The 576,716-nt window shown below is 36.3% G+C and overlaps 2 protein-coding genes across 3 annotated transcripts; one reads left to right on the forward strand and one right to left on the reverse strand.

The window, feature by feature from the left end:
• Positions 1–16,292: 16,292 nt before the first annotated feature.
• On the reverse strand, positions 16,293–470,394 carry NBEA (neurobeachin; the record flags this gene model as incomplete). 2 transcript variants are annotated; one of them, XM_084201080.1, is made up of 60 exons in its annotated part: positions 16,293–17,892; positions 18,387–18,538; positions 19,251–19,447; positions 22,678–22,779; positions 31,586–31,756; positions 32,667–32,822; positions 35,329–35,400; positions 37,936–38,128; positions 39,621–39,710; positions 40,041–40,103; positions 60,857–61,024; positions 71,359–71,511; positions 82,177–82,296; positions 89,641–89,781; positions 99,293–99,405; positions 108,046–108,161; positions 113,868–113,970; positions 114,847–114,964; positions 164,103–164,239; positions 175,925–175,963; positions 179,129–179,272; positions 198,422–198,546; positions 233,846–234,012; positions 238,044–238,152; positions 250,066–250,130; positions 262,388–262,449; positions 281,556–281,683; positions 282,341–282,467; positions 286,498–286,652; positions 297,959–298,397; positions 309,720–309,815; positions 311,237–311,405; positions 312,976–313,083; positions 314,334–314,464; positions 315,112–315,292; positions 317,746–317,769; positions 324,437–324,590; positions 326,055–326,272; positions 328,111–329,133; positions 329,369–329,561; positions 329,885–330,008; positions 330,221–330,302; positions 332,390–332,498; positions 336,185–336,277; positions 338,009–338,106; positions 338,215–338,277; positions 338,967–339,046; positions 347,301–347,469; positions 348,209–348,361; positions 350,862–350,970; positions 358,427–358,560; positions 358,962–359,159; positions 366,285–366,431; positions 370,731–370,850; positions 375,366–375,492; positions 382,071–382,192; positions 384,540–384,635; positions 384,886–384,986; positions 391,244–391,475; positions 470,116–470,394. In XM_084201080.1, the coding sequence occupies 60 exons, from the start codon at positions 470,392–470,394 to the stop codon at positions 17,802–17,804; spliced, it is 8,949 nt and encodes a 2,982-aa protein (XP_084057206.1). In that variant the 3' UTR covers positions 16,293–17,801. The 2 variants fall into 2 exon arrangements, with proteins under 2 accessions (XP_084057206.1, XP_084057205.1); XM_084201079.1 differs by lacking the exons at positions 164,103–164,239; positions 175,925–175,963; positions 179,129–179,272; ... (37 more) ...; positions 391,244–391,475; positions 470,116–470,394 and adding an exon at positions 157,794–157,885.
• Positions 160,333–161,764, forward strand: MAB21L1 (mab-21 like 1; the record flags this gene model as incomplete). The annotated part of the gene is made up of 1 exon (XM_084224781.1): positions 160,333–161,764. The coding sequence occupies one exon, from the start codon at positions 160,333–160,335 to the stop codon at positions 161,410–161,412; it is 1,080 nt and encodes a 359-aa protein (XP_084080907.1). The 3' UTR covers positions 161,413–161,764.
• Positions 470,395–576,716: the final 106,322 nt, after the last annotated feature.

Consider the following 576,716-nt stretch of genomic DNA (forward strand, 5'->3'; position numbering starts at 1 on the left):
TTTTTGTTTTTTGTTTTTTTGGGGTTTTTTTTCTTTTTGTTTTTTTATGAAACCATCACATTCATTGCAGTACTTTAACTATTTCATGTTCTCAAAGGAACTGGCTTACAGTCTAATACTGGTTTTGGTAGGGAACTATTAGAATTAACTGGAATTACCAGATTCCTTCTTTGAAGACTTACAGATGCTGATTGCTGCATAGGACTGGAGATGTTCTTTATTTTTAAGATAAAAGAAGCGCTTAATTATGGAAGGGTTTCAGCTGCATTTTGGTAGTGGTTTTTTTGTGTATCTGCCCCCTGTTATGTCCAACAAAGGTGAGATGTGAAAATCCATCTAGCTGGTGCAACATGAGATGCAGAATACTTCCAAAGCACACGCAAATGCTGCCTAGGGAGATGCATGGCCTGCATCCCAGGCACTGGTGTGGATAAGTCAGCCATGGCTGACCACAGCATCTGCTGTGTGAGAGCAAAATGTGGCAGCAATCAAATCTCGTATGTAATTTTATTTTCCTAATCCTGAATGTAGTGAACTCTTCTCTATACACTTTTTCTTCTTTGCTTATTTTCTCTGTGTTCTTCTACACATAATTTAAAAATGAAAACATATGACTTGCAGCCTAACTCTGTCCATTTACTCAGCTGTACCTATTTAATCAATTTAAATTGCAGGCAGAGTTTACCAACTTTCAAAAATAAATCCAGGACCAGTGCAGAGCATTGTATAAATAAAGGTCTAGTTTCATTTTAGCTTCTTTAAAAAAAACAGTGTGGGGAGAAAATTTTACTAAAAGGAAAAAAGAAAGAATAGGGAACATGGCGGTTCTTTACTTGTATTCTTTGTCTTCTAAGGCCACAACAAAATTAACAAGCCCTGAAACAAAACTCAGAGTTTATATTAATGGCTTCTGGCAAACTGTCAACTGATATTAACTTTATCATTCAATGCAATGTCAGTTAGAAAAAGCTTCAGGACAGGGCATTTGAATGTTAGAATCCTGATTAACAGATTAAATGAATTCCACTTTATCTTTCAGCCCAGTACTGTGGACTAGGACACCTGACTTACTAATCTTCTCTGACTTTAGGGTAAGTATCACTGACTGCAGCTTGGACTCAGACCTTCATAAGACAGCTGAAGACAGCATGGCAGATAGATTAGCTGCTGTTTTCTAGCAACTATTTTGTTATTTTGGCTTTGGCTGGCCAGTGAAGATCTCATTAATGCTAAGACTGGAATAGGCTCATGATACACTATCCTAATTTATGTTTTATGTGGACTGAATTTTGTCAGAAGCAGAGGTTGTTAAATATTTATATTATGTTAGCATTTAATGTCACTAAGCTCCATAGGCCTGTCTTGCTATCTCTTGTAAAAATATTTAGTTCATGCAATCCTTCTCCTAAGGTGCTGCTGCGTTTTATCAACAGCAGGAAGCAATATGCTTTCCAATCCTGGCCAATGACATGCTTGTTAGTATATACTCAGTCCCATTTTGAGTCTGAAAGTGTTAGACCTTGCCAAAATACCAGCAAGTTTTGTTAATTCCATTGTTAAGCCGGCATTGTTTCATAACTAACATTGCAAGAAGGTGTGCAGTTTTCTCAGGGATGTTTTTTTCTACAACAGCCACTTCCAAATTTCAGATCCCTTAGGGTTTCAGATGCACTTAGAATTCAAATGCAAAGCAGAGGCTTTCATGCAGGTGTGTGAACAGCTGGGTGCAAAAAGCAAAAGACCATTTTCACAATCAATTTTGGCTTATGCTCGGAACAGGAGCATGGAAATAATAATACATGGAAATGTATAAAACTATTCTGAGGTCAAAGCATCATTCTCAAATGTCCTTTCCTTAGATATATGAGGTTATTCCTAACAGCTTCATTTCTGTAAAGAATTACCACGGCATTGAGACAGGTGCTATTGTGGCAGGACATCTGGAAGAGAATATTTATCTTGGTATGAATTTTGGGATGAGAATCCTCGTACCACTTTTAAACTGTCTCTACTTACTGAGTTAATCACTCTGAACCCTCTTTAAAGGCAAAAGAGGGAAACAAACATTTTAAACAGCAAATATCTATTTTAACTGTTTGCCTTAGAACAAGAGGAATTGTGGTCTGGAAACTCTTGTTTATCTCCTTTGTCAGTGAAAGGAACTGAGGACAGTAATGTCTGCTGTGGATGTGGCATCTCAGTTGTCCAAACTGAGATGTCCACACCTGAGCTTCTTGTCCACATCTCCTGCTTCTTGCCCTATTGTCTATTCCCAAGGAAAAATAGGTCACAGCATATTCTTTCCATTCACCTTCTGTTTCTTGACTGATCTGCTGCTAAAACCAAACTTTTGAAGATATTAAACAAATATTTCTTACTATTCAGATTTGTTTCTTACATGTCTGGTAAATGAGATCTGCATTTTTATCAGTGACAAAAACTGGTTTTGCTGCTTGATGTAAAGCTTCTCTAATATGTGCCTGAAATGCTGATCCTGTTTAGGGTTATTTCTTCCTCTCCCTTTCTAGGGAGGATAGAATGTGCTGGTGAGGCCATGATAGTTGATTAAGATCCATTATCAGGATGCTTACTTTATTCCTGTTAAGTCTCTTGCAAATGTGTGGTTCCAGATTATCACATAACTTGAAAGGAGTCACATTGTGCTCTTTTCACCTTTAGACCATTCTGCATTAAAACATAGTCATCATGCTTCCCCCCAGAAATGTATATTTCTCACCAGCCACGTTCCAGTCCTGTAAAACACTGAAATGCCTTTTAAACATTTTTGCCTATACAGAAAATTATTGCAAAATTGTGCTTCTCCAGCACCTCCTACCTAAGAATGCCAGAGCCCTTCACAGGCCTGAATACTTGAGAGAAAAGGAAATATCTTACTCAAAAGGTAGACAATGCAGGAAAATGCCTTATGAACTGACAGAGCTCACACAGCAGCACCATCGTGGTGTAAGTACATCTTGCACAAGGCTCTTTTTTTTTAGTGTCCACTCCTGTGCTTTAACCACATCAGCCCACAGGAGCACATTCTTCTCTCTCTTCTGAGAATTGATTTATCACCATAAGTATGGTTTATTGCACAGCCACAAGCTGTAAATCTTTGCTGCTCTAATGGCTGATAGAAGTCTGGCACTGCAGTGAGTTCCCGCTCATTTACTCCCTGGATATCGGGTACACTGCTGATGTGAGAATGAGCTTCCTGGGAAGTCTCTCTTAATAGAGAAATGTGAGAATCAAAGAATTCAATTCTGCTGGGATTTTTCCCATTAATCAGGGTTCTGACTGATTTCACCATTTGAAAAACCCTTTGTTTCCTTCATCTTCATTTTTATTGCATCCCAGGTTTTACCCGGAAGCTTTTTTTAAAAAAAGTATAAAAACAGAAAACAAAGAACCAAACAGTAACTGTGAACTACTGCCTGCAAAGAGCAGTTTCTGCACACAGTGACACAGAGCCAGTCTGCTGTAAGATGTGTGCAGCTTCAGGTGTGATAAATATCATTTGTCTTAATACCGGCAATAATCAACACTGCATACTTCTGTGTGGGGGGAGGAAGAGGGCTGGGAGACAAGAGATCCCACATATCTTTTGAGATGATTTCTGTAGTCTCATGAATTTATTTAGGGGCTTGAAAAGGGTATTTAATTCGCTGCAGGAATTGCTTGCCAGTGCAAGCAAGACTCAATTCATAAGCAGCCTGGTATTGTAGAGTACTTTACAGTTCTTGTGTTGAAGGTGCCCCTGTGCTTCAAAGTACTGTCAGTATGGAGCAGAGACACAGTAACATGAAGGATGACTCTTGGAGGGTGTGTGTGAATGGAAATCATAAATGTAGCTGCAGCCCATATAGCCATGCCTGAGCCAGCTGAAAATAGGCTGTTTTGGGGAAGGCTGTCCCATGTCTGCCCCAGACCGAAAGCTGAGTAAACACAAAGGAAAATGGCAATGGCTTTTCCTTCTCTGCTATTTGAAAGAACACCTATGTAAAAAAAATGCAAGTTAAAGTTCATCTCCAGGGAAGCTGAGGCAAAATTGTTTGGATCAAGAGAGTATTTCTTCCATTAAATCTGTATTACAGGATGCTACTTCGGATTGTACTTCCAAATGTTTCTTCTGTGTTCAGAGCTGTCTTTGGGAACAGCCCCCATCACCTTTCTCCCTCAGCAGCTGCTTTCCCTGGGAACAATTAAACTGGCCATGACCTCAGTGGGTGCATGGGAGGCAGCCCCATTCTCATCAGGTCTGCAAAGGGACTTAGGAAAAAACCCTGAAAGACACATTGCAATGTATGCCATAATTCAGAGGGAAAATATGTGGTTCTTGACCTTGCAAGCAGAGCCCTGTGTAACCAGGTAATGTCCATGGTCAGAGGGAAGGATTTGCAGGTTTTTACTATAGTAAAGCTAAATTCTCTGGTAGCCAGTCTTTTCATAAGAGGAGAAGGGGGCTCACTCTCCATCTGGAGATCTTTTACAGGTGATGAATCTCCTGGAGGAGATTATTTTTGCTGAATACTTCTTTAAAATAACCCTCTTTTCTTTCCCTGCTTTCAGCTGAGCTCACTGTGGCTTTCACTTTGGTCCTGCCTCAGCCCAGACATACTGAACATCTTGCTCACATTAGGTTGCCCTGTAAAATAAAGGAGTGGGAGAGTGTTGAGAGTGAATTGAGAAATAGTTCAGGGAATGAATTCAATGAAGGAGGCTTACAAGTAGAAGGCTGAAGCCTTGTGAAGGGTTAAAGTCTTTCTGGGGCAGAAGTGTTTGAGAGTTGTTTTCTTAGGATAAGGGCTGTACTTGTCTTTCCATTGGAATCACTGGATCCCCATTGCCTATGAATGATAACAGCAATGTTTACCTGTTTGTGAGCAAGCTTGGCTCTCCACACAACATTTCTGCTTATCAGTTTTTGGGTATTGTTATAAGGCAAAACTTGTATATGAAATAACAACTTTCAGAAATCAAAACCCCCCATTACTTCTAAAGAAAAAAAAGAAATGTGTGAATTTGGTTCATATTAAATATAGGTTGATAGAGGATTTTGTATGGATTGCTAATATCCCCTCAGATTTATCCTTATTTCATGAACCATCAGATCAAACCATGAAAGAATGAACAGCCACAATGGAGATTACATCTTGAAGTGAGAGTCATGAAGTGACAGAGAGTCATTCCTGTCATTCTAATTTGTGGGAGCCTCATTACCTGATGTAGAATATCATATGTAGACACATCAGTAGTTATTTCATTTTCTAGATTAGATTATCATGCTTGTTGAGCATGACTGCTGCTGGAAATGTGCAAACTTCTCAATGTATGTAGAGCTTCTACATACAATGGTATGTGCAGCATGCAAATTATAAATGAGGAACAAAAATCAACAAAGGTGTGTGCAATTCTTCCCATTTTTGGCATTCCACCCAGGCGCTTGTTTGTCCTTTTCCAGGACCATTCCACATTTCCATATTACTAGTTTAAGTTGTGTGTGCCCTGCCCAATAGCGCTGGAAGTTGCTAACCCTTGACAATTTGAGGGCAGACAAAGGAGCATCTGTTGTATGTCGTGGGTTCTTTTTTTTTATGCCTGCTGATAGTGTTGATACAAATACTTTGATCTTCAAGCAGTTTGACTTCATGGAAGAGATTCTGACCGTGTGGATGTCTATGTAATTTCCATCAGCTCATAAATCTAAATAATTTTCAATCTCTCCCACTGATTTTATGATCTCCTATATTATACAATCTGAAGGATTTTTCAACTCTTCCACATTTCTGTCTAAGTCTTTGGAGACAGTGAAAGCTGAGCCTATAGTGTCCTGTTTCTGTGGCAGGAAGGGCACACACAGCATTTATAGGACCGGGCAGATGAAGATGGTTTTCACCTTTGTTCTTGTGCAGATGTTTGTCATGCTTAGCATCCATTTTCCTTTTATGCCTTTATTAAAAACCTCCTCTCCATACAGCATAAATTTTGTAACCTACTTGAGCTTTCATTGATGTTGCAAAGGTCTTCCCATGGCAGATATGAATAAAGGACCGATACTTGAATATTTTTTTTTGTAATAACTCCTGTGATTTAGGAGAGGCTTATTTTTACCACTGGAATGTAATAAAATCTTCTTTTGAACATTTTTGATGAAGGGTGAACTCTTTCCATGCCCGAGTCTGTGCTGTACCCACCCAGGCATCAGATCCTGCTCAGCCTTCCTCAAAATGCTCTTGACATTTAAAAAATGCTCTGGATTAAGGACTCCCTCACATCTCAGATCAGCACCTTACAGACACAACTCTGAACTTCCTTTCTCTGATAAAATTGCTACATGAAAAGGTGCTTTTTCTGGACCTGTCAGATTTCTAAAAATTTGTGATTTGCGGAAGAAATTCCACTTTGCCAGAAGTGTCCGGATTGAGCGGAGGAGGAAGGAGAGGAGGAAGGAGAGGAGGAAGGAGAGGAGGAGGACCTTCACACTCACCTCTCCTCCACTTCAGAGTTCCACGTTAGACACTGACTACTGAGTCCTTCGGGTCTCATTCAGACCAAATGTGAGTTTTGGCCAGATTTTCTCAGTAGAATGGCTCCAAATAGGGCTATTTAATTGCCCTGAAAATCAGCAGGTTGAAATTGCTGAGGCATCTGTCAGAGAACAGTAACTATCACTGCTTTCCTCTTACCCAAATCCTGCATGGCCAGCAATGGCACTTTGCAGTGGAAGGAAACAAAGAGCCATTACTTTCAGTGCATGCTCCTGATCAGGTTATATATTGATAGTTTGTGCTAGGAAGAAGGGTTTATGAGTGCCTCTGGCAACTGGTGGTTTGAGCTGTGCACCTATAAATTCCAAGTTGGCAATATCAAACAAAAATTATTCTCTGGCTATAGCCTGGGGTAACAGAGAGTGGGAAAAGCCAAGCTGCACTGCTAATCCATAACCACAGAAATTACCTCCATTCCAAAACAAACACGACATAAATTTTTTAAAGCTGGTCAACACAATATATATAATAAAATGTCAGTAGTGTAATTCAAACCAACCTTAGAAATTGTGATATATTGCATTTGGTCTTTTCTACAGTTCTGTATCAGTTAACTAAGAACAAATGTGGACAACCATTTTTTGAAGCTCATTCTGCCAAATGAATATTATCACCAAACCATTCTGCTTTGATGACAAGACCTGCTGAATCATTACTAGACAACACCTACACCCTAATGAAAATATACTAATTGTAAATAATTTTTTTCTCATTTAAAATGTCATAAACATTTGTGAAAGTCAATATAATTATTCTGTTGTTCACAATGCTGCAGCTGAGAGAAGACTCTAATGTTAGAGATTTGGCAGCAGTTGCATTTGAAAAGTGATAAACCCATTATGTGCTTGGAATATATCCCCCCATCTGCTGACAAAGTAAAATTATAAAAAAACATTGGACTGAAATAAAACGTTTTTAATAACCAGTTTTCTTTCCCCCAACAATAAAATAAACACAATTTAACAAATAAAATGTACAACAGTTTACACAAGACAATTTTTACAGTTTCATGGGAGATTTTGAAATTTTCTCAGTGGATTTTCTCAGGTATTTCAGGCAGGTGTTTGTGCTATCTGTAAGGCTCACTTGCTATAACGAATTTCATTTTGTGGGAACCTACTTAACTCACCCTGCTTAGTTAAATTATTTAGCAAATTAATTCTACTTTTTCTCTAACTCTTTGCTGCATCTGTGCTCCATAGCTGAGGAACAGAAATTGCAATACTGTGAGAGCTGTATGATTCATAAGAGTTTAAAAGGCAGTTACAAAACACAGAAAATACATGGTATTTTCAGACTTCTCATTAGGGCATGATGCTCTATTTTCATTTTTGTCCTTTGATAAGCATCCTGTCCTTAGATCAGAAACCTCTTGGAACTTGCTGAGGATTCTCTCCTTTCCTCTTCTCCCTTCCTCTGCCCAGATCATAGGTCTGGCTGCAAACCTGTGCTGTGGCCACTGAACTCCCCAATGCGTTATAACCTTCAATTAATTTTGAATTATCAGAAATTTCACAAGCTAAGGACACATCTCTGGGTCTAAGCACGGTCCTCAAAAAGCCAGGAATTTTTCTGACTATGACTGGTATGCAGGAGCCACTTCTTCACCTGATCTCCAGACCTTATTCTCGCTTGCTCACCTTCTACAGAGGGCTACTGAACTCTTTGAATACCTTCCACAGGATTTTGGTGAATTTAGCACTTATTCTGCAGCCCTCATCTTGTGGTTTGAATTTGCTATATCCTGTGTAAGGGATTCTTTGTTGCAGGCACCTTTGATTCAAATCAGGATACAGTAAAATGCAAATCCATTTATTCACTTACAACATGCAAACAGAAATCACAGTTTGGGACCACAGGAGAGAAAATCCTGCTGAAACTACTGTCGCCAAGATCCAACCAGAAAACCCCTCTCCCTGTATTTACCTGACTGGAAGTAGATACTTGGTGTACGACTTTGTACACAGCTGGTGGCTCAGGTTGCCTTTCCCCAGGACAGCCCATTCTCAGCAGGACACGCCAGGTTTTTAGCTCCTCCCACTCCTGAGGTCCTTTGTGTTTCTCCTCTCTTTCACCTTCCCCCTTTCTACACATTATGCACTTCAACACTGTTCTGGGTATGGCGGTAACACAGCTCTGAGAGATGATGGCAGGACAGTGTGACTAAGGTATAATATATCACAAGAACTCATCTAATCAAGAATGAAGACAAAAAAAGAGGGAGAAGGTATCCCTTTCTACTTCCTGATTCACTTTACCTGACAGGTAGGAGAAGAAGCCATACCTGCAGGGCAGGGAAAGTCCAAATTTGTCAGGATCAAATGGAAAGGAGGGACTGGATGATCAACACTGGTTTATAATGCATTAACTTCTATAGATATGAGGTATTTCCTTCTGAGCCAGTCACCCCTCACCCCAGGCTATATTTGCTACAGGTGGAGAGAAATAAGTATGTATTACCACAGAAAGATTTCTCTCATTAGGCTTCTTCAACACGTGAGTCAGGTATCTCAGCAGTCCAAAAGGCTCCCTCTCCACAAGTGCCTGTTACATATTTCCATTTGCAATAAGAGTAGCCTTTGGTGGCCTGTACAGATTTGGATATCTGATCTTGAACAACTGAAGCGTTGGGTGAAAAATATCCTGGAATTAGTGGGTGCCTTTCCATGCAGACCAGGTCTCAGCCTACGGATTTGAAACCCACCTGTGTGTTGGCAAGCAGCTCAAAGACATGAACTCACCTCAGTGAGAATCAGTTCATCTGGGGACACACCAGACAGGAATCAGCAAGCTTTGAGTTTCAGTCTTCAGGAGGCGTTTTTACAAGGTGGTACACTTCAAATGCTACTGATTATATGATTTGATTCAGGGGGTTCACACAAGACTTTTATTAGAAATTCAGACTTCAGCCTAGTTGTCTTCTCTGCTGGAAGACACAGAGAAAACTATGATAAATTAAGTGTCAAGTGATATACAGATAAATGTTGCCATGAAGCGTGTTCCTCTGGAATTTAACCAGGCTTATAAGCCAGTGTAGCACTGTAAACTAGATTTAGTAGTGGTAAAGTAAATTCAAAATGTCTCTCTTTTGTATCTAAATACCTGTCAGTCTTCTTTTGCATAAGATCCGTGTAATGATAATTTTTTTAAACATATGAAACAAGTTTAAATTTTCAAGAAATGTCTTCTTACAACTATTTTGTAAGTCAGTGTAATTTCCTACCATAAATAGCACTGAGCTTTAGTGTCTTGTGTAATAAGTGTCTTGAGTCCCTTTAGCCTTCCCATTCTCAGTTACACATTGATTTTTACTGTAGTGGATAGATAAGGAAAAGTGAACTTGTTTGTGAAATCAAGGAATGAATCTGGTCTTTCCTTAATTCAGATATGGTCTTTCTGAGAAGCATTTAGCCTAACATTTCCAAGTGTCACTTTCTACTTATCAGCTGGAACCGGCATGAAGGTGGCCTCTCCAGATCCACTTCACAGTTACAGTGACTGGTTTCTGAAAATAGAGAGTTCAGCCAGGTGATTCACTCAGCCTGTTATGACAGCTGAATTCTTATTTTCTTCCCTGATTTCACAGCAGTCTCCCTAGATAAGGCTTTGAAGGACAGAGCTAATAGGGTGCTTGTCAGCAACATGGCTTCACTTGTTAGGAAGCTGGGGGCTCTCGTGCTACTCAGATGATGGTGGTGCTGCTCCCTATTTCTTCCATCTGGGTATTCCTACTTCAGGGAAGAGAATGTTGAACAGCAGTGATTGGTATGATTTCCTCAGGCCAACTTGATGCCTTTCCTTTGAGAAAAGGGCAATACGGTGCTTTTATCAAAGCCTTGGAAAGTCATGCCAAAGGAGGAGTTGTCCATTCCTATCCCATGGGAAAACAGGATTGTTGAAGCACCTTGCTATGTGCTTGCAGTTCTGCATGATTTTTCTGTCTCGTATGACCTGGTTGCTGCTCACTGTCGGCACATCTAGCCTTACCAGGAAAAGTCTTTTGAAAATCAGAAACATATAAACTATCCACCTGCTGCCTGACAATCCTAGTTTGCTGACTTTAGAGTTCGCTCCTCTTAATTGTCCATCACCCTGAAAACAATTTTAAAAAATCCTTAAAAAAAGCTTCATGAAATTTTTTCAGTATTTGATAACCCCTGCACTTCTGCGATCAAATCACTGAGACTGCACAGAGTTTTTCAAGGTAACTGCCAATCACTAAAGTAGATTTAGTGGTCTTACGACTTTTTAAGTGAACTTGGCTTAAAAAAGTGGCCTACATTTGTGCCATGTAAACTTACCCGTTTAATAAATTTTTTATGCGAAAAACATCTTTGCCTCTGTGGGTGTATAACAAACAAAAATAGAGGCCATCAGCTGGAGTGTTTTCAATAGTATATGTGGCTTGTCAAATCTAGAAAACTTACTGAAGTAGAAAATAATTACAATAAATATAATACAAAAATAAGATTGCACAAAACGTGCAAATACAAAGAAAGGTAGAATTTCAAATGAGCTTGAGGTTAAAAGTTGTTTTACCAAAAATGTGGTTTTGAGCTGAAATTGGCTGTTGTCATTGGTTGAATACTGTCAGGGAATACAGAAAGGTGAGGATCCTGTGTTTGATACACTTTGCACATTTAGATGTAGTTTACACTTACCAACTTAGACCTAAGTGATTGAAGAATTCTTTTCAAAGAACACAAATGGATAAGTGGTGGATGGTAAAAAATAACTGCTAATGAAACCTGGGGGTTTTTCTGTTGTTGTTCTAAACCTTATTTAGCTGTTGTCTGTACATAAAGGTATTTCTATAAAAACACCCTTAAGTTCCTGAGTCTTCTCAGAAATTACTTTACATGTAAAAATTACTTTTTCTTTTACAATGTTTTTCCATGCTTAGAGAAGATCTACTTTATCACAGAAAATAGTACTTACTACACTTATTACCACACTATGTTGAACTCATTATTTACAGTTGTATGAGATGCATTTCAAAATCCAAGTTTTTCATAAAATCTCCTCTGTCCAAATGTCAAAAGGCATTGAGATCAATATTAGACTGAAAAATTTAAGGTGAAGCATTCTAAAGTTCACTGAGAAGAGAGTGTTAGGCAAGAGCAACCACAATACCTCCTAAACCAGTCTTGCAAATGAGTTATTCTAGGCTGCAAAAGGATTGTGTGCATTTGCTAATTATCTTCTGTTGCCAACTGTGTGTCACTCTGGACAAGCCCAGAACATATGCCAAAGCTCTGCAGTCAGTATACATCGTCATTGGCACTTAGAATACTCATTAACCTGGAAGATATATTCTGTTTTTTGGAATAAAAATTCTTCTGTCTAAAATGTTGCTGTATATTTATCTGTTGTGACATTTATATGATTGCCTTTTATAACTTCATGGTTTTCTCCCCAGTAATATATTTTCCAGTCAACCGCTATGTACCTTCCTGTGAGTCTTATTAAAGAGCTAGGCCAGCTACCTGCCTGTAAATCCGTGGAAGCTGTTTTGTATCATTTACTGCAATGCATGGTTGAAATGTCAGCCTGTACCAAACACACATACCTACCTTAGTCCAACAAGGTCCAGCTGCAAATGAAGGTTTAGGTGGACTGTAGGTGTTGTCCCTCTCCTGCCCCTGTCAGCTCCAGGAAGTGTCCAGTGCACAAAGAACACACTTTTTAATACGAAATGTCCCCATCGTGCGCTCACAATTGCTGTTCTCTTCTGCCTTGAGTGAGAACACCCTCAGAGGAGAGGTCTGAAGCCCAGGCTCCTCTTCCCCTACTTTCTCATGCTATTGGCTTGATATGTATGGGATTAATAACCAGATAAAACTGAAGGAGCAGAGAGGCTGGCAGTAGTGATGGGATTTAACTCAGGACCCTCTTGCCTCACCCCCTGTGCACCAGGGCCATTGGTGCCGCACCTGGGCAGGGAGCAGCTGATGCCTCTCACATCAGCAGCAGAACTGGGGGATGACTTCAGACAGCCCAGCCCAGATCACAGCTCTGTGGCCCCCAGCCTGCCCTGGGCAGCACAGGAGCAGCCAAGCACCTCGCCTGGCCTGCGGCACTGCCGCTCCGGGGATGTGCCATGTGCTTCCACCGAAATATGGGGTGTGCAGGCTGAGAGGGTCATTTGGACCCTGAAACTGAGCATGTTTGGGATGCAAACATGAAATCAGTCCTTGTAACATATTTGTCATTGTTTTCAGGAATTCCAGCCCATCTGATATAGAAACAGTTTCATTAATCAGTCAAGCTAACTTACATCCATTGAAAAATTATCCACACCAGAGAAAGACGTTTTAAACTCCAGGACAAACTGAGCCCATTCTGCACACTGGCTGGTGGATTTTGGTTCTCTGAAACGAGCTGAGGACTCTCTGTAGAAATTCCTCTAGCTTGCAATGTTACACAAGGCAAATAAATTACCTGCGGAATTTTAAAGGTGGAATTACATTATTCTAGAAGTTCCCAGTGAAAATAGTACATGTGTTACATATCTCTCCATGAAAAATATAAATTAAATAATAGGGACTACTTAATTTATGTGTGCTCAAAGTTAAATTTTCAGCTAATCTAAAATGTCTCAAGGCAGTGTATTCTGTAATTTACCTCAAAGAGTTTAAAGGGTATGGATGGGGTATCTTTTGAGTTATTGATTTTTGCCTTTTTTTAAAAAAAAACCAATTAAACCTACAAAGTCCTAGCCAATATGTTAAAAGGGAAAATGAATCAAATTATGACAGTCTTCATTGTGACATTATCCTATAGAAAATACTTGCTTACAAGTAATTTATGGATAAACTAAAATAATGAGATTATTTACTATCACAATAATTTGTGAAAGATAGACTTGATAGTTTTGATGAGCTTTCAAATGTGTAAAAAGAATAACCATGATTTCATGAAAGACATCTAACTAATTCTGAGTACTCTTTTGATGAAGAATTAAGAGTCACTTCCATGTCAATATCTCAAAAAGGAGTTGTTTCCAGTGTCCAAAATGTGGTTGTTCACCATGGATGGACCATAAACCAAGTCAGCTGTTTGGCAGATTTTCACCTATGTAAATCCTTATGTAAACTAATTATATGGCCACAGCTTATAAACTTTATAAGAAAGCAATCACCAGACTTGTTTTTCTTATCAATTTCAGATATTGAAATTCAGTTACTGTAGATGTTGCAAAATTAATCACTAGGCTAGGGAGTCTATAAAGTGTACTGTACTGCATAGGCATATAAATGTCCAGTACTATTTTGCTGCTTAAAATACCAGCTTTAGTCCATGCATTTTTAGAGTTTGGAAGTAACACACACACACCCCCACATGCCCAACACACCCACACACCCCGAAGCCTAAATAAAACCAGTTTGCAGTAAAGCCCTGGAAAATTGTAAGCATAAACTTCAGCTTTAAGGATCCAAATGAAATATTCATATGTACTAAACATTGTGTATCAGGAGGTGGTTTTCTTGATGTTGTCATAAGTCAGCCCTTCGCTCCTTGTGTCTGCTTCAAATACTTTTATCCCTGGGAGCACGAGGCTTGCTTCATCCTGCTTGCTTGTCAGCAGGGCTGATGCACTGCATTATAAAAAGCATTCTCCACAACTGCTGCTCACAGGCAGCGCTTTTAGCCCTACACATACAACCTGCAAGGTTCTCTATCAACAAAATCATTATTTATGCAAAGCTTTCCCAGCAAATTGAGCCTAACTAGTCTTTTATTGGGGTAAATAAGCAGCAGCCTCTGTTTGATTATTGCCCATGTAGAGAAAGCAGCATTCTCCTCAACAGTGGTAGGATCTGGACGAGGAATACACCTTGCAGATCTTGCATCATTTCTCCTGGAAGGCAATGAGTTGCAGTTCAGTGCTTAACTGAGGATGAACTGGCAGAAAGGCAGCCAATAACTGTGCATTATCTACATCGTGGGCATGTTTTAGTTGCACAGTTGTATCCTTAAAGCTGCATCTCCCTCAGCTGAGAGACTCGTGGCATCTAACTGGCTTGGCCAGAGCTGCTTCACATTCCACAAGCAGCTCTCAGAGACTCCCTGGGATCAGTAGCTCAGATTTCTAGAGAGAAAAAAGGCAAGATTTACTGTGTGACAGAAATGGGCAGCTGAAGCATTGGAAAAGATTTGTGACATTTACTGGAGACCTGTGTATATTGTCTGTTTACTGTAAGAGGCCCTGAAATAGATGGTGTACACTAATGTAATTAGCACAAACCAACAAATAAAACAAAGGAATTTAAAGTTCTTGGCACTATTATTATTATTATTATTATTATTATTATTATTATTATTATTATTATTATTATCGTTTTCATTGTTGTTGTTGTTGTTGTTGCTGTGTCTTTTTATGAGTCTGACTTGTCTGGGTACCCCTACCTATGAATGCAATAGAGTGAGAGTGTTTTTTTATTCTTGTAACCCATGGCAAAATTTCTCATGTAAAGGTTTGCATGGGCACAAAAGCTTCTAATTTGTGACTAGATTGTATTTAACACCATGCTGAGAGACTTAATGAAAATAACAATATTAATTAAAATAATAGAATTATCCATTTTTTGTTTAATTGCAATGGTGCATTTTAAAACAATTTGTTGAATAAAATACAAAATTAGGGGTGACACTTGTATAATGATGGAATGGAGGTTGTGACATATCAATAAACTGTCTCACAGGACATTATCAACATACCAATCCTCTCCTCTCCCATATCTCCTACAGCTTCAAAACAATCAAGTGAGGTCACTGTACTTTCAAAAGCTGATTGACATAAATGGATACCTGCTAAAATGTATACTGTATTCTAATAAGGTTCTCAAATATTGGCTTTTGTTCATTTTGATGCTTATTTAAAGAACAAACCTTCTAAATTTAGACGAAATGACTAGGGTAACAAATTGAAATGTTGATTGCTATTCTGCTATCAAGAATTAGAAAACTTCTGAGAGTTTTTACTTCTGGGAGGAAAATATTTTGCTTACCATTGCTACCTTAACTTAGACACCCAAAATATAGATATCCATATGACCCCACTTACTTGCTGTAATCTTTGTAGGGTCCTCAGCACTTCCAAAAGGTAACTTATCCCCTCTGTTTTGTTATGCTGTGCAGGCAGTGTAGATCTCTAACTTTCAATGCCCAAAATAAGATTAAATTTATTCCATGTCATCAGTTACTGAGAGATATCCAAAATTCCTCTCATCAGATCTTTGCTCTCTGTAAAGTCTATTACATATGATTATTTCCTGCTCAAAAGGATCCTTAGTATCCCTTAAAGGCTTAGATTTTTGTTCTTTTTTACTTCCTCTGACCAAAGTAACTTTAGTGGCTTCTCTCATGATAGTCAAGAGAGTTGCAGAGGTCACTGTAACCTGTGAGGTTTTTTCCCTGGGACCCCAAGAAAAACAACCACCCAGAATTGCATACCTTTGACACATAATTAGCACATAAGTAGGAATTTCTCAAAAATAATTGCTCATAATGATGATGGGAATGCTTTGGAAAAAAGTTGCATTGGAATGAAAAACAATCACTGAATTCTTTGCATATTTTATTTTTCTTTTTGATTTCCAACTCACACACATCTGGCATATTTTACATCTTTGCAATAAAACATGGTTACAATAGCTTAAGGAATTTATATATCCAAAATATTTCACCATGATCTCAAGATGAAATGAACTTGTCTTCCAGATGTTCAATAGTCTCCCAATTCTAAGCTACAAACTCAAGATATTGCTTACAGACAGGTGATGAATAACTTAATCATTACGTTGATCCCCATGATTTCCGGACCTTATAAATACAAACAACAATGAAGAAGGAAATTCAGGGCTAAACTTACTAATACAAGGTGGATAACAAATAAGTAATCACATCAATAAATAATGATATGTTCCTGGTGCAAAGTGCCAATACAAAGAATCCATTATCTTTTTAAATAAATGACTGCAAGTGAGTGTAAATTCTGAGAAAATTACATTCCTGTTACATGCCTCATAGCCCTACCGACACAATATGTACATCTATGACAATACAGTCACCAAATATACAAAGAAGAAACATGAATTAAAGTGTATATACCCCTGGGTGTGTAATTTGATCAGTACAATGTGCAGAAAATTATTCTGATAGTTATCGTTACAGTATTGTAAAAGATGAAGTGCCTTAGTCTGAGTGGCTTCAGGTGAGATTTTCAGAAGAACTGAAAACAACCTCAGTCACCTCTGAAATGAAGCTAAGGCTGTCAAATAAACCAAGCTCCTCAGATTAAAAATAAGGGGAAAAAAAATCAGTGAGGGCTCTGTTGCCCATGATTTATATGCCAAATGTTAATAATCCAGAAGTATAGCACTTTGTCTGTATTGGGAATCATTAAGCATTACAAAGCATTAAATTGAACTTCCCTCTTTGCTCCCTTTCTGTCTAGTCTTTAAATTTAAAAGGGAGGAAATTAATTTCTATTGTATAAATATGGCAAATGATGGCTTTTTATCCAAATGTTTTGTGAGCAGAACTCCACTTAAGAGGGGTAAACTTTAGATTCAAAAAGTGAAAAATGTGTTGGTGAAAATGTCAGAATTACTGTTTGCTCCCAAATTCAACCCTTTAACACAAGCTGTACCCTTAGGCAGATCTCCAGTCTGATTTATGTGAATGCACCTGTTCCTTCAAGACATCAGGTTTAAAGTACATGCAAGTTGTAACTCCACAATAAAATTAAGAAACAGTTTTGTTCTTTATACAAGGTTTTACTTTTACAAAAGTATCCCTTTAAAGTTAAGATGTGCATCTGATGTACAAAGTATCAAACATATTTTTTTTAATCTCAGCTTGAAAAGAGGCTGGAGATGGGATGCATGTTAGGTTCAAAGCCTAAACATTGAAATAACTGGACACAAGGTTCCCCAGAATTTTCAAAAGTCTCTTGTGGCGCATCCTACTACCTTTTCTCAATAAACAAAGATATATGAAATAATTACCAAAACATTTCCTAATTCATATAATTTACATGATACAAGCTTGCTTTTCAGCAGCTGGTGTTCAGTTGTGAAAAAACACACAAAGTAAAATGGTTGCTGACTACAATGTACAGCTATTGCTGGGTGTAATGGAATGTACAACGGAGGTCAATGCAGACGTGGTTTTCCACCAGAGACTACACCTTTCTTTGCAGCACTTGTGCTCTCAGCTTTACCTGGGCTTTCAGTTCTTCACTGCACTTCAGTATCTGTTCTGATGTTCATAATGCCACCGGTTAAAATCTATATTAAAAGCTACGATGCTGCCAGAAGCCATGCCAGTAATCAGAGTTCTGAAAAAGATACCAAAGATGCTGATGTTAATTCTCTTTTGCCTTGTCGAGCTGTTGTGTTTTTTCATAGACAGAAAAAAGCTAAAAGGCACATTTTTCAACACTGTCTGAAGTTCTTAAGCTTGGCTGAAAATCAGAAATATATCTCAAATTTTGCAACTGGTTTTAAGGCATTTAATAGGCACTACTGCACTCTGATCAAATCTGACTATTCCTTTGTTTTTAAGTTAATGAAATTTTAGTCATATTTTGCTAGCTGAGTGTCTGGCTTACTAATTTCAATGAAATAAGACCTCACCTTAATGTTAAGTGCTTGCATGATGAGATTCAAGTATCAGAGTAAGTGTTGAATAAGATAAATTAACAGGAAAACAACTGAGTAATTATTTTTTACACATCCTGTTAATGACTCCATACCATATACACAAAGTTCATGGAGATGTATTTTTTCTGTAATTTTAGTATTTACATACAAATATGAATGTCAAATTCACCTCTGATCATGAGACAGATCCATAGCTCTTATGCCAGCATCACAGCCAGGGTAAATATAGAGCTGCTTGAAGTCACAGGCCTGCCATACTTCCACTACACCATTGTCTCCTCCTGTCACCAGGTTCTGCCCATCACTGCTCAGGAGGATGGCCTTCAGGAGAAAACAAAAAAATCCCAAGCACACTGTTAGCTTTTATAGAAATGGATCAATATTTTAAAAGCTGAATTGACTTAAAAGCATTCCTTATGTTCTGCCCACTTTAAATTTGAAGCAAAATGCTTTCTCTCCTCTTTTGCCCTTGTCCAAAAATAAACCAACACATTTTGTATCATCAAATTTTAAAAACAATTGTGTGGTATTAAACATGATAGATAACAAAAAAGCTCCTTGACTGAATCTGCCAATACTTAAGTTCAGCACACCAGAATTTGTTCTACAATACTCAGTGCTATCACTACAACCTAAAGCAGAGCAGCAATCTGCATTCCTAATGCTGCTTCAAGTGCTTGTGACAGAGCAGAGCCCCGAAGGCATGAATTCATGTCTTGGCTAATAAATGAAGAATGAGGACTTTTCAGAGCATTTTGTTTCAAAGACATATTTCGCATTGAAATTTAATGCCAAACGAAAATTCTGGGAATATTGTGGGCTCATAAACTATTTGTTCTTATTTATTCTAGAAAAGCTTAAGTGCATTTTGATATTTGGAGATGGTGATGAAAGGATATGTGTTTGAATCGCTTAACCAGGAGGCAGCAATTTTATATATATGACTTCCTCTAAACCGTACAGCAAAAAAATTCAATTTATTTTAATAAATAAAGGCAACACACAACAAATGTTTGTTTGCATTTAGATTTACCCTGGTTGAATCATTGATCTCCATCTGAGCTAAGAGTTTGCCATTAATGCTGAAATTGCTGAACCGTCCTCGTTCATAGTAGATGATGCAGTGACCTTCACTGGATACTGAAATTAAGCGAGGGTACAGGCAGTTTTCTGTTCCTTCCAGGGCTCTCAGCAAGTCTCCAGTAATTGTGTGTACTAGGCAAGGACCTTCTGTATATGGAAACATATTTATAACATATCATACGTTTGCTGTTTATACAAACGATGTAGGCTGTGCACAAAAATGATGCATAATACACATTTATATCACATTAGTGCAGCATAGATACAAGAAGCTGCAATGTTTACTTAAAGACTTTAACATACACAAAAGAAAAGGAAATACAAGAGCTAGCATGTTAAGAAAATAAATGCAATATGCCCAGAAGTGTATTATTTACTTAGACTGGTAGGAGTTTTTCTTGATCTGTCTTCTAAAACATTCTTTCCTCTTCCCAAGCATTCAGAAGCTTCACTCTTAGTGATTTTCTCCAACAACATGAACTCTCTTTAGCCTGCCCATTCACATTAAACAGATGTGGCCCTATCAGTGACTAGTGGGAGCAACTCCCATAGGGCATGTAATCATATTACTGCATATTTCTCCTACAGACAATGGCAGTTCCTGTAGATCCTCTCCCCCAATAAACATTGGTTATGCATAGATTTCAGTCCTGATTTGTTTCAGCAATGGGAGTCATGTGAAAGCGAACAGAGTCACAATGATACTTGGAGTATAAGAGATTTTAGGAGATCACACTATAACTCTGTCTGCTCCAGAGAGATTTTAATATGGGATTTTGATGTCTTTTTATTACACTCATGAAAGAAACAAACAGCTATGAAATCTACAATGTACATTTTAGGATGCAAAACTAAGCTTATTTGCGTTTCAAGAACAATGAGAAAAGTTTGTTTTGAAAGTGAGATCTGTATTCCTACAAAGAAAAAGGGTCTCTTCTCTGATAAGTGTGATGAGTCACAGGAAATTCTAAATGTTTTCTTTTATGAATCACAGGATAATCCTGGACTGCACAGAAATCTCTTCCTTATACAACTGGTTCATGACCCTGAAGGTAAATTCATATTGGCAGACTCAGCCACCTCATGTTGAGTCCTTCTAACTTTGAAATTCACACAGCAGCTGGGTTTGCCCAGGTAGAATGAATCAGCATCAGCACATTTATCTGTGAACTCTCTGATGCAGGCTTTCATCTGTGTTTGCATAAGGTATTATGCAGAGGAACACCAAGTTTGGCTGCATCCATGGGATACCACTGCAATGGAAATAATTTATTTTCTCAAATAGTTGAATTTCAGCTTTGGAAATACTGAAGTGCCAGAATATTACAAAAAGTGATGCCTTCACCTTTAGAAAAATTACCTTGTTAGATTTTTCAAAAGAAAATACCTTCATAGCTGAATGGTCATGGGCACAAAAAGGCACATCTGATTTAGGATGCCGCTGTAAGGACATACAGATTGTTTTTCGGGTTTGTTGGGTAAGAACGTGGAAGCATCAACCTGATTCACAAGATTTTCCACAGAGGAGTCCTAAATGTGCTGTTTTCCTGCTTCAGTAGGTTCTCAAGTGCTGCATGGGTCAACATAGTAACACAGCCAGTTCCAGGGGAACAGCTGCCCACCAGGAAGCACAGGCTGAGCTCACACTGGATGGCAGGAAAATGCAATACTGCCATGAGATGCCATCTAAGAAGGGACTGAAACTAACAGATCAGAAGAAAAAGCTTTTAAAAAGGCATATCTTGGAAAGTAGCAATTAAAAAAAATATCTCTCTGCACTTTTATATGGTCTAAACTTTCAAAAGGAAGAATATGGGAAGACTACTTCAAGAGACAGAATGGGCCTCCATTTCTCTTGATCAATTATAAACATATTCTGCATTTTATTTAAAAATCTTTAGTTCTCCATCAGCTTTTACCTCTAAATATGTGAAAGTTGCCAAAGCAGCAAATAGTTAATGAATCAGAAGATAACTGAGTACAGATTCCATCTATATTAGCAAGAGGCAATTTGCAAAAAGATAGTTGGAAAGGGTGGACTGTTATGGCAGCCAGAGTGTATGAAGCTGCCTTAAAGGGTAAGAAATAGCAGTGCATCAAGAAAAAAGACTTAGCTCCAGCGTCACTGTACATTCTTTTCACAAATGTCTTGACTTTGCCTATGACTATTATGTAGTATGCCATTAAAAGAGTTAATGACCCATTAGGGTTTCCTGTTAAAAATGGCTTTACTCAAAAGTTTCGCACTCGGCTTTAAAAATAAATGTTGAGCTTCAAGACAGTATAAAAAGCAATAACCCAGGAGCTCAGCTGTGAGCAAAACCTGGCAGAGCAAGCATCACATCCTTCTTACCCTCAGAAGCAGCAAATTCAAAAATGAGTACAAAGTTATCCATGGGGATGACTAAAACAGGCATCGCTATAGAGATAACAAGTCACTGGATTTGGATGTAAGAGTAGAGTGGAAATGAGATAGGAAGACATATAAGGAAAAAGGAAAAACGACGGTGATGAAAAGAAAGAAAATAAGAATAGAAACAATGAAGCACAAAAGAAACTAAGAGAAAAGGGGGAGAGGGAGAGCCAAATAGGAAAGGAGAAGAGAAAAGGACATGTAGTTTGACAAGTTAAGAAGCTGAATGAGAGAGGGAAGTGGGGTAAGAAAAGTGGCCATGGAATTAAGAAGAAGTGGGAGAAGCAGTGAAATGGAATAAATTAAGGAGAAACAGAGTAAAGAAGGATGAAGCAAACATTCATTGAGGCTGGTGCTTTATTTACATTGATTACTGGTCATACAGGATATTGCTGCTGGCTTGGAGAAGTATTTTGAGCACTTGTGTTAGCAATTGTTGTGTGCTCTGGATTCCATAGACAAATAACAGGGAGAACCTGAAACTGCTCATTATTTAGCAAACATCTCAAAAAGCCCTACTGGACAGAATGCTGCACAGTTCCAAAGCAAACTGATCCTGCTTCCATGGAGAGTGAGGTCAGTCCTATAAATTACCTCTCAGTTAAGATCCAGGTGGAGAATTTTGAGCTGGCCCTTCCTGAAATACATGTCTCTAGCAACAGGTTTCTTCAAAATTACTAGATGTCATTAGAATTATTGTACATATTTTTATAAAATACACTTCCAGATCTCGGCAGAATAGCTGCATAAACTGACAGTTGGAAGGAATGATCAACTTAATTTGTGTCTAAACTTGTAAGGGCAGATAGTAAATAATATTCAGAGAAACGTGCTTCAGATTGTCCTAGAATTACAACATGTCTTAGGAATAATTAAAGCATATGTATCTTGAGGGAAGTCTGAGAAATACCACTGAGAAAGAGTCTAAAAATGTTAAGACTTAAATCATAAAAGCGTTTCTGACCTTTAGCACCACTGATAACAAGTCCCAGCTCTGCACAGACCGACACGCAGACAACTTCATGGTCATGACCAGTTAGAACGGCGCGAGGAGCTGGATAATCACCTGTTAAAAAAAAAATAGAAAGTGAGAAAAAAAAGAAAAAGAAAACAAGGGAATGCCAAATCTGACATATTTTATCAACAATTTTTCTGTAATTTGCTTTAAATCATTAACCATGAAAGAGGTGCAGTGTGATTAAATATCTCTTACTTAGGATACTGAGCCAAATATATTCAGATATCACAAAGCTTCAAAACCACAACTTACCAATACATTAATGAATTAAATAAAAGAACACAAAGAGTGGTGCTATTGAAAGCAGCTGTAATGTAAAGGCCTGCTATTGAGCATATATGTCTCCAGACTTAAGCTATGAACCTAAAGAATTTAGGTTGTTCCTTTAATAGTGATCCATGAAACAAAAAAAAATTGTTTCATGAAACTGGGTGTAGGAAAAGAAGAGAATAACAACGCTGTACTAGAAACATACTACTGCTGCATAGGTAATATTGTTTCAGAGACACATGGAATTGTCACAAGTTAAAATATGCCTAAAAATGGCTACTGGTACACATCATTATATATTTCTTTATTTATAGATATTATAAATATATATTCAGGACTGAATATACATTTTATTTTGGTTTCAAACAAGTGTGCATTTATGGAGTATTTACATGACAAACAGCAACATTTCTATTGTTTCTAATACAAACAGATGCTGACAACCTAATTGGTTAGTATTTGATATTGCTCTGCCAGGCTAAGAAAGTAAATTGGCAAAAAAGAATTAGCAACTTGCTAGATAACACAGAGTTCACATCATTATATTTGCATTGTACAAATGAAACACAGGGAATTGGGATATTCGAAAGGACTGGAGCTCTGCAAGTGTAGTTCACATACTAAAAGAAAGTAGGGAAGTACAGATAAATTACTGTAACATTAATTCTGTATAAAGTAACAAAATGGTTAATCCACGCTTTTCTCAGCAAGAATTAGAAGCAAAAATCTCATTAATACCAGTTACCTTTAATATCAGTGTTGGACTGGAAGTCTTATCTGGTTTTGCTGGGATGAGTGGTACAGTTGGTAAAGATAGCTATGTTAAAGCAGGCTCCATTTACTTTTTTCAACATATTTTTCATAATGTTTTGATTTAAACCAGTTTTATATGCAACTGACTATGGACAGCATGGATGGCACAGAAGCTGGGTCAATAAGAAATCTTAATTTATTTTTCCATAGAGAGATATGTACTATGAGCTACATGTAAGAATTTTGGAAACCAGAGTTTGGAAAATCAGTTTGGAAATCAGCTTTCAGTTAGGAAACAATTCAGTTTTGGACACAATAGTACAGAGTGTGCCAGTCTAACAAGTTTTTCCAATATACAGACACATTAAAAATTTCTTAACCTCTACTGCAAACAGCTACCTCAATAAATCCTAGTTTCCAAAACTTTAAACTATATTGCAAGAAAAAAAATCTTTTTTGTCTGGAAACTGAAGATGTGAACTGAAAACTGAGATTTACTGCTAGGGAAGGATGAGTGTCACAAGTAAAAGAAAGATTATTTGAGTAATTCATCAAAGATATTTTGATTTTTATAATTTCCCCATCAACATTTCTTTGAGCACTCCATCTCCTTTCAAGGGTTTCTTTTCTCCAAGTGCATAACATAAAAACAACCAAACAAAAAAGAGGGCAATTAATTAAGTTTAAAGTTCTCCACTTTTTTTTTCTTCTGTGTGTCCTCCTGGAAAAGAGGATTATGCTCAATGGCCATCTTGGCTCAAGCTATGATTATAGAGGTATCATCAGACTGCATCAAACTGGATGCAGCCATTATTAAATGGCTGAAATTTTTGAAGGAAAAGAAATAATGCAATTTTCAAAAGGACATTTTCCTCAGTGTTTCCTAGGAAAGTTCTATAAGATCAAGGAACTGTAAAATTCCAGAATACACAAAAAACCCCCATATTTCATTGACTTCTTGATTTATAAAGGAAAATGCTTATAGGAAGCAACTTCCCTAAAACATAGATCTATGAATCTTATTTTGTCCTGTTTTTCAGTAAATACAAATTAATAATGGAATACCAATATTAGGAGTAAATGTCCAGCAGTAACTGAAAATGGGAATTTTTTTCCCTTCTGGCTCAAAGAAAAAATTATTCACTGATATTTTCTACAGAAAAAGCTGTGGCATGAACCCCAGTCATATTACATTTTATTGCAAAGGAAAAAAGCTGTGAACTCCAAGAATCATTCAAAATCTAGCAAAATATTCTGTCTCTGTCACATCACCACTGATAGATGCAGCCAGAGGTCAAAGGCTGCAGCTCTAAGGGAATTGCAGGTGAAAATGTCCAACCTAAGAACTGAGATACCATCACTGTAAACTCCCTGTGATTTCCCCAAAGGTGCACCTTTGAACTGAATTACTAGAGGGCAGTAGGAAAAAAAAAATATGCTGTATTTCCAAACAAGTAAGTTTTTCTAGAAAGTCTAAAATAACACACATATTTCTTTCCTGCTGAAAAATATAATGCTTAATATTATTGTAAGGTTCTTCAGGAACAGATGGTACTCCTGCATAACAAAGAAAAAAAGAAGAGGGAAAGACAAAAGACTGTTACTATTTCTCTCATATTGCCCTTTTCTAGGACTTGTGCACTGATTTCTATGGGGACACATCTAGGAGGCTTCTGTATAAAGAAACATGAGAGCACATGGCAAATTAAACTTCCATTTCATCTCTCACTTTGACAAAGGCTATACCTGAATTAATTGCTGAAAAGGAATTTACTTTGCTATTGGCTTTACTGCCAGGACTTTTCAGGTGCTCATCAGAAAACAAAATTTTAGAAAATACAGTGGCTTTCATGGAAGTAAAAATGTAAGAGCCATCTCAAATTTCTACTGTCAGAAAAAAGCATCTTAGAGTTTGATTAAAAGATAATGCTACAACCAATAAATATGAATATCTCAGAAAACGGTCAATGACAATGCCCACAACACAAGTGAGCAATGAGTGTAAAAGAAAGACTGCTGACAGGAAAATATTAATATATTCAAAATATTCCCAGCTCTGGGAAGCAGGGCTGGTTTATTTGATGAGGAGTATTGTATATAGCTACAAACAGTTCACCCAGGTGAGAGGGCTTTCAGGTACCTTGCACAAATCCAGAAGGTAAAATACAGTGGAGCACAGGAAATTATGGATTTGTAGCATCTCTTCTTATCTCTTTCACTAAATTGCTTTGGGATCTTGGGCAAGTTGCAGAATCACCCTGCACAATTACCATGGAGCATGCTGTGTAGCATGGACACAGACGTGTTGATAAAATACGAAAGATAACTGCATTATCTCAGGTGGATTATTGACTCTTTTACCTTTACACAGCAGCCTTGGAAGAGAGATGTCTTTGGCATGGAGTCAGTAAAAATTACAAACTAGTTTTCAAAGAGCTTCTGCTCTGGCAGAGCAGTGCCAAGATATTAAATTTTTTTTTTATTTCAAAAATTAATACTAATAATACAAACTTACAAGTACCATAATAACTCCTTAAACAGACAAAGCAGATAGCACGTGTGCCCATGCTAGTGCAGTGCCTTCAGACAGCCACCCAGTCCTCTTGGTGCACAGCACACTGGTGACTATTTTTAAACTGCTGCCATTTCAAGGCTAAGCTAGGGCATATTAAAATGTGATAGTGAAAGGTATATAATAAAATAATAAAAGGGATATAAAACAACAAATGAAAGTTCTGAGATCAGAATAACTACTCTTTCAAGACACAAACCTGCAGAACCCTTAATGTTCACAACTTCAAATTGTTTCAAAATTACGTTATGCAAAAGGAACACCTAAAGATATACTTCATGACAGACACAAAAAAATGTATATTGACTTGACAAAGATACTTTATGGTGAAGTTTACCCTCCCTTTCAGATATATACTGAATACACTCACTGGGACAGGATGAAATCTTAGCAGCTATGAAGATTATGTTATAATACTAAACAAACTCATCTTATGGCTGATAGAGCATTTTTCAATGGTCAGCACAGTTGCTGTTAGAAGAAGTGGGGTTAACTCCCACACCTCTTGTGACCATCCTCTTGGAAGCTACAATAGGTAATGAGAAATGTCAAGTCCCAAGATCAATGAAATTTCAGGCTCTAGGGAAAAAACAGGAACAGCATTGATCCCTTTAAAGAACACCAGTCAGAGGGTGAATGTAATATATTGCATGGAGAGGCTCAAGAGGATAAGCGGCCAGGTCCAACATACTTACCTGACAAAAAATTCAATCAGCCTTTAGCACAAGCTGCCTACCCTTCCTTTCTTTCATGCAGGAGTCTGATTCCAATTAAAGTGTGCAAATTAATTTTTATCACTTCCAAATTACTTTCTGAATTTGTGTCTGTTTCAGATGAAAGCATCTGTCCCTCACTTTTCTGCAATTCTATAATCCACTTTGGTATATCTGTTCAAAGACTCTGAGATAGTTCTCATTTTCAAAATCACTTGTTTGAAAGAGACATTCAATAAAGTAATCATAAAATATAAAAATAAAACAGTTATAATGATACATGTTGAACTCCGGGGCATATCATATACTTTCTTTGCTCCTTTTTTGTGATGACTAATATAGTTGCCATGTGAAAAGAAATTTGTATACAAATTAGCACTCAGCTAAAACAAATCTCTATATATCATAAGAAAAATCAAAACACAAATTGTCAAACTCTATCCCAATAATTCTTCTATTCAGTCTCTGAGAACTGCAAAGATTTACATTTCCCATATCACTTCAAACAATTAAAATAAGCAAACAATGTCCTTTGCATGTGCTGGGTCTTACTAAGAGAAAACAGATACCTTTCACTGCTCTTGCATCTGCAGCAGGTTTATACAATCTCCTCATCAACTTAATAATGTACAGATTCAAATTAGCTATTTCAGATGGGCAATTTTGGCTCAGAAAGTAGATATCTGACCCTGGCAAGAGGACTAAGCTTCATTTGGTTCAGTGTTTTTCCAGTAAGTGGTATTTAAGAAACAAAGTGAAGTTCAAATGTACATAAACCCTGCATTCAGCAGCCCTTCAGCCTGCAGGAAATCCTGCCACATCTCTTGCTTTCCAGAATCATTCCCAAACATCAGCCTCCAGTCTAGTCTTTACAGGACCTCCAACATCACCACCCCTGGAGCTTAGCAATGGCATGGCCATGAGACCAATGTTGAACTAGAGAAAGTACAAATAGGGACAAGATTTGCCCTGCATGCTGTTGTTGCAGGTATGCAGCACATTGCTCCTGATCTCTTGATTAATTTCTATATCAGATCATCATGATGTGTAACATGCATAAATATAAGCATAGTAAAGGATTTTGCTTTCTACCAGATCTAGAGGTTCTCAGGGGCCCATCCTAAGACAACTTACAGCTGATAGTCAGCACATACCTGTCAACATGGGGATGAGGGCCTCAATTCCCCCGTCTCTAGAGGTCAAGAATGTAGTCTCCTACTTCCTGCACAAGTACTCTAACCTGGAGATTTCCTTCAAGCGTTTTCAGAAAGTTACTGTTTGGAAAGCATTGCATTTAAAACCTGGCAACACTTCACTCTTCTCACAGTGATTATGAGAGGTGTCAAGAAATTGCACCAAGTGCAAATTAAACCAGAAACTAATTTTTGACACTTACTGTAGAATAAAAAAGATAACTTGATAAACATATTGATTGGAAAAATGATTTTAAAATTATAAAATGAAGATTACCATGCTCTCACAGGCAAGCTTTCAACTACTGAGCTAAATCAATCACTTGCATCTTTTCTCAATTCTCCTCTTTCAACAAGAGCTAGTTCTGTGTTTCCCACAGACCCATCTGAGGTGACCCACGGAGCATATGCCTGTTCAGGAATTTCAGCAGAAGGTTCTACATAAGTCTGACAGGTTAGGTTGTTGACATACTTGTTATTTAGTAAAGATTACATCTACTTCATGGATTCTGTAATAAGAATTTTAGCAGAATCCGTAAGAAATTTGATCTGACAATCTTTAGCCTGAGAGTATTTCACAATAAATTGTGATTTCTATGTTTTTGAATGGAATGGTATCTATATTTTTCTATTCAAATGTCAAACCACACAAACTGCTTAGGATTGGAGGTCTGCTTTTTCCCCCCTTTAAGATTTTCTGAAACAAAGTTCCTTTCAGTAACTGGATGTATTGAAGCTAAAATTGATAATGAACTGTCTTTCAGCTTAGATAATAATAAAGTCAAACATCTAAGCCAGGTAATTATTATACCTGACATTTTTCTTTGAGTTCTTTACCTTCTTATATCCTCTGGTATAAAGCACCTTATCTGTATCTCCAGACAACAGCTTTTAAAAAAACACAATATCCCTTTTTTTCCCCTCTGAAAATATCATCTACATCTTTCTGGAAATTAATTCTAAAGATGTTAAGTAATTGGATTTGATCTACATTGATCATATCACTTTCATTTTTCCTACAAGGAAACCTTCTAACAGCTCTACTATATACTACTAATCTACTATAGAAGAGTAGATTAGGAAATATTTCTTTATTACTTCGGTGGCTTTAACTATGTAAAACTTCAAACATATTTTCATAAGGAATGTTGAGAATGCTTCACTCTTGGAAATTAGTTCAAAGGGAATCAGTCATATGACAGTCATCATGTCTGCTCATGGTAGCAAGCAGAAACTATTAGTCATTACTTCAGCAGAAACAGTAATTTTAGAAGTTTTTAAAGGCCCTGTGTTTTTGTGATCTATCCCCATTAATGTATGTGCATGAAAAGTCAAAGTAGCTGTTAATAATGATAGGCTTCCAGCACATGTAGTTCTGGTTACAGTACAGTACTAGTATATAATTAGCATATCCATGGTAGCTTCAATCCAATGAATAGAGATAGAAATGATAGAAGTGCCATCACTCTTCCTCAACATGAGTCTTCAACGTCTTCAACATGAATATTAAAAAATCTTATCAATGTATTTCAAAGCTACCACAATGGTCTAGGGCACTTAATCTCCCTGAGTTCTGTTACCTGTGCCTGTAAAATTTCATTTGACTGGATGTGGCTATCTGCAGCACAGTCTCCTGTTAATGTGACCATAAGGCCATTTCTTCAGCAAAACAGCACCTTATCCATGCAGAGGCAGAGACAGAGAGCAAGTCATACACGTAATTTTTGTTTTCATTTATTTCTGTCAGCCAGGTCATATCCTTCCTCTCCTTTCATGAAATTAAAGACCTTCAAAGCAGACAATTCCAAAGTTATACAGCTAAGATATGAAATCTGAGATACAAAAAGTAGCACTTCAGAGCATTCAGATATATAAGTGATGACAGAATAATACCAGAACTAAAATAATTCTAACTGGAAAAGAATTGAAGCAGTTTGTATCAGCCAGAAAGGAAATGCTAATTGCAAGGCTGTCCAAGCCCTTTACAATTAAGGGAGCTAAGGAGAAAGTCTTACATTTTTTTCTTTAATGAGAGTAGAAAGCTCTTTTTATTTTTCTCTTATCATAGAAATGACTAATACTTTATATGAATCACACAGGCATTCAAAGAAGAAAAATGCCATCTACCTAAACAAACTGCTAAAAAATGAAAATCCTTGTCAGACTGAATTTATCCATATTGGAGAATTACATACTAAAAAAGTCATGGAATATAGGCAAAAATGAAAAAAAATTTGCTATTGGAACACAATTTTCTTCTTTCACCTCTATTTTCTCTATTATAGAAGCAAAAAAATCTGGTGAGAAAACAAGGCTTTTATCTGTCTCCCTTCTACTCTGCTTACACACAAACGGGGAAAAAAAATCAAAATTCAGTAAAAAGTTTCTTACTGCAAAATTACCAAAATATTTACTTTGAAACACATAAACCACTTTTCTACCAGACGTTCAGCTGAAGAAATATTTTCACTTAGAGGTCTGTAACTGACAGTGCTGCCTCCAGTCAGTATTTGAATCAGAGATCAGAACTGATAGTGACAGATTCTTACATTTTTATCCAAAGACAAAATCCTCCTATTGGAAATTATCATTAGAAATCAGAAGCTTCTTTAAGTGAAATGGATTTAGTGTTGCATAAAACAGTTCTCATATATGGATAAAAGCTGCTCTAGCTGCAGCCATATCTCTGGCATGGCTGATGGGATCTTTAAATTAGTGGTGCAATTTAAGTGCCCTTTTGCATAAATTAATATTATTATTGTGTCCCACTCACTCTGCAGAGCACTGATAGTTAGTCCTATGCAAATGAAGTGCAAACTTTTCCTGATATTTTATCTTTTTCTATTTTTATTCAGCCAGATTGCTTCCCCAAACTATAGAAAGACCTTTCTCAAGAGAGTCTCATTTAATTCCATGGCATGTGAGACATTCCTTTTTTGAAAAGACAAGCAGCTGACATAGCATGCTGTAGCACAAAAGGAGTAAGTTAAAATGCCAAAAAATATTTCAAGGGAAAGGGAAGTCAAAATATAATGATATATGTCCTGTCACTTAAAGGCCACAACCATCTTGTTCTGGTTTATGATGACATGATGCTATAAGTGATAAAGGCAATTACAAATTTAGGAGCTATAATCCCATCCTATTGTCTCTTAACATGTAGAGAGTGTGGAAACATTTTTTTTGGCTAGCAAGCAATGCATTGCTTAGCATGTGGTGCTCCTGTACTAACTTTCAACCTGTAAGCAAAGTTATGATATATTTGGTAATAAATTCTGACGCTGAAAGAAGGAATGCTAAAAGAAAGAGGTGTGACAGAAGAGAGGGAGAGGTGTTGTTTAAAGGACACTTACTGCTGTTTGGATTGTCACCTATGATGTGATGCCGGCCGCTCCAGTACCAGAGCAGCAATGTGGCGTCGCGGGACCCGGACACGATGTAGCAATCACCCCCGATGTAGGACTCCGACCTGGCCAGGCAAGTCACCACATCCCAGTGGCCAAACACGATCTGAGTTAATTTTCCTGGTGGGAATGCAAAGTCATGCAAATTCAGTTTTCTAAGGTAGTAGCAGCATTTAGAAATCATTAACTATATAATTAATATTCAGTTCAAATGTAACTTTTGTTTAATATCCCATAATTAGGGTTCACGAAATGCTACAAGAAGATTAAAAAAAATCACAAAGATTAAACTTTTTTTCCCACCTTTTTTTTCATTCCTGTTGTAGGCTGTGCTCTGTGGCAATCCATAGTCTAACCCTTATCTCTGAAAATCAAGGCAGTGCTGTAGTCACTGAATATTAAGTGGAGTTATGGCTCCATCAGTTTTTAAGCAATGGCATTGGAACAGTATTTATGAATTTCATGAGTGATATGCATAAGACTGCACTTGAACTTTTCCATACTTGTGCTACATTATTATGTCAAAAATGTGGGTTTTTTCTATGATAATGTCAAACTAAGGTTTACTATGATTATCACCTCCTCCTTTCTATTATTACAATTAGTTTTTAGCAATAGAGGGATATTAGGCAAAGTAATCAGACAAAGCAACAAAATATTTGTTCCTGTAGCAGGATATTCAACCTAATTCCTTACTACATGAAATAAATAGAGCTAGAAATAATAGATCCATAAAGATATTGTAACAAAAATTTGGTTGATTCATTTGACATGATAAATTTCCTGAAGGTAACTATGGTTTTCAAAAGTTGCTATTAATAAAAGTGTATTCCATTTCCTTTTACATCCTCTATCTTCCATTTAAAAAAATCTTTAAGTTATCATGCTGAAACAATAATGAAGGATTTTATAAACTGCCCTTTACCACTTATTGGTGTGTAAGCACAAGTATTAGATATGGTATATTGAGACAATAGTCTTTGTCCGCTTTGTGACCCAGGAAGAACCAGAGAACTGTATTTGAGGTCACCTGTTTCTGTGGAATAAACTCGAAAGCTCTTGTCCCAGAAACCACAGATAAGAATGTAGCGATTATCTGCCGTGACCACGAAGCAATGCGCGTTGATCTGGATGCTCTGATCCACAAGGTCTGTGATCTGACGTTTGTTCACACCAGAGTTATTGGCTGTAACGAAATGCAAAACACATTTTACATGTAAGCCATTCCAACACCTTCCTGTCATCCATTTACAGGAGAAAATGAATACATTTAACTTTCAATGAACTGTGAATTTGTTGTTGAGTAAGCATTTTGAATATGAACATTTAGAGCTGTCTATATGGGTGTCAGAAATACAAAATTATTGTGAGATTTCCCTTTTGAATAAGAGATAAGATTTTAGAGGAAATGACAATTTCTTATAAGTTGCCTGATGCACTGCATAATATGTGGTAATAATTTTAGTGCTCTGCTGAAGTAGTTTCTCAAAACAATCTGAACCAGGGGAAAGTGGCAGAAGTCCATATAAAATATGAAATCAATACTAACAATACTGCAGAGAGACTGTTCTTGCTGGTTGGTATCTCTTTCACATAAAGAGCTTGTATTGTGTGGCCTTGACAACCCCACACCTCCAGATGCTTAACCAGATTAAAGACATAAAGATTCAACCAGTGAATGAGGCGAGACCTTGAGGTCTTCAGCATCCTCATGAGGGGAAGTGGAGGAGCAGGTAATGATCTCTTTGCTCTTGTGACCAGGGACAGGACTCAAGGAAAAGGCATATGAAGCTCAGTAAGGGGATGTTGGGCATCAGGAAAATGTTTTTTACCCAGAGGGTGGTTGGGCCCTGGAATTGGGTCCTCAGGGAAGTGGTCACAGAACCAGCCTGAGAGAGTTCAAGAAGAGTCTGGACAATGCTCTTAGGTGTGGCTCTTGTGGGAGGTCCTGCACAGAGCTAGAAATTGGACTTGATGCTCCTGATGGGTCCCTTCCAACTCAGCATATTTTATGATTCCATGACTCTATTCAAACCTAATGTGATTTTCCAGTACAGGAAAAGTAACTGTTATCATCTGCTCCTCTAGCAGGGACCCAGGCCAAGGACAGTACTTTAAAAAGAGGTAATGACACCTAAAAACTCCCTCAGACTGAGGGAAAAGGAATGGTTCATGCAGAATCCCACCAACCCAGCTGCCAAATAGAGCTGGTTAGAAGGATACTAATGACTGGGAACCCACAGCTAATGCGCTCTGTCCTCCCTGTGACACAGCAGACAAGAGATGGCAACACCATAAAAGTGTGTTCCATCTCAGTATTAACTTTCTAAAAGTTGAGTATATAATCTAAGTTAATTTTATTCACTCCATCCAGTCTCACTGGAGAAGAAGATATTTTTTCACATGACAAGTCATCTCACACTGTAATAGCTGTCTAAGTGCTGGACGACTCCAGAGGAGAGTTTGCCTTTCTACAGTAGTTATGGAGGGAATCTTGACAACTAACTTCAGTTACCCAAAGCCAGGGAGGTAAAAATCACTCTGAGAAATATGTTTCTCCTAACATAAGAACACAACCTAATGCAGACAATAATCTGATTTTTCCCTGTTGTTTGCTATTCTACTTAAAAGTCCTCACAACTGCATGAATAAGAGATTCAGCCAAAAAAACCCCACTCCATTCTATTTTAAAATTGCTCGTGGAAGTTAATATCATGTTTGCATACATTCTAAGAACACATATTTAAATTACCAGACCCTCTATGTCCATTAGCTGAAAGATAATGAATAGCAAATTACTCAGATTTCCAGAACAGATGGGCGCAATAGTTGTGCCTTAGCTTGTGAGAGAAAAAACTAAAGAGAAAACTACTGTCATTATATGAGATCAAATGAAGCACACAGAAGAGAAAGCTAACTCTCCTGAGGTACTTCTATGTAAATCTTTTGAACACGAATATTGACACAGAAAAAAATGGAACTTTATATCTTGCTATGTTTAAAAATGCATTTTTTCCTCAACAATGCTATAAACTTGTCCCTAAGAACCTTTCCTATCCCCAATTTCTGTTTCAAATTTCTGAACTCCCTCCCCCCTACAAATCAAATAAGTTCAATAATGAAAATTTATGATCATTAGGAAGTCTTGCAATCTAACAATTTTAGCACATGCTATTTCTCAAATAATTCACTTTCTCAAAAAAATCTGGATTTAAAAAAATACTATCAATTTAAAAGCCAGTTTTTTCATTATTAAATTAGTATTGTTGACTAAATCCAAATCATAAAGTGAATGAAAATAAATGGATCTGCATCTGCACTGATAAACATAGTGCTGACTGTAAAAATATATATGACTGTTAAAAAAATATATGCTATCTCCATAAGACTCTCATGTTTTATTTTACTAATGTGACCTGATAAGAGAACAGAATTATAGATATGGGCTGACAATTAACTGACTTAATTGGTTGTTTCTTAAAAACCAGTTGCTGGTGATGTTAATAACAAATAGCATTCATGTAAGTCATTCAGTATCAATATCTAATGCTTTTTAATTTTTCAGGACTGACAAGAATAAATATTTTCCTATTTTCTGTGTTAAATGAAGCATAATATACAAATATAGATTAATCAATAATTCCTGAAAATGCCAATTTCAAATATATTGCTACATTTTCATCTTGACATACCAATCAATGGATCCATTTCAATTGGAAGATGATGGGCTTGATCCAAAGAATATCCTGGGGCTCCCCGAAGGCCTACACATGAAAGGAGGAATAAAGCACATAGAAACCTTTTGACATGACTTTTCTAGGTTTAAAAGTTCATTATTGGATTATTTTATATTTTTAGAAAGTAACTTTTAACTATTTACTTTATTAATGTTTTAAGATTTCTTTCTCTGTGCTTCACAAATATGCATTTGTTAATACTTCATTTACATAAAAGTAACTATAAATGTAGAAGCATCAACTTCATCACAACTTTTGCAGCCACACACATTCATTAAATAACTCATTTAAAATAGCATAAGAGACTTTTATTTTTACTTTTGAGCAGAGATCTTAGCACAGAAAATAAAGTTAATTAGATTAAACATTTTTATGAGTTTCTTGCATATGGAAACCTTTATGTGACAGAAACTTGGACCTTTTCATGGATTTATCTAAAATTTTTAGATGTAAAACTGGAGGGTAAATGTGCCACAATTATTCCTGTTTGTTCTATTCTAAGCAGTTCTTAAGATGTTCAAATGTGCATCAGGGGCTGCAAATTTAGTGTTATCTTGTCATGCACAGATAGTTTTGCTTTGGCTCTTCTGAGCACCTTCCTTGGTATATAAATCAAATAGTCATTGCTGAAAACACAATTTTTGTCACATACTGCCACATTGCACAAGAAAACCCTCTATAACAAGACATACAGATTTCTGAAGAATAAAGTCCATTTTCTACTACTGCAATAGACAACTGGAAGAGGTAAAAGAAAAGCTAGCTCTCCCATTTTCAGAAAGACACAGCTCTGAGAACTTGTTCCCTTCTTTCTGTCTCTTCTTTCAAAACCCAAGCAGTTTGGAACAGATCTTTACAGATATGAGCTTAGATTCATCCACTTCTATTATGAGATGCCTCTGTAAATGCCTTCTGCTGTTTGTTAATTCCAAAGCTCTACATACATTTTACAACAAGTGGTCTGTGCATACATTTCTGTAGATAAACTTATCCTTTATACCAGAGTAATGCTTTATTAAAATAATATTATGGCAATAGTAGGAAATTGATACCCTGTCCTGGATTAGCCTCCTGCAAAATAAGCAACATTGCCAAGCAGGATGTAAAAGTTAAGAAAATCATTACAATCAGGTTTGATTCTCTAAACAATTTTGTTTTCTTCTCTTTCTGTTATATTTAGAAAGTATTCTTTTTTTTTATTTCTTTTTTTTTTTTTTTTTTTTTTTTTTAGACCAGAGGTTTACAAAGGGTGTGAAATTGAATTTAGGGTTGGTTCATGCCTTGAATTCTGAATTTTTGCAACATGACTTATGTTTTACAACAGCATAGAGGAAAACTTAAAACTTTATTGTCATTAGCATCATGAACACCAACAAAGCTTCAGCTAAATTAAAGGACTTCAAATGACAGTTTTTTAAGGAAACTCTTAACTCCAGCATACTGCAATATTAATGAGATTCATTCCTTCACAGTAAAGTATGGGTAGGAATTTTGGGTTCTCTTGACTCGAAAATATGGATGAGAAAGGGCTACTCCAGAACCAAGTAAGCTTCCTCAAATAGAGGAGACATGAATGATGATGGGTATAGTGTATTTGGATAGAATCCCTGAAAAATCAAAGGAAGAAATTAGGAATTAGCCAATCAATGTTCATCAAAGGTGTATTAAAACAACACATGCACCTCCAAATCATTCCTGACACTGGAATCTTCCATTGAGGATATTGTTACTAAATACTTTTTAAAAATGCTTGGTTTTTTTTGCCTCTAGATTTTTACCTTTTGTTTTAAAGAAATGGGAAAAAACATTTTTTACATGTTATGTAGTTGCACCTGATGGAGTTTCCAGATACATGTTTCCAGATATTGCAGCATAAGGGCTATTACTGCAGCAAACTACCTGAGAAAATTAAACCTGTTTGTTCCCTCATGTACCTCATGGCCTCACCACCTATTTAGCAATGCTTGGAACAGCCTTAGCACCTGCATGTCCAGGTGACACAGACAGTCCTAGTGGCAATATGGAGAGGTGAGCAGAGGGGCTGGAAGGGAATTTTGGGATGGCCCTGTTGGATGGGCTTTTGTGAGGGAATGAGGAAACTTCTCCTCAGAATAGCTCAGTATCTGGCTGCTTAGACTTGCTTAGGGTCCCAGATAATCCAACAGCAATCCAGGGGAAGGTTTATGACAAGATCCTCAAATCTCTCTCAAGCAGCAGATAGGGATATACACTCTCTAGCATGTCAGTATGCATTCCTGAAACCTGGGACATATTAATATTTGCCATGTCGAGAGCAACATCAATCTCCTGAAAAGCATCGTATCAAGAACCGATCCTGAAGTAACCACGAATCGATTGGCTGCCATGGTGATGTGCTGCTGTTAAGGAGTGTGTTTCTAGGAACGACACCAGAGAAAACAGAAGCTGTGATTATTTGACACAAGCCAGAAGAAACAGTAAATTTTGGTGCGCAGGCAGGCGAGCGAGCTGAATTGCACTCAAAATGAAAGCTGCGTTGTTAAGGTCGTCAAACTGGAATGAAGCGTGCCTGCGAGGACCCACCTACGGTGTTGTGCCAGCGATTGACTGCAAACAGCCTGCTGCAAGTGACCGTCACCACGGCAGGGATGGTCAGGTGGGGCAGCGTGTTGGCCGCCACGTGCGTGACAGGGGAATTGGATGGGAACTTCAGCACCATGATGACATCCTGCTGCATCTGATCTTTAAACATGAGGGGGCTCTGTGGAAGGAAACACTGTTGAGTAGAAAGGAGAAGAGAGCAGAAGAAAACAGAAGGGATAACACAATTAGTGAGGAGGTCTGAGGGAAAACGAGGTTAAAAAAGAGCAGGCAAGCATGTGCACATACAGGGAAAACAACACTACCTGTGCATCTACTCTACTGATGGAGGAGAGCAAGATCACAAGCTATTATTGGAACATTACACGAGGATAAATAGAGAATAGGTATGGTAAGGGTTATCATTTTAGGGTACAAAATGACCATTAACATTAATTAGCATACGGTAAAATGTAAAATTATTCAGTAGTTAATATTCATAGAGACATGTCTTAATGAGTTAATCAATTAATACATAATAAATATTAAATCTCTAAACTACAATAGTTGAAAAATAAATTGTAATAGTGAATCAAAAATGCACAGATATTTTTCTTAATGAATTCCTTATACGAAATACAGCACTTCCAAACACAGACAATTTAATTCCAAGTAAAGCATATGCTCATTAAGGACTCTGTAACCTAATCAGGTTATAATAACCTAAGCCTGTTCCATGATTCTGCAAATGACACAATTGTTTGTACGTGGGCAAGGATAGCTATTGAGTACTGGTTTTAAGGAGTTTTTTCCCAGCCACTGTTATAACAAAATGAACTATTTTTAAAAGGTCAAATATTTCTTTCTGCTTATCGCCTTGAATTATTAAAAATATACTACCCATATCTTAAGAACATAAAATAAATATTATCTAAGTTTGACTTGTACACACTTAAAATAACACAACAACCACTTTCAGATCAATTTCCACTTTCACAGTGTGCAGCTACATAGAGAGATTTCCAAATAGATAGGTAAAAGGATTGAAACTACTGCATGTATTACTGTTGATTTACAAAGCTTAAAAAAATCTAGCTCTAAGCATTTCATCAAAGCCACCGAGGGCACAGAAATCTGTCTTGTTCAGTCTGGCTATTTCATATGATTCTTTGTAAGAAGGATAGAGAAGAATGTGATGGAAATGAATTTTGGAGTTTGAATTGAAACTCAAAATATGCATTTCATTCTCCCGAGGGAATGGGTGGGAGGATTCCAGCACGATTTGAACTCCAATACTTCATTTTGTCAAGCAGACATTGTTCATAAATCAGCCCCTAACAATGCATCCTTTAAAACAACACAACATACTCACTCTAAGGAAAGCCTGCAGTCATTCCCACCACTTGCAGAAATAAGAATGCAAATATGCATTTATCAAGTTTATATTTTTTAGGATGGGGCCTTCTTATACCATATTAGTAAGGAAAATCCAGGACTGTCTGGAGCTAGAGCCAGTCACACCTCCACCTTGCTCTGCTAGATCCCTGTGATTTGTTGCTACCCAAAGCAAGTATGGCTGCACGGGCAATGGGGGTCACCAAAAGTGTTGCTTTAATGAGTACTTTATGACCTACAAGGAACCCTAAGGTTCAGAGGGAATGCATTCCCAGCCAGCAGTCATGTCTCACCAGGTGCATGGCAGAGCTCCGAGGTGGATGGGGCTCAATGAGCAACTGCGATGGCGTCTGTCCAAAGTTCTGTATCTGCGCCTCCATGGCCTGCGGGCAAAGGAGAGGGACTGTCAGGAGCAATATGCATCAAGGAGAGAGGTCAACACACTGTGTGACAATGCAGGCATATCCCAAGTCAGCCATGAAAAAAGTCCAGAAAATTCACCCGGTGCTCTCCTCCCAGGCTGCAGACTCATCCAAGTGTTAGTATTTTGTAGACAAGCTTTGCTTCTCCTTTCAAGCATGCTTCAGTTAACCAACTAACCATTCTCATCTCCAGTAACTGGCGTTGTATGTGAAAATGTTAACCTGTGAGGACATGCAGTTCAGGTCTTGAGAGAGCTTTTGGGTTTTTTGCGCTAAAAAGAACATATATACCTTAATAAAGTCCTTCGTAAGGAGGAAAGTATGAGGGTCTCTAATAAAATAAGCCTCTGGAATCTTAAATGGGGGGAAAGAAAAGAAAACTGAGAAATAAAATTTATGTATTAAATATAATAATAAAAAAGTAGTATTTCAACAATATTAGTAGATGCAAACAAAAAAATGCCAGAAACTAACCTTGTCAGGCACAGTAAAACTAATGTAGAAATCTTTCCAATTTGCATACATTCACTGAATATTTATTTTATCCTTAATTTTATTGCATTTTTTTTCATGGGCTTTCAGGCTTCATGGGTTAGAAATGAAAACTTTGCAATTTAAACACATTCTTTAGGACAAGTTTAATTTCACAATAAATCTTGACTAATTCTATAGGTAATAGAACACAGCACATATACTGAAATGCTTCTGCTACTCAAAGAGTTAATTCAAACAAAACTATATCTAAGATACATTCTTAAAAACTTTGACAAAAGATTGCTACTTGTAGAAACAATACTGTTAGAGAATACTCCTTATTTTTCAGACAGGTATTATTATATTTGACCTTGTAAAATTGAGAATAAAGCATTCATAGAAAACGAAACTGTCAGATTTTGAAATGCACAGTGCATTATGTACCTATATATACACTGCAGCCTGAACTACTGACCCTTACTATTTTTCTTTTGAGCTTTATGAATTTTTCATTGGCTACACAGAATTAATATGAAAACCCACCAAAACCACTACTATCTTGGTAAATTTTGTTATTTCCTTCAAACACAAAACAGTGAGAAGCACCATAAATACTTCAGGATACAGAAGAATCCTTTTAATGCACATATTTTGTCATTCCTACAAGTCAACCTGTGCTTTCCTCCACTTCACAACATAAATGTAAGAACAGATGTCAGAGAGAGATTTCCTAACAGGTCACTGATGTCCACCACTCTTAATGCCCTAGACTGACAGGTATATAATGGAATACCACAAACAAACATTTGCTGAAAAAGAAACTTAATGCAAAGTCCAGTCAAGCAGCTGAAGGACTTCGGATTGTAGCCCCAGCACATTTGATGCTATAATTATATCGGTACAGGTGATTTCTTGTTGTTGACTAATTCAGAGTGAACTTTAGCCTCCAAGGCACAGACTGTTTCTTGGGAACTTGTGAGCATCTCAGGTTTTATTAACATCATCTAATGGTGAATTAATTCAAAATCACAGATGACTTTTATACAAAGCCAACACATTTGTGTGGGCGTATGTGTATTTGTGTGTATATGTCCACACAGCAGCTATCCATATCCATATACCTTACAAGAAGTATCTCTTTACACAATGTGTAAGTATCTTCACTCATGCAGACATATTTTTACACAGGAATACAAAATTCACTTCGAGTCACATAAAAATAGTATTTTATATTGCATTCAGTACTGCAGAACTGATTTGCCAGAAGGGAAAGGAATCTTACATGTTTGTGAATTTCAATTTCAAAATTACAAATAGTAATATTAACAATATCCGTACATATCAGTGTAATATATACTGCCACATATATCTGTTGATATTTTCAGAAAATGAATTTCCACTTTTCATTTTTTTTTCTCAAATAATTATCAAGGTTAATTTAATTCTAATTTTGAAAGAATTATGTTTTGAAATACAAGTGTGAATTTTATTTGGCAGCAATAATGAAAAAACCCCAGATCTTCTTCTCCTACCCTTTAGAGTGATCCCTTAAATGATACTTATGTTCTCTCAGAGGAGCACTGAAATGAATTATTAATTTTTTTTTAAATGCAGTCCAGTTCTAATTTACACATTTACACTCATGTTGTCCGGTCTTGGCAAATTCTGATTGCTTGTCTGTAAATTCCACACAAATAAATATTGCTGGCTTTCCCTCTCAGTTCAAGTAGATTTATGGAGGCAATAGAGGAGGAAAAAGAGAAGCAGAATACAATAACAAACTCACATGAATTTTTCAGATTATGAGGAATGGACACTCAAAATGCAGCTATCAAAAGCAGCTGTTATTTTACAGCTGAAGATGTGCTGGTAAATGCTCACATACTCTATGATCCCATAATTTAAAAACATTTTAGTTAATGTCAAGTCCGTTGGTAACCAGAACAAATACAGAACTAAGACCTTGAATTCAGGGAATATTGAATTATTTGCTGGCTGGCATTTACAAGACAACTGCCTGTCCACCACCCCATGGATAGTAATATTATCCTTTTCAGTCAAAATTCCATTTGCAAAACTGATACCTCTTGGAAACATTGGAAACATTAAAGAAACTGAACAATGTTGATTAAAAAATATCCATAACACTCAGCTACTGCCATGCTACTGCACTACAGTCTGCACACCACCACTGCTGTGCACAGCTACAGCTGGTACTGCTCTCTGAGCTCACAGCACTCACAAAGGATGGAAAAACCTCGTCAAAACGTAGCACAGAAGATAAACATAAGCACACAGAGATAAAGTGACTGGCCCAAGGGTATTCCTAATGCTGCCTACTATCAGATAACTTGACACAAAATGAAAAGCAGGTACAAAACAGATCTGTGAATAATAATGTAATACATTGATTTGTTTACAAGAGAACTCCGGCTGTATCTAAAGCTAATCTGAAAACTGGTAAGTGTACACCACAGGTTTTTTTGAGCTGTAAATCATCAAACTTTAGATTTATTTAGTGGTCTTAAACATTTCATTCTAATCAATCTATTCCTTTTCTTGCATCAGATCTTGAGTATTGTGTGCAAAGTGCAGCACCACTCCCTGAGACACACATTCTAGTCAATTTAATACAAATTTTAATAAAATCAAGGTTATTCTCATTTCACCTTCAAATGGCCTTCATGCAGAAACAATATAAGCTTGGAATTCAGTGGCTGCCAGATTTAAAGCTTTCAGAACAGCAAAATGGCAATTATATTAGTTTTCTCTTCCTCAATAAGGTGTTGCAGAAAAAGCTATTTAGTGAGCTGGTTTGAGATTCCCTACTGTTTTTAATACACATAAAATGAGATTTGTACTCCAGACACTTCAGGAAGTATCTGTTAGGATATGATCATGTATTCAGAAAAATAAAATGGCTCTTAGCCTATTATTTGATAATAGTAGGTCAGAATGAGGAAAAAAATCTGCAAACTTGCTGGCAATTCCAAGTTTAAAATTAGTCAATCTCACACAAGCTAATTTATACACCCCCAAAAAAGATGACTTCATAGGATTTAATAATTCCCAATTAAAAGTAATATAAATACAGATCTATTATATATTTGCATACATTTTGGTCAATAAATCAATGTATCAGATAACCAAATCTTATGAATAATACAGTGATCCATATCCTCAATGTTTTTTGCTCAAAGAAAGTAATTTATTGGTTTCCAATTTTTATGCTTAAGGGTAGACTGCACATTCACAAGGACACTGGGATGCTGCCCTGCACCCTGGAGAGTGAGGCCTTAGTGTCATTTCCCATGGAAGAGTTCAATACATCTGCTTTGCACGTTATTCAGTCTACTGAATTATTGGGGTTTATTTCCCATTTCTAATTGAAATAAATACGAGCATGTTCCTAAATAATCCATGCAGTCTCTTTAGGGGTAAGGATTACTTTTAGTGGTCAAAGGCAATGCTCTACTAGGAAGAAGTGAAACAACAGAAACAGAGATGCACAGCAACAGAGTGTGAGGAGAGGAGAGGAGAGGAGAGGAGAGGAGAGGAGAGGAGAGGAGAGGAGAGGAGAGGAGAGGAGAGGAGAGGAGAGGAGAGGAGAGGAGAGGAGAGGAGAGGAGAGGAGAGGAGAGGAGAGGAGAGGAGAGGAGAGGAGAGGAGAGGAGAGGAGAGGAGAGGAGAGGAGAGGAGAGGAGAGGAGAGGAGAGGAGAGGAGAGGAGAGGAGAGGAGAGGAGAGGAGAGGAGAGGAGAGGAGAGGAGAGGAGAGGAGAGGAGAGGAGAGGAGAGGAGAGGAGAGGAGAGGAGAGGAGAGGAGAGGAGAGGAGAGGAGAGGAGAGGAGAGGAGAGGAGAGGAGAGGAGAGGAGAGGAGAGGAGAGGAGAGGAGAGGAGAGGAGAGGAGAGGAGAGGAGAGGAGAGGAGAGGAGAGGAGAGGAGAGGAGAGGAGAGGATTCTTTTCAGTTACAAGGGACCTACAATGATCACCCTGTTCAACACCTGACTGCTGACCAAAAGCTGAAGCATGTAACAACAAGGGCATTGCCCACTCACAGGCTTGGGGCATCATCCATGCCTCTGGGAAGCCTGTTCCAGTAGCTGATCAATCTCTCAGTAAGGAAACGCTTCTTATTTTCCTGTCCATACTTTCCCACATGCAGCTTTGAATTATTCACATGTTCTATCCCTGTATCCCAAGGAGAAGAAGACCTGTTCCTCTTGAGGAAGCCCTTCTGAATACATGTCCACAGCAGGGTTTTCCCACCAGGCTGGCTCCACCAGGGGCTGCAGACCCCAACAGTGACTGAGCTCTGCCAGCTGCACTCCTGGAACACTCAGCTTCTGTGGCTTGGGAGACAATTCACACACTCCAAAGCTGCTCTGCAGCTTGAATGAAAGCATGGCAAATAGGGGTGGTTGGCATATTCATTTCAGAAGCACAGTCCTAATCGAAATGCAAATGCTAGAACTGAGTCATGTGAAACATCACAGAAATTAAGGTTTTGTTTGCTTGCTGACACACCTTTGCAAAAAGGTAAGCCATGAAGCAGTTTATTTTTAACATTCTTTTTCTCTAAAAAGGTTATTGAGAAATGCAGATAAAATCACCAAGGAAGATATTAACAGTCTGTTTCATTTGTAAAATCCCTTTTGCTGAGAGAGGTGCCTGATGATTTACCTAACACAAGAAACATAAAAACATGAGCACTTTTACTATAAATCATGAAGGGAAGAAAGAAATTCCTGAAAATCAGACTGCACTGCAGATAGGCAATTTTTATTCTTATGTGAAGTACTCTTATTTTATTAATCTTCACTCATTATCACAATGATCAGTAAACTTTCTAAAATTTTTATATTTCTCTCTTTTTTATTGCTTTTTATTTTTTTTTACCTGTTCAGTCTTCTTACTACTAATTCCCATAATCCTGATGTGTTTTATTCCTTGTTACCACACTGAAGTTTTTTTATAATCCATTTTCCCCCGTGCATGGGGACTGAGTCCAATGAAAAGTGAAAATCTGTAGGCATTAGAGAAATATGCACCCCAGCAATAGTCATCCAACACTGCTGTTCCTGAAAGTTTATTTCATTTCTGCATCCAAGTAAACATAGGAATCCTTTATGTACTCTCTCTCCTGTGCAGCCAGCACACTCAGCAGCCCCCAAGCACTATCTTCTTCAGAGCAAATAAGATTGACAGCCCTTTGGTGGCTAACATAAACAGCTTGAAGTGTTTTTGTTTTGTACCAGTGGTGTGAGCTATTGCTTTTTTCTTTGCATCTACAGATGTTAAGCAGCCCCAGTATTTTCAGGATTTTTGATAAATTGATTAAGAGTATTGAATTCCATTTTATTACTGTATGTTTGGAGGAAAGGAGTGTTGTAGTTTAAACACAAGCAGCGACTCAACTGCTCTGGAGGCTTCAATACAGTCAGTTATTTAATCAGGGTACTCAAGGGACTGAAAGATGGGCACTGAAATGGATTTTCTCCACAGGTCACTACTTTATTAATTTAACAATGGAGAAGGGGCATCCTTAAGCTCGTTCCACTCACAGGAGGTATCTCACTGGATCCTGTGTGCAATTAAATGGCTCCCTAGCAGAACACCAACAGCTCAAAGCTGACCTTCAGCTTCCCCCAGAGCTCTCCACCCCTGAACTTCTTCTTCATTCCCCTGTGAAAGGAGAGAGTGCTATGAAAGGAATGAGAATGTGAAAGGTAAGATCTCCTATTCTCTTTACAGGAGTGAGTCACATTGGTGATTGTGTCTGTCTCAGGAAGCGCTGCCTACTGCCTCTCACAGTTACCTCATGAAGCTACTACTTGTGATACCTAGTTCTCCCCTCTTTCACCTTCATATCTCCCTCTCATCCTTGGCCCTGGTACTCCAATATGATTCTCATGACAAAAAAATATTTTAAACGCTGCCAGCTTGACCAAGCATTTGATTAATGGACTGCAAGTGGAAAATAAATTCAATACATCTCACAAACAAAAACAGAGCAGATGAAGCAAAAATACCGTAAAGACAAATATCCTGCAGGCAGGACAGGTTTAGCTGAAAGTGTTCCTTACTCTTTCATGCATTCTCTCACTAGTAAAGTTCACACTTGCCTGAGTACAAATGCTTCCATTCCCCTGAAAATTGTGGTGAACTTCCTAAGGCTGAAAAGGGCTGATATCAAGGAATTAAATGCTCCCCTCCCTTCCTAACCATACCAGAAGGAAAAGAAAAATACTATAATTTTTCTCGTTCTTGCCCCTTCCAACTCTGCCCAGAACAAAGGAATTTAGCACTGATATAACAAAATTCTCCCATTATATTACACTAAAACCTAAAAAAATCTGTTCTACTCTTAAGCAAAAAGATTTTACTCTAAATTCCTCCTACAAGGTCTGAGTTGTTATTGAGGCTTCTCAGGCCACACTTCTCATTTCACCACATTCTTTTTACAGCTCTGATAACTTTTTCAAATGTGGGTCTTGCTCCCAGTCCATGACAAACAATTCTACTGCCTTTTCTTCCATTCTGTTTGCCTGTATACAAAGGAAAATAGGAAGCATCCTTTTGCTTATAGAGTTCATGCTGTGCAAAATTCTAAATATATCCCAGAAGTGAAGAAAGTGATATATTTCTTTATTTTTTTTTTTTTTTTACAAATAGATTCAAGATTTTTTTTTTCGTCTTTTTTGTATAGACTTGAGTATTTCAGCTGGAATGTACCTACAACAATCATCTTGTCCAGCTGCCTGACCACTTCAGGGCTGACCAAAAGATAAAGAAAGAATGTTGTTAAGGGCATCATACAAATGCCTCTTAAACACTGAGAGGCCTCAGGCACTGGCCACTTCTCTAGGAAATCTGTTCCAGTGGTTGACCACATACTCAGAAAAGAAAAGCTTCCTAATGTTAAGTATAGACTTTGAACCATTTTCATGTGTCTCTGAATATAGAGGGAAGTGCTCAGCATTTCCCTCTCCACTCCCTCCTCAGGTAGCTTTAGAAAGTAATGAGGTCATCCACCACATAAAAACCTTTTATTATTCTCATTTCATGCCTTTATTGTCTTCAGTTGAACCATTGTATTTCTTATGTTCATGTTTGTAATTATTTCTGTCCCATATAGATTGGTAACATTTACTGAAACTCTTGTGTTCATTGATGTCATGCCAAATGAAATCATTGCTCTGTCATCATTCTTTCAAGTCTGTATTAAGTTTGTAAAACAAAATGTTGCTTTCTTTGATCATTAAGTCACTGAGCAAAAAGATTAAAAGATGTTTTACTGCTAAAATAATTTCTAAGAGATATAATAGCATGATTCAGTAATTCATCAAATATGTAACTTAAGAACATATAGTTAAGGTTTTGAAACCTAGGCAATCAGGATTTTTTATTTTTAGATACTGAAAATTGCCCTTAAATCATTTCTCAAGAGGTACCTAATGAGCAATTCCAGAAACAAGGATTCCTTTCAATTTGAAAAACAATTTCATATTTTCCAAAGACATTCATTCATTTCTTTTAAAACAAAAAAAATTGCTGTTGTTTTTGGATTATAAATATTTAAGGTGACTGTCTGAAATAATTTCTTATCACCTAAACTCTGCCTATATAAGGAAACACTTCCATATCCTCTTCATTATTCAGACACCAACCCTGATGGTCAGGTTCGAAAAGGTAAATGGGCAAAAGCTCTATGTGATTTGTTGGGTGAGAGGCCAGTCTAGATGATCTTTCCCATCTAGTGTTTAGGTCTATGGAACAAACCTCTCTTTGACATCTTGATTCTGCAATGCAAATTACTGAAATGTACACCTGCAACATGGAATTTCCCTTTTGATACTACTCCTTTATAGGATGGTAATAAAAGCATTACGACAAACAAAATTGGAGATGTGTCCTAGTTTGTATTTGCAAAACAAACCAAACCAAACCAGATGCATTTCCTCAATGTGCTTCCCATTGTATAACTCCTGTAACTAAGAAAAACTCCTCACTCTTAGGCGTTTGCAAGATCTGACTCTGAACATCATGTTCACTCTGAACGTGATGCTCAGTTCATCTGCCCAAACTGTTGCTTTCTTCTTGAGTTTGCAGTGCTGGTTTAAAGTTTCAGGAAACTCAAGCTCTTCTTGTCACTTATACGCCTTTAGAAGCTATTTTTGCCAGCATCTGTCTTTTTCTTTTAAAAAAAATTCTACCATTACAGTCTTAGCTTTTACATATTTCTTGTCATTCCTACTCAGGAGTCTTTGCTTTTAAGCCAAGTGTTTCCATTATATCATCCTTTAACTAATTTATTTTTCCTTTTGCATATGAAATACAAGCCAGGATGATGAAATCTTAATTCATATTTTTAGATTTTTGGGATGGTTGTCTGTTCGGTTTTATTTTTTTAAACAGAGGAAACTCGTGAAACACACATTGCTTTTTACAAAGGCTCCTAGGATTCTAAGTGCACTACCTCCAGTAATGGTTATTTCTAAAGCAAAGATAAATTTGTTACATTTTCTTGAGTAAGAAATAAAAAGACTTCTGAATTTTCAAATACAGGTTCTCTTCTCACTGGAACCACTACAGATTTTCAAACTCTACAAAAGACAAAGTAAAAGAATAATTAAAAAAACAAAAAAAGATATCTCTAATTATCATCCTCTGCTTGGCAGTCACTAAAATTTACAGGCACTTAAAAAAATACAAAACCACTGCTTCTGTCTGGGATGCTACAATTGTTTCCACATGTGAAAGGCAGAGTGTTACAGCAAGAAAGACTGAAGTTCCAGCTGTGCCAGGCTAAAAATTGCCAGTAGTACTTTTCAATACGCCATCAACTGCATTTACAAGTCTGCTAAATTTTACAAGTCATAAGTATGTAAAATAAAGCCTCCATTTTGGTTTAGAGATGACAAACTAGATTATCCTAGGCAATATCTCTATTAATTCACTAATTAAAAAATAAGTCCCACAGGTCAAGACTAAAAAAATCCCATGAAGTTTTGGGAAGGCCACAAATATAATTTCTCTCCATTAACCACACCAAGAGTTGTCTGTTCCTATGGTAATTCCCTCATTTCTCTAAGGCTCCCAATGACTGCCTTTCTAACCCTTTCTCTTCCTCCTTTTCCTCCTCAACAAAACCTCCAAATGTCTATTCTATACTTTTCCTCTCTTTATTGTTCATTTGTCTTATCCAACTCCCTCCCACAAGAAGACAGGAGTTCTTTAAATGCCCACCTTCCCATGCAATTCCATTTCTTTTCTTCATCCTTTATTATTATTTCTTTTCTGACAGAGAGGCTTCTCACCCTGACCTGCCCAGTTAAACTCTACGGCACGTGCAAGGCTTTAATCTGGACAAAACTTGATACTGCTTTTGGTTCTAGTATTTAAAAATAATTTTTAAAACATCTTAAACTCACACATCACTGATCCATGATCATTTATACTGACCAGAATGCTGAGCTGAAAGCAGAACCTAGTTATTCTGCAGAAATGAAGACACTGGTTTTAGACATTCGTAGCCCTGCAATAATAAAGCTCCAGATCCTGTGCAGGAGTAAAGAAGCTACAAAAAGAGAGAAGGTACTTGTGAAAAATTTATTGTTATTTTCCTCTCCACTGAGGCAGAAGAAAGAAACTTCTACTGTTCATGAAGATCTCCTGGGGAAAAATACATGAAGCAAACTGCAGTCTGGACAAAACAGCAAAACTGAGCATCTTAGTATTCCACAGCCTGGTCTGGAAAGTAGAGCCTAACCTCCACTCACAGCTTTCAACAGGCCAATGCAGCAAGTGAAAAAAAAATGTGGTAATTTTGAGGAAATGCTGGAATTGAATAATTCTGAAGGATCCCTGACTTTCAAGATGGATGTCTATTTCATGAGCCATGAATGGTCACAGAAGCAGAAAGAGCTTGGCTTGCTGCTTCCCGCACAGCTGCCAGAAAAAAAGGAAACGCTAACCGGGATGAGAATAAAAAACAAGCACCCTAGACTTGTAAAATCCTTGGGGAGTAATTGGGATTGAAGCCAAGGAAGTAGTCTGTGGTTTTCAGAGATGCTTATTTCATTTCAAGCAGTGTACTGCCTCTTAGACACTGCAAAATTTTACTCTGTACAGATAGAAGAGTAAATTTTTTTGTGACCTCGTTAGGTTTAATTCTATTTATTAGCTCTCCTCATCTTTTATTTTGTTCAATACACTGTATGTTTTAATTAGTAATTTTCAGGAGCACAGAGTCCTTTAAACATAGGCATCCTATTCATAAAGAGGCAACAGTAATACCAGTAGGGGTTTTTACTGAAACTTTGCAACTTCATCCATTTTTTTATAATTAATTTTTTTTGTGACTAAGAGTTTTCGCAGTGCATGCTTACAGATGATTTTAACTATGCTTTTTATTTTAACAGCTAAATTGTGAGCCTCTAAAAATTAACAATTAAACCTTTAAAAAATAAATAATAGGTGTATGTAAAGTTTCTGCAATGACAGCCTAATTTTGGAGGGAATGATTTTTTAAAGAACAAAAATACATCAATAATTCCACCTCTTCCATGATTTTTCTGTCCATCAACTGAGTTTATCCTTTTTATAAGAAAAAGTCCCAAGTTTTTTCGTCTTACTCTTCTTCCACTTCAGTTACACTTCCCTCCTCTATACTCTCCTCCTTTTATCCTAGGAAATACACATATGTTTGCATTCTATTCTGTAAAACTACTATTCATTTTGTGTTACCTCCGGACAAATTTGGCAATGTAAAAAATAAATAAAGGACTGCAAGTTTGTAGGACAATATTTAATTTTTGTGACTTGGGGTCAATTACATGCAACTGGTTTTGGTTGCAAGAACTGCATATGCTTGCTCTATAGCAATCTATATATGGTAGATGTTCAGGACACCTACTGACCACAAATTTTAAACCCATTGACTTTGGTCTACTTAAATCATCAAAGCATCAGCTACTCACACAGGGTCTTAAACAATGAAGAGCTCCAAAGACATGGTTGTCTGGAAAAGTTTTCATCCATAATGTATCAATTAAAACCACCCCCCCCAATACCAAATTCTACCTTAATTTTTCAGAAATTAAAACTTTTAAATATATTCTGAACTAGAACAGAAAAAATCACAGTAACATAGAATGGAAGTTAATGTAGTCAAGGGAGGACAGATTAATGCAGTTACTAACAATGCAGTTGTTGTCATGTTGTGCTTGAAGCTATCACCATAATGAAACATAACAAAATAAAAGATACCAGTGAAAAAAGCCACAATTTTTCCATCTTCCCACATTGTACATTCTTCCTAAAAATCCTTTTCCACAGTGTTTGCTCTTTCTAGTTTAAGGTGAGCCATTTAATGATGCTTCTACAATATCTCTTATGAGATGTGTACAGTCAAATTATAGCCTATAGACTTCTGGAAATTTCTGCAATTATGTCTAAACTTTCATATCCAAATTTGACCCTGTAGGTGCTAATTAACCTGGCACCAGACCTAACAATATCCCTATATACACTGGCATGAACAACTCTCCCTATTCCTGCCTTTCTGCCACACATCTGCTTTGACTCTTATTATCTGTCAAGCTCTTGAAATCCTGTCCCTAAATCAGTCTTCTACTCTCATCACTAGGATGCTCTTCCCTGAACTCTCTGAGATCTTTTTGGTAAACCCACATAGAAAATAACACACCAAGAGGAAGTTCAACCAAAACTTGAAAGAAAGGGGTTCTATTAGCAATTGCTCATATCCTGCAGCAATTTTGCCAGGAGCTGAAAAGAATTCATATAATCATAAGGAAGTAGTCCTTTGAACTGCAGGGACACTGACATCTTTTATGTAGAAGTAAATAAATGAAGGTATAAGATTAAATCTAGAGAATATAATTGTTATGGAAAATAGATGTTATTAATACCTCAAATAATTAGTGACCTTTGCTGCCAGAAGAATGACCTACACATGTTTCAGTGTAGAACATACACATCATATTTATCTCCACTTATTTTTACAATTAAGAACTTCCCCTTCAGGAAAACACAAAAGAAAATGAGGAAAAACAGGGAAGTAAAGAGCAGAACAGGCCTTCTGAAAGCTGGGCTGTAATAAAAGAGGAAAGGGTACTTAATCATCAAAGAATGCATTTTAGCTGTGATGTTTTTTCTTCTGGTTTATTATTGAAATAAAACATGATGACTGAAGACATTTTTAATGCTTGGAAAGCAGAACAGGCTCAGAAAACCACAGTATCCAGTATGTGTATTTTATTCTTGTTTTATAAACATATAACTATAGAAAATGAAAAATGCGACTTCATGTTCTACTTCTGCTTTGACAAAAAAAAAAATCTCAAACTCCTTGAATAAAATCTTTTCTTGTTAATGAAATAAAACAAAGTAAAGAATGTGGCAATATAACATTAGTGGCTTCATTTTTCATCTGAACAGAAAGTACATGCAGGCTTATTTCTTTGCTCTCAGCTCTGTCTTTCTATCACAAATCATCTGTTTTGTTCCCACCTTAAGAAGGTGCACTGAGATTTTGAAAACCCATACTCTTTACTACAAATTGTGCTTATGATGATGCTCCAGCCATCTGCCAGCCTTCAATTTATCCACTGGTGGACATAAGATCTATTTCAGAGAACAGGCAAACCTACAAAACTCACATCTGAAACAGGACTGATGGGGAATAGATGAAATGTACATACTGAAAGGTGTCATGTATAGTATTCATCAGGTTTCAGTGTATATTAGAATTTCAGTTTTGGAACAAGGTTATACTGTTACATTCAAAATAAATGTTCTCAGTTATTTGTAGGGTTTAGTTTATAAAGAAATAATTTTGTTTGGATTATTTCCCAGAACACATTCTTCAAAACTTCACTTTGTTCTTGACATAAATTGAAAACAATAATATAGATATACTGTATACAGGCTTCAAAATGGCATTAAAGAGGCACATTATCAATATGTTTAAAACATTTAGAAAGCTCAGTTTTGCATCTTTCTAAGTGAATGACTAGATACTTAGACTGAGTAATATCTGTTCCAATAAACTACTCTGTGGGAAATGTTTTGAATAATGGTTAATTTATGCTGAGGTAATGACAGCATAATACAACAGAAATCTGTGCTAATAGGAAAAAAGAAGCCCCTTCCAGCTATTTCTGTTACAATTGGCTGCAGTTATTTTCACATCTCTCTCCCCTGCATAAAATATTACTTTAAGTGTATGTGAAAATGCTTGTTGCTAATTTTAAAAATCAATAATTGGTACCTGTCATCCATATGGAGAAAAACAACAAAAAAACCCCAGACAATAAAGAAGAAATTTTCATGCACAAGACCTATATTTTATATATTTCTGCAATAAAAGAGAGCAATTGTGGTTAATGTTCTTTCCATATCAGCAAAACATTAAACTCAGTTTGGGTAAGACTCCAGGGTTTGAAATGCACATGGAATTTCTAATGTAGATGAGAATGGGCAAAACAATTTATTCCAAATAATACTTCAGGTAGGCTGCAGTATTAGAAGGTATTTGTCTGGAATATGGGTTATTTGCAAACTCACTGCAGTATAGATGAATGAATGACTGGAAATATGTAATAAATAGGCTGATTCAAGTCTCATCAGCTTAATAAGTTACCATCAGCTCTTCCGCTTGAATACTCGGTGCAAAGCTGGTGGCGCTCTTCGAGGGGCAGTGCTTAGCTCTGCCCGGATAAAGAGCATTTTAATCACAACTACATTAAAAAATAAACAAATCCCAAACCTCCTAATGGGCACTTTTGGACAAAAGCCCCACCTGTATGCCGCAAACAAACACCACTTGTTTTATTTTAAGAGACTTTTTTTAATTCTGAAAAGGTTCTGAATTCCCATTAACATGTAACAACATGATCCAGGAATGGTCATGAATTCAGATCATCATGGATTCTTTGAAGTACTGACTATCTCTCATCTGTAATACATTCATTAACTGGAGATATCATGATCAATCATTGATCTAACTGTGGATAAATGTTTTGAGCAATGGTAGAATGACATTTTTAAATTGGAGTCCTACGGATCAGAATATGATTTTTTACTTCTTGTCAAAAATGGCTTGTGTTACTTAGGGTAGGTCCTCCCAAAAAGTAATTTCATAGTCAAATCGGATGGATAATTAAAATGTTTTGATGATTCTGAAGAAAACACCTTCTGAAAGCCCTTTCCTCTGAACAGCAAACATATGGAAGTGCACACATGAATATCCGAGTAGAAGCCTATACATTGGGCAATTACTGTGTAGTAACTGACCTCATGCAATTTATATTAATTCCTTATTGAATATTCTGATTTAATAGAATCTGTCTTTTCCTATATTCTGTGTCTTCTGCAGGAATCTTTACCTACAGAAATAAATATCTTACCTCAAAAAGTCCCTGTGTTTTGCTTCTTGATCTACAGGGAGTTGCCATAACAAAGTGACAGCAAATTAAAACTCTCCCTTTTCCATTTAGAGAAGGATACAGAGCTCCGAAACTCACTAGAACGACATACAAATTATTATATTATGCCCATACATGTTCCCGGTGTGAAACATTTAAAAAATCCATTAATATTCTGTTGATAATCCCTTAATGCAATAAAACTCACAAGCCAAATATAGAACAAAATAATCAAGGTTTTTTTCCCCAAACCAGTATAAATTTGGTTTAATTTGGAAAAAAAAATCCTTGTTCTGTGTGTCTAGGAAAAACATTATTTGGGATGAAAAAGAAGTAGATTTCTTGACAAAAATCAATAGAATGTAATACACATTTCTTAGAGAATAGAGGTCTTAGCATACAGGAAAATAATTTCTACTTTGATGATACCTTTTACTTGAATTTCTTAACTTAACTTTGAAAAAAGCAGATTTGATACTGCATGCAGCTTCCAACTAATTTCACCACTATCCATATTCATGCTTAAATAGGACTGCTCCTAGAAAAGAAGCAAAGACCATTCCTTGTATGGAGGCAATTAAATACAAGCGAACATTTAAGTGGCCAGTGCTGTGGGTACAATTCAATCAAGCAGATCCATAGGGGTGGTTTTGATATTCTTGTCACATCAAAGAAACAGCTCCCAGAAGAAAAAGATCTTAACAAGTTAAAAATGAAATCAGAATAAATATGAATAACTCTGAGAGAAAGGAAGAACAAGCACTCAGTGGCAAGGGCTGGTGCTACCTTGGAAGTGTTATATAGTGCTATTAGAATAGTGTGTTAATTTTTTCCTCATAAATTTGCCAGGTTCAGTCACCAGGGAAGGGCTAGCACTCCAGCTCCCTTTGTTAAAGATATATCTATCTTGCTGAGTCTTGACAGCCCTATCATGTCAGCCCTCTGTAGTAGCAAAAAGTGTTTCAGCAAGAAGAGGGGAAAAAAAAAAGAAAGGAGGAAAAAAAAAAGTGAAAACTGATGTGATCTACTCCGCTTCCTGTGGGCATATTTCACTATAGCAGATCCAGAGGGATGCTTTGTTATTCCTGTCAGATCAAAGAAAGAGATAACAGAAGAAAATATAAGAGGAAAAATATAACCCAGAAATGAGGGTAGCTGAAAAGCACTGCAAGACTACCTCATCATTATGACTTTTCAAATTATTTAAATATGCTAAATATCAAGTCATCACCAAAGAAATAAATATTGCATAGGCCATATGCTCTGTTAGCTGCCAGGAAAACTGTCCTACTAGGATTAGTTTATGGGCACAGCAACTGCCTGTCAAACACAAGCAATTTTAATCATTTTTCAATTTGCTGTGTGCATTGCAAGTATGCTCAGGTATTTTGACAGGTGCTCCGGAAAAATATCTGAGCCCACTAGGTTCACACTGCCTTGCTTTACTACATCCTTGCAATAATTCCTGCTGCACTGGGGAGATGCAAGCATATGGTGAAGATGCAACAGTCACAGCAAAGTCATTGTACTGCACTGATAAGTTGGATTTGCAGCTCAACAAAGGATGATACAAAGTTAGCCTTAAGTCCAAAGCAAACCAAAAGCTGAAACGATTTTTCGAAATATTTCTAATAACAAACAAGGTGAAAGCGTAAAAAAAAGGAAATAAACAGAGATCTGGCTATGATTAAAAAAACCCCAAAGCAATTAAAAACCCCCAAATAATACTTTTCTGCAAGTTAGAGGTGTTTTCAGTACTACATGTGATTAGCCCTTTATGCACTAAGCTGTCCACTTAATTATTTTGTGTTTCATCTACAAGGCATTAAATTAATATAGTAATAAATCAAAACAATTTTGTCTCATCTGTTGCATTTTCTAATGACCAGTATGGCTTTGTTTCCTTTCAGCCACAGCACTTTGTGTCATCCAAGTTCCTAACGAAGTCGATGGATTTTTGTGTGGCCTGATTTCCAGGTGTTTGGGGAAGAAAGGAGCTCCTAAAATCTACAGATATTCTGGGAGAAACCAGGGGAGGACCTATATTTTACCAAAGAAGTGGAGCTTCATCAAAGCACTATAAATAAACCATATTTTCTATATTGTTCTTTATATATTAGCATTCTCAGCATCAATTTCCTGAAGTCAGCCAAGTCTGTCTAGTGGAAAAGGATTTGGATTATGATGTAAACTAACAGTAAAGACAATTCCAAATAACATCTAATGTCCAATATAACTACTGTTTACATATTAAAAAGAGATACAGGCTTTGTACCAGGGATGTTCTGTCATGTTTCTCCACAGGAGAAGACTGTCATGGTAAAGTTCATTATCAATTACTGCCTTACAAGTACAAGATGAGTTAAGCTGTCATAATTTTCTCAGCCAGAAATCCTGTGCTGTCAAAGAATGTCAATTTTTAATCTGAAAAAAGGAAGAAAATTATCTGTTATTCTGACCTCTAATTTCTTGACATTTTAATGCTGTAATTGCTGTGGTTAGTGCTGCAACCATTATTCCACCTGTCAAGTAAGAATGAATCAATATCCTTAAGCTGTTCAAGTTTAAGCTTCCACCTCACTGATGAGCTGTTCAAGTTTAAGCTTCCACCTTTTTTACTTTAAAAAAGCTTGAAGTGAAAAAAAAAAAAAGAAGGATTTTGGGCCTGGAAAATGTTTGTTTTGTTACACATTTTTTTCCTCCTCATTACAATATGAAAAATCATTTTTCAATATGTGACTAAGAGAGCATTACAGCTGACAGAACTGCAGAATTTACCCATTTCTAATCATAAAAGATTGAAACCACGAAATTCAATTTTATACTTTTATTCCTTGGGCCATGTAAATCAGGGCTTTCCTGTGGCCTTTTTAACAACTTGAGGTAAATTATCGTGACCAATTATTTTTTGTGGTATCAGAAATTATGAAGTTGTTTGAAAAAAACAAATTGATTATGTTGAAATGAAACCAGTTTATTTTACCCATCTAGTGCAGACCTTAAGTTGCCAAAGAGGTATTCCAGGGGCAGGTGTATGTGATTTCATAGACTGAAGTAATCTAAAACTTAACTCTATCCCAGTATTATGGTTCCTATCAGTAGGAATTTTCTATATGGAAAATGAAGAAAGAAAATCAGATTTATAATCTGCTATTTAATAGATCTGCAAAGAACAATAACACAGGATGGCCATTTTTCCAATGCTAAACGGTAGAGATTTCTTGGAGAGCTCCCAAAGCATATGAGAAAGATGTAAGGAATGGCAGGGATCACTAGTTCCACTGCTGAATATTTTTCTGTAGATAGATGACTACAGAAGTAACTTTAATATTTTTCACAGAAAGCTAAGAACATATTTTTTAGTGATTGAGGGGCTCAAGTAAAGGGTGAAAATGAAAGGGCCAAGGTACAGCATAAACAGGTCACAGGGTTGTGAGCACCCTTTCCACCTTTTGAAATTACATCTTTCAATCAGCTCAGACTAAATGGGAGGGTATTTTTTATTTGGAGACTTATTTCACTGGATAGATTCACCTGGGACTCAGTTCAATATGAAATTAGTTATGGCCACAGTTACTGCCATACTTGAGCCCACTGGCCTGATAATGGCTGCTGCCAATAAGGCTGTATTGATTGGCTAATTTTACAGCCATGTATTAAGAACATTCACCATCTTCTGGGACACAGGACCACAATATTTTAGTTTATTTACAAAATAAACATCTAGAGAATTTGGATACTAAGAGATAGATGCATTTTCCTGGATAACTGCAGGGTGCAATTAATTCTAAATGGCAGTGTTTCAAATGAAAATGCCAGATACCACCACTTGCCACTGTAAAATATGATAAACACTTTTTATCACGATTTTAAAGGTGCTGGTGTTCTTTTCCTTAATTCCTGTATTTACAAGGGGTCTTCAGAGGCTTTTAAAATATCTTTTTGCTTTTAATTTATTTTCTGGTATATTTACTAAAAGTCAGAATAAAGTCAAACAAACTCAAACAAGCACAAATCAAACAACAAAAAAGCAAAAACCTCATCACAAATACTCGCAACAGAAACATGACCATCAAATATATGGTCCTCTGCATCACTGAGATCTCAAATGTTTAATTATTGGCCAGAGAATGTGAACTAGTTTCATAAACAGATCCCAGGAAAACAGAAAGCAGGTCTAAATCCATCTATATTTAAACATGTACTGTAAATTCTGATTAAAAATTAATTTAAAATTTTTTTTAACTTTCATATGACAAACCAAAAATCAACAATCCTGAGATCTCTTGGAAGTAAAAGTATACTATTTTTAAATGGATGCTTACAACTTTATTATCTATGCATAACAAAATTAACAAGGATTTTTTTTTTCTGGTAATTTTTCCTTCTCATTACTATCAATGAAATTTATGTAAAAATATAACTTGTTGCAATGAAGATTAAGTTGTGCTTTTAAAAATTTACAGTGTAAATTGCCTAAGAAGATGTTTACATGTTATTGACTTAAAGGGCATGGGTTAGATGTACAAGTGAGTGAACGAAAATGTCTCCATGAATTTTTGTAAATTTCTGATGACAAGATATGCAAGCAAGTGGAGCCCCAGGAGAGCTGAAGAGTCTCATCATGTCATAAGATGTTAGATAAGGTGCACAGACAGACAGATAGACCTCAATCCTACAAGCTGCCCTGTGGGAGTAGACCTTAAAAGTCAAGACACAGGAGTCTGCCCATGCAGATCAGGACCTTAAGCCATGCAAATCCCTTGTATTCATGGTGCTGGACACCTGCTTTATACTTTAAAAAACATTGCTCCTTCTTATCTCTAGAAGAGCCTGACTCTTCTTATGCTCAAAGTTTTGAATCCAGAAAATGATTATGCAGATATCAACATGAAATATTTGAGGCAGGGGGAGTCAAAGCAATTGTGGCCAGTCTTAAAACTAAGCAAATATTAGTTGTTTAGAAAATCTAAGCTTTACAGTGCATGTAGTGAAAATCCAATTTTAGGAAGCCTGGGGTCTGAATGGTTTTTTACTTCTGCTCCTAAAAATCACCAAATGTAACAGAATGCAGCAATGCACTGGTAAAAAAAAACCAACCAACCAACCAACCAACCAAACAAAAAATTCCCAAAACCCTAATTCAAACCAAAACAAAACCAAATCAAATTAAAAAACCCAAAACAAACAAACAAACAAAAAACATGAAAAAACTCAGTGGTTAGCTGAATGAATGCTTTTTGGAATTTACTTCTTTCTGAAATCTGTAGATTTCTGCCTGCAAGATTGGAAACAAACAAACAAACAAAACCCCATTGCCTGGCAATGTACATTATGCCTGTTTTGCATACAGCAGATGGCAGCTATCTGGGGGAATGGAAGATTGTGTGTAGAGCTTCATCACAGCAGTACTCATCTAGCAGCTGTTGCTTCCTCACACTTTCCACCAAATTTCAATTGTTTTAGGCAACAAATGAATGTTGCTAGAAAATCATCATGCAAATTAATAGGTACTAGAAAACCATCATTAAAATTATTAGTGTTCGTGAAAACAAATACAGTCACTGGAAGGAAATGTAGCAGGATATCTAGAACAATTTTTTTTTAAAATTTACTGATTAATTTAAAACACTCACTTGTATATATTGCAAAAGTATATATCTATTTCATTCATGCACATATATAAACATAAGTACTTGAATGCACAACAAATAGAAAGCATTTTCTATTTTGATAGCAATTTGATCATACTTTATGTGATTAAAAATAATTTAAATATTTGCTGCAGCCGCTCTAGAAAATACATTCTTTCTCAGACACATTTTCACCATCATCTGACTGTAAAGGTTAGATTTTTGTTCTCTATGACTACGATGCAGGTTTTTTCCCAGTTTCTTAGTTCTACCAGGTGAACTTAATACAAGTAAATTATAAAACATAGCAGACAGTATATTAAAGAATATACATTGCAATGTAATTTCCTACACCATAACTGAATATTAAATCTATTAGGTTCATTTGTTTCATTGCTAGTTGATTCATACTTGCTTCTGAAATCACCTGGGGCCTAAATTCTGAATCAAGTCAAACACATCCATTTTGTTCAGCAGTGAAAGATAGGAAAAGTACCATTTCTTGTGAGATGACAGCAGTTTTTAGCATGAAATGACAGTAAACACCTACCTCCCTGAGGACAGGATCAGTGATACTGTCCAGGTTCACAGAGCCTTCATATGTTAGGTAGTGGAAAACGTTGAGTGCACGCACGGCTTCTGGTCCTCGTTGCTTGTAGCCAAATATAAGGTCAATCCACTGATGAAGCTGACATGATACAAACTCGCTTTCCAGGGCCTGCAAGTGAAATTCAGGATTAGGAAGTAACTGAGAAAACACAGCAGGCATCATTACATTTTCTCTTCAGGCTTTTTTGATCTATTTGAAATCTTTCAAACATTAAAAAAAATTAACTTATTCTATTGAGAGAAGCATCAAAAAGATAGTCTCTTTTTCCTTTACCTTTATATCATGCTAATTTTCTTCTCAGCTGCTGTGTTTCTCCTAGCTGCAAGTATTTTAATAATTACTGGGCTTTTCAATTAGGCTAGTTAATTTGTCAAAAAAAAAAAAAAGATGGAAATGGGAAAGAATTCAAAAAAGCAGTCTTCTAACTAATTTTCAAACTAGTCATAATTAGTTTTAATTCAAAAATGGAAATTCCTCCATTGTTTTTATCACACTGCCACTACTCAGCATGAGCACTTCCTAGCTAGGACAGAACTTCACGTTCTTCTGAGGAAATTTCAGATTTTACAAGCTGATAAACTTTGGGAAAATATTACTTCTTTTTTTTTCATTTACATTAAAAGAGGCTGCTTCAGAACTAATCATCAGGTGCTGTAGTACCATGTCATGCCCTGCTTACTGGCAGCAGCCCCCTCCTCACCACCAGACAAGAAGGTCCAGCCTCAGACAAGGCAAACCATGCCTGGGTCATCATGCAACCATTCCTCAGAGATTTTCTCTGTAATACTCCTCATGGAAGAGGAACTCTGCGCTTTGGTGAAAAACTGGACTCTTTTCTGTCAAAACCAGTGACTATTATCTCTGATGAAAATGGATGGGAAGGCTCAGGCTTAAGAGCTGACATGTAGCTCAGTTTTCAAGGGCTTAAGTTCAGCATACCATAAAAAGCCATAAAGAAATCTTGCAGGCAACCACACAAAATTTTGGTTTTTTCCTTTTCAAAATCAGAAGCCATCATATGCATAACGCAATATTATTAAAATATGACTGAATACTAATATGAAGTGAATATGACATGACTGAATACTAAATAATATTACACATAATATTATTTAGTTTCAATTCATGCCTCCCAACAAATAACTTTAAAATGCCATGTCCTTAATTATATTGTACTGTGCATGTACAAAATGATACAGTCAGCAACTACATCATTCCATATAATCTTTTCCACAGGACTTTTACATCAGTTAGAGCGCAAGAGGCTAGCATGCAAGGATAAAATTAAGTATGCCACAGCAACAACTAATAAAGCATTTCCTTACTTTTAAATTATCAATTTTTAATGTTCCTTTTGTATGTAATAAAGATTTAAGGATCTAGAATTTAAAGCCAGTTATCTTTCTAGCATCTACCTCAAATCCATTTGCAGCAATCAGCCTAAAAGTTCTCTTGAGCATCTGAATTCTGCATAATTTCTTTTGATCTGTATATATTTAATATTATTTTATTTGTTTATTAACATGTAATTAACGAAAAAAAGGTATTTCTTTGGTCAAAATTAGCATTTTTTTTCTAGAATATTAAGAGCATTTCAGGAAAACAGAAAAACTTTTGATTACTCAAAGATCAGACAATACATTTGAAAAAAATAGATGCCTGGTTTAAACGAGTGTATTTCACACTTTTCTCATCTTATATCCTCTCACTGCTATTAGAATCACAAAAACATGGAACCATTGGACAGTTTGAGTTAGAAGGGACCTTAAAAGGTCATTTAGTTCAACCCCACTGCAATGAACAGGGACATCTTCAACTACTTCGGATTGCTCAGAGCCTTGTCCTGTCTGACCTTGAATGCTCCCAGAGATGACACACTGGGAAACTTGTTCCAGTGTTTCATCATCCTATAAACTATAAAAATTTTTTTCCTTATATCTTGTCTGATCAATCTTCTTTTCATTTAATGCCATTACCCACTGCCATGTCTCAACAAGTTCTGCCAAAAGTTTGTCCCCATCTTTCTCATAGGACACTTGAAGCACTGAAAGGTCACCATAAGGTCTCCCCAGAGTCTTCTCAAGGCTGGACAATTCCAGCTGTCTCAGCCTGTCTTCATAGGAGAGATATTCTGGAACCTGGTCCTCTTTGTGGCCCTCCTGTGGACCCACTCTAACAGGTCCATGTCCTTCCTGAGGACCCCAGAGCTGGATGCAGCACTCCAGATGGGGTCCCTCCAGAGCAGAGCAGAGCAGAAGGGCAGCACCTCCCTCGACCTGCTGCTCATGCTGCTTTTAGTGCAGTCCAGGATGAGGCTGGCTTTTCAACCTGCAAAGAGACTTTCTTGGCTCATGTCCAGCCTCTCATCCACCAGCATCCTCATGTCATTTTGGCAGGGCTGCTCTCCATCTGTTGCCCCCCAGACCGTGTGGATACTGGCGGTTGCTCTGACCCAGACACACCACCTTGTACTTGGTCTTGTTGAACCTCATGAGATTCTCATGGGCTGCTCCTTTTACTTGTTCTGGTCCCTCTGGACAATATCCCAGCCCTCAGGTGTGTCAACCACACCACTCAGCTTGGTAGCATCTGCAAATCTGCTGAGGGTGCACTCGATCCTACTGTCTATGTCATTGTTGAAGATATTAAATGGTGCTGGTCTTAGGGCAGACCACCACTTGTCACTGATGTCACCAAGCTGATGCAACTGTCCAATCAACTCCTTATTTACTGAACAGTCCACCCATCAAATCCATCTCTCACCAATTTAGAGAGAAGAATGTTGCAAGGGATCATGTCAAAAGCCTTACACAAGTCCAGACAGATGACACCTACAGCCCTTCCCTGGCCCACTGATGCTGTCACTCCATCATGGAAGGCCTCTTGGTTGGTCAGGAAAGACTTTCCCTTGGGGAAGTTGTGTTGGCTGTTCCAAATCACCTTCCTGCCCTCCATGTGTCTTAGCACAGCTTCTAGGATGATCTATTCTATGGTCTTCCCAGGCAAGTGGTCAGTAGTTCCCAGGGCCCTCCTTTCTAGTGTTTCTAAAAATGGGAGGAATGTTGTCCTTTTCCCAATCATCAGGGACTTCTCCTGACTGCCATGACATTTCATGGAGAGTGGCTTGACAACTAGGTCAATCCCTCAGGACTCTGGAATGCCATCAGGTGCCATAGACGCATGCTCAGGTTCCTCAGGCGGCCACCAACTTCATCTTCTCTTAAAGTGGGAGGGACATTTTGCAGTCAAGTAACTTGAGAGGGGTGGGAAGAGAGGTTGCCATTGAAGATTCAAGTAAAAAGTACCCTGAGTACCTTGTTCATTGTGACCAGTTTATCAGTCATGCGCATGAGGGGTATTGCACTTTTTTTTGACCTTTCAAGATAAAAGACTTAAGAGAATTGAACACATATGTTATATTTCCCTAAGGCAGTTTCCACTTGCATGACCAGCCCTTACTCAGCACCTTTTCATTCTAGAGAAGGTCTTACTGACCCTGGCAGGTTTGGAGAACTTATATTTCACATGGATTAATAGTTATTTAATAATTTATTAAAATATCTACTTTTTAACAGCTGCATATCATCTCTTTGTCTCCAATTCTTTAAACAGATTTATCATACTATGTTTGCAGGTATAATGGTCCTTAATTCCATGGGAAAGTACCTTAGTTTCTTGAAGAAACTTTGAGGAAATTTATAGCAAGGGAATATAATTATTTTGAGCTATATATTTAAGAAGAGTGGAAGCTGCGTGGTTTGGTGTAGAATTTAGGGAAAGGACCAGAGCAGAAGATGGAGAGAGGAGCCAGAGCTGTGAAGAAGAAGGGCTCTTCATGGGCCTTAGCACTGCACAGCCTCCAGCTGCAGGATGAAATGGGTGCTGTGTGATGTTCATGGCCTCCCAGCCAGGGCATCCCGCAGGATATGGCACCAGGCATGGTGCCATACAAAACAGGAAAGGTGCCCTCAAGAAAGGACCACCAAAATGCTACAAAGTTTCGCCCCACCCTCAGTGGGTCAAGGCTTTATAATCTGGATTTATTTTAGTCTGGGGAAAGCTTCTTGTATCAGGTCTGACCTGGTTTCTTCCAAGTACTTCTGCAGCGCTGCTCATGCAATACTTGCAGAATCCTCTCCCTAATTTGCTCTAATGCACAGGCTACTCCCCCTCCATGTAAGTGCCTCCTGAAAATTTATGAGCTGTTCACTGTCAATGGTACATCGTTTGGCTTCTCAAGAATATGCAATGCTCAGTAGGGAACAGGGTGAGGGAATTTTCTATATAAAACATAATTTGTAGGTACAGTAGGAAAAACATACAGAAAAAGACAACAATAAAATCCTTAAAATAGGCTGGTGATGGCCATAAAAAGCAGCACTTTGGATTTAAATTATTTTGAGGGCTTTAATTTTATGACCATTTTTTAATATGAGCTATAGAAACATTTTTTTAAATAATAATTATTACTTATATAATTATGTAATAATAACTATATCATTTGTAATATGGTTTTTAAAGATTCTTAAAGTTAAACAGAAATGAGCCAACAACCACCTTGTTATCTATCATAACTAACATGTACACAAAACAGAGTTTTATTCAAGCACTCCTAAAATTAACTTGTTTGAACAATTATTAGGGCTTCATTTTCAAATAACAACATTCCAGTCAAGTTTTTTTTCATGAGTTTTGCTTTAAGGAAGGTGTTTAACATGTTATTGTTTCCAGTGGAGTGAGATTTATTGTTAATAGGTAAATTGCTAGCATTATTATACCTCTAGTGTATACATATTTTGTGGGTTTTGCATGTTTACAGGCAAGTGTATGCACATATGTTCCACAGGCTGATAATATGACCTGTAGCTGTTGTAAAATACAAAGAGGTGTTATAAGTTGATGTTAAGACTAAATAAAGTCATTATAAACCAAATTGCTCCTTACTATAGCTCTTTTCTGACCTTTATGAACACTGCACACTTTCCCCTATGCTCATTCTAATTTGATGTTAAAGGTATTTTTCCCAGGTATGTCAGTAGGAGGCAGTGGTTTTTATTGCAATACAGACTTTATGCTGTGTAAAACATCAGAAGTTCTGGATTTATAAAATATCTCTCCAGGTATTTTTTGTCACCAGAGAAGTGGAAAACCCTGATGCTGCTCTCTGGACCATGGTTGCACCTTCTCTTTCCGCAGTTCCTGCCTTGCTGCCTTGCCCTCCATATCCATATGCTTCTGTCTTTCCAAAAAGCTTTCCATTTTGCTATTGAATTATATGTAACATATATTTAAAGATATTTTCCTGTTATTACTCTGAGATAGTTTGGTTTTACAGATCTGCTCAAAACCAGATCATCAGCCATTTCAGCCTATGAGCTGGGTTTCTCTTCTCTCCCCTCATATCCATGGTCCTCTGCAGCAATTGTGGGTTCTCTCCACCAAATATTTCTCTTCCTCAGTTACCATTCCTTGCACATACTATCAAAGAGAAATCCTTGACTTTCCTCATAAAGTATTTCAGGCAATACTGCTATCTGAGATTAGTTATGTTCTTTTAAGCGAAGTAATATTTTAATAGAAGTGACAAAGAAGTACACTATACAGATTTCAGTTATTCAGGGATGTCTGCAGACAAACTGATCCTTTATGTAAGCGTCTTCATGATATAAGTAAGATTCTTCAGCAGCATAGCAAGTTAAAAAAAAATCACTGCTAAAAGTAATTAAAAAATCTGAAGTAGATTGAAACCCCTTTTGCCTGAATAAGTTTTAGTTGCATAACCTTGGCAATACACAAAATAAATTCAAAGCGACTTTTGAGGAAGTAATATCAAGTCTTATCTACTGCTTATCTGGTAGAAAAGAAATATTAATTGCTGCTGAATCACAATTCAAGGAAGAGGAAAAGATCTTCCAGATTCTCATAGCACAGAGATTTCATACTAGGTATTTCTAATGACTATTCAAGAAGCTTCTTAATTATGAAATACTATGCATGCTTCTGAATAGCCAGGGAATGGTACAAAAATGCAATTGGCAGCAGAGGAGTGCAAATAAATCATTTTAGAGACAGAAAGAAAATTCAATCTTAGCAACAGTTATGTAATAGGAACAAAATATGTATAACAAAACCAAGACATCATTTAGTCTTTCAAAAGTATAATTTATCATGAATACATTTTTCTCAGCACTGCAATTTGTAATTTAATATGTGCATAAGCCATAATTAAAATATCATTATAATTAACTTTGAATTACACAATCTTGCATCTTTTGTTTCAAAACTAAAGAATGCTTATTATGAAAGCTGTGCTTCAGTGTTTCACAGTGGTGTTCCCTGCCTTGATTTAACATGCTTGACTTACTGACTGAGTCTGTTCTATTTCTGGCTCTTGGACTGCTCTGAGTCTGTGGGGACTGAGAGGCTGAGTAGGACTACAGATGCACATCTGTGGAAGGTTTTATGCGTGGATTTTTTTCCCCTGGTAAACTGGGAGATTATGATTGATGAACCCAGCATTAGGGTAATGTTATCAGGGACACTTTCTGCCTCTGTCCTTTATACCGTTGCTGAGGTCAGACCATAATCATGTTAGCATTGAACATAGTGCTTTATTAATGTTTCATGAGTAACTCCATAGTAATCAGTCTAGCTTTGTATGGATAAATAAAACTGCTACAACAATCCCTGGTGTATAAATCGAATGTTGAAGATACTGTAATAGGTCTTGAAAGTAACTTGATTGTCTTTTCCAGTCTTTTTAATAAGTCTAATTTTCACAAGTTTAAAGGAATCTCTTTTGATGGAAAACCACTTCCACTTCAATGTTTATTTTGAAGTGTAAAACAACCAGCTGAACAATCAAATGATACAATAAAAAATCCCAGCCTGCTATTTATTCATTTGCACAGAATCTTAGTAAAGCTTGTTAACGAACTGGTTAAATTGTGCTGACTTATGACAATGTGCCTCTGTGATGTTTCCTAGGCTGTTACGTGTTTTCTTTGGTAAGTATCAGGATGAAATGATGGCATTCTTGTTGTTATTTAAAGAAAATGTTTACATTCATAAATGTGCAAGTAGTATATAAGGATTTTTATTTACTCCCACAAAAAATTACACATAATATATGCCCACAGAAAGCACCAAAAAAAAAAGAACAAAAAAAAAAGAACAAAAGAAAACAGCATCAGCTATGGAAAAAAAGATCCCACCATGTTACGCACTACCACATAGGATTCTTCCCACTGAAATGAAATTACTACTGCTGATTTTAATAGATAAGGGATCAGGGAAACCCTTACTTGAAACATTCCCTAGTTTTCTGTAAACATATTCTCTACTTGTTTTGCTAAGTTGCCGTAGAAATTCCAGGCTTGCACAAGCTTGCTGTGTTTTACACATCAGCATCACACCCTGGCTATTTTTTTTCCGCAAGAAAAAAATGCAACAGCCAAAGCCTGGCCTGGAGATGACCTAACTGAATAATACATCTGCTGGCTGGTTCAAATAATGGAATCTGACATTAGGAAGGGAATGTCAAACTTTCCAATCCCTTTGTATTTTTTCCTTTGACCAGTTTCATTCCAGTGACCAAAAAACTGGGGTACCAGCAGTTTGTTGTGTGTGTTAAAAAAACCCTACATGAGGAAGTTTTTCTAAAAATTATAACACATTCAAATTATTACATTTTAAAACTGTAATTCCATTACTTCTTACTATACATACTATCTGCATTTTCATGAAAAGGATTATCCTTCTTTAGCTACTTGCTCTTCATAATAAGCTTTGTAAAATATTATGCATATATCATGCTCTTTAAACTCCCAAAGTTATTCACTTTGCTTTTATCCTCTGAATTCCATCCAAATGTGAATGCTTCTGTTTTCTAGTCACCCAGAAGTGAATCCAATATTCCAGGTGCAGTCTCAAAAGGACCATAGATGGGTACAACTGTTTACATCCTCTGTGATGTAATGATTCTCCATAGATGGCATCAAAATACACTTATTTCTGGTGGATATAGAATTACAGAATTTTATCTAATCTAATTGCTGTTCATTGTCACCCCTACCTTGCTACTGCTCTATTTTTGGTACAGTTTTTGTTTCCAGACTTCTGCTTCTTATTATCTTCTATTTTTTCCTCCGGAGGTGATTTTCAGTCTATGTTCTGCATCTAGTTCAAATAAATCTATGTCTCTTTCTCCTGTTTTGTAGGCAGTTCCTAACTTTATTATTATTTTCAAGGTTCCTGACTGCCCATTTGAAGACAGCATGTATCTGTGTAGAGATGAATTTTAGCTCCTGATCATGCTCTTGCTAAAAGTAGATGATGGGGTGAATGAATAAAGGCCATGCAGAAACTGCCTCCTGGCAAAACTGTACAAGAATGGCATAATGCTCACATCTGTGAGGAAAAGGCTGGGAAACAGTAGAGGAAGGGTCTGATACAAATGGGTGAGAATTAGTGATTTTAGTAACTGCAAAGTACTCAATTATTTGAAGCCTGTAATTATGATACTAGTCTAGTCTTAACATTGGTTTGTCTGTCTCCTGGCAGTCTGAGCATACTTACACACACATGTGGAATCAGTCATTATCTCACTATCAAGTCCTGTAGCCCTAAGGGGGGCTAAATGCTATACTCTAAATTTGTGTAAGCAGCTGTTTTCTTCAATAGCACAAAACTTTTATGTGGAGAGCTGCTATGCTACTTTCCAAAAAGCAGGAATTGCACAAGGGAAATTAAATAAAATAAAGCTTAAGCTTTTTTCCAGGTGATCTCTTATCACATAGTGCCTTTTATCTTCCTAGTAATAATTCCAACATTGTCGAAAGAAAATATTAATGAAATACAATTTAATATAAAAGGAAGATTGTTACAAAATTTAAGAATGGGAGTCCTTACTGTGCATCTCTCATTATATCCCCCAATAGGTGGCATCTTGCTTCTCTGTTTTCACCAAGGAATCACACTTTGGTTCTTTCAGATGTCAAAACAAAACCTCTAGGTCAACTTTAGTGTGCTTACACCTGGGCTCAGTTTGGGTTTGGCCACAACCACAAACCAAAAAGGGCTCTGTGCACTCCAGAGACACCAGCCTGTGACTGCACATCCCACACTTGAGAATTCTAATGGACTCCAGGGATCCTTTCAGCACACCTCCTTCTTTTCTAGTAAAATTGCACTTGAATTTATTTTCAGCAGCTGAGACAATTACTTGTTTTTTAAAATAATTTTCCAATATATCTGGTATAAGAGAAATTGGCCAAGAAAGGTTGTTCAGCTTCTTCCTGTCAATGACAGAGTAATCTGTCAATGACAGAATACGTCTCCTGGTTTGTGTAGGACATTTCATATGTCTCAAGTGATGAGGTTGCCATCACTTCCTTAGGAGACTGTTGTACATGTGTCAAACCACTTATTCTTATAAGGATGCTTCTAAATCATCTACATCTAGGAATAGGTTTGGTTTTATAATATTCTTCTATTCTTCTGAATTTCATAGAGTTATTTTTTTCTATCAACTGCTGAAGATCAAGTTTCTTTAAATAGATAGTTCTTAAAATTAAGTTACCAAGCTGATCAGAAAAAAATCCCCAAAAATTCAGTACATTGCTAGACTTGCAATGCTACCACAAAAGCACTACTGGAAATAATGCATAAACTGAACAGTTCTGCATCTGAACAGTATGGAAACCCACAGCTTACTAAAATCATAGTCCTGACTCCTTAAGAAAGACAAGCAATATGCATTTTAAGGAAGAACTATTTCCAGAACAGTATGATACATTGAAGTATTGCTGGCCAAATCATCTGAATATACCTTGCTGTTCCTAAAATCTACTAAAAGCATACACATGCATTAATTTTATCAATATTAAAATAATTGTCTATCAAAATTAAAGAAAAATTGTACACCAGAAATGTTCTTTCTGCTTAAATTCTGGAGGGCACATGATGATTTACATCATAGTGCTTTTGCAGAATTTTTTCAAAGACTGCAGTTGTTTGCTTATGTTCACATTTCTACACTTCCAGCTCATCTTTATGAACAGGAAGTGCACATCTTCAGGTGAATAATGACTACAAGATGGCTTGCAAGATATCATCATTTATGGTATTTTTTTATTTTTTGATGTAGAAGATGGTGAGGAGGAACAGACATAAATTTTTCAGGCTATCTTGCATTTCCAGGCTCATGCAGGTCTGATTCTTTTTCATGAGAGAATAAATAACTGAATTTAACTTTCCATAATTTGGGCACATGGAAAGAAAATCTGCTATAAAATTAAGGGTTCTGCCAATTAAGACAGAATGCAAAGTCTTTGCTTTCTTTATTTTATTTCTCTAAATCTAGTCCTAAAGAGATGAAAAACAGAACTAGGTTAGCTAACTAAAATACAGAACCCCTTAGACTAAATTAAAGTACAGCTTACCATCCTGTTGATACGGACAAAATCTTCAGGTTTCTTGGCCCAGGGAGGGAGATCAACATCATTCACAACAATTTCATCTTCCCTGATTCCTAGATTGTAGCCATTACTGTTGACAAACATCTCAGGTAGGTAGTAAAATTCTGGAATTAACTCCTAGCAGGGAGAAAACACACAATGAGACTTCACATTTAACAGAGATGCTAAATGGTACTCCAAGAATAAGGCTCTCTTGTACTACATATTAAAGCATTCCTGGTTTTTTTTTAATGTTTCTGTGCACCTTTTTAAAGAAATTTTAATATCCTGCTTTCTTTGACTTACAGCCTGCATAATGAAATATTTAAACTGCTTTTCCCATATCTGCTTTTATGAAAAGCACAACTTTAGATAAGGCACTGCATATGAGTAAAGGAGGCTTCTTCAGAATAGTAGGTACAAGAAAATTTGTGCTAAGCCTTCAATATGAAATTATACTGGATATTTAAATTACTATTTAACAAAAATATGTAAAAAGGGAAAAATTTGCACATATAACAGTGTCTTGATCTTACTTTCTTTAATTCTTTAATTGCATAAGAAAAGGTGGTAAATTGATTACCTATATAATGAAAAATAATACATGGTGAAGATCTTTTTCTACTGTAAGAAAAATTCAAGAACAGACAGAGGGAAAAATATCAGTAAGACAAATGTCCTTCAGACAGATATACATGCTACTTAAAAAGTGAAAGATCAATAACTGCAATTTATAATAAACAATAGGTAACTTGGAGTGTGAAGTTTTCCCAATTTCCAGAACAGCTAAACAGGAATCCATTTTAACATAATGAATTTTGCTGTTTGCTCCTGTTATTTTAGCGCTAAGTATTGAACCGCAGTAAAAACAAAAAAGCTTTAAAGCTCACTATCTCTTCCCTAATATCCAGATAGGGATGAAATTCACCAAATTACATTGCTAAAAGCATTATGGCATTCAGCTGGGTAACATGATAAAAACTGATGACACAGCACCTGAAATCTGAGTCTCTTTGTGGTTCTTTCAAAGGCTGCAGATATGAGAAGCAAAAAAAAACCCCACTGCAGACACAAACTTATCTAATTAAATCTGATCTGCAACTCCATAGAGAATAGAGCAGTTAAAGCAACCTTTCAAATTTAAAAAAAAAAGTGTATTCATTACAATTTTAAGTATGTTTAGGAAGGCAATTTAATTACTTCTTTACATCATAATATACTAATATAGGTTAGACTAAAATGCAAATCCAATCAGTATCTAACTACTATAAAACATTAATCAAGTAAGACGTGCCTGAACCTGAATAACTCATCATGAAACATGCTACAAACCCAAACAGAAAAGAAAGAATTAAATTATTAGATGTAGTACATAATAAAACAACAGCCAGAGCAAAGCCAAAATGAGAGAAATCCTGAATATGCTATAATGTTAAAAGAAAAAAGATTCATTTAATGCCTATCTTAAGTTTTATTATAGACACCTCTAATTTATTCAGAGTATTTCTTAAAAGCAATCTTCCCCCCTTCCCCCAAAACACAACTCACTAAATCTCAGGTTCCAAAGAAAGCCCTTTGGTTTTCTCTAATGGAGCCCAAAAAAGAATGAATGGTCTTCAGAGCTGGAGAAAACTATACAGAAATCTTTCAGGACTTCAACAAATCACTAACTCAGAACTCATAACCCAACATATATTACCACACAAATCACTGACAAACTAAGAGTATTGCCTTAAAAAAGGGAAAAATTCAAAAGGACCTCAGAAATATCAAGAAGTCAAAGTTAATCTTAAAGCCAATATTCAAATGAAGCAGAATTTATTAAGAAAAAATTTAGCAACGTTTGTTTCTACTTTGTATAAAAGCCTTGAAGCACATAGCACCAGTTGCGATTACTATCCATTTTTATTCAGTGTGGTGGCATACTAACCTGCAATGTCACAGCAACCAAGTCCTTCGATTCCATTAAAGAAAAGTTATTTGTTAAATTTTCTTTTTCAGTTTTAAATGTCATAGCATGTAACTGTGGACTTTTACATCTAATATACCTGAAAGATTTGTGCTAGCCAGAGACACATCTAGTGTTTAACTGAGTTCTACTAACCTTTTGGCTGTGGGGGTATCTTGAAACAAAGGAATTTAAGTCACTGAGTATTTTTAAAGGTATTTCTATTTAGTAAGTTTATCTTTGCTGCTCTTTGCTTTCAGGGTAATTTAATGTTCCCTTGTCTGGAATAGCAGAAAACATAAATAGAAATAGAATAAACAAAAGTATGTGATTAACTTGCTTTATAAGATTTATTGTGTTGTGTATGTTTAGTTTGAGCTGTCTTATTCCTGTGCTCTGGAAGTTAACCAGTGCAAGACTTCTGAATCCTCTTCAACTAACACTCTCCCTAGAATCCTAATTATTTCAGTTACTCATCTCCTGGTAGGTTGTTTTGTTGGTTTTTTCCAAAGTAAAAAAAAACCAAAAAAACAAAAAAAACAACCACCAAACAAAAAAAAAAAAAACCTAAACATAATCTTTAAAAAATATTAACTAACCCACAGTGTTATAGTCTCAGCATTCTCTTCAATGTTATTTTTAGTGCAGCCTACAATTATGTTGCTTATTTGAGTACTATTTAGCATGAATTGAAATTTTTCTTGAAATGTGAGCCATGTTGCATGTGACCTTTCCCAGATACTTACATATTTCCCATACTTTGTATTAACCATTCAGTTTTCTTTCATAGCATTTGATGTTCCTCTTGTAATTTTGCTGTCTCCACTATTTACTATGCTAAGAAATCACAGCACTTAAAAATAGCTCAGATAAATATATCCCCTTCTCATTTCTAGAGGATGAATTAGTATATACTAAAACACAGGTCCAGTATGAAAGCCTGTGGCATCCTGTACATACGAACTTCAGATTCGTGTATTTAGCTACTCAGATGCATAGAAAATACAACCAAGCTAGAGATGGTTGATAAAAATTTTGGTTTGTACATTGTTTATTCTGCTGTGAGAAACTGAAGAAGCTGTCTCCTCTATCTCATGACAAAGGCAGGCAGTGGCTGGGCATAGAATGGCAAATATCCTCTTCCCCAGGGCCCCTGAGCATATTTCACTAAGAGAAGTATAAACTGGGAGAGGCAGAGAGAGGAAGGATTAGCAAGGACAGTGAGGCAGAAAGGATGGAGCCCAGGAGGTTTCTGGGAAAAGGAGCAGACAGGAGTGAACCTCAGAGGAGACGACAAGATGACAACCGGGGCCCAGAGAGAATCGTGTTAACTAAGAAGCCACTGAAAGTTGCAAGAATGTACAAAAGAATGCAGGAAAATATAACACTAGCAAGGGCTGGAGTTATTTTCAAAACCTCTTGACATTTTTCTCAGCTAGAGTTTGTTTTTAATTTGTTTCACAAATGGGAATGTGCCAGTTCATATTCTAATAAAGATTATGACTTGAGAGAGGCGCTCTTTTGATGCTTTTTCTGTTATGGACAGGAAACAGATACCTCAAAAAATAGCTGTTTCAGGGTGATATTCAGAGAGGTGGCTGGGTCCATTCCTCTGTTCCAGATGAGGTTCAGCTATTACAACTATCCTGCAAGATATCTGTCTACCCTGTTTTCCCAGAATTTGAGTGAGAGCAATTCCACAATTCTTCCATCAACTGGTCTCAGTGCTCTTCATCTGGGGAGTTTTACCTAATAACTGCCCTGAATCCTTCAATCTAAGTAAATTTTCCCTCATCCTAGCAATCAATCCATTCCAGATACAGAGAATAAATTACTGTTTTCTCTTTGCATTGTTTCTTGCATGTTTGAAAAGCATTATTTACCAGATTTACAGCCTTCAAGCTCCTAAAAGTCTAAATTAAGGATAATGATGTATGGCTCCATTGTTATTGTTACAGAAATGCAAAATATTCCTCTAACCTTTCTAAATCAGCTAGCAAATTTATTGCTAAACAGTCCATAACTTAATTTACTTCTTTATATACTTTGGCCATATCATATTTTGTCACATGTTCATCACACAGAAGCCAAAATAAATGTTTTTTTCAACCTCTATAGTCTTTACATTGGAGATGGAGATTGCATACTTTTCTGACAGCATCTGCTATTTTTCATTCACTTCAGAGCAGAGTGTAATTTGTCATACAACACAGCTTTTTACAAATCACCAGTTTCATACTTCAGAAGTGTCATTGTTAAATTCACCCTGAAGATAGGGACAAGGAGACTCAAAAATTAGCGGGGGAAAAATGTATCTCAGAGATAGTATTTACGTCAAGGGATAGGACACAGAGGACCTTCTGTCTTCAAATCTGCTTTCTGCTTGACAGACAAAATAGTTGATAAGAGGTTTCTTAAAAATCCTATTGCACCTTCAGTGTCACTAGTGGTAAAAGGCAAATGTAAAGCCAGATCTGTGCAAAGAAATGCTAGTTTGAAGCTACCATGACTTTGAGAAATTTAGGTTTCAAGCTACAAATGTTCATGAAACATAAATCTCAAAATATTTTTTCCTACAATACATACATTGTGTCAGCCAGTGCAAATCAAGACATGAAGGAAAATATCAAAACAAACAAACCCATAAAACAGCTTCCCTACAAGTTACATCATTTAGCAGGCATAAAATGAGGGAATGTAAAGAAAAAATACACAGAAAACCAAACTTTTAAAAGTCTGGAATTTTTTAAATATCCACAGACCAATTAAGCATTTTAAATGCATATGTTATTGCATGCAATTCAGCTGACCTATAATTTTGCATTAACTGAAACTAACCAGTAAATATTATTGGCTTCATTGCTCTTGCCAAAAGACATTGAAGGTTGTAAATAAATCTTTCTGCATACATTACCTGTCACGGGTAATTTCTTACCACAAGAAATATCTAGAGTTCAAAGAGTTAATAAAAATAGGGATTTTAGTGATCTAAATCTATTTGCAGTAATTTCTGTCTAGTTGTCCTTGACATTTCATCAGCTGGTAACCTCCTCTGCTCCCCTTTCATTCACACTTCTAATAAGACAGGTTAGCTTTCCATCATTTAATAGTCAGCTGCCTTTCAAACCGCCCAAGAAGCTTGGCTCTTCTCACATGAAGAATGATGCAGTAAAGCTACTGAAGGGTGTATAAAAAAAAAAGCAAAATGAATATTATAACAGACATTTCTTGTCTGTAAATGTGATCTCTTGTTTATTTTAATAGCTATACTAAAACCCCAAGGTATAGTTAACAGTATTATATGCCTTGTGTCTTCATATAAGGAAACATCCCCCAAATGCATTTTCTAATTTACAAGCCTGTGACAAATCCAAACTGCTGAGAAATTAAACTTTAAAAATATGTCTTCAGGTGATAGAGGACTGCTATTAACACTGTTATAATTGTACACCACTTGCATAAAATCTGACATTTCTGTTTAATATATTTTGCTAAGGGTATGCCATTTTATGGCCTCCCAATGAAATCAAATTCAACCCAGACGTTTTCACTTTTCTATTATAATTCACTTCAAGGTTTTAAAGCTTCCATTTCTTTTTCTTTCTTTCTTTTCCTCCCAAAAGGTTGATCCCCTGGCATCCATTAATTCCACAAGAGTCTAGTCCTGGGTCAATGAGTCAGTCATGAGTTCCTCCATCTCACACCAAAGCACTTTACTGACATTTTGTCAGAGCTACCTTTCTAACTTCTAAACAGACTATCCAAAAAGTAATATAACAAGTTTGAGAGGTATTAGGAAAGATTAGCGTCTGAACAGGAGGTTCTGGGGAAGTCAATGTTACCAAAAACTGGAGGGGGGAGGGGGAGGGGGGGTTAGAAAAGAAAAAATGTGCAAGCTGACTGGCCAAGTTATGGTCATTTCCGGGTGACTTGCTTCCTCAAAGGTCACCCCGCGAACGTTCATTCTTCCTCCAGCTTGTACTGATTATCTCGAGAGAAGGTCGATGTTGATAAAGGGAGACACAATAAAATAAACTGTGTTATCCAGGTTCTCCCTTGTGTGTTACCACTCTAACACAGCACATACTGTATTAATTCTGTTACGTCCACTGTAGGTGAATGAGTCTCTTGAAAATGATCCAAAACAACCCGAGAGTAAGGAACAACATGGTATAAGTAAATCTTTAATCCTTTATTGAGCAATAATCTATCATACACTTCATTTTTCAAAGGTGGTCTACTTTTTGCCTCAATTTGAGATGCCAGGGTTACAGCTTGTTTTAAGGCTGATTAAGCTACTGCCACAGCCCTATTTTCATTAGCTCAGTGTGAAATAATTCAGTCCCAGAAGAGATTACATATATTTAAAGGGGAGTGGGAAGGAGGGAAAAGAAAAGGAGAAACAGAAAGAGAATGCCAGGGAGGACACAACCATGGGAGGAAAGGAGCTGGACACACAGAAATGTAAAGAGAGACGCATTCTTTTCAAATTTCAGGTACTTGGGTTTTAATTTTAATGCAGAATTCTGTGAAAGTGGTGTGGATGTATCTTTTCAGAAAACATTGAGGCTGTAAAAGAACAGTTGTGGAAAGCATCTGCAGTACTTAAAAATCTCAGTTAATTAATTAAAATTGACCTACTTCAGCACTAACTGAAACACTTGAAAATAACGTACCTCATATTCCTCTTCCTTAAACAGTAACTCATGTAAAAAACCCTCCAGATTTTACTTTCCTAAAAAACCTTTTTTTTTTTTTAATTAGACCTTGTTAATAAAGAATAAAGACACTTCATATAATTACTTAACACATGTACATGAGAGCAAAAATTGTGGCCATCTTACAACACACAGCAATGAAGAATGTCAGATTAATTCATTACACATGCTGTTTTAAAATTATTTCATAGCCTGTGCCACAATAATTTAAGAGATTAGTAAGATCAGAGATAAATGTACTTAAAGCAGCTCAGATGAATTGCAAATTTCTGATAAGGAATACATGAAAAAGGAACACTTGCTAGTCTTAACAGTTTTCAAAGTTTTCTACTTTGATGGATAGCCTCTATTCCATGCACTAAATATTTACCATAAAGACTTAAAAAATCTTTAGAATGGTAACAGAATTTACAGCATGTATATCACAAGGAAACCCAAACTGCCAAGCTCTTCCCCCCATCTATAGCTACACATGGAGCCAGAAGCTACACAAGTACACAGAAAACTTTAACAGAGAGCATACCTTCAGATTCTGTACTCACACATAACCTGTACACATCTTCTCTTTTGCACACTCTATACTTTCTAACAGGACTGCTGGTTAAATACTAATAGTTGCCAGACAGCTGACCACTAGTTTTTGAATAATTCACACTCTCAGAGCTGAAGCTTTTCTGTTGTGCAAGACAGTGGATGCTGCTCTTAGGAGAGTAACAAAAATTACCAGAAATTTTGAGGGATTTTCTTAGTAGTTCCCCAAACCTCTCTGCTTTTCAAGTCCCTGAAAACTTGATTAAAGTGTTTGAAAAGCCTGCAAGGCATTCAAAGCAGTAGCACAAATAATCTGAAAAAATTAGGTATTTGTAATATTAATAATAGTCCGTTTCCCTATCATTTTGCAGAATGAATTTCAAAGCCTCAGGGAAAAGTTGGCCATGATGCAATGGCATTGAGAAATGAAGTTCATTAAGATCTTAAGGAAAAAACAATGGCAACAATTAGCTGCTATACTCATTCTTGATTGATTGTTAACAAACACAGACTCTGCAAATCAAAGGGCCTTGCCAGTGCTTTGCCAGTCCATTTGAAAAAGAAAGTTTTACAAATAAAGAGTTTGCTACTTCCCTTTGTGGGGATATTCAAACTCAGAGAATACTCAACTTCACCCTAACTTTTCAAATTCTCTTGCTTAAATAAGCATTTTTCCACTCTGATCCCTTTCCTCTGAGGTTCCTTCCCTCTTTGTTCCTTGAGAAATAATTCTTCTCCCTTTCATAGCATTTATGTGTCTCCACTTAAGGCATTCATTACCCCCCCCCACACATTTTTCTACCTGTATCCAACTCCTAAAACGCATTTCTTTTCTTATGGCTAACTCCAGTTTAGGCATATCTTACATTTGATGGTTTTCAGCAAAGAAAGCACTAAGCATTTGCTTTATCCAGCAAGAATTCATACTAAAAACTGGACAAGGAAAAGGAAAAAAGCAATAGCATATGTTCTCTGAGAACATATGGCTCTGAATGAATGACCAATACGACTGTTTCAGGTAAAAATTACATTTCATGAGATATTCCAGTTGTTATACCCTAAGGATAAAACTTTGGTTTCATGATAAACTTTGTGCCATCCTGTTGATCTTAGTTTCTTTCTTAAATTGAAGTCAAAATAGGAATGCATTGACATGTTTTGCTTAGGCTATTGAAGTGCATCTCAGTAGATTTATTCCAGCTTTGTATTACTATACAATAAATTATTTTGATAGTGCAATATATCAAATGCTGGTATTAAATCTCCCCTAATTTATACAGATTTTTTTTGTCAGATAATTTATGAAAGCTTTCTATTTGTTTTAGCATTTCTTAAAGATTCAGTTAATTTTTGAATCTGCTTTTATTCATCTATTTTCATCTTGAACTGAATCAATTCAAAATAAATCAATTCAATGTTATTTTCCAAACCCACCCTTCCCTGTATCTTCATTAATTAACAAACCTCTATTTTAAATGGCAGTTTTAATCCCTAATGTACCTCTGAATGGACAGGCCAGAGATTATCTGGAGAAAACATTTATTGACTAGCATACCTCATCTGTTACTCCTATATTAGATTTTCGGTAATGACTTAGCTCCAAGTAGTATTTCTCTTCCTAATGGCAAAACAGAAATGTGTATATATGTATAAATCTGATTTGGGGGCTCTATAGTAGACTGCCAAATGTATTCTGGAACACCTTGTTTTACAGTCTTTCCCCTAGAGCAATTCTGACCCTTAATTTTTACTATTTTACCTGCTATCCCCAAGTCCCTTTCTTACATTCAGTGGCATTAAAGAACATAGCTGCTTCATTTCTTCACCTTTTGCCTTCCTTTTCTGAAGGTATCTGGTTCTGAGCATCTTTTTAATATTTGTTTTATTTTGATAAGTTGGGTTTTTTTAATACAAATACGTTTTGCAATGCAGCTGTTACCCATCCTTAATTCCTTCATCCTTGCAATGGCTGGCAACAGCAGTTTAAATTATCCCACTTGGTTCACAAGACTCCTGGTATTTTCAGACAAACATTTCAGTTAATTGTTTTACTGATAACTCATTTGGTTGCTAGTTTAAGAACAATCCTTTCACTAATTATATACCCCACTTGAATACCATCTCTCCGTCTGTCCACAGATATTCCTTTATCTTTTGCAATGCCTTGATGTATTTAACTGCCCTCCTCCTGTGTACTAAAGCCAGACAAGAAGATTACAGTCACTTCCAACTGTCTTCCCTTGTTTCTCAGTTTAAGGCTCTTATCCTTTGTTTGAGCCCCACTCCTAGGAAGTCACTCTCCCAGATATTCTAGTGGAATTACAGGAAAAACAGATTTCATTGAAAAGTAAAAATCAAAATATTAGCACTTTGAAGATAGATACAGTAGATATTACCTCAAATTGCTTCCAAATTTGGAAATTTCCTGTTTTCTTACAAGAAAGAGTAAGAGCAATGGTACTTAAAAAACGATTGACTTACAGAGGAGCATGAATAAACATAAAAAGGTTTGTAGGAGGTTCAGGTTGATTTCTTTAAAAAGCATTTTCTCCCATTTGTTAGAATGGCCATACATTTTGCAATTAGTTATTCTAACTAGTAAATGAATAACAACAACATGATTAGTCTCTTCTGAGACTGTTGGAATACTTATGCAAACAGGGCCTCTGGAATAAAAATAAATCAACAAATATACATATATTTTTCTTTTTTTTTCTTTGCCAAGACAAATAAATTAAAAAAAAAAATATATAATCTATATGGCAATATGACCATTTCCTAGTATGAGTGGTAGCATATAAATAGAAGAGAAATACATTCACTGAAAAATGTGGGGTTTTTAAAAAAGAGTAATTTTATAGTGAAGCCTTTACCTACTTTATTACTAGAAAATGAGAATCAAGAAGGGACCATATTATTCAAAATATTTCTAGATTTTTGTTTCCTTCTGATAAGGTCCCATGTCTATGAACAATAACCCTTTGTATTTAACAAGGTAAATACAAAGGTAAGGAATAACAGCAGTAAAATCACCCTGCTCTCTGGCTGTTTCTGTATATAGCGTAGAAGTTGTTTTAATCTAATGTGTATTGTTGCATAATATCCCCAGGCACATTCAAGTAAAAGCTAAAGCTGTACAGAAAAGCCAACATTTTAAATGGGTCTTGTCATTAATGCTTTATTAATTGCCCCAGGCAATGCAAACCCAGAGCTAGGCAAGCTATAACAATATGACACTTTAAGGTCAAATCCAATTCCTGCTGTGTTTTATGGAGTGGGCCAAATATTGAGTTAACAGCAGGAAAGAACAATTTATTGAGCTTTTCTCCATCTCCTGATTATCTGATCTAAATTAGATCAGTTAGGTTGTTTTTCTCTAAAAAAAATCCCATCTTTTGTCCACTCAACTTCAAAGAATCTTTGTTTGTGTTAGAACAATAAACTTTATCAATATCTATTTATTTATGCTATACCTAGTGTGCTGAATATAAAGAAATGAGATATATATAAATACAAAATATAATACAGCACCTTCTTTATGTTTACATAAACAAAAAAACCATAATGAAATTGCATATTTATCCATTTATTTAACATATATGTTACCTTCACATCTGAGGTATCTCTTTGGCTGTTCCTCCAGGACCTGGCCACTGAAGAGAAGGTTCGATCTGGGTGGTCAAACTTGCCATCATTTGCATTTAGAAAGAATGTTGTAAAGGGCTCCTGTAGTTAATGAAATTATGACAGATTAAGAAAACAGTGCAAGGATTCATGCATCAGGTTTCTGTCAAAATCTAAAAGCCTTTGCAGATCAAAATACTTCATAAAGGCAGAATTAAAGAAAAACATGGCACCTCATAGTTATATGTATTCATGGGTTTCTGCACTGAACATCTGAGTATATTTCTTGGAACTAACACATCTTGCACAAACAAATCCTGAGTTCTATACCATAAGACTAATTGCCCATCTGACATAAGTAGCCCAGTTCCAGTTCACAAGGACTGCCTCCTTTACTGCAACCATCACAAACACATTCTGTGTTATTTTTATAACTGGGCTTTGTATACTCCTTGCATGTTGGTATGTCAAAATAAAAAAATCCTACCTCTAAATCTTTCTTGTGTTTTCATTTAATTGAAAAGAGCTCAGTAGGTTCCACTTTGCCTCAAGGTGAGATGAATGGCTCTAAGGTTGTTATGAGGCAGACTGTGGCTCCAGAATGTGCAGCTTTATCTTTACTTTGGGGCAGTATTAAATATTTAGAGTCTGCTTTCACTAATTCTATCTAAAACCATATCCCAGTTTATACTAAAGGAAACCAGCTTTTGGGGAGGAAGAGCTCAAGTATTAGATATTCTGGATAACCCATTTTTATGTCACTACATTCCTCTGCAGAGAAGGGGTTAATAGTGGACCAAATCCTTAATTTGACTGTAAAACCTGGATACTGAGATCATTGGCAGAATGATTTCCACCACTAATCCATTAGCTCTCTTTTTCAACTAATAGTTGGCAGTGTGCCTACAGGAATGGATGTTCATTCCTTCTCTTTGGCAAAGTCTCATGGGGAATGTTTTTAAGAAAGTCTCTTTCATTAATTCATACCCAAACTTATTTCCTTTCATATCATGATCATCTGAAAATTTTGTTAATCAAAGCAGTTCATGATCACCAGATCACAATTTTTATTACAGTATTACTCATCTATTATTTGAATTTCATTCTAAACATTCTCTGTTTTCTTCTATGAAATTTTTGAACAAGTCAGGAACTCCTCCATTAATAAAGAATTTTTGAAGGAATTATGCCGCATTATACAAATTGTGTGTAAATTGCCCCAGATGAAAAGAGTATGAAGATATTTATGTTTACACAATCCTTAAGAAAAATTTAAATATACATAAGGAAAGCACAGATGCATAAATAGTGAAAATATCAAAAAAAAGAGGAAAATAAAAGATGGAATTCTGACTCTGAGAGACCATTGTTTCTCTACCTTTATTCCATGTGTTTTCCCAGTTAATTTTTCTATCATGCACAGCAGTCAAAACAGGTTACTTTTGTTCAAAGAAGAAAAAACTGTAATCATTTTTTTTCCTTTTAAAAATGGGAAATTAGTTTTTAATAGACTTTAATAGTTTTTAAAAGAATAGTATCTCATAAATAATTTTTTTCTGAGCATGTATTCCAATCAGAGAATACTAATATGTGCCAAATATTACCTAAAATAATAGAATTAAATACAAAATCATCACAATATAATTTCTTGTTGGAGGACACTAAATCTCACTGTACAATGGCTTTATTTGTATTTGTGAATATTGAAAGGCTGTGTGGTGAAGAAGAGATTTATAATTTAAATAGAATATTAAAATTTAACACTAGCTGAACTTGGTGAGTAGTATAAACTACCACAATGAATTGAAATATTGACAGAAAATAAGTTTTTATCTATCCAGATTTTTTAGTGCTCCATATAGTGAATTCAATGGAAAACATAAATGAAAATGTGTAAGATTATGACCCAGAAGTACAAAATGGAAAACAATATATACAGAAATTGGATTATATTATTTTATCCTAAAATTATTTTAATATTATAATTTTATTAAATTTACATTTTTCAATATTAGAATTATTTTGCTTTTAAATTAATTCCTTCTCACAAATATCTGTAGATATTTGCAATAGGAATTATGCTGTTTTCTAGCTTGCCCCTTTGACTGAAAAACATTATATGTTCTTGATCTGAGCACAAATAATTCTGTCTTGTAACAACTCCTACCCATCCCTCTTTTCTTTATAAGATATGTGTAATTTTTGTGAATATTATTGTGGAGCAGACTGTGGATCATTTCAGAGGTTCTGAAATCAGAAGCAGTCAATGGATTTAAAAGAAGCAGAAACCAGAAAAATGATGTAATTAAAATAAATTATGTAAAAATATTAATCCAAACTTGCATGACAACATTATTTTAAGCATCTGAGACAAATACACAAAAGCAATAAAATTCATAATCAAGGATTAAACTTTTAGTAGCTAAACACTACAGGGTGCCCTATTATGCTATCCTGCCATGGCCTGTTGTGCCTATCTGTTTGAATTTTTAATCCTTAGCAGAAATTCAGAGCTTTCACTTCCTTTATCTCAGACCTCTAACATAATTTTAAGATAATTTTTATTCTCTGGGAAGTCAAGTGCTTATACAAATATAATTCATATCTATATTCTACATACTAATTTAAATACTGTTATTCTATGATACCGATTACTGTCACTTCATGTAAAGCTTTTGTTGCTGTGAAAGCTATAAAGCAGCACAATGTTTTCATTAATACAACATCTCACTCATTCCTAATATTCTGAATAAAATTCACGCCTTGTTCACTGCCAACAAGGAGAGAAATTTGTGGGGGACTTCATTACATTGAACACAAGCTTGAGCTGTGAAAACAAGAAATTTTTCTATTCAATAGCACTTCTCTTCCACCCTTCCCTTTTAGCAGTAGCCAGACCCATTTGAATAATTTATGGTGGGAGTAGAGAAGGGAGGAGGAAGGGATGTGGTCATTCTAAGACATCCTATGTCACACAAAAATGTCTTTCCATCCATTTGTAAGAGAGAAAGAGTACATAAGGGTTTGTCAGAGTGACACATACTTTTTGCCTGATATATCTGTGACTGTCCTGCTAAAATCTAACAAAAAGAAGAGCCAAATTCACTTCTGTTTACGATATGACATCAAGTCCTTCTGATCTTTGAATCTCACTAAAAACTGGTTTTAACTCAGTCCGATCTAACTCATTATAAATCCAGAATTTCTTCTACCTTGTACAAATATGAACTCATTGTAACAGCAACTGGAAGACAATTATTCTCTAAAACAACTTGACTGCCACGTTAGAGAATCATGCTCTCAAACAGTAGTTGCCATTTCCATGAAGATGCAACTGATTTACACAAATATAACTTCTCCAGTAGCAATTATCGAGAACATTCAATTGTACCATAACTCTATCCTATTTCTCCTAAAAATCTGAAACCAGTGCTGATATTCACATTCTATGTGATTCAAGCCAGAATTCCTTCCTCTATTTTTTTTTTTTTTTCCTTCTGTCTACTTTTCAGGTCAAGTCACTGGAAAATATGGCATTGTGAAGTGGAATTCTTGGTTTAAACTATTCCATCTTCTGCAACTTAAATATTCACTGCTCCAGATGAAATGCACATGAAGAAAATGAGTCTTCAGGTGGTAAGGTCACCTAGTGATAAACTATGAATATTCAATTTAATTTCCACAAAAATACATACAACAGAATACCTATCAATGGTGAAACAAAGGCAGAGATATCAAAATTACCTACACAGGACAGAACTGAGGCTAAGACATACAGTGTCTTTTAAAAAAACAAGTCTGAAACATGTATTGGGTTTGTGTGACAAAGTTTTGGTAGTGGGGGAGGCTACAGGGGCGGCTTCTGTGAGGAGCTTTTGCCATATCCAATAGTGCCAAAGCCAACTGGCTGCAAGATGGACCTGCTGCTGCCCAAGGCTGAGCCTGTGAGTTATAGCAAAGTGCCTTTATGATGACAGACTTAAGAAGGCTCAGGGAAAAACTGCATAAGAACCCTAGAGAGAGCAATGGGAATATATGAGAGGAACAGCTCTGCAGACAGCAAAGTCAGCGCAGGAGGAGGGCCAGGAGGTGCTCCAGGCTCTGGAGCAGGGATTCCCTCCAGCCCATGGTGAGGACGTGTGCCCCTACAGACCATGGAGGTCCAGAGGGGACTACAGCTCTACCTGCATTCCCTGGAGGAATCCATGCCACAGCAGTGGATGCCTGAGGAAGGTCATGAGCCCCTGGAAGCCTGTGCTGGAGCAGGCTCCTGGCAGGGACCCGTGCTTCCAGGGAGAGTGGAGCCCATGTGGGAGCAGGTTTGTTGGCAGAACTTGTAAGCCCACAGAGCACCCACTGTTGCAGTCTGCTCCTGAGGAACTGCACCCCGCGGGAGGGACCCACGCTGGTGCAGCTCATGAGGAGTTGCAGCCTTTAGAGAACTTTAGGGAAGTTCATGAAGGACTGTCTCCCATGGGAGGGACCCCATGTTGGAGCAGGGGAAGAGTGTGGAATCTTCTGAGGAGATAGGAGCAGCAGAGACAAGTGTGATGAACTGAGCACAGCCCCAGCCCCCATTCCCATTCCCCTGTGTTGGCGGGAAGAGGAAAGAGAGAATTTAGGAGTTAAGTCCAGAGAAGAAGGGAGGGGTTGGGAGGAAGGTGGTTTTTAGATTTGACTTTATTTTATCATTATCCTACTCTCATTTGATTGGCAATAATTCAAACTAATTTCCCAAGATGAGTCTGTTTTGCCCATGATGGTAACTGATGAGGGATCTCTCCCGGCCCTTATCTTGACCCATGAGTCTTTCCATCTTTCCTTATTTTTTCTATCTCCTGCCCAGCTGAAGAGGGGAGTAGTAGAGCAGTTTTGGTGGGTACCTGACATCTAGGCAGAGCCCACCCACCACAATACATCAGATAAGGGAAAACAACTGAGGGAAATATAAGGCAGTAGGGAACAGATTATCACAGAATTGACTCAAAAATATGATATTAAAAGCAATGTTTTGAAGACAACTGACAGAAACCAGATTGCATCTGTCAAAGCTGAAAAGCAAGACTTAAAATAATTTTTAAGGTTTTGTGGCAATTACACAATTCTCTCTCTTTATATATATATACTTCAGAGTGGCTGGAACTTCCTTACCTACAGCAAATACTGTTTCCTACAATACTAAGGTCTAGGCAGGCAGTTTCTCCCCTTGGATCCCCATGACCACATACTGTTTTGTTCTGCATCTATCTAAACTCTCATTTCCAATTTACCTGTTTTCATATATTTTTCATTTGTTTCCTTGCTTTTTTTTATTTATTTTGCTTTTTCTTTTCTCTTTGGTTACACAGTCTTCTCCCATGGTTTTAGTTTGTACTCCTTTCCTTCATTCTCAGTTTGTTGTCACTTCCTACCAAAAGCTCTACAGTAACACATCTTTTCCCATCACTCTCCTCTTGTCTTTCAAAATACTAAAAGCATTTTTCTTTGTGAATCTCTGCATCTCTTAATATAACCTTCCTCTTTCTGGACTAGACTGTAATTTACCTTTTCTTACAGAGTCTTCTTCAAAGCTCTAGCTCAAGAAATTCACAAGCAAGAAATATTACTTTAACTTACAGAAATCTGACCTAGCCTTATCTATAAATTTCACTGGCACAATCTTCTCCCTTAGGATATTTCATCCTTTATTTTGTAACAAAAAATATCTCTATATAGATCACAATGACTTTATAATCTTCATTGCCATAATCTTTTCCTCTATACACATTTATTTTCAAATATCTATTTAGGCTTTCCATTTGCTTTATCCAGTCTTATCATATTATTATATTTTTTTCCTTTTCTGAGGTTCAAATTTTCCCTGGATTTGTCTTCTTTCAGTGCCATTGTCTACTCCCATTAGAGATTGCTTTTCTTTGCTGGCCAATCATATTTAAATAATCTTTAAAATACCTGTGTAGGAGTGTCTCTGTATTTAAGTAATCTGTTGTTTTCACCTTTTCATTGGCAACCTCTTTTCTGGGTATCAGTGATTTCCACTTCTGCTTTCTATCCTCACATATATTGTTTGCTCTAGCAAATGCAATTTGTAAGATCTATATTGCAAGGCCATCAAGACAAAGACTTTGTTCTCTTGCTCTTTTAGGTGAGAATACAAAGAGAGCAAGAGCATCTACAGTACTACATAAAGAACAGTAGTAAAAATTATATTGAATTGACCTAATGCAGGAAAAGAATGCTCCTTGGTGTGTTGTACATTCAGCCTGTAACTAGACTTTCAGCACTGAGAATTTGCTGACTAGCAAGAGGGGATTTTTTACTGTACAGCAGCCAAAATTAATAGACAAACATCCAAATAAAACTACTGTTTTTAATCTACTTTAAGGCAACAAAGTGTACTGTAAAATGTATTCAGTAGATGAATAATTTAGCAACATTTTAAAGGAATACAGTGGTCACCCAACACAGGAGTGTAATCAACACTTAGTTTCCCATGGTTTAAGTATATCCTGAACTCACAGACACATGAATTCCCTCCTGAGCAGAAAAACTGAGCATGTCTAAGGGAAGCTGAGATGAGTAAAAACTTGATTATCAAGCTTTGTGTTGCTCTGTTTTGCTTTGTTGTATGCAAAACATGGTTAGAATACACCTTATGCAACAGATTTTTATTGGCAGGGTGTACTTTAACTTAAGTAATTACACAGTCACTGAATTTTCCATTAATTCAGGTTTCTCTGTGAAACTTTCAATGTCATATAAGCTCACTTCATTCTGTAAATAATTGTGATAACACATACACTGACACTGAATTTCGATTCATTCTATCTTTGAAGTCAGGTCCCCTTCCCTAGATCTGGTTTTGGTCATAGGAGCATGAGGTTTCCAGAACTGACGTAACAGTTTGAAGTTAGAATCCACATTTATTTCTACATTTCTGAAAACTGTGGAGATGTCCATTAGTTTAGAAGACTAGTTCATTTGCATAAAATACTATTCAATGTTGCTTTAATATAAAACTGGTTATATAATTCCCCTGTTGACGTGACAGTTTAATGTTCTTACAAAAGGCTTTTTGTTTTTATTTGCATGGATAATAAATGAAAATAATAAATGAATATGAGCAGTACCAGATTTCTGTCTTGAGATATTTTTTGGGGGGTGAATTTCGTTTTAGATGCATCTTTCTCATTGTATACATCCTAACACCACCACAATTTAATGTTTAAATTTAATTTGGATTGTTTGAGTAGGAAGGACCCCCAGATCATTACAAATGAGTATATAAAGAATATCAAGAGAATTTCTGAGATTTTAAGGTAGGGAAGAACAATGAGATTTTAATAGAAAGGTGCTTTCATAAAAACAAAACAAAACAGAGGTAAGTGACAGAAGAAATGCTGGAACTAAAGATATCCATGAAAACCAGGATCCAGAAATACTTACAATACGAACAAGCCAAGCCAAGGTAGAAGTAGATGTAGAGTAGTGGGTGTTATAATGATAAGGTGGAGTCTGATCATCTTCCCAGGTCTCATACCGTTCTGCATAGAAGACAGCTCTCTTTGGGTTCAAAGCACCAATAGGCTGTAAAGTGATAAGAGGTCAAATATATTATCAGCTGTCTGATAAGACATAAGTTAATTCTGCATTAAGATTCACTGAACAGGAGACTCTGCAAACAAACACATTCCATGCTGTAGTAACCCCTGAGATTGCTGCAAGCTTAGAATTTATTTTCAAAGGCTTTGTGTACTAAAAGTCTTATGAGTTTCCTTATTTTAACTGACAAATATAAGTGATCCACATCTGCAAACTTTCAAGACCTTCTTGAAGTATAAGTTGTTTCCCAATTAGTTCAGAAACATTCTTCTGGAAATAGACTTCTAAAACTGCATTTAAAATGCATTGAGGCCAAACTAATATTTCTGTTGCTGTCATTCACCATAATCACACAGCTAATGAAAACTGACTTTTGCTCGCACAGGATACTTTGTAATGCACAGTTCATGATGAAAAGATTTCACGCAGAACTGCTGATGGTGTCTGGTGATCCTAAGCAGAAATACTTAAAAACCACGCATAGTCCTCAGGACTGGGTATACTTTCTGACTGAACAAAGCCACATTTTACTGAACAGGGCAAACAAGCTTTGTACTTGAAAACAATAGAATGTGGAAATTATTAACAAATTCAAAGTCCATTCTGAGCAAATTTAAAGGACAATCTATACAAATTAGGTGAAAAACAAAAGAGATGTAAGGCAGTCGTTTTTATGCGGCTACTTGAGGAATACAAGTTTTTTATGATTTTTCAACCCACTTTATCTCAGAAGTTTTTGCAAAAAGTATTTGTTACTGCATGATGCAAAAGTTATTGGATAAAGAAAATACAGGTTTTAGCTTTTACAGTAAAATTAACCAAACACTTAGAGTTTAATACTTAGAGGAGAGCACACTTCCACACCAAATATGTTTTTAAACTTATTGTAGTTTGAAATTATTACTTGATTTGCATTAATCAAAGTTTAATTAGAATTTATATTATTAAGGGTACTAAAAATATATATATAGGCAACGGGGTTGACCAAATACTAACAGTAATTTCACATTTTATTGCACTGCACAATTTTTCTACTGAATTAAAATCCAAAATAATTTGGAAAGGAAATATCAGTACAAGGTCAAATGTCTGTGTTTCACTACACTAGATATGTAACTAAAAAATTTAAAGCTGCAAGTATTTTATTCTTTCAGCACTGCTACGTTTTTTGAGATGGTTGCTTAAAAGGCTGACATAGAACATGATATTTTCTGATTTAGAGCTTGTTTTGAAATAGCAGTCTTTGGTAAACCTTTACATTTTAAAACATTATGATTTCAGTATTTTTCACATTAAGCACTCTGGATGCTTAATACTTTGCTGTGTCATAGAGATGTTTATAGTTTTCTCATATGTGTAAAATGATTGAGTAATCCCAAAGGATTGGTGTTATCTGGTGCAGACTGCACTGAAAGACCTACAAAACATTCTTGAAAGAGAAGTATGGGCCATTACCTAACACTTTCCAGGCTCGTTTCCCAAATACTGGCAAAAGGAAAAAATAAATATTTGCATTTTTGTAATACTTGGTTTTGTTAGACATCCTGCCAGTGTCAGGAAACACGCTGGCAGTATTATAGCCTTTAAGTTATCATTACATAAAAATGGTTGTTCAACAGCTCCTTGAAAGAGACATTCTTTTCCCATTAGACTGACAAACTGTGCAGATATATGTGCACTTTGCTAAATTATATCAGGCTTTGGGTTGCTTTGGGGACTGGATGGAACCTGCTGACACCACCCTCATTAAGGTACCGTGCATCCACTTCTCTGGCAGAAAAAATTCCAGTCCCAGCTGCACATTTCAAGAGCTAAAGCAGTAATTCACACTGTAGTCTGTTGAAATGAAATGTTCACCCCCTCTGAGAAGGGAACACAAAATAGCAGACAAATTGGTGAGATTGTATTTGGTAATGGAGAAACACCCTGAGAATATCTCTTCCCTCCACTACAAAGGTGCATCATACCCTATGCCGCAGTCAATTCCGAGGCTATGGAAGACAGAGACATCATCTGTCACCATATTATTGTACATATAGGTTTGAAGGCACAGTGGAGAATGAATATGATGATTAACACAAGATTGAAAATACAGAAAACTCCTGGCCTTTCCAAACACAGTTGATGCTGATTAGAAGTCTTCCATCAAATAAGCGATGTGTTTTCATTATTCACTGTAAATTGGCTATAGTAACAGGGCCTGATGCTCAAAATAATTATGAGGTATTTTATTTTATAGACTAGCAAAATTTTAATGGTGGTTTAATCAGTACCTTTAAATAACATTTTTAATATAAGATTGTTGTATTTAATAAAAAGGGTATTTCTGTCAACAATTTGACAATAATTTCTTAAGTCATAGAAAATACTAATGCAAAAATATTGTCATGTTTTCTAGATTGTTCAATGAGAGATGTTACTTCAATTTAAAAGATAAAAGGTATAACGATGTAAGATCATGCATTCCCATTTTCATATCAAAATGCCTGTACAAGTACCTAAAATAATCTACCTTCAGAACATATATGATTAATTGCACTAAATGATAAAACTGAAATTATGTATTCTGGATTACCATCATACAATATTCTTTTCAGAGTCAATACCTTTTTTTTTCCCCTTTCAATTACTTTAGGATTTATTTGAAGAAAAATCCTGAAATGCACAAAACATCATCTGAATAAAATGGAGTCTTTAAGTGAAATACCAATGAGAGTAATTTCTGTTCTTGCATGACACTGCAATTTTCATGGGAAAATCTCTGGGAAGAATTGTTTTGCGGGTCCTTTCCTGAGAGAGAGGGAGGGAGGGAGGAAGAGCTTGACTTCAGCTATAAAGTCTCACCTCAACTTCTCAGAACAGATCCTGGATTGGATGAACTAGTGATCTGTCTGACAGCCTGGGATTCAGGAGACATGGGTTAATTTCTGTCATTCCACAGGCCTTTATAGTGTCCATGAGGAGACTGCCTAGGTTTGTCTCTAGTTTGCCATAGGAAGGTGAGCTGGAAGTCCCCAAGCTGCTCTAGAGGGGAGGTGTACAAACATGGCCCTGCTTATGCAGAGACGGCAACTGGGATCCCAGAAGTGGCACAAGTGTCTCAGTGCAGCACTGCCTGGGGAGGAGAGCTGGAAGCTGCCCATGCTTACACAACTCTGCAGCTTCTACTCCAGCCTTACATAACTTATCTCAGGGCTGTGGTGAAGAAATGCAAGAAACATCTGATCTCCCTTCTCTGCGCAGCCAGGGAGACACTGATGTGAACCACCTCTCTGCACATTAATGTAAAGGACATCTCTCCAGATTCAGGAAACCATGCACATTGAAAATGCTAATGGGAAGTGCTCAAATCTAAATCTCTTTCTTGTTTTGTTTTTTTTTTGTTTGTTTGGTTGGTTCTTTGGCTTGTTTTGTTGTGTTTGTTTGGTTTTTTTTGTTTTAGTTTGGTTTGGTTTTTTTTTTTTCACTTGCTCTGGTGTTTTTGTTATCGTTGTGCATTTTAAAAACTTTTTGATTACCCCAAAGAGAACTTCTGTATACCAAAAGACCAGGCACTTTCTGAAAGCAAAAATAAATAAAATAGCAGGGAGTAAATTCTGCAAGGTCTGCCCCTGGCTTCTTTAGTGTTATTTTAACATCCATGTGGGAAAATGCTGTTAACCAGAGTAATGGTATGAGTTCATCCTTCAGTAAAGACAAAGATATTTCTGTAAACACCTTAAATCTCAGTTGCATAAACTAGAAGCTAACCCAATTTTACTCTGAAGAGACACAGGTCCTATTAGATGACAAGTTCTGCAGTAATGGTAGTCTCTCGCATTTCTTGTGAAATGTATAGGATACATGGAGTTTTGGCCACTTTTCATGGCTTCACTGTGCCATTCTCAGCCCAGAAGGTCAACTACCTCAGTTTTAATCTAATATCATGGCCATAAAATGCAGTTAAATTTTATTTATGGATCAATCCCTGTAACTTTACGTAATGGAAGAAAATTATATTATTTCCATTTGACTGAGATCCTGTTGGGCTGTGCACTGATTAAAATGACTTGCCCAAACAATACAAGGCAAAGCCCAATCTACATACTGTCTCAGTCCATATCTTAACCATAAGACAAATACAGAAACTGAATTTGAATAAAACAAATTGTTCTGAACATTATTTAAAAAGTTATTTTCATAATGTTTTATAAAATGCTTTTTCCAAACACACCATTTGTCTTTTTGTTGCAAAACTCTCTCTGTAAGGACTCATATTAAATAGAATTAACTTCCCACATAACGGTTTCATAAGGTATTCTTTACTCCAAACAAGCAGAACAGGTCACTGTATGACAATGCCTATTCAGCCACTTCACTTTTGATGAACTTAAACTTGCTGCTTCAGTTTATTTTGTTTCTTTCTTCCATTTAAAAATAAGGCAAATATTTACTGTCACATTAAAGACACACTACATCTTTCTTTTTACCTGGCTAATCTCTTTAGATATCTAACCTTTGAACAAGTCAATATACCTTTTATCCAGTGTTTACATCCACTGGATGTGTTATGCTAGTTCATGTAATATCTATTTGTTTGCCAAATAGAACTATACTCTCTCATGAGAGCATCCCTTTTATCTAGCCACTGAAATATTCTGCCTAACCTGACTCTAATTCATGCATCAGCTACCTTACCTGTTGGGGGGTTTTGTTTGGTTTTGTTTGGGGTTTTTGGTTTGGGTTTTTTGTTTGTTTGTTTTTCTTTTTTTTTTGGTTTTTTTTTTTAAATTTTTGGTTTTTTGTGATGTACTGCACAAAATTGTAGCCCAGTACAAAGGTACATTGAACCTGGCTTTATTTGGCTCCAGCTGAAAACTGACTGAGCTTCTCCTGACTGCTTGGTTTTTCATTAAAAAACACCCACTGAACAACAACCTATAAATAGGATGTCTTAGGATGATATTTTAAACTTAAAAATAAATTGCAACTGCATCCAAATTAGTAAACAGATTTTTCTTCAGCATCCTAATATGAAAACCAAATATCAACAATATCAAATATAAGAACATTCACAGATTCATAGTACCAGAGTTTCACTCAATAAATGAACTGTTTATTTAAGAAAAACACATGTTTAATTGTGGCTTAAATTGTGTGTAGTTTTTCTGCTGATGGAAGAGTTGTATATGATAAAGAGAGGAATTTAATTTTACAGAAAATTATTTCATTTTTCCAATGAAGGGCTCTAAATAAGCCCATAAACTCTATTCCACAGCATATACATTTTTGGAAGTATTAAGTGTGGTTGCCTTGAAATATTCACACTTGGATGTGTTCATTTGCATTATTACATTTAGAAGCCTTGGGGCTTTATCACTTCCTTTTCTTGAAATGGCACAGTAATAAGGAAAAGTGGTTATGCTTATCACCACCCATCAGTCAAACACCTTCTATATTAACAAAACATAATTTTTTCCACTCAATGAATGGGTGTGTGATGTTTCATACACATGTCAATATTAGTATTACTTTGCCTGGTGAAGAAATCATTTTATTTAACAGGATGTATGACTGGAAGTAAATGAGGAGAAATTCCCGTTTACACTTTAATGAGCAGGGACAATGCAGCATGTCAAAACCATGCATTCACTATAATTTAGGAGTAAAAGTCATACAATTTTATACAAACAAACCATACCACATTTTAAGTGACTTGAACCTCACAAAAAATCACTGTATAGTAAGAGCTGTGTAAATGTTTCCTGGACTAATGTTTAATATCCTAAGTATTCTTCTAAAGGAAATCTCAACAAAGAAGAAAATAAGCAGATCACCTGATGGTTTGATACAGAAAAGATAATCTATGTATCTATGACAGCCTCTTTCATTAGCTTTTGATCCTGTCAAACCATAAATATAACCTTTAACCTTGTATATGTAATGAATAAAACTTGAACCTACACTGTCTAATCAAATGAGAGGTCCAATATATCCCACTGCTATGGCACATTCCATGCCCACGAACCCTGGTTTTAAATCCAAAACTATATGTAAAAGGAAAAAAACCAAAAAGCATTCAGAACAGAATTTCCAAACACATAAAAGAAAAAGGACAGAGGAATTTTCAGACTAATATTTAAACATATTTGTTCTGAGAGAACAACTAACATCTGGATGTAAAAATACCACAATAAGGAGAGCCACATAAAACCAGAATGAAATGGAATGGAAGGAAAGGACAAGCTACATGTTCAAGATGGCTTTGCACAAATGTAAATATTTAAGTTTGGACTAAATGCAAAAGTGCATGTTTTACTCCATTACTGACATCCTAAGCAAGACAAACACCCCTAATTTCATCTCCAAAAATCATATTCATATGAATTGCATTTGATGTGTATGTTGACTTAGGAGTTGTGATATCACAAAGGTGGTGTATTATATTTTATGCAGAAAGACAAACATTAAAAACATTTATGCCTGGAAGACAAACATTAAAAAATTTGAAAAATTGTGTAGTTAATGATCAGAACTGACACTGGAGTATTGTATGAACTTTGAGCAAGAATACACAAAATATTTTTTAAAAGCTAGATTTAGCATCTACTTTTAACTACAAAAACTATTTTAAACCAAGAAAACTAAGCATAGTAGGTGACTTCTCTTTAAATTTCATTGCTTTTGTGGGCTTTTACCATATACGCAATAGTGTTAAAAATCAAAATAATTGCAATAGATTTTTTGAGGACTATTAATTGCTAAACAGCAAGGACAGAGGCTTTGTGAAACTACAAAGGGCAAAATTTACAGGGAGACAGAAGGTCAGGAACTGACAAAGGAGATTTTATCCTTTAACAGTTTAACTGGAGGCTCTGATCTGCCATCAAATCTGCAGGAACATGTCTCCATTGCAGGGCAAAACCAGACAGAAGAAAGTTGCTCCTCATAGAAAGGATACTGAGTGGGCCTGCCCCAGAGGTCTGGCTGAGGCTTGATAGCACAACTACCTTCAATATTATTAACAATAAATTACTAACTCCTGCTTTTACACACCGGGCTACTCAGGATTCACCTCCACGAGAAAAAAAAAGAAGGGACTCACAGATACAGGACAATACTGAAAATGAAAACAGAATTGAGAAGGTAATACCTCAGAGACATTTGAATTTTTAAGATTTTTACAGATAATGTAAAAATTGAAACAGGACACAAGTAACGCTGAACAGGCCCAAGTCAAGCATTCCATACAAAATGGCCACTGCATTTTAAAATAAACCATTAACCGATTTTTCCTTTTAAAAACATGGTGAAATGAAATCTATCAGATATTTTCATAATGAACCCTGCAAAAAACTGGCAATTACAACCCTTTTATCCTGAGGTATTCCACAATATTTTACAGGTTTCACATGTGTTTTTTCATACATCCGTGGGATAAATGGAGCCCAGATACTGCCAGAAAAGAAAGGTAATTTTCCTTGACTAGTTCTGCGTAGGCTTGTCAGTGGTCAAAACCCTAGCTGTTCCAGAGGAAACCACTGATAGCTTTTGGTAAGTTTTCAAATTGGCAAGAAAAGGTGCACATTGCATGGATTCTTGATGAAAAATAAATAGTCATGTACTTGATTTTACATTTCCTTTTGAGGAGAGCACTAATAACAGCATAGTGATACTTAATAAGCTATAGGTGCACTAATTCCATAATGAGTCTTTACCAACTCATGAGGAAAACACATCTATTCAGCTATCACACTACTTCCTCTAGCAATTACACATTTTAGAAGATTGCTATAAAAATTTGGATTGAACCAAACTAAATACCTCGAGAAGGACTCATGAGACACTGTCTAATCTTGTTGCACTTCACCACATCCAGTGCTATTAATACGTCCAGAAAGTGAGTTTGAGAGATTTTGAAAAGTGTAAGCACCTTAATGAAAGGTTTATCTTTCTGAACAACTCTAAACCAGCACTTTTATACATGCTAGGGAACAAGCCAGTGTAAAATGATCACAGGTCTTTTTTTAAGTCGTGTCTGTGGATCTTTTATTGTTCTTGGCACAGATTTCAATGGTGTTACAGAACTGAAAAACACATTTGTGAAACATACCTATAACACTGTGAAAGGTCAGAAGTTTTACATAACCTAACGGAAGTATCAAGCAATTTATTTCCTTTTGAGGCATACTGTGAATGTACTGTAAATTCAGGGTTTATTTGCTTATTTATTTTTTTATTTGTCTAAGAAAAAAAAGGGAGTGTAAGCTTAGGTGTCTCTATCCACTCTTATGAATTCAAGTCCTACTCAAATTATTTTGGACGTCTTACAAAAGCAGACTTCCAGGAATGGTTACAACACATCTGGAGGTACTGCAAGCACACTCTTTCCAGCAGAGATGAAACTGTCAAATATCCAGGGCAGGATGTCTCCATTGCTCCCCAGGATGTGTGCTTGCAGGGAAAGGAGGAAAAAAATCCTGACTTAAAGCATAATCCCCAGAAACACTCATGTCTGCCCAGCAGCAGAAGGGAATGCAGGGTCTGCAGCACTGCAGAACAGGCCTTGGGGGTCATTTTCTCCTCTCCAGCCTCACTCCTAAAGGCAATGAGTGACAGCTTCCTGTGGTTTTGAGCCTCACTCAATTTGTACAAGCAACTTCCCCCTCTTGGCTGAGGAGCTGTGGTAAGGATGCAAGAAAGCTGACACACCAGACAACAGAAACCTCACATTGGGGATGTTGCAGGACTGTGCACTATCTTGCCACCTTCACTGGCAAGAGAGTGCATACACTTCCTTAGTTGATAGCAACCAGGAATGATACTTCCCCCAGCACAGTTTCAAGACTCTTTTTTTATTGTTGTTATTTTAGCTGGCCAAAAGTAGAGCCTCTCCATATGTTTCTGCTATGCTTGGCCAGGACAGACCTTCTCTGCAGTCTGTTAACACAACCAGAGTACCAGAGCTTGGTATTGATCACAATGTGGTGCCATTAGAAAAAAAAAAAAACACTAGGAATTTTTTATTGTAAAGCATTAAGTACCCAAATCAGCTTGGACAGAAAAACCCCAACAAATAACAATAAGGGTCAGATACTCCAGGATCTAAAATACAAAATACCCCTTTACTAACTATTAAATCAAAAGAAGATGCTGATACTATATTACTATTCTAGTCACTGCAAAATAAAGTGAAATATTAGTCCAAGCTTTTTACTTCCAAAGGATCAGCTTGTATGAACTAAGAGGCATAATTAGTGAGATCAAGTGGTCTGATGCACTCCTGTTCCATAAGTCAGATGGTACAGAGGAGTTGCAGATTTGGAACCAGATAAGTCAGGGACATGGAAGCAGCATAATACAGAGATTCAGTATAAAATAGTTCTAAAATAGAAACATCTATTTCAGACTTTTATGACTTTAAGATAAAGACCTTACTTAACCAGACTACAAATATAAAACAAAATGTCTTTCTAAAAGGGCAGGCTTACTGTTCTGTAACAAGAACGAAGCATACCTTTGATAGATCTCTGAAGTTGCCTGGAAGGGTCAGATCTAACTCTTCAGACTCATAGTTTGTTAAAACCCATGGAAATACAGGGTATTGGTTCAGATCATTGTACGTTCGTCCTATGGAAAAAGAAAGTTTTAAGAATTAGGAAATAATGTCCACTTGTCCAGATAGAAAAAAATGTAGTGGTTACATTTATTGCATCACATGTTCCCAGTTCCCCCCACTTTGACAGAATCAGGTATAAATCTTCCAGACAAAAGCAGACATTTAGGTGCACTTATCTTGAACCAGAAGTCAACACACAAACTAAAGTAATATAAAAAGCACAGTATCTTTTAAGATCAACTAAAATTCACCCTATGACAATAAACACTTTCTTTTTTATTTCCATTAAGATATTTTTATAGTACAAATGTAGAAATTCAAAAGAACTAGACTATTATTTCCTAGCAACTTCATGAAGCATCATAGCTGGCAAAGATAAAATGAGACTCCAAACAGCAAGGGGGTAAATTTGAGGTTTGCAAATCTAGGTCTATCCTAGATAGTCCATGTTAATCCATCATTCCCTATGGTTCTTCACTGAAGAAATGGTGAGATTCCATGGCAACTGTGGAATCAAAGTGATGAAAGTCATGTTTGCATGTTTGCATGATTTTTTAATCACTATGAAAATAAAAAAACAGTTCTCTCATGTAAAAGACGGGGCTGACTACCCCAGGCCACTGTCTTCAATCATGAAAGAAACACTGCTGTCATCCCAGCAGCTCAAATGTGCAAAAAACCATGTATAGATACCATTTCAAAAGAACAATCTTCAATTGTAATGAACTAAAAATTATGAATTCATCACAAAGAAAAGCATGTTTAGGAAAGGCTGTTATTTTTTGTATTCTCTAGTATTTAGCAGAATCTAACACTTCAGTTATAAGACAAGTGAAATTTCTTAGTACAGAACTGTCCATCCTATTGCTATAGTGAGATCCACATAATATGCAACATAAGTCTTAAAAAACAAAATCAGGTCATAAATATATGTGTGTGTGTATTTATATAATATAATTAGCAGGCTGAAATAATCCAGGTTAACAATTCCCAGTCCTGCAGCAGATTTACAGCCCTGTCTCACTAACTGCTTCCTTCCAGATTCTGGACAGATTCCTGGGGTACAACACCCAGCACAGGAAAACACAGGCTTCCTTGTTCTGAGTAGCAGTTGCAATTCTCCACAAATCAGTTCTGCTTTAATGAAATGTGAAACTTTCACTGCTCTACAAACACCTTATTTTTTCCACAGAAGTTGATGAACAAAAAGCATGTTTTTATTTTGTACATAGTTTCACTGAATACAGGAGAAGTGCATATTCCTAATAATTATACATCCTCATTTTTACACTCTGAAAACAGATGTTCACAAGAATGGAAAAAAAAAAGAAAAAAAAAGGTGCAACTATAACTTTGTCAAGCAAACAATTCCAGTACTGTGCACTCCATACACAAATAAAGATGGATAGAAACAAAACCACTTCTTCTCTAATATCAACAGTGAATGAATGAATGAATGAATGAATGAATGAATGAATGAATGAATGCATGCAAAACAACTCTTGGACAGAACAAGAATGTGTCAAACAACTATATCAAGAAGTACAGTGAATTTATCCTTGTAAGGGAGGAAAAGGAAAGGTATGGTCTGCTAGAATATTTATTCTTTTAGACCTTTGGGAGGGGGCTCTATATCTTTTGAAGGAATGCAAATCTGCTTCATTTTCTACATCCTTCAAACCGGATCATTATTTTCCTATTTGGCAAGGGTTTAATTGCATTGGATTTGTAAGTTTCTTGAGATTACCAAATTTAGGGTGCTTTAAAATAAGGCCTCTATAAAACTATTGCTAAATACCATAAATGCTTTTCTCACCATCAGAATCTTTAATTAAGTTAGCAGAAGAGCATGCAAAAGCTTTCACAATAGAAAGACCTTTGTGTTTATGCAGAGAGCAGACTGAAATAACTTTGAGATCCAGAAAGAGAATGACTGAGAGGACTGCAGTCTATTACAAAGCATAAGCAAAAAACAAAGATTCTGCAGAATCAAAATTTGTATGGAAAAGAGCTCACAGTAATTAAAATCTTCAACAGTAACCATTTTATAGAAGTATTTAAAAAGCAAGAACTCCTTTTGCAAAATGTGGAAAGGAAATGTAGGGTCATACTAAATTATTTTTTATTTTGAAATTTAGATTTTTTCATATTGTGGTTTTATTTAATTTTGACACTTATTTCATTCACTTCATATCAATTCAATGTCAACATTCAGTCAACAAGATTTTGTCTGCTCCCATTCCATACAAGAAAATCATAGGGCAAGGAAAAAGCAATCCTGAGCCTTGCTGGCTTTTTTGCTGAGGGGTTACTTATAGTATAGACACATGAAGAAATTATTGTGTGACATTAGCTCCATGTCAGAACACTGCAGTAACTCCTCTTTTTTACCTCACAGTGAGAAATTATTTGAAGCAGCTTCTCTCTCAGCTTAGGTAGGATAAACTGCAAATAATGAAGCCTTCAAGATTATGTATTTGTAAATGTAAGACTTCTGAAAAAATATTCTCTTCTCTCCTACTTCAATTTTGATAAATCATGTTTTATTTATGAAGATAATAACTACTAAGAATAGCTCATAATTTGTTTAATTAAAAAAGTTAGTGATTTATTTTTTTCAATTCAACAGTTTCCTCCTTAATATCAACAAAAAAAAACTGACTCAAGAAGATGAACTAATTTAAATTGTGAAAGAAGACCAAACCTACAAGGTAAGACCACACATCACTACTTATCTGAGCAGAGGACAGTGATCTAGGCCTATAATGGGATTACAAATCCCTAATTCTAAACATGCATAAATATTAGTGGCTTCACTTTATTAGAAATGCTGTCTTGATGTGTTCTGGCTTCACAATTGATTATTTTCAGAGTGAAGTCAGCAGATGAACATACTTAGCCATCTCATCAATTGTCTGGTCCTACCAACAAGAATTATTTGGTCCTTTCTTGAGCTAAATAAATATAGAACATAAACCTGTATGACTATTGGTAGTCCCTATACCTTTTCAGAGCCTTCAGATTTCCCCTCAAGTAGGCTTACAGAGATTAATATTAAAGGCTGAATATTAAATATTGCAAGCCCTGTGACACTAATCTACTTGAACAATAAAAATGAGGCATAGTAAATGAGATCTCAGAAATACTGGATATGTTTCTTCATTAAAAAAAAAACTTTTTAATTAAACCATCCAATTTAATGTTTTTATATGGCACTTTAGTTTCCAAGGTAAAGCGAGCTAGAGACAGCTGACAAAGAAATTATAACTGCAATTCCTTGGTGAAAATGTTAATGACAGCAAAATATTGTTTAATTAGATGATTGCAGCATCTGGATTAACACTCTTTAAGAGCGATGTTCCTGTGCTTGTCTGCTTCTTCACACTTTACAGACATTTTGTCATCTCTAGGTCATTAGGAAAGAATTTTTAATGATTTTTCTAGAAGTAAGTAGTTCGAGTTACATCTAATTAGATGACAATAATAAGCCCAACACATGCAGTAGCTAAATATATACATAATTAACCAGTGAGGGCTTGTACATCACAGAGTAAAAAAGTGGAAAATGCTAAACAGGCAAAAAAAAAAAGGTGAGGGGAAAGAAGTTCATCTGAATTTATTACCTAATTGAGGATGTCATTTTTTTTCCATAAACCTTTAAAAATAATCCCTTTCCACTAGAAGAAATTGCTCACAAAAATTATGGATGCAATTATTCTTCATTTCTTTTAAAAGCAGTGGCATGTAGGATTTAAAAGAATTAAAATTCCAATAAATACAAATGCAAGCACACATTTAATGTACTGCAATTTGAAATCAAACCGCAGAAATTAGTTAAATACTGAAAAGTGGATTTTAAAATCTAGACTTCTAGCTAAAACAGTGAGCTCTGCAATGATATTAAAAAACAACTTCTTGTTCCCAATCCTCTTGATATCTTTTGCTGTAGGAGGATTACTTTTAAGCACTATTCTAAATAATCTTTTAATTGAGAATAGTAAAAATTACTTGTTTCCTATATCACCCAGAGGGTTCAGCTGACATATATGCTAGTCCCATGCAGAGAGCACAATTAGTATGATCACAGCAAAAACAAAAGGATCCCTGAGAATGAAGCAGGTAGAGGGAGGAGGGGGGAGGTGACCAGGAAGGCTTATGTCTACAGAGCCAGGACAAAAACCAGGGCCATGGAGAGTATAACACTGAGACTGATTGATAAGTAGCAGAGTGCAGTGTTTACCTTTGGGAGGAAAGCCCAGAGCTGTAAACATGATGAAATATGCTCCAGCCAGAAAAGAGGGCATGAAAGAGGTGAAGAGCTTGGAAACAGAAGAGGGAGGTGAGAAAATAGCTGACTAGAGGGCCAGAGAAACAGGTTGAAACAAGGCTTTAGAATTTTGAAGATGGTGAGAGATTTTGAAGTGAAATTGAAACGAGACATCAGGCCAACACAAGTGACAGCAACCACACATAGGATTGGATAGGAAATGATCTAGAAAGAGAGATCTTTGAGAGCTGAAGTAGAAAGCTATTAAGCATATAAGATCTGTGAGCACAGATCACAGCAGAAACAATCTAAACATGAAGCACGGCAATGTTTCTAGGGGGTAAAAGGATGATGTAAGAATTAAAGAAAATGTCATAGAATTATATCTTTTTTTCAAGAGGATACTTCAAATATTAAGGACTACAGAACAGCCAGGGGCCATGCTTCTCAGGACAGACATACCAGCAAACCAGGGAGAGATTTAAGAAGAGATTAATGTATTTATTTCAGTGGTTCTGTTGTGCAGAGACCAACCAGTCTGTGTAATTAACAGTGTTAAACAGGCAAAGGACTTCTTGTGGGAAAGGACCTGGCAACATGATGTCACAGTGGGAGAAATAAGCTGGTGTCAGAACCCTCACTTCTGAAAATCACTCTTCCAAGGCTACTGCTTCTTGTGTAACTTCAGAGGAGAATGACAAAGAAACATGAGTGCTTTCTTACTCTTTTGTAGAGGGCTAGAGACTAATTAAGCACCATTGGAAGAAAAAAAAAGGAAGCTACAAAGAATGGGCAAAAGATGTGCTAAACCATTTGGTTAGTGGAACTCTCTTTGGATGAGAAGAAAAAACAGTGAAGTGACCTTACTTATCACCTACTTACCAGAAGATAATCCACAATTCTTAAGTGTCAAACCTCCATGTTTCTGACTAAGCTACAGCTCAGATGAATAAGCCAGTAGGAGCTTAATGGCAACATGAATAAAGAAAAAAGAGGATGGATATATTTCTCAATAGCTGAAAACAATAATACTATGAGAGAATAAGATGCTGCTTAAATAAACAGTTATATACTAAAACTAGGTCATTGCTGCTACACTAACAATTACTGGCAGAGAAGTTGTAACTTATAAGGAGATATTTCTTATGGAATGTCATTACAAAAGAGTATAATAAGGACTATAATTGGAAATTGGATTTCCAAGAAGTAAGAAAAGAAAATACATCTTTACTTAGGAAAGGAGGTCACAAGTATATTCAGTACTCTATTTTTGTCTACAAAATAGAAAATCCTGTATTTTCTTCTGACTGCTGAGGGTCCTGTCTACAGTACATATAAGATTTTGTGTCTGTTTAATACAGGTGCACTTGGGCAGTTATCAAAACCAGGGCAACAAGTAGTAGAGGTTCTTCGCTTCCAGTACTGTATTTCTGGTAGAGTTATTAATTTTTTAGTGCTTCATCAGAAAACACCTATTTGTTGTAAGGGAAATATTTTTGAGGAACACCTTTCAAAAAGACTTACAAAAATGCAGGCAAAGCTGTTAAAGCAGTGGTGTTGCTCAGACTGCCTTACAGCTCTCAACCCTGCTGTTTCCCAGATCTCAGCCCCTGGTGGTACAAGGCCATGCAATGGTGGAGCCAGGATCAGCTTGGGGATGTGAGAACTTCTAGACTTTCCAACATATATTTCTTTTTTGAAACTTTCTCCCCAGTGACTGGACTTCAAGCTCACGTGCACTCTATTGTGGGAGGGTTTCTGCCTTGCCAGAAACTTTATGAGGAGATTCTTAGCAAATACCACCAAGTACTTCATGAGTTTTTGGAGCTGAGCTTTCTAGATGAAGTGCAGACTTCATTAAAACTAAAAAACCTGGTTGATCTTCCAAAAAATAACTTGAGGGAATTTTTTACTTCTGTCAAAAAAGTTGGAAAACTTTGGGTTTTGTTCCAAACTAGAATAAAGAGCTTATTGTCATGTAGAGAATTGCCTGTTGGGTTTCAGTCAGCTCTCATTCTCTGGTGTTGTTTTCAGAAAAGGTTTTGAGTGTGTCATTGGCAAGTTCAGCTACCAAGGATAAATTTTATTCTAATTTTTTTTTAAAAATCACATACTGCTGAAAGATTTTATGAGACGGTAGACAATGCTGCGAAATGAGCAAGGCATCCTATGCAATTAACCTATACAATCATGAGATTACATGAACAAATGAGAGTTATCTGTAAGAGACTGATACCAATAAATCTGCTAGAAATTTAATGCCTTGAGTCAGAGAAAGACACTCCCAGGGATAGTGACCAAACAATTTTTTCAAATAGGACAGAAATTCATGGACACACACCAAAAATAACAAATAGTCAGTAATCCATCGAACCTTGGTCATAGCAAGGTTTGGAATGCTAATATCAAGCCATCATGTTATAAGGCAGATGAGTGACACTCGTGGCCTTAAGGGAATCCCGCCTCATGCAATCACCCCAAGTGTTCGGCTATAAAGCCTGCCCAGTAGTACTAGTATCAAAAAACAGGTCAAAAAATAGTTTTGTTGAGACCTTTGAGATACTCTGAGGGAATCTGCTCAGGTTGAATCTTGTTTATTGAGATATATTAGTGTAAGTGTTACTGCAATTTCTAAATTACTTCAGACATAATGCTGTCTTCCAGGTTTGAATGCTTTGGGGAGGTACTTAAAAAATAATGACCTTGGAGTTTTAAACTGATTAAAAAATTTTTAAAAATTTTATATAAAAATGGCTTATCTCATGTCTACTCTCATTTAAAGAGCTTAAATTCACTGCTTACAGAAGAAATTAATAGATAAGAAGAAAATTACCAGTGAAGGACAGTTCTGTCGGTAATGTAATGGACAAAGACTGAGGGGACCTAGGCTAACTTCCCAGTTCTCCAGTAAATCCTCCAGGTTCAGGTGAGGCAGCCAGGGAGCCAGCAAGGGTCCGCCTGCATTTCCTCATCACTAGAAGGGCAGCGGATGCGTGAGAGGCACGGAGCAGCTGGAGACAGGCCAGTGTCCAGAAGCAGGATAGAGGCATTCTGGCACTGCACCAGAGGCAATAAACACTCAGCAGGGCTCCTTCCTCCAGCGGAGATCTGCAGGACCGCAGCTAAAATGCTTGGGAGCCAAGCTGGTGACTTGCATTGGACTTCACCATATGGACTTTCCAGCTCAGATCTCCGGTAGTTTCAGGGATTCTGCTTTTTGCTCCACTGCACAAGGTAAACATGCCCTCAGATTTCCAACTGTTCAGCGGTAACACTTCTGTGTCACACTGGGATGAGTTGATGACACATTTATTAACATCCGTAAGACTCGATGCATGGACGATGACTACCATCTAAGCACAGAGGCCAAAGCCTGAGGGCTCAGAGCAAGCGAGTTTGACAGCTCCTGAATTCTGCCACTGCCCTACTGGGAAGAGCGCAGTGACTGTCCCCAGACTGGTCAGCATAACAAGTGCTACCTATGGGTTTCACACTTACACATGTCTTATGTCTGGCCTGAGGATAACCTCCAGCATAAGAGTCAGGACCAAGTAAAGATGAGAGTTGTAACACAGGAGTAAAAAGTGATGCCTGGTGGAATTTAATTTGGGTTTCAAATTAAAGCTCACTGAAGTGAAATGTCTGTATGAGGCTCTCCACAGGCAGGTTCATAAGCAGCATGCGTGCTACAGGCAGGAATCATAATAGTCGACAACCTCCTGGAAATCTCTGTATATGGTGTAGAAAACTGCTGCTTTTTACATTTAAAATTAACACTGAAGTTAACACATAGAAAAGGGAAAGGTGAAAGGAATAATATCTTCCTGAATGTTTAATTAATGACAATTGCCAGAAAAGCTCTTCTTTTGCCAATAACAAATGGATGTCTATGGCAGTTATTTCTCATTTTAAATACCTAATCTGATATTGTATTTCATCTCAAAGAACTAAATGAGAAAAGATGCTGTAATCTAATCATACCACAATCCAGGTGACATCTGTACTAGGCAGAATACTGTTGTTATTCCGCTGTCTAGTTGCTGTTGCTGAGAATGATGAAGTAGCGAAATTACATTTTCCCATTATTATTTCCAGACACTCTCTGGCAATGGTTTGTTGACTCTAATAAAGCTTCAGACAAAGCTGTCAGCAGAGGAAATGGCAGAAGGGGAGCAAGGAACAGCCTTCACAGCAATACATGAATCTAAAGTCTCCGTGATAGGTTGTGCATTTTCTGATAAAATGTAATGTGTGTGTGTTTCAGAATATATCACAAAGCTGCAGCCGAATTCTAGTGGGATAAATGTATTCTATCAAGTCACGTTGCTTAAGACTTTGACAAACATAAACATATTATGAGGGATTAAAGAGCCAGAAGCCTTACCTGCTATAGTATTGAGGAACATCAAGTATTCAAAGTTGGATATCTCCCGCCTCTGCCAGCGCTGAGTCATGTTGGAGGATTTATAAAGTTGTCGGGGTGTGGCCAGAGAGATTCTCCTAGGAAATGCATTTAAAGAATGATTTTTTAAGAGTCTCATTAAAGGTTAAAATGTAGGGCAACATATTTAGTGTGAGTAATTTCAGATTGTCTCAGAGGCTTTTTTATTTCATTTAATGAAGTCAAGAAGACATTTTTACCCTTATTTCAGAAATGTCTAAAATTAGGAACTATATTTTATTTTATCTCTACTACAGCATTGCAATAAATCAGAATATTATATTTTGTGGTTTATTTTATTCTGAATCTGGTTAAAAGACTGGGATTAAAAGAACCTGCAGACCTCCTGGTGCCAGGCTTGTCCAGAAGGAATAAAAGAGGAATACTATTTCCCTGCTTCAAAAGGATATATTGAGATAAATTCATTAATGTGAGTGAGTGATGGATTAAAGTGACATACACTTCCATCACACTGGTTGACTATATTTATTACACAATTTGTGCACCTCCTCTATGGTCAACTACCCATGATTCTTTCCTATATCCCAGTAAACCTGAAGATTTCTATTTATAGCCTGGTTTCTGAAAGAAACAAATTTTACTCAGTTATCTGCTCACATGTTCATCTGCCTGTCTTTTCATAATGACTTCTAAATTTCATTTCATTCAAATTTGGAAGAGGAGCAGGAGTGTCTATGATACTCATTTTCCACATATTTTTTGAAACTTACATGGCTGGATAAGGGAGAAAGAATCAAACTACTTGCCAAGGAAGAGAAAAACAGAAAACCTCAACTCTTCTATATTCAATTTGACAAGATCACAATAAACAAATACCATGCAGCTAGCCTTAAATTAACATTTGTATATACTGTCCCTGGTTGGTAAAACATAGGAGACTGGAGTCAGTCTAGATTATTGCATTAAAGAAAAAAATCTGCAACAGGCAGAAGCAATCTCATTGTTCAAAACTCATTTCTAGAGAAAATAGTTCTTGCCTTAAAAAAAGGAGAATGACAAGGAAATCTTTAAAAAGAAAATAAATTCATCTTCTCAGATATCTTTTTAAGAAGAAATTTAGATAGTAGAAATGTGTAAAAATAGAGAAATGCTTATGCCTGTTAAGAACATCAACAATAAAAACTACAATTCCTAATGGGTAGTCTGAATTCAATGAATTTGAAGAATGTATGGAGTAGCATTTACACAGCTTATCAAGAATAAATAGGGACACCCAATGCTTCAGCTTTCAGTTGCACCCTGGGCACACTGCGTGTTATTTCTAGACTCTGGAAGCTGAGTATCTTCTGAAAACTTAGTAATATACAAGGTGTCAAACTGGGCAGTGTTTACAAAAATGTGAACCACCTACTTCTAAAGATACATGCACATACTCCTGGAGATGCACTAAACTCTTTTTCCAGAGAAAGGTTGAGTGAGTATTGGCATGTTACTGGAGTGTATTGCAGTTATTACAATTACTTGTCTAAATTGCCAGTGTGTAAGTTGTCAATGTCTGCCATATTTCAGCTTCCTAAATTGGGCATACAAAAATGACCATGCAAGGGTATTTACCCAAATAACAGTATGTTAGGTCTTGCCTTGCTAAGCTTGGCTAGCCTTATTTTACAGTAGGCTATAGATACCAAACATAAATACACATTACTAGTACACAGGAGACAATGAAAAATATTTTAAAGTTGTTTCTATAATGCTTATGAAACAATTTATCTAAAGAAATATCCAAATGTAACCATACTTAATATTGCATTTCATAGAATAACAACTATTTTTACAGTACAACTCTCAAGGACATGTATTTTCCAGGAAATTCTGACTAATGCTAAATGCAAATTAATAAACACAGAAAATAAAAATACTAAAGAGATCATTAAATTTACAAAGCATTTATATCACAGACTTTCTGTTCCTCCCATGACAAAACATTTATGTATCAGCTTAGTAGCTGTTTTCAGACTTTATTCACAATCTCCTACGGAGTCTCAAAAATCTATAAACTGTCAAGTGCTGGACTTTGCATTTGACTGCCTGATTTGAGTGAACTCCACAGAAAATCAAAATATACTAAAAACATCCTTATTTACTCCTTATCTACTGTGTTTGAAAGATTCACATTTTTTTCAGCAGAGACTGGAAGAAATTATGCACAATAAATTGGTTCCACACCTGCTTGTTTCAGCTAACACAGGAAGACCCACTGTTTTCTGTTTTGCTAAAACCACCCAACTTTGATCAAACCATTTCTTTCTTCAATATGCCATCACCAATATGAAGATGCACAAATGAATGTGCTTCCTTTGCTTCTAGAGAACCACGAAACATCTACTCAAAATGGGAACTGCAGAAGACTGATGTAAAACAGAATGATCCAATTTTTCAATTTTTATACATTTAAATTTATTTAGAAAACAATTCAGGCCATTTTGGTGAAGGAAGGGATATTATATATTCCATATGTGGAATATGACACACACCCTTTCACAGTCACTTTTAATTTAGTTAGATACAATGCAATCTCATACAAAAAATATTTAAGTATCTTGCACCTGCATGATGTCATGTATTGTGTAGCTCCTGTTCAGAGAAAAAAAAAAAATACTTGGGAAAGTAATTTCCCAAAGAAAGGCATTCTAAGAAGGGTTTTATACTTTGATTGCATAAAAGCTTAGTTTTTATATCTCTCTCCCTTCACAAAACTCAACTTCTGCAGCCAGCTGTATTGAGATCTGGAGATCCATCAGCAAGCTGCTGACATGGCAGAACTGAGCTGATGTTGAATACAGTTACTGTAACAGCCAAAATACTTTTTTTTCAGAAAAAAAAAATTTTAATTTTTTGATTTTATTAACTGAAACCATTGTTTTCTCTAATGCATCAATAGCCCACAAAATTTCAGGGGTCAGTATCTTTAGTGGCAAAGATACTGTATCTCTTACCAATTCTTTGATCTCAGTATGCTAGGAAACCATCGGGCAGCTCACAGCTGGTTTCTGAGCTGTGATGTTGCCCTCAAAAAAAAGACATCAGTAATGTGTGTGTCCCCTCCAACACCTGAGGGGTTAGAACCATAAAAAGTAATCTGATAATACCATGCTAAAAAAGTGGATATTATTCTACCTATGTAGAATCATATGGAGCTGCAGAAGTTAAAAGACACAGCGTTGTTTGCCCAGTTGTATCATTTGGCAAGGTCATAAGGAAACTACAATCAATGCAACATGTTTCAGGAACAGTGAAAATGCATTTATCAAAGACAGATTAATTTGATTACCAAATCAGACTGAAGTCTTCAACATGACTGACTTTAAGGATGTAATTATTTCTTTGTAACATTAAGCACAGACTTGAACTCTGTTGACAAACTCTGTTCAAACAAGCTCTTTGGAAAGGCAGCAGAGGCAAACTGAAGACTTGCTCTGAACAGCAGGACTGTAAAGTCTTAGGAAGTCATAATGGTTCACCTGCTTCTAATCCTTTGAGCTATTAGGTCATAAATATTTCTATTTACTTCTACTTCCTCTCACCTTTCTTAATTCCAGGATTTCACTAGGAAAACAGAAATACACTTAAAACCCAGGTATTGCATTAAAAGTAATTTACTTCTTTGGAAGGTTTCCATCATGAGTGCAAGCCTTTATGATACTGTAATTAACTCTAGGTGACATTTATAAGAGTAGTATCAGACAGAGAATATTACTTGCAGAAATAGAACTAAAGAACTGAAGCAAAACAACCAGAAAGATCTTCTTTTGTTAAGGTATTTTAAGGTATGACTTAATCTGGAAAACTGTGATGATAAAAAAAAGGATAATGTTTTACTCAGTATAGCAACTCCTTTTGGTTACTCAGCATAATTGCGCCTTATTTTAGTTATGCAAATAAGGATAATTTTAAAAATTAGCATTCCAGAGCCAACATATTCACAGGAAGGAAAATTATATTCTAACATGAACAAAAGATTGACTACAGAACAGCTATAGAGACAGATTTCCCCTCAGTTATTCCACTGCAAGCCTACTGAAGATAATAAGGGTACGTAGACAGGGGAAAAAAGAAAAAGAAACATGATTATGTAGTTTTTATTGTGCATAAATCATACCCTGATTACACAAAAAAAAAAAAAGAAAGAAAAATAACTTCACTACCATATGCCAGATATATTCTGAAGGCTAGAAAGCCCATTTTCGATTCAAATTGAACTTTAATCAAAAAGATATGGAAATAAGTGCATATTATATTGAAGTTGAAACTTTTCTAAATAATTATATATCAACAAACTTTTTCAGACAATTATTCACTGAATAATGCACAAAGGATATGAATTTCAAAAGTAAAAAATGTCACTGTAAATATGAAATTCTGATTGAGAAATTTGCATTTTGTTTGTGCTAGAACATGTGGCCATTTCTATTTCAGAAAAGAATGCTATTACTTTCCATTTAGAGACAGCATTTCCTTTAACTTTAGTATATGGAAGAACAATGCAAATATTAACAAGATGCGCCTTCCAAATAAATGCCCCTACTTCGCCTTGATCTCACTGAAAACTTGAGAAATTTGGCAGTTTGCCTAAAGACTTCAGCACATTCAGGAGATCAAGCCTTAGGTATCATGAGACTCTTGGGCTCATGACAGGGAATGATGTTCATCTGGGAATGAAGCAGTTCTACAATTCTACAAATGCTTTGACACTTCAGAGTATTTCCACATTTTGCACTGGGATAAAGCAAGGACAATGTGAAGTTTTAGTTTTGTAGGAAATGACTTAGAGAAAGACACATCCCAGACACTACACTGATGATTAAGTCATTGGCTTTTTGGTGAAATCAAGCCAAATGGGGGTCTAAGCCCAAAGCACCATATTTTATTAATATCATGCTGCTTCCCCTCTCCCTAATATTTCTTTATTTTTGTCTCATTTTGACAAGAAGTTAATCCTGCACTGAAAAAAAACCAAAAAAATGTCCCCCCTCCAACACCGTGAAATACACATGAAGATCATCTCACCTATCCCTGAAACAGAAATACTTTTATAATATAAGATCTGACAATTTCCAGCCTTATTTCTGGCCATAGGCTGATTTGATGTTGATGTTGATGAGGGAATAAAAACCTGTAGTTTTCCATAGTATGTGAAAATCTCTAAAACTCAACCTTAATTGTTCTTTCAAAAATATATATGCTCCTCAGAAAGAAAAGAAGAAGAATGCATTATACTAATGAAAGGAAGAAATTTGGAAATTGCAAAATAGCCACTATGCTGATAATAAATGAAGTAAAATACCCCACATTCATATATGTATAAAATAATTTACATGTAAAAAATAATTTACATTCAGCAAACGCAAAAAACTGGTCAAGTTCAGTTTCACATCCTGCATAAAAATCCCAGCAAGGATGAACATTTGTTTATACATTTATAAAACATGACTGGAAGCTAGACTTTGAAGAGATAAGGTGTAAGTATTTTCAGAGGAAGATGCTTATTTCCTGTAATTGAAAAAGAAAAAATCTAATTATCTAATTTACTTCTTTTACTTTTTTATCTTTTCCTTCTTTTATTTCAATTCCATATACTAACAGGCCATATAGTAAGTAAAGGGTAATGTTTCTCATACTAACCTTAAGAAAAAGAAAATCTAGAGTTTCTTGACAGGAATAATGTTTTAGCACTGTTATTTTAAAAAATATCAACTGTATAATACAATAAACACAAAATATAAAAACTATGTCAATTGAATTACCTGGCTTGTGGCAAACCATAGCTGGTTCCTACTCCAACACGTGGTAAGCTGTACACAACTTTTTTCACTGTTGCTTGGTCAGGAAAATTAAACATAACAGAAGCTAAATGAAGAAAGGAAAATATGTACCAGTAAAACATTTGCAGCAGTCTGTTTCTTCACCTGCATGTATTTTTAAAAGGCTCAGGTTTTTGTTTGGGGAGAGAAGTCAGTTACACTTTTATCCTCCTGGGGATCCCAGGTACAACAGAAATTCCTGACATTCTGCACACCTATGTATAATTAGCTGGTTAACACTTTAGCATCAAGTCTCCCATTTTGCAGAAGACCTGAGTGTTGTTTACTTCAGAGTAACAACACTTTACTATTAATCCCTAAAAATCTCTTCTCAGACTGAGAAGCTGTTCATTAGCTGGCATGACATTTTCTCTTCTAACTAGTGCCTTAAAACAGCCAGGAACAAGGAATTGTTCAATTCCCTCTCCAGCTGAAATCAAAATTTACATCAGAGATCCTGCAGGTAAAAGACCACTACACACCTCAGCAGCCAGTGAAGAGTGACTCAGAGAGGCAGATACAGAAAACTGAATGGATCCATATCTTGCTCTGGTACTTTTTAACTTTAATTCATTTTATAATTACGAAAGGAAATATCCTTTTACATGTTCCCTAAAATATTTACAGACAATTGAGGAGAAGGGTGAGACAATAGAAAAAGCAAATTTCTTATCCAACATTTGACCAATTGCAATGATCTGGCTCTGTAAGTAAATCTCTTTGCTGCACAGAAAGCAGTGAGATTGATTTATATGATTGATTTTAATAAAATTTGCACTGAGCACATATGAGAGGAAGCATTATAGAACAGACATAAACACTTTAACAAAGGAAGCACAGAGTTTTAATTTTAAGATTAATAAATAAAACACAAAATAACCACTAGCACAATTTTATGCAACAAATACAAACTGTGACCTACTTCTGTTTGCCATAAACACTTCCAAAGCTGTGTTCTGGAGAAGATAACGTCTTGAAAAAACAGCTCGAATCTCGCTGAACATCCATTTTCCATGAAGGCCTTCAGTATAGGCAAGGACCTTTAAAGAAAGTCAAGCTGACAGTTATTAACAGGAATTTTTTTATAAACTATTATATAAGAACAGAGGAAATTTTACACATCAGTTAAGTTAATCGTGTCCCTTTAACACCTAAAACCAGTGACTTAAAATGAACTTGAATGTTTTTAAGAAATGCAAAAAAAGAAGTACTTGCTGTTAGAAGAATATCAGTAATTACTGTATTCCAAAGATCTATTTCTCACATGTCACATCAAATTAATTTCCTCAAAAACACCAAAAACTCAACCTCTACAAACAAGTACAGGGAAACAGACACACTTGCAATTATGCTTATCTTCTTCCAACAGTGTGCATGACACAGCTGTCAGTTATCTATCAGATACCAGATTTACTTCTGAGGCTGCCTTGTTCAAAGAACAACCAAAATAATATAACTTGTTATTCACATCTACTTCAGGGTCAAAAATTACAAGTCCTCCCATTCTATTAATAAGTAAAAAAATTAGCAAAACCAGTATGTCACCATAATAATTTTTCTGAAGTTAGGTACATCAAATATTCCAAACCATGGACAAAATTTAACCGTTTTAATTTTGCATTTTAAACTTAAGGTGAAAATATTTTAAAATAAAATAGTTTAAAATCAGCACTGCTTTTCCGGTTTTAAATTTTCTCAACTGAGTGTATTAATATAAGACTAGATATTAATATCAAATAATCTTTTTTCACTTTTCTTTTGGTGTTTTGGATGTTCAAAAAGTAGACAAAAAAAGACACAATTTAATTATATGTAATTTTTATTAACTTGTATCATGCACTGTAGAACAATTCTTTTCCAATCATTTTCATCAGCTGGCAAGATCCCTTCAGCCCTGCACCTCTGCTCAAGTGAGCTCTGCCATGTCACCCCTAGGAGGAATCACTTGTTTGGGATGGGGATCCTCACCACACCCATCTGCATTTCCCAGCCTCTGTAGACTGTGCCTTTACCTAGGCTGCAGCCACTGAGAGAATTGCAGCCTCGGTGAAACAAAGAAATATCATGAAAACCTTCCCTAAAGGAACATTTCAGGCTTAAGAGACTGAATTTCTCTGCTCTCCATTAGGTACATAAAAACCGTCATACACCAGCTCACAGTGCTTTACTCACTCATCTGAGGTCTTTGCTTTCCCTAATCATGACCTTCCCCAGCTTCTGAACAGGAAAATGTTAGGCAGACCATATGCTGCTGCTGTCAGTGACCCTTCATGCTTGAGGAAATGGGAATTGGATTTCTTCAATCTTTTCATTGATGCTTCAAGTTAGTAGCACATCTCCATAAATGAAAAAGCTACGTTCAGTTTGTGCACTTGGTGTACAGCCTTTTTCTCATAACCACAATGAGCCTATTTCAGAGAAGGTTTTAATAACAGCAACAACAAAAAAGTGCTTCAGCACATGGAAAGGCATTCAGATGTTAGTTCTGTCCTCAACAGAGACCGGTTAGAGGAACACAGCATTCCCCCTGAACTGCTTACATGAGAGTAAGTTACAGAGAGAACTCTTAGGCCATCACTGCGGCTGATGACACTGTTTCATTCACCTCAGCTTTCCACACCAGTTAAACATGGCTTGGAAGAAGGGAAGGAGCTTGATTCCTGAAGGTCACCCAGACATGTGCAAAAGACTATGGGCTCCCTCTATTCAGTCACAGGCCAGCTGTGGAATGCTACCTCATACACTAAATTGTTGCAATGGTTAAAAATCTGCACCTTATTTTTCCTTTGAACTCTGATAGATCTTGTGACCCTTTTGTCTGTGAGCTTTCCAGTATCAGGTAACTTTTCCTTGTGTTGGTAATTACAGACTTGATCCACTTACTGCTTAGCCTTCTCTTTGATAAGCTAAATAAACTAAATTTTCCTTGATTTTCTTTTATCGAGATCAGATGCTAGGATACCACTGGTATCACGTGTGTGAAATTCAGGTGGATAAGAACAATGACACTGAAGATTTAAGCACTCTCCTTCTTTGAATGTATTCTGCTGCTATCTGATACATAATTTTTGTAAATACACAGATTTTAAATTAAAGAAAAGAAAGCCTGAGGAAACCACTCACATTAAAAAAGCTAAAATATGAGAACAGTCTCTCAGAGGGAGGAGTTTGATGTGTATGTATCTGTAACCAGATTTACAGCAGCCAGCAAATTTGACAAAGAATTAGCTCCTTGACAAAGCCTTATACTTCAGGAAAACACTTTTTGTATCAAAAATATTTCTAGTTGTTTTTTGTAAAGATAAATGTTTACTATTAACTATCTTCGATATATTAACATATTAGAGGATTCACAATAATACAGATATGATGTATTGATATATACCACAGCATAGTCATTATAGTTCAACACTAAAAGCACATTGCATACCAATCATACACTGCTTGCCTTTTACTTCCTCCTCTTTTTTAATTAAGTATAAAGCAATTGCAACTACACAGAGGTACATTCAACCCACTATTAAATGAATGACATATGATAGCACTCCAGTAAAACAGTAGAATGGAATAGGAAATCAGAGGAAATAAAGGAGTCTATAATTCAATTAATGTCCTCAATTACACTCTTCTTAACTGTCTATTAGTCCTGCAAATATCAGATTATCTTGCCATTATCAAATTATCTGAATTATTTCAGTATTTCTGTTGTAACGTTTTCCTGTCCAAGATATACTACCCATTTTTGCCATCCTCCATAACATTCATCTTACACCATTTTCCTGTGATGCATTAAACCTCCCATTATTAGATATCTACAATTAACAGCAGATATTACTAACATTGTAGCAGGTTTCTTTCTTATTGCTGTTATAACAGCCAATTCAAAGTAATTTTATTTTTCTGAATTTGAACCCTTAAAAAGCTTATAGACCTTTTTTTTCCTTACAGAATGATTTTTAGCTTTTCATTTTCTCATAGGACATGAAGTCCTATCTATTTTACATATTTTACAGACTTTATGTATTGTATCTTTCATTATTCATAAAACCATTTCACTATGCTAATATACTGAAATTATGTTACTAAGTTATCCAAAAGTAAAACTTCCATGAGTTCCAACACTTGGTTGTTTATTCTTAAAGTCAGTACTCCTTATTTTGATAGTTTTATGAGTTTTCCTCCTAAAAACATTAATGAAGACTTCCTTCCTAGGCATGCTGAAAATAATACCTGAAATATCATGAGTAAGCCCAGAATTCTAGATACATCTTAGGTAAGCTGTTTTTATTAAAATAAAAACAACCAACCAATATCTACATTTGAACTAAGCACGCTTTTCAATTTTAGTATCAGCTTCAGCTGTTTGGTTTAAAATTCATTTCTCCTCATAAAGCCTTTTCACTTAGGAATTTGTGTATGTTTTAAAGTTACCAGTTTGCTAGAACTGATTGCAGCAAGATGAAGCTCTCACCTAACAAGGAAATAAGAACTCTAAAACTCAAGATTCTCTTCTATGGAAATACATCTTTTGGTGATACTTATTTAGATTAGGTTAGTAAAGCAGTATGGGATGCAGATAGAGAAGAGAAACAGAACCATTACCCAAGTGCTTTCCTATTTGGATCAGATATGAAGGCTCCATTATTTTAATTTTATTTCTGATGCAATCAAGATTTTTTTTCCTTTCAATTAAGAGTCAAAGCATTTTTAATCATAAGCATTCTTCAGTAGATATTCAATTATTGATAATGAATTGTTAATTAACAGCTGGAATTCTGCACTAACCAGAAGACCTGAAGTACTAGTGTCCATTTTGCTTGAATCTCTGCTAGATTATCTCCACACAAGGAACACTTAAGTACTGAGGCTAATTTTTGCTGCTTTGTATTATTTTTTGGTATGTCATAGCACCAGACACAGCATGCAAAAATATATTCTGGCCCTTTTCTTTTGATTATTGTTTCTGGAATGGAAGTAATCACAAAATCAGGTGCTATAAAGAAATCAAGGAAAACAGCCTGTACAATCCTATTTATTCTCAGTCACTAACTTTTCAGTAAGAAGGATCACTTTTGCTGTCTGTTGCAAAGCATTTTCACATATTTCCTTCTTTTAAAATAGCTCTTTGAGTTAATTCATTAATGACTATGTATGTGAATTGAATCCAGTGTTTTCAGTGAAAGTTCATAATTTGTCTTTTGAAACCACATTTCTAATTCAGGATATTTTAATTCTAACATGATTTCTCAATGAAAGTGTTGATTGATACTTGTAACATTTTTCAAGCTTAGTTTATATCTAGTGCAAAACGCGTGTGTCATTAACACGTAATATATTTGTCTTTTTGTGGGTTTGTTTGATGAGCAGTGAAAAAAACATGAAAAAATTTTTCCTAGTATCTAGTCTGAATTTTCCTTGTCTCAGCCTAAGGACATTTCCCTGGCCCTCTCACTGCAGGCATGGTATAAAAAACTGACCTACAGCTCACTGCGCCCTCCTTTCAGGGAGTTGTAGAGAGTGTTGAGGTGCCCCCTGAGCCTCCTTTTCTCCAGGCTAAACACCCCCAGCTCCCTCAGCTGTTTCCCACAAGAAATGTTCTCTAGTCCTTTCACAAGCCCTGGTGCCCTTCACTGAGCATGCTACATGGTGGAGAAAACAAGGAGAACTTCCTACAAAAACGAATTACAGTGTTTGGCTATTTCATCAGAGTGCCATCTACAGCCAGCCACAGAAGTGTGGTTATGTACCTGGCTCATGTACAAAATAGGCATTTAGAAAATAGCTTGGCATCACTGCATGCTTTTAGAGGTTAGAAATGCATGAAATTGATTACTGAAAATCATTCCGTCCTGTCAGAGATTTGGACTTCCCTTTTTCAAAAGTTGTCTAGCATTGCAATTTGCAGCAAGGAAAATGTAAAATTCTGAATGCAGGTCCTCATGGGTTAAGACAAATGGCTCCCACAAAAACAGAACAAACTTTCTTCTCCAGAACAATCTAACAAGACAGAGTTAACCATAGGTATATGCAGACTGCATGATTGCTTCATGTACTCTAAATACAGATTGAGATGACAGACATTGATGGCACGGAATCCCATCCAAGGGTTTATGAAATACCACATTGAGTAAGCATTTTATAATTTCAAAATGCTTGATGAAGTACTGAGTATGATCAACTTTTAGATTTAGCAGGAAAAATAAGTGTACACGACAAGAAGTGATTTATCATGTTAAGATAGACAAGTGTAAAAAGAAGTTATATTTATTAGGAAAATTGAAAATCAGGTAAGATCAAATAATGAAATGCTTTTTATTTTGCTTTTCTAAAATGGGAATCAGAGAATGTAAATAGACAGAAAGGACAATTCAAATGAATTTAATATCCTAGTGTTTCATTGACTTCTTACTACTTTTTTATACATTTAAGCAACTTTAAGAACAACTTTTTGGCCTCAATTCCCATAATCATATTAAATACTTCTAAAATCTCACCAAAATACTGTTATCATTTTTTCTTTGCACATTTTTGGTCTAGTAAAATGTTCTCACTTTCTCTCTACATCTCTTTTCCCCTTCTTTATAACATGCTTCTATGTAAAATGTTTCTTTATCTCTAAGTCTTGAAAGCTTTCCTCCAAGTAGCTCTTGCAATGTTATGCTGTACAGGATGAGCTGACTATATGTGCCATTATAACTTCTCAACTCACATCAGTTTTAAAATGTTTTTTAAGACCTTTTTTCAAAATAAATATTGGCACTCCTGTTTCATTTTTCTCCTCCTCTTCAGGGATCTAAAAAATGCAGATATTATTTTTGTGGTTTTAGACTTTATTTCCTTGCCAAATATTCTCAGCTTATACTTCTACTTCCAATGTTTTTTTAAGCTTTCAAGAGGCCCCTTGTCTTGAAACATGAGGTTCTGTTCATCCAAACCTTTTCTAAATTTGATTTCTCTGGTCAGCATACCCACTTTGTTATCCATTAAAACAATGCCCACTCAGCTTAAAGCAACAGATACTCTTATTCCCACATTCATTTGCAATCATCTGAAAAATTATTTGAAGTTGGTCCACTTGAAGGCCATTTTCCTCTTTTCATAAACAAAATGGTTTTCCACATTTTGATTTTGTGTTTTAGGCAAGGAATGGAGAGGATATTGGGATTTTTTTGAGGAGTAGTTCCAGCAAAGTAATTAGAGCAAAAAAAAAACAAACCCAAGTCCGGAATTTTATGTATTCTAAATGGACCATTTCTAATACTGCATTTGTGAAACACTGGTGCATAGTTTTAAATATAAGTGCAAACAAAATTCTGAATCATAATTATTTCATCATTAATTTTGATCTCTGTGCCTTTGAACAGTTTTCTTTCTATGCAAAATAAAAAAAGGTTGTCAATTTAGGCAACTCCTGAAATGCCAGCTATAGACTGACATTCTTGGGAAGAACAGCATCAGGAAGAGGTAGAAGATTTAGATATTATCACCTTAGAAAAGGTAGTCAGAGGCCTTTTTTAGGCTCTACTTTCAAAAATACTCAGCAATTATTGTTTTAAGCAGAGGCTCCACTGATTTAAGAACTTTAAAACCACGAATAAAGCTGATGGTGCTGGCTGGAGCCATCACCATCAAGTGGAGAAGTAGAAAGCAAATATATTCTAGTGCCACATAAAGCCATATTAGAGCACAGCCCAACTCCAAACAAAGAGGTTGAAGAAACAAATAATGGGGCAAAATCTCACAAGCAGTTCTGGTAGCCATAGGATTGAAGCAGATTGTGTCACTTTCCTCACAAGGTTTAAAATGATCTTTTGTTGACTTTGGCAACAATGGGATGTCAGACTCAAATCTAGTGAGAAATGTTAACAGAACTATGTTTCCATTCTCACTCTACGTTTCGTGCTCAAAGATAATCCAGACTGGGGAGTGGTGATCTCAGACTCAAATTGCTCTGAGCAATTCTGCCCCAGCAGTGAAATGCAATCAAATCAATTCAATTAGAGCCACACAAATTACAGTTTAGTGGGCATGCCAAAAAAGACATAAAATTGATATGATCTGAGCAAAACCAGACTTTTTTTTAAGGCATAAAAACAGAGAGCTTCTTTTTCTCTTGAATGGTCAATTCTCCTCAACAAAAGTAAGGCAATTGAAAAAAAGGACTTTTAATACCTAAAAATTCAGAGAGAACAGTGTTACGAAATGCCTGTAAGTTGAAACCAAAGCAGAATATTTATTCAATAAATAGTTCTTTGACAAAAAATGCAGCTTTTTTAAACTTGTATTTTCGTATTTCACAGAATTTGTGAGAGCTTTAGCGGAGAAAAGGTGCAGCAGAAGCAAAAAACCATAGAAATAGCCTGAGGAATAAAGAATGTATGATATCCCTAAAAACGTGATGTGTTCTTTCCCAGGAATAAAGCCATCATAAAATTCTCTGCGTGTTCTGATTCATTGTTTACTTTCCCCAGAACTTGCATATATTTATTCAAAAGAATAATGCAATAAAAAAAGCATAAATACTCAAATGTACCATATCACAAATTCTCAACATTATAATAACTGAAGGCATTATAACCGATCTTAGGAAACATGTAAATATTGGGTTTTGTTAAACATTACCCATTTCCTACCAAAGGAACGTAGAAAAACAGTTGCATGTGCATGTGTCTCCTTTTATAGACATAAACTTAATGTCATACAGAAGATCTGTGGAAGCGTCTTGTATTTTAACAGTTTCACATCTGATTTATTTAGTGTAGAATGCACATGATTTAAGCTCTATACAAGTCAATAGAACGTAATTTTTTTCTACTAACAAGCTTAATTTTTTTATGTTCCTAATATCTCTTCCTACATAAGATTGACCAAAAGCCAGTAATATTTTGTTTTTAACTTCATATACAAAAGCTTTTTCATTAGTCCCAATATTTAGGAATATAATCAGAGCACATTCTACTCCTGAAATTTTAGCAGTAGATTTAAAATTAATTTTTATATGCAAAAAAGAAATATATTAGTTTTTTCAGTGATATATATCATACATCTACAACATCTTCACAATCCCCAAAATTTCTGCGATACAGTTTGTAACAGTCAAGCAAAATCCTCAAGAATTCTAAATTCTACAGCTCAAAGAATCACAGAATCAGTCAGGTTGGAAAGGACCATAGTGGGTCTGGTCCATCCTGGGTCATCCCAAAGCACATGGCACGGGATTGCATCTGGACACAGCTGTGCCATGAAGGGTTGGGTATGGAGTACAAGTGACTCCTGGCAATCAGTTTGCTTGGAGTCTGAATCTACAGTAGATTCAGGGCTACTTTATGTTATGTCAACTTCTAAGGCCTCCAAAGTACAATTATGCAGCCTGTGAATAATGGTGAACGTACATCAAAGTATCTTCCTCTTCATAATATATTGCAATACCAACTGATCCTTTATTTATCCAACTAAAAAGTGCTTAGGATGAGTTTGTTTTGCGCCTCTGGAAAATACAAGAAGATATGCCATTGGGAAAAACCTAACCCACAGCTCCAAGAGCAACCAAAATTCTCCTGTAGTTTTCATTATTATATACAGAATGTTAACTAATATTAATAAGTCTGTGTAAGGAAAGAATAGCAAAGTTTCTTCTGAGAATTTTAACTTGGAACGTTTTTGCAAACTGCCTGCAGTTACTCAATACTAATTTAATTAGTTTACACTTTATACTTATTTTGCTTTACTATTACAGAAAAAGCCTTTATGTATTCCATACTTACTTTAGAGAATATATTTTTATCAGATACCATAACTAAGCACTGGTAAATAACTCCACAGAATATATAAAAATGACAAATATTGATATATATCAAATGTAAGCTGTGTATATAAACTCCATAAATGATTTTTCTATTTATTTCAATAAATGGAGCCAGATTTACACTTCTATTTTGTATGTGCATTCTGTATATTCTATGCCTTCTTTCCCATACCTCACCATCAACTCTCTTAATTCCAACAATTTAAATGTAAAATTCATAGATAATTAAAATATTTAGTGGGGTCTAATTCTACACATAAAATCTTCATGAAAATCAGGAAGAATATTAAGAATAACTACTCAGCTGGCTAGTAAAAGTGGATTCTGGGGAACACATTTAGCCTTCCAACGTCTGCGCAAAGCAGATTTGATATACAGTTCCCTCCTCTTTGGATTTCTAGCCAAGTGGAATGCAAACCTGCATGTCATAAATTTGGGCATATTCACAGGCTTTCCTGTGGTGAACTCCAGGTTCCCAGTATGAAATTACTGCAACACCTGTCAGCATGTAGAGGTACTTTGTATGAATGTGCCTCAGTTTTCATCCATTACAAGCTGCTCCAACACAGAAGGTATTTAAATTTTATGGACTTCTGGGTACTATGTGACTATGAAAAGGTGGGCCAATCCCAGTCAAAAAGGGTTCTGTCACATAGCCTCAATTAATTGCTTCTTAACTTTTATTTAATTAAATAATGAAATGAGATTCAACTCGAGTTTCAGAAAGAGATTAGATATTTCAATTTTTTAAAATTGATTAGAACAGCCAACTATTCAAATTTTCTTATTAAGCTAGATTCTTACTTTTTTTGTGGGGGGGGGGGGGGAACAGGCTACTTACTTTAGAAGAAAATAAACCTTATCAACTTGTATAGATGTATTACTGGCTGTATTGTAATTCATTCTATTTCTACTGCCATTAAGTTTGGATTTAATGCATATCACATGTCTTTTAAAGAATACAAGCACCCTATGTAACAATCTATCCTTAACAGACTCAATTTCCCAAGATGCACCCTTTCCTTGCGACTGAGTATGCCAAATGCCCCTGCTTGAAGCACAAGCTGAGAGTACTGAGATTGTCCAGGAAGTGATCTCAGCATCTCACAAATTTGCTTCATTTTCACCAAAAGCCAAGGAAGTCACATATAAAGAGAAGTGAAAAAAAAAATAGAGTCCGGGGAAGGGTGAATCCAAAGCCAGGAAAATGCGTCTTGTAAAAAAGTGTCTTAGCTCTCAAACATGAAATGCTGTCTGATGTAAATTGATATATTGGAAAATGCACAGTGATCCTTAGTTTTACCATATTATTATGAATTTCCTTCTTTTTAGAGTTTTTTATATGTATACACATTTGTAAGAGAAAAAGAAAATGGTACAGAAGGATTGTAACAGTCTAATTAAATGAAGCAAAAATTTTAATTTAACAATTCAGAAGTTTACAGTCACCTCTTAACCCCCCCAGTGGGCAAAAAAAAAGTTTGAAAATTGTTATTCTAGCTGTCATATGACTATTTTTGCCTGGTATGCATGAAACAAACCATACAACCACAACAAAAAAACTCAGACAGTGGACACAAAGCTAGCTATAGAAGGACCCTCATTTTCTCAGTCAGAGAATCTCCAGTGAAATATTTTCTTTATTTACATTAAAGGGAATTAATGATGAAACCAAGCTAAAATAAGTCCCCACTCAACTTTGTAGTATAATGATGAGTTACTCTTAGAGAGTACTCTTAGAAAGCAGTCTTAGAAAATCCAACACATGCCATTTGACTGTTGCAAAATAATCCCCGCTCTGCTTTGACTTCTTTCTATGAACTGTAATACAAGGTCCAATAGACAGCCTCAGATGCATCTCAGGTCCAGTACATGCTTTTCAAACTTAATCAAGGGAATATAGAAATGTATATAAAAAGATGAAAGTGTCTTTGCCTTTATACGTACTGAAGGAAAAAAAAAAAAAACCTAGGGGGAAAAAAGTGAGATCTTTCATAGGGGAAGGTTAAGTCTGATGCTAATGCTTATTTAAAATGGTGACAGTCTGAAGTAGTGAAGCCTTGCCGGGCTGCTTTAATTTCTCCCTGGAATAGCTCTCTCCCAACCTTCGGCAGCACATCAAAGTCTCTGGAGCTCAATTAAAATTGGATTATATTGAAATGCTCTATCTATGGAACTGTGTGCTCACTAACACTTTTCTTTCAGTAATACTCCAGATGACAGTTGCCCATCCCAATTTAAACAGTTGTCATAGAGACCGTGAACTAAAGCAGCAGTAACTAACAATACAAAGGAAAGGTAAGTGGTGGGATTTCTGTGAATGAAGGGCTTGGTTTGCAGCCGCAGTGCTCACACTGCAAGCAGATAAATGCAAAAAAACATAAAGGCTGTAATGCTCTCTTCACTCCTAAGGAGAAGGGCAAAGTAAGCAAAACAGTAAATATTTTCCTTTTTTCCCCCAGTAGCTAGTAGTGTTTTGCATTCCAGCATGTTGTAGCTACCTAAAATATCCAGAATTAAATGACACGCCTAAGAAAAACAGCAGATAACCCTGGAGTCAATCTACAGCCACTGATTCATAAATTAAACACATCAAATTGTATTTTATAACTGCAGTAGGAAAAAACCCCAAGGTATTACCTTTTCATATTAAAATATTTTATAGAAGATTCTTAAATTATACACTATGTACAAATCCCTTGTCTTTATGATAAAAATCTAAAGTGAAAATCTGATAAAAATCTGTAGCAAATTCATAGTCTGAACCCATCTGGTTAACACTGCAACATCCAATATGTGTAATGCTTTCAGATCATTACTGGTTTTAACTGTTTCATAATCTAACCATGTAGATTTTTGATGTGCTGCACCAAAGCCTGACAATACCATTGGAAAACTCTAGCAACTTCCAAAACTCCCAAAATAACATAAACAGCTTATGTTTCTGGCAGCACCAGACAGCAATGTATTTAACAGCATAGATTGCTGGTAATGATACTATTTTCTCATGTAGATGGCATGTTTCTGGCACTATAAACCCCTTAACCTTTCTTGTAATTGGCTTATTGAGAGTCCCAAGGTTGTTTTTTGTGCCATTGGGCTGATCACCATGGAAATGAACACTTATTGCTGCTTCACTGTAGTGCTCTATTTTTCTTCCAAGCCCTCCACAAGCATTCTCCTGCTCTCCCGGGAAGGCAGCGTTAGGATTTTGAAGCAGCAACAAGGCAGAGTGCAAAGAGCGCAGGCCAAAGGGGAAGAAAACAAAAATGTGTCAGAAAATCTAAAAACCGCACAGATCAGAATTTGTCAAAACAAGGCCTTGGTTTAAACCAACAAGAAGAGCCCCCCCAGCTTGGGCCTTGACAAAGCATGGCCTATTTATTTTTTTTTTCCCCCATTTTTTTTTTCTTTTTTTTTTTTTTTTTTATTTTTAGCCCAGCTGTAGAAAACACCATCTAATGAACCTGTCTGGGGCTGCTGTCCCCATCCTGTCAGGCATGTCAGGAGATGACAAGCACTGGGGACAGGCCGCCGCCAGTCACAGACAGGCCTGCCAGCTGGAGAGTTCAGCCCCAATCTAATCACGCCACCAGAAAATAACTTTCACGCTTGCAGCCTGACAGGATGGGCTCAAGGAAAAAGAAAATGGGGGGGAAAAAAATTAAAAGAAAGAAAAAACAAAATAAGATCGAAACAATGCTTTTTGTTCTAATTACAAACCTATTTTGGCACGGGGAAGAGGAGTGGGTGCAGGGAACACTTTTAAAGCTGCTAGCACTGCTTGCTGGTTTCCTTTAGTGGAACTGTTCCTGTCTTTCTTTTAACACAAAGATCAACACATTAGCACCAGCACTTACACAAAAAAAGGGAAAATGAGATGGTATTTGTGGCACCTGGATATGTTTTTGCCACATTTATTCCTATGCATACACACTCTTTTCCAACATGTATATAGACATAAATCTATCTGCAACCTTTGGTGGACCTATATTTAAGAAAATGTGCCAGTTATGGTATGTGTTTTTCTCATTTCAAAACAACTGGGCTCATTGAACATTATATCTCTTCATAGCCATCACTCCACGGTTTGTATTTTCCTTTGGGCAAAAACTGACAAAGTACAAATGTAAGACTATTTGTATTCTTGAAATGGGAATGAATATTCATAAATAAGAATAAAAATTTAAACAAAAGTATTAGAGCCCTTGGCCTCAACACAGTTGGTTCTTTCCTATTTGCACAAAGACTGTGAATAAAAAAAAAAGGAAAAACTCCAACATGTATCTTCAAAAGGGCTATAATGAACCGGGAGTAGTGTACTGGTAGGCATCCTATCTTTCTCATTCAAAAATTGCCAACATAGATTTCCGCTCCAGAAATTTAATAATCAAAAATTGCTAACGTAGATCTCTGTTCCAGAAATTTAATAATCAGTAAATCCATAGAAAGAGAGGCTGAAAATTATCATTTAAATAACTGGAAAAAGTAGTTCCCCCAAAAGGCATTAAAAAATTATTAGGTCTAGACACAAATTTACTTCAAAAATAAACATCAGCTGAAATGAAAATGCAAAGTTTTCACTACATGTATCCTACCTACTCCTACATGTAAATCATATCTTTTGGTCTATGTATCTTAGTGTTTGCATATCTTAGCAAATAATTTGCATTATTTGAAAGTGAACTAGAATGGAAAATGAGTGATTCATGTAGTACTTAGTAATTATTTTAGGAAGAAATTATGAATGAGCATAGGTCCATTTAATCCCTATAAAATAATAAAAAATGAAGATTTGTTATTACATTCTGCCATTCATTCACTCTCTGCTGACATTATAGATGTCAGAAAGTCTGTTTAAAAGCTTGCTATCTCTATTCATCTTTGTTTCTGGCATGAAATACAGACTATAATAATCTTGTCAAGCCTACATTTAGACACTAATTCATGACCCTCTGCTACAATTTAGAGAAAATTCATACATAACTCTTTTAAGACAAACTCTGACCCCAGACAGAAGGGTAATATCTAGATTCAGCTGCCAAATATATGCTGACTGAAGGCACAGCCACTCTGATGTTTCTCTATGAATGAGATGGCCACATCAGTAAGATTCATTAACTTTTTTTTTTAACCTGAGCACTAATAAGACTTTTTGGTTTTTTTCCATTTTGAGGTATTAGGTATTCAACTATGCATCATTTTACATTCCTGGAAAACAAAAAGGAATCATCTCTTTCACAATTTAAAGACTACAGCTAAAGCTGATACAAAGAAAAAAGAAGTTGATGCCAGATGCAGATGCCACTGACAATGCCAGGGAGAAGCAGTGATTCTCAGCCTTCCAGCAAAGCCTAAAACACCCCATTAGGGACTCAGTCTGCAAACTCATGCAGGAGGATACAGAGCAGAGCTAACCATGATTCATACTCAATCTGCAGGCTTGAGAGAACAAAGTCTAACAGAAGAGGGTTGCTGCATACACACAAATGGAAATATCTCTGTGACCAGTCTAGATATAAATGCACTTCTGCAAGGAACATAGATATAAATGTAAATATAATTGAACCTGCAATCCCCTATCCATCTTAAAAAATCTGAAGTGTGACAGTAAAAGCAAGTGCTGCCAGGAAAACTGTTAGTATTTTGATACATAGCTACCTAGACAGGAAAAATCCTTCAGAGAGCAGGAAATAACATGTTCAGGACTTTTCTTTTTTCTTTTTTTTTTTAGGAATTTTGTTTTTATTAATTTGTAAAAGAGAATGGAGAAAAATATGAGAAAAATATGGTTATTATTAGAGAAAGAATGGTAAGCCATCCTGGACATGATGACAGTAAACTAGCTGCAGAGATCTGCCTGTCAAAGGCATAGACTGACATGAAGGGAAATGACACTGATTGATTTCCTATCTCCTATATTTGGTATATTTTGGATATGACTAGTTACAGATTGATTTTATATTTTATCTTTATTCACATTTACAGGGACCAAAGAAACACAGTCAACTCTTGTTGATTTAAGATGGTAAAATATCATCTAATCTCTCACACCAAGAAGTGCTACAGAAAAACACATCCATATGAAATGACAGAAATTTCTGCTCGACAGAATGAAATTATTAAAACTAATTTTCTCTGAAATCCAGCATACCACCTTTGTTAATAATTAAAGGTACTGCATAAATTTTAAACCATCCAACTGAAAAAAAAAAGATGTTCTATTTTAAAACAATGGAAACAAATAAACAAAACAAACCCACTGATTTGAAAGAGCATTCCTTCAGATTTTTTTCTCATAGACAGCATCTTTCTCAAAACCACCATGTACCATTTAATCATTAGCTTATACACTGCTGCTTTATGGTGGTATTATTTAATTTATTTCATTCATGTTGAAGCAGAGAGTTCTGGCCTCTTGACCCCAATTTTCACTTAAAGAAACAAATTTCTTTTTCGCAAACTAACTCAATTTTTCTCCTGTCAACCTTTAGCCTCACTTTAAAATATTAACCTTTTTTCTATCATTATAAGCATCCAACATTCTTCTATCCAAAGTTAATGTTAATCACCACATCTTATGATAATATTACATTCACTTCTAGCTATCTGCCAAGCACACAAAAGTAATTCAAATCTATATATCCTCTTTGAATGTAGTAGTAGTAAAGCATTTTTGTGCATGCCAAAACCATACAATCCACCTAAAAAACCATTATTTCCTCTGCGTATTTCCAATTTTTCCATTTTCTACTCTCAAATGTTAGCTAAAAAATGTGTTTCTCCTTTGAAGGTAAGCAGGAAGCTAAGACAAGGCTGAGGACACACTTCCAAAATGTAGAGCGATGCAACAGTTCCACAATCACTTGCCTTCCTCTTCTGCCAAAAATCATTAGGAAAAATTAAGATATAGCAGAATTACGGAGAGGAAGCCTGCACTGGAAGAAATTTTTTCCTACATTTATTTCTATGCCATTCCAGCAAATTAATTGAATGAGCTGTGTCAGCATTCCTGACAGAGCAATCCATTTTACACAAATTACTAGAAATAATTTAAAAACTTAACAGTACAGAAAATACATGAGAACTTTTTATATTGTCATTCCAAAAGCAGTATCTAAGCAAGACACACTAGATACTATAAATATTAATTCTGCTTTTTAATTTGTTTTCAAAAATGCTGAATGCTCTTAACAGCTGTTACCTTTGGAAGTTTGAAGTAGAATCTGGAAGTACTTCAGAAAGTCTAAACTTGTTTTGACACACAGGTGCCCACTATCAGGAACCTGTAGAGTGACCTTACTTGCTTGTTCCATAAAAAAAAATTCCCCTATGTATAAGGGACTGCTGAGAAGAAAAGCCTTTTTGCTTCAGGAGGAGAAATAATACATGCATTTCTCCTGTTTGGTATTAACCAATTATCCTTAAGTGCCCATGGTATGATTAATTTAAAAGACTCTGAAACATAAGCAAAACAAGGCCACAATAATTTGTGAAACGCTTCAGTGAATGGAATCAGTTACCTTCCCTTTAGCCATTCCAACCTTCCAAGGCCATTGTAAAACACTGACATAAGTCCCCTGCACCATTACATTGTAGCATATTTACCATGGAGAATAAGGAAGTCAAGCTGTATTTAAAAAAAAAAATCTAGTGAGAGCATTATTCTTGGAAGAGCTTTTTAAAAATCAATTGGTTGTTATTGGAACAGCTTTCACTGCCAGCAGGAAAACTTTGGGTATTTTTAATATTTATGAAAAACCATAAATTTTTCACAATGGACAATGTCAACTAGTTCTATAAAAACCAAAACACTTCAAATACTTTTTGCCATTTATAGTGGAATGAATCCACAAAAATGATTTTTCAAACTTATTGTTAAAAATTTAGAATATGGGAAGAGTCTGTCTGATCCTGCTGAGATCTTTATTTATGAGACTGAGCAAAATACTCCTAAAACTTTTCCAATTTTGTTGAAGCATACAGTGAATAACGTCAGGAAGTAATATTTTCCCATCTCCGTACAAACAAACTAAACAGACCCCAACTAGAGAGTGAAACAACCCAAAATATATTTTACTTGAAAATATCACTTTTTTTTAAAGAAGAAAAACCTGCTTATGGGCAATTACTGTCCCAGATGTGTCAGGATCTGACAATAATGAGCTCCTTTGTCCACTAGAGGGCAAGGAGTGGGAAATTAAAATATTGAACTGAAACATTATATATCTCAACAAATACTTTAAATAAAACTCCTGGTAGTACAAGTAATAACATAAGAGTAGCACAATTCAAGTTAGATGGAACTTGTATTATTTAACTGTCTGAATTTTCTTCAATGATAAATGACCCTGTTCAGTGAGGATAGTAGTACATTCATGCCTCCAGAACCCACTAACATCCAAGAGTTTTCATGGACATTGAACTTCAAAAGGTTTGATGAGAATTGCAGAGCTGTTTGATTTTACAAGACTGCATCTTATCCAAAACCCACTGAAGTTGCTCCACATCCTTCCACTGATTTCAGCAGCTTTGGATAAAATGAGACTGATTGAAGAAACATAATTAAAAAGTGGGTGGAGCAGCACTAAACAAAATCAAACAGGGAGAGAGTAAGTGAACAAATCCCTCTCTTCAAATGATTAAGCAGTAAAATGAAGAGAAGGGCCATTGGATTGACTAAAGACAACCATAATATCCTGATCTTTTACAATATCACTGCATTCTGTAAATACAAAGAAAGGTGTATTTCTGAAAAGGGTTGATGCCTTACAATGAAGGCATCACTATGTCTTGTCAGAACATCCCTCTGGTTCCCTGCACAGGGGAATTCCCTGGGCAATTAATCTTCTGTTTAGTATGAACACATCAGTTCAGATACTTGTCCAAAACTTTCTATAAAGACAGTGGGTTCCACCCTGCTTAGTTCAGTCCATGTATGAACAATATATGAATAAAATAATGAGATTCCTTTTATAATGATGAGTCAAGCAAACTCATCTAAGAATTTCATTGTCAAACTGGATTCTTTCCTGGTTGCATAAAGTCCCCAGTGGCTGTAAGCCACCTGAGGCATATGCCACATGTTGACATGGTAAAATTAAGGCGTACAGGATTTTCAAAACACTGGTAGGTGAAACAGTAGAGGGGAAAAAATATGCAAATTTGTTTTTGTTTGCATTTTGCCTGCAAAGCTAAATACATTTCTTCATGGCTTAGCTTAAATACAGAATCATGAAGAATTCTGCTGCGCTCTTTTGAGCATTGCTCGTCATAGCAAATTAAAATCTCCGGAGGCCAAATGTTCTCACTCTCTACCTCCTTCTCCTTTATAACACACAGGCTCAATAAAGTCAAACAAACATTACACCAAGCAGCGATGGGACAAGAGGAGCACAATTAGATTCCCACTTTCTCCATGATTCTTGGAGTTTTCCAGGAATTTTTTGCAAGACATTACACTGCTGAATACTGGAACAGGATAGGCCAAGCTAAGTGAAAAATAGGGCATGGACCAACTGAATTCTCTTCCTCAGGACAAGAGAGTTGGGAGCTAGGAGCAGAATCTTTGCATCCTCTTATAGAGCCACAAATTTACTATGTGCTTTGGGAGAAGACCTCACTGATATTAAGCTGTCTAGCCACTGCCAATGTGGTCTAATTAGAATACTTCAATACATGTTTAATTTAAATTTAAAATAGAAGATAAAAGACTGAATATGATATCTCCAGTCAGATATATTATGCAGTCTGAATTTGCATTAGAAACAACTCCATTGAACATAAATAGGAAAATTCACAAGGGTTATCTTATCACTGATCATCTATTGATAATTATTTATTGATAATGGCAGTCATTTTAGACTTTTCTATATAGCAACTGTACTACACACTAGGACAAAGTAAAATCCACAAAAAGGAATGTGATCTGACCTATCAAGCACAGAAATGTCTTCTCCATGTGGGATGACCCAGTTTCCAAGTTACATTGTTCAAGAAGGTTATTACAATAGATACTGTGCTAGGTCTATGCGTAAGAACCTGCACATTAATGAAATAATCTTTGTAATGAACCAGAATAGTCCTAGGCTCCTGTGAGGCTCCTTACAGCATCATTTAATTACTGGGCAGCACAACATTCACACTGCCAAAACAACCTTCTCATGTTTTTGTGCTAATATACCAAAGCATAACACTGACCAAAACTGCTATGTACACTTTTTGCACACATATTTATCAATGGTAGATAAATGTACTACAGTTCAGTGCAGTCCCCTCCCAACCTAACCCATTACACAAAAGGTAGCAGAAAAAATCCTTCTCCCACAGTATCTCAGCTCCAGACTCGGCCAGTGAGTAGGCCTGTGCTGTTGACCTTAACTATTCTATTTGAAATCCTGTCTATGGCTTTACTGTATGGGAATAGTTCAGTCTAAGAAACACACAACTTTATGAAATCAAACCACATTTTTATTTCTAGAACCAGCAATCAATCAAGGCATATTTCCCCCCCCTCCTTTCTTCTTTCTTATCAAACTGGAGGTTTTCCTCTGTCTCTCTAACACCAAAAAGGTCCCTAACAGAGAGCAGATGAGAAATTAATTTATTTCCTTTTCTTTTGGTGTTAAAACTTTGAAATAATTGTAATCAGTTAAGAAAAATAAAACAAATAACAACTGCTTGCTTCAATTCCCTATTCTTAAATAAACACAGAAAAGAAAATTAAGGAGGCTCAATACTTTGCTCTTTGAAGGCTTAAATCACAGAATCCATAATCAGAATATAAGCAGCTATGTGCTCTTAATTATTCAGGTCTCTGACATTCTTTTTTAAAATTAAAATGTACCTAGAGATAACATCATTAACAGGTGAAAATATTCTGTATCTATACAATATTATAGTGGCTTTTAAAACTGTAATTTTATATCAAGATTTTGAAAAGCAAATGGCACATTTTAGAAACTGTATTCTGCTGCTACAGAATCAGTCATATTCTGCCGCTAAAATCAGCTGCTACATGGAGAATGTATAGAAAGTAAGGATGGTAATTGAAATTATTGACCCAGTGATAACTCTCTGAGTAAGCAAATCTTGACTTCAACAGGAATTATACTTGAGTTAACACTGCAGGTTTGGACTGCCCAATTGCCAAATGACTTCCTGTTTCTTCACCTTGTATATTAAAACCTGTAAAACCTCGATGCCTTGACATAATTTTATGTTGTCACTAATGTCACAGGACACCCCAGTTTGCCTTTGTGCTCAGAAGAAGCCCCTCTGCTGACATCTATTATGTACAGTCTGCTTCCATTTGCAACTGTGCAATGCAAACAATGTGTAGGGAACGACCTGTTCAGTTCCACACCATCGACAGATAAAACTGCTGAGCTCAGAAGCACAATTAAAAGCAGTAGCTGTGATAAAAAAAAGAACATCCCACCAGTTTACTGCTCTGATCACAGGAAGACTCCAGGAGTAATAGCCGTTGTGTGTTTATGGAAGCAGGGAGGTGACTAAAAAGTGCCCTGTCAGTTTTCAGCTCTGTCTTGCCAGCTGCATTAAAATGCAGCCCTGAGCAATTTTTTTTTTTTTTTTGTCTGGAATTTCAGGAGCAGAGAGTACAAAAGAGCTGATGAGCAATGAATGCTTCACCCTTCCTCAATTAATCTTGTCTCTCTACCTTTGCTTTTGCTTTCCCTCTACATGAAGGTAATAATGACACCCTCATCCATTATCCTTTTATCCCTGTTATTCTCGTGAAATTGCTTAATAATATGTTACAGATTCGTCTTCACTCACATAATTCTTCCTGTCATTTGCAGTATATCATCCTGCAAACATACAGCCCACTTTCACTGGCCGTTCTTTGAAGATTATTGTCAGTGACATCTTCAGGATGCGTTTGGAATCTGGAGCATCATTTCCGTTGCGATGGGGAATTACACTGACTTATCTGTCATTGCCAAAAGCACAACAAGCAATTCAGTGTTAATGCAAAGGTAACACAGGTTTTTATCATGCCGCCAGAACAAGAGCTCTTGTAAATTTATGCTAATATGGCCCTTTTATAGTTTAATAACCTCCTCCCCTACTGGAAAAAGGGGCACATGCACACGCACGAGCACACACATATGCACACTAGCACCCACACACGCTGGTAGTTCAATAATCTGTGTCACAGTGTGGTAGGTAATTTGTAGCTGATCCTCTTGTAATTATTTATTTTAAATCTTTTTATGAATGCTAATCTTATATAGTACAGCAGATCTCCAGTTTTGTTAGACACATGAAAGTTATAAGAGGCAACCGAACAGCTCCTATTTCTAACAGCGGGTATCAACTGTGAATGGTTCCCATTATACAAATTCCCTATTTCTCAACAAAATTATAACAAATCAGTTTTTTTGATTGTTGGGGCTTTTTTCCCCCCTTTCTTTTCTTCTCTATAAGGCCATGGCTGCTTATTCCATTTGCTTTCCTCATCAAGAAATCCACTACTACAAACGAGTCCTTCTCCCTGATCCAGGGTGGCATTCCAGAGGGACCCTGGCGATCCTGCCTGCATGCCAAATCTGACAACACATGACAAGCCGGTCGGCGTGCAGTAATTTGACTAATTATACCGGATTAGAGCATATTAATGCAAGCTGTTTTCTCCAGAGTTAATGACCTGCTGACTGGGTTCCGTAAGGCCCCACTAGGTCTGCAGACAGCTAAAAAACAAAACCCTGCTTTCTAAGCCCTCGTCATTTCGCATCAGCAAATGAGTATATCAAACTACTGAGCAGCAAAATTCAAGCGACATTTTGTGTGCTACAAACCAATGCAGCTTTCCCTAACTTTCCACCTCAAGGGTTTCTTTGATATAAAATTAAAATCTACTTTTTTTCTCATTTGTTGCCGTCCTGCAATGCAGAGTCCAGAAATTGAGGAGAATTTTTTTTTCTCCTAGATATCTCCCCATTTTTTTTATCAATGAGGACATGGGAGAGAAAAATAACTTATGATCATTATAATACTGTGTGATTTCATTACTGTTTTATCATTATATATTTTTTAACAAATAATTCAGCATTATAAACAATTTTATGAAGTGAGGCTCTCAAATGAAATGTGTTTTTCAGGAGCTTACAACCCATGAGATAATTACTTTGACTCTGGTTTTTTTCATTTACTTTTTTTCTAGCTGAATAATTTTTTCATAAATAGATTGACTGTTGTTTTAAATTATTTTAAATGAATGAAAAATATTTTCCAAACTCAAATTAAACTATTTAAAAATAATTTTATTTTAAACTTTGTCTTGATTTAAAAAGAGGTTGTTAAGAACAAATAATTTTGACGATATGAATTAATCAGGCTGAAATTGAAGCTTTCCCCCCCCCAAGAGCCATGGATAACCTTTAGCAATATGATGAGGGCTTTGCATGTATCTGTGTGCATACAATGTAGGTTCTCATACTCCAAATACAGAATCATGGTTTCCATTTAATGACTTTAATGTGTACATACATACATACACATATAGATACATACATACATACATACATACATACATACATACATACATACATACATACATACATATATGTATAAAACCAAATTATCTTACACAAACATTTAAATTATCCATTAAGGATTCTAAAATAAATTCACATGTGGAGCTATTCATGTGCACAGACTCTTGTATTCTTATTTAGAATTTTGAATATTTCAATACTCCAGTGAATACTGAAAATATGCACATTTAGCAGAAGTCAACAGTAACTCTTTTTCTTCTTTTTCTAATGCTGTTTTGGTTTTGGTTTTTTTTAACATATGTGTGTGTTACTTTCTGGAAAAACTAGCAATATAAAATCAAACTCCTGCTACATTTTTCTCACAATACATGCAAAAGTGGTCAACTGAATTGCAGCTCAGATGCACATATTTCCAACATAAATGTATTGCAGATGCAAAACATCAGAAATAAGTTTATTAAAGAGAAAACAGTATAAGAGTTTTTGCTAGCACTAGACCATCTTATCATTATAATTGCACATATACATTTGTATCCTATGTCTCAGAAAGGACTAATGACCTACATCCAGTACATAAGATACTCAGGGAACCAAATCCTGTGCTTAGGCCCACATGTGTATCTAGCGTAACCCAAATGGAATTTAAAATTAGTTTACCATAAATGAGATCAGAAACATACTCATTTAAACCACAAGGCCTTTGAGTCAAATTAAGCTTCGTACAGTCCACTATCAAATTAGTTATGCTTTGCATTTGTAAGCCAGAAGAAAATTGAGCTATTTGTGACCTGTGCTTGCAGAAAGCATTCTTTCTTTTCAGTGAGTAAAAAGAGGGTCTGAAAAACATTAGTTGTGCTGTAAAAGTCTGAGAGGACTAGCTCCATCAGGAAATTGGTAATGGACTAGAGACCTTAACTCTAATTTACTGGCCTACATAGAGTAGTTTAACCAAATCCTGGTCTTGCCTTTAATTACCTTTAGAAAGACCTCTACTTTGCCATCACCCCAAAGAGCCTGAGAATTGTCACCCTTGGACTGCTCTTCAATAATCTATGGAAAATGAGATGTCCACTGCAACCTGAAAGGCAATTATCAAATGCTCACAGCAAAAGGGCACCACACCCTGGCATTCCTGTTGGCACTCTCAGCAGAGGACTGGAGAGTGAATGGGTATGAAGGCTACTAAACTGTCACCCTTAAGGGGGATCCTTCAGGTCATGGGTGAAGCATATCAGGAGGGCAGTGTGGGAAAGGCAGAACTGTTGCTGCTCATGCATAAATAAAGGACTTCGGTCTTCAGGGCTGTCAATCCAGCATCTTTCAATAGAACTAAATTCATTATACACAAAAAGTGTAGATAGCCCCTCTAAAAGGAATAAAGCTGCTCTGACACTGCCCTGGATACTATCTAAAATCAACCAACTAACTAAAAAATGAGGTAACTTTTACAGTAAAACTAGGTTTAGTAGCCAGTTTTATATATTAGAAGTAAGAAGGAAAAACAAAACATATGAGATAATTGGTGAGTTTGTTACAAGAAAATTAACTTCATATTTCAATATAGATAGATTTATATGACAGACAATATGCTTTGCACCAACACAGAAACAGTCAAAAATGTAATTTTTAAAATGAGGAAAACATTTGTATAACACTGAATAGCAGTTAAAATGTACACACCAATACAGGAAATCTCAAAGTTTAGATTAAAAGCCCTTAAAGCTTCATTTCTTTTTTGATTTTATGGAATACAGACTTACTGTAAAGGAAGAAATATTTAATTCTTGACTTTATGTAAGTTCTAAACCTGTTTATCTAAAATTCCAACCTGACAGACATTTTTAGGCTTTGCTTGAACAGCCTGATTACCATTCACATCTTCAGATCTCTGTGACACTGGCATGAAATGGTGACTGGGTGATCTCCTGGAAACTTACATGGCTGCATAAATCATGCTGTTGTCTTTTCTCTTACAGCTATATAAATCCTGGTGGAGAGGGTCGAAGGTTTATGATATTAAGGCCTTCTCTGCTAACTTCCCAAGAGTTCGAAGGTTGTGCCTTCTTTACATAAAAGCGTCCATATGTACATTTGTAAAACACTCTACTGAAGTAATGAAATTAATATTTTTTTTCTATTATTGTGTTTTCTGGAAGATAAATAGGAACTAACAACTGTAATGTTCACCAGTCATAAACCCACTTTTCCCTTCAACTTATGAATTCTGTCATAGCAGCTTTGAAATATTTTACTTTTCCCTGCAGACCACTTATGCTCCAAAGCATATAAGAAAAACTATAATAAAAGGATGCACCAAGAAGCCAAACAAGACTTTTACTCAGCAGAGATGAAGGTGTTCACTAGTTTCATTTTGAAGAATGAATAAAGCACTTTTCAGCTTGTCAGGCACAAAATATCAGACTATAAAATAGGTTTCATATTAATATAATTATTTCATAACCACTACGATTCTTCATTTGAGTTTGTTAAAATTTTGTAAAGAACATCTTTTCAGGTATGATGCTAAAACTATTAAATTCAGTACCACGCTAAAGATAACCAGGTTAAGAAAACAATAAACTGCTATGTGCCGAACAGATACACATCATCGTCAGTCAGAAGACAACATATTATAAATCAGTGATGGAAGCTGTCTTTAATATTAGACTATCTTTTGACACCCTATTTTACCTAGGCATTGCATACAGCACTTGGAATAAATGTTTCTATATTCAAGTGACTGGGTTCTCCTTGAACTAAAGAAACCAAGAAATAAACAACCAAAATCTGTGGCATTTGAAATCTCATATTATCCCGATCGTCTTGGCTATCCAGAGCTCAGAGCAGCCCAAATATCTCCAAACAAACTTTTATCATACAATTCACATTGACTCAATTAATGATTCTAATTTATGCAAAAGCCTTAAGAGATGGGGTGACAAAAGAAAAAAAAAAACCAAAGCTAAACAAAATACATGCCCACACCCTATTTGTTACTATTTGAACTCTTGTATTCCAAAATTAGGCAGTGGTTTTGAGGAAACAAAATCACCACAGGGGGCATACATTATGAAAAAATTGTATAGTCAGGAATTTTATTTGATCAGTCATTGTGCCCACTGCAATCCAAACTGAAAATACTTTCCCATTTTAAAAGAGATGGACAGAACAAGTTTTAAATTATTACTTGTTACTTTCATCAGATGCATCATATTAATATTTCACTGAGAGCTGAGCATTTTAAAAATGTATTTATGGGTGTCCAAAACCCTATAGCCAGATATTCCTGTCTAAATGCAAGCAAAGATCTGACTGACTACAAAAGCAGACTACATTAAATGCAATCACCATTTATTATGCAGATTGCTGTTGAAGGTAAATTCTCAACAAATGAAATTCAAGAGACAGGTGAAAATGTTTAAAAAATTATCTTTTAAGGGGCATTTCCTGAAATTTAAATTCAATGAGCAATAATCTATGTAAAGTTTTTGATCTGGCTTAAGTATTACCTAATAACGATGGTGCTAAATAAAAATTACTAGAAGGCTACAGCATCTGCAAAACAACAAAAAAGGCTTGCAGCACAGACTCCATGAAACATTTAGCTGGTATTTTCCACACACTGATCTAGTGAAAAGGGGTAAGCTGTAAAAATGTGCTTCTGAGAGTTTCAAACCATATTGTACAGAAGTCACATCAAATTAATACTGAGGACCATTTAGAGCTTTTATTCTGAAAAGCTTTTGAAAAGGGATTAAACTATGAAAACTCGCATGATACTAAAGTACCTATTAATGGGTTTAGGGGGGGAGGAACAATGAAAGTGTTATTTTTAGATAAATCGTTACTTTGTATGTAGCTGCACAAAGCATTTGCTAAAGAGACACTGCAACAGTTCTCCAGCAATATCCCACACGTCTAAACACTGATTAGCAGGAGAATTTTTCTTGTCATTAAGAACAATCTTGTATAGAAAAGAGTGTCTTATGGCTTTCTCTTTAATTTTTGACAATTTTTATAAATAATTCATTAGGAAAACGTAATAGTAGTTAAAAATTGCATAAGTAAAACAGCACCATTTTTAGATGACTCGTTATTGTTGAAAATGCAATAGAATGTTTGTAGTCCTGTATACGCACGTGTGATTATCGAAAGCCTGGTAACTAATGATATAAAAAAAAGTTCACAATGTATCATATACCTAACACGCAAAAAAAAAAATGTTTTCGAAAAATAACAGGAAACAGCATGAATAGTGAGAACAAGGAACTAGGGTAGTTGTCATCTCATCAAAAATAATGAATGCTCAAGAGATTTCTAACTTCATCTCTTCCCAGCCATTTGTCCGATAACAATAGACTACCAGGAGAGAAAAGACTAGACGCAGAATGTGCTCCTCTTCCTGGGCTCTAGCTAGCACCTGTAACCCCAAACAGCTATGTACCAGCTGAAATCCACATGACGACAGCCCCAAAAGACAACTGGAAATGTTGTTCCTAGCCTGCTGTGCCTTCATTCAGCGGCGGGATGCACCACATGGTGGATGACAGCTTTGTGTCTGCCCCATCTTGCAGCCTCCCCTCCTCCCTCGACACACAGTCGTGCACACACAAAACAGTCTTATGGCTAATGATGCAAACATGAAGTGTAAAGTCTCCTTAATTTGACCCTTGTTAAACTCCTAATTGGATTGAGGCGGTCTCAGAGTGGAAAGCAACCCTGGATTATTCAAGAAAGCTTTTACAAAATGAAGACCAAATTACAAAAGGCTTCCACTCTGGCTGCAGGACACCACAAAGAACAGGCAATGAATTGCAGCTGTCACTTAAGTTAAAAATCTAATCAATTGCCTTTTTTTTTAAACAGGTAACTTTTTGAACAGTTTCTTCATTGTGATACTCTTCAGAGTGTGCTTGACCCAAATTTAATAAGCTGCTATTAAAGCAGAAGAGCAGCTGTAGAGCAAACACTGTAGAATGATACCGTGCATTCAGGCTCTTAATGATTTTAAAATGACTACAACCATTGCTTCATTCAAGAGGAACAAAGCTCAGGGCTCTTTGCTCAACAATGTCTTAACACAAACTGTCTGAACAGACAGCATTCATTTGTCCTTCATGAACCCAAAAGGTCAGCTGCATTGCTGAGAACATCTCAACAGTTTAATTGTGTTTCTCCTGTAGGAAGACTGAGAGGAGAAACTTGGGGATTCCTTGTGTATGAAAACTAGCCTTTCTTTCTTTTTTTTTTCCCCTCCTTCCAAGGAAATATACAGCTTAAGCACGGAGACAAGGGGTGCATGATATGCAGACAGGTGTAAAACATGAAGTAATTATAGAAGCTCAAATTAGTTCCTAGGCCTGAGGCAAAAAAGAGAACAGTGCCTTGACAAAAGGGAATAGCAAATAAGGATAGCAAACAAAAAATGGCTTGAATGTGTAAATTAGCAAGAAAAATGAGACAGAAAAGCAGCTTTACTCTACTATTATTCACCACATGAGAACAGAGCAGCTGAACATGATCAAGAGGGCTTTGGAGGAGAGAGGCAGGCATCAACACCGAAACGAAGCCAAAGAGTGGCAGCTCCGCACTTTCTAGTCAGTCACTCATTATGTGGTGAAGTGCTCTTGAGAAGTGCCTCTTATACTTGACCTATCATATTACTTCTTCTGTAAACACATAATCCCTGCTTGTTAGGTGGTGTCAACACTAGCATTCATTCACTGTGGTAGTCCTTTTGTGTATAGACACTTTAGAAGTGCTGCCAAAACCAAAGAATTGACACCATAATAAAACAATTTGAATTTCAACCAGGTAAACAGATCCTATGAGCTTCTGGGAGATGTACTGTGCAGAGCACTACATCCAGTGTCCCTTATTTGAGACAAAGCTGCTTTCTTATCACAAAACCATTTTTGTGCATGTGTCCTTTTAGCCAGATTAACAACAACCTAATGATTACCATTAATAAAGGAACAGGTTTAATAACTGGAATTACAGCCACTGCACCTTATTTGCTTCAGTCATATGGTAAAACAAAAAAAAAAAACACCAAAAAAAAACCCCAAAAACCCCCACAAGAGTTGGCATACTTTTATTATGAGCCAGCTAAGCAGAAAACCTGAAACAACAAATAGTATTTGTGCAGAAGTGACCACTTCCTGAATGAAAAGTATTATTTTGCTTAAGCTCACACACAGCAAATAAAACTAGTCAGCTTTTACTATTAAGGTCACATGAAAATCATAAAATCTGTCAGTTTTTATGCCACAATTTCATCCCCTTTAAATTCCAGTTGTATTTCATACAGAAATGTTATACTTCAGTCTTTGTGGGACTTATGTCTGATTATTATAATTAGATATTTAGATCTTCTACTCAAAGCTTATACCTCTTGTTGAAGGGAGAAAATTTATTCTTAAGAACACTTCTTTTAAACAAGAAGTATAAATAAGTGATTCTGTGCTTCTGCATTGAGGAATTCTAGGTAGACTATCAGACTAGCATTTATGAAGAGCTCTGAACAGTTTTGCAGTCTGTAGGACTAAAAAGATGAATCAATCTTCCACTGAACACTTGAAAAAATATGAGCAAACTTTCTGCTATACCACCAAGTATCAATGAAAAACCACACTAGAAAGGTAGTATTTGGCTGAAATGGCAATTTTTACAAATGAGTCCAGAAAAGGACAAAAGGAAGACTCAAATACATTAGTGCTCCACCTCTCAAAGCTGCAGACCCACAGTAGCACTGTGTGCATCGAAAGCAGGGAGAAAGTACCATTACAGGCTTGATATTGCAACAAAGTGACATGTGCATTACTGCAGCCATGTCTAAAAAAATATCATATTATCATGTTACACCAAGGCCATCATCTTCCTGCCCTTGATTGCCAAGACTTTTTATTGGGTTTTCTTGGGCTGGAGACTTAGCATATGTTCTTATATACATGAAAATTTTGCAGCTGAATGCATTGTATCCATGCACTGGACTGTGCATTCCTGGGAAACCATGACACTATTCGTGTTTGATTCAGTTACTTTGCTACTTGCCTACCCTTTGTTCCTCAACTCCTCCACCTGGGAACAGGAAAAGTGAAATATTCCCTCCTGTACTAGCCACTGCATCTTGTTCAAACACCTCTGATTAAATTCTCAGCAGCCTCAGAAGGAACATCAAATGTAAATCTAATTCTCACACGTTCTACCTTTGTCTTTCAGCTGATGCTTCTCCCAGTCCTAACCCCTAAACAGAACTTCTTCCCTACATCACTGTCTGGTTAGAAATGCTATTTTATACTGACTTTAAGAAAAAACAGATATACCAGCCACCTACGGGATGAAGTAGCCATTTCTATTTATTAGAATCTTTTTACCTTTTCCACTATGTCTCCTTTCTATTTACTTTCAAAATTTCTTGCATTTGTCAAAAATTAGACAGTAAAATGAGGCCAGAATAACATATTTTTTACTTCTCTAAGGCAACATAGAAATGTGTGTCACTCTATAAATATTAAATGAGACCAGTGACAAATAACATAGGCCTATGAATGCATCCCTCATAAGTTTCATGTTTAGTAACATTTATTTGAGAACATACAGCACCATGTAAAGGTAGCAAATTCAGCACTTTGTACATATACAAAGGTCTTGTTCAGTCTTTCTCATTAGGACTTGATCTAGAAGGTAAAGAAATACCAGCCAACATGTCAATATAGTTATCTACACTTCTAAAGGTTTGCCATGTACTTAATTACATGTGTTCCCTCAAAACTTCTGGATTCTCTGTTTCCCCCCTCTTCTCAGATATATTGTTTCCCACACAGAAAAAGCTTTCCTTTACTGTACAGACTTCACAAGCCTCTGGACAGGTTAACCTTTAGGTCAGGGAAGGATGATGAAGAGACTGCTGTCACTGTCTGGGGCTCTGGAGAGCAGCTCTTGGAAAACTACCTTATTTGCTTTCACAAAGCAATGACTTCTGCCCACAAAAGCAGCAACTACATTGAGGCTGGCTCAGTTCAAGCACAGCCAAGAGTAATTCTGGAGCATGTTGACATTTTACAGCATATTCACATCAGAGTTATCACATGGACCAACTGTGATTAGGTGTACTGGTAGATACTCTTTAAAGCTGGGATTTCTGCTTAGCATGGTATTTATGTGAAGAAAGGCCTACAGTTTCTACTTTATTTCAAACTTCTTTAAGCAAAGAACTACTTCTTCCTCCCTAATTTGTTCTCTGTCCTGATTCCCCCCTTTGGAGTTTTATATTGATTTTTTAGTCCAGTCCCTTCAATGAAACAAATTTTACTAGACATTTTTACATTAATTTTGCCTGAAAAATTTTCATGTCTTTCATTTCAAATTCATTCTTCGATCTCTTTTCCCTCTTTGCTCTTCAGCTCATTCACTTTTTTTCCTAACCAAAGCACAGATGGTTTTTTGCTTGTCTTCTTGTTTGTGGTTTATTTCTTCTATTTCAAAGAATTGTATAAACGTCACTAAAGTGGTATAAAAGTTGAGGGTTTAATGGAATCACTGTAATTTTGACTGAACAACATATACAGTACCACAGGGTCAGTGTTAGGTTGGAGTTAAAATTCCTTATGCATTTAGTAAACTCAAATGGGCCAGCATTTGCTTTACAAGCAGTCCAGTATGTCCACTGTGTGACTGATCAGCACACAGGAAATATGACAAACATTCATTTTTCAGATATTTTTCAGAATTTCTAGAAAACAGACAGTCCAGCTAGGCAGCCAGACCCCACAAAATTGGGAGACTACCAGTGAAAGTGGAAGGTAACGGCTTACCAGGAAAAAGTCTGCTGCTAACACAGGTGAGATTAACAATTTAAAGCCCAAAAAAGCACCTCAGCTTCTCATTTCTAATTTTTGCCAGTTATCACTGCAGGTACACTACTATTTCCTAAATACGCACATGAAAAACTACTTTAATCTATGCATACCTGATAAGCATATCATATTCACTAGCCATAGTATGGCACAGCATGAAGAAGCTTCTAGAATCAAGGTGACTTAAATGGTAATTTCTGTCAAAAAGTTCATGTAAAGAAGCAGAAAAATGAGAATAGAATGAATGCTGCTTACAGAAGAAAGCAAAATAGTACAGAGAATGAAATGACAGCGGCAATTCCCAGTTTTTGGAAGGTCACACTCTGCTCTGAAACAAATTCTTCCAGAGACCAACTAAGACATGAGTTCCTGCATTGAAAGTTTGGTCAGTGCAAAAGAGTGACTGACATGTAAGCTTCACTGACCCAACTACATCTGATGTAGTTAGTGTCATTGTTTTAGCTAGTGCTTGATTTGAACCATAAGTCTTAAATATTTTATTGAATGTTTAAAATTATATAGAACAGGTGTACTCTGACTTAATGTGAGAAGATTACTCAACAGCAACACCACACTTGAAAACTGTAATATTTGCATAGCACAAACTCATAATTCCAGTTAACTAGTCTTCAAATTTTTGACAATCTTTCTCCAAGGTAAACAACTGATCATTTTTAGGCATGGTTTTTCTAATATACCAGTCAGTGTACATTGTCATGGTCCTTTAACAAAAATACACAAAAAACCTTAAAAAGCTTACAAAACACTCAAAATCCGTGTTTTCATCTGTGATATGTATCCTGTCTAAGGATTTTAATTATAAGTATGTGATGACAATTTAGCAGGCCTCTTGCAATATCTGGCATGGTAACCAGATTTTATGTGCTCCATCCCAAAAATCAAAATCTATTGTAATTGTATCATCAGAGAAGCCAAACACAGGTCAGATTTTTTATCACTATTAAAAAAAAAATATCAGCATGTAACAATTGTTCTCAGAACCTTTGTATATGGAGGAAGTTCTGAACAAAGCATAAAGACCAAAACCAAATTCTGCTTATTTAAAACAAGCAGAATGTAACTGCTACTTTATGATACATTTGTTCTCAGAAAACCAGCCATTTTCCAAATTGTGTGTTTCAATACATATATTATATACAGGTAGTCACACTCATGATATACAAACAGCACTTTTACCTTCTGATGGTTATTATCTTGGGTACATAACACTGCAATGCACACAAATTTAGAAAAAAAAAAGAAACCATCATCAGACCTTCTGACGCTTTTACCTTCATGGTTATCAAGATTAAAATTAGGAAACTCTTATTTTGTTTCCTTTCCCAGTGATTCAAAATCCTGCTGATTTTGAAAACTGCTACCAATACTATAAACTTCACTACTGGGACAGGCTATAGCACAGGTAAACCTCAGATCTGCCAGTGACCACACCCTCTTGCCTAACATGATAGCTAAGGTGTGTGTTACACTATTTGCTCCTCAGAACTAGAGAACTTCTCGCCCCCAGGGCTGCAAATGTTGTCTTGAGGCACCCCAGGTTGTCTTCACAAAATAAGCTAAAACAATTCATTCTCAATAACATTATTTTTTTCTACTCATGCAGCCAGTAAGAAGGATGTAAACTGTATTTTCTAGTCAGCTGTTTTCCCACCTAACAAAATGTTTTTTATAAAATGTATACTTCCCCCATTCCTACAAGTAGTAGTTCAACTTTTAACATCTCCCTTTTTTGAAAGAAAGAAAGAAAATTTTGTTCAAATACTGAAAAAAAAAAAAAAAAAAGCAAAAGTCTTTCAAATCTGGATACAGAGTTGGGGGTGAAAATGGAAGAAACTGATATAACTGAAGACAAATATAACTAGAGACTATTATTACTGAACACTGATGCCAAGATACTTATAAAAACATCCAGCCTCCTTGGGTAGCTGTGAATCAGGTAGATGAAGTGACAAACCTTAAAGCTTCTGTGCACATCATTACTCTGTGATTTCAGAGGCATGTTAGCCTCTTGGAAAAAAGATTTTTAGAATTATCCTGGCCAAAAAAAAAAAGAGTATGAATATTTCTGGTATAGTAGATGAGTCCCACTAATATCAGTGGATTTACTTGCCTGAGAGCCTGGTAAGTCAAGATAAATTAGGGGGAGAATGATAGATCTAAGGTTAAATAAAGGTTGACACCCAGGCTTCAGTAATGGATTTTTGTTGTTGTTGCTTTATGAAACCTGCAAAGCTACAAGGTATTTTCTTCCAACTTTTAAATCCTTCTTTCCACAAAATATCCCCACCTATCAAAACTCAGATTTCATAATAAAATCTGCTTTGCTAAAAGGTATGAAGGGAACCCAAGCTTAACTTATGGGGTTTAGAGAAACTCCAAGCCATTTAACAGCAGTACATCTAAGCGGGATACTGTGAGTCTGGAAAAAGTAAATGACTAAACAGGAGCCATTAAAAAGCCAATATCCCTAAAGTTACAGATCCCATTTATAATTTCAATCTGACTCTATATTTTTTAACAGATGTAGCCAGCCAATATCTTTGTAATTAGTCTGTGGTACACTGAATAGCAAATTTTCTCTGATGGACTCAATACCACATGCTCCCATACATGTCCAAAGTGGAGGGCACAATATAACCATTTTACAGAACTCTCAGGAATCAGACAGGAGCAGAATAAATCACTCTGTGAACAAGCTGTGTACCAGGCTTCATTAGTTATAATTACCCCCAAAATATGCTCAGCAGAATGCACACGTGTCATCTGGGAGTGACACACAATAGAGTGGGCAACTTATAAACTCCTCCAAGCACAGAAAGAGTCCATAAAACAACTGGCTTGTGCATTTGGATTCATGTGATAACACCTCCTATTGCATAAGCCACCAGATGACACAGATGGGGCAAATCCAAACAAGGAACATTTCTTTTGTATAGGCATTGGACTTCATTTGATGCCTATTCAACCAACAAGCTGAGAAAGCTGAGGATGAATCACTAGATCTTTGTCTTTTTCACTTCCCAGATTGTGCTACACTTGCTAAAAATAATAAAATGTATAGTTTTAAATACTTTGAACATAATGACTTACAGAAAAGAAACAGTGCAACAAAACAAGACAGGATGTTAAATTTAACATACTTAGACAAAAACAAACACTTGTCCCCAAACTTCAAGACGAAACATTTCTAATATAATATTAACTACCATCTCTCTTTCACACATCATATTGCCAAAAGAGCAATATGATGTGAAGGTCTTTGAGAACACCCATATCAACAATCAAATCCATTATTTTCTGGAGAAAGTAATATTAATTACTATTATGTTCATTAATCAGATTACCTTTCCTTTAATGACTACCACTGAATCAAATACATTGCAATTATTGCAACATTGATCTCAACTTTCTCTGTAAATTTGTACATTTTTTTTCCTTCCTCCCATACTTTCTGCAAATCATAGTAAGGTTTTTTTTGTCTGGGACATTCCTCCTATTCTCTTTCCATCCATATAGCATAATGCTCCTGGTCATCTCATTAAAAGTCTTTCCACATCTTTTCTGTAGTTTTCTACACAGCCCGCTGCTGTGGAGATGTGTTCCTGAAAATACTGGTGTAAGTACTTGTTTACTGCAATAAAAACAGGCTCTAGCTCAAAGGGAAACTGAAATTCATATGCAGTTCACTGCACAGATGGATTTAATGGCAAATATAATATTCTAGTTAAACATGCTCATATATGTCAGCATTTTAATACAAACATGGAAATATATACTGTTTTGATGTTACATGTGTAGGATAGTGCATGTGTACACATACTGACATGACTGTGCCTATGCCTATTCACTTTTGTATTCAAGTGTATAAACACATGGAAATAGACTCACAGAAAAACACGGACAGATGTACATGCACACATTCAAAAAGTACCCTACACCTTTGGGTGGCATATTCAGCCCTTGTACTGCGTTACATTTCTGACTTGCTGTAAAGAACTATGTAAAATCTCCACATCTGTTAGCTACTTTCAAGACAACGCAGGAAGCAACTCCAAACCTCTGACTGTAGAGTATATCTAAATTAGCAATATTAACCATGTGACACTGAGTTCTGTGAAACCACTCCTACCCACAAAATAGATACCCAGTTATTTTTACAGAGTGGAGCTAACTGAAGTTCATAGACTTAGAGTGGTAACATGAACTGCCACAGAGAGAGCTGAGTATATCCACAATACTTAAGATCAATTAAGGTCTATTACAAATAGCAGCCATTAACCTGTGATCTGTCAGATCTGTGCATCAGTAACACTGTGTGGATGTAAGCAAGGACAGAATTTGTCCCACTTGGCCCCATTTCTGTGTAGTGCAACTGAGAGGTCAGCTTCAGCATTCATGCATTCAACACCAGCGAGCTCCATAGAGTGCTCACAGGCACAGTGGCAGCAATTTCCTATTTTTAAAAGCTCAGAGAAGCAAAACCGATTTGTGAATATGAGTGCTATGGTATTATTTGAAGTCACTGCCTTCTTATCATTTTTTTCCCCTTTTTAAAGAAACAGATATTGAAACTATCCCAGCTAATAATTTCATTCTGACACTTGAGTTTAAAAGGTTAAGTTACTATCTGAAGAAAGGTAATCTGACTGCCTTTCATAGCAGCCTGCAAGCTCTGCAATCTGCATAGAGAGGGGCATTTGTCATCATTAGCTGAGCAGTGACAGCTGGCACCTAGGGTGTCCCAGATTTAAGAAGTGGCAAAGGCACTCTTTTGCCTTAAGTTGCCATCAAGTATAGCATGTTTCATAAGGAGCAATATTTTCTTATTATTATAGAGCAGAAATAACAGCAGTGAATGCATCTGTATTTTTTTCATCATGAAGAACTGGCTGATATACAATTAGCAGTTGCCTCTAGACAGCAAGACACCAGGTTTATTCCACGAGCAAATATCCAATTCATGTCACTTGAAAATAACTACAATTGGCTTAAAATTAGGGCAGTATATTTTCCTTCAGAGATATTTCAGACTGATTGATTTGTAGATTTTATTCATGGACATGACAAATAGTGAATAAAACACTGTTTTTAACTACAGGTATAGTACTGTCACTCCAAGCTAGGAGCACCTAATTGCTTAAAACAGACAGGTTATTAGATATAGGGGAAAAAATAGTCCTACACTGGCATACAAGCTAATGCAGTATTTAATGCTCTGAAAGAATACCTGATGAAGCACTATTTTAATAGCAGCTTTAGAAACTTAAAGTATATTTTCATAGTGTGTTTAATAACTAAATTTGATTGAATCTTTTTTTCAAAACAGTTCCACAAAATTTTGCAAATGTATTCATACTTAAGTGTGTATTTAATAAATGGAATGGGTTACAAGTCTATGAAAAAAGTTGTTTTCATACCACCATCAATAATTCAATCTATGAAAGGTTGAATAAATGGTTTATAAAGATTAAGAGATCCTGACTTGGTTGTTTTTACAAAAACAAAATACAAACCTAAAAATTAATATACCTTGACATGAAACAAACAAACAAAAAAAACCCCAGCAAAACAACCCACTAACACAAACCAAATAAAATTTAAAAAGCAAATACAAAAAACCCCTAATTTCTCCACAGTCTCTCAAGTTTGGAAACATAATCCATAATGCTAGATGTTGCATTATTATGTAAAATAGTTTTTCACAAATAAAACTAATTTTTGTGTTAATGTAAAATCTATGCAAATACATGCAGTCATTTATCAGGGAAGCTGACAAGCATTCCATATTGGAGAGGGAAAATGAAACTGCCTCAAGAATAGAGGCAATTAATTATTTCTGTATTTTCTCTTCCTCTGTCTTGAGGCACAGAAGTTATCCATCCAGTTAAAACAGCAAATGAAATAAAGAGATTTTTTTTTTTATTTAAACACATATGGCTTTTGCCTGCAATACTGATCACCACAAGGTCTACAGATGCCCGTGGCTAAATTGTACACTGGCAGATGCACACAAGGGAAAACTGTGTTAATGCAGCGTGGTGAACAAAACAAATGAAGAACTGAATTTTGGGGGGTGGGGATAGAGAGGACTTTTTTTACCATGTTGAGATACAGTTTGCCTACAAAGGGTGAATTAGGTTAGCCATAGATTTAGCCTAAAAAGTTTCTTTTAATCCCCTATGTCAAAAATCTGAATATACATACAGAAGAAAACATTCATGTAGATGCTTGCAGTTTTCTAATGTACAGATTATAAATAATGGGCTTGCAAAGATAAATGGTTATATTATTTCATCTCTACAATTAAGGACTAATAATACATAATGAATGTACTCACAGAATATAATGAGAAAACTGTTGTCCAACATACTTGCTGCCATTTTTAACCTATTTAAAGAAGCAGTGTCGTAAAGTGTAGGTGAAAATGGCAAGCATTACGGCACAGCCTAGCATATGCCATATATTCGTCTGTGCTTCAGAGGGCTAGTAAGAATTCTGCACTTATTAATTGTTCCTTTTCATAAGGTTATTTTAAAAAAAAAAAGTGAAAATTGAACCCAGTTTATTCCTGGAAATAATTTGCAGAAGTAAACAAGAAATAGAATTGGTAAAATATTTACTGAAAATACGATAGAACCATGTTGATCACAGTAACTTCTCCCTCAGTAGGCCTGTACACACTGCATAACCCCATTAAATTCAGTATTGACCTTAAAAAAAAAGTAAAACCCCACAATTTTTCCCATGAAAGTTTCCCTTTATTTTACAAAATATTTTTTTTAATCAACTAAAACAGTAAATAAATAAGATTCATAAACGTGGAGTCATAAAGGTATCTCCTTTGCCTCATCTAAAACTAAGGAGTCTTAAGAGACAACACCGTCACTTCCCTAACAGCTACACTGTAAATTTTTATCTTCTTTTCAATAGCACTAATATATTATAAATTATAACTTTCTATAAGGCAATATCTATTTCAACTATCAAGAAAAACTGACAGTAATATTCCTTTCAGATAAACAGATATTTCCACAAGCTAATATTTCTCTTTAACAGTTTGACTGGATATTTATAAAACTACAAGACTACATGTTATTTCTATAGCCTTTGTCGTTTCAGGGACATCAGCACTATTCCACAAAGGATCTGCTTCTTTATATTCTGTCCTAGAGCTGGCCTAAAAGTGGGCAGGGAAAAGTAGGAAGGACAGTAGGTGATGTAGGTTAAATTTTCAAATTCAAGTAAGAAGGCAACTGGAGGGATTTGCTGCCCTTAATAGGAGGCTCAAATTTCCCCTAGAAAAAATATTGTGTTCTACAATGACAATGTTCCACCAGTAAAAAAAAAAAAAAAAAAAGTTCAGAGTGGTGGTGGGAAAATACTTTAAAGGCCAAAAGATCTAAGTATCATATTTTTCCTGAGAAGATCTTACCTCTTCTTCCTTAAATAATAAGTTGGTTGACATGTTTCTATTACAGTTATAGTTAGCATATTTTTAGGAACAATAAGTATTCTTAGTGAATAGATTGCCTTTATTTAAGACTGCTAAAATACTCTGTAGCTTTAGGGAGTTTAGAAATAGTCCTGAATATGTGAAAGTAGATGAAAAAACAAGAGATTCTGAAAGCATAATCTTTCATCTGTTTCTCTGAATAACCTCACCGACCTCAGAAGGGTTTTAGAGTATATTGGGGGGGCATTTTTGTGAGAGCATGTTGTTAAAATATGGACAAAACAGCAATGTCCTTTCTCAAGAAGATATTTTAACACTATGGCTAAAGCACAATGAAATTAATAGGGAAGTGCTGCTTGACAGAAGTGTAGTTATTTGAGCCAAAAATATATTTCCTCACCAATGCACGCATTTGATACATTAGATATTTTAGAGGCTCACTGTATCTCATCCTCTTCAAATGTTAACCTCCAAGTGTTTTGGCCCTGATCCTGCCCATGATGTCACTGGTGCTTTTAGGCTCACAGAGAAGTGCATGGGCAGTTATTTGCAGGATCAGGGCCTTCATAAGGTTCAACAAAACGTATTAATCACTTACAACCAACTCACTCAACTCCTCCCTTCTCTGTTATTTGGAAAGAAAATACTGGAGAGCTATACACTACATTAAAACTAGAAGTCTGCATTGAGATATGTTAGGTATGTCCTTCCATAGCTAAATCAAGATGAAATGAGTTACACAGGTAATTTACCATAGTTGTGTAATTGTAAAGAGAGAAGGCAAATTTAATTTTGAGTTGGAGGGACATAAGATGTCCAAAGTATTGACAGCATGAAAATTAGTAATAAACACATAATATGACCAAATGTATACAAAATATTGGCACTTACTTGTAACTTCCTATTGGCCGATGTTCAAATGTGTTAAGCAATGTCTTCTGCTAATTTCAGTATCTTCAGCAGCTACTGATGGGATGATGTAGTTTAGTTTGCTAGTCAGCATGAAACTAGCTTACAGAAAAACACCAGCCACAAAACTAAGTATGTTCAAGATATACCACCCTCCCATTTTGACTGTGCTAATAAGATGCTGAGTTACTCCTAAGACATAACACATTGCGTGGTGCCATAATTTATATAATGATGCATTTCAAATGCTCCCATCCTTCCATTTCAACTTATATTTTCTAACACTCTAGTCCTCTCTCGTATTCCAGGGCTAAAGTTACTGAGGGGAAAGATTGGTTTAGACATGAAGTCTTCAGAAGCTGCTCATCCAACACATACAGCTTTATCTTCAAGGGCAACATTCAATATTTTCAGCCACTTAATCATATACAGCAATAGGAAGTAAATGAGAGTTCCACAGTGTTGGATGGCCACTACAGATGCAGTAGATTAAAAGACGCTAATCCCCACTGATTCTTCACTCCTCTAGCAGTTCAGCAAAAAAAGAACATTCTCCAAGCTAGAGATCTTAAAAAAAAAAAAACAAAACAAACCCAATGTTGCACTACTTAAATAAAATGCTGTACTATAAGGAATGTCCGTATTTGGAGAAGCTGACGGATAAGTGAACCAAATGAATAATTCAATGCATTTTTTTCCTGCTTACATGTTTCTTCAGTTCTAGCCAAAATCACAATTGTGCAAGCTCCGTGTTTACTTTTGAGACACAACATTTTAGAGAAAACAAATCAATTACTCTTTTTTCCCTTAACAGATTGCAGATTAGAGGAATTTAAAGCATTAACAGTTCATCTGTATGACCTAGGATGACCAAGTCCAACAGTAATGCAAAGTCTCTTCATGTTTTTCTTTAATTTTTAATAGAAAGCAAATACATACACATTTAGTTTAACACTAATGAATGCTGTGTACTGTAAAAGGGACTATGTCATAACTTCTCAAAAAAAATTTTAAAAATTTGCAGAGAACTGTTCACAACAGAGAAAAAATGCTTGTGTACCAAAATACGCAGAACTTGATACCCACAAGCCTTAGCAATGAAGTGTAAAAGTTATTAAAATTGAAATATTGCAAAAATTATAGTAACTTACATCTGAACTTTTCATTTGCTCCTAAATTTGAAAGCAGAGGCAAAAAGTAAACTACAAAATAAGAATACAGAAAATTGAAGGTACTGTCAACTTCTATCACACACAAAAAAAAGACCCTGCCTATTTTATAAAATGTGGCACATAAAGCAAGCCCAGCACAAATATCTGTCTTTAGTTTTCTTACTTGAAAAAAAAAAAGTGAATTTATTGTTGCTGGCAGGATGATATGGATGAAATAACCAGGAAGAATTGAGGGGGGAAGGGGAGAAAGAGGAGCCAAGAAATCAGATACATTCAATGAGCCTTCAAACTTACTTCAGCAGTAGGGATAAATAATTTAATCAACTCAGCTTCATTCTTTTTCTTCCTACCTCCCTAGTGCAATTGGCAGATATTAAAAAATAAAACTTTAAAATTCATGAGCAGTTGTGTGTGGAAGAACTATCACTATGTAATAAGAAATATAAAGTGATATCGATGCAAGCTCTTTGTGTAGATATGCATCTGCAAGTGCATTTGAACTTACACTTTTCACCATTGAAAAAGAAATTATTGGTTAAATTTATATGCATGGCAACTTTTTTTTTTTTACTTTTTTTTTTTTTTCCCTAAATTGCAGTTTGAGGATCTGGGCGAATACAAAGATTTTCAACAACATTTGGCTTTTTGGCTAACATGAGCACTATATGACAATGCAATGTAGTTTGAAAGATTTGATATAACAAGCAGAGTTCAACAAATATTGTTCTAGTACCCCCTAACTAGGGAAAATACCTGAAAAACAGCAGTTTGGTAAAAGTCACCAATATCATATGGTACCATTATCATGACAAATGATCAATCATCATTTTAATGGGTGACTTTAATCCCGATTTTCCAAAACAACTTAATACTCAATAAACCCAGTAGAAATAAAATTCATTGCTGAAAAAGTGTTCCTTTTGTAGTTTACCAAGGATGCATTAATAACTTCAGAGAAAAATTAACTGAAGTGATCAGAGGTTTGAAAAATATATATTTTTTATATCATATATAGTAATATAGATAATAATTTTCGACGGCTAAACCAAACTGACTTCTTGTCATGGTAAACGATTGGGTCACTTCAACAGTCACATTTCAGCGGTGTCTGTGATGCCTAAATATATAAATTTTTAAACTACTAAATGTTTGGTGTGTGAAACTAAATGATGGAGTGAAGTTAATAGCGACCTTCAGTGTTAAACATTACCTAATCAAGCCTAAATCTAGTATTTCTCATAGCCACCGAGATACAATGAATACATATAACCTTGCATTACTTGGTATCATAGCTTAATCTTAGCACTACACATTGAAAACTCTGATTTAGTATCTAAAACGTAATTTTGGTTTAAATTAATTTTGCCACGTCATGAATGTTATGACTTCTGACAGCTTAAACGTACGACCTTTCCACTTTTGCCTTTGGCAAATCGAATCGCCAAGCTAAAACCCAGGGGGCAAAAATAAGCAAAACCTGGGCCGGAACATGCCCATCGCTAACGTGCAGCTCTGAGGCTCCCGCATCTCTGGGAAGCTGAGGGGTGCCCCCACCGCAGGAAAGGGCTGTTCCCTCGGCGGAAAGGGAGGAAGGAACAACCTTTTGTCCACCCGCTGCAACTTTCGGTTTTACCCGGCGCTAGTCTGCGACCCTGTGGGAAAGGGGCTCTTTGACATTTCCATCCCAAAGAAGCCGCTCCCGACACGGCAGTGCCGGCGGTGTCGAGCCGGACGGCTCCGGGAGCAGCGGCCGCCGCCCGGGGCGGGAACCGGGGCCGGACTGTGGCCGCCGTGGGCCTTCCCTCGCACCAGTCGGTCCCCGGGACCCGCCTGCCGGAGTTGGTCCCACCTTGACCGCCTTTCCTTCCTGTGCACGGCCCAGCCGTGCCCTGCTGCGGCCAACGCCGCCCCGGGTCTGAGGGCACGGCGCGACCGGCATCGCCCCCGGGCCCGAGGGGCGGGCTGGGTCGTGCCGGGCCCCATCCTGGGGCAGTGGGGCGGGATGTGCCGGGCCCGAGAGGTGCCTCCCCCTCCCCGCCCGCCGCTGGGGCCGGTGGCGGTGCCGCCGAGCCAGTTCTGCGTGCGCCGGCCCCCGCGGAAGGGAGAAGAGGGAAAAGGGAAGAGGGCCGACCTTCACCCCCGCCGCCAAGCAGGTTGCCCGCGCAGCCGGGGGCAGCCGCCGGTAGGAGCGGCGGGGAGGCGCCCGCCTGTGCCCTCGGAGCCAGCCCGAACTCCTGGAAGCGCCTGCTCCGGGAAGGCTGGGGCTGCCGGAGCCCGCAGCGCCGCGGCCGCGCACGCCACCGCCCCGCGGGGGAGGAGAGAGGGAGGGAGGCGGCAGCCCCGGGCCCGGCGCAGGGACGGCAGCAGCGCTCCTCGGCGGCGGCTCGGCAGGCACCGGGACCGGGCGCTCTGCGCCGCTGCCGCCGCCGGTCCCAGCGCGGCCGGGGGGAGGCACGCGTGTCCCGCCCGGCGCCCGGCCGGGAAACTAAGCGGAGGGGGGAGAAAGACCGGGAGGAAACTGCCTCCTCTCCGCCCCAAACAGCCAGAAAGTGGTCGCCCTTCTCCCGGCGGCCAAGGGCTGCGGCCGAGAAGAGGTAAGCTGCTTCGGGACGACCGGTCACCTGCAGTTTTTGAGCGACAGCCCCAGCCCTGCTCAACTCATGAGCAGGAGAGGACTCCGGTCGGCTTCCTCCTCGGGAGCGGCACGGGAAAACCCATATAACCGCTAGACCGAGGGAGCCAAGCGCACAGTCACAAATTCTCCGCTATGTGCAATAAAGTTGACCGCATTCGTACGCTGAATAAATGTCGTGAAATGTTCTTTGTGGTATGACTTCTCAGCGACTGATATGCCCGTGACAGTTACTTTAGGAAAAAGTAATGGGTCAGTAGTTTAAAGATTCCAAGCGATCAAAAGCTTTGGTGTTTTTTTTTTTCCATATATACGTATATATAAAATTTAGGGCTCTCTTGAAGTGAAGCTCAGTAAATGTTGTGAAGCAGAAGAGCTTACCACTCCAGCTTATTTGCAAATAAATGTCCCGATTACCAACACTTAAAGTACCGAAGGCGAAATTTGCTAATTACACATCACACAGGCGAAACCCCAAACTGTCAGACAAGCAAGCCAGCATGTTTGCAGTCGCTAGCGTGCCTCCCGTGTGCACATTTACTAAGCGCAGCTTGCTAGCACAGCTCGCTGTACGATAAATCCTCCAGGTTTGAAATTAATAGGTACTTATAGTACGTCTCGAAAAGCAGCCGAACATCCACTCCTCACAACATATCGGAGAGCAATACAGAATATAAAAACGACGCTAAGAATTGGCAAAGGAGATTTACCGTCTGTATCTGCTACTTGATTTTTGGAAGGAACGTGAAAAAGACCTGACAGATATGTTTAGCCATTGATTCCCCCGTCATAAGGTACAAATACAAAAAGCAAGGCAGAGACAATGCCGAAATGCATTAAACCTCAAAATCGATTAGAGCCCGTCAGAAGATCCTTTAAAACAATACAAATCGTGGACTTCTGAGCAATATTTTATTCCAAAGAACACTAAATTTGCCGTGAATCCGCTGCCCTGTTCACTGGCCGGTTCACGAGAGAAAAAAAAAAAAAAATCCAAACCTACTTCTCGCTTGCAGTTACAGACAACTATCAGGAGGAAAAGGACAGCGTGATGTGACGCCGAGTGGGGGTTAATGAATTTACGCCTGTGCTCCTGCCGGAGCGAGCCCGGTCTGTAGCTCCCTAGTTGATGGATGCCCCTTAATACACCTGCATTCACGTCCCGGCCATGAGGAGGCACGCAGGGATTCAGTACGGAGCAGCACAGTTTTGCCAAGTCCTCTCGAAACGTCAGTACCCTTCAAGTTACACCCAAAGGAGAGCGATTTCTCTTGATTTCCGAGTGTACAGAAGACCGGGGCGGCTTTCTAGCCAGTAACCTTCCACCTTTCTATACGTGCCTGCGTGTGCGTGTGTGTGTGCGTGTGGCTGTGTATACATATCTATCTCCTAGAGAGGGATTAATTAGCCGGGTTCGAGCTGAAAGAGGCTGCAGTGACGAGCCCAGTGGCGATTGGCCGCCCGCCTGCCTGGCCCTGCCTTTATAATTTCCACACGAGTGCATCTGGGCTCTTATACAAACCAACAGCCAGCTTCTTCTGACATACACACACGGCACTTTTTTCCACCATCTGATTAACCGCCCTGCATACAAACGGTGATTACTACGGGAAAACATAAATAAATACGAAGAGGTTTTATTATTTTGACTACTGGAACCCTCGCTGTGTCTCAGTGCAACTTTTGTTTTTTCTTGCTGCTGGGAAAGGTGCTCGATGCTTTCCTCTCACTCACGGACCCTTTAAAAAAAGGGGAAGGAAAAATATCGCCCCCTCCAGTCCCCCGCCCGCTCCCCCCTCCCTTCACCCCCCCCCCCCACCCACCCCCCCGCCACACACACTTCAAGACGGCTGATCTAAAAAAGCAGGAAGAGAGCATCTGAGGAGCAGCAGCCCCGGCGCATTTTGAAAAACATTTGTTACATTTCAGAGTGCGGCAGCCTGTTTCTCCTCTGAAGTTGGCTCCAGGCATAGCAGCCGCATTGGATCCCACAGCCTATTGCGAGACTCCGGTATACAATCCGGATCTCTGCCCCAACATGATCGCGGCCCAGGCCAAGCTGGTGTATCATTTGAATAAATACTACAATGAGAAATGCCAAGCCAGGAAAGCTGCAATCGCAAAAACGATCCGAGAAGTCTGCAAAGTGGTGTCGGACGTGCTGAAGGAGGTGGAGGTGCAGGAGCCTCGCTTCATCAGTTCCTTGAACGAGATGGACAATCGCTACGAGGGGCTGGAAGTCATCTCCCCCACGGAGTTTGAAGTCGTGCTGTATCTGAACCAAATGGGGGTTTTCAACTTCGTGGACGACGGCTCCTTGCCGGGCTGCGCTGTGTTAAAGTTAAGCGACGGGCGCAAGAGGAGCATGTCCCTCTGGGTGGAGTTCATCACGGCGTCTGGCTACCTCTCTGCTCGCAAAATCCGGTCCAGATTCCAGACTCTGGTGGCTCAAGCCGTGGATAAGTGCAGTTACAGAGACGTGGTAAAGATGGTGGCGGACACCAGTGAAGTGAAGCTGAGGATCAGGGATCGGTACGTCGTGCAGATCACTCCAGCGTTCAAGTGCACGGGGATCTGGCCGCGGAGTGCTGCACACTGGCCGCTTCCCCACATCCCCTGGCCGGGACCCAACCGGGTGGCGGAGGTCAAGGCGGAAGGCTTCAACCTCTTGTCCAAGGAGTGCCACTCTCTGGCCGGCAAGCAGAGCTCGGCCGAGAGCGATGCCTGGGTGCTGCAGTTCGCGGAAGCTGAGAACAGACTGCAGATGGGCGGCTGCAGGAAGAAATGCCTCTCCATCCTCAAAACCTTACGGGACCGTCACCTGGAGCTGCCGGGCCAGCCCCTGAATAATTATCACATGAAGACTCTGGTTTCCTACGAATGCGAAAAGCATCCCCGCGAATCGGACTGGGACGAGTCGTGCCTGGGGGACCGGCTCAACGGGATTTTACTGCAGCTCATCTCGTGCCTCCAGTGCAGGAGGTGCCCGCACTACTTCTTGCCCAACTTAGACCTCTTTCAGGGCAAACCTCACTCGGCCCTGGAAAACGCGGCCAAACAAACGTGGCGACTGGCTAGGGAAATACTTACCAACCCGAAAAGTTTGGAGAAACTTTAGAGGGTAACTATAAAACCGGCCTGACCGATAAATCTGCTAATTTCCCGATGAAATTTAAGATGCCTGTTTGAAAAGTCATATATTTCCACTTGACAATGCAAATAATATTCTCTTTTGAAAAGGAATATAGCTTAGGCTCTTCACAAAGAAAAGCAAATGAGAACAGCAAGCATCATTCCTCCTCGTCACAGTTTTGCAGTTCCCCGTGGGGGAAAAACAAAAAGAAAGAAAGAAAGAAAGAAAAAGAAAAAAGAAATAAAAGAATGAAAGTGTGCTACCTGGAAAGGAAAATTGGCCGTAATTTGATTGTGACCATTCTGCCTAAAAACGGTACCAACGGATTATAACAAAACCCGGTATTTTTTATGTAAACCTTCTGTGAGTAAAAGCTATTTGGATATGCCACCTGAACAAACCCTAATGTACCTTTTAATTTGTATCAAATATTGTGATCTCACATTGTCTTTGAAATTGTGGATGTTGGTGTTTTGTGATTTGGTGAACAGAAGTTAAATTGCCATTTTGGATACTTCAAGGACATTTTCTGCTTTAAAGAAGATACCATTTAAAAAGGTAGATTTTATCACGGTACTTTTGTTAATTGTCTTTTGAAGTGTCTGAACTTAACAAGTTTACATTTTTCGTTTCATATATATTGCTTGTTCTATTTCTAACATTCCATAAATATACTTGAAATGTTATTTAAATATATTCAAAAGAAATTTGGATTCTGCTTATATAATAACGCTTGAATATTGGAATTATATATTTGAAAATGCACTTGAAATACACTGGATAATTACTTTTTGTGATTTAGATTTTAATTTCTGTTGCTGATTTATTTAATTACAAGCTAATAAATGAAGTAAAATGCATATGGGTAAGCGTTTCAATATCGGATCAAGTTTTTCACTTGAAAAACCAGAGGCAGCTATGTTTTGTGGATTTTTCTTTTCTGTGGATAGTTGCTTAAATCCTGTAAAGCAGAAAACTTAAGGGCAGAGTCCTGACTTTGCATTTTGAATAGTTTTGTAGAATAAGGAAGTATTGGTTGTACAAACATATTAGAATTTAGCTCCAGATCACCATCAGCAATTGTCAGACACCAGCGTGCTTATTAATACAGTTACACTTTTCCAGCCGTCAGGAAAGAAGTCTGTTTTGAAGGGTTTATTAAACGGTGCTGTTGTGTTTCTGCTAGCTTTTGAACAAAGCTGAGGAAACACAACGTATCTGTGAAGGAGTGTTTTGAGTAAGCAGTGATCCTGATAAAACTAGCAATTTGGTGCAGGTACTAATAAAGCAGAAAATAAAATTTATAGGTGAGAGCCAGCACCAATAAAGTGAACAACAATATTACTTTTGACCTACAAATCCGTTACGAATGTGATAAGATTGCCAGTTCCACTCCCAGAAATCAAGCCCCTCAGCTCCCAGGGCATTCAGAGGGAATAACATGTGCGTGCTTACAAAACTGCACGCAATCCAAAGCCGCCCGTCTGTATCGCACTGCCCGGTCCCTCTCAGGATGCATTTCTTTAAAATGGCTTTTAAATCAAAACGCAAATTAACAACGGGGATTTTGATTAGGATCCTAATAGTCAACAAGTGATGAAAGAGGCCGATCTCCTGCGTGACACCCACTAGCAACTATTTCCAGTGGGTGCACTTTAACGAAACTGTTATACCCAGAGATTCTGACAGAAACTTTTTACCCCGGCACTGTGAAGAAAGTCCCGAGTTTGACAAATTATTCACCAAAGAGAAATCACTTCACTGCAAACGTATTCAGACGAGGGGTTTTCTTGGAAAATTTTTTATCATATTTCTGCATTAAAAAATCCCAAACCCCAAGGTCTTTGTAAAAGTACCTCTCCTATTTCCTCTCTTCCAACATTTTCCAGAGCAATAGCAAAGAAATAAAGCAAGAGCGATAAGAATAAAAAGACATGCAGACGAGAGGAGCGCCCTGTTAGACACGTCCCTTCTGTCTGCCCCCTCCTCCCCCGCGTGGCATCCCCCGCGCCGTTCCCGCGGGGAGAAAGCCACGCAAAGGTTTCCGCTCAAGTCACGCACCCCTCCCTGCTCTGTTGCGGCTGGGCTGGAGGTTTTCAGGGAAGGGAGGGGGAAGTGGGGCGGCGCTGGGGAATTGGTAGTAATAAGTGACTTCAGAAAAAAACAGAGCTTTCCCAGGAACCAAGTCTTCGGTACACGTCTATTCCCCCCTCCCCCATTTTCTTTTCTCCCCCAGAAAACAAGCATTAACTTTCATTTCAGCAGTTACAAAGTGTTTACAAAATGCGCCGTATTTTCTTAGGTGGACACTAACGTTTTTGAAATAGCGGGATTCTCCGATAACCTCGGAAGGCGTAAAACCCTCCCCTGTGTCGCGGGAAGGCTGCGGGCTAGGACTGCTGCTCCCTCCAGGGATTTCAGAGCAATTGGCTTAACGTTCATACAAAGGCACCGCGAGAAAGGCTGCTGGAAAACGCGTACGCTGCCGTAATAGAGGATTTACCATCATTAATACATTGCGCTTTTTTTTTTTTTTTTTTTTTTTTTTTTTTTTAATGCAGCGAAAGGCGGCAGACAGGAGCGGAGTTTGGAATGCGGGGGCGGCCCCGGCGCACGTGTGCCGGGACCGGGGACGGGGACCGGGACCGCGCCGCCCGCCCGCACGCCGCACTCACCTTGGGGTCGATCTTCTTGAAGGCCGAGTCATCCTCATCCACCTCGAAGTAGATCTCTGTGGTGGTGATGGAGAGCGTCCCCTTGGCCACCACCACGGGGGCGATGAGCTGTGCCGGCGTGCTGAGGACCACGGGGCCTGCAAGGCAAGGGCAGCGGCGTCAGGTTGGAGGCGCCCGGCCGGCCCATCCCCGGTGGCCCTTCCCTCCGCCGAGCCAGCGCCCTGCGAGCCCCCTCGTAAACCCAGTTTGTAAACGCCGTGTTCATTCCCCCTCCTGACCGCGGCCAGCGCTTTGAACTCCGCGGCCGGAGCACAAGCGAGTTTGTGAGCTCCGGGGTTGCGAGATAAATCACAGCAGCGAAATTCAGAGGGGTTAGGGTGAAAAATAGCTGCCTCTTAGAAGAAGGTCCCCTCTCTTTTCATGCCCTTTTGCTCCTCGTTAACGCTATCACTGTTTATGTGCGATAGCGGCGGCTCGTTCCACACCGCTTCGATCTGGCAGCTCAGGGTCCCCGCGGCGGCCGGGCCGGGCCGGGGGCGCAGGGCAAGGCAGCCCGCAGCCCCTGCCCGCCACACTGACCCTGCGAGGCCTGGGGGCATTATTTCTAAGTCTGGATCCAGACCTCGACTCGGACAAGTAACGCCAAATACCAGGGGGTTTTGTTTAGTTGTTTGGGTTTTTTTCCCCTTTTATTTTTTTTTTTTGGCACCTATTTCAAATACCCCATGCACATAAAGGCCAGTATCTTTAAATACATTTACGGAACGATAATTTTTGTTTCAACTCGTTGCAGCTTATCCTTTTAAAATTACTATAACAATACTTCGCTCAAATATATTCCTTAACGAGACGTTTTCACGGGCATTGAAAAGATGGGATGGGGAAAACCTATTGTAAAAGGCAGCCTTCTCCACACAAATTGTTAGATTTTAACTCAGGAAAACAAAAATCAAAACAACCCTTCTTTAATCCAAAAGACAAGATGATCGCTTTTCCTCCATCTTATCTTCAATTTCAATGCCATCTTCTGTTAAAGCTGACAGCGGCCGTGTTTAGGAAGCTTACTTGCTTCGAAGAAATTACTATGTATTAAATAAATTCTAGATTTAACCACGAAAGCCTGTGGGATAATTTGTAAATATACATAAACACACAGAGCCACATATGTGTATAAACACGTATCTGACACAAAAATAATAAAACTCCAGTATTGAGAAGCTGGGTACATCACCTGACTGACGCACCTTTTAGAAACTGGCCCACTGACCGTCTCAGGAGGTACTAAACAGGGTGTGCTTGTTATACGCAGCTAAAAAATCTCCCTTGCAAAGAGGGGGACCCCTGCTCGGAGGGCAAAGAGTCGTGAGCCTCCCGCTGCCTTCCTTCCCCGGCCGCTCGCCCCTCCAGCAGCGCCGTGCGGGCGCTGGCGCGGCCGAGCCGAGCCCGGGGCTGCGGCTCGCACCGGGGCCACCGCCTCGGATGAGCCCTCTCCTCCTCCCGCAGCACTGCCCGCACACTTCACTACCAGCTCTCGCAGGCAGCACTTCAAATTACTCACTTAGCCCAAATTACTCCTGTATCGGCGCATCTAACTGTCATGTTGTTAATGCTTTACTTTACTGTAACACCCAATTTGAGCCCTTATTGCTCAATATTTTGTCATTTACGCTGCAAAATAAATAAAGAGGAAGGCAGGGATTGCTGTGCGTACAAGGGGAAGCTAAAACGCACAGTTTCAGTGACAGCTTTCAGCAGCCCAGCGTGGCGGACGGGATAATATTGATACAAACTCTATTTTCTTTCATTTTATTGTTTTCCATCTCCTAATAAACCGAGGTAGCCTCTTGACCCCAGTCAGCTGATCGGAATCACATGCGCCGGGCTTGCCTTGCTGCTCTCCCAGTCTAGCCTCCATCTTCTCTCCCTCCCTTGGCGGTGGGAAAGGAGCCGATCCGAGCCGGGGAAGCCCGGCTGGAGGCTCCAAAGGGCAGGGTGATCGATCCGAAACGCCGCTTTAAAGCCTCATCAATCTTCATCTAGGTTGCTCAAGTAATTACGCCCGATTCTCTTGTACGATTACAAGTGGATTTGGGTTTCTATTCCCCAGGCCCCCTTCCTTTGTGTTTACAGAAGGGGGGTCTGGGCAGCCGGCGGTTCCCTGCCCTGCAGAAGCACTTGCCCTCTCAAGCAGAGCGCCCTACCCCTCCTCTGTCCCTTCTCGGGCACACTTGGCCCGGCGCAGGGTGATGGGCGCCCGGGCCTTTGTGCGGGGAGAAAAGCGCCTTGGAAAGACGCGTCCTGGAAACGACCCGATATTCTATCACTTTAAGGAGGCGTTTGTGGGCTTTGCTGAATCCCAGAAGGAAGAACATCAATTTAATCCAATTACCTCTTTTTCCCTGGTGTTGTGTGGCTAAAATAAAAATAAAGCCACCGCTATTTAATGGCCAAAAGGCCAAACCCTATAATCTGCCATTCAGGCGGAGACAATGGTGCGCCCCGGTTAGCGGGTGATGTGCCCTCGCGGACTGGAGCAGGGGGCAGAGCTGCAAAAGCAGGGGTGAACGTGGAGGGAAAGGGAACAGTCACTTCTTAGCCCGTTCCTGAAAGCAGGGGAAATCGGGGATTTCTGGCTTTCTACTCCTCCCGAGAAAAGCCTCCGAGTTCCCTCCCAGACTGGTACCTTGGCATCTGCCCTGCATTCTACTAAAATGACACCCTAGATTTGTTGCAAGGTAAACATGTCAGAGATATCACAATGCGACAAGGAATAAGCATTATCGTACTTTCCAGATAAGAAAAGGTTTTCCTGTGTTTTTTTGTTTAGGGGAAAAAACTAAAAACAAGCAAACACCCAAAAAACGAAACAAAACAAAAAAAAAAACCCACAAAATCAAAGGAAAAAAAACTCCAAAAAACATAAAGCAAAATAACCACCAGTCACATTATGGGATTTCAGGAGAGGGGATGTTCAAACTAAGTTTAAAAATATCTTTACAGACTTTCTTTTCTTAAAGCACAAAATGAAAAAAATAAAATCGGTATTAGCAGTGTTTCATTTTTACACTTGTCCTTTGGAAATCTCCAATTACAACTTGCAATTCCATAGCATGTTTAAGGAGCACTGAGTCTTTTTGTTGTAGCCTTCAGGGAGCAAGCCAGCCACTGAGAGAATACGAAATTAATCCACTACAGCTATAGAGAGAGAGGATTATGTTTTAATCCCCTTTGGGATAGTCTCTGGATTTTAAGGATCCGATATTAAAATGTTTACATAGAGCATAATCAAAATAGCGCAGATTTTCCATATGGCACCGAGCTATCGGGAAGCTCTGGATCTCCTTTCCAAACCCAATTGATAATCTAATGAAACAAAAGCTGAGCACACCTGAGCCAAGAGCCGCGGGACGGGCTCATTCGCATTCGGGAAGGATAACGAGCTTCGGCTCCAGCCTCCGCCCGGCCCCTCGGCGGTGGCGAGCTGCGCTTTTCCAGGGGATGTAAATATTCATTTCCAGCGCGGCTGCGGCCCCGGAGAAGGCCGGGGCCTGGGCCGTGCTGCCCGGGGGAGAGGCAGCCGCAGCAGCGGCACCGGGGATGCTGCCGGGCGCTCCCCGCGCAGCGCAGGAACCGCGGGCGGCACCGGGGGCGCTTCCCTTCCCGCTCCGGGGGAAAAGCCAACCTGTGGCTGCCTCGCTACGCCCAACAAACTGGAGTTTGTGGAGGGGACCCGTGTCTAGGGTGCTTGTCGGCTCTTGGGACTCTAAGCAAAAGCATCTCTCTTTAAGGATCGTTTCGCTGCCTCTTCCACACCTCTCCGAAGCTATCGGGGCGACCGCAACAGAAAGGCAGCGACCTACCAGAGAAGTTCTGACCTTAAAACGAGTCCAGAAATCATTTCAGACACACAGGTCTAGCAATCTGTTTAAATGGTGATTTTTCCCTGTTGCCTGATCCCTGTGGTCAGCCCATGTGATTTACATTTCTAAAATAAACTCTACCACACATCTACCTTTTAAAATAATATTTTCTTTCCAAAAGTAAATAATTGTGAAATTACAAGGTCCCAGTGAATAAAAGCAGAATGTAACTTCCCTGCTCCCCTGCGTCATTTTTGTTAAACAGAGACTTCATTCCCTGCTCTTGTAACTTAGCTCTTGTATTTTCAAGCTCAAATAAAGCAAATCAAGCCAAGTGAAAAGTTCTATTACATTTAAAAGTTTGTTATCTGCTAATGGAATATCAGCAAAATTACACCTTTTAAGGATAGTTGCTAAAGAGTGGTATTTTGAACTTTTTTCAAATATTTTCATTTTCATAAACTGTCATTTTTTTTGCTGTAAGAGCTAAACATGTATTACATTCAAGAGCTTGAAAATTACACTGGAGGTATATCTGCTAAGAAGATTTGGCACAATTACTCCTAAGGTATATGCTTTTGTATGCTGAATTATGAAAAAAGACATTTAGCTGCCACAGGCCTAGAAGTCCAACTTTTAAAATTAAATTTTGGTGATTACCCATAAACAAAAAAGTATTAGCTGGGACAAGTACTTTGAAAACATATCCAATCAGCTCAACCAATTTAATTTTACAACCTACTGGTAATTGCTCTGAAAAAAACCAGGTGGATGTTGGCATATTTAATTTTTAACTGATACTGGTTTAAAAGGAAAAACATATAGATCTTTATACATATACAAATATTCAGCATAGATTAACTGAAACCAATACTTTTACTATGTAAAATAGTTTGTATAAATTACATTTTGTAATTTGATATGACACTTAAACAAGAATTTTAGATAATAAGAATAATAACTAAAAATCACTCACAAGATACTTGAAATATGGCAACTGAAATTTCCTCAGCAGTCTACTGTAAAGCCAGGTGTATCTGGCACTGAGTTGCATTTGAAATGTATAAAAATCCTTATACTTAAAAAAACCAGATGTAACACATGCATGAGCGCACAAAAAATTCAGTTTCTTGAAATGAAAGTCACATAGCATGGAAGTAGAAAGAGGTACAGGTACCAGAATCCTTTGGGAAAAGCTCTTTAGTCTGAAAAATATTTCAAACATTTAACATCTAATATAACACATGCAGTGCCAAGTAAATAACAAGTAAACAAGGTAAGATTCCTAAACAATTCACAGTATTTAGTCTATTTTTGTTCCCATTGTCATCATAAATTTGATTCAAACTACCCTTTAAAAAGATTTCTGTGGTAAATATATTGAACTTACATGAGGATGGCTGTCCCCAATTTGTTCTCCACTATAGCAAATACTTGAAGGCAGTAACTTCACTCAAGCCAAGGCCTTTATAAGAATGTACATATACAGCTCCCTTTACACATCACTTGCAAGAGTTTCATTAAAGATAATTCACACAACTTTTTAAATGCAAAAACCAGAATCTAAGTCTAAATATGACTATAGTCTTTGTTTTCTCTTCCACTGAATAATATCCCAAATTCATTTCCCCTGTTTTCAGAGGTATCCAAGCTTATTTTGTTGGCTTTTTACTCCTGCACAATCATATGTTTCATATTGTGAGAGAGGGATTGACTTTTTTTTGTTTGTTTAAAGGTCATAGCCAGTGTGGATAGGCCCTGATATTCAAGATTTTCCCCACTTTCCCCCCCTTTCCTCCATAAAGCATGTAACACTACTAGAAACATCAAAGATCAACTTAAATGGTCTTTTTCAACAACAATGACTAAACAATTACAGCAATTCAATTCTCTTAAGTGGTTGCCATAACAGCAAGCAAATGTGTTTGATTAAAAAGAAAATGTAAATAAAAACAATCTTGCATATTATAACTGTGAATAAAATAAGTAAGAAAGAATTACATAGTTTTGATGAGATGGTGAAAACTGTTAAATATAGTGTTGCTTAAGAAGAAAAAAAGTAATTTTATCTCAAACATATCCATACTCACCTATATATTTGAGTTAAGTGACATATGCATCTTCACGGGTAAATTATTATTATTATTTCAATTCTATACCTTCCTGGACTCATTAAAAGAAAAATATAAACTAGTACTTCTTCCTGAGGAAAAACATGCCTCCCAATATTCCTAGGAATAACTATTTCTTTATATTGTTTCAAGTGCGACAGGAAGCCACCACTTAATGGAACAGTTAGAGAATATGCAAAGACAAACTCAACACAAAACAAAAGTCAGTCTTACTGAAGGTTCCATGGAACAATCAGCTGTGTGTCTAACAGCCCAAAGTTACTCAGAAACACAACATTTGCTCCCTTTTGCAGGTAAAGTCAGATTTACTCTGTGGCACTCATGAGAACTTCTGAATGTGCTGATGTTCTGAATGGCTTACGTGGCTTTAGAGTTTTTCCAGGACGTGTCCAAGTGCCAACCTGCCAGATGATCAGGTATTAATAAGTCAAGACTCCCCCTAATGATTTACACCTGGCCAGAAATGTAAATATTTGGGATAGGGACCTCACTACTGCAATGCACGCATTTGCCACTTCAAAAGTAGATTCATACAGTGTGCTCTGCCTGAAGCTATACCTTGGAAGGACTGAGTAAATTAAGATGGTTTAGAAACTTAAGAACTTGATTGTTAAGCAGTGCATCCAGATGTGAGTGTTCTACACTGATGCAGTAGGACCTGCACTAGCTCCCTCCTCATTCTCAGGTAAAACTTAAGATACTTTTTCAACCTAGAAAACATTAAGTGATGCTAAACACACACATAAGTAACAATTTTTCTCTCTGGGAGAGTCACTATAGCTAGCTATTTAATCAAAAAGTAACAGAAAAAAATACACCTTAGAAAAGCATATTTAATGTTCAAAAGAATAACATGTTTAATGTTAATTTAAAGAAGAAAGGAGGAAGCAGAGAGAGAGCCGGCTATAATGGTATGCCGCTGAAAAGGAACTCAAGCTAACGAGTCAGGAACACAAGGGATCTAATCCCAGATGCCAGTCTGAGCAAACCAGACTTGACAGGTATCTTATACAGTCCAGTTTGTGTACCTTGTCATGCCCATAGGGCTCAATTGATTAGAAATTTAAGGAAATAAGCCCTTCAGCTTTCATTCCTTCCAGTCTCCATTACAGAAAAGCTCTTCAGATAAACTCTAAGTCCTGTATTTCTTGAGACCAGAGTGAACAAAAATATTACGTTAGCTCATGATATTTTAAAGTTCACTTATATAGATAGTAACTCCTATATCTGTGTGGGAATGAAGACTTAGGTTGTTGGATCAGCATATAACTTGACAGATATCTTTGGAAAAATCACTTGAGGTGCGGCAGTCGTTAACTTCAACATTTTCTGAAAATATGAGTATCTCTAAACCACACCAGGGCCAATTCTAGTGCAACTGAGTCTGCTAGTTGGTTGCATGTATTTCATTCCCACAGTTAGGGTAATTCAGAAGACTCTTCCACAAATATCCTCTGGTACCTTTTGAAAGAAGTGATGTGTCATTCAGCCTTTTTCCTTAATGACCTGATTCCATTGCTGGAATTTTATTGCTTCTCAAGTCTTTGCTCTTGTTAAAAAGTTTGTTCAAAATGGCTTCCAGGTTAAGAAATTACAAAGATAGAGACTAACTGAGGGTGCTTACATAAACCTTGTTTCTTTAGAAAGCCAAGATAAAAGCAAGGGATGAGGCCACCTCTGGTACAATTTCTGGTTCATTAAACCAAGACTAACCAAAATGTCTTTTTGACTGATCTAATTGGCTTCAGAGGAAAAAAAGAAAGGCAAAAAAAGTCCTGTCCAAAGGCCAGTGAAAGTGCTTAGTTTAAACATAGATACTGTCAATACAGTTCTGAATACCTTCCTTCAACTAATCTATGGTGGGTCAGTCCAACATGTTCCTATGAAGAATAAATGGATTTTTGCATGGGAACAAATTGCACAGTGAAAATGAAATAAGATGCAAAATGATAGAGTTTCCTTATGTCTAGGCCTGTCTTTCTGCAGTCTCTTATATATCAGGTAGCTCATCAGCTTGACCTTTGATGAATTATCTAGTTCCATCCAGGGTGTGACACATCAGGAAAAAGGAGAAGCTACAGACCTGTGAAGTCATAGGCTCCACTGTAGTCTAATTTTGCAGCCTTAGAAATTTCAAAAAAAGAGTTTTGCAATGTATAGAAAAACAAGTTAAATAGACTGTTATCAGTGGACAGTAACAAAACATGAAGCACTCTCAGAGCCACTCATAAATACACTCCAACAAAGTTTGAACTGATTTAATTTTAAAGCTTGGAAAGCAGTAAATCTGGTTGTCATTTTAAAAGCTGAAGATGCTCAGACAGAGTTGCTGTACTAAGGTACAAAGAGAAGAGTTCTTCAAAGCTGTGCTTAGGAGCACTATCATATGTGACTGACAACCACCTTATAAAATATTAAGATATTTTGGATAGTAATATGGAAAAAATGATTAGAATAAACACTGAGCTGTCTAAAAATAGAATGCTATAGAAACTGTGGGGCTTTTTCTTTTTCAGTGTGAAAGCCAACTACATATCAAAAGCATAATTGTTTTCAGTTTATGCCCAAATCTATACTTCAAATTAAACTCATACAAATATGTTTTTCTTTTTTAAACTTAGACTTGAGGATCAAAATCTGAATACGTAAAAAACAGAAACTACGAAAATCTGGCTGAATTATATTTCCATGTTTGGAAGTAAAAGGGTTGTGTGGTTACGTATCTATCAGAGAATGGGAAACGGGATCACTCTTCTTCCACATTCCTGTCACTTTCCCAGAAAAGCTGCTGCCCCAATGAAATTCCTATCTTGAATGCTAATTTGCAATAATAATGAAGTTTGAAAGGAAAAAAAAATCTACTTAGTAGTGCATGCTGAATTCAGTGAAGAGTTTCCATTGGGAAGCTTGAAAAACTAGGAGAAATATTAAGACTTTTTTGTATACTCTATTGAAACTTTTATATTTGTTACTTAACTGACTTATTTGTGTATTCGTATATATATACATGCTTTCTTAGAGAAAAAAAGCATAAAGTATGGCAAAGCTTAAGGTACCTTAGCCACCTCCAGACAGAGAGAAAAAGAAAGAAATTGAGAGTACCAGAGAGAGAAGAGAGATAAAATGGGAAGGAAAGAGAGAAAGAAGAAAGCAAGCAAGTTAATAATGACTACCTCTGGCTCTTGAAGTATCAGAAGTACAAGTTGTTAGAGGCTGAGAGAGAATTATTAGGAAGCACCACTGTGTTCTTGCTACAGTCCTGGCTGCGTTTCCCTTACGGTTGTTGCTTTCTGCCCTCTGGGCCACTCCAGACCATCAGAGCCACTGGTGGTCTGTAATGGCAACTGCTGCAGGAGAAGGAGAGAATGTGATGGACTCTCCCAGTGCCACGGGAGAGGACACACCAGGGCAGGAAGAGAAGAGTTGGAGAGGGAAGATGAGATCACCCTTGGAACCACTGTTGTGCTTTGTTCTCCAGGAGGGAGAAGGATGAAGATGATTCCTTTCCTCTACCCCTAGATGTCCTGAGTAGGCTGTGGTCACTGCTGGAGACAATAGCAATGCTACTTGGTCTTTTCTTTCAATCCGTTACTCTAACAGCAGATAATGCAACAAAAATGTCTCTGGTTGGCCTCAAATACATTATTTTTACATGCCTGAAAAATCTAATAATTTGAAAATCTGCCATCTCAGTAGAGGCTCAAGTTTATGTTGTGGTTTTTTTTTTTTTTTTTCCATAAGAAAATCTACTATTTGGCTACCTGTTTAGTCTGCTCACAAAAACAATAGAAATAATACTACATATATTATTAAAATTTTGAGAATGGCAACAGAAGAAAACTCAAGAAAATATGTTCCTCCTTTACTCCTTAGGAATAAGTTAGAAAAAGTTTCAAACAGCTTTGCTTACCAGAGATTGTCTCCACTGCTCAGCTCTTGTAAAGAAAATTCCTTGTCAGACTCTGGCCAAATGAAGTGTTACTGTAACTCAGAATGTATGTGTATAAATTTTAAACGTGTATTATACATCTGAAGATGAGTCAAAATGTATGTTTTCCATAAAAAACACTTATTTTGCAAGTTTTTTTGTGGCTTTAGGTGCAGTTCCTTGATGTGTGAGTGGTTTTATTGCTGCATCTGGTCCTAGGCGAGACTTCAACGTAATTTCAGAAATGTAAATTATCTGTTTGTTAAAACCTGGAAAAGACAATTTCCCCATGGGCTAAATAATTTATATTTTTTAATTTTTCTTTTTGTACTGCTATACAACTTTAGTTGTACCTTTATGTAGTACAACTTTTGGCACTATTCCAATTCCCTCTAATGACATAATCTAAAATGTTTTCATTTGGAAATTGGTCAAAATTATGATGATCTCTGTTAGTTTGTCTGAAAAGAGACAAAAGGCTTATATTGCATAGGCCACAAAACAGATGTTGATAATGTTTGTCTGGACTTCAAACAGATGACCTGGAAGTGAAAGGTCTTATATCTCATTAATAATAATACAAGATGTCAAATCCCCCTGACCTAGTGTGTTCCTTAGCACAGGGCAGTAAGTCAGGACACTCAGCACACTCCCAAGAAGTCTGGAGAGAAGGCTTTTCACATTTAGTCCTCAGGCCAGGGTGGACTCGCTACTCCTGCTGGCTCAGATGGAAGATCAGCTCTTGTTTATCACTAATAATGCTCCTTTCTAGAAATATTTCTACTCTGAAGTTCAAAGGCACTAAAAGTTATGGCAGTGCTGGGATGCTGCATCTGTATCAAAATTCTTGGCCCATTTGTACTAGGGGGGAGGCAGATGTCCAAGAAGAAGGGAAAATTCTGTTCTGAAGGTTATGATACAGTAAGACTAAAACTCGTCAAAGGCAGTTAGTGGCTTTCCTTGTGTTTATTTGGATGAGTTGCTCAATCTGCCCATATAATGGAGCAAATAGAATGTATTTATTCTTGCAAGAGTGTTGTGAGGCTGTAATTCACCGTGGCTGATGAGGAAGTCAGCTTCTGAGTTGATTGAGCCCACGCAAGTAACCAGATGCCTGCCAAAGCCCTTTGTCTTCCTAAAATAACTCAAAGCATCATATCCTCCTATTTTTATTTCCTTTCTTTCTTTCTAGAAAATACTCTTTTAGAGAGTAGCAAAAGATTCCATCAAGGATCCCTTGCTTGGCTGGGGTATGTTTGCTGCTGTCAACAGCTCTATGACAAAATAGATGAAATGTGCTCCAGTTAAGAACATGTATCTTTCTAAAATGTCAAGGCTAAATTCTGCTCTCAAATGCACACAAACAAGTCTCAGCAAGTGAAAAGCACCTTTAGAACAAAGAGAAGAGAACATCTTCCTAAAATATAGAATTCATAAAACCTGAGTAGATCAACATTTATTTTTTTAATGACCTATTTTAATGCAAGATCAGTGCTCTAAAATAAGCAACCCAGCAACCCAACCCAAACAACAAACTTTGTTAAAAGAAAACTGCATATCTACTAGATCTACTACCTTATGCCCCTGTAAAAATGCAAGCTTATAATGTTAGAACACACCCACATATTTTTCATTTTGACCACATATTTTTCATTTTGAAACAATCACCTACTAAGCAGGAGACAAACTATTAGCAAATTTAAATTTTTAGGATCTTAAGGGAAAACGTAAGTATTTAAGAGCCCTACTGCAGCATTAGAAAATATAAACGGAAAAGAGTTAGTAATATCAAGTCACTACGGTGAATTTGATTGTATTACCCAGAGATTCACAATATATTAGGAAACTGTTAAAATTGACTGGGCTATCTCAATCATTAGTTCTAACAGAGATGTGACTTGCCTCTTGAAGTGAACAGTCTGGGAAGAAAAGGAGCTAAAACTGAAACAGAAACATGTAAAATATTTTAATGCATAAATGCTAAAACAAGAACAATGTCTTTCACTAACTCATACTGTAAGACAGTTTCAATACTGCTTTTGTTAAAAATTGTGATGCAAACTTATAAGTCATAATCCTAAGACCATAATAACATGGAATCAGATTTTCATATTTTATTAAAATGTTACTTAATATAATGAAATCTGACCAACTGCAATTGCAACATATGGAATACTAAGATTATATAATAAAAATATTCAGACTATAATTATTTAAAAATTCTCCATACCATATGCAATTTATCAAAGCGAACTTTACATTGATTTGTGCCACATGGTTGATGAAAAACTATAAAGAGTCTCTGGAACAAAAGGTATGTACTGATAACTTTGTATGAACAATCTCAATCTGTTTCAAACTTCCCTTTTTTTTCAGCTTTAAGTACACATATCAAAATATTGTATTATTTATATCCTCTTAGTTAAAAATTTTCTAAAACCCAAGGTCTCATCTGTTTAAAATGTGCCTTAGTTCCATGGAATAAACAATGCTAAATTGTTTTAGTTAAACGTGGACAATCTTAAATCAATTGAAACCTGGTTTATAAAGATTTTGTTTAATTCCTATCTCTTACTGAGACAACCCAAATCGTTGTAAATCAGGTTTGAATTGATTTAAGCTTTAAAGTTAAATTGGAGGCATATCTGAATATAGAAATTCCTATGTGTCATTTCACTGTGAGCAGTAACTAGATATAAATGATGCTGTGCTATACCATACCCAGATAGATCTCAAAGAATTCCAGATCATGTGTACTAAATGTACATAACTCTTTAGAATTAGACAAGAACAGACAGTGTGGCTTTATTGGGACCTGCTCTTCAGAGCCGTCAGAGATTGTTCAGACCTTCTTAGGCCAAACCCACACCTTCTTTGCCTGCTGCTTTTCTTGATTTCAGTTATTCGACTCAAGTTTCAGAGCCATGTTCTATATGCTGAAAACTGGGAAAAACAGTTTCATTGTATGGAAAATCTTGCAAAATCAGCAGCCAAAGAGAGGATTTCATGGGATTCACGGGTTTTTTAACCAATGTAAAACGTACAGAAGACGTGTATGATAATGTGTGTGATACTAACTCTCAACATCAGCTCCAAAGAAGAGTGAGAGTTGAGTAGCAAAGGCTGCAGTTAATCTCATGGTAAAACTGAGATAGTGGAGTGTGGGTCCTTTTTGAGAAGTTCACAGGTTTTGCTACCATATGGCACCATTATCACATCACCTCACCACACTTGGAAGCAGTTTGCCTGCTCTGTTAGCATTGATAGGGAACACAAGGGCATCCTGTCAATATTTCAAAAGTTTTGGGTTTTTTTGTTCACTTTCTATTATTTCTGCTTTTGCAATGCTGACAATATCTCCCAGTTTTACGAGCAGTAAAAGCAAAGGACTAGAATAACTGTGCCATGTCCTGAGGGAGGAGGGGTTGCCATCCAGCAGCAATCTTGAGTAAAAGGATAAATTGCACATTAATTCTTAAGGACGCATTGAAATACTAGGTTTTTGCAGAGGGATGTAGCTATAGGAATAGCATTGCATCAGTGTATTTGAACAAAATGTCAGTGTTGTGGCATAGAGAAAACTTCAGATTGGACAGATTTTCCAGACTGGGTAAGAATTTTTCATGCCCACTTTGCAGTTTTTTATCAGTATTTCAATTACATGTATATTTCAGCCTCTAAACAGCGTTTTAAACTACTATATGCACATTTAGTTGGAAACACTGTTCTTATATATAAGAACTTAGCCAAAGCAGTACTGAGTTTTCCTTCTAAAAGAGAAAATTACATTTATCGAATTATCCCACTTATGGTCCTGCTTGATGCACTATTTTATTGACTTTAGACAACAGTGTTTCAGCAGCAGTTAGCTGCAGATTGAGAAAGCAAGTAGAGTGACATATTAACTGTGGTAATCATATATTGATGCTTGCTCCAAAATAAAAGCATCTATTTCTCCCTCTCTGCTCTGCTCTAGCTCTAAAGTATGAGACTAACTTCCAGGTAGGCGGTTGTTGGGGGTTTTTTGCCTTTTCATTTTTTGGTGAAATTTTTGTTTGTTTTGCTTTGATTTTATTTATATTTTTAAAATCATCTACTTATGATCTTATCTTTGCTGCAGATTTTTACTTTGGTATCAGAAGAAAGTGCAGGAGCAAAGATAGCTATTTTAGAAATTCAGTTATGCAGAAAAAATCACATCACAAAACTCTCCTTTAGTGGAGTAGTTTAATAAAGATATTCCTAAGTAAATTAATCTAAAAAACTTCATACCACATTTAATATTTCTCATTTCTATCCCATCTGAGCGGAGAGTGCATTTTAATTTTCAATTTTTTTCAGACTACTTCCCAGGGAAGATAGTATCACCTCTAAGACAGAGCTGTAAAAGAACCTGCTAGAAGACAGATGAACAGATCTCACTGCATTCCTTAACCCAGGAAAGGACCAGAAGGGCTCTCTTGTGCATATTTACAGAGGGTTCATTCCCAGCTCATATGCTAACTCCCAAAGTTCATAGCTTGGTTACAACTTCATTCTCTCTTAGTCCTTGCTTAAAACAGGCAACTTTTTCTCTCGCTGTGACAGATGGGTTGAGATACTGCAGATCCCCCTTAGCTCCATCACTGAGAGAACTGGGTGCCAGCAGGAGGGCAGGTGTCTCTGCACAAGCTGCGTGGCACTTGGGATCAGACACAAGCACACTCTGACTCACAAAACCCTGACTTGTGGAATGAGTCCATTTACACTTAAACACAAAAAAAAAAAAAAAAAAGAAAAAAAAGAAAAAAAGAGAGGCTTCACATTGATACATTGATATTTACAGACTTTTCAACAAGTGACCCTTGCCAATAAAAGCACTTGAGGTATTGCTATTTCTCAAATCTCCACTCAAAGACTGTGCAATGGGAAAATGCTTTGTACTCACTGCCCATACCTCAAAGAAGTAGAGAAGAAGCAATAAATTCTGAAATGCAAAGAATCTGTTCATATTGCAATTGTATGCTTAACTGTGAATATTAAGACATTAACCACAAAAGTTAAGAACTAACAAGCTTAAAAGAGCCTTTTGACTCTTATCTTAGTTCTAATGAAAAATATAATTACCTGCAAGGTTATCAATCTCTTTTTCTTGGAGCAGGCTAACAGCATCATCATCTCCTTCCAGCATAAGCTCTGTTTCTGCATTCTGATTTACCACAGCTTGACTTCGGAAAGTTTTCTTTGACTTCACTACATCCTCTTCAGTGCCTAAAAAAAAGTTACAAATGTTGTGAATTTACCTGAATAATATTTTAAATATAAAACAATGACAGTCAAGTAGTAAAAACATTACAGTATAAATCATCTTTATCAAAAAGAAAAGAAGGAACATTTTCTAAAACTTTACCAAGGTTTACAAAATATGCAGGTCTATTCTGTTTTCTGTCCTGTCCCAAATAAAATGCAAACTTTTCCACAAAGACTCTCCTGGTTTTAATAATTGCTATTTACTTTGTGTTCAATGTTGTTCCATTAGTTTTCCACCTGCAACAAATTCAGCAGGAATTTCTTTTGGTTCCTGGTGCCCTGACTTTGACTTTGACTGACCTGAGAGCACGAGCCACCTACTCTAAATAAAGAAGCTGCTTTCAGGAATCAAAATCTCTCAGGATTTTTGTCTTTTTAGATAGGAGGGACAGAGTGGTGAAGTAGGAGTTCGTTTATCTCTGATACACAGTAACAGCAAAGTAGGCGATGCAGAGATTCAGAAAAGACTGAAAAAAAGGACAAACATGGTGAGGGAACTTTGGTGCACATCCGTGTGTGTGTTTTTAAGCAACACAATAAAAATGGCAGTATGTGGATATGTGCCAATTACCTAAAGGTTTTCATGGATAATATTAATTTTTCTTGACTACACTTGGCTTTTTTATTCAGCCTGATGGTTCCTTATGGCAGGAGATTTAACTTATTGAATTTTGGTAATATCTTATTGGAACTTGCCTGATTTTATTCTTATGATGCAAAAAAATAAATCCTAGTGTGGTCAAATGACAGAATCATAATTAGGTTTTATATCATAAATACCTTTCATATTACTGCTGTGACCTCCTCATAGTATTTCTTAGCTTGGAAGAGGTCATAAGTTTTATTTTCTGTACTATGGACTCGCAGTAACCTCAGACAAGAAAGATTTCTATTTTTTTTCTTAAACAGAAAACCCTGCATCTTCACCTTGGACCATACAAGACCTGGGCATCTCCCCTGCTGTCAATCAAGAAATAAACCCTCTAAACTATCTCTCTTTTTTGTAGGATAATTTGGAAATTTGCTTCCTAGTAAGCTACAGAATGAGTGTGAAAATAGGCAAAACTATGCACACGTGGATTTTATTTGTCTTCCACAATGCTTGAATTGAAACAGGATGAAAACCATCATGGCAGATGTAAAATGCTGAGGTAAAATCCACTCAGACTCATGGACCCCCTATTAATACAGGACAACTAAGAGAAATACAGTAAGCAGACAGGTTAGTGAAGATAGATACAGGGAATGGAACTGATGTATCAGGCAGTTTTGTTATTGCAAGGAGTTGGGAAGAAGCTATGATTTTACCACCTACTCTTATAATTAATTAGAGTCTCTTAATTAGTTTGTGCACAGGAGAGTCACACCACATAAATAAAAATGCTGGAGGCATATCTTTGAGGGAGTGTTTACTCTGTTTGAAGATCACTGCTAACGTGCCACTTCATCACAGGCTGAGATAACTCATGTTTTACGTGGCCTAACATTAAGTTTTTGGATACTATTGCTATTAACTCAATTGCTGTTTCTGAAACTAAATTCTGAAACTCTGAAAAGGTGAAGAGAAACAAGTAAGCAAAACTCCCTTTTTTTCACCAAGGTCAAAATTAGGGACATGTTTGCTGTTGTGTCCATAGGACCATTGTGACAGCGATTAAGATGGTGCTGCTGTATTTTAAATATGCTGTGTTTTGCTGTGTTTGCTTATGAGGCTATGATCATTACCTCACTTGTATAGGTTTTTACTTAATTCAACCAACTATAATTATTTGCACAATTTAAAACTTGTTCAACAAATTGTTGGAAAAGTTTTCAGTATTAGTACAAGTTTTGGATTTTTTTTCTGTTCGGTTGGTTTGTATTTATTTTTTCTTCCTTATTCACAAAAAGTAAAAATGGTAGGAGTTAGGGAAAAAAACACAAGAAAGTAACGGGCTGTAACAGATTTTGTGTTGCATTACATCAGAATTGTTCTGCATATTAAATCAGTAGGTTGGGATCTTGGTATATTTCTGTTTACAGTGAGGGAGTTGAGCATCATTTGACAAAAATAATGACTCCTGTTGGGACACCAGAGAGACCGGGCCTGAGATGAGCTAACGTGTTGGAGGAAGAAAGCACCAAAATGCCGTTCTCTTCCTTTTTGGTAGCTCTAATCAGTTTTATGTAAGTTTTTGAGCTTTATAAAATGAGATAATCTTCAAAGTAACTAATAGAAAAGCACTAAGCTGGAGTAAGAGTCAATAATTTCTGCAGTAACTGATTTATGACAATTCTGTAAAATTATTTATGCATGAAAATATATTTTTTGAATTACCAGGAACAAAGTCCCAAGCTCCAAATCATTACTAACATTTAAACTACATCCAAAGAACTTGAAATTTCGGGTATTTTAAATCCCTTGTGATGAGTGTAGCAGATTACAAAAATATTTCCAGACACAGGTGTAAGAAACATGGTAACTCTACCATGCCATAATTGCAGAGTAGAATGCATTAAATTAGCTTGGCAAATTTGGAGCTTAGCAATAAGACCATTCTGGTTTATAATATTAAAAATAAATTTGTTTCTATGAAATATAATAGATAGTCCTTCTTTGTCCTGATGGAAAAAACTCTTCTGGTTTTGCTGTTGTTAAAATTTATCACTCTGTTGAGTGCACCTTAGTTTTGCTGTACTGTACCAAACATCTATCTAAATGAAAGTGTACAGGACCTGGAGTTGCCCTTCAATCACTATATCCTTTATGAATTAGAGTTCCATTTATCAAAATTACAGCAAGAAGAGTAAGGTCTCACAGGGCTGTCTCATTACAAGGCTTGTAAACACTGTCCTTACAAAGAAATGGTTTAACACCTAACAAATCAAAAACTGATTGGGAATAGAATTTATTTGAGATCATCTATCTTCGGAAGATGTGCTGTACTGAGTGCACTTCGTGGCCTTTCTAGCCATTCATCAAGAAATTAACAAGCTAATACCACAGACCACCAGATCTCCTTGGATCCTGAAATGTGAAATATGTTCAAAACAGATCTGTCACAGATGTTCTATTTTTATATTTCAAGACAACTTCAAAAAGGTTTTAAAACAAGAGAAACTCTGAATAAGAGAAAGAAGAAAAACAACTCGTCTCCTTCAAACCAGACAACAAACTGAATAAAAAATTATATGACATAAAATGATGTCTATTATTGTTAACAGTGATATAAAAAGAAGAAATGAATAAATAAATATTTGATATTTCAGTGTGTTGGAAAAAAATCAAAACTCTTTTTTTTTTCAAAGCTTCAGAAAAATTACTATGAAATTAAATCTATGGCCAGACATTTAATTTCAAATTTTTTAGCACACAAGGAGCCTGTGTTTTAAAGACACAAAATGAAATTGGATTAAGTCTAATTAGAATATGTTTCAAATCCACTAAAGCAAGAAAATATAAAACAAAACTAGATGTCATTTCAAAAAAGCAATGTTGTGACACTGGAGGGCACAGTACTAGAATTGGCAGATGCTTTCAGCTCTTGTTCTTATTAAGTTCCTTCTTAAGGGATATTTTAAGGGCTAGACTTAAGGGATAGATAGGGATTTGGAAAGAAGCCTTGAAGCAAGCAGCTAAGTATTTCTTAAAACTACATTTTGCAAAGATTTTGGAGGCAATAAGTCACTCAGATTGCACTGAAGTCCAGCTGAATTTGGTGACTTTCTTGAAACTTAAAGACTCTGTCTTAAACATATTTCAAAAGAATGTATGCACTGGACTAGATAAGCTGTTAAAAAATCCTTCTATCAATACACTTGATTATTTTGTAAATGCACATGTTACAAACTGTCTTTCTGAAGTATTTTCAGGACAACTGAAAGTAGCTCACCTTTAAAAGAAATTAAAGAAACCAACAAAAATTCCTCTACAAAACCTCAATATTCATGGGAAGGTGTGTATTTTATGTCTGAAAGATTGTATGAACTGCAAAGCAAACTTGTTCAGTATTGCCAAGAATGTAATAATCTCTCTTCTAGTAGCATCACTTTTCCTTAAACAGAAACTACTAAGCAGTCAAAAAAGAACCAATCAAACCAAACAAACAAAAACCAAAACCACAACCAAAACAACAACAACAAAACCAAACAAAAGCCACGAAGAAACTGCCCCCCCAAAAAAGAACTACAAAACTCATTACCACAACCCTCAAAACCTAATAATTTCCCTAATAAGAACAGGAGAATCAAATGTTAATTTTCAGCTACAGCCACTAGAAGTATTTAATATAGGCAATACTTAATGAAACAGGGGTGGGTGTTTTTATTATGTTATTTGAATTTTTGAGTCTCTATTTTCAACTAAATCAATGAATTCCCTACTAGGTTCTGTAGGTCACAACAGGTTCTAGGGATGCAATCTACATTTCAAAGACATTGTAAGGGTGCAGATCCATAAAACTGTCCTTAAATAAAATTTTCAAATTAGCAGTGCAAACACAGTATATTATTGATTTATTTTACGTTTATGTACTTATTTCATAAAAAATTAAACTAATTACTCTGATTTAGTTGAACACAGCGAGGGGGTTTCTAGCTCTCTCTTCTATTCATTTACTATATATCCAAATATAGTTTTATCATTTTTTCTTTTTGCATTTAGTAAAAAATGAGGTTAAAAAATGTGGTTATTTCTAAGAAAAGTTTGCTTGGTAATACTGTGGCCAACAAAAGGAGACTACTGCTTCTTATAAAGTTGTTTCCATAGTTTACTTCAACGAATTACTGATAAGGCAATTTACGTAGTGAGTGCTCTTTGATCTTTGAAGAGAGATGGCAGAATGGAAAGTTAACCTCATTTTAATGTTACCTAAATATACTGACAGGAAATTCTAATGTTTCCAAACATCTGGAAATCTGCTTCATGGGATGGTGTTCTTCTTTTCTATAAGAAACCTTTCTCATATACTGTCTTTTACAGTTTTATGTGGCTTCTAAAGGAGCATTTGACATAAGTAAAGTCTGTTCTCTTTACAGTAAAATGCTGCATTTAATTAAAAACTCTCTTTTATAGTGGCTAAAGTAGAGTTTCTGCAAAGCTTAGCTCTCCTCAGAAAGTTTTAAGGGTAAACTTGCTTTTTACTCCTTACAGATCTTACAGTGTGTACTGCTCTGTAGAACACTGATTTTCTTGCTGAATTTTTGTAACATAAGGTAGTTTCTACTGATTTGTTAAATAAAGGAATTCAGAATTAGTTCCTCACAGGAGGCTACCTGACAGTTCATTATGTGAACCATGAAATTGTATCAGAGGTGAAATATAATTTATCAACAGAGTTTGGAAGAACAAAGCATTTTTTTTAAGAGATAGTTTTTCTTTATTTCACAAACTAACTTCTACAGGAAGAACCAAGCTTATTTATGGACAAAATTAAAATATACCACTATTATCTACGTTTTTTGTTCATTCAACACTCATAATAGTTGAAAATACTTAGAAAAAAAAATATTTGCTAGATAATCTATCTTCCTGCTGTATGTATTCTAACATACATAAAGCTTTCACTGCTAATCTTCAGTAACTCGATTAGGCACCGGTACCCTCGCAGCGCTCACAGTCGTGGAGAGCAGCTGCCTGGGAGTCTGTAAACTGACCTCTGCAAAACCCAGCAAGATTAAATCATCGACATGGTGACCACTCTATCCCAGCCTAGTATCTTTCTGCAGGACTTTGGAGCCAGCCTTCCTCGGGCTCCATGGGAAACGTGCCCCGCCTGTCCCTGGGTCGGCTCAAGGGACCGAACTTTTGGCTTTGCGTAGCAGCCCAACGCTGGCACATCACAGCCAACCCAACAAGCTGTCCCCACCTGTGCCTGCTGGGGCTGTTATTGACATTGCAATGTGTTTCTGGAATGGGCAGCTTTGACTGGCATATAATTTAGTTTCCCCAGAGAATCAGAGAAGTGACTGTTGATAAAGGAGGGCTGGTTTAAATAGATTTAATAAAAGCCAGAGAAAGCTAAATCACATTTTCATTATTAGGGATCTTTGAAGAAATGAGGAAGAAAAACGATGAAAATTCATAGAAATTAAACTTTGCATATATTTGTATTGGAAATTACTTCCACCAAAAGTAAAACCAAATCACATTTTTGTTTTCTCCAATGGATAAATACCTGAAAATTTAATCATAGACATGTCATCCATTTTTCTCTAATTTTTATACCTAATATCTGACCAAATGGTAAATAAATACTTAACTGCTTTATATGTTTTTCTTTTCATATTCTCAGATGCTTTGCACTGTAAAATGAGACCATTCCAATGAGGAGATTGAGAATAGAGGCAAGGCCAAAACAAATATGTTTCTCAGATGAGGCTGAGGGCTTTTTAAAAAATAAATACTTGTAGTCAAAGTGTTTTATGTTAATAAAAAGGGTTCATCATAAAAATAAAGGTTAAAGTACCTTGTTAGGCACTCTTTTATTTGTTTGGGTTTTTTTTGGTTTTTTTTTTTTTGTTTCCAGACACAAAAACTGAGATTCAGAGCAGTCATGAAATTTATTTTTAGCAGTTGTCAAGATTGTCTTTATATGTCTTTGAGATTTCAGGATTTCCGAGTGTATGAGAGGGATCCTGCACTGATTCAGCCCTGACCATAAACAGACAGCGGATGACAGAGTCAGATGTTCCCAGCCCAGCAAATGTTCCAGTGCATTTCAGGCTCCTGAAAGGCAGTCCCCTTTCAGACTGGAACCAGAGGGAGTCCCTCAAATGGGAACTAACAACAGTCAAATGTTTATATTTGGATTAAGATGTAGTTTGCCACTGTAACTTGTACACAGAGGAATGGATTCATATTTCATGACTGACAACCTTTACAAATCCCTGATAGTTTGAAGGGCAGCCTTTTGGCATATACTGCAGTTTGATAAATTGCAGAAAGAAACCAAATCCTTCTGTGAATAATTTCAACAGGCAAAGATGATAAACAAGAAAAGTAATTAAGAGCAATAAAATTTTCCTAGGTGTGTTTCTAGCTATTTAAAAAAAGTACAGTAATAGCTGAGAGGAAAATATCCACATCACACCAACAGTTATTGCTCAGTGGAAAGGACATCAAGGACACTTGCAAGTAAGAGAATTGGATCAATATTAAGGCGATTTTCATTTCATGCTTCCCCAACTCCAGTAAGCTGACAATATACTCTGATTATGTGAACTGCCTCTGAGTAACATAGAAAAGGTTATTAGAGCAAGAGGTGGAAATGGAATGCACTTTTTATATTGACAGGTCTGCTAATAGAGTGTACTGATTTTCAAAGCCATGCAATGTGTTTTCACAATTTGGTTTTGACAGCAAAAAGGAATTTCATTTATTCTTGATTCAAGATATTCACATGTAAGCAAAGGTTCCTTAAGACAGGCCACTGAAGAGGGAAACCAAACTATTCGAATAGGAAAATTTAATTAATAAGGCAAGAAAGAAAAGGTGATTGAATTTCAATATGTATGGCATGATTATAAAACAATGGAATAAATTTGATAAACAAGGCATTCTATGCTTTTAACATAGCATCTGATAAAACCTTTTTAAGATTACATGAAAGTGAAAAACATGCCTATGCCATGTCCTTATGTTGAGGTCTGGATTATGTCTGGAAAGTTTTAGATTAGTTCCTAAGCAAAATTCCCCAGGAAAAAACATGTTCTGACTATCTGCTTGCAGACCTTGAATCCAGGATCAATGTTGTCAGACCTCTAAACTGGCACACTCCATACTGAGGAACTGCACCCACATATGCTGGCCTTAATTTTGCTTCCTGTTCACAAAACTGAAAAAAAAAAAATCTCTTTGGAAAGACTAACAATGATAAAACCTTGGCAAGAATTGAAATGCTCTTTGAAAATACAAACACTTGATAATGCAGTGACATGGAAGAAATGGCATGGCATTTAATGAAATTCCATGAAAAGAAAGTGGCAGCCATCTCTATGATAAGGGTTTGGAGCTACGTTATCTTTATGATCCCTTTTTACTCAAGCCACTCTATTATTCTATGAAATGTGATCTTACCTCCCAAACCAGGGAATTCTACCCCAACATTTCTAACCCTTACTTAATATTTAAAAATTAGAGTCTCCAAACTGTGTGACTGGTCCAAACCTGAATATTTTTAAAAGAAAATGCATACTACACATCTGCAAGTTTTTAGTTCTCCCTTTCTGTGGCCATGAGTGATTATGTCTTTGCTAGAAAGCAATTTTGCCCCTCAACACTTCAGCTTTTGCTCTCAGATCCAAAAAAGATTGGCTCTTTGGAAACAGCCACTGTACAGAGACATAATAAGACAGCAAAAAAAAAAAATTCTAATGTAGGTAATGAATGTGTATAGCTATCATAATTCCAGCAGGTATGCAACCATTACAATTTCCATCAAAACTACTTATTTACAGAAGAAAGTTTCAACAGCTCATGGTCAGTGCTTTGAGAGACCCATTTGCCAACATATCTGAAATTACACTATCTTTCTGGAATGGTAATCTTTTCAAGTGAAACTCTTCAGAGGCATACAGAAAAAACATCTTAAACACAGACAAAATCTCCTGAACATGACATAATGTCACATAACATAATGTTTCTTTAAAGGATTGTCAATGTTATATATAAATAATAAATTTGTCAATATAAAAATGTCATTGGAACATCTAGATTTACTTTCTAGATACCCACTGGTTCAGTGTGCTGCACTGTGGCTATTGTGTGTTCAAATGCAATTTTTTCCTCACACAGACCACCACATCTCCAGAACTGGCTTACATATTTTCACTCAGCAGCTAAAGTAACTGGTGGGAAGAATTGCTTCTATTTCAGCATAGATCAATGCCTATAGCAACACCAGACAAAGAGCAGCACCCACAGGATATGCACATTTGTGAGGCTTCATTGTGGCTCTAACACTGGGATATTTGTGTTTACATCTTAGAGCTGCTGAGGGACTACACTCTACTAGCAGCAGACAGCCCTTATGTTTGGGCCAGGCTGCTGTAAATACATAAGCTCCTCCAAGCTGGAAATAATCTAGCAACAGCAGTTATATATCAAAGTTGTCTATCCAGATAGCAATTATTTATCAAATTAAAATCAAGGCTTTGCAATTTTCTTGATTTGGAACAGAATTTTACTTTTTATTTTTTAATTATTGCTTTTTAATTTTTTTTTAAGCAAAAATAGCTGCAGTTATTGAACATCTTTGTTTCATGCAGACCAGCAGATGAAGAGTGGAAGAGTAGTGGTACACAAGACATGAGATTCTGAGGGTCTATCATTAAAACAACTCAATGAGATAATTGAAATAGGTGAATGGTAATCACTGGCCCAGGTAGAAGGCTTGAGCGTGTATTAAGAAGAGCTAACCCACAAAAATCTAAGCAGCAGTCAGCAGTAAAGAAAAAAGGAGAGCATAATTTTATTTCACTTTCCATTAAGCTGCCACATGGGGTCTGTGACATCTTTCATTCTGACTCACAAATATTACAAGAGAGCACAAATCTTGCATGCAACTGCAGGGATATTTGCAAAATTTCTATGCTTATGTTAAATTTGCAAGCACTAGCAACATTATCTTCAATTTAGATGAGAGCTGAGATGATATTTAGACAATGTGATCAGCTTTTTAAGGGCAAAGGATAGAATGATTTGTGCTATTTGGCAAAAAGGACACCAATAAAAGACTTCTTGAGTTTTATGCATAGTTCTTTCAGCTGTGAAAGTGTATCTATTGTAGATGATGTTCAGGACATTATGCAAACACACCAGGAGATGTACTCTTTAGGTATACTGTAAGGATAAGAACAACATCATGTCATTACCTAATGCACATGATATGAAAAAGAAATTTAAACAACTGGAAACATGCATAATATGCTGCCTGATAGAATTCTTAACAAGGGGTTTGCCTTATCATGCTGGTTAGTGCTGTATTTGAGAACTTTTTCCATAAAATGCATTTAGTTTTCTTTCACTAGGTGCATCCTCATATCCCTGCCTGTAACTTGCACCACACTGAAACTCACAAGAAAATCCAGTTTCTCTCATTACATTGGTACTTTTTGTGTGTATTTCTAAATCAGCACTATAAAATAACGAAACACACAAAATAAGTAGTATTGAAGAACTCACTCTACTTGTAAGGATATGGAATAGCCATTGCATATATACCTAAATATTCATTTCTTGTGTACAAATCCTACTCTATACATAAAATTTCTACAAGAATTTTTATGTGAAATAAGAGAAATAGATTTTATGTGATAAATGTTAAGTAGTGCAATGTAAAAAAGATGACTAAAAAAACTTGGACATTTTTAAAATATATACTGTCTCTGAAAATTAATTGCCTTATTTACAAAATCTACACATACCAGCTTCCTTTTCTTTAGGAAAGACAAGGAATCACCTATACTGAAGAGATTCCTACACTCTTCTTCTCTTGATTTGATCCTTGCAAGTAGCCCAGAGGCTCACAAAAACCTGAGCCCAGTGCCTAAAAGCCTCTCACATCTCTCAATGACCATCAGAAACAGTGGGATAGAAAAGTCTTTCTGGATCAACAGTATGATCTCCTAATTATCCTTCTGCAAAGGTTGCAGCACTGCTGAAATAATGCCCCTCCTTTCCAGCCATGTGCTTGACGTGCTGTCCTTGCCAGGTCTTGAGAAAACACTAATGACATTTATTCCCACTTACATACAAAGTGGAGAATGGGATCCTGCAGTGAAGACATCGAGAATAAGAAGAATGGAGAAAACTTGGGAAAGGAGTATTTTGTGTTTTTAAATATTACCAAAGGAGATTTTTTAAGTGCTGTTACTCCTTTTAAAGTTTTAAAGCACAGAAAGTAGGAAACTAGAAAAACATACATTAAACCCTGAGTCCCAAGACCTACATTCACCCAGCTTTGAAGGACTCTGAAGGACTATTATTAGACTTTCACTGACAGAATGTTCTTTTGAAATGTTTCTATGAGATTCACTGAATATTCATGGGTCAAGAATTTCTATTTCTTTGTCAAATAGATATGGAAATGAATAAATAGAACAAATACATTGTTCACATGAGTTTGAAAACGTTTCTCTTCATAGCAATTTACTGGGTTTGGTAAATAATTTACTTTCATTTTGCAGAATAGACAGATCTTGTGTATTCTTTGTACATGAAAATTTAACTGTGGAAGGGAGAAAAATGCAGCTAGAATTCCAAGAATGACAATGGTTCCAATTTTTAGATCTTAGGAATGGTTTTGCAAGCCAATTTCATGGCTTCAAGAACATACTGGGGTCATACACTTTCAGATGAAGAAAGAGGTAGTTATGCTAACTGCTGGTAAAAAGCCAGCAAGTTCTCCAGTAAAATCTATTAGCTCAGACCAATAACAGCAACTCAGACCCAGGTCATGCTGGATAACCTAAAAATCTCAGAGGAAAGGCATTTGGAACCAAACACAGAGGTTCAGAGGGAAAAGTTTTCATATCTTATTTACCTCAGTGAAAAACTTGAATTATAGACAAAAGAGAGCTTCAGACATTCAAGAGTTAAGGAAATAATTACAAAAAAATGACTGCTTAATGAATCTGTACTTAGAACTTCTAGTAAAATTGCCATTAAAATTCCTATGAATACGCTAGAAATAACATACAACAGGCAGAAGATATTTAGAGACTGCAAGTACTGATAGGATGCAATTGCACCTCATTTCTATGACCTAGTCAAGGAGCAGAAACTCAGACACTGAATGCTCAGTAAAATTCATCTCAGCAGTGTTCAGTACTCCATCACCGAGCAATTTCATTACCATTTACATTTTGAAGGTGCCTTTCATTACATTACAGTGGGTTTTAAGAAGAAGAATCACCATAATGGTATTTATGGTATCTATTTAATGAGAACATATTTATGATTGAGGGGAGTGGGGTGGGAAATGTTATAAAAGAAGACCAAGTTAAATTTAGTATTTTAGATTTAATTATTCTCACTACTAAGATTTTGTTTTGCAGATCCTTCAATTAGTATCCAATGTAAGCTTTTTCCTAGAATTCCTTTAGACAAAACTGTATCTTGTAATTACCATACAAAATATTAAGAGAACAAAACTATCATGTAATATTTTCCCTAAAATCCTGTGAGGATGAAATATTTGGGAATTTATTTGGTGAAGCAGTGGATGGCACTGTTGGGCTACAATTATAAGGCTAGAGATGAAAATCTTAAATTGCTGTGCTTAAAAAAAAAAGATTTTTGTAACTTATTTAGGCACACAATTAATATATAAACTCATTTAGAGTACACTGGAGATTTCACAATCACGGTGGAAGTCAGTTCATGTACTGAAAGGAAGTTTTGTAACAGGAGAGGTATTATTTTAGGTGCTTCAACTGAAGCAGAAGTGTTTACATGCTTGTTTCACATGGCATCATGATCCCATTTAGGACTTACTTGGCACATGAAAGAATTGTTATGGGTTAATTTAATGACTGTATATATATTCTAAAAATGCTCACCCCTGAACATCAGTTATGTGTGTTTTACTGCCCACAAAGTTGATTCTATTTCATAAAACTGCTCACAATTAATGGTCATCTTGTCTTTACTTACAGACTAAAATTGTGTGAATGAATGGGGTGAGGGAAGAAGGTTTTTTTTTAGAAAAGGGCTTTTGTTCTTCAGTTGCTCCAATGTATTCTTACTTAAGGTATTACTTAAATAAATTTCAGTTTGGGGAATTATCTTAGATAAGGGTCACCCTGCATGTACCCAGAACTACATATTTTATGAGATTGTAGTAGTGTATGTGAATAATTTTTAGGTAGTGCATTAACTGGGGGGGGGGGGGAAAGACAATCAAAATATTGTCTTGGCTTATACAGTTACAACAAACTCAATTTCAGCAATAATAATTATTATAGTGAACATAAGCAAATTGATATTAGAAGCATTTTATACCTGTCAACATCTTCATTAAAGATGAGGCAGAGTCAAGTTTGCACATGACAACATGACAAGAAAATGGGAGGAGTGAGTGGTATGTCAGGGGGGCCTCAGCAGGTTGGGAAATGGGATATCAGAAGCCTCATGAAGCTCAACGAGAACTGCTAAATCCTGCATCAGGGGAGGAACAAGCCCAGGCTCCAGTACCTGCTGGGAGTCACACAGCTGGAAAGAAGCTCTGAAAAATGGAGGTGGGGGGGCTGAGGGACACCAGCTTGAACATGAGCTGTCAATGTGTCCTTGCAGGAATGGGAAATGTTATCCTGGGCTGCAATAGGCAAAACAGGTTGGGGAAGGTAACCCTTCTCCTCTGCTTAGCCTTGGTGAGGTCACACCTGGGTTTCTGCATCGAGTTCTGGTCTCCCCAGTACAAGAGAGACATCGATCTTCTTTTATATTTACTTTTACTACTAAATTGATCCAGATATTCTGTAGATATTCTTTGTTTCTCTTGAGGAGGGAGGACTCAAGGGGACCACATAGTTGTGTATAAATACTTCTTGGTTCTCAGTATTTCCAAGGATGGAAACCACACCACGTCTCTGGACAACCTGTCCATTGTTTGACCACCATGACAGTAGAAAATAGTTTATTCCTGTAGCCTTTTATCCTGTTACTGGCAACAACAAATGTCGAGATCAGTTTAGAAGTAAAAGAAAATGAGAAAAAAACCAACAAAAGGATCTATAAAACTCAACAAAGATGACAAAAAAGCTGTTCATACAGATATAGCATCGGTAAACAATATTTCATAGACAAAGATAGAAGCATAATTTGATGTTTAATCTCTTACATGGTACATATGTAATGCTTTCACTGCTATACACCTAGGAAAATAACTGGGTTTTATGCCTCTAGTTGGCCTGCTAGCAAAACTCTGATAAATAATGATTCACTATCAGCTGACTTCAACTTGCTTTCATTTTTGAACAAGTTACTGAAAAAAATACAGGTTTTGTTATGGCTGGTTCTGAAACCAGTGTTGTTGAAACTGTTCTAGAAATACACTAGGCATTTTCAATATGCACAGAAAAATTATAAGCTAAAGAATAATAAAGTCTGCAAACCTTATGAAGTTGAGAAAAAGTAATATAACTCTTTTAGATATACATGATTTATGCAGTAACTTTGACAGAGAGTCTTGAATTTGTTGCAAAAATGATAGTGTTTTCACCAGCAAAGATCACCTTTATGTTTTTAGCAATGTCATTAGTATCAACAATCTAATATATCAAAGTCTAGGACCCGAAATGCAGAATGGAAACAAAGACCAGCTTTTAGGTGCACATTCAGACTTTCTAGAATAGGGCACTCGATTTTACAGCAAAGCTTCTGAACAGAGATGATGAAATTGAGCATCTCCAGCTTACGGAACATTCTGATTTCCTCCTATGCTTTATTACTTGAAAATATCAGGGAGGTTTCTGAGACACTAGCTTAGCTTTCTAGAACAGAATTTTGTGCATGGCTTCTTGCCAGTTTCCCGGGACACTCTTCCCTCTACTTTGCTCTAACACTACCTGCAGAATGCAGGGAGCCCAGCAGCTCATGAGCTGGAACTCAGGAGATGTAGAAATCAACTGCTTTGGACTTCTCAGCACCATGGGGTTACTCTAGAGCTAGCCTTTCTGAAATTTCATCTTGGGGTTTTCTCTAACATTGAGGACCCTGACAAAATCGAATCTTCCTTTAGGGTCTCTGGGACAGCCAGATGTCCCATTCTGAACACAGTCCCTTGTTTGAGTTCCCGTGGACTTCAGACCCTCAGTTTCATAGCAGAAACGCACATAGCCTTGCTTCTAAGGTAGCTCTTGCTTATTAAATAATCTGGTCCTTCCTGCCATTCTTTGAAGGTCCATCAAAATTCATCAGCTGTCACGAAAACAGATTTCAGACTTCAACATTCCAGACTGCCAAACCTGATGCTTTCAAATTGTGTTTGTGTAATAAAAATGTTTTTCTAGTGATGAGTAAACATAGTATTTGGTGAATCTTAGAGCACTAGCGACAAGACCCAGAAGGAGCCAGAGTCTGCTTCATCTAAAACTGCCCTTGAAATAAGGTTGCTAATTAGATATCCAAACACACACAAGTTAAAAAGCCATATGTGGCTATATTGCACATATATCTGTGGCTTTATTTCAGAACCTGAACATGCTACATTATGAAGGCATTTTAAATTTTTTATATTCTTTTTCATTCTAAGCATTTAGGATTAGTCATGCTAATCAGCTTAACAGGGTAAATATTCTTGAGCACATACCCTAGATATATTTGACCAGCTTACACATGTATGTTTAGAATGTGGGCACGGAGTTCATTCTCATTTACTTCAGTGTATATCAGAAAATGTAAGTTTTCTTGTACTCACTCTATATATAAATTGTTTGTGGACCTTTAAAGGCTGATGAACGAAATCTTAATGAAGGAACTGTTTTAGGTTGACCTTTGTGGACCAGTATTCTATCTCACTGGCAGGGTGGTACAGTAGTGTCTCCTCTATGCTAATCTCAAATGACTGTAAATTGTTAAGTTGATTAACTAGAAGAGACAGTTCTTTCACCACATGTACAGAATCTCTGTGAATTGGGTCATATCTGCATATTTCACATATCCATCATAGTAAAATTTGGGGAAGAAAAGTAGAGTGTATAATCATTTATAAAATATTTTCTTTTTTCTTTCTTTATTTTTAGCTACAATTTACTAATTTACATTGAAATTCCATCTAAACTTAGAATAAGAATTAAGTTACTGACATTATAAAATTAAAACTCTACTAAAAGTTCCAGGTAATTCAAATTCCATTTTAGCTTGCACTTTTTTATTGCAGTAAGTAGCATCTCTCCAGCTACTCAAAAGAGAGAAATGAATCTATATTTTGATTCAAGTAAGAGTTTTACTAAAACAAAAGGACACTGCAGATATAATGTTGAACTAATTACGCTTGCATTTTACATCTGGGTATCAAAGTAACTTTAACAGATTACAAACAAATCTAATGCCTAATATTAAAGTCTTAGAAATGGTGGAGACTAATCCAAAAGGAAAAATTCTCTAGTCAATCTCCTGTAAATGCTTCTATGACTGAGATGCAAAGAGTCTCAAGGGACAGCTAAGTATATAGACATAGGAATCTGCTGTAATTTTTCACACAGTTTTATATAGGCATAGAAATATGGTATAATTTCTCATGGCAATGTTTTTTACTTGTCAGGTACTTTGAACATATATTCCTATGTAGGCATATGCCCACACACATACATATATGTATGCATTATATATTTTATGAAAAATGGAAATTGAAAAATGCATACAGGAGCTGATTAACAGACTGTAGTTAAGTACAAACTTCATTGTGACAGAAATTTTTGGAGAAAATTTTGTTTCCCAATAGTACAACACTGAACGTTTCCTACAGGAAGAAGTCACTATTATCTAAAACTAACACTTTTTTTAGGCCTTCTAGGTAGAATTTAACATTTGTTTTACTTCTTTAAGACAAATATATAGATCATAGACATCGTTTTCATTTCCAAGACTTCTTCCTTAACTACTGCAAATATAATATAATTACAGTATCCATACATCCAACATCAAATATGATTTAATACTAGAGTAGCAGTAAAGCACTTTTTTATCTATCAAGGTTATATCTTGATGGCTGCACAAGCTCCGATAAATCAGGTGTTAAGCAGGCACATCTCCAAGGAATCTGATAATTCTCTCATCTGCAATCCTCAGCATATCTTATTATTTACTGCCAAAGAAATGACTGATTAATTTTGTCATCTTTGCTCTGTGATTTTTGCTCAGCTGAAGCTGGCTGCCGTCTTCTGCAATGCCTGATCAGACCTATTTAAGTTGATGCCTTTGATCGCAGACACTGAGGAGCTTGCTGACTTAGGCTTTGACTAAACATTCCTCCACTGCAATATTTATGCAAAGAATCCTAAATGATAACGGACAGTCATTGTAGATAACAAAAACTTTTAAGATGTTTCCACTATTTTTCTGATGCTCAAGACAGCTTTACTTGTACTAGAGGTATCAGTCAAGATGAAAAATTGAAACAAAAGCCCAACAAATTTTCCTTTGATGAATACTTTATTTCTCACAAGCAAAGTATCTGAGGTCAGGGAATAAAATCTGTTATTGGAAAACTATGTAGTCTGAGTTTTTAAAAAATGCTTTAAATTCTTTCTGTAGTGTGATGTCATACTCAGTTTTGGAAGCTAGGGGCATTTTACTCTCAAACTGTTCCAAACAAAATTATTAAAACAAAGCCAATAAAAAAAACAACTACAATGAAAGTTAAGCCCTATGGAAAAAAAAATCTGCCTCTAGCTCTTTATTAATCACATTCCAGCACCAGAGGCTAGAAGTACATCAAACTGCACCAAATCCTTTTCACATGACAACCTCATAAATTATTCAACTCATTAGTAACACCAAGAGGCATAAAAATAACATCAGTGTTAAGGATGTTTTCTTACAGAGAAAGGTCAGCTAAAAGTTTCAGTATTAAAATCCAAAGGTTTAAGCCTCTGAAAAGTAAATACATCTAGATAGAATCCATGAATACTTTAATGCATGCTGGTTTAAAACACCATGTTAATTTTAATACATATGTGAAAAGCTAGAATTATTTTTTAAATTCTGAAAACTTCCATCTATTGTTAATTTTTATGTAACCACTAAGTTTGATGTGCACCATCTGTGTATAAACATGAGTTTTAATTTTCCTGTATGGTGAATGCACTAACAGGTGTTCTAGAAATATAAAGTCTGTGGTTTTAGTGACTATTTGCCTTTCAAAAGCAACACAGCAATTAGCAGTTTTGTACCCAACTCTCATAAAAACTCTATCCTGATGTTTTGGAAGAACATGGAGGAAATAACCCTTTGTCAAATATGAAATACCATATACAAATGGGGGAAATGTCTTCTTTAATTGAGCTTAAGGAAAGTTTATGAACTGAAGTCCTGGACATGATATTCCTCACCCTTAAGTAAGGATTAAGTTACAACTCCTAGTATAACTGCACACACAGATATTAATTCATATGTCTAACCTGTTTGGATCCCAGCTATTTGCCTCATACAACCGCAAAGTTGGTGAAAGGTGTGGGTCATATACAGAGTTAGCTTTATATCTATCATATTCAGAACTTTTGGCAACCTTTGCTTTTGGCTAAACATCTGAAGAAAGGTTCAACTTGCTTTGTGAATGATTACTTCAATTTTTTACTCCTAAATGCTAAAGAATCATAGTATTTTCTTTTCAGCACTAAAACAAAAAAAAAAACCAAAATAAACCAACCAGAAAACCATCACAAAATTCTTTAAAAAACTCCTGTCTTTGAAATGCTAGAGAGGTGTCCCAGCTTAAACTCAAGAAATAAATTCACTTTAGATTTTTGGAGTATTCAGGTTCAGTCTGCTGTACAGAGGTCACAAACATGAAGCTTTTACATTTTATAGAGGAATTTGTGTGTCCTCATTCCTTTTTTATACTCCAACTACATCTCCATGAAAATCAAACATTATCTAATTCATCAGTTTCTAAAACTGAAGCTTCCACGTATTCAGTTCACTATTAAATCACAAGTTATCCTTAAAAATTATTATTGTTAACAAGTTCTAATGCATTTCATGATTTGCAGAAAAAATACTTCTGGCTGAAATTTGCACGCCAGAATAAAATTTCTGATATTTTTAAATTCCTCATTCAGAAAATGTCTCCCATGGAACTGTTATGATGCATTAGTTTGATGACCTATTTCATTCAGTCACTCCAGAGAGACATGTTCAGTTGCTTTTACCAGCGTCTCAAAATTAGTGTCTGGGAATGCTAGAGGAGTATAACGTGAATCCCTTGGGGATCAGGGAATTTAACAGCTCACAAGCTCAAGTCTTCTGGTTCATTAAAGTGTAAGAATTGAAAGAATTCCTTTTCTAAGAATATGTCATCCTAGGAATTCCCAGCACTATCCTTGAGAAAGAAGGGACATGATTCTGAGGCATTCAAGGACATCAAGAAAGCATCATGAACTATATTTTTAAGCTGAGGTAATACTGACCATATTCCACAGCAGCTTTTAGGAGAGCATCAGCATGAGTAGACCCAAAAGCATTGCGAACAAATCTCCTCCGTCGGCGCAAATCATCTTCCCAGTAATCCAAGCGCCAGAAGTCATGCAGTTGGCTGGAAAATAAAGAACACACACACATCAGCACCTACCAGAGTTTGAACTGTATTTACATACATTATAGTATAATTTCACTGCTGCTTTCCCATTTCTGGAATACAATCTTGTAAAAACATGTATTACTAAAACTCAAAATATTCTAGCATTTCTTTACATGCATTTATATATTATAGACCCAGCACCGCCTGTCTCAAAGTGTTCTGCCTGCTGCTAAAAACATTAATCACACTGAACCCATTAACAAATGCAGCATCAAATTACAAGTATTAATGGCACAGCTTGCTTTCTTTTACAGTGTTTTTAACAAGGCTTGTAAATCATAGAATGGACCTCAGCGCAAATAGTTTGCAATTTAATGACTATGGTCCCTTAGCAGACCGAACTTAAAAGTATAAAATATTGCCCACTTGAATTTTGTGGAACTATGATTAAACTAATGTGCTGAAATATTCATTGAAATAATTCCCCACTGCCCCTAGCAACCTGAGAAAATTGCAATTTTATTCATTATTAATAACACTGAATTAGAGCAGCAAAAAAGTTCCACCATGTGGTAATTGTCTTGGTAAATTATTATTCCAGCACTAACAGAGTACTAGGATGATTTTATAGCTCCCAGCTAATACAAGCCATTAACAACCATGGCCATCTTAGTGTAACATTGCCTTTTTACATTCAAAAGAATATTAAACTCCTGTAGAATGATATAAGCCACTGTTAATCTATATTAAAGCCAGAAAGTACACATATATAATCATCTGGTACTCAGCTTGGGTTCTAAAGAGCTGACCAGCTCCACTTTCAGACAACTTCTTGACCTTATCAACACAAATCTCCCACATGTCTTTTATAAGCTATTTGGGAAAAGCTGCATTCTAAGCCAACAATTTAAAAGCTTTTTGGATTACTAGGAAGAATGCAAAATGTTTGTGGATGCATCCTTATTATCAAACTCATAATTGAACACACTATATGTTTAAAATTATTCTGCAGGCCATGACCTTGTGGACCCTAACTAGGGAACCACTGCTCTAAACCAGTCATTTTCAATATATCTGTAATGCCCTGGACATGTGTGACCAAAAGACAAAGAGAAAAAAGAAAAAAAAAAAAAAAAAAAGGGAAAAAAGTTTACAACTCATGAGTATGGTATATGTCTTTGCTGGATTTTTCTAGTTATTTCTTTAGCCACTGTTTTCTATATTGCCTTCATTTTAAGCAGCAATGTGCTGGTTGCCATTTCTAGACGAAAAGGAGAAATATGCTAATGTAGGACAGACATTTTCATTCTTCACAGTCCACTTAAGCACTTTTTTTCATGCTTTCATTAGTTATTGTCCAACTTTACTAACTGCTGTCATGAGACCTGGATCAGTTCTGGAGGGCAAGGCACCATGGGGAGTAGATCTAGCATCCTACCTTCTAGCCACTAACAAATTTTGAGAAGCAGCACACCATAATTTTTAGTCAATGTTGCTGGTTTTTGCATTCTGAATGACATTTTCACAACATGCTTCTTGAGTCTGCGTGAAGGTCCTACTTCTATGGCTGCCTTGCTGAACAGGCATTTTACTTATTTACAGGCAGCGAGGAGGCAACTTCAGTGGTTTTTTGAAAGGCAAGAAACCTTCCCTTTATTATTCCATTTCAGAGTGAGTCGTGAGAGGACAGAAGTAAAAATATTAACGAAAACCTTTTAAAAAAAGATCTCTGAAATTATGTGTGTTGGCAGCAATAAGAAAACCACTAATGTTGATAAGAATGATCTATGCAATAATAAAATACTTCATGAAATTAAGAAATATTCACAGACTAAAAAACTACGTTTTTAATTTGTTCTGTGTTTAATGTGGTAATTCATTACTTCGATTAATTAGTCTGAAGATTACTGTACATTCTCAATTTAACATAAACCAGATTTTAAAGCCACTATTTTAATGAAGTGTTAAGTAAGAAAGTAATGAAATTTTCAGAGGATTAAGTCTATTTTGCAGATCCAAAAAACCATTACAAGTTCACCAGGGATTGAAGCTTGAAATACATAATAATGGTGCAAAATTAAAATTTTTGAGAAAAAAGACCAGAAGCGTCATTTCTATTCACAAACTATATGACTTTTAAAAACAGAACTGAAGTTTCTTGCTACGTTTTTCTACAGACGTCTATCCTATAATGTTACTACATGCTTCCAGGTACTGGAAGTTGGTATCTCAACCCTAAAGAGAAGGTTTCTGAATCTTAACTAGTTGATTGAAGACTGATTTTTGACTCAGAGACACATCATCAACAAAAAGACAAGATACGTTTTCTACCCTGTTGTTAAAAAGAAAGCAGCCACTTCAAAAGATGATGGATCTATACTTACAGAAAGTTTTGAACAACTGAGCTTCATCACTTGAATAACAGGCAGAAAAAAATTGTGTGATTTTCCTTAAATGTTGTATTATTACATCTCTAGGTTAGATTAAAAATACTACTAAGTAGAATACTGTGGCACCAGTTCCAGCCTAAAATTTAGAATTTAACCTTTTTTAAGTCAAGCATTATGGACTGGATCAGTGTTAAATTGCCCAGCCCACAGATTACAGTACTTTAGAAATACTTATATTCTAATCCTGTGGATATCACTCAGGCTTTAAGATTTTTGAGGAATTTAGGTAACGGTTAGGTAGTTCTAAGTGATGGCTGTAAATGAAGTAGAACCATATTTCTAATGATGTACCAGGCACAAGTCAGTCCTAGAAGAGAGCATGTCTGCAAATCACCCATAACACTGCTACAATGCATTTTTTAAAGTGACTTGACTAAATCAAGTAATTTTAGTAATTTATTTTTTGTGACAAGGAAAATATTTAAATAGGCTTTACTTTTCCTTATAATGCATATTATTAATAATCCTTATTTCCACAGCCAACTAGATTACATGTAATTTCTCATTCCTCCATATCTTATACCAGTCAAGTGACATTTTGAATCAGGCTTGTTTGAATGAAGAAGTGCATATTAAGCACAACGTAATGAATATTTTTAAGAACTAAAAGTTTATAGCATCTTATATGAGCTATTTCTAAAGAATTTTAAGAGAAATATGTATCTATATCCTTCCATCTGAAGAGCTATTTTAAATGTATCCTAAAACACAAGACCCAAAGAAATCCACATGATGAGTTTAACTGTCAGAGATAATTTCCTTACAAACTACAGTATAATCCAATATAATCCAATATAAACCTTTCTCATCATAATAAGAACTGGCATGAAACTAGTAATACTACAAGGCTACTAACAATGAAAACATTTATTTGGAATGGTATACTATTGTAACTTAATCCAAAATTTCTGATGTGCAGTACTTCATATAGTTAATACAGACAAAGAAAATACATGTTTTAATGGAACAAGCCCTATTGTACTACATACTGAAGGATTACAAATTCTGTTTCATTGCCACTGTCATCACTGGTACGCACTTGACAGCTTGACGTGATGTTCTCCTACTTCAAATACACTTTTCTTGGCCAGCACGGGATGGAAAGGCAAACTGGTGTTATGCTGCCCTGGGTAGCCAAGATGGACTTTGATAAATTGGAGCAAACAGCTTTGAAGTCTCTCAAGTGCAGATTGCTCTAAAACTCACATCTGCCCAGAATTCTTCATGATATTCTTTACTGCCATACCACACACATCTTCCACGTATATGGGAACAAAGATTATTGAGACAGACTAAAGTGTTTCAGATAGCTCAATTATCCTTTCAGAGAAGAAACTGTGGCGTGCTTTGCCAGAAAAACAATTAAGAGGAATGTCAAGTAAGCCTGCACAGCAAAGTCCTCCCTGCCTTTTCACATCTCCAAAGCTTGAACATTTAAAAGACAACTCTTGAAAAGATTTTCTGTTAATCCCTATAACCATAGCTGCAATGAAGAGCATGGGAAGGGTTTTTCCTTGGGTTTATGAATACTAGCTGTCCTAAATTGTAAGTCTTTGTCCATCCTGTGTGCATTCAGCATCTGTGACAACAGCTGCATGGCTGTGAAACCCAGTCCCTTTTGGGAACAAGGTGCAGTTTGCTACATGTCACCTACAGCTACAGCAACTAGGGACAAAAATGAACTGTGGAGAGTAGCAGTACACATAAAAGATCCTCAGACTGCAGCCCAAAGGATGGGCTACCAGATGGAAGAGATTAAGTTTGAATATATTAATGAAGAGGAACAAGCCTGCAGACATGGGGGAAGGGGGAAAAGTTGTTTTGAAAGAGAGGTGGGTCACAGAATTGGAAGGATCTCAGAGAATCCTTAGTCTTTGTAAACATGGGAAAATACTAGAAAAGACAAAGAATTGATGATCTATAATTTCAACAATTAGTCCTGGTTGCTTTTATGGGACATATTTTGAAAAAGAAAAATTATTCTTTTCACAGTGGGGCATTATGACTGTGTTTTGAGAAATAAGGAAAAAAAAATGTTTGGAAAGCATAAAGAATTCCCCTAATGTAATATGAAGAACAGAAAGGGAATGACATTAAAAAAAATAAAAAGGTAAGTAAAAGAAAACTTGAACTACAAAAAATACAGAAACACTTATGCAATATTTTTAATGGTTAAAGCCAATATATAAACCTATTTGACAGAAGATCCAAGAAGCAGAAGTCTTCTGTAACAACACAGGAGCAAATAAGGTTCGGAAGTGGTGTATCAATAGATACAGTAAAATAAATGTAAATAATATTAAAACCTGGAAATATTAACACAAGGAATAAAGATATAACGAATCTGAGAAACACCTAATGTCATGAAAATTGGAAAAGAGGGTAAAACAGGGGAAGGATTTCCACTTGGACTTTGAAATAAGGATGAAATAGAGCATAGAGAAACTCTAACAGCAAATACTACTACTGATCATCAGAATAGGAGCAGAGGAGTCACCTCTGAAAAGCAAAAAGAGAACTGCTAGCAGTTTCTCTCCTCTGATCATGTTACTAATGGTCTTGCATTAATAATGAAGGACAAAGCTGAGACAACAAAGAATGAAATGAAAGAGAGAAAAAACTATCAGAAGATGACTAATGATTAAAGATCCACCAAATTTATGGAGAAGAATTTCTAAGAACTGTTTTAAAGGGTAACACCCTTTTCAGAAAGGAGAAAGTGATTTATGGCGCTTTTATTTTCTTCTTAAGGCACTGGAAAAAGGAGTATTTTATACACATTGTTAATGAACATTTCCAACTCCTGAAACTTCTGTGTCTTAATTTCAGTGAGAAAACTGAGGACACATCAAAAGCTGAAAACAAAAATCTCTCAATTTGAATTATTCTTCAAATAGATGAGATGTTAGAAAGGAGAGTAATGTCAGTAGACGTGAAAGGGAGGCTGAGACAATAGAGATTTTAGCTATGGTACTACTTAAACCACAAACTTCTAAGTCACTAAAATCGCAGGATTATGGATTCTAGTGTATTGCATAGAGTCTGAAGGAAAACTCATAATGAATACACAAACAAATGAGGATTAACAGTTTACTGATTGACTAGACTTTTTATAAAGCTTAGCGCTTCGGAATGGGCTGTTCACTTTGGAGTGGCTGCAATATTATTAAATAGTAGTAAATTTTTACCAAGAAGCAGCAGTTGTAGGGAAATAAGACTAATCATGCATAAAGTTGTAAATGGGGAAAAAATAGAGAGAAAAAAGCCACATACCTCTTAAAAATAACAACGGAAGTAGCAATAACTCAAATCTCTACAAAATAAAACTAAAGATAAGTAGAATTTTTAAAATTATTGAATTGGTTTAACATAAAATATAAATTTAAAATAATGAGAGAGAAATTTGGCAAATCTATCCAAGTGGATAGATTTGATAATGGGCAATAGTAGGACACTAAAGTTAAATGGAATAATACAGTTTCCTGAAGTTATATCCTTGGTTCCCTTTAGTGACTCCAATGGCATTGAATGAAGAACTGAAGGAACTTACAAAGCAGATACATAAATTGTCAGTGTTTGCCTGACCAGATCACAAAGGACTTTTTAGTAACAAAATATGAGTAACAACAATGCAATTGCAACAGATTCTAGAGATAATAAATTGTAAACTTAGAAACACTAAAATGAAATAAAATTTAGGGTTAGAATTAGGACATAAAAGATTATATTTGAAAAAAAATAGGAAAATAAAGTGGTTGAAACAATACTCTGGTTTAACTCAGATTTCTGGTTTAACTCAGATTTCTGGTTTGGAGCCTTAATTCTGTTTCAGAATGTGGCTTACTGCCACTCCAACAAAGAGGAAGCAAAACATCCAAAGCCCAAAAAGCCATTTTATAGTTTTAGATAAAGGAAAATTTAGGTAAAATTCCCTTTTTCCCTTTTGGAAAATACCTTGAAAGAATGGTTTAGGGCACTTTTATTTTTAATGCCTATTTTGTTATGTCATGCTATGTCAGCACAATGGGCACTTATAAGATTTTACAAGTACTGCCATGATGCCTCAGTACAACAAACTCCAAGACGGAATGAATTGGGGGTCACCTCTGTATTTCTTAACTGGCTGCAAAAAAGAGACAGACAGAATGGCTTAGACTAGGAGCATTTCCATAGGGGGCTAAAATTAAGTAAAATGCATTCCATGATAAGTGTGCATGATAATTTTCTCATTCAAATGAAGAAATATCTCAAAATCTAATTGATACAAAACTTGGTCTAGCAAATGATCATTGAATTTCGAGCAAAAAAGAAATTGTTTTATGTTTTGACTAGTATGTTATAACATCACATCTGAAAACGGCACCATGACATTAACATACACTCTTGCTTTTAGGAAATACAGTATGAAAATAAAAACATTTGAAAACTTTTATTAAATTATGAAAATGAAAAAGAAAAAAATCATGTATTTTCATAGGAATTTATGCTATCATAACTTTTCCCCCAGAGGATTTGAACAAAATAATGTTTTCTAATTTAAATGGGTTTAAAAATGCAATTTTCATTTAATTCTTCTACATTCTTTTCAAGCATATTACCTACTGTAAGAAAAATTATTTTCCTTGTTAAGCACATCATCTGTCAAACTAAAAGAAAAATAAAAGTGGGTTCCCTCTGTCTACAAAAACAGGAGACCTCATGAAATAATACAACTTTGTCAAAATTGTCTGGAAAGTATTGTGTAGTTTTACAGCTATAATCCATAGGAAATCAGATAAACATCTCAGAAAATAACTTCTATTTCTTAGTTTAATGAAGTAAAATGCTGATTTAATAAATTAAATCAAAAGAAAAAGTTTTAGGAGAACTATTATTTTGCTGTAAAGATGCTGGTTTTCAATGTTAACTTCAATAGATACAGTTCTTAGGATATTTAAGATATTTCTTAAGATATCAAAGATATTTACAGAATTAAGTTTGGGGTTTTTTTCAATTTAGTTTATCCTCTGATCTTCAAACATTGAATATTCTTCCAGTAGCAATTCTGTAGAATGGATTAATCTGATAATGCAGTTACCTACTTCTGTTCTGCTTTTCAGAGAAAACCATCAAAGCGCATTTGAGTAGGAAGCATGGTGACTCAATTCATCCTAGGGAAGGTCAACAGTGGTTGCACAAAAACCAGATAAACTGGAGTTACGACCACTGGAAAGTAAGAGAACTCTTCTTTGTAGTTATGTTTTGCCTCTTACTGTCTGACTCCTTTTTTGCACAGAAATTAATTTAAAAAAACCCCAAATCTCAGCTCCCTCCCAAAACAGCCCTTCCCTGTCTGGGGTCTTTTAGCATTATTTGCGTGGTTCAGCTGTAGCACTGAAAAGGGAAGACTGAGGGAACAATTTACTCAAATCTCACAGAGACACCTTCCTCCTTTGCCTTCTGGATGAGCACTAACTATGCTACTTATGTAGATTATAGGATATTTTGTTCTAGATGTAATGAATACAGCTAGGCTGTTTTGGTTGTTTTTTCTACCTTTTCTGGAGAGAAATTGAGAAAAATCCTAAAACGAAATGATTTTTTTCCCATTGAATTCTGAATGACAGTAACACCACTTCCCTAAGAAACTCCAGTAAACAAAGCTGGAGGTTGTTTTTAATGTCACTCCCATACAGCCTACATCAGCACAATGCAGAAGTCCTGAGATTTTGCAAATGTTCTAATGAATCAGTGACTTTTAACATGAAAAATAGGTTACTCTGTGTTTCAAGATTTTATGTATCATATTTAACACATGTCTAAGGACAGTAGGGTCCTAGCTTATCCAAAAAATTCTGAGTCTTTATGACTTGTCTGCAATTCTAGAAGAGTTAAATAGTACCTAAAATTTTGTTAAGATTAGTGTGCTCGGACAAATGAAAAACAGTCCCCAGATTTCCCATTGGGCATCCCAAGTAAAAGAGCTTGCTGAAGCTCTGGAAAACTTGAGTGCCTCATTGGCTTACTTAAAGGTCAAACGCTAAAGGCTCAGACTTGTAAGTAGGGATAACATATGTGACTGCTGATGAGGATGCTGTCCCAGCTGTCTGCTCCATTCCAGATGCACAGATTAAGGTCTCCGGATCTCTTGTGAAGGAACAACTGAAGAACCTACTGAGCACACAAATTACAGCCCAGTTTCTAGACAAACCAGCAACAACTTGTCAACAAATCTAGAGCTGCACTTTTAACAGAAACAGCGTGGTTGAGATAGACAGATAGGACTTGTAATCTCATCAGTTACTCCTGTTTGTAAGTCACAGCATGGAATATGGAATCCAGGAACAGAAATTTAGTCTCTCTAAGTCCTTAATAAGAAAAAAGAAAAAACGTTCTGTCTAAATGTTTTAAAAGTGTTATTCTAAAACTAAGATACACAGCTTTATTTTTTTATATATATACTATTTCTAAAAACCCATCATGAATTACTGTTTCAGATCTTTTTAAATTATTCAAGCTGCAACTGTTTAAACTTGGCATTGAGATGAAATAATTAGCTTCCTTGAGGCCTAACGATAAACAGCAACAGTAATCAAAATCTAATAAATAAATAATACAGTTTTACCCAGGCAATTGTTTTAATTTCCATCATGCAGAGCTGTTTATTAAAATGCAAGTCTAATAATACACTATTTTAAAAGAATAAGTATTTTTGCAAAATGCCAATTCAAGCTTGGTATTTGGAAGTACTTGAATTCCAAATTTCTAGAAGCCTGAAGTTTTACCTACTCTGCAAGTTTTTTGGTACAGATTTATTTTTCCCCTATCATCCAGAAGTACAGCATAAGTTAAGAAAAAGCACATATCTATCTTTAACTTAATGTTGTTCTTAAGAACTGAAACAAAGACACGACAGCCCAATCAGTGGATATGCCTTGTAGGATATATAAACAAATATTCCTATCCCCAAATATAGCTTGTATTGATGAAATAAACAGTTGCCAAGGGATCTGGCTATGAATGCTATAGAATTTTTAATAGAGACCATGTTTATAATACTATCAAATAAATACTGAAGTAATCTTCACTTTGATCTTTTTTGTTCCTGGGAATTTTTGCGAGAACTAAAAAGCCAGCTTGGCAAGTAAATCAAAACTTTTCTATTTATACTTTATTTTTGATAGTCAAGAGGTTCTTCAGAAGTATAGAAACAGTATTCTATAAAACATCCCAAAATACATCAGCATGACCTAATGATGTATTTTGGGCTCTGAAAATATTATACGAGAAGAAGCAGACATGACATTGGGAAAAAAAAAAAGAAAAAAAAGATGACAACAAGTTATAACTTCTTTGTTTTCAGTTTTGAAATAAATTGCTATTTTTGAGGGTTCTGAAAAACAAGTAGGATACACTCTAAAGAATTTTTCCATACAAAGTATTTAGCAATCTATTACTCTAGATATATTTTTTAATGTTTTCCTTCCTTTCAACTATTACATCACACAATTTTGTGTGACAATCATGAGATACAGATGCTTTTTCCCTTGTCTGTAGCACAAATCTGTGACACAACCATGTGTATCTTCTGCATTTTTCATACATATTTACAGTTCAGTTGCTGTTGTATAGTAAGTATGACTCCCTATAGGGATATGCTTTACAAATAAATTACAGAATGTGCATTTGGCTGTATTTGGGTGTATGTTTTTAAATGAATACTACAGTTAAAGAAAAATCAGCAGCAGCAGTTCAATAAATTTATACAACCCTTCTCCACTTCTCTCTGTGGAACCACCATAAGGAGTTACAATCCTCAACCTTGCAAATTAAGCAGATTTTATACTTTACATGTTCATTGCAGGTTGCTGTTTTGGAGGGTTTTTTTGAGACTTCATTATCACAGATTGTATGGAAGATGGAAAATGAAAAAGGAGTTCAAACCCATCTGTTATTACAGCAGAAAGGAAAGCTTACTGATTCAGTACTGAATTAGATAATCGGTGCGGGGAGGAACCAGATACCTGGGAACAGAAGGATGTTCTTCTCTCCCTTCAGAGCATGGGCAGCCAAATTTTCTGATCCAAGAAAGCAAAAACTGAAAACTTCCCAGAATTGTGAAATGCAAACTATAAGTTGAGAAACGGCAAAATTCTAAGATTAGTTCAAAAGTGGGACAAAGGGGAACAAAATGGAGCTGGACGCAGTCTGTACCTGGGTTTGAATGTAATTTGGTGATGGAATTTTTTGATTTACTTTCTCTGATCTGTAAATCTGGATAATCATGAATATTTTGTGCCAAAACTCCCATGACATATGCCCTTGGAAAGAGTGGATCTTGAAGAGCTGAAAAGTCACATATGACTTAAGAACCACGGCACAGGACTTTTCACCCTCAGAGATTCTCCAAATTCTAATGACCAACTTAGGCAAAAATACAGCTTACTCTCTTTGTTCTTCAACATTTTCATTCTTTTTTAACCTCTTGATTCATTTAACTGCTCCAGATCTCCTCTGTGTAGCTCAATAGACATTATGTCTGAAGACGCTGAGAAGCTGACAATCACCTTATCTTTGAAAACTGCTTGTTCTACAGGGACCAAACTGCCTGTGACCTCATAGAATTTGTTTTCCTTTCTTGCAATCTGGGAGACACAGTTCAATTACTGGGAAGTTAATACTAGCAATTAACAGTTGTAATTTACTGGAAGATTAAGGCTGTCAAATTATGCCAAACGATACTTGAGTTGAGTTTCTTTTATCTAACTTAAGTTGTCAACATTATTGACATTCAACTAATCAACCCAGGCCCATTCCTCAGGCAATGGAGAGAACCAATTTCACCTTGGGAAAAGTTGGGTGATGGGATGAGAATCCTCATGTTCTTGTATCAAGCAACCGAGATCCCAACACTACAGAACGTGAAAACCTAGGTTTTTCAAGAAAAAATCTACCATCTAAGACTCATGTAAATTGTCAAGGGAAAGGTTGTGTCAGAGAACTCAGATGACTGTGAAATCCAAGAGCCAGGATTCAGAAAATGTAGAATTATAGGCTATCTGGGTCCTGTAAAATGAGAGAAATGGAGAATGTGGTCGGCTGACTTGTCCCAGTCTTGTATAAATTCAAGTAAAAGTAATATGGAGATATCTTTTCATGATCTGATTAACATGATAAAGGGAATTGTGAAAGAAAAAATAGGCCAAAGCTACAGAAATCATCTCACCTGCATAAATTAATAAAAAATATTCCAAATTCCACTTTTGAAGAATAGGCTTATAATTTTGCTAGAAAATGGAAATGGAGAATCAGAGGGTCAGCATTCAAAACCCCCAGATTCAGATTGCAAATGCCTTATTTGAATTGATACCAAATAATGAACATAAATAACAGAAATTCAGGAAACAAAAGTTAGAAATTCAAGCAATAAAAAAAAGGCTGAAACTCTAAAAAATCAGACTATATTATTAAAGCAACTGAGAAAGTCTAACAGTTAAACTTTCAAAAACCAGAGTACTCTTATGTATAATTAAAAAAAAAAATAACAAGACTATTATTTTGGAGGGACTGAATCTCTGGAGTAGTAAATAAATATTATTATGGAAGAAATGCAATTTTTTAGACCCAATTATAAAAGGAAGTATGAGTCTGTTAAGTATATGTTTATAAAAAATCCCATTAAAGTCAACAACATATTTAAAATTAGATTTGTTTCGGGACCTATTCTAGGGGCTAAATTACACCAAAATCTGAAAAAATCTTTAATGCTGATAGTAGAATATCAATGCACTTTTCTCTACCATAGATTGGAAAGTAATTGGCAAAAATATACAGAAATTGTTGTTTATTACATTAAAATGGGAGTTTAATTGATGTTATTTTATTAACATTTTTTCTCTTCTCTTTTTTAAGAAGCAAACTACCAAACACAAAAGATAAACAGTGAAAAGCGTCCATGATTCCTAGTAAGAAATTGATTGAATTGACACTAGTGTGAAGAGCTGCTAAATCACTCTGAAAGATTATTTATCTTTTTTACGGGAAATAAATGTAGAGTTTATTCTCATGTCCTGTCTTAAAGGACTTTTAATTAAATTCATAAGTCTTGTACAGTTTGAGAATAGCTTTTGCCTATTATATCAGACTTTATTTAAGAAACCAAAGCAACCTATGACCAGGTTGGTTAATATACATGACAGGCCCATACTCTGTATTGCTCAATAGCTATGCTATTTCTTTTCTAATGTATAAATGAACCAGCAAAAGGTTTTGTCCTACCAGCTGAAGACAAAATAGTTCAGTTCTTTTCTCTATACTGTTCTGTTGATGGATACTTAGAGAACATGACCTTCCATGAATCTTTCTTTTTGCAAACTATCTAATTTAAGTTGCTTTAGTCATACTCATCATTGACTTGCCTTTCTGTGGATATTCTGCAGTTAGTGATGTGGGTCCAAACTGCACACAAAAACTAAGGTACAAAATATATCAGATCTACTATTTTTTCTAACAGCAGTATCCTCCCATGGAGCAATAAAGTTGAATTATGGACCAACACCTCTTTTCTATTTTAACATTTAATCTGTCTAAAGTTTCTTGTGTGGTTGGGGGAGGGGGGGGGAGGGGGGGAGGGGGGAATGCACACACAAAAATGTGCTCCTGTTCACAGCAAATAAGGATTGTGCTTCAGTGTATTTTATCCCAAGAAAAATATACAGAATACTTCCTTTATTTAGCTTCAGGGAGACCTTTGGAAAATGACACTCTACCATGACATCTATGTAAAATGCTATGAAAATACTCCAGCTTTACCCTCCACCACACTTACAACTAACTGTGTTATGAATGAACTCCTGGGAGGAACCCAAACAAGCTGTATAGCTCAACAGATTAATAATGAAAAGAACCACCATTGACAACAACTCCAGTGTGTCTCTGACTGTAGGGATTTAGCAAGCAGCAAGCAGGCAGTATGATTGGGAATTTATACCCTATCAGTAATCATACCACTTGTCAAAATTCATTGACTTGATAGAGTCTTGGTGCTTTCTGACTGGCCTTTAACCAGCACTGGTCCTTGCACCACAAAACCCTCTTTGCTGGTAACATAAATATCTGCACAGGTCTCAGCATGGTAGAAAAGAAGCACATTAAAAATCTGACATTCAAGGAAACATGAAGTCCAGTACTGACTCTCAGTAATACACCCCTCTAATAGCTCTTTAATTTATAATCCTTAGTGTTTTCACTACAAATGTTTATAAATGTTTATTAAAACTCTTTTGTGAATATCTCCTGCCTGCAACAGGCCTTTGAAATTAGGCAGGAAGAAAGCAATCAGGTCAGGTCATTGGTCTTTCTGATATCAAATATTTTCGTGGTGAGAGATCAAAAATTTTGAAAAAAACAAAAATCTGTGCTCTACCTTTGCTCCACATGAGACCATCGACAGCATACCAAAATTAAAAAAAAAAAAAGTGTAATACAATCTTAATACTTCTAGAGTACTGGCAGGCATTATACGGAAATTTGCAGAAAGACAAAGAGGAATCTCTCCTTGCTATGAGAAGTCTTACTTGCTAGATTAATTTGTTGCTCGAGGTGTACATCTAAAGGGACAATCATGTCCACTATCCCTTATTTTCAAGTAATATTTGCAAACAAAGTACTTTTTAGTTTGCACATTGTGTATCAGAAAAATAAAGGAACCACCATTCATCACTGTTAACACCATGTACACACTAAATCCCAACATTCAAAGGCATGAGAATGCCAGTCACTATATAACATTATGCCTGCAATGGTCTGGCAATACTCTCAGACAACAAATCAAAATGGTTTTTTACCGGCTTTGCTAACAAAGTGTCTCTCTCTAAAACATACACACAAATAATATTTGTGCTTAGACCATCACAGCTGACTATTTGAGAGGAAACACAATCATACAAGAAAAGCTATGGTGGATAGAGCATGCTTCCCCCATGAATCACCAAAGTTTTGCGGAATGGAACACTGTCAGCCTTTTCTGACAATGCTAGCTCATTTTAAACTAGTCAAACATTAATTGGAATGGGCAATGAAAGGGCTATGTCCATAGACATACAATCTGGCTCAGACACAGGCTCATCTCTTACAACATTATTCCAATTCTTTATGTTTTTCCCCTTTTGAAAATATTGAATGAGTAAGGAAGGTTTAGTCATTCCCGGTTGACTTCCTTTTGGCAATAAAGCCACAACCTGGCTGGCACATTACAGTTGCAGGAAGGAGGGTGGGTGGGAATGAGACAAAAACAAGTTCATATGTGTATCATTCTCTTCTCTCTGACTATTACACAAAGTAAAATTGCTCCAGCTGGAAGGATTTACAGAGACCCACTCCAGAACAAGCTACAGCCTGCTAGGGGAGCCTCCAGGAAGGAGAAAAGGCCATTTTGGAGCCTCAAAACTGAAGAGCAGAGACCTAACTGAGAAGGATATGATAGTGATGTTTAATATTATAAATGCACCAAGATGGTGAGTTGATGACAAGGACTCACCATTTCTCATAAGAAGACACCTAGACAGAACACAGAGTTATCAAGCAACAAGTTCAAAACAAATGGTAGTGCACTTTGTGTGAATTTCTCACACGACATACCCGAGGGTATGGGGTACAGGGTACTCAATGCTATGTGATATTTTGGTCAGCCAAAGTTTAAATGAGTTCTTAAAAGGATAAGACATTTCCTTTCACAGATGGGAAAAAAACCACCAGAAGTTATTAAACTCAAGGATATCACCTCTGGCTCAGGAAGTCCCTGAGTTACAATTTGCTGAAAGCTGGCAGGATATGCCGGGGGAGGATCATGGTAAAGTCACCTGGGGAAATACGAAACTCCTCCCCAGGTCTCCACTGCTGGCAGCTGACAAGTATTGGAGTAGCAGAATTGTAATCCTATTCTTGGAGTTTGCTTTCATATGGTTTTTCACTGTTTTTTGGGGGCTGATTGCCCACTGCCATTAAATAGACCCACGTCAACCAGTTTAGAGTCAATTGACCCAAGGCCAGGTTAGCAGCAGTACTAAGTAACTTGTGCCATTGCTCAGCTAACAAGCATAGGCCAGAACATTTTCAGCAGGAGGATTTAGGCTCTGTAATTATTCTTTAGTAGAAGGTTTCAACAAGGGATAAGACATACTTACACATACTACAAAATTCATAGGTCTTGAAATATAAACTAGCTTCTAATATCAAACTCCCTAAGCTTATGAGCTTTTAATTTTTTCCAAGGTTATCTAGTTCTTACATTCACAGCCAAGTATTAATAATACAAGTATTATTCTGTAGCATTTGAATAAGTTGACTATTCTTTAATCTTCACATTTTTTTCCTTTTGACTAAGTGCAGTGAGTACAACTGTATGCGGTTAAGTAGGGGAAATTGATAAACACAAGAAAGAAATTCACCAGGTTTCATCAATATTATGGTATTTTGCTAGTACAAAAGAGAAATCAACCTAGCTGCACTCTGATATAATACGGAATACAAAATTTCTTTTACATATTTTTTGATTAAAAAAATACCTCTTCTTTGTTGCCATTATTTAAATGAAGATATGAATAAAATTACAAAGCAGCTGTGTCAGACAACACGCTTTCTATGATACATATAATGTAAGAACATTTTGGAAGAACTGTCTTTAACAACGAAACTCCATGGGATTAAACTGCAATGAAAATGTTAAAAGTAAAATATCTTCAGAATCTGAAAAGTGACTTCTTTAGTATGTAACTGAAAATTGTGAAACAAAAAGAAATGTGAAATTAAACAAAAGGAAAAAATTAGTATGCTTAAGGCAGCAGTTGATCCATTTAAAAACCACCACTTTATCTGTTCTCTTTTCCTTTGCAAAATCCAATAAACTGCCATTATATTCCTTTTAAATGGTTCCATTACAAGGATTCTATAACAACAGACTAATCTCTTGATAATTATAATAAATGCCTGTAATCAAAGCAGGAACCACTTAAAATAAGGAGAAAGGCTGTTTTCCATCAAACTCATTGTAGTTCTGTGACCTTTGGAGCATTAAGCTACATCATACGCTGCCACCTCTAACTGCAACACAGCTTTCCTACCAATCTTGCTCAAATAAAAATAAGGAGGACGCAAGATCAATGGAAATGTGGATTGACACATGGTAAGAGTTCTTACTTTCCAGCTCTGAGCCTTGTAGAACATAAAAACCTCAATTCGCAAGATTCCAAAGGCTCAAAGCTGGCAGGATTCAGCCAGCAGCTCTTTCACGGGCTTCCCTTCAGGAGGGAAAGGGGGAAGGACCGGACTGGTATTTTAAAAGATCATGCTATGGCAATGTGAGCTGTATATCACTACTAATGCTTAAGAAAGTATTACTTTTCAGAAAGAAAGGACATTTTATCACAAAACTTGATATTGTATTCACATGAACAAACAATATTTTCCAGAGATCATTTAAGAAACTGAAGGCTGATAAAATTACGGGAAATGACTATATATGATCAGAATGGCTTTCATCTGCATTTTGTTAGACCCAGCATTGATTTCACTTTTCAGCTGTGAACAGCAAGAGGCCAGCTGTGGCCAAGGGAGAGAGCAAGCAATGAACCAGGGTCACAGTAGAGGCTGAATTGTCAGAAAATTTAACACTTTTAATGACTAAATCTCAGCAAAAAATCTTCGAGTTACAACCACTTGAAAATTATATCCAGCGGGTCCCACAAACTGTCAGAGAATAGAAGATTTAATTTATGACAAAGTAAAACCTTTGAACTCTAGTTATGTGAATAAACAGCATTATAAGGGCAAAACAAACAAAGCAAGGAAAATATAAAATGCACTGCCTTCAAGGCAGAAACAACTACATTTTACTTCCTATTCCCAGATGTGTTAAGGGGAAATTTATGACAGCATACTGAAAAGCAAGATTCCCATTGTGAAACCCTTCACATTTATTTAACTAAGCACAATCATTGAAAATGACCTTTATCCAAACCCTTAACAGCTGTCTTAAAATGATCTAAAACTATTGCCAGATTTTCTTTAACTAACATTACTTAACAAAAAGTCATTACCCCAGGGCCATATTACACTACTGGCAAGTAAACACAAATCCATTTTAAACAACATGGTATGAAGTTTTAATGAAATATTGATAACAAATTGAAAACTCCCCGTTAAAATGGTGCCAGCAATACAAATCACCTTAGTTTTCTGTTCTAGCAATAAATACTATTTTCCTATTTCTGATAGCATATTTATCACCTATTAGAGATACACATAAAGAGAAATATTGCTACTGCTTAAAAAAAAATCTTACATTTAAAACTATTATTAAACGAGGTATCAAAATTATTTTTAAATGAAACTTTTCTCGCAGCATATAGTGAAAAAATATCATCATCTGTTCTTCAAAGACAGCACATCCAGAGTGTACATTACTCTATAAAATTAAAGGGCTACTGACAATAAATTCACACGGCAGTTTTCATTGCAGTGCACTAATAATTTAACAGTGCATTATTAACATTTGGTTCCAAGACTTAAAAACACTGTGTCAAAACTTGCCTTTTACTTGCCTTTTTTTTTTTTTTTTTTTTTTTTTTTTTTTTTTTTTAAATACATGAATACTAGGCACTCTAAGAGGAGCTGGCCTCTTACAGGTCCAGGTCAACTGACAGGGATTAGGTAAAAAAAAAATTAATCATACTTGAAGATTCAGAGCAGAACAGCTTAGTTTTTAAAATAATAGTATAGAGCCACATTTAATGTGGGTGCATACAGTGGGAAGGGAAGGAGAGGACTGTATTAAGGGGCTGGTTAGCTCAGTAAATCATGGCTTTAAGATAAAGATGATTACGGTGGTTCCTTGGTGTGAGAGGAGAAGGGTACAGGAGGTTCATTTCACCACCAAGTAATTATGCTGACCCAGAGTGTTACCATTTATCATGGCTGAAAGATGACACTCACTGTTAGCCAAGGGAAACTGCTAGTCAAATGCTTCCATCTAGATCAATACACACCACATTTTTCTACAACCAAAAGTAATTATACAACAGCAAACTTCACAATCAATACCCACTAGAGCTAACTTATATCCTGCTGTACAGACATGAAGGTAAGTCGCTGTTAGCTCCCACTGAAAACTACTGCATGTGACCCAAATTAAAGAGTTTCCCCCAGCATCACAAAAGATTTTGCTGTTTTCTGAGAAAATTTGTATCCTGGTTTCTCTGTCATTAAAAACAAAGAATATCCATGTAGGTTTTAAGGACTTGCAGCTGAAATTGATGCTCATGTTATCATTTCATAAAGTCTCACTTAACACAAAATAAAAAAGAAAATCAGTCAATTAAAGAAAAATCAATCTTCCTAACCATTGAAAGCTGAAGTAGTTTCTGAGGCATTAGTTTCTAAAAGCTGCAGTTAAAGACCTGACCTTTGTGAACTCAAGAGATCAGAAAAGGGAGAATCATATATACCTGAAGTATTAAATCAATGTCATTTTCAGTATTACACACATAAACACATATTCATATTTGTTTACACAGAGATGCACACATAGCATTACCATCAAGCCAGCTAGTACACAAAATTTAGCTTTAAGAGTTTTTATTTTGTTTCAAAATATATCTAAATGGCAGTTTTGACAACTGCCTTCAAAAAGGCAGAGCTTAGTTTTATAAACCAATCTAACCCATCAAGAGAGGTTAGAGGGAAGAAAAAAATCACTACTTCAGTAAAAAAAAAATTGACATCCAATTTTCAAGCTGATTTATCAGTGGAAAGCTAAAATTGATAGTTTGCCATTACTGGCTAGCAGGCTGTCTAAGAAAGCTGTTACAAAGCCTTTCATTTTGATTTAGCCACATGGATCAATACAAACCTATACTGTTTCAATTTTACAAATATTGATTTTCTGATATAACCTCTGCAGGAGAACATTCATCACCTGCCATACTAAAAAATATTGAAATTTATTTTGTAAACTTTGATTCTCAGCAAAATATAGCATTCTACTGAGTGAAGTGGAATCTATTTTTCCAGATAACAGCTAATCACTACTGAAATGTGTTTTGAGTAATATTCTTTTGCCTTTCCATTTCAGAGTCTGACTAACACTGTTAATCCTTTAACTGGATTCATACCAAAGATCATAAAATTTCCCTTTGTTTTCTCATCAAGGGTCTTGGGATTCCTAGCAGTTCTAATGGCCAGAACAAAATAGAATTTCAAGTTTAAATATTTGCTATTTTGCTTTCCAAATCTAGAAACACTTAATGCTTCAGGAGGATGACTTTTCTTAAGATACCAAAGAAAAAACAAATTCTCTAAGTAGAAACAGCTATTTAACGAAACAAAGATCTTTCTTCTGTATTTACACAACAATACTATTTTCACAGGCTGTTCTAATCTGCATAATGTGCTAAGAGCTGTGTTATTCCTCAGCATTCAAAACATACTATTTTTATGTGTTATTTGCTCATGTATAGATTTTTATTGCAGGTCATTCAAACTGATATATTCAACTGATATAAATATTGAATTCATTTTGAAAAATATTATTTAACATTGTAGAGACAATTTTAATTATATAGCTTTTCTTGTTCCAAATTATTTCATCAATCACAAGTAACTATTCAATAAAGAAAAAAAATTTCAAAGTTTGAACCAATTACTTACTTTCTTTATCCCCTTTTTTCCTAATCCTGAGAAGCCCTCTTATAAGCTGTTTAAGACATTTCTGAGTGCCACATTGCTGGCACTGGTAAATACAGATACACTAACCAGCCAGGGCAGCAATACTGAGAAGACACTGAACAGATTTTACGAGGAAATACCCCATGAATAAAAGTGTAAGATAGTTTTCTCAGCAGTATATGAGAAATAAACAAGAAAAACCATAATCCTATTTGGAAGGATACAGTCCAGGGACAAGATTTGGGCAAGAACTAATTGAGGGTTTAAATTAGCAAGGGTACAGTCAGAACTTGTGCTAGTAACACAGTGAAATTTAGATTCCTGCTTACTAAACAACTGTGAAAAATTCCTAAATGATTAAGATAGAAACTAAGTGAAGTTCCTGAAAAGCAATAGTTTCATCATGTAAAGAATATAATAAACTCAACTTTCTTTGTAAATTTAATGTCATGAAAACGGTAGAATTTCTTTGTAGACTTAAGACTCAATATGTATAGTGTGAACATTGATGTAATACAAGATATTATTATCTTTAGCATTTCAATACTAAACTCATCTTCTCACATGTACCTGAAATCAAATAATACCAGACATCAAAATACCTGAATAAAAAAAAAAAATTATTATGACAAAAACTCTGTAAGACACAGAGGTGGGAGAGAAAGCCACAGAAAGTAATCAGAATCATGTAACTGAATATAGAAGAAGCTTGCTAGTCAAATCAGATGTGTCCTTTCATCCTATTCCAAAAATGCCAGAAACAGATCTTAAGAGCAATGGTAATGGCTCATGCAGCTAAAATGGGTTCTTATGAGCCATCACACAAATCTTGTTATGCTGATGCTGGTTCAGATGATGATAACCTAACCATCAAAACAGTGAACACAGTGAATCTGAGCCACAGAAAAACCTAAAGAACTACACGACTAAAGCATGTTTAAAGCAAAACAGTACTAAATACTTAAGACCATTCTCTTAATAGAAAGGATGTTTATTAAGCTCTACTTTTAGTGCTTTTTCTTCCACCAACAGATTTCAAATCACTGTGTTAGCAGTGCACCATGATTCACATGTTACTGATGGGGAAAACAAAGCGGATAGATAAAGACTGATATGATTTATTCGCTGTTGAGATGTCACCTCACTGTCACCACCAAGAATATATCTTCATTATTTAGGGCATAAAGTGACTGCTGTCATAGCTGAAGAAAGATCTTTGCTCTCCCATATGAACTGTTCTGTGAATTCTGGAGGGGAGAATAGGTGGAATGGTTGGTATGTCTTGGTTGCAAGTACCATGCTCCGGTTTGTTTTTGACACTCAGTAAATCCACTATTCCCACGAATGTGTATATTTTCAACAAATACTTAAAATGTCACAAGAAATATGAATAACTATAATTCCAATCTACAGATGTTATTCAGTGATTTTTAAATTCAGCATTTTCAAAATAGAATTATGTTTATGACAACAAAAATGTATCTTCATTCAAAATAGTATTTAATAATTTCTCTCCTAAGAGGGAAGGACAGTTTTAAAAATTTCGTTTTTAGAGAAAAAGTAAAGATTTCTTGGTCTCTGGGTTTGGGGTTTCTTTGGTTTCTTTGGTTTGCTTTTTTTTTTGTTTGTTTGATTTTTTTTTTTTTTTTTTTTTTTTAATTTGAGGGGGTTTATTTTGAGGTTTGTTTTTTTTTTAATGGATAAACAAATTAAAACCACAGAGGTAAAATATTTTCTTGACACTTGAGCTGCCATCATCTAATAATAGCAATAAATAAGTAAAAAAATACAGCATTTATAGTGAATGTGGTTAAAGTACCTTTCTTTTATTAAGGCTTTTCTGTATCTAACAGTATTCAGTACGATAAGAAAATGACCTTCTAAAAAGTAATGATGGTGATTATCCATATAATGGCTGTAGCATGCAAATATACAGCAGCCATGTAAAGGAACAAAAATCAGGCAGCAACTTTGCAATGCTTAAGGGCTTCATGTTTTACAGCACCAGAATTAATGGAAAAGTTAATGTAGCATTGAATAACAGTGAGCTGCTCAGCTGCTGCTACTGCTGCAGAACATTTAGATCATGGAAATAACAGATCATTTTTTTCACTCTTATTGCTTTCCTGACCCACAGATAAGCAACTCTCACCCACCCTCAAGATCAGATGCAAAATATTCCTGCATTATCCAGGAATGCTTAAGAAATATGCCCAAGCATAAAATTTTGAAGACTGAAAATGCAGACAAATAAGTACACCACAAAACTAAAAATAATTAAGCAGCAGTGCAGAAGAAAATCTCAAAGAATATACTCTGTAACTGAATTCATACTATGGGACAAATGCATGCACAGTCAGTTAATGCAGTACACAATGAAACAGATTTTTGCAGTATTTCTACCTCTCAAGTCTTGATTTCAATACATGAAACAACAAGATAAAATGGACATTTTACATCCCCATTTTTTTCCCATATATTAGAGAGCACAAACTATTCATGCACTCAGTAAAGCATAATTTGAAAACTTTTCAGTGACTCAAACCTACAGGAAATTTTTTGAAGGCAAGAAACACCTAGGTATCTAAATAGAGACACTTAATGAGCTCAAAATTGAGTTGCACAGACAATTATAATAAGGCAAAAAACTGAGGAAGAGTCCACAGACCTCACGACAATAAATATCATAAACCATGTTCCCCTTTCATTATTACTGAATGGTTTAAAAAGAAAAAGAAAGTAAGTTGTTATGTAAACACAGAGAAAACCTTGGAATATACCATTGATTTTTCCCTCCTTCAGACAAAGACCCCAAAGGCTCTTCTTATCCTGATTCAAATGTAAAATGTGAAAATATAGAAGAATCTAGATTTTCTATTAAGGCAACTAGTCCTTCCTGGAATTCCCAAAAATTCTTCCAGCTCATAAAGGAATTAAAAATTTAATGTGTCTCCATTGATGCTGGATTAGTAAAATTTTTTTGGATTTTGTTGCAGATTGCCTTTTTCTGCCATCAGATGGAGAACAAAGTGATTAGTGGTGAACACCGCTACGGAAAGTGAGAAGATTCATCCCTTTCTTTTCTGTTCTCAAAATAGTGAAAAATGTCATACTATATTGAAATTTAGCTCAAAAGGTAATACAAATGCTTGGCTAATACTTTAGTGTTTCACTATTGATTGCAGACACGATAATAAAAGTTGGGGAGGAAGGACCTTTGCTTACAGAGCTTTCCTATTTTCTGTCAGATCAAAACCCAGAGGACCTACAAAGTGACTCTTCAGTCACACCTAAAGCTATTTCTCAGTCAGACAGTACTTGTTAGGTAGTATGAAAACCTTTCTTTCCCTACCTTACTTCATCTGTTGTGCAAGTGCCTGCAATTTCTGGAGCGGATATAATCATGGGTTTTATGTACACCAATTATATCATTCCCTGACCTATCTTTATGCTTCTCTAATGCTGGTGATGATATTAACCATGAATTTCTAACAGGGTTGAAAGAGTACCAGCAGCAGGTATGTATCCTGCCTTTACAATTGTTAATGAATGGATGAACATAGGGATAAGCCAATAAAAATTTCCGACTATTGGAGCCAATGGAGAACCTAAGATGTCACTGGCCCAGGAAACTCAAATATTTACTAAGAGATACCTCAAAACTTGCCTGTGATTTAACATCTTTTAATGGTTTTTGAAACCATGAATGACACAGAGGTCTATAGATGTTTACTTGTTATGGAATGTCCATTGTGGCCTTTTAATTTTTACAGCTGAGATTTTGCCTACAGATTTTATGTCTTTTAGAAAACAGTAGCATTAAAACTTTACTGTGAGGATTCTGAAAAGTTAAATTTACCAAAAAGAAAAGAGTAAAGGTAAATATATTTTCGTAATCCTAATAGAGAACAAGTTTCTAGAAGTACATTTTTTTTAATTTTAGCGTACTCAAATTTATAATTTGCTGATTACTTTTAAAGAAGGGGAATCCTCTAAATAAACATTGTATTGAGAGTGCCACCTTTAGAAATTTGCCAGTGTGACTGAAATAAAAGTGTACTTTCAAAATAGGGCATTCCTAAGAAAAGGTCCCTGTTTAAAATTTAGTGGTGTCCAGCAGAATCTTTTGAAAGACCCTGCTGAGTTGGCAATCACTCACTTTCACAGCTTAGAAAAAGGTTATCAAATGATACAGGGAGTACCATAGATAAAACCCAACACAGACCAGTAGATTTAGATTGTGCAATGAACGTACTAAAAAATTAATGCGCATGGCTTACACTGAATCACCACTCAGAAAGGAGCATGAGTGAATACCCAGTGGAGGCCAGGTACATAAATTTTTTTATGGCGCGTGTTTCAGAAGTAACATGTCTGCTTCTTTCTAGAGAAGATAATATATTCCTCACCAAGCAAGAACAACATAAACAGTATCATATGCCAAAAAACCCAGTCAAAAACTAAGCCTCAGCATACTGATAAGCTAAAGGATGATTTTCTCTAAAGAAAAACATAATTTCTATGTTAAAAAAAATTCCTTTTTTTAGAAGAGCTTTTAATATTTCTCTAACACTACTGAATTTTTCATAAATTCCAATCTATCTTTTATACTAATTTTAATATTTTTGTTTTATTTAATCAGGCTTTAAAACTTTATAACACCTTCTTTGTTAAAAATGTAACAGACCATATGCTTTTCCTTGAGAACATTTCCAGATAAATTGGCTATTCCACACAAATTTCCAATTGGGTTTTTTCAAGATTTTAATTCCAAGACTGTTAGAAATGAAAGGTAGTGCATACTGGGGGAATGATTAAACAGTTTGTCTATCTGGGTGCTCTAAAAGTATACTAACTGAGATTTTTACCAACTCATCATGATGATCTCACATGAAATGACTATATTAATAGGAGCTTTTTTCCCTTATTTAAACTTGTCCGGCTTTTGGCCAAAAAAATGTCTGGTAGCTTTTTATTTTGTCTCATTCTTCTCAGTATTTCTTAATTTAGATTAAATAATAAAGGATAGTAGAGTCTATTTTAGTTTAGGAGATACATATTAAAACTTGCTTCTGGCTGCTCTTCTTTTTCGACAGGTTTCACTCAATTTTCATAATTTTTAGCTCAGCAGTTCAGTATGAAACTCTACGTCTGAAAATACTGTCTGAAGTTCACTAAATAAATTTCCTCTACTATTAAGCTGTCATCAGCTTTGAAAACTTCACATTTTATTCAAGACTGTAAAAGAGGTTAGGGCATTATTCAGTGTAAAAGATTATTATGTGTTTAAAAATAATGCATTGTTACGTAACAGAAATTGGAAACTTTAATGTCTAGATATTAAAGAAATGAAAGTGAACACTCTTTAATACCAAAACAACATTCCACTCTCCGTGAGTCAAATATATCATACTTTACTTTCCTCCATGTTTTCTCATAGCACAAGATATATTATGCATAGAAATTATTGCACTCTTATGGCAAAGTATCCCAAAGGCTTCAGTAGTTTTTATAAATTGAGCCTAAGAGACATCAAATTTAACTTCCTCTTTATGTACATTTTTATTGCTTCCTACCATAAGTGCAAACATAGCCTCTAGTAAATCATCTAAAGAAATCTATTTCGCATGAATGTTTCCTAGATTCAGATTGTGACTGTAACAAAACCAAAAGCATCCCCACTCAATAAATATAATTTGATATTAGGAGAAAAGTAAAAAAAAAAACCCAACAATGGGAATCTATAAAATTGGGACACTTTAATTTTAACAAATAAGTTATATGCTAATGTTTTGGCATTGGGTATACAGACCATTTTTCAAAACAACGGTTAGCATTCTCAAATTAAACACAGAATCTACGTGGTTTATGAATCTTTTGGTGGATTTTGTAATAATCTAGACAATTGGATGATCTGCTACTTTATTGGGTTTTAAAATGGTTCAGTACTATTGAATGTTTAAGAAATACTTATGGCATAGGACAGTATATTATTGAAGCTGAAACAATCATTGGACTCTGTTTTATTCATCTTCATCTGTTTTATTGAACTACCTGCAGGGAGCTTTATGGCGTACGATCATGTCAAGGTCACAGGATTAAGTGAGCAGTGATGACAGTAAACAAGCCTTTTCTGTATATTTTAAAAGGTCTTACTGAGTTACTTAAAATGCCATAAACATAAATAGTCCCCTATCTCTACAACACATCCATGACAGATGACTTCAAAATATAACACTCCCGAGCAATGGAGCTTTACAACCTAACCAACAGTCCATATTATTGACAACAGTTACCAATATACTGGGGAGCCCAAATACTGGGAGAAGCTTGCAATCTGTCACCTTCAGATATATTATATCTGTAAGTGTACAAGAAACAGATCTACAATATACATCAAAACCCTGTGTGAACAGACATTACTGCTGAAAAAACCAGAGCTTACAGGTTATGTAAAAATACAGTCTTAAAGAAAAAGCAAATACATAATGACAAATGCACCAAATCTACATAAGCTATGTAAAACCAGATAATAAAACCAAGCTTACACAGTACTTTCAATATCAAACTGAATGATGCAATTGGTCTTTAGAATTAAACTGTGCATTACCATATCTGTTTTATCAACAAGGAATGCAGTATAAACAAGTATAGCAACCTCCTTCAAGTCATGTAACAACTATGACTGACGTGTTTCTGACACCCAAACCAATCAACCAACCAACCAAAAAAATCCACAAAAAAAACCCAACCAAAAGTGATCAACTGAAAGAGAGACATATGCTGGGAATATTTTTCAGAAATCAGAAATGTGAGTTGTCTAAGGATGATCATCACAGCTTAGTGTTTGTGAATATACAGACTGGGCTAACAAAATGCATACAGAAACACCAAACCCAAGGAAACCTGCTAAACTATACTAAGGTAAGAGGGAAGGGACAAGACTCTGGTTCTGGCCTCTGTCTCCAAGTTACCATGCTCCTCCTGTACTCCTGAAGACAGGACTTCCTTTTTACATGGCACTTGGGAGCAGCAGTTCTATATGCACTTGCCTATTGCTCCCCTGTAGCAGTTCTACAAGATAGGGCTCTCCAAGAATTGGCTTAGGAAAGCTCTAAAATATTTTGAATGAGGAAGGTGTTGTACCAGAGAGTAGTAAAAGTGGGGCAAAAAAAAAAATCCAAAAACCATCAGGAGGGTTGAATTTTTTTTCCCTACTGTGGAAAAAGAGGAGAAAAATAAACCTGAAACCAGAGTAGAAAAGAGAAAGAGATCAGTATATTACATATATTAGCTGATTACACATTTCCATGAGGAAATAGTAACTAAGAAGACAAGAGCTAGGTTTAAAACCACATATAATTATTCTAATTTTAAGCAAAGTAAAGGATCTAATAATGTACATACAAATTCAACTATAAATCTCTCAAAGACATGGAACACATTTTCTGAGGTTTGCAGAATTGCACTTCATGTCCTACAAAGAAAATGGGATGTAAAGGATGTGATTGGGATGTACCATGCTACACCTTCCTCAGTGCCTGAAGATTATTTAATCTTCAGTTCCTTTCCAAACTTTCTTCAAAATTTCTGAATTTTTTTGACAATAGTATCATTGGAAATAAATACCTTTCAAATAAAAAAGTACATGACATTAAGCTTTTGAGACAAAGAGACTCAAAATTGTTCCACTGGGTTTTCATCACTGGTTAAACTTTTGACTTCTAATGTCTACAAGAAGAAATGGTGGAGAAGTCAACCAAAACATAACAGATTTTTCTGTTTGGGAAAAAAATATCTACAGCATGGCATTCATCTTCTGTGATATATTTGAAGTATCACATGGGAAAGAACCCTGGATTGTAATGGTACTTGAAAAAGACTTAAAAATAGGGTCTTACCCATTTTATGTCAGAAAATAAAGAATATGTCAAAGAATTTTCATTTCTGAGAAAACAGGGCCTACTTAGGAGCATAAAATTTTCTTATTCAAAATCTTCAGCTCTATGGCAATTGTTCTTTTTTATTCTTTGCTTTCTATTCTTTTATATGGGGAAGATAGGAAATCCACTGCTGTATTGCCCAGGTAATACAGGTAGACATGCGAGGAAAAGTGAGAAAAGTGGTATCTAGCAATGAGAAGTTCTTCCCTCATGTCTTCTACTGAGTTTCTACTTCTTTCTCAATTGGAGGCAGGAAAAGAAGGAAACCAGGCGCTAGGAACATTGTCCAATATCAGCAACTGTTAGTCCAGTCTGCTGATAACCACTGCAGAGTTTGTTTCTGCAGAGTTTGTTTCTGCTGCAGGAGCTAGGAGGAAAACATGAAGGCAGAAGGTACTTTGAAGTCCTACCAAGACAAGGAAAATTGACAATTAAGACTGACTGAATCTGAGATTCCTCAGGAAATCCTAAGTTGAAAATTCAAGAAGGCTGAGTATTAGATGGATTCATCATGTCTGCTTGTCCTATCTTGCTGTTTCTTAATTGTTCACGTATAGCTGAAGGTTACAGGGCTGGATGGACCACAGGTCTGAGCCTTTATGGCTGTTCTTGTGACTGGCTCCCTGGAAGCTGAGTGGCTGCATGTGCATGCACCTGCTAAATCCCTGGCCAGACTTAAGGAGGAGCAGAAGTCTCCCTCAGCCTGCTAATGGTGGCCTTCCTCCTGGTATACGTATAGTCCTACAATAAATATATAAATGGCAAATTGACTGTATGAAATTTGGATTTGTATTCTGATTACTGTTCCAGTTAAAGAAGATATTGACATCTAAAGATCTGTTTTCCCAAAGTCTTAAATAAAAAAAAAAATTTACAAAGCTTTCTTTTTTTTTTTTTTTTTAATAGGGGAACTCCAAATTTAGGCAGAAAAAAGTCGGAAAAAAATCCTCTTAATGCAGAAGTCATAAGGTGAAAGTGCAGAAGACTTCTTGATAATGAAATTAAATGTACTGTACTTCCTAGAGAAAAACAAGTCATTCTGTAGAGTTGAAAAAGCCTTTCTTGAGCACCACTTGTTTCTCAACATTTGAAAACACTACCTCTTTCTAGAAAAATATTTTCTTACGAGGTTTCTTCCAGCTGTGGGGACAAATCCATAGAACAGTGCCACAGTTCAAAACAACAGAGCAACCTTGCACAAACACAGAACTGAATATATCCCACACACACAAGCTGATCAGTTGCTTGTACAGCCCATCTCTGGTAATGCAATGCTCCTTTCTTGGCAGGTATCTCTACAGTGTAAATCTCACCCTGCACCTATTATTAGAAAACGATTTAGAATCCTTACATTCCCCTTTTTCCACCATGCTTGTCAAAATTCTCAGCTCCATTAGCAAGAGCTCCTTGAAATAGTCCCTGCCTTCCACCACAGTGGTAAGCAGTCAGGGAGGGAGGAAGAAAGAGGGTATGCAATGGGCAGTGTGGCCATGCAGTAGAAAGCAAAGTAAGAAAGTTAAAAAATGGGTTGAAACGTGAAGTCCTACAAAAGAGTGATAGGATTAAAAAAATCATGTTTAAATCCTGCTATAAATGGATAACTAATAGTGGACTGAAAATATGTTGCTGACACATTTGCGGATCTCAAGGTTTCTCAAATACTGCAGTAAATGAAAAACAACCAAAGGTAGAAAAGCATTTCCTTAATGTTTTGTTCTGATGAAGTCATCTCAGAACTAAATATTTGGAACTTGTAACGGGATAGCTGAAGAAAAAGCTAAAAAGTTTGCAGTTCAATCAGACCAATTTTGAAGAATATATTCTGCCAAAAAGAAAAAATTAAAATGCCACCAATTCGAGAAATAAAAAAATTCAAAGTTTTTACGGAGTATGTGGAAAAATGCAAAACCTTAAGAGACTTTTTAAAACAGGACAGGTCAAACACGCTTCTGGATCCAGTAGACAGGATCTGGTCCTACATCTTTTCCACTGCTAAAGCCTCCTTTTTAATTTAAGCCTAGCAGTTAAAAATGAGCCAGAAATGAATGAATAGCTAAACCAGATTAATCAGATTTTCAGCGGGGGTTAGAATAGGTTCTGTGCCTCCCTGCATTTCTTAAGACAGCGTAGTATAGAGATGGAGTCAGAGAATGCCAAAGAATGGCTGTAAGGGAAACAACGTTCTAAATTCCTGTGATCTGGTCTCCCTTGCTGTAAACTGGAAACATTTGGTTTAGAAACAGTGTTTTTCCAGAATCGACTTATTTAACTGCCAACCCCCATAGGCTTGGGAAAGGGAGTTCTCTTTCCGTTCTCATCCCTCTGGCCCCCAGCAGAACCCAATCTCTTCAGAAGCTCCCGCTGCAGAGAGAGACAAAACTAGCTGACTGGCAAGAAACTTTTTATTTCCAGCCTGTCTCCCCAGACGAATTTGGTCTTCACCACAGAATGAGTTTGACAGCTCTGCCCTCCACCATGAATGATTAATTTGTTATGGGTGTCTAGTTTAACCAAAGATGGATTTGAGCAGAAAAAGCCCTTGTATACTTGCTATTTGGTACAGCTGCTTTAATGTAGGTGGAACCTCCTTCATTAAATCACAGAAAGCAAGAGAACCAAGTCTCATTTTTAAATGTCATTTTTCTCATTATAGTAGTCCTCCTGTGAATACCAAAACTGATCATATGAAAATATCTATGACAAGTATTTCATATTTAGATTTTGTAGGCTAATTGGAATTCTGAACTCCTTTTATTGCTCTAAATTGCTTTAAATTTATACAAACTGGAAGGTAGAAATATTTATATTCGGTATTCTTGAATAAAAGTTTCTGAAAAGTTGAGGTATTTGATAAAACCAGGAAGCTGAAGTAAGACAGTAACAGCTTATGGGCCAAAACACAGGCATTCATATGGTTGATGAGAAATTTGAACTGTGTGTACAGACAAGTTTTACAAAACTTTTTTTTTTTTTAATATGTGTATGGGGAGATACACAGATGGAGAGGAAGAGAAGCACCATATGAAGCTGACAGAGAAGGCAGAAGGAAGCATATGTTGTGACATGAAAACTATAACCCTGAAAAAAGCTGAGGGTAAGTGCTGGCTTAAAGAAGCTTGGAATGCTAAGCTATGAAACACCCTGTCTGATTCTTCCTGATGTTGCAGATTCCCTCTGAACAAGTGACAATGCATCAAAGAAATAACTAGCTCATCAATTTCTCATCTGAGTGGGAAAAACGTGCAGAATTTTAATTTTGATATAATGTTGAAATTTAAAAAGGGGAAAAAAACAAGTATGTTTAGGGTAAGCTATAACAAAGACACCTAAAAGTATCAAACTGCCCAAATGCAGGAAATGGAATTAGTCTTGTTGAAGGGCACAAGCAGGATTTATACCAAACTAATTTAGATTTATTTTGAAATCTATTATGCTTGATCTGAGATATGTAGATGAAAATGAGATGATTCTGTAAATTTCCATTTGTTGTAGAGGATTTGATGCTCACACTTTGCAGAAACTGAGAAAAAGAACTTTGGGTTTCACTTTAAGATACAAAGGCAAAACATTTGTGAAGGAGGAAAGAAGCTAACACTCACAAGCAAAAAAAATGAAAGGTCTTTCTCAAACTGTTATTTGCCATTTTTAGTCAGAAGAAGATGAAAGAGTAAAGAGATTCTCGGACCATTCAAACTACTGATTGATTAACATACAGACAGGAATTTGTTATACAAATTATTGTGTTTGTAGGCATTATTCAAGTTGTGGAGTACTAGCTTATAATTAATTTCACCTTCATAAATTAATAGCTAATTAGGAAGCTAATTGAAATGTAGATCACCTATTAATTTATGATATTTTTAGTTAAGTTATCTATATATAACTATAACTTAGAATTCAAAGTCTCATATGGTATTTTGTTGGCTCATACCATTCAACTTAATTTTTGTTCCTTCAGACATTTTGATAAGACTTTATGATAATATATTTAAAATTCATAATTTACAAATACCACAGAATGTAGAATACATCAAAACATCAGACCACTTGCTTTTCCTCTCAGTACTAACCTTCTGTGGTTCTTAATAAACTCTTCATTTCTTAATGAGCAAAGAGTAAGTTTTGTGGCACCTACAGATTAAACAGTAAATGCTGGTTGTTGCTTTCTGCAAAGACAATGCACAAAGACACAAAACCTGGGGAGGCTTACAAGCTGTGTTCAATTGTGCTGAATTGCAAACACAAGGAAAAGTTTTCTCTACAGTTGAGTCATAGCTGATGAAATGAAACCATAATATTTTGTAATGTGAGCATTTATGTTAAAGAACTTGAAAATTGTTTATCTTGTGAAGAGATAAACAAAAATATACAGGGAAGATAAGACAAGAGGACAAGGCCTCAAGTTAGGCCAGGAGAGGTTTAGATTGTATACTGGGAAAAATTTAATTACTTAAAGGGTTGTGAAACATTGGAACAAATTTCCTGGGAGGTGGTTCGTTTACCGTCCCTGGGGCTGTTTAAAAGACATGTGGATATGGCATTTAGGGACTTCATTTTGGAGGATTTGGCAGTGTTAGGTTAATGGTTGAATCCAATGATCTTAGAGGTTCTTTACAATTGAAATGATCCTATGATTCTATACATATTCGTATTTTATGCTGCATTGGTAGCTGGCACTGGGCAGATAGAGAACCGAAGCTTTGAAGAATCACACTCATGTTTGCACAAATATTTTCCTATCTTATCCATTTTGGATGCCAAAAGGCATTGCTATTACCCAAGTATTTATTGTGCAGAAGCAATGGCCTGTTTCTTACCCTGCCCCACCTGGGACAGAGAAGGATCTCCCGAAATTCACCATTTCAGTGAAGGGTCTCAAGTGCTCAAGTTAAACAGGAGACCAGAAGCGTGTCTTCAGAACTAGGAACACTTTTCCCAATGGAAATTTTAAAATCACAACAGAAGTGCAGAGGTCTAGTGTGATAATGTAGTTTTTGTGTATTTTTAAAGTAACTGTATTGCAGTCAGGCTATATCTCTCAAGGCACAGAGAAACATGAGTTTATGAAGAGACTGCTAATGCTGTTAGCTCCTTGTCAGGAACTAAAAATAGAGACGAGTCCTGTTGTGCTTTGTGCCAGCCAAGATGAAAGGTGTGTATGGTTCTGGAAGCCATCTCGACCTCCATCATGTAAAAAGCATTGGAGTATCTAATTAACAACAGTTTTTGCATTCTGTGGCTGAGGAGCTTTATGAGACCCCTCTCCATTTTCTGCCCTTGAAGCCTTTCAGACCTGCCCACTGGGTGACACTGGTTCCTAAGAAGGCTCAGAGGTTCTTCCACTGGGCATCGCCCTCTCCCTGCTGCCATCTCAGCCCTCCCCTTTCACTAGTCCCACGACAGAAAGTGCACTTGTGTACTTGTGGATCACAAGGGGGCTACACACAGTACACACAGCCAAACCTGCAGTGCAAGGCCATTTCCCAGCTGGCTCCCACAAATGGGGAACCCCCCTTGGAGACCTTGCACTGTGCCCCTTCTCCAGGTTAAGCTACTGCCAGTGGCTGAAACACAACCAAGCCAAACACTGCATCTAGCACTGCATGCACCAAAAATGGAAAGCAGCTCTGCCAGTAACTGAGAAGCAGACAATACTGGACAAATTGCATTACAGGGATAAAACAAAAATTTATTTTGTTTAGTGTAAGAAATTTCATAGGTTTGTCACAGGTGACAAGCTACGTTATGGCCCATCAGAAACTATCATGGACTCAAGAGAAGAAAGAGCTGCAGCAATGGACTGCTGCTATTTAGGAAGCTATAAATAATCCAGGAGATAAAAGTTATTTGGCCCTAAGAAAACATAGTTTCCTAGAAAAGGAAGTCACCAGGAACATATTTAAGTCAGCAAAGTGTCTGCAGCCTTTCGCAAAGTTGATCAACATTATTCAAAAATTACTATTAATTATTCAAAGACATTAAAAGGAGTGAAAATCGCATTTATTTTCAGCATGTTCAAGTCTCCAGACACAAAGCTTTAAGCCTCAACTAGAGATAACATGAGCATCCCTTATGGACTAAGCCTTGTCTTGAATTAACCATATGACAATTTTCTACTTGTCATTTCTTTAATTTCCCCCAGAATGTCTCTGATGTCAGAGTTTCTGTAAGACTGAATTTCCACAATTTCTACCATCTTAAAAAAGAAATACATTTCTATCATCATCCAGGAGAGAGAAATTTCTTTAGAAGAAACAGGGATAATGAACATTAAAAAATTCATTTTTGTTTTAAACATGATATAACTGCAAGAACCAACTAGATAGAATTATAAAAAGAATGAACAGTATATGTGCTATTTATTAAACCTTATTGCTGACATGTCAAATTTATTACTTGAAAACTTTTCTAACAGGCTTAAACCCTAACTATGTAGTCAACATAAACGCAAATATGTTTTGTCAAAGAATATCTATCTAGAAAATAGTATTTGTGTTATCCATCTCAACTATGTTTTTCCTGAAAAGGTTTATCAGAACTAATATGGATCTTTATGTTCTTCACTGCATGATTCAGAGCAGATAAACAGGAATTTAAACCGAAAATCAAGCTGTAAAATTTGGTTATCTGGGAGCAGGACTTCCTTGATTTCTTTTGAGTTGTTTCACTCTGAATAAATAATTTGTGGCTAGAATGCACAAACAAGAAAGAGACTTGGCAGACTCTACTTTCACAGACGGGGCACTCACATGACAGACCCAGGTTCAAGACCTTGCTCTGAATGAAGGAAAGGAGCAATTTCAGCTCAAATCTTCCACATGAGGGTCAGCACTTTAGCCACTGGCTATTTTTGTGATTCTGAGAAGCAAGGCTCTTCTCCTTGGCATGATGTAAGAAAACATTTAATTTCACAGCTATCTTGAATAGAATGAACCTTTAAAACCAGTACTCAACACTCAACACAGTATTCAGCTCAGAATAAAACCTCAAATACTGTATCAGTTACATAGAGAAGAAATAATATATTTTTAGATATTTTAAAATTAATTTTTAAACTGGAATACTGGCTTAATTGAGCTGCACTTTGTTCAGCTTTGTATATGCAACATTTAAGTGCATTTAAACCCCTCATAAAATCATATTTCAGTTATACAATACCTGCTTCTCTCAAACTTTGCAAGTGACATCTAAAGCCGCACGCTTTCTATGTCTGCAGCTTACCTGTGAGAAACAGCTCCCCAGGCACCATGTTTATTTGTTAGTATGTTGAGTATCTTCTGTTTCAGCTGGTTGGCTGTGACATGGTCTCGATGCTTAGCAGCACTGATGAGGTGATCACACATCTTCTCCTCCTCTCTCCGGTCAGCAGCATACTGCGCACACTGCGACTGGGAATGAAAGAACATCCGCTTTGTTAAAGATTGGCTACTTGTGATCACCCTAAAATTATTATTTATTTCACTCTCTGATTATGAACTGAACTCATTAAAGTGTTTTTTAGAAGTATAGGACATGCCATTTGTCCTAGTTTCATCAAGGACAGTAGCAGGGAGGCAAGCCTGTCCAAACCCTAGTGTTATTTGATACCATCTCATGTCACTTGCCAGGGGCAGGAGTAATGGAGACTCTCTCTCTCTGGTGTGAGAGAAAGTGTGGCAGGCTAAAATGTCCAGTATTGGTTTACTTACTGTGCAAACCATTTCATTGTCTTATACCTTTTGTTATCATTATTTTTGCTGTTACTGTTCTCTTTCTTATCTCATTGCTGTTTCCAGTAAATTGTTCTTATTTCAGCTTGGGATTTTCACCTCCTGGGCCTCCAGTTCTCCACACCACCATGGAAGAGGTGGGGAAGTGATCAAACAGTGTCTGGTTTAGGAGAGTCTAGGTGAGGACACTGAATTTTTCTGCAGTAATATTTCTTGATCATGACACCATTCAATTGAAATGTCCTGTCATATATTAACCATGAACAAGCACTCTGTTAGAACATGTAAAAACTGAAATACCAAGGGCAAAGACAACAGAATTTGAATTAAAAACATTAAGCCATACATGTGGGTGTGTGTATATAAGTGGCCATGGAGATGCCTTAAAAAGTTAGCCTTTCTTTTGTAAATGTTTCATGTGTTCTTAGGTATAAAATACACCTCTAACATACATAGTATAATATACAAGAAAAAATTATGCACTAGTTTTGATTTTTAAATTATATTACCACCTAAAATTTTTTAAATATTGATTTTTTTATTGCTGCAGATGCTAAACTAAAAAAAAGAGTATATTTTCTATCTCATACCACAGCATGCAAAATTTTGATAACATACTACCGATTCTTAAAACCTTAATGGATAAAAATATCACTAATCTTTTAAACTGAAAAAAATCTAATATTTCCATCATGTGTCCCCTGAGAGAAAACTGCCTCTAAAATAAATGCTGTGGTTCTTGACTTTCACGTGAATTTCTTTCTAAATTGTTAGAATTCTATAGCGTATTTTTGGTTTGATAAATCGTTTCTTTACGTATAAGGACAATCTTTTTCCATTTCTTTTCTCAAAATCATCCTAAGTTTGAACTCAATTTCTGGTCCTCGTAAAAATTCTTTCAAAATGTCTAAAGAAAGGGAACACAGCCAGAGTAATCAAAATAAATCCACTAAAAGTATAATTTTCTCAGCATAAATTGCAAAGGCTAGAATACTCTAAGAATAGCTAATTTTAAAAAATACCTTTTATGGCACATTTTTTTGCACTTACATTTTTTTGTGCACCATTTCAGAACATTTAGCCAACAGTCGATGCTGTAATAGTGCTCAATAGAAAACAATTTTCTAGTATTCAAAAGAGCAATTAAAATTAAGTTAACCTCATACTTTATATTTTTTTCTTAATATTTCTGCACACTACCTTTTTAGTACAGACCACATTAGCATTCAGTATGATTCTAACAGTGGTCTTTCTATTGTGTTTACGGACATAATTTCAAGTAATCTCTCTGGGAAAGAACAATGGTTACACTAATTCATAAAGGGTTAATTCATTTTCCAATTTATCTTCTTGTACAGGGAGGCACCAATTAGTACAATGATCTGCCTTAGTAATGAGGTTAATATTTCACCAGCTCATTGGACAGTAAAATTAAATTTTCATTTTTCTTCCTGAACAATTACAAAGGTTAACAAAATGAAAGTTAACTGTGAAATACCCATTCTGGGAGGAATTTTCCTGTCTGTGACTACAACTGGAGCCACAGAATAAAATTTAGATGCTGGTCCGTGGTCTGTGTGGGAGACACAGTAACTTGCTGCAGCTTGGAACAAATAATTTCACCCATAATGATTCAATTAAAGTTTAAAGGACAGAAATAAAATAAAATAGTCATGCACTTCTCTAGATGAGAGCACTGATTAACATGTACTAAACCCCAGAAGGTACACCTATACAGTTTATTAAAACAAAATGACAGATATACAATCATGCAGCAGAAAACTACCAGAAATCTCTTTGTCCTACTTTCAAGTAGGATGAATAATAAAATATTCAGTTATATTCCCACCATCATTAAAGACAGCATATAAAGGATTCTTTCAGACTTTAACCATCACCTTATTTAAGTACTTGTGAATTTCACATTAAAACAGTCTACATTTTACAATTTCCTTTTATGATTTGCAGATTTAAACTTACTCGCCTAAAATGTGTACCTCAGTCTTTTCCTACAACAAATACAATGAGAATTTTCATATATGAGAAACATGTTGGTTTCTTTACCAGACAATAAGACAGACTTGAGGCTACTCCTTTAGGGAATTTAGTTAATATTCTAAATCCTATTTGCTAACAGAAGCTGGAAGTTAATTGAATATTCTCATTCTGTCTGGAGTTCTGACAGATCTTATACCTCAATGTATTCTTCAAAGAGCAGATAACTCAATCTTCCATTGTCATCTTAGGTTACTGCATGATGCTCTGATAGATATCAAATGTTATTTATTGTTGAGGCAATATGAAACTTCACTCTGACATACACTTAATTGTAAATGCAATTTTATCTATGTTCAAAATATCCAGTCTAAGCTTGGTAATAAAGTTGTTGCAATCCCATATGACAAGTGTCTGCTGTCTGCTCTGACAAAATGAAGTAAAGGTTATGTGTATTCAAAATGACAACAGATATCTCTGTGTCTCACAGTTCTCAGCTAGGTCAAGGAGCACAAAAACTAGTACATCAAAGTGTACATTTAAGAGAGCTGTTTCAAGGAGATAAAAACCTCATCAAAACTAAGATTCCTGCATCCTATTTCTTGCCACCAGGTGCTTGTTGACATTTTCAGACAGATTAATAAATTGATACAGCTATTTATTATCATCAATACCAAGTCTGTCAATCTCAATCCTAATGCTAGGTCATTTGAGCAGTAAAAGATGTGAAAATATAGAACTGCACATATATACCTACATCTACAGAAATATATGCAAACACAAGGCAAGTTTGGAAACGATAAAAAACAGTGATTAAATGTACGAAACACTATAAAAATGCAAAACCATATTTGATAAAATAATGTCAAAAATGAAGTATTAAATTTACTCCATCGCTTTTGTACGACTTTTTTTTTAATAGGAATAAAATTAATCCTGTGTAAACAATTGGAAACCTATTAAACTGAAGACATTTTATAAACAGGGGATTTAACGTTTGGATCACCTTCAAGCAACATAATTTAAATTTTATACTGCACCACTCATTGATGAAAAAGCAACCAAGTGTTGACTCCTTTTCAGAATAAGAATTATAGACATTTAAGAGTTATGGGAGTCAGCTGCTTTGTTACATCTTCCAATACTCAATCTTACTGTTGATAATGATTCTTAACTACCAAAAAAGATATGCAGTATTGTATTTCACTATACAAAAAGCAAGTGTTCTAAAGCGCTCCATAATTCAAAATGTTTGAAGAAAATTACCTTAAAATATTAAAACTGTTCAACAAAAGATTTCTTATTTTTTATGACATACCTTAAGTCTATAATTGCTTTGCTTTTTTATTGAATTCATACATACTGTTGTAAATAATCAACAAAATAATTAATAAGGTGATTTGCAGTACTATTTTCAATAAATCAAAAAAGTTCTTTGTGAACCAAAGGGTTCACCATATCAGATTAGACATTCTGATTAAGGCATTTCTTCAAGCTGTAAATGCTTTTATGAATTTCAGTGACAAGATGAGAAATTAAACCCATTCCTTGTGCTTGACATTTACCAAAGCTTTTAAAAAACCAGTTTTGAAATGCTTTCAATGTAGATTTCTTCCTTGGAAGAAAAAAATAAAATCTTTATTGCAGGGAGTTACAGTCTAGGTGTCAACTGAGTGAAAACAGAGAACCAGCAATGCACCAGCTCTCAGGCTTACCTCAAACTCAGCATGCTTGTGGACATCTTCAGCTCTTTGTCGGTTTAAAATAAATTCTGCTTCATTTGCAACACGCACTATATGGTCTTTCATTGCATGGCACAATAATCTGAAATAGGAAAGATCAGAATCAACCTTTTTATTTGATGTACTTAAATAAACTATTTCAGCAGATTTACTTACAATGGAAAAAATCAATGAAACTTCTGCAATTAAATTTTGCAATTAGTTGAAATAAAAAAATAATTTAATCTAAATTTTCTGCATTGTGAAAGCACAGAATCACATTAAATGGAAAAAAGTTCTCCATTTATTATTGAAGGCAAAAGTTTTTTACTGAAGAATATATTTTGAGTATATTTTAAACAGCAGTCTCAATATGAATACTGCACTGTCATTTAAAAAAAATCTATAAAATTGCTTAAACTCTTATTTATACCATTAAAAATATTAAATAGAGGTATTTCAATTTCAGTCTTAACAAGTCATCATTGAAGATTTAAAATTCTTTTAAAATTGAAAAGTAGTATCAATATCTCTCACATATTTCTTCAAACATTACTGGGAAAAGTAGCTCACTTTTCCATGTTTTCAAAGTATCAGAAACAGAAGGAAAAAACAGATTCAGAGTGGATTGAGATTGAGGATGTCAGGCAGCCACATTAATTTAGACTTTTCTAAAGACCACAAAATAACACGAGGTGCATAACAAAATTGCATAAACAACACTGTGTTGAAAATGCTCAGGTGGTTTTGGGCAGCAATAATGGAACCAGCTGCTTTCTTGTCCCTTTAGCCCATATCTAGGGTTGGCCATTATATTAAAAATTACTCAGCTCTTCTTATCAGCAGAGAGTAAATGTCTTTTAGGATGCAATGATCTGACAGGTCTGTTTAGGATCAGGAAAAACCATTTCTTTTCCTGTGGAAGAGGGACATGATCTGGGATTTTCCTTCTTGCAGCATCAGGGAAAGAATTTCAAAGTTTCTTATATTAAGGCTGTGAAATCTCTAGTAAATTCAACCCTAATTTGGTGTTTCATGCTAGAAGTAAAATTCATTATTATTAGAAATCAAAGTAATGATTACTAGACCTTACAACTGTAAGATGGAAAGATCTGAACTCTTTACTTGCCTCCATTGTTCTACCATCTGTGAAGAAAGGAAATCACTAACCCTGAGCTACTATTTAATATGTGTACATGGCAAGGGAAATCATAAATATTGGGGCCTCTGTTTTAGAGATAAAGATAAAAAAACTTGGATCAAGGTTTCACAGTGGATATTCATGTCTTTAATAACCCTTTTTATTATATCTACCCCTTTGTTATTTTTAAAGTAAAAAGTTTTTTGCCAATTATAAGCTGAAAGATCAAAGTTGCCTAGACTGCAGTTTTCAAAATTTAGCCTTATTTTTTTATCTACCCTGATGGAAGATATATTTCAGTATTTTATTACTGCTAAGTATTCATATTTTTATTTTTAAGATGTAAGTGTAGGACTGTCCTCAGATATGGATTAGGAATGAACATTAGTGGATGTCAGGAAGATGGGGACAGATCCTTCCATGGTGCCCAGGAACAAGACAAGGGGCAGTAGGCACAAGGCGAAGCACAGGAAGCTCCAGCTGAATATAAGGAAAAATGTCTTCACTTTGTGGGTGACACAGCAGTGCAACAGGGTGCCCAGAGAGGTTGTGGACTCTCTGGTCCTGAAAAAATTCAAACTCTGTCTGGACACAATCCTGTGCAATCTGGGATATCTCAGTATTATTTCAATTGTGTCTTGCCAGTTACTTCATGCACTCTTACATATCTCTCACTGATTGTGGCTTCTTCAAGAAAAAGATGAAAAACTGTTTGTTTGATCATTACCAAATTAGGATTATCACAAAAGTGAGGCCACAGCCTCTTAGAAGTGTATCATCAATTAAATAATATGGTACCAATATGTGGTAATAAGGGACATACTGTGATTCACTTAGGTGCCTGTATGCATCTAAGGTAGAACTTCAAAGACTAAGTAAACCATGTTTTTCCATCTAGAAAACCATTAATAATCATGCTAGTCCTAAAATCGCTTGACAGAAAGACTTTGAAAAAAGGAAGGGAGAAAATCCAAGCATTCATTTAAAAATCTTGTGTGGTTACAAAAGAAGCCTTGACCTGGATGTTTTGATTTGCAAGTGCAAGAATGCAGGGCTGAACACAGAAGCATAATAAATTAAAGCAGTTAAATATGTCATCACTGAGAGGCAGCAACTACAAGGTTGCAGAAGCAATGTCTTACAAAGGTTTTTACAAAGGTATATGTACTTGTTAAAGTAAACTTATTTTTGAACTTTAAAAACTCTATTAAAAAATAATTCCTGGTATTGGTTTTTAGTTTTAACTGAAAGCTACTATGTATTCTCAGCATTCCTACTAAGTAAAAGATGGTAAAACTCTTTACAGGATTATAGCAGAGCCAGCTAACTGTGAATCTCAGATCCATATAGACACAGCATTACTCACTACTAACTGGCTTATACCTGATGAACAAGCATGATAATGTTGTCATCCTTTGAATACTGACCAATTTATCTATATCCTGAATAATTCAATCACATTCATGGCATAAGATTACTAAAAAAAAAAAGAAACCTCCAACTTTTTGGCTTGAGAAAAAGTGCCAAAGAGTCCTTTTTTATTCTCAAAGGAAATAAAAACAAAATTACTCAGAAAGAATACCAAATTTAGGAGAAATCTTACCCTCAGTAGTAACAAAGAATTCCAGTATGTTAAAAAACATTAAAAATCTCCCTTCCCACACTAAGAGTAAGAGAAAAGAACAAGGATCTCTTGGTCAGCAAATTCACTCCTTCATTGCAACAGGCAACTACATCATTTAAAATCTTTCATAAACTGCCTTTAGCTATGGAAAGGCATTTTCATTAAATCTAGTTCTTGAAATGTGTTTTCATTACATGAAAATGTGATTGAGTTACTTGCCTCCCACACAGCTTTGGAAGGTTTTCTGAAGTTTAAAACAGTTTTCCTCTCCAATCCGAATGTATTTTTCAGCATGTATTTTTTAACTGTGTCATTTTACACAAACCTTGCCCTTAGGTTTACACAATCCTTCCTTCTGATGATCTTCTGGTAGTCTATGTATTCCTATTCCTAAGCAAACCAGATCTCTGATTTTTTTCTTGGATGGCAAAACAGTAGATAAATTTTACTAATATCATAATTTGATTTTACCTTTTCTGCAAGTGCATATCCAAAATTATCAGCAGTATTCTAGACAAATTCTAGTCACTATTTACATATTAACATGGAAATACCCTTTTGAATGCAATTCCATAATTGTTTTTCCATATTCTGTGATTTTGCACAAGATAATTTCAGTGACAGATTGGTCTTCTACCTCCTCAGATATTTCCAAAGGATGCATATATTGTCTAGCATATATTTTCAAGACTGTGAACACCAGGTACTGTTATATTATAAAATATTTATATAGTAAATTACACTCTTTATTTATTTATATTATTACAGGTTGAAACCCACCCAGTATATCCTGATTGATATTTCTGTCATCTGCCCAACCAGGTTTCCCATCCACAGTTTTTTACAGAGCATCCTCTTTTTGGGGAAAAGTCCATTATCTGTATCTTCCCCTGGCCATCATCCTGTACTTGAGTGACCAATCCCACTGAGAAGCACCCTGAGGCACAAGAATGGATGTATAATTGCTTTACAAAGGGGTGATATAAAATTTGAGAGCTTTCCAATTTTTACTCTTCTTTAGAAAAACTCTGTGTTCTTTAGTGATATGTCCTTATCATGGTGACTGAGCTATGCCCACAGTTCTAATTCATACTTGTAAATCCTCATCCTGTTTTAGCAAGCACCATCCCCAGCAGACCTAGCAGCTACATTAATGTTGAGACAGTGAGGAATCAGGACTTCTGGTCATACTTATACATTTCTACATAAGTAGCATTTCTAAAGGGCTAAGAATTTACCACAGGCTTGCTGTACTTTTTAGTCTCACTTCTAGCAGTTCATGATTTACCAAAGGAAAAAAAAAAAAAGAAAAAAAAAGCCTTGAGCAAAAAAAAGTAAAAATTGGACCTTGAAAAATGTTTGGCTTTATCCTCTGTGACCATTTCTTCAGTTGCACCATTGAAACTCCTACCAGTATTGAAGACAACTGCGCTTTCCAGATGAGCTGACCTCAACCAAGAACTGATGACAAGCAAAGAATTTTATCTCCTCTTTGTGTGGCAATCCTTACTGCATAAGGTAGAGACTAAACACGACCTAACTTAAGGTACCTCTTCACCCAGACAAGCTTGGTTTATTCTAATGCCTACAAAATTTACAAACCACAGTTAAAGTTCCTTTACTGTTTCAAACAACAGGTTTGACTTGGTTTTAGATTGAATCAAACAAATTTCAGGAGGAAATCCACCAACAAGCAGTCCGAAATAATTTTTGCCTCAAATCCTTCCACAAAGAAATGATCTTTCTGTTCAGACAAATGTGGAGTTTTCAGCTGAAGATATAAGACAAAAACTCTCATTAAAATAAACTGGTACTTTATAATAAGCATGACAAGGCTTAAGTATCTGTAGGAATAAATGGTGGGGGTCTCCTTAACGTAAAAATGGAAAAATCTCAGACTTATGGGCCAGACCAGGCTGAGAGCAAGTTTCAGGACATGACTATTTATAAATATGAATTATTTGTAAATACTGTTTGGGAGTAGGTAAGAAGTTATTTTAAATCCATGTATCTAGCTTTCCAGAATTCTGTCCTCAGCAAAGTTACTTTAGAATTCCAGAGTGCTTATAGGTTAGAGGAAGTAGTGAAAAATACCTGCAAGCAATCAGAAGCCCCTGTTTTACAGATAATGGAATTTAAAAAAGCTGGATTGTGGAGTACCACGTTCCATGAAGTCATTCAGATAAATGGCCAGTGCCTGGAAATAAAGATGGTGCTATGACTATACACAAACTGTATAAGAAACGTGTAAAAAATATAAAATGCCTGCAACACATCTAACTGTGGATTGAGTGGTTATTTCTATGCCTATTAGAATGAAGGATAAAAATTCTTGTCTCACTAACTATCCTAACCTGGCTTTGCTATCCTGCAGTCATTTGCTCCTAATAATAATCTCACACAGAGAGAAAGCACTCATAGCTTTCACGCTGCTAGACAAAAGAATTGAGCTTATGCTACCCAGTCTTTCCTTTCTTTTATTTGAAACAAACTAAAAAAACCCAGATCATTCCCAAACAGCAATTTTCAAAAAAGATTACCAAATGAACATTTGTTATAATTTAGCTAAGGTCTTGCTTCCTCTAGTCATTCCTGAAGTTCTGCCAACTCACATGTCCAGGGAAGCAGATGTTTCTCTGACTTACTTTCATCATATGCCCGTAGCTTTATTTAAAACAAAAACAAAACCAAAAAACTCAGCCTGGAAATGTGCCATGTTTTTATCAATCAGTTGTTTTGACAATTATTACTCTTAATGGCATTCATGAGAAATGAAACCTATCACTGCACTGGGTATCTGCAATAGGATAGCTCATAAACTAGTTTAACTTGAAGAGTTTGAAGTTCCAGAAGATGCAGTACTGCTATGAATCTTTGAATGTAAATTCCTATGAACTTTGCAAAGTAATGTCTAACACAGAGGTCTCATTTCTTGCAAGACAGCAATGATGAAGATTACCCTAGGGAAAAGTTTGAAATTATAGCATGCAAACACTGGCTATTCAACTATAACATAAGCACACTGGCAAGACAAATTTCATGGAGGGTAACTATAATTGCTTCAGAAATGTCTCAGAAGCCGTAATTGATTCAATAAAACTCAGAGATGACTGCAAAGAATCTGTTCCACTCCCACAAAGACTTGCTATTTTGTGGAAGAATTTTCTAAATCAAGAGGAATCTGTCTCCTTGTAATAGTGACTACCCAGTAAATATGCATGACCAGCAGTTACAACTGAGATGGCCTTTATTTCAGAACCAGCCTCCACTTTCAGATATGACCTGATCAGGCAATGCTAGATGGGGAAAGCATACCTCAAAACCTCTAATAGATCTTAGAACTGTAGGCATACTGACCCCACATGGATGGTTACCATAACAATGTTCACTGTGTCTAACACAAATTACTTGTCTGGAGCTAGGACAAGGACAGCTATAGTAAGGAATACAAGATTATGAACAAGTACATCTAAAGAAGGGACACAAGCTCACACTTTAGCTGGTGTAGAAATACAGACATTTAGTGCCCACTTTTACAGAAGTATCTATAACAGGGATCCTCTACTAAAGGAAGATGACATCTAGGATAAAATTCCATAAAAAAGCCACAGTTAATAAAGGATTCCTCCAACCAAAAGTTACACTTGGTGAAGATGACAATAAAGCAGCAGAATTTGGTTATATCTGTCAAAGACAGAACAATCCAACACCTTTGCTCTAATTTATGGTTTCTAAGCTACTGCTTCCCCAGTGTTAACTTCTGACTGTATTTGCATATATTGGATTTTGCACATCAGACCAGAATCTTTTGCATGTGGTAGCCCTGAACTCCATATGGTCTTATGACCCAATATCTTGCCTTGGGTGATTCAGGTCAGGTCCCCATTCTGTCCTGTAATCAAGATCATGATCAAAACAGAAACAAGGAACAGCATCCACTTTGGACCCTACTACTAGATCAGTTCTTTGAGAGCTATTAAGAGACCCAACTGCAGATGCACATCATAAATCAAATATGGCAAGTGGCACTATAGATATACCTTTTAACATGTGCCTGAACATTTAAGTATTGCAGAGAGTGAATAATGGCTGTGAACTAATTTACCACAAACCAAACATATCAGAATTGCCAAACGGCCACAAAGGATGTCCAAAAGAAAATTTGATGTAGTTACCCCATAATCCCAGTTGAGGTAACATGGAAAGAATATAAGTCTTCATGAGCCTCCTTTCAGGACTGAATCAGCAATTCATCAAAATGTAAAGAAACACTGATTTCTAGATTATTTAAAATATTCCTGTTATTTTTTTCAAAATATTTCAACAAAACAAGGTTTAAAAGAAAATAGCTTCTTGCGAATTTTAAGTATGCTCAGAGGTCCAGGTAGGTGGATATGCTAAAATATATATTTTCATGGCTAAAGGCAAAAAACACACTTAGGTGCAGAGATGGAATTAGAGAAGCAAATTTTACAATTTTGAATCTGAGATTAAATATAGACTCATGTTGCCTTAAATTTATATTAGAATTAGACTACTTCTATTTAAAATTAATAAATTATGTAAAAAGTAAAGGAAAATATTTAAATGAAAGGAACAAGATCATCTCTTTAAAGATGTGAGTGTTAAGAAAGCATAATGGGGAAAGGAATGATGATGATGGATAGTGATTCAGCTCTGAAAGATGAACAGATCATGACCTATAAAATCCATCTCTTAGGCAGGATAGATCCCTGAGATACTCTGCTTGTCAAAAACATTAAGCTAAGGTACAACCCATTGACCACAAACTTTGGATCCTGTTTAAGTAGTAAGTCTTTTATCTATTTAGTTGTCCATCACTTCAGAATGTAGAGTTCTAACTGGTGCATGAATATTGTGGGACCTTTCCAGTGTCAAGATAAATGATGTTCATTGCTACTCCTGTGACCCCAAATCTGTTTTATCTTTTTTTATCACAGAAAGCAAACAGGTTGGCCATGGATGGTTTATCTTTTGTAAATCCATGTTGATCTCAATTACCTTCTCTTTCAAGCAGCCAGAATGTGTCTCAAAGGGACTTGCTACATGGTCTTCCAAGGGCCAGAAGAAAAAATGACAAGTTTTTCTCTGGATTTTGAGGACTGTTGTAAAGATGGGTGTAACATATGCATTTCTCCAGGCACCTGTAACCTGCTCTAATTTCCTTGACTTCTTGGATTGGTGATCAGCCTTGCAAGGACTTTTACAACCATCAGATGAACCCCTCAGGTATCATGGGCTTGTATGGCACATGTTGTTTCAAGGGATTCTTGACTCAGACCTCATCCACTGTTTGTAGATGTCCTCCTTGAACACTTTCAATAAAGGCAGAGCCTTGATAAAATTTAGTGAAGATGGAGGCAAATAAGGCATTGAGCATCTCAGTCATATCTGCGACTAAATCATCCACCCCATTCAACAAGGTATTTCCCTTGGTCAGCCTACTAAGGAAACACTTGTTATCCTTGATATCTCTTCAAAGTTTCATTTCTAGCTGACTGCTGGCCTTCCTGACAATATTTCTTATGTGTTCACACTTCTAAATTCCTCCTTTCTAGCCAGCTTTTAGTTCCATCTCCTGTGTACTCTTTTTGCATCAGAGCTCTATAATATTTTCTTTTTCTGGCTGAACAACTCTCTTGCTACATATACATTTTTCCTGTTCCTGCACTTGGATAATGCTGTACTTAAAAGTCTGACACCTTTTAGTACTACCTGGAAGGAACACATTTGCCTCCCATGGGATCCAACTGATCCATTTCCTGAAGAGACTAAAATTTACACTCATTCTGCTACTCTCAATCCTCACTTCCCTCAGGGCCTTGAACACCATTGTTTCATGGCAAGTACAGCCAAAGGTGCCATTAATGAATCACATTCAAAAATAATTCTTGCCTTCTTGTAAATAGCAGATCCTGCTCTATGTCAGTTTTAGCTGTCTCATCATGTATCAAGAAGTCATCCACAGCAGTCTTCAGTAATTGTCTTCCCTAAATGCATCCCACCTTGCTGCACTTTCAGAGGTGGTCAGGAAGGTTAAAGGCCCTCATGGGCAACCAGGGTTTGTGATCCAGACACTTCAAGGTATTTAGAGAAAGCTTCTTCCTTTCCCTCACTCTGAATGAGTGGTCTGTAACACCACTGTGATTCTCCTCTGGACTCTCTTCCCATCCTGTCCTACATGCTATTAACCAGACTGTCTTCCATCCCACTGAAGAACTTCAAAAATCTGAACTGCTTCTTCACAGAGAAGGTAACACTCCCTCCTTGCTTTCTCTGGCTACCTTTTCCTAGGAAACTGTCTATTGCAGCACTTCTGCCATGCAGCGCAGGCTGTCCCACCAAATCTTCGTCATTCCTTCCAATGATGTCATAGTATGTGATTGCATGTGAAGTAATTTCTACTCCTAGTTGCCCAAGATGTATGTATGCATTTGTATGCATATTTACTTGAGGTGGGTGCTCTTAGCTCTCATTTTTGTCAGTGAGCAGGCATTTTCTCTTGACCTCATCCATCACTATTCCACTTAAATGTGGGCTGTTGTCTCCCTCACGTATCAGTCCTAAAGAAGTCTTTTCATGTCTCCTTCCACAGCCAACATTGCAGATTCATCCAGCTCTAAAATTATGAAGCCTGCTTATGTGTACACCCCAATATAAATCTGAAATCCTAATTAAGCTGCTGTCAGTGAAGCTCTTGACAAGTGTGATACCCTCGACATCACACATTCATAGCAGGAGACTGATTACATAGAAGCATAAAGTTCAAGATCATAACCAGGATGTCACTAAATCTTTCAGGTGTATTACATACCTTGAAAGAATTATTTAAATCTCTAGTCAAATCTCTTGTCACACTAAAAGCAGTTACAACAGTCCTATTTTTAGAAAACTGTATCAGTGTTTCTGTATTGAATTCCAAAACTACATGTTATTCTGATCTTCCTAAAAAAAATTATCTATACCAAAAAACCCCAGAAATAGAGTAAATCGACCAACTTAAAATGAAAATGCAGCTTGTTAAAGTAACAGGAATAGAGTTGTAATTGTTTAAACTACACCTGTACTGAAATATTTTCTTTAAGAACATTTCTAATACATTCAAAAATCCTAAAAGCACTTAAATTATTTCAAGAAGAAATAACAAGAGTTAGGTACTCATAAAATCACCTTATAGCATAAATATATTAAAATATTGATGTCTACCTGAAGATACTAGAACTGTGGACTTCTGCATTGCATCTAAATATTTTCATCCACATTCAAAAGAAGAATCTCTCTCAAAACTTTTGATTTATTTCACTGGTCTCTCAAAATCTTACCCAGAAAGTCCTTCAAAATATTCTTAATCTTCATTTTGCTTTTAATAATTTAAAATTCAATCATTATTGCACAGCGATTATATGCAATTTTACATCCCATTAACCCTGCTTTGTTTTAATTATAAAGATCCTTTGTTAGATTCCTTTAAATGATCCAGTTTATAATTTCAGGTTATCCTAGGGAGCACTTTAATTCAGCTGCACATTCATCAACTGTTTATGTCCTGTTAATTGTTGACAACTGCACAATTGCATTCTCTAGCTATGATTGATGAATTGCATTCACAAGTTTAGCTATTAAGCAGAATAAATATTTATAACAATTTTCAGTTAAAAGATTGTTATCTTTTTCCCCAAAAGAGTAAATTAAAAACAAACAGGCTGATTGCAAAGAAGAGCATTTCAGTAACACACACATTCTAAAACAACTTTCTGAGAAAAGTATAGGGAGGAACATGTGCCCAAGGGCAGTTTGATTAGACATTCCTATGACTGGATTTAAAGAGTGGTCCTTAAATGATACTTGTTTTTGAAAAGTCACTGTTCGAGGGGATTAGAAGGTCCGCTGGTGTCTTAAAACCTGACTGCTAAAAATATGCAGATATAGGATTTGTTCAGAATCTTCATTTTATCAATAGTGAGCATGGAATAATATGTGATTTCAATACCCTTGCTGAGAAAATAATAAAAGGTCCACATGGTATTGCATATTACTATCTAACAACATAAGCTTATTATAATTATTTAGTCTGTTGCTAGGTACTATTTCTTGTACAATGTGCAGTACATGACCCACTCGGGTGAGCCCTATAATGGTGTAAAAACTCATATTTGCTCTACATAGCAAGAAGAATTTCCAATGGAGGGACTTATGTTTCCTACTGCTATATAGCACTATAACTTAACTATGCACAGGGAATCCAGGAGAATTTGCATCAGCCAAATACTGGGTAATAACACACTTTTTTTTTTTTTTTGATACTCATGCTCCTTTATTTCTATACTCTGACATTTTCTAAACTTCATTTCAAATAAATGCATGATTTAACCACTGAAATATCAACTAGACAAAAATATCTTACAATAAAGAGAAGACTTGATACTTCAGTTTAATAATTAGATATCATTGGTGAAAAAAAAAATCACATAATAAATGACAAGATCTCTTCAACAGGTGTATTGCTAATTTTTTTTTTTTTTAGCTGCACATAACAAAATGCATAGATTCAAATGGATTTAATGTATTGGCCAATACAAATCAGGCACATTGCCCTAGTGGTTTTGTTTGTCTTGGTTACTCTCCCACCAGAAGGGCCAAAAAGTCTCTCTCTGCTTCCCAGCTTGCTGGCTGAAAGTAGTGAGAAACAATGCACAGAGCAGAACACATGGAATTAAAATTACTTGAGGATTGATAAAAAATATTAAATAAAAAATTTCAAAATCATGGAAGCTCATATAAACATAATGTCATGTGTGGTTTGCAGGACTCAAATTGGCTGGAAATTCTAGATAAAATAATAATGACATTATAGTATAGAGAAGTATGTCTGTAAAATGAATGCTGTGCTCCTAAAACAGATGGAGCAGCAGATGGTTTTACAGATTGGGCTCCCTGGACTGTCTGGGTAAAACAACCTTACTGCTCTGGAGAATGGTGGTTCAATTCTCAAATAACCTTTAACTTGTATACAGTTCAAGGGAATTCTATTTCCTTCCGTCAATAAACAAAATTTTCAAAATTTACACACTTATAAATTAAATATTTACTATATAAAGTATCTATACAATAAATCTCTTAATTAACATGGCCTTTTCACAATCTTTTTGGAACAGATGGTGAGGAAGTATTATCACCCAATGGAATAAATGCAAAATGACTACTTGTTCAAAAGCTTTAAAATTCATTACCTTCCTTCATTGATGAGCTCAATAAATGCAAGTCCTGCATTCTTCTGAATAGAATTTTGCCATTCCTAAGAAGATAAAACATAACATGATCAAAACCCAAGGATTTTAAACCATTTTTGAAGCTGACCCTGGCAACTTCCTAAGGACATTGAATTTAGGCAGAACTTCTTAATTCCCCCCAGAACTCCCCCCATCCCCCCCCCATTAAAAGAATTATCTGATCAACTAAAAAACTGTAATTCATTCAGATTTTCAAATAAATTTTAGGTTGTTTAGGTCATGTCTTTTTCACCCTTAAGCAAGCTTTAGTTTCCCTTTCTAGAGAATAAGAAAATACATCTTGTTTCTGCAGTTCATGCAGTCGCCCAATGAACATTAGTGCAACAAAGTACCTTCTTCATTGCTTCACTGCTACACCTTGCAGACTTTGTTATAAAGGACTGTATAAAATCCACCCTCATAAAGTTCAATTTTTGCTTCTTTCTGATTATAAGTGAAAACAAAACCAGCCTATGATAACAAACTATTTTTTTTAAATTGATTTACTGTTACTATGGATTTCCAAGATGAAATTTCAAACTAATCTAAACCACTTTACTGATATAAAATTTAACAGGACTTTACTTCATATATCCCTGAGTTAAAGAGAAGTTTCACGATGCATCACAAATAGCTTTTGTTATACAACCCACTGCTTCTATCACATCAAGAATTCTGATACTTGAGATGAAAAAGGGTTGATCTCTCTCTCTAACAAGTAAAGAATACTTTATTTTGCAATAATTCCTTAAAAATTTTCTTTAAAAGCAATAAGAATTTCCTCTGTGTCATAATGAAAAACAAAACACAGTACATTAGTTCGATTACAGAGTTCCTAGACTAAGACTACATGTTGTCAATGGGTAGATGGTTACAGTTACAGAACTATTCCTTTAACAAATTAATTCACGGGGTTTTTTTTCCAAGAGTAAAAAGTCAGGCAGAAATTCACAATTCTTGTTCCCTAATATGGGTGAAAAAAAGATGGCTTTCCATAGATAAAGAAAATTTTCTCAAAGAGCAGCTGTGAAATCTAGTCACTAATCAGCAAAGTGCTTGTTACTGATTATACAAATTTACAGATATGACCAAGGCATGCATCTTAAAAAAATCCCAACAACAACAACAACCCAGTACTCATGATTGGTTTTATAAAAGGTAAGCTACTAAAACACCCAAATAACGAACATTCTTCTGGACCTGTGGCTGAGCAGCTAACTGCTGGTTAGGGAAGACAAAGTATCAGCACCCAAGCCTCCATCTTATGAGCTAGAAAACCATTGTAACAGGTCCTTTCTTCAGTGATGCTTATTTTGTTATTTTTCAAATCTAGTAACTGCTAATGATATCACTTTTGGAAGCAGTTAAATCATCCGTGTAGAGTAGAAAATCACTCTGAGAAACTAAGAATAAAAGAATTCAATTACCCAAACACAGGCACCTTCAGACATTTTAAGAAACAAAAGGCCTGGGTGAGAGATAGCATTAATGTGTAGTTTTTTTTGGTTTTGTTTTTTTTTTTTTATCAGAGCCTTTTACTGTACACTATACAAACCACTATCAGCATTTTCTTATGAGATGCTTTTCTGCACCACAGCTGCTATGACTTGCTGTCAGGAAAGAAGTTGAAAAGAGAGAGGAGAAAGGAATAAAGGCTTCCTAAGACAGGTTGAAGAAAGCATGCTAATTAACTTTTTAAAAGGTAACAGAGGGTCTTCCTGTGTCTGAAAAAGCCCAAGAGATTCTTGCAAGTATTTTGCCAGATCTTCCTGCTCAGTCTCCGATTCTGCAGGACATGCAAAGTGGCTAACAGGATTTTATGGGAAATATCTCAAATTGCCTAAAAAGCCACTAAGAAGATACCTATATAGAAGCAAAAAAACCACTTCTTATATCTCCATAGGTGGAAAATCTGATCAATTTATCCAAAGTTTCACAACAAAAATATTTGAAACTTGCTGAACGATCTACCCAAAACTAGTGAAAAACATAATGATGCAGAACCTAGAAAGAAAATAGGATTCATGGTTCATGCATTTTTTGACCACAAAGTAGATACTACAAGATTTATTAAAGACTCTCAACCCTCCATTAATCCACAAATAAGGGAATAATCATTACTGCCACAATTTTATTTCACATTTAAGCATAATTTAACAAACAGGTTCATGATCCTGAGACATGACCAATATATGTGAAGAGCCACCTGGTTTTCTTTTTTTCCATCTTGTTTTTAAAAGATGCAAAAAATAGATTGAAAATATTTTTCAGTGCCAGCATTACAGTTGCCTTTGCAATAGCTGTTCACGTCATCACATGCACTTTAAGAAATGGATTAAGATGTGGAGCAATTTTGTTTAGACTCTCTTGGATTCCAAAGGAATCTTTCTCAACCCCAAAATGCAAGAAGCTGAAAAAAAAAACAAATGAAATGGATGCAGGGACAGTAGTTGGAAGATTTATGCTACAGCAAAGTGGAACCACAGCATAGTAATTTGGTTATTAGCAGCTAAGTGCTTGAATGACTAGGCTACATCTCATGCGGTTTTGGTGTATCATGAATCTTGCGAACCTTAGAGCAAGAGCTCAAAGCCTTTTCCATGCCTCAAAAATGATGGTAGCAATTAGGTGCTGAAATAACAGAAGCCTTTGACACAATCATGTACGAGACAGCTACTTCTACACAAGAACATATGGATCTCTCTTCCCCTGGGGTTCCTGCTTGGTAGGGCAGTGGGGATGGCTCAACAAGGTGAGGTGCAGAAGACCCAGAGGCTGTCTAACACTGAGAGTGTTCAAGAATGATGACACTACTTCTTTGCACTAAAAATAGAAGAAAAATTTAGTTTTTAACTTTATTGATAAATAAATAAAAAATTGTCTTCATATATAATTACCAAACATCATGACTTTAGACATTGAGTTCAAGTACTTCCTGTATGGCTTTGTTGTAAATAATTTATATTATGCAAAATTCTATTAAATTCTATTCATTAAAAATGTACTAATTTATTAGGATAATGGAAATTGCCACATTCCTTAACTTCTCCTCTAATCTATTGTGTCATTGCTTGAAAAGTGTCAATGCATAAAGAAAGCCTCAGTACCATCTCCTTGAAAGAAAGCTCAGACTGAAACCTATTATGTAACTGTTCATGCAGAGGACAGTAGATGAATAACACAGTACAGATATTGCTTGAAATTCAGTCGGTTTTTTATAAAACATGATGTATATTCATTTACTCTCTGATAACATTACAATTTTTACTTCTGAGTGTATTTTCCAAATTCTATTTCTTTCAAATTCTCCAATCACCAATACATGTACAAAAAAAGAAAGAAAGGAAAAAGGAAAAAAAACAGTCCAGGCATCTTAAATTGATAATGGAAAATTTGCGTTGGAAAAAAGCAGTGGAGGGGTCACAAAGGAAAAAATAGACTTGGCATGTTAAGAACTTCTTTTAGTTTTTATCATATTGCTTTCCAAATAATCTTTTGCTTACAATTTTAAAATTTCTATTCATGATGTCTAGAACAAGTCTTAAAAAAATCTTGTGATAATGTAGTATAGTTATCAAAAAAAGGAATTGTGATTCTCAGAGTTCTCTTACCCTTTACACTTTCTGCAAGGAAGACAAAATTTGCATCAAAAATTTCAAGTTTCTCAAAGGAGTGCAGTAACTGAAATGGAGAGATACCTGGTGTAGTAATCATCCTACAATTTTCCTTGAACTACAGGTGCTACTGTGTCAATTAATTATATCAGTATTGGACTTCTCTCTTCTCCATGCCTTAAATTGAACTGAGGTTAATTTCTTTTTGTCGTGCTGAACATTTAGTGAATTTTCTAATCAAAGACATTGATAATTCAGTTGACACCTCAATTCTTTGATCACTGCATTGTAATTAAAACTTATTGAGACAGATGAAATTCTATTATATCAACTTTCTTCTTTCTAGACCCTTGAATAGATTTGGTGGAAAAACTTGTATGGAGCTGAACAGGTGATAGCTTTCATCTGGAGAAGGAAATGGAAACTATAAAAATGTGTTTGCAATTCACAACATGCATGTAATTTACCTCGGGTTTGAACTCCATGATGTGGAGTTGCCTCCTAAAATCACCAATAACTTCCTATCCAAAAATCACCAATAACTTGCTTTACTTCATTTAGGAGGAAATATTCAAAAGAAATGTTACATGACGTACGAAATGTTTTGTGGTTTTTATAGGGCAGAAAACGGTCCATTAAAAGCAGGTAAAAGCAGGAAAACTGATTTTAAGACACAGTCTCATAAATTTTTGAAATTATTATACTGTTTTTAAGACCACCTATTTGTCCCTTCCAGTCCTAGAAGAATTTACCTAAAGATATTGGAGTCTGAAAACCCTGCATTCAGATCTAAGAATTCCAGTAACACTGCCTGTATACTTCTCTCATATTCACATATATACTGCTGATAAAGGATTAAAAAAAAAAAAGTACTTTTGGTAAATTTGGAATCAATTTTGGGCTTTTTAAATTGGTCATTCATTTTAAAGTGGCTACTTCCCACAATAAGCAAGTTGCAGAATGACTGTCGACATCCTCCTGGAAGGAAAATCTGCAAGTATTGGAATGCTCCTGGCTTCTGGCCAAATCCCAGAAAGGAAAAGAATGTGAAACTTTCATAACACTATTTATGTGAATATGAATTTAATAAAACAACGGTAATAGAGAGTTTTAGATTACAGTTTCACAAGACTACGGCCTCATTTTTCCTCTGTTCTCTTGACTTAAAATAATACTTTAATTTTTTGCCTTCTTGGTAACACACAGACTCATTGCCTTTCTGATCACCTCTGGTAATTGGCCAATTATCTTGAAAATGGGTACATTCCTAGAGGAACATTTCATTGGTATCTTGGAAGAAAAAACAAAAAACCCCAAAAACTACAATTGCAAAAACGTTTATGTTATTCAAACAACACTAGAGAAATGGCCAAATTTATTTAGAAAAGTAACCTTCATCATCTTGTAGAAATTCTGCATATCTTCTAATACAGACAGAAGATATGTACTACAGGATACACATATCTCCACAACTTCTAGAGCTTACCTCCTGACTGGAAAAATTTTTTTTTTTCAAGAAAGGGATGCTAAAATTATTATTAAAAACATGTATGCTATGTATGGCAATTTATCCTAAACACCAGTCCACTTTTTACTCAACCACTCTTTGATGTTAGAGATAGATAACTAATTTGAAGTCTTCCCCAAAAAAATGAAAACAAACAAATAAATAAATCAATCTTTGGATGTACAGAAAAGTACTCCTCATATTGTCTCTATTATGAGCCCCGTTATAGTGAACCCCCTGAAAGCGACGGCATATTTATGATGGGTTCCATTTATATATGATGGGTTCCAGTAATGAGCTTTGCATCCTTTCTCAGCCCTTCAAGAAACACCAACTCACTCTGACTTTCTAGGTACTTCCTCCAGGTCTCAGATCCTTCTCAATTGTGTGGACAGCTTTATAGAGAAGTCAGGGAAAGAGAACTTGCTACATTAAATACAGAGAGGCTGATTCTTACAGTTTCCTGATTCTTGCCATGAATCTTGCAGTAGTTCAGATCAGCATCTCATTTGTGTATATTTAATATTTTTTGACAAAAGTACTCTGACAAGGAAAAGCAAGAGAAAGGTCCTGAAGTCCCTGGATAACTCTGATAAAGGATAAAAAAGAAAACACCCTGCTTATTACTAAAAACAAAACACAGAATTTGTTTTCTAAATGTATGGGAATCTTTAAGGACACCTCACAGAATGATGAAGAAAGTGAAATCGCTCAACAAGTAGGAAAGAATATACTAATGGTTTCCATTTGAAAGTTAGATTATCAGAAGCAGATGATCAAGAGATGAAGACAGATTGGGCTGGAAGACATTCAACACATGGACAGTAGAAGAAAATTCTGATAACTATAATATTTTGGAAAATAGTTTTCCAGATCATTCATACCTTAAAGCAGGTAAGACATGCTAAGGGGGAGGGGGGGCAAGGGAGTCTAAAAAATAACCACAAAAAAACCATCTCCCGAGAAAACCACTTAATTTTAGAGAAAAAAACCTAACAAACAGATAAAGGGAAAAGTTTTTGGCTTCTCCTGTAGCTTGTACTGGAGTTCATTTAGGAAATTACACTAAGTGCATAAAACAACCTATTTGTGTATAGGCCATGTGGTGGATTATGAAGAGCCCAAAATCAACATTAGAACCTAAGTATGTGTTTAAGCTGTACCATATTTGATACTGCATAAGGAAACAAGAAATATCCCCTCCTTCTTGAAAGACCTTTACATACTCCAAATAGGATGAGAATATTATAGAAAGTACTCACTTCACCTCAGTTCAAGTACTCACAACCACAATTCAAAGATTGTGGTTATTGAATTTAAATTTGAGCCTGTGGTAAAATGTGAAGATACAAAGCCTCATTTTGGAGCAACATTGCTGAAAATTTCATACACATTTCTAGTGCCTTGTCCAGCACATGAAAATCTGTGTTTTTTCATTTATTTTAACTTTTTGCTCTTGCTCCATCTTCTCCCATCAAATGCCAAAATTCTTTTCTTGTATCTTGACTCTTCCAGATACCTCTTCCAGAGGTATCTTGACTTTCCTAGAGGGCCAGCCATTGATCTGCCACCTGCTATAAGCTATTGGTTTCATGGCTACATTAGAAACATAATCAGCTAAAAATAACTTTTTTACTCTGAGTTAGTTTTTGGTTTTATGTGGCTGTTTCCACCATTACATATTCTGATGAAAGGGATCAGCAGCAATATGGAGCTAGACATGGAGAAGATACGATCACACTCTGCAAGTGTGATCTTGGCCAGAGAGAATCCTAAACTGACCACTAAAACTGCAGCCTAAGAATGTGTTTCCATTAGATGCAGAGATCTGAATTTACAGCTTGCTGCCATGAAAACATGAGCTGTGTTTTCTCTTTTCTGCTCGGTGCCCAAAATTTTTCAATCCTGAACCCTTTTCTTTAAGTAGCTCTGGTGGCTTTTGAACAAGGCTCTTAGCTAAAGAGCCACTAAAGCAGGAAAAAATGTCTGAGCAGTTTTCACATGTCTTTGTTAGTTAGTCTTGTAAATATCAGCACTGATACGAAAGTGGGGTTAGCAGAGAAGAAGCTGCAGGATGGAAGTAGTGTAGCAGATGCAGAACTTTGTTAGGATAAATCTTTTAAACACATGCTGGAAAAAAGGATTTTTGAAACAATGAGTTTCTGTATGTTTGCACATGTGTTTCTATGCATCATTCCCCTCTATAAAATCAAATTTTAGTTCAGACTTTTTCAGTGATATTATATGCAGAGTTGTCTCCTATTTGCAATAGTTCAAAAACAGAGACAGTGGATAATGCCACAGAACAAATGCAAAAACACAAGCAAAGGTAAAACACCCAACTTGTTCTGTGATAAAGAAAAGAGAGATTAAAAAATTATATCTTCATAGGAATTTGCATAACCAACACTAATTTAATCACTGAAGTTATATCAAACTTTATTTCCTAAGTAGATTAAGTTACAGGTTTTTTTTTCCTTAGATTTAAGGGAAGCAGTTGTTATTTAACTTATCTTCAGCCTTTCCTATTGCAGTTGGTGTCAAAAAGACAAATAGCAAACACTTCTGTAAATGTTCTGCTATCAGTTATTCTGAAAGGGCAATCACTTATTTAACAAAAATTATAGACTATGAGAACTCTAGGAATACCTCTGGAAGGAGACCAAGAACTACAATTAAATTTGATTCTGATACTGGCAACAAGAGTAAACAGACAAGAAATATTACAAAAAAGGAAAATCTATAATGAAAAGTAAAAGTTTTTTGCACAGTAGAGCTGGACAATTCCTCATTAAACTCTTATAGAAAGCCTTGATACAGTATGTTTGGTATCAAGAATTGTGCTTCTCCTATATGAATTGCACATTTCAAGGCATCTTCTGGTCAGCTGCAGGGACCAGGAAAGGTTTTTGGGTTTTTTTGTTCCTTTTTTTGTTGTTGCTGTTGTGTTTGTTTGGTTTTTTTTTATTTCATTTTATTTTTCCTTGATTTCTGTGTTGGTCAACTGCCAGTTTCTGAAGAGCTATCTGATACTTTGAGGCAGAATGTACATCTAGATGTGCTGGTGTCTACTGAAATCCCTGCAGTGCCTGGTTGATGGGTCTTTATTCTCTGAGATAAGACAACCATCAAATTTGTTCTCTGAGGATTCCCTTTGAATTTACACCAGCCAGGCACATCTTTGGGTATTTTTTCATTTGTTCATTTGTTTTTACACCTCTCCTCATAGTGCGACTAATTTCTTGATATTGTTCCAAATTCTGCCACTTAGGACAATAAGGCATTTATCCTCATAATAATTATATTTTTAAACAGATTGAGTAACAAGATGTCTTAAATAATAAAACAGTATTTTCTTTTTAAGAAAATTAATTTCCCTTGTAAATAGATAAGATACAGAAAAATACAAGTGGCATGAGATAAAACTCCTCTGGGACACAACTACTCGATTTTTTCAGAAGCTGTCTCCCCAAAGTGAAGAATCCGCAAAGGATCTGGAAGTAATTAGAAACTATTATAGTGTTTTGGTTAGGGAAAAAAAAGAAAAAAGAATCTAAAAAAAAGTAATTGAAATCTAAATCTGATGTAAGAAGGAACTATACTGCAAAAATTGATGCATTTTTCTAATACTGCATGGCTTATTGAAGAAATCTGCCACTCCAATAGCAACACAGCTGTGACATGTTCAACCAGGCTGAGGGAACAAAGACCAGCTAATCAAGCACAGATATTGTCAAACATAACACATCTTCATCCATTTTATGTTAAAATAGACTAAATCCAAATAAAGAGGCATATCTTAGGAAAAGTGAAAATCATTATATGTTTATTATCAATTATTTAGAAATTCTTTTTCAAGTGCTTGGATGTGTGATTATGGTTCATATAAGAAATACAGAGACTAAAGCCTTCAAATTAACCTAAATTTTCATCTAGTGCAGTAGGTGTTACTAGGAAAAAGATATAATACAAGTTACACTACAAGAAAGATTCTGAACACACAGACTAGTGCTTTTTGTTCTTCCCCAAATCTACAAATGATGTACCATCCATACAGGAGTTCCTTTAAAACTTAAAAAGTATTTTTCACAGAAACTCCAAATTCCTTTGGGGGAAAGGCTTGATTGCATATTCCTCAGAGCCTAAAAGGCTGCCCATATGAACTGAATTATCCATGACATGTACCTTCAGACATTTGTAATGTGATATTTCATGTAAATTTAGACCATACCTTGGATGTGAGCCGCTGGCAATGTTGATTTTATTCAGGAGCTCAGATAAGAAAAAAAATTCTGACATCCTTGCTAATCTGTAGTCGTTAACATGGAATTTCCAACATAAAAAGCATAAAAGCATCTAATTTGCTGTAGCAAATGAAAGGAAAACAAACTTTGCATTTCCCTTTCCTTTTCAATGTCTAAAGTTACTCTGTTCTGTGCAAACAAAATTGTACTTTTCAAAGGTTTTTATTATCGCCATCTACCTTTTGAGTGACACTTTTCAAACTCCCCCACATAATCTGTAAAATGTTATTCAATTTGAATATGAAGGATTGGCCCACGTTAGGAAGAAAAGGCCTATTTTACACTGGGATTATTAAAAAGCCACAAACTATATACTTTATACAGTCTTTCCAGTTCTCATTGCTTAATTTGTCATAAGGAAAAACTCAGGTAGCACTGTTTCTTCTTTATATAGAGATGTATTATCCTCATTTGCTGCGGACAGCATCTCCTATGATCCAAATTCCAAGTTCTGCTAACATTAGGCTGAATTATGATATTTGGCAGTAATTTTTTTTCTTGCCATTTTATGTATTAGCATTTTCATAGCATTTATCTAATGTTTTCTTTTGACAGATAGTTTTAAAATTTAAATTAAAAAAAAAACAAACCTTCCCTGTAGATGAATAGAAGTACAGACTGGTTTGTCTACACCTATAGGACAAACCACTATATTCTGTGAGAATGCTACTGTTGAGAAGAATATTCCAGAGGTCAGGAAGGTGAGGGGAGGAGGCTGCAATTTGCACCACTTCGGCCCCCTGTTGACAATTCCTGTAGAAACAATTACCATGACTCTCCCAACAAACACTACACCATTAACTCCTGAAGTACTTCCTAATAAATGGACATCCAGAGACAAAATCCTCGTGATTTAGAAGACTTGGAAACAACCCTGAAGTATCAGTATAAAAACTAAAAGCTTGCAATTTCCCCATGTAATTAGGTAGATGGAAAAGAGTTCTTCCAAGCAAACACTGAAGAAAATAAACATTTGAAGCTTCAAAATGATTAGGCACTTCCCATTATTCCAGGTATAAAGTGAACCTTATTTTTAAAATACTTTGAAACAAAACCCAACATATAGAGGAGTCATAAAAATAACAAATCGATTTTTGCTGCATTTGTTACGTAGCTTTACTGAGATGTCTAAAGAAAGAGCATTGCAGAAAGAGCTTAAATTTCTCTCTCTTCCTTTCAATCAATATTTGAGGCAAAGTTTCATCTCTAGGGCCCTTAATGGCAGGAATTCCTGGAGCCAGCAAATGAGTAATGTTAAACCTATGATTAGATGATGAGGCCATCAAAGACACTAGACCCTAATGCTACATTCCACTTTATTCCTGAGAACGGCAGTAAAACCAAAGGCTAGGGAAGAAAGCACTGTAAGTTATTCTTTTCCTTGAAAATATGTTTCAAGAGCTGCTAAAAATAAAAGAAAAAAGTTGTATGACATGAACGTTGAACTCAAAAGCCCTAATGGATCTTTTGGAATTTTCTTGGAACCCAAGACTTCACCATTAGGTAACAAATTTTTCAAGTGCCCTGCTAGAGAAGGTTTGAAGTTGAAATCCCACTGAGGATTCCTGCCAGGGATGTATTTTTCTTTTACATTTCCCTAACTGATATCCCTCTAAAAGAGGAAGAAAAGAAAGGAAGAGGAAAAAAAATACAAAGGAAAACAAGATTTAATGATTTCCTTATGACACAAGCTTGAAGAAATGCAACCTACAGACAGGCAAGGTAAGTTGGAATACTCACCCCCAAATCTACTTGTAAATGTTTATTATTTTCAGATAGAGTTCTCAAAAGGAGATTTTAATTTCAATTGTCCCTAGAAATGCCTTTGTTTACAGTTCATTTTTGGTGTATGCTGTCAATGTGCAGAATGCTTAAGAAAAGCTACAAAGAAGTAATTTTCTTTGATAATTATATATAATCAGTTAACCTGGGCATTTTATACACAAACTTGTTTTGAGTTGAACTGGTATTATAGTTCTATGAGGAACGTGGTTAATGAAATGTTGTTTTAAGTTTTTAGAGAAGTATAAAAACTTACAGAGTTATTTGGATCTGTTGGGAAATCCTAATTTTTTTTACATTCTACAAAGTGAACAAAGTTCTAAAATGTTTGCTGATAACTTCTTATTGGCAGTTTATAGTAAAAGGGTATATACACAATATTAGCCAATAATACTTCAAGCAAAACAAATAATATGAAAAGTGAGATATAAATAATCCAAACAGTATGAGAAACTAGTTTAGCTTTCAATATTTTATTTTTGAAAGCATTTCAAAACATTAATTAATTTGGATTTCTGAGAAACTCATTACTGCTGTGTTAAAACCCCAATAATCAATGACAGAATTTTTATATAGAAATGTTCCTGCTTCTGCCAGTTCTTGAGGACTACTTAATCCATGTTCCTCTGCTTTTTATATAGTGACAGCTACGTAAAATATTCCATGTTATGTCATGTATATCAAAAGTAATAAACTAAGCACAAAGTAATGTTTTAAAAAATCACTAATTCAAAGACAAATTTCAACATAAAATTATAACCACAGTATCCTACTTACATATTCTAAATAAGAACAGGCTTGCAGGAGAGGTCATACACAGAGAAAAAGCATAATGTACACCCATACACTTTCAGAACATAAATGCAAATATACCTTGTGTACCCTGTGAATACCGAAAAACTATAGAATGAATCTCTAAAAAAAAAAATCTACAATTTATGAATTACCAGAAGAAACTAATTTGGGGGTTTTTTTGTAATGAAATGGAAGAATGAAACAAACTGCCAGATACAATTCCTTGGCTGACAGCAATTACACAAGGAAATTAATGCAATCAAAACCAGAGAATGTCTTACCTGTGAACAAAGCAGCATAACCAGTTCAACCACTGAAGTACTTGACTTCATACAAACAAGACCTGAAATAAACAGCCAAAAATTAGTTCAAAAGATGGTGGTATTTTGATATTATAGCTCCATCATTCCAGAAATCCATAAAATATATAAATGTATATTTTTTATAACTCAGAATAAAAGAAGTTTCAAGCACAATTAACTGAGACTTTGAGTTTCAAGAATATTTAAATGTTCATAAAAATCATCTGGAATAACCTAGACCAGTTCAGGACAGAATGTCTTCTAGTTATTTTTGGTATTAGGATAGTTATTTAAATAAATAAATAAATAAATAAATAAATAAATAAATAAATAAATAAATAAATAAATAAATAAATATTGGTATAATCTGAGCAATTTAATGCATGATAAACATAAGTTAACAGCTTTTGAATAATAAGAATGTAAATCCATAAGAATAAAGTGATCAGTTAATAACAGGTAAATAATAGAGCCTCTGTTTAGACATTCTTTTAATTTTCATCTGGTAATTGATTATCCTGTAATTGAAAGCTTGAGTATTAATGAAAGAGCCATTCATGAGAAATCATACTTTTATTAAAATCAAACCCCATAATTTTTAGGGCATGTCTCTTAGAAAACCTTGGATTATGTAGTCTAATTCTTATTCACGGTTCTGTACTTCATGTAAATAATAAATATCTAGTAACATTGTCGCTATTGCAAATACTCATTTGCAGCTTTGGAAATGTAAATTTACTCTCTGAGAGAAGGATGCCATATCTAAGTATTTTAAAGATGAATTGTAAGGACACTTGCAGGAAATTTCATTTCTACTGTTAACTTTACATGTGCTAGCTTCTGTTATCTAAAACCATATAGACATTGAAATGATATTTTAGGGCATGGAAACACATTGGCTATGTTATAAAAATGATAAATTTATAAATAAGCTTGCAAGTAAGGGCTAAATAGGTGGCTGGAAAGCAAGCTGATATGCTTTAAGGAGGTTTCTACGAACAGTGATTAGAGACAAAAGCACTCCTACACGATAGCATGTATATTTGTTTCTGGTAGTGGATAAATACCCTTTTGTGCCCATTTTGCTAACAACCCCATCCTTATTGTACAGTAACACAGAACAAGCTGTAAGAAGCCACTAGGCTTCCATTCTATCAGATATAGGGGCAGTTAATGAAATAAGAGGCAGATGTGCAAAGCTCATTTAGGGAGACAATTGCTGTAATTGATCAGCTATTCTCATGCTCAAGTGCTGGAGGATCAGAAAGATTAATGAGATACTTATCACCTGCAGGCTACTTCCACTGTTTGGATGCTGACAAAGAAAATCCAAACAGAAGATTGAACTCTACAGTTAAGCCAATGCAGGTAGGACAGACATATCAAATATTTAATTACAGAATGTTGTCTGGTTTATTATGAATTCACCTCTTATTCTGTAAAATTAAAACAAACCAACCAAATAAACAAACCAAAATAAAACCACTTTTTGTCACACCCATCTTTCAAAATCAGACCTCAGGCGTACTAAAACATGGCTAAGGCAAAATAATGCTCTTGGAAACCTAGCCTCATGCTGCAACCTTCTAAATTTGTACATGTTCTTACTTCTGTTTTTACATCAAAAGAACAAATGTATCCAGAATAAGCACCATACACAGTTATGAAAAAGAAACCAAGTAAATTACATAAAAGTGATTATGCACCAGCAGTTAATATCTTTGTATCTTCACCAGATTTTCAAAAAGAAACCTTGACATAAAATATATACTTTGAAGAGACATACATAATGAATATTTTCTGGCTTAATTAATTAAATCAGAAGTTCTTAGCTTTCAAATACAGTTGGGCATTCTTATGCTACCTGTGCAGCTTCAAACAATATGAAAAAATTTTGAAGTGTGCCTAAAATGGCACAAAGATAGAATAAATACTCGCAATTATCATCCAGATAACAATGATGATCTAGTCCTAATAACACAAAGCTGCAGACATGAAAAAACAGGACTCTGTTTGAAAGAGTCATAATTGCTTAGACCAATATTATCTATTTACAATAAGAATATTTATACACTCTAACTTTTTAATGACATGATAATGATATAGGTCTAAAGGGTCATCTGACCTCAAACTGATGTCCTTTCACTATTTCTCTGGACATTACTTGATAATTTTTATATCTCCCATCTAATCAACTGCAAGCTTGGATGTAGCATTCCAGCACTGGAAAGGAGAATCAAACTGATTTAGGTGAAATTCAGAGAAAGAAAGAGAATGTCAGAACTGACATCTGGTTAGCACATCAACAGGCCCCTTAGATATAACCAGCTCTTTAATTGCCTGCTGATGAAACAACCCATTGGTAACAGCCATTAACACCTCTCATAACCACTAGTATCAAAAGAGGCTGTTTTCCATGTCCAAAAGAAACAAATAATTATCTTGGAGACTGTAGCACTTTTTTCATATGAAAATACAGAGAGAGATAGGAAAGCCTCATTAAAGAAGGTCACTGTGTCAACGATGTTTGTCTCAGTCTACTGCAGAAATTAAGTGTGCAGCTCTCTGCTTATGAATAAGCAGAACTTGGAGTGGCCCAGACAGAAAATGGGGAATCCTGTGCACCTTGATGGTCAGTAAGAAGGAGATAGAAACAGAAATACTTTCTGTTCACCTTCAAGTAGTCATATCACACATTCCTTGAAGTAAAACCAAATACAGAAATCTGAAACATTCATAGCAGGGCCACCATTTTGTTTTATAAATTATTACATATCAGCCCCCTAATCCTACTTCAGGGACTTCTTTCACTCAAATCATGAAGGAAAGTGTGTGCCCTCCATTATATGCTCCATTTCCTCCAACTTAGCTGCCAAAGGCTCTATTGTGCTTCTTCCCATTTTCGCTTCTTCCTGATTGAGCAGTTAAGATTTGAAATAAATAACGATTTTTTTTTCTGTTACGCAAAACACAATTAATCTTCAAAATCTACTGTCAGAGTTGTCGTGCAGTCAATAGTAGAATGATAAAAACAGATCAGACCTAATGGAAGACAGATCTATTTCTGCCTATTAGGAAAAACTGTCAGGATGCAATCTCTGGTTGCATTACGAAGATCCCACATCATCAAAAGCTGCAGGAGCAAGTTTAGGAAGAACCCCAATCCCTGCCCTATTTAACTTTTCTTTCATAGACCAGAAAAAAAGATAATCTTATTACTTTATCAGTCTCTAGATTTGTGCCCTCCTCTCTTCTAGGAGTCCAAATTTTGTGAATTGACTCATTTCTTTTGGCATAGCAACAGAACAAAAAAAATTTCCTTCAGTGCACACACTATATCCTGACATACAAAAATTAAAAGAGGGGTAGAAAAGTTCTCCTCTCATTTTTCAGACAGTACAGAAGACATAAACTGGTTGAGGTCTCTTCATAAAAATAAATATTAAAAAAAAATTTAAAAAAATAAATTTGTAGTATGAATCAAAATAAATATCAATTTTCCAATTGATTTTCTAAGCTCCAAAAGCGCTAACAACTGCATTTTTTCTTCGTCTTGACCATTTTGCAGGGTTCGACAGTTTTCAGTGTGTGCAAAATTTTATTAGTTTTAACATAATGAGGAAAAAAAAAGATGATAAGCTTGGAAAAATAATGGCTTCTCTGATTGAAGAGGGCACACAAATCTATTTTTAGTTCTCTTCCCCCTCCTTAACTCTAATGAGAAAAAGTATTTGCCACTCAAACTAAAACTGTTATCTGCTGCTGAAGAATGCAGGCAAGTTCTTCCTATACCATCTGTATCAAATGCCATTAAGGAAGCTAATGTAATTACTAAAATACAAGTGGGTATTTCCTGCATACAGCAAGGTTAAAAAGGTCACTGTTGCACTGAATGGAGTGTGTGCTTTTTCCATTTGCTGTTCCTTAGTAGTTTTCTTCATGGTCTATTCTCAGTCCATTAAATATAGCCATCAAAATTCAGCAATTTGATGGCAACAATGACCACATATATGGATGCAAAAACTGGGAGCATCAAGTGCATGACCTTGGCTAATCTGGAATAAATGATGTATGCCTGGCAATTATCTTGAAATGCTCTGGTTTACTTGACTTCTTTTTCAGTGTTCTTCTGTTGGCCCAAAGATATGCTAATTATTCCTTTTCACTATGACTTAGTAATGTCTAAAAAAAGATAAATTTCAACTATACTGTTTTAGTCATGCCTGTGGCATTAATGAAGTCATGGGTTCAAAACTTCCAAGTCACCATGCTGAACTAGTCAGTGTGAATTTACATTTTGAAGAAATATAATGTAGGCTGATAAAATCAATTTTAAAAAAAATCCTCATGAAATAAGATCATGGTTTTGAACTTCTTTTTATTATTATTAATACAATGTGTGTATGAGTCTAACTGAATACCACCACAATTTCATCTGGTATTTATCAAGGTTTCCCTGCATTTTCTTTCAATGATTTTACTTTGTGTCAACTTAAACCCTTATTGGAACTGGAATCAATTGTAATACTAGCAAAAACAAAACCTGAATGTTTTTATAGCTCATGTTCAACTTAGAAAAAAAGACGCAATTAGCAAACATTAGAGCTTTTAGAAATCTTTCACTCAATTATAGCTTCTGCTTATCTGAAAAATCTCAGGTAGGCTAGGTAAAATGTTTGAGAAAGTTGAATCCAGTTAACTCAGTTCACAGAGAAAAAATGGTCTTTATTACTCCTCTACAGTACTTCATCAAAACTATAGGAGCATTGTATAGCACAAGACACGAAAAAATACACACATGCTATAAAATCCATTATTCTAGTAACATGTGAAAAGTGAGTAAATTGTACCTAGAAATGAACAAAAATACCTAAAACGACACAAAAAAAAAAAAAAAAAAAAAAAAAAAAAAAAGAGAGAGAAAACTCTGTAATTCTTTGTAACTTTTTTTTTTTGGTAAGGTAAGCTTTTTCTACTTCCTAGTGATGTAATCTTTCATATACCTTAAACAAAACAATATTCTTTCAAATTATTTCAAATCGTTCATAATAATTATGGGTAAATCATACTGTGACATCTCTTCCCATAATCCTCAGTGATTTCTGTGCCATGAGACAGAGTAGGAATTTTCTACCAGTAATTACCACCCACAAACTGGGTTTTCATTTCGATAGGCTATTCCCTTATACTTTGTTCAGCATTTGTTAGGAATGGCTCAACAAAGTTTCAAGGACATTTCTCCTTGGGCACAGAAACTAAAGCACATTTTGGCTGTGAAGCTACCAAGACAAAAGTTATGGTGATGTTTTCGTTGGAAATATGAGTTTTCCTTACATTTTATTTGTTCTTTCTAACCCTCTTTCTTCTGCCAGTGAATTCTGGCACATGATTTCTTGAAATATATTTCTAAATCTAATTTATAACCAAAGAAATAACAGGACTCCTTTTTTGACCAACAAAGTTATTTGGATAATTTAAATGTACATTATTCCCTCTCTTCTATAGGCTGTCACTCAGAGAAAATTAGATGCAAATTAATGTTTTTCATGAATTATCAAATTTCTGGGGAGTTCCCTAAAGATCTGAAAGGAGAGAGTACAGAGAGAAAACAGAATATTGGTGAAAAATTTGGAAGTAAATGCTAAGTATGCAAAACTTAAACTGAAACAACAGATGTTCTTATTCCAAACAAAGCAATTATTGGGGAGGCAGGGGGAGGATATGTATTAAATGGAATGCAAAGTTTTGCAAGATTACACTCAGAATTGGTTTTAGAACCACACATATGTCACATATTTTGTAGGCATTTAAATTACACTAATGGTCCTTATTGAAAAGCAAAGGCTGGGAAATATTCAGGATTTGCAGAAAGTTTGCAGATGGAAATCACAGCCATGCTGCAAAATAATTATAACTTTGCTTTTACTAGATGAAAGAAAACACTATTCCAAAGACATAACTCACAAAAATAACAAAGTCAGGGTTATGGATTTAACAATTCCTTCAGCAGCCTTGACTGACCTTACCACCAACTCTAGGGACCTTGAAGGATGGCTGTATTAGTACTCCAGACCATTCTTTGTACAGGCAAATCTCCTTTACAGAACAGAAGAGTGATACAGAAAAATACAGCAAATGTGAATTTGACTCCACGTTTTTTAATTGATCAAAACAGTTAGAATTCTTAAAGGATTTTTTTGGTTATGGTGAAAGACACTGCACAGTACAAGCAATAGTCTTTTTGATTGCGAGAAATCTAGGAAAGTTATGATCCAAGTTATCAAATGGAATACCTTTAAAATTTTATCATAAATCTTTAGAACAGACATCTTAGGAGCAACACCTCAAATAAACAGTGATAGGTCAACAAAATCCCCCAAATTTATATCTGTCCAAACCCAACTCAAATGGGCCAGCCCTTTTAGTCAGATTTGTAAAACAAAACAGACCTTAATATTGGGGCAATACTTAAAAGAGTAAGAATGGTATGTAATAGTTTCTTGAATAACTTTATTAAAGTGAGAAAACCTAAACATCTTCACCACTGCAGTTACTAAAAAGGAATCTAAATATGGAATGGAAAATATCCAGATAGAATCACAGAATGTCAAAAACCTTTGAGAGTGTACCCACAGAGAGGGGATTTATTACAACACATAGATGATTTAGTTTTTAAAATTACAGACTTTTGTCCAGTAATCCCATGAGCTGCAATGATATTGACAAAACTGATGCTAGTGCCACACTACTTTGAAGAGTCCAGCCTTATGCTAACCTGTGGATTTTCTGACAATTTTCCTTTATTGTAATGGGATGCACAAATTCTCATTCATCAAGTGAAAAAGAGACCACTAAATCTATAAAATAAAATCCACTACCACTGTTCAGTTTAATATTCTGATTTTCAAAACTGATTCAGTTTTTCATTTAATGCCTGTGGTAATTTTTTATTTGTCCAGTGCTCCATTGGGATTTACTTAATAGATGCATTTGTATACTACTGTCATTCTCTTAAGACAGTATTTCTTCTGACAGAACTCTTTCCAAATATCTTCCAAACCTTTTAAAATATTGTGGGATAGTGAAATAGTTTGGTTACCCAACTTCTATAACACAACAGATCTAAAATTTACGTTAATCATGTATCAATTGAGAAATTGTTCTAATCAGCATTAACAACAAAAAAAGAGACAAAAATATTCTTTTTAAATAAACTATTTCAACACAAATATTAATTATAAGAAAACAATTCCCTATTAAGTAAAGCAGATTTTTTAAATGGTATGACACATATTTACTAGAATTTATTTATAAATTTAATGTATTTCCTCCTCTTCTAGACTACAGGTAAAAACACCCAAGTCAATGATCACACTGCACTGCAGTTGATCAAACTAAAATATCTCCAGTCTTGAAAAGGTCTTGAAGTTGGAATTACTGCTTTTCTGTCAAAATGTACTTCATTTTCAGGTAGGCTTGAGTAAGTTAAAAACTTCTTTTTCAGCAGAAGCCTGGAAAACACCTACAATTACATGTTCTAGAAAATCTAGAAAATGTAGAAAGAATCTCAATGAAAAGCATTCCAGATTTTTCCTCCAAAACCAAACAGTCAACTGTGAGAATTCAAATATTATTCCAAAAGTCTTCTTCCCTCTTTATACTAAAATATTATTCAAATAAGTGGCTCAGACTTTGTCAAGATATTCCTACATCAGCTGCTGCCAGGGACATTTTATTTCAATGGAAGAAATAAGAAAAACAATAATTGATAAAGAAATTTAAAAGTTAATTTAAAATGTGACAATTTCAAATATTTTTGAGGTTTTGTCATGTGATATTTCCCTGTCAATCCTTTCCCAAAAAAGCTGCCAATTTTCTGATCGAATCTGTAGAAAAATTACTAAATGAAAACAAGTGATACCAAAGAAGTTGCCACATAGTTAATACATGGAAAAAAAGAGATCATCTTATTAACATGAAGAAACATCTACCTCTTCTTTCTCTTTTTTTTTCCTCAGTCTTTCACCTCTTCTCAAATCTGAGCTAGAGGAAATACATTTTGCAAGTATTGCCTCAGTAGTAAATTATTTTTAAAGAACTATACAAGCAGAAATAAATACATTAATTTCACTCGTTAACATAAGTAAATGTTTATACTTTATACCTTTACTACAACAATGGTGCTTTCTGCTCATCTCAAAAACCTTTTCCAAGTCTTTTTAAATTTGTAAAAAAGGGACATCCTGGAAAAGATACATCATAGGTATGACCCCAAATAACAGTCTCTAGAATATCAGGATTTCCCTGAAAAGGTATTACTCAATGCCATTTTTCCTTAGGTATGAAGTTTTATTTTTACTCCTGATATTTATCAACTTTTGCTTTGCTTTGGTCTATAACTTATTCCTATTTGATGCCCTATTTTATGAGATTTTTCCTTTTTGTTTCTTTCCTCCTACAGTAAACATAGGAATTACTTTTTGCTTTCTTCTTTCTATTATTCTTCTAGCTCCTTGTTACATTCTTTCCTATTATTAGGGGGACATGACAAAACTGAAATATGTGCCTGATGAATGACAAGAAAGGATGGTGAGAAAAGTTTAAGTAGCCCAGCAATAAAACCACTTACTCCTACTGACCCTCCTTACTTTCTTATATTTCTTCTCTTTAGCAACATTGGGGCCACACTGAGTGAACCAGCACAGCTTCAAATAGGGAGTATAAGAAAACCTCAGAGCTCATGCAGCTTCCTAAATTTCTAAGGCCAAGATGACCCTTAGTTTAAGTAGATGTGATCTCCTGAGTAGCAAAACCAGTTTTTGTATAAATATAAATGCTTCCTGAGATTTTCATAACAAGAAAAGGAAAATAAAAATCTCCAAGCTGACCTTTGCTGACCTCAGTTGGCTGCCATCAGATTGCGCTTCTGTCCTGAAGCCCTGCTGACAAGTGGTAATCATTCTGAAACAGTGTCTCTCAAAACACAAAAAACCCTCCACAGTCATAGATCTCTTGAAATAACTTGTTTTTCTTGTGTTTCAGTTTTCTTTATTTACTTGACAGTAACATTGTTATGGGCTCTCTCTAGACCTACTTTGACATCACTTTGCCATCTTAATTTGACATATCACAACTGTCTCTGTTGTCTGACAAGTTCTTTCAGCATGAGGTTTTCTCATTGCAAGAAAATCTCCACAGACAAGAAGTATAAAAAGACTGAATCATAAAATTCCACACACCGTCAGACAAAAAATATGATATAAGAGAATAGCTGTTTAGCAGATCTGAGGGTCTTTTTTTGAAGGAGGTAAAATTTAACATAAAGTTGCACTGAACACAGTAAAAATATAGTATCTTAGTTCTTGCAAAAATAATCCCAGGTATGTAGGGAGTCTGTTAATATCTATGGATATCAAGCTAGAGGGTTTATTAGTGTTTATACTATAATTAACATTTTGTCCCATCAAAAAATGATCGATAAACGGGTGTTTTTTAAAATTCCAGTGTAGTAATTTTTCAAGTAATTGAGTCTATAGTTCTTGTGCAAGATTCTTTTTTTAAGCCTTGAAGGCATGGAAACAAGTAAATCCATCTCTAGCAGAATGAACTGAAGAAGTGCCTTTAAATCATCAGGACCAGTAAGGAAACTTGGTAAATTTGGTCACTAATTAAAATATTTCAGCCTGGGTCATAGAACAGGTGATAAGTAGACAGAAAGTTAAGGAACATATACAGAAAAACTGTGACCAGCCCTAAATGAGATTAATTTTGTAAAGAACCTGGTCATAGAGCACAGACTACATGGAAAAGAATTATTTTACTATGTCCTATGAGAAATACGTCTTTCAGGGCATCTGATACAGAGATGTTATTTGCACCCTATAGATTATCAGAGTTAGGTAGTTCTCTGGGAAACACTGCTGGTGTAATAAAGTAGATTGATTCCATTTTTAAGCCTTCAGAGGACAAGGGCTGGGGCAAATACCAGCCTAACTGTTTCAAGTCCAAAATCAGGCAGAGTCCCCTGCTGAGTTCTGAATGATGAATTAAGTGGAATAAGAACCAAAGAACCTCTGCCTGTGGAGAGCTTCAGTCACAGCATGAACATCCTGTAGATACTGAATACCATTTTGGCATACCACCTCGTTTTTCTTTGGACCTGGACAGTACAGGAGAAAATAATAAGGGGGGAAAAGGTGGCTGTTGTAAAAAAAAATATTGTACAACTTAGTCCAGTGTTACCATTCAGCACTGCTGTATAGTTGATATGATGAGTCCACCTACAGGCTGTGTTACAGCAGTGCCTGCACATGTTAAGAACTTTCTCCAGAATCTTTTAAAAATTATTTCCTTAAAATAACTAAATAACTTTTTTTTTTTTTTTGGTAGTAGGTTAGTAGGAAAATTCACTAGAAAAAAAATATTCCCAGTAAAGCTGGAAGTTAAAGCAAGAAGGGAGACAAAAACTGGATTACAAAAAAGATAGACTATCAAGGAGGGTAATAGGGAGATGGAATCAGGGAGGGTATTTTTCTAGAATTCTAAGGCAAAAAGACCAGTCCTTTCTAGGCTTTTTGGCTTGCAACTGGAATACAGGTGACTAGCTTGAAAAAGAAATTTATGAGAAAGTGGCTATTACTGCTGAAGTAAATGGGACCCAGGGATCACAAACAATTAACTCCTTTTCTTACTCTTTAAAGGCTCCAATATTTTGTGCATTTTGTTATGTGATTTAGAAAAAACAGTAATTGGTGTTCTTCACTTCCTTATAATAAAATTGTTATAATAGCACTTCCAACAGTAATTTAGTAACTTCTAACATCTAGTGGCCTCTATATTTTCAAAGATAACTTTCAGAGCTTCTTTCCATTAAACCTGACTACTTTATATTGTTACCAGCTTTTTCTTTCCTGAAGGCACGTATTTATTAATTATTTAACATCTGCACTCTCCTAACTAAACTTTACAATTAGTCTCACAATTTCAGTCTTTGTTTTTTCTCTATTGTCAAAGCAACAGAAGAAGCCCAATTTCTGTCTAATGGGAATTCTTTACATTTTGGAATGTAAAGACATCTTGATTATTAATCAATGTAATAATGAAAATATAATGAACGACATAAAATCTGAGTGCCAACAACAATTTCTACCCTTAAGTTACACTGGGACCACACAAGTCAGAGACAGAGGAGAGGGCATGAGCAGTTAACCTCTGTTCCACAGTCTAATACATCTTAGTAAGTGTCCAACTCATTAGACAGGGATAGAGTGGCTCATATGTGTAATTAATTATTGGCAGGTTTACTTTCAAAAAGGTGCCAGATGCTATGCATTTCCTAGTTGCTATCTGGATCTCTGATCTATAATGCTTCCTGCCATGTTAAACATCTGCTCAGAACATACTTCTGCACGCAGGAACTTCAGTAAATCAAGAGTTAAATCAAAATTGAATGAATGTGTATCCTCTTTCTGGTGTTTGCAATGATATCCCTTTAAAGATGTCATAAAGGAATATTATGTGAAGGAAAAATGTTCTGTAACTTGTGTTGGGTCATTATAGTTTGAAGATTTCAACCTGGGTAAATAACAGAGACTTCTTTTGTGGCACCTGCACTTCAGCTGTCTGAATTGGCATCTGGTCTTGTTACTAGTAACCTACTCTAAAAAAACTCCGTAAGTTGCAAAGCTTTGAACCTTTACTCTCTGGAGTAGGTGTAAATAAATAGACAGATTTGAATATACACTTAGCCCTTCAGCATTTCTTTCTTCCTACCAAGCAATCTTCTGGAAAACTGGTGGTGTTTTCTGTCTTCATGTGTGCCTGACTTATTGAAGCTTTTTAGTAAAATCCATGATCAGTCCCAAAGTGTGTGCAGAGACATGAGCGCACTGTGGAGCCTTTCAGTCAGATACCAGGAGCTAATCGTACCAACCCTAGGCAGAGAACTTCTTAAAACAAATTTATGACATGCCTATAATTGCACATCAGTTTGAAATTCATGAACTTTCTCTTTTTCCTGCTTATGCATGGGTTAAAATGTATGCAGGTAGCTTTTCAAGCAGCAGCAGTATTTTAAATTCTATCTGTTGGAGGATTTAATGCCCTGTTTCAAAATGACCTATGGTTTTCTTAATGGTAAAAACCTAATCTTGCATATTGCTTACAGAAATTCTTAAAACTAAAAAGGAAAACACAAACTTCAACTTACTGAAGAAAAGCATCATCTATAAATCATTATTATTCCAACCTCATTATGTAAGAAGGGGTTAATTTCAGACAGTAGTGCAATTTTTCTGGGATCTTTCTGCAAGTCTCCATACTGAAGACAAAACGTAATCTCTGACTAGGAATCCTACTACTACAAATTCAGAAAAACTGTTATACAGAGGACTGGGTCAGGAAATTCACTGGATTTAACTGCACTGTGCTAAACATGCAGCATCACCTCTTCCTAGATAGAGAAGAAGGTACACTTAGTCACTTTGGGCACAAGGAAAGGAAGGAGTGGCATGTGGCACAGCAAAGAATGACATTATTAACTTAGCTTTGAAAACCAACTTAAGAGTTCCTGACCCAGTACAACCAAATAATGCATAAGATTCCTCATCCTCACTGAACAGAGTGATTGTGTCCAGTGACACCAGCGACACCTCTTGCAAATGACGCCGGCCTTGCCCCTCCACAGAAAGTTTTGACAATCACCTTGATGTCCAGCAGGGATTCCCTGATGTCTAATAAGGCTGAGTTCCTACTGCTCCCACAGTCCTGCTTTACCAATTGCTTTCCTGCTCCTTATGCTGCAATGCCCACAGTATTGCACCAACACAGTATATTATGCAGTATGTTACAAATGAATCAGCTGTGATTACTTTGAATTACTACTCAGTTTTCTATTCCTTTACTAAACAATGATGGCATACCTCAAATAATAGTGCAGAGAAAATATTGAAGATGAGTAAGAAACACACCCTAACCCAAGACAGGGTATATTTTTTATAAAGAAATGTTTGTATTTGGGAATACTGGATTTTTTTAACCTCAGTTAAAATGGCTGAAACAGGCAAACACATTGAAAAGTTATCAAGAGACTAAAAGGGTGATCCTCCTCACCCAGTACCATAACATAAGTTTCATGTTCTCAAAAAAAATCAGATTAAAGTACATATATAGCTATACAGTGATATAATTGCAAGACATTTCTGAAATCTGAGACCAAGCTGGCATGAGCTTATGTGAGGCTTCCCTGAAAAGACAAATTCATTATGCATAGAAAATATCTCATACTAAAATGATCTTCAAGGTAATGATTAAAGAACTTATATAAAAAATGGAAATCAATTTATATATATACATTTATATGTGTGATCACACATAAAAAATCAGCAGAAAGGCTTATTTCATTAAGTGGCATAAGCATTGACCATCTTTGATGCCTCAAGGGAAAATGACATATTCTTGACTGCATCTACAGTTAAGATGCAGTCAGCTGCAAAACAAAGAAAAAGCCCACTGATTTTTTTACTGATTTCTGCAGGTGGCTAGCTGACATTGAAGTACACCTGTCTATCACCATGTGAACAAATGCAGTCGTGATGATGTTAAAGCAAATTAAGGTTAATGCAGACTATCATGCCTTCCACTATGTGGCACAGGGAAAATGTGATTTACACGCTCAAAAGTCACAAAGTTCCAAAGGCATCCAGCAAATACATGACATTTTTCCTCTTGAGAAGTTGGACGGAAGACTATATTTAGAAAATATTTTTTAAATAGTCATAATGACTAAGAGTAACATCAATCGCAAAAATTGAGGGTAAGCGCTATTAAAGATTTCCAATCATGTTTACCCTCCTTAGGCATTCTCTTGATGGAAACTCTAAGGCCTCCTGTAGTATTTAACTTCTTGTTATGTCCTTTTGATACTTTGAACATATGAAGCTCCTAACATAGTACTTCATACCTCTGCAGCGTGTGCATCATTCTTGAAGTGCTGACTGTAGAACAAGATAGTGGGAGTTTAACCAAATTTATGCACAGAAATTAAATCACTCATCTGTTCTTCCAAGGCACTGGACAAGTCCTCAGCAATGAGCCAAGGGAGCCAAGCATCCCAATTATTTTGGCAATCCCTCCATTCTTTGCATGGCTTTGTCCCTCATCTCTAGGATCCTTAGGATGGATCTAAGTCTGTTCTTTGCTCCTAGAAGTTGGACTCAGCACCTGGCTATGTTGAAATCTGGCTTTTACTTGAGTCTTGGTTAGTCCAGAAAATGATTCAACATATCTCTCCAATGCAATGCCTTTGTTTCACCTGAGCACTTAGTTTTGTCAGGAACAATTTGACACTATAAAAAAGACTGTTAATAAAAATAGCAAAATGGGATGAAATATTGGATTATAGAAATTTCAGCACCATGAATAGCTTGAGGTTTTATTTACATGCTGTTAATTTGAGTTAATACAAATTTCAAAATCATAAATTATTTATTTATTCCTTTCCCCTCTTAATTTCTAATATTAATTAATTTATCTTGTTCAAAATGTTGGCTACATGCTGTCCTACAGACTGGTAAGGCAAGTTTTAGTTAGTTGGAAGGAAGCATGCCTGGACACACAAATTAAAATGTTTTGGATGTGGCAGAGTGAGATAAAAGAATGAGAGAATAATATGTACGGGGCGAAAAAAGTTCTGCAAGAACATGCATTTTTTTCTACTTTACAGCATCTGTGCTCCTGAACACAGTAATACAAAAGTTCTGAAAAGTTTCTAAGAGAAACACAAGGGACATATAAAGCTCCAAAAAAGTAAATTTTCCCAAGAAAGTATAAGGGGTTTCCAGATTACCATAGTATGTAAAGGAAAATGGATGTCCTGCTCTTCCTAATTCAAGATTCAGTATTCTTCAAGAAAATCAGAAACTTATTGTGCCAGTATTGGTAGATGCCACAGTGATGTCACACTTGAGGACTTGGGGAGCTTTCAGAGTAGTGTCATTTAGCACCCAAGTTCTATCTGTGGTTTCCAAAGGAATGTTTTGGGCAATTTTTCAATTGTTTCAAGAAGCCTCCTGTCAAACATGATACAAAGCTAGTCCATCACCACCTCTACTGAATATTTTCATAGAGCCATGTGGTGAGTTAATGAGGAGAAACAGATCCTGCTCCTATCAGCGCAAAAACATTCTCTCTGTCATCTGACTTTAATTGTGCCTGTATCAGAAACATATCAAACGTACAGCAAGGAATTCATCGGAGATCCTTTGGAGAAGGGCTACCTGGCTGACCTTCTACCCAGCTAATGATACAGCAAAGTAAAAGCATCAGTGAAGTTTCTTAGGTGCCTCACTCAAGAGAGGGGAAAGCATTCTATGTGACTGTGTTTCAATCGTGGACCTATTCTTACAGTTCCAGACACTCCAAGAATAGCTGTAGTGGAAATACTTTTAGCCATCTGTGCTTGACAAAAAGAGGATATAGCTTTTCTTTCAGCTACAGATCAGATTACACTTGCCTGTAACATTTTCACCTAAAAGCTAGAATGTTGTCATGCACTTTACATGGAGGGAATTTGCAGACCATATGGAAACTAGTTAGCGAAAACATATCTGTGCAAGTGTTAAATGGAACTCCACAATGAGCTCTGCTAAGCCCAAATATGTGGCCTACACATATTGCATGTTTGTTTCCAATTAGATTCTGTACGGATGATTTTAACCTTTGCAACTTCTGTTCTTGGAGGCATTGGAAGAACCTCAGTTGACAAACCACAGTAGTGTTGGGTTGGTTCTGGTATACTCTGTTTGAAGCCATTTGTATTCAAATGAAAAAAGGTCCCTTTTAACCCATCACTGGCAATATTTTCTACTCATAAAATATTCTGAGAAGTTGATGAAACATTTGAAATTAAATGGAGTGTAAGATACCTTTGAAGAAAGAATTGGTTTTAGAAATAGGAGCAAGTAACTATTTCTGTAATTAGTAATTTAGTAAATTTAGTAGAGCAAATAGATGAGGAATTTTACCAATAAATATACTGTGCAATGTCAGATTACTACCTGATGGGGTTCCTCTGTTACCAGTCACATTTAGGAATTTACTAGAGGAAGAGAAATGAGTAATTTCAAGAATTAGTGGCCTAAGTTTTTGGTCTAGACTGACCAAAGATCATTGCAGCCTGTGTATTTCAACTCCAATAAAAAGTTCAGAAGGCACTAAGACATTAAGCGTAATTTACTCAAACAATAGATCAACCAGTCTCCCATGGAACAGAATGGTGATGCAGTCTGATGCAAAAGGACTTCAAGATTTTTCACCAAAGGTTTGAGGCAGCTGAACTACTACAAAAAGGTGAAATCATAACTAAGTTGTATAAACATTTCTAAAAATATATTGACAACAGCTATCATAAATCATCAGATATTCTGGAAAATTTGCATGATTAAACTGTTTTAGAAGTTTTGAGGTTAGTTTTTTTTTCTGCTTCCTTTTATTTTGTGCCGTTCAGTATGCAGTCAGCTACAAGACTGTGTACATTCTTACCAAATCTGAAAATCATTTAGCATTTCTTACACACACACATACACTAGAAAGAGCCTCAGGGAAAAGCACATGGCATCAAGGATGTCTGACAGTATTCTGATTTTACCAAAATGTGAGAGGGAAGAAACTTCGTATCATGAGGAGGTTTTGAAAAACAGCAAAGAAGGAAAGGTATCATTATATTAAGCTTGACAGTGCATCCTTTATAGAACACAACAGATATTTTTACGGTGATCAATTTGAAAAAGAGACGAGTGCCTTAAGACTTAATTAAAGAAAGTTTATTTGCTCCTTTTTGAATTCTTATAACTAAAACCTTTACATATAGAGTAGCAAATTAAACCATTGCCTATAAAAGTGTCAAGTTAATTACTACTTGCAGTAAAAAAAAAAAAAAACCAACAAAAACAATTATCAAAGCCCCACAGGAATTCTATGCACACTCATATCCTGAGTAACAGCACCAAATCCCTCTATTTTTGAGTCATTACCTGGACAGCACTTTCAAGTACTTCACGACTACCACTGGCTTTCAGTAAGGAATGACAGAAGACTTCTCAAAACAAATCAGGAATCAGAATGAAAGAGAATTTGGAATTCTCTTTCAAAGGCATCTTTATGAGGCAAAATTCAGTTTACTTGAGAAAAAAGGTCTCATGGAGGCAATGAAGAGAGAAAAGATCAGAAGCAGACAATGACTATAAGAGCAACTCTGAGTCATCTGTTAAGAAGAAAAAAAGCCCAAGTATTTTAGAATTGAAAAACAAAAATTCAAGTCTTGCAGTGTAAAAATCTATGGTGTGCTTGAAATATTTTTACTTCCTAGATTTCTACTTCAATATCTTGGGAAGAAAGGACTGGTTTTTAGAAATCAGGAATGAGAGTGTGATTGAAGAGAAGGTGAGACATAACATTAAAGAAAAATGATGGAGAGGACACTGCTTGTTTTGGAACTCAGTGTTTGGTTTGTGAACAATGTTTTCTGATTCTGAATTGGGTGGCTAAGTCATATAAAGGGAGGAAAATAGGGGCAAAATATGGAATGACACTCCAAGCAGTTATCAGAAAAATGCCACATGCCAAAAACAATCCAACAAAATGTTTCTCTATGGATAAATAGTAAGATTAAATATGGCTGTATAGGGGTGAGATTCCTGTGACCTCTAGCACTTCAGTCTTTGTCATATCCTGGGAACTGTTATAACCTTGATCATGATAAGGATCTGACAAAAATACAAAAGCAGAACAACATCAATGAAGAATTTTTTTAATCAGTAAAAGAACTCAGGAGAACCAAGACAATTTTAGTCATAGCTTATAAAACCTATAGTGCAATTAATCAATTGCCAAATGGAAAAGGATAATACTGCTACAAAGTTTGCAATCAACTTCACTGAAATAAGAGAGTTAAGAATGAAGCCCATAAATTATCTTACAGTAATCTCAACGTGAATCTCAGACCATTAATTTAGGTGTCATTAAGTGAGAAGTGCAATTTAATCACAAGCTATAAATTAACAATAAACAATACCTCAAGCTTCTGAGTATTCTAAGCTACTACTATACCATTCCTTGATATTATTCAACAATGATATTATTAAACAATAAGAAGACGAAAAAAGAAAAGGCTGTAGAAAATTTCAGCTACAAGATGTGAATATTTCTAGTAACAAGAGCCAACACTGTGAGATGTAATCATGGAATTACCATAGGAAAAACCGTACACTAATATTTAGGTAAAACACATTCATAATAGGAGGAGGTTTGGAATTTGAACACAAAGCTGGTTTTTTTTTCTGTGTAGATCTTTCCATACTATAAGCCTTGTCAGAATGAGACTTTTTCCTCTCAATTAACAGCAATACTGTGTGTCAGAACAATCCTGAAAGGAAAAAGTTTACTTTGCTGAATATATTCCTCTGAATACATGACCTGTGCATGCTCATGCAAATTCCCCCTTCACTATTTTAGCTGCATTAGTACTGATTCATTACTTTCTTCATTAGCCTGCCATATTTGCATGCTCTGCATAACTTCTGCTTTACTTCCTGCCTCATTTATGAGGCAAATTTTCTAACTATGAAGTAGTAAAATAGCACATAAACCCCATAAAAATCCTTGAAAGTGGTCAAAGATACTTTAAAATTTATCAGTTTTTACTCCCCCTCTAGGCACAGCTCTTTATGAGCCTTTGTGAATTGATCTGCCTGAGGAAAAAATAGCCCTACCAAATATAGATACAATGTTGGAGCATGGTCTTCTTTTTACTTTCTTCTGTGGGAGTAGTTTACACATTTTATTTGCATTTTCACTACTTTCTCAAAGTCAGGCTGAAACACTGAATTATTCTGAGGAGAGAAAGGCGAACTATGGAGATTATTTTGTGACAGGATGTATCATTACACAGCATCTCAGGGGAACAAAAGAATAGAAAAGCTATCACTTTTAACATAAATGAAATTAAAGGCAAAGAACTGAAATCACAGTGCATTAACAACTGATTAATTAATTTGTCAAAAATAGTTATGTGAAGTCTAGCGAAAATAAAAAATTGTTCAAATCAAATGAATAATAGCTAAAATAATATAATCTCATGACAGAACAGTACCTTCAATCAACAGCTCTTGTCCATGGCTGCCCAATAGCGTTCGAGACAGGAAAGGGGCAAAATCAACAAAAATTTCTCGCAGGAGAGGGGCCACCTTTTCTAAAGCTCTTTCAAGCTTTGCAGTGATACTGTGAAAAAAGCAGAGACCATGATTGTAAGAAAACTTCACAATAGAACCTAAATTATGTCAAATCACACCTGTTTTTAGAAGTTTCTGTAAGCTTCTTTAGAAAAGAGGATGAGCATAATTTGATTCAACTTTATAGTTTTTAAATGGCTTTAAGTAAATGGAAATGTCATGTCAGAGTAAGCAGTGTGTCAGCCTCATAAGTTCCAAAGTATTTGCAGAGTACTCCAGAAGAAGTGAAATTATTGTTCTTTTCAAATACAGGTCTGTTTTTTCCCTCTCCCCTTTAACATAGGCTTTCATTTGCTCAGGAGGGGTTGAGCGCCTCCTCCCACTGCCTAGTGCTCCATTTACCAACTTCTTACTTTCCAATATGTACTATCATTATTGAGTAAAGAAAATAAACCAGCCAACTGAAAAAATATTTTAATGAAGTATTAGTGTCTTGCATAGTTTGAACAAGTTAGACCCTTCATTTGAAAAACTCAGAGTTTTCAGTGAAGTGTTATTTTAGCATACACATCCTTGGTACCCAAAAAGTATATACACTATAGTACACATATAACTAGAGTAATGCCCATTAAATGAGGTGGTTTTTTTTTTAGAGGAATTTAGGAAGATAAATTAAATTTAATATTAAAAGATAGAACCTGTGTACCTCATGTTTTCAGCTGAATCCTCTGGCATTGGAGCAACAGTTTGGACAGCTGGCAGATTTTTGCTGGTAGCACCATTCACAAAGCTGGATGACGAAGAGGAAGAAGAAGATCCTGAGTCTACTGCACCTGTCCCCCAAAAAACACAAACCTTAATTCAGTTTTATGAAACAAAACTTTTAAGCTAGTCCTTGTATTATTAATCTACTTCTAAGTACGAAAATCATGTTATTTATTCTGTAATAGTGAAAACCTTTCCATGTGGTTATCAAAAAATCAATACCTTTACTGGTATAAAAATAATAAGCTTGAAATCTATTGAAAATCAGGCAAAATAAATCCTGACCTCATTTCCACTATTCCCAAACTATATTCCAAAGTTGAAAATAATTTTAGATCATACTGTAAAGCAAAATCTTTCCAAATAAAGGTGTAGTTAATATGAGCTTGAGTGGAGAATAAAATTTTAAATATTTCTTAAAATATATTTATATATGCACTTTTAGCTGCCCAGTTGCAACTACAGGCAGCAACTAAAATAGAAATTAAAAAATGACAGGAGAGATAAAAAATATACATCACTTCAGTAAGAAATAGGGGAAATTGGTATCTGAGGAGTATTTAGACTCTAATTACAATTTTTCTGTTTCCTTCCTTGAGTCAAGGAGAGTTGTGAGATCTTAAAAGTAAGGAGGGCAGTGGGGGTATCATTTCAATGGGTTGTGAACAGCTGCCCAGAAAAAAGCTATGCACACAGAGCATACATTTATACTTTAAGTGATCTGGGTCAGAGCTAAGGGCTAAACTTAGACTCTGAATGCCAATCTATCATGTTTGCTGAAACAGCGCTGTGAGCTCAGCCTCTCTGAAGCAAAGCAGCAAAGGCTCAGAGAGGCCATGAACAGTGAGAGTGCTGTGATAAATGCTGTCCCTGTTCTGCACAGTCCTTCTGCAACACACCACTGCAAGAGAGGTGGCTACAAACAGTCTTGGACTTGGAGTTCAAAGCCTGCGGGACTGCAATGCCGCCACAGAAGAGGCTGGCAGGCAACAGGATTAATCCTAGTTAACAATGAAGGCTGAAGAACCCCATTTTAGAGATCAATGACATTATCCTGACCATTTAAAAAAATTATTATGGTTAACTCCTTGTTTCTGGTCAGTTTTAGCAGTAGATAGATCACTGTCCTGTGCATTATACAGGTATATATTATTTTTCAGTTTCCTGCAGAGATCTACAAAGCAATGATGGTTTCTTGACTGCTTAAGCAGTGAGCCAGCAGTGAAGTAGATGCTAAATGCTCCTAAGTGTGAAAAATACTCTGGCAGCAGGAATGATTTTTTTTTATTTTTAAACTTTACTTTAGCTATTTTTTATTGATAAAAGAAGGTGAAGATTGGAATTTTGACTAGATAATTTAAGAACATTTAAATTCAAAACACTATCAAAATGCAAGCAGGATTTACTGGGCTTGCTAAAGTAGCTGGTGAGGTTCAGGGTTTAGATTAGGAACTGATTTAGGGAAGTTTTTTTTAATAATGGGATTGGGAGACGGATTGTGGTTTACACTGTGTAATCTGACTTGGATTAAATACAAATTCAAAATGTACCCAAACACACTGAGAAACACAAAAGTATAGGGTAGGCTATCTCTCCCAACCTAGGAATAACAGCAACTTAACTGAGAATAAATTTCAAGAAAGATTAAGCCTTCACATATGTATACGTATATGTGTATATATATATGTGTGTATATATATATATGTCTCTGTGTGTTTGTGTTCTCATTCACTTATTTTATTCTTATATACATATTTTTATTGTTTATTCCCTTTTCCTTCCAAAATGAAATTTTCTTCATGAAGCTTGTTTAAAAATGCAGTTGCTAAGTTGTTCAACCAGCTAGGCTTCCAGAAGGCCAAGCAGACCTAGAACCATTGTATTAACATGGAAGTAAGAATCAGGATATGAATTACAGAAATCCAGTCTAAGAAACTACAAAGCCAGTTTCTTATATAAAAAGATGAAGGAGGAAAACCTATCTTCCCAAAGATGCATTCACAGTACTAACGGACTTTAGTAACACACATCTCATTAAGTCGTGACATGACATTGACTGTGACAGTGATGGTAGATGGAATGTAAACACCAACTATAACCCATTAATAAATGAAAAAAAACAACTTTCACATAGGTCCAGCACAGAACATACCTTATAGATTGTGCACCCATCACATAGATAAAACTATTTCTATATGTATTTCTAGAGTATCTGTGACATTCTGTAAAAACAACTGTAAATAGGTTTGGGGGGACATCTAGTGTTTCTAAGAAATTGCATTCTGTTTCTTCTCTATCATAGCAAAATTTTAAAAAATAGTGCTGTTCAATTAAATTCTATATATTACTTTAAAGTAATTAATAACATAGATATTTCATGGATTAAAGTATATAAACCAGAAAGTCTTTAGATAGCCTATATGTCTCGAAAACTGACATATATGAGTCACTGTTTTGACTATCATAGGTGGAGCTTAATTAAAAATGGCAAAATGAGCATATTAATCTAATATTTATTTAAATATTTTCAGTGGAATACTACTTTTTTTTTAACTTCCAATAATACGTTTATCATTTCTAAAATGTTACTGTAAAACTTAAATCTTAAAAAATTCAGATCTTCATATAATGCTTTACTACAGAATTCAGTACCTGTATAGTTCTAATTACTTGCTTCACACTTGCTGAAATTCCATTAAATCAGTACTTTTCATTTAATCAAGATAATACATTGATTAGGTTCAAAAACAATTTCATAAATAAAAAAAAAGAAACAGCAAGGTCTGTCAAAAAAAGGAGCCTTTTATCCACACTGAATGTACCACAGCTTCTGCAATACTGCCCTCTACTAAGAACAGTGTTAGGGAAATAACTGTTTTTAAAATGCAATTACTTACAAACAAGGGCTACTACATTCCAGCCAAACTAGCTCAGATATTTAATATGGAAGAATATCTGAATGAACAAGACTGAAAACCTTACTTTTCAGTCGGAAAAGATTCAGTATAATTTGAAAACAAGGTTTCCAGTGCAAGATATTTTTTGCATGATATAAGAATACCTAAAAGGAAATCCATTTAAGATTAACACAAGTGTCTACACAAATGAACTGTTGAGAGAAGCAATAACATTATTCAGAGTATTCATTCCTCCCATCTGCCTCAGAAAAGTTAGATTTTAAGCTCTTTTTTAAAAAATCCTTAACAAAATCAAAGTTCTATTACCAGGTATTAAAGGTAATCTGCAAAGAAAAAAAAAAAGAGCTCATATTACTCCATAAAGCAGAAAGATGCCAAAAGCATCCCCCTCTGTTTGCTGCAATCCCAGAGAGATTTTAATGTTCTCAATCCTTGACTGAACTTGTGATATCCTTGAAGAGAGTTCTTCTCTCAAGTGTTTTTACTTTTTTAAGAAAGAAAAAAGTCTATAGCCAGATACTTCAGAGGAGTATAAGTTAAATGTCGGTTGCTCTCAGTAAGGATTCCTTTCTCAGTAGAAACCAGTCTCCACTGTCAACAGGCTCCTTCATGACAGATAATCCCACTACTAGTATTAAAAGTAATTTTAAAAGAAGGTTTAGTCCTCCTCCTATAGGTCACAAAAAACAACTACTGATGAATTCAGTTAAATTAAGTCGTTTCTTACTAAAAACCTTCCAAAAAGAGCATAATTTTCACTGACAAACAGTAATTCTCCAAAATATTCATCCTCTACAATCCACAATATGTTTATTAAGCATCTACTTGCCTCTTTATTTGATACATAAGGAGGGATTATTTGGTATGTATCATATAAACGTCCTCTACTGTAGAGCACTAGAAAATTTAGCTCATTTCAACTGTAAACAACACTTATAAAACAATATTGAGGCTATTTATGAACTTATTTAAGGCTGTGTAAGTCCATTGTGCACTATTAAAGATTACAAATACAGACCAAGAAAAAACACTGTCTCTAATAAAGGCCAAGGTTTAACCTTTCAGGTTTTATTTTGGAACTACAACAACAGCAACACGAAGATGATTAAGAAACAAAACACCATGAAAGGTCACAAAACAAAGACAAAATGAGGGTCACAAGAATATTTAAGGACAATACCTGTTGTATTAATCATACTTTTTGGTGTAGCTCCTGTTGCAGCAAATATATTAGGTGTACTACCCGGTGGCAGCCCGCTCCCAGCGGTGGCAGCTCCAACGGTGGTGACAGCCAGACTACCCGGAGGGGGTTTCTTCACTGGTACAACCACACTCCTGTGGAAAAAGAAACAACAGATTACTAAACTTGCACAAGGGAGTCAGGAAGAGTTTTTGATTGTGATGGGTTTAGGCTGTCGGGTGATGCAGTTGCTGAGAAATGCATATTGTAAATTTTTTTAACCTTCCTGAATTAGTGTAAAACTCTGTTAACAGGCCCTAAAACCATACTCCTTTCCTTATTCTGCAGCTTCATGTGACTCCGAAGAACATAATTAATCTTCCAACACTCACAAAATGGAAAGACTCTACCATCTCAATATGCTGAGAACACTGCTATCAACAGTATAACACTGCAGTGTGTTCTAGATTTGCAAAGATAATGTTAGCTATCAGAAATTATGCCAGCAGACTAAAAGTCTATATGCACACAGTCATAAAGACTGTCAATTTGTTGATCCTAATGAAGTTACCTAAGATAGCAGCAAACTTTTTGCCTTTCAGCTGCACATTTGAATACAGTAGGTTATTCCTCAGTACCATGAACATATTGGCTTTTCACAGAGATAACTAAGAAACAATTTTAGATTCAGCCTTCTTTCATCTTAATCTAAATCAATAGCACATGGAGTACAGTGAACAGCAACAATGCAACACAATAAATACTTGCTTTCACAGTATTGATATTGCTGAGGTTTAAAAAGCAGTTTTGAAGCTTTCAGAAGAGAACAGGGCTTTCATACAAAAAATCCAACAAAATATCAAATATAAGCAGGAAACATTGCACTCAATTTTTTTAACCTAATTTGAAATCACACTTAGGGGTTTTTTAAATGTGAAGACCAAAAGACTTGCTCTTTGGACGCAATATTTTTTCAACACTGGGAGGCTCTCATAGTGAAAGAAATTATATTTACATTTTTCTTTTTAATATTTCCATTTATGTATAAAACCCCCTTCTCCTTAAAAGTCTGTTTCACGGGCAAACCTGAATGAAAAACAAACCTGAAACAAACCATATTCATATAATGTTGAACAAAATATTTTCATCATTGTGTACACTTTCTGTTTAAGCAGATACACTCTTCTTTAAAATGATTCATTGTGAAAAAAAAAGAGCAAGGCAATTATTTAGGGTGATGAGGCCACATTTTACTCAAGAGTAACTGCTTTGTTACACTTTTGTGTAAATATAATGGCACATAATGAATCATAGGGTGTGCGACACAATGTTTTAGGGTAATGTACTTTTTCCCTATATGTCTAAATCCTCCATCTCCCTGGATTGTAAAGACTGGTGGTAACAGTGAATAAAACAATCCATAAACATTTTTTCCCCTCACTCTCTTTAGAGGGCTGGCAGTTGAAGTCTCTGCATTCTGAACAACAGCTTGCCCCTGCCCTGAAGCACGTACTCTTACAGAGGTAAATCTAGGCATGTCCATGGGCTTTTGTCTCAGACCCTTCACATTAGGAGGAGATGAGTTTGAACAGTGCAATAGCTATTGATTAAGATAAGTGACCCTAAAATAATTGCTTTGTCTGTAGTTAATAATCTTACAATCACTGCTCATATTAAGTGTTTACATAGCAGCAGCTACAGCTGAACAGTGCTGGGTCTACAGGGGTTAGATAAATCTGCTCCATAACACCATGAAATTTCCTAGAGCTACCCCAATCTACATACAAAGATCTCTATTTCAATTAATACCTCAATCAAATATTTGGATTTGGGTTATAATACTGAATAAATACTCAAAAGCAAAGTCCTTGTAGTGTGATAAAAATACAAGAAGAAATTAGAGCTTGTTTCTTAGGTGGGAATGTTCCCCTATATATTAATTCCAAAAGGAAACTACTGTCATTACCCTCTACCTTTGTAGAGAATTGCAATAGAAAGGGTGAATGAAGAATGAATGCGAGTGTTCTTATGCTGGAGCACAGCAAGGAAAGACACAGAGTAAAAGGTGTCTTACACTGGCCTATCCATGTGCCATGTTCTAATGGCACATGGATTATCAGGTCACCCAGACCACAGGTCAACATGTAGCTTCACAAGATGACCTTGCAGACAGAAACTGTGAAGAATTATGACTCAAAGAGCTTGGGAAGGACAGAGAGGCTGTTGGCAGGTCTATAAAGGTAAAAAAGGCATATGCAAAACCTGGAAAGAGTGGCCAACATATGAAGAACACAGGAGATGTGAGGAAGACTTGACGGCTGTCATCCCACACTCTCCATGCCATTGGAGCAGATCCTGTACCTCTTTTCTGGATGCAAGCAGGAAGGATCCCTGACTGCTGAACAGACTCCTTTGACACACACTCATTCCAGGGTTTCCAAATGTAAGACATTGTGAGTGAAAGACATGTAAGTTATTTCAAGAAAAACAATTTTCCCCTCATAAAGTCTGGTAATACTATCTGTTAAATTGGCAATACAATCTCTGTGGAAGTATTTCCTTTTTTCCTGCTATTTTTCTAAAGATGAAGCTAAATTCAAGGTCTTCCTCCTCATATTTAAATAATACAGTGGTCTTTCAGAGTGTCCAAAAGATCACCTAACTTTCCATAGCAATGATCACACATGTCAGCTTTACTTCCCAGATGTAATAGGATCAGTTTGATTTGGAAGGGACCCCTAATAAGTGTAGTTTAGAACTGAAATACAGCTTCTGTAGCAAGGACAATCCTTCCCATATCCCACAGATATAATGCTCTACACATAGCTGGCATTGTTTTGTGTATCTAGATCACCACATTGGGATAGGTCAGATTCTATTAAACAACAAAATATCAAGAAATATCAATAGAAACCTCTCTACCATAAGAATAGGGAAAATCAGTGAGATGACATCATCCTAGCTGAAAGAAAATGCAGCTTTCTGACATGCCATACATGGTGACCTTGTCAAAATGTCTCATTCTTACTGATAAAACAAAATACAGTGAGTGAATACAGAATGACATTTAGATGAAGCAGACAGAAAAACTGTATGAACAACACAACAGAGTGGTCAAAAATGTGCAAAACAATAAGAGGGACAGCAGATCAAGAAAGGTGAAAGAGAATGACTGCCCTTCAAGTAAATAAACTCTTCCTTTAACCAATCTAACCACTCCAACAGCACGTACAGTGAAAACAGGCAAATAAAAAAATCAGACTTATGGAAGAAGTATTATACTTGAGCATAAGATTTGAGGAATTAATTTACTGTGGTAGATGCTTTACATGTATCTGTCAGGCATTCAAGTTTTTCTTTCATCAAGGAGCAGAAATTTACAGAGTAGAAGAAAAGGTTATATACACTTCTGTACTTCATTTCAGGCCTTGCTTTGTAAAACATTTCAGACTACCTAAATATTCCAAACTGGTCCACACAGCTGCCGGAATCACATCATCGTGGTCTCAAATGATTCCCAATGATGTAGCCAGTAAAGACTTAGTAGTAATTGTCTGTAGCAACCGATTTTATTTCTGTGTTCCTTATGTGGTTTTCAATCCTAAATATACCTGTGGCTCCTAATCACTGTTCCTTTACTCTGAGTGTCCTTTACCAAGTTTTAAACCTAAGCCTGAAGTCATCGTAATTCATATCATGCTTAAGACGAGTGTTGTTGATTCTACCCACATAGTACTTATGCATTGCTGGTTCATTAAATAACCTCAGCAAATAGCTACAGGATTCTTCTGGGGTTTAGAAATTTGCATGAAATAACTAGATAGAAAATAATACCATTAATGCATTGAAATGCAAAAAGAGAGAATGGAAATTAAAAAACCCGCCACTTTCTCAAATTGACTTTACTTAAATATTGAGCTACACAGTGCTGGTGACACACAAATTATGCAGCTCTATATTTTCTCTTTCTCTGCAATTCACATTCTGTATCTCTTCTCCATTTTAAAATTTAAAGGCTTTCCAACTTAATCACTGTGGTCAGAATAAAGGTCAGAGATAAGCCTTCAATACTGGATGTCTTGAGCTACCTATCTGAGCAGCAGCAATTAAATTAGAATCACTTTACTCTCCTGTGGGATATGTGAAACCTCTTAAGGCTGAATTTATATTCGTGCTCCTCCTCTCCTCCCCCACAGCAGCAGAAAGCATGAGGATTTTTCAAGTATTCTTCAAAAGGCAGCACAGACTTCAGACAAGTTTTTCATAGAATTGCTCTTTGTCAAACAGCGACTTCAGAGGTTGCAGAAGAAATCACATTAAAAAGTGGGTGGCAATTTGTCTGCTATATTACATGCTACCTTGTTCCTACAGCTAGATTAACTTAATCTCTGAAAAGAAAGCTTAATATTCCTTCTCTAAAAGTTATTTATATTATATATCTCTGCCTATATCTAGTCCCCTATGAAACATTTATATCGTTGTTTACCTCCTATTCTTTCTGATTTCACCCCCAGACTCTGATCTGAGCCTGCAATATTACTAAATACTAACAACACATTCTGATTCCTACTTTAAACAAGCTTCTATTTGGATAGAAGGGATAGACTATTAGGATAGACTGCATTAAGATAAGATACATCTGACACCAAGGAGGAAAGGTTTAACTCAGAGTAGAGAGCCATGGAGAAAAAAAGGGGCTTAAAAAATTGTGAGGTATACACATGAGTTGTAGAAGAGATATGGAAGATTCACAGAAGGATGTCACTGTTGGAACTTATGCAAATGCAATATTAGTGCTGAATATCCATGTATTATGGATTCTTTCAATCATTTGATTCCACACATGCACCAAAACCTCCGAATCTCAAAGTACATTAAATGATCCTAATCTACTAAACAAAAATTGCTTGTTTCTAACTAGAAGAAAGAAAATCATCTCAGGTGTGGTTTTAGGACAATGCCATGAAGATCACTGATCCTTAATCTTGGATCACGCAGAGGAGTAAGTATTTATTCACAAAGAAATTCTGTCCTTTACATCCAGGATAAATTACTTGAAGTATCTAAAGTGATCTAAAATACTGACAAGAAACAAGGAAAACATTTAAAAGATAAAAAAAGCTAATTATCCGGAAAGATTAATGGTCTTGGCTAAACAGAGAAATGGAAAATACTGGAAGTTTAATAAGTTTGAAGAAAGTGAATAGAATCTAAGTGAACATATTATGTATTAAATGTCAGGAACACCATCAAATATAGGAAAAAAAACCCCAAAGAAACAATCAATATGAGGTATAAATGAGCATGGGTGAGGAACCTAATCTTATATATATACTGAAAAAGGGGGGAAAAAAAGGTTAAAAAGCTATAATCAGTCCTGTAAAAGAAGGCAGATAGGGATAAACAGATATACAAAAATGCAGTTCAATTTTCATCTCTATAGCCAGTCAATTATAGTAGGGAGTAGGGAGATCCTAGTTTCTTCTCATCAACTTCAGGCCAGACATACCTAGAGTTCCGCGTATATGAATATGAAAAAGCTCATATTACATAGGTGATAAGAGGTGTTTTGAAAGAGCTACCTGTGTATAGATTGCTAAATGATAGATATGGGGAATATGATTACAACTTTATGAAAATGAATTGAGGATTAATATACCAAATTTTGTTTGACCTGAACCTGTTCATAAATTTAGGATGATTTTTTTCTAAACAAACAGCTGAAGTGGCAATGAGATTTCCCTTTCTCTTTTATTATACTTATTAAATGAGTGACTAAGGCACTCTCTAGGAATACAGACAATGCAACTTCAGCCCTCTTCTCTAACAGGATCTCAAACCATACCTCATTCTCTGGAGCATATTTTTACTGCTACCTCAGAAAAATATATTCTAGAGAATCCCCCAAGTATTTTCTTTGGGCCAGTCTCTGCTGCACAAAGACAATGAAAATTACCTTGAGTGAACTGGAACCAGATGAGTCCTTTAATTCCCACACTGCTGATTAGGTTTTTCATTCATCTGTTCACACACTATTGTGAACCCAAAGTAATGGGGAATGCAGTGCCTAAGAACAGACAGAACCTGTACCTGTTCCTTCTTGACTCATGGGAAAGTTGCTCTATTTTTCTTCAATTATTTGTAATTAACTTTAAAAAGTAAGCATTTTTCCTGGGAGAAGACTAAAAGGTATTTATGCATGACAATTTTTAATAAGATTTCAGGAAAATCAAATCTATTTTTCAGCAATCATTAGTTGGAGAATTTTTTACTCTAACAGGAATATGGCCTCCTATTTGAATGACTTAGTAGACCACTGAGTACTAATGATCTCCCACAGGTGGCAAATCATACAACAGATAGACATTGAACCTCTCTATTTGAAACTTCAGTGCATCTTCTCTCCCAGTTCTTGTATTTTCCCATTCTATCAGTTAACTATAAAAGAAAAAATAAAGGAAAAAAGAAAAAAAACCCTACCCCACCACTATATTCTAGCAAAACACATAGATTCTCTGAGTAATCCTTCTAAATATAGCATACCTATATAAAATTAATCATATTTTTGAAGACCACCTGTCTCTGTATTAATGGGAAGGATATGTATGAGACCTGACTGGATCTCACAAGTTGTCCACCTTCTCTAGCACTGGAAAACTGGCTCCTAGGTCCTTCTGTCAGGGGAAAAAAACAAAAACTCCAAAAATCAAAACTAAAATACTTGAAAGATGCGTTCTCCAAAATATCCTCAAATACATTCCTAAAGATTTCACCAAGCATGTAAACTAAGCAAACCCATAATCTTCCAATTTGTGAAATTATAATGGATTAAAAGGGAATCACTTCTTTAAAAGCACCAAAAAATCATATTATTTTAATTTCTAGGAATTCAAGATTTTCTGCTTATGCAAGCATTCTTCCCATTTAAGTAATTCTAAGAACAGAAAATATATATAAATTACCTCAGTTCAAAAAAAAAAAAAAAAAGAGAGACACAAAGCCACAAGCGCTCCAAATTTCAGTAATAGCACCCATCTAAGAAATTTCGACTAGAAAAAAAGTAGAGTGAGGTGTAAGCTTCAAAATGCAATACTGAGTAGAATCACAAACAAATTCAAAAACCATAATGATCTAGGTTGCATCCAGTGGGACCAATGAAAATTGACCAAAAAAAAAGAATCCCCAAACCCTAAAAATCAATAAGAGAGACTGAATTTTGTCAGACAGAAGATGAGAAGGCAAAAAGGAATTATTGGTGAGTTATGCTCCATTTGTCGCAAATCTAGGTGAAATCACCCTTTGTGTTTGCTTCTAAAAATGTCAACCTGGATGCCATTTTCAAGAAATTCAGTCTGACGTTAAAAGACATGTCATAACTTTGAGGATCCAGGCTCTTGTGTCCCAGAAATCTGTTTATACAGCTCATAATGTAATTACGGCTACCTTAAGACAGATGAGGCAGAAGGCAGCAATATATTGAAAACTAATTGAAAAATGCAGTTGTCCAGAAGCACTTGTGGGGAAGAGGTCTCTGAAAAGCTGCTCAAAGCTTCAGAGTTTGAAGTGAAATTTTTGATGTTGTCACTCTCAATCTATTGAAGAGCTGACAGACAATCAAACCCGTCTGGCTGCCTGGCAGCTCATTTTGCTGGCAGGTGGCAAACAATTAGACACACCAATTTGTGCCTCCTGATGACATTAAAGCATGAAACTAAGTTGTATGCAGGGCCTAGTGATTTGTGTGAAAGCATTTCAAAAATAATACTCTTTGCCGTGGCAACTCATTTCAGACTGCCACCTCCCATTATGGCTTTGAGTGGTGAAGACGACAGACTTGAGTTACGTGCGGCGCAAGGCCGCTTCTGTTCAATCCGTCATCGGCGCCCCCCGAGACCTCAATCCCCTCCTTTCATCAATATCACCTCATCATTTACATTTGATAGCACTTGAACTGCTGCATACATTAGCCACCATTTGATAAAACATGCTGGGCACTTTTTCTGCTTTTATGTTTCATTTACAACTGCGCAAATTCCACGGGAGAATACGTGGTAGCTTCATACAAAATGAGTCTTATGGACACATTATGAATGTACAATTAAAAGAAGATGCAGAGCAAAACACATCCTAATAAATGCAAAAATACAGTTCTCAATTTCAATTCTATTTACCAGAGTTTACATGGTGTTTACCCTTCATCCATGATCATAATTAAAGAAAATTAGCTCAACTATACTTTTGCTAGGCACTCAGACATCCAAATGCAAAAAAAAACCAAAAAAACAACAAAAAATATAGCCTCAAAAGGACTATCTTCAGATTATTGTGAAAAATAAATTTTTCAAACCTAGATTTGGTTATAAATATGGAATCACTGTGCTTATTTTATAAAACCTGAAACAAATAGAACCTGACAAAACAATACACTCCACTGCTCATGGTTCTCTCCAGGGACAAAAAAGATGACCAAAAGCCACACTTCTCAGTGAAGTACCAAAAGTTGCATAAACTGCAGCAACACAAGATCCTCCAGAAACATGGTTTACAGGCATAGTTTTACTTTAAAAATAACCCCCAAACAGTTTATCTTATTTAAATGTTATTTTATATTAGTAAACAGAATTTCATTTACATGAGCAAGTATGGAAAGACAGCCCTGCTGTAATTTCTTTTCAGTTTTTCACAAGTTATTGGGAAAATACAGGAAATAAAATGTTCAGAAATCATCACTAGGAAAAATTCATGCTGCTTTGTCAATTAATACTTAAATTTGTTCAGTTATGATTTCAATATACTATTCAAAGTTTTTTCCCTCTAACCCTTGTTTCATCCCCTATGAAAAGTTACAAGGTGAGGATCTGAATTTGCTCCACGTTCATAATTTGAAAAAGTGACATCATCACCATTAATATTTGCCTCCAAAGATTGTCAAGTAAGTACTCCAGCAATATGAAAAATCTGCACAGAGGAATACTCGCTTGAACAATGGGCATCATTCAATGCAGCCATGGAGTGGAACTAGTCAGTTGAGGTCCAAGTTGATGGGCTAAGAACATCTGTGTTTTTATCAAGATGGCCACAGTTCAAAAACATTTGTTTAGTTGGATAAAAGAATGTAACACTTCCCAATCTGCTGGACTTGCCTGAACGTGTCATTTTTCCATTCACAGTTGTTGGTTACACTAAAAATCATCATCTACCTTACTCACCGAAATCAGACAGCCAGGGTCATTTATTTAAGAGAAAAAGAAAAAAAAGACAAACCACCAAAAATTATGTAAAAGTGAATTCTTTTGCCTAAACTTCACCATTACCAATTTTTTTTTCCTCTGAAGAAGTGAATGATTCCAAAGGTTGAATGTACAATGTACACTACCGAGATACAACACGGCGGTGCACTTTTTACAGGAAATCATCAAATTGGGTTGGCAGGGTAACAGGTGAAGCAAAAAACAAACCACTAAACTCATCAGCTGCTAAACTTATTAAGTATGAAATATTTATCAAAAATTCTAAGCTCTAGACATGAGGCACCTCTTAAAAAATTCCATAATTCTATATTATCTACTACTACCAATGATGTTCCAAAGGTACAAGAAGTCATATTGTTGCAAGAACAATTAAATGGAGGTGCTTGCCTTAAATAAAGGTTATGGCCAACCAACTGCAGGCCCTTGGAGTTTTTAGTGCTTTCTTATAGAGCTATAATTTAAAAATGCACAGTAAAATTCATGTCTTCAATCACCTTTATGTCAAGTTTCCTCTAACAATGACAAAGACATCTCATAAGATTATATGCTCCTTTTTAATTTAGGTGTCTGGCATTTTGTGAATCAACCATTGCTTGTGAATGAAATATTTTTCTCATTAACCCAGGTAGAAATTTAGATAAAGTAACCTTTTTGCTTTTTACAGTTAAGGTATGATTATTTCTACATGTAGCATGATGTTTTATACTGCTTAATGTAAAAGCATGCTTTCTGGAATATGGTGGTTCCTCACAAAGAAAAAAGAAAAATTCTTAACTGCATAGGAAGAAAAAAATATTTTCACTTCATATTGAAAGCAATCTAAAATAAAAATGCGCAGATTGATGAACTAAAAAAATAACATCTTAATGTAAAAGCTCTTAAATGAGATTTCCCTAGAAAAGTTTTAAGATCAAAAATATTATTTAAGACCTAAAATATTAGAAAGGGAAATATCCATTGCTTCTAAGGAGTATTTAATTTATCCTATCTTGATAAAATAATTTTTCTTACCACAGACACTATCTGTTTGTTAATTGAATTATTTTAGAAAAGCAGTATTTCTATATAGAGAGACAAGAAAACCAGAAGATTTTTTATGGGCCTCATAATGGAAAAGTACTTCACTTTTATTCTAAAATTCTGACATATTTTCTTGCACTTTACTGTTTATGTTATGTTGAAAACACTGAATATTCTTTCTCTTAAGACTTAATGAAGATATTTATTATATTTTTGCAGGTTTTCTGCAAATACAGATTTTTTTCTCTCATAAATCACAATAAGTCTTTTCTGCCTTATTTTTTTATTTTCTTTAGTGTTTTACTTGCCTGAACTTTACCTGCACCTGCCTGATAAACTAATATACTTTTAAGTTTTCAAGACATGTCTTAAATAGTCTTTAAGCCTTGATTCAATTTTTAACATTTAAAAAATATTTTTATGAAGAAACTGAAAGGATGTAAAATACAACCACATCAACACTCAGAAGACTCAGGTCTAAACTCACAATGGATGGGACTACACTTCTGGGAGGATGCTGAGAATTCCACAACAACACAATCTCTATGTTCAGGATGACAGAGGGACTGGACATTTAAAAGCAAGTATGTTTTTTAGAGACTAGGAAGATACAGCACAAGAAAAAAAAAAACAACAAAGGACTCTTTGTGGAAATGTTTGTGAATTTAGTTTTAAGCACTAACTTCTGAGCTTTAACAGCTTCTGTTGTTTTAAAGACCTAAAAGAAAACTGGTTTCCACCATGACCAAGCAAACAATTTGGCATGGTCAAAGCATTTCAGTACCAGAAAACAGTTCAATGATGGATCCAATTAAGATTTAAGCCTTTGAAAGGATATTTTACTGAATTTCTGCACAATCTGTTCTGTATCAGCAGATATTGTCCCCCCTCCTTCTCACTAAAACAGCAGCTTAAAGAAAAAAAAGATTTTATTGCACATATATTTCTTTGCAACAGGCTTGTTTTCCAAGTACTTCATAGAGTTTTATTCACTGCTAACAGAGAAGAACAAGAAGAATTACTTTTGTCTATACCACGTAGTCTGTTGGTAATGCAGAAAGGGAGACATAGTGCTGTTGTTTTTAACATACTATAATACCAACCAATAGTAGAAAAACCTTTTGGAAGAAATAAAAGCCCTTCAAACTTCTGAATTACATCAATAAAAAATAATGAGTCCAACCATATACCTGTCAAATGAGTGAAACTGCATGGGAAGAATAGCCTGAGCTTCTCTCTTCAGTGCAGGGTCTGGGTAAGGGATCGGGTCTGGGCCACATTCTGCAATTTCAACAGGGGCTGCCACAAGACTTTTCAGGATTTCTTTGACATTGATTCCTTTACTTTGGCTGATACTGGATATTGATGATGCAGGTTTCAGAATCTCACTAGGGCTTTCTGTTAAGCTCTCCTGAGATTTCTTCACTTCTGAAGACAAAGTAGACAACAGCTCACTCATAGCATCAGGACCTGTGCTGGTCTCCAAGTCTGTCCCATTCAAAATATTGGGCATCTGTTCATCTCCAATTCCAGAATCTGTATGAGGAATAGAACTTTCCAGCTGAATATCTTCAACTGGTGTTGGTGTTTCTTTATCTTTGATATTTTCTGGAAACACAGTTGGTGTCTCTGCAGCGAAATAGAGATTATGAAAAAAATTAAGTTTGATATTTTCTCATAAAATATGATCATAAGGTTTTATATGACAGAAATGTGTTAGAAAGGCCACAAATTCATTCTACATACAAAACATTTAACCTCCAGCAGCTGTTTGGCATATAGACAGGCTTGGAAGAGGGAGCCCAAAATTGCATTATACAAACTCAGTGACATTTAGAAACTACAGGCCACTACTCACACAGTAATCAAACAGCAAAATACTGCCAGCAAAAACAACACTAAAAATTATACTTATCAACTGCAGAACCATATTATCCTTGAGCCTACCAGAAGGGAAAATTGCAATCACTTATGCTTTTGGATTACTATAAAATTTACTTTTGTATTGCTGTCATCAAATATTAAGTTTGCATTCAAAAGAAAACTGCTAGACCATTTTTTTGCTTTGTGTTTTGTTTAAAATGTGTATTACACACATTTCTACACACATATCATTGCACTGAATACAGATTAATTTACACCTGAAGGAAAAAAAACATGTGTTATTATTGATTTTTTTAGATACCTCTTCTTTTCCCACAAAAAATAAAATTATGTAATTCAGGAACAATTAATGAACAAAATAAATACAGCCTCATAGAGATATACAAGTGAAATATCTTGAGTTTGGAACATTTCCAGTTTGAAAAGGATCCTATCACATCTTGTAACCGAGAAGACCATACCTCTACTAATTACTTCAGTGAAACAGACACAAAATCTTCATTAAATAAGAATAATTTGCTATGCTTAGAAAAAAGTCAGCTAGAATTGTGAGTAATTCATATCCTAATTTTGGTTGGAAAAAGACAAATTGGGCTATTTTTATTGACAAAATGCTTTCCTAGTTTATTTTAAAACTACATTATTTTCATTAAATTACTTGTCTCGACTATAAAATTTTGCTGTCCTATGTATGAAAGAGGAACACTTTTTTAGTGGCTCTGATACAGTGGTTTAGATATTATGGGTAATATTTTATGACATATTTGAATGAAGCTCTGTTACCAAAAAAATGTACTTCAGAAATGTAACTTGAAAAACCGTCTCATATCTCACTATTGATTTTTTGTTACAGTCAGGTAAAAAATATCTATTTAGCATATAGGCATAAGTGTGGGTACATACATGTACCCATTAAAAAAATCTGTAAGAGATTATTTATGTGTTTGAACTAATGGTTTTGTAAACCTCTTCATATGTACAAGTAATAAGAAAGAACAGAAGAGGCTTTTAAAAAGATGAAGCAGAATCACCCATTATAAAGGAGCATTGTTTTCTTCTTTTAACAGCCATAAACACTGAAGCCACTTCCTTCTTTTTCTCTTAAGTGCCTTAAACGCATCTTATCAAATAGATATGAGCTCTTCTTTGTGAAGCAGGAAGTAGAAACTGGATTTATGAGCTGCATCAAATGCATTTAGCATCTGCCAGGTCAGGAAGCAAAATGATCCATATCTACTTAGTACTGCCTATATTTGGCACAGAAAGACATCTGATCCACAGAATGATGCTAATGAATTTTCTGCTTGTCTCTTTAAACTCCATCCATACAAAGATAACACTTCTCAACTGAAGGGAAGATTAGTACTGGACAGCCAGTAAAGCAGGTTGCTGCCCATGAAATGTATGGTGAATAAAATGGCATAAGGCTCCATTATTATGCAAATGAAAAGAGGGCACTGAAAAGATACGATGGTCCACTACATGGTGAAGTTAGGTTACACCCAACCTCAATTTCCATTAAGGTCAACAATGCTGAACAGAAAACCTGGTAGAAATACAATTGTGGAAAGTCAACTACCTTGAGTAGACCAGAAGATTTTTAACACATTAAAATCTATTGTAATGAACTGACTCCAAGGCAATTTTGAAAGGAATATCCATTATATCACCGGTCTAGTAGTAGCCACTTTTGCCAAACTGATGACTGAAGATAATAACACATCACTGAAGAAAACCATACAAGGTTTCTCTTTCTAAGAGATAGGAAAAAAATTATCTCAACAACTGCAAACTTTCAACAGAAAGCAAGATTTCAGGATCTATTTTGGAGTAAAGAATAGTAATGGAATGCAACAAGACAAATTTTAAAAATGGCTTTCTTAAATAATACTTAATACTTATAAGTATATACATAAGTATTAAGTATTATTTTTAATAGTTATTGTTCAGAGAAAGTAAGGGTCAATATAGTAAATTCAGTAAAGCTGGGGTTGTCACAACAGATTGCAATTTAGTCGTGAGACCCTGGAAATAATTAGAAAGTGGGGAAATAAACTGGCTAAGAAGGAACCATCAGTTACTTTCAAAAGATAATAAAATACCATGGGAGCTATTTTGTTTACATTTTGAATAAAAATTTCAGGTAAAAACATTGTGGCTAAATTTGCTGATGACAAAATTACAAGGTACCACTGCTGGTCACAAAAGCACGATTATAAGAAGGCATTACAGCAGAACTGCAAATTACATTTAATAGTGAAAAGCTTTGTATCTGGTGAAGATCACAGAACTACCCATTATAACTGGAATTCATCTTTGGTAAATGACTGAAAAGAAGGATTTGGATATATCAACTAGTGGGTAACTATTTAGTTGACCATACAATAATCCCAAAGAAAAGGCAAATGTGGCTCCAAACTTTTTTGAATGCTTTGCAACAGCTAAGCATTAGAGAAGGCTCTGGAAGGATTCATTATGGAATACTGTGTATGCCTTCATATTTGAGAAATGTGGAAGTGCCACTATGGAAATACTTAGCGATCTACTGTTGCAGAAAAGAGTTTGGCTGACATAGTCAGGCCAAACTAATGCTGAGAAGTTATACAACAGCTGTCACAAGTTGTAGATGAAAATTAAAAAAAAAAAAGGTTTTGCAGAGTTGGCACAAGAAACCAATGCAAACTCACCATGAATAAATTTTAATTTGGAAAGTGACAGTCATCAATATATAATTAAGGCTATGTAGAAGCTTTCCAATCAGCGTAGCAAGTTAAAAAAAATAGAACTAATCTTGAGATGCTATAAATAGGACAGTACTTAATTAATCAGCAGGTGACTTGCAAACCTTTGTTCCCAAATAAAAATATAATGATGGGAGGCCTGCGTCATTTGATGCTAAAAATTGACGCAAAGTTATATTTGTGGACATAAAATTTCAGTATGACATACTATTGAAAGGACTATTATTGACAACACTAATTGAAAGGATCTAGGGCAAAAATATCAAAGGAAGTTATTCTAAATTCAGGCAATTATATGTATACTTGATTTAGACAAAAATCAGATTTGTATCTTTACTTTTTTTGCTGTGCCTCCAATACCTGATACAAATATGCTACACTAAGCCAATTCAGCTCAGTCTAATTTATCACTATGAATAATGATATCTCAAAACTACTAAGTGGAGTGCATTAACTCTCATTTGTAAAACATCAAACAAGCTAAATGAATAAGGGTTTAAAAGGTTCAATTCACATTTTGTGCCTTAAGAAAAACTAAATTTTTAAGAACTGATAAAACTTTTTAACTACCTTTCAGGTAAGAATCCTAGCAAATTAGGATGTGTGAAATCCACACAAACATGGGTGAAAAGATGCATTATAAGACCTTCTTGATCAGCATTGCTATTATTACTAATATTACTTTAGGTAAATGGTAAACTTCTTTGCATAGGTCACAAAACCCAACCAGTTTTAGTTATAAAACTGGATATCTCTAAGTTCTGTTCCATATTCTTTTGCACCATGTCATAGCACTTCGGTTGCCTTCGGAATGCAGAAATAAATACTGATTCATAAAGTGATTTAGAAAAATCTTAAACCAGAAACATCTATTATTTTACAGAAATCCTAAATAAAACTTAAAGCAACTTAGCAAAATGGTAAACATGAACAGAAGCAAAGCCACATCTGATTGCATCTGTCCATGTTCTAACACTGTGACAGCAAGAGACTAAATTTTCAGCAAACCTCATCAGTTTTCTACAGCACAAGGCCATGTCAGTAGACAAAGCAGAATCATTACTAGATCTAGTGATCTTAACCCTGTCAGAAACAGGCAGTTGGAAGCCAGATGCCTCCTTCTTACTGTTTTTCATTCTAACTAATGAGTTCGTCTACTATATTATGGGAAAAATATGGGCCTAAGTTAACTAAATGACATATTGTATATCTGGTGACCTCATCTGTCACGCTCCTTCCCTAAAATACCTTGTTTGCTTGTGATTTATGAAGTGTATTGTAATTGTTTTAACCTACTGAGTTACCTAAATAGCTCTTGCACTGCTTCCATATGGCTAAAAAATACAACCAGCACTCCCCCTGTTTATTAACCTAATAATGAGCCTTTTCGTATGTAAGGGAAATACACACAATTTTGTCATTATAAAAATGACTATACAAATCACACTTTAAATATTTATTTACTTTAAAAAGATGGAAAAAAAAAAGTGTATTTTCCTGTGATCTTCTTGTCTCTTTCATAGTGTAAAACCTTCCTACTAGATAAAAATGTGCTGAAATTTTTCGAAAGTAATATGAATGAAAATGATATTTTTAATTGCTTACAATATGGCTGAAAAAATATTGGGAAGCAATACTATCCCAAATAATTGTCAAATCTCTGCTGTAAACAATAGAGAAACATTTGGCAGTGGAAGGGTTTGGTCAATCTTGATATAGGACTTGCCACCAGCTTTTTCTGCATTTGCACTGAAAAATTTATGAGTTGTTTTCTGCATAGCTATCTTAAAGCTCTGGTGATAATCTTAATAGTTGCCTTTTATAAACCCTTTACACTTTTCTACAAACTTCCAGAAACAGCACCCTACAAGCTGAAAATGCTTTCATTCCAAGAAGGCAGTGATTTTACAGCTTCCTCCATTGGTGGAAGAGTCAACTAATCAATTCATAAACTCAAGGCCATAAAGACAGAGTGGAAAAATTCTTCCCTGCAACATCACTCAACTAATTTTCATGTGTAAGAAGCAGCATGATTAAACTGAGATGAGAAACTAAATATAGGAACAGAATCAAAGAGTAATAAGGTACATTGAGAGAAGTAAGCAAGAATGAGCTTGCAATAGAAAAGTCTCTAGAGGTTAAGACACAACAGTGAGAAGAATTCCCCTAAAAGAAGCATTAAGATTCCAAGCTGCTCTCTATCTGCTACTCAGAACCTTCTCTTCTGTTGGTATTCTATTTCCCTGTAGAAGTTTAAAGTTTTTACCAGAGTAAAAATTCCCTTTATAGCGATCCTGATCATGGCCCAACCATGGAGAATCTAGATGGTTTAGAATTTTGGCAGCTTGGCTGATATTAATCTTCATGAAGCTATGCATTAATAAGCAAATTTGGTCATGTCTCAGTAAAAGACTTCATGGAGTTCTGTTATTTCTGAGGCAAAGTAACATGAACAACACTGCGAGCAGAACTCATTTGCAGTTCTAAAATATTTTTAAACAAGTTTCTTTTAAATTGTATTATTAAAATGTGAGGGAAAAGAGCCTGGTTTAGGGTTACAATTTTCCATTCTTTCACTATCAGTCTTTTATCTACAAAAACATTTGATAAATGCAGCCTGCATTTAACCTGCATCTGTTATTTAGCCAACACATTTATCCAGGTTTCTGAAACTCCTGCCAGATGAAGCACTGTCCCTTTCCTTCCACAAAGACAGCAGGGCAGATTCAGCTAACAGCACGCTGCTGCATGTGCACACAAAGAGGTGGAAGTAGAGCACATGCCATGGCAGCCTCTGGCTGGCAAGAGGAAAAGCCATAAATAGGATATGTCAAGGCTCTGATATGTGTGGCTGAGGGCAGAAGAAACAGAGCTGAAAATGAGGGGGCTGAGGAAAGTCAGATAGGAAATACTCTGGGGTGGGTTGGCAATTAGAAGGGCATAGATTTTGGTACAGGAGATTTAAGACAGAGGGCTGGGAATTTTCCTTTTAGCCAGCATGGATTTGTGAGGTGAAGCGATGTAGCTGTCAACCAGGAAAAGCAGAGAGGCACTGAAAAGGGAGAAGAATAGAGCAGAAGAGACTTAGGGTGGGGAAATCAAGATTGGGAAGTGATTGAAGAGGACAGGTATCATCAGCCTCTGTTCACAGCTGGATGTGCGTAAGTGCACGTCTTCTCTTTTCATTCTCAGGAAATTTCTTCTATGTGCTTAAATTCCTCAAAAGTCTTTTCATTTGTTTCTTCCCCTGCAGTCATTAAGGCAGGCCATGCCTACCTTGACCACAGAAAGGACACTGAAAGAGCCATGTATGACAGACACAACCTCTTGATCTGTTTAGTCTTTAATCAATGTCTTAATTCTTCCTTACTACTCAAAGGTCTTTCACTCAGTGTTTGATAGATAAGACATCGGACTGATTGATTACCTGGCTGCCAAACAAAATGTCTTAAGTCAAAGCATTACCAAGATATTAACTAAAAAATATGAAAAAGATACAATAAAAATAAGAAAATGAGTAGTCGCTTTAAAGAAATGTTAGCTTTAGAGTAAGCCAGGTATTTACTTTTTGAAACAAAACCCGAATGGAAATTAAGAACAATATGGTAATTTTTTTTCCCTAGGTGATTTCCCTAGTTTTATCAGTTTATGTTTTTAGTCATTTATATTTTATTGCATAAACTCAAACCCACAAAATTAAAAAATAAATTATTTTAGAGGTACTTATGATAATATCTGTATTTCTGATGTATGCTGAGAAAGATGGTGGTTTTGTAATTAGACATTTCTTACAAATGAAATTTAAAAAAGTCTCTGTAGGGTACAGAATCCAGCAACAGAAATTAACAGTGGAGCACAAAGAATGTTCCATATAGACAAGGAAACATATTAAAACATTTTGGTTTAGGCGCAATTTTTAAAAAACAAAGTTTTAAAAAAAAATGTTTAAAACATCTGTAATTTGTACAAACAAATGAAGATAAAATAGTCCCTATTACAACTGCTTCATGCTTACATAATTACTAATCAATTAATAATGAAATACATGTGCAAACATCTCCTATGATGCCTTAAGTAGCTGGTAAAGGGTAATAAATAATAGATTAAGATGTATTCATTACTACCTCATGCTCTTCAATTGCATGTCTTTTCAGATGTTGTTGGAATAAGGAGCATATGTTTCATCAGAAGAGCACTATGATTATTTTGAGCAGCAGGTAGAAATTCAATAGAATTGGAATTTTATGATGATCATGATTTTCACCCATGCTCCTTATAGCATTCTCCTTTCTTGGAAATATATATACAACTAGATTTTGAGGGGGATGGAGACATGAGTTTTGTCAGGACATCCTGAGGCAAAGAATATTTTCACAGGCAGTGGAAATTTGTCCTTTAGTCCACTTTGTATACTTAGGCTGCAAAATAGTTTGAAAATAGTCTGGAAACCTCTATGCTACTATATTAGAAATACAAACAACAGAGTGATTCCCAGAGTACTATATACCTAGGGGACCTGAAAAACTGGATGCTTTACTTGTCTTCAAAGAGAAAACTGTTTCTGCAACATTTTAATAGAGTTCATTCTGTCAAGAAAAATAATCAATAGCTTCCAGTCCATCTGCAAAACGTATCTTTAAGAAATCTACTAATTTACAGTGCTTTGGGAAAAATACAGGCAGTGATAGCAAGCAAGTGGAAAAGTCAATCAATTTTTGATAGAAGTTTCTGATAACCTACATACTGATTTGCTTCGCACAATATATAATAAGCTAAATTGCACTGTTGCCATACTTTCATTTCTGAAACACTCCTGAATAATGCAAATGGAAACATCAATTTTCAACTGAAAATATCTACTCATTACTTCATTAATTTTAATTGTGTTTTAAGTAATATACAGGAGGCCAGCTGAAGTGTAAAAGGAAAAAAATAAAAAGATTCACATTTTCTACTGTTGGAGATGTGGAAACTCTGTTGAAATGAATAGTCCAATAAACCTTCAAGGAAAGCAAGGACATTACTAAGACACATAATGTCATTATTGGATTAAGTGCCTGACATCAAAGAATTTGATTCCAGCTTTTGTCATAAACCAGTGTTTGTGTCTGGAGTTCAGTTATGCCATGTCACAGGAGTCAGGATGGATCTGACCAAGACACATCAGCTGTGACAGCTCTAGTGAAAGAAGAAAGATTGGCATTTCTAGTGACCAGTAGATCTCAAAGCAGGTCAGATGAACCATTCCCTAAACGTGCCCTTACCTCTCTTCACCTATTTTTAAGGGAGATGAAGATGACTAGCTCAAATATTGATTCACTACTAATATCTTCCAGAAAGTAGAACCCAAGCATGATTGATGATTTCAATAAAAAACCCTGAAAATCCAATACAGAGGTTTTGGACAATCATTTTTAATGTTATTCTCATCTTTACTAAATCTCCCTGTTTAATTAAATTAATTAATTTTAAATTTAATTAATTCTTTGGTATTTTGAACAGGAAGGAGAAAGTCTGCAGAATTTACTTTTGTAGGACTGTGTTTTTCAGAGAACCTTCAGATTCAAGAAAAAAGTCCTGATCTGCCATTTCCCTTGAGACTCTGGTAATGAATTACTTCAAAGTGTAAAGCTATATACGGCCTAAATTGAAGAGAGAGAACTTGGAAACAAGGAGGAGAAACATAAGCACTTTCAACAAACTTATGATGAGAGTAAATCTACAGATACAGAAATATTTTTCTCTCCCTTGGATCAGGTCAGAAGGAAAAATAAATACAGAGGTAATAGAATGTTATCAAGAAATAAATATTTTTATAGTTAAATGGTAGTCATGGACACTACTGTAATAGCTTTTCCTTCCTGGGCGTGACCTTTTTCCTTCAAGCACCATAAGATAACACCTAGCTTATGAGCAATAACTGAATAATAGTAAAAGAAACATTATTTTACCATCTACAAACATTTTAAGTGAGGGTAGAATATATTTCACTGCAAAATATATTTTAAAGTCTTTAATTTCAATACTATCTTTTATTTATATCCAGTAATATCAGTAAAGAAGGCAAAGTTTAATATTTTTATGGTGATAACAGAAGAATTTCATATAAAATAAAATGATGTTAAAATTCTTATAACCCAAACTTGACAGCAGCTGCAGTTTCTCATTGGAAGCATTTGCTGATCACATACTATAATGTACTTGAGACAAGTAGTGTCTCACACAGATTTAAATAGATTTTAACTAAAGATATTGCCCCACAAAATGGAAAAAAAAAAAAAAGAAAGAATTTCACTAAGAACAAAATCATTATCTTAAATCCTGGTAATATACCCAATTCTATCTTACCCTTTTTCCCTGGTAAGTTTCCTGGTCAGATAATTAGATTCTACTAGAAATGGAGAAACGGTATTCTTTTAAGGAGTTAATCCCTCTTCCTGAATTAAAGAGATCTTTTCCTGCACAGTTCTAACAATTATGATACTGCTTGCTTGATAAACAAAGAAAAAATTCTTTACATCCATCTAGTGTCATATGGAATGAATAAAATATGTCTTCACTTCCAGGTAACAACCAAATTTCTATCAATTTTTAATAAGTAGGATTTTGCTTTAAAAATGTGTTGTTAATTTTAAAGGCTACGTTAAATCACTTTGTATTAAGTAAAAATACCTTAAAATTTAAAATCATATTCAAAAATTAAATTTGCTGCCAAAATCTGAAAGCAACTCAGGTCACTGAAAAAAACCCAATTGGCTCAGCCACTGGAATGAAAGATTCTCTTGAAATGAGAAATATGTTTGATTTCTGGTCTTTTCTGAAAGCATTTGCAATTTTTTTTTATTTAACTTTTTGTTGATGTTCAAAACTGAGGAATTGTGTTCAGAATATAAAAAGTGGAATTGTTTTTTCTCCAATGGGTAAAGCTGTAGAGAGTATGAGACTGAGACCTCAGACAGTTAAAACCCTTAAGGATCTGATTATATCAACAAATAAAATAATTAATCTCAGATAACATTTCCTGTACTGCATAATTTATTTCTAAAGACACTTTTCTTTGTAACCTGCTCAAACTTTTAATGTAGTAGTATTCAACTGTTTCAAAACCAAAACTATTTTTCTTGAACTCAAGGTAAAACAAATGCAATAGATAATATTGAGCATAAAAAATATTTTCTTTGTATGGCACACAATAATCTTACGAATCAAAATCACAAACCCTGGCTTACACACTGTTAAAAATTAAAGCAATTTATAATATACACACACACATCAAATTTATGCATACATACACACATCAAAGCTCAAGAAATGCCAGACTAACGTAGTAATAGTCTAAGATGATGTAATAGGTATTTTAACAGAATACTCCCAAAACAGCATGTGACAAGCATAAATCACCTTATTACTGAAGTAGGATGCTAACTATTCTGTTCTTTATAAACTGTGTTCATTCTAAATAACTTATACCTTTAAAAAAAACCAGTCTTTTTACCCAGTGAGATTTTAGAAAATTATACCAATGACATTTTCATCAAATTATATATTTTTTTAACTCTTTTACATTTTGTGTTTACAGCACATTTCATGCAAATTATTGCAGAAATGTACAAGTAAACTTGGCTAAAGTTACATTCAGGTAACTTTCTCTTTTTCAAGAAATGACAACACCCCCCATGTTCCTACCTTATAGAGTACATATTAAAACATACAAACAAGCAAAACAAAACAAATCAGGCCCAAAACATATAATAGTTGCTTTGGCAGAAAAATTGGTTTCCTTCAAGAGAAACACAGCACAGCACATTAAGTAACAGTCATAAATAATTCACATACAGTATCAGAGGTTTACATACCATCAGGAAGGCAAGAAAAAAAGCGAGAAAGGAAGGCAAAAGAACAGGAAAAGATACATGGAAAGGGAATACTACAAAACTACTTTATATTTCATTTGGTTTGCAATTTTTTTCAAAACAGGCCTGATTTTGTTTTTATGGGCCTAATATTGAAGCAGAATAACCACAAACCAGAAAAACTTAAATTTTCCTATAGCCATTCCCTTCTCCTGACTGTTTTTTGGCTTTTTTAAAATAGTTTCATTTTATTTTATAATCATTAAAGATAATAAATTGCAATGAAAGTGGGAGAGAGATTTTTTAGAAAAATGTAGGCAGGAAGTTAAAGTTTTAAAGGTATCATCAGGTCTGATCTCCATGTAACCTGAGGCGTATACTTATTTATCAACAGTAACATCACATTTAGTTCTTGAAGTGCATTACATTAAATAAGAACACCCAAACAGGTTAGGAGATGATGTTAATATTACCTTTGTAAAATGAGTGGGCAAAGCTCTGCTCAGGAATTAACTTGGCAAGGAATCCATGGTTCAAACTTGGGTGAGGGATAGATGGTATGACCACAACTGTGGAGAAAATCATGGAATCAAATGTGAGCCAGCTAGTATTCATGTGTGGCCTGGTCCACTGTGGATCCATGACAGATATCCTATCTCATTGAAACATGCAAATATGGTATTACCAACAAAAAAAAAAAAAAAAAAAAGAAAGGCATTTCTAAATGAAAAAAAAACCAATCTCCATATCAAGAGATAGGAAACAGCATACCTATTATTTGGGCACTTCAAGAGCAACATTTATAGGGAAAAAGAGACACAGATAGATAGATAGATATATACAAGCAAATAGGCAAGACAATAATGGGTGAAAGTAGCAGTTTCTTAGTTCAGAACCATAACATTAAATCAGGAAGGCAAAAAGAATTATGATTTCTTTTAACTGACTACGTTTATGTAGTATTTTTCAAATGCGAAGCCTACAAGCACATTGACTTCAGGAAATTACGTAAACTCAGCAAATTAAAACAGCAGGATGAATCATAAAATAATGACTAAATGTGAATACAACACAAATTGGAAGAAAAATTCTATGAAGAATGAAAATTAGCAACTCCATAAATGAAGAAAGCAATTAAAGATCAATACAAGAACAAAAACATCGACAAAAAATTCTGTGGACAAATACAGCTCCTGTTTTCAACTCTTTTAACACAGAAGGTACAGTTATAATCAATCCATCAGACTAGAAAAAAATAATACTGGGCTGTGTGCAAAATATTTGAAACAGTGTGGGGTAAGGTTTGCATCCCTCATTTCTAACAGGTTCTGAGACCTAACAGATTCCCTCCTTTTGGGCTGAAGAAAACATGCCAGTAAAACCACTACTAAAACAAATCACAAACAGTTCAGTTGAAGAAGGCAATAGCAATGTTTCCTTTTTATTCTATTGTTATCATAGGCTTTTACATGCAGGCACCAATACAGCAGGACTCCAAGAAAGTACTCAGTCCTCCACCAATACCCTTTCACAAACTTCCGCACTCAAACAAAGGGAGCTCATGAGGGCAAGCAGCTGTATTCTCTGTTTATTCATTTTGTGGTATAAAGATATCTGTTCTTCCTAACACATAATAGATTCAGTAAAATTTTTGGTGAACTACCTTGTACTTTACAATTTTAACTCCGGCAGGAATACTGTTTTTTTAAATTTATTTTCAAATTAAAGAAAGATAAAAACATTAAAAAAAATACAAATGAAAATTAGTAATACCTTACAAGCAAGTATAAGCAAGTATAGAGAATACCTGAAATATGACGTATTTTAAAACTCCAAATTATTATACTGGGAGAAAGTAGTACGTAATTTCCTATTTAGGATCTTCAGCTACTCACTAAAAATACTTTGTCATAAAATAATTACAGTTCTAAAAAAAAAAAAAACCCAAAAAAACCCAAAATCACATAACATTTGAAGAAAACAAATTTACCTGTACTTGTTGGTGAATTTATTTCTTGTCTGATATTTCTACCTGCCTGGCTCCCAGACCTCGCAGTTTCTCGCTGTGGTTCCAGGATGTCACGGTACTTGGAGACCATCAGGACAGAAATGAAGTAAACCACAGCCAAAGCTAGGAACTGAGCTTGCTTGCTGTCATCCTGTGCCAGGGAAAAAGAAACATATCTAGAATATTGAATATTTTCATGGACTCTTTCTACAAAAACATCATAAGTTTTAATAGGAAATACCTTTCTGAAACGCTGCTTCTGCCAGCATAGCAGGAAATGGATAATGCAGAAGGCTGAGTGGGTTTTCAGATGAGTAGTGCACATAGTAAGTACTGAATTTTGGACGTAATTCAGCAACTACACAATTCTTGGGGTCTGTGGAGTGAATGGGCTTTTCAAAATAGAGGCCTGACTCTACTCTGAGAGTGCTTTAAAGGCTTCGTGGCAGCAAGGGCAACTCCCTTCTGCTACCCCAAGGATAAGATTGTGACGGCCCCTGACAAAAGGAGGTAAGGGCTAAAATTGCTGAGAGGGAAATCTAAACTCACTGATGCTTCTCTAGCTGATGCTGGATGCATAAGCAGGCATAGCAGCTTCTGGTAACACATAAAAGCAGGGAGAATGTACCCCTGTTTTTCCTCCAGAAACAGCTTGTACATTCTGATTTCCCCTTCCACAGGAGATGTCAGCAGAAATCCTAGGTTTCCAGGACTGATTTAAGTGAAAGCCAGGACCACTATAACTTTGCTGTCTTCTTTTCTTCTCATCCCACATAATCGGCTGTTCAAGGGAAACTGCCATCTATGGCTTAGATACTTTCCTGATGGAGATTAAATTGCTCTAATTAAACTAAATGTATTTTACTATTATTATTATCATGTAAAACTTAACATGATAAAATGAAAAGTTTAGTTTCTATCTACTCCTCTAGTGGTTTCATCTTTTCTCAATTTCACAAGTATATACTTTCTATTACAGTTCCAGTGCTTGTTTTCCATGTTTTCTGGGTGTTATTTAACCTGGCTGCATGTTTTTGCAAGTCTTAAAATAATTAGAAATTCTCTTAATAATTTCTTTCATAGAAGTTCCAGAGACATGCTTTCTTGTATTCTTTTCTCCATTAGTTAAGAAAAGAATAGGTGACAGAACATTGCCTCTTTGAACTCATGTTGGAGAATCTAAACGTAATGATGTACTTGCAGGTATACAGTAATAATTCCTATTGCACTACATTCAAAAACAAGTATATTGTGGTGCAGCTTTGTGCTAAAATCCATTGCAGAAAAAGATGAAAAACATTTTTATATATGTTTGCATACATAAATGTGTTCAGCAGAAGTGAGAATTTGCTGCATTTCTGTAACATATATACTAATTCTTCTTTCTACCCTGGTTGGACAAATAGTTGACACCTTTAGTAATACAATTTAAATCAACATAGGTTTTAACTGATTTATCTTGGCTGTGTCTATTTGGCTAGTATAAGATTAAGGCTGAGTGTTCAACACAGTTAACTACTAATCTCAAATAGCTTAATCAATATAATTTTTAAAAGCAGAAGGTGGCTGGTAGTTACAATGTCATCAAAAGCAGAGAGTTTGCAGATAATATAGGAAGTGCCACACACAAAGGATATTTTTAATTTGGGTACAATCAAAATCTCTTTCAAAACATAAGTGATGATTTTGCAGAAGAGAGAATTACAGCACATATTACTCACCACATCACGGAAAACAACTGCTCGTAGACGATTAATATCAACATCCTGAAGAAGTCTATCAGGGTCTTTTATGGGAGAAAGATTTCCAGGGACATTTTCAAGGGGAGTCTAAAAATAAAAAGAGTGAGATTTTTTTGGTCCCCTCAAAATATCAAAGCATTTCTGTTAGAAACTTAATTTGACATATTTTTCTTAGCTATTACATCAGTCTTAGATGATATTCCACATAAAACTCATAAGGGCTCTAGAAACAATGTGATGCTTTGAATTATTGTCTTAATGCTATTTAAAATGTTACAGCTTTCCAGCAGCTTGGACCAGCTGTATCTCTAGACAGAGTTAAGATAATAATTTTCACACAAAAGTTTGTTTCAGATTACAGTTGCTTCATAACAGAATAAAAAATTATTTCTAATACGCCTGTTATGTTTGAAAATGCTGACCAGAAATAAAAAAAATGTTAATTTTACTGAGACTTACTACAGGCTATGGATAAAATAACTGCTACTATTAAAAAAAGATAGAATAGCATGCTTCCTTTAAAAATTAAAATGTATTAAATGTGAGGCCTGAATACCTAAAAGTCTCCTTATAGGGATTTTCCTCACATTGAAAGTGACAATATTTAAAAAGATAATGTCTTTGTGGGATTTAATGAAATAAAATTGTGAAAAGACCTAACTTTGTAAAGGCTATTTGAAAAAGTTTTAGAGAAGAAAAACCCCCTGATTTAATAATGAAAATATAACAGCAAAAAAGAAGGGATCCTTTACATCATGCAGTGTCTTGTATTTTAGTCATAGGCTCTGCCAAATTATTTCAGATTTTAATTTCTGTATCCTCAAAGTCTTAAAGCTTGAACAAGTTAAAAATATATTAAAAAAAAAGAAGACTTATTAATGACACTGGAAAAACCAAGTGGTAACTGAATGTCCAATAAAATTCTCTTCTAAAAACAGATAGTAAGTACTGATGCCTAATACACATTCAAACATCTATTGGAACTCAGATACTCCCCCAACAGAGATGCAATTGCAGGATTGCATCAAAACTGGAGAGTACCCTGATGGAATAAAAATCAGGTATATATGACAGAGGTGAGTAAGGGAACTTGCTCTGTCAAGTAGGCCAAGCAAGAGTGCAAAAGCTGGTTAGAATTGCTACAGTCATACTCCCGCATCAAGGTTTGCATCTTTCAAATAAGCCTCTTCACACGCTTTTACCATAAACCAGCTAACAGGAAAAACCTAAGATTTTGCCAAATGTTTGAGAAGGCAGTTACAATCATTTTCAGATCCTAAAAAAAATGGTTCTTCAGACTTGTCATCACTGCTGTTGGTTACCTAAGGCTCAGTTACCTTGGTTGCTGCTGATGCTGTTACACCCTGAAGAGCATCTTGCGTTTTACCGCCGATTAATGATGTCTTGTTTACTCTCTCTCTTTGCCTTTGCCGGCATTCTAAGCAGTTCCTCACAGCCACACAACAAACTAAAAGAAGAAATTAAAATGCCACAAATTAGAATATTTTTTTCACTATTTATATTTAGAACACCAATTAGCACTCATTACTAGGAGGCAGTAATTGAAAATTTGATTTAAAAATTGAGCATTGAGAAGAACTCCCAAATTTGACACCAGGAGCAGTAAAATTATCAGTATCACAATAAGTAGTATGAGTAACAATAAACAATGAAGACAAATGCCATGCTGTTGCAAAATATATTAAGATCTACACTGTCTGCACAAGTATCCCACTCCTTTTATTTTACATTCCCCATAGAGTCCTACAAATCCACGGAGACTTGCATAAGAAAAACTGCAATATGGAGGCAGTAAAGCAGCTTTAGGGAAAAAAATAATTATATCTGTTTACAGACTTAAATTTAATATTCTTACTCTCCCTGAATATATACAACTTGAACTACATAAGGAAGAACACTTTCAGACATGTCTTTCTTCTGACTAAATTGAATTGGCCTTAAAAGAATATCAGATCAATAAATAATAAATGGGATTTTTACTTTATCACATCAAGCTCTACCTACAAGGTCCTTTCCTGCACGTGTCACTATTTGATCCATCACAACTCATTGATCTGTAAGTAACTATTTAATACATCCTGTCTGTTGACTTACCAAGCCTTAGGCACTGTCGCATTAGACCTCCAGAAGACATGTTTTTTTCAGCTTCAATCTCACTAAAATTTAGAGAACTGGCAAATACCAGCACATCAACCATTGCCATCAGACGGCTGAGAAACGTTACTGCTGTCTCTGCCGACATTCCTTGTGTCACTTCAATATTTTCCAATTCGGTCTTTAAAAGGAGATAATTGAATTAAACAGTTTGAACACAACTGAAATATAAAGACAGCACATACACATAGAAATCTAAATTGTTATGCTTAATGGCAGAGAGATTGAAAAGTTATTTAAAAATCTCCTACTGATACTATCAACATAAGCTGTGAGTGAAACTCAAAGTAAGGCAGCATGAAGAGTGAGAAAATTATTTAATTTACATGCTGTAATAGATGAGAAAAAGTCTAATATAGATGAGAAAGTCATTAGCAATTACATAGAGACAAAGTAAGGGCAGATAATAAAACAATGAATGGTGAAAAAGGGCGCAACATATTCTTTCTTTCTTCCATAGGCTAGGCAAACAGGTAACAGATTAAAGGAATTACTCTGTCTATAGCTTTTACTTTTTTGTGTTCTTTCATATAAACAAATGTGAGGAGTGGAATGGGAAAAAGCATACAGTTTTGCGCTCTGTCTCCATGAATTGATTTTTCCCTGCAATGTTTACAGCACATAGAATCCTGATAGAGTCCAATTCTTCAATTTATGTTTGCTACCTTACGACAACAACAGAGGGAAAATAAAAAGGGACAAGTGACATGGCATGCAGCTCACATGTCCCAGAGAGTTGCTGTTTCTTTCCTGACATTGTACTCTCCTTAGTGGGAAGCAGCAGGAAATTTCTGAATGAGTTGAATATTTCTGAAAACCAAATTTTTTTTCTCCAAAAAAGACACTTAGATGTCCCGAGTCATGTTTTCAAATGTCTTCAGGTATTTAACAGTGCAGGTAAGTGAGGAAACAGTCAGCTTAATCCAAAACAAAAAATATCTGTTTCAACACTCTTGCCTCTGGAGCTAGGCAAATTGAAAACAGGAATGTGTGATACTTGTCTGCCTCCAGAATTATATGCCTAAATACTATTTTAAAATTTGTTTAAAAGTGGCAGATTCTTACTGATTGTCAGCAAGTTTTCCAGTTGCAAGATTTTCTGAGCACATAGTTTAGTCCCTTTGAAAAGTACTTTCATTGTGCTTCTCTACTTTTATTAATTTGATTAGAAGTATTTATTTTAAAAAAATATGTTGTGCTCTTAAGGTAATTTCCTTCTAAAGGAAATAAAAAATACAGAAAACAAAAATTTGCTTATTTCCATACTCCTAAAACTCCTAGGCCACATTTATGGCTTACTTTGAAGAATATTTTTACATCCAAAATTATAAAAGTGCAAACTGTGCCAAACAGTATTAAGGAAACAAATGTTTTGACAGATGAAAGATACAAAGTGGCATGTGTCACCATAATGATAGATAGCCCCTCATTTAATTTCTCTTAGGGATGTAACATGTTGGTCACAGGAGTGATTTGGGAAGGGCTGTCATCTGTCTGAACTGCCCAAGAATATTAGAAAAATAGTAAAATGACAACTCTCAGAAGAAAGATTTCCAGTCTATCTCCTATCTTTGGCCAGGGCTCCCCTGTTTAGTTTGTGCTGTGTTCCTCCTACCTTTTGGAAAAATAGGTTGCTGGGGTTTTTATAACAGACTTTATGAAGAAGATTTTTTGAAAGCACTCACCAAAAGAAAATATATTTGCAAAACTCTAAAGCCATAACAGTCTGCTAGAAAAACTCATATGTGGTTATGGAAACTTGAACTTTGAACCCCTGCTTGAAATAAATCAGGCTCACTTGCAGCCAGTTGACTGCCTAATGTTGATTTTTATCAAGTTATAACTGCATTGTGCCAACCATAGTCTTAAACCTCTCAGAATATCTATTGCTTTTTTATTTTTGCAAGTTATGTAGTAAATTCACTTAATATAAGACTTAAGTGCATTTTAGCAAGATTTTATCAAACTTTGAATTTAAATGAGGTTGGTTTTTTTTTTTACAAATCTCCCTAAAATTCTGCTACATGGAGGAAAAAAAAAGATTGACAGTTTTTTTACACCAAACTTACCATCATTTCTACCTGTTAAATACAGCACATTGTTATTGTAATAGTGTCTAAAATATACTCCATTATTGATCAAGCTGCCTTCTATATTACCAATATTTTAGATAGAGGTATCTCTAAAACTCATTGAAAAGTGAACAGATCACTATTCCATAACTACTCAGTTATGGACTACTAATTTAAGAGCAGCACAAAGTCTCCCATACAATGAACATATTCAGGACATAGAGCTTCTCTAATGACAACTGCATTTATAACTTAAATTAGCTCACAGGCCTGACTGCATTCAGCCCAGGAGCTAACAGCAAGCACCATCATTGACAATGCATTAGGTTATTAAAGGAAATATGGTAGGAAAACTTAATTACTACACCTAATATAATCCTACTCACATTCCACTGTATGTTATAGGAAAATAATTGTAAGAATAATAACAGTAAAAAAAAAGCCATAATATCAAATGATCAAAAATAAGATATTTTTGAAAATGCAAAAAACTGAAACTTACAGCAGCAATACTAACCTTAGAACCCTGGACATGCAACAGACAAAACAGACAACAGATCACAACAATAAAAGAAAAAGAAAATTATTTAAGTTAACTAAAAAAATTACAAGGTAAATTGAAACAAATTAGTATCTTGGAATTATACATTTGTTTAATTTATATTTAAAACAGCAAAACATTTAAGCTCAGCATGAACATTTGTAAGTAAAGACTTGTCAAAGACAGCTATGCACAAGGAAAACTTTAAATCTTGTATTATTATAGAGTTCATGTAAACACTGATTCTTCCAAAGCAATTTTATGAAGCATGCAAAACAAAGTAATGTTTTAACTAATTATATAGATATGAGCATTTTACAATAAGCCATTCAACTGAAATGTAGTAAAGTAGTTAATCCTTTTATGAGGAGGCAAATACGTTTAAAATGCTTTGAAAAAAAAAAAGAATTACAACAAGCAATGCTCTGGCTCTTCATGCATAATGCTCTTCCCTTGAATACACTACAAGATAGGTCATTATAATATTACATTTGGATGTGATTTCTTCAACCTAAATCAGTGTCAAACTAGATATGACAATGTTTTTGAACCACAGGAAAAAAAATATCAGGACTAAGACACTCAGGCTGAGTTGCCCTCCAAACTTCACTTTTCACAATTAAATGTGTGTTAAATTTTTATGGTTCAGTTTTAGGTAGAATCCCTCTATTACCATACTGGTCAAGGAACTAATTCTTAAGTTTTCACTGGTCCTGTTTTAAAAATAGAAAGAAACTTCAGATTCTGTCAGTTGTTATTACTATAATTTAGACTGTGGAAAAACCTAATCTAAGAAAAAGAAAAACTGAAATGAACAGATTTCTTCCCTCTTGGGGCAGAAAAATACAATGCTCAACCAGTTTTTAAATGTGTCTTCATCTTTTTGTTGTTGGATGCAGCTAGAGAATTAACTTGTGGCTATTACTCTGAATTTCTATCTGACAATTTTCATATCAGTTTTACCACTTTTGATTCTCAGAATTGTTGTAGACCACACAGCACCCATGGAACCACACGAGTCCTGAACGTGATAAAGCTAACACAATACCCAAGTCATACATCTCAGCTTTTAATCCACAGACCTAATGAGGCCATCATTAAATGTTTAATGGAGTTTTGTGGACAGTTCATATAACACCAGCAGCCCTCAGATCACGATTTGAGAGGTGATATATTGAATTCTGCAAGTAAGAAGCTGAATATAGACTTCTTAGAATAAGTAGAAAAACAAACTGCTTGCAAGGGGTCTGGAAATTTGTTCTAAATTGTCATGTAATTGTCTATAATTGTCAAATATTTAAACTCGTCAAATTTCTTTTGCCTTGCTCAATGTCCCCAAGTCCTTGTCACAGCTGCTATCCTTGTAGCAAGCAGAGATTCCTTCCAATTGCTAGCTTACACACAAAATGTTTTATCTGTAAACCAGTGTCTATTAACAGAAAGCATCTTCTGCAAACCTTTTCCCTTACACGTCCTATTTTTCACACTTCCACAACATCTTAATAATGTTTTCTTTATGGTTGCAGTTATTTTTAGAAAGCCTCAAAGACATCCCCAACTGAAAAGAGAAAAAAAACGGAAGTAGTATTTTGTATTTTATAACCTTCCCATAGTTGTACAGGAGTTATCGAATATTCCCAATTTAATATACAAGAAGTCAGAATTAAAAAGTAGAAGACATTCCAGATTATATTGTAAACCAAAAAAACTGCTCATATTTTTTGTTAATATTTACTTAAATTTCAAATTGCTTCATATATATAACTGGCAACACTTTAAAAACACTAGCATTTGAAGTAAATCCAGGTACAGACTCTGGGATAGAAGTAATATGGAATTGAAATGGAGTGAAATATTTTAAATTGTGGAAATAGATTATTATAAATTACAGTAAACTTTGCCCCATATATATAAAAATATATAACCTTCTCTGCATTCCTGAGTTACCCCCCACAGATTTTTGAGTGTTTTGTTTACAACAAAGATGCATTTTGTTTCTTTTATTCTCTTTTTTTTTAAATTTATGTTTAAAAGTTATCTATTCAGATCATCCTAGGCTAGATTAAAAAAAAAAAGAAAAAAAAAATCAACCAAACAAATAAAAATCCAAAACCATAGAAAAAAGAAAACAAAAAGAAACCCCACGAGATAAAAGGCAGATTTCTTTTACAGGCCTACAGGCACTCCATAGTGAGGAAATTCTATAGTTAAGACTGCCCATTCTACAGCAGGCAAGGAATCATGCAATAATCTTCCACCCAGCCCAGAAGAATTGCCATTTCACTCCAATCTGAACCATGAAAAAAAGTATTTTTGAAATGGGGAGTTTTTCAAGCATTCATCGTTTTAAGGAAACTGTGACAATACAACTTTTTTTTTTAGCAATGGAGTTGCACAAAAGGAAAAAAACCCAACAAAAACTAAAACTGCAATTGCTTCCGTATTCTGAAAGTCATTTTGCTAAATTTACCCTTGGCTCTTTTCTTCAAATATACTTAATTAATTCAAGCATCTAATATTCAGCATCTGTTCTACTAATGAGAAAATAGGTAAACTGCTTTATAAAATCAGAGGCAATGGGATACATGCAAGAGCAGTTAATTCTATAGCAGATTGTTGAGAAGAGAGTTTTGCAGCAGAATTTAGGACTGCTTAAGAATGAGTGGCCCAGATTTGCTAGAACTCCAACTGATTCACTGAAATAAAGGAATTGTGCACATGCAGGACTGTGAGAGAGTTGAAAAAGGAACTGTGTGCTTCTGTCTCTCTCCATTAGAAAACAAGGTAGCTCATAAAAAGAGATAATCCATAAAATGGATTGAGCTCCAGGTTAACAATCATTTCAGCCAGACCCTACAGGGATCTGGTAGATGTCTACATCAGAGATATCTGAATAATTTGCTTCTGTTGAGTAGATCTCCATTGGATAGAAATCTAGGCCACATGTAAGTACCTCAAGTGAATACTGGGATTTTACCCTAATCTCTTCATGAATTCCATCCCTGTTTCAATCATCCCAAAGTTAAAGGGTGGAATGACCTTTACTGTCTGTTCTATAGTCTTTTTGCTTTCATCTCTCATTATTCCAGACCAAAAAGTAAATTCATTTTTTGTAAGTGGATGTAAATACATGATCTATGCCACAAATAAAATATACTAAGAGGAAATAAGTAAGAACTACTACTTTAAAATTTCAATATGGGCCCCAAAAGACCATCAGTGGGAATATCAGAGCCTCACCATTCATGAAAGTGAAGGAAGAAATTAATTAAAAATGAGCTCTCACTTGTTGATAAATTGAATTAGGCATTCTACAGGATCTACAAAATGTGAGGGTTTTGACCCTCCAGAAAAGCTCTGCAGAACAGAGATATGGAGGATCAGAGACCAAAGAAGAAGAAGATGGTGTGGAATCAAACACGCACACCAGGAGATATGACTCAATCCTACAAAGTCATACAGGATATGGAGCTGAATAAAGACATGATTAACCACTCTTTTCATAGTATAAACAGTAAAGCACATAGTGACTTAATGCATTTAAGCAGGCTTAAGAAAAACAAAGACAAGAAGTGCTTCGAAGGTTATATAATTGCTTTGTCAGGCTCTATGCCATAGGATATTATGGAAGCTAAAAGCATAAGCAGCTTCAAAAAAGATTAGATAAAGTCTAGAAGGATGAATTCCTCAGTGTTATTAAATATGACAGCTCAAACACCCTCTCTAGTTGTTAAAATCCTAAATGCTGAAACAGAGTGCTATTAGAGCAATCAATATGTTTGCTTGTACTTCTTCATTTTGATCTAAGCTGCAAACAGCCATTGTTGGTGGCAGAATGCTAAAGCAGACAGGCCCTTGGGCTGACAGTGAGGCAGCTTATGCAGCCTGTGAACAGCCTTATGTAGCCTCTTCCTTTTGGAAGAGGAGTGCAACACGGCTTGAGCAGACTTCTATTACCATTTCAGTTTCAATTACAGAACTACCCAGACTGACAGAATGGTTGGGGTTGGAAGGGATTCAGGAGGTACAACACAAAATCTGAACTCTGTACCTTGTGGATAGAAAGTTATTCATTAATGTAATTAATTACAACACAGTAGGTTCCACATGGAAATTGAGAAATACTTTTCCATGGTGAGGCTGACTGAGCACTGACACAAATTGCTCAGGGAAGTGATGGAGTCTCCATCCTCAGAGATGGTGAAAAGCTGTCTCAACACAGTCCTGGGCAACTGGCTGTAGATGGCCCTGCTTGAGCACAGGTGTTGGACCAGGTGATCTCCTCTATCCCCTTTCCAGCCTCAGCCATCCTGTGATTCTGTGGGTCTTTGAGTCAGTGAAGGAGAAAGCCTACAGGTCCTTTCCCCCTTTAAGAGCTACTCTGGCAGAGAGGGGCAAGCAGCAGGCCTGCTGTAAGGACTCCTGTGTTTTTATGCAGTGGTTTTTATGCAGTGGAGATGTCATATCAATCTTCCAGTTTCAAACCTCATCTCTCTTCCCATTAGCAGCTTCTGGAAGGAGGAGGGTGAGACAGCCTTTTGTAACTGATTGCTTCCAGTGGCCTACTTTGCCCTTTCAAGGCTGAGAAGAAATATATTCTGAACCAGCAATCCATCCACTTCTCCACAGCAGTTCAAGGATGCACATGCATTAGAAGCCTGAGAATCAGTATGAAACTTTTCATTCATCATATTATGGAAACTCACAAGTGGTCTGATGCCCAGCAGGGCATCTGCTCCCTTCGAAACTGTGATTCACAGCAATACTGAGGGAGAGCACCTGCTCTAAGGAGGGAGGATGGGCTGCACTCTTCATATCTGTCACAGTGATGAACAGATAGATGCACCTTCCTTTTAATCTTCATGGATGGGCAATGAGAAACAGGAATGGAGTTGACTAGGCAGGAAGAAGCCCTTTTTTATTTTTTTAAATTCCACACAGTAGGATTCATTCAATTTGAAGCAGAAACCAAACTTTTAGTGAATTACTTTATTTCACGATTTATTTTTATTTTATTGTCCTAGACAGATGGTGAAATTAAGTATTTAAGTAATACACACAGTCCCCATATAGTGGAGAGATGTGTGCATAATAATCAAATTTGAAAATGTAGTCTTTTGTATCAGTGCATGAAAATCACTGCTACTGAGCAAGGCAGTATTGACACACAATGTTTTAAGAAATGGATGTGTAAATATTAAAGTTGTGCCAGGTAACCATCCATACAGACACACACACACACATATATATATTATCCAAAATAAATAGATGGAAATGGCAAACTTCAAAATTATTATTCCACAGAATGGTTCTGCAGTATCATACACCAGGACTTAAAGAATTAAAACCCACAAAGGGCATTCAATGGAACTGCAGCCTAATTAACGTTGTGCCTGGTTTATATTTTTATATAAAAGATGTCAAAACACCATTTTCAAATGATGCCTAAAATGTTTGCTTTAAAAATATATCCCCCAATGGCCTTTAAAGAATGATAGTGTAGCCTGGTTTCAAGATGGCTCAGTGTGCACTCACTCATACTTGTCAATATTTAAAATGAAGCACTTCCAAAATCAGGACCTTAATGTTATTCTTGTGACTACAAAATAATTGTAGTCTTTCACTTCTGCTATGGCAAATATTTTTCCAGTTAACAAAGTGAAAATAGTAAAGAGACAGCATCAAAAATTTTATTAATTGCATGTCTGAAAATTACACTAATATTTAGGAAATTGCCAGCCCATGCATTCATACCATTCAAACAAAATCTGTAAAAAAAGGGTTTTTTAATGAGAAGAAAAAAGTAATCTCAATTGCTGAATAGCTAGGAAAAAATATTTGAGATTTTACTGCAAACCACATTTGCAGTCTCCAGTGTCTATTACCTACATTACTTCAGAGGAGTCTCTTTGTCCTTTCTAGGTCTCATTGTCTCCCCTTTCAAAGACCTATATTAACTACTGATGATTTTTGCAGGATGCTAAAGATTTCATTTAGTATGGAAGAAATAGCCACAGATATTAAAGGCACAGACAAGGCACCCCGTTCAAATAACACAACTACTCTTGTCAATAATGCGATAATTATAAAATATTTCTCCCTTTTTGATGATACAGAGTGATGATACTCTGGCTGAGCTTTAATCTGCTAAGAACTTATAACTTTGAAGAGATAAAAATATCAGTTATTTTTATTACAAGATTAAAAAAAAGGGGGGGGGAGGGTTTAATTAAGGAAGAAGTAAACAAGAGTAGACAGGGGATGACTTCTGGTCTCATTTGGCATGCAAACTAATAGTGGCCATGCAAAAAAGGTTTATGAATATCAATGAACAGACATCATAAAGCATGCTGTTTTGTTACTGGAATAATTATTTTGATGGTCATCCCTTTAAATGAAATATTAAATAACTATGAAATATTTTTCTTACTAAGTAGTAGTAGTTCTCCGATAAAATAAGCATTTCAAATGCAAAATATTATAAACATTCTGTATATCAAACTGTAACAGCTTGATTTTAAATTTAAATTTTTGAAGGAATTAGCAGAAAGGGGACAGGAGTCCCTAAAGAAGAAGAGTCAGCTGAAAATAATAGTTTGCATTATTAACAACAATTTCTAATATGACCACTAGGTGGGAATATTGTACTTACAGTTGGGGATGTGGCTGCTGACAGCAATGGTAAAATTCCTCCACAAGCAATAATAATATTGTCTACCATCTGGGAAATGAGGTGTATTGTGTTGTGTACAAAAATAATATTTTCATTGCTATTGACAAAGTCCATCACTGACTTTGTGGAGTGACTGCAAGGACAAGAAAAGAAGGATTAAAAACAAACAATTAAAATAAATTTTAGATAAATATATTCTTTGCAACCATACTGTGAATGTTCCTTTGATTTAAAGGAAAAAAATTGTCTACAAAACTTTGCATGTAAATTGTCTAAAAATATCAACAAGGCTAGTCTAATGAACAAATTGATTGTTATCTCTTTCTGCACAGGATAACATTCAAATACTTAGCTGAGAACAACATCTTCAAACCTTTTATTCCCATCAACCAGTACTTCACTTCACAGACAATTCTGCTCAAGGCAGTGGAGTTGTTTCTGCAGCCTGAAAGCAAGTATTTAATATTGACTTCACCATGCTGCAGCAGTGCCATTTGAAGCACCCTTGATAACATCTAATGATAACACCTGCTACTGTTTTAAAGGAGAAACTCAATAACATGGCCATAACTTGATTCAATATTAACTTTGCTAACTGATAATAAACCTAGCCTAAATAATAGCTCCACAAGCCGCAGATGCTTGTAAGATTAGTTGAAATCTCAGCGACTCCTAATTGGTGAGCAATTGTCCCATGAAACAGTCATTCCCCAAAAATATAAAACCCCTGTGTGAAAATATTGAGGAATACTCTAAGTATGGTCTTTCCACAAAGCAACATTTGTTGTCAGCAGCAAACAAAAATTAAAGGCATCAACTGAAAATATACCATCTGAACTTTAACCTTCAAGCATTATCTGAACACATCCCATATACCTGGCCAAAAGCAAAATATCAAAATTGTCTATTTCCAAGTGAGTATCACAGAACAGTTCAACAAACTGGAAATTTAATGTAGTATAAATTGCTCCTTTGACAAAACTATGCTCAAGTTTTGTGAAAATTAACTATTCTCGAGTGGAAATTAGAGTAAATTGTCTCCTTATATTATAGTTACAGACCATCCCTATTAACATGTACAAAATGTACAAAAACACTAGGAAACCACATTGCTATCATAAAATATTATATGATCACCAAGACTAAACTCAGCCAGTAGCTGTATGCAAAAGAAAATTTGTCAATAGAGTGTTTCCTTAGAAAATGTTATAGGAAAGAGGTTTTATTTATACACCTTGCAGGTAGAGAAGCTCTTTTAACTAATTAATTAGGAAGAAGGCCATTAGCAGGAGTCATCCTGTCTGGAACAGGGGCAGTAGATTCTAATGCTAAAGATAAGCTGGAAGAGCAGCTCAGTTTGTTTAGGCATTCAGGATTTATACAACTCCTCAAGAGAACAGGAATTACTACCAGTAAAATTGAGCTGTTCCAGGCTGGGAAGGGGTAAAAAGAGAAGGTAGAAGACACAGAGAGGCACTGCAGCTAACACCAACTCTTTTCCTCCCCACCATCCCAGTAACATCCCCTCTCCAACACGCCAACTTTTCCTTATTGATGGAAACACAGATCAGGAGTTAAAGAAGAAACAACGACCCACCTTCTCCAAACATGTACATCTGTTTCTAGTGCAAAAAGCAAGTCTGTCAGGAGCCGCTGGTGCATGGGAGACCATTTAAACTCTGGAATACGAAACATAGTTGTGCGTGGACCTGGACTAAACTGGCGTCGCTGCTCTTCCGTCATCGGCATTCCTCGAAATCCCAAGTCAACACGTAAATCCCGGTCTTGCTGGGTGACAGATCGACCCTGTATTGCCTACATCAACAAGAGGTTCAAAAATGATGTTAACAGTTAACAGTGTGTTTTTGAATGCAATACAGAATCTGAGAAAGGACAGAATAAAACAACGTGGCCACAAACGACAGGAGACATTGACGTTCCAAGGCAGGCAGTATCCTTAGTAAATGAGCTGCTCCAAGCCAAATCAGTCAGTGCTGATGGCCCCCTTTTCAGCTACTCACCAAGCTTTTACTCTCAGATTCTTGAAGTCTTACAGAAAAGTAAGACTTGAAGTCTTACAGAAAAGACCAAATGTAGTCCATCCAAGGCCAGCAACAAGACTTCGTTTATATGTAACAATTCTATTTTGAGCTAATTAACATGGACAAACTACATAGTGGTGGCTTCAAGGAATGTATATTTTTGGACCGTTCCTCATTTTTGAAAACCAATTTATTTATCTGGTCATTTTAGAAGATCATTAGAGAATTACATCTAGTCTCCCAAATCCCATTTTGCCAATTTAAAGTCAAAAGAGAACTTTGCAAAACAATTATGTTAGCAATGTAAAAATGGACATAGCACTGGAGTTGAGCTGAAAAGCTTCTTGCTTATTTAGTCAATCTTGGTCTCCTATAGCCAGTGTTATGAGAGTAGAAAATGCTTCCTTTCTATAATTTGATCTCTTGGGACTAAAATTGTTACAGTTGCTTGCATGTCCTATGTTTTTCTCAGGGTTATTTTTAAATGATTTTTTTTTCTTAGACTTATCTAAGATTTTAATTTTTCCCATGAATTTCTGCATAGTGCTTTCAACTGAATTTTCCATTTTTTTTCTAGTTAGAAACATAGGAAAGAGTGAATTTGATATTTTCATGATATATATATGAATTCAATATTTGATCTATTATTAATAAAGGCATTAACTCTTAGGAGCAAGCAATAGTTCCCATCTCTGTCACACAATTTGCTTGCTTTCTTTCAGTCCATTTGAGTAAAAGAGAGTTACTTCTTACTGATAAAAAAAAGGGAAATGATTGTAGATCTGTTTTTAGAGAATTTGAGGTAGCAACTCCAGTCAAATACATTCTCCTTCAGGTACAACTGCAGGTAGCCCTCATGCCAGCAGCAACAATGGTATAATGACTTGAACATAACAGAGGAGCTTTTTATCTAGTCAATAATACTGTATCTGCAAGAACAGGCTTTGATGTGCATTGCCACTGCATAAACAAGCATGAAGTAAGTATCTCCACTTAGGTGGCTGGTCTTTAAGTAATTTTCAGTGGTCTCAAGGAGATTAAATCTAATGAGGCAGTTACCACACCTATAGCATTTAAAACTGCAACCACCAGCTCCACTGCATACATGCTAAAATAAAGTGTCTCATGATTTAAGAAAACAATAATTCTCCATTTGTTTTTTATTTAAGAACTACTTCATTTTTTTTATTATTACAGTTAACTTCATTTTAAGAAAAAGTATTTAACCGTGGACAGCTTAGAGTTCATAGCACCCAAAGAAGAGATTTGAAGATGAATTCCTGATAGTTGCTCAGATAATAATTTTTCTTAAGAACATTATTTAAAAGAGAGATTAATACCCACATATTTAAACCAATTCACTGTAATTTATTGTTGATTTTGGCGGGAAATAACTGTTATTTAACTAGTATATGGAATACATATTTTCTATATCGTCATGAAAGATTTCACATTATGGCATTTTCAAAGAAAATGGGCCTGGAAGGTATATATTTTTCATATAATTAAAGAAATATACTTCAAATATCTCTCAGATCTCATACTATTAATCTCCCCCTCAGCAATGAGGGGTGATTACATTAGACACTTACATGGCTACTTGAAATTTACCTGGGTTGTAGTAGTCGTCTGGATCTTCCGTATCTCCTTCCCTGCCTCCTTACCATCATCAGATCTTTCTGTATCTGATATTATACTTCCTGCATCAACATTAGGTACAGTTTTGCTACCAGAAGACTCTGTCTCAAGAGTTGTGGCAGTCATTTCAGCATATTCTAATCCTTTAGATGATGAAGACAACTCCCTCTCAGAAATGCTATTCATTCCCTCTGAAGTGGTGTGAATCTTGAACTCTTTGTCCTCTATTATACTTGAAGCACAAGTTATATCTACACTACCTGTCATATGTGCAAGCAATCCCAAATCATCATTTACACCAAGATGCATCTGTGTCTCTTGCACATTTGGAATGGCAATGTGATTACTCGAAAGTTCAGGAAGGAGTTTCTCCTCCTGACTAGGTATTTTATCAAAGAGAAATGAGGTATTGTTAGTAGAAGGTTCATCTTTCTCATCAGCCAGAGTTATTAATGGACCATTATCTTTTTCCTCATTCTTCTTAATAATACCCACACTTCCATGAACATTGTTTTGGAGCTTCTCGACAGCTGCACTATATACATTATCTAGAAGAGATTCCACTTCTACCAGGGCACCATTTTCTCCAGTTCCCAGTGTCTCTGGTGACAAATCCATATCATCAAGTTTTACTTCAGTAGCTTCTACTTTTTCAGCTTTTATATCAACTAAAAGGTCATGAACTTCCACATGCACTCCTCCTCCTCCAGGTCTCTCAGCAGTTCCAAGCACATCATCTGACACCTTTGTAGCCATGAGCAAGTCCCTCGTATCTGTATTGACGGGGTAATCTGTTTCGCTTTCTGGGCTTTGACTTTGTGAAAGATCTTCTATCTCTCGGATTTCTATTCCACCTTTTGCTCCCGTTGTCTGAGAGGAAAGACCTGAGATGGTGCTCACATTCCCCTTCTTCCCCTTTTTTATGTTTTCTTCCTCTTGCCTTTGATACTCTTCATACATTTTTGCTAGATATTCCTTGTGAGCTTCATATGTGACCTTAAAAAGAAAAGAACAGATGATGTGGATGAATATATGCTAGATGAACATGTAGCAAGATTTTTAGGAACATATTAAGTACAGCTTACTAAGTGTTTGACAAGAGAAAAAGCCACCTTGACATGAGTAGTGACAGCCACCAGATGGCACTAAATCACTTCACATCTTATATTCCTATTCTACCTTTGGGGGTTATCAGTATTTAAAAAAAAAACATCTATGAGCTGTTTCTTACCTTGGAATGGGCTATAGAAAGAGTATCCACCCACACTCTCCAGCCTCCCCATTCATATTTTATTGCATGGTACAAGAGAATACGGAAAATGTTGTAAACCATCTCTGTGATCTTCTGCTCTTCAGAGTTCTTAGGATTAATGTATCCCAGAGAAAACATCCAGTCCTGCCACACTGAACACTGAAGTAAACATCTAAAGTGAAATAATTAGTTCAAAATATATCCAAAAAAGCTTCTTTATCTTAACATTAAGATGGTTAAGAGGAACATCATCTCTTAACATCAATCCAATATTAGGAATAAACTTAAAAATACTTCAGTATGAAAAAAAAATCAAAAAATAATACAGAAAAGAATCCAGTAGTAGTTACTGAACTAAGAAATGTTACCACAAATGTATTAAATTTATTTTAAATATATTTAATTTATTACAGACTCTAACACTCTACACAGAGTATAACAAATTGCTATTACCCAGAAATCAATGAGGAGAAAATACTATTTGCATGGACGTACCTTCTGTTTTCACGGCTATTACTAAACAGTTTGATCATATCAGATAAGAACAAACGTCGAACTTCCATCAGTTCTGCACTTGGCGTGGAGTTTTTTAACAGTGTTGCCACCACCTTAAGAATCACTTTGAAAGAATAAATTAGTTATGTAAAGCACTTTACCAATGTTTAAAAAAAGAAATAATTGCTAACAGCCATTAATGTAAGAGGTAACTGCAACCCATAAACCCATATGTATGTAAGATAAATGAATGAGTTGTTCTCACTTTCTGAACCATCATTTTAAAAAACCTCTAGGTGACATATTTATCAAACAAACACAATATATTGTCCTTACTTGGATTCTGAATTTTCACGGTTGAATCTGGCTCTGGATGTGGTTTATGAACAACTTGGGTGCATACTTGCTCTGTCAAAATCTAAAACAGAATATTAACTTCCTTTTACCATTTTTAGTCAAACACTACAGTATTTCTTTGTAAATTTTAAAATTTGTTACGAACATTTACCATGGCCACATGCAATGTGATATTAAAAAATTAGGTAAAATGCTTTAAATCTTGAATAACCGAATAAAGAAATTCCTCTATGCAGGGATAAAGATTTTCATGGTTGTACTGTAGCTGATTAGCTAAACTTTGAGTTCGTTACCTAAATATACAATAACGGCATTTTAAAGATATTCCATTCATATTTCTCATATTTTTATACATTCACACATCAAAATACCTTTCACAAGCTACATACATCAACAATTATTCTCATATGTTTCATCAAAAACAAACCAAATAATCCTTAAAACTGGGTTTGGCTTCCTCCAGCTAGCAAGGAGTAAGAGTCAGAGTTAGCATTCCATAGGAGTAATCCTGGGGCTTCACATAATGAGGAAGACAGAAAATTCTCCTGTTGCTTGAATTGTACCTGACAACCTAATTAATCTGAATTGAGGCAACACCACAAACCTTTCACACTGGGATACCTGTCACTGGATGTGCGCATGCAACTTTATTTTTAAGAACAAGCTAAAAATTCAATAACATCAACACAGAATTCTCAGTAAAGAGAATTAGTAAAGAGATTTAGAAAAGCTACACTCAAGTAAATGTATTTCAAAATTGATTAATTTCACTAGCAATTTTTATTTTAAAGAAGAATTTTAGCTCTCTCATTAAAAAATAAACTAATGTCTGTCATAAACACAGAATCTTAGAATAGGTCTTTACATATTGATATTTAAAATAGAAATGCAAATATTCCCTTACTTAATATGAGAGAATATGGAAAATATCTGTTCCTTAGCATCAGTTTCTTAGCAAATCTTCAGTATCTAGACCACTTAACCCCTTTTTTCTCCTTTCCTCTGACTATTTTTTGAAATGTAAATGTCTGTGGATGCTGAACTCCATGAGGACTTGGATTTTGTCTAGGAGTTATGCATTTTTCTGAGAATACCAATCATAGAAGCTTTCAGAAAACTGAGTGCAGGAACTAGACTTTTAGGCTCAAGTCGCCAAACCATAAAAGGTAATGTACAATAAAAAGAACCTGGATCTTAGTCACTGGCAAATAGATGACGTTTAGGTTTTTACAATCATAGGAGAATAATTTGCTACATTACTCAGATTTAGAACCCTGAAAACCAAGCACTCCTGTACTTTTTTCTTTTATGGAACCTACCTTCAGCATCTAGTCATTAAATCTATTTGTGACTAAAAAAAGCACTAAAAACTTTTTTAGTGTATAAGATTTTCAGAAATTGCAAGAAATTCTGTTCTAAGTCACCATTTTAGTAATAATTGAAGATGAGACATGAGCTGTATGTATGCAGGCATGAAGACATGGGTTTCAACCAACATGATGTTCTTGATATTTTGCTTTTTCAAAATTGCTCATCACCAAAACTGAAGCCTCTACAAGAACCTGATAGAACAGCTGAATGCTTTGGGATTTTACTTATTTGCCTCAAGCAGCATCTGCTACATAAAAGTGGCTGTATTAGTTATCATTTGGCATGGTTAAAAAAGAAAAAAAAAACCAGCACTCTTCAAAATTTTGTAAATGTAAAATGAGTGACATAAAAAAGAAAAAAGAAAAGAGAGGCATCTCTGACTTCAGCATTTTCCATTTCAATGGAAACAAACTCTCCGAACAATGGAGCAGTATGAACAATGGGAGGTCTGCAGTATCTGGTTTGGCTTTGGTTTGGTTTTCGTTTTTGTTTAGGTTTTTTTGTTTGTTTGGCTTTTTTGTGAAAAGTGATGAACATCCTAAGGAACAGAACCTCTTCCATCAAAAGTGGGAAGTTTTATAGAACCTATGTAAAAATTATGACATTGTTAATAAAACTATTTAAAACACGGCAAAATACATTGTGAACCAAGAACTTTCTCAAAATTTCTAAAGCTTTTCTCAAAAGTCTTGAGAATCAGGATATTATAGAGCACAGCTATTTTAAGACATGCTTTTTACAGCAGAAACAACAATCTTTACATTTAACAATTTGTACCTCATAAAGCGTGTTATATGTTGTAACGGTCACTGTGTTGGTGTGAAGCATCAACCTTTCTCCCAGAAGTGTGAAAAGACTGTGAGTATGCATGATTTCAACCTTTCTCCTGTAAGAGAACATACAAACAAGCATAATGAGCATTTTAAATAAAAGATAAAACCCAAAAGCCAAATATTTTGATGCTGTACTAAAAGGCTCCCAAGCTTGTTATTTTATATATATTTAAGATATTTCCCACAATTAATGCAATTGTACAAATATATAAATCTTCTCAGAAAACAATGTTGTATTTAGGATGGGCTTTTGTATTAAAAAAAAAAAACAAACCACCATTCTCAAAGTCAACTCCTACTATCTTACTCAGGGTAAGAAAGTTCAAGATGCACACAGGCTGGTTAAAATGTTCTCACTGAAGAACACAACTTTAGTCACATCACAAGAACTCAGGACAATCCAGCTTCATATTTTCCAATATTTATCACAGAACTGGTTAGGTTGAAAGCAACCACAGTGGGTGATCTGGGTCAGCCTCCCTCAGATTGCTCAAGCAATCTGTATGTGTTAATACTAACATATATACATATATATATATTTTATTTTTTTCAGCACCACCTTTCTTCTTTATATATCATTCTCTCATGAAGGCAAAATAATTAAATCTTGGAATAACACGTTGCAATGACAAAGTAATAAAATCCTGAAAAGTTATGAAATTCTACATGATTGAAGTGTATTTCACATATGGAATCCAAAACTACTCAAATCTTTTAAAAGTGGAGAAGGAAGCAGCTCACATCAACAAACTCCCCTAGTCCCTAAATCCCACCATTTTAAAATAGGATATAACATCATAAATTGAGTACTCCTCATACTTTGCATCATTAAATTTACCTACTACTATAATGGATATGAAATAAAAATGATTTTTCAAAACAAATAATAATCTATATTAAAGCAGCAGAAAAATTTTCAATAGGATACAGTAAAGTTTCTAAAAATATTATGCGTTCAAAAGCTAAGAAACTGTGTTTTCATGATTACCGGCGAAAATAATAGAAACTATATAGGTTCTATATAGATTCATTCTGGAACTTTTGAAGTTAATAGATGATTTCATAATTTTCAAAGTAAGTACCACAAAAGAGTGGCAAATACTTATAACAGTGTGTACTTTTGTATGCACAGAAGGGAGTTCATTAATTAATTATGAGAAAACCTACAGGTATTCAACCTTTTAAGGTATGATTTAGCAGATAGAAGTAGCAATCCATTAGGAGATTTACATGTGTGGGTAAAACCCAAAAGTAAACAAGGGACTGTGGTTGCATAGAAAGAATCAAATATGGCAGAGAAGGAAAAAAGCAGGATTTTGTCAACTGCTAAGGTTAGACAAAGTAGTTTATCATCACAGATCACAAAGAAAAATCAGTTAAGTTATTCAGGCTCTCATGTAACACATTACTGGTGATTTCTGAGAATCAATCACTTCTACTCCATAGCCTAATCTGTGATACATGTATCACAGAAACTACAGCAACAGTAATTGGTTTAGCACCTACATATTTGTTAGTAATACTGTATTGGTTTAGATTTCATAAATCACATAACATCTCTTTATGTGATTCTGCTTCAGTGTATTACAAGGCAGTATCTGTCTCCTGTACTGTGAAATGGAAATATAAGTACTTTGTAATTTTTGTGGTTGACTTCCATTTTATAAAGTCATATGTATGCACACATATGTATGTGAACAAAAAGGCACAAGCACTAGCTGTAAAGCATGAAATATTTTTACTTGCTAAAATCTACATAAAATATGCAGATTTGCAGATGTTCAGAGGTCTAAAAATTAAAAAAAAAATGAAAGTTACACAGAGTATTCAAAGGGATTTCAATCACTCCAATTACATGAAAAATAAAGTTAATTTTTGCTAAGTACATATGTTCACTCAACAATGGAAATTGCATTAATATATCCATAATTGCAAGTAGATGTTTAATTAAAATTTCAGCTTCTGAAAATTCTCTTTTCTTTTCTTGTAACCACAGAATCATAGAATATGCTGAGTTAGGAGGGACCCACAAGGATCACCAAATCCAACACCTGGCCCTGCACAGCACCATCCCCAAGAATCACACATGTGCCTGAGAGCATTGTCCAAACATTTCTTGAGCTCTGTCAGGCTGGTGCTGTGACCACTTCCCTGGGGAGCCTGTTCCAGTGCCCAGCCACCCTATGAGTGAAAAACTTTTCCCTGACATCCTGCCTAAACCTCCCCTGATTCCGCTTCATGCTGTTTCCTTGAATCCTGTCACAGGTCACCACAGAGGAGAGATCAGTGCCTGTCTCTGCTCTGCCTCTCATGAGGAAGGTGTAACTGCAGTGAGCTCTCCCCTCAGTCTCCTCCAGGCTGAACACACCAAGTGAGCTCAGCCAGTCCTCCTGCAGCTTCCCCTCAAGGCCTTTCACCATCCTTGCTGCCCTCTTTTGGACACTCTCCAATAGTTTAATATCTTGTTTACATTGTGGCACCCAAAACAGAGCAGAGTGGGACAATCCTCCCTCACCTGGCTGGCCATGCTGTGCCTGATGCACCCCAGGACATAGGTTGCTACTTGATTTTCTGGATAAATATTTTAAACAAATGTACTTATCTGGATACAACCAGGCTTCTGACAAGCCAAACCTTCATCTGGTGTATCATACTTAATCGCTTCTAGCAATGTGAATGACTTTTACTAAGTAATGTTTGAAAAGTCCTTGGAGATTCTTGAGTGGACTATCAATTTTATTAATTCCCAGAACAGCATTCGACTTGCTGGATCCCAAAGGAAAAATCTCACTTAGAAGCATATTCTCAGCTAACTGTCTCTCAATTATACAGTCATACTCTATTGATCTTACTGAGAGAAAAGCATTTCTAGCAATACCACACTCTGGCTGGACTCCTACCTCCTTTCCTTTCAAATGAGGCTTACATGATGAAGTCCCTTGTGAAGCATGTGGATCATTTCTATAATACACAGCCTCCCACTAAAATACCATTTTGGGCTAATCCCAGCAGGGATCTTAGCACCACATGTAGAAGGAGAAAAATGAGCAACAGCAGGCTATGCAGCCCTGCATGATTGTTAGTGCTTTCTTGACACTATAATATGGAAGATCAGACTAAGTAAACCCATTTTGTGACATCATATCTTTTTAAATGGGAATATTTCTTGCTGCCACATTTTCTCAGTGAGTATTTCTTGCACAGAGATCTGTCCTTACCACCTTTTTTAAACACCACTTGCTTGATGTATCTGCTTTTCCTGCTGAAACATTCCCATGTCAATAAAATGTTCTATTTCATTTTTCCCATCCTTCTGAAACTATTTTTAGAAATGCTGCCCTGAAAATTTTATTGCAATGACACTGATGATTCCAGAAGCAAATCTGAGATCACACTCATGTGTTTCCTGTTAACTTTAGCTGAACATGAAATAAATAGTTTAAGAGGTATTTCTGGAAATTTTTTTTCCCTTGTTTTAAGACTTGACTTTCAGTATATCTTATATCTGAAAGACAACCCATGTATCATTTCAAACACCACAGTAATAGCAAGTTTACTGCAAAAAATAATTTAATCTGATTTATAAAGCTAAGAGTGTAAAAATTATTAATCAGAAAATGTAATAAAACTTTAAGTTATTTCCAAAGACTGACCAAGAATATACAGTAATCATGACAAAAAGACAAGAAGAATTGTGAACTTAAATACACCACTACAAAAATTTTAAAATGACACTTACTTATGACCCAAATGTTTAAGAAAATATCCAAGGACCTTCAAAGCTTGCACCCATATGCTTTCACTTTTGGAAGCCAATAACTTATAAATTACTCTAAAACAGAGAAACAAATTAAAGCTCAAACATCACTTTTATAGATGCTATCACTAAACATCAAATATATGGCTTGTATTTCACTGAGCAAGAATATTTATTAAGAAACAAAGCAATAAAACCAACAATTTACACAAAACAGGATATACTGAAAGAATCAAGTGGGAGAGATTGACAATTAATTCTTGAGGTTGGGGACATGGTGTAGTTTGGCTCAGTTCAATGTTTTATAACCAAAAGTAACATCTCATCCTATACTTATCTCTTGGAATAACCAAAAAAAAGACAGGCTAAGCAGTGGAAGCTCAGGATAAGAGAAGCAGACTGGAACACATTGGGTTGTATGCTGGAGTACCTGGATGCTAGTTAAAATCTCGTTTCATTACACCCTCTGTTTTTAAATCCTGGACAAAAAAATGTGCCTCAAATACTGACTAATCTAATTATTAAATATTTAATTATTATGGTAGGTTTAAGAACAAATTGTGCAGTCTTTCAGAAAGGAAACCAACCTTGATCTGAAGTCACCAAGAGTCAGAAAACATTACCCTTGCTCTGCACTTTTATGTAACAAATTTTTGAATTTATATTTTAGTTTCCCATTAGAATTAGCTTGGCTTCAGCTTTTAGTCATTTTTTTTCTAGTCTTTTTCCACTAAAGAGTGCTTTGCCAGATAATATCATTCTCTTTTGAAATTACTTCTGCTATTACCAAATGAACCCTTGGGCTTTTGCCCTCTGACATCCAAGGCATGTCAAGTGTTTTGTTCTCTAAAGTCTTAAAAATTGTAATTTTTTGTATTCTCCACACTTCTACAACACAGATTTTCAAACATAAAGACTGCACCATCAAACACTTTTAATATCAGTACCACAAATGTTACATAAAGATGTCTCCAGTCTTCCACATCAGACTTACCCTTCAAAAAATGATAGGAACAGAAGCCTGTTTGAATACAAACTATTGCCAGAAAGCAAAGTCCTAACCATGAGTGTTCCCTTCAATGAGCATTGTCATTCAAACTGTTTTAAGTACATATCTTTGTACAAAGATCTTAGCATTTAGGCAAAATGGAACTTGAATCTATCAAGTAGTAGACAGGATGGGGCTTTTTCCCTTTTACAAGCCCCTTGCATTTCCAAAAGTACTCTCAGAACAGAAAAAAACCCCAGCATAGTAAATATTAAATTATTACCATGAAAATTATTAGTCCCTGAAAGTAATTATTTTACCAAATTAGGCATACCCCCCCCCCCCAAAAAAAAATCTCTTTTTTTGCAATTATCAGTTATTAACTTTACAGACAAACAGATAAACACATTAATTCCACTTTTTTTCAGAATAAATTTGAGAGGCTAGGGCATGATTCCTTGTTTTCCTCTTGTTCTCCCCAGATAATGTTAAATATACAAAGAAAGAATAATTAAAATTATTCTGAGACCAATACATGGCTATTTGATGCATCTTGTTAACTACACATTCTATTTGATTGAGAAGCAAGTAAAACAAGTGCAGTTACTTTGAAATATCATAATGATAATCTTAAATGGAAATTCTTTTTTTTCATCCAACACATTGAAATCACTCATTTTGTCAAAAAATAAAGCCTAAGTTAATGAAACTGAAGTTTAAAAGATCAGCTAGTGTGATATTTATGTGATAAAGGAGCCAACTGGAGAGTCAAGATACTGGAACTACATTTAAGGTACTTTCTCACTTGACTGTCTTACCGTATCCCATTCCTCTGATCAAAGGCAGGAATCATGGATGCTGGATGTTCGGACATTAGTGCCACCAGCAGCTGCAGCACATCATGAATATTTTCATCCTGTATGACAAGCACCAGTGTTATTCTACAAACTAACCTCAACAACAAGCCTCCCACAGAGCTGGTACAATTAGTTACAATAAAAGGCAGGTAATTACAGAAATGTACCTCATGCATTGTTAATAAGTAATTTAATATGCTCTGCAGTTCGTCTTCTTTCACTCCTCGATCCTAAGGGAAAAAAAAAGGGCCGTTATTCAGAGAAAATACATTCCTCAGGTTTGGATAAGCAAACCTTGGACCTAGTCAAATAATTCTACAGCTTTTTTATTTGAACCTAAAAGACTACATTTTCTCTATCATTTTACTGCTTTTCTTTATCACATTGACAGTTCAAAACAGTTTGAGGTCAGATTCCTTTAGTGTGGGCCCTCAGACACTACAAACTATTACTATTACTCCTCCACTTTGTGAGACAGAACAGAAAATACAGGTTTTCAGTCTAATCTCAAAAGGCAGATTACCTCTCAAAGAGTAGCATTCAGCTGGGACAGAAAGAGTCCTATGCCATTTCTACCAGCGGTAGAACAAACAAGAAGGATGAAGCAGTTATTAGCTTGACAACTGCAATTATCTTTTTTATTTAACCAATTCATTAAAAGTTCTTAAAATATGACAATTAATTAAAACATATATATCAAACATTTAATAAAATATACATGGCAGAGTTTTGTGAGGTAAAAAAGAAATTTTGTATGGATTTACTACTTCTCCATTGATTAGAAGGATGTGTGTGAACATTAAATTAACCAGAAAAAGACACAATACTGAACAGGTATTAACGATTTTCTACTATGAAAGATACTATTACAAGTATATAACAGATGTCAATGTTTTCATTCTGGAACAGACCATTTTACCTTCAATATAAGTTGTTTCAAGAACAGAAGCATAAATGCCCTTAATGATATGATTTCTTTCTGGGAGGGCCGAGGACCATCTGGAAGAAACAAAATATAGCACTTTTAAATATAAACTAATTCCTTTAATCACTGCAGCTTCTTAAAGAAATCACAGTTCCTACAACAGATTTAGTACTCTACTCATATATAAAAGTTCATATTTGCAAATGATATCATTTATAACCTTTCAGAATTACATTTTTCAACACAATATATTCAAGTATAAGTGATGCTTCATTTGGAAAAAGAAGAAATCCACATAATGTTTTACTTACTTTTTTAAAAGAAACAGGAAGATGAAAGATAGTAATAAGGTGATAGTAATAGACAGCAATAAGTGATAGACAACGTGGAATGACTAAACCACTATGTTAAGTACCATTTGAATGAAAATCAACAGAGAAAGTATTTATGAGATATTCGTGGTAGCCATTACCTGTAGCAGAAACTAAAGGCATTTAACCAAAGAGAAACTACTATCTAAAGAAAATATTCAATTTAAATGAGGAAAAACCCTGTAATCCATAATACTTTAAACAACTGTGCTTGATGAAATACATTAAGAAAACAGAAATATCTAAAAGCCAGACCCCGAAACAACTATAGCAATTTGAAACTATTTCTATTATATTTGTCATTCTCCTTTTTCATAAATATTGAAGTTGAACTTAAAATTCTTTTGTTAAGCTCCTGCTTCTCAGACAATCCAGGGCATAGACAGTCTTAAATTTTGTACAGCAAAAATAAATGCAACTTAAATTATTTTTCCATCATCCATTTCACTTTATACTGATAAATACAGATCAAAGTTTTAAAAAAGTCTATGCTCCATTATTATCTCCAATCCAGATGAATACAACTTTTTAATGAAGATTTTCTAATTGCCTTTGGTGATGCTTTTTGAAGTGAAGCCACTGCTTTACATGCAGTAATTTAAGTTTGTAACAAGGAAAAACCTTAAGGGAAAGTATATTTGTTTCACTAGGAGGAACAAAAAGAATGGCTAATACACTCCAGTTTTCTTCCCTGTTCAGGAATAGAAAGAGGGTAACTGTATACTCTTCAGAAAAAGGGGCAAATCAATCTCAAAAAGCTAATCTCTGATTGTTCCACTACACTCACAGTTTGTATGAGCTTTAAGAGTATTGCAGTAAAAAAGTTTATCAGCTAGGCTTTAAAGATACAAGACTAGTCCACATTAATTAATTCCAGTGGAATCATGAAACATCTGATTTCCATTGTAGAAACAGAAGTAATTTGATTTTTTTTTATACTGGATGCAATTATATTGAATATTGCATGAATTTTTAGCAATGGTGCACTTGTTTTCAACAAGCCATTTTTATCTAATAAATATATAAATATGATATTTTTATATAATTGAGCTATTTTCCTCCCTAATTTAAATATGGATTCTAGTTTTCTACCTGCATCACAGAAGTTTCTTTTGTTGTACCCTCTTCCCTCCTACACCTTATTGGGAATCAATATCAGACAATATCTGAAAACCAGGACTAAAACAAAAAAATTGACATTTTGTCTTTTCTGTAAGAAAAGTCTCTGTTGTTTCTGAAAGACTGTAATTATGGAAACAGAATACAGACAATGGGGAGGTCTGCAAAACATTTCTGTAACAGAAATTGGAAGGACATGTCAAAAAGAAGATATCCCAATGTAACTGGGAACCTCTTCAAAGACACAGTTTTATTCTACTTCATGAACTCACTCATTTCCCTGAAGATATGTGACAACCTTGAAAAGGGTTCTTCACCATGCAAAGGAGACTACAGGAGTTGTTGCTTGCAGGCTACATGCCAAACAGGTAAAGTGTAATTTTCCCTTCTCTAGTACTATTTATTCCTTGCATTTTAGTTGGGTCAGGAAGCTTCACTGCTCTAGAATCAGAAAACGGGGACAGCTGCTGCCCAAAAGACTTCATTAGTTTCAAAAATTAGTTTCAAAAACTGGCAAGGAAAAATAAGACAGGCTGAAGAAACTGGAGGCTATGTAATCACCAGACAGCTACAAGGAATACAGCAATATGAGGTAATGATCATCTGACACAGACTGAAGAGAATTAATTAAATAGGAAGTTCTAAAGCTACCTAAAGCAGTTTTTTTCACTATAATTTTTATATCATCACAGTTTTGTACTTCATTACTAATTACATTTCTTCATTACTAGTTGAAGATTTATTAAAAAAAATATATTATTGACCAATCAATAGTGTATTTTAGCCTATAATAAAAAAGTATACATTAGGCACACATATACCCAGGCAAAGAAAGACAAGTAGATCAAGTAGATCTTTTTTTTAACTCAAACATTGCAAAGTAGTTTTTTACTATTAGTCTTTGTGCCCATCACTGCACATAGAAAATTCAGTGTCACCATCACTCAGACACTGATAGTCATCCCTGCTAAAGACTAAAACCAATCTCAAATTAGATCAACTACAAAGATAATCCTTTCAAGATCTGGCACAGCAGCCATAAATCCCTAATACAAAATAATCACATTCTTTTTAATTGGCAAAGAGAAAGGATGCCTCCCTTATCCCACACGAGGATGAGTCATTAAAGCATTTCCTGCTTTTAGATTTCTTTATGTATGTATTTTTCACAGAGCTCATCATTTGCGTCAGATTTTTAAAATATACACTCATAATAAGAGTTAGCCTGCTTTACCCAGACAAAAATAAATGAAAAAAAAGTTATAATTTTATGCAATTCATCCCTGCAGCATAGAGAAATTATAGGGGCATAAACCAGAAGTAAATAAGAGGAAATAAGTAAACACATTCACAGAGTTAAGTAAAATCAGTACTGCTGTAAAAAAAACAAACAAACAAAAAAACTAGGAAAAAAACCCACCCCAAACTGATTGGAAGCTTTGAATAACAATAATAATGACTTCCAATTATGTCCTTGGAAATAAAATTGTTCTACCAACAACCAAAAGTGACATTCTTCCATCTGGTTTGGGGTTTTTTTGTATGTTAAAAACATGATTTTTCTACTTCTTAAATTAATAAAGCAGGATACAGATAGCAGAATCTGATCTCCACACATACATAAATAACATCACATGATACGCGGATCACAGAGGACTTGATTTTCTCTGCTATAAATCTAACAAGAATCTAAGTTCCACTCTAACCCAGCTCTTGAAATAACTCTGTGGAACTTTTTCTATCTACAAAAACTACAGTTACTTTACTGTCATAATAATTTTTTGTAATTCCCCCTTCCACAGCTCATGTTTAAAAATATTGGATGTGAAAAACATTCTAGAAAACTATTTAGCATGACATAACTTGTACTTTAACCACCATGAATTCTCAAAAAGGATGGATTCATGATACTCATAAAGGTATCACTTATTGAGAGTTTGAAGTAGCACTTACTGAGTATGAAGAAGACAGGAAACACCAGTAGAGAGAGAAATGCTTGGCCACTCAGTTCATGAACTAAACCACAGTTAAATTGGGAACTTAAATGCACATTTATCTCATACCACACAGGCTCCCCAGGGGAGTGGTCATAGCACCAAGCCTGTCTGACTTCAAAAGCTGGAACAATACCCTCAGGCACACAGAGTTACTCTTGGGGTGTCCTGTACAGAGCCAGCAACTGGACTTGATCCTGATGGGTCCCTTCCAACTCAACATAAAATCAAATAATCACAGAAAGAAGATCTACATTTTAAATAATTTTCTCACCACTGCCTGCTTTGTTGGGTGTTGAGATACTGCAATGGCTGGGTGATCCTATTATCCCTATTCAGTATGATTTAACAAAATATTAAAGGTGTGCATGTGGCAAATCAAGATAATAGCTGCAACCATGGTCTAAATGTAAAAAAAAATATTAAAATTTAGATTCTTTTATTTGAAAATTAGCTTGATGGTTTAGATTCTCTGTAAAAAAATTTGAAACAAATAACACCAGAAGAAAAGTGTAACTCGTGATTTTAAACAGACAACCTGTCTCCACTCTGTGGATTTACATGTAAAATGTAAAGCTGCTAAGAATAATTACAGACCAAGTTGATACTTTTACATTCTGAAACGGTGTTTCCAGAACCTCAGAAGGAAATGGAAATATAAATATTAATTCAGTATGCTGAATCTAAGAAGAAATGCCAGTGTGAAACAGGAATCCAATAATAAAAGAAGATACAAAATCAAATTTAAAATAAGTATCTGAAACTTTAGATTTTATTAAAATTCATTAAAAAAATTATTCCCCCCATTTTAGAAGCTGATTACTAGGAGAAGCAAAAGAAAAACTTTGACTTTTAAAAGAAAACAGCATTTGCCAAATGGGAAGCTTCAATATTGAGCTTCTTTGGCTTTAAAGGAAGTGCTACTAAACTGTCAGTGCAGAAAACTCACCCACTTTGTGTTTTATTAAGGCAGGGGAGGGCAATAAAACCCTGAAGCAGAGTAACTGTCTGCAAGTAATAGTAGTTCAAACTAATTATTAACTAATATTAAAAATTGCTTCACTATCTCCACATAAAAATGACATGCCTAGAAGACAAGAAAACATCACACTACTAAAATGTCTGCATGAATAAGCTTACTTCCTAATATGACAGCAAATTATTTGAAGGCACTTTAGCGCATGCAGTCAAATTTTAGATATTGGCATGATTTCCAGTAAAGCCTTCTCCAGACCTGAAAAGCCTCATGTCAAGTCAGCCTAGAATTTCAGCTGCAATTTACTCACATGATGACATTTTTCTGTTTCATACATTAAATTAATGTTTACAGAAAATGGGTCGAATTCTTCCATTTGGAGAGTTCAAATGCTGCTTAAAACACAGCAACTTTAAATTTCACATAACTGTATTTTTACACTCAACTTTCTTACTTTAACAAAATTTTTTATACATTATTGTACCTTTCAACAAATTATAAACTTTCTGGCTGCAGGCAGACTTATAAAAATTAACATGAATCCAAAATCTTGGAAGAGATTGGGATTGGTGGAATTATGAGATGCTGAAAACAGAGGTGAAAATAGAAGAGCCCTAAGGCATAATAACTACAGTTAATTCTAGGACTGCATTCTATGACTATAAGCTGTCTGAATCAATCAGACCTACATTTAATGTTAAAAATCCATCTGGTAAAGAAAAGTGATGTAATATCCAAATGATTAAACAATTTAAAATATTTTCATGAATTTTATCAATTGCTAGCAACTAATGTGGACATCACAAAATATCTTTTATGAAATGAAGCTAATATAAAATTAAATTTAGTAACCCATCACCTCAGCAATTATTATATTTTTCACAGTCATTTGCTTGCAAATCATCATAGTTATTACAGCTCTATTAGTCAGAAGCAGAAGTTATCTGTGAAATAATAGCAAAAAAGTCCCAGCACTGATTTGCACAGAGAAAATGCCATGGCTGTGCTGGGTTTGCTAAGTCACTGATCCTCCTCTCTGACAGTCTGACATTCCTCAATGCAACACAAGAAAAGAACACTTTTACAGATAGAAAATAAACTATTACTTCTTTGTGTTTGTATCAGTTACACAGGGCCTTCTGCAGGGATGAAGGAAGAGGATAAGGAACAAGGAAGAACGAAGATATTAAACTTTCAAAAAGTCAAGTTTATCTATAAATCTAACTAAAGACAAAATGAGAAAATTCAGTGGATCATATGTTTTCTGAAAAATATGCATGGCCTCAGTTTATATAACACCTTCCCAATGACTGTATGAAGGCCTTAGAAATTTTGATTTTTGTTGTCAAACTGCTACACCAGGCACCCACTAATTTACACTACCTGATTACTTTTCAGGGACTGACCTGGTTGCCTTCCAGGCAAAATAAGAATCTTGTCTGGAACTGACACAAATGAGAGGAGAATGTACTATACTCAGAATGAAAGAAAAGGTAGGGATGTAAACCAGCCATATCTATGCTTAATTTAGAGTTAACTGATTCACATCTCATTCCTAATTTTGTATCCTTGTGTACCTCATGCCTTCTGTTCAGATTTTCATGAATACATTATATATTTTTTGAAGCTATGCAACTGGCATTACACATACAAATATTCAAAAAATACAGCTAACTGCAAAGAGACAGATCTGGGCAAGATAAAAACAATCCACGCTTCCTACAGAAAGAAATGTCACTGACTCCACAAAAGAGCAAACCTAGCCAGAGGGAAGCAGTCTGCAATACATTTTCTAAGTGTTGTTAAGTAGTAGTATTATGACACAGAAGCATAGGAATTATTTTCATTTAAACCAATATACTAGAAAAAAAAATTAAAAATAATCTTAACCATAACAAGTAGACTGTATAATCAGACTTCCATTCTCAAGCTAATGGAGAAATTTTCCATGTCTCTACCTAGCTGTAAATACAGTTGACACCTGAAAACTTCACCTCACAACAGCTGGGTATTCAACAATCACAAAGTAAATAAGCTGATCATCTGAGTTTTAAACTTCCCAATTCCTCACTGATCTCAGACACAGTAATTTGTCCACGGGTAAAACTCTGCCTGTGCAGCAAAGCAGGGTAAACCTCAACAGAGAAGACCTCAAAGTATGAATCCTGATAAAGCCACTCCCAGGGTAGGATTTGGTTCACCCCACTTTCAGATATCAACAGGGTAGCTCCCACACCAGACCAGCTTCTAACCTCCCACTGAGGTTAGTGGAGATACAATCAATAGAGGCAACCCAGTCTAGGAAGCAACTTCATTTCAAACAAAGCATTTCTCAAGTGCCTGTCAATTAGAGGCAAGATACAGCTTCCTAAACATAGCAGTGTAAGTTGTCATGCCATAAAGTATGCAAAATATCTACCCAAAACAAACAGATTTGGTGTTGGATACACAGGAAGCCTGCATCTTTCTGAGGGCAGGTAAGATGCCCCACCAAGACTACAATGATACTAGAAACCTTTATTAAAGCCACTGATTCCTGCATTCCACTGTGCATTATCAGCAGACATCTAGCTCAGAAGGAGACATTTTTACTGCAGGCACCAAAAAAAGAAGTTAATTCTATTTTGGCAGCAGGAATCTAGAATCACCGTAAGTGGGTAATGCAATCTATCACTGACAAAGTTTTCAAGCTAATTAAGTAACCACCCCAGGTAATTTTCATTATCTAGGATTTCAAACCTTTCATTTAAATGAACAGAAAACTGTAGGCTTTTGTTAAGTATTTTAAAATAAATTCTAATCATTTTTGAAGACTGCTCTTCATCTAATATTATATTATGCAAGAACTATAAATGTCATCCAAAATCCTAGAGCAGCTCTTTGTGTGACCTCCAACACCTTCATTGCCTATTAGGACACCTAATCTAGGAAAAGAACTGTTACTTCTAGTTTCATTTATTAAAAAAAAAAAAAAAGAGGGAAACCCCTATACATGCAGCTCACGTACAAATAAAAATTACCCAATAACTAATGTGTTAGATGTGTCACTCTCTTGAATATTTGGGTATGTGACAGCACTAAGAACATTCCCTAATTATTCAATTTCTCAGCATGACATTAATAGTTACACAATAAAAATAATTAATAAATTCTCTTTTATCAGGTATTTTTAAGAGACTTTCAGGCAAATCCTTCTTGCTTTATACAAGCAGATAGCTAAATGTAATGGCATTACAGCCAGAATGTGTAGGATTAGAATGATTTGCTCTGGTTAATACACATCTGTAACATGCAGCATTCAAGCAGTATTCATTATTACATTTTGTTGCTTCTGTCATTCAGTGCCTCCTGTGCTAAGCTAAGCACATCACTTTAAGCAAAATTAAATAAATCTCCATTTTTTAAGGACAGAGAAAAAAATATTATTGAACTGGAAATACAGCTTCAGAGACCTCTGCAGTGAGAAGTAGAAGTTTCCACTCTGTTTTCAAGGTCACTTAGCACTACTAATCACTCAAACCACATAAAGCTTTCTTTGGCATATGAAATACATGTAATATTTCCTCTTTATTACAGACGAAGAAAAATCCATCTTTTTAATATGTTTCCTGAAGTATGCTCACATAAGGATATGCTACGTGACTGGAGACCAGAGTTGGAATCTTTTGGGAATACATATAAACATAAATTATCAGCATGAGTTTATGATACACCAGAAAGTACTTCCATAGTCCTTCTACTGATGACCACCAGCTATCGCATTTATTTATCTCCTTGTCTACAGATCCAAGGAGCTTTCAGACATTTACATCACAAACCTTCCTACAGGAGAAATGCTCATATTTTCTTCCTTGTGTGTTGCACTTACCCAGCCCTTTGGGAGTGATGCCACTGCTGTCAGCAGGATTGACCACCCAGTAGTAGTATTTCAGCGTGTGCATTAACTGCAGCACCGTGCCCACCCGGCGTATGGTGTTGTAGATCGTAGCAGTTCCAATGAATTCAGCTGACAGGTAGGTGTACAAAGATAGCTGCACCTGAGCAATGAAATATTTACCCACATAAATGCAAGCTCTGCATTAGCAACTTTAAATTGTAGGGGTCTTTCTAGAATAGACTTTGGATATGATTCAAAAAAACTGAAAAACTAATTACAACTCTGCTTAGGGCAGGGGCTGCACTGGCACCAAGGAATGATTTAAGTAAGGATAAACATATTGGCTTGCTTTCTATTCTGACTTTTTATACAAGTAGTATATATTTTCAGCTTTTAGGACAATGACGCTTTTCACTTTGGTTCACATATCTCAACTATGATTACTTAGGAAAAACAATTCATTTTTACTGGAGATGAACGATAACATGTTAGAGATTTTATCAAACTAGAATACATAGTTTGAATTTAAATGAGAGCTTACATTAATGTGTAACAAAAAACATTTTACCTGCAATTAAAAATACAAAATTTTATGCTTAATCTGCAGGAGAAACAATGTAATGCAATCACTGGAAATCACTGGGTTTCTTGAAACAGTCTTTTCATAGAATCAGACAGAACCTTAGGCAATAATTTAGGTGCTTTTAGGAAATTATAAAAGGCTTTGGAGTATATAGTTAAGCGGTGTACAGACTTCATGATCTAAAATCATTGCTATTACATGCTTATAAAACAAATCCAAAAGAGAAAAACCAAAAACCTAAGTAGAATGTTATAAAAGAATATAGGTATTTAATTTTGTTGTAGGAGAGTCATAACATTATCAAGTGTACCATTACCTTTGCAGGGGTATGTATCCAGATAGCAGGATTGAAAAGGATGTGATCACATAATTGCTTCAGAAGAGGTGCTCCATGAGATAATCCATCCAAATATTTTGCAAAGGACAAAAATTGTTCCAGAACTGCTCTGGTTATATGAACTCTAGATGACTGGGGGAAAATAATCAGAAAGAAAAAAGATAAAGAAAAAAATAATCTTTTTTAATATAATTACAGCAGAACTATGAAGCAGTATTTTCACCTGGCTCATCATTACTAAATACATTCAATTGCATGTTTTAATGTCATTGAATATGAAGGCAGTTTATACATTCTAACAATATTAATGGTCTTCCTAATGGCTATATTTAACAGGCTAAAATATTCATCAATATCTTTGTTTTTTGGTATTTTGCTTAGTTTGGTTTATTTTCATTTCATTAGAATCCAGTCAGGATCCTACATTTTACAGCACAATTCTTCAGAGCTTCATCTGAAGTCCTTATCTCCTCTTAAATTAGTGTCTTACTGAAATTTGGTGTCTCAGTGTGTGAACACACATTATTGGGAGACATGCTTTTATTTCTTAAACTTAAGTCGGTATTTGAAGGAGTTGGGTTCATGGTTTCCTCAAATTTCAGGATTCTTACAGTTTCATAGCATATGCCATGAAATCACTGTTGAGACCTGCTCCTAAGTAGTAACATGGCCCGGGAATTTGACAAACTTCTTTGTATACTAAATTAACAGATGAATAAATAGAAAAACCTCTAAAGATCCTTCTCTTTGCCTTCTCCAGAAAATGTGAAGCACTGGAACAGGCTGCTCAGGGAAGTGGTGGTATTTAGAACACGTGTTGATGTGGCAATGAGGGACAAGGTTTAGTGGTGGACTTGGCAGTTCTGTGTTAATAGTTGGACTCTATCTTAAAGGTCTTCTCTAAGCTAAATGATTCTGTGATTCTATTTTTCAATTATTTTTAATGCTGTCAGTACATTCTGGGAATATAGAGATTTATTATTTTTAGAACTGAAGTCTACTGTCAGTAATACAAGTTCAGCCTGGATGCTGAATTTCCTTTGGCTTGTACATGAAAATTCACAATAAATAATCTGCAGCTAATAAGAATAAAAATGCTGTTTGGAAGTTCAAGTAAAAAAAAAAGCTCTCTCTCTTCTCTGAAGTATTTGATTACATGCAAATGAACAACAGATCCAACAGATAATTTACAAATAATAAAATTGAGACTAGGAAACAAAGTGATGTTTTCCCACCATGTGTGCCAACTGAATATAAGCATATATTGAAAAAAGAGAATAAATCCTTTTCAGAAAACTGCAGCAAAGTAAACATAATGTAAAAAAACAGCCAGAAAGCAACATATGTTTTAAGAATTATGCTGTGATCAATAGAAATCCTTTAAATATTCACATGCCCAAGTCTAATTAACATAGTAGGTGTTAATTAGAAGAGCATGGAAACTTTTTTTTTTAAAAAATTCGTGTTGAACATTCTAAATGGATGTATTCCATGTGTATAAACCAAAATGCTCTATTCAGGAGAAAGCCCTCCATGAGGGCTCACCATCAGCCTGTGCAACTCATCAAACCAAAGCTAACAGCTTTGCAAATTCCTTCTTGGTATGGCACAAGAAAACCTACCCTTGAAAAAAAACCCAGCACCTTAGGTTAGTTCTTTGAAATTGTAAATCACACTTGCTTAGCAGTGAAAATGGTAGCACAGAAAATCTGCTTTTAGGTATCGAATGAAGGTATTTCCCTAGCACAAAGAACAAAGGGAACAGAATGAGAGAAACTACTTATCATTCTTCAAAATTCAGAATATTTTGGAAAGGTGATGTTATGATTCTTATCTTCTGCTTAAAAGATTGCTATGCTGACCTCATGGTAATAAAGTCCAGTAGTAGACATGCAAGAATGTCAAAGCCATGAACTTCAATCGTGGGACCATCACTATTTTAGTATAGCTGACAGTAGTTTGCTCAGATTATTTAGATTATTAAACCTCAGTAAGAGGGTGTCATGAGGCAAGAAGGCAGGTGCTGTTCATCAGACAACTGAACCTCAGGTTTGAGATAACTCATCATGCCTGAAAACAAGCAAGTACAGGGAATGCCCCTTGCAGGGAATGCCCCCCCTCCCCCCTCCAATTTTAGATTTTTTTCAGAAATTAAATTTTGTTACCGTTGTTCTTCTTCAAAACACAGGGCAACTATTTTAACAATTTCAGAATTGTCACAGAAGATTAATTTAACTTTTATTAACCTACACATTTGCACACAAAAAATAATCTCAGTTATGATATTTCTGCTATGTTTGTACAAACCAGAAACAAGAGAACTTTCCTATGAAAGTTTGGGGGACAGAAAGTGAAGAAATGAAAATACGTTAAAGTGATTCACAAACAGATCTGAAGTAAAAACATAAATAAGAGAACATAACCACCTTGAGAAAATTGATTCTTTGAATACTGGTATATAAGAGGATGAGGAAGATGAAGAGTCCCCTGTAGACCACTTATAAAATATTTTTAATTTGCAATGTATGTCCCAAATATATTTTATTCTACCAGACATTTGAGCCAAGTGATTGAAAGTACCACAATGACAGGAGAAATACCAAGATCAAAGATAAAAATCCTCCAAACATACCTTTTCAAGGAGATAGCCAATGACTAGAAAGCCTTTTCCACCAAGCATTTGTTCTTGCATGGCTACTGAACTCTTAAGAAGCTCAACCAAGAAAGCCAATAGGGTAGCACTGCATGTAAAGAATAAGATTTTTTTCAGATTAAAATTGTTGCTTTCTCAATAATCATCAGCTATTAAGTGATTAGAAATAGGCTTAAGGTGGTGAACAATTCCTTAAGAGAATACAAATCTTATTTTTCCTGTTGGAAAATTTCTGCAGTGATTTTTCACGTTACAGTGGTAGGAGTGGGACTCCAGAGGTTACAGGGAAATCACCCACAGCCCATCCCAGCAGTATCTTTAAGTGAAGTGTTTAGAAAGCACAAGGAAGAAAAGTGTTCAGAAAAGGTTACAGTATAGATACATAAGAGATATGAAAGACTTCAGGGGATGGAACCAGCAAGAAAGTGAAACTATGTTAGGAAAACCAGTAGTGGAAATGTATGACACATCAATTCACCACAGGGAAAATAAATCATAATTGACTCTTGGGCGATGAGAGTAAAATAAAAATACACTCATCTGTTGCTGAAAAACCAAGAGGAAAGAGAGAAAGGGGAAAAAAAAAAAAGAGTGACAGGAAAGAAGCATTTAAAATTACTTTTCAAATATCTCAAAAAGGTAGATGACAGAATGTATTGTATGTCTTTTCTAAAGATTAAATGTAACAGTTCCCAGCTGTACAAACAAGTGTCTGCACCCATGAAAGTTCTCATATAGGTAGTAGGCACAGGCAAGAGTGAAAACTGTGGGTTTTGCAGGTATGAAAAAGGGACTTAAAGAAAATATCCAACCTGCATTTGATACATTTCAACTTTACTTACAGTATCTAGTCATCTAAAGGTTCACATGCTCTTCAAATAGAATCTCTTACTTTGAAATAAATGTTGAGATTGGTTAATCCATGCCAGCACCAAAAAATAATCAAAGTGCTGAGGAAGACAAGATTTATTCTGTTTGTTGAGTAAGGCTGCCATGTGAAAGAACACAGAGTAGCCAAAGTACATGCTGGGAACACGAAATAGTGCCTTGTCTTTCTTCATTGTTGAATGGTCATAATAATCCATCTAAAAATCACATACAGACTGCTCCACAGAGTGTCAGCAATAAAAGAATACAGATAATATCCATTTACAGTACTCCAAAGCTTTTATCAAAACAGCCTTTCAAACTGTCACATCAACTTCAAACCAGATTACATGCATCAATTTTTTCTTACCCCAACCAAAAGTTTCTACTGTATTTGTCATCTAAAATAAGAATCTAATCATTTTTACTACATGAAAATCCATAGGCAGCTCACATTAAGTGTTGAAGATTTAAATTTAGATTTCTTCAATAATAAAAGAGGTGAAAGAAAATTCCATTCAGATTGGTCATGCTTACTACTATACTCTGTGAGTAACCTTATGACCAAAGACAAAAAGCCATTATGCATAAAGTCAAACAGCATACATCTTTGCAGAATTAGAATTCCAATTACAATAGCAAATACTGTTAATATTATATTGAAATGTTAAAAATTATTCTTAAAATGGATTTTAAGGATTTTTGTACCATATACAGATTTAAGTTCATTTTCTATTCTCAGAAGTACTTTGTCAAAAGCCTTTATATTTATATCACAGTTTACTTTTCATTCTATGAATTTAGATGTAAACTCATGGGCTAAAGTTATTCTTATCTCATACCAATACAATCTCTATACAACTGTTGGAAATTCTGATAGACTCTGAATGTAAGTTGTAAGACACACTGACACCCCAACAATAAACGGTTTTTCCCTCTTTCCCTCTATTAAAGCACACATAAACTACAAGTCAACTCAGAAATCATAAGTGACCAGTTTGTACCTAACCCTGCCACAGACACAGAAACAGACAAGCTGGTTCTATGTAAGAAAGACTGACTTAAAAAATGCGTAGTAATTCACATTGTAGCAAGCACCAAAATATCTCTTAGATATTAACCACCTTTATGCTGGCTATGGCTGAACTAATTAATCCTGCCTGCCCGTATTACTTCTGCACAGAGCTACCTTAGCTGCTACTGCAGTGTGATGCCCGTGTTTCTAGTTTAGGAAAATGTATTAATTTAGGCAATGCCTTTGTGAATGAGCTATGCTTTCACTTAATTCCAAAATGGCTTTTAACATCTATTGATCCAGACACATAAAGATACCTCAATCCAGCTCTGCAGATTCAGCTCAGGTCTGCAGGCAGTAACTCTAACTTCTAATCCTTCTACATTATCCAAGATTGCCACCATAAATAATAGAGTTGGCTGCAGTATACAGTAATTCAAATCTTGGGATAGCACACATGAATGCATCATTACACCTTCAAGAACATTAAAAAAAATCCAAGTACCAGTAAATGCAGCAGTTACAGAGAACCATCTGTCAGGCACATAGAGGTGCAATGAAGTTTGAGAGGAATACTGTATAGAACCACATTATTGATAAAAATTAACATAATAATTGAATATAACTAGCAGTTTGCCCACATTATTATGCAGGAAATTAAGTAAGTAAAATATTGGTAATATTTTAACTCAGAGAAGAACTATAGAGTAGAGATGGAAGTTTTAAAATTCTCACTGCATGTACAGTACTGAGGGTATTTCCACCTGAAAATTATCAGAGAACAGACTACATGCTGTCTGTGGGGTTGGGGGCTATTTTTTGGGGTTTTTTTTTTGGGAAGGCGGTGGGGAATTGCATGGTATTTATGGTTGGGTTTTGTTTTGTGGACTTCTTCTCTCAGAGAGCTTGCTTAGACTTCTTTTAGGTAAAATTTTTTTTTTGGAGGAGGAGGGGGGAATTAAAGTGCACTAAGTAACTGCTGTTGCACACAACACTGGTTCCACATGTAATGGTTTTCTCCTGACGTATTATGCCAGGGAGTATCTGATCTGGTTGAATTCTCAGATAAACTTTCCCAGCCTCTTCAAAACTTCTCTTTCCCCACATTTTCAGACTGACCTCAAAGAAATGTGTATCTAGATATAAAAAATCCATACTGAAGAAATGTATTTTTCTCCTCAATATTGCATTCTAAGAATTTAATCTGCCTAATTTGGAGGGCTGTATCCAGAACTTGCAACAACTTCTAGGGATACTCAATTTATTTTTTCACCTTGGCAGCTGAACACAAACCTAAAGATTTGAAATATTAATATATTTATCAACAGAAACAGGTTGCCAAAACCATTCTTTTAAAAAGGTTGTTGACAATAGAGGGAAAATAATATTAATGAGAAGACTAAGTTGAACTATTTTTCAAACAGAATTTAACAAACTTACCAGCGACTAACATACATCAGATTGCTGCACCATAATTGACATTACACATTAAACTTGAAAAATTCTGTGCACTGCCACACAAAATTTCTCTCCATTCTTTCCTACTTTCAACACTCCTAGATATAAAGGATACTTCAGCCCATCCCTACATCTCTTCCATATCATGCCCTTCCTAGAACACATCAGTTTGTCTGCAGTAGAGCCAAGACACAGATAGAAAGTGAAACTATATATGTCAACCAACACTAAATCAGAGAACTATGATAATTACTGAAAATACAACGGACTTTTGGGGGAAAAAAAATCCAGTAATTTTCCATTATTAAGAAGCAGGAGAAAAAAAGGTGATAGACCAAAGCATGATGATGCAGTACCTCCAGTGGTTATGATACTGTTTAGAAGTACCTAAGGAGTCAGTAATTTGCACAGTTAGGATAAAAGTGAAATTTGCCTTGGCTTTTTGTTTGTTTTTTTTTTGTTGTTACACTTCTTTTTTATTTTTAAACCATTACACAGACCAGTTTCTCTAGACTCCTCATTCCCATAATATTTTTCTCTGTCAATAATGCCTTAATACAAGTTTCATCTTCGTTCATGTATTACAAAGTTATTTGTACAAATTACCTTTACAAAAGGCACCTTTAGCTAAGGTAGGCATGTTGCTTTGGAGATCTAAGTATGATTATTAATTACAGATAATTTAACTTGAAGAGTCTATAAAAAAGAGAATAATACATTTATTTGTTTTGTCTGATTCTCTTTGGGAAAGAATCCTTTATAAAGATAAAATATCCTTTATTTGTATTTTCAGCTTCTCCAAACTAATACAAAAAGATTGTATGAATATCTCCATCACAGGTGTTTAGTATGATAACTATTGAAAATTAATCATAGCATAAACAGATAAAGCAGTATGAAGGAAAATCATTCACCAACAATATATGTTTCCATGGCCTACAGCTATGGCAGCTCTCAAAAGTGCTTCCTTAGCTTCCAGTTTAAATATGTTTTTTAGTTTCTGTAAGCTTGTTGAAGAGAAATGCGAAGTGATTTCTTTCTTATGCCTTTTCAATTGTTTTCTCATAACATGTGGTGAAGCTAATAAGACAACTAATCAGGTTTCATTCAAAAACATGAGTCAGCTGAAAAGGTGTTGAGTGAGAGAATTAGAGAAGCAAGTCACCTCTGCTTACAGGCAAAACATTTTGTGACACAGACTCCAGTAGTAAATCAGCCAGCCTTAACAGTCCCTGGATCTTCTGGAGTATGCAGAGGTACAGCAGTTCAGGAGTTTACAACAGATTTCTACTACTTGTTGCAATGGTTGGATTTTCATTATAAACCCTTGTCCAGGCAGACTGATTAGGCAAATCACATTCTGGCTGTCACAACTTGGGAAAATTCAAGCAACTGATTTTATCTGAGCACAGCTAGGTCACACTAGTGATGTGGAATTTGAAGAGCAATATCCAGCATTCTTTCCTTCAAAACAGAGAGGGAGAGGGTTACCAGCACTCAACAATGCAAATTCTGAATTTTACACTGGAGGCTGGACTGGGACCTCGGCTTTCCATGAGAGGCACAAAGGCAAATACAAAAACCTCAGGAAGGATTACTTCCAGACCTACTCTCAAATTTGAAATACCTGTGCCAGCTATGACAAGAAAATTATCGAAAGACAGGATGAGAGGACAGGTTAAGAAGGTAGGATACCACATGGCATTCATCTTGTTTGCTGCCATAATCGTAAAGATTAATTCAATTAAACTGAAGACATCAATAAAAATTATTTGACACTCACATATTTTTCATATTAAGTGAATAAATAAAATCAATACATCAAACTAATTCCTGTCAAGGTGGGTTGTTTCTGTAGAAATTGATGGGAAACCTGCCTATTTCTTATCAAACAATAAATCTTTAAAAAGTAGATGCGCCATTACACCTATCTTACTTATGAAATATAGATAATTTTTAATGTTTAGATGATGAGGTTTTGGGTTCCGTCAATAAAGTTGTTCTAATATTAAAAAATCCAAACAAAAAATTAAATAATTGAAAACCCTGAGCTTTTTAAACGGAGTTTGATATTTGCAGGATAGAAAGAGATGAGAAGGATTCAGAAAAGGAGTAGAACTGGGAAAGCCCTCTGCTGTTACACTTTCATAGGTATAACTCAGCATCAGATACATAAGGAGAGACAATAATCTAATAAACAAGGGGGAATGAGGAAAGGACTCATTAAATGCACCACTTCCCTTATTCCACTCCTCAAATGATCCTTTTCATGTTTAGCATTCTTTCCCCATTAGCTCCTTTCATTGATCCCAAAAATATTTTGTTCTTTTATTTGCCTACTTACTTTTTCACTTCCAGAATTATTTTTCTTGTTACTTATATCCTATTAAGTAACATATGAGAAAATAATGCACAGACACCAAAACCTATAAACATATAAATACATCTCATCAAGCAGCCATTTGCTTAAACTTTTTTCAATATGTTCTTGAGTTAGAATCACATCCTCTTGCATTATTCATTTGTACAATCATATAGCACAATGAATTACAGATCTCTTTTTAGAATATAATCTAATTATAGAAAAAATGCATTGACTTATTCAAGAAGAATTTTTTTCCAACTTACAGTTCAACTAACTCCAGAAATGTTCTGTACATTTTCAATTAAACATTATGAATGTTCTCACACACGCTGGGTAGACCGCACACTTGGGAAGAATTAGTCTTTATCTCAACTTCTAAAACTTACATTAGTTCTTCATTTTTAAACAGTTTCAGTTATTGCTTTGTCATCTGTTACAGATTCAGCTCCTTAATGAATTTAACATACATTTTATTTCTATGTGGAGACACATATTCACATAACCTTCCTTAGACTAGAATAAAGCATTTTAGTCTTCTGCTTTGCCAGTAAATAAAAACATGCAGTGATTTTTTTTTCCCAAGCTTATTTCAAACCAAGCATTTATTTTTCTATTTCCCTTACTTTACAATGCTTCAATGCAAAGTACATCCTGCAAAAGAGACTTAAATAAATAATTTTTCCACAGTAACCAATACACAACCAGCTTTTCTGTCTTCCAAATTTGTTGGCAATTTTAGTATTAGTTAATCGTTTTTTTCAGTTAACTCTTTTTTAACTGAACTACCTAATGCAATAAGAAACATTCTGAATAATTATTAGAAGAATATTATAAGCAGGAAAATAAGCCATGTGCTTGGCATTATGCACCTGTTTTGTCACCTAATTCAAATAGAAAAGCCAGCTTATCTTGACCCTAAACACTGCTTTCTAGCAGGCTTTGGTTACAAATAATCCTCCAGGGAAACACCGTACCAGTTGTTCAGCGTTATCCTTTCAGATTTGTTACACTCAAAGATTTAGGCCAAAAATTTTTCTGGAGAAGTTTAGTTATCCTGTGCTGCTCGACAGGTGCCTGCCATAATGAGCACGTGGCAAGAGATCTTTTTAAAAATAACCATAGCTGAGCTAAGTTTTAGAAAAGATTCACCGTGCCTAGAGATATTTAAAAGATGTGCAGGTGTGGCATTTAGGGATGTGGCTGAGTGGTGGACTTTGCAGTCCCAGGTTAATGGTTGGGGCTCCATGAACTTAGAGGTCTTTTCCTAAAGGATTCTATGATTCTAAGTCAGCATGGGTATTAACAGACTCTTAGGTAGTCTTTTTCAACATCTCTTTTTCAGCATCTGTTTTTTAACATCTAAGAAGAATTTTCAACTTAGAGATGTCTTCCATAGTACCATGGGAGAAACTTCATGGGTCCCAGCTTAAAATTCCCTTGTTGTTATATTCTCAGTCACTATTGCAATTGTAATATGGTCACAAAATGCCAGATCATAGCTCTATGACATCCTCACTGCATATTAATCAATTTCTGAATGCTATGAAATATGAATTCAAATGACACAGATTTTGAAAAGGTAGACAAGACTGCACTCTCAAATAAAATCATATTGAGTTGGGTGAACTGTCATAAAACTACCCTTAAAAACTCTGGAGTGATTTGAATTAATTATTTAATCTCATCAGTTTTGTACAGTAAACTACCTTTAAAAAAAATAATAATTTTTTAAAGGAAAAAAGGGTAAAATGTAGAAGAAATTAGAGAACATGCCCACAAAAAAAGAGGAAAAATGTTGTAAGCTTAATTTAATTTCAGTCTTGGTTAAAAGAAGCTTACCAAACTGTTGTTTCCACCTGACTGTCGTGCAGCTGTCGATTGTCTAGTTGGGCAAAGAGAGGAAAAAGAACCTGGATCCCTCCAATGGAATGAATTGCGCTGTGAATGGAGTGGGTAACAATAGCTTTCACATCCTAAAGACATAAAATAAAGGAAAAATTACAATTAATTTCAATTTTAAAGGACAGTTAAAAACATAACTTTGAAGCACTTTAACACCAGATTGAGTGCAGGCTTTTAAAAATTTTGTTTCAATACTTATACTTCAATTATAATGACTATATTTAAAGGCAAACATTAAACAGAAAATTTTCAGTAACCTGGGTAACTGTGCCCTATAGTATGAAGTCTTTATTTCTTATGGAACATTTTTTTTCCTTGCTTTAGAAAGGGACCAAAGAAAGAACAGTTCAAGTGAAAGTTATATTAAGAGACGACAGAGCACAAAAGAACAATCTCTGTACAGTAGCAGACAAATCCTCTGTGTGATGTTCAGCCAACAGTAATCACAGAACATCAGCTTAGCAGCACCAACCTGAAGCATGAGAGCATGGGGGGAGTGTACAAAAATGGAAGGATTCTCCTTTGGTGAGGATTCAAGGCATAGCTGAGCATCAGTGGCCTTCGCGTTATAGGTAAAAGCAATGCTGCTTGCGAGTTTCCCGTCGTACAGCACTTGTTTATGGTGCTCAGCCAGATGAATGTCACTCTCGGATTTGAATTTGAATGTGCTCTGAAAAAAAACCCAAAAGTTTTACAAAGTAATTAATTCAGACAAATTCCTTCCCACAAAATATGCAAAAACTACATTGGACTTGAGAGAGAATAAATAAACTACTAAACTTTGCTTGCATTTATCAGTAGTCTAATACTACTGAACAATGAGATAAATTTGTTTCTATTTAGTCTACACCACATCAATGTGTCAACACATTATTTGATATTTTATGTATTATCTCTCCTTTCAGTATCAGTGTTTACAAGTTTCAGAAGTAGCTATCTTAAAAAAACATACATCAACCATAAATATGTTAAAATAAAATTTAAGCATAAAACACATTAAAAATAAAGAAAAAATTTAATGTTCTGCATTTTAGTTCATATGAGCTCACTCAAATTAGCTATACCATGTTGATTAAAGGAATAGTTATTTTTGAGCAACATTAAAAACCATGCTTCATTAACAGAGAGGAGTATACACAAATGAGCCACTTAAAATCCAAAATAAATCATAAATGCCACATTTTGCATTAATTATTTGCAAATTCAGAGCTTTTCCAAGGAAGACTGAAAATGAACATATCATGATTCATATCTGATCTAAAATTAAGTTTTTTGGCAGCACTGAAAAAGCAACAAAGCACAAGAAGATAGATTTCTATCTTTCTGCAAAGCGCTGTCAGATTTACTTGGCATATAAAAATTGCTTATAACAATCATTTAACAGTGGCAAAAAGACAGTAGTAACACAGTAACACAGTACAGCGCTGTACTGATACAAGGAAAGCAAATTTATTAGAAATGACCATAATTTTATTGCAGATGAAGATATATATATATGTGTGTGTGTGTATATACATATATAAAATATTACTGCTAAAATATTTTCTGAGTTTAAAATAATTTATTTCTGAGATTATACATGAATCATTTCCCTTGCTTTCACTGTGCACAGTGATCACAATTCTCTTTGTTCCTTTGGTCCTACCAAATATCCCCTTTCTCTAAAACTATTGGAAGTATAAGCACTGGGGGTTTTTTTTAATCCATGCTAGAATTAAAACAGGCAACTTATAAGTTATTGGCTTCTCTTTCCAAACAAATTAGACGTTGCTAGTATTGATGTAACTCCATAAACCCCATCCAGCCCTTTCAGAGCTCTCAGGGCTGCTGGAAACCCTGAAAAAAAATCTTTTGGTTACAGCCAAACAGTGGGAAAGTGCATCTGCTCACTGACTGACACAGCAACAAAAGGACCAGCACCCCTTTATGTGTGGGCCATAAGCTGAGCAGGCTGGTGACCTGACTGGAGCTGCTGGAGAGCCCTTGGAGCACATCTGTCCCAACCTTGCACTGTCCCAGCCTTGGTGATGTCCGGCAGAAGGGAGGCTGCAATGCTGAAAAGGTACCAGACACAGGTACCATAACAGAAACCACAAGCAGGAAGGGCAAATGCATGTAAATGGCAAGTCTGTGGTTCAGTCTGTGTTTGACAAGGAAGGATAATATCTTCAGCTACACTGGGAAGGATGATGCTAGTAGGTGAAGGAAGGTGTTACTTCCCTTCTACTTAGCATTGGTGAGGCCACACCTGGAGTTCTGGGCTCGCACAGGGAGCCAGTTCTTACTGGAAAGAGTGCAGTGAAGGGCCACTAAATATGAAGGGATGGAAGCATCTCTCATATGAGGCAAGGCTGAGAGAGTTCAGACTCTTCAAACTGCAGAAAAGCAGCAGCAGAGGGGATCTCATACACAAATAACAGAAGGGAGGTTATAAAGAGGACGGAGTCAGACTCTTCTCAGTGGTGCCCAGTGGCAGGACACAAGTCAATGGGCAAAACTGGAACAAAGAAGGCTCCCTCTGAGCATCAGAAAGCATTTTTTCACTGAGAAACTGAGAAGCTGCCCAGCAAGGTGATAGTCTTGGGACTTAGTAAAAAATGTCAGGAGACAGTCCCAGGCAACTGGATCTAGGCAACTCTTTTTAATCAGGGAGGACCAGAGGACATCCAGGTTCCAGTTGCTTCCTACATCTTCAGCCACTCTGTGATTCTGTGATTTGCATTTGGGTTAGGAGTCTGTTTTGTAGGGAAACTCCCAGTGGTCCCCCCTTACTACTCTGTTCAAACTGCAAAGCTGTTCAGAACCAAAGAGACTTCTTTCAGGCTGAAGCTCAAATATCCTGCAATTGGTGATATTATTTCAGCTCAAAGGATCAGACTACAACCAATTCAAAGTAAAAACACCACTGTAACACAGAGTGAGTATTCAGTCCGCAGCACTAAATCATTTAATATAGAAATGTGTTCCTATTGTGCTATTGAAGTAGAAATGCCCAAGGAAGGAATATTATGCTTAGAACTTGAGAGCTGGCTCTCTGTTGATATGGCTGCCTACATCTCACTTATCAGGAAATGACTGCTACAGATTACAGAGTTGTCCTGTGGAAGGTAACATTTAACCTCAGAGGGCATTTGAACTATACATAGAAATCTTTGTGCACTTTCTGCAGAGGAAAAACAATTTAGTGATTTCACTGATTTCCAAAGACATCTACATGATGCTTATACATTTTTTCAATGTTTTATCACATGAAAACACTTATTACCCTGAAAATATTTCATGCCTCTCAGCTTTTTCAGATTCCAAAATGCATATATTGAGTTTTTCATAACTTTGCTATTTAATTAAGTCAAGGTGTTTCAACACAACATCTTATAATTTCATTACTATGAAATCTTGCAGTGTTCTAAACTGCTTAAGTTAAATCAATTTTATATACAAATTCTGATGTTATTCTACCTCCTCGTTGGCAGTGTTTAATATGCTGCAAGAATTTGAGATCACCATTTGAAAGTCAAACACAAATAAGTTGTGAATGAGCACAATACTGCCTCACACTTTTTGCAGAAAAAACAAGAATTAAAGGAATATTCTGCCATTAAAACCCAACAAAAGTGATCATAAATTGAAAATTCTGGTCTCCTAATCTAAAAGATTATTGTAACAGAACGTAAAGAGAGGCCAAAAATTCTGATATATGATACTACCTTATTACTAGCATTGATCCACAGGAAGAGAAAAGAAATTCAGTATATGCATACTGTACTGGGGACTTGGGAAAATACATCCACAGAAGGGTAGTAGAGGCTGTTGTGCATATGCAACTCTGAGGTCTGGCACAAAGAGTGTGGGGCATCAAGACAGAAAGAAGGATTAAAAAAATTCTATACAAGGTAAAAATACATATACAGTGTCCATATAAAGTATGTTTGTGGCTCCTACCAGAATAGGAAGTAACAGAGAGGGATGAGAATTTTACTCCAGCACTGTATTCTGGAGTAAAACAATCTGTGCTTGATCAAGAACTGCTTGAACACCAGCAGCTCTCTCCCTTCCTTGAGCAGCAAGACTGCAGCTTTTTTTTTTTACTATTCACTACATATTGCCCCTGTAGGTTCAGCAATCGTACATAAAATATTTTCTTGTACTATATAATTGGTTTAAACAAATCTGAATTTTTGGTGCTGTTTTGTGTCTGTGTTCATGAATTACTGTATTCTTACTCCAACCTTATGTGGTAAAAAGATTGGTATTGCAGCACTGATCAAAAACAAGCTCAGAAGCAACATATGGAATGATCTGATAACTTGCTTCGAAATGCCTATGGGAGGGTTAGGAGGAGTGGTACAGATTTGACAGGGCTGTTAGAACAGGGCTTTGAGAAACATCCCTTTATAAGCAGCACCAAACACTGGTATCAGATGCATCTCTTCCTCTCACATTACCTCCCTGCCCCTCCATTCTGTTTATCAGCCCCTCGGGATCCCAACACAGACAGGCTCTCCTCTCTTTGCTGCCTGGGAACAAGGATGGGCAGCAGGGAAAGCGCAGTGAGAGCAAGGATGCTGCTCTCATTTCCTTTTTCTTTCTTCAATCTCCCACAACTGAAAGGGTCCACAGAGTAGGTAAAAGTCCTGTTCAGCAATGGCAAGGCTCAAAATGAGTGTGCTTTACTAAAGAGAAAACCGGGGTATGCAAATATTGAATGGTAATATGTTTCTACTAAATACAGTTTCAAATTCCAAGACACATTATGGATTAACTTGGGAAGACTTAATGGGGAAGAGACAAATCATCTAGTTCTATTGCCAGTGTATTTGCCTCTCTTCCCCTTAAACATTTGATTGTGAGTAATTTCTTTGCAATAGCTACTAAGAGTGTCAGTTTCTCATTATTGCTTCTCACACAATGTAACCTTTTCTTTTTTAAAAAAAGCCTTTTGCTACAAGTGAAAATGTAGCATTTCAAACTAAAACATCTATTTGCTTAACAAATAAAGTTTTGTATTAGGGCATGCTGGTTATAACCAAATGTACTCATAAGAACATGTTGAGCAAGATCAGCATGGAAGGACTATGAACTGTTTCTATGTTACTATACTTTGTATAAGAACATCATGTGCAATAAATAATATGAACATTATACATAAATATACAACTATTTGATACACATAATAAGTAAGACTTATTTTAATGACTTCTCTAGTCAATCCTAAGACCTGTTGCTTCTACCTGCACTACAGAACAGGAGTGGGACAAGTTGCAACAGATTCATTTTTATCTGCAGATCATTTCCTGAACTTTGTGGCTTTGATGTCATTCGCAACATTTTTTACTCCGTATATTAACAGATATGTGCAAACTGTCCTGTGTGCTGGTAGATTATGTAGATTTCTCTGTTTTCCAGAGGTTTTAATGGCAGTCATGGTAGACTAGGGCAGTCATTATGAATGATTGTGAGGGCAGCTGAGTGAGAGGCAAAATCATAATCTCCTCATGAGCAAAGTAAGTAGAGAAATGGTCACTTCCCCTAAAGAATTGGTTTCTCAGATATAATGGACTAAAGTATGAATTTTAAATCAAAGGAACTGCCATATACTGTATTAGGAAGGAAAAAAAAATCTGTGTGAAAAGGTTTTCAAAAATTCTCAACTATTTTCAATACTCCTTTGGCACAACTGGAGTTTGCAATTAATCTGGGGTCTTTTTAGGAATAGTTAAACTGTTGATTTTCCCCATTCACTAACAGTACTAACAATTTAAATGAACATGAAATGTAGTGAACTACTTAAGAGAAGTTTCTGAAAGGCCAGTTTGCATCAGTAAAGTGGGTAAGAGCAAGAACATGATCTCTAATATTCAGGAATACAAGCTATTTGTCAATTGAGGATCCCTTAGACTACTAAATCCCATACTGAAGTATCCTGAACTGGCGGACCTTTGCACCAGCACAGAATCTGAAAGGATTCACAGAAATAACATTAAATGAGATATGAAGCAGGCAGGCTTTGAGTAAAAGCTACAGTTGGTGCCCTGAATTCTCTAAATTACAAGACATCGTTCCTTTTCTGGTTGTGAGTAGATCTTGTATTGGAAAAAGGTCAAAAAAAGTCTTATTTTTGGGGGGAATAAGAAAGTCAAAGAAATAAATGCTATTTCCAGGGTGCTGCTCTGGGAGCCTGTTCTTTTTTAACTGGTATTAAAAAGTAAAATATACTTCCAGATTTTTAGACAAGGAAGGAAATTCCTTCAGAGAGCAAAGGGGCATTAACTGTTCTGTGTACATAACCCAAACCCAAAATCATGACACAACGAAAGAAGAATTTCCCCAAAATATTAAATATAGATGACATTTTTTAAAAAAAATCACTATAAAGCTACATGTGTGCAGAAATGGAGTTTAAGAGAAGCCTATGAATCAAGCAGGGCAATTTGACAACTGTAATAAGGTTAGTGCAGTAACTATTGGACATGTCATTTACCATGAACGCTCATATCCTTATCAATCCCTTCAACAATCAGAAAATATTACATAATAATTTTCACTTATTAAAACACATGAAAACCTTATTCCTGTTTGCTATCACTCCAGTATGTTTCTGCATACTATAATCTAGTAATTTAATAAATTCATAAAGGTTACCTCAATTTATTATTAAAAAGTATAAAACTACATTAATTTCTTTTGTACAACCAAAAAACATTTGCAGAAATATTTGCCTAAACAAAATACTGTATAAAGTTTGGAATAAAATACTCTTTTTTTTCACAGGTGATGGACTTTTCTGACTTAATATTTTTAGCTTCTGGGCATATTTTAACTATCATAAACAATTGACAATAGACTTCCTCTTCTCCAAGTAATCCTGATATACATGTGGTTATTCACCCTACACAGATACATACCATGAAAAATATTTCCAACTGCCTCTGTCATTCAACTGCTAGCTAAAATAAAATTATTAGGATTATGCATTTTCTGCAAACAAAATAATACTATTATAATCTAAATGTTGATTTTTACTTATAGTTTTTATTTTCAGAGTATATGATACATATTGAAAAACTGAAAGCCTACTTCGGATGAAACCACAAGTTTCAAAAATTAGGAAAAAGAAAACTTGGGAATACCTGATAGTATAACTGAAATTCATCATTGTTTACCTGGGGTTAGATTAATTTTCAAGTATTATGTACAAAGTAGTTTCTGTGAAGTATCTGTGCTGTTTTTCTTGATGAAATAATACAATACACACCCATTCCAAGACATGTATCTGACAAGAGATCTAAGTTTATGCACGTATCATTATTTTGTCCAATCTTCCCCTCAATATCAGTGACAAAGCATGAGTAAAAAAAAAGCTCAACTTTTACCTTAACAGGACTATGTGAAATCATGCATTTGAACAAAATCAGTTTTTCATGCCTTGTTGAGTGTTAATCTGCCTTAACTCAGGTTTTTAAATACAAACAGTAGAGAAGAAAGTTATTTCTCTGCTATTCAGTGCACCAAATGCTAAATTTCTCTAATCTAGTTACGACCCAAAGTAATTAATTTCCCATACAAACATATTTCAGCTATGCTTTAAACAAAACTTTCATCTCTCAAAAAGATGGTAAAAAATTAGGGTTAGTTAGGATACTTGAAAAAGTAGTCTCATGCTGCTGAAAACAAATCACATGAAAAAAACCTGTGTGATTCTAGGAGGAATATTCATATGCCTCTCATATCTTCCAACAATATCTCTCAATCATTTTATTTTTCCAGTTTTATGCTTCTCAAAATCTGGTATTACCTTATATCCAGGTCCTAACTGATGTATTGCAAAAATCTGTGCCGGGTTGAGTGCTTCAGTGAATACATATACTGCTCCAAGCTGGCCACAGAACACTCTATTTGCATCAGCAGTCTCCGAAGATCCAAGAAAACATTTATCATAGCTCTGTATCAGAAAAAGGCAGTAAATAATGAAATAATATTAATGCACAGCTACTAAAGCCACAAATAAAGGGAGACTAAAATTAAAAAGATAAACTGACTATTATCAGTCCTTTATTACTACCCTGTGGTGAATAACTTAATTTTGAATATTGTAGCATTAATTGTTTTAGAGGTCCATATGACCTCTAAGATTTGTTTTCTATTAATTGGTCAACATACAACAGAGAAAATGAGAATAGTACATTCAAGTACAAAATAATCCCCCCAGTTGCCTTCTAGGAAAGTGACACACTTGAACTCCCTTGTAATTGTACTCAGTGCTCCTACTGCTAATACAGGAGAACACATGCTGGAATACCTTCTTCTTTCACTGCTGTGCCAATAAAGCTAAACACCTCAAGAAGGAAAAATGGAAACAGATACAGATTTTTCTAATTTACAGGTGTTGCATATTTCCCCCCTCTGACCACAGCCTATAATGATTTGGTTTGACCTTAAATCCTCTTCTGCCTTATTCTATACACACAAGAGTTGTTATTTCCCATTCTTTCTTCCAAAAAACTCTCTCTCCCTTCTGCTATTAACTATCCCTGCCCTTCCATCTGTCCACATCATCCTATTTCAGATTAGGAATGATTTTTTAATGGCTATTTTGTGAGGACTTGGTGAAGTTTTTCAGTTGCTTCCAAAAAACCTGTCTAGAACAAAGACCTGAGAAACCAGAAAACACGATGCAGCAAAAAAGGACAACAGGAAGAAGCTCAAGGATCTTTGAAGGTTATTCTCCCAGCTTCCTTGAGTCATAGGTGCTTTATTGAACAGAAACAAGGATCTGACGTTACTTTTTAAGCTGAGCCAATAGAACCTGCACTAGGAAACTTGCTTTTTCATCTGGCTTAACTGCTGAGTTTTACCTTGAGGAAAAATTTTCTCAGTCTAGAAAAGGAAATCAAATATGGTGAACTGTTACAGCAACTGGTCTAGGTGGGTAGGCTGTTAACAAGGGAAAGGGATCACAGGTGTAAGGACAGACAAAGATCTGGAGCTCAGCTTTAAGAACAGGTGAGGGAAGAAGTATCCAGGATTTTGTCTATCACTTATCCTCCTTTGATTTACCTCTTAAAATTTTTTTTCCTCTTGTAATTTCTATTCTTTTAAGCAATTTTGGCAAAATTTAAAAACTTCTGGCAAAAATCCTACATTAAAATTGATTCACAAAGTGATATCCAGGATGTACAGTGCAAAAGATGAGTTCATCTGACTCCTGGTAAACCTAATGGCAAAATTTTATAAAAATTTTCAGTTATTTTATTCAAGTCCTGTTTAGCCCTCAAGGCTTTCATGACAGTGTGCCATTACTGTCAGAAAGTGTTACATCAATTAATGTTGAGCAATTGCCCTTTTCAATGGTCATTTGAGGAACTTGTCTGAGCTACTGATGCCAACTTTTCCTAATTGATACTTAAATATTTTGAGACTACATTCCTGCCTATTATAAGGGTATTTTCCTGGATTCCTCTAGTGACCATTAATTGTACAACCACTATTGGAGCTCTAAACAAATTCTGAGTTCTAATTATAGTTAAGCTCTAGGTTTGTTAGCCTCTAGTAATTTCCTTTTCTGTCTTTTTTCATTCTTCCCAGTTTACGCTTTCCCATTTCTGGCACTTCATTCTTGATTAGGCGTTTCCATTATCATTAATTGGAGGGGACGGCTAACTCCTGATTTCCTGGTAATTTTATCCACTTCTGTTCCAGATGCCAAGCAATCTGTAAACATGAGTTATTCCTTGCCATGCATGCCACTTCACCTTTTTGCCATAATCCCCAGCTATATTTACCCCTTGGAATATAAGCTTAATGAGTCCTTTATCATTGGCCATGGTATGTCGTATAGGACGTGAAAAAAATAAATACTGGCACTGCTATGGTTTTATGTTTCATTAAATAGTAGTAATGAATTCAGAGCCAAAAATGGCTCTATGAAAACAGAGTACCACCAGCATTCAAAATAGAAACAGCTGATACAAAAAAGTTTATCATGTCTTCCCCTTTTTCATCCAAAGTTGTATCTTCCCTCTAAAATTTGGGGGAAACATACAGCAAACATTTAATACATGGAGGCTCAATAAAATGAAAACATATCTCTTAATTCAAAATGTATTTGTGAAGAAAGCAGATCTGAACCTGTAATGAGTACATCATGTAATATCCTATATCTGCCTGGCCACACTACAGAAATAGTTAAGAACCTAGTAAATTCCTGGCCTTGTATAAATAAGAATTAATTCTAAGAAATACAAGAAAACATAATTTAAAATAAATTAATAAATAAACTTTTTTTTAGAGTTTCACTGTTTTCCCCCCCCCCCCTCCATCTTTACTTTCATGTCTCCCAGGCTACACATTAAAATGGTAGACTGAGGTTTTCTACAGTTCTTGCTTGGATACAAGAGGTAAATTTCAGATACTGAAAAAGGCCTCACAAAATATTAGACAATGGTGACGCAAAATCAGTCTGGGAAAAAAATAAAATAATTTCACAATCTCTACCAAGACAAAACCTATGCTGAAAAAAATTATATTCAATTCAGTTCCTTAATGTTAAACTCAATAATGGAAATGTAATGAATGTATTACTAGTCTAAAAATATGTTTAATCATAATGCATATTGTTCTGTGGTAGATTTGACACAGTGACCAAATGAAAAATCTTGTCATCGGTACATTTAGCAATTTTAACGCTACATCTTGATTATATTACAATATTCATCCATAAAAAAGACTGAACAGTCAGATGCACTTAGCCAACAATATGCAGCTCCTGACCCCTTCTGTTTTCACAACTTGCACTGTTAAATGTATCAGTGTAAACTACATAAATACTTATGCTCAACGTGGGATGTAAAAAAAGAAGAATGATTGACTGACGTATATAGTGTTTTCTTTTCCTCCAACACCATTATGTCTTATTGACATCTTCCAGGAGACTAAAGTTATATTCAAGTGTAAGGGTATGAAGGCAGATGTTAACAAATGAGCTGGATAATTGCTCAAGACTTTTCAAGGGAATACTTCTAACGAGCCAAAATTTATATGAAATTAGAAAATTCCAATATAATTAAAACAAGAGCTCCTCTTCCTAGGTAATGCAAAATAGTAAGAAGCCTATGTACACACTCCCCTATTTTTCCTTTTATGTATTTTATGCATTTGCATTCATACAGCTTCTCTGAATTTCTTGATCTTTTTATTCTACTTCCTACTATTAAGAACAGATTTCTGTTTTTAAAAAATAGATAGCTAATGATAACTAGCATCTTTCATATCTTAGACTGTTATCCAGTGGATAAAATAAAAACGTTAGCAAATATTTAAGACTTAAATCAAAATATCTAAAGCTTGGTAAACCAATTTCACCTTAAGAAAAGATAGTACTTCTTTTGCATGCGAAAGTAGAAAATAATTCAGTGAAGAAAATAGAAGCAGAAGGAGCAGCTCCTCCTGTTTAGCATTTATCATTAAGGATTACTGGTCCCCACACCATATAACCAATAATCCAGACCAGATCCTCTGAGACCACAGCTGGCTTTTCAGTCATCACATCTCACCTATCATTTATCTTACCAAGAGATACCAAAATATTTATCTTACCAAGGAGAAACCATGCTCTGCAAAAATTGAAAGGCTAGCCTTTTCTTGAAAGTCAAAATGCCACCAAAAACCCCCAAAGAATGGAAATCAGAACCTTTGGAAGGCAGATCTCTCCTATTTTAATTAACATGTAATATTTAAGCTCTCCCTTTAAAACCCTATTTTGCCTCTAGAATTTAGCAAAAGACAGTTCATTTCCCTAAGGCTTCTTTATCCCTTATAGTAGTCAGAAAGAAATGAGAACTATATTATAAATAAAAAATAACAAAAGCATAGTAAGTTGATGAATCAAGAACCTCTGAAATTCTATCACAGATTTAGCTGAAGGCAAAGCACAAGAAAATAATTTAGTCTGCCTTCCACAGCCAGAACTTCAAGCCAGAAAGAGCAGTATTAGCTGCTTCATTAAGTCGAGGCTCTCAAACTTTCCAATTTCAAAGGTACAGAAGGAGAGAACATGTATACACAAACTCAAAAAGTTAATAATATTACATTTTATTAAGCAGATGAATAAGAATGAATAAAAGAAACATTTAAAAAAGAAAATTTGCAAAGATCTTGAGGAAAAAAATGTAACACTTTTTTTTCTTTTTGAATTAACCTTAAAATGAAAAGTGATGAGAGAGGAAAACCAATAAAATCTTACATCATTTGTGTTGACATGCCAGGCCATGTCACCATAGGATACCAGCTGACCGTTCACGTAACAACGTATTTCACTGTTTCTCCACCGGTTGTAGATGTGTACAATGCTTATCATGTACCACTGGAAAGACATGAAAAATCAGTACACAGGGGCAGATTTTGTGCTATAAAACAGAGTTAATGAATGGCATTAAAAAAAAGGGTGACCAATCTCATAAACTTACACAAAAAGATGAATCCTTGCAAACCGGTAAAATTAAAATTCAAGTCATTGGGACTTCAAGTCCAGTCAATAGAACTATGCCTAAATGTAATGATGGACCTACCTGGTTTCCTTTATGGGATTAGAGGCAAAAATGCATACATACAATTTAATTTCAACAGTGCAATTTCATATCAACACTATTCTGTAAAAATACGCAGCTGAGTTTTGATAGGAAATCCAGAGCTATGTGCTCTTACCTTAACAAATTCGTATCACACAACCTCTGTCTGCATCACAGCAAAAATTTCTGTCTATCAGAAATTATTAAATAAATGGAAAAAAACCCCAATAGCAAAGTTTGCAACCCAGGTGAAGACGTCATCTTGATTGTTTGCTTTGATATTTTTCCTCTATTCTTTACCATTTCACCAATTTATGGACAAACTGTCGTATCATTAAAAATGCTTTAAATAGTCAAACAGAGAAGGCACCTTAATTTAGTGTTTCCACTTACTACTATGGTGATCTTTCCCATAATTTTTTTAACAAGAATCATTATGTCCATGACAAATAAATTCAAGAAGAACTCTGGAGTCTTCTTGCTTGGAGACATTTGAAACATAACTGGACAAAATCCAAAGCAACTTGATCTAAGAGTCCCTTCTGCAAGCAGGGGAAGAGATCAGACACATCCCCTTCCAATCTAATTGACTCAGTGAAAATGTCACCTCGTCTTAAAAATAGCCTTTGTTTATTCTAAAAATTTGGAATAATAATTGACATTTTCATCATCATCCATTTTTTTGTATCTTTTTCAATTATTATATTTTGATTTCCATGGTCAGATAGGTTTCTTTTCTCCAAAGCAAAGAATTTCTGCAACCCTTGGGGCTTGCTGACTCTCTTCCTGAGCTGGGATAAGTAGACACAGAGCCTACTAATATAAAACTCTGTCTCTCTATCAGAGAAAATAAAAGTAGATGCTTTCACATGTTGATTTTAAAATTAGACAAAGCACAAAATTACAAACAAAACAGCATGCAGCAAAACCCATTTTGACAATAAGCATTACAGTAGTCGTCAAATTGAGCTGTATTCTGTTACAAGTCTGTAATAGTTATAGATGTGAGAACACATATTTTTATACATCTGTTTCTAGGTATTAAAAAATATTTTTTCATTTTTCCCTCTTTTAACATACAATTTACAGAAGGTAGAAAAATAGTGCTGATCATACAACAATGTATTGAGTATCTAATTTCTTGTGTTTCCAAGCAAACAGATTTATTGGGCATTCTGGAATAAAGAAGTACTGCTCCAGCTTTGGCTTCTGAAGTCATGTATGGAAACTTTATTTTTTTTTTTTTTCAAAAAAACCATAAGAAAAGTAATTTTTGTGATGCACTGTCATCCTCAAATAAAGCCCTTCAAAAAACGTAACTCTTCTGTCTGTGATTTTTCTTTCAAAAGGCTTTAAAACCATTTCTGAAAACATACCAATTTGGATTCAGCCTCAACTTCCTGAAAAACTCAATTTTACTGACAGTGGTCTGTACATTGCTATTTATCTGTGCCCAGGTACACTGTAAATAGCTTTTAAGGAGCCTATTGGACTTTGTGATTAATGGGGGTTTTAGCTCCTTGTTTTTTGTAAATTTCTCTATTTGGGCTTTTCCTCTACCACTAGCAAACACTTTTTTTAAAGAAGGAAAGGCAGCACTTTGCTACCACACAATGAACCAAACCAAGTTTTATGATCTCACACACAATTTTTCTGGAACTTTTTGTTGAGAAAAATCCTTTTTCCCCCTAATATTCAAAGCCAGCAGTACAAATTTCCTTCACATTCATCCCGCAGTTTTCTTCCCCATATTATTTTCTCCTGCCTCTGCTGTAACAACAGCTTCTTTAGGTAGTACTAAAAGACCCTTCACTATGCATTTTTTTGTTTAATGCTGAAACCTGTCAAGCTTAGTCACCAACTGCTAAGTCACTAAATCATATTCCTGCTCCATAGGACAGCACAATCAGAGAGATGAGGCATCACACACTAAGTGTTTCCAGGATGTGGAACTTATTTCTGTCTCTGCTACAGTCAATAAAGGTGTTCAGGGTCAGAAACACACACACACAAAAGCTATTTGCTTCTGACTATGCTGCTTTCCTGCTCCAGTTTTACAAGACTTGATGCTGAGGCTGAAACTCAAGGGAGCAAAAACACTGGGGGTTACCCATACAAAACTGTCAATGTGGAGTACCAAAAAAGCAGGATAGACATTTTAAACATAACATTGCCTAAGCCAGGTTAGCTCTGTTGAGAGATAAGGCTATTATGCCACACCCACATTTTCTATTTGGGTATACGATAACCAAATTTCTCTACATATTTTTATAAATGCTTGCTTTTACAATATTATAAAAAACACCAATTGAGACCTAAAGCTATAAATTCATATCACATATTATACTGTGAATGGTGTCATGTGACATAGCAGGAAGATCTTCATGTGAACAGAGCAACTCTGATCTGCCTACATAAAGCTTTTGACCAGACAACTTGAATGTGTTCCTTTACTGTGATTCACCAAAAATTTTTTAAAACCTTCAAACCACATTATTCAGAAGTTTATTGAGGGTGATGATTCTGACAGCATTTATTGCTGAAATGTGTGTGTCTATAAGCAAATGTCTAGGGAATGGTACATCTGATGGCCAAAAAAAAAATCATACTTCTCAAGTTAACATTAGGACAGTTAACTGCTTTATAAATGAGTACACATTTTTTAATATATATCTATCTACACATTCAAATCTTGTACAGTGAAACCAACGTAATACCTAAACAACAAGAAGAAAATCAATTTCCATGTTAAACAGGATAAATTTTGACTTGTTAGGGCCAGGAATTATATTTGACAGATTTTATTTCCTCCACTATACATTATGTACTTGAACACATGCATGTGAGCACAAGTTAATGATGGAAAAATATAAACAACTCGAAAATACATTCTAGAATATTTATTTAAAATACTTTCTAAAGCTTATGTATGACTCAAAGGGTATGGAGCATGAACTTTGGGATATGTAAAACTAATATGGGAGTTACATTTTTAAGGTACTTCAGCAGATCAGCAGATTTTGATTTGAAACTGGTATTCATATAATGAGATACAGGTAATAGCATTTCAGAATTAGTTATTTTGAGTAGCAACAGCAAAAACTAAAATTTTCCATATCTGGCACAAAGAAAACTAATCATTTGTATTAAAAATTACCAAAAGCACATCTTGGTAAAATGTGAAAGACTGCTTCCTCATCAACAAGTAAAGATCTGCTAGATCCCAAGGAGTAACTAACAATAACATAATACAAAAGCTAACAATTACATTTGTTATTGGATTCACACGATACTTTAAATGAAAATTGAACTGTCATCAAAATACTTTTCTGGCTATAAAATTGGAAAAATGTGAAAACCAGAATTTATTCACTCTAGTAGATTCAGCAGATATGTTTTTATAAGGCTTTATACAACCCCGAGTGATATGCTAGAGAGAGACATTACTTTGTTTTAAGAAAACCACAAGTGACCTCAAAGCTACAAGACAAAATTAGAATTGGTGATTTTGAACCACAAATATACACCAAGAGAAATAGTGGAACATTAAGCTGATGCGTGAACAAAGGCATTCCCTCCCTAAGAGATTCCCTCAAAAAAAAAACCAAAATCAAGCACTGAAATTCAATATACAAATAGTAAGCCCATAAAAAATAGAAATGGGCTTCATAGCAAAATACACACAAGACTGATATCAGTGACAAACACATAATGCTTGCTGAACAGAAAAGTCAATGCTTCAGTCAACTAACTGCAACACTGAAGGCCACAAAACCATCGTTCCCCTAGGACTACTAGGCACAGAGTAGAAATAAACACTAAAATGATCTAGAGATGCAATCAAGATTTACTACGAAAAATGAGAAATCCTAAAACAGCACTGAAATGGAAGAAAGTTCAGAGCATTATATCATATAGCATCAGATAATGAAACTCTAGCATTGCCAGCAAAATTTTTCAAGACCTTGGCAACAGTTACCAAGTACAGAATTTTCAGAAACAGAATGAAGATACTTAAATAATTAAACATAGCCATTCTACAAATACTCACAATTGAGCTCTATCTGAAGCCAATTAAGCAGTAGTTTTGAAAAACCTGCTGACTTTATAGAAGGGTTACACTATAAATTATTACATTTCTCTTGAATTGATTCTGAACTGTAACTTTGCATGAACACTAGAGCAGTTCCTAATAAACGAGGAGTTCTGATTAACACCATGGCACCAAAGGGATTTTAGCCCTCCTCCCAGCCCCACATTGTCAGCACACCCTCAGTGCTACTCTTGACTGTCAACACCACTTTGCTTACCTTGCGTGGCTGAAAGTCATACTTCACACAGTGCTGGAAACCTTTGCCTTTTGACTTCAAGGATGTAACTATCAAGCAGTTGCCAACAAAATGAGCAGAATACCCAACACCTTTGCTAGTGCGGAAACTAAAAAGAAAGAATTAGGAATTAAATTGGGAAAAGAGGAATTATTTTATAATAAAAAGGTCAAAATACTATTTTAAACTGCCATGAAAAAGAAAATAAATTTGTACCCGGAATGGTGAATCTAATTTTCTTCCACCATTCTTTTTGGGGCGCTACTCACCTTCAGCACTTAATTGATTCCTGACTACATTTTAAAAATAAGTACTTTTTTTTCCTAGAATACAAGATAATAAATAATATGTCTATCACATTTCACCCTTAGTTTCTTCATTAATCATCATTTAAAATAACACATCTGATTAAAGTTCTGACAATATATCCACTACACAACAATTGTGAGATGCCTTGCAGTTTTGGGGGGGTTCAGAGAACAATGCAATTGGTATGACATGCAAATTTGTATTCAAGATATTTATCATTCACAAGAATTATTTTTCAAGACATGAATAAATTATGCTAATGATATATGAAGTTTTAATCTTCTGAGTTGTGGATTTATTTACATTTGTCAAATGGATAAAGGACAGCAATTTTAAGAAAGTAAGTTTAACAAGGATTTCCAAGCTATCTTGTGACAAATGTCATAAAGAAGATAATGCAGAAAGCTCATACATTTCATATTTGAAATCAAAAGCATTTTAAAGAGCAATCTGGACTTAAACACTTTGCAAAGGTAATTGGTGAAAGCTCATTAATGACATTATGGCAAATGCATATCTACAGCTATTGCTCCTAAACACTTCTGAAAAGCTAAGTACAATGAAGAGCAGTTTGCTTTTAATAATATGGAGCACACTGTATACACCTTCTAGACTTTTCTTTAATAAATACTGAAATACAAAGTCTAGATGGTGAATTTCATCTATGAATTCTGAAAGGAAGCTTTGCAAATATAGGGAAAAAACCCTACTAATTTTGAGTATTTGTACAAAGTCCTGTAGCTCACTAACTAGTACTTTCACATTCTCTTAATGTAGCTAACTTATTTTATAATTTTATGTTATTGCAATAATAATGTTTTAAATGGTTCCTTTGTTGCAACATTTTCTTCAAACACTTTTACTAGTTTTTTCCTAGGAATATTAAGACATGAAAGGTACATGCAAACACAAAGTTCAAATTTCATCTTCATAAATAGCTGCTGAAATGGTATATTTTTAGTCTACCCTACTACATATATACAATCTTGATTTTAACACAGAAAAATTTTCATATTTGTGAAACTTATTCCATCTTCAGAAACTTACAGTTAAGTAAATAAGTGGGCATTACTTAAGGAGAGAATCAGATTGTTCTCTTTGCTCATTGTCAAAAAAAAGCTGATAGACAATGACCTAACAAAAAATAAACTCTTTACAAGACAGGTGTTGTGATTATACCCTAAGGTGATCAGGGCTTAGACACTCCTCTCCTACAAGGGCATTTGTAAAGGAGGTAAAAGACATCCAAATTCTTAAATTCTAGAAAGCCACTTTTGTTGTAATGAATTACTTTTTAAAGTTGTAATGAATACTTTTTAAAAAGCTTTAAAAAATTTTAAAAACAGAGTAAACAGAACTGGTGTAATAACACCTATAAATTATTTTTCTGCAACCCTTGCACATAAGTTCCTCCTTCTGGTCTTGAAGTATATATAGAATATTTTTTTCCCCAATTCAGGGTGTGTCTTCCTCATTCATTCATCTGCTTCTCTATATTGTACACAGTTTTCTCTCCCCTCAAGCTGCTGTGCTGAAAAGGAGCATTATTCCCTGCCACTGTTTTTAATAAGGTCTTCCATAGAACTCTCTTTGCAGAAAAGAAAAAAGAGCTTCTTTAATAAACGTAAAATGTCCTCTCTAAATAAACCTAAGCTATAACCTTAGAATGAAGAGAAATATTACATGCTGTCCATTAGCACTGACCTCAAAACTGAAAACACTTTATAACACTGCCATTCCTTTGCATCTTTTGAAGACTATTCTTAACCTGGATCATGCCAATGATCCGGCTCCCACAATGACCCCATAGGCAGCTCTACCCTTCAACAAAAGGAGCAGTGAACAGCCTCATGGAAGAATATCTCTCATACACACATAAACCTGAATTACCCAAATACACAACCTGCACAACCACAGCACTGAATTTAGCTCAATAAAACGAAGGTTAAAAAACTTAAAATACAGCTCTTACAATAAGAGCAACTGAATGTGTTGTGAGATAGTTTGAGACTTTGATTTATCTCCTTAGGGCCTTATGCCATTCAAAGAACTTTTCAGCAGGTAACTGCAACTCTCACAATGCCAAATCTGTTTCACAGCAATGTCATCTCTAAAATGGTCTCGTTTCACAGAATCCCATTCTTAAGGACAGTAAAATACTACAGAAATTCACTACATTCTGACAAAGTGTTGTACTATTTGATTAGAGATGCCAACTATAATAGTTTCTTTTAAATTGCCAACTGCCAACCATTGTAAATATCAACATTTTTGCATGATAAAATATTATTTCTATTGTATAAAACACAACCTGATACTTTGAACAAGAGCTAGAAAACATTTTGAAATAAAGAATATCTCTTGAAGAAATGTCTACATCTTTCAAATTTTCTCACTTTACTATCCTTATTGGATAGGAACTGCTTTTATCTCCATTATGGTCAAATCAGACTGTTCCTGAAATTTTAAACACTGCATTGTCCTTAAGTGTGTAACTTCCTGTTCAGCACAAGAACATGAGAAAGCAATGAAATAATGAAAAAAACTGCTCATGTCTTAGCAGGTCTCTCTGCCTTGGAATAGAATGAATGACTTTATAAATGAACTGTTTTTCCTCCAAATTAATTAGATTTCTAATACAAGAGTAGTTAAGAAGCTGGGTACTGAAATGTGGTCTGTTTACCTCAACATTATACTATATAATATTAATATTGACATTTTCCTTCTTGCCAAAGGTAACGTAGGCTAGGACTGGTCTATAGAATACCCCAAATAAGTTCTCTTACCAATTACCTGCTGTGCAGAACTTGCCACATCCAAAGATGTCATGCATGGAGACAACAAGAGGACTACCACCATCAGCAGCCATAGGGTTTTATGAGCCTTAAATTAACCCCCCATAGCAGCTGGAACACAATTTTACTACAGTTTGTTCACATAACCTTTGCAATTATGCTTCATTTCAGCCAGTTTCTCAAAGCAGCTAATGAAAGTTATTACACTTCCATAGCAAGAGAGCATTCTGCTTTCCATCAGTGGAAGCGTTTTGGGATTCCAGTTTCTTAAGCCTAGGATTTTATAAGCAATTTAACCTATGATCATAATACCATTATTGATAAGGTATTGATTAATTCTTGCCTGAATGGTGTGGGTGAAATTTACTTTCTACTAACTTTAGAATTCCACTATAGGCTTTTGCAACTGTTCTGCATTATCTCTGTTATCATAAGTCCTATAGAAGGTCTGAAAATACTAGAAAGCTTGATTTCTGGATGGTTTTGGGTTTTTTTTCTTTCCTCCCTGTCTCTACATCTGTAAAACTAAAATGTAGGACACACTTTCAGAAGTTTTAACCATTCTTCCATTTAATGTTTGTGGAAGCATTTGGACTTTCTATGGACAGAAAACAATTATAACATACCAGCCTCATTTCACCTTCTAATTATTTTACAGAACCTGATACATAATCTTAAAGAAAACACTTCTTAAAAAATAAAAACACCAAAAAAACCCTCAAGAAATCAATCAGCACTTGGATTGATCACATGTAATTCCCGGACTTACTTAACAATTATGTCACCCATCTCTTTTTTTAGCAGGAATAAATAAAATTATTTAGGGGATGGAGACTTCTCAGTTGAGCACGCTTAAGGTGAACCCTAAATATCTAAATTTGCTGGGTCTTTATGACAAAGAATCTACACCTTATTTTTAAAGAAACATTTCCAACAATCTATTAAAGTATGATAAGGATTACTATTACTGTTACTTTTTTTACCATGTCTTATAATTGTAACAGTGACCATAGTACTATGTATATAAAAGTCCAAATTTTCTTATTTTGCAGTCTATCCACTGGATCTCAGATTTAAAAAACCCAAAAAATCATTATAAAAGGTGTTTTCCAAGGGACAGTTCACTCCCAAGTGTTTTCCAAATAGTACCAGTTTTTCCCATTGTCTCTTAAAAGAAGTAGCAAGTCTGAACTGTAAATGACATTTCAGTAATGCTTTTGTCAAGATTTCAGGAAGGGATCACATCACCTTTATTATCATCTCTGTTTGTTCAGACCACCCTTAAAAAGATCACATTAGCTCTTTCAGCTAGAGCAATGAAAATGGATTTTATGATCAGCTGGTAACCTACAACAATCCTTAACATCCTGCTGTAATTCCTGCTTTCTAACATATGGCTACTCATTCTGTAAGTATGGCACCCATTACCCACTGCTAGGTACATGACATTGGTTGGCTTCAACTAAAATTTCTGCTACAGAATTCTGAACCTTACCCTTTGAATCTGACTGCTCTGCCTTGTTGTTATTTATTGTTCATGCAAATATCACACGCAGTTCATAATTGGTAAAATAGCTACAATACTGTTCCAATACACAAGTGTTAATAGACTGTCAGCAGCTGCCCAACATCATCCTTAGTGATATTTAAAATTACATTTTTTAGAAAAAACCAAACCAGCATACAGTTCTTGAGGCAGGGTTGAGCATGTCCCTAATAACAGAACAGCGGCAAATTTCCCTCACACCTGGTAAACGTGAAAGCATTTCTTTTCTTCCCTTCTCCATTTTTAAGAATCAGTTTTCACAAAATGGTTGATGTGATGTAACTGCTGTCTCACACCACAAATGCACTGCACTCACTTGAAGACTTGAGTTGCTTATACAACATTTTTCACTGAGTTCAACTGAAAAAGATATTACATCGCCAAAAAGCACATTGAAAGAAAATAGATTTTTGCCTTGGCATCTTTCTCTTGGTGGTGGTTGTGTGTAACACAAGCTTTCACGTGGCAAAGTCTGAAACCTGTGTAAAGTTTTAGATGGATATTTTTCCTACTTTGAATCAATAATTAGACCTTGGCTTAATCTACAATATTAAAATAAAAATAATTTGCATTGGTCCTGTCATGGCAAAGTCTGCAGGGCCACATCCTAGGTTCTGTGTTTTTCAACATTTTCATAAATGACTTGGATGCAGGACTGGAAGGGATAAAAGCAAGTTTGCAGATGGTAGAAAATCGGGAGGAGCTGTTGACCCCTTTGAAGGCAAGGAGGCCCTGCAGAGAGAGACTGAAAAATAAGAAGACTGGGAAATCACCAATCATATGAAGTTCAAGAAGGGCAAGTGCTGGATTCTGCACCTGGAATGAAGAAACCCTGGATGGACAAACACACTGGGGAATGAGATGCTGGAAAGAGCACCATGGAGAGGGCCCTGGGTGTCCTGGTTGGTTACAAGTCAAATGAGTCAGCAGTGCCCTGGCAGCCAGGAAATCCAGGCATGTCTTGAAGTGCATCAAGCACAGCATCACTAGCTGGGCAAGGGAGGGGATTGTCACATTCTGCTCTGAGCTGGGTGGCCCCACCTCGAGTGCTGGGGGCAGTTTTAGGCACCAAAATTAGAGAGACATTAAGCTATTGGAGAGTTCCTGAAGGAGGGCCATAAGAGTGGTGAAGGGCCTGGAAGGGAAGCTGTATGAGAAGTGGCTGGGGTCACTCGGTCTGTTTGGCCTGGAGGAGAGCTCATTGCAGTAACACCTCCCTTGTGAGGGGAAGAGGAGGGGCAGGCACTGATCTGAGCTCTCTGATGACCAGTGACAGGACCCAAGGGAATGGCTTGAAGTTGTGTTGGGGAAGGTGTACATTGGATATCAGGAAAAGGTTTATCCCCCAGGGGGTTGTTGGGCACTGGAACAGGCTCCCCAGGGAAGCGATCACAGCACCAAGCCTGACTGAGTGCAAGTGTTTGGACAATGCTCTCCGGCACATGGTGGGATGGGGATGGTCCTGTGCAGGGCTGAGTACACTCACTGATCCTGATAGGTCCCTTCCAACTTGATACATTTCCTTCTGAGATGGGTATATATTCAATTTCTTTTATACACATTACATTCACGTTAAATGTTCACGTTTTTGGGGAACTGGTCATCAGTTAACCATTTTTATATCCATAGATCTACTTTCTATTATCTTTAGAAAATTTAGAAAACTCTGAGTTTAACAGATTTATTTTGTAGTACTAACATCAGCTGAAAACCTTTACCACCAAACAAAAAATATGACAACATTCTCCATTTAAAGGTCTAAGAATTAATATATTTTAGAATTCTTAAAGAAACCCCAACACTAGATTTTATCGTTTATCTACAAGGCACATGTCTTGAATCCATGGATTTCTGAATGACAAAGCAAAAAGGACAGATGGTTTTCTAAGAGTTTGTAAACAGTGAGCTGCCATTAAATCTTCAGATATTTGGCAGGGGTGGGGGGAAAGCATGTCAGGGACAAAAAAAAAAAAAGAAAGATTAACTGTTGCTAGGAAGCCAGAACAAACCATGACTGCAGCATTATAAGCTACTTACCAATAGAGATAGGGTTTATCCTTATCTACATTGATATTGTTTAGTGGATCCATACGAAACCAGGTATTAAGAGTAAACCCATTTTGATAAGGCCACTTAGCAATAGGAGGCAATGCAATTGCCTGGAAGGAGGGAAGAAAAAAAAAAGAAACAAATAATTAGTTTTTGGAGAAATCCTGTTAAAAGTAATGCCTTTCTAAAAAAATCCTGTGTCATTCTAGATCTGTAGATCTACTTTAACTTTCAAATATGAAATATAGAAAAAACCCTTTAAATAGTGTTTTTCTATCTATTTTTAATGCATTACTTTTCTATCTATTTTAAAATAATTTAACTTTTAACTACATACATTCTATCAAATAGAGGACACAAAATTAAATTTGTGAATGGGCAATATTAAGAGAACAAAAAGAAAAATTATTTCTGCAGAAATTAAACTATAAATTCAGCTTCTAAAAATTATTAATCCCATCAATAAACTTAAATATAAAATCAAATTAATCAGCACATCATAAAATAGAGATTCATTGTTAAAACTAAAACTAAGTTTTTCAAGGAACACTTTTGGGATATGGCTCCTGCCTCCTGAGAGGCAGTTTCCTGCCTGAAGCAGAAGAGCTGCTTGATGACAAATGAGAACAACACCTTGGAGTTGTACTACCACCAAGCACAAAGTGTCCTCCAACTGGAGTGACTAACATGCCACCTGCACCAACTGGTAGAGATATAATACAGTACTGAGAAGAGCCCTGCAGCTGGGAAAATGAAGCAGCTCTCAGTAGCATATCTCTAGACTCTTAGCTCCTTCATACTGCCACTGAAGTCCTGGATATACAAGGAGCACACACTTAACTTTAGAGAGAGCCAGCCTGAAATCCTTCATGCTGATTAAAAGTTATGCTGTTTCTCTGTCTGATGTCAACCTTGTGCATCACACCTGAAAACAAACTCAGTGCTAGTGAACTAGGTCCTGTCCAGTCTCTCTCTTCTAAAGAAGTGCTTGGGTTTTTTTGGGTAATTTTATAGATTTCTGCCCATGGTCCACTTTAGAGGATGTATCCTCTCCAGAACTTCATAGTGTAATCCAACATGCACTAATAAAGAAGTGTAAATTTGAAATTTATTTCTTGATTTACAGGTGTGCAGTTCGTCATGGGTAGTATGTGAAACAAGATCCAGGAAGAATCAAAGGAAAGAGACTCTGCATTTCAATCAAGAACTCCTGTTATAGATGCACATCTTTTGACAGGAAGGAATATTTGAAATTTTTCTCCTGCAAAACCTTTTTTGAACCTCTGATAAAAAATTAAATTTAAGAGAGAAATTTCATCAGGGTTTGCCTCTGAAGCCCAAAAATGTCAAAGCAGTATCACTGTAGACATTCATATTCTGCAACACCTGTCTTGCTGGTGCATGTACTTGTAAGAGATGTTAACTGTGGTTTTAATTTAGCAAGAGATAATGAAACTTTCTCTTTCAAAACTTAGTAATTAATTCTTTACACAATCTACCCTATGCATTTTGCTGACACATCTGTTTATAAGGCTGGATATCAAACAAGATCAAAGACGTAATCTAGCAAAAAATAACCCAGGTGTAAAACAGTGATTATCAGCCAGTTTACTTCCCTGATGCAATCTGTCACTGATAAGTCTGTTCACAAGGAATGGATGTAGCAGTTTGTGCTTAAAGAAAATTATCAGTGCTATTGATGGATGAAATACAGGTAGAGCAGCCTTCATGCACTGGCATGAGAAAACAGGAATCTCAGGATTATTTTCTGTTAGAAGATTCCACATTCTACCTGAGCATATACCTACCATTCTATACCAGAATGGAACTGTACCTCGGATTTCTATTGCCCAGTATTAACCATTTGTATTTATTCTCTCAATAATCTATAAATCTGTATACAGTAATTTATTTGTAGGGTTTTTTTTTCAAAGTACGTGCAGTGAATGGAAGAGAGAATATCTACTTGGGAATGTTTGGAAAGGAATACAATTTCACCATTCTAAGTTATCTCCACTGCCTTGATGGAAAGGAAACAGTTGATGGAATTCAGACAAAACAAAACCTTTATAATAAAATTTATGACTAAGCGAGCACTGTAAACTTCGATGATGTGGACAAGTTCATTTCTTGATTTTTCTCAACTCTCTCCTTTTTATAATATTGATTACATTATTCTAATGAAATAACACTGCTCTTTGGAATTTTCAGGTTTCTCTTTCACAGAAACTTCCCCAGACCAAAATCTGCTGCTTGATAGTCATCCCCACAAGTGCAACTTCTCAACAGCACAGCTACCTCGTAAGTCTGTGGAAGGCAATGTCTATACTACTCAAACATGTTTTTCCACTCTCACTTCCTTTTCAAGAATTTCTGAAACCAAATGAAGGGAAATGCAAATGAGGAGTTAGCTATTTATTTACTCCTAAAACTGTAGAAATTTGGTTGAAAACTTACTGCAGCACTACAGCCTGGGAAGTTGAAAAAGGTATCAGGCCCATGTCTCTGTGGCATCTGATTAAGGACTGATAATAATTTAACTGCATGTCTTGGCTGTGAAAAAAAGAAAATTGCACAAAAGTCAATACAACCATTTTTGTACTCTCTAGGCTACAAAGGAAAGTGGACAGTTTTCAAATAACAGAGCAAATTAACTTTAAAATAGTTAGCAAAAATACTTCTTGAACATATGTTCAGTCAACATGAGCAAACAAATTCAAGTTTATATGTCCCAGGAGACAGTTTATGTTAACTTCAGGCTCTAATGGAATGACACTTAATGCTTTAACTGATCACAGCTTACCCAGATTCCATTTTCCCCTCGAAGCATGCTGAACAAAAGCTTCAACTCCTTGACAGTGATGCTGTAGCTGGCAAGAACCCCCAACATATCAACTAGGAGATCTTCAAAGGAAAACAAAGTTATTCTGAACTCTGAATTTCATTGCTTTGATAAACACAAAAAAAAAGCTGAAAAAATTAATAACTTTAAAAGTAAGTGTATTCACATATTCTAAAATTCCAACTTACTTGTACTGAATATTTTACAAAGGATTTAATGTTAAATTTTGCATCATACTTAAAAAAAAGTGTTACATTTATAGAGCATCAATTCTTCCCATTTCACAACATGCATCACACATCATAAACTTGTCCTTCCTGCTGTGTGTTTTTAGGATAAGAGTTCCTTCTGTCCTCTGAAGTTTCTATTTTTCCAAAAATTTTGACCCAAAAATTGCTTTGCATTAACCTAAACCCAGTATTTTATAATATAATTTGCATAATTCCCCCATTTTTGCTAGTGGTGCTTCTGGTCTTTACTGTAATGAAAGGCCAGGGGAAACTAAAAGAAAAACAACACCTCCCTCTGGCCCTGCAAAAAAAAAAAACCCAAACCAACAAAAAACCCCACAAAACCAATCAAACAAAAACCCAGCAATCAAACCAAACAATAGCAAAACAACAAAAACGATATGGAAAACAAACAAACAAACAGAAATCATAGCAAGAAAAAAATTAGAGAGCTTAATAAAAAGAAGGGATCAAAATTATTAACAGGATTATAGAATACAGCTTTCCTTACAACGTCTCAAAACCCATAAGCTTTAACAGTAAGAACATTAAACAGAGTCTTCCTTTCAGAGATTATCAGGTTTAAAATTACTTATTTAAAACCCCAGAATTTCATCTCAAGAATTTGTTAGCTTGTGGGATGCTGAACCTCTTCTTATACTCAACACTTTTTTTTCAGGAATAAAATGGACTAATAAGAATTAGGACTTCCTCTAGTGGGAGATAAACCAATTTGCTCATATTCGCAAATGAGGCGTAAGAATTTAATTCAAAGATCAAGAAGTGAAGTCCAGAGTTTTCAAAACAAAAGAGCTATGACACAACAGAATCAGCATTAACACACTTTCCCCATCTGTTCAACAGTCACAGAATTCCCCTGCTCCCTCCTGCCTCCCTGCTAAAACTTGTAGAAGACACAACTTTCTACAGATAAGTTTACATTTTATTGTAGGACTGCATTTTATCCTTGTTCATTAGTGAAAGGACGACTCTTACAGTTGCTGACAAAGAATAGTTGTCAGGAGAAACAATTCTTTCCAAAGACATTTCACATTCATATTTTGTTTTAAAACAAATTTTCTCTTAGCAAATCCATACATAGGTGGTTTTGAGCAAAAGCATTAATATTTATTTAGCTTTTTCCACAATGATACTAGCCTCTGATCTTTAGCAAGCAAAAGGCATGTTTGAAGAATAAAATATCATTTAACTTACAGAAGACATAGTAAATGGTTTGGTGAGTGAAATTGTCTATCAGGAAAGGCAAAAGAGAGCATTGTAACTTGGCAGACATTTTCACCATAAATTCTGAATATATCCATAATCTCCAAGTACAGATCTTTTTTCCCCTCTCATTTCTTTAATCTTCCCTTTAAAGACACTGCCACATACATTCGTGACAGAATTGGGGAAAACAAAGTACACCTAAGAAAAATAAATGCCTTTTCTTTCATGGTGGTGAATTCTATGACTCAGCTCCCCCAGTACCTGCCCCCTTCACAGTGGTATCCAGCCTGCAATGTAAAGCTGCCACATCCTGTACATGATCAGAAACTGGGAACAGTCACAGAGAGCACTCAGAAAAGCAAATAAGCACAATTGAATACTAATCTTTGGCTGACAATTTCCCAATCTCTATTTTGTAGTTTCAGCTTTCTTTTCAGATCAAGGGACTGAAAATTTTGCTTCCCTTATGGAGAAAAAATGTTGTGTAGAAGAAAAGTTGTCTGGTGAAAATCAGAACACCATTAAAAAAAAAAAATCTTGTAACATAGAGGAAAAAAGTGCAAATTAATACAGTCAAGCACAGAAATGATTGCAAGTTTTAAAAATCATTGAATGTGTGCTGCTGTGTTTCACTGTTATAGCCCTGTACTACCTTATGGCACAGAAAAATTCTTATTTCTACTGAAGATGTGGATAACCTACAGGCATTAGAAATACATATTTATAAGTAATGAATTAAACATTGATGGAGAGAAACAAACATAAGCTCCCTAATTATGTAACTCTGGGTAAAACAATGACCTGGAAGATTGAAGCCCAGTAGATAAGAAGCAAAGATAAAGCAAACAACATCTGTGGAAGTTGAAGCACTTAAGGCTATTTAAAGGTTCTTGTTTCAATATAAAGACTTAAAAATAATTATTACATAACTTTATTCATACTTATTAGAAATCTCATAAAAGAGTCAGTCCCATCTGGTTTATAAATCCTAGTAATCCACTCATCTATAAATGGGCAAAGGTCAGAAAGCATACTACAACTAGATTTTTTTCATGTCTACTTTTTTTTAATATTAAATAAGATTACATACATAACTGAAATCCATGATCTCATTTCAGAAACAAGATTGCATATAATAGCATTAAGTCCAGAAGGAGAAAACAGGTAGTTTCCCATTTTTAATGTATTTCTAATTTCTATTGATGGCACCTTCTGAATACTTTCATACTAAGTAGTTTTCATAGGATTTATAAATTAACCAGTAACATTGAAAGAATGTTTAATTCAGTCACTTAATATGAAAATAGAATAGGAAAATGCCTGCCTGTCTTTCAAGTAACAATGCACATATATCAAAATGAAGGGTCTGGCATTAACTTTGGAAGACCTATTAAATAGCATTCAAAAGAAAACTTCAGGTAACTACCCTCATGTCTCCTTAACTTCTTAATATTACATGGCCATGAAATTGTGCATTTTAACCCTTTGGTTGTAACGCACAATTTAACACCTTTGGTGTTGTAAATTAATTTTTACAGGTTGTAATAGGGAATGTGATAATTTTGCAGTTTTTCTTACAGAATGGTTTGAAAGAAGACAGCTTGTTAACAGCCCATTAATGACAGAGCAGTCAAAAACCAGCATTGTTGCTTGGGAACTATGAATTGTTTCAGTGTTTAAGAACTCAGTCCCAGCAGTTTTAGAACAACTACCTAGATCATCACAACATAACTGTGAGGGGAAAATGGGACTTAGGTGAGACATATCTACTCCCTATGAGTTCAGGCTACTCTCTCATCCATCGTTCAGACCTCTCAGATGGGATTACAGACACACTATCCCAAAGAGTCCCTCAGAGCAGGTGATCTGCTTCACTACTCATCACCTGGAAACAGAGAACTGCCAAAAATGAGTCCCACAAGGAAGATCCTGGGCAAGTGTTAAAAAGAAAGCACCAATCATCTATGAAAATATTTTCTCCTGAACTATTGATAAAATGGCTGACCATTCTCTATATTAGTATAACAGATTGTCACAGGACAAAGATTTTGTTTTTTTGAAAGGTGATGCTTCTGGAAAGCAAACTGAGCTCATTTGGGCTGCCATTGAGACTTTCAAAATTATTAAGCTTTTATTCCTCACAACAGAATCTGCAAAACCACATGAAGTTAGCTATTTTAAGTACTCAGAACCTCATGGATCTGACAGTCTCCATCTAAACAGACAGAAAAATTCTTCCCATTGCAGAAGTTTGGGTACATGTTTATTTGCTGCTGTCTTACTATCATAAAATCAGAGAAGACTGGCTTCAGACTTAGACTGGTCCTGAAAGTGAGCTATCAGAACACAAAACAGACATTATTGCCTGTCTTGTCTATTTAAACCCTATCTAGGTCTAATCAAAATGTTTCACAAAGGAACAAGAAAGACAACCTAAAAACAAACAAGCAACTCCCAGAGAAGCAAACTACAAAAAAAAAAAACAAAAAAGCTGTACCATTCACAGATGATAAAAGCCAATTTCAAAACGTTGGGCTGACAGAGTATTAGCAACTATTTTGGGAAAAAAGTGGTAGAAGTAAAAATTAACACAGGTTTTGTTCAAACCATCCTCCCTTTAAAGCTAAAAATCATTTTAACACAAAATTTCTTACTTCACCTCCTGGCTTTGGGAAGCTCATGGAAACATTTGATGCAAAACAATTCTACAATTATGACATCAACATCTGCATAGGACATTAGGAAACAAAGATACTGCTTTAGGTGTCACTGATTTTACCTAATATCGAAATAGTTATTACATGACCTTTTTTGTTACTTCTGACTTATCACCAATGTTATTACCCCTTGTAAAAGGAGACTAAAGTGCTTAAAGAAATCAAGAGATAAAAGCAAAATTATCAATTTGCTTGCTTCCATGTCTTTTAAAAAAAAAACACCTCTCCAAAAAATAATCTATTTACAGTTATCAGAGAAAACCCTAGGAAGCGTGATTCTTTTCAATTCCTGCTCATCATATATAGACAAATACTCAGATAATTTGAAACACACTGCAAAGCTAAAATGTCATCAAAATTCCAATTTTCAGTTTTGATTTTTAGTTAAATATGTACTCCCTTCATCCATGTAAGCATACCAAAGAACAAGCTTACTGAAGACTTTTGTGCAGAAGGTCTATTTCTGAAGCACTGTGTGACCACTCTCAGAAAAAAGATTGAGGTAGAAGATTCATTAGATTTTTTTTTTTTTATTTACTACCCCTGGCTTACATTAATATCTGTAAATTCAGAGAATTTTTTAATTCCCAAATGCTCCTAAAAGCCAGATCATATGCTCTTGATATTTCTGACATCGACAATTAACTAAGCAGTTAAACAAAACCTCTCTAATGGAGGCACTATTGCAGTCTTGTATGCCCCATATACAAGTACCACTCGCAGGAGCTTAAATTGGAAAACTTTTGTTGGTGTGATTACTCATGTAAGAAAATTATTTCCATGAGTTAAACCCTAAAAACTTTAGGATAGAAATTTTTGTTCTCATCATATAGTGTGTTATATTTAACATGGAATAAAAGTGTATCTTTATCCTTACACTGTTCTAAAATACCATACTTACAAATACTGTAAAACAAAACATATTTGGTGAAACCCATCATTTATGAATCAATTGGGCTGTTATACTTCAGTCTAAATTTCATTGTATGGTATTGAGCATAACACATGATTTTAGCATTTAGAGATACATTTCTAAACAAGATGATGATTATGACTTGCTTTGAAAAACAGAATGTAGCTTTTCCAAATACTTAATATTACAAACACATTTATACTGAAACAAAAAGAAAAAAGGACAAAGAATAAATCATTCCTCAGTAATCCAGTTTTTATCATACTGTAATCATCTTGCTTCTTATCTGAAATCCTTGCTAGTTTACTGTTCCACAAACCTGTATATGCGTCAGGAATCAGATCATCAACTAAAATATTAGAATTACAGAACGTAAACCTCTGAAATTTTTCAAAAATGCCTCACAATGTGAGGCATCCTCAGAATCCTACCATCACTCACAATTATATAAGAATAAAGAACTTGGCTTTCACACTGTATTGAAAGAAACTACTTAAGCTCCCTCAGGGAAAATAAATAGTAATCATATCAATCTCTTCAGGTGCCATATTTAAATGTGATGAGCAAACCTGTTCTGTATCCAAGTAATCAGGATTATAATCTGTGCCCTGCTATGGAGAGGATGTAGTGTGGAATACCATAAACTCCTTCAAACCTACTATGAAAACCTTAACTGGGCAATAACTTCATGAATTCTTTTCAGCAAACAAACAAAGCATGCTATTTTATTAATGCTGCAATACGTTATAGGATGTTAAAACCCACAAATGCAAAAATGAAAATACATTATAGGGCTCACAGAAATACATTATGGAATGATTGTTTAACATAATCCATACGTCCTACATTCAAACCTGTAAATAATAACTGTTATGCTGTCATACGAGGCTATGTTTAAAATGGATCTACAAATTCTGGCATCACAATCAAAAAATGACCAATGTATATAAAAACTAAAATATTGCCTTTTAGTTAAAAAGTCTAACACAATTTTTAATTCTTTAAATTTAAACAACCAGTTATTTTACACCATGTATCTACAGAGATTTCAAGCTAAGAATATATTTTTGTCATTTTCCTGAAATTAATAAAAATGTACTTCTGACTCAATAGCAGTACTAATGAAAACATCACTTTAAGTAACAATCAAAACATCCCATACCCTTCTATAATCCCAAAACATAGGCAGGTCAAGAATGCAATAATTATTTTAATCAGTTAGCAATTTATACCTGCAATCATGTCGTCCACAGTACTCATCTTCAGCAGTACCTGTTCAATTAAGCCAACTTCCGTGCTAGTCTGTAAATTACGGACACTTTTACGTAGAATTGCAGTGAACATACTCCAGATTTCTGCTTGGCACGTTACATCACAGTGCTCCAAAAGCTCTGACATGCATGTGATGCTCTCTGCATCCTGGATTATAAAGTTCATCTCTAGATCAAATTCACCACCAACCAGCTAAAAAAGAAAACAAGAACAGTATTACAGTGTGAAATACATAGTTTAGTGTCTCTCATACCTTCATTGTGACCAACACAGAATATGTTTTAAATGGTTAGAGAAGCAACTTTGATAAGAGAAAATAATAGCTATGCTTTCTAAGAGCAAATTGACAATCATGCTATGCAAAACAAAGCTTGTAAAAAATATACACACTAATGTCATAAAACACTTCTTTAATTTTGTCACTGTGTTGAAAATAACATCTCAATAAAATAAAATCAAAATATATTTGAATCATTCCTTCTTATGAAGTAATTGATATGGTAGTCTGGCCCAGACAGATGTAGTGCAGAACCTGAAAAGCTCAGGAAGCAATTGAGGCTTTTCCACCATTCTCTGAAATTTGCCTACTCAAAAATAAAAAGACACTAAAATTAATGAGGTTTTTTTCCTGATATAAGCCAATACTTGCTCTTAGTTATGCATTTGGAAAACCTTACTGCCTTTTCCATTGTCCCACCCAAATGGTCATGCAGTCATGCCTGGAAAAAGACCCACTCATCTGCTCTGGAGTAACACAGACATAGAAAATTTACATTATTATACCACACATCAGCTCATTGTGTGGTCAAGGAAACCTGCTGGCTGGTGCAAGAGAGAGGATGCACCAGGAAAGGAGCAAGCACTCGGAAAAGAAGTGAGGTAATAGCAGTTCTGATGAAATGACAGCCTGACTCCTATCTATCTAGGTACTGGCAAAACACTATCCAAAGTCCTATACTCCAATTAAACACAACAATAACCAGTTATGTATTAGGAGGGAGAGAAAAGCAAACCAGTATAAGATAGAGTCATGACCAAACATATCTTTAGGAATGGAATTCAACAATTTTTATCAGTCATTTGTGTAACTTAAAAAAGCTGAACTCAAGAAAATCTACTAAACCAAATATGAAATTTAGTTTAAAAAACCAATGCCATTTTAATGGCATAAAAATCTTTCAGTTCTGAAGGAAACACAGTCTGACTCTCATGAATCCTACTTTATCCTAATAATTTAAAGAATTTTGAAAGTACCAGTGTGAAATTTCACAGAATCATGGAATGGCTTATGTTGGAAGGCACTTTAAAGATCATCTTGTTCCAGCCACACTGCCATGGGCAGGAACATTCCACTTGACCAAGTTACTCCAGGTCCCATCCAACCTTGGCCAGTCTCTCTGATTCCAGTGCTTCACCACTCTCACAGTAAGAATTTCTTTCTAATACCTAATCTAGACTTTGCCTCCTTCAGTTTAAGGCCTTCCCTCCCTCAACCCAGTACATGCCCTTGTAAAACTCCCTGTCCAGCTCTCCCTTAGGCTCCCTTTGAGTGCTATAAAGTCCCTCTGGAGCCTTCTTTTCTTCAGGCTGAACAAGTCAAGCCTCTCAGTCTGTCAGTAACAATAATTTCAGTAACGGTAAATATATTACACAAAATAATGGAATAAATTAATATTAAAATAACTTTAAGAATTTTTGTTCTATTTGTTTAATGGAGTTATATAATTAAAATTTCAATAACAATCTTAAAGATATTGAAAGAATTATCTCTTATAAGTGCATAATTTCAACAGTCAATTTTAAAGGAAAGCAATTCTATGGCCTATTTAAAAGCAGTTTGTATTGACTTGAAATTAAACTCTAAAAAATAGGCAAGTTGAAATACTATGAAAACATTTTTTGGTGGCTAAACCTATCCAAATATTCAAAGACTTCTTTCATACCCCATCTTCAGACAATTAATACAATACATTTGGCTTCCACCCTAACTCATACTTTGCATTCACTTTCAAATTACTTTTTCCTCTATCAATTAATTGCTAATAATAATTATAATTTTGTAACATAAAAGCTTCTAATATGCTAAATATATAAACTGACTGCCTCCTTAGTTCTCCTGAGATATTTAATTACATTCAAATAAAAACTATTATCCTAATTATAATTAGTACTTTAATTTAAAACTTGTGACTGCATATCATATATTTGCATATTTGGTAAACACATGGTGTATACCAAAGGAAGGCAAAAACATTTCAAGATTAGAAGAACCCTATTTCTATGGTCATTCTTGAGAATTATGAAATAGTTTCATAGAGGTTTTTACTCTCTTTTCAAGAAATCCAGGCATAGTTTTTATTTCTGAAAACAGCAGCAACTTGTGCATACTTCATCAGCAATCTGCACTGTTGTGTTTTCAGATATCTCTTCACCAGGATGAGCCTCTCTGAGATTATGTCAAAAACACACAGAAGTACAACAGCCACCTGTAGAAGACATTCAGTTGAACTCTCTTAGATTAATATCCTGAGATTAAATTAAACACCTCCTGGAAGCATCTATTTTCCTCCATTTCTTTCCATGGAGGAAATTGAGGATGAAAAATTGTATCTGCTGAGTCTTCATCACTGGATACATTAAAAAGCCATGTGGTCACAAATCAGGACAATTGGCCTTAGTTGGCCTGGCTTTTGCAAGAGGTTTGGATCAGAGAACCTCCAGACTTCTGTTTCAACCTCACCAATTCTGTGATAACATTTAGACAAGGCTACGTTCAGACTAGATATGCTACCCACCATTTGGTTTTGATAAGCTGGATTTAAAAACAAAATAACTGAAAAAAAAATCAGTTATTCCTCAGTTGGAATGAAGAGGTACGACGCAGACTGATTCTTTTTCCTCAAACACTATTCATAGTAAAACTCTAATTAATTTAAATTAATAAACTAATATAGAATCAGTAAAACAGATGGAAATAATTCACTACAGACTAAAATAATTCAAACTGCATTTGCTTTCTAATGTAAATCAATATGCTAACATGTAACACTTGAGACTGAAATGAAGCCCCTGTATCAGTCTAAAGTGACAGGATATTTCTGTACTATTAAAACTAAGATGTCTCATTCTAAAAAATCTCAGAAAATCTGCATCAAAAAATGCACTCAGTGCTCATAAAATTGGTTCTATGGAGAATCTTCTCCTGGGCTACAGACTATCCAGGAGGTGCTACAATTATTTCACTTGTACAATTGACCACAAGAAATTTATACCCCATCAGGGTGACTGCAAAGAGAAAATGAAAATGTTCCTATTTTCCCCTAACTTCAGTTTAAGCATACTTCAGACAGTAAAAATTATCATAATTATCATTGAAATCGACTTCCTTAGTAAAGGAAACAAATTAATGAACTAATTGACAATGACAGCAAAAATTTAGGAAGGTAGGAGGAGGTGACTTCCTTAAAATAGTCATCCTAAATTCATCATGAATTTCTTGATAAAGAGAAGTCTAAGATGACAAGGAAAAGCTAAACAATAGTGAAGCAAGTATACAGAAAAAAATTAACATGGTTAATTTGTGTTCAAGAAATAAAGCAGGCATCTCTGCTTTTAAATGTGCACGATCAAATGGAATTCAGCCAATAAAAGAAGTAGAACATTCATTACAAAAAAGTAATCCCCTAGCAGCATTTCTGCAGGTGGATTTCCCAAGGAGGACAGCAGATAAAGAGGAATAACTATTCTCCAACACAACAGGAGGAGGTGACCAGAGGAGAAGCACAATGGCAAGGAGCTAGTAACGTGCTGATACCAATGAAAGGACCAACTTTGCTAATGAACCAGAAAACATTAAATGCACTTAAAAACCAACTGCTGAGAGCTGCAAAGATTCTTCTGGTATCAACTGTCCAGGAAGCAACGCTTAAAAACTCAAAATTAGTATGTGCAAAGTAATTTGACTTTATTATAGTTTTCCTCATGTGTATAAGATGACAGGGTCCAAAGTCTGATATTATCATCCAGGAAAGAGCCCGTGTGAGGATGCTGCTTCAAAAAACTATGCCGCATTAAAAATGGCCAATAAACAACTTAATATTCATAACGAATTTGTAGCTAAGTCAGGTAAAACTGTGGATGCAACACCATACACCAAAAAGTTAAACCATACTTCCAGAAAGTAACTTATTTTTAATATAGCTCCCATAATAGACTTCTCTAATAAGACAGATTTCAGCTGGAGTACAATATGAACACTTTGATAGAAATCCTCACAAAAGCCAGTATGCCATACCATAAATCAGTGCTCTTTCCATATCATACATCTCAAACAGAATCTATTTTTATGTCAAACACTAAGTCCTCTCATTCTTCAAGGGAATATTTAATATTTAGTAAAGACCATGCTTTCGCTTTGATTAAGTATCATGAAGTATTGCTTGTACTGTCTCATATTCTGCATCTTTCACAGCACATCTGTAAAAAATGAATCACCAATCTGATGTTCAGATAATTGTTACAAGTGTGTTGACTGTGGTCAACAAACAACTCTTCCCAAAGTGGTACTGAACTGCCAGCAATAAGCAAGTTAGACTGGATTCCCCATGCTGAGATTGCTTATAACAACAGGTTGACACTCCTTGCAAATTGCTCCGAGAACCTTCCTTAACCTACACCACCATTCTCAAATGCAGCTGTTTTGCTTGGAATCTCCATTTTTCTGAGCATTGCAGCCATGCCTCCGTAAGTTCCTATCATTCATTATGCTACGCAATAAAAGGGTTTCTTCCTAAATTGCCACATCTCAGAACTTAGGCTGGTCTTTTACACCCTTTCAATAAAAAACCAGAGAATAAATACTCCCCCAAACACAAGAAGTTGTCTACATATCTCACATAGTATATTCACAAAAGTTCTTGAAATGCAATAAAATACGCGCTGCTGAACATCTAGAATTAAATTGCTGACTTCTGAAATTTGGAATTTTTTAGTATCAGATTATTCAAATCAAGTTAGGAAGAATGAATTGAAATTAAAAGTGAATAGAATATTTCAGCTGGATGTGACCTAGAAGAATTACCTGGTCCAAGTGTTTGACCATTCCAGGGCTGTCTGAAAGTTCAAGCATGTTGATAAAAGCATTATCCTAATGCCGCTTAAACGCTGACAGGCTTGGGACAACAAACACATTCCAGAAAGCCTGTTCCAGTGTTTGATGACCTTCTTCACAAAGAGGTGCTTCCTCACATTCAATTAAAATCTCCCCTGGTGCAGCTTTGAACCATTCCCATCCATCCTGGCACTGGATACCAGGGAGAAGAGCTCAAAACTTCCCTCTCCACTTCCTTTCCTCAGGAAGCTGCAGACAGCAACAATTAAAGACTGTATATTAGAGCTATATAAACCAAAGTCTTCAAGCATTTACATCTCTAAGTTTTCAGTTCATTGCTGCCAAAGAAGCATTTTCCAGCTTCCTTCAAGTTGGAGTCCTATCTGCATTTATCTAAACAAAAATCAAGACTATGAATTCCAATACTAGATGGACAGTGCCACTGAAAAATTCAAGTATCACAATAATATAATAACTGAGCGCTAATGACATCCAGGCCTAATCTCCACCAAGTCACTCCTACATTCTCTCTCCCAATTAAGTAATATGACATTTGCTCTCCTTTGTCTAAAGGCAAAAATAAATGAAAGCATAACACAGTCAACATAACAACCTCATCTGTTTTAAACTGAAGCATTTTAAGTTCAAGTATATACATACACAACCAGAATTAAAAAAAAAAATCTTTTCTTTTAGCTATATAGGAGGTAAACAGTTTGGAAACAAAATTATTATTTCTCTTCCTCTCCCTAATGCTCATCTCTCATTTTAGACATTACAAAACAGCTGACTCAGCATATGGCACAAGTTTCCACAGGAAAAGAGCTGAGAATAACCTACTCAAACGAGATTGAAAATCTCTTAAAATCCCAAATCAATTCGTTCTTTTGAAGAGAAAATTAGTAAACATTTAACTCTTGACAACTAAAGCCATCATATAACATGGAAGGATAATTTTTGTCAAAACTGGAGCATCTTTGCTACAAAACAACACTGAACTGATTTCATAATCACCAGTGAGAATTCCAAATATGTGGAATCTGACTGCTACTCTTTCTTATATAAAGACAGGCAACAGTACAAGCATTAAAACTGCATTTTCTGAGAAAAGCAGTAGGGGACTCAGGCAGGAGAAAAACAGGTTACTCTTTTATGGTCATTAACTAAAACCTTAAACTTCTAAACAATTAATTCCGATTTTTAGGAAGATTCTTTTTCAACTGCATGAAAAAAGATTTCTTTAGGCAAAACCATTTAGAATGCTAAATGGAATAAATTAAATTGTTCAGTGACAGAAATGTGTGCTATCATATGCATTTGTTAACCTAAATATATCAATATAACTACAAAGAAAATCACAGCTAAAAAACTTAGGAAGGTATGTTTCATAACTGGTACACATTCTTTATTTTTAAATTTAAAAAAAAGGTAGTCCTTGGAGATTTGAATTACAGCTATGTGTATCGGGGCTAATTTCCACAATTCTCTTTACCATCATTGGAAAGAAAAAGATGCTTAAGGGAAGTGATTATCTCAGTGGTTTTAGCTGCAACATCAGAATGAAATAAATCTTTTTCAGGGAATGTAGTACTTTTTACTGACTATAAAAGGACAACTAGTTCAGACAGGCACTTCAAAAGTTATGTCAGATAAATCTTAACCAATGAGCTCACAATATGGTTTATAACCAAATGACAGCACTAAAAGACTGATTCTCATGTGAATCATTACAACAGGATATAATTCTGCACATTAACATACCCTTTTAAATGAGCCTTCCTTCATTTAACTTCAAAGCCATTTTTACTCTGAATAGTATATTGCACATACTCAGCAGTTTGTCACTAAGGGAATGCTACCTAGTAAGTTTATTGACAATTTTAAAGCAATCCAAGAAATGAATTTAAATCTTTTTTTATACTTGCTGAGACAGTATGAATGAAGTAACATGGTGAGCTTTTAGAACTTACAAGAATGTGCTTATTATTATGCAAGCTTTAAAATATCCCACGGATTTCCCTTTATTTTCTTACATTTTCCCTTGAGGAAGGAGGACACTCCTGCAGGAAGATCATATCTAGTGGTAGATCAACTGCATATATGTATGATTTACTGAGACAACTACCAATTACACTGGGATAGACCACAAGGCTGTATAGCATCCTTGACAATGTCAGACCTTCTCTAAGTATTGCAGAGGCTTAAAGAGAAAAAAGACAAAAACTCCAAACCACAAAACAAAACCAAAAAATGGGCTATTTGCCACAAATTTCTTAAGCTGTTCTTTACTTACTCCAAAAAACCACTGTTTTGGGGTAGGACAGGAATTTGTCTGAGAAGTTCAAATATCTGCCCTCATAAAAGCTTCTTTAGCACAAGAGTCAGATTCCTTGAAATAAAAAGTCCTACCTCTAGAAGGAACAGAAAAAAAGTTTTAAAGTGTGATACAGGACAAATCTTACCCACACAGAAGAGTTTATAAAGTAATCCCACCATGTCTGACAGAAATGAAGACAGATATAAGTATTTTGCGTAAAAGTACCTAATCCAAAACACAAACCTAAAAGTCCTCCTCATGGTCTATTGTTCCTGTGCCACTAGAAGGAGACACTGTTCCTATCTATTATTTTGATCTGCACAAAACCATTTTTGGCCAAAGCAGAATATGAGCTTTTACTTTAAGATGTTGAACCTGAAAAATTAAAGACTAAGAAATAAAAATTGCAGGTTTATTTTCAGTGAAGTAAAATTAAAACCATTCTCAAACTTGTAGCTAATTTGTTTTCAGTTTATCTAGTTCAGTTTCTCTTACAAATTACTTCTGATCTTGACTTAATCACAAAAGAGATCAGCCAATTTGATAAGGGACTTTTTTTACATCAAAAATGGAAACAGATACTGAGAATTTTTTTAATAAATAAAACCAAGCAACTTAGGTTTCTCACATGTCTGAAAGCAAAAATTCAAAATAGATTTTTATGGACTATAAAGAAGTTGATAAATGAGCACAGCTTAAAGAGTATGAAAAATAGCATTACTAAACAGGCATTACCAGTTCATTTTGCTTTTAATACTTCATAGCCCATTCTTGCCTGTCTTCTCTCTTTCAATAATAACTTTAAGATCAAGGTACAGATGCTAGTACAATATAAGCTCATGCTTCTAATTGCCTGTTTTCAACAACCAGGTGTATTTTAAAGCAAGTTACTTGGTGGTGGTTTGGAATTGTGGCTTTTTTGGGGTTTTTTGGGGGGGTTTTTTTTTTTTTGGTTGTTGTTTGTTGTTGTTGTTGTTGTTGTTATTTTTGGGGTTTTTTTGGGGGTTTTTTCCTTAAAGTATTTTCTTCGTTTCCAAGCCAGAAGAGAAGTAAAATAAATGGAAATAACTGGGAGTTACAAAAATCACAAATGAAATGTAGTCTGAAAAGATAAATATTTTTTGCAACTACTTTTGTAGCCTCTTCTACTAATAAGACTACGCACTTGCACTGCTGAAACTTGAACAGCCAAATCTAATAGGTCAGCAGCATTCCTTATTTATTTTTCAACAGTCAGAAACTATATGTAGCTTTTTGGGGTTTTTTAGTTAGTTTGAATGACATATCTCTGTACAGCAAATCTTGCCAAGGTTTAACATAGTTATCAGAGAGCATCACCAAAAAATTGAAATTCTAAGAAACATTAAGCTGCCAACAATTGCATATTGATTTAAATCTAATTTGTATTGCACAGCAAACACTATCACACATTATGTTTGGGCAAACAGCAATGCCTGTTTTTAAAAGAAGACATCTGGAAAAACCCTCAATGCACGCACACCTGTTTCCCAAACTTCACATACAGGAGCAAGGAGAATGCATTTGCAATAAATACTAATAGAAAATTTTAGTCAACAGAAGTTGCCAGTAGCTCAGAACAATTGTTTTTTAAATTTCTTTGTTTATTTTATTCATTTTTTATTATTCAAACATACTTGTCAAAGCAATTTCTCTTTTGCATGTTAACTCACAGATGCACTCTGTGACTAGAACAAATTGCAACAATACAGTTAATGGAATTTTAGTCTTGGAAAATGATGGAGTTTATTTTAGAACAGTCAGTGGGATTGTTCTCTGGTACATCAAGGATACCTAGCAATTAAAGAAGAAACACATGACAAAGAATGTTGATTTGTGAGGATCATGGTGTATGTGCTACCTACACACTTTGGCTAAGATCAAAAAATAGTTCCACACCATCAGGACAAAGCCCACTAGCCCCAAGTACTAGCCCACTATCTTCTAGACAGTCATCACATATTCCCCCTTAGTCTGTAAACACAAAACAAATAGTCTGCAGCTCTCCTTGCCCCCTTCTTTTCCATGGGGTATGATCAGGAAGGCAAAGTGGTTGCTCTCAGAGGGCATTACCTGTTTTGCCTCACTATTCAGGAGCTCTCTTATGTGCCACTTACTCTGCTAAATACCACTTGACTAGCTTTTTTTAAATACCACTGCACTGTTTGGTAAGAAAAGGAATTACTTACATTTCTATATTAAAATTAAGCTATTACCTACTTAAATTTCTACAATTAAATAATGAATTTTGTGAGTGTCCTATTCTCGTGTCCACCTTTTCCTTAAGTTTGGTTTTCTTTAGGGTCTTTCACTGCTTTCATTTTGAAATTTTTCATTTCCCTTTTGTCACACAACACTCAACAACTCTTAAAAGCCCAGAAACTATAAATCATGGCTATGCAATATTTAAAACCAAAACAATTCCAATGAACTTACTTATGACAGCACCGTTTTCCAACTGATACCTATAGATGTACATTAAAGATTAATGGCAGAGAGATAGCCCAGGCAATTCACAATGCCAGGTATAAAGTGATCTCAAAGAACACTGAAGTGAGATGTGCACAGCACTGGTCTTAACTTTGTTTTGCTCATAAACAGGAGCTTAGTGGGAAGGTCCTTAATTCTCAACATCCTACTGCTTGCTTACAGCACTAATTTTGAGATGTGTAGTTATATTTTCAGTTGGTGTCAGCATTCTGAAATGCTGAAGTTTCTAGTGGCAATGTTCATCACCAACTTGAGAAGCTCTACATTCAATTTCAACGTGCTCATTCTCATCAATCTTTCATTTTTAATTAACTACTTACCAGGCAGTCCTCTGCTCCAAAAAGTTAACGTGGGACAAAACAACTCAGTGTTTGGCACGGTGAAAAGCCCTCACTCACTTCTGAAGAGTGACTCTTTCGTGACTTTAATGATTCTAGAACTAATACTGGGCATGTGCCATAGTTCTATTTAATTCTCTGCATTCAGCATAACTAGGTTAAAGCCAACAGAAAATGTAGAAGCGCCAAGCAGACTTTTCCTTTAAAACAGATGTGCAGATTGCAGGAAATAATAACAAAACAATATCTATTATAGAGTTAGACTGATTTGGGGAGCTTGAGCACATGCTTCTCATATAATCTACCTAATTCTTGTTAAGACTGAAATGCCCATTGACTATATTTTATAAATAAGCACAATCAATTGTATAAAGAGTCATGATTTTACCTCAAACCTTATTTTGTTCCCATTTTTCCATATAAATTTTAATTTATACCTAGCAAAACCCTTCCAAATCTAATAAATTATTACAAAAAGAAAAAATTTCTCAGGAAATAAAATCATTTGCAACTGCACAATGTTACCTAGTAGGTGAAAAAATGCAGAATATGTACACATGAATTTAAGATGTCAGTGCTGGAAAAATCAATAGCCATGCTCATTAACTATAGCCATATAACTTCTGTTGCTTTTCAGTTTTGGCAGCCTGAAGTTTGTTAAATTTTCAAAAAAAGTCATTCTTTAAGGTTCTGTGTTTCTTTAATAAAAATCAATACAAGTTATACTATTTGTTACATTTTTCATGTCTTCAAAATTGCAAAAGATAAAAGACAGGAATTTTCATTTAAAAACTCTTTAAATTTTTCTAATCCAATTTATTTTTTTCAAGTCCTTACAAGAAGAAGTTGACCTTGATCATAAGGGCAATTTCTGATACCAAGATTTGTAAGGCTAGGGTTTTTTGACCAGATTTGTTAATATTTGTCCCCTTTGCTTCTCTAAATAACCCTCAAATAATGGAAGAAATTTTTTCTAGTTTGTGACTGGACTCCCACAGGGTTTTAGCTGTCATTAATGATTTAAGATTTTTTTTTTTGTGCAATGATAAAACCCAAAACCTCAATTGCTAAAGCAGGCACCAAGCAGACCATAATGAATTGTTTTACAAACATTTAAGAGCATCCTAATTGCCTTCTCCCAAGCTTCTTCTTAATTTATTAGGAAGCTCTTCATCCAATAAAATATTTTCTTTAATTTATAGATGATAACACAGTTAAGAACAAAGGCCAGAATTATACAGCCATATAGGAGGTGCAACCCTAATGACAAAGGATTCTTTTAGAGGAGGAAACTCAAAGGCAAAATAAATGTAACAAACAATTCATTAGTGGCCAGAATTTCCCTTATGTAAGAAGCTTGTTGGATCTTCATTACACAAAGTATCTCAGCACCTCAAAATCAGTGACAAGAGGCCAAGTATCTACAAAAAGTGTAATAGTATAGGCTGGGCATATACAGAATTTTCTCTATTATAGTATCTCAGCCTCCCATTATTTGTGACACAGCAATCTCTTGCTCCAGAAATAACATCATTGTTACAATAGGCCAATAGATTTTCTTCCAATAATTTTTCTGATTACTTTCTGAACCCTCAAATTCTTGGAGCCTTCACAGCCCATAGTAAGGAGTCTTACATTTTCCCCATGATTTTTGTAAAAATATCTTGTTATACATCTGCCATAGGTGTATTTAATGTCAGCCCTCTGCAATTTGCATGTTGAAAATCATAAATCAGGTGTTTTCTATCACATTCTTCTCTTTATTTACTTATATTTCAAAAACACTTGGTCAGCTCTTTTCCAAGCTGAACAATGCTACTTTGATAAGTCACTCCTCATCTGAAATGTGTATTTAATCACACTTCTTACCCTTCATATTTTTTGCTAGTCCTAATATATTCTTTTGAGACTGGAAATCGCCAGAACTTCACACAACATTCAAAATACAGACATATCATTAATTCATAGAGTTTCAAAATATTACTCTAGTATTACTCATTTTTCTTCATTAATGCTTCCCTATATTTATTTTCCTTTTCTGATTGCTACTAAGAACCAAAACATTTTCCACAAAGCTAATATCACTGTGAGGACATTTACAGTAATGCCTGTCAGAGTGCACAGTTAATATAAGTTCACAGATGTGAAACGAAGTTAGAACTTCTATCACTCCCTATGAGACAAGGAGAAAATACACTTCTCATAAATATCTACACAAAATAAATGCAGTTACATAAGGAGCATACTTCTCTTTAAACAACAAAACCTCCCCATTCATGATTCCCATCATAAGCTCCATTTATACATAACTGCTATACAAAATCTCAAATGAAAGGATAGTTCTACTGATAAAAAATTAGAATAATAAACTCTCTCCTCACTCAAAAAGGAAGAGGTATCCTCTCATCAGCACATTACCTCTTAGCTGGTTCACTTACGAATAAAAAAACAACTAAGAGAAGTGCTCACAAAAATATGGTGGCAAACAAGCAACAACAGTATTTCAGCAAAATACTCCATCACACCTTAACATTTCTTCCATGTTTTGATACTAGCCCTATTCATCATTGACTTAACTAATGAAGCTTGGAGGAAACACTTCAGGATACACTTTTATTTTCTAAGATTCAGACCCAGATTTTGAAAACAATACCACTGTGGACTGAGTTGCAAAACCCCCATCTGCAAATCTAATTACAGAGCTCCATCTGTACTAAGAATTCCTTTCAAGGCATCATGTAACTGAGTAAAACTGAAATCACATATCATTCGGTTTGATTACAAGATAACTATAGACGAAGTGTCAATAATTACAGGGTTAGGTCTTGCATAGTAGAGGAAATTCAAGTGTTCTTAATTGCATTAAAAGAGAAATTGATACTCTGCTTAGCTAAAAATCCTCAAAAATCGACAAAGCACAAAAAATTTTATGACCATTTTCTTTCTCAGTACATAAATAAGATTTACCTCTACTCATCAGATGCAAATATCAAGCTATTACTAAGAAGAATTAAAAAAATAGTAGGAAGGGCCTTTAAGAAAAGAGGGTTTTAATCACATTAGAACACATTTTCAATCACAGTCCTTCTATGTAGCTATGTTTTATTAATGAAGACTTGGGTTCTAAAATAATCAGTTGTCATTTGAAGTAATTATGTTTGGTGATGCCTAACATATTCTTCAATCACATTTTAGAAAAGAAAGTAGAACATAAAGGATTCAATACACCTAACTTATTAAAAAATGCAAAAAAACCCCTCCGAAAACCAGCATTCTAGTTGCGCAAAAATGAGAGAGAGAGAAAAAAAATTAAATCAGATTAGAAGTCATTCGCATGAGAAACCAGTGAAATTTCATATTCAACTGTTTTTGTATCATCTCACAAGACTTTAAACACATTTTTTTTAGGGAAAAGTATAAAATACTAAGCAGTAAATAAAAGGAAAGAACTTCAAAAGAAGGTCTTCTCAAATGGCTGAATTCAATTATCTTCAACTTCTTATGCAATTTAGAAAGAGGAATAAAAACACAAGAAGGAACTATAGCTACAGTTCACCCCTTAAAAATATCCAATCCCATAAATCCAGCAGAATGAATCAAAAGGACTTTTCAGATCTCATTTAAGACAGTCAAGTTGAAATAGGCATATGTGAATGTTAAAGAGCAAAAGATACTTTGAGAAAGACAGTATTATTTTGCTATTCTATATTTTTGCCTTATGAAATGCATTATTTTATTTCAATGAATCTTTAACATCAAATTATGTTATTTATAGCTAATTATTAAAGCATAGAAATTTTAATTTACATTAGAATTTTTACAAACATATCCAGAGGCCTATGTCTTCATAATGATTAACACAGAGAGCATGTTTTTCTCCTTTTATCTGGTGTAAAACAGAATCAGTGCTTAATTTAGGTGAATATGTTACTTCAGAGGAAGTGGAACAGTTATATAAAGGGGAAAAGCAGAGCTATTTAAATAATCATAATCCATAAAAGCTCTTTCATAAGTGAGGTCTTCAGAAACAATTATCAACTGGCAAAATAGAAAATTTATTCCGGTGCTCTTTAATCAAATATATGATAATCAGAAGCAGTATGCCAATTCATCCTGTGTGTAAACAGATGAGAACTTTGGAGGAACAGAGTCAGTACAATGACTGCAAAATCTTGATCAAAAGTTCAAGCATTTCTCCTTCCAGTACTTCTCCCAACTTTTATTACATGGCAAATCTAATGAGATTCTTAACTTACTGAATAAAGGGAATAACCATATTTGTGTTCTTCAAATAAACAACACTTTCTGTTGTTTCAGTTAACAAAATAACTATTTACTTCATTACTTCTTCTTGGGAAACGTTTACTTAAGATGTAGTTGGGCTTTATCTCCTCAAAAAATACCACATTTAAATCCTCTTCATAGGAGAAGTTACAGAAATACATGAGGGAGGAGAAAACCCACCTTTTTCCAACCATAGCACTGCCAGGACTTGAATGCCAGATTACGTCTTTCTACTTTTTGTATCTTTTAAACAAAAGACAGCTTTGATCTGATTCTGAAGGTCTATGCAATTTACCAATTATTCTTCATTTCTGTACTTCCTGCACATTTTTGGTTTCCTAGGCAGCAGAAAAATCCACCAAAAAATGGAACTAGTCATAACTAACTAAATAGAATTAAAGCACGTGAAAAGTTGCAAAACCAAATTGTGACTGCTCTAAACAACCAGAAGACAATTGAAAGCTCAATCATAAAGTGGGCATCACTCCCAAAGAAAAACAGGGCATTGTCTAACTTTTTTGTAACAAGGTTATTACACCTACTCCAAACCGAAATTTTGCAAATTAAGCATGGCAGCATCAAAAGCATTTATCACTTTAAATCACCTGAATCTGTATCAATTTGTCCTCCAAGAAGGGCCAGTGAAAATTCTGGTGTCAAATTTGACTTTAACTTAAGCAGGATATGTCATTCCCACCTCAGTCCTACAGAGACGAGGGTTCACTCCTGAATGGTTCTCCAATGGAGTTCTATGCGCAAAGAATCATCTATTGAGGTACTGTCACACAACTTCCAAATGCCTCTTCTGTGTTGAAAAGTAATCTCTAGTACTGTAAATAATACCACTTTCAATACCAGTGACAATACTGACGCAATTTTTAGCCTAGACACTTCCCCCTTCCCTTTGCTGATGACTCAGATCCACATTTTGCTAACTTACTGCAGGTTTGATTGACACTAAGAAATTTAAATTGATTTTTCCCTCATTAATAAAGATGCTTTTTTACCAGCCTTTCTCAGCCTAGCCTGATTGTTGATTCAAGTTAAATACTTATGCAACACAAGAGCATCTTGACATGTGCACAGTTTCCCTCCTAAGGTTTTGGTAGCAGTGGCCATGCTGAAGGAGGCTGTGCCAGCCCTCAGTCCAGCCACAGACAGCCACGTGCAACACAGGGAGAATTCATGAGGTGGGAGAGAGGGATAAATACTTCCTTGTCCAGTTTCACTCTAATTGAAGGGCCATGTCAACCACTCCATTTATGCTCAAAGGTGAAAAAAACAAACAAACAAACACAAATTATCCAAACTCTTTAACAATATACAACAACACAGCAAGTATGCAAAAGCAAACCAAGTTGGTGTGAAGTACCCTAATATCAAAATTCCCATTACCCTTTCCCTCCCAGCTCAAGACATTTAAAATATCTTAGAAGACTAAATAGTAATTTTCACAAAGCTCTCTCATCTAATTAATTTCTTGATATTCTAGATTCCTGACCAAATCACATTTATAATATAATTTTCAAAAGATATTATGTAGATTCTTTAATACTTCATTTTTAATTATTTTCAAATTGCATAAATTTCTTCAGAAAGATGAACTTACAGGATTCTTAAAAATACATCAAAATGTATTTTATAAAAAGGATTTATCATGCTCAGTCTTAATAGTGATAGTCTTACTAGCAGTATAAAAACACTGTAATATAAATATTTATATTTTTGGCTACATGGATTTAATGTATAATTAAATATCCTAAGTAATATTTGAAGCTTATCTCAGATCACTGGCAGAATGGAATTTTTAAAATCCTGCAAAATGTAACAAGAAGATTTTTTCCCCTGTTTTTCTTTTATTTTATGATGCCCATCTTTTTAAAACAATTGTCTTAATATTTATGAGATACCATAGCTCCCTTTAAGCATATATACATAATAATCTGTCTTTGAAAATGAATAATTATTTTAATGGAGTTATTTAATCAACAACATAAAATATATTTTCCCTGAAATAAATAACCCAAATTTTATCTCAAACCATAAAAGCTAGGAACATAGACACATGAAGACTGACTGTCAGTGTGAATTAGCTGAATGACTATTTTCTATTTCAAAAGTTGTGCCACCAGCTGCAGTACAGGTGTTTCATGCTTAGTACATTTTCTAATACTTCATTACATGGCAGTTCATTAATTATGTGTTCCTGTCTAACAAACCTAATTTCCTTTTATAACAAGGTCACCCAACTAGTTAACCAAGGCGAGTCAGTCAAGGTGGCTTTTTTTTTTAATTTTAGCAAAGCTTTTGGTACCATCTCTTAGAGTCCCCTTCTGGACTAAATGTCCAGGAGGTGGCTAGACAAGTCCATAACATGCTGGATGAGCAACAGAATGACAGGTTGGGCTCAAAGGTTTGAGCCCAGGTTACATCAGGCTAGTGCCCATCCATTAACAGGGTTCTCTGGGGCTCAGTTTTAGAGTCAAAGTTCTGGAACAGTTTTATGAATGATCTTGATGCAGGAATTGAATGTAAAGTAAGTAACTTTGATGATGATATTAAATTACAGGGAGTTATCGTCTCCCTTGTGGGTAGAGAGGGCTTACAGAGAGATATGGATAGACTAGAGACTTGGCAATGAACAACGGCATGAAACGTCACAAGAGCAAGTACTGGACTCCACCTGAGATGGCTGTAACCCTGGTTATATGTACAAACTGAGGAATGAGAGGCTGGAGAACTGCCCTGCAGAAAGGAATTCAGGGGTCCTGGCTGATGGTAAGCTGAAGTCAACAGAGTGCTGTGGCAGCCAAAAGGGCCAGCATGACCATCCATCAAGCACAGCATCGCCAGCCAGGCATGGGAGGGCATTGTCCTGCTCTGCTCCGTGGCTGCCTCACCTCGAGAATGCAGCTTTGGGCACCACAACATAAGGACATCACTATTAGAGTGTGTCCAGGGGAAGGCAACCAAGACAGTGAAAGGTCTTGAGGGCAAAGACTTATGAGGAGTGGCTGAGGTCACTTGGTTCGTTCAGCTTGGAGGACAGAAGGCTGAGGGGTGATCTCATTGCATTATTCACCTTTGTCAAGGCAGGCAGCAGAGTGGGGAGAGCTGATCTTTCTCTGTGGTGACCAGTGATTGCACATGAGGAAATAGAATGAAGCTGCATCAGGGAAGCTCAGACTGGACATTAGCAAAAGTTGTTTAAGGCTTTTCATAGTCTGAGCGCTTAAACGTACTTCATATATTAAATGCTATTTATTCTTTGATGCAGCACAAAAGCATTTATTGTTACATCAATAGCAACCAGAATCATAAGACAATATCCATTTGTAATCATGTTTAATAAAATAAATTTTAAAATGTCCAAGGTTAAAAGTTGCTAATAAAACAATGAAAATATAATAGCCTTTAGAAAAAGCATTTTAAGATGCGTTTTGTCACAACCAAACTAGACCTAGCACTCACAATATATGAAAACATGAAGAAATCATGTGACAAAAGACATGACTGATCAAATGCCTTATCTATCACATTTTATAACAAAAGCCACTGTGGTCAGATGCTTACAGTTTCACACCCAAGCCTTAGGTCACTGGAGTATCACAGGGTATTCTTCCTTCTTTATATTTCGAAATGAGCAAATCTGGAAACAAAACTAAAAAGTGGAGTAATTTCCACCCCCTCAAAGGGCAAAAATCATCAACAACAACAGGGAGCTTCAAATGAAAGAAAGCAGAATATTCCACATAGTTAATAAGAAAAGCTATTAAAATGCCTTTACAAAAGTACTGTCCAGGTTTTAGCAAAGAAAGAAGTCCAAGAAAGAAGTCTTGCGAAAGACAAGATCCAATCTGAGAAAATTCTGAAAGTACATGTTCAAAGTTGAACATGCTGACAAACCTTTGTACTGTTCTACTAGAAGTATAAGCTACATGAACCTCTCAGCACTTCATCAAACAGTAATTTATAATATGCAAAAATGACCTTAACTGCACATTCTAAACACACTTATTTTCTGTCCACAAATACTTATTTCCTGAAGAGGTCTAGAATTCATCACACTGAAAATGGGAATATAGTCAACACTTGGTAAATGAAGATAGTATACATAAGGGAGGCATAGTTACAAGTTCAGGCACAGGAAAGATGCTAGGAAAATTATGGAAGTACACACAGGCTCCTCAAGATGTTTAATGGGTTGGTAAAATTGTGTGATTCATGCAGGCTTACCCATCTGATTCCTAAGGATTTTGACAACGGTGATAAACAGACATTTGATAAATACCTGACACTTGTAAGACTATCCTCTTGTAACTATTTGCTAAACAAAGTTTCTTCAGCTACAAAAGTTTAATGTAACACAATCCAAACAAACAAAGTCACTAGTTGGACGAACCCGATTCAAAGAGCAACGCAGGAACATCACCAAGGTTTGAGCTGAATGTTGTGTAGTGAGAAAAGCTTGGCTGCACCAAACAAGCGGAGGAAAAAAAAAAAAGCTGACTGGATGAAGGTCAGAGAACCAGGTGCATTAGTAAGGATTCAGAGTATACAAGTCTGCCTTACTTGTCTACAGAATGGCAATCTTAGAAAGGCTTTCCAGAAGCCACAGCTGCTGAAGCCCCAAGTATCTCTCAAATCCATATGTACCAGACTGTCTGAAAACAAAGGAAATACAGGTTGGCCAGATTAAATTGTCTATAGTGACTCAGCTAGAAAATAATCAGCCATTACATAGTCTTTAGGATACCTACTCCGCAACATTTTTAAAGTCCTTTGAAATAATTAGTTAAACATCTGACACTAAACATGCATTGCTTTTATTTTGCAAGCTATAAAGGATATGTCTGGGATCCATCTGTTACTTTCTCAGATTTCCTGAAGTTTTGTTTTGCTTTTTGTTTTGATGGGGTTTTTTTAACTACTACTGTGTTTAATAATCTGATTACATATTTTAACATGATGCATTAGGGCTACCAATCTCTGTTTAAAATGGAAGAGGACAAAAAAATCAAATCCCTTTTTGTTTTCTTCTGAAATCCCCTGCTGTGATACAAACTTCACAATTTCCTAAAAACAGATCAGAAGCTGGTAATAAGGAGTGACATCTGAGTTAAGGGCTCTCTTTCCGTTACAGAAAAGATGCAGCAACCCCTGGGCTGGTGCTGGGAAGAAGTTTTAACAGGGTGGGAAGTGAGAAGGAAACTTCTTCCTTAGTAAACAAGAGGTCCCATGAGAGAAATACATCATTAGTGACCAGAAAACAACAGATGATATTTCAAACCTTTAAACTGACTCCCACACATGAAAACACATAACACTTTCTGTGTCAACTTGTCACTTGCAATTACTCTCCTTATGCTGAAAAACGACTACAAACCTATCCTAAAATAATCATCAGGTTCAGGATTTCCATTTCAGGCTCTACCACCTGAAAAAACTAAGAGATTTGAAGCACTAAACTCTTTAGAAAAAATTCTTCACAGAAATGTTATTGAGCATTGGAACAGGCTGCTCAGGGATGTAGCTGAGTCCCCACCTTCAGAGGTATTTTAAAGACTTGTAGGTGTGGAACTGAAGGACATGGTTTAGTGGTGAACTTGGCAGTGCTGTGTTAATGTTTGGACTCAATAATCCAAACGAGCTCTTTTCCAATGTAAATGATTCTGATTCTAAACTTAGAGACATCCTAAACAGTCATATAGAGAGCTAAAACCCCTCCAGTTTAATAACCCTGAACCTTAAAAAAAAAACTCACCACACCACAATCCCACTCCCACTCCAATTTCAAAGTGAAACCAAAATTTTTCAAAGAGTTCAAGTAAAATTCTTGATAAAATTTGGGAAATCTACTTCCCCAAACTCTTGGATTTCATCACATACCTCCTGTAGGTAAGAGACTGTCAGTGAAATTACCACTGAAGTGTTTAAACACAAGAGTGAAACATTTCCTATTGCTGATGAGAAGGCTTCAAGGAAAGGAGGAGCACAGAAAACATCTATGAAATAAAGCTCCAATAAAAAAAATACACTCCAAATTTTACTTTTGATTAGCTAATATTTTTCTTACAATTTCTTTAATTGAAATTGTCTTGACCAAGACAAGCAGAAAGTTCCCGAAAGAAGCCTAACATAAGATTCTTAATACCACCACACTGATTTTGAGCTATTTTAGTGCTAGCTCCATGGAAACAAAGACATAATTGTTCATTCAAAAGGCTGCTAAAATTTCCATTACAAAATAGGTTTATAAAAGGCCTTTACTTTGTGTTTTCATTATGAGAGGGAGAGGAGAAACTAGGTTACTTTCTGTATTTTAACACAAGCTTCAGAGACTGGTGTACAGATTCAACCAAAGCTACCACTACAGTAAAAAATCAATTCTGATGAAGCTTAGCAAACTCGGTGCAATTAACAAGTCCAGTTATACTCAGTTATCTTTTAAATTTTTAGGCTATTTGGTGTGTCAATCACACTGAAGAAACACTCAAATAGACACATATATCTGAATACATTTGATTCACTTGATTTGATCACAAATTTGGTAATTAAATTATTTAACTATACGATAGTTTCACAAAATTGGTAGAAATTATTAATTATTAATAATTAGGGGGTTTTTTGCAATGTTTGTAAGAAAAACACATTAAAACTTTCTTACTGATGAATCTTTATTTAAATATATAACTAATGCCTCTCCATATCAAGAGCACTCACACAAGCATTTTTTGTTACGTCTTCTACCTTGAAAGATTAAGATAATGTGCTTTTAATCTCATTATTTTGATTTATGCCCCTTTGACATGAAAGAGGTTTCTGACTAGAAGGACAGGTGATTAAAAAGACTATCCACTGTAAAAAATGGTTTCCTCTGACTCCTGCATACAGAAGGGGGAATACCATGGCACGTAAAAATTGCTCTCAGAGGTCATGGCTTTATCAGATGGGAGGACAAAAGGAATAAATATCCACAATTGAAGGAAACACAAAACTTAAGTTCTACTACTCTACGACAACGACATTAAGAACAAAAGCAGAGGCAGTGAGTAAAAGTTTACATAGTTAGATGCACACACCTAGCAAAAGCAATTAGTGTAACTTCCACGTGAGAGCGTGATAACAAACGTACTCAGACTTCCACTTACATGATGGTTACACTGTAATGCTCAGAAAACTCCTGTTCAAATGGGATTCTTGACCCTGGGTTAAGGACCTGATGCTGATATTAAATACAATTATTTCACAAATAAATATCTGTGATACTGACAAAAAGACAGTGGAGAAAAGTGTTTGCATCCCCTAAGCCACTTCCTTGCAAAATGCTAGCCTGCTCTTCTCTGAATGTTGTTCCAAGATCCAAGAATTGTCAGAATATTTTTTTGATGTTGTATTCAATCTTAAACAAATTATAAATTTCTTCCAAAAAGAAACATGGGATTGCCTAAGCTTAGATCTGGAAAAGACCATATAAATAGATTCAAAATCTTTATTTAAAAATGTGCAACAAGGAAACATGGATATCTTACTAACTCCTGGGTAAATTCTTGCAGTGATTTTCATTCTATTAAAAACATACTTATTTTTAATTCGCCCATACAGCTTTTAGCCATTTATTCTTCTGAATTTTCTTCTAAATTAACAAGACTTTTATTGCATAAAATCTTACAACAAAGAAGTCCCTACACACTTCTGATCAAGTCACACCTCATCTCTTTTGATAAGTTCATTTGACTGAGCTCTATGTCATTTTCTGCAAGATGTTCTCTCACAGATATAAAACAAATTACTTTTGAAGGCAAGTAGGCAGGAGAAAAAAAGAAAAAGAAGCTTTACTTATACCAGGAAATAAAACTAAAATTAAAATAAAGTTTAAAATGTGCAATATATGTATTGTTAGAGATAAATTTACATGTGCATACATTTTAAAATAATTGATACAAAAAAAATTAGAAAATAGGAGTTGAAAAAGAGTTGGGAGAAACTTAAAAACAAGTTATTTTTAGAAATTTATCATTCTTTTAACAACAAATAAGCCTACACAAGTTCATATTGAAAAAACTTTTTCTCCTAAGCAGCACTTGAGCTACCTTCCAAGAAAATAAACATGGAAAAATCCCTCTCACAGTTTTTTGTTCAAGTCTTTAGAAAAACAATTGCATCCCAGAGTTCCTCGCTCATCTGAGCCCAGCAAATACAAAGCTAAATTCCATCTAATTTTGCCAAATTGTTTATTGTCAAGTACTTTTTTTCATGAAATCTTTACAAAGATATAAAGGAGATCCTCTTTTTATTCTCTCCTCCCCTTGCTCATACTTAAAAATGCCCTTATCTTCTTCCTTCCTAATTCACTGTTCGTTCTTTCTTCACATTACCCTCCCATTTTTCTTTAATTATGCAAGTTCTTTTTGTTCTGTGAATACAGCTAAATGATAGTATTCAAAATTTGTTTATAAACCCAAATATAATGTTTTAACTTTAAGTTCTATTATTTTCTGAAGGAATGCCAAAATAGCCTTCTTTTTGTATTCACTTGTTGAATTACAGTTTTTCTCAAGATGCACCAGAAGAAGAATCACTGAAATTATCCTAACTACTGAAAGAGCTAATATATGTAAAAGCAGTGTATAAAAATATGCATGGAAATACAAGTAAGAAATAAGGAGGCTTATGTGGACTGTCCTATAAATTATTGCTAGTCTTTACCCATATATTGGTTTCTAAGCGCTCCTTCATTAGCTGTCCCTTGCTCATTAACTTACTTTTTATTCCCAGTACAAAAGAAATCCTCAGGCTCTTATCTGAAAAATGGTTATGTATAGCTATTCCTTCAGCACATAAGTTTTTTTCTGATTTTTTTTTTAATTGGTATTCTTTTTGCCTTCTTATAAATAAATAAATTTAGATTAATCAAAATCTTGCTTCTGGTCTACAATGTCTATATCAATATACAATTCTCGAGATTTACCACAACATGCTCTTGGGGTGAGGAACATCCCACTCCAGCAGGCGTGTACCTCCCCCAGGGACAGCAGCTGCAGGTGAATCCCACCAGAGCAGCAGCACCCCAAGCCACTGCCACTGAGGAAAAGCCTGAAGAAGCCCTGTGTGGCAGGGGGAAACTATAAATAAGCAAAGAGTTGCAGGAGAAAATGAGCAAGTGAAGCACAGTGGAGGGCGTAGCTGAGAAGCAAGAAATATCAGATGGGCGCTGCAATGCAAATGGCCCCGACTGTGCTTCTCAGTGCCGCCTGGAGGAGCTGGGGTGAGCCCACAGCCACGCACAGGGACAATAACGCAAGCTGGGGCTGGAAGGAGGAGAGGCATTCCACTTGCCTCCAACCTGGCCGCATGGAAGAAAGTTCTTGGCTAAGTGTTTGATTATTTACGTCTCCCCAACACTCAAATTGACCAAAGGTTGTGTTAAGGGGCAATGAATTAAATTTAAAAAAAAAAACACCAAATAAAGACAGCTTTGCTCACAACACCTTATTAGACAAGGAGAGCAATGCTGTTTACCCAGGCTTCTGTAAGTAAAAAACTCACCAGGATCAGAAGGCGCAACATACAAGGGCACCTAAGGCTTTGACTTGTTAAATATAAGGAAAATTGGATTAACAATGGAGAAAAGAGACGCCTCTAAATCTCAGCAGTGCATAACCCATTTTCATACTAACTGTAAATCAGTATGCAGCAACAGATTTGAAGGTGTAGCTGATTAATGGGACAAGGACTTGAGCCAATCCCTCTATGCAAGCTGGCTCACCTCACCTCAGATACTTTTCTGCATTAGAGATATAATACTTGGAGAAAAAAGGAAATCAAGTAAAGGTACAAAGTGAGAACACTATCTGAAGCTAATATACAAGTTAAGGAAAAGAGGTAGAAAAAATACTATGACTATTTAGAAAAAGTACTATGACTTGTAGAGACGTATCCAGAGAACCAGAACTGAGATGGTTAAGTTTTATCTTGAAAAATTAGAGAGAAGCCTGTAATCTTGTCTAAAACTATTTTCAGTATGATAACATAACAATTCTATTTTATTTAGAGAAATGTCATATCAAAGTAAACCATTTTTTCAGTGAAAGACATTTTAAATTGCTCATGGCAGAAACTGCTGGCAAAAGGATTTAAGTATTGAGCCTGGCTTCTTGGGTTTATTTAAGTACCTAATGGTAGATTTTTCAGACACAAAACCAGTCTGTGCTATTATTATCATGTGTGCCTCATCTGTCGAGCACTTGCTAGGAATTTGTAAATTAGAGTATAGTAAAGCTGTATGGATATAATATAGAACTGCAAAGCACACTCACCATTGCATACACACATCCTAGACACTAAGTGACTTCAGCTGAAGGGCATAAAGATTTGTTGTTTTAGCATTCCCTCTATTTTCTCCAAAGTAGACTTTAAAAATCTATAAAGTAAAATATTCATGTTCTCAGTTTATTCACTCACTTTTACCAATGGCAGTTCTCAGATCTGTTTTTGAAATTACATTCAGCATTTCCACCTGCTTCCACTGTCAGTTGCCCTTACATTACGCTTATTAAGCATTAACAAAAGACCCTCTAGTATCCCACAGGCTTTTGTGTCTCATTGCTCTGTGCCTGTTCCAAATGACCTTGCTGTAATGCAACCAGAGATACACAATGTGCCTTTTGCCCAGGCCCAGCTGGCTTCCTTTTGACTCCCTTCTCTGTGCACACACAGTGCTGAAAAAATGAAAATTTTTATGCACTCAACATATTTTCATAGGTAAGAAAACTATTTACATAGAGACTGTCATGCATTACTAAACAAAATTATTACAAATATTTCCTTTGTAATAACTTTTAACAGATCTGGAAAGAGAAACACTTCAAGGATGAAAGAATTTTTAATGTCAAACCATCAATCATTTTGATTCCACAATGAAAATGTATTACTGTAGCTTTATATTAAAAATATTTTGCAAATATTTGCATTAAACAGATATTTGAGTCAACTCTGAATTTCATTTAACTTCAGTACATTTTCTGTATCGAAAAAGAAATAGTAGTACTAGTACCATTATTTTTGAGATTCCAGATATATTGAAAAAAGCTTTTGCTTAGCCTACCATGTTAGTGAGGAAACAGGCATTTATTCAAAGAAATTGCCTAAAGAAAGAGGATTCCCTCAAAGAAGAACACACTTCATAAGGTATTTGAAATTTTGTCATTTTCTTCTATAAAAACTATCCATCTGGCAACTGTGCACATGAACATTTCTGAATCTATATTCTTACAGTAGCGCCTTAAGGAGTCCCTGCACCAATAAAACATTTACTGTTCCACACAGACCATGGAATACGAGTGCAAATTTCATCAATCAGAACTCCTTAGTCTGAGTCTTTTGGAAGGTCTACACAAATGCTCACAAACACTTGTCAAATACAAGTGCATTGAAAAAAACATATTGAGATTTTCTTTCATTTTTAGTATTACCAAAAGAAAAAAGAAAAAAAAAAAAGAAAGAATGAGAACTGGAAAAGGCAGCTCCATGGGTAGGCAAGACAACCCAGCCAAAGCATGATAGTGGTGAAGGCACTAGGCAATGGCTGGCCACTGGTAGTTAACCCCATTTGTTTTCACATTCTAATCTGCATGACCAGCCTTTTTCTCTGGCATATCACACAATGGCAAAACTATTTAGGCCTAAAGCTCTTTTGCTAGACTTAGTGAAGGGCCTGGAAAATGCATAAGAGAGAAGGAAAAAAAAAAATCTGTAACAAACCAAAAGAGGTCCGACTCTATTTTTTTTTTAATTTTAATTAAATTAATTTTTAATTTTTTTTTAATTTTATTTCTCTCTAGCAATACAAGTAACAGTATAGAAGCATTCACTGATACCTAATGGAATAACAAACACAAAAAAAAATTGAAAAATTTGGAAGCCACAAGGTTTATGCTACTATTCTTTAAGCTATGTAAGTGTGAAATCCCTTGGCATTCTGATGCAATTCCCTTAAGGCATCTGACCTCAGTTAACATGAAAAAAAACTCACAAAGAGCAACTACAACATGTTAAAATTCCTTGGAAAGAAAAACCCCTTCCATCTTTATAAATATAATACATTCATAATCTTTAAGGCTGTGTTCCAAAAAGAAGTATCTTTAAAGATGAGCAATAAAATGTAATAATTCAAGGAAATTTTACAGTTCTAGCTAGCTATTGAATTTTGGAAGACAGGTAAATTAAGTTATGACACCTAAAAATTCACTGGAGAGCAAAAGTAAATAACTTAGAAAACCTACTGTGTTGCGAGCACTTACACCCATTGTAAGACAGTAAAATAGCAAGACCTACTACAATCCCAGGTTCCCCCAGCAACAAGGAATTATAACTGAATTTAAGTGCAGAGAAAGGCAAACCTGAAAGCAAAAAGCAGTGATACCAGAGCCACAGGCCAAAGCTAAGTGCAAATTACAAAGCAAGTATCAAACAATTACCATTACTGAAAGCACAACAAAAACAAGCCCCTCAAATCCTACCCACCTACACCCCCACCCAGAACTGAAGCACATCAGTCTTTAAAGTCTCTTTTCCAACACAGGTATCGCGGCCCCAAGTTAGCACATCCTTGGCTCCAGGAGACTGAGGTTACTGTCATCAAAAATAAGAGAAAAAGTGGCAGGGGAGAAGAAATCACATTTTAAAAACTTCTGTCAGACTGCCCTTTCAGATAGGTATCAATAAAGATAGGCAAATTTCTTCATTTTTACCTATAATTAATCTAATTAGCCTCTATCTGATAGCTTAGATTTACCACAAATTCTCCATGATAATCGAATATATGCTGAGATTTTGTTGTTTAGTTGTTGGGTTTGTATTTTTTAAAATTGCATGAAAACATAAAATTCTTTTAAAATCTTAAAATATAGTTTAGATTAAAGAACAGACTTCAAGTTTCTTTCCAATGAAGTGTTCTGCAAGCCAGACATCAATAGTGTACTTTGAAAAGAAGTCAGTACTGCTTTTACAATACTGGGACGAAAATAACACAGTACTCTAAAAAAACACAGAAGGGGCTAATAAGAATCAAAGTCCAGTTGTATTAATAGCAGCATGCCAGGCAGACAGTCAATGAACAAGGGGGTTCATCACTAACTGATTTCTTATTAAACTGAGTTTACATTCAAAGAGAAAAATCAAAATAAGGTCACTAAATGGACATAAAATAGTGTAAAATATGACCAGAATAAATGGAGCAAATTTGGACAAAACAGTGAAGAGACAAGATTACAAGGGTGTCTTGGCACTTTGGTTAAGTAAGAAAATAGAAATACATTTAATTAAAACAATTTTAACAATGTTAGGGAGCAAAAGAGAAAAAGAATTTAAAAGGAAAAAAGAGGAAAAAATACAAGAGCATAAATTTTCAAACAAGATAGAAGTAAAAAGAACAGGGAGACAAATTTTACCTTCTTTACTATAAAAAATACGTACAAAAAGAAAGAAATAGTTAAATGCCAGAGAATTGAAAAGGAAATCTGCAATTCTCCAGAAATATAAAAGAAAAACTTGGAAAAGATAAACAGAAAAAACTCTGAACAATATCCAGGCACACCAAAAAAAAAAGTTGTTTAAAAATAGGACTGTTAGGCAAAGTCAGCTGGGAGATCCCTCAGAAACTGGATGGGCACATCTCCCAGAAGAGAAGAAATATGGAAGAATTTTGAGGTCTTACAGGTATGCCAGCTGGAACTGCAGCACAACTTAAACATGCTCTTAATTTAAATATCTATGTCAGCTGTCTATGTAAGTACTCCTTCCTGACAGCAAAAATCTTGGCAACTTAGACAGTGAAATCCAAAGAACTGTTCAGTTCCTCACAGATAGATTTGTATGTTATGAAGATACACAGAGGTGATCACAGGGACGGCAGAGACCGTGTCACCCAGACAACTGGCCTTCACTGAACTTCGCAATTTTTCACAGCCACAAGGCACAGTAAAAATGCAAATTTTTCTTTTTCAAAGCATCTCTTCAAGATTTGTTAGAAGTGGATTTGGGGGTGTTTGGGGGAGTGAGTTTTTTTTATATTTGTTTTACAGCTACATCATACCAGATAATTATCACCAAAAGCGAAAAAAAATTAAAACAAAATAATACCTCTAAGACTTGGTTACAAAACATTTATGCAAGAAGCAAGGTAATCTAATAGAAGTTTTACTTCTGAGCTGCTAAAAGTAGCATGATTACAAGTTACACCTATTTTGTTAGTTCATTATTAAAAATTCTAAGGTATATCAAAGAATCACAAAATGCTTTAGGTTGAAAGTTGGACAGTCAGGCTAGGTCCCCTGCTCCAGCAAGGCCACCTAGAACAGGTTGGCCAGGATCACGTCCAGACACCATCTGACTATCCATAAGGTGAGAGACTCTACCACCACCTCTTGGGAGCACCTGTGCCAGTAGTCTGTAACCCTCAAAATTAAAAAAAAAACAAAAAAACATTTCTTGGTGTTCAGGAGAAACTTCCTGCATTCCAGTGTATGCCTATTGCCTCTCAGGCCCTGTCACTGGGCACTGCTGAAAAACACTTGCATCCTCTATACACTCTCCAATCAGCTATTAATATACATTAATAAGACCCCTCCTCAGGCTTCTCCAGGCTGAAAGATACCAGCTGTCTCAGATTTTATCATAGGAGAGATGTTCTAATTCTTTCATGATTTTAGTGGTCCCTAATTAGACTCTCTCCAGTTATGTCCAATTCTCTTCTGTACTGGAGTGTCCCGCACCAGACACAGAACTCAAGGTGTGACTTCACCAGTGCTGAATAATGGAGAAGGATCGACAGCCTCGACCTGCTGGCAGTAATTCACTTAATGCAGCTCAGGGTAGCATTTGCCTTCTTTGCTGCAAGGTCACATTGCTGGCTCATGTTCAACTTGGTATTCACCAGAAGCTTCAGGGCCTGATTTCCATTTGATTTTCCCCTGCAACGTATTGGTGTATGTGGTTGTTCTTCTTCAGGTGCTTTATTTTGCAGTTCCCCTTGTGGAATACCATGAGGTTCCTGTCAGCTCATTTCAGCTTATCAATAGCAGCATGACACTCTGGGGTATCAGCCACTCCTTCCAGCTGGTGCCATCTGCAAACTTGCTAAGGGCACACTCTGTCCCAGCAGCAAGATCATTAATGAAGACACTGGACTGGACCCAGTATTGACCCTTGGGGTACATTGCTGGTGACTGGCCTTATGATAGACTGCAAGCCACTGATCTCCACTCTCTGGGACAGCCATTCAGCTGGGTTTCAAGCTACTTCACTGTCTGTCTATGCTCATAGGAATGCTATCAACAGCACTCCTATGAGGATCTTGCAGGAGACACCATTGAATGCCTCAGTGAAGTTCAGATATAGACACTGCTCTTCCCTCACCTACTGATTTCATCATAGAATGTTACTGAGTAGGACAAGCGTGACTTCACCTTGGTCAAACTATGCTGATTCTCCTGATGACTCCAGCAACCTTCATATGCATGGAAATGGTTTCCAGGATTAGCTGCTCCATCACCCTCCCAGGGACTGAGGTGAAGCTGTAGACCCACAGATCCTTCTTGCCATTCTTGAAGATTGGAGGAAAAGATATGACAATTCTTTGTCTTACTCATATAGAACGTAAGTACAAGATCCAGCGTCTAAACATGCAAAGTAAAAATTAAACATAAAACCTCTCATGTTTGTGATAAAAGGAACAGTCATGAAACCAGTAAGAAAAAAAAAACGGATATTGCTGAAAGGCACTAGTTACTGGTATATTACAGATTCAGGTTTTCTTATCCAAAATGATTTTGTGAAAATTCTTGCCACATGCTGAAGTAAAAGTGTCGCAAACAAATTTTTTGAAGTAATTTTAAAAATCAAGAAGGCTGTCAGCTACTTTGCGACTTTTTTTAGAGTATTATAGCACTCTACTGGTTATACTATAGTATAATATAAAGGAAGATCAACTTTGGCTAGTATAATTGTCTCTCAAAAACTTTTCTAATTACATGAAAGATTGCAACTATAGTTATTTATTGTTACATGTTGAGAAAAAACAATGCCAGTACAAATCCTTGACCATATACTGAATGTTGCCTTTCCAAACATGCACAAAAAGACCTGCAGTAATCTTCACAATCCATGCTTCTAGTCAGTTTCCAGAACTTTGAAAAAATCTTCTGATGTCAACTTCAGTGCCAAGATCCTTGCTCTTTCAGATATTGTACCCAAATACTTTTAAGAATGTCCCTCCAGTTTATTCCTCAACCCAAGTGGCAAACACATTTCTATATAACTGTGAGAGCTTTACATGAAGTTTCTCTAAGAGCAGGCATACTACAATGGAACCCTCAGGAAAAGTGCTCAGGATAGAAGCAGGACAGAGGTAATATGGCTGCAAGATGTGGATGATCAAAGAATCATAGAATGGTTTGGGTTGGACGGGACCTTAAAGACCAGATAGTCTCTAAGTGTTCCAATACCCTGCCATGGGCAGGGACACCTTCCACTACACCAGGCTGCTCAAAGCCCCATCCAGCCTGGCCTTGAACACTTCCAAGGACGGTGCAGCTCTCTGGTAACCTGTACCTGTGTCTCATCACCCTAACAGTAAAGATTTTCTCTATAATATCTAATCTAAAACCTACCCTCTTTAAGTAGAGTTGTCCTATGACTGCTCATGTTTGTAAAAACATGTTCCTCTCCAGCTCTCTTTCAGGCCCCTTTATGTACTGGAAGTCTCCCTGAGCCTTTTCTCATCCCGGCTGAACAACCTCAACTTTCTTAGCCTGTCTTCAGAGGAGAGGTGCTCCAGCCTTCTGATCATCACTATAACTCTTTTCTGGATCCACTCCAACATCTTATGATGGCTCAAATGATTCAAATGAGTCTCTAATAAAGGCGGCCATGTGACCAACATGAGACAGTCGAAGAACACACTGTCATTGAAACCAAGTCTTACCAGCTTCTCTTCTAGCATTTCTACATGCTGTCAAACTGGATGAATTTTCTAGATGCAACTGTTGCATCAAGTGACAGCAAAACTCTATGTTGACTGCCACAACAAAATCAAAATTTTCTGAACAGCCCTTTGTTCACTTCCAGTTTTATTTGGCTTTGATTTTCATTACATTAGCATAAGCTCAAAATTTATCAACTTCTCTCTCCAGATTTGGCTCATTTCACAGTTTAGGTCAACCCTCTGCAGCGACATTTCCAGTGCCCACTTATACAACTTAGTTATGCTATGACAGGGGTCAGCAGATGGCACTATTACACATTTTTTAATACTATGCTTTTTATTGTAAATCTGTCATGAATAGAAGTCTTCGCTGTTTTGATTGGCGTACATGTGCAAGTGTGCACACAAAAGATACATTTCAGTAGAACAACTCTAGCATTGTACTCATGGTGTTCAGGCTGCAGCTCATGAAAATAATCTGCCTACATAACATTTAATAATTACTACTATTTCAAGGTCACAGTCTGTTAAACACAAAGTATGGCTGACACACGCCTAAACTCAAACCACATTTTCTCTCTGGTAAGAAATGGACATGAAAGTCACCACAATTATTACCACAACAAAACAAAGTCACGCTAGAGCATTAGACTTCCATTTCCTCTATAAAGCAGAATGTCCAGCAGACTCTAACATATGTACTAGAGAACAGAATGAAAGATAAATATTGCTTACATTCTCTCGCAATCATGCAACCCACCCCTTCCTTTCTATAAATTAACAGAGTATTTATAATATCATTGCTTAGACTGGGATTGTTTCATCTTTTTCCCTAGATTAAATTGAAGAAATAGTACTGAACAAGCCAAAGAAAATTTACCTTGGGAAATATTGCTAATCTCAAAGAAGAAAGAAAAGACTGAAGACATGCATGGTGAAAGCTTCATTTAAAAAAAAACCACACACACACAAAACAACATGTCGAGCATTCAAACTGCCTTTTGCACATGCATCATTTTCTAGAAGCTTACTCAGCTAAAACCTTACCTATATATGTCATTCAAACTGAACAGACAGCCTTTCTTCTTAAGCTATATATTTCATCCTTGTTTACTATATTCATTCTGACCTTGAAATTTCTGCCTAGTCAACTATTCCAAATGAATTCAGCTCTTTCATCCTGTTAGTTTACTATAAAGTGCATGCAATCTAGAGAAAGCAGACATAATTTCTATATAAGCAAAAGCTATTAATGGCATAAACCAGTCTAATACTATGTAAACAGAGATATATGAATGTATTTTCTTGCTATTAATGTAGTACATTTTCTTGCAACAAAGCCACAGAGAAGCTGTTTGCATAGAGTTTTGAAAAATTCACCAGAGTAGAATTCTTCCCATCTTTGCCCACACAGCCCTACTCTCCTTCAAATAGCTTCATGCTTGTTCAGTATTCTGCAATTCCCATGATGTTAGCTGGAGCAATCATCTCTCCCCTTCATCTAAGTGACACCAATACTCAAAGGGAATTCAGAGTGGCAAAAAGGATTGAGTTACTGCTTCAGAACTTGCCTCAATTCCAGAAACAGTCAGAGGTCTGGGGCTGTTGGAATGACAATGCTTTAGTAGAGAAGCACACAGATTACAGGATAATACTGATGTTGAAGCACATGGTAATATCTAGTAAAACACCAGAACAAGTGGTGATTGCTGATCAGTAGAGACCACAGCAAAATGCTAGAATATATAAAGCAACCTACTTCTCTGGGCTGACTGCTGCTCCACTTTCCCTATCCTGTCCAGCTTTCATTCCTGCTCCAATCACTGAGAAGGAACTTGCAGTAGCACAGCAGGAATCCATTCAAAGGCTTCAAGATGAATAAATACTTAAATATTTACACAAAGTTGGAATAAACAAATGACAACATTCTTTGGCCAAAATTTCTACTTTTAGTTCCAAATTCCTGAAAACCCTAGTTACAACAAAGTCTGTACCCATTATTTGGACTAGACTTGCCTTTTTGATCTTTAATTTGAAACAAAACAGAGAGGTTAAAATTGAGCCATCACAATATACGAGAATTTAATGACTTTCAGGAGCAAAATAAAAGTGAAAAATTTGCTTATTGCACTTAATATCTTTAGCAGTTACTCTTCTTGGACTGTTTAGTAATTTCATAGTAATTTGCTTTTCTTCATCTAACTAATCTAACACTTCAATTTAAGTCTTCAAACAACTGTGATAGTTTAACTCCCCAATAAAGCTACAGTAGGACAGCATAGCCTACAAAAAAGTAATCAAACTGACAAGTTAAACTTCCTACTGTGGTCAGTATGGGAAGACACCATAATTTTCAGGTTCAGTAAGATATATCTGGAGTAAATATTTTACATTAAATATTTATAGAATTGTCCGTGCTCTTGAAGATTTCATGGCTGGATGAAAACTCTAATTGTTAGCTACTTAAATAATACATTTGAAATACAATTTTAAGAAAACTCTCTGAAAGAAGGGGGGAAAGTACCATCTCAAGGTAAAAGACAGGACAGAAATGCTCTGTTTATGACATTTTAATTTTTTTTTCCTTTCATCATGAAATTAGACTAAAAATAGGTTTTAATAGCCAGACATGGTACAAATCCCAGACTGAGATGCTTATTTGGCACTAAACATGGAATTTATGGCATGACAACCCAAAAGAACAAAAAGCTCAAACCAACTGCATCACTGGTTGTTTTTGGTTGGTCAAATTATGAACCAATGACTCAATTATTAATCTGAAAGAAAAATTATGATTTGAATTCTATCTTCTCTTCTTAAACTATAGTTCTAATTTTGCAATACACAAAAGAATTTTTTTTTTCTAAAAGAAACTGACCATCCTCCTATTCCTAATGTTATAGTAAGGGAAGCTTGATGGGCATAGACCACACTTTTTCCCAGGAAATTACAATCTCAAACACTGCACTGTTTGCTCTCTAAGAAAACAGCATTTGCCAATGCAGCTACAGTTTGGGAGAGGACAGGGATGGTTTACTCCAACCCAATGGCGATGACCAATGTTAGGAGTTTCCAATGCAATGTCACTAGAAAAGTACTGCTCAAGTTTTCTCTGGTAAGCAGGAGAATGCACAAACACACACAGCACAAACTCCTAATTAATAAAGACTGCAGCCAGTGAATTCCACTTTATTACCAAGTCAGTTTAAAAAACCCCCAAAAAAAAAAACCTGAAATATCAAACCAAAACTAATTGTTGAGTCATTTCTCTATAGAAAACACAACAAAAATGCTATCTCTAATGTGCTCTGTATGGAGATGATTAGCATAATGTACCTTCTCCTCCACAAGGTGCAGATTTTGCTTGATTAAAATGAGTGTACTTTATATATATAAGACCTTTTCTTTCTGCTAATAACAATGTAGCCAATGAGTTGGACTACACTAAAGTGTCCATCCTGCATGTCTTGAAGAGCCCCAGCACCTTGCTGGGTGTTCTTCCTTTTTCCTCTCTCCCCAGACACCTAGTATTTGTCCTTGCCGGAAGAAAGAGGACAGGAGACAAAGCAGCAGCTTTTACTTGCTTGCAAAAACAGCAACATTTCTGAGAAGATCTACAGATGCTGTGCCCTGAAGGATCATTACCAAGATTTCCAGCAGAGTAAGATTCTCTGTATATAAAGCAGCACAGTAATTGCTCAAGAGACAGGCAAAAAACAAACAGCAAACACCAACTGAATTTTTCGTTTTTTCTTGTTACTTGTTGCAACAACTGCCTCCTTTCTATTACTGTAAAGTAAGTGTTTGTATTTGGATGCTTAACAAACATTTTTCTTTTCTCAGAACACTTAGAGAAGGAATTCAAACCAGCAACATTTATGAATACACTAGAAAAATTGTCCCTGCGTTTAGAGAGTCTGGCCTGAATTTCAGCAAGCAGGTAAAAAGAGAGAATGTCCCATATCTGTAAGTCATTTAAGACTAAACAAAGAAAATAATATGTATCTCAGTTCAATTTCTCACATCTAAAACTGCCTAAATAATTGAGAAATTTATTCTTTAATTGTAAACATTTATTAGAACTAAATTTTAAATTACATTTGAAATTATCACAAACTGTAAACCCACTGTAGTAATGCATAGTCTAATTAAGGCATCTAAGAAATAAATTTAGCTAAACAGAACAGTCATTGCTTAAGTATCAAAGCCTGCTTGCTGAAGGGCTAAACCATTACTCAACAAAGAAGTCTCAAATAGACTTTAAGTTTATTTGTAATTAAAGTTTAGTAGTACCTTTGTCTTTATCAGTGCATTCAATTTCTGAAACAGCCTAAGATAAAACCCAAAGAAGAAACCCAAATCCCACACCCCTTTTTAATCTATGAATATAAGTGAAAAGGCAGACCTACAAGTTCTAATGTCATGAGTTTCACATGAAACTCAGTTAACTGAGTCTCAAACCGCCTTCACTATTTCAGCAGCTGTTTTAAATGCAAAGATTTTGAGGAACTGTAATTAGAACACCTAAAATTACACATATTTACCAACAAAAGCAGCTCGAAAATTCTAGGCTTTGATGCTCACTGACAGAAAGGCAGCTTCAAGCTCAGAATGAGGCTTTATTTAGGGATATATTAGAACATCTTAATGGCAAAAAGCACTGAGCTTTCCTTTATGAAATGTAACTGAAAAAGCACAGAAGTAGAAGATACAGTGACAGCAAAAACATAATAAAATTTCTTCTGATACTCTGAGAATACACACCTAGGCCTTCAATAAATTACTTAGTATTAAGATTATGACCTGATTTTAGAATATTCTTTATCAAACTCCCAAAGGCTTGGATACTTACTGTACCCCTCCCCCCCCCCCCAAAAAAGAAAGTCTCCCTCAATTAGAAATTTCAGGAAAGTATACCACTAAATGGTTATATTCAAATTAGCTCTGATTTCTGAAGTAACATAATTAAAGAAGAATCTACATTTTTTAATTTGAAAGCCATCAACATTCAGGAAAAAAAAAAGGGGGGCAGGAACATAAAAAATCCCTGTGGTTTCTCTCTAGGGTTACAGCCTTCCTCAATGGTGACAACTAACCATAAGCAGTGATCTGATTTTCTATGCAAGAAGAACTTCTCTATGGCCTTTTCCAAATCTCTTGTGAGAAAAGGCAAGAAAATTAGGTAAGGTTCTAAAAACTAGGCCCTGAAAACAACAATGGATTCTGATGTAAAACCAAGAAACAGGGTTTACCAGTAGGATTACTGGAGAATGGTCAAGTTTGTTACATTTTTTACTCTTAAACAAAAGAATGGTGATTTTTTTCTTCCATAGACACTATCAGCCTCTTCTTAGCCCTGCATCTAATCATACAAAAGGTTAAAAATAAACATGACATTTAAGAAGTAAAATTTCATGTTAAAATATTTAATGCAGAAAAGTATTATTTTCTTAGAGGTAAGTTTTCTGGTTTGGAAATCTGCCATTATGATTGTTGAAACTATCACTTTATTTGGCCTAGAAATATTTACAGTCTGTATTTTTGAAGTGAAAAAGTTAATCTGAACTCCTCTTACTAAAAGCCATTACATTTAAAATTACCATTGTATTATCTGTATGAAGAATGTATAGTAATTTCATAGTATATGCTTAAATAGTCAGGCCATTGACAAAAAAAGATTAACAAATCACAGGAGTGCATTTTAACAATATGGGAGGAAAAAAGAGGCCACTTTTGATACTTGCAATAAGTATGACTGTAAAGACATGAAAGCTTTGACAAACCAAGAGCTTAGGACCATCAAACTAATGCGATAAGACTTATTTAAACAAAAAACAAAACAAAACCCAAAAAAAAAAACAGAACAAGAAAACCTAACTAACAAAAAAACCCCCAACCTTCTAAAACTTTTTTTTTTGCTTAATCTGACTGTATCATGGAAAGTCTGACTATCTCTATGGAAAAGGATTGTGACTGCTTTCAACTAATACAGACATTCCACATTCTTCTGGAATTATTCCAGCAGTCTCACAACAAAATTATTCCATATCTGGTGTCCACCAAATACCCAACCACTGCTCTGGGAAAAGGCTGATTAGAAGCTTCTGCTGCTTTTGTTGCCTTTCTGGCAACATCATCTCAGTATGAGAGAGTGATTCCCAATTCACAAACTGAAAAGTATCTACTTTGCCCTATGTAACTCTCTGTAAGTCACTGCAGACCTCCTTTATGTGGACTGGTTTCTCTCAAGCACATACAGCCTGTGGGGGAAAAAAACCTTTGGATAGTTGCACACACAAATTTTCAAAGCAAATTCTACAACTGCTATTAAATCAAAGCAAAGTAGATATAAATATTTAAGATAAGGGATCAGGACAGTGCTTTCAAGCATGATTACTTTCAAACTTCCCCTTCTTTTTCTAGCAGAGTGAAGGACTTTATTTTTGCAAATACCATTTTCAGTGAAATAGAGTATTCTTTTTGAAAGTCCACAGCAGAACATGCATGACAGAATGAACTACATTCAAAACACCCTTTAATACTGTGTTTCTTATGAAGGATTTAATTAAGAAAAACTGTATCATACCATTCAAGAATTTCAGGATCACAGAGATCTAGATGTTATGCAATTTCCTTATAAAAACAGAAATGCTGGAACAACAATGGAACAAAGCTCTACTATAACCAGACCGAAAATTCCATGGAAAAGAAATCTGCTAATCAGTATGTACTAGTTCTGTATACAAAATAGGGATTAACCTATTTTCCCCTGTGTACCATCTGGATGCTAAGCAAATGAAAAAAATCTATTTTCACCTGCTACAAAATTTAGACACTTAATCATATTGTGCTGAGATCTGCATTAAATATACATTTTCATACCCCATTGCATTCAAACTCAGAGCTATTCCTACATGTTCCATGTTTCCAGATACTGACTTGAAAGCCCTGCTTTGCTTATGAGATAAGCATTAGGAGTTAAAACCTTACAAAACAAATTAATTGTTTTTATTGCAGAAACAAATACAGAGATGAAAGAATCAAAGACTAGCCTATGCTAGCTTACAGCTTTTTTTAAAACATGCTCAGATTTTAGCTAACATGAAACTTCACAAGGTAAATGGCCCAAATCAAAATGCGCATTTTAAGAGAGTATGAACTCTTACATCTTTAAAAATAATCACCAAAGACTTCTGCTAGTTTCATAGAATAATTTATGTTGATCTGTAAATGCCAGCAGGGAATCTAAAAGCAGTACTCTATTTTAGAACAAGCACTGCAACAAAAAAAAAGCTGTTCTTTTGAAAGAGTTTGATACTTAGTATTTCTTTTTCACCTCTCCTCCACATAAGACACAATAACCACTAAATTGCCTCTCTTTAAAAATGAATAGTTATCATGGATGAGCTTTACTGTCAATGAAGAGCTGATATTCATAAAAGACATTGCACTTATGTGCACTAAAATCTTTGAGGTCCACTAAAAGACCACGTGAACCATTATGTCATCTTTTGATTTGAATTTGGAATTAAAGAATTTTCCCAGCAGGACGAAGGCTTTATTTACTGTCCATTTTATACAAGAAAAGCAAAAATGCAACTGGTACAGAAAAGTGAAGGCTCTCTCTCTGCTGACCAGGATTGGAAAGATACTTCTTCAGAATGTGATTTGAACTTTCCATGTTAGTCAGGTGATAAATATCTTGCACAATATTATCAGTAATTGTACAGAAATATTCTTTTAACAGAAAAAATGCCTACTACAGTTGGCAAGTTTATGAAGCATGGAGCTGCTACCAGTTAAAGGCTTTCAACTAGAATAAAACTGCTCTAAGCTGCTGTGTTTATCAGATTGCTGTCGTGCTTAATGCCTATGTTACGGCATAGGCAGATCCTAGATGTGTCTCCTGAGCAGCATCCATTAAACAAAATCATGCTGCATCTTCACATCCTCATCAAGTGAGGTGGTATCACAAGTAAGAAATGATGAAATCTTTAGTAAGACAACTCTGCATCCACATCCACGTGGCACTGATAAATGATCAGCTATAATAAGTCAGGCATGTGACCTATATGAAAGATATGTAAATAGCCATGCAGCTCCATACAGAAAACTGCAGTCCAGCAAGACATGAACATCTGTGCAAAAGAGTAATCAAATGGTCTAAATTGGAGAAAAAAAAAAAACTTGATTGAATGCACCTTATCCTGCATCTCTTTTGAGCATTCTCTGATGACAAGCAGCAACTGAGCATACAGATGATAGAAAAGACAAACTTCCTTGACAGAAGTATCCTCTGCTCAGAGGCAATGTCAACAAACAAACGATGCAGAGGCAAATAGTTTATCAATCAAATGATACAGTAAAGTGTGTTCAACAGTGCTTATCCCCTCTTTCTTCCATAAAGGGAAAAAAATCATATTCATCTAGGAAAAACTCACATGGCAACAACTTTATTAATAGCATTTATCAACGTTGCCTGGGAGTAGTCTGAAAATAGTGCTGGCAAATTAATGGATGACTAGCATGAAATCATAGAAATCTGATCCCATGCTGTAAGACCAGGACTGAGAGAATGGACAACTCTCAGTTGACCCTGACCTTGTGAAGGATCTGCTGCTCCAGCTGGATCCCTACACATCCATGGGGCTTGATGGGATTCACCAAAGAATCTTCAAAGAGCTAAGTGATGCCACTGCAAAGCCTCTCTTGATGACTTGTGATGGTCTTGGGAGAGTTCCCAGCTTACCTGCTTGTCAAACCCAATTTCCTTCTACAACAGGGTAACCCACCTACTTGATCTTAGAAAGCCAGTAGATGTCACCTTTTTGGACTACAGCAAAGCTTTTGACACTCTTTCTCAGAGTACCCCTCTGGAGAAAGTGTCCACACTCAGCTTGATAGCTGTTACATGATCAGTGAGCAACAGGACCACAAGTCAGGCACAAAGTTTTAGTGACTGGGGTGACACAGGGCTGATGACCGGTCACTAGCAGGGCTCTGCATCCTCACCCCTCTTCTCTTCAACATCTTTATTCATGGCTTGGACACAGGACCTGGAGGAATACTAAGTTTGCCAACAACATCACACTGGGGAGAGCTGTCAAATCGCTAGCGAGCAGAGAGGTGCAGCAAAGAGACCTTGAGAAATTAGAGAAAAGGGCAATGACAAACCACATGAGGTTTGAGAAGGGAAACTGTCAGATTCTACACCTGGAACGGCAAAACCCTGCCCATGTGAATAGACTGGAGAAAGAGTAGCTGGAGAGCAGCCCTGTCTAAAGGGATCTGGGGGTCCTTCTCAATGAAAATTTGAATGTTAAGTCATGGTGCCCTGGCAGCCAGGAAGTCCAGGCATGTCCTAGGGGGCATCAGGCACAGCACTGCCAGCTGGGCAAGGGAGGGGATTGTCCCATTCTGCTCTGAGCTGGGGCAGCCTCACCTTGAGTGCTGTGTGCAGTTTTGGGCACCAAAATTTTAAAAAGACATTAAGCTACTAGAGAGCATCCAAAGGAGGGCCATGAGGATGGTGAAGGGCCTGGAGGGAAAGCTGGATGAGAGGGTGAGGTCACTTGGTCTGTTCAGCTTGGAGGAGACTGGGGAGACCTCATGGTGGTCTTCAACATCCTCATGAGGGGAACTGGAAGGGCAGGTACTGATCACTTCCCTCTTGTAACTGGTGACAGTACTCAAGGGAACAGCATGAAACTGAACCAAGGAAGCTTAAGGCAGGATATCAGGAAAGTTTTTCACTCAGATGGTGGTCAAGCACTGGAACTGGCTCCCCAAGGAAGTGGTCACAGCACCAAGCCTGACAGAGTTCAAGAAGCATTTGGACAATGCTCTCAGACACATGGTGTGATTATTGGGGTGTCCTGTGCAGGACCAGGAATTGGACTCATTAACTCTGATGGTTCCCTTCCAACTTAGCACATTATTTCTGTTTTCCCATATTTCCAGTGGGGAGCCCAAAAAAGAGAAGTAAGGAAGAAATGAGACATTTAGCTGAGTAACAGCATCTATGAAAAAACCTGAGGAGGTGGTTCTTAAGTGCAAACTGGGATGACTACCATGATACAGAACTTTCTTACCATTGATTTCACTGCATTGCTACACTTTTATGCAACAATACAGCATAAGCATGCAGAGTACTCCTTTCATTTAGTATCCCCCTTTCAATTCCAAATGATGCTGCTATACTTCACACTGTAGGATCTGCACCCTGCCTAGTATAAAATAGCTGATACTGAATCTGTCCTTAGCAAATGAAAAATAGTCCTGATCTCTAAATACTGGTCCTTTCTGAAGCAAAGTTTAAAAGACTGGAGAAACCATATTCAAGACCAATTAACATGAAAACTGTTGGTTGCTAGCAAGAACATCTACACTAGTGATTTGCATTATACACATGCTTTCTAATTCAAACAAAGAGTCAGAATAGGTACAAAAATAGCACATACACACATGGAACACAACGAAGGTTGTGAACAATATATTTGAATGTGCATACATACAAACTTTCATGGAAAATTAGTCATGTGCTACTTAACAATGTGTCATAAATATACAACCACCTAACACTGACAGTAGTGTTGTACCATAGTATGCTGTGGTACATGATGAAAGTCATGGCTAGTAAGCTTAAATTCTAGATGATTTACTGATACTACACCACTGCATGCTAAAACACTCATACAGACATGCCTTGACTGCTCATATCCATAATATGAAATGTGAACACTAGAGCAGGATGGGGTGACTCAGTGCAAATATTAAAAGTTAATGCAAATTTTTTATCAATGGCATTCTTACGTGAACACTATAAATAAATTATACTATCTGCCTTTTCTTAAACCAGGATAATGAGTCTCCTGTAAAAACATCTACAGAAATAAGGAAATACACATCTCCTGTGTTTGCATGACCCCAAAGAAAACCATTCAAATATTTTGTAACACTGATACATTTAACCTAACGTAAGCCAAGATAGTCCAAGAAAACAGCCAACTTTATAATTCCAAAAATAAATATTCTTTTAGAAATAAACACTAGACTTGGGACTATTTTGGGTGACTGAATAATATTTTAACATATTATGCTCCTAATATATCTAATATGGCCTTGTCTTTAGGTCAATGACAAACAAGATGAAGAAGTTACACAGCAGCAAACACCAAAACAGAATCATCAAGGTTTTAAGGGACCTTTCATGTAGTCCCTCAAATGTCAGCATAGCGCCTCAAAAATATTCCTCAGCCATATTCACAAGTGCCACACTACCCACAATTTATTACAGGAAAAAGGTACAGAAATTAAATGAAACATTAACTAGAATAAATTTCTGGTCTGTTTAGTAGATTAAGTTCATTTCAGAACATCATATTACTTATCTAGAAATAAGGCTAAACAGCCTAATTTGGGATGCATGAAAGACATGTCAGATGGGGGTTTTTTGTTTGTTTTTTGGGGGGAGGGGTTTTGTTTATGTTTTGTGACTTAGAGCTCTCAAACAGTTTTTTTAAGAGCCCAGGAAAAAAATTATTTTATGTATTTTATGTCCATCAATAAATGGATCATTATGTCATAGAAACTCAGGGCTGTCCCTGCTCTGGTATAAATTGTCCATGGACTTCAGCCACTCAGGTATATTATTTCTTCAGACAGGCCCCAACTGCCTCAGGTGTACACATACTTGAGCAGAAACAATAATACTAAAGGCAAAATTTACCTTTGTTGTAGTTAGCAACACTGAAATGCTTGAGATATGCACATCTCAAAATACATAAAATCCGCTTTAGATCAAGACATGGTTTCACTTGATTTCAAAGATGTTTTCAATTTGCATACTGATGCGCCCTGTATTATCTGCACTCCTCAAAATTCTGAAAAAAGTGCAGATAAAATAATCAGTCATTTCCTTTACTGAGTAATATAGTGCAATTTTAAATGCTTCAGTCCTAAGAATAAGTCAGAAGCTTGTTAAATGCCTTTAAGTAAATTTCTACAAACAAATAAGTAACATAGAATCATTCAGGTTGTGAAAAGCCTTTAAGATCACCCAGTTCACATGTTAACCCAGTACTGTCAAGTCCACCACCAACCCATATCCCTCAGTGCCACATCTACATAGCTTTTAAATACCCCCAAGGACAGAGAATCAACCGTTTTACTCAGCAGCATGTTCCAATGCTTGACAATCTTTTCTGTAAGGAATTTTTTCCTACTATCCAGTCTAAACCTCTACTGGTGCAATTTAAGGATGCTTTGTCCCAATACTATCACTTGCTACCTGGAGAGACTAATCTCTCCTTTCAGGTAGTTGTAGAGAATGCCTCCCCTGAGCCTCTTTTTCTCCAGGCTAAACCCTCCCAAGCTCCCTCAGCCACTCATCATAGGCCCTGCACTCCAGACCCTTCCCCAGCTCCATTTCCCTTCCCTGGACATGCTCTAGCGCTTCAATGTCCTTCTTGTACTGAGGGGCCCAGAAACAGACACAGTATTTGAGGTGTGGCCTCACCAGTGGCAAGTACAGGGGCACAGTCACTGCCCTGGTTCTGCTGGCCACACTATGGCTGATACAGGCCAGGATGCCATCAGCCAAGAACTTGGGCTACTCACATCCTGCTGCTGTTTTCCAGCACCCCCAGGTCCTTTTCTACCAGGCAGCTGCCCAGCCACTCTGCCCCCAGCCTGTGGTGCTGCCTGGGGTTGTTGTGACCCGACTGCAGGACACCGCCCTTCTCCTTGTTGAACCTCACACAATTGGTCTCAGCCCTTCAACCCATTCTGTCCAGACCCCTCTGCAGAGCCCTTCCTGCCTCACACTCCCACCCAGCTTGGCCTCACCTGCAAACTGACTGAGGGTGTGTCACCGCACATGTCACAGTCGAGACAGCCACCGTACAATTTCAGAAGGCTTTAAGCATTTGCCCATACACATACAGAGTAAAACCTTACCTCAACAGACAGCTTCAAGCACCTGCCCATATAGAGTAGGATCATATCACTTCAGAAGACTGCAAGAATCTGCACTTTCTTGATCTTTAGCCCAACCTTTTATGCCCCTCCTGTTAATGCATAGCACCTGTGTGTCCTCTGTGCCCTTTCCTGACTGGTCAATGCACCTTGGCACGCCATGGCTCATTGCCTTCAATCCTGCTCACCTGCCCTGCACAGCTGTAACCCACTGGGGATGAGGCTTGGCCGCAGCCCCACTCCCAGTTACCACAAACTGTATCTACAACAGTGCACTCAATCCCCTAGTTCAGGTCCTTGATAAAGACATTAAACAGGGTGGTCCCAGTATTGAGCCCTGGGGAACACCGCTAGTGTCTGGCCACCAGCAGGATGTAACTCCATTCTCCAGCACTCTCTGGCCATTCAGTCAGTTTTTTACCCAACAAAGAGTGCACTTGTCCAAGCCATGATCAGCCAGCTTCTCCAGGATAATAAGAAACAGTTTGAAAAGCTTTACTGAAGTCTAGGTAGACAGCATCCACAGCTTTTCCCTCATCCAGTAAGTAGGTCACCCTGTCACAGAAACAGAATAGCTTGGCCAAGCAAGACACGTCTTTCACAAACCCCTGCTGGCTGAGCCTGACGCCCTGCTTGCCCTGTTCATGCTGTGTGATAGTACTCAACATGATCTGTTCCATGACCTTCCCTGAGGTCAGGTTGACAGGCCTGTAGTTCCCCAGATCCTCTTTCTGAACATTCTGTTAAATGGGTGTCCCATTTGCTAACCTCCAGTCAACTGGGACCCACCCAGTTAGCCAGAGTTGCTGGTAAATGATGGAAAGTAGCTCTGTGAGCACTTCTGTCAGGTCCCTCAGTAGCTTTGAGATGGATCCTGTTCAGTTCCATAGAGTTACACGTGTCTGAGTGTTGTAGCAGGTGGCTGACCATTTCCTCTTGGATCATTCATTCTGCTCCACATCATCCAGCTCAGGGGTCTGAGTATGCTGAGAACAACTGGTCTTACTAGTAAAGGCTGAGTCAAAGATGGCATTAAGTACTTTAACCTCTTCCTCATCCTTTGCTACGATCCAAGAAAGCATGGAGATTCCCCTAAGATCTCCTTTCGTTATTAACATATTTATGAATGCATCATGGTAATTAAGTAAAATTTTCCAAAACTGATCAGGAAATACAAGTCATCTTCTGCTAACACAGGAGTTTGTCTCACAGAAGTAGGAAAGGATCATGAAGGGTTTTCAGTCAATGCTGAAATCCTAAATGGCTGAAAAAAGGAAAATTTAGTCTATACTTTAGTATTACTATTTACAGTATCTCAAATTCAGATAATGAAGTTGATCTATCTAAGCACATGATAACTTGCCCTTGCCTAGCTACACAAAACCAGAACATGCCAGGACACATTCTTCAAGGCCTAGAAAACAAATGCTATAAGCATATAATATCTGACCTTGCCCCTCCATTGCTGCTTTCTCACAATATTACACTAAAAATTAAAGACTTATTATTTACCTTAGTGATGTTCTAGGTTTCTTTGTCTTCTTCTTTTTTTATTTTAAGAAGATTGCCTAAATTTTCTAAAAGCTGTAGCCAATAATTGCCTAAAGTTGCAGACAATAATTTTTGAAGCATAACAATGAAGCCTTTCCCTCACTGTATTACAGACAGATTCCTAGAAGAGTCAGGTCAAGATGAATTAATGTCATCCAAATCAAGGATCATCAAAAAATCTCTGCAGTTTTCACTCAAGGCATGTCTCTGGCCTAATCTTATTTAACACCAAACTTAGCAAGCCTCAAACATCCCAACCTCACAGATACTGTCTCCAAAGGTAATGAGCCATGGCACAGAACAGCTTCCTTCTTTGGTTCAGAGACAGCTCTCCTAGTTGAAGTTCTTGTTTAGGATAATAATGTTTCATTAACCAGTTTGGTTATCCTGCTCTATTTAAATTAGTTTAGAGGGGAAGGGGAATATACTTAAAAATAGACTAATTTAGGTATTAGATTGACTTTAAAATGAGTACAGCTCCAAGCCTTTTTTCCTGCTCCATAGCAAAGTTGGAAGCAAACATCTATTTCTAGAAGGCCATTATAGCTCCCCTTCAGCTTCTTAAATCTGACAAAAGGAGCTGAAGAATTAAAGAAGTACTATGAATGCTGGAACTGTAGTGCTATAGTGGGAGAACGGGATTAGCATGCTAACAGGAAAGCAAATAGAACACTTCCCACCTACATAGAGCTGTATGACAAAAAAATATCAGAGGTAATGTCAGATCACCAGTGTCAGCAGGAGTAGAAGAGAACTGCACATTAATACCACCACAGAGGAGTAGACATATCAAAGATATTACTTCTGTCTTCCCTCTTACCTCTCCCTCATGAGAGGAATTTAATTAGAGGTTTAATTAAAGCCCGAGGCCAGAATAAAGGTTTTCATATCAAAAGAGTTCATAAAAGCTGCCATACAAGGTCAGAGAAAAACACATCTATCTAGTAAAATACCTGTTTATTAACAAGCTATCAAAAGATATCATGGAAAAAAATACAAGCATAGGGTAAGTATATACATTGCTTGGCCTAATTTCCTCTCCAGACCCTCCAGTATTTTCTTGAAACTTCTTGAGCTAGTGGGTATATATTTGTATGTGATGGCTTCTGCTGCAAAAGCCCATAGCAAACCGATTCAGAACTTAACTACACATGATGTTGAAAAGCATCTTGAATTTTGAATGCTTTTACTTGTTAGATTAACATAACTCCTACTTAGAAGCAATAGCAAATCTGTTCAATTCTGTACCATTATTTCAGCAGAACTCTACCCTACTGGCATGCTGTTCTGATCTTTTCCTTTCAAACACATTTGTAATGATTCTTTAAACTTCCCTTTCTGCAACTGAGGATTGAACTAACATTTTCATCATTTTCAAGGTTTTCTTCTCTATGTAGTAAAAATCAACTGAAGGACATTAGCTCAATATGTAGTGTTAGGATTATTCCCTCTCCATACACATACTAATTTATACTGAACTGCATTATAGCAGTCGGAATTTATTTTACTTATCCTGAATTATTCTGTAGTATCTGCAAACTTTGACATCTCATTATTCATTCTTCTAAATAATTTATGAATACATTAAGAGCACAGGCCTCAGTTCAGATCCTTATGGGATTCCATTGATGACCTCCCTTCAGCATGAAATCAGGGCACTTATTTTTGTTCTTTTCATTGTGCATTTCAAGCAGTCTTTACACGTGTAAGAATTTCTCATTATATCATGGTACCTTAAATTCTTTTACAAACCTCTGGTGAAAAATCTAACCAAAAACATTGGATAATATTAAATGTTCATATACACAGTTTCCTTCAGCAAATGCTGCTCCTTAAAACATGTTGAAATGTTTTCAGTGTTCACCCACATGGTCTCTTATTTTGAACAGTTATTTCTTGCTGCTTCACCTAAAACTCCACTGATATCCTCAGAACTATATTCACTATTATATACAAAAAATGCATTTCTTCATATTTGAACTCCTTAGAAAGGCTGGAGAAGATTACTAGTTACTTACTAGATACTATCACTAGATACTTACTAGCTGCTGCTAATGGCATGACACGTACAATTCCTGCAAGGGCCAGCAGACTGGGATCAAGCAAGCAGCACACCAGGTAAAGGCTATAGAAAGAATAGTCTCGTGCTGCTGAGCACGCTGCTGACTCACTCACGCAGCAAGGAACAGAACGCTGCACCGCAAATCCCAGCTGACTCATGCAGCCCAACAGCCGGTGGGTCCTCAGTAACACATACTCACCTTTAACAGAATCACCCTGAAATGCTGCAAATCTTGAACTTGGGAGCAACAAAGACCTCAAGATAACAGTTTAAGTCAAGGAATTTCTTTATTTGTTTATTTTTAAGGTAATAGTTCAAATAAGGGAGTCGGCTCTGATAATGTTATTTATCCCTGGGAGAAAATGCACACACCACACACCTGTCACATTGTTGAGGGACTGCTGGAAGGTCAACCCACACTATGTGCCAAGCAGCTGTCCACAAGAGAGGAGGCTGATGTAAGAAATTGCTCCCTCAAAAGTCAGACAACAGCTATGGAAATCAGGTCCACAATTTTGTTTGCATGCTTGCTTCCCAACAATTAAATTTCTACATGTTGTAGGACATGTCCTACTTTATTTAAAAAAAAAAAACCAAGAACAGACACCAATCTCCCCAAATGAAACTACACATTCCCTTGATAAAAATTAAATGAAGCATACTAGGTTAATATACAGGTCAATGTGGGCTGAGAAAAAAAAAAAGTCTTAAACATTCTCTCTTTTTCTCTGCTTCCTAAGATATTCATTAAGTAACAGATGTTGCACTCATTTATCAGCAAGTGGAAACAACAGACTAATGATTTTATCTGTCACTAGTTACCATAGAGGAGGACATTAGAGGCACTGTTTGGAGTATTTCCAATCTGATTTTGTGACATCATACTGCATTGAGTAGACTGCAGGCAACACTGAAACACCAGACTGTTGCTGAAGAATTACCAAGTCCTAGTACCACATTAGATGGGGTCTGTATTAGATTCATAAAGCTTTTCAAAGTTTTTATTTAATCAATCTCTGACTCAAAAAAAAAAAGAGCCAGCATTAGATCTCTTTAGAACAAGAATTAGAACATCAGGTACAAGAGCTGTATTTTTTAAATTATTCTTTAAAAATCACTTTACATATTCCAACATTAAAGTGAAGAAAAAGGGATAAAATAGAATCTGATACTTCTCAGGACTTTAAACATCAATCTCCTTGGACAATAACTTTCAGAATATGTACATGAAAACAAACATTTTGGTTTTAGGCACCTTTTAACAGTCACTGTATTGATTGAGTACTTGAACACAGTTGGTTTACTATTTATAACTTTCCATATAAATTTTAATACAACTTCATGAACTGTAAATTGCAACACTCATAAATATATAAATTATATGCTTTCCTAATATAAATTCTTATAAATTGTTCTTCACTGCTAGTCAAATAAGATCATGCCTTCCTCATCAATGCCAATACCCAGAGTGACCCTGGGCAAACCATATCACCTGAAGTAGGTAAAAATAGGTCTCAACCAGACTTTTCAACAGCAGTTTTATAGAGACATGTCTAATTCTTTCAGCTTAATACCATTACAGTAACATGGAAATTTGGAATTTCTTAGATGCAATTGTGATGTTCTGAAGCATCACAATCTTTGAAAATTTAGAAGACTCTAGATAATCCAACTTTCATGTTCATCACAACAAAGCTATTACACTGATGTAGAACTTCTTTGGCACAGTTCCTCAGGATTGTTTTCATTTACTTTTCTAATTGTATACCACCCATACCTATTCTGTCTTTTAGTCAAAACCCTCTCATTCCCTATTTTGATTTTCATTGTCACTTTTATTACTTATTAGTTAGTTGATGAGAAGAAAGTTATGGTAAAATAAAATCTGAAAAGAAAGGAGTACGGGCAAAACAGTGTTCTTTCTCTGAATCCACTGAATATATGTCAATAATCTCCACAGCCTCCAATTACACGTTCATCTAATTTCTAACAGAAAATCTTTAATAATCTTATCAGTAAATTAAAATCTTTCTTTAATCACCTTATTCCCAAGTAAATGTAATTTCACATTTAATTTACAGTCATTCATGTCCAATGAAGATGCAAGAACGTTTTGTGGCTACTTTATCTTTACAACATAACTTTAGAAATTAGGCAATCCTCCAAGTAGTAAGTGACATAGAGTAAGATTAGAGATATTTTGACTATTTTTCTGGGTCTTTCTAAATTATTTAAGCAGTTCTTGGTGCATTCTAGCGGTATCACAAACAAAATGACAAACCTTCCCTGGCCTGATGCCTCCACAACCCTCCCAGATCCCCCCAAAAATCTTTTTACTTTTTATTGTTCAACATGATATCTAAGATACCAACTTGTTTAGTCCAAAAACCTGTTCATCGGTGGCCAGATCCAGTTCTTCCTCATCTTAATAATTTTAAAATTTACTAAGTACATTTTCTAAAATCTAGCACTATAGCAATTTTTGCTTTCAACTTTTTTTAAGCTGAAAAAAATTTCTTCAGTTATCCCTATGTAAATAAAGCCCTGCAGCTCATCAGACTGCAGTGGCACAAGGTGGCCACGTGCTGTACAACAACTCATATACGGTTGAAGAAAAATTCAAAAAAGATGATGGATAAAGTGGGACATAACAGTGATGCTGTAACAGAAATAAAATGTGATCATCCAGTGTTACAAGCTCTTAGAGCTCCACCACTGTAACTGTGGTTGTATTTTGATCCTGGCTGACTGCTCCTTAAGAACAGCCAAAGGCAATGCTTCCACCTTTGCTGACAGAGATAAGGTATGTACCCTGCAGGTGGCACATAACCTTTTTCTTCCCCTATATGAAAGTATCACAGAAATAGCAAAAGAAAGCAATTCAAACTCTGAAGGTAATGCAAGTTTACAACAACCCTAGGAGTTAGAAAGAATAAAAAACACAGTCCTGCTTGCTTCTAAACCCTGTGTGAGGAGATGAGAGGCATTGACTTGATCAATGCACAAAGTCCAGGAACAAGTTTCTGAAGCTAAAGTCACAAGCTTCTTTATCCCATACATGTGGGACTGTACAAAACTCCTGAAGAACTAACATCCTAGTTTAATTGTTCTTTAAAGTGGTTCTTAGACTCCAGTCAAAAGTAATAGTATTTCTTGAGAAGAGCCTTGAGAAACATTTCTGATATGTTCTAAAACTAAATGGACAAGTAGGACATTTAAAATAAAATACTAGGTCAACAATTCAAATTTCTTAACTGGAAACTAACTGAGCCTGTACAAACATAACTTTCAGCATCTATGTTGAGCATACCTTGCTAAAATGCAAGCATTTACACTATAATTTGAAGTAAAAACACCATTAGGGTTTTCATACACTTACTTTTAGGGAATCAAATCCCTGGAGAACAAAGTTTACTTGTTAAAAAAACACTGGATAAGAAGAATTGAAGCTAAGTTTGTGACCTTTACAGATTTATCAGTCCTTTAATTATGTCACTGAGGCTTTTGAAGGTATACAATTACACTGTATAAATGAAGCATGTGTTATTTAAATGACTTCTGTAAAACAAACATTCTTAACCCCATTTTGTTCTTCCAGGACATGCAGAGGTAAACTCCAGCTAATCTCTAAAAAAAGCCATTGCTTGCAGCTGTTAAACCAGGAAAGCTATTAAAAAATAATAAGATAACCATTAAAAGTATAAGCATTGTTTCTCAAATCTATGCAAATCAGCCAAAGCACAAAAACTGCATTTTCCTTCAACCATTTTTAGCTGTTTATAAGAGACTATAGATACTATTATGTGTATAAGAGACTATAGATACATTTTTTACATAATTAACAGCTCAAACTGCAGAGAAATTGGATGTTAAGGCAAATTATGGAATTTCCAAACACATTAAAATCGCACTTCCAAATTATGAGATACAGTGAAGCACATATATCAATCTAGCTTTCTGAGACCCCCTCCCCTATTTCTTTTGTCCTATAAATCTATGTTTATGATCTATACTTATGATACCATAAATAATATGGGTTACAGGACAAGTAAAGGAATCCTAAAATAAAATATTTAGTGTAGACTGTATGTTGCAGAATAACGTATTTAGTTCCACAATGTTAAATAACTTGCAAGTACATTGCTTTCAAAAGTATCACTCTTCACAGACAGATGTTAGTTTTCAAGATGCAAATACCAAGTAGAAGATTAAGACATATCAGCTTTGAAATACAACAAGTTAAATAGTTAAACAGTGTTATTTCCTGGATTAGGGACGATTTCACTTTTCATCATGAAATTATGGCAGTGGGTCTTGATGTGTGCACAGTGGAATCAAACAGGCAAAATGTTCTCAGAGGGATTGCAATGGTTAGCCCATGCAGGGCTTCCAGAAGAAAGGAAAAGGTGACTCCAGAAGTGCCCTGAGAATTTGACAGAGTGAAGGGAAGTACATAGAGCCAAACCCGATCAGATGTGTAGAAACCCCAAGAGCTGCCTTCACTCCAGTTGTATACTGGACAACAATGGAATAACTCACAGCATGATTCCAGTTTAAGTGGTTCACTGTTCTATGGAAAGGAAATGCAAGTAGGCTGGAATAGCTTTCACAAATACCCACACTCTACCTCTATTCCTCTGTTATTTTTCAGAATTGCATGCACAGAATGAAACTGTAAATCAAGGATATTAAAACTGAGTGTCAAGATCATATCCTCAGACAAACAAACCATTCAAGGTAGTATTTTTTTCAGTCAAAATCAAAGCTTAGTGTTTAACTGCCCCTTCCTTAGTAATCTCCATTTCTCCTCTTTCCTCCTCCTGCTCCTCAATTTTAGGACTATCCTTATTTTTATTCTTTGTTATTCTTGTGGCTTATATAATTTCTTGCATATCTTCGACATTTCCAAGCATATTAATCTTTCCTTTTGATGAAAGGATGCCTCTTGAATCTCCTGTATTCCAAATCCTTTCTTTGCACTGTCACTCAAATGTCACCTTATTTCTCTTTGCTCTCTTTTTCCTCTCTTCTACCCATTTCTACCAAAATAGATGATTGTTTTTACCCATCAGTTGCTCATTCATACCTCACACAATGCCTTTGTCCCAAACCTTCAATAACAATGTTATTAGAATATTTTTATGAAGAGATAGGAACATCAGGGTCTTTTAAATATTTATTGTGGCAGAAGAATTTGGCAGATTATTCCTGACAATCCTTAAATGTGGCCAAGGCAAATCTCACCCTAGTGATACACCATAAAGTGCTTTCAATGGGCAACATCTAAAAAACACACATCTTATACTGCCAATAGAGTGTTATGTCAGAAAATGAATCAATCCATCTCAGAACTGAATTACTCATGACATTGTCCTTTAATCACAGACTGAAGCTTTAGGTCAGACAACTGTCTCAGCAGTCAGCTGGAGATGAAGACCTTGACATCTAACTTTCGCAAAGCAATTTCACGGCCGTAACTCATGCACACCTGTTCAAAAAACTTGATTGTAAACCCCTCACTGATGCCAATAACTACACATATATTGATATGCTGTAAAAATCTGATGTATGTAAAGTTTCTTTTAGACCAAATTTACACGTAAATAAGAAGACATCCCAAGTGACTTCAGGTAAAGAAACAAAAAATTCCCTACCTGCAAAAGATAATTTTGCATATGCTATGAAGAAACAGCTAAACTTAAAGAGACATCAGTAAGAAAATGTTATTTGTCAGCATCTTTGCAAAAAACATTTTTGCATCAGGAACTAGAATTTACAAATTAAGCAAGCAGAGACAGAAGCCACAACACAAGCTAAGGATTATATTTTTAAAGGAGGCAAAAAGATAATGGCTCATCCTATTTAATGGAATGCAGAATATGTTATCTGAACTAGTTGCAAATACCACAAAAACTGTGCTCCAAAAAGCAGTTTATAAGACAATAAGTTTATAAGTGATGTACACATTAAAAACAAAAATCTTTAGGAGATGCAGAGCCACTGTTTCAGAGGCACCTGGGTATCTAATTGATACTACAGGTATGTGTAAGTTGCTTTGAAACACTGATCTCATTAATTTTTCAAATTTCCAATCAATATGTTGCAAAACACTAAAATAGTGAGCATATGACTCTTAGATATTTTTAAAAATTCAGAAAACAAGCATCATTATTTTTAAACTAGTTAAAATGCAATTTCATATATTTGAATAAAACTCAATTGTCATCCAAATCCAGTTTGACACACATCTCAGCTGTCTAGGAAAGGAATTTACACTTTTGATATGCATTTTGAAATACTCATTGAATCAATGATAAAACCTCATAGCTTATAGGGAATGGAAAATAACTTTTCAATTATTGAGGGACGTAAATGATAAATTAAAAGATTACACTTCTGGATGTAATTTAAAGTTAGACTAAAATTGAGTACTCAATTTCATTAAATCACTACACTGCAGGAAACAGCAAAGCAAAGGCCACATTAGCAATCAGCTTTAACAGTCACATTAATTCTAACTTATATGTGAAAAACCTCTAAAACAGGGCAAGAAATAGAAAAGGTAGCCAGCATAGAGCACTGAGTGTGAGCACAGCTTCCACTACATGCAGAGGTTGACTGCTTCCAGCAAACAGTAATGTTGCCCTCCAGTGTTCAACACTTTCTTTTAGGAATCACTCCTAATTAATATCTCCATCAGTCTCCTTAGATATGCTCAATTATAACATCACTGAAGCAGAGAACAAAATACAAGCCGCAGGCTACATATTTAGTGCACAACAGACAGTTAAAGACAAGGATTTAAAACTTTTTGTTGTTTAAAAACAGAGTGTTTTTTTCTACAAAACTACCATAAGAATGCATCGCATATCCTACTTCTTTTTGGCTTTTGGTACTCATAAGTTATTTTATAAAGCTTTGCAAGTTACAGCTTTGACAACACTTAACTGTACAAATCCATTACTCCTGCTCAAAAGCCATTACTCAGATTCACACAAAGCAAATGACAGTTTTTTAAAAGATACAAGAACAGACTATTACTTATATCTTTTTAAAAGTACTATGACTTCTAAGGATAATGCAATAAATGAAACTGACTTCCAGTTGATACAATCTTCAGTCTCTAAAGAAAGATATCACTGTTAGTAACTCTAGGTTTGAGATCTTATGAAAATAAGACAACAGGACTACTTTTTGCCAAACAGAATTATTTTGCAATAAAAGCTTTATTATTTAGGCAAAGCTAAAAAAAAACCAAGCAAGAAAAAAACTACCCACTCAAAAAAGACTGCATGTGGGTCATAAAATAAATCAAGAATAAACCCACTGATTTTAACTAAGCAACTGTCCTGCAACAAGGAAGAGTATCCAGGAGACAGATGCACAATGCAAAAATATGCACAATGCCTAAAAAGGCAAAATAACAGACTTGACATTTCCCTGATTTTATTCTAAACAGAGTATGAAATTATATATATTCATAGCTTTTCTGTTAGAAAATTAAATATATGTTTTGTATCAAGTATAACCAAATTTCTCAGCCAAACCAGTATAATTTGCATAGTCAATCAAAAAATGACTATAATAGAAAAGTCTGGGTTAAAAAAATCCAAAACTGTGGTAAAACTCTAAGAAGAAAACAACGAAGTTCAAATCCCAGATTTGATTTGAATATGTCAGTACCACTAACTATACTGCAAGAAGAGAGGCAATGTTGACTGTGCAACAAAGGACCTCAGATTAACTGAAAATTAATCACTAGTTGATTAGGAAAATATGTGCATCACCAATTTGAGAGATCTGATTTGGTTCCTAAATAAATGACTAATCTCTAGCGACAAGGGAAATGGAAAAATAAGCTTTTCTAAGGTCAACTGAAAGAAAGATTCTGACTCAGGCATTTTCCCATCAATGTAAGAGTCCTTCTCCATCTCTTCCCTTCTTTGAAAGGCTACAAAGTGCACCTATAGAGATGACAGCCTCAGATGTGGTACCTATTACGTACCCTAATTGTCACTAACTCTCCAACTCATTTTATCTTCCCCTGATGACACATTTCAAGCTATCAGTCTCAGTATAAGGTCTGTCAGAGAATCCATGATGTGGTGTTTGATATGCTTCAAACTACACAATCTCACAAGCTGGTAAAACAGGTGTATGACTCAGCTCCAGGAAAAGATGAGCTACTCCACAGAATCTTTAATTACTCTTTCCACAGCCCATCAGCAGAGTGCTTTGATCACAGGACAAGAGACACCACCTTCAAAAGAAGTACAGGATGGTAGTTTTCTTTTTTACTGTGCTTTGTTTAGGTTTTGCTGAAATATAGAAAACTATGGTATTTGCCCATTCTGTCACACGGTGCAATCTAAACACATCTTATTTGGTGGCACCATTGTGAGCACTCACCAGTTAATACCTACACTGCGTAGTAGCAGGATTAGTCTAAAATTGTGAAAAACACAGTAAATTTTCAGTGATTCATGAAAGCAGGTTAGGCTATTACAAACAATTAAACCAACAAGATTGAAAAAGTGCCCCAAATTAGGAGAAACTAAACTAGTGACGACTTATACAATCATCTGACCAGATCTACATGCAAACTAAAGACACTGAAAAATGGCCACATTTTGTCTACACTTGAGGTTGAACCATTAAAACCTGGCAATCTGACATACCTAGGCAAAAAAAAAAAGCCATATCTCTCCTTCATCTGAGTAAATTACTTCACAAAAAAAAAAAAAAGGCATTAAATTAAGGAGCTGCTATGAGAAATACTAGAGCTTTAGCAAATGTCAATCTTCTTTTGAGTTCTGCCAGGAAGCAAGGGAATATGAAAAAAACAGCAGCATCTTGAGATGTTGTTTAAAAAAACAAGAAACAACACGCTAGTAGCTTTGTGATTCCAAGTGTCTTTATAACACAGTCATAGAAAAGAATAGGCAATCTGACATTTAAAGTATTGTAACATTTTAGAATAAAAAAATAAACCTATTCTAAAGTGCTAATCGAGTATATAGATCCTTATGCCCTGTACAAAGCCAAGAAAGGAGTTTTATCTTACTTTCTAACAGCAATCACTACACAAACATCAGAAAAAGAATTCCCCTTTAACAAAAACTTCTGATTAATTACTGAAGTTCAGTAACATCTGATAAACAATGTCATGGAAACAAAGTTACAGGTAGCTAAATCCAGCCAAAAGAATTAATGTAGCACCACTACTAGATTCTGGGGATGTCACTGTAGCACCAACCTCCGCTACCTGTAAGCAACCAATGTCATCTACATCAGGTTTGTGCAAGTCTTCCAATTTAATTTTAGTAATGGCCTTTGCAAATTTCCGCAGTATTCTCTTTCCACTGAAAAAAAAAAAGAATGGTCATAAAATTTAGTTCTAGTAAAATACTCTCTCCTGCATTCCAACGTCATTATTGCAATAATTTGAGACAAAAAGATCTATCCAGTGTCAACAGGGCAGCAAGGCCCAGTAAGGGAGAAGGAAAAAGTAACCAAACAGATAAGGATTTGTTCCATGTATCACACACTTAAGCAGGAAGCAGGGGGAGGGAATCACAACGCACAGGACTAAACAGTATGTTTTCAAAACTCGGGGATTTAAAACTCGGGGATTATGACTTCAATCTGTTCCAGAAAGCTCATGAATAAGAAACCCAAAACCCAAATAGTTGTTAAGACTGAAAGGTGTAATTCTAGAAAACACTTTTCACTCCAGTTAAGAACTGAAATGCTGGATGTAAAACATTTTTCAATTCACCACTTCTATTTTTTTTCTGTTTATATACAGCGCAGTCTACTAGAAGAACTAACTAAATCAGGACTCCTTGGCTAGAAGGAGGCATCTGAGGAAAAGAAAATGAGAGACCCTTAAATAATGGGTGGTACAGTCAAAAAATCAATAGCTCCTGAAACATAAGAGCTAAGGCATATCACATTAAAGTGGAGAAGGTAGGTTTTAAAATGAAAGCTACACAAGCATGTTTGTAATTCTTTCCCACTAAAAACATGCTGGTTTAAAACCATGCAGGTTAACATATATCTATGTATGTTCTAAAGCAGCAAAAAAAAAATTAAATGAAGGAAGAAGGTGGCTGTAAAGGTGACCAATGAAACATCTCAGAGCAATGTTCTGCTAGTGGCTAGAGCAGCAACAGAAAAGGTCTCTTACAAGCTCTCCCTGCTCTTTAACTCTTACCAATGCACCCACTCTTGACAGATAGTGCAATGGGCTAGATGGGTCTTTAGTGACATTTCGCATAAACACAGAGTTCTAAGCCAATATTTTTTAATGAAAAAAATCAGGGTTGTCAGGCAAAAGGAAATTATCACAGTCTTGAAATAACAAAATAAGATCTGCAGCGAAAAGAGGCATTCTGTTGAGGAATTAACCACTGTACTGACGGACTTGAGCTACTCAGTTTTCCAGATCACATTCAAACTTCATTTGGTAAAGGCAGCACCAATTTCCTACCATTTATTTTCTTGTAGCAGACTCTAATGCATGGATTTAAATGCATAGCAAAGCACACTCACAACACACTCACAAACAGAACCTTACTTCAGACAGGAGTCTCAACAGCACTTCCTGAGGAAGACTGCAGAAAGCCACGCACATGAAGTTACATGTGTGTGATGAGAGGTAACAGACAAAAAACTCTAACATATGGAGTCCTACCTGAACATGAGGAAAAAATTCTTTACTGTGAGGGTGGCAGAGCACTGGAACAGGCTGCACAGAGAGGCTGTGGACTCTCCTTCCCTGGAGGTATTCAAAAGCCATCTGGACACAATCCTGAGTAACATGATCAAGGGGACCCTGCCAGAGCTAGGGGGCTCAATGAGATCACCTCCAGTGGTCTCTTCCAACATTAACCATTCTAGGATATAAAATAATGCACTGGGTCTGGCTGAAAGAAAGTTAATTTTTCCCTTAGTAGCCCTCACAGCGCTGTACTCTGTGGCTACAAAGGTGCTGATATAAGTGTTTTGGCTACTGCTGGGCAGAGCTGGCACAGCATCAAGGTTGTCTCTCCAACATTAGGGTTGTTAGGTGTTCCTTCTCACCACCCTAACAACCAGTGGCCTGAGGAAAGGCAAGATCTTGGCAGGGGACACAGTCAGGATAGCTGACCCAAACTGTCTGAAGGGGTATTCCATACCATATGACAACAGTACAACAATAAAAGCTAAGAGAAAGGATGAGGGGGGCTTTTGTTATAATGTTGCTGGCCTTCCAGAGCTGCTGCTACGTGTGCTGCTCTCAGGAAGTGGCAGGACATTGCCTGCTGATGGGAAGGAGAGAATAAATTTTTTATTTTCCTTTTCTTCCACACGCAGCCTTTTTTTTATTAAGCTGCCTTCATCTTCATATCACAATGTTAACTTGGAGTGTCCAAATTATATTTTAGATGACTAAAATAAAAGATGCACACCAGGAGTAGTCACAAAAGTCAAGCTGAGGAACTCCAAATCTTCAACAATAAACGATGTTATAGTTGCTAACAGGACTAGGCTAAAATTAATCTCAAGTATCTTCCTCTAAAATGCATACTATGGGGACACTGAGACCCTGGTACCAGCACTGATGGCTAATGTGAGATCTTTTTCTGATAGAGGTTATCTGAAAAGCAAGACAACTCTGTTTCAAAGAAGCAACCAAAGCCTAGCCATAGCTAAGTATCAACAAAAACTTGGAGGATCCTGACATATCCCAGCACTCTCCCAATAATACTATCATATCACGGAGCTTCCAATAGCTCATCTGCATTAGCCAAAGCACTAAATTAATACAGTAGAATTTTTTAAAAGATTAAAAATTAAAATTAATTCAGCAAAATATCCTGGATCTTGTCATGCTGGAAGTTTCACAGAAGGAAATTTGAATTTCCAACTTGAGAGCCATATACTAAGATATTCAAAAGACCAACTTTTTGTAAGTCTTAATTATTGATTTTTAAGTCTGTAAGGCACAAACAAGAGTTTGTTCCAAGTGAAATAGTAATTCTTGTGCAGTATCATATGATTTCACTGGAACTGTCTTTTAGAATGCAGGCAAAAAGTTATTGTAAAACTGCTTTCTTAAAAAAAGCGTTGCTATAGAGTATACAGACAGCTTGATAGAAATTATAAAAAACCTCCAGGTGGCAACCTTTTGATGTCCAATAAGAAAAATTTCATAACTTTGAACAGAATCTACTTTCATGGCTTTCTATGTAGTCTTGATACAACAGAACATAATTTTGATATCTTCTAGACAAATAGAGCCGCATCTTTAAAAACACATGGTAATTTCAACACCTTAGTTTGTCCCAGCAAGACGGTAGTTTCCTCAGATCCAGAACACAGCTGAATGCCTCTGACAGGCAGTGAATAAAACAGAAATAAATTAAACACATCTGGGGAGAAATTCAGTCATGACCCTCACTGTGATGAGTGATCTGATCTTCCATTCATACTGGAGAAAAAGCCAGCATAATAGTAACCTAAGCCAGGAATTCTTCCAGTGAAGACAGCAGTTCTATGAAAAAGTGAAACAAAAAATGGATTGCCAACAATCTACTGACTGTGAAGTTCAGATCTCATGGAGGTACAACCCAATTGAAAATGTAAGGAACTGACTATCCTGGCATGGAAGGATTGTGGAGATAGAGAGAACACAGGAGATCAAGAAAGAGCTCATGTTGGAAAGGTTCAACACAGCGAACCTTAATGCAGTTCACAGCCTAAGTAGCATCTCAATCTGTTGACAACTATCACCCACAAACACAACCCATGCTTGAATCTGCAACCCATGCAACCCTTCCCAGATTTTGAACAAATTTAGGAAAGAAAGGTACCTAGCACATAAATCCATTTCACACGAAATAAGAGGCTCAGAGGAGAGAAACCTCCATCTTCTGACTGAGCAGGTATTTCAGAAACACAACAGGTTTAAAAATCTTAGCTAATAGGCTCAACTGACTGTTGACTCAACAGTAACACACTTCCCCACACAGTCCTGCACAGGGTCACAAGCACTCCCCTCCTTCACTTCATACTTAAACTACATTTAAATCTCACTCACCAAGGAATTAGGAAAAATACAAAAGAGATCATTAACTAAGGACCTTGAGCAGACTGACTGCATGCTCCACTTGAGCCCTCAACAAAAAACTGATTCCAGAGAAACAGATTTTCAAGAGGGACATGAAGGACAGACTGCAGCTTCTATTTATATCCTCTAAGCAAATTAAATAACTACTGTTCATCTGCCAGAGAGCACTCATATAAACATGGAATGGTTTGGATTGGAAGATACCTTAAAAGACATCAAGTTCAACCCCTGTGTGCCATAAGCAGGGACATCTTCCACTAGACTAGGCTGCTCAAAGGCCCACCCAACCTGGCGTGGAACTCTTCCAGTGATGCGGCTGGCATCCACAGCTTCTCTGGGCAACCTGTTTCAGTACCTCATCAGCACCAGAGTAAAGAATTTCTGCATAATATCTAATTAAATCATTGCTCTTGTCCTACCACTATATGTCCTTGTAAGAAGTCTCACTCCAGTTCTCTTGTAATCCGCGTTCAGTGTCAGGAAGGTTGTAGTAAGATTCCCCTGGAGCATTCTCTTTTCCAGGCTGAATAAACCCAGTTCTCTCAGCCTGCCCTCACAGTAGAGATGCTCCAGCCTCCTGATCATCTTCATGTCCTTCCTGTGGTCTTGCTCCAACAGGTTGCCATCTTCCTTAATGTGGAGGACTCCATACTTCAGAAGGGGTCTCATGAGAGTAGAGGGGGAGAATCACCTCCCTTGACCTGCTGGCGATACTCCTTGTAATGTAGCCCAGGATATGGTTGTTCTGGACTGCAAGAGCACTTTGTTGGGTCATATCAAGCTTCTTGTCCAACACCCCCAAATCCTCTTTCTCCTTTAAAGGCCAATTACAAAGCCATAGGAAAAGAAAATTTCAACAGACCATAACCAGAGCTGAGACTTCCTAATACCCCCTTAGTAACCCATTGTACCAATAACTGGCTTTAAATTTTGGTTCAGAGAATGTTAATTTCAAAGTAGTTTAAAAAGAATTATTTGATTTCCAGTCAAGTGAGATTGTTTCATTACATGTTTCCATTTGTGATTTTGCAGTTGTTTTAGTTTGTCATTATTACTTACACAAGAATAGGTATTTTAAGGAAATTAAAACAAAAACCAAACAAAGAACAAAATCAGCCCACAGCCTTGAAACTGATTTTTTCACTGTTCTATACGACAAGCAGTTAAGTAAAATCAATGTAAGCACATCAAAGATTTTCATGAAAGAATATTCTGCTGAAATACTCCAGCCAGAAGAAATACTTAATGTTTCCAATATCGCTGAGACTATTTGAAAAGTATGGTTTTTATTTTAAGGGATGCGGAGTTAGAAATATTTGCATATTTTTCATTTGAAATCCATTAAGAAAAAACCCAACCAATTATCCCCAAATCCTGTTAGAACAGATACAGCTTTGATGGTCATGAAAATGTAAGTACAGGAAAAATGTAATGTTTACTTAGGATAAAAGACTATGGTAGCCTTACTTTCATTCAATAGGCAATGATAGTGATTTTGAAGAATGATTTAAAATTAGAATTTTGAGGAAAAAAACTACTACATTTTAACTACTAATAAAGTGTAATAGTGAAGCTATGGAAACTGAAATGAATGGGCCTACAAAAAAAAAAAGACTGAAAGCTTGCATCAGATACTTAGTTTCTGTTTCCTTTGCTAATAATATCTCCCCCATATTCCACAGAGTCATTGAAATGCATCTTCAATACTTGTTTTCCATGACAATTCAATTTTTACTTAATTTGAAAGCAAAACCATAAACCACTGTTTGAAATACTTATGATAAGGATTATACTGACTATTACTATTGATGCTCAAAAGGAGATTTTTAAAATGCTATCCTATTTAAAGAGTACAGATGGGATGGGACCTAAAAAGTCAATTGTTTCAAATTTCCATTCTAAAGAAAGTAAAGTCCAACTAGGTGAAGAATGATAAGGAAATCACTGACCAGTAAATGTCTAGAACAACTAACAGTGCCTCACTAAACAGATATGTCCCATTTTTTATCCAGTTTTATCTTATTTAGGACAGATATGTAGCTTTTGTTGTTACTTTTTGACTGTAAGCAGTTCTGTAAAGCCCCTTCCTCTCAAAGAAGCAGATTTTCTTCACCTGTAAATAATGTGCCAGCCAACCAAGAACCACTTGTTGAGAACAAGCGATCCAATAATACCACATTTTTTAAAAACAAGCAACATCTTCACAATTAAAATTAAATCCAAATCTTTTTAAGTATGAGAACAAAAACCAAAAGAAAACCCCTGTATTAATACGTATACTATTTAATACCTGAAGGTATTACATTAGATCATGTGTTTCATCATGCCCTCCCCCAGACCCTACAGCTGAATACATGCTTTCTCAGTTTTGACCACCAATAATAAGAGGCCTTCCATTTTAAATTATGAGCATGATTTAGCATTCTGCAATTGATCCAAGGCTATTTTTAAAAATCATTTTTACCAACGCTCGTAGTTTATCTCTTAAGACTTCAGAATCCTGTGATTCAGAATTGGGTAATAACATCTACATTAATACTTTATTCATACCAAAGAAGTGCCTCCAAATACTTATATGTACATTTATAACTTACTGATATTCACTAGGCATTCCATTTTCTCATTTTTGACATGAATTTCTAAAATGGAAAATACAATCCAACTAAACAGTGTGCGTGCCATTCAATGGTAGTTTGCAATTAAATGTGCCAGACATCAGTGAAAGTCTTAACTGGTCCTTTACGAGCAGAAAGGAATGGTTGTGCAACTTTAAAAGCATACAAAAGTGAACAATGTTAATCTCACCTACACAAAGAAAATCTTATGTAAGCATCCATGGTATAATTCCCAAATACAGATAAAGACAATCAAATGTTTCCGGGTAGAACACACACATATATACTAGACTCTGGCAGTCAACCAGAACAGAAAATCCTTTTTGACAGTGATAAGAAGGAAGGCATTCAAAAATGATCCTGATCTTTTCTTCCATGAAAAATGAGAAAATCTTCCAGCCTCCCTCTTAAAAATAGAAATCACCCAGTAATTGTGCCATAGCAGTATAATGCTTAACTTTAAATTAGTTGGGTGCATTTTGAATATATCCAGAACTGACAAACTTACAAAATTCCCATCCATTTGTTTGTTAAATTTAAATTGTACTTACCAGTCTACCACCATAATAAATAAATGACAGTTTTCTGTTATACAAGACATTTTTAAATAGCAGTAGCTGTCTGATAAAGCTTGAAAAAGAAAACATTTAATTTCCTCTTTAACACACTTAATTGTAATATTACAAATCAGGGTAAAACATGTCTAAAACCCACTATGAACTTGTCACAATGAGAACAGATATAGTCTTCTTTCTGTTCAGCTAGGGCTTTAAAAGCACAAGGTAGCTATAGGATACAAATCCTACAAGATCCAAGTTCTGAGCCTTATGTCTGAAAGCCAGGCTTGCATTTCCAGTGGGTGTGTTAAACAAGGGGTGCTAGTTAGTAGGAAATAATCCCAAGATGTGTAAATAAAAACTATAGAGCATCAAACGTAAGGACTTTGATCCATATCACAAGGAGTGCAATGCGGAATTAGCGACCAAAAAAAATTAACACAAATTGTTTACTGGTATCACTGCCCTCCAAGAAGTTTTTTAATAGCTTCACATGTATGAAGAGAGACATTCAGCAATCTGCATAAGAAAGCTGATTAATCTCTGTCAAACAAGACTTTCCAGATATAGCAGTAGATTTACTAAAGAGCCCTGTGCCACTGCCAATTCTCATACCTAGTCATTGGGGTATCACAAATAGCAATGCTCGTAGGACAGCCACTAGGCACAGCTAAGCTTTATTCATCACTCAAAAGTATCACTTTTTTTTTGATTATACTTCACCACTGCAAATGTCAATGCAATTAGGAAAGTCCACATTTCAAAAGCTGAAAAGCAGCTGTTTGTTGAAATACAGACAAATTAATAGTAGTGTAAAACAATCAATCCCTGCATAGAAGCCTAATTCTGTTTACAACCACAAATAAAAGTATTTAATCTACAGGTTTACTGCATATCCTTACACCTGGTAGCCACCAAGCCACTCTCTCATTGCCCTCCTTGGCTGGATAGGAGGACAAATATACAACAAAAGTCATGGGTCAATATAAAAGCAAGACTAGAGATCACTCAGCAATTACTATTGAATAGAGATCACCCAGCAACTACTATCATGGGAAAAACACGTATGACTTAAGGAAACATACTTACTAAAAATCAATAATAAGACAATTATAAATAAAATGAAACTTCAAAATGCTGTTATTCCACCCCTCTCCCTTTTTTCCGAGCTCAACTTCACTCCCAAATACTCTCCCTCCTTCCCCCAAATGATGAAGAGAGTCAAGGAATAGGGGCTGTCATTTGTCTGTTTCACATTGTGTCCATCGCTTACTTCTTTCTTCTGGTTCTCCTCCCACACTCCAGCACAGTGTCTCTCCCATGGGACACATTTCTCCGTGATCTTCTCCAACATGGGTCCCTTCCAGAAGCTACAGTTCTTACACAAACTGCTACAGCATGGGTCCCTTCCATAGTGTGCAAGTCCTTCAGGAATAGAACTGCTCCAGCATGGGTCCTCCATGAGGCCACAAGCTCTGCCAGAAAACCTGCTCCAGCACAGGCTCTCCATGGGGCCACTCCTCCTATGGGCAAGACTCTGCTTCCTGGTCCTCCACAGGCTGCAGGTCAGTCCCCCACAGATCTCCATGGGCTGCAGAGGAACAGCTGCCACATCATGGTCTACACAACAGACTGCAGGGGAATCTCTGCTCTATCAACTGGGGCACCTCCTTCCTCTCTTTGCTCACTGCCCTTGCTGTGTACTGGGCTGTTCCCCTCACATATTCTCACTCCTCTCTCCAGCTGCAATCACTCCTCTGCAGTAACATCTTTTTAAATCTGTTACCCACAGTCACTGCCACCACTGCCGATGGGTCTGGCTTGGAGCCGGCTGGCACCGGCTCTATCAGACATCGGAGAATCTTTCAGCAGGTTCTCACAGAAACCACCCCTGTAGCCCCCCCACTACCAAAGCCTGGACACATAAAACCACTACATCCTCTGAGACCAGGATTATATCACTCCAATCCCCAACCTCCACACCTTCAAAGCTGAGCATTATCCCAGACATTATCCTCATGAAGCATCATAATACAGTTTTTATACGACATTCTACTTCCCAAAGATCAGTTTTATTACTTAAAGTATTTTTCTTCTACAGCTTATTTTGATGCTTATACAATAAAAGACTTTGGGTAAGTCTTTGTTTTCAGTCACAGTACAAACCTATTGACCTAGAATGGTTATTCTTAACTTAAAAATATACAAGAAGAAAAAGACCATTGAAAAATAATGAAAAATATTACAAGAAAAACAGAACACAAACTATGAAGCTGGAAGCTACTTACCATATATCAGTACCAAAATGCATTAACAATTACTTCTAAATGCCACTTTTCTCAATAACTCTCTTGGCTGTATTAATTTTTAATAATGCTCAAGTAGCCTTTCATTATAGTGTTTTAAAGATCTCATTTTGCTACACTATTTAGTTGGATTTCCATTTTCTAAATAAATAGAAATGTCAAAGCATTTGATTTAAATTAGGATTGCTTTTAGACCGCAAGTCTCCCTATCTCTCAGGCAATCTTCAGGATTTCTTAAAGGAATTTTAAATCAAAATTCATCTTGGCTGTAGTGTCAGCTGCAACTGTGCCATGTCTTGCTTGTAGTATGAAGTATGTGGTCCCCTCAACCATTCATGGTCTACAGAATGCATACATAAGAGAATTTTTAAACCTGTGATTGCTCAAAAACTAATGCAACAAACATACATGGCCATTTCAGAGTCACAGCTTAAGCAAAAACAACCCAATGCTCATCCTTGAAAATGTTGCTTTATCATCTTCTTACTAAGGAAGGCCTAAAATCTACTATAACTCCACAAGGAGCACATGAGAGAGGAATTTTGAAGTAATAATTTACACAAGATGTTCCCAAGATTCCTCTGACCTCCAGAAAGGATTTAGATTGCAATGACACTTCAAGACTTGTACTGTTTCTTCTGCACTTCTGGATAATACCAGATTTTTGGTACAAGATGCATTTAGGATTGATCTCAGCCAGACTAAAATACAATATATGTGCTGCTTTTTTTTCAGAGTGAAGTAACTTCTGGCTAAAATAGAGCTCTGCTAACTTAAAGCAAGTTAAAAAGACAGTTATGTCCTAAATCCAGCATGAGGAAAAGTCCATTACAAGGACTTCCAACCATCCTAACTTCAGAGGACAGGCCAGGACCACAGACCAAAGCTATAACAAATGATCCAAGAGCTTAAATCTGGACTATAACAGGTATTCTCTATTTACACTCTGAAACCTCTTAACTGAATTTAGTTTTAAGAGAAGGATTTCTTACTTAAAAATTTCAACACAAAGCACTTTGAAACCCACATGCTGGCTTAGACTCTGGTATTAACAGATGGTGAAAATTCCCTCAGACACCTCAAAAATTAATAAAACATCATGTAACAAGTCATTTCAAGGTCTCTGTAAATCCAGGCGGACACTTAAAGATAACCTGTTGTAATCAGGATTTTCCCATCATGCTGTTACATTTTTATTTTTTAATGTAAAGCTTCCTTTTAATAGTATAATTTCTCAATAGCTAAACTTCATCTGAACAACTAATAATTTGGATAAATTTTATACATATCTGGTACTTTTTTTTTTTTTTAAGACTCAGCTGGGAATATATCAGCTTCAACAGCCTAAAAGTTATCCACCTCACTCAGCTGAAACCTCTGCTTCCTCCCTTTCCCATCCTTCTTGATTGTGCTTAGGTACAGTTAAGGCTCTTCATACATTATAAACATATTTGCATAAGTTTGAGCTGTTGGGTTTTTGAAAAAGTGGAAGTTTAAACTACAACCTCAAGTGACAAAACACAGACTTGAAAACTACTTTTTTAACTGAGACAGCAACTAAGTGAGTATATAGAAATTTATTCTTAAATAGGATTTAAACATATTTTATTAAAGGAAAAAAATGCAAACAAACACAAACTATTTTATTATAGTTCATTTTTCCTTCCTATAGAATCATCACAGAACCACACAACAGTTTGGGTTTGAAGAGACCTTGAAGATCATCTAAATCCAATCTCCCAACCATGGGCAGGGACATCTTCCCATAGACTTGGTTTCTCAAAGCACGACCCAACCAGGCCTTCAAAGTATAAAAACCCCTTATACTAATAATAAGGGAAATCATCGCAATTGTGAGCACTGAGAATAACCTGCTTCTGGGTTTTAGAAAATACCTGCAATTATCAACTTCACTGATCCATTTTAAAGACTGCATCAGCTCCTTATTCAGTGAGCACTATGTTTAAAATGTCAAATACTGTACTGTATCAACTATGAAAGACTGACTACCTCTCAGTGACTAAGCCCACACATTGTTCTAGTTACAATGTGTTTATTACTGTACATGATAAGTTACTTTGAATAAATGGTTTTCTGTTCATGGAACATCAACTATAAAAATTTTGTTACACAATCATCTTTGTTTCATATATTACAGCTTCTAAGTTCCATACAGTTATATGCACATGAAGTGATACTGAATTTTAATATATAAATCTTAGACTTTATATAAAGTCATGAATCTATTATTTTCGAAGAACCCAATGCAGAATTTCAACAGCCTTGGCTCTATACTGAATTTTTTATTTTTAATTTTTCTTCTAACATGAAGCACCTACTGCTTTGAAAACTATGCAAGTTCTAGTTTAATTTCATTTCATGCTAATTTTTTGAATAAGGTAGTATTTATAGTATTCATAAAGAGCCACAAAGTTTCATTAACTGAGTACTATGCCATTAACTTTCTACTTTCTCAGCAAAATATTACATGTACCTACATTTTATATTTCTGAAATCCAAGAAATAAGCTTACATACAACCATAGCTTTGATTTGCAGAACCAACAGACAGACTTAGGTTTGTGTTTCATCCAAGACTATCTATTAGCAAGCAGGCACAACAGATGAAAAGCAAACGCTCACTGCTGTGGCTCACCAAGGTCTGTTTTCTTTCTTGGCTGTATGTGGTGCAAATTTTCCTTTGCTGAGTTAGGCATTGGTACATTGGATTATTTGTGGTAGACATTGCAGCTCATACTGTGAGATGAGGAAGAGGATTGCTATAATTAAAAGGCATCCCAGATTCCACCTCCCATTTTTTCTTATCTGCACAAGGAGAATAAAGATTCAAACGTGTGAATGATTAAGGGATTGAAACATCTGACATACAAAGAAAGGCTGAAGAGAGCTGGGATTATTTAGCCTTGAGAAGGTTTGAAGAGATCTTATAAATGAATATTTTTAAGAGTGGGTAGGGTAGGCAGGGAGTAGGCACAAGGGAGCCAGACCCTTCTCAGTGGTATGAGCCCAGGATACCCTGATACAGTTTCTTTTCAGATGGACAGAATTCACCTTTGGACAGCAGACTCAACACTAACAGGGTTCTCTTGTAAGTCTACTTCTGCATTCACAAAGTGCTCTCTAAGGTATTAAAAGATGCAATGGAGACTGCAATATTTCCATGAGAAACAGAGTTGATAAGAAAGTCTTTCAAATCACTTAATAAGCTATATAAAACAAAACAAACAAAAGATGGACTTCTGCAGGTTCTTTGAAGATATGTATGCCATAGCTGAAGATACAGAAGCAGTGGCAGCAAAGATTTTCAGAACCTCAGAGACTAAAATATGGGGCAAGGGCTCCACAAGTCTCTTGATGGGAAACATAAGAATGAAACAGCTCCCATATCTTAAGCATATTGCTTGGAGCACCTCACCCAACCCAATGCAGCCTTAAACCAACATTTCCATCCATTTCAGCTATTAGGGAGATGAATATTAACAGCCAAGAAGCCATCAGTCACAGATATGACTCATAAATACTGCACATACCTTGCCATTTACAAAAACAGGTAATTTATTTCACTGGAACAACAGAAGGAAAAAAGAGGGTGCTGAGCTTTTATTGGGGCTCTCAAACTCACAAGAAAATGGGAAAAGCCACCAGCCTTGAAAGTGCAACACAACACTTAGGAAGGTTCTTTACCTTCTTCCTTATTCCGTAACTTAACATGTCCGTAAATGCAGCTTTCAGAGGCCCCTCATTAAGCTTCATCATTGACATAAAAATTATGATTTGAAGAGGGATGAAGCTGATTTTTTCCCTATAAAATAGGCTTTCTTCTCTTTTCAGGCAAAACCTCTTTACCCATTCTCTCAACATTCCAATTCCTGCAATTGAACATGTTTGCTCCTATTATGAATATGCTATGCAACTGGAGCTGACACAGCTCTGTAGCTCCATTCTGATGGGTTCGTCCTATTGGAAGGGGCAGACAGCTTTCCTGTTCTTCCAGCTATAAAAAACATACATTTGACTTTAAGCAGGGATGCACCCCTGATTTCAAAGTAATCCTTTTTCCTTTTTTTTTTTTTTCTTTAATTGAAGGTTTGTAACATTAACAGTGACATAGGGAGACATTTTGCTCCAAATTAAATCAAGAGGTTTTTTTTAATGCAGTGAGCCACACTATATATTGTTTAAGATTAAGTGTAAACTGATTGGTCAGGCATGAGCAATACAAAACAGCTTGGCTTCAGCTGGTTCATTGCTATCTTGAACATGGCTACTATTCTATATTTAATGAAAGCACGTTTTATTTTTTCCTTAAGTTTGTAGCAGGAATCTGTTGCAGCAGGTTTTATGGGATCCTTTCTCACTCAAAAGACAGGCTTTCAAATTTATATTTGTGTTTATATTCAAACTATTTTCTTTTTATGAAACAAAATTTAACAAAAGACAAACCTGCTATAGTGGCTCTTAAAGCAGGTAATCAAAATTCAATAAAAGATGGAAAACTTAGCGTAATTTAGTATTTGTCACAGAATATGAAGACTTATAAAGCAAAAAAATAAGTGAGATCACATAAAACTGATTAAAATGCCTCATTGATTTAGAAGAATCTGCTCAAAGAATGATTATTTCCATCCTTCTGTCTACACTATCCCAGTACTACAAAAGCCATGAGGTAACAAAAAGCATGATATGAATAACAACTTCACTCCTAAGTGAATATTTTGCCATATCTCACTTCCAGCTAATTCCAAAACTTAATACTTATTCCGCATAGTTAAGGAAGGCTTTCAACTGTTAAACAAAAGGGCAGTGAATGAAACATCATTTTACAAAGACAGATGCCAAGCATTTGTAAGCTGTTGAACAGCATTAGCAACACTTGCATTTATACAAGCTTTCAGTGAATTGTCATGCTGGAACAATTTCAGTGATGCAACCCAATTTTAAAGCAAAGCAGCATAGTCATATTATAGGGTTGCATTAAAATAAATGAACTGACATTGCTGGTGTAAACCTCAGACTACTTAGACTTACTTACCAAAGGTTATTATTGTCCATCTATGTCAAAAGTACAAAAAATGCTAAACTGTAAAAATTACTGGAATGCAATTTTAGCAATCAGTAGGTCCATCAGAAGTCAAGGTGCTTCTCTACTGGAAATAATAAATAACCTTCCTCTTAGATATTAATGTCATTAACAATCTTCTTAAACTGAAGTTATGAAATTATAGTTCAAATAGCTGAAATCCCTATTAATCCTATAGTTGAAGTGGATGTTTCTATCATTAAGGAAGAAATATGTGACTCTTCACAAATAAAATATTTTTTTAATGTTTCATTATCTTTATGCTGATGATCATGTATCAGATCATTGTAGCACATCTACACCAAACTCTTGCAAGACAGATGTGGGAGGTAGGTCATAGAATTCAAAACTGATGTTTCATGAGATCTGCTGCCTCTGATTATAAAAGCAAGTTATAAATTTGATTCAGAATTAAAGAAAACTTAAAAGATTCTGTCTATGCAAGAATTAGTAAAGCTCCACAATGTGGTGTTTCTATAAAAAGAAATAGTAATGAATTATCAAATTTCACTAAAAAAAAAAAAAAAATGGAACCTCATCAGAGTAAACACACACTACTACATTGACCCTCTGGCCACCAGGCACATAGAATATATAATGAGGTAGCTGATCCTGTTTTGTGTAAAGGACAATAAAACACTGTACACTAATAAAAAGCAACACAAATTAATCTGAAATAGATTTCAGGACAAAATACAAAGTGGAAAAAGCAGAACCAAATAATGAACAGGTAAGACCAGGAGGCTGATTTAAAATAGCTTAGATAGCTTATTAAGTTAACATTCTGTTAATACTGTACACAGCATTTATTAGAAAAGATTGCATTCTGCTACTAACCCAATCACAGATTTCATTTCACTTTGACTAAATTCAATACCCTGCAGAAGGGGAACAAACACTTTAAAAGGAATTCAGAGATGATTATGCAGGTTTTGGGTCTTAGTTATTTGTTGGGTTTTTTTAAAGATGCAATATAGAAAGTGTTTCATCTATTTGAGATGTATGAGCGAACACACTGAAAAGCCTTTACATGAAACAAAAAACTGCACCACAGCCTCTTAGACCTCAGCCTTGCACCAGCCCCAAATTCTACCCCTTGGAGAGCTCATCTGGAAGCAGGGACAGGGGCAGATACGGAGGCAGAGAGAATGACTAGTGTATAACCAAATACACAGCTAAATGCTTAGTCTTGTAAAACACATGGCTTAAATGGGGAATCAGGTCACAATTTCATAAAAATAGCATCTTGATAGAGAAAGGTGCTAACCCTTTGCTTGGTGGAAAGGGATAAAACACAGGTAGGGTCTCAGGAGGGAGAAGGGGGAAAGGCCAAGGATTGCAGGTGTTTTTTCAGTACAAGTCTCACAACTTTATTATTTCAGTGTGAAAAAAATAAAAAAGCCTCTAGGTATTCACCTCCCTTATAATCCATGAATTGAATCCTCTGAAGACAAGTGAGAAGTAAAATCAAGATGTAAAGCTAAAAAGAAAATAGCTATTCAGATTTAAGCATTAAAGAACATTCAGTTACATGCCAACATGACAGATTTTTAAAAGTTATCACCTATAGAAATAAATCAAGCAATCATATAAGAACCACAGCAGATTCCAAGCCACCTGCTGAGATACCATTAGTGCTTTATGAATGATACAAGGATTGAAAAAACGTTTTAGCCATAAACACCTACTGTCAAAGATTAGATAAAAAGTCCCCAAAAATCAGTTGTAATAAAATAATTAAATGAACATTCAGTCATTCACAGATTTTCTGTAATCAAAACTAAGTTTTCCACAGAAGCATTAAATAATGACAAGAGCTACCGTACTCTAAAGTAGCTGCCTATGGAATGTTATGACAAACTCTCACATTAGATACTCTCTTTTCATACAGCTCTGGTAGCTTGTACAGCAATGTCCAAACAGAGATCAGTTGGATAGATGAGCAGGATACCAAGAGGCCAGTGGGACAGACAGTAACTTGGACAAGGACTGCCACTTGCAGTTAAATGTTACCTAAACCAAAACTCACACAAAAAGCAAACAAACAAAACCCCCCAAAAATCCCAACTTCGAAATTTCTCCAAACTTCACTTTTTTGATTAGTACCATCTATCAGCAGAGAATTACACTCAAAATGAGAAAGCTTACACCAAGAAATGGAATAAGATTCTCAAGCCTGCAAAGCTAGTTCCACAAGAAAAACAAAAGTCATATGACAGAGGCTACAGCTCAGGAGGCCCACACTTTCTCAGACTACAACAGTGTCCAATGAACAATAGTGTTCCTTCCTCCCCACATGAAAGTAGAACTGTGCCATGGGACAGTACAGCAACCAAAACTATAAATGGATTCAAAGAACTCAGATACCAAAGCCAGCTATAGCTTAAGAAAATCCTTAACCAATCTCTGAAGAAAAGAAGTACTGAAGGAAAAAAAACCCAAAAACCAAAAACCAGGCCTCCCTTTACATTTTTCCTTATGACCACTACTACAGAAAGCCTGCAGGGAGAGAGGGATCTCTCACATAATTCAACCCATTTGCTCTGAAACTGCAAATGCCACTCCTACGAGTACACAATGTGACAGAGCACTAAAAAGCGGCTTACCTCTTGTGATGGGTGACTAACACTGAAGTAGGATGGAACAGCCAAGAAAACGAGAAGAGCTAGGCAGAAGTGTGGGCTGCAGTCAACAAGAACAGAAAAAGACTTTTTGAACTAAGCCTGGTGTTTGACCTACTTCTTACAAGCACTCTCTAGCCTGACAAAACCCATATAAAAGCTTTCCAGATTGCATAAGGAGAACCCTGGTCAGCTACACCTGTATCAAATTGAAATCTGTTCATATCTACATCACATCATCTACTCAAGATGCACAGGCAAAATGAGCAGCATGTTTCAGCACCAGTCACAACTTTTTAGTATCATTCATCTTCCTGTTCACCTTGCTTACTGTGTACTGCCATATACTCAGCACTACAAAACCCAAAATCACAAATGCTAGGAAATTCAAACTGGAACAAAGAAAGGTTCCTAAAAGCTAAGAAACAATGCAACTCACATAGTTGTGTTTGATCAAAGATGGCCAAACAAGAGTCAGTTCAAAATATACGCTGAAGAAAAAATTCCCAAGACCACCAAAATACTGGAAAAGCAGAGAATCAAGAAAGCGAGTCAGTAAAATAATGGAAGACCAATCAACGTATATTAAAGAAAACTAATTAAAGCTGTATGTGGAAACTTTGCTGTAGGAAATAAGAAAAACAAAAGTAGACAAAGTAGAAGATTAGGTAGACGGACTGACCACTTCCACTTTAATATCACATTTTCTGGAGCACATGGTCTAGAATTTTATTTTAAACATCAGTCTAACAGCAATGAGAACATCTTCCATGCAATAACAACATCCTTGAGAGCACCCTAAGAAAACTAACACAGCTGTTGAAAGGGGCCTCCTCGACAATAGAAGCCCAGAACTGGTGTCAAAATACTCCCAAAGAGAAATCCCTTAGAGCAATTAGAGGATTACACATTTTTTAAGGAAAGCCCTTTCTAGTTTGGTGCTTTGCAGCACACAAGGGTGAGTGAACACACATCTCAGAGAGAGCATGCTGAGTCTGGGAATTCATATTAAACCCATGGACCAAAACCAAAATAAGCACCATCACAGAAGAATGCATGTGATAAATAATACAATGAGGCATTCCCTCCTACTTCCAGAAATGTAAAAATAATACAATATGATCATTCTAAAAAACCTTTCAGCTCATAGATTCTTAAGATCTTCTGACCTTCACAGTACTAACACCATCAGGTCTTTCTAAGGATAACGGAGTCCTTCATAGGCATTGGCATAAAAAAGGCTGAACCCTCTCTCCACAGTCTTTCATCATAAAAGTTAAACAATGAAAAATAACACAAGCAATACTAGATATTCTACAAAGTGAAACTCTGCTGAACAAGTTGACCAGTTTAACAGAACTTTGAACACAACGGGTTCTGAGGAAACACTAAGAAAAGCATCAAGGGAAACAACTAATCTCACAAACAATGGAGGAATGCCCAAGAACAAAATACCGTCTGATCTGACAGTCCACTGTTAAAATTTGGCAAAGCTGAAAATCCAACAAGATATTGGACCACAAAGATTTTCAACACTGTAAAAAATACACTTCCTCACCTCATAGATACAATAAATCACTACGTCCATCAGTATCAGAAGGTACTACATGAGTTGAGTCCAAAATCCAGTACTAGAGATCCCAGTGTGTGGCCACCAAAAAAAACATGGAAAGGTAAAAACTCTTCAAGAGAAACCTTAAAAACCCAACTTCACAAGAAAGAAGAGTGATGACCCCTATGACAAGGGCACATCAGAACAAAGTTTTGTCTCAGACATTTACTGCTGCTTCCATGCAGATGCAGGAAAAGTAAACAGATTTATTTAAGCTTAACACAAAACACAGCAATAATCTCTGATAAGAAAATTTAAAAGGCATCTCCATCTTTAACTTCTGATTCTCTCTGCTAATAAAACATCTCAGCTTTGCAAAATTCTTACACTAAAAAGCTATTACCAAATGGCTTATAGCAACCCAATAGTGTAAGTTACATTTCTCTGAAAGACTTAACATATCAACTGATGTATCAAAACAAGATCACTGTTCACTCATTACCCCACCTGCATCAAAAGTCATTCAGGAGTAGTACGGGTAAAAACTAAAGAAAAACAAAATAAAAAAATTACCAACCTAAATAGTTCTCTCAACCCCCAGCTACCCAATGAAGAATGCTTATAGAACAGAAAAATGTACTTTATTTTAAGTTGCTATTAAAATCCTTAATACAGAATGAGATGATGTTTAGTAGTTTAGGAATATCCCTAAACTTTATATCTGCCAGTTGTACTTTATATCTGCCATATTCACTGTTTGTTTCACATGTGAGTAAATTAAGTTTAAAATATAAAAACCTAATTTTGAAACGTTTACTGCCCTGAGAAGAAAAAAATTACAGACACAATACAGCCTCTCTCTGCTTTGGGAATAGTGACTGTTGTATATTAGAGTCCATCTGTTAAGTAATGACTGATCCAGGATGCAACACTGCTGCAGCAGACTCACAAGCAGTTTCACATTCATATACATCTCCCAGTGCTGAGAGAACTGTTAAACATTCTTGTGTTTATTTTAAAATATAAACATTATTTTCAGCAACAGGAACTGATTAGTAGGTCTATCTTATATGCAAGCAATGGATGTCTTCAACACAGATACCAAAACGTACTCTTAACCTCTCCATCAAAGACAAGGCAATGTTAATCCAGTTGCTGGTGCACTAACAGCCAGAATTAAAATGAGCTTAAATACCAGTAAGAATGAAAGAAGAAAGGAAAAAAGAAAAGGATTAAACATCTTTGTATCTGTCACGATCTATACAAAGCCAGTTAATAACTGCACATCATTAACTTATTTTGAGTGCAACATTTAAAGAAATGGGTAATAAACCAATGAAGTTGAAATGACTTGTACCACACTTGTACCATACATACAAAGAACAAAAATAAAATTTACAAGTCACACTTCAAGCTGTCAAACAGCTTGTAGAGAGGAATGGGAAATATACCAGATTACTGTTTTGACATATTCACAAAACTATCAGTTTTAACCCTGTGTGTTCAGATATGCCATAAATATTAAAATGATCTGACCAAATTACGTCCTTCCCTGCATGCTGCAGCTTTTCCATTCAGTCTGTGCTAGGTCAAATGCAAATAACTGTCAGACAGAAGAATACACCTTTTTAAAGTGTTTGAAACAAAATATATTCTTTACATGACTTTGTATAAAATGATTGGAGATTAGAAGCATTAAACTCATTTGAAACAAAGGCAGTTTCAATTAATTACCATTCAGTTTTGAGCAATCATTTTTCTATCCTATTTTATGTGCAAAATTTGAGGGTATTTCATTGACTGAACTGCTTCAAAAGCTTTGCTGCAGCAAATCTTGCATTCAGGAACAGCACCAAATTGCACATAATTGAAAGTGATTCATTTTTAGATGCACTCGCTTGGCTTCTGTAGGTTCCTCAGGCTTTGGTGTAGGTAGCGCAAAAACATTAAGTCATACAGTCCTGCAGTAACTCTTTCACTCCACGAAGTGAGCAGCTGACTAAGGAGCTACATTTTAGCATTTTTTCCTTGTTTCAGCTATTTACCTCTGTACAATAGTATTTTGCAATGCACAGACCTTGGACCAAAGGAGCAACAACACTTACTTTTGCAGACAAGAATGTGTCTTGGAAACAGGACAGGTTATTAAGACTTGGGCAACCCAATACAATACTGCAATACAACTAACTCTTTATTACAGATATTAAAGCGTATTAAATCCTTGCAAAAATCTCCCTTCTCCCCCTTCCTCTACATAAAATGCTCAACTAGCTCTGATCTAACAGGGTTAAACCCTTCACATGTTTCAGCCACCAAGAAAGGATACCAGCTCAGGCTGGGTTTTTTTTAATGCTTTTCAATTAAAAACAGATACCACATTCATGCCACTCTTCGTCTCCAGAGGAAGCTACTAGGTTAAAGGGCAGCGTCCATGACACGAAATTGCAAATTACTTAATCGCCTTATTTTTCTCACTGTAAATCGCACACACTATACTTCTGCAGGATGCGGCCGGGACGAGGCACTGGGAAGGGAAAAAGTGGCCTGTCTGTTCTAGGTAGGGTCCTGCCTGGAGTTTAGGGAGCGCTGAGGGGGCTTCTGTCACACGCACGACGGACGAGGAGATGAGCAGGTCGCGGGATTAACGAGGAGTTGGGGAAGGAAGGATGGCTGGAGAAGGGCCGTGTATGTGTAGGAGGGACACGGGGGCTGGGAGGATGCAGGTCCCTGTCGGGTGCCACAGGGGCGGAGGGGCGCAGGGGCAGCCCCGAGAGGAGGTGGGCTGCGCGGGCCGGTGCCCGCCGGGGCGTCACCGGGGCGGGGTGCCCGGCCGCTTACCAGGTTCAGCACCGTCTCCACGATGTCCCGGTTGCTGACCTCGCCAACCTGGATGAGTCCGATGAGGACGGCGAATTTCATCCGGATATTGCGGATCGGCACCGACGGGTTAATCATCCCCGCGGGGAGCACCACGGACCCGGAGCCCGACGCCCTCAGCTCCCCCATCGCCGCGACGCTGCTGCTGCCGCCTCCGCCGCCGCCTCCACCGCCGGCCCCGACGGAGATAAGTCCCGCGGGCTGCGGGTCCGGCCCCGACACCGGCTTCTCGCTCGCCATTTACCCCCCGCCGTTACCGGCACCTGCCGCCGCCGCCTCCCCGCCCGGCCGGGCCGAGCCGCGCATCCACCGCAGTCGCACCCGGCGGGGCCGCAGGGAGCCGGCCCGAGGCGCCGGCACCGTCCCAGGAGCCGCTCCCCCGCTCCGCTATAATGAGGGATTATTATGGGCGCCGATGCCCCGTTAGCCGAGGACTGCCCGGCCGGGGCCGCCTCCCCGCCGCGGGGCCGGGGGCGCGGGCGGCGCCGAGCGCGGTGCGGCCCGGCGGGGGCGAGCGGCGCGCGGGGCGTGCGGCGCCGCGAGCGATGCCGCTGCCGCTGTTGTTGTGGAGCCGAACCCGCCGCCGCTCACGCCGCCATGTTGCCGCCCCCTGCCTGCGGTAGCCGCCAGGGCGCCTGCGCCGAGCCCGTCGGGGGAGTGGCCGGGCCGGGCCCCCCCAGCCGGCCGGGGCACAGGTGAGCAGGTGCGCGGGGCCGCCGTGCGCCCGGTGCACCGCGGGCCGCCGCCCTGCCGCTCGGGGAGGTCTCGCAGGGCCGGCCGAAGAGACAGGGTGGAGCCCCCCGTGCGCCCTCCCGGCCGCGCCCCGCCGCCCCAGGGCGCCCCCTGCGGGAGGGGCGGGTGGCGCCGCCGGCGCTGCAGGTGACGGGAGGTGCCGCCCCCTCGCCGCGCCCTGGGCCCCGCCGCCCAGCGCCCTGCGCTGCCCCCGGCCCTCGGGCACTGTTCTTGCTTGGTGGTGGTGTTACGTTACCTGCTCTGATGTCCAGTCAACATCAGCTTTCCCAGGCCCCTTGATTGCAGTGATGCTCATGAACATTTTTGTCAAGTCTCTCCAGTACTAGAGAAACAGAAGTAACTCCGATGCTTTGAGGATACTCAAATTATTTTAATTGTTGTTGTATGGGTTGAATAAAGTTGTATATGTTTGCTCTATGTATGTTGGAGTTAATCCATACCTGTTAAAAAAGATGTTCTTGACTTCACATTGACGCTCATCATAAAGTTTGATTTTACAACAAAGCTTGCCCCCTGGTTGTAGAATATCATTCACCCTGAACTCTTCTGTAGCCCCAAGCTTGGGGTTTTGGCTGGATTGCTGGTCCTCCTTATATCCAGCTCTAGCTAATAAACTGCAAAAACACGATGAATCAGCAGAACTGGATCAGTACATCCTCCTAGATTACAGCAGCTGCTGTGAGCTCCACCGAAAGAAAGAGGATGCCTCAGCTCCGTACTAAGATGCATCTGCTCTATGTATGTGGAGATACAGTATGGACTTTTTTGCCAAAGTCCATAGGTGCTTGTCAGTGTGTATAGCCCGGATACATAGACATGATTAAAACAGTGGTTAGCTGTGAAACACAGAACCAACATAATTTCAGAAAGCTGGAAAAGATGTGAAGAAAACCCAAAAGGTTATTAATGAGAGATAAGAAAGCACAACGTTTTCTTGGAAGAAATTCCTTTACAAATTGCACCAGCCACAAGCAGTCATGTATGATTCATAATAAAGGTGCGCTTTCATTTTTTTATATTCATGGAAGTGCCAAAGGTTCCATTCTCATCAGCAGCAGGATGAGCAAAGCTGAATACACACTCACTCAACTACTTTCAGGAATACATGACCTCTTTTGCAAAACTGAAGCCTAAGCCCAGAACTCTGTAACAGTCACTTAAAATTGTAACACCGTCAGGAGCTAACCCACAACAGTCAGTTGTCTTGATTATTCTCCCATCTACAACATCTGTATGGTGAGACATGTTGCTATAAATAGTATTGTTGGTTGAAACTTCATCTTGGCTGCTGGGTTGACTGGTTTTCTTGTTCCGATTCATCTCATAGTTACTGTCTGTCCTTGCCAAATGGGTAGGAAGCTGTTATAATTGCTCTCCTACTGGTAGGTATATTAAATTTGATCTCTATTGACTTACTGATTTTCACAAATCCCAAAATAACTTCAAAGCTTTGAGAGCCATTGTTAAATTTGCTTAAAATTTGTCAGTGACTTGTTCATCTTCGTGGTGGAATGGATGAACTAATACTGCATAACCACATAAACTTTTTTTTCACAAAAAAATTCAGGATAACAAAGTATAGTTTGATACATTTTATTTTCCATTCCACACTTCATGCTACTCTTCATGGAAGACTCCATCATTTGCCTGTGTACCCAACTGCTGCAGTAACTCCTGAATACAGCTGTTCCATATACAACTGGCAATGCATTCCTCCACACTGAATTTCTGATAAAATTGCAATCATGAGTTCCTTTAAAAGTTGTCCTGGTCAAATCCTTTATTATATCATATCCTGTTTGACCTGGCTAACATTTTCATTGCTGAAATCACGTAATAGTATTAGGAAAAAAAAAACATTAAAAGAAGGTTAATTCCAAACAATATGTTTAATAGCAGAGACTTCCTTTAGTTTTTACACTCATATTTGGTTTTACAAATAAATTTTTCAAAATCATGTTCTCTTTATTTTTATAAGCTGGAGCATTGTTAAGAAGTAGCTGTCTTCTCTAATCAACAGTGTTTGTTTTTGATAAGCAAACTTTCATTGAGGTGAGCCATTCATCAACTCATGTGAACATTATTGTAGCACTGGCATTCTAAAAGAAAAACAAATTTGAAACATTAATCTCAGCCCTTTAGTAATTGCAGCTCTGGTGTTCATTTGCTTCCATTCCAGCACCTCATCAGACTGAAAAATTAAAGTAAGAGAGTACATGCACAACAAACGTGCTATAGAACAGGATTCATATATTTCCTTTAAAAATATTTTGTCTCATCTTCTAGATATTGACATTTTCATTCCAAAGACTGTAAATTTCTCTGTGATAGTACAATGCATGAGATGTTTAGCTGGATCTCAGTCCAGCAAGGTGTTCTGCATTAGCAAATCATAGAATTTGCATAATTGTAGTCATATTTAGGTCAGCATGCAAGATCAGTCATTGATACGGACCCAGACTAGGTGTGGCAGGGGTAAAAGGATGCTATGAATTCCTTCATCCTTCACAAAAACAGGATGATGACAAGATCTGATCCTTTCTCTTCCTGTACCTTTTACAACACTTGCTCCCCACTGAAATGAGAGAAAGCAATCCTTTTGCTTCCAGAGCATACTTTTCCCTCAGCTGTAATAGTTGACAGGAAGGAATTTTTTTTTCTGTGATATTCTTCAGGTTTTCTCAGATTCCATTCTCCATAAATGCCAGAAGGTGGTCTCAAATATAATATCAAAAAACAAAGAAAAAGACCTTTATCCGTGCTCCAATGTTTGCCACAAGCAGATGGGGAAGAAAATAAAACTGAAAAATAAAGTTTAAAGTTTTACCTCAAATTTTATTTCAGTTCTAAAATAAATTCTAGCAATACTACTTCATTTTTGGGGTAAAAAGATTATGTAATCATTCAACTGTGAAAGCTTGACAGAACATGCTTTAGAAGACAGACTCTTGGCTACAAAACATGGAACTATTTCAGTAAATAGGGGCTGCTCTGTACAGGCATATATTTACACTGACTCAGAAAAAAAGTGCGGTTTTAAATAATGAAATTATATAGATCAGAGCTGAACTGTGTTTGAAAGAAGAAGAGAATTTTCATTTGTCTGCCACTGTGGCATCAAAATGATGCTTGCTTTACCGTGTCCATATGAGGACTCCTGTTGTGTTTAATTAGATTATTCTCATGAGTAAGGATAATGTGATTTGTTCCTGTGCCAGGATCAGGAAGTGCTATTAACCCCTTTCTCTTGAAAACCAGGATTTCTTGTAAGTTCATAAAAAAACCCTGGCAAATGTAACCAGAAAGGCCATCACAGCATCTAAATTTTCCCTGCTATGCATATGGGTTGCAACAAATAGAATCATGGAATGGTTTGAGTTTGAAGGGACCTTAAAGATATATACTTCCAAGCCCCTTCCATGGTCAGGAATACCACTCACTACACCAGATTTCCCAGGACCCCACACTGTCTGGCCTTGAACAGTTCCAGGGATGGGGCATCCACAATTTCTCTTGGCAACCCATTTCAGTGTCTCACCACCCTCACAGTGGACTTCCTTCCTAACATCTAACATTAACCTACTCTCTTTCAGGTTAAAGCCATTCCCCCTTGTCCTGTGATTAGATTCCCTCTAGAATTATCCCTCTTTGGCTTTCCTATAGGCCCCCTTAAGAATCTGGAAACCCCTATAAAGTCTCCCTGGAGCTGTTTTTCCTCCAGGTTGAATGACCCCAACTCTCTCAGCCTGTTGTTGTAGGAGAGGTGCTCCAGTCATTTGATCACCATCATGGCCCTCCTCTGGTCTTGCTCCAGCAGATCCATGTCAATCTTGTGTTTGGGGCACCAGAGGTGGATGCAGTACTGCAGATGTGATCTCACCTGAGCAAAGTGGAGGCAGAGAATCCTCTCCCTTGACCTGCTAGCCAAGCCCAGGATATGTTTGGCTTTCTGGGCTGCAAGTGCACATTGCTGGCTCATGTGCAATCTCTCCTCCATAGCACCCCCAAGCCTTTCTCCTCAGGGCTATCCATTCTCTGCTCAGCCCATATTGGTGCTTGGGATTGCCCTGAGTGAGGTGCAGGACCTTGCACTTGGCCTTGTTGAACTTCGTCTGAATGGCACAGGCTGACCTGTCACGCCTGCCAAGGTCCCTCTGGATGGCTTCCCATCCCTCCAGGATGTCAATTGCACCACACAGCTCAGACATGTTTCATTCACTGTTTTTAACTTCCACATTACAGGGTGCATTAAAGCAGAGGTAAAGAAAAACTGGTAAGATTTTTTTGCCACTCCTACTCTACATGCTTTTTATACAATTTCTTACTTTATTCTTGAGAGTAATATTAAAAAAATACCTTTTATGTATTTCTTGAGGCAAGTTTTGTTATACCCTGTGCAATTTCCAAAACACCATAACAGACCTTCCAAGTGAGATTCTCTACATTTCCATCACAATGAAGCAGATAGAAATGGTATGATTTCAAGGAGATATTTTGGTTTTATTGCAATAAGTTCTCCAAATAGTTCAGTAGAAATTCTGAAAAGTATAGTTATTATCTATAAGAAATTTATATTAATCTATATTAATGTCTCTGATTTTTATGCTCAGAGTACTAAAAATAGAATAGAAATTATGTTTGTTCCGATGGTTATAAATTCTACTGAGAAGAATTCATTAAACATAAGCTTTAGAATAAAAAGACATAATAGTCTGAGAAGTAGTTGAACAGTAACCAGATCTACACAAAACAGAACTTTTAAATGAAGATATGTATTCATATGTATACAACTTTTATCTTTTTTTCCTTAATTGCTTTTATTGGGGTATAATCCTAGTAAAATGTTCATACACGTAAGTAGCAGGATTTGTATGTTTTGTTACAGAAAAATCACAGCACAATTTGTTGCAGTAATGCATAGCTTTTCTTCTTGGCTTTGTAAGAGTTTATTCTGTGATTATTTCACAAATCATGCTTTAAAACCATGAGTTTGAGCTGCTTTTTCCATTTGGACATTTTATTCTCATATTTCTTATGCTTTGCGAGTGCAACCATGACAGCCTTTTTAGTAGTGAAATTAATACAATAAATTTTAGGATTAATGTTATTATTAGAATAATTATTATGAAGGTTAATTATTAATATTGATCTCTTCGTTCGTTGTCCATGACTGATTTTTCATATCATTGATATCTAGACTCCTTGATCTGTAGATGCCTCAGTCTATGTTGTTTGCTCTTGCATAATGGGAACGTAGTAATATGAGGGACGTAAAGATCTACTTTCAAGACAACAGTTAGGATCTTAAGAAAAGCCCTGCTGTCTTTTCTCCTCCCCTTATATTCTCTACTCTTCATCAAGCACTCTTTTTTTCTTGCAGCACATCACACTGCTAGCTAACTTTAAGAGTTATCCTTCGTTGATCATCACTGTGGCCAAATCCCAGAGAAATCAGTCAATTCTGCCATTGTTAGTCCAAGACACTTTTTACAACTAGATTTCTATGAGTGCTTTTAGCATAAAATAGTTTAAAAAAAAAAAATCCAAATTCTTATTAGGGTTGAAAACGTGAATTATTGTTACTTCTGACATGCATCTTTTAGTATGTGTCTAGACAATAACAGATAATGGAAATTAACTTTTGGTGGAAACACTGCCATAATGCAATGAACTAATTGTTGCTATGAAGCATGTATTTGTTGAAGAAAAAGACCTAATTCATCAACAAATTGTGTTTATTTTATGTGCTCTGCATGCTTTCACTTTAGCTACTTGAAACCAAATAAACGCTTAAAGAGAAATGATGTTGTTCACACACTTTGTCTATATGTTGGACTATGAACAACAATAGGAGACAAAAAGGATCCCAAGATCTTGTATGTTATTGGAAGCACATTTCCAACCATATGCTATTAAATTATACCTTTAAGGACTTAACATTTATAATACACCAAAGAGGAGAGATGAACAGAAGGGTTAAAATTGATAGGCTAGTTTATTTCAACAAAGTATATGCGATTGATGGCCAAATTTCATTATCAGGGTGCACTGAACAATTTATTGTTATATCACTGATATTATCAGCAGGAACCTGATAATGTTCCTGAGTATTATTTTACATTATTTCATACACTACTCAGCACTTGTCAGGATGCAAGCAGAGTCCCACTCTAGGCACCACAATTCAAGAAAGATATGGACAGGCAGTCCAAACTGTCTTCAAGATATGAAGACAGTCCAAACCAGGGCTGCAAAGGTGGTCACAGGCTGGAGAACACACCCCACAAGGAAGGGCTGAAGGAGTTACATATTTTCTCTGTAGAGAAGAGGATGTTCAGAGGAGACCTCATCACAGTATCCCAGTACTTAAAGAGCATCTACAATGAAGATAGAGACTCTTTCACAAGGAGTCCTATGTGGAAGACAAGTGGCAGTGGATACAAGTTTTACTGGGAAAGTTGACATAAGAAATCATTTTTTTTTCAATGAGAACACTCATTAGTTGGAACTACGCCCCCAGGGATGTGGGAGAATCCCCATCACTAGAGGTTTTTCAAGATGCAATCAGACAGGGTGCTAGATGATTTCATCTAGGCTCTCTTTCCCACAAAAGGCAGAACCAGATCATCTGTGGATGTCCCATCCAACCTGAGCTATTCTATGATTAATGATTCCATGATTACCTTCCAGGCTTATGTATTTAGCTATTATATCTGTAACTCTAGAAATAGTTTACTAAAAAAAAAAGAAAAAAGAACTACCTGATAAACATGTTTGTTTTATTAATGCAAAGCAACTGATTTTCGAGAAGTATTCTGTGTGAAAATACATGCAGGATTTATCCAAAGGAATTGGTTTAGTTTTTCATTTGCTTTCACTAAAATGAAAAGAAGATGTTATTAAGGATAGTTCTTTTGTTTTCTGACATTACTGCCAAAAAAAAAAAATACCACCACCAAAAAAAAAAACCCACCTATCAGCTAGGAAAAAAAGCGCTACGGAGCACTTCTTCCTCAATTTCTAAGCATTATTTATTTTACCTTGCTTTTGCATTACCTTTTTGAGTATTTCATTGATAGTGGCTTAATGATTTCCAGCTATGACTGTAAAAGAAGGAAAATGATACCTGGGAAAAGGATGCCTTTTCAGATGTTTACAGTTTCACTAAGAAAGTAAGTCAAAATTATTACTCTGTCATCAGAATCCCAATAGTGCTTAAAGTCACGATCTTGTGTTAATTTTTCAGCATCTTTACTGAGGTAGTGCTTAAAGCTGGGCTGGCTACTACAGCTGAGATCCTGCAGTGCTGTGAAGAGGGGAAAGATTATTTTTCATGTCTTGTAGATTACAACTTTTAAAGAAAAAAATGTCAGTGTTGTTTGCTGTTATTGCTGCAACATGACATTGTTGACTCTTACTCAGCTTGTGATCCTCTGTTGCCCCTGAATCATGTTCAGCAAAGTACAAACAAGCTGGATGAGGCACATCCTGTATTTGTGCAATTTAGTATGTCTACTAAAAGTAATGCCCCACATTTGTGTCTGTTCAATAACATCCTGTTTTTCTCAGACCATTCCTCCAGTTTGTCAAGAGCATTCTGAATTCTAATCTTGTCCTCCAATGTACACAGTTGCTTCCAGCCTAGTATTGTTTGCAGATTTAATAAGCACACACTGCATTCCATCATCCAGATCATTAATGACATTATTATATAGTATCAAATCTTGGTCAACCCTGCAGAAGCCCACATGGCACCATTTTCCATGTGGAGAGTGAGACAGCAATATCTATTCTTTGTTATAGTGAACAGTATTTACAGGCTTATTATGACCGTATAATAAAAATTACATACAGACCATGATTCCAACTCTTGTTTTCAAAATACATTCTAAGAGATTTCTCAAATCTGAGCTGGCAATGAGGTGCATGACATAGATTTAAGCTGTCAGAGTCCTTGGAAGCTGACCTGTTCTAAATTTCCCTTCCCTGACCTCTCCAATACTTAACACTGTGAGTAACTTAGGTTGCTGAAGAACTTTTATCCAATCAAGTTTTTTATATCTTTAGAGTTGAAGTTTCTCTGGCAATCTTCTTTCAGTGTTAGGCCATACTCATGGTGACTTTTTTCTCCTTATAATTATCAGTAATTTGCTCTCCTGCAATTTTTGTTTACTGTGTCTCCTATTTTCACTGTGTATATCCAAGCATCCTGGCTCCATCTACTCTGTCTTCACCTACTGCATAGTTGAAGACAGCAATTAGCTGTCACCCAGCCTTCTCTTATTACAAATGAGTAAGCCCAGCACTCTCAAGCTGTATTTGTTTGTCCTGTGCTCTCATTTCCTAACTACCTTGATGGACTCTGATGGACTCTGCCAGTTTGTCAATGTGTTTGTTCTACTGCAGACACCCAAACTTGACACAACTCTCTAAATGTAGTCCTGCAAGTGCCAGGGAGAAGAGAATAGGCATGTCAACTAAACTGTTGGTTATGATCTTACTAATGCAACCCTATTTGTGTTTAAGCTTGCATTACTGCAGAACTGCACTGCTTTTTCATACTCATCATCCTCAACCTAGGTTCCTTTCTACAAATCTGCATTCTAGATAGTCAGCCTGTGCCATTACAATATTATCTTCCAGATGCAGGATTTTGCATTTGCCTTTGCTTAATTTCATGAGATGCTGCCAGGTTCCTGAGCAAATTCCCCCTTCTAGTAATTTAGTTGGCTGAGCTGAGGAATCTAGCTGGCTCAGTCCAAGGTCAGCTCCCTCATTGGAAGAGTTTTAGCAAAGCAAGACAGAAATCAGGGCATGCCCCTCCATTCCTTTGGGAACTGCTTTCTAGCAGAGGGTGTATTACTGTGCCCTGCCTGTGCTGAGTTGCTTTCATGTAGCATCTACATCTGTGCCTGATCTTGCATCTCTTTAATCCTGACCCTGGCTCAGAATGTCTGGTTTGACTTTAGGCCTACCTAACATGGCATTCGTCCTGCCTTGTGAGAACAGACTTTTGAGCTACACCTGTTCACTCTGTCCAGACCTGATCCTGATCCAGGTTTAATGACTCAGCCTTCTGGATCCTTGTTGGTGAGGTCTGCCTCTGCCTGCCTCGGCACCAGTTAGTTTCCCTTGCTGGGCAACAGGCTTCTGCTGCTTCCTGCTCTACCTGTCAGTAAGGGTCCCTGCCTCTTGAGGTGCCTCCAGATGGAAACCTTATCAACTGATCCTCTTGGTGACATCATTCACAAAACTGAAAGTGAACCCCATCCTGTTATTTTAGTCTTTAATAAAGACAGCAGTAGTATCAGTGTGAAGGCTCTGAGAAAATCCTCCCTCCTGGAGGTCTGGATCACTGTGTTCACAGTCAGCTTAGGAATAGCGCAGTGGAGGGCTGTTCCACTTCCTTTGGCATCTTTGGACAGAGTGGTCCCAGACTGCTCTGAAACAAGGCCTCAGAAGAGCCTGACTCCCATCTCTAGAGAGCCACTCAGAGCTGCAGCTCAACTCTTTGGCTCCCACCTGAGCTACCCTTCCCCCTTCATTGCAGCCATACCTCTGCCTGATCATGAGCCCTGATGGTCAAAATTTGGACCCTGGTCTGTGCATTGTATTCCTGGCTTGACTTGTTCCTCTTCACTACAGACCTGCTTTGTGATCACTGCACAATGTCTGAGTCTGGATCCCACAGCCAGACCCAACTTCCCTTATTTAGGTGCTGGTGGACTGGGCTCTTACTGTCCAGGCTCCTGTCCTGCTGCCTGTGTTGTAGTACTCTCCTCCTGGCTCCCCCTTACTTGTGGACTTTCACTGCTTCCTTACAATCAGCCCTGGTATCTGCCTGTCCTTCAGGATTGCCACAACTGCCAGGTGGACTTTGAGGTGCTGACCACAGCCAGCTCTGCATGCACTTTGTAGTCCACACACCCAGCACCTCTGTTTCCTCTCTACGAAGCTACTATGGGAGATTATGTCAAAAGCTTTTCTAAAACTAAGTTGAACAGCATTCAGTGTTCTCCCCTTACCACCAGAAGGCAATCAGATTAGTCAGAAATGTCTTATTTTGAAAAAGCACACTGACTGTTCCTAAACATTTTGATCTCCTTCATGTACCAGAAATTATTTCCAGGAGGACTTGTTCTGCAGTTTTCCTGGGGACTGGTGTGATGCTGACTAGCCTGTTGTTCCTACGATCTTCTTTCTCAATCTTCCTGAAGATTATTGTGATATTTGCATTTTTCTAGTCATTGGGAATTTTCCCTGATCAGCAAGACCAAAGATTGTATAGAACAGCCCTGTAGTGAGGGTAGCCAGCTCCCTCAGCAGTACTGAGTGCATACGGATGCCCTGCTTGTTTAAATAATCGTCAGCTCATTCTTCCTCTAGCATGAGTAGCGCTTGACTGGCACAAACTCTGCAGCTGGAAGGGACCAGGGACTGGGAGCACACATTTCCAATAAAATCTGAGACAAAGTAGTACTTAAGCATTTTCTATATCCTTTGTCACTTTGCCTTCAAGTTATTTAGCAATGAGTCCACATATCACTTACTCTTGCTTTTCTTTTACCTTTAAAAGCTCTTGTCACCCTTCAGGTCCTTTGACAATTTGAATCCCAACAGAGCATTTCCTTTCTTTTCTTCCACAGTGTCTCTGTAATCCACTGGTATAGCTTGTCCTCATTCTAGATACCCTGTCTTTACTTCCAACTTCTGTACACCCGCTATTCTGTATTTGAGATCAATCAGGAGTTCCCCATTAACTCAGACTGACATTCTACTGTATCTGCTTAAATTCTAGAACACCATAATGGAGCCATTCTTGCATTTTAAGGAAGATGTCTTTGAAGATCATTTGAAGCTTTCCTGGTCTCTTTTTGTTCTTCAGGGCAGCCTCTGATGAAATCTTGTCAAGCAAATCCCCAGACAGGTCAAAATCTGCTCTGAGATCAAAGGTCTTTATTTTGATTCTTGCCTTCATTGATTCCCTCAGGATCTTGAATTTCCATCACCCCATGGTCACGGCAGCGCAAGTTACCATTGTCACCGATCAGTTTTTCCTTACTTGTTTTTAGAAGACTTATCAGATTACCTTTGCAGCTAATCTCATCTATCCCCTATGCTGTAAGACTGTCCTCTTGGATTCCAGAAAACCGCTGGACTGCTTACACACCACCATGCTACCCTTGCAGCAGATCTTGGAGTGATTAAAACCTGCCCACTTCCCATCCTTCGCCAAAAACCTGGCCCTGTAATCCTGAGGCTTCTTTCTCAAGTCCTATTCTTGTTGACACAGCATATAATAGATGTTTATTAAAGCTTCTCTATAATCCTACTGCATGGCCTGATGTTCTTGTTTACTGATGGCAATCATCCTTCAGTTCCACACGCACAGAAATAGAAAGAGCTTTCTTTCTTTTGGTGGAAGTCATGTGTTTCCAGCCACCACACACTCAAATGTGCTTCTGGATGACCCTCTTCATTAAGAATTTGTGGATTTCCTCCTATTCCCTGTCTCCAACATTATGCAGTCTTGGCAGCTTCACCTGGTAGCTCAATAGTTTGAGCAGAGGACACCTTATAACAGCTGAGAACACCATCTCTTCCAGTGGAGTCTTGGAGAGAAGCAGTAAGCACTCTCTGCAGCCTGAGACCTGGATGATTAAGACCCCTTCCAGAAGCTTCATTCTGTCAATACTTCTGTACCAGGAGCAGTCAGTTTGGCTCCTGCTGGGGACCATGTGTTGTGGAATGCCAGCACCATCACTGTGCTGACTCTTGCAGACCTGTGCTGTCTGAGAAAAGGACTGCAAGCTCCTTTGTTTTTTCTCTAAGGTGAACTGCTTCACTGACTGCAGAGTTCCTGTTTCCATGTAATTTGGGGTGTTCCTGGTCAGTGGCACTCCCTAGGATTTGGTTAAACAAGAAGCTCAGCACAACCCTGTTTCCCTCCCACATACACTAGATTACCTGCCTAGCAGGCAACTTCTAATATTCTTTTTTGGCTGCTGGCCATGATAACTTCACTGTATGAATGATAAGCCATTCTTTAGAAAGTACTCCTACCTACAGGTAAAAGGAAAAAACCCATAGCTTCAGGTGTTTTACATTTGTCCATAGAACAGATATTTTATAGGAAGAAATTCTGAAAACTTCCTCAGCAGATACATTGCCAGCTGAAGTTACTGAATGTGTTTAGTTGGTATTATCAGTCTAGGAAGTCAATCTTCCTAGGACAACAATAAAGAACACAGAGAGGGAGAAAGGGAGTCGGATGTTGTTAATGAGTTCTGAGCTTCACGGTGGCTACCTGCAGACTTTTGTAGGGTGACAAATTTGTCTTCACTTTCACATTTGTGCATAATTTTTGTGATAAAAGTATATAATGCATTTTTTAGAAATATTTTTATAAATGCACAAGTTTTTTGTGTGGGAAAAACCATGAATAACCTTTATTTTCCAGGATACCTGGTGAATCAGGAAAAGTCCCCAGAAAAACCATTTCTTACAAAATGTGCCTCATAAGAGTTGTAAAAGTTATTGCAAGATTTTCTAGCGTATCATTTCAAAATTACTAGGTGATCAAGCAATTACATTGTCATAACATGTAGGCACAAGGGAGCAGCTATAATTGCATAGGAAAACTTTGGCATTTCTGGGCTCTAAGATTGTCCATTCTACACCTTTTTTTATTTTCACTGACTAAATAGAAGTTATTTTTCGGAATGCATTAATACAACACATTTTACATAGAGGTTCATCAACTTCCATTTCTTTTCATTTTTTTTCTTACATTTAAATAACTTGAATCTCTTCCTGTTTATAGTAATATGATGTAGTATAGCATCAGACTATTTTCTGTCCAAGTTATACAGACCTGGTGAGTAATAACTAAATTACAATGTTTGAACAGTGGTTATCTTATATTTGATCAGAGCTGTCAGTCTCACTGTGCCATGTACTCATTGCATCCCAAAGGTTTGCATGTTTGAAAAAAAAAAGGCTCATCAAGACTCACAGCTTTGACTTATTTCCTTGGATACCCATTGTGTTTTTATTAACCTCTGCACAGTTCAATTACTTGCAGTTTCCAACTTCAGGCAGACATATCAATGCTAAATTTAATTTCTTTATAGTTAGCTTGCAAGTAGCTTGGGTTTGATGTAGATGCGAGGGAAGCAGGACAATCTTAACTTTAATTTCAGTGTAGGGTATAGATAAAGTTTACATAGATTATTTCTTCTTTCATGGAGTTTTTCTCCACTGTTTAACAGAAGGGCCCAAAGGATCTTACTACAATATCATATTTTTGCTTTCATTTCTTTTTTAATCTTTAAAGATTCTTCGTATTTTCCCATTCATGACAGCTTTCTTTGCACCCACCATTATATGTGAGAGCTGTTATCACGATAAGTGGGCTGGGTTGGCTAACCTGTACCTTTATATTTTATGCAGAGGCATGCAAAATGATAAAATGATAAGATATCTTCTTCATATATTCTTTTTCCCCAAAAATATTGACTTTTTTTTTTTTTTTTTTTTTTTAAGTTGCTTTAAATGGCTAGATACTCTCTGTTCCCTACTTCCTGCAGTAAGTAGGGAACCACCCAGAATATAGCTTGCTTATACTCTGGGTGGTTCATTTGAAGTTATTCTTAACCTCTTGAAGTTAAGATCAACTTAAGCTCTACCTAAGGATTTCTTTTCAGACATACTTTGGTCAGTTTGTGAACGGTTTCTGTTATTGATTGGACTTCTGTTCTTCTATTTGAAAACAAAGAGAGAGGCATTACCTCATAAATTTCTGGCTAAATGTTTCTTTATGAAAACTGATAAAATCCTATTTTGACTTGCTGGTGATCCAAGACACTGAAAAATATTTCTGTTTGCTTTGCCTTCTGCTCTCAGATAGGTGCCCTCCCACAATATAATTTTGTTTCAGCATCCATTTGCATTCTCAGCACAAATACTATCTGCAGAGAGACATACTTCTATCTAGTTTTCTTTCTTTCCCCTGTGTTTTCATAGAAATGGTCTGGTTGACTGACCAGACTTAGTGTTATTCTCTGTCTGCTATTAAGCCTAGTGATTACAGCAGTGTTGTTTGGCTTATCTGTGGGCTCTGTCTCTTTGTAGAGAAAAGATATCTCCTAAAATAGTCTGCCTTGGAAGATATAAATGAGGTACTCCTTTTTCTCTGGTTTTCTTTGAGGCAACTAACCCTGTAAATATTTTTCTCCAGCAGGGGCAAATGTTCTCATATCCTGGGTGAAGAACAGCCTAGAGTTGACTGATGAAACAGTGAATAAAAGGGTGTGATTGAGTAAGAACTTAAATCAGGACTGTACAGTAAGCATCTCCATAAGTTTGCCCTGAAGTTCTCTTCAGCAGCTTTAGGGATCTACCTTCCTTGCGAGCTTTCTAATCTTTCAGCTGGAAAGTCCATTTCTTTTGGTTTATGACTTTCCATCAATTTTGCACTTCTTTCTTCTTAAAGGTCCAACTGTCTCACTACATTGTCATTCCAGTATGGTGGCTGGAACAGTGTCCTTGCAACTGGCAACCAAGAGTTCAAAACTTCACAGATTAAGAGATTACACGTACTGTTAAGTAGATTACTAGGGGAAAACTGAGTCGTCTCAACACAACTGTCTGCATAGGATATAAAAACCAGTTTCTACTGGATCCTCTTTGGTGTCTGATGTAAAATGATCTCAATCTTACCTGTTAGTGACAGATGCAGTCACTATGCAGTGTTCCACCTCATATATTCAACTCCATTAGGCGTTTAGATGTTGGTTTCTCATGTATTGTAGAGCTCTATAACCTTCAATACAAAGTTTAGATGTGCAGCAGCTGAAGCTGAAATGTTGACCTCAGAATCAGAGAATGGTCCCTGATTCACTTATTAAAATAGATAAAATTTAAAAATAAAATAGATAAAACTGCTGTATAGTATCCTGTAGGGAGTACAAATAACCTCTGTTCCTTAAGATGAAAATATTACTCAGTCTCAGAATATAGGAACTTAACAAATTTAGAAGTCCCACCTACTTCTTATTCCAGATAATCCAAGTATTGCAGCTTTTTAAAAAAAAACCTTTGGAAATAATTTTCATGATGTGATTTTACAACATGAATTTAGTATTTCTATCTTCTTTTTTAATCCTTTGGACTTGTCCTCTGCTTTCTAACTGTCCTGCTCTTACACTGTAGAATAAAAACAATTTTTACTGGTGTTGCTGTGGATGCTCTGTACCAAGAGCTAGAGCACTACCTTTCACTCTGTAATAGCTAAAGGTTTATTTATCAAGGTTGCTCAAGGGACAAAATTTCTATTTGTGCTTCTCATGCTACACACTCAGCTCCTGGTTTAATAGATTCTCAGTATGTCTTCTGTTTTTCACTTTTTTCTTAAAGATGTCTTTGTTTATGAGTTATTTAATAGAAATAAAATAATTCCTGAGCTCATACAGGTTTCTTTGGAAGTGTTCAACTTAGGTTCTCAGAACTTAGTTACTCTCAGATTAATGTATCTACTTTTATATTTTTTTTTCCTAGACCTCCTTCTCAAGCCAATGCACAGATTTGCACTCTGGATATGTTTATACCAACTTTTTTATTCCTGGAGAGGTCTGGAATAGGCCAACAATTACATTTCCACTGAAATGCTTTTAACATCTTCAGAAAAGTGCTTTTAACATCTTCAAAGAGTCTGACTGGGTTTCAAACGGCAAATGGACATAACTCATTTTAATAATGAAGAATATCTAGAATGCATGCCAATTTCTATGGACTGAATTCAAAAATGTCTGCTGTTGAGTTCAATCTGTAGTGTGATACCACATTGTGCTATTGTGTAATACCTTACTTAGATACAAAAGCTTTGATAGATAGCTCTTTCTGTTGATATTACAGTAGGCTTTCTATTTTTCTCCACAAATAAGGCACTTCTGTGCAACTCACCAAATTTCTACCATGTAAAAAAAGAAAGAATGCTGTTCATATTATTGTAGCTAAGCTTCTCAAGCATGTGTTCTGTCTTGACAGATTTGGATTCCTGACAATGAGGTGTCTTTATTACCGAGCAAAATGGGAAGCTCATAAAGTTGTCATGCCTTTTACTAGTTTATTAGGAAAGAATTACATTTCTCATACCTGGAATACAGATGCCCAAGAAATTGGAATCTTTGTAAATCCTGCATCCCACAGAGCTGGTTACTGTAAGGTGAGCAATTATTTGTCTTTCCAAGCATCACTAGGCATATCTAAATAGATAGCATTCTCTACACAGCTATCAGAAACAAATTTAAGGAGAGATTTTCAAGTATTGCCTATGTTTGAGACAATTATTTGGGATAGTGATTTATGTGATTTACTTGTCTAGGCCAAACACAACTGAGGAAAGAACTTAAAGAAAAATATAAAAATCCATCACATGTAATAATTTTCACCAGAATATGAAGAAGTTTTCACTGCCATCAAAGTACTGAAAAATCTCCCTGGAATAAAAATAACTGTACTCATTTTCAACTTCTGTTTGGCTTGTGCATATTTATTCCTGTGAATTATTTTTTCAGATTTATGACTCTAGTTTATCACATCATCCGAATGTTAATGTGGTTTGCACAAATGTGTGCCATTTTGTGGCTTTTATATAGTGCAAAAAAGAGTATAAAAAGAGTAATTTATAAAAAGAATAATTTTATAAATATTATTCTGAACCACTCAAACTCTGCAAGTGGCTATTCACCCTTTTTATCATCTTGTTTTCAGTGCTCATAACATCTGATTATAGTTTTTGTTCTTTGACCAGATTTTTGGATAGCTAGGAAAAGATGACTTTTTTAAAAATTTATTTGAATAAATTAGATGTAATAGAAGCCAAATTTAAAATACTGTTTCTTAGTACTTCAAAATAACTAATACAAGGTTTTAAACACTAATTTTTAGTCAAACTGTAAAACAAATGATGCACTGATACAATGAGACAAGGAGTCTGGTGGGAAAAGAAGATTTGTTATCATATTTCTGATGTCTGCTGTGGAAATACTACCCTTAATGAATTTAAAAGAAAACAGAAGAGGAAGGCTTCCTTATGCGACTGAGAATTTCTACTATATTATCACTGTTCTTTTCTTACAATAAAATGGAAGGTATAGAGGAAAATTAAAACATATGAACACATGATTTTTATACTTTTATGTTGAAAATTATGCAATAAAGCATCCATACAGCCAATGGGAACTGAGTGGTTGCACTGTGCAACTTGTCACCTAAATATTTTTATTTATCGCTAGTAGTGATGCTGCAATTCCTTGCCATTTAAAAGACTACAGATGTGATAGGTGAATAAAAACATTTTCTTCTTTTGTAACCCATATTTTAAAAGCAAATAAAATCTGATAAAAATGTCAAAAAGCATCCTTCTGCTCTTATCCCTCCCCAACCTTTACCTCTCTTCCATTAAAAGCTAGATTCTTAATTCATTAATGTTTTCATTTCAATAGGTCACCACTGAAATCAAAGTCATAACATGTATTGCTGATGATAAGAAACTGGTCAAAGAGGTTTTCTACAGTAATCTGATAATATGAATGTAATTCAGTGTTAAAGTATCTTGAGGTGTTTGCAGTGTAAATATTAAACATTGATCACCTGCTGATTTAATTCATGGGCATACACATATTCCAAGACATTGCCTTGAACTTCGACAGCACACTGACACAAAAAAGTGGAATTGAAAAGTCATTAACATTTCTATGAGCGACACTAGAGTGGAAATTCTCAGGCCAGATCATTTATGACAGCAAGAAAATTCCTTCGTCAGCAGCTGCAGCACAAGGAGCAATACAAAATTTCACCCCTTCACTTTGCAAACTCCAGAAATATATCTTCCTTTTCTATGTTGATACTATCGTGATAATTTTTAACAAAGTGGAAAATCTGTGGGTGACACTGGCTGATTTCTTTTCATCTAGTACTATACTGAATAAGTAATGAATGCATTTATTTAGTGAATCATTAAGCTACTTCAGCACATCTAGTGGAGTGTAAATGTTTCAGTGACAAAACCAGCAAGCCAGGAATTGCTTATAAAGAAAACTCAATATACTTGAAATATTTATTCATGAACTAAAACTTTTTTAAAAAGTACTTGCTATTTATTCCACCAAGAATTAATATTAATTTCATCCAAACAAATTCTCTATAATATTAGATTAAGGGAAAAAAAATTGCAGAAATGAATGATGAATTTCCCACAAAGTGAAAATAGAAAAACAAGAAAATTAGTTAAGTTAAAATTTTCATGCAAAAGATATGAGTCTTCAAGTATTTTCCCATAACTATGTATTTGGAGCATACCTGGGCATGCTTATGCCTTTGGTTCTAACTTCCTGCTTCTGTATTTGAAAATCACTTACCACTAGCTATAATAAGCTTCTCACAAGTTTATCATCTATAAATAAGAGGTAAGAAAAAAAATCAGAAAACATTAGTGATGTGTCTTTTTTTCTTAATAGAGCCTGAAATATTTTACACATAAAAACTTCCAGGGTTACCCTGTGTACACAAAAGAGATAGGATCTGTCTGATCAGCTGTTGGCTATCTAAATCTTATTAAATCTGGCACGCATCTATTTGGCTGGCAGTGCTGTCTGAAATAAGTCCTAGCTATACTGTATGCTCTACCTTCCACACTGTACACTAGGACATCTGTTAGGGGGCCACTTATGACTGTTTTTAGGCTAAAACTGCTTTTGAAATCAGCATTCATCAAATGACAAATTGTCTCAAAGGCAGCTACCCTCATGTTTTTTTCTGTAGTCAGCAAGAACACCCAGAAGACTCTTTGTTGGTTCTGGGTTGGAGTTGTGGCTTGTTTATTGCATGTGTGTACCATGGGTTGTGAAACTGTCCAAGGGTGCTGGCACTCAGCTGAGTGGGCCTCCCAGCTTAGTTCGAGTGAGAGGTGAATATTTCTGACTCTTTTTAGCTGGTCTTCCCTTCCTTTTTATTCTACATTCCTGATCCTGTAATTAGATTGTTCAAATTGTTATTACATTTTTATACAGTTATATTTTAGATGCCTGAATAAAATTAGATGACTCTCAGTATAAGTTTCTGAGAACAGCTGCCTAAGAGCCCCATCTCTATTACATAGTTATAAGTCTTCTTATGATGATGTATGAGTAGTAAACAAAGATGCTTCCCTTCAATTTCCAGTTACTGTGTGCACAGTTGGGAAATGTTAATTGCTGGTGCCGTAGTTTGTGCTTTTTTCCTTTGTGCCTAGAGTCAGAGTTTAAGGAGGAGAGGAAATAACAGTAGCAGAAAAGAATTGATCCTTAGGCATCTAGACCCATCAAATTCTGTGGGAAATAGTTGGACCGCTTCAGGGATGCAGAGGGTGGTAACTTTATCATTTTTGAATGGTCACAGAGACTGGAGCAGAGAGGCTCCTGATGACTGAAGAAAAGCAAACGTACTGTAGTCAAAAGTAGAAAGAGGCACAATACAGTGAACTTCAGTCTATTCCCTAAGAAAATCATTAAACAAGTCTGCTTGAAAGCCACTTCTGGGTGCACAGAGAAAAATGAAGTAATTCATAACAGTCAGCATGGATTTGCTGTGGGCAAATCCCTGAACAACTTGCTCTGAATTCACTGTTGACTCTGCTTTGAACAGAAGGTTGGACTTAAGACCTCCCAGGATCACTGCCAGCCTGAATGATTCTTGGTCTCAATGACAGGGACTGGATTTCAGCTCTGAAAGATGATAAATGGAAATAGTAACCTTCAGCTGAGGAATTACAATTCTTAACACTGTCTGTTCCTATCTGCATGAACAAATGGAGGAAGTATTTTAAAAATTCAGGAGACTTACATATACAGTATTTTTTCCTTAGTTTGATATTTACTAAGTTTTAAGTAATGTCAGTTTAGTGAGTGTTTTCAAATAAATACTTTGTTATATTCATACCTCAGGAAGAGAATCCAGTGCAGAATCACACTCCATGTTGACTAACTTCTGTGTACTTTTCTACGATTGTTTTAAAGCTACTTCAAGGAAGTTTTCAAAATCTACACTTAGAAACTAAATTACCTACAGAATAACATTTACTAAGAGTAAGGCAAAGGTCAAAAGTTTTGAAAGAATGTTACAATTGTGTGGTAACTTTTGTTGATGACAATTATGCTCTAGTTGCTGTGCGTACACTGTGCAACTTTATTTTTCTTCCCATGTGAATTCATTTTCAAAAGAAAATAACTCAGATCAGTAAATACATCTCACCATCTATTTATGCAATAAGAAGTTTTTGTAATCTCCACATTCTAGTTTGGACCTTGTTCAAAGTTTATTGAACTGGTGAAAATTAAATTTTAAGAAAATCAGAAGTCATCTTTAGGGCTTGCTTATGCCTATATGTCCAAATGCTGTCTAGTTAACCAATTACATCTGTATTTGGGTAACTGTGAGTGAAAATCATGAAAGCCATCTAACTTAACTTCATATGTCTGGAAACTGAACCTCTGAGATCTGGATATTCACCATCTTTTTCTGTGCAGAATCGAGCGAGAGAAATAATCTTTTATTGAGTGTGGAATATGCAAACTTACTTCACAGAATCAAAGAATGTCTAAGTTTGGAAGGAACTTCTGGAAATAATATGGTCCAACCTCTCTGCCCAAGCCAGGCCACTTAGAACTGGTTTGCCAGGATCATGCCCAAAAAGCTTTTGCCTATCTCCAAAGAAGGAGATTCTACAACTTCCTTGAACAACCTGTGCCAGTACTCCATCACTCTCACAGTGTTTCCTTACATTTAGAGAAATGTTCTTTGTTTATTTTTGCCTGTTGCCTCCGATCCTGTCACTGGGCAGCACCAAATTGGAGCTGGTTCCATTGTTTTTTACTCCATCCCTTCATGCAACTATATACATTAATAAAATTCCCTCCTGAACCTTTTATTCTCCTGGCTGAACAGTGCTAGCTATCTTAGCCTTTCCTCTTTTCAGTTGATTCAGTCCCTTAGTTATCCTTGTGGTCCTTTGCTGGAGTATCTCCATTATGGTCATATCTCTGCCATACTGAGGTGCTCAGAATGAGACACAGCGCTCCAGGTGTGGCCTCACCAGTGCTGAGGAGCAGGAAAGGATCACCTCCCTCCACCTAATGCTTTCAAGGCAGCCCAGGATACCATTCCCATTTGCCACAAGGGCACATTGCTAGCTCATGTCCAGCTTGGTGTCTGCCTGGATCCCTGGGACCTTTAATGCAATGCTACTTTTCCGCCAGGCGGTCGCCAGCTTGTACTGGTGCCTACGATTGTTCCTCCTGGCATTCCTGCAGGGCTCTGAACTTCTCATTGAGGAGCAACATGAGGTCGCTGTCAGCCCATCTCTCCAGCCTTTTGGTGTGTCTCTGGATGGCAGCACAAGCCTCTGATGCCTCAGCAACTTCTCCCAACTCTGTGTCATGCATCTCGCTGAGGGCACACTGTGCCACATCACCCAGGTCATGAATTGTTAAGGATGCTTAGATGCCTCAGGATGAGCTGATCTGTTCAGTGAAGATGCCTATTTCTGTTCATTAGCTATAGAGAGCATCTGCTCTTACTAACTCTGACTTAGGCATCTAAATTAGTTAGCTTGGTTGCTAAAACTAGAACAGATTATTCTGACCTGAAGCAGACAGTCTGGATTTTAGAGAAGTGAAGCATTCTGACCTCTCCATGGCTGCACACATTCAACAACTCTGAATAGTCAGGTTAAGAGTACTAAGTCTGATATAATGACCTTGTTTCCTATAGCACATGCTTCTTAGTGCCATTTGAAATTACTCACAACGAAACATGCACTACCCTTTTTAATGATCTATTCATCATGTATTTGCTCTCACTCTGATTTATTTATTCTCACTGCTCAGTCAGTCATGTTCATTTTATACAGCTTTCCTGTTTCACCAAGCCAGAACGTTGTAGAACAACTTCAGCTACGTCCTGTATTTACATTTTACTGTGGTTTTTGAGTGTGGTTACATTTTTGCTTCTTCACTACTTCCAGAAAAAAATATCACAAAAAATCAAACAAAATTATATAATCTTTTAATTTTTTTTCATATCATGTCTGTATTCAGTGGCAAGAATACTGCTCATGCCAAGTTAAGGTTTCCAGTTAAGGGTCTTACACCCTTCCAGAGTGTAGCAAAATCAAAGCTGTAGATAACCAGAGAAATGCAGCTGAGAAACAGGCAAATGCAAATTTAAGTTTTTCTTCCAGTTAATACCAAAAAAAAAAACCCTAAAAAAACCCAAAACAAACAAGAAAACACAAACCAAAAAGCCTGCAGTGTGTGATTTTTTCATTTTTGCAGGTAATATAGAGAATTGAGAGAACAGGTAAAGGAGGACCTCTAATACCCTGATTTCACTTCTCCATTATATGCTTTGCTAACTGTTCTCACTAATACCTTTTGAGCCCAAAAACAGCCATGTGCCTCCACCACTACAAGTTTAAGATTCCATCAAGGATTCTTTCCACCTAATGTTAGACTTAACCGAATTATCTAGGCAAGAAGCCAAGTGTTTGCACATCCATTTCTAATCCACACAGAGAGAAATGCCTACTGAAGTTCTGGGTGACCCTTTGCAAATATCTCTCTTTGTTGAATACAGAGGCATTTTAGTGCCTATACACCACCACACACTTAGAATTTCAGCTAAAAATCTTTAGGTGAGATGAATAAGGTCTTACTTCTGAAAAGAGGTAGAGGGGATCATAGGACTGTGGGATGGAAAATGATGTAAGCACTTCTGGCATTAGTTTCCCCCTCAAAAGAGAGAGGTTAATTTTTTTTTAAGAAATAAGATTAATTAAAGTTGCTGTACTTACTATATACTTTTTTCTACTATTGTGGATAGTTAAACATGCTGTAACATACTTTTTAGGCTCCACCCATACAATCTTTCTATGGTTCCTTAGAATAGAATGGAAATAAACATCAAGGTATAAATTATATGGAGGGTGGACTTACTGACAGGTTACAGAGAGAAAGCACTGGTCCTAATTCTCAAAATGTTAATTTGAATTCTCTGTTGGTTAAACTATAAATGCATGACAGATGATCTTGTTGTGGTCATCCTTTCTACCATCTCCAGCATGTTGTCATACAGAAGGGCACCTAATTCACATCAAGTTGCAGCACACCCATGACAGATGGAGTGTGTTCTTTTCACTGATTGATCTTGCCCAGTCTGCTACTTGGTTTTACAAAGAAATGGAGTAAAGTCTGGAGACTGCTGAGTGTTGCAAGGAAAAGCAGGAAAGAAAGAGTTACGGGAGGGAGAGGCACACCATAAGTTCAGCAAGAAAGAGTATGTGAAGAACAGAACAATAACTGCACCTCTTGCCTCACACCCCCAGTACCACATAAAATATTAAAGGTGACTGTTTGAATCCAGAATAATTCCTTGATACTTCCTGTGATAAATAGTTGTCTGCAGTCTTTCTTATTTACCTTGCCATGCCTATGAAGCTCTGCCTTTTTAATAAATGTGTTTCTTGTAAGACCAAAAGAGTTAATCTAGCAAGAAAATCTTTCTAAAAAAGAAAATTTTCTTTTTTATGAATAATAGTTGAGACATAGTTGAAGATAAATGCAAGTAAGTAAAATTTATTCACCTGTCATTTGGGAATTACAGTTTATGGTAATACATCAAAAAAAGGTAAGCTTGCCCACTCTTTATTTGCACTATACTGCTGCCAAAGAGGATGTATGTGCCTAGAATGACAGATCATTTAGGGATAGTCTTTGCCTACTTGTTCCTGATAATCAAGAAAAACTTGTTATTATGAAAGCAGAATTCTAAAACTGAAAAACAATTGTAAAAAAAAAATCTTTCATTTTCTCACCATACACTTTTTTGGCATAGATGACAAATTCTGTCAAACATTCAAGCCCGATGAACTGAAGCATGCCATGTATGGGGTTGCCTTTGCTGGTGAGTCACCAGCAAGGAATATTCTTGAGCAGCACAGCATTCCCTGAGGACACTTCAGAAGGACAGACCTTCTTTATCTACCATCATACACTGAAGGGCTGGAAATGCTGAGAAAGGATGCCAAAAAATGTCCATGATGTCTGTTATGGGATAGGGGTCATCTGTACATGGCAAGGTGGCCTCTGGGAGAGTTCACAAGTGGTGTTTATCTGGCAAGAGAAGGACTGTCTAAAGTGTCATCTCCATGCCAAGAATTGTGAGGGCTGAAGGAGGCTGACAGCAGGGTCTTCATGTTAAGGAGTGTGGTAGCAGAGGTATTGGCACAATAACCAGGAGTAGTAAAATACCCAATTAAAAATGTAAAAAGAATAAAATTAACCCCACAATATTTATTATTTTTGCAAGATTTCATCTGGGCTTAAAACAGCATTGGTAATTCAAGGATGTTTTAGTTACTCCTGAGCAGGGTTTACACAGCATCAAGGCATTTTCTCCTTCTCACCCCTTTAGCCAATGAGAGAGCTGGAGGTGAAAGAGGAGGTAGAAGGGGACACAGATGGGACGGTTGACCCCAGCTGACCTAAGGGACAATCCAGGCCAAGTGGTGTCATCTTGAACACCAAAAAGTGGGAGAAGAAGCAGGAAGGGGGACATTTAAACTTATGATATTAATCTACCCAATTCACTATTAAGTGTGATGGGGCTCTGCTCTCCTAGGCTGAATACCTGCCTGCCCATGGGATGTGACAGCTGAATTCCCTGTTTTGTTTAGTTTGTGAAGGTTCTGATTTTTCTATTTGCTTTTATTGCCACCAATGAGAGTTCTCACTTTAACCCTTCCAGTTCTCTCACCCACCACACTGTAAGGAAAGGAGTCAGTAGTTGTGCAGTCCTTAATGTCTGGCAGGGCTAAAGCATGAAAAATGCTTAAGAAAGTAGGAGGGTTTCAGTTGCAGCAGACCTCCCAAACCATACCAATTTTTATGCTTTAATATATTGCGTTGCAAAATGTATACACAGAAGACAGTACAAGGCAGTGCTAGGATCTGGATGCAATAAGAGGTCAAGGTATTTAGAATTGGTTTTCAGTTTAACTTAACAGTGCACGAACATCATATCCTTGATCTTCATGCACTGCTATTCTAGAGTGTTGTCATCTTATTGCAAAGCTCCCATACCTTCTCGGTGATTTCTCATGGGCAGCTCCCTGCAGCACTGACTCCTTCTTCTTCACAGCACAACCAACAAACTGCAGCTCTCTCCCCAACCAGTTAACCCACTCTCTTGTAGCACTGGTTTTCTTACTGGACACAGCAGTGGTCTATTAAGGGCAGGCCTGTTCCTAATCTTTGGTGATTAGTACAGCTGCAACTCCTCAGGTGTGAGGCTACCTTCTGCACTATCTTTATTTTCTTACATTCTAACCCTCCACACTAGAGTTGATATAAAATATGTTAAATTTTATTTATTAGTTCAATAAATTATAAAAAAAGAGGGCAAACAGTGCTACTGCTTCATTTTGTGTTTATTTGTTATTGAAATAGAAAGACTCAGAACTATTTTCATTTGGTACATTTAATGTGTTTGTGTTTTAAATGTTACCAGTGACACCAATTAGAGATACATCCTGTCATATTAGGCACTGTGCAAACATTACTTCCTAGAATAAATGGTTTTTATTTGCACGAGGAAATTCTACTATTTTTTATAGTTGCAGTCTTGAACATAAAGAGCAGATCTTAGGCACATTGGGAATTTTGTGTGACATGAGAACTGAATAAGAAACTTTTAAAGCACCATTTGTGATTCAAAAAAAAAACAAAACCAAAAAACAGACAATCAAAAATGAACAAAAAGCTTTCTGAAATGTAAAGCACCTTTTTAACTATAAAACATTGATCTTTTTTTTTTTTTTTTTTTTGTACATGAACAGGTACAGAGGTCTTACTCTTTAGATTTTCTTGCATGTAAAACTTGGCGTTTGACTTGCTTACTGGCTATCAGGACAATAAAGGCAAATAATTTTCAATTTATACCTTATGTTACCTTTAATTCCTAAACATCTTGCAAATGTTGATACCACCCTCCATTTATGTGACTCTTAATTTTCCCGGTGAAATTTTAGAGTACTGAAGGTAATATCCCTGCCTAATTTGATCCTTGCAGTTTGCAATCTACAAGATTATTTTGTTTGTATCTCTCACAAATTCTCATGCTTTATATATAGAAACAGCCTGCGAAATTTCTTCCTAGAGGTTATTCACAGTTTCAGAACCTGAAATCAGAGATTGACCTATGTAGGAGAATGGAATGGAATGGAATGGAATGGAATGGAATGGAATAGAATAGAATAGAATAGAATAGAATAGAATAGAATAGAATAGAATAGAATAGAATAGAATAGAATAGAATAGAATAGAATATTCCAGTTGGAAGAGACCTACAATGATCATCCAGTCCAACTCCCTGACTACTCCAGGGCTGACCACAAGTTAAAGCATGTTGTTAAAGGTGTTTTCTAAATGTCTCCTCATCCGTCGCAGGCTTGGGGCATTAAGCACCTCACTAGGAAGACTGTTCCAGTGTCTCACTACCCTTCAGTAAACTAATGGTTTCTAATTTCAAATCAAACCCTGCCCAAAACAGCCTTGAACCATTCCCACGTGTCCTAGCACTTAATACCAGAAAAAAAGAGCTCATAAACTCCCTCTCTGCTTCCTCTCCTCAGGAAGCTGTATGGAGCAACAAGGTTCAGATTCCTTTTTCCTAACTAGACAAGCCCAGAGTACTTTTCTACTCCCCATGTGACATTCCTTCCAGCCCTTTCACCAGCTTTGATGCCCTCCCCTGGATGCATTTAAGGACCTTCACACCCTTTTTAATTTGTGGGGCCGAGAACTATACTCAGTGCCTAAGGTGAGGCTGCACCACTGCTAAACACATCATGATTATCACTTCTTTTGCCTTCCTGGTGATGCTGTGTTTGACACACCCCAGCAACGATTGTTTCCAGACTTTGAACAACTACCTATTTTCTCTTATAGAAATGAATATTGAGGCAAAAACATTAGTTACCAGGAAAACTATTATGAATGTCTAGCGCCAGAAAAATGTTTGTGGTGTTCTCTCATTTTTTTAATGGATGTTGTCAGTGAGTCAGACAGTTCATTTTAGATTATTTTAGGTTAAATTTTATATTTAACTTCTCTAGAAATCCCCGTATAACTCATGTGCTCCTTGAATAGCTAGTCAGAGGAGTCTACGCAGAAGAAAATCTGACCTCAGTCGGTACTTTCTGTGCAAAGCAATGCGCTGGTGAATATAGTCATAGTACATCCCAGCTTCTTCTTACCTCTGTTTTATAAACAGGTGTATTTAGAGCAGCTTCATTATTTCCTAATTATACTTACTTCCCCCCTTTTTTTTTCCTCATTAAAAACTGAGTAGTCAGCAATATCATCATCACTAATTTTCTTCCTCTTCTTATCTCAGCAATATTATCATCACTAATTTTATTCCTCTTCATTTTTAATTAGACCCTTTTGTTTTAGTTGGGGTTTTTTCCTCCCCTCTGCATACAAAAGTAATCCTCTTATTTTTATATCCTTTGCCTAACAATATTTCTGTTAATAATTATTTGTTCAGCATTAATATCGTGGTCAGGAAAAATAAGGTGTAATTTTTCTTGGTTTTCTGCATACAGAAACCAAGAGTCAAGTTAAAAGAAAAAAGCAGATCCATTTTAGTCCAAACTTTCAACAAAGCAAGTCTGCTTTAATCCTAAATGCTCTTAGTAACTTGTTCTTCATGAGCCGCTTTGGTTTTTAAGAGGCGTTCAGGAAACAAAGTGAATCTGGAAATACTGAAGATGAAAGACTCACTGTTCAGATTATTCTGGCAGTTTACTAAATGTTGTGTCATGGCTGTGAGGGAGGCAAAGCCCTTCTGGGCCTCTGTTACAGCAACCAGAGAGAGAACTGTCAGCAGATTTGCTCTGGCTCACACACAGCCCTGGTGGCAGGGTGCCCAAAGCACCCTAGGTGTGTTTCCCGGATCCAAATGAATTAAGTCCGCGTATGTCTGTCTGAAGTGATTTTACATGCACAAACACAAAGAATGTCCCAAAGCTACATTATATCCATACTAGTTGTTGTAGATAAATAAGAAAATTACTGTCATATAGTTTTGGTATTGTACAGTACGCACAGCACTGTAGCCTTCAGAAGCCTCAGTCAAGATGACGAACTCAGAATAGCAGATACTCTTCAAAATACAAAGCATTATCCAATTCCTATTCCTTAAAAATCATTTACATTCAGGTAAGTACAAAGCCCCAAATATTTCTCACATAAGGCTTTGACTAAATGTTTTAGATAAAACCATACTCCACGTGTCTCTTGATGATTTTATTCATTTTAATTTGAGCAATTTTTCCAATTTTTGGCAATTTTTCCTGTCCTTCCTCCTGGTTTCCTCATGCATTTTGTTAAATAGCTTTTCTGCTGATTTCGAGGTTATTTCCTACTCTAGTTCTCTTTCTGTTCACATTCTTTTGGTATATTTCTTTGTTCTTCAGTGTCTCCTGCTGCTGTCTAGCCATTCCCACATACTAAGGTGCAGGGAAATGGATTAATTCCATTTTCCTACAAACGATGCTTTGCATATCTCTCTGTATCTCTGAAATAGTCTCCAAACTCCTCCCCCTGATGACAACATGCAGTTATGCAGGCCTCCTCCAAACCATTCTTGCTCTTTATAGTGAAGTGTTTCTCTGTAGCACTATGCTGCTTCAAAGATCCCTTTTTCTGTGCTGGCCATCCCAGCAGATCGGGTATTTACTCACAGTGATTGTCATTACACTGAACCCTCTTAGCAATGTATCCTCATTGGTTTGTGCTTTCCCCAAGTCTCCCAAGTGCCTTCTAAAGAGGAAATGGGTATGTGCTTTAAAGGTCATGCAAAGTTTAGTTGTGGTATTATCAATAGCAAGCCTGCTTTCCTGTCCAAAATATCCATTGAGCAGTCTTTTTCACTTTTTCTCTCATTCTTTCGGACACTGGCTCTTTACTGCTTCTCTTTATCACTGTATTCAGGACTGAAGCTAAATGTGTTTCATTTGGGCTCCTCCTTCTGGAGACATATAGCTCTTTTTGTTTTGCCTGTACTCATTTCTTGCATCAACAGCTAACCTTAAAAGCATTCTAGAGAAAAGGAGAAAGACTGCGACAGGCAAAAGCATTTTTCAAGCTTAGATTTATTTTCTAATCTTCCAAATCACATGCATTTCACGTCTCTAGCAGCTCTGCTGGAATGTTAGACATTCATCAGGGCTGCTGACATTACTCAATAGTCCTTCCTTTCCTTTAGCATCCTCTTTTCATCCAGTCATGTGGTTTTTCCTGCTTTCTCTTTCACTGATCTTACAACGAGCAACCATGGGAAGTGACACAGGGATGAACAGCAGTGACAGACAAAGACAGAGAACACGAGTGCGTCCGGCTGCAGGGCTTTGCCTTTCAATCCTACAATTTAGGCAAGCCAGCTCTTAAAAACAAATGCACTACCCAGTATCACATACTCACAGATACTCATGTGAACCTCCTACAGCAGCTGCAGGTGTCCTATTGCAATTCTTGCCACTCTGGTATTGCTCAAGCCTGCCTGATGCACTGAGGTCTTCCATAAACCAGTCACAGTTCTTCTGTCCTATGCTACTGTCCACTGCAACTAAATCAGCTTCTCTCTCTCACCCTTCCTTCCCCTCTCTGTCTCCTGCATGATCCAGGCTCATCTTTCTATTTTCCTCTCCTTTTTTAAAAATAAAGGTTGAAATTCTGAAGGCCATAGCAGCATTTATTTTTCTGGCCTGTGCAGACTTAGTATGCTTAAATTTCCACTCTTATCATTTGCCAGGCTAAGAAAGCAGGTAATTAATAATCTTCATTTTTGAGGAAGCACGGAGACAAAACTGCAAAACTCAGCAATTCTACACAACCTCCATCTTTACTCATATTTTCTCATTTTCTTTCCTTCCCCAGTGCCTCCCATATTTCACCCCACAGACTCTGGTAATGCCTCCTGTGAAAAGACATACTTCAAATACAGTAGTGTCCTCTGCCTCTATTACTGATGTGGAGGATGAGTCACTGTACAAACATTATAAGATTAGCATCCTGTCCTCTAACAGCCTACACTGTGAAAGTCAATATGGTGGCCATTATCCAGATTGTGTGAGCGGTGCCAGGAAAAAAACAATCAGTCTCCTGCCAGAGCTCTGTGTTGCAGCTTTATTACACTGATCCTTTCTCCTGAAAGTCATAAATATGGCATGCTGCTTAAATAATTTTTTCTAAAGAAAGTTCAGGATGAATTATATGCTGGTGTTGTTCTGCACCCGTATTCTTAAGTTGGGGATTTTTCTATTTAAACAAATATAAATAAATAATGAACCATCAGGAAATATTAATTCATGATTCAAATTCAAATGGACAACACTGAGAAACGGAGCGCTGCATGTTTTAACACGCTTTCCTGGTTTTTACCATAGTGAATCTTCATTGACATTACTTCTCATGTCAGCAAATCTGAAAAAACAGCCCTTGTCTAAGAATAAGCACCTCTTAGATGTTTGTTGGTTTTTATTTTTTTAGAGTTAGAATTACGCTTTATTGTTTATGATTATAATGTACTTCCTAATAAATTGATGATACCTGTTGCTGCTAAAATCAGTCTGAACTTCAGAAGGCTTTGATTAATGAAATACTGGAAAACCTTTCTCTGCTAACTTTTTAATGTAGCAATTTTAAAATCTGGACGTATAGGGAGGAAAGAAGATACTTTAAGGAATGGCATAGAACATTATATGATCATCCTTTTCAGAACACTTAGTCATTTTTTCACTACTGTTTCTTCCTGAGGGCATAGATATTTGATGCTCCTCTTGTCGAAGTACATTCATAAAGCTATACCTTTTTATTTAGAAATGAGAAAAAGCAATTCAAAATCCAACAGACCTAGATTCTTGTTTCTTATATTTCTGGGACTACAGTTATTATTATACAAATAATTCTTATTGGGTAAGAGTGACATTATTTGCAAGAGGTAATCCTTTAGAAGCTGAAGTGTGTCAGCAAGTTATGGAACTGGATTTTTAAGACTTTGTCCAAACAGATTGTTTTCACATCTAGTATTTTATCTCATAGAAATACCAGTTTATATATACACAAATAATTTGCATTGAAGCTGAACACCTTCAGTCTGCAAGCAAAGAGGATTTTCCTAGCTCTGAATAATTTGAGTTATATTTCTTGTTTCTAATGTAATTTTTCTACAGCTTTTTTTGGGTGTAAATACAAGAACTACGTGCAATCTTCTGCTTTGTTAATGTTGTATAATGAAGGAAAATGTAATCTCTCAACTCTTCTCAAATATTCCTCTTCATTTACATTAAAGAGGGGTGCTGGAATATTCTGAGCTGCTTCTCCACTGTGACTCTCCTCTTTCTGAGCTGTTGCTTTTTGGTATATAGACCTCATTCAACAGCTTTGTCAAAAATGTTTTTCCTTAGAAGAGTGCTCTTTATGAAGTAATATGAGAATGGCTTTTCACCACTATTTACCAATCTTAGTTGTAAACAATAATTTGAAAGTTATATCTATGACATTATATGATATATTCACATTCATTTCTGAAAGCACAGAATTGCACCTTACATTTTGTAATGTCTGCACAGGCTGAAGCCAATTCTGAGTTTGGGACCTCAGTTTGATAGTTTAAGGAGTTAATACTGTTGGCTTAAAGCATTTTTACATCCTGTATGCCTGTATTGTCCAACCCTGTGCAGGAACATGCTGCTCACTTCGTTGTGTCCATTGTATAAGTGAATTAATATGGGCTTAAGATTACTCAACCCATTTTTTAAATTCATGACCATGACTAAGGCAGGTAGCAAGAACTTCTTTAGCTGATCTTCCTGCCAAAGCTTTTTTTTTATTGTGGAATCACCAATTTCTTTAACAAATGAATTATTGATATTTCTTGCTTAAATAAACCCCAGAAACCTGTTATGGATATTTAAATTGTTTTCCAGCAAATGTGGTACCACCACATAAAAGGCATCCATGGATAACTAATATGAACCCTTTTAGTTTCAAAGAAGTCCCAGAGAAATCCTTAATGCCTAAAAGGCTCATTCTATGTGGTGAGACATAATAACAAATGAGATTGTGTAAATTGGACTGCCAATGCATTTTCAAACATGTGACTAAGGAACAGATTTTTATCTTAAACATAATGTCTTTCTTGGGTGCTAGAAAATATTTTCTCTCTTCATTGAGCACAGGAAAATATACATTTAAAGGGTTAATAGGTAAAAAAAGAAGGCTAAATAACAAAATTATGCATTGCTAAATCCTTTTATGTTCCCAATAATGTGTTAATTGTTTCTTAGCAACAAAGATAAAGAAAAATATAAAGGTATTTGAAATGGGATAGAATGATGTCTTCTGTAATTTGCAACTATTCAGCTTCTTAGAAAATTAAGACCGTGAATGCCTACTTCATTTGTCTGCACTTGATTACTGAAGTATTACACATAATTTAGAGTTGTCTTTTATTATATTTGAATCTTAAATATGATATATTCAAATGATCTGTGATGTTAAACTGCAGCATAGAGCCTCATTAAGTGGCATGGAAGTAGCCCCTTTTTCCTAAAACTATCATAAATTTTTTTGTGGAAGTTATTTTTAGATATTTTCAGCATATAAAAATTATAATACACAAAAGGTATTATATCAAGTTTAAAGTTTTTTAACTGACTTAGAAGGTCTCAAATACAACATGTAAGTGAATACTTGCAAGTTTTCTTTCATTGGAAGGCAAACTAGGGGCTTGCAAGAAACAGAATCTCAAGATGGGCTTCTATATATATGACCTTGGTAAAGCTAGGCTTTATTGTGAGCAGAGATTCTGCTCTGTTTCTTCTGGCAGAATTGTGTTAATATTACCATTTTATGTTTCATAGCATCATAGTACTTAAATCTGAGAAAGAAAGACTTCCAGAAGGGAAACAAGGGCACAAGGATAATTCTGCTACTGGAGTTTAGAGAGTACTGTCCTTTCCTCCTGCTGACTGAAGGTATTGTAGGCTATGGTTTCATTCCCTGAACAGTTTAATATAAAATAAATCTGAATTTTCATCAAATTTTCCTTTGTGTCCATTGTAAACCAAGCACAATAATTTCTTCATGCTCCAAATTCTCCATAGTATGTCCTGCTATTTACACAGGCATAATGTCACAGATCAATAAATTATCCTTATCATTAACATTCTAATGTCTATATTGTGCACATCTTTGACATGGGGGCCACACTCAAGTAAATTCCCAAAATTCAAAGCAGTATGCATTTCTCTTTACTCCCTTGAATACGCTTCTAATTTATTTCTTCTGCTACTGTTTTCAAAGATATTGTGGCATATTTATTTATATTAGCAATATATCTGTAAGGACAGGGGAGAAACTTGTTATTTGGAAGTCCCAGAAATTTTCAACATTGGCACTATATCAAAGACTAGTTAGTTTGAAAATACATTATGTTCATGATAAAATAGAGGATCAGGGAGATGATACAGACTCGCTAACATATGAGGATAACTGAAACAGCAAAAAGCATTGTCAGCCAATGCTTTGCTTTCATGCTTTGTCTAGACTCAAAGTCCCATGCAGTAGACTCAAACAGACTAATACTGACTGTATCTGAATGATAAAACCCCATGACATTATAATTACATTTTTGTGATATCCATGAGAGGCATTTGCCAATGATGTGCCATATAAGGAAAGCTTGGAATCGGGCTTTTTTTAGCCAACTGTTTCATATCTGGCTATGTGACTGTGTAGAGAATGGCAGACTGTATTACCATGATAAACCTTGTGTAAATAGAAAAGCCCTGAACGATAGTTTTTAACATACCAAGTTTTCAGAGAAATGTGAGACTGAAGGAAAAGTAATTATCTGTGGAGGAGTTTCATTCAGTTGATGAAACCAAATGGCTTTTGCTCTGTGCTTATTTGCTATCTTGTTGTTCAGAAAGGTAAAATTTTCACATAAAATACTTTGATTACTGTAATGCAGAGGTTTTGTGTATGTTTGTTTCTGAATAAATGCAGTGCTTTTGTTTATATATGCAGCATAGTCTGCTGTTTATACGCACATAGACTGAGCTTTCTACCTCAAAAGTTCTTTATTTGTTTTTCAGTGGTATAGCAAAACCCTATCCTCCCATGCTGGACTGTTTTGACATAGTAGGAGGTACTCCATTTTCCTGTGCACACACCATTTTAATTCTGAGATTGCAGAAGAATGAATGCTTTCATTTTGTCTTCCATCTTCTTCTGAATCCCCAAATCAGCATGCATACAACAGTAGGCCAAGAATGGTCTCAAGCATCTAATGTCAAGAAGGGTCATGGTGGTTTTAGAAAAGAGAGCAAGCAGTTCCAGCTTGTACACAACATCTGTAAAATTTTATAAGATTGTCGTATCACAATTCAGAATGTATAGGACAAGGTTAGACTGGACCACCCGTCAAGGCACTTTCTCCTTTCAATAGCACAGGGAAGAGAATAACATGATTGGCACAGAGAAGGCAACAGAATAAACACAAAAAGGTGGACATGAATTTCACTGAATTTAGCCCCCCTTTTTTGAAGATAATAAAACACACCAGAAACACCTATGGGAAAGAGACGTGATAAAGGGAAGCAATTTAGCTCATCCTAAGAAAAATGTCAATGCAAGTAGGAGTTAAATGCTTTTTTCCAGGAACACAGAGGGAGCTAAGGTCACTAGCTTAACTGGCCAAAAAAAGGAGAGAAAAATCTGTTTATGATTATTTGAACACAGTTCTGACCTCCAGTGAAGAAAGATCTATAGGTGTAAAGCATTTATATCCTTCCTGATGGATCAGAGAAAGCAATTTGTTGTTTGAAAGCATTCTAGTTCATGGTGCAATTTAACAAGGGTTTCTTTTCATACTGAAACAAAAAAGTTTCTGAGTTGACAGAGAATGCAAGCAACTATGAAGTTTAAGGAGGAAATTCCAGTGTATGAAATTTAAGGAGGAAATTCCCAAATTTTTATTTTTTTTCCTGGGGGGAAGAGGGGCTCTTGATTTCATTAGAATTGGTGTTGTCATTGGGTGGAACTTCATTTAATGATGAAAGTAATTTGTTGCTCAAAATGCTGCAGCATGGTACAGAAAAAAACCCAACATATACTATAAATTCCAAAAGAGTTTTGCTTTTATTATTTCATTTCTTTCTCTTCTTTGCTTTTAAGAAAGTTATTCATGCAAAAATAAATGGCTTAGCCTAAATATCAGAGGATGAGGGATGACAATTGAATTAAAACCAGTGCAACTCGAGGGAGACAGAGTGAGATCTGGCTGAGAAGTGGAAACAAATCATAAGTCATCTACAGAGTTAGGAAAGATATTCATTTTATTTGAGGCATGTATAAATCTGGAGGAAATCTTTAGGACACTGAGCAGTCTATTTATGTGAATACTTCTGAAAAAAGTAGCGATACAGAAAACAGACATTCTGTGGTGTTTGAAAAATTGATATTTTCTAGTATGTTTTCTACAGACTGAACAAGAATGAGGATCAGCACTTAATCAAGTTGTAGTATATAGCAAATGAATTCATATTCCAACACTGAACAGGTATCTGCACAGGGCTTTGAAAACCAAAGCACTGTAAGTTATAACTGATGGATATTGGTTTTTATTCAGAAATTTTTATTTAAGGTTAATAGATATTTGTTTCAATACCATTCCACCTCCATTCTTTTAAACGCAAATCACAGTTACGGGGCCAGAGAGCTTTTACCAGTAATAAATGAGAAGACTGTTGTGGTGGTTTTGGCTGGAATTGGGTTAATTTTCTTCACAGTGACTGATATGAAGTCGTGGTTTGGATTTGTGCCAAACAGGTTTGATAACACAGAGATGCTTTTGTTATTGCTGAGCAGGACATGAACAGAGCCAAGGCTTTTTCTGCTCCTTATGCTGGTGAGGATGATGGGGGATCTTGGGAAGTTGGGAGGAGACACAGCCAGGACAGGTGACCCCACCTGACCAAAGGGAGATTCCAGGCCTTGGGGAAAAAAGGAGGAAGCAGGGGATGTTTGGAGCAATGGCTTTTGTCTTCCCAAGTCAGTGTTACTCATGATGGGGCTCTGGTCTCCTGGAGATGGCTGAACACCTGCCGCCCACAGGGAGCAGTGAATGAGCAGTGAAACTTGTTTTGCTTTGCTTGCATTCAGAGTTTTCACTTTCCCAGTTAAGCTGTCTGTATCTCAACCCATGAGTTCTTCAGCTTTTACCCTCCTGATTCTCTCCCCCATGCCACTGAGCCAGTGGCTGTGTGGGGTTTGGCTGCTGGCTGGGCTTAAACCATGACAACAGTGAAAAGCTACAATATCCTGCCTATATATTGCTTCAATTTTTCAGAATGCTCTGGTGCCAAAACTTTTCTTCTTCCTTAAGAATTATCTTATGTGAGAATGTGACTGGATATAGTGCATATCTCTTGAGTGTGTTAGTCCTCCAAAGTACTGAACAGCATGCATTAATTAAATGTTTTTGATTGACTATGAATCATCATCTCCTAAGGGTAAGCTTGATATACTTGGGATTAAACTTCTCCAAGTGATCCTCTGAAGAGAAATAAGGAATAACTTGAAAAGATTTAGTCTTTATGAACGTCGTGTACAAAGTCTTGGAGCAACCTATTTCAAAAACCACACTCAAAAGTCTGTTTCGAGTTTTGCAGGCAATCTAATGCATTAAAGTACTTGGAAAGAACATAGTAGTATGGAATTTCACACCATTCACAGTTCATGGATTGTGACAAGTTAGAGTTGAGTCATTCAATGGGTAGAAAAACATTCTAACAGAGGGTGGTACAAAAAAAAATTCATAATCTGAAATGCTGGAAAAGTTGTTATTTTCATCATTCATTAGCTCATCCTGTTATAAAAATATCCCAGGTAAAGCAGATAAGTCTAGAAAGATTTCAAATTATTTTGTTTCATGAGGAAAAAATAGAAAGAGTGGAGTGGAAGTTTTACTTTGACATTCACAGTGTTTATTTTTCAGTAATCAAATTGATGACCCTTTTTGCATATAAGATTACAATCTATGTAATTTGTACACATAATATCTATGTGTACAAATATCCATTGGTATGTCCAAATGGGGTTTGAAAAAGATAGGTGTTACAGGAATATATATCACAGCTTTCTTCTGAAGTCTCCAGATATTAAAATCTTGTTGAGAATAAAGTGGAGAAGGTCTGGCAAAGCAATCCTACAGATATTCTCACTTGGGAAAGTGCATTTTAAGCATTTTCAAATCTATGCATTCCACTAATTCCTTTCTCAAGTCAAACAAGGTTCCTAATTTCCACCTTTCTCCCGAAAGGGAAAGCAAAATACCACACTCCTTATGGTAGGAGTCAGTTTCCAATTTTTTTTTTTCCCTTTCCAGTCAGCTTTCATAATTGCTCCTTAAACCAGCTAGGCTTCACAGCTGTGGTGCCTCTTCTCAATGGGTGGCCCTTTTATTCCTTTTGAGTCCCAGTGGGGAGCCCATACAATCACAGCAGGCACTACATACAACTCTATTTCTGAAGTGGTAGCAATATGGTGAAACTGTATATTAACTTTCACACAACCTTTTTAATTTGTGAATTAAAATTATTTTAACTCTTTAAAAAAAATTCTAAACGTTTATGTGACATTAAAATTGCTCCTTACTTTATGCCTGTTAAAGAGGAGCACAGATTGTGAAATCATGAAAGCAAGGTCTGAGTGATATTTCAGGAGTCTCTTTCAGACGTGTTCCAGCTATACCAAATCATAAGTTATAACAATTTCTCAGACTTACAGAGTAACACTTCTGAACATTTGTGATTTTTATTTTTTTCTCTAAGGACTTATGTCCAGAATTGTAATCAAATCAAAATATATTAAATGATACTTACCTACATTCGAATTTATCCATTTCTCTATTACTTTCATAAGTAAATTCATCATAATGGATTAATACAAAAAAATTACTGTCTTCTTACTATATAATACTGACTGTACTGTTTCTTGGCAAAAGTTGCCTCTACACAATGAGAATTCAATTAAAAGTAGTACATGGATCACACTTGCATCCTTCAGTCAACTTCTCATCACTGAAATGTCTAAAACAATATGGACTCATGGAGCAGCTTCAAAACAGCTTGAGATGATGTGGGAATAGGAAACACAAAATAATTTATTATGACATTGAATGTGCATTGCCTGTCCTCCTGCAAAAACATGTATCACCCGTGTCAGTGTATTTACACACACCTTGTATGTGTTTATATAAAACTTGTTCCTCCACTCTGAGCTGTTTCAACAACAGAAAAGAGAGTTGCTAATGTCAACAACTTAGTTGGCACTGACAGCTCTTTGAACTGGTAGAATGTCAATGGGCCTTCTATACATAGTCGCCTCTGTCAGTCAATTGGAGGCCTCATCTATAAAAGATCCATAAAAAATTTTCTTGGGAAACGTGTAGACTTTTCAAGATTTAAGAAATACTAAATGTAAATAGCGTCAGCTGCAGTACGTCAAGAGTTATGAATCCATAAAATGTTAGGAACAAATTTTATTTGTAATTGAATATGATCTCTCAAACTTATGTACTTGAATGAATAATTAGACCTTATAGAATGTCCTTAATTTCCAAGAAATAGTTACATCAATATTATATTCTTTCCCATGTAAGAATATCAGGTAAAATACTGGTTTCAGCCCCATAAAAACAAGTGACTGCACTAGGATCTGAGCTTAATTACAAATGCCTTAAAGCCTTCTTCAAAACTAGCTTCTGTAAAAAGAGTGTGCCTTCACTACTGATGCAGTCTAGGTAGGTAACCTGTGCTTCTCCCAAGACTGATTCTTTCCCTTCTTTTACCTACTTGATAGGTCCATGGCTTTTCTTTCTGTTTCAAGAGAGTCTGAGATGCAGAACAATATGCATGAGGCATGAAGTATAACAAAAATGCATCTTGATTTTTGCCCTGAAGGTGACCAGCTCATCCTTGCACAGTCATCGCAGTGGCAGGATCTTGTCCTCGGCAAGGCACGAGCAGGAGATGCATTCATACGAAGAGTGGCTCTTTTTTCCCATGAGGAAAATATTGGGGAAAAAAGTCTCTGAGTTGGGATAACATCAAGACTATGTGTTTGACCTTGTTGTGTCCACTGGCTCAGACACACAGGAATGCTATTGCCAGCCTGTTATTTAGAAGACAGTTTTCTGTACTGCACACCAGCAGCCACCTCTACTTGAGACTTGATGACTGCATTCCCCAGTATATTGTGGTGCAGTTGTAACAGCTGAACCCAGAGGATGCGAAGCTGTGGACCTCATACTGCTCACATACTTTTACATCAGCTCCTATGCTCTGCACAAATGTTTTAAATATTTACAACTCTGTACGACTGCATCCCCTTTTGGCATTCCACAATTTTCTAAATACAAATTTCCTTAACTCTTCAATTTTTTTTTCCAAGTCCTGTTCCTCAAATACTGATGAAAAACTGGATTGTAGGGAAAGGAGAAAATTTGTCAAAAAGGTGAATATCGAATCCTAAATAAATCTCATCAAGTTATGACCCAGGCTAAATTTTTGACTTGGGCTCTACATAACATAACTTGATTTCAAGGCAGCACTACAGCCAGCATGTAAACTTACATTTTCCTGTGGTTAACATATGAAAAACGTCGGTCATATTAATTTGGCCTAGCACCAGCTGAGTGCTATGTGTAAAATAACCCGACTCATTCAATGTTTAAACCAGGAACATTTTATTTTGTTTGTCTCCCTTTGCTGTGAGGCAAGAGGCGAACTTTTTCTGTGTCTTTATTCATCCCATTTATTCATAAGGTATTTCATGCCTGAGCAAAAGACTCTCAGTTTAGCTATTAAACACTCAGATACACAGATATTTGCAATATCAGAAAATAGCATCTCAAAGCCCCCATTATTTTTGTCTTTAAAATGTACAGAATTTTTTTACAAAGCTGTTCATTGGTTTAATTGGCTCCACTTCAATTTTTCTCAAATCCTATTTGCTTAACTCATATCACTGAAGAAAGATTTTTGCGATAGAGGGTAGAAAGTTTGGTAAATTTGGCACATCTATTGACAGTATTCTTAATTATACTTTGTGTCTTTGAGCAATAACAAAGTTTCATATATATTATTTGCCTAAATTTGCAGTCTGCATTTATATGAGTGATTAACTGCTTTAAAACAGCTATTTCCTGGGCACACATTTCCAGCATTAATCCAAATTTATGCCTTGTAGACAATGACAATTTTTTCTGGGTGCCTTGTGGGCATCTCATAACATTGTCAGGGAAGAGATCAGATTCTTATAAATTCCTTTATGTATTAAATCCTCTCAGTCCTCGAGGACCTTCTAAAGGGTAGAAAGCTTACTGAGCATGAATTCCCCTTTAACAACAGAGACCACTGATTTCTTACAGATTAATTATTTCTGATGTTAGTTAGTATGGATTCTTCAGTGTAATATCTAAACCAGTTTTTTCTAGCTATAAGGTAAGTGTATCACAGCTTGTCAAAAACAGCTGCAGCACTGGGGAATATGAATTACTCTGCTATGCCCTGACTCACTGAAAGGTAACGGAGGGGAGGATATCTCACAAGTTCAACATGAGAGACTGGCTGAATGTCTCCCAGGTAAATGGAATGGCAAGACCCATGGGACAGCACTGTGCCCTCAGTCTGGGGTGGGCAGCATCTGCCTAGTTTTCTGGTGGAGGACACGACCTACGTGATATTCTGTCAGACCTAGTGCTGGTTCTGTAGCAGGGTGGTTGGCCCAATATTTGAATGAAAACTTGGAGGGTGTTATGCAGGCTGACCGTCCGCATTGTTGCAGATGGGCTGGGAGACACTTCAAGGTAAGTTAGTCCTTGGTAGAGAGGACATCCCAATGCCCAATTCAGGGTTGTGGTGAATGTGGGAAACAGCTGAGATCCCTTACCAGCTCTGGTGTCACTGGCAGACTGTCACACTCCTAGAAAGCACACAGCAGAAAGCACTGCTGTATCAGAAGGGTGGTCTGGGTGACTGGGTTAGCTCATGCACACACGTGTTGGAGGCATGCTGTAGGTAGCAACTGGTGTGGGTAAAACTTGAGGTAATCCCAGCATGGGTACTGGCCTGGCACAGCATTGTCTGCCTGGAAACACCCCTGGCTGCAGCCTTCAGGGGGCAGGACAGGCCCACCTGCTGCCTCTCTGCATTGCTCCCATGCTATCCCTGACCAGCTCCAAGGGCTGGTGGGACAAATTTGCCGAGGCCAGCCTGTGGACTAGGTATTAAAATCCAATGCTGATTTGCTACTGGCATCATTCTCGCTTTAGAATTAAATAAACTGCTGCAAGTCTTGTTTCTTTTTATGTAATTCTTGTCATCTTTCATTCTTCATTTTCAATAAAAATAATTAATTTTGTTTGCAGAGAAAACAGATGATAAAATGATGTTTAACCAACTAGGGGTGAAGCAGTGAGTTTTTTATTTTGAGACAAAAGGCACTCAGGTAATAATATTGTTCCAGTTTATTTTCTTTTAAATCAGGTGTCCAATTGCTTATTCTGTGTCTAATGTTGGTAGCAATAACATTCCTAAGGCAATAACTTATTGGGAGTGCCAGTAAACAGCAATTCATTGAACAAATCACAGTTCTATTGGTGACTAGCATGACATACCTGTCAGGGACAGCTTTGTTTTAGAGAAACTGACCCATGATGCAAGCAAAAATGGTGCATCAAAACAGATTATTTTAATGAATTTTATTAAAAAGACAAGCTAATCTAGAATTAAATTTATACATCATTGACTAAAGCTATTACTACTATCAAAGATTAATAATGTAATAATGTGAAAATTAAATCAAGGTAATAATAGAAATTGAATCAATAAATCAATTGCATCAAATTATCAAGTACCAAATTATTACAACTAGTTAAATTTAACCATGAAGTCAGCAGCAGAAAGAAGCCTTTGGGTTTTTTTTCTTTACTTCTGCCTTAGTAGCTGAAGAAGAAGTTGTTTTCTTTCACTTGAGTCTTTATTAGTGCTCCATCTGTAAAATGAACGCTGATAAAATTTTCTGGTGGAAGATTAACTAAGAAAGGCTGTGAACCAGGTTTTACCAATTTTACAGAAGTATAGAGGTGAAAGTGACTCTTTTAGCACTCACCACTGCCAGTTAGAACTCATAGCTGCCAAAGAAGCCATTTTAATTCTTCTGCTCAATTTCCTCCATATGTAAAAATAGAAAATTTAAGAAACTTAAAATTCACTGAATGTTTTAGAATACTGCTGCTTGGTTTCTTTGAGAAGATAGCCAGGAATGACAGATTTCACAACTTGAGCTTTTAGTGTTGTATAAATATTCTTTTCTGTCCATACATTTGCAGTGGCATGGAAAAGCCCTGACCATGTACAAAGAGAGCAAAAGAACACCTCTCCCAAAATGAAGCAGGCAGCTACTTGATTTTCCTTGTCTCTCTGCTTTATGTGAATATCTATTACAAGTATATTATTTATTACAACCAATCTTTCATGCAGTGATGGACTAAACGTAGCCAACTCTATCTTTCACCCTTCTTCCTTTGGACAATTTGTCAAGATAAGAAAATATTACCTCTCTACTATCTGGTCTTAACTGTTCTATGAGACATGTTCCACATTAATAAGGCATTTTCTATGTGACTTTGGGATTAAGTAGAATGTTTATAACTTTAGATATGGTCTGGCCCAAGTCCCAAAGGGAGTTATCTTTGGCTTTATGACAATTTAAGTTACACTCAAGAATTACAAGCAACTTACTAAATCCATTATTAGAACACTGTGCTAACATGAATGGGAACCATAACAGAAAAACTAGAACCAATCTGCTCCAAAAACTGTGGTTCCACTCTCACAGGAATTATTGGTAACTCTCAACATCTAGTTAAACATGATTCAATTGCTTAGTTACTTTCTTGCATCAGGCAATAATATCATGGAAATTATAAGGTGGCTTCATTCAAGACAAAAATGTATGGATTGCTCCAATCACATTTAATCTAACCACATAGAGCTGTGTTTGTATCTCTGTGTGGTGGTCTCCCATTTTCTGTAGAGCAAACCTTTCCATGCTGTGCTCAAAGAGGGACTTACTTCTCTGACTGACATAGCAATAAAGCTTTGCCATTGTGCCAGTCCTAAGGTGAGCCATGTAACAGAGTTTTCTACTATGTGGATGTAAATCAGCCACAGATATGAAATGCCTACAAGTGAAACATAACAATAAAATGATAAAACGTTGTAGTAAAACAAAACAATACAATGATAAAACTTTGCAGTAGCACACAGATTTCCTCCTTTTGCTACTGTCTGTTCAGGCCTCCAGGGCTTAATACCTGCATAAACCTTGTAAACAAGAAAGAGCCATTAATTTGAATGAATTCAGGCATGAACTTAGGGGGTAGAATTGCATCTCCACAGGGTGCTCATTCTTTTCTTGTCGTCTGTGAATCACCATGATGTGCACAGAATCAGATCAGCCTCTTGCAATGCCCACCTCCACCACCTAAACCCTGCAGAGTGCTCAGTCTGCAGTGGTGCAAGGCAGCTGGGGATGGGCTGGGGGCTGCTGTGCACTTGCTCCATTTCTGTTTGGAGAAGCTCCTGTCCTCTCCTGCCTGTATGCCCTGGGCATGGCCCACTGCCCAAGACCATTTAATTGCTTGGGCTAGGATGTGAATTGCCAACTGCCATGTTTGGCACAGGAAAACAGCAATTTTGAGCTTACTGCAAAAAAACTGAAACAGTGTGTGGTTGCTTTCAGAGGTAATGTAGAAAGCTTGGGTTATAATGTAGCTGACATTCTCTGCATACTGTGCAAATACAGAACTAGATTTTTAAACATTTAATACTGACTGCTACAGAAAAAATATTCTAGATGTGTCCTTCAGAACAAGGGGAAAACGATGAAAAATGAGTACCTATAAACATGTATTTCAATTCTCATAGAAAAACCATTCTCCTCATTACGGAATTAGCAACCACAGTTTTCCAGGAATTCATGCAAAAATTTCTTCCGAGGGCTGCAAGCAATTGTGATTTACTGTGTTAGGTTCCAAATTGTCCATGGCTTCCCTTGGAGTAGTGACCTCTCTATTTGTGCTGGGAATGATTTTGGATAGGCCTAGGAAAACACCATGGAATGAAAGTAACAGCTCAACCCAAGAACCAAGTGCCTTATTCTTATACTTGTGCACAGACACACACAGGTGGCCAAGTACTAATACCAAGACACTTTAAAAAAGGAAAATTATGATTTTTCTTTCATCACATTATTTTGTGGAAGTAGCAATTCCACAAGAAAAATAAAATTTGTAATATCTTTCAAAACAGTTACATAAGTCTTAAATTAAAAAACTCATCACTACTGTCTGGAGTTGCTATTCTTTAATGGAGTACATTCAATTTTATTGGAGTGTCTTTTCCTGAGAAATTACTTCGTCAACTTTCAAATTTCCAGGGTTTACTCATAGAAAACTGTTGACAATAAACACTCTCAGGTTGGATTCTTACACTAAGCTGAGTAACTCTAATGAGATTTAAGACATATTTCCCAAAACAGAAAGAGCATAACTAAATAAACATCATACATAAGATTTATGATATGATTGCATCTTAACTACAGTGTGTATCCTCCTGCCTTAGTGACACAAAACAAGACACATTTTGAAGGGCACGGCAACTTCTCCTTTTCCCATTCAATGAATTTCCTTCCCAGACTGCCAATGTTTCATTTATTTTTCTCTAAATGGACGAAGCTGCTGAGTGTTTTATCTCTTTGCCTCAACATGCCGTACTGACTTTTTATGCTGCCATTCTGAACACTAAATGAAATGCACGATACTTGCAAAATTTCTAATGGTGGCTTTCCTTTCATGGGGAATCGACATATGTTTATACTATTTTATTGGTGCTTAGACAATATTGTCTGTTTGACTAAAAGTTCAAAAGTAAGCCACAAAACAGACTATCCAGTCAGAAAAAATAAACCCTGACTACTCAATTTTGATTTTGGGTGCACATTGTGGAATTTAGGCTTTTTGCCTTCATATCAACAAAGCTTTAGTGGCTTGTTTCCACTTAGTGTGTAATGGGTTATTTCTGACTTGTATTTCTATTTGATGGTCAATTTTTTTTTATCCTATCTGTATTTATTTTGTATTTGTTTTGTTTTTATGAAGTGCTTCCAATGAGGATATACTTTATAAAAAGCATTTTAATGCCTACAATTACTTCAGTCAGTGCTCAAAGAAGTTGTTTTTAAGCAAAATAAACTCAAAATAAAATGGAAAAGCTAAATTCAAATTTCTAAATTACAACACAGAAAAGAGAAAGTGATTAGATTCCAGATGAAGTAGAAAGAAAGTGAAAAGGAATACTGTAAATGAATTTAATCACTAAGAGGCTCAGCAAGGAAGTTGTTTGTGATTTTGGTTAAATACATATCCTATTTTTCACTGGCCTGGGGTTCTGCTTTGCATATGTGGTTATGCAGACTGGAAAAATCCTGCTGCTATTCTACAAAATAGGATAACTGTGCCTTCACTGCCACAGGGAAGACCCAAGCCCCAGTTAATTCATATTAATTAAGAAGATATTAATCATAGTATTGGCTATAGTGTAGTTATTATTAGTAATAATTTTAATAGGAAGAAGAGGCATATATATACCCATACACACATATCTGGCAATCTCTTAGGAAACCTTGCAGTGAGGACGTCAAGTACAACAAATGCTTTGGGTCCTTTTGAAAAAGAAAGCATGACCTTTCCTAGGAGCACTTTGATGTGCCAAGCCACAGGGGCAGGTGGAGTTGAAGGCAATCAGACCTTGGCCTGAATTTAAGCTATTTAAAAACGAGTTTGGACACTTGATGATGGGTTTTGAAGAAAATAGAGGAGAAATACAGTGTGATCATTGCTGAGGTAGAGTTCCTGTCCACATCTCCAGCGTACAGCAGAACAGTGCAATCAGGCTTTCAGAGGATTTGGGTGCTGTGACACAATCCAGTACTAATATTAAATGGCTGGGATTTTTGAGCTGTGTCACAGCTCTTTGTGTTCATGTTTCTTTTAAATTGCTATTTCTGTCAAAACCACATCACTTTTGATATTTTGAAGTTGTTGCTTTAGTTCACTTGTAAACGGCAGTAGAAGCCTGTGGGACAAACTCCTGGAAAAAGATAAATATATACATAGATGGATATATATACATAATGCAAACCTTTATAATTCCACAAAATTATTCTCTCTTGGATGTATAGATACATGCCCATTTATAAAATTACTGTTGCTTTTGTCAAGGATTCCCAGCAAATTCCAGCAAAGTTCTCAAATTTGTTTACTAAAGCAAAGCACCCTCCTACCCCTGATCGACTGAGATCATTCATCAAATGCTGATTCCCTACAAAATATTTTCTTTCTTCATATTTTAAGTCACACTAAAGCGATTGATGCAGTTTTAAATTCTGTAAATGACTAAAAATTACTGAAATTGGGAAAACTATTCAAATACTGAAAATCAAACCCTGTGTTTTCAGCCCGCTGATCCTGCTAGAAAAATCACATCACCAAAAATTTGCATGCAATTTGAGCTAAGCATCTTGGCACATCCCTCCTTGCTCATCTACAATGTAATGAAGTTGTTTCTTGTGAAGGGGAAGAGAATAACATTGTATCTAGGAAGATAAGGAGTGCAAGTATGGGAAATCTAACAACTAACTTTCTTCAGCAAATCTTCATGAAAAGGAGTCCAGTGACACTGTAAAAGAAAACAGAGACTAAAACAAAACAAGAAGCAAAATAAAAAGTGTCTGTAACATGCAGGTACTGGGTACTGAGAGAGCCATATGCCTGCCAGTTCTCTGGGGATTAAGAAAACGAGAGGAAAATGAAACAACTGAAGACATTTTTACTGGATTACTTCCACCATATCTGGTGCATGTTTTATTATCACCGGTGTAGCCGAGGAATTCCTATTTCTCTGATAAAAGGAGCAACACTAAATGATTTTCTTACAGATTTCCAGGGTTGCATTACTAAATCAATTGTGAGAAGTCAACCCTGACAGAAGAGTTCACAATAGAGCTAAAGAACTTGGTTTATATAAAGGCAAAAGTTCAATTGGCTGATGCTGAAAATGCCAACATTTTTATACTGAATCTGCAGCAGTTTTGATGCTTTTTTTGTTGTTGCTGTTTTTGTTTCCTGCCTGGATCACCAACAGTCGGAATGATATTTCTTGGAAATGCTTCTCACAGACATGGATCTTATTGCAAAGGAGGACATGTTTGCCTGGGAACCCTGTATAAGGATTATCTTGTACAGGAGTGCAACAGTGGCACTGTTATCCTTTAGGGGTGTTCATCAGTCATGTTCTGGGAAGAGCATGAGGGGCTCTAGTTGTCACTCAATCCTAAGGCACACATGAAATGAACCTTTTTTTCACAAATGAACAGTCTTTAGTTTCCCTTAGAGTTTCTGGCTATAAGAATCTAAGTAGCTAAATCTGCAGTTCTATGGGAAAGAGGCTGTTTCTACACCTTGCATCCAATTTCCAAGAGCCAATGTACATGATCAGGGTAAGTAACTTACAGAAAGCACCCCCTAAAGTGCCCCCAGACATTCCCAGAACTTTGCTTGTGATTCAGGATGCAAACAGCCATGGGATGGTCAGTCCATTTGGGGTACTAATAAAATGTAGCGGGCTCTTCCCCTCATATAGAAGTTCTTGTAACTAAGTTGGAGCACCTATTTTTAAAATGTGTGTTTTTACAAGAAAAAGGGGAATGAATCATCCTTAGCTTAAGCATCTAAAAGTTAGAAAATCTGCATGACTTAGGGTCCTTTTATTATTAATGGGAGGGAAAAAAAACCATCCTGTAATCAGAATTCACAAAAGGGCACAGACATCCATATTTGATGGTGTCTATTTTTGTCTCTTGATCATAAAGTATCATACAGGGATCAGTTCAGGCTTGATAGCTCACTTGCAGACATCTTGATGATATAGCTCTGCCACAACCTTTGTAGTATATTACTGGTGAAAGGAAAACAATTTTATGCTTTAGTTACACTGTTAGCCATCTCTTGCACATGCAGATAATTTTACTTTTTTTGATGCTTTTCCTTCCTAAATTTTATTTTAATTTTATTTTATGGGCATTTTAAATTCTGAACACTTTCTTAGAATTTTCCATTACCGCTGCTGATAACTTGTGTATGTCGTCTTGAAAGTGTCAGTCTGGTTTGTGTGCTAGAGAAATTCTTCTAGTCAATTACCATATCCATCAAAGATAGTAATATTTTCAATATTTTACTTGCTGTTTTGCATTTCTCTAAGAAACTATGGGAATATATCTAGTTCTTATTCATCTATGCAGCTATAGAAATAATATAGCATCAATCAGACTTGAAAATTGAGTTAAAGTTGGTAATTTTATTTTTCTGTGTGGTCATTAGGTATTTAATATTTCCTTTTTGTCCTTTAGGGGATAAATTTAAGAAAAATTACTTCCCCTCTAAATGGTCTCACTTCTGCCAAGTGCCCCAAGTAAGACTTTCCTGTGATAAATTATGCTTGGTTCCATGGAGCTTCTACCTGCTTTGTTAGGAGGTGACAATTAGGCTTGTCCAGAGGCTTTTGATAAGGACCTTTTATAATAAATTTCAAAATAGCCCATTTGTATTCAAGGTCTTATGTTTGTGTTGAAAAGCTGAGAGTGGTATGCTATTTTATCAAAATATTTAAATTGAAGTATGAGCATATATTTCTTTAATTTGCTTTAGGTGCAAAGAAAAATAAGGAATTGATAATGAATGAGAAAAATTGTCTTTAGCTTATGGAGTGCTTCACATCTATTAGGATATATATGCTATTTACATTTAATTATGTACTTTACCTAGTTTACAGGTACTGATGGTCCTTCAAAATATTCTTGCCATATGCATTTTATAATCCATTTATAGTCCTGGTTTTGAGAAAGATAAATCTATCTTTGTTAAACACTAGTATTCTGAAACAATGAATAGTAATAAAAAAAAAATCAGTAGCATTTCAACACTTTTAAATGCAATGTAATTTTTATTAATATTATCTGGTTTTATTAGCTTTTTTGTGACCGGAGAAGGAAATTTTTCTGTGTTCATATGAAAGCTCACATAAAAAAATCTTCTATCAAAGTAAACTTAATTAAAAATCAGAAAATGTTTTGGGACTGCTCCTCCAGGTGAAAAAGATATATCATCCAATAACCCATATGAAAAACTATAGAAATATAAACCTACAATATTAAAACTCAAAGTCTGAGAATTATAGTCAAAGTCTCCAAATATTCCATGAGAGAAGCTTCCTCCCATAAAAATAAAAATAACTATAAATGATAATGGTAATCCCTTTGGTTTATGGAAACTTTTATGGAACCTTTTATGGAACCTTCGGTTTATGGAAACTTTTATGGAACAACTAATGTAGTGATCCTGGAGTCAGCCACCATTTCACCACACCTCACATCATCTGCCAAGATATAAACAGTATTGAAAAAATGGCCTCATTAGAAAACCTGTCAGAGGGAGGCCTTCTTCTGAATTGGGCATCTGTGCCATACAAAAAACCAGGAGGGAAGCTCCTCTTCTTCACACCCTTTCCTCCAGCCCTGCTTCGATGCCCTGCCAACACAGAGAGCTCCAGGAAGAGTCTCCTCTCGGTCCTGTGAGCCTGGCTGCTAGGTTAGGGACAATAGTACAAGACAGAGGAATTTAGACACAGAATTCAGCTTCCATGGCATTAGAAAGTGATTCCCCAGAGGTACACAGAGTCCAGGGGTGCCAGGGGTACCAGATTCACAGATAACTTGTCCTGCTGTGTTGCAATCTAACCAGGCAGGGCTGCTGCCTCTCCAGTTTCCATTTATTTGTTCTATGGACAGAACAGAGGACTCTTCCCAGCCAGCCACCAGACAACAGGGACAGAACAACCACTGCAGACAAAAATGAGAAAGAAAATGAATAACAGAAGAGTTCATGTGGGATGTTTTTCCCGAGCATTCACTTTGAAAATTCCTCACTAAGTATGTTCTTTTTAAAAGGTGTTTTTGTACCAAAATAGAATGCATTATCCAGTGAGTCTCCATGGTAACTTTGTTTCTTATTAAATGGAAGATGAAAAAAGCCTAATTAACTCATATGGCCTTGTATTTGTTAAAGTGTTCTGCTATACCTTTAGTGACTCTACTGTATATTGAAAGTCACTGTTTTTCTTTGGCTGTTTTTCTTTTTAAAGAGTTACAGGCTTTTCCTATTAAATGTAGATCATTGTGCAAACAGCAAATGGTATATCAAGGGAGAAAATGATGCCTCTCTGCCTCTTGTTCCTTTCTTTACTTTCAGATGTAGTGCTACCTTACCTTGGTGCTGCAGAAATAGTTATTATGCTCCTCATTCTTTTCATAACCTAAATGATAGGCTTCCAACAATCATATCTGGTGCTAGTCAAGTACAGTCCTTTAGACAATTAGTTTAACCCCTTTACCCAGGGAAATGAACTAAAATAAATAACTTTATCCAAGCCTTTCAAAAGCATTCTAGAGTAAAACTGATGAAAAGAAAATACCATACAATTCAATTCAGTAAAATAAAATAAAATAAAATAAAATAAAATAAAATAAAATAACTTTCTAAAGGAAAAAGGGCAAGCAAATCTATGGGCCTGGTTGCAATTCACACTGTGGCCTTTTTACTTTTGTCATAGTCACAAGAAAAGCATCCATTGTACTTGAAGGTAACACAAGACTGGGAAATACTATAGAGGCAGAATACCAGAATGGATACATTTTTAAAATATCCAAATAATCTTCAAAGACCTTCTACTTCTATGAGTTTTAGTGTACCAAAAGAAAAAATATCATTTGAGAATGAGCCTTGAGTTTCATTTTTTGAATTTTCCATACACAGATTGAGTTCTTATGAGCCTGTGCCTTGGCTATCCTGGTGCAGTTAAAAGATTTTAAAGAAGGTCTTCAGCAGCAAAGTTGGACTTGGTGATATCAAAGATCATTTCCAGTTTTATCAATCCTATGATTCCCTGAAAGCTGCTATCTGGCCCTGGGGAATGCTTAGCCCAGTCTTAGCCCAGGGAAAAGCATCATTACCAGTGAGGATGTGGGGAAGGAAGAAGAAAGCTTTCAAACTAATGGTACCCAAAAGGAGTTATTCACACTACAGACACATATGAGAATGCCTCCCCTACCCACAGACATCCAAGGAACTACTTTTCCCTGGAGGCCCATTCCTAAGCCAGCAATGGGCAACAACAGGTAGCAGAATGATCAGCATCCAGGGCATGATGCTAAACCTCTCCTGTTGGCATGCATACCTGGCAGGTGGCTGCTGAAGTGCTCTTGTGGATCACCTGGAATAAGGCCACCATTGTTCCCTGGTCTTCTTCCTGTTCCCTGGAAGCTGGCTCAAGTAAAAGAAGCAGACCTAGGAATAAAATCTTTCAAGACATTGATTCCAAGTAGTGGACAATGATCTCAATACAAATGTGAGCCTCTTCTTAACCTTCACATCTGGGTAATTTTCTTGGGTATGCTAGCTCCAGAAGGCAGCTATTCTTTATATATACCTGTTTTGTATACTCATTTATGTTTCCAAATGGCACAGAGCACTTAGACACAGACTCTATGCCTGGAATGTGACATGACAACAGGTATTCAGTTGTGTGGAAGCTTTTGGAAATGCACAATAAAAAAGCTTTTGGAGAAGTACTCACGGAATGATAGGGAGAAAATTTGGTCCATTCTTGCCATTGCTGCATTTTGACAGCCATCATTATCAGAACCATGCCCAAGTTTTGCTTTAGAGAAAACTAATCCCAGGAGTAAGCCAACATCTGTGCTACCAGGGGACCAGTGTGCTGCAGAGCAGGATTGGTGTGGATGCTGAGGAAAAATAGAAGGGAGCTCCCTTATGGAGGAAGGAAAACATATGCTCTTATGTGAAAGAACATATAAATTAAAGACAAACTAGGGTATGACCTAAGATCTGGAATGGCCTTGCCAAAGGTAGCCAAGTCCTGCAGCATAACAGGTATTCCTTAAGGCTCCCCATATGATATGTAACATAGAGATAGCTGTTAAAGCCAGAAGGCATTATATGAGCTTGAAATGAGGGAGGAAGATCAGGCTTAGCCTTCCCAAGGTGTGTCCCTTGGGAACAATCTAGCAGAAGGTAGCACAGGTAAAGGATTGGAAAACACTTCCCCACTGGACTCTACAGTTTGCTGTTTATTGTCTGTGCTGGGGACACAGCTCTCCCCAAACTCAACTGAAACAAAGAATTATAGTTGCTGGCTTTTAGACTTGTGTGAAAGGTTGTAGCCATGAGCAAGACAGCAGTAGCTCAGAGAAATGTGTGGAGAATCGCTGGCAAACTGCTCGAGATATGTGACATGGTGACTGGAATTTGTGAGCTGTGGTTTTAGATAGAGCCTAAGCTCTTTAGACAGAGCCTAAGCTCTTTAGACAGAGCCTCAGCTGTGCAGAATGCAGAACAAGGCACTGAGCATCTAGGGTTTGCTTTTTAGAGAAGTTTTCCCATCCCTTGCAGTGGACCTGGATAGGCAGCCACCGTCCCTAAAAAACACATCCTTAGAAAATCCATCTGCAGCTGCCACAGAACCTGGTCACTTGCAGCTCCACAAGCCCTGCTTGAGCTCCAGCTTTCTGACTTCACTGTGGTTTCAAGGTTACCTCATTCTAAATTCTGTGCATGAGAACATCCAAAATGTCACATCAGTCATTGAAGAAGTGAACATAACATGAGGATTATAAATCTCTGATTGTCTATAGCTCAGTGTATTTTCTGGAACTAGCAATGTAGCAGAGAAGATGCCTGACAGAGCAGTAAATAGGGAAATGTTCACCAGCTGCAGTGGCAAGAGCCATCTGAGTTTCAGTGGGCCAAAGAAGGAGCTGGAAAGTTATTAAGGAACTGAATTAGCTTCTCACTTATGTGTCATCAGTTAAAAAGTCTGGTTTCCAGTAAGCTCCACCAATTTGAGAAACATTGTATTAGAGCATTCACTTCCTTCCAGTGTTGTCTACAGCTCTTGGAAAATCTGCTCAACTCCTTTGCTCTTCTTTACTAATCCATTCTGTATCCATTTTAAATTGTAAATACAAAATAAAACTCAGATCAGCCGTGACTCTGAAGGGTCATGTTACAATGATTGTTCCTGTCATAGATTTTTATATTGTTACAATTTTTCAGGTATTTTTTACTTTTTTTTTAAACTTTTTTTTCTTTTTAATAGAAGTAGCATATATATTTTCTGTGCAAAAATGGTAATAATTCCACCAATATTAAATTATCTCATATTTCAGTGCAATATAGTGAAAAAATAGATTAGTAAAACAATTGTAGTTTGGTGTCTAACAGCTTCATCCTAGTAGACTTCAGCTTTTTGCAAATCTTTGTTATCTCCTCCAAACCACTCCAGGTTCCTCAAGACTGCAAGGGAACTCTTGGGTCACCAGCATCCACAGGATCATCTCCTATCATGTATGTATCAATTTACCTTTTTCTAGAACTGAGAAGCTGAAAAAACCTGGAAGGTGTTCCCTCTTAGGCATCAAACCTGTTTGGCACTTCACTGTGCTGTTAGAAAATAATCTAATCTTGAAAATAATCTGATCTGCAGTTAATGTATCCATGGTTCATTCATACCCGTGCCAAAGTGGCTCTTTAGCATGAATAGATCTGAACCTCTCTTGTTCTTCTCTGCTTTAGATATTTATAGACAGCAATGACACCCCCACTCCATTTTCCTCCTTCTTGTCTAAGTAAGCCACACATCTCTATCTCAGCTAATGAAATGTGTTTTGCATTCTCTAGGAAAATCTGGTTAATCTCCCTTGAGTTTAGCTTCACTGAGTTCACAGGTAACTGAAGTGTGTGATCTAGCTGATAGGACCTGCAGAGAAGCATACTATTCATTCCTCTCTCTCTCTCTGATGCACTCTATCAGAAGGGATACACTCTAGATTTAAAGTTTCATTTTTCAATCTCCTCATACTGTTGGACAATTTCTTGTGTGTCATTCTCTTCCCTGAAATCCACCTGCACTTTCCAAGTATAAACTCCAAGCTTACAAATTTCAAATTTGCAAATAATTTTTCAGGGCTGTTCCTGTCAACATGGTGCTGCACCTTATGCATTAATCTACCATTCACATTCAGTTTTGCTGCATTTTATTCTGATCTTGCTCGATATAACTAATTTCTGACTTAGCTCACCAGGAAATTTTTATATACTGTGGATTTTTGAATCATTACTTTTATTTTTGTCTTGAAAGTGTTCCTCAGAGCTAATAGTTTTTCAGCCTTAACAGGTTTTTTATCAGTGTTGATCAGAGTCACTGTTACTTTTTTAAAACGGGTGTCATTTTGCCATGCAAACACTCCTACTGATTTAATAAAAAAAATAGCGGAGTAAGCTATCACTTACAGAGAAAGGATCTGCATTTTACTTAAAATGTAAAAATACAATGTACATCTGGTTTACAGGCTAAGTAAGAAGTTATCAAGTACCTGCAGGATTATTCTTTTTGTTATGCACTTCTGTTGATAAATCACTCTTTAAATCACTCTTTGATCAGAAAGAATTGATTCTTCTCTATAAATATATATGTAGGAAAAAAAAATAAAATCTCTAAGACTGTGTTTCCCCTTAAGCTGAATATTTCAAGAAGTATTATTGAACAAGGTGCAGAAAAAAGACAGAGGATTTATGATGTGTGTAAATGTGTTAGAAGCTGATGTTAGAATTCATTTAACCTGAGGCCTCTAACAATAATGTAGTTGAAATAATTTCAATTATTATCATTCTTATTAGAGAGAGTAAAATACTTTTTTCATTAAAATCTGTGGCTTGCTAAATGAACTAAGTCAGGCATCTTAAAAATGGCAATAAAATGAATATGCCATCCGTTGTAAGGAGATACAACATAAGATTCTATTTACATCTTTTTTTCAGGGTCAAATCCTACTTTACATCACCCTATTATGTGTTTCAGGGATTGGCAGAGTTTGTAGAGTATGCAGTAGTGTATGTTGTAAGCATTTAATGCTTTTGTGTTTGCTTGAAAAGGAAGATGGTGGTACACACGATTTTCAGCGCAGACATTCCTGTATTTTATTTACTTACCTGACTTTGCTATCAGAGCAACCCTTTGTTCTGACTGCTATTTGAACTGGTGCTCTCCTGTACAATGCAGGTGCCTGAAAGCTATTTCCTTTGATGGTGGGTTTGTTGCTTTTTACTGAACATTTAGTGTGGCTGTCTTGCTCCAGGAGGGGAGGGACACCCCCAGGGCCATCCCGAGGGGCAGCAGGGCTCTGCCACACCAGCCAATTGTCCAGCAGGTGCCAGGTAGCCAGAGCAGTAGGCAGGTCTGGGGTCAACTCCAGAGCTCTGTCTGTGGGTCAGAGTCCAAATTTGGTCTGTCAGGTATGTGTACAAGGTGCCAGCATGGCTGTGGCTGGGGAGTGGCTCTGGACATAGCTCATGGGCAAGCCTCATCTTAAACCAACTCCTGGACTAGTAGGAGGACTCCTTGCTGGAGTATCTTAGAAGACCTGTTCAGGAGGAGCCTCCACTGAGGCTTTTTCAGCAGAGATTCTGCCAACAGCTCTCTCCAAGGCCAGGCACCCACACATTATCTAAGTTGTCCCTAAGCCCAAGCAGACAAATCCCCAGCAGTGGGACAATGTGCTCAGACACCTGAAATTCAGAATCACTGTATGTATTGACTATCATAGGGGAAATAATCCTGTTGAGCAGAAAAGAAAGTGGCAAATAAACCAGAGGTACAGTTATTTTTTTCACTGAAATTAGCTGAATGTGATTGCCATCTGTCACTGAGGCTAAGTGGTTCCTGACTTGATATTCTTCTCTCTGAGAGGGGCTCAAGGAAAAAAAACAATGGAAATGTTCTTAATTTAGCTACCAGCAAACTTTGATGTTTCATTATTTCCTTTAACTTTTTGAGACATGTCTTTGGTTTGTAATAATGTGAGCACCTTAATGTTAACTTAGGTCTTGTGGTTCCAGGATTTTCTCAAATGTCAGATAACAACACAGGAGGGGAAGGTAGACTGATGTGATAAATTGAAGAGAATTACTAAAAGTGCCACAATTCACCACAAATAAAACAAACAGGAGGGCAAGATAAAAAGACGGAAACACTCTTACCTTTCCTCAGCTTTCTGTTATGAAATGAAGCTATTTATTAAATGGTCTTGAGTCTAGAAGGGGTTTGGAACTGCAAGCAAGGAAATCCTGGTCTTTCATTCTCGCTGTTTTGAGAGTAAAAGAACTTAGTCTTTACTGTTTGTAAATAAACAGGACAGCAACAAAGGTACCTGGCTCCACTTATTCCTCCTTCTAACAGAAATAAGCTGCAGGACCCTGAATTTTGGATAAATGCAGGGGTCAACAGAGGCATCAACTTTTATGCCTCCTGCCTTGGTACCTGCTTGGATTACTGATAACATTTTCCAAGCACCCTATTGAAAGAAATGTACCTGCTTCAAGTCAAAGAACATTTGATGATCCAACTTTCTCTGCTTCCCTTCTGCTTAAGTTTAGGGTTAGAATTGTACAAACCCCCCTTAAAAAAAAAAAAAAAAAATTGGTCCTGTCTTTAAATATTTTCCTTCCCAGGAAGACAAAATTTCTTGGTGAGGACCCTTATCAAAAGTGTAAGTATGAGCTCAAGTATACTTTTTTCACAAATTAAAACTCCCTCCAAAGATTCAGGAGGAAAAAATATGGATTTAAAACTATTTAAATGAAAGAATCACAAAGTCACTTATATATTTGAATATATGTAATTAGAAAAAAAAGGAAATGTTTTCTCCACTGCCAGACAGCTATAGAGTACAACATTTTGCAAAATAATAGAATCATTCTTCTACAAGCATAAAAATAACCAACAGAAACTCATGAAAAAAATTACAACAATTTTTATAAAAAGTACAGGAAGATCTCTAAATGGAAGAGACTTTGGATGATTCCTACCAGACAGTAATATCAATTGATTTTCTACTGGTATTCCTATTGATAAATAATTTACTAAGTTAAGTGCTACATGAAGTACACTTTCCTATGAGAAATGTATTTTGACCATGCTATATTGTTGCTATTACCTTTTGCTCACTTTATCTATTTTAAGGCTTCGATAGCTACTATGAAAAAGTTCTGTATTTCCCTTGTTGGTTGTCTGGAGTGGACTCAACATCTCTGGAGAGCATTTCTGCTCACTAAGCTTCCTTTCTTTCATTCATTTTTTCCTAATTTGGTTGATTTATGGATATCCTACCTGTGTGATAGAGATTCAAATTTTTAATAACTATCTAGACAAAAGCTAAGCAAATAACATATCAGGAACTGTGCTGCCAAATGAATGACTTTGGTGAAATCTATCATATTGGGGCTATTAGTATGCATCTTGCTTACCATGTGTTTTGTAAGCTCTCCTTCTTCACCTTCATTAATATTAAGTACAGGCATTAAGAGGAAAATCCTTGTCTTGATCAAGCTTCAATTTGGTCTAATTGAAAAGTACTTAGTCTTAAATATAAAGTTCCCATTTCTGCAGCATTGTTATTATTGTTTTATTGTATTATTGGAGGAAGAAAAAGAACTTATGATGTACTTGTTCTACAATTGGACTCTTTTTCTAGTATTTATTTCTGTGAGAGACTTTTGTTTTCCTTGACTTCTTGTTCTGTTCTCAAACGTGTATGATAATCTCACTTGGCTCTCCTACTGCTACTGTTTTCAAGTGGCTGCATTTATAAGTAGCTAACCTGCTGAGACACAGTCTATTTAATACCTGGAGCTGTCTTAGGGACCAGACATCCCTACAGAATACAAACAATTGGCAGTGGGCAAATGCATCCGGAAAAAATAAGGCTCTATTCAAACTTTCAGCAGGTGAGAAAGAGTGATGGGGGACTTTTATGTACAGAAAATAGTAATCCCTGAAATTGTGTCCAGAGTTTGTGTAAATTTTGTGAATTTGGAAAAGATCCTTCTGATCGCTCAATAGTTTTTTAATTGTGTTCCTCATAAAATAGGAGAATAGACAAGCAAATCTTGAGTTTTATATTCTTTGGGAATAGACTAACGTAAGAAAACATGAAAAGGAAAAATAAGAAAAGGGAATAAATACCTTGTACCTGAAGTACCCGACTTTTCAAGTTGGCTACCCACAACTGTGAATATTTGAAAAGTTTTGTTTCCACTTTGAGATCACTCTTCTTGCTCACTTTGAATGCCAGAACCCCCCTTCCTCAGGATCCTTCTTATTCATTACCTATTCTTTGACAATTGGCTCAGCTAAGGAGGATGATGGGGAGAGATAGAAGACTAGCTTCCTGCCTGGGCCAAATCACATTTCCAGTTCAAGTCAGGGCAAAAATGTCTGCACATAAGTTCTTGCAATTAAGCATACATTTGTTAATAAGTCATTCCTTTCAGTGTTTGAGTCCAGTGAAAATTTTGTTCCATTGCACTATGGAGATCAGAATTGCTTCTTTCAACATTTCAAAAACTCTAAATGAAACTCCAGTTATCTTCAGATCAAGTTAAAAGCAATGATGCTTTAAAGATTTTCATTCCTTTTTTTTTTGTTGTTGTTGTTGTTTCCTGATTGCTGAACTGTCAAGATAAATTTGAACATGTATTCAAAACTTTCTCTGTATCTGTGAAGCACTGAAGCTTTCAATTTTTTTAAAGGAAAGCCTGGATTACAGAGTGTCCAGGTGATTTCAGAACTGTCGACTGTAAGAAAAACATTGCAAATACAGAGGCACAAAGAAGGCAGTCTTCAGTTCCACTCCCAAAGACACTGTCTGCCCTAGAGATGTCACAAAATGATTAAAAGGAAGCAAAAGAAGGTAGAAGAGAAGCTTTTCTTTCTAAATAAGAAACCAAAGTATTCAGAAGGAAAAGCTGCCGCCCGTTACCACATTTAGGCCTAATTATGTTCTTAAAACCCACTGACTTCAACAGCACTCCTCAAGAACTTGTATTTATGCCCCTTATGACTTACTCTGAACTAGAATCTGTCTCTCAGGTCCAGGTCACCTAATCTTAGGCACCAGGCTGAAGATAGCTGCTGTGGACTCTCCTCATTGCTCAATAAAAAGTGATGCTACACACGTCTGTGAAAAATCCATGCAGTTGTGTATAATATATATGCTGTCTTGTGGTCTCACATGTATTTTGGGGTAGTTTTGAGATGACATTACAATCACTTACCCACAGGACTGTCCTTTTCTGCATGATTCCTAGACATGACTGATTCACTGAACTGAGGAAGCAGCAGCTTGCTTTGGTGTGGGTTATGGGAGGCAAACCCTGGTGGAAGGAGAAGCTGGTAAAGGCAACCCAACATACACAGGCTCAGGCAGTGCAACCACAGGACTAAATTCTCTAGAGTAGGAGGGCCTAGGTGGCAATTGAATGAATGACTTCTTCCACTTTGAAACAGGTTCTTTTTTCTGATTGAATTTTGCAGATCAGTATGAGGCGCTGGTGTGGTAGAGGAAATGCAAAGAATTTCTCCATATCTAAGTATGCACTGAGTAACATCAACTTTGTACCACACAGTGGTGGAATCTTGTCAGACACTGTTTTAAGTACCTTAAAGAAAGAGAACCTTGAAAGAGAACCAATTTAGAAATACACTGAGAATTTCTGTGTGTGTCTGGAACAGTTCAGAGGTTCTCATCCTCTGAAATACAGCAAGCCCCTATTTAGTTCTCTCAGGTCTGAGTCCCTCACAGCATCAGAATTTCCAGACACCTTCCAGTGGTGCTCGATTATCATATGCTTATTGTTTTGGCTTATAGTTTATTATTATGCTCATCATATGAATGCCTACATATTTTTATTATTTTTTATTATTATGTAAGTATCTGTTCAAGGGGAAAACCCTGCCTGTTGAAATGCGTGCAAAAACTGTCTGTGAGACTATGCATGATGCAGGAAAAGTTTTAAAGTTGAACAATCTATAACATGGCATTAAATTTCAAAATAAAATACTGAATAATTCACATCTTTTCAGGTTTCTTTAAAAATGGATCTAAAAAGCACTTGAGACTGTATGAGGTTTTCAAATTTTAAAAACTGTATAAGCTAACATTAGTATCAAAGGTTCTTTAACCATACCTCTGTCAGGTAGAAATATGTGCCAGGTCAAGGTTTCCATCACTGTGAGTTTTGCAAGTTTTGAGAAAAAAAGAAAAAATGATAGAATTCAAGATATTGTAGAGATGAGAGAGAAATATGATGCTTCTAAAATTCACACAAGAATCTTCTTAAGCAAAAAAATTGCTTTGAAGAAAATTGTAAAATACATTCTGAGGATTAGAGGTAATATATGGCATTCAAGGACTGTATGGGAACTGGAATAGACATCTCTGAAATATTGCTAAACAGAAACACTCTTTGGAATTGTGCAATGGAAGATTTTAACTTCCCACATACAAATTGGTGAACAGAGACAATAAAAGCGAATTACATGGTCAAGTTATTTATAGAAATGTTGGCTCAAAGATTTATTCACATAAATAATAAATGCGTAAGAAATGGTCTAGGCTAAGAATGTGTTTCTAAAATACATGAGAATATAAGGACTGACTTTAGAGTACAATCTTGGACTGAATAACATGTTGCCTTCGCTCTATGTAAATTTATGTAGGAATAAAAATTAGCTTTTCATCTAAGTTTTTCAGTCTCACAGGAACAAACAAGCTTTGAAGACCTAAATGGTACAGAAAGGATCTCTAATATGCTGTTGGTTTGGACTCAAAGTTGTAAAATGTCTTCAGAGTTTGCATCTCAAGTAAAGAAGAAAGGTGAGGGTTCTAGTTCTAACAGTCTCAAGTGCTGCCTCTGAAAAAGCTCGAGGAATAATCAGGAGCAGGAAATGAGACAAAACAAGTCAGCAAACATCTTGCAGCTCAGAAAGGAGGCAGTTCAGACTTGCCCCAGTTCAAACAAGGTTAGATTTTGCATTCAAAGTTAGAATAAACAGAGGGTTGGTTTTTTTTTTCAAGTTGCTTTAATGAAAAGAGCACAGTGACAGATCCTGGAAGCTTGATAGTGGCACCTATATTTTTATACTATTACCTTTATCATGGCAAATGCTTAGTGTACTCTTGTAAAGATGATATTGAGGGACATGGACTTCCTGTTTGACTTGGTGGATTTTTTGCTGTGTTTCTAAGAAGGAAAAGAAGAGAGGAAATCCTAAACAATAGCCATGGTATTGAGGTTAAAAAAGTTTTAGTTGTTCCTTCCTGCCATCTTCCTTAGCTGTTTCAGTTAAATAAGAATCATGGTATAGATTAAGCAAGTGAATGCAATGGAAATAATGGAGATGTGTACAAAATAATAATAATTTAAAAATTACCTAAAGCAGAGTAGAAATCTCATTTATGAAACACAATATGCTCCTGTCAGAAAAAATCTGGGAAAATTGTGCAAAATCACAAATCTTGATATAAAATTTTAAAATGTACTGTGCTTTATGATTGGAAAACTTCCTATTTCAAAACAGGAAGATGTGGAGCAACCTCAGATGCAGAAGACTGATTTCAGTAGTAAGCAAAGCTTTACAATAAATTTGAAGAGACGTTAATGCCCTGAAATAAATGTTATAAGAACATAACATGTTATGCGTGACAAATAACACCAAAATAACACAATGTCTCTCTAAAATAGAAAATTGTATTTTTAGACAAGGAACTAATGTATCTGACATTCACTACAGTGCTATGGTGGCATCTGAGACAGTAATGCCAGAGTAGAGAGAGAGAGGAAAGTTTTAAAGAAGATAAGGATGAGGAGGCTGGTTGTGTCAAAAGTGGAACCATGAATCTAGGGAGCTATCCCCCCCAATGTTCCTGAAGGATAGATTCTGTTTTTTTCTGTCAGTTTACTAATGATACAGGCAGAAATCATAGAAGTCTACCAGTTAAACATGGGAATATAACAGTTTGGGCATTAAAAAAAACAGAATTGTAGATTTTTGCTAAGTACCTTCAGTCTGAAAAGTCAAGAGAAGGTTGTAAATATAAATGTAGTGATGTTCTGCACAGCCATTTATTAAAAACAAGGAAGAAGATTGATTTAAGTAAGAGAAAGATGAGTTTTCAAAAACCTGCTACATAAGGTGATCATCTGCAGTAGCAAACTGTTGTCCTTGGCGACTGAAGAGTTCCTTCCCAGCTTTGTGTTCCTAGGCAAAAAGCTAAAAATCAGTTCAGATCCTAGGGATGTTGTGATAGTCAGATGCTCACGCAAAGAATCTTCTTTCAGTTAAACCAGTTAAAAACAACCAGAAATCCTTTCAAAGACTGCAAATTGTCTTACTTTTAAGGTAATTTTTTGTAATTAATTGCAAGGAGCTGCCATCCCTTGGAGTGAAATCCCCCGGAGAGGCCCTGGCTGCCGGCAGCTGCCCTGCCTCTCATTCTAATACACAGAGCTGAACCTTAGCCAAGATAAATCTCTATTGAGCATCCTCAAAATTCAAGTGTTATCCATTGCTCTGGTGGCTACCAGAGAAGTCATTGGTATGGAATTATACATAGTATATATCTAAAAAGAAGTTTATCTTAAAAAATTGCAATTTATTTTTTGGTCCAGGCTAGTCATTTAGCTTCAGGGAGCTCAGAAAGCTTTGTAAGAGAAGCTGTGAGCCAAGACTCACAGGCAGGCAAGGCAGATCCTCACCAATGAGGCTGTCCCACTGCCCACACTGATGAGCAGGGCAGCTGGGGGTAGCCAAGGGCAGCCCCAGCCCAAGGTATTGGGCACCTCCCTGGGAATGAAGATGGACCATGGCTGGGCCAGCATGGGCCAGAGTCTGAATCCATGTGAGCCCAGGCAGACAGTTGTGATGCAGTGCAGCTCTGGTGGGGACAAAGGACCAGAGTCTCCCAGGAAAGCAGCTCCAAGAGCTCTAAGGTAGGGAAGCACAAGTTAGTGGGGAAGTCTCAGAAACTGCCCTCCCTGGGAGACACTATGTCCTGGATTGCCAAGCAAATTGTATTCTATCTGCCATCTGTATGGCAGCTGTTAAGTGGGCAATTTTCCTTGTCTCTTCCACACCCAATCCTCCCTCCGGGGAGACATCTGCTGATAACAGACTATTGAATGTCACTGCATGACTGATAAGAACCTCAGCATCCTACTGTGAGATGCTCCGCCCAGAGGGAAGAGCCAAGCATTCCTACCTGGATAGAGTCTTGAGCTCTGGAGCACCAGCATGGCTTCTCCACTGGATTTCCCAGAGGAACAGCTGCCTCTTCCACTGGATCATCAGAGGAAGACTACACCCTTCTCCACGATCCCTGCTCCAAGAGAACCACACCTGACACTCAGGAGGACTGCAGCCACAATTCCAACTGGACTGCTACCAACACCCTCACCAACAGGGTGTCAGGTTGTGTTCTGACTCTGTCAGTGTTGTTTTAGTTTACTGCATTGCTTATTTTATCTTTTTATTTTCTTCCCTAATAAAGAACTGTTATTCCTGCTCCCATATTTTTGGCTGAGAGCCCCTCCCCCCCTTAATTTCAAATTTATAACAATTCGGAGGGAGGGGGTTCATATTTTCCCATTCCGGGAGAGGTTCCTGCCTTCCTTAGCAGACACTTGTCTTTCCAAACCAAGACAGCACACAAATATGATTTTCAATTCCCTAATCAAAATGAGAAATAGTCTACTTTGAAGTCCCTAATAATTAAAAAAATACTTGGCAATTTGGTAAAAAATGTGCATTCCTTTTTATTTTAGGGGGGCAAAAGGTAATCATGGGTAAAGGTGCACCAAATATAAGTCATTGACCTAGTACATTTTGGTTCTTCCCTGCTCTACAAGAAGGGGAGCTGTGTTTCTCCAGATACAAATGTGAAATATCATTCATGGTCTGATAATGGTGTTGAAGTTACAGCATTTACAAAATTAGGAACGGTTTTCATTATTTGTCATGGGGATTGTATTCCTCTACCTTTCAAGTTTTCAAAAGAAATTGGATTATTAACTTTAAACTTTAAAAATCTAAATTACTGTGGAACAGTAAAGCTACCTGAAAAGCCTGATGGATAATAACTCCTGAAAGTTGTTTATGACTGAGATTAGACAGCATGGATAGAAACTTACACAGCAGCAACAAAGGTTTTCAGTTTCACATGTTCTACAACTGCAGTATTATCCTCCAGATGATTGACCAGTGCACTTACACAAATCATGGGCATAAACTTGTATCAGCATATTCTTTTTCTTATCAATTCTCTGTTTTCCTGCTGTGTGAGATGTTTGCTCCCTATCAGAGGTGTCAGGAGACAGCTCCCTCTCCTGGAATACCCTAACTGTTCTTTAGGTTGAAATAAAGATGAAGTTCTGCCTGGAAACTCTCCTAGTTTTGAGGAGATCCCAAATAGCTTGCTAAGCTGCTTTCCATAATACAGCTAAATATTTGTCCAAGTATAATCACCCCTCTACAAACACCATCCTTTGTATTTTTTATAAAAAGAAACATTACAGGCTTTCTGTACCTGTCATAAAGGAGCAGAATTAGCACATTCCCAGCATATTTCCTCAACAGACCTCCTTGGAGATTATCACACACTGTCTTGGAGCAGTTTTAATGAACCCTGTAATCCATGCTTTCCTGTGCATAATGCTTCCTTAGATAACAGTAGATTGGGTTCACAGCAATCAGTGCTGAAGAACTCTATTTGGGCTTCTGTGTGCTGAACTGGACATTGTTTTTTCAAAGATTGCATTCAGACATTGCACTGTGGTTTTAAATTTTCTTGCTCAGGAGAGGCTTCAAGAGGGTCAAGGACTGAGCTATGATTTTAAGATGAGGTGGTTATTTGAAAAATAGAGATGTAGCTGTAGCCTTCTTTGAAGATCTTGATTCATATCCTACAAAGCTTCTTAATTTTATACCCTTTATGGTAGCTCTTTAATAGGCAGAGACTCATCAGTCTTAGTCTATGTTTTTTAATGATGAAAAGAGATACCAAAGATGAGTTAGAAATTTGATAAAGAAACTGAGATTTCTGTTAAAACATATTTTCCAAATATTTCAATTTCTTATGTGATGTAAGCTGCAAAAACAAGAGAATATTTTCATATCCTGTTTTCAGAGAAAGAGGAAATTGAGAAGTTGATGAATGGAAAAGCTTTAGGTAGACCCATGGTTTTCCTTTCTTAGTATAGCTATTCAATTAAAATGTTCCTCATTATATTTTTCTATCACAAATGCTATTTTATATTTATGTGAGCTGCTAAAAATTTTAAATTTGTTTTATATAACAGATATATACAACTGCTGTCACGCTGGTTAGCACTATTTTTTATTTTATTCATGCAATTCTTTGGACTTGGATTTCCTCTTGACAAAGAAATGATGCTTGGTGCTAAAGACTTCTGGCAAGGCTTCCTCATTGATTTAAAACACTGAATTGGATTTCTAGTTCTGGCTCACGCTGAGGTTAAGTCAGTTTTGGAATGGTTTGCAGGTTTGTAGCAGGAATGAGGAAACAATGGCAATTCCAAAGAAGGACCTGAGTTGCTCAGTTCATCACCAGCTCTCAGAGCCTCCAAAAGCAACACATTTCTCCACAAATGTGTGGAGCAACACATTTCTCCACATCAGTCTCTGCTTGTCTCTTTCATTTACATTTTTCGACATTTTGTTCTGACTTGGTTGTTGCAATGTCATCAATTGATTCTTGTTAACTTGTTGAGGGTTCCAGGCTCCAATGAGGAAATAAAACCATGGAGTTTTCATGTATTTGATCAAAGGCAGTTAAGTAAAAAATAGTTTAAATAGAATAAAATTACTTAGGTTTGCAATTATCATAGAGCCCAACGGGTATTTTAGCAAAGTGCAACTAATGAATGTGACATAATAGCAATCCCTAATCTGTAGCATTGTGAACTTCAGAAAAAAAATCCAGATTCCTGACCAGAAATTGTTTCAAGCCTCACTGCTGTTCCTTTCAACATGCAGCACTATACTGGAACTAATCCAATAAAAACTCTGAGAGTTCACCTTCATCCTCCTTTACCCTCAAGGATTTCTCTTTTGGCAGAATCTACTGCATTCACACGCTGTTCTGTCACAGTTGTTCACTTGATTCAGATCCTTTGCTAAACTGGAAAGTGTTTCCCCTTCAGAACAGCAAAAATATTTGTTGTTAAAATTCCACTCAGACGTGCTGATCAAAACCACCTTATTTCACTGTTTACCTTGCAGTACTCAGCCTTCAGTTTTTCACTTACATTAGAGAATGACTCTGGGTTTCTTTCACCTTCTAAGTGTATGCACTCTGGGGAGACCCACTTTGCAGTAGCCATGCGCCTTGGTAGCACTTTCAGCTCTCTTCATGTATCACAAACCAGTCCATCTGCACCCTTGGCAAAAGCTTACTTGAGGATGGAAAACTTGCTCTGCTCCCCAGGATGATTCTGTATCATCAGCCTTTCACGGTCTAAGGCTGTATTAGCTTTATTCGGTTTTCTCCTGTCACATGACAGTAATTCCTGCTGAGAAAATCTCCTGGGCAGGTTCTGGGGTCCAGAGGTAGGTCCTCCAGGGAGAAAGAAAATTTATTCCACAGTATCTCTAAAGACACTGCTAAGCCATCCCAACTCCAGGCTAATAACCCATACTGTTGAAAAGAGAAGAAGGGAAATGCAGAGCCTTCCTGCTGAAACATCAGGATAAACACTGGAGAAGGATTTTAGATTCTTAGAAATTGTGAAAACTTCTGGAACAGAAGTACTATTTCCTTCCTTCCTTCCTTCCTTCCTTCCTTCCTTCCTTCCTTCCTTCCTTCCTTCCTTCCTTCCTTCCTTCCTTCCTTCCTTCCTTCCTTCCTTCCTTCCTTCCTTCCTTCCTTCCTTCCTTCCTTCCTTCCTTCCTTCCTTCCTTCCTTCCTTCCTTCCTTCCTTCCTTCCTTCCTTCCTTCCTTCCTTCCTTCCTTCCTTCCTTCCTTCCTTCCTTCCTTCCTTCCTTCCTTCCTTCCTTCCTTCCTTCCTTCCTTCCTTCCTTCCTTCCTTCCTTCCTTCCTTCCTTCCTTCCTTCCTTCCTTCCTTCCTTCCTTCCTTCCTTCCTTCCTTCCTTCCTTCCTTCCTTCCTTCCTTCCTTCCTTCCTTCCTTCCTTCCTTCCTTCCTTCCTTCCTTCCTTCCTTCCTTCCTTCCTTCCTTCCTTCCTTCCTTCCTTCCTTCCTTCCTTCCTTCCTTCCTTCCTTCCTTCCTTCCTTCCTTCCTTCCTTCCTTCCTTCCTTCCTTCCTTCCTTCCTTCCTTCCTTCCTTCCTTCCTTCCTGTAGAACAAGGTTAAAAAGGTGTAAAATTTTTAAAAAATCCCATACAAATTAAACAAATGGTCTTGGTGGAAGGACAGGAAGCCAGCAGAGGCAGAAGGACAATACTGCTCAGGCTGATGAATTGTGTGTCCTCACATAAAGGAGAGGACAGTAATGATGAGGAAAAATTCTCAATAAATGAGTTCCCAGTTAAATACGGCACTGAAAAATAAAATTTTGTGTGGGAAATATAAAAAGCCCAGAAATAAGATGAAAACCACATTTTAAACTTGCATATTCTGCTATAAATATGCAAAAAAAAAACTTAATGGGAGGAAGATAATTAGAGACACAGTAACAAATAAGCAGAAACGATATGGTAAATACCACATAAAATGTAGTGTATTTGCTAATATGGAAATAGTCTAATCAAATAAAAAAATTCAATGTTTCAGGAAATGTTGAAACCCTGCTGGATGTTAGAAATTTTCATTTTAAATAGGAAACATCTAGTACTATGCAATTAGGATGACAATGATTTTATGTGACCTGGTCAGAGCAATCATCAAACCCAAAGGCCAAGAAACAGAAGAGCAGAGGAGGTTTGCACAGTCTCTTGTTGAAAGGGTACATGTCACAACAGAGGTAGATGCTGAGACTGAATTTTTAGACATGACTGGCTGATCTGTAGAGCAACGAGTCAGGGCATGCAGGATGGGATGCAGCTTGCGGCTTGCCCTTCCACAGCACGTAATATTTTTTTACTAAAAAGCTCTTGATACAGTTCCTAGATCAAGGATTTTTGTAGTCCTGGTGGGTTCCCTGTCACCCAGTCTTCTACCCTACTATTTAATGTCCAAAAGAAGACCACATAAGCATGACAGGATGTGGTTTCTTGTTTAAAAAGAAGATATAGGGGAGACCCACAGGATAAAATGTGTTTACTTGATGTACAAAATACATTAAATAGACAACACAGGATAGTCACAGAAAATTCATGTTACTTAAGATGTTAGAAAGACCCAGAAAGCACTCAAGGCAGAAATAAGATGACATCCTAAAAGAGTTCTGATAACAAAAGGTACCAGACAATTTCCTTTGTCAAGAACAAACAGAAATAACTCACATGAATTAAAAGGAACATTCTAATGTGATTAAATACAGGAAGCCAGAGCAGTAATAAGTGCTTTTCACAGTACAGGGAAAAACTGAGCTGCCATTCCATACTGGAAGCAGAGATCCCCACTGAAACTGTTCAGTGTATTCACAGATGATCTGTAAACAAGAGAAAATAATTAGGTGACAGTTTGCTGATATTAGTAAGTTTTAAAAACACATGTCAAGAGGAGAATTGACTAACAAAGGTTGCAGAAAAGGCTAAAGATAATGAATCACAGTGTAATAAAATGCTGAATAAAATCCAATAAAAAAAAGCAAACAATTATACTCCTATCTCAATGCTTAGTAGCACTGAAAAAGAAATAGAATGTTATTAGGGAAATACTGGGGAGAAAGCAGAAAATAAAAACATAGCAATCCTGCTGTGTAGGCTTATTGCATTCAGTACTTTCCATTCCACTTGTAGTTCTTCTAGTCTGCTCAGAGACGATTTGGTAAAATTGGAAAATATTTCAGGTACAAGCTGTGTCCCTTGGGGTCCGTATTGCGATGAGTGTTATCTAACATCTTCGCTAGGGCCCTGGATAGTGGGATTGAATGTACTCTCAGCAAGGTTTTGAATGACACCAAGTGGTGCTGCTGGAAGGTCCTCTGGAGCATGGAGAGCCATTCAGAGGGATTGAGTTCAGCGGGGCCGAGTGAAAAGTCCTTCGCTTGGTTTGGGGCAATCCCAAATGTGGATATAGGCTGGGCAATGAGTGAGAGCAGAAGAAATTCTTTACTGTGAGGGCAGTGAGGCACTGAAACAGGTTTCCCTAAGAAAGTGTGGATACTTCATCCCTGGAAGTGTTCAAGGCTAGGGCTTTGTGCACCCTGGTCTAGTAGGAGGTGTCCCTGCTCATGGCATCAGGGGGTTGAACTTGATCATCCTTAAAAGTATCTTGGAATCCAAATGATTCCATAACTCTGTGACTCTATGATACATGTTAAGTGAGTTGCTAGCTATATTAAGAAAGAAAAGCAGTGAGTCAACCTAATACATTTCTATTCATCAGCTGCTCAATTTCCTCTGTCTCTGAAAACAGGATATGAAAATATTCGCTTGCTTTTACAGCTTACGTCACGTCACATCACTTGATGTCAGACCAAGGAAACAGGCCCAGGCCAGTTTTATTTAATAGTACAAATGTGGCCTAGATTGGATCTGGAACACATTCTGCTGTTTTACCTTAACTTGCACAATATAGTCCTGGTACTACCAAAAGCTTACAAGATAAGATGACAAGGAACTTTTTTTAAATTGAATTCTCATTTTGGAGACGTCATGAAAATACTGCTTTACATTTACGTTATCCTGATATTTTCCTTGAGGTTTTCAGCAGAAAAAGGTGGTATGGAAGAGGAGAGAGGGGAAAAACATCCTAAGATTTCTGTGGAAAATTGGGAAAGAGCTCCATGAAAATTAATTCCTTCATATAGAGGCATTACTGTCACACAAAAGATGAAGAAATCAGTTCAGCTGTAAGCATGTCCTTGTCCGAGAAAAATTCCAGTCCTTGCAAGAAACTCAGGATTTACCCATAACTCTTGGATATAATTAAATTCTTAAGTCAATATGGGTTTACCCACTGTCTTTAAGTCTTCAAGGTATATGCTCAAAATATTAAAGTAATTTTCTCAATTTTTTACAAGTGCTAGTTTCTCTGTCACATTTTCCATCTGACACTAATTATCCTGTCCCAATTAGATTCTTTGCTTTTTGTCTTAAAATTTTAGGAGTAACCCTGGCCTAGCCTCTTTCTGAGAGATGGGCAGGCTAAAGAGTATTTTCTGGAGCTATTGTCTAAATTTAGTACATTTGCTATTGCTCCTTTTACAGACACACCTTTAAAATTCTGAAGTAACTCAAAGTGCATGGGGGTTTATCCATGTTTTATAGTAGGAGTGAAATTGACATTATGTTCAATGAAATAAAACATATTTAGTATTTTTGAAAATAAAACTCATGCAATTACTATTCTGGTATTTAAAAGTTTTTATATGGGTTTAGTTTTAACTTGCAATAATTGAGCTCCTATGTAGGAAATAGAATCACAATGACTGCTTGCACAAAGCAATAGAGAAGAAATTTGCATCAGAGATGTTCCTGAAGCCATTCTGGTACTATTTTTATATGTATACTACTTAAAACACTGTTTTCTATAGCAACTAAATAACTGAAACAAGATAAGAGCAATAACACACACTCCACCACAGAAAGTGCAAACACATAATGTGAAATATTTGCCAGTATTGCAGAATATATACCTCAGCTCAGAAGTTATTCTAGCGTCTACAAAAATTATCAATCACTAAAACAAACAAAAAAATTGTTATCTTGAGAGTACATAAATGGTACAATTCTATTAATGATTTGGAGAAATTTAACAATGCTATTTTCCCCATTGTCTCCTACATTTTATGTAAACTTTTTCTTCTACGGCCAAACTAATGTTCTGTAGTAACATTATCCTTAATAGTTGAGGAAACCATTTGATAATGGATGCATTAACTAACATCTTAGGTTTGTGCCTAGCCTAAGTACTGAGGTACCACCTGCTTTTCTTTCCTTGACACCCATATAGGAGGACAGTGATATTGTAAGACAATAGTAGCTAAATTCATCTTCCAGTTGTTGATCCAAAGTCATTCCATTGCTGACCTCCCAAGGCTATAATAAATAAAATCACACAATCCCACTCAAACACTTAAGCCCTTCATACATGCTGGCAAATCTTCAGTGGAGTTGTAGCTTTGTAATAGGCACTAGACACCGGCTTGCAGTGCTTTTGTCTGTCTGCGATTTCGGATGAGTGAATGTGTGCAAATGTCAAAAGAAATAAAAACATGGTTACTTTTAACAGTGCTGATGTTGTCTCATACCCTTTAAATTGCTTAAAGTACCTCTCATTGTTTGCCTTTCTCATAAGAATATTTTTTCCCTTTAATATTCACATTTAAAGAGCACATGGCCCGTTGACACATTTCTCCAACCCCCAAAGTTTGTACATTCCACAATTAATCTTAATGCCAGCAAAAAGCCCATTTGATCAGTAAAAGACAAGGTGAAACCCCATGGGCCTATTCCCACCTGTGAGCTATTCCAGAGATCAGCAGTGACTCGTGCTTTCCATCTCAGATATGTGTGCTACTCCACTGAGACAGTCTGGGGACTTAGTAGAGCAAGCTTGTAAATCCTGACTAAAACCACCAAGCTCTGGTATTTGGTTAGAAGCTTACATGCCTCTGATGTCTGTTTGTCATCTTACATGCCACAATTCTTTTTATGAAAAGGAAATCAGTTTTATTGGGGGGGAAAGCCTCCTGCCCAGATAGAATTTAGTGTCCATTTAGCCTCCACCTCTGTCCATGTTGCCTAATCTCCATTTTGGGATCTCCCATCCCAGAAGTGTCCAGCACTGCTGAACTTGGACGTATGTCATTGTGCAGTTCAGTTGCAAGAGAACTCTACTAAACTTTCATGCTCTGGATAGCCCATGTAATATATGTTTATATTGTCAACTATCACAGGTGTTATTGAGAGATTCTGAGCATTTAATTTCATCTGAGACTGAGGTCACTGTTTAACATTCTTTTGGTTTATGCTAGTAACTATTTTAGTTTGCACATCTACTAAGGAACACAGTTACTGATCCAGTTCACACTGAAGTAATTGGAAATTCATTCATCAACTTCAGCAGGAGTTAAATCAGATCAAAAATGAAGACCAGTAATAGACAGGGACAACATTCCACTCTTAAATTGATATTCTGTTGCTAGAGATGCTCTTTCTGAACATCTTTTCTTTTCATCTGTAGACTGCTACCTTTCGTCATAAGATCCAGGCTCTGAGATATAGTTTAATAAACTTGTTGTTTAAGAGACTTGGAAGATATTTTATAAAAAATTTGAGATGCAATTTTCAGTATTGATATGCTATATCATGACATCTTTATAATTCATATAACTAGCACAACTAAAACAATTTCAAAAATTAAGAGTACAGCTATATAAACTAAATGTGCTATTACAATGACTGCTATTAAAATAAGATGGCTTTTAAAAAAAGTGAATATTATGTGCTTTTCAAATTTAGCTATCTCATTTCTCTGAAATGTTTACTGCAGAATAACTACTTTTCTTCCTGTACTTAAGATATTTTGCTCTGCTGAAATATTGGCTTACTTGTGCTGTACAAGTCAACAAGCTGTGTATGTGTGTATATCATCTGTATTGTTATCAATTATCACAGTTTTATCCTGACTAATGTGATTGCAAAAAATACATGAACCCCTGGATCTTTGTTTTAATGAATTACTGGAATTTATGTAAATTAACCTTCTAATCTTGGTTCTAAAATACAGTTTTCTGACTAGATCAATATCACATCCCCATGGAAATTAATCATGGGCAGAACGTATTCCTTAAAGGAGAAATATAATCCTTTTCTATCCAGTGGAAAATAGACTCTTTGGGACAGGATTTGGAGTCTGACCAATCTGCACATGGTGCAGGAGGAATTGTTTACTAGTGTTGATAAGTCAGTCTTCTTAGGCCTTCTTAATACATACATATAGGGCAAAGTTTAGAATGCCTTCATATCTTAATGCCAATTTCTAATTATTCAAATGTCCGTCTTTACCAATAACTTCCTTGAAATAAGTACTTTTTCCTAAAACATAAAAATGTAACTAAATTATGATGTGGTTATTTTGTTTTCTACTTTGAAATCCATACATGCATATTTACTTAACTTTGGCTTTAACCTACAGTTTAAAAATTTTATTTTTCTGCCAGCAACGTTCTGAGTTTGAAAAGGTCCATAGGGTAATAGAAAATGTATAGTGGTGATAAGCAGTAATTTCACAGTTAACTGATCACGATGTTACAAGATGCAGTGCACCCTCCTAATCTTTCAGTACTCTTTCTCTCCCTTTTTTTTTTCTTTTTTTTTTTCTTTTAGCCTAATTAGTTTTGCTTGGTAGTTTTATACAAAGTAATGAACCAAAGAAGTAATGTGGCTGTGAAAGTGCAAAAGTGCCTGGCTGAGATTTCCAGCTGTGGTCATGAACTTGGTCTAGTCAGGGGGATAAGAGGATGTGTTCCAAACTGAATCCAACACATCCTCAGCACCTTATGTGATAGGTCTTGAGATGCAGGGAGATCACTTACTTCACATTCTCTCAGGGAAGTTTAAGGTAAAATGTTTTATTTTGCTATTGTAACTGCCTAGGACTGTGCATCCTGACAGACACCACAGCAGAGCTCACGACAGGTTACTTGTCACACTTCTGTAAGGGTGATCTTTGCATTCATCTGTACCTATTTCAAATCTCAGAATGACCTAAACTGAATCTTCATGTGTCTGCATTTTTTACAAGTTAAAAATACTGTGCTTTCATTTCTGAAAGCGAATAAATTGGTGCTAAGTAAAATTTCTGAATGTGGTAGTATCTTTGACAGCAAGACATAGGGAAGGATGCCTCAGAAAAAGCCCAGTGAGGATTGACTGTAAACACTTGAAATGAGTGTGAGTGTCACAAATGTATTTATTAAGTTTTAGATCACACCAAGTCAAAAGGCTGGGGAAATATTATATACTTTCTCTTATAATAAGGAAAAGGAAAAAAGGAAAACATGGCCAAGGAAGCACAGGACAGGTCAAAACCTACTGACCTTCCTTTCAAGTCTATGCTTAGCTGAATGTTCTACAAACTGTCCATCAGTTCCTTAACTTCTCAAATGATCTTTGCACAGACCTTCATAGACAATGCTCTCAGTTCTATGCAAAAGTGCCAAACCAAACCTCTACTTGAGTAGTTTTATAGCATCAGGGTTTCCTTGATAGAGCTGATTTTTGATACTTTTATTCAAACCATCATTATCTCTTTCTCGGGGTAGATTTTTAGTTAGTTTCGCTGTTCTTAATCTCAAAAGTATACCATTCCTTTTCTGTATCTGCTTCAGGAACAGAAACCCTTTATAAAGGTATAATCTCACTGTGAAAAGCAACTTCATTTTACACAAAAAAACCCTGATCTTAACTACACCATCCCAATAATACTTTCTCTTTGCCTATAATACTGTGAATGAAATGGAACTAATTGATTATAGTAAGGTGGATGAGTTTTAAAGCTCGAGAAGAAGTAAGCTAGAGATATCAGCAGTGTCTCAGTGTTTTGCCTGATCTGTGGTATCCTGGGATGGAAAGCGCCTTCTCTGGCACAGGGTACAACCTGGGCCTAGATTTTCCTCTGATCACTTCGTGAGGTGTCTACCAAAATGTTAATACCATCCACATACTAAACAAAGAAAAGTTTTCTGTTTCCAGTCCCCAAAGGGATTTTCAAAACAATTTTATTCTCTAGTAAATTATTGAAAACTGTTTAATTTTACTTCCATTAAGTAAGAAGACATGAAATGGACTGTTCTGCAAATAAACTTCTGTATTGCATTGTGCAAGTTGCATTGGTTAGGAATTTAAATATTTTTTGAGACTTACACTGTTCTCACTAACTCTATTTCTATTTGGCCCAGTGCATGTAGGAGCAGAATCCACATAGAACTTTCAGGATAAGATACATAGTGAAGTTCTGAGAGTGAGATAACCCAGATGTTTTTATTTCTGTTGCATTGCACATAAAGAAAGTTTTAAGTCAAATAGGCATGGGCCTGAACAAAGATTTGAAATGGAATTAATTTGTCCTAAGACAGGCATCAGGAAGGTCTGACCTGTCCACAATGTGTTCTCCTTCCAGTCTGTGGAAAGAAGGAGAGGCCCTCTAAAAGATACCCATTTTCCAGTAAAGAATTTCTGGAGCAGATTGACTGATTGGCCTTTTGGGGTTGTCTATCTGCCTCTGCTTGTTATGAAGGGTAAGTATCTCAGAAAACCAACCTGGACACGTGGTGAGCCATCATGGCTACTGAACATTAGGTCTCATGACATTTTAGATTCTGTAGGATAAACAATATGACAAATATGACACAGCATTTTCAAATATTGACCTTTCTAAGTTCCTTTCTTTAAAAAGTATACTTTCATACTTCAGTGACTTCTGAAGAGGGTCTTAGGTTAGAAGCCAGAATTCATACGCATGTTTGGAGACCTGTTCAAACATAACAACCTAATATCGTGGATATGAGGAATCAGCTTGGTTAAATTTGGCCTGGGGAAGTAAGCAGACATCATGACTGCAGAGTCACCACTCATACCCTCTTGTCCTCAAGTTGCTGTCTTCTGTGCAAGTAAAAAAAACATTGCTACATTCATCTTACTGGCTTTTGTAGAAGAGGTAGATGGAGAATGTGCCAAGTCAGAGAAACTGTCAGCATCTTTGATGCTGAAGAACCAGTGAGAAGGAAAATGACACGTAGTAAGATTCCTTCTGAAGTTACAAACTTCTCAAAACCAAAAAAAAAAAAGAATTTGGGAAGTTGGAGGTTTATAAAATACCCTTAAGTGACCAGAAAATTTTGCTTTTCCTTTTTTTATCACACTTAGTGATGGCACAGCTTCATGGTACTATTCCCAGAATTTATGTGGAACAGAAAAGCTGTTTTTTCTGGGAAACCAATCCTGACTATCACAAACCAATCTAGTAAAGTAAATGCTGCTATTCAGGGGCAACTAAAAGCAGAGTGAGGCTCAGTAACCAGTGACAGAAGCCTTTGTCACATATCAGACTAAAATTAATGCAAAATATCATCAGATAAGAATAATATTTTACATTCATACAGCACAGTTATTAATGCAAGCAACAGGTAGAAAATATCACTATTTGGCAAACAGAAACTGACAGCTGGGACCAAATCTTGCATAGACTGAGTTGCATAGAGATACAGAGTGCAATGCTTTGCAATGGTGTGGCAGACAGGTCCGTGGTCTGTGCCCATTTGCCTCATGGGGAGAATTTTGTACCTTGATATGGGAAACCAAAATAAATAAACTCTCACAGCCTATTCTGGCATGGAGTAAGGCCTGGGTGCCAAGGATCAGTGCAGAGTATTTTGACATTTAGGAAGTGCTCAGTAAGTTAAATTCTTCCAGGTGGCCTCATACTTAGTGCACACGGCCAGAACATCTGTGACACGTGAGCTATAAACGCCTCTGAAAAACACATTGGATCTGATGTGCTCCCATCCCAGAGTGCAGTCCAACATTTTCTGCTGTCACACAGGTCCAGTGTTCCCCACTGAGCACTCGTGCTGCTGTTGCTGGAGGGCTGTACTGTTCCTGGAGAGCGGAGCAGCACACTGCTGGACATCTGGAACAAACATCAGTTTCTTGAACCACTCACAGATGAGATTTCTAGGCTGAAAAAGAAGCTATGTCTGAGAAAATATTCATATAGATTTTAATATTCCTTCTAGTGTTAGGTAGAGATTACTGGACTGTTAAGAGTTCATTTTAGAAATTCAAGGCTCAGAAGGAAAGAAGCAGAAGAAAACTCTTGATTCCCCAGCTAGGAATAAGGGCATTCACCCAGGCAGGAACTGTGTGAGACAGTCACCAACTGTTTCAATATATTGCAAATAGGTGTATGGGTTTTTTTTGGTTTTTGTTTTTTTTTTCCTAGTCATGAAAAGCACACAGTTCCAAGGCAGATAACTGTTCTTTTTCAGCTGACTGTATTTGTTCTTTCTGTTTCTGATTATAGAATTATTGATTTATTTTCCCCCGGGCAATGTTGAAACTTGAACAGAAGGGGAAAAGGATTCTTGCACTCATTCTAAGCTATAAGTATCTTCCTAGGGCACTGGGGATGAGAAACCAAAGTTTAAACTCCTCAATCTGACAAGGGAATAGAAATAGGCTCCCACTTCCTGCCAATCAAGAGCTCAGATGTTGGAAGCAAGAGGGCCAAGATGCTCAGGTGGCACTTGAACATACCTTAAAATAAGTGAGCAATGCTGGCTACACGACCAGGAGAGAGGAACTATTGGAGGAAGTCCCAAGGGAAGGCATGCTGTCCTCATTGGGAGTCCCCCACTGGTGAGGACCAGAGAGCTCAAGTGCAGGTGGCTGGGCCAAGACAGGTGCAGGATTCTCTTCCCCTGCTGAGCCCACTCCTTCTCAGTGTGACCTTATGATCACAAGTCTCAGGCAGAGCACTTTGCTTTGCCCTGTTTCCTGTCTCTGCCTCCTTGACTGTTATTCTGTCCAATCACCCACTCTCCTACTCCCAATCTCACCTCCTTCCCTGGGGATTAGTTAAATGTGTCTCCTTACTGAATGAAGGCCTCCTAAGCTTCCATCTCAGACTCTTTAACACCAGGCTGGTGCCCAGATACTTGAAAGTTAGACATGGGAGCACCTAATTAGCAAGTGGTCAGACAGCTTCACAGCATCTATTTATAGGCGTCTCTTGGTAGTACTGAGTGGTGAGCCTGATGTTTCAGAGGGGAGTAATTCTGCAGAGTAATGCCTGCAGAGCAAGCTGTTTGAAATCAAACAGAAAATATGTCCACAATGGGGTGGAGGTTTAAAGACTGTAAAGTAAGATTATGGGGTATCAAAATTCTCATTTAGATGCTTCATCCTTTGTGTGATTACAGCCCACAGTGAATGGCTTACCTGTCTTATGGGATACACCCACTGTGGATCAAGTGGTGATAATGCAAATGTTTATGATTGCATGTAAGATGCTTCTGACACATAACATCTGGTTTATTTTCTGTATATGGGCATTCAGGTACTTTAAAACACTTAGGTTCATCTGATTAAAAATGAGTGAAGCTAGAGACAGAACTCAATAGTCTTACTCTATGAAAAAGCCTTTCAATTCTTCTATACCTTAAAGTTCAATAAAGCACCTAAAGGAAAACAATAAATCTTCACAATTTGTAATTGATTTGTCTTTAGGATAGTGGTATGCTCTCCTCTGCTCCATGGCTGAATTTTTTTTCTTTAAAATTAATGCCTTTATTTCACAGATAAAATTTCCCCAGCATTCCCTATCCTCCCTTTAAACTCAGAGGAGAGACACAGATGCCCTGAAGGGTGATTCATTCATTTCTGAAATAATTTTCCAAGATTTCTGAAATTAATGTCTCTGTGGAGTTGTCACTTCCTCTTCATGACTATGGAGAAGATCTGCACAATTAACACAGGCTACACATCAAGCTTTTGTATGACCCAACTTGGGTGCAATTAAACTTGCCCTATACCTTATTCCCTTTTCCTCTTTTTAATACTTTCCTGTTTCATTTCACATCCAATGTTCTCCCTGGGTCTATTCTGCCTTCATTTTATATACAATGCATTCCATATATTTTAAACCCATTTTAAATCAATAAGAACTGATGGCATTCAGCAAAGTTAGCCTGAAGTCAATGAAATTGACTGTGTGAGTCAATCTGAGCACAAGCAACAGTGTTTGTCAGAGAAGGTTCTTTACTTATTTGCCCAGCTCAAACAAGCTAGCAAGTGCAAATCAGCATCTTTTCAGGATTGATTTTATGCCTCAAACTGGTAATATTTACATGTCTCAATTTTCTCATGAAAATGACTTCTTGTATAAGAAGGTTATCTCTCACTGTTCCTAAAATGTACAATAAAAATATGCAAACAAAAAGAACAAAATGAAGAATATTAAAAAAAACAAACCTGCAGAGTTCAGGCTGAGTGTGTTATCTAAGTGCCACTACACTTCTTATGTTAATCAGTTTTCTTCTGCTTCTTTAGCAGAAGGGAAAAAAAAAAGACATGGGGCAGGACCATTTCCCATATTTAGTCAGTTTGTGCCTATATAAAAAACTCTTTTCCTCTTGCCCTTTTTGGGTATTAGACAGAGGTTGCTGTGATGTGGGACAGTACAGTCTGCTCATCTTAGAAAAGCCTTTGTGCTGTTGGTTATGTTTAGCATGTTGCTGGATTCCCTGCCTTGATCAGCCCAGAGCTCTATTACCTCTGCTGTCCCCTCAACTCACAATATGACCCCCAGTGACTGAAGTGGAAAATGTGCCCCTGCAACTTACCAGTTACATGGCAGGTCATTGCTTGTGGCAGCTGAGAAAGGCTTTTTTTGCTGATCATGTAACTGTAGTCCATCCTTTACTAGGGTGTGACGTAAGGGAATGCCTGTGGATCTCAGCCTGACCACTGAACAGCCTGATGGAAAACTGACTGCAGGTTTTGTGGGATGCCGTGGAGAGGCTGGCTAGCTAGGAGGTGCTGTGACCTCACACGTTGGTTTTGCTGAGAAGAGGCTCTTCTTTCCCATCCTGGATACTACATCAGTCCTTAGGCCGGGTGGTAGCAGGCTTGAACAAAGAACAGCTGTCTGGGATGTAGTCAGGAAATGCTCAGTAGTGCTCAGCCTTTAGAGAGGCAATTAATGCCATCCCATTACCATCACAATGCCAGCTTTTCAGTTACTAATACTACTCTGGCCTGTTCCCTAACATGCCTAAAATAGGGAAATATATAACAAGAAGAAAGCCTCTCTGCCTTTTCCCCAGCCAGAAAACAAAGGACCATGATGTCAGACAGTCACAAAACCCAGACATTTATGCATAACCTGCTCTCTTTTTAATAGAATTCAGACTGATCATGGATATAGGAGAAAACTGAGTTCGTGTTGAGGGGAAAACCAGATATTTGCAAACGAAAATGGGATGGGAGAAGCATTTCCCCAGTATTGGCTCTGAATTAAGCACCTAACTAACACTCACTTTCTGCATTTCAAAACCTTTGAGAAGATCAGATCTGAATATCTCAGGTGATGTTTTCCCATGGGCTCAATTCTTGAAGAGCAGAGAAAAGCATGGAAAGAACATATCAATAGAAGTTTGCACAAGAGCTTCCCAGATTATAAAAAAAGGCCCTTTAAATTCTGTAATAAATAGACACAAAAACTTCATAGATGGACAGTTATGCTACAAAAATTGGTAAACCAGATATTTTTGCAGCTTGCCTGTCAATATAAAGAGTTTTATCATAAGAAAAGAAAATCCCTCCTTTTTGGTAATCATTCATGCTGTGTTATATAGATGACAATGGAGTTTGGCCTTACTTGCAAAACAACCAAGACAGACAGTGAAAAGCTTAAACAAAATTTGGGGTAACTTTAGAAATCTGCAAACAGAGACACAGGAAAAGAGAAAAAGAGACACTGCCATAACAGCTGTCATGGGGAAACAGTAATTGATGTTTTGTGTAATGGAACACAAACCTCATACTAAGTAATAAGTACTCAGTCATCATGCCACTAATTACTCAAACTTCATTATAAGGAACACCAGGGCCACAATTAAATATTGTATATTACCCCTCATTCTAATTACATAGCTCTTTTAGTTGCACTGTAAAAGCAAGACATTATTTAATTATTTTCATTTAATGCATTTTAAAACAATATTTAAAACCTCATTCAACACCATAGGGATTTCCACTAATCATTAAAATCCCTATTCATGTGTACAGTAGCAGTTCTGTAGCCACATAAAGCTGGCATCCATTTCAACTTCATTTATAAAAATCAAACTTGGAAACCCACAGGCTTAAAAGGTCCTGATTCTGGCTGCCAGAGCCTTAATGGGGTTTCGCAGATGTAAGCCAGCCTTAATTATATCCCTAAGGTGTAAAATATCAGGTGTAAATCCTGGCCTCTTCTCTCACGAGTTTTCAGAAAAAGCACATTCCTCAGAGGATTCTGCTGGGCCACTGCTGCTGCTGCACTGCTCACTGAGACTGCCCCTGGGGAAGGCAGAGGCTGTGGGTCTGACAGGCCCCATTGCTGCAGATATGAATGTTTTATTGACTACTGAGTGCAAGGGATGCTGATGAGACAGACAAATGAGAGGCTGATGCAGCTGATATTGCTGCTGCTCAGTTTTCCGAAGCGCTCAGGAACTCGGTGTTGTTTGTGGTCCTTGAGAGCACACCAGGGCACTCCCAGGATGTTCTTCCCAACAAGATGAGTGGGTTCATAAATGACATCACAGCATCAGAGAGAAGCCCTGTGGATTCAGGGGCCCAAGTGTCTAAGATGAGAGGACAAAAATTTGAAGGCCTGTTTCAGCCTCCTTTTTCTTTTTGATGGAACTGGAGATTCAAGAAAAGCTGCTAATATGACTGTGTCCTATCTGAGTGAGAAAGATCCAGCAGAACTTCAATTTTGAGAGTTTTAGGAAATTTTACTGCAGATGTAACATGACAGCCAATATTTTTTCAGCTATCCCAAACACTGTGGTCTACAGAAAATACAAGACCATCTATCTTGACATTTAGAGATGGCAAGTCTAGTCTAAAAGAAGTAGACTGTGTATTTAATCAAACAAAGGTTATTTAATGGTGTCATCTTTTTTAGACTACTTGCTTTCATTAGCTATGACCATATGGAGCTCACAGATGGCAAATAAAACAGTGACATCCTGTTCAAATAAGAAGGAGGCAAGAACAGTAAATAAAATGCTGGCAAAATCAAGATGAATGATGCATGTGATATATATGTCATAGAGTACCCAAAATGTCATGTAACAGTTGAGTCTGGAGTGGTTTTCGGTCTGAACATCAGGAGCTTTTAGACTGACATGAGAGAATAACCTTAGAGATCATTATTAGGGAAAGGAGAATATTTAAATCCTTGGAAATGTGAAAGCAAAGGCTTCTCTCCACTCATCGGCTCTATTTCCACTTTCGTTCTTCCACGCTGGGTTCCCTCTTTTCTTCCTTGCCTGAGGGTACTGTCATGGTCACTCCCTCTGATTCTTTTTCTTTCATCTCTTGCAAGGGAGAGTATTTCATTGCATTCACTTTTGTATCCAGCTTGACAAGGAGACTTTCTGTGAGCAGCAGGACCCACTGTTTCAGTTTAAACCCAGAGATATTGTACCCAGGGAAGGACTGGCTGTACACTAACTGGGAGAACATTTTGAGGACCATGAAGTACAATTCTTGGTCACTAAACTTGGATAGCTATTTACTCTTGTCTCCAAAGTTCTACCAGAACCTGGTTATTAAGCTATATTGCCTGACGCACATGAAGCTGGGGCAAATCACCTCAGCGTGTTAGGGCACTCTGGTGGTGGGCTGAAATGCCACAGGCAGTGGATAGATTCAGCTCACAACTTCCACCAGCTGAAAGGTGTTTTTGCTCTTCACCACTTCCACATTGAGGCCACTGATCTTCATTTCTCCTACAGCAAAGGCAGGCAGAGGAACTCAAGATGTAATTCCTTACTGGCACGGGTGGTTCCAGTTCACCCCTTTGGACAGCAATAGACTGTAAGTGACTCCACAGCACAGGAAATTTCCCTGGGTAGGTGGCAGCAAACAGCACTTCTTCTGCAAGAATCCAGCTCCTACTGCCTTGTACCTAAAATGTGTCTGAATATAAAAAACAGCTGACAATCAGAAGGCTCACTACACCAACCTCTGACCTGAACAAGCAATATAAACAGCCCCTAAGTCAGGTGAGCCTTTGACTGATTGATGGTGAGGCTTTATTCAGAAGAAGAATTTACACACAGGCCTTATACAATCACTATGTGACATTTTTGAGCATAAGTCCTATGAAGAGTGGCTGATGGAGCTGGAAATTTTTAGCCTGGAGAAAAGAAAGCTCAGGGGAGACCTTATCGCTCTCTACTATTAGAGAAAAGAAGGTTGCAGTAAGATGGGGATTGACCAAGCAATACCACAGCGGAAATGACCTGAAGTTGAGCCAGATGGGGTTCAGTTTCATATTAGGAAAAATTTCTTCCCTGAAAGTGTAGATGTGACACTTTGCAATATGGTATAATGGGCATGGTGGTATTCAGAAGGAGGTTTGACTTGATAATCTTGGAAGTGTTTTCCAGCTTTAATGATTCTGTAATTCTAGTCTATGATTGAGGTGCTGACTCAGACCCCTGAAGAATTGACAGATATTTTGGGAAGCTAAGAGAGATGAAGTTATTCTTCTTCAGAGAAGGTCAGTTGCATCTATTTTCCTTGTTTAACTCAGACATCTCCAGCTTAGCCTAACTTGAAGCAAACTAGGCAGACCTAGACACAAGAGCATGTTATTTGTTCTTTTACTTTAAGACAAAATTTTAAAATACTGAAAAAATAGAACCCAAGAATGCTATTCATCTCAATTTTCCAAATGGATGACAATAACACTTGGTCACTGTCTGGCTGTTTCTTTCTGAGGTGAGAACAGAGGATTGAAAATATTCACTTCAGGCAGGTAAGGATAATGAGAGCTAATATTTTAAAGGATACACTCAGAAAGACAGACAGAAGACTAGGAAACAATTCTGCATTTCTAGAAACAATTAAAAAATGTTACTCTTTTTTGTGCTGATTTGTCTGAATTAAACTATTACAGGATTTTGGTTGCTTTTCTCTTTTACCTAGATAGCAGTTTTTTTAATATAGGGATCACTTTCTGGTTTTCTCTTAGTGCAGCACTGTGCATTCTAAATATGCTGGGCTGATTTGTCCTTAGGCACTCTAACAATCCATGCAATTGGAATAATGCTTTCAACTTTAGGATTCATTCTGATAGGAATATTGGGTGGACAAAATTAGTAAAATAAGCATGAATACTGTAGAAATGCAAATGTGCTATATTTAAAAAAAAGGTGTCTATCAATTTCTGAGTATTCTGTCAGTGAAAGGTTTACATTTTTAAAGAAATGATTAAAAGCAAACAGGGCTTAGTCAAGGGGTTGAAAACTGAGATGCCAGGAATGTTTCTTTTCACTGTAGCCCACTAATTCTCTTGAAGCTGGAATTATGGAAGATTTTCTTGGCATTCTTTAAGATATTGAGTGTTCAAATTAGTTCTCCATTCAAAAGCATGAGCATGTACAATGGTGGGATACATTAACATTACACCATTTAATACTCACTCAAAAACTGGGTATGGTGTGAATGGTGTGAATTAAGAAAAGATCAGTTAGAGGAAAAACCATACATGGAGAGATGCGGCATTAGCAATTACAGGTCAGATCCAGAAAAGTATTTAACTGGACTTTATATCCAAAGTACAAAATCAAAGCCTCAAATTCTTTCACTCCTAAACTGCTTTACACCAGAAGTCTCTAAATGCCAGCAGTTCTTCACTTCAAATCTGAAAATGGCCTGAATTGTCCCTTCCTTATGTGTGTACAGATCTACCTGGTCCTAATAGTTAGATTCTTCATTCCTTGCAATCCCTCCTGGGACCTAGAAACTTGGAGGCACATAGTGTAGGTGTAGCAATGGATGTATTGGCAGCATGTATAGTGTTCTGACCAAAATAAAATAATCATAAAATAATTTAGGTTGGAAAAGACCTTTAAGATCATCATTCCCAACTGTTAACTTAGCACTGCCAAATCCACCACTTAACCATGTGCCAAAACACCACATCTGCATATCTGTAAACACCTCACCAAGATATAAAGACTCCACCACCTCCCTGGGTAGCCTGGTCCAATGCTTGACAACAATTTCAGCAAATAAATTCTTTCCTATATTCAATCCAACCCTCTTATGGAACAACCTGAAGTACTCCCCTCTTTTCTTATAATTTGTAATCTGGAAAAGCTCATTTCCTTTAATCTTTTAGGTTTTCTATTTGTTTCTTAAATGCTAAAGTTTTTCCTTTAACTGCTTCATAGTTTCAACTCTCCTTTAACATAAAAAAAAGGGGCACCTTTAAATATTGAAAGACCTGCATATTTTTTAAGAGGATGGGTCTATGTACCAGAATTAAACCAACTAAGCTGAAAGACTCACCTCTGGTAAATGGTATAAGTTAAAATAATTTTTAAAGTTAGACCCAGTCCTTAGTCTCACACTATCTACACACTATCTACAATCTTGTAACAATCAATGTATGATGGGTCTTGATTCTAATTCTAAGTGCACAACTCTTACCATGATTAGTTTCTAACTGCTTTTAAATATTTGTGTTCTGTTTGTTAATGCTTGAAATTATTTGAATTTCACTTCATCCATTTACTTAAATGTTTTATAGACATATTAATGTCAAAAAAGTTAGTTTTAGAAGGCCACAGTGCAAACCCATTGCATTGTGAGATCTGTAAATATGTTGCAGATGCAGGCTCTGCAGTATCAAAGAGCTATTGGTACTAGATTTATTTTCTATTAATGCCTCTATCAATGTAAATCTGTTCAGATAAATTCCTTTACTGCCCTTCCAAAACTCTTCCAAAATTCCTTAAAATTAACTATTTTTCAAGCATTCTTACAGGCATTAACAAAGGGTGTTTCAGTATGATATTTCACTAGTGGTATATCATTTCACCAGTACCTGAAGGAAAAAAAAAAAACCAAACCAAAACAGACCCAAAAACCTGAACAACCAAAGAAAGCTTTATCAGCCCACATTATTTAGTTATTTAAATGTACTTTCAAACACTAATAAGAGTCAATCTTCTGATTAGTCAGTGGATGCTTAAGTGTACACCTTATGTCTATACACCTTATGTGTGATTCACAGCTAAGTACAGACCTAAATAAATGGATCTTTAGCAGAAATAATTAGAAATAACTCCTGACCTCTGTCTTTTTGCAAATTTCCTTCCTCAGAAATATTTCAGGCAATGTATTGTCTCAGGGTCCTCCTGTTTGAACAAGTAAGTTACCTCAAAGAAAACAGAGTGATCTGGGAAAACTTTCCTATATGAAGAAACATCCCCTCTGCAGGCCTAATCAACACCGATGCTGGTGGAGAAAGCTCCCTTTGATTTGAGTGGAAACTGGTTTGAAACCTTTAATTGGGTATATATCTTAATCAGAACAAAAAGCTGTTCTGTGAGGTCTCTTGATTGAGCAGATATTTCTGCCCATAAATGGATAACCCTTGCCTCATTTGCTCAAATACTGCTTCTTTTTTTCATACATTAATCACACCACAATGAAATAGAAATCAATCCTGATCAAGAGAGTTCACTAATGTCTGAGTTTTAATGAGAGGCTTTTTGTGTCAAAAGGCCACTGCATCTTTTCTAACAAGGCATAAAACCCAGCTTCCAACAGCCTCCAGGAAAGACTTTTTATTCTGAGATTAGTTCCAGAAAGATTTATGCCTTTTACTTTTCCATCAGTTCTACGTGACTGCAGCCAATGTACTAATGAGAAATAAGGTTAATAAAGACAATAGGGTGACATTCAACTTCTTGAAAATATTTGAAATCACCTGTAGGTGTGATGACTGGTTAGAAATCAGAGAGCAAAAGCAGAAATTGAATAGAAACATTTAACAAAATTATTATTATTATTATTATTAGTAGTAGTAGTAGTAGTAGTAGTAGTAGTAGTAGTAGTAGTAGTAGTAGTAATAGTAATAGTAGTAATAATAATAATAATAATATGAATTGAATGCATTCATATAAACAGGAGTGTGGTTCTAAGAATTTATCTCAGGCTGGCTGACCAAAAATGTGTGATTTCAGCTTGTGAATCCATTTTAGCCTGTAGCATGGTCTTTGGTTTGTAGAATTTACAATAAGCCTGGGGAAAAAGTAGAACCGGCTTATTCTGGAAGGGTAATCATAATTTATATAAATTCTGGAAAGATTTTATGCAGGTGTGCTGCCAGATGCTTTGTGTACCAGTGATAACATGGTGGCTAAGTTTGTACCCTGCAGGCAGAGGACAGGAGTTCCTGAGTCTGACATCCATCCCTGGCTGGAGTGAGCAGCCATCATTAGGGTGTTGTCAGTGACAGCATCCCCTTTTCCATGCATGGTGTGTTTGTCCCTGTAGTTTTTCTAAAGAATGAGCCCTCAAAAGGTGCCTGAGCTGAAGAAAAGGATTTGGACAGTGGGTACCACACATCTCTCACCAGCTAAGTGCCTGGCTCAGTGTGGTGGGGGACACACGAGGTTCCCACCCTAATGTGTCTCCCTGTCTCTGAACTGTAAATGAATTGCTGGGGGGATGAGAGCTTTCCTTTTCACCTTCCACAGTCTGTGACTCTAGTTGTGGCAAGGGTTTCTGCTACCCAGAAGATAGCTAAATTGTATGCCATCAAAGGTGGGCTTTTTCTCCCTCCACTAGTGCATGGGGTTCTTCACAAGAGAAAACCTATTGCAAGAGTCTTGAAACTAAGAGAAGCTACGAAAAGTCACCTGGGGGAGTGTCTTCAGGCTTTAGGCAGAGCTTGCAGGTGGATAGACCAGCCAGCTGCAGTGGAAAGAGGCCACTTGGGAAGACTTCCCCAGAAACGCCCCAGAAATCAGCGGATTAGAAATCTTATCCCCAGAAGCTGCTTGGTTGGCCTACATCAGGAGCCCTTACTGCCTCAAACCAAGCACCTCACCAAATAACCACACCAAAAAACCCCATGAACACCTGGGAACTTCTGCTGCCTTATCTTCTGCCAGGCCTCCATTATGCCACTCATCAGAACAAAGCATTTTACTGCAGTTTCAGATATTCTTAGCTGACATGTGCTGGCAGTTATACTAGACAGACCCAGCCAGTGTGTTATTTTGCTGTTAACTATTTATAACAGTGCTTCTCCAACTTTGCTGTGGTTTTGCTCTGCACTTATATGAAGGCATTCTACTGATTTCTCAGGTTAGATTTATGTATGCATGGAATCCTTGGAGAGTTAGTGCTGCCCAGCGGACTGAAGAACAAATTTAACACCTGCAATCCTGTTGCCCAAAAGGTTTTCGTGTTTAGCCCTGGTTGTATCCCAACAGTTACACTCAGACTTTGCTCAGGGTAGGCACCAGCAGGTGTTGTGGCTTGCACAACCAGTTGCAGTTGCAAAAAATCTGCAGATTATACTGAATTATGCTAAAGCCGTGCTACTCGTCTCCAGAGTCGGGAGATGTTGATGTGCATCCACCTGCAAACACATGTCTGTGTAAACACTGTCAGCAGCTCCCAAGTGTGAAATGGGAAATGGATTTAATGCTGCAGGTAATAACGCTGTGCTGCACTTCCCATAAGGTTTGCTGGAGCGGCAGGGTTGAAGGTGAGCAGGAAGGTGCAATTTTTATTATTTTTATTTTCAGTTGGAGGCTCAATGGCCTCACCATGTTGGAGAGCCCCTGTAGGACAAGCAAATGTTTCTTGCTTAAGGCCAGGCCCTGGCTTTGCCCCAGGCTGTTGCTTAGAAAAAGTGTTATGGTATATGAGTTAATAGAGAAGAAAAAAGGCAAATTAATAATGAAGTAGACTGAACTTTACCAGCACTTCTGCTCTATTCCTCTCTCAGAGGATTAAAGAGATGGTGCTGAGACGGTTTGTTAAACAAATCTGTTCAGCTTCTGACCTTCACCGCTGCTGAACAATTTTCTTCTTCCATAACCATCTCTCTCCTTTGCAGAGAGAGAAATAAAAAATGTGTGCAGTAAGTTATAGAACAGGGCACACTGTTTGGCTGAGGCACGTGCTCTTTGTGACACAGGTGACCCTGAAGCATATGATACAGGGCAAACATAGCTGCAGGGCAGCTTACAGCTAGTCCTGCCTTAGTCACTGTCAACACAAGAAATGTTGGGATGCCTTCCAAAGCACTCTTTGGATTGAAATAACTTCATATCTTAGAGTCACTTTGAATTTTCCTTTTTTCCTTTTAGACTTTGGTTGATGTACCAAAGTGTAGTACTATATTAAAAGAATGTTTCTGCCTGTCTTCCTCCATGCTCTCTCCTCCTCCCCTCTCCACCAGCTATTCTCTTTTCCTCTTCCATTCCCAGCTCTGGTTGTTGCAGTACTAGTATATACACTTTAAAAAAAGCTAGGAGTTGGCTCCAAGATCTGATCTTTTCCATTATTGGAATGTTTAAAGTCACTGTCAACTGCAACAGAAGGGTAGGGGAGGAGGTTATCTTAAGACCCTTTTGTGCAGCCTAAGATAATAAATTCAAGACCTGTAGATAAAGGCTCCCATGCAGGATTACACAAATAATAAAAAAGCCTGGGAATCCTAAATGAATAACCACACAGGACAAAATGTGAATGTGAAGGAAAATATCTGATGAAACCCTAGCTTTGGCCACATTTCCTTTCTCTAGGAATAACAACTTTTTTTTTTTCCTGAATTGACTGTAAAACCAATTCACTATAAGCATTGAAAGTAAATACACAGATTTTCAAGAGCCCCAACTCTGAATGCTTTGCAGATAAATTTTGCAATCATTTCCAGACCACAATAAGCAGAAAAAATGTTTTATTTGACATACAAAGGGATGTATCCATCCCTGCACCTCCATTAACACAACATGTTTGTGAGTCTGTACTCCCAGCCACAGGAGCCAGAAATACCCAAGTCCCCGTTTTGGGTTAACTATCTCCTCTTCTCCAAGCTCCTTCTGTTACAATAAATGCATGTGTATCCTAGCCAACGATAGCTCATTAATGCTTAGAAAACCACCTACATATAGTTCTTGCTAAATATAAAATATTGATTCTTTATAGCTTTTCCATAGTCTGTTTCCACCACCCTTCAAAACATCCTCATTGCTTTCTAGGGAATCATAGAGATCCCAGTCCTAACTGGTGCTTATATGATTAAATTCACACCTTAACTGTCTACAAATGGGAAGTCTCAGATATGTGTGGTTTTGGTACAGGGAATTTCATGGATGCCTACATAATATCATACCACAATGCACAACAAAAAGATCCCCAAGGTATATGTGTACAAAATAGCTCTCTTCTTTTATGGAACAAGTTTTATCTGGAATGTTCTCAGTGCTAGCCTGTGCTTTAAGCAGCTGTAAAAAAAAAAGTTTGTTCCCACCATCAGACTGTTCCAGAGGCCACTGAGAGCCTGTCTTTTTAATAAAATAATTCAATTTTAGGGTGTAAAATACCAGGTCTGAGATGCTGCCTTCACATGATGTACAGAACTGACTTAGTGCAAATTCACTCTACCAGCTGAATTTCCTGCAAAATTTTTGAAGGGTTAACTTTGTCCTAGAGTACACCAGGTATCTGTCTTCATTCAGCTGACACAGAGCCAGCTGTACACTGCAGAGTGTGTTCTGGCTAATCGAAAGGAAATGCAGTTGTGTTCTCACAGAGGGCTTTCGTGTTTGTATGGTGAGTCCATCTAGAGCAAGCTGATCTGCTAGTAACAGCCACAACATCAAGCAGGTAACTGGAAGTGACATTAAAAAAATGGGATATTTTTCTCAGAAGCCTGGAGAAGGGACCAAAAGTTGGGTCTGTTTCAGAAGAAGGAGGATTCTGAGGAAGAAGCTGTTTTTCTCATCCTGAGGATTGATTGCTACACATTGGTATTGCAGCACTCCTGGTAGAATTCCCAACCATTCAACCATTTCCCCAAGCTGCCACTGAATCCAGATCTGGTTAGAGCCCTGGGAGCACTACAGTAGGAGGGAGAGCCCCAAAAAAGTGGGCTACAAAGAAGATTTTTTGGGGAATAACAAGTTAATTGGATAAAAATAGGAAGATATTTTCACAATTAAAAACTATGGAATAAAAAAGGATTACAAGTAGAGTTTTAAAATCCTGTTGGTCTTTAAATTGTTAAATATTTTAGTCTAAACATAAATAACATAACAATTATTTTCAAAATGAATACATTTAGCACTTCTGTAGATATCTTGAAATTTGTACTTTTGCTTTAGTTTTAGGCACTTTTAAAGCAAATCCATACCCCAGTACATCAAACAGACTTTGACTCTCTTCTCCATTATCTAAATAAAATGAACACCTGATCGAACCTGAAGTGGCATCTTTGATGGATCCTTTGCAAAGACCTGTGTTTTTTTGTCCCTTATGTGGGAACAGTGCAGGGAGGATGCCAGTGGAGGAGGATGTTGATATTGATGCAATTTGAGCAATTGTGTTTGTAACTGAAGGCTGAATCCAAGCAGTCTCAAAGGGAATCAAATGCACCAGAATAAATCAGTGAAATTCAGATGTGTGAAGCACCTTTGAAATGGAAATGGATTGAGTCATTGTAACATCAGGACATGATTTATTTTACTGAATGTACAGATGATTTATATACATATATGTGTATATATACACACACACACATATATTTTGATTTAGACTTGATGATCCTTATGGCTCTCCTCCAACATGAGATACTGTGAGATATTCAGTGATTCTATGAGATGAATTTTTTGTTACTTGTTAGCCAGTGTTAATTACTTCAATGAAACAATTGTATTATTGACTGGCATGCTCTTCTAGAGTTTTAGCTGAAATTTCTTTTGTACTTTAATAGCAGTCTGCTTTATTAAGATTTTACAGTGAGTTCAATCTATGTTAGTTGATTAACAGTGTTGTTAGGGAGGATCAATAATGGGTTTGAAGTATAATTTGCTTAAGCCTGTTTAATTTTGTGAAAGGTTTGCAAAAGACTTGGAGCAGCTTGAATTCCATTCATAATGTTTCAGGTATGGCAGTTTTAATGGACTTGCTCTACGCTGATTTTTTGAATGAAGTCCAATAATGCTTTTGTTTGCTCCTTTTTTTTCTTTTTTTCCACAGAAAAATACATAAAACTTAACATTAGTGGGAGATGTGATAATGATGGTGATATGTCACCGTTTCTTGCTTCCTCATTGCTGTCTGATTATCCTTTCATGAGTAAAATACAATTTTTTTTTCTCAGTCTTTTTTGCCTTGTTTCTGCCCCAGAATGTTTTTACTTACATGTTTTAAATCCTTCTCCTTTGTCTTAGGGGAAAAAAATCCCTACATGAAACCTCCCCCCCTTCCAGTCCTGATCTTTTCTTCACTTTATACATAGGCATTTGCTACAAAGAAATTAGCAAATATAAATATGTAAAAGAAGTACAGGCAGCTAACCTTTAGTCAACAAAGCCAAAATACTTAAATTTGTTCCATGACACCAAGAATTGTGGAAAGTGTGAATGCAGAGCTACATCTTTGATAGGAACAGCTTCAGCATCAATGAAATCACATCAGCTTGCTGTGGCTTACGTCTACTCCTGTAGTCTCAGAGTGATATCCCAGTTTTTTAAGGAAACAGAAATGCCACATATCCTTGGATCTTGCTCTAAAGGCCTCTTGAAGACTGGAAAGATACCCCTAGCTTCCATGGACTGTGAACTGTCTTAGTGCTCAGCTTTTCTTGCCGAATCCCACCAGGAATTCCAGTGCAAGTCTGCCACAGTTTTGCCAGTAGCCTTGATCAGCATAAAAGCCTCAAATGAAAGAAACTGAAATGAAGAATTGGAAAAATTGATGCACTAGTAGTAAAAGATAAAATAATTACACTGCTGGAGAGCTTCAGCACTGCAACAGTATTTGAGTTTTCTGCAAGAAAACTTCCAGATGGATATAAGTTTTTTAAAAAATTGGACTTAAGCCAAAAATATTAGGGAACCACACTCCCAAGATGCAGATGTATTCACAAATGCTAAATCCTACATAGAGGAACTATTGTTGGTTGTTACCAAAAGCAAATATTTTACTGTCAGTTGCACATTAAAGATACTATATGAAAAGCCCATACTAGCTAGCTATTTCCAAACTGCATTCTGAAGCAAGGACTCTTAAACTTTTTCTAAAGTCTCTAACTTTGTTAAATAATAGCCTCAGTTTCTCTGGACTGAGAAAAAAGGGTGGCTAATTACCAAAGGTCAAATTAAAGGTTACTGGGATGAATGATGTCTTTAAGTGCTGTCTGCTATCAGATATTTTATGCTTGCAAAAGCTTAATGCTTCTCCATGAAAAATGAAGAACAACCTGAACTTTGGAAGTAACATGTACTCCATTGCTTACAGTACAAACCTTTTGTCTTGCAGTTGTCTGTGACAGTAGTCATGAGAGCATTAGGATCAGGCAACTTGCTTCCTGTAAGTCTTTTAGCAGGTGAAAAGCCCTCCAACAACTCAAACCCCAAAAAATACAAAGTCAATTCTCTTTCAAGATCTTTAAAGGGTTTTGAAGTCATTGCAGGTAAAAAAAATAGCCTGACTCTGAAAAGGTCCATTTCATATGGCATTTCTTTGGTTTCTCATAAACAAGGTTCTAAAGATGCTAAACAAGATGCTAAACCTTTCATGATAAGAGATGAAAGATGTGGTATTCAGCTAGTTTTATCCTCTGTAATCCAAGGGGGAAAAGGTCCACTCTGTGTGTTCATCTAGGGCAGAGACAGAACATGCATTGGTCATAAGGTTTACAGGGCTCCCATACTTTACATTAAAATCTAACTTAAATGAAGCTTCCTTGTGTTTTGTCTACTAAACTTCAAATCCATTTAGCTGCAGCACCATGGGTTTAAAAAAAAAAAAAAAGGAATAAAAAAGAGGCAAGAAATGACCCCTGATTTGAGACCATCTCATACATTTAGATGACCTTGGGTAAAATCTGATTCCACTGAAGCCAGTAAATTTATTAATTGTGAAACAGGGCACACTTTTATCTTCAATGTCTTCACCTCTGTATAATAAAGACTTATTCTACCTGTCATTGAAAGAAAAAAATATGTCAAATTCAAGCAAAGAAGCTTTATCCTCTCCTGCCGACAATACTTTGCTGCTGTCTCTTCTCTTAACAAAATACAGCTTCCATAGCAGCTTCTTCATATTTATTGTCATACATACGAATATTTTTAGCATTTACCCCTTCATTTTCTGCTTGGTTTTAATATGATAACCTTTGCCATTGTCATGCTATCACCACCTTCATTCCAGATACTGAAACCGATTTATTATTCTTCATTCCTGAGTACAGTCTATGTCCCTTCCTTCTGTCTTTAGGATGTCTGAAAAAATCACCGTCATCTTTATCACTTACTACCCATGACTCCCTCACAGACCCATTTCTGTAGCTAGTGGAAGGGAGGGGGATGATTTCCTGTGACTGAACCCTGCTCCAACCATCTCCACATAAAGGTTATGTATACATATATATATTTTTTCATATTACAATGTATAGTACAAGTCTAATAGATGGATGATGAGGCTGTTACTCCATTAGGGACTTCTGGCAGCAAGACACCAAGTTCCAGCTGCATAAGACAATTGGAATACTCCACTTAGCTCTAGTTGTTATGAATTTTTCCCTTTCTTCCACAAGCTTGGCAATTTTATTTTGAGAGCCGTTTACAGTCTCCAAAGTGAAAAAGAGATTATTTTACTGGATAGGTTCACATAATTTTCTTACTATGTACTCTCTCCAACTACTTTCCTGTTATGACATACTGAGGAGTAATAAGCATGAAAGTAGTGTTTTTATATTGCCGTTTGCTGTTGATTTTGGTATAACTAATTTGTGCTGACATAAATACCAGATTATTAATAATAAGGATATGACATTTCAGAGTATTATGTTATTCTGTATATAAAAACACCCTGTGCTGTCCTAGTTAAAAATAATTCAGGATCTCTGGCCTTTATTGTTACATCATTTTTCAGAGCTTATCAGACATCGTAACATTTTAGCCTAAAATGTCTCCAGTTCTCTGCTTTCAGTAACTTTTGTCAGTGAGTGAAGATTCAGCCCTCTGTGACAGAGGTTTCAGCTCTTGTCAGCTGGGCATCCAGCAAGCTGAATAGGATGACCACAGTTTGCTGGGAGCACTGAGAGCAGGGCAACAGGCTTCCTTTTCTCTTGCACATGCCTTTACAGCATCCAGTGCACAGCTTGTTTGTACACCAGAGAGTCACTTTTCCAACTCCTTTCTGTAGGTAGTATCAATATTATTTAAATAAGTACTTTTTGGGGGAGTAATGATTTAGATGCCATGGCTCACAGCGCATGAAGAACAGAAAATACTCATTCCCTGAAAATTAAGACAGCCTATATTAACTAGCAGCAAAAAATACCTCACCTGGTTTTCACACCATGTCTTCAGAAGATGTCTCACACATTCCTTCTCAATGTCATTTTCAGCAGCCCATTCCTGTGAGAATAGGAGACTGTTAAAGCTGATTTTCTTGCACATGGTCTCTCGCTCAATTTTTAAGTGTCAACAAAGGCAGATTAGACACTGTAGTAATACTGAAAAGCTTATTTCTCTGTCTTGTTTTCAACCTGTTACCTGGCAGTTTCCTCTAGTGCTGGGTGGCTCTGTTACTGTGAGAAATAGTGAATAATCAGTCCTTATACCACTTCTAATTTTAAAAATCATATATTTTATACTAGTATTTTATATTGATTGTTTCATTATGTTTTTTTAAGCTATTATGTCCCACCTCAGTCTTCTCTTTTCCACTTTGGAAGTCTATTTTGTTTTACACCAGTTGCAGTCATGTGGTCACCCAAGTTTCCTTTACTTGAATTTTTTCTAGTTCTCCTACATGATCATAGAGACAGACTCGTAGACTTATCCATATCTGTTCTAAATGGCAATGCCTCCTTCCAGCACCCATTCAAATAAATGGTGCTCCAGCTGGACCTGCCCTCATGCAACAGAGCATCAACAGGCGCAAGGTGAGGGTACTCTGGGCTGCTGGTCAGGTGAAAGGCTGAGAAGCTGTGCCATCTGTAAAATGCTGAGCTGCAAGAAGCAGGGGCTAAATTCACACTCAGGTCACCTATTTACCACCCTCCTTTACCCCCTGTTCCAATCTTTGCTACCACTGCATGTCAGGTTAGGAACAAGAGCCGTAGGAATACTAAAGTCCTGCGCTGCTGATAGCACCGTACTTCCCACAGGGAGCAGGGCAGACAGAGAGCAAGCTGCAGGGTGGATGTGCCAGGGCTGGTGTAAAGGTGCTATTTGGGCTGCAGGGTGAGCTCGTATAAAGGTGCTATTTGGGCTGCAGGGTGAGCTGGTATAAAGGTGCTATTTGGGCTGCAGGGTGAGCTGGTATAAAGGTGCTATTTGGTCTGCAGGGTGAGCACAGCTGGGTGTGCTGACACACCGTGAATCCAGCAGGTAAAATCTCAGCACTCGCCCACAAAAACAATGGCAGTGCAGATATGGGGACTTCTGTGGGAGCTGGATCAAGACCATGCTTTTTGTAAGTGTAAACTGAAGCTTTTAAAAATAGCAACAGATAATGTTTTAAGAGCATAAATAAGTAATGGAGTGGCTCACTTAACAGGGAAACTATCATTATAAATGGTAGGAGAACAAATTAAGGCACTTAGTTTTGCTCCAAATTAAACCATGGCTTTTCTTATGTGCATAAAATTAAATGTGTGCACAAGATGCTGCTGAAAGACTGGACATTGATGCTTAAATCAATTCACATACTGTATTTTCAGGTGCAATTCAGCACAACTGAACCACTGCAGAGAATTTCATGGACTCCATTAGCCTGTCAGCAAGAGATCAGAGAGTCATCTGTGTAAATTGTTGTAAGGCAATGCTAGTGACAGTCAGGCCCCAAGAATGTAACTGAGATTTAAATCCTACCTGGGATAATAATGTCCATGGATTTTTGTGGGCTGTTGAGAGGAGAAGTCCAGGCTAATAGGAGATTTTTTTTTTTGTCTTTGCCTTTTCTTAATCATTTTTCAAGCCTCGTGTTCATTGAAGTGCAGGTCAAAATGAAACAAATATTTAAAAGCACAAAATATTACTTGATGGGGTTAGAAGGCAATAGAGGCTTATTTTATTATCCCCCTCTGAAAAATAAAAGCAAATTTAAGAACAACTGACAGCAACATTAGGCAATGACTGAGATAATGATATATAGCATCCTCTCAGCTCTTGCTTTTTGTGCAAGTGTGCTGTGTGCTTCAGCTTGAAGGCAGAAAAAGCAGCTTTCATTCACCCCTCCTACACTGTGTGGGACTGTCAAACGAAAGCCCTTGAAAGTACTCATTATTATGACATAACAAATGGAGGATTTGGAGGGAAAAAAGGAAAGCAGCCATTAACAACTTATTTAAGTTGCTGTTTCTGCTGTTTTCATTTATGTGTTGCTTTCACTATGACAAATATAAAAATCATTGAAATAAAAAATTACTTGAAGTGCAAGTTTTAGAACAAACAATATGTTTTTGACTGCCCTCTTTCTCTACATGCTGAAAAATTAAAATCAAGATGTGTAAATGCCTAGGATGAAAAATCACAGCTTTTACACTTTCTATAACTCTGATTATCAAATGCCCACATTTAATATACATACCCTTTATTTTATGGCAGGCTGGATGTTAAAAAAAAATAGTTTAGCTTGAAATCAGGCAGTGGAAATTGTCCTGTTTCATTAAGGGAAAAGTGAAGGTTTTTACTTAAAAGAAATTTTTCTACAATCAGTTTTTGTTAAAAATCGAAAAGCTAATTGTATTTTTCATGCAGCTAAGGAATGACAAGTCGAACTACTATTCCTTGTAGCATCCATTTAATATCTCCTTATATTAAAAAGATTTCTTTACTCTTAAATTTTTGGATCTTACAAGATGTCTCCTGGAAAACCCTGACTTAGACTACAGACATGTCAGGTCATTGGGACCAATATTTAATGCTTACTGGAAGTAGTTAAGAAGTGGGTAGAATAAATTGCTATTTAATAAAAAAAAAAAAGGGTAAGAATTTATTCCCCCCCTTGAGATTTTTCTATAAATATCTTATTTTACCATTTTTCTATAAATATTTTACCATTTGGGTCCCCCACAGATTTTTACCATCACTAAAGCCTCTAATTCACAATTGATATTTCAATTAACTATAGTTCTATCTTTTTATTAACTTTAGCTTTCCTGGAAAAATTATTTTCTCTGTGAAAAGGAAAATTTTCTAACAAAATTATGCATCTGCCACATGTTGTGGAGGTGGACAGAGATTTAATTCTGGATGGGTAAGGAGTGAGTTCTGTAATTTAACGTTATTTTAAATTTACATAACAATGGTGTAGGACCTCAGATTCCCACCTGCTTGACAAAGAACAAAGAGAGTGCTGTCTTCCTGTTCTGCTCAATAGATGACCAGAAACTGGGACAGGTCTATAATTTTGTGTCCTGAGAGAAGAGCATTAGCAGTAAAAAGTTTTGCAACAGTTTAAACCAAGGATTAAAACCAAGGCAAGGACATTGGATAGTAAATTCAACCCTCTGGCCTCATGAATTTTCCTCCTTAAGGTTACTCTTAAATTTCTATTTATAGATTATAAAGGAACTCCGCACAAACAAGGGGTCCATAATAGCACCTCTATTCTTGAGAAACCTTGAGGTGTCCTGCTAGTAATGCCTGAACTTTATCTCTGTGTTAACTTTGTCAGAAACTTCCACTGATTATTTATTCATTAATTCATTCTTTCCTTTGTTTTTTTTTTTTTTTTTGAGACATAATTCTCTGTGTGACAAGTGGTGACAGACTGAGGGGCAGAAAGTCTTCCCTTTTTCCCTGTAAGAGGCACAGTGGAATGAACAGATGAGTTTCCACTGCTGAGCCTTTATGGCTCATGTCACATCTATGAAGTTAAGTACTCAAGGTCAGAGGGTCTGCTTCCATGCAGGCAGATGTAATTCCATTAATTTCATATCATCAGCCACACTTGCATTTTGGTTCTGAGAATACCCCTGATAACTCTGAGCAGATGAAATGCCAACTGAGATGTGGACAGCCATCTTCAGGAAGCTGACTCGATATTACTCATTTTATGAAGGCAATTGACCTCAAATAGGAATTTCCAGGCATCTTGAGATAATCTGCTGCATTTGAAACAGCAAGTAAGGAAATCAAAGAAAGGCTGAAAGTCTCTGCCTGCCAGGCAGAGCTGAGGGTCCATCACTCTGCAGGTGAGGAGCTGGGAGCTGATATTCTCAGCAAGGCAAGTAGCACCTGTACTGACACCATCCAGGGCTGTCCCACTTCTCCTGAGCCAGGAGTGCAGAGCAGGTCTGTACAAGCAGCCAGCATCAGACACAGAGCAGCATTCACCCCCCAAATCCGTGGTGATGAGACAAGTCCGAGGTGAGGCCAGAAAGTCAATGCAGAAGCTCAGAATCAGAGTAAATATCAGTGAGGCACAAGATGGAGCACACTGAAGGTGGCAAAGCAGTTGAATTTAACCTCAGGACCAAGAACAAAAACTTCAGCTATAAAGCAGCTCCCAAAATAAGGAGAGAGAGCCTCCTCTGAGGCTCTTGCAGCTTCTGCTGCATGGCACCACTCATGGGTGACCTGGCCTTGAGCATGGCCATCTGAGTGCCTAGGAGGGAGGGACTGTGCTCCAGACCTTTAACATCCCCATTCTCTTGGGCTGCAGGATACCAAATAAATAGACTGGCACAGTCTTGGACCCCTGGATGCAAATGAGCATCCTGATTCTGTACTGATTCCACTCTAGGGCAAGACCTGGATGTGGTTGAACTCCTTTCTTTCATGCCTAGACTCTTCAAAAATGGGCATCAGCTCCCTAGTGAACAATGATGTCGTGGGGATGAGATGACTAGACAATTTTTCTTCATTTTTTTTTAGTCAGCCTTATATTTGGGAGGGAAAAAAGGAAAAAAATAGGCAAATAAAGCAGCATTGAAACATGGAGTTATGATAAATTTGACTTGGATTTGCCAAGTTTTGGTCGCAGTGAAACAGAAGTGATGCTAGGAATGTCAAAGCAGTTCATTTCTACATTTTCTAACATATCTTTACCTGCATTTCCCAAATTTCTTTCTTTCAGACACTAAATAGAAGTAAAGACATGACAGGCTGGGTTGGCAATGTTATCAAGGTATCAATGTTATCAAGGTGATCCCTTTCTACTCGTTGAGAAGTCACACAGTCTGATGATGGTGAATGAACGTCCCTTCTTTCTTTCACGTTTGCCGTATCCTAGCTGCCACGTTTTAAGGTATTCCAAGTTCCTGTCAGACATAATGGAACATGTGCTGAACCAATGGCAACATGCAGGCTCCTGATGGAGGCATTGGCAGAACGGCATATGTGGGTTATGTCCAGGCACTTGCATCCTGTTCATCTGCACACTCCCCTCTCTGCTGCAGAGCGTTTCAACCAGTGTATTTTGTTATAGCAGAGAATGCCATGTGAATATCCATGTGGACTGTCTGGTACCACCTGGCATTGTGGCTACACAGTGGTCCAGTGGTCCATCTCCTGTTCCTGAGTATGGATGTTGCTAGAGGAGAGATAGAAAGATGTTCCAATATCTTGTCCTTCCTATCTTTCCAGACTTAATCTGGCTGTTCTGGACTGCTGCTCACCTCACAAGGGTGGACTTCTGCCTTCAACAGGCTTGAACCCATTTGAATGTCCCTCTGAAAAGTGCCCATGGAGACCATTACCGGCTTCATTCATTTTACAGCTCCTTGAGGGAATGTAATTTCTCACACTCTCTTTCCAAGGCTGGATGAGAGCACTCCTAGCTGAGGATGGCTTTTGCCAGATGGATTTCAGATGCACTGAAGCAGAAAGCATCAGGCACTAGTGGAAGCCCTGAGAGGTAATCAAGCTTATTGACATCAGGCATGAACTACCCAGACACCTTCTCCTTCTCCTCACTCCTCTTATTTTGCTGTAGTCCCTGTCTTGCTTTTTAATCTGTCAAACATCCAAGAATGAATCATTCTACTCTAAATTTAATACCTAGGGTTTTATTGTTTTTAATTTGGTGAGGGGATTTTTTTCCAGGTTTTGGTTTGGCAGTAAAATGGAAAATGTAATTATTTTTATAGCCTTAATCCTTATGGCTTTGTTGCACATACAGGATGGTGAATGAGCAAGGTAGTCAGAAGACAAAAAATTAATAGTGTCAAGTATTCAATAGGTTTTATATGCACTGTTCTTTTGGAAGAAAAGTTTGCCAGGAAGGTGGAGGAAATTTAGTTCATATTAGCAAACTTGCTTTTGCTTGGATAATGAAATTCCTAGGTCAGAGGGAAGCAGAAAAAAATTTGGAACGCTGGTTCTGATATAGAAGATTGTAGAGCTAAAACATTTTATAGAATATACGCTAAGGACTAGAAGGCCATGAGAAGTCATCAGGATCTCATATTTTTACCTTCCATGGAGTTTGGGGAAAATCGTCCTTTCTTGTCTTATTGTGCTTTTGAAGGGAAACACAAGAAGATCTCTGCTGATGTTAGATCTTATTGTCTGTTGTTTTTATTGACCAGACTTCACTCCTATAAAGACACACTAATTTAGCTGAACAATATCTCTTTTCATTATTTCAAGGGGCAGACATTCATGAATTTTACCTCTCTTAACAGAGTGAGGCTGCCCCATGTTAGTGGGAGCACACTCACACATCCTTGAATCCCTGTTTTCCAACAGGCAGCAGACCTCAGGACAGACAGTAAATTTATCAGACCCAACACAACCTTTTTGACTTATTTCTGCCTTTGCTGTTTTTAAAGCAGCCAACAGTGTTGGAGTCTCTGAGATATAAACTATTGAACCAGGGTAAAGAGGAAAGCCCCGTGCCTGAGCACCTCAGGCTCCTCCTGTCCTTCCTTACTCACCCAAAGCAAAGTAGATCCTGCTACATCCGATGGTGGCAGCAAAACCACTCCTGTGTCAGTGACACACAGGGCCAGCCTAAAAGCTTGAGGTGCAGAGGCTGGCTAATAGGTAAAGGAAGAGGATTAAGTCATTATTGAGAGTCCAGAACCTGATGGGTAGAATTAATACATCTGTTTCAATACATAGACCAATGGACATTTTGCCTGGATAAAGACTGGGAGATAATAATAATTTAATATGTATGCCTTATGCAGCATGAGTCCCAGACTATGAATGAGCAAGACTTTGACCTTCAGGATTGCAGAATTTGGTTCTGGACTGTTAATAAATTTTTGTTAAAGGCTCGTTCCTTTAACTTTCTGCTCATACTGGTTCAAAAACTAAAGTGTTTAAGGGCCAGTTTAAATGTAAGCACAAGGGTAGTGCCAGTGCTCTTCGTGGGACTTTATCTGTCATCCACGCATGAGTGGTCTGCTGGAGCAAAGAGAAAATGTTCAGCTTCTTGTAAGATCAAGTGTTATGACAGTGTGCGGCTCCCAGTGAGTTGTAAGTTTAATCGCTCTGCAAAATATTTCTCTTCTGGTACAAATTTCAGGACAGATATTGATTTCACATCTTTCAAAAGCTCTTCCTCCTGCAATTATGACTCTACTTTCTTGTTCATCTGAACATAACATGAAATAGATATTGCCTGAACAAAGATAAGTAGATATAGGATATCCTTATTACTTTGTCAATTAATTCCCATGTATTATTATGTGGAAAGTGCATTCTGTAATAAATATCTTACAATGCAACGGCTTGCTAGTGTTTGATAAACTATGTTTTTTGGTTAAAAATTGATTTTTACATATAGGCAGGCTGTAGACAAGACACTGTCTTGTCTACAAGTGATTGTTCCTCAGTAAGTGAAAACTGTGATAATTTTTTTCCTCAGTAATCACTTCCTTTTGAGATCTCTGGCACTGTAATCCCTTCCTTTATAAATTTTAGGGATTAAGATTTCTTTTCCAGCGTAACGGATTTTAAATACCTTAATGACTATATTATAAATAGCATGTATTAAATATTATCTATATTATAAATAACAACATGTAGTCCTTGTGAACACTGAGAATATAAATCAGATTGCTCTTGCTGTTTGCAGTATCAGAAAAAAATCCACAATTGAATTACAACCTTATGTTTGACCATGGACCATGAAATTAGTGGGTAATAGCAATGTACTGAAACTCCTACTCTTTAAAAGGGATCAGGACTAGAACTTATCAAAAAAGGGGTTTTATCAAAGTGCTGTTCATGTGCAGCCTGAGTCATTGCTGTGCCACATAGAAGAGAAACAGGTGAAAAGTCGAATTTACATTTGGTGGCAGCTGGTTATTAGCTAGTGTAAAGAGTAAAGACGTATGGTCTTTAAACAGTAAATAACAACACAAAAATCTGCTGGGGAGTCTCCTAGTGCACTTCTTTCATTTTTTTATAGTGACTTTTATGAGTGTGTTATTGACTGCCACTGCTCTGCCATTTTGACAGGAAGTATCTGCAGAGAGGTGTGAGGTTAATTTAGAAGCTGTAAGCCTCAGATAAAATGCCTGACCTCCAGGACAGCACTCCAGACGTACAGAAGGACAACCCCCCAGAGGAATATTCCCCTTGCTGCATCTTGCACCACCCTGATCCCTTGCAGGCTCAGCCACAACATCACCCCGCTGCACGACAGCCCGACAGCTGGCTCTGAGTCACAGGGCAGCCAATGATGCCAAAGCCCTGAGTCCAAAGGGATGGGCAGCTGGGGCCAGCCCTGCTGGGGAAGGCTGTCCAGCAGTCAGGGGTGAGGCACATGGAGCCTTTGGGCCAGCGTGGCTCATGAAACACGGCATTCATTCATTCATTTTGGGCTTCACTTCTGTGTAATAAGACAGAAGATCACAAGATCCTGGTCTGAGAGGAGTTGGGCTTGCACTCCCTTCTGCAACCCTCGTGGTTGCATGGCTCCACCAAAGCTGAGGTACTCAGGAAATACACATAAGGGTTAGAGAAAGAGGACTAAATTTAATGAAACCCTAAAATTCAGTGTGCATAAATCTAAGCCAAATTCTAAAATACATCTGGAGAGGACAGAATTGAAATACAAATGTTAAAAACACTACTATGGTATTTGATGCTTCTGTTGCTCTTTTTGTCAACGTCTCTGAAAGCACTTTCAGAATGGTGATTCTTGATGTCTTGGGCGGGAAAATTTTCCTCCTATATTAAGCCTGAGTAAAGTGAGGCTCTGAAAAGCGATTTTTTCCAGTTCAAACATGCAGGGGTAGAGAGCAAAAGCAATTCTACAAGCTGGAACTCTCCACTGAGAGAGGGCTAGAACGTGGTAGGGGGCACAGGCAGGTCAGCTGACCTGTAATAGGAGAAGGATATTCCATACTTATGGTGTTCTGCTCAGCAATAAAAGCTCAGGGAAAGGAGAAGGAAGAGGAATGCCCATGGTTGTGGCTTTAGTCTTCCTGAGGAACCACTGAAGGTGATGAAGCCCTGCTTTTGTCGAAGCGACTGGGCATCTGCCTGCTGATAGGAAATAGTGAATAAATTAATTCTTTCTTTGCTTCGCTTTTGGGGGTAGCTTTTGTTTCGCTATGAGACATATCTCAATGCATGAGCCTTCTCACCTTTCTGTGATTATTTCTTCATCTGCCAGGGAGGAGAGTGAGTGTCTGTGGGGGTATGTGTCTGTAGGCCAGTCACAATCCACCACAAGTTCTCCGGTCTGATCTGTGCATTCAGTGCCAGGCTTCTGCTCCCAGAGCTACACTCAGCCAAACCCCAGTCAGCACCTGAGATTTCAAACTTAGAAAAAAACACATTTTCAAAGAAGTCTAGATTAATAGAAGCCAGTATTTTTCTAAATGAACAAAGAAGCACTGTTAAAAAACTCAGCTGAAGTTAATCTATCTCAACTATCTAAGTGGAATAATCAACCCATCAAACCCATCAATCACTCTAATTGACAGTATCAAGACCTTCTGGTAGAAGGTGTCCATAGAGGAACTTGAGCATTACCAAATATTCTCTGAGCCAATCAGGGAGTATCACAGAGATATGATTTGTGCACTTGGAGCAAAGTGGTATTTCTTTATTTTATTATTTTCTTTAAACTACAGATGAATAATAATTTTTAAAAAATCTACAATGAAGCAGTATTACAGATCTATTTTTCACCTGAAAACACACAATAGCGCTGAAGCAAAAAAACAAAGTAGGTTGTCACCCTCCCTACTTTGTCAAGAGAAAGGCAAAGTAAGTGTGTTTGACATTAACTGCTTCCTTGAAATTCATCTCATTCTTGCAAGATGTGCATAATTCAGTTTTAGATTAGAATGTTAAAGGGACATCTTTAGCCTTAAAAAGCAAAAATGGTCGCCTTTGAAATTTTATCACTATGATATGCTGTAACTGAAGAAGACACAAAATATTATATTCATCTTATTTTCTTCCTGTTATTAAGAGTACATTTGGTTTAATTATTTTTCCTATGTGAATATATCTTTCAAAACTCACTGTAGGGTAATAGGTGGAACAAAGAAAATCAGTCAATTCCTTTCTCCCAATCAAATTTTATTGCAACAATAAAATCCATAAATATTGCAGGATGACTGTCAGATAGAGGCAAAATTGCATTTTAACTGTTTTTGATTCACTGTGTTTCAGTCTGACAATGCTTGAACTTGGTTATTATTCTTGGACA

Source organism: Fringilla coelebs (assembly GCF_963513975.1).
Source record: "Fringilla coelebs genome assembly, chromosome: 2".
Lineage (NCBI taxonomy): Eukaryota > Metazoa > Chordata > Aves > Passeriformes > Fringillidae > Fringilla > Fringilla coelebs.